Source organism: Lepisma saccharinum, chromosome 26 (assembly GCF_977018435.1).
Source record: "Lepisma saccharinum chromosome 26, izLepSacc3.1, whole genome shotgun sequence".
Classification (NCBI taxonomy): domain Eukaryota; kingdom Metazoa; phylum Arthropoda; class Insecta; order Zygentoma; family Lepismatidae; genus Lepisma; species Lepisma saccharinum.
The window spans coordinates 17,261,042-17,837,757 of NC_139254.1; the positions used below are offsets into that span (position 1 = coordinate 17,261,042).

At 38.0% G+C, this 576,716-nt stretch overlaps 9 protein-coding genes and 1 long non-coding RNA gene across 14 annotated transcripts; 7 read left to right on the forward strand and 3 right to left on the reverse strand.

Moving 5' to 3' along the window:
- The first annotated feature begins 12,810 nt into the window (after positions 1 to 12,810).
- LOC145979494 (DNA ligase 4-like) lies at positions 12,811 to 75,818 on the forward strand. 4 transcript variants are annotated; one of them, XM_083112426.1, is made up of 18 exons: positions 12,811 to 13,048; positions 19,628 to 19,811; positions 24,491 to 24,648; positions 26,828 to 26,982; positions 29,913 to 30,088; positions 32,076 to 32,284; positions 37,645 to 37,802; positions 43,071 to 43,266; positions 44,880 to 45,006; positions 45,464 to 45,587; positions 49,424 to 49,617; positions 51,579 to 51,716; positions 57,911 to 58,057; positions 61,812 to 61,929; positions 63,976 to 64,244; positions 66,076 to 66,195; positions 72,592 to 72,716; positions 75,417 to 75,818. In XM_083112426.1, the coding sequence occupies exons 2-18, from the start codon at positions 19,650 to 19,652 to the stop codon at positions 75,562 to 75,564; spliced, it is 2,724 nt and encodes a 907-aa protein (XP_082968552.1). In that variant the 5' UTR covers positions 12,811 to 13,048; positions 19,628 to 19,649; the 3' UTR covers positions 75,565 to 75,818. The 4 variants fall into 4 exon arrangements, with proteins under 4 accessions (XP_082968552.1, XP_082968551.1, XP_082968553.1 ...); XM_083112425.1 differs by lacking the exon at positions 12,811 to 13,048 and adding an exon at positions 16,068 to 16,179; XM_083112427.1 differs by lacking the exons at positions 12,811 to 13,048; positions 51,579 to 51,716 and adding an exon at positions 16,068 to 16,179.
- Positions 13,079 to 15,972, forward strand: LOC145979496 (general transcription factor 3C polypeptide 3-like). Its single transcript, XM_083112429.1, has one exon. It carries the CDS (start codon positions 13,264 to 13,266, stop codon positions 15,967 to 15,969), a length of 2,706 nt encoding a protein of 901 aa, XP_082968555.1. The 5' UTR covers positions 13,079 to 13,263; the 3' UTR covers positions 15,970 to 15,972.
- An 8,525-nt stretch (positions 75,819 to 84,343) lies between the features above and the next one.
- LOC145979833 (lysosomal alpha-glucosidase-like) lies at positions 84,344 to 158,504 on the reverse strand. Of its 2 annotated transcripts, none has more exons than XM_083112860.1 (21): positions 158,380 to 158,504; positions 143,847 to 143,972; positions 142,057 to 142,197; positions 141,226 to 141,269; positions 139,785 to 139,958; positions 138,408 to 138,513; positions 129,861 to 130,105; positions 126,497 to 126,651; positions 124,364 to 124,538; positions 122,486 to 122,582; positions 121,221 to 121,459; positions 118,786 to 119,031; positions 113,527 to 113,643; positions 107,017 to 107,116; positions 104,285 to 104,414; positions 102,649 to 102,782; positions 96,710 to 97,010; positions 96,256 to 96,397; positions 93,505 to 93,629; positions 92,141 to 92,279; positions 84,344 to 84,620 (listed from the first exon to the last, which is right to left on the reverse strand). In XM_083112860.1, the coding sequence occupies exons 2-21, from the start codon at positions 143,959 to 143,961 to the stop codon at positions 84,399 to 84,401; spliced, it is 3,147 nt and encodes a 1,048-aa protein (XP_082968986.1). In that variant the 5' UTR covers positions 143,962 to 143,972; positions 158,380 to 158,504; the 3' UTR covers positions 84,344 to 84,398. The 2 variants fall into 2 exon arrangements, with proteins under 2 accessions (XP_082968986.1, XP_082968985.1); XM_083112859.1 differs by lacking the exon at positions 158,380 to 158,504 and adding an exon at positions 146,315 to 146,339.
- Positions 158,505 to 158,662: 158 nt separating this feature from the next.
- Positions 158,663 to 335,308, forward strand: LOC145979395 (sucrase-isomaltase, intestinal-like). Its single transcript, XM_083112264.1, has 40 exons — positions 158,663 to 158,704; positions 162,484 to 162,599; positions 170,835 to 171,005; positions 171,470 to 171,522; positions 172,894 to 173,067; positions 175,550 to 175,655; positions 176,321 to 176,568; positions 182,416 to 182,576; positions 183,902 to 184,079; positions 189,424 to 189,520; positions 190,525 to 190,763; positions 192,449 to 192,697; positions 195,523 to 195,639; positions 199,391 to 199,490; positions 201,934 to 202,072; positions 204,557 to 204,690; positions 208,242 to 208,542; positions 214,570 to 214,711; positions 220,093 to 220,226; positions 223,271 to 223,409; positions 227,064 to 227,349; positions 267,028 to 267,153; positions 272,590 to 272,639; positions 274,280 to 274,453; positions 275,435 to 275,540; positions 280,001 to 280,236; positions 285,279 to 285,424; positions 289,007 to 289,184; positions 294,014 to 294,110; positions 295,182 to 295,420; positions 313,984 to 314,229; positions 315,640 to 315,756; positions 316,544 to 316,643; positions 317,019 to 317,157; positions 319,320 to 319,453; positions 321,460 to 321,760; positions 323,280 to 323,421; positions 326,105 to 326,223; positions 331,034 to 331,172; positions 334,971 to 335,308. Exons 2-40 carry the CDS (start codon positions 162,506 to 162,508, stop codon positions 335,184 to 335,186), a joined length of 6,267 nt encoding a protein of 2,088 aa, XP_082968390.1. The 5' UTR covers positions 158,663 to 158,704; positions 162,484 to 162,505; the 3' UTR covers positions 335,187 to 335,308.
- A 15,843-nt stretch (positions 335,309 to 351,151) lies between these two features.
- LOC145979396 (pickpocket protein 19-like) lies at positions 351,152 to 367,606 on the reverse strand. The gene is made up of 8 exons (XM_083112265.1): positions 367,601 to 367,606; positions 366,503 to 366,714; positions 362,613 to 362,816; positions 361,479 to 361,647; positions 359,597 to 359,742; positions 357,831 to 357,951; positions 353,675 to 353,954; positions 351,152 to 351,213 (listed from the first exon to the last, which is right to left on the reverse strand). The coding sequence occupies exons 1-8, from the start codon at positions 367,604 to 367,606 to the stop codon at positions 351,152 to 351,154; spliced, it is 1,200 nt and encodes a 399-aa protein (XP_082968391.1).
- Positions 367,607 to 446,157: 78,551 nt separating this feature from the next.
- On the forward strand, positions 446,158 to 452,153 carry LOC145979731 (uncharacterized). The gene is made up of 2 exons (XR_014440809.1): positions 446,158 to 446,284; positions 452,023 to 452,153. It is a non-coding gene; the product is annotated as an uncharacterized LOC145979731 (long non-coding RNA).
- Positions 452,154 to 458,912: 6,759 nt separating this feature from the next.
- LOC145979734 (uncharacterized) lies at positions 458,913 to 479,808 on the forward strand. The gene is made up of 6 exons (XM_083112711.1): positions 458,913 to 459,022; positions 461,916 to 462,102; positions 469,816 to 469,863; positions 471,611 to 471,696; positions 473,931 to 474,081; positions 479,707 to 479,808. Exons 1-6 carry the CDS (start codon positions 458,951 to 458,953, stop codon positions 479,796 to 479,798), a joined length of 636 nt encoding a protein of 211 aa, XP_082968837.1. The 5' UTR covers positions 458,913 to 458,950; the 3' UTR covers positions 479,799 to 479,808.
- Positions 479,809 to 499,577: 19,769 nt separating this feature from the next.
- On the forward strand, positions 499,578 to 500,612 carry LOC145979397 (glutamate receptor ionotropic, delta-2-like). The gene has a single exon (XM_083112266.1). The coding sequence runs from the start codon at positions 499,578 to 499,580 to the stop codon at positions 500,610 to 500,612; it is 1,035 nt and encodes a 344-aa protein (XP_082968392.1).
- Positions 500,613 to 518,445: 17,833 nt separating this feature from the next.
- Positions 518,446 to 518,934, reverse strand: LOC145979399 (protein GVQW3-like). Its single transcript, XM_083112267.1, has one exon. It carries the CDS (start codon positions 518,932 to 518,934, stop codon positions 518,446 to 518,448), a length of 489 nt encoding a protein of 162 aa, XP_082968393.1.
- A 6,299-nt stretch (positions 518,935 to 525,233) lies between these two features.
- Positions 525,234 to 558,107, forward strand: LOC145979765 (uncharacterized). The gene is made up of 5 exons (XM_083112751.1): positions 525,234 to 525,281; positions 530,769 to 530,869; positions 547,452 to 547,542; positions 552,610 to 552,692; positions 558,001 to 558,107. The coding sequence occupies exons 2-5, from the start codon at positions 530,792 to 530,794 to the stop codon at positions 558,049 to 558,051; spliced, it is 303 nt and encodes a 100-aa protein (XP_082968877.1). The 5' UTR covers positions 525,234 to 525,281; positions 530,769 to 530,791; the 3' UTR covers positions 558,052 to 558,107.
- Positions 558,108 to 576,716: the final 18,609 nt, after the last annotated feature.

Consider the following 576,716-nt stretch of genomic DNA (forward strand, 5'->3'; position numbering starts at 1 on the left):
TAGAGTGGAAATCACTAGATCAAAATCTTCTTGTGATTTTATGCTTTTAACAATTGTTTGGAGCTGTGCCTGGACATTATTTATCTGCTCTTCCAATTGTTGTTTCAATTGCTCAGAGTTGTTAGCCTGGGTCTTAAATTTGGCTTGAAGAGCTGCTACAGCTTCTTCTAAACTTTGAAAATTATCCAATGTGGCCAGGTCAGTATATTTCTGAAGCAACAATTTGAGTTCAGAATCAATTTTAAGAAGAGGGTCCATGCATTGTGATTGTAAATTTGTAATTTCTAGTTGAAGACTGGCATTGAGTGTGGTTTGTAAAGCTTGTAAATCACTTCTTAATTTCTTGACTCTGACATCAAGCATCAGAATCTCATCACTGTGATCTTCATGTCTTGTATGGCCAAATATATCATTAGGCATTTTTGTTTTAGTGGTTATTTATTATAGAGTATCTGATTCTTAATTCTATAAAAAAGGGTATAAGCTTGTCATATGACCCAGGGACCTCAATATATAAGCAGTCACCAGCAGAAACAGTATATACAGTGCCAGAAATCATGTTTGAGTGCTTGATTCTATAAATATTTCTCCCTACTGAAATCTTAACATCACCCTCAGGGGTTGTAATAAATTGCAATTGACCACCTACAGGTAATTGGTAATGATTTAAATTATTGTTAAATATGTACAATATTTTGCCTGTTTCATCATCAACATCTGTAAGTATGCTGTTCAGATGAATAATTAACAAGCCACTCAGTTTAGACAGCATATCAGAAGAGGGTTGTGGTGTTGGCAGGTCCATAATAGCCTGTTTTTTGAACCCAAATAAGTTCATAGGCATGTTTATTTATTTCAAATCATGCTCTGTAATTGGGCATTGTTTGCCATTTTTCAAATCACAATGCCCCCATGGTAGAGTATGTATGCCACATGATAAAATGCATCTCTTATCATCATGTGGGTCCAGAGCTACTTTTCTTACAATATTTGAAGTCAATAAGTGATCCACACTCTGAATTCTGGATTCTGATGTTCTGATTGAATTCTGGGATTTGATGCAATTTTCATAATCTTCAAATTGGAGATCTTTTTCAACAGTTACTTTGCTAATGCCCTTGGCCTTTTTGACAACAGTACTACATGTTTTAAAGGTGTACATCTTGGAACTTAACCCAGCAAATTTCACAATAACATCACCAAGTGTTTCATCTTTTAACTTGCCAGGCACCTTTTTGTTGTGGGGTTGAATTATTGTATGTTCACTGGTATCAAAATATTGAAACAATTCAGGCTGTGACATATCTTGATAAACATCTTCTGTTTGAATATCAAGAATAAAACTATCCGTGTCCATGTACATCAATTTTACACGATCACCATAAAAAGGTTTCAGCACATCATAATACAATGTTAACATATGTAATTTGGACGATTCCAATATTGCAGCCCCTTCATAAATAGGTTTATCAAACTTAATCTTTGTTTTCTTCATGTTGAAAAGTGCCATGTGCTCATCATAAATTCTTCTGTAATTGAAATTAGGCTTTGCAACCAATTTTTTGCTCAGATTGGGGTCAGTAATTATTTTAACATCGGTATGTTTTCTGACATTTTCAATAGTTTTGCCATATACAGAATTCACCATCAATTTAAACAAGCTCTTATCAAATTGGCTCTTTGCAGATGTTCGAAGCTCCGTGTTTGTATCAATGTATGACTTCAACCATGTTGAGTGCCTGAACCTCAAAACTTTGCCAACTTTGGTCATAGAACACCATGTTTCATCAGGAACTGGAGGTTTTTGTAATATGTAACATAACCCTGTTTCGGCTCCAGTGTCATCATGAGCTTCTTCTGTTTAGAGCCAGGTGAGCACTGAACCTCGGGAATTGGGGGCAGATCAGAAAATTTATTGTGCAAATCATCAGGAATTGTCAGATCAACCTCTAAGAAGAGGCCATAGTCACTGTCATCAAAGTCCTTAAGATCTTCAATATTGAAATTTTCAACCCACTCAAGCCCTGCATATGGCAGTTTTTGCATCATGGCATGACCATAAAGGCTGTTTGCATCTACATACAGTATATAATTTGATGGCCGTGCTGGATCATAATCAGGCAGCATAATATGCTTGTTATTTGCTCTGGCATATCTCTGGGAACATTGCACCATCCCTCCTCTTATACATTTCTCCATAAACAGATACATATCTTGATCGTGGATCAGATCCAATTGCATTTTAGTGTTCGAAAACGTTGCGGCCCATGCTAGGCCCGGGGCACTGTAAAAATATACTGGATCCAGTCCATAATTTTGCATGGAAGATTTTCTGAATGCCTGAAATATATCAGCTGAGAGGGTCACATCAAGTTTTAAATATGCCATGTGATAATCACCAAATGTCTTGCATTTTAACTTGAACCACATCAAGTGGGCATGGTGATAATCTTCATCACTGATTCCAGATCCTCTGATTCTGCTGTAAAACTCTTCTTGTGGTGGCAAGGAACACTCATCAAATTTAGAAAAATCTGTGACATAGTCATATGGATATACACCCTTCCGCCTAATTAATTTCAGGTCCAGATTTGGAAACGATGCACGTGTGATTTTGAATTGATCATCAGGTAATTGAGTGCCCAGTGTAGCCAGGCTAGCAGGTAAAAATCTGTAAGAATCAAGAAATCTTATGTGAATAGGAACACCATCAACTTTAATTATCTTGCTAATAGATATATATTTCTCATCATTTTCAGCTAAAATATTTAAATTCTGCTTCTCAAACCCCTCGTACCTGATCAAATGATGAAAATCATAATTGGATGCACCATGGCAAAATATGGGGATAAATTTTGGTCTCTTGATCTTAATATTGCAGCTATTACACAGGGCCATTAAGAATTTACCATCTGTATGAGAATGGTGATGAACCTTGATATTTGTATCTGAAAATTCAGAATCACATACCGGGCATTTTTCTGCATTGTTGAAATCTTCAATCTGTTCCTCTGTTAAAGGCAACATAGGCTTTGATATTAATAAGATGTTAGATGCTATGTCACGACACACATTTTCTATTCTATGTGCAAATATTTTGATGGCATTTGGTCCCATGTATGAATATTCTTTAATAACAACACCATCCCGTATAACCACACAACAAAAGCTGGAAGGTTCATGTCGCTGGTATGGTGTACTTGAAGATTCTTCAGGATCTGGGCTACAAAATGCAATAGGTTTGAGGTTCGATTCAAAATCACAGACAATATATACTGGGTGTTCCAACAAGGCTTCAAACTTTTTGAATTTGCAATTTTCACTTGGATTGGGCATCACCATATGAACAGGTTTATGGTTCCCACAGTATTTCAGATGCTCAATTAACTTGTTTTTGGCAATTTCTGCATTCTCTTCTCGAACCCCTTTCACCATTTTTCTACCATCAAATACAGTTAAGCATCTTCTGCACAACTTAAATATTTTTTTATATTTGTCTAGTTGTGTTCTCACTAAAGCTTGAAGATTATGTATCAGAGTGTAATGATATGTGCCATCCCCTTCAATTAAGAGCAAATCAATCGGAATAGCAGATTCATCATCAAGTGTACTGATTCTGAGAGGTGCTATCGGGCAATTGCCAGTGGAACAAATAAATACATTAATAGATAATTGCTTGCCATTGATGTGCCTGGCCTTTTTTTCAAATTTATCAATATTCTGAACAGACATTGGATATTCTAAACCCTCCATTGCATCGTCAAAAAAATGTTCATGTTGTTTGTAATAACTTATTCTCTCTGGATGCCTTGAAACTGGATACAAAGCAGCTAATATACACCACAAAAAGCATTTCTGGTCGGTATTTTCTATATTGACCACAGCTCTTCTGTTTTTAATATTAGCAGGTAATGGCAGATATGTAGAACCTTTTAATGGGCTGAATTCAGAAATATTAACATATAACTTGTGTGGAGAACCGCATAGGCTCCATCCAGACTCTTTTGCTGCAAATTCAGAGTGTTTAGTGTTCAGTTGATTTATCAAGCTGCTTATTATTTTGTCTGAATTTGAATTTGAATATACTGGTACAGTTTCTGTTATGTGGGGCTGTGTAAATTTTGTGCCATTTGGCTTCTTATATTGTACAAACAATTTGAGGGACAGCTTATAAGAGCCATTTTGTGCATTAAGAATTGCCTGGAGATCAGAATTTATACTGTTCAAAAAATTCTTAATGTCACATCTTGGTTCTGATACAAACCGGTAATCCCTTAATTGGCCGTTAAAACTGCTACGGATGGGTTCATAGCGTGGCTGCTTTGCAGGTCCAGCATTAATAGGTGCTTCGTGCCTTCTTTTGAGACCAGATGTGGATGGTTGTGTTGATGACTGTGCAGAGCAAGTATCTTTATGTGTATATGTGAAGTATTGCATGCTATATTTTTTATGGCATTTGGGGCATATTTTTGTGGGAGTTCTGTATTTGTCTGGGTTACAAATCTTTTGGTGCTTGGCCCAATTGGGGCTGGATATATTCTTATTGCACTGATTACAATATTTTTGATTCGGCATTTTTGTTGTTGTTTATTATATACAATTTCCTGGGATTCAAATCAAAATTCTATGCTGGATAAAAATATCAGGTGGCTTCAGCACTGTACTTTGTGTGTGTGTATGTATATATGTGAGTATACACTTAATATTTTTGGCTTTGGTATTTATATAAAATTTCTTGGGGTTCAAATCAAAACTCTATGCTTAATAAAAAATATCAGTTGGGTTCAGCAGTGTGTTTTGTGTGTGTGTGTGTGTGTGTGTGTGTGTGTGTGTGTGTGTGTGTGTGTGTGTGTGTGTGTAAATATGTTTGATATGAATAATAAAAAAATTCTGTATATTAAATCAAACAAATTTAATTTATACAAATCTGCTATATTTTTGTGTTTTTTTTTTTTAAAAAAATATGAGGAGCACTGCAACAACATACCCACACTTTTCAGCCACTCCCACAATACTAGCTGATATGTAATGCAAAAATTTTTTACCGTGAAAATACCTTAAAATATACAACATAAAAAACTACGACTCGCCCGGGTGATCCAGCTCCGCCATTTTCCATCTACTACTTACTACAAAAATGGCGGAGCTGGATCACCCGGATCGTCTGGATCGGAAGTAAATATGTGTGTGTGGGTTGGTATAGGTGGGTATGGGTGGGTGTGGATGGCTTATATGAGCATTTTTGGCCTAGTTTTAGGTATAGTCAAAACAATATCAAAAAAACATATTTTTGACAGGATTATGGACAACAATCTCTCAGAAGTACCTTTTGTAAGTGTAGCCTCATCAATCTGAGGGGGTCATACTTTCTCATGGAATCCATGAGGGCATTTTTACAAAAATCTTGGATTAGGCAAGGGTTCCACACTAGAGCAAAAAGCTCATATGCTCATGTTGAGCTTGTTTTAAGTATAGCAAATCTGCTGGAGGGGGTTCATACTTTCGTGGGTTTATCCCACCACAAACACCACTACTGTGATGTTCAGGATATTCGTTGCATGGGGGGGGGGTTAATTAATAAAATACCAATAACTATTTCTTGTATAATAATTTCTAGTCTTGCCCTATGTGGAATACCATTTTTGGCTGGATTTTATTCTAAGGATTTAATTTTGGAAATATTAAGTATATCTTCTTTTAATTTAGTAATATTTGTTTTATTATGAATTTCTACGGGCATAACCATAGCTTATAGTTTTCGATTAAATTATTATTTAGTTGGTAAATCTTATAGAGGTACATCATTTCAATTCTTTTCTGATGATGGGGGGTGAGGTATGTTTAAAGGCATATTAGGCTTATTATTGTTATCTGTTGTGGGTGGCTCTGGATTAATATGATTAGTTTTTCCTTCTGTTTTTGTTGTTATTATCCCCCTTAATTTGAAAATAGGGGCAGTTATTTTTATTTTATTGGGGGGTTGAATTGGATATAATATTACATCTTTTTTGTTCGAAGTTTATCCATTTTTTAATAATAAAATAATATACTATTTATTAGGAGAATATGATTTTTACCTTATTTATCCTCTGGTGGATTAATTGGTAGTTCATTTATTACTGGAGGGCTATATATTAAGGCTATTGATTATGGATGAAGTGAGCTTATGGGGGGGCAGGGAGTGTATAAATATATAAGGAGTGGTTCTTTAAATATTCAACTAATACATTCTAACTATTTTAATATTTATTTTATATTTTCATTTTTAATAGTAATTTTATTAATAATTTATGTGTGTTTATATAGCTTATAATAAAGCATAATATTGAAGTTATTAGGAAGAATAAAATAATTCTGTAAACATCTCTTGAACTTATTTAAAGTCCAGCTTTATCATGAAAAGATAATGTAACTTTATACTAAAGAAATAATGTGAAGAGTATTAATGGAATTTCACCACTAAGGATGGAAGTTAGCAGCCCCCACTTAATAATATACCCCTTAACTGAGGAGATAACCCTAATTTTATTATTAACATTAATATGCCGCCTTTCTTTGGCTTCAGTCAAGTAAGCAAGGGTAATATATACCAATTTATTCAGGTCGAACCTGATTGCTTTTGCTTCTTGCTTAGTAAAGTAAATTGAATTATTCAATACCTTTTGAATGCAACTCAAATGTTATTATTAACTATTACTCTAGCATGCTCATTCTAGTGATCCTTGGGTTCATTCATGATACAAACCTAAAAGTAAAATTAATAGGAATAGGAGTCTAACACATAGTCAATATATTAATTTTGAATTAGTAATAATAACTGTTATTGGTAATAGTAATACGATTTCTACATCAAAAATTTGAAAAATTACTGCAATTAGAAATTTTTTTATAGAGAATGGAATTCGTGCTGAGGATTTTGGGTCAAATCCACATTCAAACGGTGATCTTTTTTCTCGGTCTGTAATTATTTTTTTTGACGCGGCCGCCATATTGATTTTATTCAAATACTATTTATGCACAGATGGACTAATCGGGACCTATAATGGCGGGACAAAACAATTGGCCTCATTTAACTACCTAGAAAATCGAACCCGCAACCTATTCATTACCAGGCGACAACAATAACCACTAACAAAAGTCCGCCATATTGATTTTATTCAAACACTATTTATGCACAGATGGACTAATCGGGGACCTATAATGGCGGGACTAAACAATTGGCCTAATTTAACTACCTAGAGAATCGAACCCGCGACCTCTTCATTGCCAGGTGACAACATTAACCACTAACCCAACTCGATTTTCGAACTCAACCATTTTGTTGCCTTTATTTACACACAGGCTAATCGAGACCATTCAATATTGACATCGTCGCCTTGTAATCAAGGGGTCCCATGTTCGATACTCGGTGGAGGCACATAGTGGTCCGAATCACCACTTTTCAACTGTAGCTCCAATCCTGATTAGTTTTGCCGTGCATAAAACGGACTTAAAAAAAACTAAATCAATCTATCAATCAATCAATATTGACTCTACCAGGAATCGAACCCTCGATGCCTCTTGTTTTACAGAGCAATAACCTTAGCCGCTAAGCTTTCGGGGTAAAGCACCTTCGGCGCCATCTTTAAATCATTTCTTCATGTCTTTGAATCATACGCAATGGTTGCGCGCGCATTTCCTCCACACACACACAAACATACGTACGTGTTAGGTTAGCATACATCAAGAAACAACGTGACAAATCCATTGACCCCCCTCCCCCACCGCTTCCGATGCCTTCAACGTGATCAGACACGTTCTGCTGACTCAACAATAAAATCGCTCGTACCCCGCTACACCGGATGTAACATAACACCAGTCGCATCGAATTTTTGCTGACGCGTAGGAACGAAGTGCTGCCTCTCTACTATAGGTTCTAAACAGGGGCGTGTCCCTTATATCTCTGGAGCAAGCGAACGAAAACAAGGCTCCGCCGCTGAACACGTGACAGGGAGAAAGAGGGGACGGGATTGGGTGGAGGGGAGAAAAATTACTTCCGTTACCAGCCTTTGCAGCAGCGTGTACTGCTTCGCTCACACACTCTATCCCCCCTTCCATGCAGCTATATGCGCGGCCTTGCTCCAGAGATATCGGAACAGAGTATAGTGTGGGTTCAGATTCACCGAAAATCACTATATTAACAGTTGGGCTGAAAAGTTCGTAGGCTAACATAGTAAAAAATATTTTTTTGACAAAATTCGATTTTATTATTCAATATAGTTGCCTTCGAGGACGATACAACGATAATAGCGGTCATACAATTTTTCGATGCCATTTTTATAGTACGATTTCTCTTTAGCCTCAAAATAGGCCTCAGTTTCGGCGATTACCTCTTCATCAGTGCTAAATTTCTTTCCAGCGAGCATTCTTTTAAGGTCTGCAAACAGGAAAAAGTCACTGGGGGCCAGATCTGGAGAATATGGTGGATGGGGAAGCAATTTTATTACGGTTGAATATCGCTAAACATTGCTCCGAATCATCAAAACGTTGTTGCTTTTGATCGATTGTGAGCACGCGCGGCACCCATTTTGCACACAGCTTTCGCATGTTCAAATATTCATGCACAATATGTCCAACACGTTCCTTTGTTATTTTTAAAGTCTCAGCTATCTCGATCAACTTTACTTTACGATCATTTAAAATTATTTTGTGGACTTTTTTGATGTTTTCGTCGGTAACAGCCTCTTTGGGGCGTCCACTGCGTGCATCGTCTTCGATGCTCATTTCGCCTCGTTTAAATTTAGCAAACCACTTCTCAACGGTTGATTTTCCTGGTGCAAAGTCCGAATAATGTTTATCAAGCCAAGCCTTGGCTTCAACAGTCTTTTTTTTCGCCAAAAAGCAATGCTTTATTAACACACGAAATTCTTTTTTATCCATTTTTTCATAATAAGGAAAGCTGCTTCACTCACAATGCTATATCTCACGAACTAAGGCTGTGTCCAAAAGGTACAAAGTACATACTTGAAGTACAGTCTTGACGGAAGTGACGTCACACAGTACAGTTCGAAAGCGCCAAGCAAACGAGTGTACAAGACCAGAGGACGCAGGACACGAGCGGTGCACACTTGCGATCTGTGCTTGCTTTTAATTTGTTAAAAAAATGGACGTCTGAAGTCAATCAGCTGGTAGTTGTAGTTCTTCCATTGTGTGGAAATGTAAGTAAACAAGTTTTTAAAATACTACGTAATTTTATTTATTGGTTTTATTCATATATGCGTGGTTTCTTTCTCCTATAGTGAGAAGGTGTTTAAAAGTGAGAAAACAATTTATTTTCCCGCGATCGTAAACCATGTTGCGGAATGTGTGAAAATTAATTTGAAAGAGCAAATTTCTTTCATATTTCTATAATTAATAACGTGCTGTGTTATATAAACTGCACGCAGAGTCATGTGTGTGTTGTTCACGGAAAACAAGAGTGGCACATACAGTCGATGTTTGATAATTTTAGTTTCGAAGCAACTTTTGTTGCATTCCTCACTTGTGTTGGCGCTGCAGTCGAAGTGCAGTTCGAAAGCTTTCCGCTTTCAGGCTTCAAGACTGCACTGCGAGTATGCTCTCGAAGTATGCTCGCTTCAAGTATGGTCTTGCAGCTTTCGGACACAGCCTAATTATCCGGCAGCTGTGAAATTTATACACGTATCTTTTGAAGGTTAGTACTAAGTAAAAATCACATGGATTTAATTCTAGTAACGCCATCTATGAGTCAGCCTACGAACTTTTCAGCCCAACTGTTAGAACAATTCCAGCTTCTGTGGCACAAAGGCTCTGTCCGAAAGGTACAAAGTACAGACTTGAAGTATGGTCTTGGCGGAAGTGACGTCACCTAGTACAGTTCGAAAGCGCCGCCAAGAACAGAAGTACGCAAGTACACAGCGTGCAGTACAGATGGTTGGTGACTAGGTCACGTGGTTTCCACACTCGTTCTTCATTTGTTTAAAATCACGGAGGTAGAAAGCGAGCAGCACAGGTAGATAGATATACGTTATTGGCCAGCAAGTTGTTGGTTATAGTTCTTCTAATGTGTGGAAATGTATGTGTACGAGCATTTTAAAATGCTATGTGATTTCTATTGTGAAAAAACAAGTGTTTAAACGGCGAGGAAAACAACGAGTACTGAGTTTTATCTACTGGTCGTATTTGGCGCTGCAGTCGAAGTGCAATTCGAAAGACAGCACTTCCAGTCCACTACTTGAAGACCGCACTCCAAGACCATACTCGGAGGTTGCTCGCTTCGAGTACGGTCTTTCACCTTTCGGACACGGCCTAAATTTCTCTGCAACTAAGCTAACGCATAAAATGCGCGAGTAACAAGTAATTTCCTGGAGAACTAAGTGAAAATACTTTATCTTTTGAAGAGAATAATATGGTTTAATAACGGCAATAAGATTTCTGTATACAAAATTTCTAAGCGAGATTATGAGATGGGGCTCATATGCTCCTTGCCCCACAGCCAGTGATGTGCGTCTACGTGTAAACAACGATAGTCTACATTCTACACGTAGACTATTTTATGCACGTAGATTACGTAATCTATGTAAACAACATGGCGAAAGGTGATAACTTAGCAAAGGGCGCCTTGGAATTAAAATAAAATTCTACTGCGTATCAGTTGCTGATGTGTGAGGAGAACTTTTCATACTCTTTCTTCCAAATTCGAACAATTTCTCACCTAGGAAAAGGACCTAATATAGGAAATATTCTAGTGTTTTATGGGAAAAAGACCACTCTTGCCTCACGAGTGCCATCTGTTGTTGTTTCTTGCATACTATTTATCTTCTTCCATAGTTGATAATAGAAGAGAAGAGAAATTTCGTTGCAAATAGGACTATTTTCATTTCGTTAGGAACCATTATAGTTGAAAATGTCACTTTCCTTTCATGAAACCCTTGAAAATTAATTTTAATGCACTTTAGATTGTCTACGTAGTCTATGTAAACTAAACCCAATGTAATCTACGCGTAGATTACGTGTAGACAACGCATGTAGACCAGTGGCGTATGCTGGTTCTAACGAGTGGGTAATCTCCAACCCTTGATCATCAAACTCCAAAAGTTTCCGTGCATTTTATATCAGGATCCATATGGGTCCAAAAGTTTCCGTGCATTTTATATCAGGATCCATATGGGATTTAGGAATATTTTGTGGGAATGTTTGTCTTATTGTGGCGACCACAATCAATTAATTCTCATTATTGCAGTTTAATATACGTGTAGAATTTCAAATAATAAAACAAGACAGTATTATAAAGCAAAATAAAAAAAAACTGTGAAATATAAAATGAAAGACATGCACTAGTGAAATAGAAACCCTCATTATTAATTTAAGTGCAAAATTCAACTTACTCCAGGACTCAGAATGAAATTCCCTATGAATGATAAAAAAAAATCACTTTCCGAGCTCCAAATTCCCTGCGATGACAGGTTTAAAAGTTCGAATCAGTGCAGGCCTGAGCCAGAAATTTATTTCGGGGTGGGGGTGGAGAGGAGGGTATTAGCAGCCGCCACATAAAGTTGAAAAAGTGGGGGTAGAAGTTCTGAAGATAAATCTCAGATAATTACAACGTATTATGCAAGGTGTTTAATCTGCAAATGAAGTAAAATTAATTACCACTGTACACTTTTTAAATTAGATATATGAATGATTTCGGGGAGGGGATTTCAGCTCCCCGAGTCCTCCACCTGGCTGCGTGCCTGATGTGTTTGTTCCTTATATGTTTTAGTCGTTCATCTTCATCACTGTTAATCTAAAAAGGTGGAATAGTAACTTAAATAAACTAAAATATATGTAATTTATTTATATCTTTTCCTTTAAAAAATATTCAGTTACGTGAAGGAAGTACTCTCGCTGCTTTTGAAGATTAGAGAGAAGAAACAATCAATATTTTTGCAAATACAAGAATGGGGGGGAGTCAGCTTATAGGTGCATTAATTGCTTAAGTTTTGAATTTTAATTTAGTTTGCTTCATCTTCAATATTTAAGCATTTTCCTTTTGATAAATTTCTATGTAACAGACATCAGCAAGACAGAAGTAAATGTATAGTGAAAATTAGCGTAGAATTGGTTTGCCTATGTTATTCATATTTTCCTGTTCTTCGCACTTTACCGGGTATGTTTTCCCTATTTCCCTTACAGAAGGCAATTTGTGAACCCAAAATTCCCGTTCCTGAGAAATGTCCCTGCCATAAAAAACACAGTTTCTATGTTTAGCGACGACATAGTATTCGGGAAAGAATTGTGGAGGAGGGTTGTAGGAGGTCAATGGTCGCCAGCGGAGGGAAAAGCAAACTCTAGGGGTTGAGACCGGTGGACTCTCACCAGAAGGAGCTTACCCTGGCCACAGAATCAAGCAGAGTTTCCTCCCCCCTCTTTTCTTTCTCTTCCCTTCTCGCCAAGGGTTGCAAAGGAAGCGGGTGGAATGACGTCAGGGTGAGATTCCCTAACGTCATTCCACCGGCTGGAGAAAGGTTCCCGGATATTCAGCGGCAAACGGTTGGAAGCATTCGCGGCGCGCTGGAAGCAAAGAAATGTATGCATCGAAATTGGTTTGGAAGAATATTGCGAAGAAATCTATATATATTTTTTTTTTTAAAAAAAAGAAAGAAATACAGCCGGGTCATCTGCGATTACCTAGATGACCCAGAGTATACGCCGCTGATGTAGACGTAAACTTATAGTCTACGGTACATCACTGCCCACAGCGCGCATGCCTCTCTTACGTCACGATTCACGAACACTCCGTCCTTGGTAAAATCGCATGGCAAGTTTCAACTTGTCCCAACTAGAGGTTGTGGCAAGTTTACCTTGACCATAGTTGCAGATCGAATTTTGGGATTTGTGTATTCATAGGACTAGTTTGTGATATGTTCGAAGTTTTTCTAAAATAAATTTCTTTATAAAAGCGATCTGAGGAACGTTTTAGAAAGTTAATAATTTAAGTAACTCAGTTTCTACAATATTATTTTATTTTATAGCGCTCGTGACCAATTTGAATTAATGAGAGCAGCAGGTAGGTTGATGAAATATTTATCGATGTAGTGTGTGTGAGAATGTATTAGCGATTCTCAGCGATTTATAACCGTTTCCAACAAATTGATTTTGATTATATATTGTAAATAAGTAATTAACAATCACGCAGTTTCGGACTGTAAATGATTTCTGTCAAGTAATTATTATTTTTTGTGTTTTACTGCTTGTAAAGATACGTCCTTGCACTTGTATAAAATGTCAGACTTGGGGGAGAGTAATTCTAGTGACCCTCCAGTGTACATAGACTTACAAAACGTACACGACGTTATGTATGTTGATGACGATGAAATTACTGAAGAGAATGACTCTAACACCTATGAAGCAGTTACATTACAGGACATTCCAGTTTCGGTGCCGATGGAATGTAGAGATAAGTTACTCAACGAAAATTCTGATTCTGACATGGAGATTTGTTTTGAACAACAGCCTGCGTCGTTCTCGGCAATGGACAGTACGTTAAAAGAACACCAACAAAGGGAACTCACGGACAAGTTTCTCAATGGTGAATTAACTTTCAGTGAATATGCGGCTTTGATGGATGAAAATGATCTTGACTCTTTAGGGAAGCAAAGTAACGTATTGGATATTCCGTCTGGAAGTTCTGTGGAACCCACCGAACCATCTTCAATAGATGCCTTTGAAAGAGAACTGAAGGCTGCAAGGAAACAACAGTATCGTAGAAAAGGTTTTTCTTCTGGTAGACGTCGCAGAACACTGCCACAAGCACTACAAGGATTGATGGGGGAAGCAAATCTACGTTTTGCAAGAGGTGACCATGAAACTGCAATAAAAATGTGTATGGAAATAATCCGGCAAGTTCCAACTGCACCTGAACCATTTCAAACTTTAGCAACATTGTATGAAGAACTTGGGTCAGCAGATAAGTCATTGCAGTTTTCATTAATTGCTGCTCATTTGAGTCCACATGATGCAGAAGAATGGATACATTTAGCAGTGATGTCTCAAGAACAGAATAATGTAAAGCAAGCAATTACATGTTATGCAAAAGCAATTAATGCTGACCCTACTAATATTGATGTACACATAACACGTTGTAACCTTCTAGAAGAAATTGGTGAAAGAAAGGCTGCACTTAAGGGATACCAGAGAGTTCTTCAAATCATGAGACCAGATCAAGGTCAGACATGTTTACACCTTGCTAAAATGATTGCTAGAATGTTTCACGAGGGAGGAGAGTTAAACAAAGCGAAAGAAGCAATGGAGACAGCATTTGCAAAATGTCCAAATGATATTACTTCAGAAGATGTTAACCTGATGCTTGAACTTCTTCTGAGCCTAAAGGAATATGCCAGAAGTTTAGAAATACTACATAAGCATTGTGGTGTTGAAGTGGCCTTATCAGAAGATACAGATGACAGCACTACAGAAGCTGAAACAGTGAGGAGGGTTACTGTGTTGTCTTGTAAGCCACCAAGTACATTGCCGGTAGATTTGAAAGCTAAACTTGTAATAACATTGATACACTTGAAAGCACTTGACTTCACAGAAGATATTTTGAAGTCTTTACTACAAGAGAGCCCGGAAGACGTTGGTGATTTGTATTTAGATGTTGCCGAGGCCTTAATGTCCGTGAATAAGTACAAGGAAGCCATCTCTTTGCTTTCTCCATTGGTTGAATCTCAGAAATATAGTTTAGCAGCTGTTTGGCTACGCTATGCAGAATGCCTTCAGGTCTGTGAACAATTCCAGTCAGCTGTAGATGCTTACAAGATGGTCATTCAACTTGCACCACAGCATTTAGAGGCTCGGCTGTCCTTATCCGGACTGTTGCAACAGTTAGGTCGTTCGGAAGAGGCACTTACAGCCTTAATGCAAGATGCTGAACAAGATGTCTTGGATCCATCACTTTTGTACAAGCAGTGCCAGTTACTATTAGGCGAAAATCGCATGGATGAGTTCTTGGAAACAGGAAAATTGTTGTTCTCCAGGCACTTCAGGCACATTAGAGACATGGAAGAGACACGCATTCTTACGAGTTCACAGCGCTTGAGCAGGAAGAGTGAGTCACTGCGTGCCATGAGGAATTCAAGAGGCGATCTACAAGATGATGGCAGCCATAGCTTCTCAGATGGAAATGTACCACTTGACGGTGAGTGGAGTTTGTTTATATCATTGTGCAGATGGCTACTTACCGTACGTAGATACGACCAGCTGCAAAGAGTCACGTTCTCTGCTTTGGGTAGCGCACGTTTCCAAGGTGATGTCGAAAAGAGCAAAACGATTGACTTCTACAGTCTTTTGTCTTGTTTTTATAATGGTGATGGATTCAATGGCTATAATTTAGCCAGAGAATTGGTGCTGAAGGACATGAATAACAACAAGGCATGGAATCTTTTCAACCTCATAATTTCACGAGCCGATGATCAGAGACACAACAAGTTTTTGATGCGTCTCCTAACAAGAAACCAAGAGCACGTTGCGTTAAGACTACTGCATGCACACAATTGCCTCGTCGCGGGAACCTACAAGTACTCGCTGAGTGCTTATGCAACTGATTTTAAACTGAAGAAGACCCCACTTCTAGCTCTTTTGCTAGGCCTAACATTGGTCCACATGGCATGCCAGAAATTTTCAGCCAAGAAACATGCTTTGGTCACCCAGGCTCTAGCTTTTCTGGGTGAATATGAAGACTTGCGGGGAACGGAGTGCTATCATGAAATCCACTATAACATTGGAAGGGCATTTCACCAGCTTGGGATTTTACCGTCGGCAATTCATCACTACCGCAAGGTGCTTGAGTGGAAGTCTGATTTTGTCGAGGAGCATTCTCACTTGTTTGATTTGCGGTGTGAAACTGCTTTCAACTTGTATCTTATCTATTACAATTCTGGTGCAAGGGACATCGCAAGAAGCATTATTGATGAGTACATAGTAGTATAATTTTGCTTTCACACCATAAACTTTTTAACAATGAAATATTGGTGCTTTTTTTTAAATTATTTTTTTTAAAGTAGAACGTTAATTTGGTTGTTTGTCGACATGTACATATGGATTTTAGTGATTATCAAAGTGAATTTATGAACATAACAGACTTAGGAAATAGTGGATTTGAAGATCTGATTTGTCTACAAGAAGGACTTAACAATTATAGTAAGTGAAGTTTACTTTGAAACTTTGTTGAAATATTAGCTCTGTTAAATTTATGTACAAATTCAGTCAGAACTTATTTGAATAGAAGGTGGCTGTAAATATGGAAGGTAAAATGTAGAGATTTTTTTTGTTCGCAACAATACCATGTAACAGGAAACATGGACAACCATGTATTTACACAGTGTTAGTTTATTTTAATGCTCATTGTTATGCAGTTCTCACTGTCTAGTACACACACCATTATCTGGTAGGGTTGGTGTACATATAAATGACAGTCTGAAAGTGACAGATGTTAACTTTGCCATTTGTGCTATGTAAATGTTTTTTTCACTTATTCTACATCCGAAATCAATGTAAATAAATATATGTGACTTCTGAGAAACTCTATTCGTTGTTCCGTTGCCAGTTGTGCAGGAAACTATCAATTAGAACTATAGTGCATATGATAAAACCATACCACTTACAGTAGCTAACTGGGTATAATTTAACAATACAGGGAATTTCTCCAATTTGTTTGAAATTTCGGATACTTACTAATTTGGGTCTCCTAATCACGAATCTGCACTTAAAATTTGGCGCTCACGTATAGAAATTCCTGAATTATGGCTAGCCCCACGGACCATTGGCACGTGGTTAGGTTAGGCTAGGTTAGGTTAGGAAACATAGTTAAAAAATTTAGGGTAGTAGTAATATCAGGAATATATATATTTTGTTCTTTAAGTATTCGAAACGGAAAATCTTGCGATAAATAATGAGCAATTGTGCATTGTCGGTTGCGATGACTGGCCCTCTTATTTTGAAAGTTTGACACGTGAGCGCCAAATTTTAACTTCAGATTCGTGATTAGGAGCCCTAATTTAGTGAGTATGCCAAATTTCAAACAAAATGGAGAAATTACCAGTATTGTAAAATCGCTCCGCTAACTGCTATATTGAAGTTGAGTCAGGTGTACAACTAAGACCAATGTATTCATGGGCAAAAAACACCATATCTAACACTTGGGAAAGGAAATATTTATCAGAAATCACATTAAATTGGGCCTAGAATGTGTTACTGCACTTTTAATCTATTGTCAAAATTTTCTTCATGCATTCAAATTCCTGATGCTAAATGAGTTTGCAAATGGGCCCAAGTTCCTTTTGTTTTATTGCGATTTCATCATGCTACAAATGCAATTTTTACATGGTTCGATTTTTGATTTACGTCTGTTAACACATACTGCGGAGTTTTAGCGAATACTTAAGATTTTGTTCAATATTCGCTTTCGTGGTTAGGTTAGGCAGGTCAGGTTTAGTTCTCGTAGCATTAAAATAAAGGTCCTTAAATGCATTCTACTAAGGTTCCTATTCACTTCTACATTTATTCCCACTAGTCTACGATACTTACTCTCACTTGTCAACAGATAATGCCTTGCCTTTGCATAAGGTAATCTTTTAAGTTTTATTTTTCAACATAAATAACCTTTTTTTTTAATCCAAACAGTGCTTATTACTTAAAGAAGGTTCAAATTTCGTGTGACAATAATTTCCAAAATTCTACGATAATTAGTCTTTCTGCTAGGAGAATTTGAAAAAAATCATAAAACAATTGGAACTGTTACCCACAAGTGGCTTAGTGTTTTGACCTGATTCGATCACCAACAAGGATTCAAATTTGAAAGGAAATAATAGCCCGTTGTGCATTTCAGGAAGCCAGATTTAAATCGTAATGCAATATGATACATTGAGGCTTTGCCCTTGAAAGGGCTGTTGTAGTATAGGAATTTTTTTATTGTTTCTATAAATAGACTGTAATTTAGTAGAAAACTGTGGCCTAAAGTTCTGATTGTGTAATGTCCATATATGTTTATAGGTTAGGTTTGGGGTTTTTATCATGCTTGCACTTGCTTATGGTGTTACTCTTTATACTATATTTAGTAGCTTCCAATGGTTAGGTTTGAATGTTATAGTAAGTAAAGAAAGCTACAGACAGTGGTGACTTAGGATGTTAAGAGTGGGAAGTAATGAAATAAGAATATCCATTGATTTTTTGGTTGGGAAGTAAGTGGCTCCCCAGTTTTTCTCAAATTAATGAATGCACATTAGTACACATTGTTTAACAACATTTATTTTGTTTGACAGCATTCATTTTTTTTCTCTAATGCGCAACACAGTGTTTTCTGATTTATAAGTATAAAATGCATCATGAAATTCATAGCTAGGCATAAAGTGAAAGAAGTTGGACTGAGCCGATGCATTATCCACCAGTACCAGTGCTTGAACATTGTTGCACTAAATTATGCAAAGAATTACACTGGAATAGTACAATGGCTGTTATTTATCACAAAATACACTTTTTAACACTATACTCATGCAAAATAAGTGAAAATTTAGAATTTGCTTAATTTCAAGAATGACATGACTCCATTAATTGTGACATGTGAGATACCAAGAATGTGTGATCCAGTATCTGCACTGGTACAGTGGGATGCACAAGTATTGCTTGGCAATTTGTCCACGACTATTTTCGGTAATATTTCCCTTGCATCCTTGCAGTGGATGCCAGCTACTTGTTTAGAGTTTTGTTTGAATCCTCGAAGCCCCCATTGGCTAAACGAAGAGAATGGATATAGTTATGTCAATTTGTTTGGTAATACTTATGCATCCCACTGTACTTTCCAATACCGATACATATTTTTGGCAAATAGAAAAACAAGAATTTGGTACAAAAACTGCCAATTTTGGGGTCAAAAGCGGTAAATAAATTAAAATTTTGGTGTTTCAGCAGTGAAAAATTGGATCAAAAGTGGTATATAAAATGACATTTTGGTTTGAAAATTGTGAATATAATCCTAAATTTGATTTAAAAACTGTACTTATTGCACAAAATAAACCATATTCTGTCTAATAGCGCATTTATGTAGTTAACAGAGTATTAAGTTTATTCCTGCATTAAGGGGTCCATTTTTGCTTCTAAAATATTTACAACAGAATTAATCAATTTTCTGTGAATTGCATAACTCACAGGATAATTCAAACTTCAGAAACTGTTGCATCTGTAAATAAACTCTAAATGTTGTAGTTTATTTCGCATCATTTCATGACAAAACAGGGTAGGAAAATGCAACCCACACCTTTCAGCAACATGAAAAATTAACATTACAATGTGTTATTTCACATTTTATGTTTTGGTCAAAAAATGAAATATGCATGCCTCTACCGATTCCAGTTTGTATTGCTGATGTCAGTGCTTTAGTAAGGATATGTGTGTGGTTTAGCACTAGTTCCTGGACTATGTTATAGTGCTACGTTGATGTATTGATACTTAAGATAAAGCCCTAAATTAGATTCTTGTAATTTTTGTTTACAAACAATGGCCATATTCTTATTTTATTCTTCAGAACTTCCATGATTGTTGTACTATAATCACAGTAAATTTATGTAATGTTACTTTTTTATTATCCTTCTAGGTGTGGTTGAAAAATCAGAGGCATGATGGTGACTGTAGCCTCAAATATTCCTTTTAGAGATCTCTGTCATTTGTGTGAAAAAGTGAGTGTAGCCAACCGAGACAAGAAGAGGGAGTTTTTGAAAAAGTACAGGGATTATTTTCAGAATTACTTCAAAACCATCCACAAGGATGATCCAAATTCAGTAAGTGTATTTCTGCGTTGTTTCTTCACCGATGTTATTTTTTATATTTTTTCTCTCGATGCCAACTTGATTGTGTGGTGCATTTTGTTGACACATTCTTGTGATAATATGTACAGTCACCAGCAATAGGAATGGGACACCTGAAATACTCCTTTCCCTGCAAGGCATTGTGTGTTGCCTAACTCTATGCCAGTGGAAGAAGTTGCTATTAAAATTCACTTATCGCCACATAAATAGGCAACACACATAATGCCTTGCATGAAGCAATTTTTTCAGTGTCTAGGTGCTCCATTTTTATTGCTGTGACAGTATATTATTTTGTATTTTTCATAGATTATTTACTGTCAGTAATGCACCTCTTTTGGTCATTTGTGACAAACATGAATGATGAAATATGTAAATGAATGACCATATGCTTTGATTTGGACTTGAATGCAGTACTTTTCAGCCGTCCGAAAAGTTATGCAACCGAGATTTTGAACGTACATAACTTTTGTACAAAAAGCGATAGAGCCATGAAACTAAAGCTCGGTTTAGACGAAAGCATTTCCTTTAACATTTTTCCTAGCATAAATGCTATGTAAATGCTTCCAAAAATCTTATGGCAGATGGTATTTTACATGGAAGCATTTCATCTAAAATTTCGGTAATCTTTTGCGATTACAATGTATAACATATACAGCATGAAAGACACGTCAAGTTACACCATCTATGCCGAGTGCACGGTGTGTACAATTGAAACAACTAAAATATTCTTCCATATGTGCACAGTAAATGTTGTAAAGTATATATTTATGGAACACCATTGTTTTGTACCTAATATTGTTGTATGTGAAACATTTTTCGTCTCGGTTGAATAGTTATCGGCTTTTAAAAATGTGAAGTGATACATTGTTTACATCTTGCGTGGTCGCCATTACACCTGCACTCGTGACCTACAGCTGGGAAGGAATAACCTGGCAGTGACGTCACTCCCTGCTAAGTGAGCGTTGCCAACTGCTATGAAAGAAATCATGGCATGAGTAAGAGTACGAGCAGTAAAGATCGCGGTGCAAACTACCAATCTTCAATTTAATGTTAGCACTGCTAGATGAAATCGTCATAATAATAATATGATAAATAAATAAGTAAATAATAATACAAACATTAACATTAATTAATTAAACAATTGCTGAAAGAACATGTTATATATTATTGCGTAAGGCAAGCCAAAACAGGAAAGTGCAAAAAACTTCACTCAAAAATGATCGCCGCAAAGCAACGATGCTGTTTCGTTGAAGGAGTAGCTTCCTGCTGCATACGCTGTGCTTTTTAAATCTGAACCCTAATTTTCTCATGATCATACGCAACGACCAAGGCGAACCCTTAAAAATAATATTTTCTTGCAGTTCCTTCGTCAGTTTATCTACGGTGACAACAAAAAGCCTTCCATGTATAAATCATGGATTGTTCGGCGCACGACTGCTTCATAAAAAGAATCCAGATTTGTGACACGTTGCTGGGCATTCGGTCGGTTTTTGCCTGGCGTTGAAAAAGGTTTCTCCTTCAAAATTCTCCACACAGATATTCACTGACACCTGTCGCCACAGACGTTCTGTGAACAGCTGTTGTTTTGTTTTCATCGCAATCAAAGTACTTATGCACATTTATTTCTCTTGCATCGCTGTGCAAAGGCTTGCCTTTCTTTACGCCACCGCTCATTGTACAACAATGACAAAACCAGCAAAGAAAACTCGCTAACAAAGAAAACAAAATAGCCTCCAATCACTCGCTCGTAGCTGCGGTTTGTTTCGAAAGACTAATGTAGCAGTATGGGGGTTTGCACGCCTCCATCATCCCTCTCGGAATGCTTTCGATTGGTTTGCACGTCACCTTCTCATCCGCTCTTGTGAATGAGCCTTCGCTTCTGGGAGGAGAGGTAAAGATTGGAGATGACGTCACTGCCAAGTTATTCCTTTTGCGCTGTAGGATCGCTTCTGATTGGTTATGCTACAATAAATGCTTCAGAAATAAGATCGATCCTATCCTTGAGAAATGCCATAAGGTTTCTCACTTTAGATGGTAACATTTTAGTCATGGTGTAAATGTTAAGAAAAATGCTAAGGAAAATTCTTTCATCTAAAGTGGGCTTAACACTGGGTATTAACTTTGTTTATGTTGATACTTTTGTAACATTAAACAAGAAGAATCATGCTTTACATGAACGTTCAGTATGCATAAAATGTTACTGTGTAGAAAAAAGGGTTTTGTATGAAGATCAAAACAGCTGTGGAGTTGCTTGCAAAAATTTTTAATGTGTATCGATGGTCTCTGTGGCTATGTATTTAGTTGATAAAATAACAATAAATTTATATACATTTTAATGTACCAAGTGGGTTGGTTGGAATAGTTACTTTAGGGAAGTCGCGACTGAGGCCATTTTGGATCTGCTATATTTCATAACCCTAATCCTGGTAATTACAAATGTACTGTTTGAAGCTATTAGCCGCCTCAGTGTCATAAAGAGAACCTTACGTAAGAAAATCAACATACGTTCCAGCATCTCGTCGTAACAGATCATTCAACATTATTCAACTATGTACAATTCAAATCTTTTATGATCTCTTCTCAACATTTTTTAACTAGACAAGATTTACGATTGTCCTACTTTTCAATGAATATTAATAATCTATGCAGACCGTACGTTCAACGTTTAGTCATGAACCTAATTGCAATTATTATTTCCATGAAGCAATCCCAAAATTAAGATTAATTGGTGCTCTTACAAATTATGCTAAGGTTACGTCGTATTCATCCGTGGTACACTCAGGACACAAGTTTAGTTCTGATGCATATTCGTTCGTTATGTATATTTTGCCAACGTGGTCAGGCAATCAATTGCCACAATCATTCGCAAATGCCAAAATTTAAAAAAAACAAAAACTAGAGGGTACTAGAGAAACGTCGCATTTCATCACTTTTCATCAATCGCGACTACGTAATATTAACGAGTGGAACAAGATATTTTTTGATGTGACGTGCCAGATAACGATCGTACATCGGGTCACTCCACACTTGCAAATTCTGGGAAACAATGTGCAATCGTAAGTTCACAGTTCGAAATTCACTTCACTGAATAAGAATCAAATTACATACCTTAACAATTCAGAAACCTCAGTCTCTCGGGAAGTAACCACAATCTTGACATACTTCAAAATACACGTACGCTCATTGGTCAATATCCAAAATTGCTCTCCTCCTGTTGTAAAAATGGTAATCTTTTACTTGGCCTCAATAATGCAGCAACCAGGAAATAAACCCTTGCTTTCCGAGTCGTCAGATTGGAATTTCACTGCCTGTTCTGATGTACTCCTAACGAAACCATGAGATTGAAACTTTGGTATTTCAATCAAAACCACGTATATCCTCTGAAGTCGTAATAGCCTTTATAAGTCTCGTATCGTTACTTTGGTCAAAAGCAAAACGCACGTCATTGAACGAATGGAGTTTCTTCTTAATGCAAAATCTGTACTGGTTTATGCAGTTCCCTTCCTTCTTCCTTAGGCAGAACATTACCTCACATTACTTGTAGTTTCCTCATGACTTGGTATCGACCAATTTGAATGGGGCTCAGTCAGACACACTGTCAAGTATATTTTCCATTCAATCACTTTTCACTGTCAAATAACTTCTCGCGTAAATCAACACTATCCTCAAAAGCACAATGTTGAAACATGCTGCTTCCTTAACACCACCTAAGATACTTCATGCTATTTCTCAAAGTAAAAGTAATCTCTTGTGAAAGCAACGTAATCGTTTCATGTTCTCGGTCGCGAGTAGTGAAAGCGAAGATATTTTCGTGAGGCAACGCATCCCGTGTCTTGCAGAGCTGTGTCGTTGCTGAATCACGCAACCTGGCAAGGTATGGCGAGGACCTCTAGTGGCAATTCAGGCAACCATATCTTAAACAGTAGCATGACGCAATAGCATACCGAATGATGAGGAAATCTGTGAGAGATAAAATTTTAATTGAATTTAAGCTTGCGATTAATGCACGTAGGAAAAATGTCACAACATTACAATTGATTTATTGGGTTAATTAAGGCATATTCATATGATTTTCTTGCTTAATGCATAAAAAATATGCACGTGGACAAAGTTAATATCCAATGTAAGTTTCATGTCTATCACTTTTTGCACAAAAGTTACGTACGTTCAAAGTTTCTATTGCATGCCTTTTCAGACACCCTGTAATATCCTGTGGAATAGACATTTTTGTGCATTGGTTAAATAAGATTAGAAATGCTATTGCTGAAAACATTCACTATTTACTGTATTACACAGGGCAGCCGCAAAAAGTTAACCAAAAGTATTAAGTAGTTTGTTTTTCAGTTACGTATTTTGGGTCACCCTGTATATTTTCCACAAATGAATTGTGAATTTTTTATTTTGCTGATATCGTTATGGGTTAACGGACCACTGAAGGGTCCACTTTTTGAGGTGAGTGTCTAGTTTCGATCCTCAATGGAAAATTCCTGTAAGCCCATCAAACAATGGAGAAACTACTTGAACACAGGAAAACAGTGTTTACTATTATTATTATTTTTAAAGATATTATACCTTAATAGAGTTATGTGTAGATCTAGTTCATACATATCAAACTGCTCATATTTTTTTCTTTTTTAATTTTATTTTGTTAGGTGGATAGTTTCTATCCAGTACTTCGGCTGCTGCTACCCCAGTTGGATAGGGAGAGAGGAGCATATGGAGTGAAGGAGCACACACTTGCTAAAATATATATAAGAATCCTCGGCATACCTAAAGATGGACACGATGCCTTAAAACTGCTAAATTTCAGGTACTTGCACTCTAAATCTTTAGCCAGAGTGGTTAGTACATCGCGCTACAACATCAAGGGTCCCGAGTTTGAATTCTGGCTTGGACATGGATGTTTGTGAGTGTCCATTCATCAATTTCATCATATCACTCATCCCCATCTTCGCAAATTAGCTAGAAGTGGCACAAAAAGCGAATTAAAATAAAGCAAATCAACCAATCAATCAATCAGTCTAAATCTTTAGTTAACATTTGTATCATACATCATTTTTATAGATCTTGCAAAGGCAGGACTTCTTCCGTGGATATGTCGAAAACCAGTATATGTTTATTATCTGTGTTGGAAATTTTTCATGCCTGATGTAGCGGTTGAAATTTGAACTGAATCAGAACTAATATGAGATACACATTACAACGTAAATGTGCCACTCCACCAACTTTCTTTCAATTACAGTATTGAAATTGATCTTATTTAGTAAAGAAAAATCGGAACAATGTAAATTCTTATTTTTGCATAATTCATATTGCATCTGTTATTCTAAATTGTGTTTTGACTTTGTGAAGTTTGTGATAAAGGTTAGTGTTCTTAATGGAACAACAATAATAGTTTTGTGCCAAATAATATTACAGTGAAACCCCGATTTTACGTTCCATGATTTTACTTATTCCTGCATTATACATTCAATCTTAACCCTTTCCAGATGGGCGATGGGAATAGCTTGTTGTTCCATATAAAGTTATATTGTGAATGAATGACAGCATCTCTTGTGTACGTGTGTTGTAACCACCACTTTCAAAATCCAACAACAATGTTTCCTGAATTTTACTTGTAGTTTTGTCGAATCAGGACTTGCTTTTGTTTATACCAGTGGTTCTCAACCTTTTTTAGTCTTGGATCCACCTTGTAGGACATTACACTTCATGGGACCCATAAGCCTGTGCCCCGGCAGAATTACTTGAAGGGGTGTGCACCCAGTTCATAATCATATTTTTTTCTAACATAGAGTACTTTAAGAAGCCCTCTTTTTACACTTGCTTAAACAAATTACACATACTTCATTCTAGGTAAGTGAGTATGTAATTTGAAAGACTAATTTACTCTAGTCAAACATCTAATTAAACACACTTTCTGAAATTGAAAAAAAAAATGTTTCACTCACCGAACTAATGTGCGCAATGATAGAGCATGAATAACAGAAATGTAGAGTTTAGACTACGTACAACATGGGTTAAATTTAAATCGTTAAAACTATATATATTAGTAATTTAAATGTTATAGGCTTTAACTTACAGAAAATACATTTTCAACCCTGACTTCGCATCCCGCCAGACACCCCCTTGGGACCCAGCACTGGGTTGTGCCCCATAGGTTGAGAAATGATGGATCATACTCTTGAAAATAGCATTGAATAATTTATATGCTCATTGTAAATTTTTTATGAGTGTTCTGCTTCGTATTTCACATGTAGTGATGATTTCAATCATAAAAAAGAAGTTTTATGGATATTTTTCATTAAATATTTGTGTATTGTGTATTGAAAATATTTTTTCAATAACATCTATTACAATGTTTATTCTTTACTTTTTTTAACTTCAAGAAACTTGTTACAGAAAAAAATTCATGAAAGTGAGAAAATTTATATAAAATGTAACATATTATATATCTGTGGAAAGAGAACGTATTGTAGGTTTCAGGAAAGAAGTTAAATTACAACATACATAGCAACATATTTTCTGTGATTTTTTGGAAAACAACAAAAAAGCAACATTGGGTCTCATATCAGGCTCGTCTAGAAAGAGCTAATGGTCCCAACATAGTAAAATGTCACAAAATGTTCCTCCATTTTACATTTTCTCGCATTTTAAGTTTTTTCATCTTCATCTCCTGAAAAACAGAAAATCAAGGTTCCACTGTACTTATTATTAAGTGTCAAATATCATTATACTTTTGTTTGCAAATTTATTGATGAATGAATCCAAGATGGGAGCTTTAAGTTAAAGCATTTGACAGTAAAGTCATTATTGTACGTTAAATAGTGGTTCGTGTATGTTTCAAGTAAAAGTTAACATGTACATATTAGCCTATGTTCATACCCAACACTTAACAAGTGCATTTAAGTTGCAGTATTTTTTATACCCTGACGAAGACATCCTTTGTATTCATTAAATATTTATATAATCGTAAAATCTTTTTAATATAGGTCACCGAAGAATGCTGGAGGCCAGGCAGGAGATTTTGCAGATGTGGCTTTTTTCGTGCTGAAGAACAGGTGCTCCGAAGGTGGTGAACTTAGCGTAGATCAAGTGAACACTCATCTCGATAAGTTGGCCGAGAAACATGCTGCTCATGAACCAAGTAAGTCGTTGTTCTTGTGGAAGATCCATAGAGGCACATATTTTTGGTGAATAAAAAAAGAGAAATTTTGGTACAAAAGCGGTAAATATAATAAAATGTTGGTGTAATAGCGGTGAAAAATCTGATCAAAAGCGGTATATAAAATTATATTTTGGTTTTAAAATTGTGAATGTACGAGGGTCACTATTTATATTTTGAGCCCAACAATGAAAAAACAGGAATTTGGTATTGAAAACTGCTTTATTGTTTTTCGAAGTATTCTCCTTTATGGTCAATACACTTTTGCATTCGTTCGAACCATTTGTCAAAGCAGTTTTTCCAATCTTCTTGAGACACCTCCATAATATGGTTTTTGAACGCATCAACGGCGTCTTCCGCCGACGAAAATCGTTGTCCACACAATTTATTCTTGACATTCGGGAACAAGAAGAAGTCATTGGGTGGCAAATCAGGACTGTATGGTGGATGACCCATGAATTCGATTTTTTGACTGTTCATAAAGTCGGTTGTTAGACGAGATGTGTGACAGCTGGCATTGTTTTGATGAGGAATGATCCGACGGCATTAGTTTGTTTTCTGTATTTGACCGAAGACCTCTGGCAAACAAATTGTTGTGTACCATTCAGAGTTGACCGTTGTACGTTCCTCTAAAGGCACAGTTGCCACATGACCAGTTTTCCCAAAAAAACAGGCGACCATTTGTTTCGATGTGTTTCGATGTGTTTCGAGCGCGAACAACTTTTGTTGGATTGGGTTCATCTTGAAACACCCATACAGTCGACTGCTGTTTACGTTCCGGCTCATATGCATATATCCATGATTCGTCACCTGTTACAATCTTATATATGTCTTTTGAAGCACCACGATTGTATTTATTGAGCATTTGTTTGCACCAATTGACGCGAGCGTCTTTTTGAGTTTTTGTCAAATTGTGTGGGATCCAACGAGAACATACCTTTCTCACAGCTAAATGATCACGTAATATTTTATATATGCTGGTGGAACTAATGCCTATGGTTGCCTCAATCTCACAGTATGTCACATGACGATCTTGCAGTATTAGGTTTTGCACAGCATCAATGTTTTCTTGAACAACAACTGATTTTGGACGACCTTCGCGAATCTCGTCGATGAGCGAATGGCGGCCACGATTAAATTCGTTATACCAGCGTTTCACAGTGGCAAAGGATGGGGCTTCATCGCCAAATGTGGAAGTAAGTTGATCGATGCACTCTTGTCTTGATAATCCACGTCGAAAATCGTAAAAAATCATCGCACGAAAATGTTGACGAGTTAATTCCATTTTATTGTTGTCGCGCAATCTCCAAGGCAACATAAACAACACAAATGAAGCTATTGACAAAACATTTGAAGTATGTTATGGTCAATAATGCCAGACGATTCCGTGCAAACGTCAAATCGCACCTAACTTCAATCAGTGTTGCCAAGGCTCAAAATATAAATAGTGGCCCTCGTAATCCTAAATTTGAATTAAAAACTGCACTTATTACACAAAGTAAACATATCCCCTCTAATAGCACATTTATCTGGTTACCAAAGTATTAAGTTTATTCCTGCATAAAGGGGTTCATTTTTGCTTCTCAAATATTTACAGTGGAATTAATCAATTTTCCGTGAATTGCATAACTCGCAGTATAATTCAAACTTTTGAAAGTCTCTTATCGCTGAGTAAACTAAATTTCGTGTTTAAGAGTCTGCTTCGTATTTTGCAGCATTTCGTGACAAAACAGTGTAGGAAAATGCACCTCTCATCTTCAGAAACATGAAAAATTAACATTGCAATGTGTTATTTCACACTTCGTGTTTTTGTCAAAGTGAAGTTATCGGAGTAATATGTTATTCCTGTTTTAAAAATGTCCATTTTTTGCTTCTGAAACCTTTACAGCAGAATTAATCAATTTTCCATGATTTGCATAATTCACAGCATAATTCAGACCTCAGAAGGTGTCGCATCGGTAGAGGCACATAATTTTGGTAAATAAAAAAGCAAAATTTCGGAACAGAAACTGAGTCGAAGTTCGGGTTCAAAAGCGGTAAATAAAATAACATTTTGGTGTTATAGCGGTGAAAAATCTGATCAAAAGTGGTATATAAAAATACATTTTGGTTTTAAAATTGTGAATATAATCCGGAATTTGATTTAAAAACTACACTTATTACACAAAGTTAACATTTCACTTCTAATAGCAGATTTATGTAGTTATCAGAGTATTAAGTTTATTGCTGTATAAAGGAGTCCATTTTTGCTTCTCCAATATTAACAGCAGAATTAATCAATTTTCCATGAATTGCATAACTCACAAGATAATTCAGGCCTCAGAAGGTGTCGCGTCGGTAAATAAACCCTAAATTTCGTGTTTAACCCACGATCAGTTGCAATCACTCGAGTCACACCATCGGTCACCCTTGCTTTTCAGGCATATTTCACAGTGTTTTAATTTTTTAAAATTTATTTTTTGTACTTGTAATGATGTGTTTATTATAATCCTTATTCATTACATTTTTGTTTCAAAATGTTTATTTGTTTTAAAACCAAAGCCAACAAGTCTCAGCGTTAACAAAAAGCGCATGTTCCTCTGAGGTAGTTCCATCTGATCTCCAGAAATCTGATATGATATAAAATCACTGCGACACTTTTCGAATTTTCTATTCACGACAAGAATATATAGGTACGAAGACTCACTAGAAACAGTATGATGCTACCACTGCACTATTTTGGAGGCCCATAAGTAGACTTTGTGCTGATTTGCCTGTAATTCTAAAAAAAAAAAATCAATGAACCCTCTTTAATATTCATCCAATTTAGAAGAAACTGATTCTGGTAAATTACTTTTTTGATCTAGAAATGATTTCCATGGTTGTATTGCAGTTTAAATTCAAAGGTAACAGCCGTACTATGGTCTTTACAGGAGCTGTGGATGATGAGTTAATGGCAATGCTTCGAGTGATGTCAGCAAAGGAACAAAAGTGGCTGATAAGAATGCTTCTGAAAGATATGAAACTTGGAATAGGTCAGAATGCAATCCTTGGAGTGTACCATCCAGATGCTCGTGAGCTGTATGACGTCTCAAACAATCTTAGAAAAGTAAGTTTCGAGTTCGAAGCAAGCATACTAATTGTTATTGAGACATTATACCATATTTACACATGTATAATGCGCATCCGTGTATTATAATGTGCACCTTGGTTTTTGATGGGGAAAAGCAACTAACAATTATATTTCATATATAATACAATTCGGGTTCAAGAAATTGCTTTCTTAGTTGTAGGTCTTAAAGATGTTGCTATGCCAATCAAGTGGCCAGCATATTTGTCTAAAATAACAATGTTGTAGGGCCTATATGTTAGCCACATTGATGTGGTTACGTTAGTCACAGCTTTTATTGGTGCTTCGGAACAATATTTCCAAATATAGTTTATGAAGTCATTTATTGGTTATATTTAGGCTCTAACTTTGGGTTTTCTTGTATGTACGCATTGCTTGCATTGTAGAATTATTTTCCTGTAGTTTACGGTTATTACAAGCATAAGAAAACAGTTTTTTCTTTGTGACGTTTCAGGAGAACACACATTTGACTAAAGATACAGTTATAACAATGGTTACTAATTTTTTAAACAAAAAGAATCCATTATATAATGGATGTTGTCAATGTTACATTGTTGTAATATAGCAACTTAACTGTGAAAAGAAGCAGTCTGTTTTATTTTTATTTCAGATTATTATTATTATTTAATTATGAATCCCAAATATCATCAGGTAATTCAAATTCATCATTGTTTTCACAAAATCTCTTGATGTTTTCTCTTACATTAAATTTTAAAGATGGTGGCTTACTCCATTTGTGAAAAAGAAAACTCCATACTGGATCTATGTTACCATTTTCTTTTCAGCGGATGAGTCGTTAAATTAGTCGGAGACTGAAATTTGGTCTATTTTTCTGAAAAAAGGAAGATGTATTTGTGAAACGGGATAATCCTACCAAAAGAAACATCGCATTTGTGTTTCTAACCTACAAAATGGCCATGAAAAACCTTTAAGATGAAATGAACTTGAAAGTAGTGATGCGTTTCTAAAACGTAGATCATCGGCCATTTTGCTTTTATAAGGAACTTTCAGATAAGTATCTTCGAATTGACGTAATGTGAATAATTTTACTAGTCATCAGAAAGTGAAATGATATCCGGTTTATGCGGAAAAGAACATGATAAAAATGTAAAAGAGTGAAATCTAAAGGCTAATATTTAATTTATGATGTCAATATATTGAAAAGTATGTAAAATGCAAGCTTGAATGTTGTTAATTTTCTTTTAATACATTATTCATTGGTTATCGATTCCTAGTAATTTTATTTATTACACTTAAAGTGAAAACCACTATTGGGTCGGTAACTAAGTAAATATTAAAAATTTTGACTTGAATTTCTTTTATGATATGATTTGAACAAATATTAATTCTTAATTTGTAATTCTTTCAAAATATAAATTACGATATGTTATCAGTTTGCCGACTTTGTGTCCCTTCATTAAATTTATCATCATATCACTCATCCCCATCTTCGCGATTTGCCCCAAGTTGCAGAAAATCAAGTAAAATAAAATAAATCAATCAATACCAGTTATGACTCCACTCAATTTCTGAAAGGGCACATAAAATGTCATATTTGATCATCCATGATTGAAATATTGAATTGGTAACTGTAACGAATCAATCTATTGGCTAATGTGTTAATAACAGCTAATAACATAAAGTTCCCCGTAGGGGCTTTAGCCATTTTTGCAGGTGATGTGATCAGAATCATGCTCCGGCCACCTTTACCCCCAGCTACCCATTTATTTGAGGGTGGATGACCCCAGAGCCGCTTTATGCAGGCACAAGGTTGGAAAAATTCTGACCTTAGATCTATGAAATTAAACCTGAGTTCCCTGCGTGGCAGTCAGACACCCTATCGACTAGACTACTGGACCTCCCGATAATGGCTAATACTATCAATTAATCTGTCCTGTCAATACTACAGTTACACACTGTGATGATTTCTTTTTTATATTGTGGTATATTGCTTCTCAATTTACAGGTTTGTGAATTGCTTCGTGACCCCTCTGTAAGGCTGCATGAGGTGGAGGTGAGTGTCTTCAGTCCATTCCGTCCTATGCTGGCAGAGCGTTGTGATGTTCGGCAAGTGGAGACCATGATGAAGGAACGCCCTTATTACCTTGAAACAAAGCATGATGGCGAGAGATTTCAGCTTCATATGAAAGATGGAAAATTCCAATATTTTTCAAGGTGTGTGTGCATTTTTCAATTTTAAGCTTGTGCCAATACTTTCTTATCTGCTATTTAAAAATTGCTCTGTGTAGTTGTGTATATATGTAAAGTAAAGTTCACCATGCCATGCACATTTAAGAGACCCCACATTCACGAACTCTTCCATTTTGGAGGTGATGTGATCAGCACCATTCTCTGGCTACATTTACCCCCCCAGGTGTCCATTAATTAAAGGCTGGATGAGCCCCATGGATCTTCATATATATGGACCCAAATTTACTATGACAGTCATGAGAGTTTGAGCACAGTCCTTAAATCATGATGAAACATGAATCGAACCAAACTAACTGCCCTCATGATGCCGGTGAAATCAGTTATTTTATGGACTAGGAATATGTTAAGTGGAAGCGTCAGTTGCATTGTATTGTTCATGGAGAGTTTCAACATGGCATCCACCGAGAGACAAATCCTTCTGGCGGAAATATACCATAGCAGACTGCTTGCTCATTTTAATCACATCTGAAGAACAGTTAAGGCGCAATGTTGTTCTGTTGAAATTATATTGTACAAGGGTCATCCAGAAAATAAAGACCGTTTGGTTATACAAAATGAAAAACACAATATTTATTGGAAAAAAACAATTCTGTTACATACCTGAAGCTTCCTTCACTTCTCTACATAATCACCTCCTACATTTAAACATTTGTCGTATCTGGGCACGAGCTTCAGAATTCCCATGTTATACTCTTCTGCCGCCAGTTCATTAAGCCAGGTGGTCACTGCTTTCTCCAACTCTTCATCACTTCCAAAACGTTTACCACCCAGAAACTCTTTCAGCTTAGGAAAAAGGTGGAAATCGCTAGGAGCAAGGTTCGGACTATAGGGTGGATGATCAAAAGTTTCCCATCCGAATTGATCCAGCAATTCTTGAGTTGTACCAGCAGTGCAAGGGCGGGCATTGTCGTGCAGAAGCAAAATTCCTCCAGAAAGCATTTATCGCCTCCTGTTTTGGATGGCTCGTCGTAGTTTTCTGAGAGTCTCACAATAACAATTTGCATCGTAGTGCCTTTTGGCATGAAATCCACCAAAAGAACACCTGAAAAATCATTGAATGCAGGGACCACCTGGCTTAATGAACTGGTGGCAGAAGAGTATAACATGGGAAATCTGAAGCTCGTGCCCAGATACGACAAATGTTTAAATGTAGAAGGTGATTATGTAGAGAAGTTAAGGAAGCTTCAGGTATGTAACATAATTTTTTTTTTCAATAAATATTATCTTTTTCTTTTTGTATAACCAAATGGTCTTTATTTTTTGGATGACCCTCGAATTTTCCAAGGTAATGCAGTTTGAAGCTGCCATGGCTGTGTATTGTCTGCAACCAAATTAGTGCTGAACCAATAACCACTTTGAAAATTGTAGTAGTTATAAACTTGATCACAATATTAATTATTATTGTTGTGGAAGTATTCCAATCCAATTATATGCATCAATTTACTTTAAAATATTGTAGAATTACATCAAGATATTAAAATAACTAGTATGTAAATACAAATCCATTTTTTTCACAATGCTGGTGCAAAATTAATGAGAAATTCATATTTTGCATAATTTCCATGATAATTACACCTTGCAAAAGATCAAAATGCCGGAATCGTATTGGCAGATATTGGTAAATAAATTCCAACTGATAACTTTCTGATATTCATTCGTATCGGCCGATACTGATAGTTCGGCATTGGCTCAGCCGTAATATAAACACAACATTCCCTCTGTGGTATGCTATAATATATTTGGATTCCAGTTTAAACTGTAGGTCCAATCCCGATTGGCCTTTCTGTGCATAAAGTGGACTTAACAAAAATTCAAACTTCTGATACATTGGCATTGCAATCTGCTCACCCCTTTAACTGTGTTTTATTTATAACTTCTCATACATATTATTTTTTGTTATTCTTGAAGTACTTGAAAAACTTATAGCCTGTGGGAATGGATTGTGGTGTATCCCCTGAAAATGACTATTGGATACAGTTGAAATGTTTTACATAAAAAATTATATATACTGGAATTATGACTAACTGAGAATAAGAATTTGTATACGAGAGAGTAAGTCATCGCAACCCAGTAATAATTCGACAAGCGAAGGATGTATTAAAAAATTGTTATATACAACTGAAATAGTATCCATTATGGATATTTTGTTGGTAGGAATCATGAAAGAAAACCCAAGCAACCCTGTGACATACACATGTATTAATGTACAAGTTACAAAAACCTGTCTGAGCCTGTGACGTACACATGTGCACATGTTACAAAAACTTGTCAAATACCATCGGCAGCACCATCCTCTTCACCATGCCTGAAGTTTTTGTGATCTACGACGTGCCGTTAGGGAGAAGCGTCCAGATCTACTGCATAATGCAATCATACTCCATGATAATGCAAGGCCACACAAGGCAGCTTGTGTACGTGACCTACTGTGCCGATGGGGATGGGAAGAGTTGGAACACCCAGCATATTCACCGGATTTGTCACCGTGTGATTTTGACCTCATCCCCAAGGTGAAGGAACCACTGCATGGTACACGATATGCGACCCGCATGGACATTGAAAATGCTGTGCGACGACAGATCACTCGCTTCAGGCATGGTGAAGAGGATGGTGTTGCCGATGGTATTCGACGTCTTCCACATCAATGGCAGCGTGCTGTGGACAATGCGGGAGATTATTTCGAAGGTTTGTCATAATCAGACAAGTTTTTGCAACATGTGTACATGTGTATGTCACAGGGTCAGACAGGTTTTTGTAACTTGTACATTAATACATGTGTATGTCACAGGGTTGCTTGTGTTTTCTTTCATGATTCCTACCAACAAAATATCCTTAATGGATACTCTTTCAGTTGTATATAACAATTTTTTAATACATCCTTTGATTGTCGAATTATTACTGGGTTGCCATGACTTACTCCCCAACCCTCGTATATTTGTTAGAACTTGACACCTCAGTGTCATTGATTTTGCCATCAAATGTTTCTGGTTCCTTTATTAGTACAAGTTGGCGCATATTGTATCTACCAATTTGAGTTCGCAACCCTGCAAGAATGCATGTGCTCATGTGTGGAATACCTACATACATGGAGAGTTGGGATTCAGGCAATTAATATACCATGGAGCATTGGCCAGTGCAGACACAAATTGCTGTAGTACAAGCCTTTATCGAAACAGACACCAGGCACTGCAACAGTACAATGGAGATCACCATGCACCTGTTCCAGACACACACAACATTCTGACGTGGAGAGCCACGGGTAATGTTGTGAACCATAAGTCGCCATGAAATACATGATATTCCACAGAACATGTTGAGACGTGCATCATGAAAGCCTTCCTGCATCACCTCGAACAGTGCATCCAAGTAGAAGGAGGACATTTAGAGGACGTTATTTTCAAGGTGTCTGTATTGTCCATATTATATACTATATTAAATGCCCATGTGTATATTTTTATTTCATAACCACATAAAATTTCTACAAGCTCTCACCATCTTTCCCTTGTAATTTGAATTTGTTAGATGCAATATGAGCCACCCTGTATCACTTGTCACATTCTCGATTTCATCTGTTCATGTATAATATTCACAATTAGGCTAAAGAGGCAGAAAAGCAACATAAAATTAGAAAAATACAAAGTTTAAGTACTTGCAGGCCAGAAGATTTAACGCAATTCATTTCCCGTCACTCATTTTTTATTGTCTGCTGGATGATCTTGTCAGCTTTCATGTGAGTGCTTCTGTCCACTGACTGGAGCACTGGAGACTGCACATGCTTTGTTCTCTCCCAGAAGGAGCTTGCTGTTTTTTCCTTTTATGAGGGAAAAAACAAAATCAAAAAAAGAGAACACATAGTTGCCACTCTACTCTCACAGTGGAGGGGAGATGAAAGCAACCATATTGACCGCAGTTGTTAGCACAGCATACTTCAACGGCTGGGGTCCTGGGTTCGAATCCTGGCCTGGGCATTCTGGGTAAGTGTCCCTTCATCAATTTCTTCATATCATCATTCATCTTGATCGTCCCAATTAGCCAAAAGTGGAAGGAAAGTGGGTCAAAATAACAAATGAAATCAGAAGGCAACAGTCACATCAAAAGAAAGGTAAAGTTCTTCCATGCATGTAGGACTGTACCATGTAGGTACATTTTATGGGATATGGGCCATAGAGAGGGCCCCATGCATTCTCGATCTCCACTCCAGCTGCCTTTACTCCAATAGGATTGACACCCAAGTACCCATTTATTTGAGGCTGGGTGAACTCCAGAGCCAGGTACAAGGCTGGAAAAATTCCAATCTTATATCACCCACCTTTAGAATGGAACCTGGATCTCCCACCTGGCAGTTAGATGCCCTACTGACTAGACCACTGCGGCACCTAACTTTCATGTAGGGAGCAGAAGAATAAGGGCTTGAATAACTTATTTACATTATTTTATTGTCCTTTTGAAAGACTTGTGCAACAGCACACTCAATTGCTTTGCTTACACCAAACATATGTTTGTCAACAATAGTGTGCAGACAACAGACTACTGAATGGTGGAAACTCTTTCACGATAAACCTCCTGGCCTGAAGATATTATTTAGTTCAGTGTTTTTATGATTATACAGTGTGTCCAAAAAGTCTTTCCCTGATTTCAAACTTTATTCATATCCGCTGTGTGTAAGTTAAAGATGTGAAAGTGGTGCCGAAATGTTGGAAAACTAACCAAGTTTTTTTGTTGCAGGTTTTAGTAACTTGACTGCAGTGTAACAGTGTCAGTGCCCAGGAAACCGGAAATGTTCACAAATCAGGAAAAAGCTCACTGTGTCCTATGGTATCACGAGACCCGGTCACCAATAACAGTGCAGAGGAACTTTCAAACAACATATGGAAAGATGCTGCCCGATGTCAGAGCATTAAGTCGTGGTATGACAAGTTCAAGACCACAGGTACTGTTGCTGACTTAGCGAGAAGTGGCTGACCATCAACCTCAGCAATTTCAAACGTAAAACATCAGCCAAAAAGATGTCTTCATGATATCTTACACAAACGTTTATTGTTTCGTGCATACAAAGTGCAAATTGTACAGGCTTTGCTGCCCAGTGATACCAGAGGACACACTGAGCTTTTTCCTGATTTGTGAACATTTCTGGTTTCCTGGGCACCGACACTGTTACACTAGAGCTACGTTACTGAAACCTGTAACGAAAAAAACTTGGTTAGTTTTCCAACATTTTTGCACCACTTTCACATCTCTACCTTACATATAGCAGATATGAATAAAGTTTGTGATCAGGGAAAGACTTTTCGGACACCCTGTAGTTATATTTAAATATGTTTTTGCAGGAATGGGTATGATTATACAGACACATTCGGAAGTAACTATTCTACTGGTGTGCTTACATATAAGTTGGCAGGCTGCTTTAAACCAAATGTGCAGAGCTTTATATTGGATGGTGAAATGATGGGTTGGAACAAAAACTTGAGATCCTTCGGCACCAAAGGTAAGGCAAAAAGTGTTAAATTGTTTACTTAAGTGACTGATTTGCAGCTAATGTTGGCATAAACTTTAGATAACAAAGACTTTAAAAGTCTCTTTGCAATTGCTAGTGAATTGGTTAATACGTCTGAGCTGATGCTTCTTTTAACGAGAAATATGAGTATGTCAGGAATAGCATCAGTCTCGAAGTAAGGACCCTTTTCCCTTGAACAATGTAAATTTGGAAATTGATGTTGAAAATTAGAAGGAAATCCGTCAAAAAATATGTTTGATGCACTTATTTTGGTTATTGCATGTTATTTGGTTATAACACTATACATACTACATGTCGTTGGTGGTACGACATTTAACCCAGCATATGCATTTTCTGCTAGGACGTAGGGACGTGTGCTGGATAAAATATCCCCACAATGAAAATTGTTTCTAAAGTCCAAATTTTTAATTGTTTCAATGCATGTAAATAGTTATACCTTCATTGTGTAATCTAATGTTATTAATTTTGAATGTTTGCATTGAATCACACAACTGGTAAAAGTGGGGAAAAGAGAACGCGTTGAAATACCAAACTAAAATGGGTGCGACTAGAAAACTTCTTACGTCACGTGCCGGCAACATATTTGTTAAAACACTAAAATAACACACAAACAGCATGATGAAAAACACTTAGGAGTTCTTCCAAGCTTTCGACTCCTTCATGGACTCATCTTCAGGGCTGGTCGAGGAAAGACTGAGTAGACGCAGTTGTCGTTACGCTGGTGTTACTTGATGTGTCCGCTGGCAGATGTTGTTGCGGTCTTGCAGTGTTGGTAAGTCTTGGTGCATCCACGACCATGGCTAGGGATACCATTTATACCAGGCCTTTCCATCAAACTCAGACGCATCCTGGAAAAACGAAATTACAGAATAGCATATAAACCTGGCAAATGCATAGGACAAAACTTAGCAGGCTTCAAAACGTACGACAAAGACCCCTTAACAAACTCTGGCATCTACAGCATCAAATGTGAATGCAACCAAAAATACATAGGACAATGTAAAAGACTCATCAAAGACAGTTTCGCCGACCACGCAGGAAAGAAAGTTCTTCTGGTTTATCCAAACACATTATAGAAACCAACCACCAACTTCCACAGGATTGCATTTCCTTCACTGCACAGGCGAAAGGAAAAATAAAACGGGATGTTAAGGAAGGGGTACACATGATCAAAAACGCAAATAATCTCAATGACAATTTATATGGAAATCTTTATTTTTCTTGGTACAACACAATAAAACTCAAAAATCCATCCCCACCAACCAACAATCCAAACACACCAAGACTTACCAACACTGCAAGACTGCAACGACATCTGCCGGCGGACGCATCAAGTAACGCCAGTGTAACGACAACCGCGTCTACTCAGTCTTTCCTCGACCAGCCCTGAAGATGACTCCGTGAAGGAGTCGAAAGCTTGGAAGAACTCCTAAGAGTTTTTTATCGTGCTGTTTGTGTGTTATTTTAGTGTTTTAACAAATAAAATGGGTGTGTTGGGTGAAATTTACGCAGGCAGTGTTTCTACGGCCCTGCGAGCGAAACTAACGAACTACAGCCAATTCAATGTCTCGACACTTGGAAGGGCTTACTGGAAAGATCTGAGAAGGGCGATGACCTCAGACAACTAGTGATCGAAAAATATATTTCAAAATTGCTTGGTAACTTTTACCCATATGTACGTTCTTTCAGGTTAAGGCCACTATCTCTAACTACATTTACTCACCCGGTTGTGGCTGGTTTTGGTAACAAAAAAGAACAAAAATAAAAATAGCAAAATAAGACAAAATATTAATATAAATACGTCAAGATAGCACAATTAAATATTATTTAGCAACATATGTTCTTATGGTTGACCGAAAGGCGTACTCTGTGGAAAATACATCAGCACTTGATGGGAGGTCGTTATATTGAGTGGGAAGTCTGTGGAAGAGCGATCTTTTATGAATTTCCAGTCTAGGCTTTTCTGTGTAAAATAGATTTGTGTTGCATATTGAGCGCATAGGCACTCGAAAGTGGAATTCCTGGAGGAGCGTGTTGCAACGGACATATATAGGTACATGTTGAAAGTAGTAACAGCTCTTAAATCAGCCAGTTGTATTGTTGTTCTTCAGTTTATCTGTATTATAAAAATATTACCAAACTTTGAATGTCCATGGAAATTATTGTTACTGCATTAAATTGTGGTTCGATAATACTGTTGTATGCATGTGTGTATTAGGACAGATAATACAAATGTAATGAGATCAGCTGATACCAAAACAAAAGCTTGTTTGGGATATATTTGAACAACTTTGCGATGCTACTGCCATCTGTGGGATTGAACTGAAGTGATGGTGCAGCTGTTGTTATCAGCCGTATATCACAGCCTGCAGGTACCAGTGTGTCATGCACGCAGCTGTCAAATGATGCCAAAAGTGAAAAGTTATTGGGAAGGGTACGTCATGGTCCTTTTCGATGCACATTTATTGTATGACAGTGTTGGAAGAATGGTTTGCAGTTGGATAAACCACTGTGAAAGAGATAGTGTCATGGTGCACACAACAGGGGACGGTTGCTAAACATTCACCCACAAAAGGCACCCATAAGGGACACCAGTGAAAGTATCATCTGCTGTGCTCTGAGAGATTCAGCGAATGGCATGCCATGATAATCCAACCAATCCATCACGTATTTGCCAGCAGGGTGCATATGGCTTCTACTGTGAACATGAACATTCATAACCATCTTGGGCTGTGGTGTGTTTGTAAAGCCCGCATATGCAACCTCCTCCCGCACCACATTGCAGAACACAGGTTCAACAGCAGAAAACTCTAGAAACTATGAAATACACTTGGCGGGGTCACAATGGACTTTTACCTGACTGGCAATGTTCACATTCGATTGATTACATACTGTAACACTGATAGCAAGGGGCGCAGCAACTTTCTTTGCTACTTCCAGGACACTTTTTCAAAGGACTTAATCGTTGTCACTTGATTCAGTTATGTGGGGAAGTTGCCGATAAGTAGAGGCACATATTTTTGGTAAATAAAAAAGCAAAATTTCGGTACAAGAATGGAGTCAATTTCGGGTTCAAAAGTGGTAAATAAAATAAAATATCGGTTATAGCGGTGAAAAATTGGATGAAAAGTTGTATATAAAAAGACATTTTGGTTTGAAAATTGTGAATATAATCCTAAATTTGATTTAAAAACTACACTTATTCCACAGAATTAACATTTCACTTTTAATAGCACATTTATGTAGTTATCAGAGTATTAAGATTATTTCTGTGTAAAGGAGTCCATGTTTGCTTCTTCAATATTAACAGCAGAATTAATAAATTTTCTGGGAATTGCATAACTCTCAGGATAATTCAGACCTCAGAAGGTGTCGCGTCGGTGAATAAACCCTGAATTTCGTGTTTAAGAGTTAATTTCGCTTTTTGCAGTTAATTTCGCTTTTTGCAGTTCATTTCGCATTATTTTGTGACAAAACATGGTCACAAAATGCATCTCGCACCTTTCAAAAACATGAAAAATTAACACTACAATGTGTTTTTCAAATTTCGTTTTTTTTTTTTTTGTCAAAAACGAAATATGCATGCTCCTACCGATAAGTAAGGTGCACAGACATGTGAAGGTGAATGCTGGCTACTTTGTCATCCATTATGACCTCCTTCTTCCATACAGCCATCCCTCATTTGTACAGAGAGAATCCTCTCAACAGGTGCGCATTCATATGAAGAAGGCCTTAAACCATACCACCCAAACATCCCTCTGCTTTTATCAGGAGATGGAACGGGAAACATGTATCTGTTATCCTATTTCAGGACATTCCGGGGAAAAGCCATGATGCCAGTCCTATGGATTTCTGTTCATTTAGACTCTTGAAATGATGTCTGATACATTAACGTCCACGTACCCTCCCCTGTCTTTGGAAAGCCTGCAGAGGAATATAATGAACTATATTTGGTGAAACTTTTTCAGAGTCCAAGTATTTTGTCGAGTGTGTAAAAATAGCACATTACATTTTTTGTGGAGTACAAATATCCCAGAAATTAAGCAATATGCATAATTTTCAATATTTATTGGGGATGGGTCAGTATGAAATACCGATAAAGTACCGAAATAAAATTTAACGATACCAATAACCGATATTCTAGTGATCCGATATCAAATTGCAAATGGTCCTTGATAAACCTGAGTACACTACAGTCCCGTTAAACCGAATCCCGATTAACCAAATCGCTAAAAAAAAAACATTACTCATGCGTGACCAGATTGTATGTGGGATTAAACGTTATTGGTTTAGTCGTACAGCTTTTTGTACCAGAGCCTTAATGTTACTGTAATTCATGTTCTTGAGTTAAATGACTACGTATTATTGTAAGCTTTTTGTTTCTGCCTACATGCTTAAATACATATGTACTGTGCACATCGCGCTGCGACGCCAAGGGTCCCGGGTTCGAATCCCGGTCGGGCTTGATTGTTTGTGAATGTCCGTTCATCAATTTCATGATTTCATTACTCATCCCCATCTTCGCAAATTAGCCAAGAGGCACAAAACGCGAAGTAAAATAAACTAAATCAAATCAAATCAAACATATGTACTGTATATCAAAATACTGTATGTAATAAAATGTATGTACTGTATATTATCAAGAAACCTTTATTCCGGTTTAACCGAATTTTTGTTCAACCAAAGCACAATTGGTCCCATAAAATTCGGTTAAACGGGACTGTAGTGTACTTCATGGACCACCTTAATAAATGTGTGTTTCGAGGTGACTCCAGTGAAAAAGAAGTTGCATATTTAGACTTTTTTTTTTTTAAAGTTGGGCAAGGAGATTATCCATAAATTTTGCATTAAATTATAAGATATTTATAGATATATTGGATCAGGAAAATAATTGATACTGATAGAGTACGAATTAATCTTTCCCATCCCTAATATTTATGCAGGAAAATTGTGGGGAGAAATGGATTTTTTGATTACATGACTATCTCGTGTAAATTGTAGACTACTATGATATAGTTTCAGTGGAAGACTTGTATTTTAAAATTTATAAATATTCTCGAGACCTTCAAATGCATATTGGTAGGAATCCGCAAGGATGTCAATGGTGGTTTAGTTCAAAAAGAGAGTAAGAGTAAGAATTTTTACATGCCAGGATTCATAAATGTGGAGGCCTTAACTCTTAAATTCAATTAAGAATTGCATAATTTAATATTACCTGGATTTTTTCCATGAACACAGGTCAGAATTTTGATGTGAAGACATTGAAACCAGGGGATGTGTATCAGCCTTGCTTCTGCGTATTTGATGTATTGCTGCTGAATGATCGTGTGCTCACTAACAAACCTCTTCAGGAGAGAATATCTGTACTGGAGAATCTTTTTACTCCAATTGAAGGTGTCATCGGTTACACTACACGGAGGAAAATAGCAAGCAAGTAAGTGTTTTTTTTCTTGTATAGTGTGTGGCATAAAAGTGGGCTATTTTAAAATGCAATAAAACTAATACTATGTTTTATTTAAAAAAATACAAACACTACATCCTTAGACATTGCCATTTGCGAACGGTCGTGTTCATGTTTTGAAAATTACATCCTGCAGGTTATCACCATTTCATCGTTGACACATATTTGTATACATATTTTCACATGGCCATATCTTCGTTCCTATGTGCAGTAGATGCATGAGACCAACGGCGTTGTGTTTCTCTGCGTGTGCTCTTTTATATTATGTATGTTATTGTATATCGTTCCATTAAAAAAAATATGACTTCTCCAGATGCCCCATTTGTCGATATTTTTCGACCCACCCCATACCTCCGATTTACGAGCGCCATTTGATATTATTGTTCCCCGCAAACCTCACATCGCTACTGTTTCTGGTTTCTTCGCTATTTCAGGTGGTACTTTTAGGTGCCTCACGTGGTATATAATTGAATTGGAATTTTTGGATACTTGGAATCATGGAGACCCTTTACATTGTTAATATATGTGTGTGTGTGTGTGGTGAGAGGCAGTAATACGTAAGATTGAATAGAGAAAACATCTGCTTGTACCCTTTAATGTCTGGAAAATTTGCCTTGAAAACCGAGAATTATACTTGAATTTTATCATGGTCCTACAGTGGCCACCCTGGAATAGAAAATCAGCGTTTTCATCCAAAAATCACTTTGCCAAATTGCTCTGCACTATTTATTTTATAACCTACCAGTAGAAATTTGCATGCCTATCAAATGATGGGTGCATAAAAAGTGCTCCTACCCCATGTAAATAAAAAGTGAGTTAATCTGAAAATGCTATGTTTGTGAATGCATGTAATGTGCATATTTCACCAACAAAAATTATAAGCATCTGTAGCCTGTATGCTTCACAGACAAATGAAGTCAAATTTTACTACTTTTTTAAAGCATCGCACTCATAATACATTTTCATTATTGTTTTTTCTTGTATTCATTCTATGTCATCACACTCATGTTTTTTCATTTGTTAGAAAACATCACAAAGTACTTCACAATTACAGTAAAATCTCGTTAATCCAGACTAATGCGGGGGATAAGTTGACCAGTTTAACGAAAATCCGGATTAACTGAAATAACCTAAATGAACAGTAGAAAGTGCATTAAAACTCTGTTTATAACAACAAACACGTTTATTATGGTTAAAGGGCATAGGCCTAAATACACTATACAGTATAGTGCAAAGTCTATGGGAAACAGAATTTAATCAGTGGTTGACTGCCTTTTATTTAGAAAGTTCTCGTTTACTTCTAGCCACATTTTACACCTTGCATTTTGCTTTTTTTTCTGTTTTTTCCTTTTGCCTGTCTGGATTAAGCGAAGTCTGGCTTATTGGCATCCGGATTAACAAGTTTTTACTATGAAATCAGTTCATTATGTATTTTTTAATCCAATCTTAAGTCTAGAACAATACATTTTATGTGTGAAAAGTCACGCACATAACTCTAAAATGTGCTCGTATTTTAGTTGGTATGAAAATGAAGAAAAATGAAATGAGTGGTTGTAAGTAGAGCTCTTCTTTTTATGTGTTTGCAGAAGTGAAGCATTAGATGCCCTAAATATGGCCATCGATGACCGAGAAGAGGGGATAATTCTTAAGGATCCTCTGTCTGTGTACAAACCTAATGTAAGAAAAGGAGGATGGCTGAAAATTAAACCTGAGGTATTCTATACAGATTTTATATTTTTAAATGCTTTTTATGTATTTCTATAATTTTTTTACATAATATGTTATGAGAAAAATGTGATTACTTCCTAATTATGCAGGTAACAATGTTGATTTTTACCTAGTTATTATAGGAGTAATTTTTGATAGGAGTGACAGTCACTGTCTGTATGAACTACTTCCATCAAGTACTTGTATCATTTTATTACTATTCTTTATTTTATGTTACTTTCGTTCCACTTTTGCCTAATCGTGACAATGATGACGAGATGACTGATGAAGGGATACGCGCAAAGAACACCCATGTCCAGGTAAGGCTTCAAACCTGGGAATTTTAATGGCAAGATTAAAAGTCGACCAACTATTTTAACATTTTGTATGTAGTTCCATCAACAATGCTTCTTTGGGTGTAATCGTAGTCTTGTAACTAATATGTAACTTCCTTTCTCTTCAGTATACAGATGATCTAATGGACCACTTGGATCTGTTGATCATTGGAGGATATTATGGTGGAGGCAGAAGAAGACAGATAATCAGCCATTTTCTGTTGGCAGTTGCTGTGCCGCCATCGCAACCAGGTGCGCTATGCTAATTGTTATTTTTTAACCCTCTAAGGGTTGGCTGCAAGTACAGGTATCGCCAAAATACGAGAGTCAGGGCATCAGTCATGGCAACTATTTTTTTCCCTCAAGAATGCAGGACTAGCACAAAAATTCAAATGGAAGAGGACACTTTATGGAATTGAACAATGTATGAACAAGACAGGTTGTGTGTACCAGAGGTTGATAAGGAAGTGCCAAAAAAGGATTACAAAAAGTTTCGTTCTACATGCATGTATTAGTCACAAGGCTATATAGTCAGTACAAAAACAAAGAGGCGCATACAAAGTGCCACTTAAACCCTCAAAGAAGTCCCCCAGAGAATACACAACACACTGACAATTATGGGGGAAACTGTTTCCCACATGTGGGAGTGTGGATGCTCTGGGGGAGTACTTTTGAGGGTTCATAGTGTTCTTTCTTTGCACCTCTTTTTTTTTTCTTTTCTTTTTTTGTCCAACTGACAATGTAGCCATGCAACTAATACACACATGTAGAACGGAACTTTTTGTAATGGTTTTTTGGTACTTCCCTACCAACCCTTAGTAAACATGACCTGCCTTTCTCATACATTGTTGAATTTCATACAATGTCCTCTTCCATTTTTTTTGTTTCTAATTTTTGTGCCGGTCCTGCATTCTCGTGGAAAGAAAATATTCACCATTCTATGACCCTCGTAGTAATGATTTGAGGATGGCGGGTTTGTCCCAGCCCCAGCACCATGTGACTGCATTTAACATGTCATTTCTAGAAAACTAGATATGGCATTTCAATTCTGTACATTTACATGTGAAGGTGTGACATACTTAAATTTCAACCCAATATGAGTATTGGAATTTTTGTCAAAAGCTGTTTTTAATTTTTTCTTTCTTAAGGCACAAATAACACTTTCAGTGTCCAACCAGACACGAGGTTCTGGAAAGACCCTATACTGACCCTCCCTGCCCCATTAACCTTTCCCCACTGTGAGCTGGAGGAAAAGAGTTCTGTGCGATGGATGCTTGTAGGAGAAGATAACTTAGCATTAAGCTTATGAGTGTATTATTTCATTTGTTTTCACGCAAATATCAAACTTTTGATGGCATAGAAAAACACATGAATGGAAAGAGGACAGGTTGAAGATTTTGTTTGTGGTGGGGAAAGTCAAAACTTCCATTTGATTAATCATAATTTGAAGTTGCTTCTCCACAAGGAATTCATGCGATTCTGTAAATACTTATTCACCTTTTTTTTTTTTACAGATCATATCATATCTAGCTTCATAACAACTTTTAGAAACTGCTTCCACTTGCACTTTTTTTTCAGTATCATTTCCCATTCTGACAATATTGAAATAAATACGTACCTAGTACAAAACTACCACTCTTTGCTTTAAGAATTTTGAAGCGTAGGCTTTTCAAATGCTGAAACAGGGTGGTTACTCACCAGGAATTCCTTGAATTTCAGGAATTATGCTTGAATTATTGTCTCCGGGAATTATGTGTGCATTCTGCGTGAATTTTTCTCCATAGATGTGAAATATTGCAACTTTTATTAATCCAAATCCCATTGAATTTGTACATATTTATAAATGCCCCGAGGCAAGTTTTTCACTGTTTAGTTTTTATTTTTATTGAGGAAGGAAGACAAAGCTGCATGGAAAATAAAACCGAATTCAATCAGTTTGCAGAATAATCTATTAGACAGATGGAAGATTTCAAGATAAGATATCTTGAAGATGATTAGGTAAATTTGAGTTTGAAATCCTTATAAATTAACAATTTTTCATAGATTAATATATCCAGTAACAATGTGACTTCTGTTCATAGAGTTATTTCCTAAATTAACAATTTTTCATAGATTAATATATCCAGTAACAAAATAATTATTTACTCTCACGTTAATTGACGATTTAATGTTGGATTTAGGAGTATTCTCGATGTCAAACATCCGCTCCACCCGCTCCTCCAAAAGTTTTCCCCTTGAATAATGTCTTTTTAATCGGTCTCAGTGACCATTTCTACATTGAGCACTTTTTTTTTTTTTTTTTTTTCACATGAATGGTCCTGAGGAAAAGCGGATGCGAATTAAATTTACAGTTTTGCTTATCAGAAGGTGCAGAACATGAAGTTGTTTAACTCTTGTTTTCCTTTCTGGAGATCGAATTTCGTTATCGTCAAATCAAAACATCTTCGCAAGATTCAAAACAATAATTTCTTCCTTCGTGCTGGATGAATCATTGCTGTTATCGGCAAGCAAAAGCTTTGCAGACCCTAGACAAAATGCTGGCGCCAGCTGCAGCGTAAAAACAAGGAGACCGGCTGGAAGTTCGAGCAACAGGTGGCGGAAGAGAAAAATCCCGGCATTTTAAAGATAACGCAACTGTCGAACTTTTAACAGCAGTGTAAAAAGAAAGAAATTACCCTTGCTTTACATTTTACCATGCAACCGACAATAATACGGGCAATATTTAATATGCAGACAACAGCATAAAAAAAAAAAATAGAAAAATTTGGACCTGTATTCTGCAATCATCAACATTGCCGTGCACACCAGTGGCGGAGAATGAACTGGGGAAAGGGACGGAGGGTCTTTTTTTTTTTTTTTTACTTTTTCTATGGTTTTTGTTCGTTTTCAAGAATATATCCAGAACTGCTTGCCCCATTTTAGACAAAGAAAAGGAAGAGGGGTGGTCCACTTCCACCCTCGCCTGTAATCAGCCTGTGTGCACACTCGAGCAAGAAAATTGTGGCTAAAACAGTCGGCATCGCACCTCCCCCCACGTTTGCTGACAGGTAAAGAGGGAGAAATCAGTCAGCCTACGGAACACTTTTTTGGCAAATATTATGACATCGACGCAATTAGGAAAACATATGAAGTGGGAAACGGGAGTATGATGCACATAAGATCGAAGTAAACTTTTGTGGAAACCTGGATGACAACGCATTAAGCATTAAGCAGGTTGACGATCTTTAGTTGGCCTATGTGGTTTTGATTATATCTAACAGTTTCGCTTTTGTATGAAGTGTTACAGGAAAGAAACAACACGTTTTGAATGAAAGCGGTTACCGGAAGTTGTCGGCTACAAGGCCGAGAGTTGCTCACTCACGGGAACCTGCTGAACTCTAGGTCAGAGCTGGACAGATGGGCCAGACGTCCAGGCACCACCCGTCTGTATTTTGGAACATTCCTGCGATCTTATCTCTCAAGGTGGTGTATTTATCGATGAAAGAGCTTGACCTGCCATACACACTGGCAAAGACTTCAAGTCCAGCAGACATTTCAGGCTGCCCCCCTCAGCAGCTCTTAGCACAAGGAAACAAGTCAAGGTCGATTTAAATTAACATCCAAGCAAATTCAATCTTCTCTTCTTGCGTATCCAAGAGCAAGCGTGGCAAATCAAGCCTGGTGCGTTGGGAAGCGGCCGTCAGGTGCAGGGTTGGTGCACTTGAGTTAGGGGAGGGCAGAAGTGAAGTGCTATTGGATATCACTCAAGCATGGTGTGGTGGTGTCTATTTTTAGTTCAGATCCAATTGTGAGCAGTAGAACGCTTGTGAAGGGAATGAGTGAAAAAAAAACAACTTATTTTTTGGCTGATTTCCTTCAATTTTTCAACTTTTTTTTCCAAATTTTTCAACTTTTTTCTAAATTTTTCACGGTTCCTGGGAAAAGGGTCCTTACTTCGAGAGGGTCGTTATACCAGGGGTCGTAGAATCGAGAGTTGACTGTACTTTGAAAATGGTATATTGTTAAACAAATTTTAATTAAATTTATTTATGCATGTATAATATATACACGATATAAGAATAGTTTTAAGCTTTCATTCCCTTTTGCAGATGAAGAACCAAATGAATTTCACTCGATTGCACGCGTTGGTTCAGGTTACTCGCTGGAAGAGCTGGGTCAGTTGCTGACAAAGTTGAATCCCCACTGGCATCCTATGAAGAAGGGTGAGTGCCCCAAGGGAATCGTTTGGACAAAGGAAAAGCCTGATTTTTGGATAGCTCCAGAGAATTCGCACATAGTGGAGGTTTGTGGACTTTTTCTTATTTGTTGCTAAGTGTCGTCCTTGAGTTCCATTCAATATGTACGATAAATTGACATAAACATATTTCATTAAAAGTTAAAAATGTCCCTCTTTTATATTGAATTTGTACATCACATTCTCAGAAACTTGACACACTTTAAAAAGACAAGAGCATGCAACTTTGTATGAACAGCTGTGAACAAAACACAAAATCTATTATTTTTTGTGAATTATGAGCCGACCTCTGAGGCCGACTGGTTTGCACACCATGCTACAATGCCAGGGTCCCAGTTTCATGTCACGGCCAGAGCATTGTTCTTTGTGAGTGTATCTTCATCAATTACATCATATCATCATTCATCTTCATCTTCGTGATTAGCCAAAAGTGGCAAAAAAGCAAAGTAAAATAAACTAAATGAATATAACAATAATAATTTTGTGAATTATGTGCGATCTAGAAATCGCGATATAAATCAAGATTTAATTCAGGCTGTATTTTTTTTTAAATCACTGATTTAAATAACTTTAAATAAATATTTTATAGAATAATGTACACAAGGATTTTGTAGATATCATAATCACTTTTGGTGAAAGTACATTAATCTTATGATCCTTTAATGGAATTTTTAGGCTCTAAGAAAGGAATAAATAATGAAGAACTTTAAAAAGATCTAAGATCAATTACTTATGTGTGTGAGTACGATTTGTCGATCAAAACAACATTTCAGAGGTCAAGACTGTCTCCTTCTTCAGGTTAATGCATATTCTTAGGCACCAAACATGGTGTCACGTTAAGAAAGTGTTAGTTGAGGATACAGGTTAAAAGTTATGGTTTGTAATGAGGTGAATCATTACTTGATCCTCTTTTATTTTATATGTTTAATTAATTAATTTAATTGGATCGATCGGGTTTTAGTGTCATGTATTTTGGTAATGTTGTTAATGTCTATGTATTCATGTACATGCATATTCTTGGCCGTTGGGTAGGTAGGTGTGTCTCTGGACAGCCGGCAAGTGGAAAGTTCCCATTAACAGTTAGGGGGGCCTATAAAAGGAAAGGAAGGGAGCAGTTGGGCTCAGATGTTTTGGTGCAATACGGCGAGGTAAAGAGGTGTCTTTTCTCTATGGGGCGAAACGAAGAATTTTCTTGATAATATGAATCGGCGGGAACACTAACTTCTTTCCTTCTTATAATACACACACTTGATCTTTTTTTCACATTTAATTTGATAGTACATCTCATGTGGGAAACCGGGTACATATGTACACATACTTTCAGCCACCTTTTTTGGTACTGAAGGTTATATTTTTTTTACTCGTGAAGTCGGAGGCTACACGAGTCTACACACACTCTCTTCGGGAAGGGGAGACAGGGTACACCGAAATGTAGATTTTGCGGATAACGGCCAAGAATGAACTTATGTAAATATAATATGAATAAACCTATATATATCTAAAAGGAAATGGGCGTTAAGTTATAATTTGAAGAAGTACCTGTCTATTGCCTAGACTAGCATCCACAGAACTTCAGGTACTGCAAGTTATACTAGTATGTATAGGTGTAGTTTGTGCTTTTAAGGCGATTCTCAGCAACATACACAATATACACAACCATACATTTTTGAATCCTTGTCCCGAGGTTCAAAACTTCATGTCTTGCTTAAGCTTTCCGGCTTCAAAGGAGGAGGGAGGTCAATTTTCAAAATGTGGATTAAAAAAAAGAGTTATAATGCAAATCTACATACATGGGAACCTTGATTATACATTTTTCAGTGGACTATGTTTAAAGAACTTAAAATCTGGGAAAATTGTATTATGTAGAAATGTAAATCAAGGAAAGTTTAAACTGAGATTTCCACTATATTTGCTAAGATTTACAAATTTGATTGTTGTGATTGCACATGGAGAAAGATGCATAATGTTAGAGAATGCTTTACTAAGTTGATGAGGTTTTTTCATTCTAGGTGAAAGCTACAGAAATAATCGAAGGTGATGGGTACAAGACAGGCTACACGTTGAGATTCCCTCGGGTTGACAAAGTAAGATATGATAGATCTTGGAAGGATTGTTTATCTACAGAAGAATTCACCCAGTTAAGAAAGGTATATTATCATTTCACCTGCATCAAAAATGTTGAAAATCGTCATTGTTCTCCTTGCTGTTGTGCTGTTAGTAGAAAGTACCAATAATTGCCAATATGTATGTAAATATCCTGTAAATTAGTGCAAAATTTTGGCATTTTGTTATTTGTTCTTTTGAATATAAACTAGGGCTGAGCTAATATTACTGAAACTTGATATGGATACCAGTGCTGATACTGGTAAAGATGTTCACTGATACTGATGGAAATTGAATCATTTAAAAGTTGTCAAAGTATTTATAAATTTTAAAACACAAGTGGAAATAATCCATATCGATAGATGAGAGTTTTGCTTTAAAATATTCATAATTTCATGTGTGATAATTATTTAATAACAAAATCCATTGGTTATACTTATGCTCGGGTAATGAAAATTATGCATTTTGCATAACTTCCAGGATATTTAAACCACCGGCAATTTTGCAGACTTGCAAGACACCCGGGGCTCCAAAAAGTGTCTCCAACCTCCATGGTGGAGTGGTTAGCACAGTGCACTACGACACCAGGAGTCCCAGGTTTTACTTCCTGGCCCTGTTATGTGTGTTCTTTGTGATTGGACCTGAACCAATTTCATCATATCCTCATCTTCGTAAGTAGCCAAAAGTAGCAGAAAAACAAAGTAAATAAACAATCAATCAATCAATTCAGAAGAGTATCCATAAGTGTCAGTGATTAAATTTGAACACATGCTTTCTGATACCAGTAATCTCTCCCTTTCCCTCCTTTGCATTGATAACCATACATCTGCATCCAGGAGTGTCCATCCCCCCCCAGTCCTATGATGCACTCCCCCCAAAAGTTAGAACATTCCCCCTGCCCCCCTTTATGCCGTATTATTTACTCAAATTATTTTGGTCAGACAAAATTTATGGAAGAATATAATATATAATATAATACAGACATATTTAAGCAATATATGTTTACTTTAAGTACTGTAGGCTAACTTTCATGTTTGCTAACATAAAACGTACAAAATTACTCAGGCTCACTGCCATTGTTAGTGTACTGAACCTATTCTTAGCAGTTTGTCTGCTTGACTAACCTTGTATTGATGTGAACAGCACCCCCTCTTCTAAACCGATTGTAAGGACATAAAAGGTAATGTTTATTTCAACCCTATTGCCACGATCATCCACAGGTATGTAGAAAACTGTACATAATGACCATAACTAAAAATCAATAACAAGTCAATCAAAGAAACGACCCCCCCCCATTTTTGTGTTAAGATATATGTATAGAATTGGTATAAAATTGTGCCCCCCAAAATTTGTGTCATGAATCCCCCCCTGTGGGCACTCCTGTCTGCATCTAATACAGTATAAAGGAAATATTATGGCTTCGTAAAGTTGATATTACAAATAGAGTTTTATTTTTCTTAAGCAGGCTGCATTGCATTCACCTTTTTAGACATAAATTTAGAAGGGAATGGATTATACAGGTTGTTCATGGGGATGTTTTCTATCTATTTCTATTCTATTCTATTTAGTAGGGATGGGTCCGATTAATCGGTACTCTATCAGTATCGGCTGATATGGGCATATCAGTGTATCGGTAAAATTACCGATTATTTTACTGATCTGATATATCGATAAATATCTGATAATTTATTGCAAGATTCTGCCATTTTGTTCTAATTTTTATGGATAATCTCCATGCCCGACTTTCTAAAAAAGTAAATGTCTAAATATGCAATTTATTTTTCACTACAGTCAACTTGAAACACATATTTATTAAGGAGGGCAATGAACCTTTCGGGTTCTTCAAGGACCATTTCTAATTTTATATCGGATCGGTAGAATATCGGTTATCGGTATCAGTAAATTTTATATCGGTACTTTATCGGTATTGACCAAAATTCCATATCGGCCCATGCCTACTATTTAGAAATTCATATAGGTCCACCTCTAGTATAAAACACACACACACGTATGCATTTTCACTGGCAAACCTTTTGTAGGTTTTTATTTTCAGGAGCTTACACATAATAAATGAAGATATGCTTTTGATAAAGAAAAAAAAGTGGAATAGTAGCGTTAATAAATACCAGGGGTGGGACAGATTATCGGTATTAGTAATTATTAGTGGCATGCATGTTTCATTTTTGACGAAAACATGAAGTGTGAAATAACACACTGTAATGTTCATTTTTCATGTTTTTGAAAAGTGAGTTGCATTTTCCCTACTTTTTTTGACACGAAATTATGGGAAATAAACTCTTAAACATCAAATTCCGCCCCATCAAAGTCATATATTCAACCCTACACTGGTCTCCAGTTTTACATTCTCTGATGATGAGAGCAATGTATGCGCTCGAAACATTGGAAGCTAACGCTGATTTAATCTGGCTGATAATCTGAGAACCCTTGTTCGAATCACGTCACCAGGGAAGCTACAATTTCTATTTTTATGAAATTTAAGAGTTTATTTACCGACGCGACACTTTCTGAAGTCTTGAATTATCCTGTGAGTTATGCAAATCATGGAAAATTGATTAATTCTGCAAAAGCAAACAAAATGGACTCCTTTACACAGGAATTAATTTTTCACTCTAAAAACTACAGTTGGGAGCTGAGAAGACTGCCAGTGCGGGGTGAGGTTCGGGGGTGAACGGGGAGGAAGTGTGGGGAGGAAAGCTTCGACTTGGTGTTCAATTTTTCAGTGTTTCCCTGTAGGAAAGGGTGAGAATTTGATAATGGAATCGGGACTTACAGTGTGAGGTGAAGTCTGGCGTTCGGAAAAGTTCGGAACCATTCGTGAACCTCCACAGATGATGTCAGACACGGGACATTTCAAAGACCAGCAACGGCATAGGAATTCACACTTCTTCCGTGTTTTCGGAAATAAATTTGTTTTAAAAATCGAATGAATGTTCTGGCGTGTGTGTATAAGTAAATGTATATGTATAGAGCATACTATATCTAGTAAACTGGGTCGCTGAAGGTTAACTATCAATAGAATTAACATGCAACGAAAAGCGAGAAAGCCAGCTTGGGGGTTGAGCAAAGGTTTATTCAATTTTTTTTTTATTTGAGGGCTGTAAGTTTGTGTTTATGTGTGTGAAAAGGTATACTTAGAACCAAAATGATCATAAATTTGTCCTTTTATAAAAATTGTGTGGGGTGTTAGGGCGTAGTTGGTGGATAAATCAATGGGGCCGAGACATGTTCCATAATCCGAAAGTTGCAGAAAAGCGATGCTATATACCAAAATGTAAATACAATCGAGGGAGAAAATGTACTACCCTGCATAAGTTAAAATTAATTGATCCATGTCCAGGAAAGAAACATTAACAAGACGCTAGGAAATACACAAAAAGCATGCGCACACCCTTTCTTTGTTAGTCACGTTGGAAGCAGATTGCTTTGATTTGTCAAGTTTTACTCCATTATTAGTATTGCTTTCACATGTTACTATGTAATATGTTCCATTCATTTGCAATGCATTTTCGTACCATGCCTTGCTTACATAACTAACTACATAAGAAACAAAAATGCATGTTACTTACGTTTGGAAAAGAGCTCCGCAGCTGGATAGTTTGGAGAATTTCCGAGATGATTTTGCTGTCTTCGAGGCACTTAATTCCTTTCTTATCTCTTTGGTGCGGAAGAAAAATAGACATTTCAGATAGTGAAATACGAGTTTAGATAGCGTACGCAGCACATGATCTTCACAGCATCCTAATTGCGTAGTTTTTACAGCAATTATATTTAAATTGTCCAAACACTCAAAAAATATATCACCCCATAAACTATATTTCCCCGTACTTACAGGAACTTAATTGGTTAAATGTTAAGAATAGGAGAACATTTTTGGCATTGTCGTTATTGTACAGGATCCTGTACAATAAGGAACCAAGATATTTATATGATAAAATTGCTCCGTACAGGAAGAGAGGAAAACAAATTAATCTTCGTCAAAAAACACAATTCACGATTCCTGTACACAGAACAACATTCTATGGAAACTCTTTCATAGTCACCGCAATAAAAGAATGGAATGACCTCCCCCCACCACTGACCTCAGGGGAGCTTCACCCTGGAACACACAAATTAAATCTAAAGAAGCATCTACTGTCCAAACAATATAGTGTCTGGATTTGTCTTTCCTGTAATGAATGGGAATGAGGCATTGGTTTTAGTATTAGCTGTAATAATTCTATTCTAATTGTGGTTTTAGATTTAAGTCTGTACCTTCAGTACATTAATTGTTTTACATTATAGGTATGAATGTTTTATTTTTATTTTTTTACTTTTATTCTTTCTACTGCAATAATGATTTTCAAGAAGTGTTAAAGTGTCAATTGTAATATGTGTTTTTTTTTAAGGGTTTGTTGTAAGAACGGCCCGCGAGGCCGAAACACGCCCTCTCAATAAAGACGATATTATTATTATTATATATATTATTATTAGCACATGATAATTCTTTTTGCAACAACTTCTTCCACTCGTAGCAGAACATCATAAACACTTTTCGATACATAGGTAAGGTAGTACAGCCGTCCTCCGAACCATAGGCTTGGATTAGTGTAAGTGGGGCAGGTACATTAGTTGGTTCCCCGTGCAGAAAAGTTGTACACAGTTTACAATCCGTCACTTTGGAAATATACCGCACTATGTATCCTGCCAAATGATACGGCAAGTATTATTTACCAACACTTTGTTCATTTAAGTTCGGTATGTTGTTTTCTCAGTTCGGTATTTGAATTTCATCTTCAACAATGGAAATTTTTCCCTTATTTCATTTTCAGCTTGCTTCTTCACCGAAAGATTTTTATTTTCGGTTGCTCTTGCCAGAGTTCGCATTTGATTAACAAAAGACGTCAGAGGAGATTCAGTCCTGTATTCACAGTTTCCGCCCGAAAGTAAAGCAAGTTTTGCTGGTACGTAAATTGATTGCATAAGGACATATAAGACCCTTCACCAATTTTTCTAAGTGATCTTCAGAAGGCAAAGGTAGCAAACAGTGTCTATACCCCTTGGGGACTTAATTTTTAAAAGAAGAGACTCCAGTATAAACTCAGAACTGTGTCTCATTTCTGTCTTACTTTTCAGTTGGTATTTCTAATTTTTTGATTTTTGCTAAGAGACGCGGACTGTTTCGACTGTGTGACCGTTGTCTTTAATTTAGCATCTTTAACGCCTTTTTCAAGCAAATTTATTTTAGCCTGTGCGACCTTTAGTTTATTCTGCGTTCTAATTAATTGCGTTTCTGATTTTTAAGTTTTTCTTTAGCAATGCTATTGTATTGCTAGCATTCGCAGTGTGAAGCAAATCATCCTCTACTGATAAGCTTAATGATACATTGCGACGAGTACTTACTTTATTATCATCTGTCCGCAAGGATTGCCTTTTCATGGGAGATTTTCGCTTCTTAACTGTCTTAGAGAGGTATTTGGGCAGATTAGGAAATATATGAGGAACAGCTTCTGGTTTTAATTTCCACCTTTGTTGTGGAATTTCTGCTGTATCGCCATCCACTATGAACGAATGCACTTTCACTAAACGGTCAGAGGAAAAATGAATATCACACACATAGCAATTATGACTTAGTTTTTTTATCTGTTCTAGGTATGGCACACTCCCATTTTGTCTTTAGTGGCCTAAAAAAAAATGTCTACTACCTGAAGAACAGCGGTCATATCTAGATCTACAGCCGGGTACGAAACACGTAGGCATCTTGTAGTTTTTGCTCGCTGCTGTCTCAAACACAATAATAATGCGTTGAACACAACACAAACTAGTCAGAACGAATCAATCACAAATCTAACGATACTAAAGTGAATAACGTAATAACGTTGTCTTTAATAAAAGTACACAATGTTATTCTGATACAACAAAACACAACTCTCTACATAAAGCACGGCCGCACTGCAAGCAGAAGACGCTCGCCGCAAGCGAAGGTGCTGCCAGTGTTTCGGTGGGGCACCGCTCTATTCACTTGGCTTACGGGAAGAAACCGAAGTGCACACACTTTCTCTTCTATACGCTCTGGTATCATTAAGAAGCAATTATACAATGAATCTTGTGAATATTATTACATTCTTTGTAGTGATTAGGTTGATATAAGATATATTTGAATTATTAAAAATTATATAAAAAGGTTTTGTATGTTAAGTTGCATGTTGAATAAACATTTTGTGAATGTTTTTCTTTCAAGCTGTCATCCGGCAAGCTATATTCAAGACATGTAGATGACAATGAGGAGTCTGTGTCTCCATCCAAGAGACGCAAGGTGATACGTGCAACTCAGACCATTACATTAGGAAGTCAGTTCCAAGGAGTTGATGTATCATCCATAGAACAAGTAGGTTTAATGTAGTTGATGACCTAAAATAATCTAAAAAAATACCTTTAGAATGACGTTAAAATTATTTAAAGAATGACTTTAAAACTGAAAAAAAAAAAAGACCTGGAAATAATTTCTGCCCTTAAAATGAAAGCTTTATTTTTCATAAATTACAAGAGACTAAAGTGTAAATCACCAACCCTGAGACCTTCTGTAAACAAACCGGCTCACCGATTCGATGTATCACTGAACACTGAGACTTTCCTGCACGCATAGAACTCGTCATGTTGAAAGTGGCACTACTTCCTTGCTGTTCACATGATTATTTTTAGAAAATAACCAATGTTATAAAATACATCATTATGTACACAAATCTCTAAACTCATTGTAAGTTACAATTCATATTCCTACAAAATGTTCACACTTATCTTGCCTTGCGATGTCACCAAGTTATTTTACGAAGTGCACTATATTTGGCGGAACAAAAATCGTTATTAGGATGCTTGTCAAAGTTTCCAACTGCAATAAATTTACGAACTTTCTTTGTCTTGTTTTGATCATCATCATCAATATATTTATTGGACTTACAGCATTGTATATGGCTGTTTATGCCCATTATATATTTTATTTACATAAGATACAATTTACATAAAATCTACAAACAAATTTGAAATACACTCCTATCTATATCAAACCTTAGAAATATACATTACCATGTCATTTTGTCTAAAAAAATGCAAGTAAAATATATTCAATTTGCATGCAAGAAACAAGCCAAGTTTATGGGAAATGATTACTGGTGCAAAGAGTTAACCATAAAGGTGAAGCAATAAGTACAAAAGAAAGAGCAGTGGGTATAAAATGAGACGTCATTTGCGGCAGCGTATCCCATACTACAAATTGGCCATTGTTTTACCTTACGTAATGAATCCTGTAACAACACTGGATTTTCGTGTGGGTTATTTTACTTCTACGAGTTTGCAATGCTTTCTACATGCACATGGTTTTGTTTACAGAAGGTCTCAGGGTTGGTGATTTGAACTTTAGATGCATAATTTGATAAAATCTGTTGTTTGGTGGTTTAAACTATGAAAGCAATTATGTGCTAATGTAGTTTTATAAATTTTTACTTGAAGGTTACGTAAAATATTCCTTTCAGAGTGGGCCTTGCACAATACAGTAGTCGGTCAGCATCTGAAAATACAGCTTTGTTCCGTGTCCATCAGTTTGTGTAAATATATTTTTTATGTTGTGACCAATTTTACTTTAAAAGCACAGATTAAAGCGATAATAGTGGCCAAAAAGGGAAACTAAATATTTTAAGTTTGCTGGAAGAAATGTAAATTTACCACAATTAATTCCACAAAATCCATTGCCAGAGGTTTCAGGTAAAACTAATATTGTGCTTTTGTGTTAACCATATTTATGATTAATGGCATACTTGCTAAAAGGACCATGTTAGTGAATTAAAAATGCATGCTATGCTAGCCAATGCATTTAAAATTCCTGAAACAACTGGGAACAAGAAAAAAGGAACTTATAAAATGATAAAAAATGCAATAAAAATGGCAAAAAAATATTGAAAAATGACCTAAAAACAAAAAAAGCTAGGAAAATGTAAAAAAAAGTGCAAAATGAGAACAATGCTTTCTGTTTCTAACTGCAGTCAAACGGACTACTATCAGTTTTAGTCTGTTATTGTAAATTAGGGATGGGACGATATGAAATTTTGGCCGATACCGATAAAGTACCGATATAAAATTTACCGATACCGATAACCGATATTCTACCGATCCGATATAAAATTAGAAATGGTCCTGGAAGAACCTGAAAGGTTCATTGACCTCCTTAAAAAATGTGTGTTTCAAAGTGACTGCAGTGCAAGAGAAATTGCATATTTAGACATTTACTTTTTAAAAAAGTAGGGCATGGAGATTATCCATACAAATTACAACAAAAATGGCAGAATTTTGCACTAAACTATCAGATATTTATCGATATATCGGATCGGTAAAATAATCGGTAATTTTACCGATAAACCGATACACCGATATGCCTATATCGGCCGATACCGATAGAGTACCGATTAATCGGTCCCATCCCTATTGTAAATAGACTTTGGTTAGGTACAGTGGAACCCCGATTTTACGTTTCCTGCTTTTACATATTCCCACATTATACATTCAATAGTCATGTTTCCGATAGATCGAAATGGTATAAATTTTTCCCCAATTTTACATTTTCCTGCACTTTAAGTTTTTTCAGCTTGGTCCCCTGAAAAACGTAAAATCGAAGTTCCACTGTACCAATACAAAATTATCTACATTGGAACGTATGGATTCAAAATTTAATCATCGATAGTTTTATTCAGGGTCTATGATCTATTCTTATCAGTTTATATATTGAAATAATTAAATTGTAATGATGGGAGTGATCGATCCATACTCTATCGGTCAATACCGGGTGTTTCATAAATAATTGAGGGGTTACACAAATTTAGTGCAAGTAAACTGCAACGACCCAAGTTACGTTGTAGCAAAAGATTTATTGTTTATTTGTTTAATTTATGTACATGTTCGTTTGAATCAATGTTATTGTGTATGTGTATCACACGTATAGGAGGGCCTGTATTATCATATCTAGTGTTATCACATATGTTGGCAACTCCGCAAAAATAAGCGAGTTGGTAACTATGAAAAAAGATTGAGATTTTGGTTGCCTTTTTGGGGTGATGAAAGGAAAATATGAAAGATGACTTTATTGTAAGTCTAAGTTTTTGTTATTGTAAGTCCTTTTGTGATAATATTGTGATTATTTTACTGCTTATAATCTGTTGGAAATAGCAGAGCTGGAATTAAATTAAAAGATTGGCCTCTGTAAGGCTTGTGTAAAGTAAGTATCTTCGTGGAAGCTTCTTTTAAATGTGTGTTGTTAACAAGTTGCTAATTAAAGCTATTGCTGTCAATAAATCGTTAATTATGCGATATTAAGACTATTACTTAAACCCAGCAAGCCTTGTGTGTAGAAGAGTGTTCATACTCCTGGCCGGGAGATGTAGCAAAACTATTGAATTTATGAAACCAGCCCAGGACGATTGAGGAACGCAAACAGTTTGTGTTGCTATGTTTTGTTATGCTGAGAGTTCATATCCCTGCCGCTAGGTGACACTCAAATCACCCACATCACTCACAGTGTTTTGTGCAATGTTTTGGTCCCCAAGATCACCGAAACTTACACCATGTGACTTCTTTTTGTGGGGTTTCATCAAAGACAGGATATTCGTCTCACGGATGCCTCATCATTGCAGCGATAGATGCTATCGACAGGCCCATGTTGACACGAGTGTGGCATAGACTATCGTGTTGATGCGTGCCGTGTCACCCGTGGTGCATACATTGAACATGTGTAGATTTCAAAGCTAACTGTTTGCGTTCCTCGTTTGTTCTGAACCGGCTTCATTAACATAAGTACAATACTTTACTTGCAATTTTTGTAACCCCTCGGATTATTTATGAAGCACCTGGTATAGGCTTATCAGTTTTTCAGTAAAATAGCTTGTCATTTAGTGCACAGTTCCACCATTTTGTCATAAAAATAATAACAATAATAAGTGGATATAATGCACCTGCCTTAGTTTCTTTTTTCAAAGGCAAAAGCCGTAGTCACCTGATTACATACATAAATTTAGCAAGAAGTAGTTAACTATGGCAGTGTTTTGTCGTTTTGGAGAGTTGGCTGGAAGATGTTGATTGAAAGGTCACTTTTTTTTCAGACTTCAACAATATTTGGTGGAAAGGAATTTTGCATTGTAACAGGGTATGAAGAATATTCAAAACAGGACCTTGAAAAGCTAGTTGCCCAAAATGGAGGGACAATTGTTCAGAATCCAGGTATGAGAAATTGCCATCCCTCCCCTCCTCCTCAAGATTTTGAATGATATTATTTGTTTTAGATAGCTGAAAGACTTTTTTGCACATTTTTTACATTTGCATTGTAGTACAAACTTACATGAATATATGTTATTTTTAGTATTTTCCAATGTTAGGTATGAGACAGTTTCATCGGTATTCTACTGATAAAAAGCTGATATAGGTATCAAGTAAAATTATCAGTAAAATTACTGATCTGATATAGCCATAAATGTCCTGCAGATTTGTGCAAATTTCTACCATTAGCTATTTTTATGAATATAAACATGTAATATGTATACCCTGCAGCGTAGATAAAAATCATGATATATATTTTTTAAAAAATCATTGTTGATAATTTTTAAAATTTAAATCAGGTTTTTTGATTCAAATTGATTCTTTTTATTTTTTTAAAAAACTCACTTAAAATTGCTTATATGGTTTTTGGTACTATACACATTGATATGTTTTTTTTATAAAAATGCTTTTTCTGGTAAATGGGCCTGTAAAATATTTGAACAGTTTGATTAAAGTAAATAAAAAAAATGTAAATATTAGGGATGTGACGAAGCTGAAAATTTACCGATGCCGATGTACTCACCGATAATTTTTGAAACCGATACCGATGCCGATATTTAACCGATTCCAATACATAAGATTATTAAACAGAAATGGGATGTTATTTTCAGCATGACAAAAATGAATTTGCTATGTACATTTCTATTGCATATTATATGTATATACATATATATTCTCAAGAGGTGCGAATGTACATTTGCATCTACAACATGTTATGTGAACCTTTAAGAAGAACATGGATTCTCAAGAGATTAAACATTAGTACAACAGCAGATCCTGGTTCAGCAATGTACTGTTTTATCTCCGATTTCTAGTTAGGTTGATCCTCTGAATGAGTTTGCAATAATTTTATTACAAAAACTCTACAATAATGACGAATCATAACCAAATTTTCAATAAATCTTACAAAACAAGAATATAAAACTTATTAGAAGGTAAAAACTCTAGTATAATCTGTACCGGTTTAAATATCGGATTTTTGCCGATTCCGATACCGATGCCAATGTGTCAATTTCGGCCGATTTTCATACATCTGTAATCGGCTTCGGCACATCCCTAGTAAATATACATTTTTCTGTTACTGATACTGTATATATGAACCTACCATGGAAATGTTTGTAGAATGTGTATGAGACTATAATAATTTCAGTAACTTTTCAGTGAAAATAAAAACATTCTGGATCTACTATATAATTGTAACTTAAAATATTTTTTATAGTCTTTGTATTTTGGCAATTTTTTAAATGATGGTTTGGAAAATATCAGCTACCATGTTTATTTATTTTTAATGATAATGACACTATGTATGGTTTAATATGATTAGTATTTTGTTTATTATTCTACACAAAATGTTTGCTATTTTTGCCTATACAATTTATCGAATTTTAAAAAAAGGTAAAGTATGTTTATAGTTTACATTGCATTTCCTTTCGTATGAGCTTCACCCCATCAGTACATATATTTTGTTTCCTTTCTTAGAGCCTAATAAACACCATTCAATAATTACGAGATTAATGTACTTTCACCAAGAGTGATTCTGATATATACAAAATCGTTATGTTCATTATTCTATAAATTATTTCTTTAAAAAAGTGATCAAAATCGGTGATTTTTTTAAATCACTTGATTTAAATCTCGATTTAAATGAACCTGATTTAAATCAGTCCACCTCGATGCCAGTTTTTTTTTTTAAGAAAATGTCTTGAGTATGCAGTTTTTTCTCAAGGACACCTGATGACATATTTTAATTAAGGAGGTGACTGAATCATGTTCTTGAAGGAACATTTTATATCGGTTTGGTAGAAAATAAGTTCTTTGGATCAGTAAATTTCATATCTCTACATTATATTTGTCCAAACTTGTACATTCTTATTTTACTGTTTCATAACCACTTCTGTAAATGATATACATAATGCCCACAGACTGTATTCATTCCTGTTTCTTCATCAGGAAGTAATACATACGTGGTAGTAGCTTCGAGCGAAACCATACGGGTGAAGAATATAGCTCGATCTGGGAAATATGATGTGGCACATGCAAAGTGGTTCCTTCGCTGCATATCAGAGTGTTCCCTCTTGCCGTGGGCACCTTTGGATCTCATCAGCACCTCGGACAGGACAACAGATATACTGGCCACCAAGTTCGATGAGTTTGGTGACAGCTACACCATCCCTGCGACAACGGAAAGTATTCGCGAAGTCTTGAAGAAGATGGAAAAGGTGAGTATGAAGGCAGCATAGAGAGAAATAGAAATAGAGATAGTTTGAAAGGAAGATACGGGGGGGGGGGGAGGATGCTTCTCTCTCTCTCTCACTCTCATTCTCATTCTCATTCTCATTCTCTCTCTCTCTCTCTCTCTCTCTCTCTCTCTCTCTCTCTCTCTCTCTCTCTCTCTCTCTCACACACACACACACACACACACACACACACACACACACACTCACACTCACACTCACACTCACTCTCTCTCTCTCTCTCTCTCTCTCTCTCTCTCTCTCTCTCTCTCTCTCTCACTCACTCACTCACTCACTCACTCACTCACTCACTCACTCACAGCAGAAGAAAGAAAGTTCTTTCACTTAGTGCCCTATATGTAATTTAATGGTTATAAAAATGTTTAGCTGTGGTAAGGAATGATGGAACTTATCTATCCGTGCATGCAGAATCTCGCTACCCACCATCCGACACACCTCTCTCCTCATGTCAGTTTCCTTAATCTGACCCTTTTTCAATCACTGCCCTTTGAATACTTCCCACCAGGCTCACTCTTCCAGTGACCGCACATTTTCCTCAAGAATCTTCTCTCTCTCTCTCTCTCTCTCTCTCTCTCTCTCTCTCTCTCTCTCTCAGGAGAGAGAGAGAGAAAGAGAAGAAGAAGATTCATCACTTTCGTGCTGTAAGACCCATGCCTACATAACAGATATTACACAATAAATTTTATTGATTCTTTTCAAATACATATTATAACAATTCTGAGGCATTTAATTTAAGCTGACTAATACCGTATTGACAATACGGTATTGTATTTACAAGGGATGGGACAGATTAATCGGTACTCTATCGGTATCAACCAATATAGCCATATCTGTGTATCAGTAAAATTACCGATTATTCTATCGATCCGATATACGTATAAATATTTATAATTTAGTGCAAAATTCTGCCATTTTGTTTAATTTTTATAGATAAACTCCATGCCCTACTTTTTAAAAAAGTAAATGTCTAAATACACAACTTCTTTTGCACTGCAATCACCTGGAAGCTCATTTATTAAGGAGGTCAGTAAACCATTCAGGTTCTTCAAAGAACATTTAGAATTTTATATCGGATTAGTAGAATATCTGTTATCGGTATCAGTAAATTTTATATTGGTACTTTACCCTAGTATTTACTATACTGACATAGAATAATTTTATTCTTATGTACAGTAGTCCATTTTGAGAGTATTGGTTGGAAAATAAATACAGTGGAAGCTCGATTTTACGTTTTCCCACATTTTAAGTTTTTTTTTATTTATTCTCAGCTTGGTCCCCTTAAAAATATAAAATCTAGGTCCCACTGTACAACATTTCATGTTTAAGGAGTTTATTTTGCATTTCAACATTTATTTTGAACCATATCCTAACAAAATATGGCAGGAAAATGTGCCTTATAACATCGCAAAATATGGAATATGAACATTTCACTGTAGAATCTCGCATTTCATGTTCTCGTCTAAAAGTAAACATTCAGGTTTCTGCCAGTACTTTACGCTTAGTCTTTGGATCTTGTCTGTTATATTTGTTTTACATGTAGTTTTGATGAAGAATTAATTAATATTTTATTAACTTGCTTGCCTCACACGGAAATCTGTTCTTGAGCCATAACTATTTTGCATTCTATACAACTTTATGTCAGAGTGCCTGAATGCAAAATATCATCAAAATATGACTGTGCGAACACAGATATATATTTATCACACACACTGGGACATTGAAGTTCTGACAAAGATGATTATTGTGTTGAATTGACTGGTTAGTGTTCTAATTTTGAAATTGAAATGTTTTGTAGGGAGCTACGATGAAGCTCTTACAACATGAGATAGCAGAGTTCGACATAGAATTGTTCTCAGGACCAAGTCCATATGGCATTTTCCGTTTGTGCAGGGCATACTTTGATAAATATGAAGAGGTATGTATGTATTCCTTTCTTGTTTTTCATTCTACGTGTGTGTGTTAATAAACAGGAGCCTGCAAAGTTCAAAAATACTGTATAAATGTCAATATTTTAACGGTTGTTGATTTTGATTTATTTTTGTTGAGTAGAAAATGTGGGGTAAATACGAGGGTAAATCAAGAAGTAAAGGCAATTTTCACATAACATCTTTATTTCCACACAAGAAGAAGAACTACACATATCACTTTTCCACATATACCCCCTGCACGGCAATGCACTTTTGTATCATGCAATCAGCTTCTGTGTCCCGTCCGCGAAGAAGGTTTTTGGTTGCTCAAAAACCACCTCTGCACCACCTGCTGGACCTCGTCATCTGACCTGAACCGAATGACCATGCAGAGCCTCCTTCAAAGGGCCGAAGATGTGGTAATCCAATGGTGCCAGATCAGGACTGTACAGAGAATGGGGAAGCAACTCAAAGCCAAGCCTGTGCACAGTGTCTACTGTTGCCCTTGCTGCATGAGGCCTGGCATTATCGTGGGTAGCCACTGCTGCTGATGACCAGCTGTGAGTTCCTTGGGTACCCACCTCCCACAAACTTTATGGTACCCTAATTCATCATGTACTATTGCATATGCTGATCCGAAACTGATGTCCAAGAGTTCTGCTACTTGTGCTATTGTGATTCTTAGATCGTCCCTGATAACGGTATCCACCCGTTGGATGTTTTCTTCTGTGCGGGATGTTTTTGGGCATCCACTTCGACTGTCGTCCGTTACACTTGTGCGTCCTGCTTTAAAGCAGTCCACCCACTCATACACCTTTCGTTGAGTCATGGTGCTTGCTTGCTCCATGCTGTGCAAACAGCCGACAGTGGATGCATCCGTGGAGTGGTACGTGTGACCTTTTTAGGGCAGTGATGGATACTCCTACTTACACGTCACTCCAAGTATACACATGGTGACATCACACACACCTAGCATAGGCATAGCTACGGGGTGTGCTGGGTGTGCCTAGGCACACTCTAATGGGCTGCTTTGTCAAAGAGAATTAAAGACAGATATTTCCATACGAGAGAAAAAAAGCGGCATCTTTCTTTTTCCAGGACAAAATTATTAAAAGTAGAGATTATTCGAAATACTAAACTCTCTGAGTTTATCCCCACATCCCACTCCCTTCCTCAGTATTGGTCTAAAACTAACCTATATTTGTGGAAATGTGGAAACAGGTTCTTTTCTTTACTGAACGCTCGAAATTAAAAATATAATACAGGGGAAACAATATGTATAACAATAACAACAATGTCACAGTAACATATTTGCTGCCAACAATTGGCTTCCCCTCCATTTTAACAATCAACTAATTATTGTATGCTTTCTGTGGGGCAGAAAGCTTATCAGTAAACATTTTGACAATGCAACTATATTGTTAGAAGTTTATTTATCAATGTCGCTGGTGGCTGGTATTCAAATCTCTGTCCTGAACCGACTAGTTTACTTCGTTGCAACTGTCGTTGTACTTGCTTTTTCGGATTCTGTAGCAAGTTCATCTCTCGGAATGATCGAAGGAGCCATTATTTGATGAAAATTGCTGATTGTGGACGTGATATTTCGTTCGTGTAATAGTGAGTTTATGTTCTAAAAGAAGATGGATCATTTTGTCGTAAGACTGAAAAGAATCGAAGGTGGTCCCGATCGAAAGCAGACAGTTGAAAGTTCAAACGCCTGTGATGATGCCAGTTATTGTAGTATCGGTGAACTTGTAAATAACAATCCATTCTGTTTCGATGCCCCTGACGCTGAACAAACACCAGGTGGTCCTGATCGGAACCAGACAGTTGAAAGTTCAAGTGGTAGTGCCTGTGATAGTGCAAGTTGTCGTGGTATCGGTGAACTTGTAAACAGCAAACCATCCTGTTTCGGTACTCCTGACGCTGAACAAACACCAGGTAAGCCTATTGACATATCAGTAGATCCTTGTGACCCTGTGAATGCAATACTACATAACAGAACAGAATGTGATGGGTGAAATTAGGACCGTACCAACCAAACCTGGTGGTTTTCCCTAGAAGTAGAATAGGTGGGAAAGAAAGGGCTTTTCAATCTAGCTGGTTTCACAGTTACAAATGGTTGGAATATACATAGTATAGCTGTTGACTCTGAATTTTGTTTTTACTGCAGAGTTTTTGCTTCAAACAATGCATCAGTGAGAGAGCACCTTGATCAAGCATTCATTACACGAGGTTTTAAAAAATGGCATAGAGCAAACAAATGTTTTTGAAGTCATGAAAAATCTAAAGGACACCAGCAAAGCTTAAGTTCCAGGTCAAACTACAATAAAAATAAACCAATTGACGTCCAATTAGATGAGTGTAAGAGAGCTTTTCTTTCAAAGCAAGAACATACAAGACTGCAAAATCGACAAATCATGGAGAGGCTAATAAACATAATTCTTTGTCTTACAAAAGGAGGCCGCCCATTGAGAGGTCATACAGAGAACAAAGAAGCATATGACAGGGGGTTATTTCTAGATGTAGTTGATTTAATTTCAAAATATGACCCCATTTTGAAAGAACACTTAGTGAACGGGCCAAAAAATTGCACTTACTTAAGTCCACAAATTCAGAAGGATCTAATCTGCAGTTTGAAAAATGTTCTTGTAAGGAAGTTGAAAATGTCATTACTTGTAACAAACGTGTGCATTATCGCCGATGAAATGAGTGATTGTGGTCATCATGAACAGATGTCTATAGTTTTTCGATTTTTTGATGTCATTAAACAGTTAACTGTTGAGCATTTAGTGGCTCTTCGTAAGTTATCTTCTGTAGATGCACAGACAATTTATAATACGTTAGCACTAGAAGTGTCCGAGTTTGGTGTTGATTGGCAAAATGTACTTTCAGTTTGCTTCGATGCAACAATGTCTGGGACACTATCTGGGGTGTAAATGAAGTGCAAATAAAAGAACAGTTCAATAATGTATGTTCACTGCTATGCTCATTGTTTGAATCTTGTACTTGTGGACTCATGTAACTCGCAACCCGAAAATAGACTAGTTTCAGTTTTTTTTGGAACAGTTCAATTCCTTAACTCTTTCATTGAAGGTAGTTCGTCAAGGCATGCAGGTTTTGAAAGTGTATTCGAGGAAATTGGTTTAAGTTTAAGAACACTGAAGTGTTTGTCAACAACGAGATGGGCGTGCCGTGCTGAAGCTGTTTCTGCAGTGAAAAGGAACTACTCTGCAATTATTTTGGCTTTGGAAGAAATCACTCAAAACAGTCATCAGGGTGATGTGAGAGCTAAAGGGAATGGACTAAAACAACAAGTCAGATCGTTTCAGTTCGTCTTTTGTCTCACAATGTTGCATCCAGTCCTACAAATGATCGTGAAGGTTAGCAAGTTAATCCAAAGTCCAGATGTAAATCTACTTTCGGCTGTATCTAGTGTCAGATTGATTCGCAATGCTGTGCAATCCATGAGAAAATCATCTCAATTCATGGAACTCTTCAACCAAGCTATTAAGGTCTGTGATAGTCTGGAGATTCCAATTCCTCCAGTGAAGAGGCACAAAATTGCAAGGATTCCTGACGAATCAGTCAGCTCGCAGTATTTGGACGAAACAAAGGAAGAGGAGAATCTCGTTGACTTGAATGTAAAGGATGAATAAATAGCCGTCTTACCTAGAACATTCAAATTGTCAGGCAACGAGTTGTCAGCAGAAGTAAGACTTCTGAAAGGAAAATCATCTGTACCTAAGGGAAGTTCTTCTGTTACGCTACAGGAGTGGTTTGAGTAAGAAGAGAGAGAGAATATATTTACTGCATTCTACTCTGTACTACAGTGCTTTTCTTCTATACCTGTCACAAGCTGTACGTGTGAGAGAGCTTTCTCCAAGCTTACCCAAGTTAAAACTAAATTAAGATCAACTCGGAAGCAGGATAGATTGGAAGCCCTGCTCTTGTTATTTGTGGAACAGGAAAAAAGCTTAGTCTATTGATGTAAATAAACGTATTGATGGGTTTAAGAACATTGTACCTTTTGACAGACGTCTCTTGTTATAGATGGCGTGTATTTTGATGTATTTGTTTGCAACATTTATGAACATTTTGTGTGTGTGTAATTTCTATGCAATTGGATTTTTTTCTACTATATATATTCAGAAATTTTCAACACTGTCATTTAGTGAATTTATATTCCTTTACAAACATCAGTGCAGTTTAAGAGCCAAGTGATTGTATTGCAAAATATGCTATTAAAAAGGTACAAGACCTCATTTTTTTCTTTGTGCACACCCAAATGTAAAGTTCTAGCTACACCTATGACACCCAGTCTTTGTTTATTCCTGCAAAAACACAAAATTGCCTTTAGTTTTTGATTTACCCTCGTATTTTTAGATGTTGGTATGACGAGACTAGGCAGACGAGACTTCCCCATCCCTATGTGTCCTCATGCAATAGCTCTACAAAGTTCCCAAACCTAAATTCTCCCTCAAAATTTTAGAGCCACCGCACTTTGGACTCACCCGTCAAGCAACGCACGGATACGCAGCATTGTGATTGTTCTCATGAGATCATACCCTTAAAGCTCCAAGTTAAAAAAAATCAACGTCCAAAAATAACCCATACGGTGACCAACCGGTTAGTATGAACAGCTCTGCGAATGAATTAAGCTCACCCCTAGCCCTTACCTTTAACTTAAATTCCCGCAGGCTTTTAGAAAGAAAAACAAAACAATTAATCTACACTGAAATTCGTAAACTCAAAGAAGTTCAACTATTTCGCTTAACCAGAAAAGGGGGGGGGGGAGTATGCTAGCTTTCCGTACACCCCAACCCAGAACAGCAGACTTGAACATGAAAACCCTTGCTGAAATGGAAGGTCAGCTTATTGCCCTAGAAGACCAGAGCGAGATGAACCTTCCCATCCTGAAAGAAATATTATGATTAACATGATACCATTTAAATTACACTAAAGCATGCATGGATACAAATTGTTGATTCGGAGTCAGAAATACTGGTTTGACGTCAACTATTTATTTACATCAGAACATAAACAAACTTGTAATTGACAATAAGTATTCTTCTCATATACCATGTGCCAAGTATGCATTATTATCTTTCCTACCAGAAAATTATAAAAGTTTCATGTACTGGCATTATATTATTAAAAAAAAAAATCAATACTGAATCATCCATCAGAAGTTTTGCCGTAAAGACAAACGTCTGAGACCTATAACATTCTTTCACGACTGATTGTAAATTCCACAACGGTTCTCATTTTCTTTTAATTCAATATGGCTGCCTAGGATGCCAAGTTTCCCGCAGAAACTCAATACAAGGAAAGCACACAAATCTTGGCCATAATTTGACACACGGATGCTAGCATTAATATATTTGAGAAAGAACTTTTGTATAGTTCACGATCCTTCCCGTTCATATAACTGTGATGCAAGAAATGACAGCAGATTAGTACTTACAGGACAGCTGACATCGGAGGAAAATTCCGTCATCTTTAATTTAAAATATCCATTTTTAGACACCATGGAGGGTAAATACTCATCGGAAATTTTGAAGAACAGTCCTTCATAAACAATAAGGCAAATGGATTCACTTATCACTTCCTATTATGTTCGATTTCCATTGATGCTTATCACAAATTCTTTCACATCCGCCAAAGCTTCTTCCTTCTCCCGGACCGAGTCCACGAACATTTCCGCCGATCCGATTCCCACTATGTCCATTCCACCGCTTATGCACAGGCAACGGGTTCGATGACCCGCTTCGAACCAGTTCACTTTTATTGCGCATTCTTCCGGTGTTGACGAAAGTTTCTCTTTTGTTGCAATTTCACATTGTACGTTACTATTGCGATACATTTTAAATGTTCATAATCTATTTTGGAAAATATTATTTTTTGTTGTATACACAATCCAATCTTATATTTTTATCGCTTATACAATCATTCATGCTAATTTCACATAGAGTACCTTGAGGCCATCTATTATCAAATCTTTGTATTAATGTTCGGTTCAATATAAATTTAGCACTCAAATGCCATCTATGGGCAGTTTCGGCACAATCGGCCTTAATTTACATTACAAATGTCACAGTCATGACAGATATTGTCATATTGGTTTGCAAAGCATGTTCACTGGAAAGGTTTTTTGTTTCCTAATACTTTTATGCTTCAACATTGCCAGGATTTGATGTTACAATTAGTTAACTGTCACTTTCACTTGGACAAACCGAGTACTGGTTAAGACTGGTGATTATTTCCAACTGTCAGATAAATAAGAAAAAGACTAACTAGACATTGAAAAAGCGTTCCTAAAATATAGGAAATTTCAAAATTTTATACTATTGAAATTAAGGTGTATATTAAGATTACTTTTTTTTTTTGTTTGTTTGTTTCAGTTGGGCAGCTGTACATCTGAAACCAGTGAAAGGCTAGATATTGTTGAACTGCAATTTCAGTTTTTGGGTGGCCGTGTGTTGCAATCCTTAGATGATGATGTTACCCACGTCATTCTGCATTCAAAGTAGGTGTCTTGGTTAATTTTTTCATTAGAATATACAGTGGGGGCTCCAATTTTATATTTTTGGAGTGTATATTTTCCCGCATTTAAGTTTTTCACCTTGTAGCACTGAAAAATATATTATGGAGGCTCCACTGCAATTTTACTTACGTTTTTGCAAGTATATGTTTTCTTCAATTACGACGTTTCGAGAGATAACTTCTCTCTTCTTCAGGTTTCGGTGTTATAAGCAATTCATAAAGTCATAGCTTCGTCAAAATATTTCTTCCATAGTCAACAGGATCAAGGGTTAGGTGAAATGTGAGCGGGGGAAAAGTATAGGTTGACTATGGAAGAAATATTTTGACGAAGCTATGACGTTATGAATTGCTTATAACACCGAAACCTGAAGAAGAGAGAAGTTCTCTCTCGAAACGTCGTAATTGAAGAAAACATATCATATTCGCAAAAACGTAAGTAAAATTGCATTTATATTGTTAATATTGTGAGTAATTCGCACATTGTAAATATGAATGTCCACTGTATATTTTTTAGCTACCTATTTCATTGAGAAAATGTATATTTTTATGTGCATGCATAAGACACTATATTGGGTCAGTTATTACTTGTAAGTTTGCCATGGTTGTTATTGCTGTTCAAGGTGCGCAAATACTATTTTCATTAGGTATTTTCAAGTCTTGCATAGCCTAATCGTAAGTATGAGTGGTCTCAGGTTTGACTCCCAGAGCACCAAAATTCCATTGTTGGCCCGACCGTGTATTGGGCAGCTATCTGGAAGCAGTAGTACTGGACTCGTGTCTCAGTGTCAGATAACAGCATACACTTTGGCCACGCGTCATCCAATGAATCACTAAATGTAAGCCCTATGGCATTGGCAGGGTGTTGGCTCCCAATGGGCTCTTTCTGCCCATGTGCTGAAAAACAGTAGAAAATGGATTGTGTTCAGTAGGCTTCTGACAGCATCAATAGTAAAGCGAAACTATGGAAAGCAATATATATATTTTAAGGATGGAACAGGTTAATCGGTGCTCTATCGTATCATAATTGTACTGATCCAATATATCTTACAATATTGTGCCATTTTGTTATAATTTTATGGATATGAACATGTGATCTCCATTCAGTTCGTTTTTTTAAAAGTAAATGTCAAAATGTACAGTTTCTTTTACATTGCAAAAGCTTTGTTCATTTGGTAATAAACATTTATTAATGAGGTCAATGAACTATTGAGATTTTATATCAGATTGGAAGAATATTGGTATCGGTAAATTTTGTATTCGTGTCCCGCACCATAGCCATGTGGTCTAAGGCATCAGGCTTTGGGCTCCAGCTACTAGACGTGCGCAGCTTCGAGTCTCCTGGGGAAAGCTTAACAACTTTTCTCCTGAGATTTCGGCCTGTGTATGGGACTGGTGGCCATCCACCTTTGTGAAGCAGTCGGGAGCTACGAATGAGTAGCGTAACCCGGTCAAGAAAACCTACAACAATGACTGGGGATTCGTCGTGCTGACCATTCGTCACCCCGTAACTGGTTGAATGATCACCTCGGGTGAGTGAGTGAGTAGGATCAGGTGGAAGTTAGGCTGGTAATCGGTGGGTAGTCCCAGGCCCTCAATGGGCTGTTGTGCTACAGGTTATTTTTTGGTATCGGTAGAGGCACATATTTTTGGTAAATAAAAAAGCAAAATTTCGGTACAAAAAGTGAGTCAATTTCGGGTTCAAAAGCGGTAAATAAAATATCGGTGTTATGGCGGTGAAAGGCCACGGTGGCTCAGTCGGTAACGCGTCTGACTACCATGCTAAAGGTTCCGGGTTCGATCCCCGGCCGGTTCAAATCCGGGAACTTTTCTAACGGTGGAAGCGGCCCCGGCGCCCACCCAGCGTCGAATAACATGGGTACCTGGGGGAAACCCTGGGGGGGTAAAGGCAGTCAGGGGCGTGATGCTGATCACATCACCCCCACTCACGACCGGATCTAGAAAGTGTGGGGCGTTACCCCCACACCCCCTATATGCCTTCATGGCGTGGTGCTATGCACAGGGGAACACTTTACCTTTTATGGCGGTGAAAAAATGGATGAAAAGTGGTATATAAAAAGTAATTTTGGTTTTAAAATTGTGAATATAATCCTAAATTTGATTTAAAAACTACACTTATTCCACAGAATTAACATTTCACTTCTAATAGCACATTTATGTAGTTATCAGAGTATTAAGTTTATTTCTGTGTAAAGGAGTCAATTTTTGCTTCTCCAATATTAACAGCAGAATTAATCAATTTTCCGGTAATTACATAACTCTCAGGATAATTCAGACCTCGGAAGGTGCTGCGTCGGTGAATAAACCCTGAATTTCGTGTGTAAGGGTTAATTTCGCTTTTTGCAGTTCATTTCGCATTATTTCGTGACAAAACATGGTCACAAAATGCATCTCACACCTTTCAAAAACATGAAAAATTAACACTACAATGTGTTTTTTCAAATTTCGTTTTTTCGCCAAAAACTAAATATGCATGCCCCTAGGTATCGTCTAAAATTTCAGATTCATTTCAAAACACATTTATTTACTGAAATCATTTTGAGCTTTCAGCAGGGGAAAAACAGCAAAATTTCTGGAACCAGATATATAAATATATTTTTGATAGAAATACTACTGTAATCCCGTGGAAAATTGCAAAGATTAGTTTCTTGTTGAATTTTTACAGCTGTTTGGCAAGATGGCCACAATTACATGAGACGAATAAGAAGAGACGCAAGAAGTTTCATGCGGTAACAGAAAAATGGATAGAAGAGAGCGCAACTCAGTGTAAAAGACTAGAAGAGGTCTTATTTCAGCCTTGTCCTCCTGACTAATTTCTGTTATATGACATTGAAGTTAAAACTGCACCTGTGATAAACCATCTTTTCATTTAACCAACAGTTACGCAAATGATGGGCCAGTGAAAATTTGTTATGGTGTTCTTGTCATGTGCATATATTTATAATTTTTTAGAAGTAGTAGTGTGTTCTAAATCATTTCAATGATCTCATGTTAAATTTTTAGTATTATTTTTTGTGTTTGAAAGCAAATATTGAGTTTGTTAATATTGAAACATTTGTTATTGCTACTGATGATGTACTGTGTGTGAAATAAATTGAATATTTTCTACTTTATGGTTTTCTGACAGTAAAAAAATCTTATGTTATGAAATAACATAAAGCAGAGGAGAAATACTAACCTCTAGAGGCACCTATTCTTGGAAAATTAAAAAGCAAAATTTTGTTACAAAAACAGTCTATTTGAGGTTCAAAAGCGGTAAATAAAATAAAATTTTGGAGTTATAGCGCTGAAAAAACTGATCAAAAGTGGTATATAAAATGACATTTTGCTTTTAAAATTGTGAATATAATCCTAAATTTGATTTAAATGCTGCACTTATTGCACAGAATAAACATATCCCTTCTAATAACACATTTATGTAGTTACCAAAGTATTAACTTTGTTCCTGTATAAAGGGATCCATTTTTACTTCTCAAATATTTACAACAGAATTAATCAATTTTTTGTGAATTGCATAACTCACAGGATAATTCAAACTTCAGAAAGTGTCACATCAGTAAATAAACTAAATTTCGTGTTGAAGAGTCTGTTTTGCATTTTGAAGTTCATTTTTGCATCATTTTGTGAAAAACAGGGTTAAAAAAATTAATCTCACACCGTTCAGAAACATGAAAAATTAATATTACATGTGTTATTTCAAGTTTCTCGTTTTTATCAAAAACAAAATATGCATGCCTGTACTAATCACATATTATTAAAATGAATTTCCCTAATTTATACAGAAAGCATTTGTTTAATGGATAGGGATATTGAATCTTCGCCATGAGCGAGAATGGAAAATTTGAAAAAACAATGTAATTTTTAAGTTTCTGCAAATCTAAAGTAATGAATATGCATGAATTTGATTTGCAAAATATTGCAAAAATTCTTATTTTTTTTTGCAAACTGAACATCCTTTTTTTCCAAATATTACCAAATTAGAAAAACACAAGGAAATTTACAGCATTTTAGTTTGCGTTACCAATTTGTGATTGGAAATACAAATGAAGAAATTATAAAAATCTTACACATCGCATGAAAACATGCAGGGTGAATTGACTAGTGCATTTTGAAAATCCCCCCTGCTTCCCCCTACCTCGAGTGGTGCCAGGAGGTTCCTCAAAATTTTAAATGGGAAATGGCATAAAATGAAACTACAGTAAAACTTCGTTAATCTGGACCACGATAAGACAGACTTCGCTTAATCCAGACAGACAGCACATCGCGCTGCGATGCCAAGGGTCCCGGGTTCGAATCCTGCTCGGGCTTGGTTGTTTGTGAATGTCCATTCATCAATTTCATCATTTCATCTCTCATCCCCATCTTCGCAAATTAGCCAAGAGGCACAAAAACGCAAAGTAAAATAAACTAAATCAATCAATCAATCAATCAATCAATACAGACAGGCAAAAGGCAAGAAAAAAAGCAATGCAAGGTTTTAAGTGTGGCTAGAAGTCAACAATCACATTCATCATAGTCCTCCACAGTATTGCTGTACATTTTACTGTACTATATAGTGTATTTAAGCCTATGCCCTTTAAATACACTATAATAAATGTGTTTTGTTGCTATAAACGGAGTTTTAATGCACTTTGTACTGTTCTTTTAGGTTATTTCAGTTAATCCGGTCAACTTATCCCCCTCCGATTAGACCGGATTAACGAGGTTTTACTGTATGTTGGACAGTTTTCTTAGTTTTATGCAAACTTTATAGGAAACATGTTTTGATAAGATGAATGGGTGCTCCAAAACAAACTTCTTTGCATAATTAAATTTATCAAAACTATCTACATGCACAATTGAATAAGCATATGTATAATTCAAAACTGTTTACATTACTGATGTAGCTTTTTTTACTGCTTTTGTCAATTTTTATTCACCATAAAGTTGAGTCCCTACTAAAGGGTTTAAGAAACAAATCTGAAAGTATGAAACTGAGAAATACAGTAGAACCTCGATTTTACGTTTTTCAAGGGACAAAGCTGAAGGAACTTGAAACGTGCGAAAATGTAAAATATAGGAAAATTTTACATTTTGTGATGTGACCAAGATTCAATGAATAAAGTGGGAAAATGTAAAATCAGGGTTCGACTGTAGTAGCCATTAGCTGAAGGTAATATTGCTAGTAATTCCGTAACAGTCTCTGTAAACACAACACTTGCAATCAATGTAGTTCTCTTTTTTTTTTATTTTAGAATTTTGTACACACCTTTTCCCCTATTCTTCTATTTTGCCCTATCAGAGTCTAGGTAGGGTAGTGGTAAGAGCCAATCCTGAAGGGTAGCTTCAGGGAGTGCTGGACCCAAGACTATGCATACCAGGTTAGTCAAATGTAAGTAATATAGCGATAGTGTGTAGTGTATAATAATATTTTAAACTCTTATTGACAGATCCAATCAAAAAACAAATCCAATAAAAAAATATTTGTCCCCCTGTAGCTTAAAAATCTTTGTGTGTCAGAACTGGGATGTAGAATCGTATGTCTAGCATTAAGTAACGAGCTCAGCAAATTTACAACACAGTTGCCACTGCTTACTTTGTCGAGTCTGCATATCCTGGAAATTATTGCATAATTTTCATTATATTTGCAACAGCATTGTGAGGAAAAAAATGGATTTTGTGATTAAACAAATATCTTGTATGATATAAAGAATATTTTAAAGTGAACTGTGGTAGATTGCTATGATATATAGCGTTATTCATAACATTTAAAACAGTTATAACTAGGGCCCGGGACTTCATGTCCTATAAAACTGTAAAATATGTATGTAATTATGTCATATAAATTGGAAAATATATCATGAAAAATTACAAATATGTCAGAAAAATGCAGAAATATTCCCAGTAAAGTCAAAAATATGTACAATAGTACTCTCAAATTTCTCCCATACCCGATAGAGTAGAGTAGGGGCTGTAATGTATCGAATGTTATTTTTATTCTTGATTGATTTTTGTGAAAAGCGAAAAAGGCAAAGAAATGAGAACGAAACTTCTTTACTTCCCGTGCAACAATGAGAGAGAACATTTTTCCTCAATAATGTTTGCATGGCTATCAATTGTCGGCGGGATAAAAAAAGTGGGGTATTGTTTTTTCTGTACTAAGAAAAGACTGCACCTTTCTTGCTCCATAGCTTCCATATCCTGCCATCGACAATATGAACTATCCGTTGTGCTAAAACTACGAAGAAAACAATATGAAATAACTGATTTTGTGCGAGAGAATTGCGAAATTATACAGAAATATGCCTTATTACAACAAAATTGAAGAAATATGTTGTAAAAACGTGAAATTGGTGAAATATGTCAAAATATGATTGTCAAGTTTGTCTATTTTGGCTGATTTTCATCAGATATGTAAAGATCTCACCCCAATATTAGATCCGAAGCCAAATGAAAAATATGTTATAACATAAAGTCCCGGGCCCTAGTTATAACAATTAGTGTGTTAGAAGTGTAACTTCAACAGAGAGAGAAGCTTGTGAATAACGCTGTATTTTCATTGAAAAATATTAAAATTTATAAATATTCAGAACAATTTTGAGTCTTCATATTTGGGGAAGTTAATTCTGAAGAACCGTGATGGTCCAGTTGGTATTGTGTCTGACTGTCATGTGGGAGACCTGGGATCGATTCCTGGGGTTGGTCCATTCAGGTGGATTTTTTCCAGCCACATCTCCCTTCGTAGAGCAGCCGTAGAGGTACCTGAAGGCAACTCTAGGTTGTAAAGATGGCTGAAACATCATACCACCTCCACAAACAGCTGTGACTGTGAATGTGCAGTGCCCTATTTCCACATCCCTCCATATGCCTTCATGGCGTATTGCAATGTGCTGGAGGTAGCTAAAAAATACTGAATTTGTACAAACCTGGAAGTTAATGTAATACAAAGAAATATGCACACTTCATCCTTGCTGCAAATACTACCTGAGGCACTCTGACTAACACTAAACACAACACTAAAACAGGGCACAACACTAAAAATACAGGATGTCCAGAAAAGATTGTACCTGTTTCTTCTCTAGTTCTAAGTAGTAGTGTGCGGTGACCATTTAGATAGCCAAAGCACTGAATATATAATTTTTAAATAAGCAATAGTACATCAAAGGGTAGGCTTGCCTTGATAAAAACACCGCACGCCACTGCTTTGCAGCATTTTAGTCTTTCACGGGCTCCTCTCGAGTCTTAAGTATCCTGGGAATTATGCAAAATTCTAATTTAATGCCGAAGCAGTGCTTCGGTAACTTACCTTGTATGTACACCACTGGTTCTAAGCAACCAGTGTGTGGAGAGGCATGCAACAAACACTGATTGCAACTAGAGCACAAAAGTTTAATTTCAAATATCTACCATGCACATGCAAACTGTTTGTGCAAAATAGTTTTGACCAAACAACAGAAAGGGTGAAGAGAAGAGGCTTTCTTTGGATATGAACCAGGTGATTTCCAGATAGGCTTCCGAGCTTTCGAGAGCTAACATCACTCTCATCTTCAGGAATTAACTCTCAGAAGCTCGGAAACCTATCCAGAAATCATCTGGTTGATATTCAAAAAAAATCTCTTCATCATTCACTGCCAGGAAAGCTTCAAGAATTATTTAGCAGAGTTTTGTGTTATGTGAAAACAATGTCTGCGATCACAGCTCAAAGCAATCTGGGTTTGATGCACCTCATAAGAACTCTGTTAAGTGCTGGTATACGCAATTCCCGGAGAAACGTTAACTGATATTTTTAAATTTCTTCCACCATTGTTTTGATCTTCCATTTATTTCGGATTTCTTCACTTCTAATTTTGTCTTGTAACATTGCTCCACTTAAAGACCACAAAAGTCTCATTCGTGAACAATTTATTCTATTTTTATCATATTGACAAAGAGTCCAACATTCGATACCATATGGAAGAGCTGTTTTTGAAATTATGTTAGGGATGTGCTGAAGCCGATTACAGATGTATGAAAATCAGCAGAAATTGACATATCGGCATCGGTATCGGAATCGGCAAAAATCCGATATTTAAACTGGTACAGATTATACTAGAGTTTTACCTTCTAACAAGTTTTATATTCTAGTTTTGTAATATTTATTGAAAATATGGTTATGATTCGTCATTACTGTAGAGTTTTTGTAATAAAATTATTTCAAACTCTCATTCAGAGGATCAACCTAACTATAAATCGGAAATAAAACAGTACATTGCTGAACCAGGATCTGCTGTTGTATTGGAAATTCAAAAATGAGTATTCAAACCTGAAGCAAGTGCTGAGAAAATACTTGGGCATACCTGCTGCATCAGTATTCAGTGATTGAGTGTTAAGTGTTGCTGAACAGATTTGCGATAAGAGAAGAAGTAGGTTACTTCCTGAAGTGCTTCCAAATGTCGTATTTCTGAAGTTGAATCTGGCAGAACAGGAATTCATTTTGCATTTCAAAGAACTGCTTGTGTACTAATGTCAAATCTCTAGGTTCACATAACCTTTTGTAGATGCAAATGTACATTGCATCTCTTGAGAATATATATGTATATACATATGATATGTAATAGAAATGTACATAGCAAATTTTTTTTGGCATACAGAAGATAACATCCCATTTTTGTTTAATTATCTTATGTATCGGAATCGGTTAAATATCGGCATCGGTATCAGTTCGAAAAATTATCGGTGAGTACATCGGCATCGGTAAATTTTCAGCTTCGTCACATCCCTAAATTATGTTATGGTATTTAATTTGAACTTCTTTTCTCATTTATTTTCCAAAATTCCGTTTAATCTATTATATTTTATAAATGTTTGCTCACATCTTTTTGGTGGAAAATGTAATAACAATAATAACCCATGGCGCAACAGCTCGTGAGGGCCAGTGCCTACCTATCAGAGCTGGCAGATCATCCAACCTGTAGCTCCCCCAATTCCCTCATGGTGTGAGTGGCCACTGGTCCCATACAGAGACCGAAATCTCAGGAGAAATGTTGTTACGCTTGAACCAGTGCTAGTCCTGTAGCCAGAGCCCGAAGCTTGGACCTTAGATCGCACGGCCACGGTGTGAGATGCAGGAAAATGTAAAATTCAGGAAAAAAATTATAGCAGTTTGCTCTATTAGGACCGGGAAGATTGATTATATAATTTGAGAAAATGTATATTCCAGAAACATAAAATCGGGGTCCCACTGTAATATTCTTTATTATTCTTGGCTGTTGTCAGCGCAGAGAATATAATATGGCTTCAGGTGAAATCTTACAATTTGAGAGGAAATAGCGAATTATTGTCTTGATAAGAACTACAAAAATAACAATTATGCTCTGTATCTCATAAATAGTTATAATTCGAATACTGTGAGATAGATATTGATAACATTGTTAAAACAATTTCAACTTCATATATAAGGATAATTATTTAAGAACTCTTTTATAGTTCTATAGTTGAAATATAACAATTGTATATTTTTTAATGCATTTTTAAAATTCTTGTAGTTTTAGGTTATGTTTGCTAAATATTTTGAAATGCTCTCTTGTCCAATACTGTGGTTTTGGATACCTTGTAATATGTAACCTTGTAACATGTAATACGGTACTAATTTACTATCCTTCGGACACATTTATTTATTTTTACAGAAGAAACTACTTACCGTAATTAGTTCCTGTAGCATTGTCGAACATCAGGAAGGTGTTTTGTGTGATTTGGGAATGTTTCAGAGCTGAAATTCATGTTGTTCGTTGAAAATTAATTCTCCGACGGAGATAGCGTTTGGCGCGTACATCTGTGTATACCATGAAGTTCGTACACCTTCATACACCATCACCTTCATACACCGTCGTGACGACTATCATGACGTGTCGTGATTGTGTTTTGTTGATATCCAGTGTTTCGAACTGCCTGCGTTTGCGACGAGAGTTAGAACTGTGGATCGAGGGTTTGGAGAATGACGTGTGGTGGGTGTGTTGTAAAGTTTGTGCCGGGTGTGGACAAACCATTGGCGCTAGCCCCACGAACCATTGGCGCGTGGATAGGTTAGTAGGGCCACGCAAAGGTTTCAATAGTTAAAAAGATAGCCCCACGAACCATTGGCGCTAGCCCCACGAACCATTGGCGCTAGCCCCACGAACCATTGGCACGTGGATAGGTTAGTAGGGCCACGCAAAGGTTTCAATAGTGAAAAAGATAGCCCCACGAACCATTGGCGCTAGCCCCACGAACCATTGGCACGTGGATAGGTTAGTAGGGCCACGCAAAGGTTTCAATAGTGAAAAAGATAGCCCCACGAACCATTGGCGCTAGCCCCACGAACCATTGGCACGTGGATAGGTTAGTAGGGCCACGCAAAGGTTTCAATAGTGAAAAAGATAGCCCCACGAACCATTGGCGCTAGCCCCACGAACCATTGGCGCTAGCCCCACGAACCATTGGCGCTAGCCCCACGAACCATTGCCGCTAGCCCCACAAACCATTGGCGCGTGGATAGGTTAGTAGGGCCACGCAAAGGTTTCAATAGTGAAAGAGATAGCCCCACGAACCATTGGCGCTAGCCCCACGAACCATTGGCACGTGGATAGGTTAGTAGGGCCACGCAAAGGTTTCAATAGTGAAAAAGATAGCCCCACGAACCATTGGCGCTAGCCCCACGAACCATTGGCGCTAGCCCCACGAACCATTGGCACGTGGATAGGTTAGTAGGGCCACGCAAAGGTTTCAATAGTGAAAAAGATAGCCCCACGAACCATTGGCGCTAGCCCCACGAACCATTGCCGCTAGCCCCACAAACCATTGGCGCGTGGATAGGTTAGTAGGGCCACGCAAAGGTTTCAATAGTTAAAAATTGGTTTCGAAAAAAATATTCGTAAATAGATCTGATTAAGTTTGTCGACGGGCATTTCTTGGGTTCCGAAGGTTGAAACACTGCATAACAATTGAAAATCGAGAAAAAACAAGGCCGATGCGTCATTCCTACGCGTTATTATTTACGAAGGTGTCCGCGCCATGTTGTGTGTGAGGCAAACGGAAAGGTAGGAGGAAGAGGTAGTCGTAATGTGAAAAATTGCTCTTACTTTCATCAAAACAACGTCAATACACGTTCAGGAATGTTCCGCGAAGCAGATACGTAAGTTCGAATGTCAAAAATTTGGCAAAAGAGAAGCCGGACGCGCAATTATGTGGGAAGGTGTACTCGCGATATTGTGTCTCAGGCAAGGAAAAACACCTACCAGAAAGACGTTCTGGTAATGTGAAAAATTGCAATTAATTTCATCAAAACAACGTTAATACACCTTCAGGAATGTTCCGCGAAGCAGATACGTAAGTATCAATGTCAAAAATTGACGAAACCAAAAAAATAGAGGTGTCCGAAGGATAGTAAATTTTTACCCGTAATACTGCTGTATTAAGGCTGAAAAGCTGTTCTCGGCAGTTTAAAAACACTTTTAAATAAATAAATAAATGTAAAGAAAGAAAGAAGGGGATAAACACTACTTTCCATCAAGAGAAATCCGTGCATACCATAATAGTAATTCTTTAATTAATTTCAAACTAAGATTACATGATAATATTACACCACTGGTTTTAAAATTTGGTCACAATTTTTGGTTCACCCTATAACCACATAAAAGTTACACACGTGATATTAGTAAACAAAATTCACTGCAAGTGCATCACTCATAGGTGCATTAAGGTTGCTTATGGTTAGCTTCTGAAGTGTTGAATCATAAGAGACGTCGCTAGCAAGGTCTGCATTAACCCAAACTTCTGTTGGTTCCCTGGGTGCTCCATAGATTTCAATCTCTCCCAACGACAGACCCTCTAGAACACTTGGGTAGGAATTCACTGCATCCATTGTCAGCGAATCCTGTAAGAAGAAAAAATTGTGCAAATTGTAACACAGAAATAGATAATTCATTCTAATGAGTTCATGTTTCATCAAAATCCCTATGTGTAGCAAAAGAAAGAAGTGCTGTGCCCATGCTGCTAAAGCGGAAAATAAATGGCCCGCGTTAACTAGCGCCGCCACAAATGAAAGGGGGGGGGGGGAGAAGGAACCACACCACCTGCAGCAAGACACAGGGTGGCGACAGACCTGGAAAACCTGGAAAACCGGGAAAAGTCAGGGAATTTGAGGTGTCGAAAAAAGTCAGGGAAATGTCAGGGAATTTCGTCTTCATTGATTTTTTTTTTTATTTTTTATTTATTTTTATTTAAAGATATCGTTATGGAATTCTGCACGGGAACAGGAAATCTCGTTCGCAAGTTTCGGCCTCAACTTTTGGGCCCCTTTTATGCGCAACACAATCACGGCGCCAGAAACCAGTGATGGCAGAAGGAGAGAGAGAGAGAGAGAAATTTCTCTCCTTCGGGCTTCTCAGCGGGAATTTTAAATTCGAACACTCTTTGGAGGAAAATTGTTATAACTCGGGCACTATGGGAGCAATCTACTTCGGATAACTTTTGTTTTTCAGCTAAAACATCAACGCATGCAACCGTGTACAATTCAGAACGCCGGACCGAGGAAGGGGGCTTGTGGGCACGACCCCCGAATTTCAATGGGAAAAAAAACCGTAAAAATCTGTAGTTTGCCCCTTCTTGCCTCGCTATTTTGGGGAGAGGTCGCGAACTAGTATTCTTTTCAAAGAATGGACATTTCTCAAGAGAGTGAAACATATTTCATGTTCTTGTGTGCCATACAAGTTGAATAATAAGTCAAAATGTGATTTTTTTGACGAAAAATAGGTAATTTGCATTTTTGGAGGAAAATTGTTATAACTCGGGCACCATGGGAGCAATCTACTTCGGATAAGTTTTGTTTTTCAGATCAAACATCAGAGCATGCAACCGTGCACAATTCAGAACGCCGGACCGAGGAAGGGGGCTTGGGGGCACGTCCCCCGAATTTCAATGAAAAAAATTAAATCTGGAATTGTCCCCCTCTTCTCCCACTATTTTGGGGATAAGGTGCAAATTTTAGTATTCTTTCCAAAGAATGGACATTTCTCAAGAGAATGAAACATATTTTATGTTCTTGGGTGCCATACGAGTCGAATAATAAGCCAAAATGTGATTTTTTTTTATACGAAAAATAGGTAATTTGCATTTTTGGTGGAAAATTGTTACAACTTGGGCACTATGGGAGCAATCTACTTCGGATAAGTTTTGTTTTTCAGCTAAAACATCAGAGCATGCAACCGTGTACAATTCAGAACGACGAACCGAGGAAGGGTTTGGGGGGCGCCACCACCGAATTTCAATTTTAAAAAAACACAAAAATCTGGAGTTTGCCCCTCTTCTCCCGCTATTTTGGGGAAGAAGGCGCAAACCTTAGTATTCTCTTCAAGGAATGGACGTTTCCAAAGAGATTGATTGAAACATGTTTCATGTTTCTGGGTGCCATACAAGTTGAATAATGATATGTTGCGGAGAGGGGGAGAGGTTGGTCATCAATATGAATTTCCCAGGCTTGCTCCAGACCTGTGTCAGAGTTCCACCCAAATATAAGAGTATGAAGGTCCAAAAAGCACATTCATTTCATAATCAGCACATTGATACCATATGGTATCATCGGGGCAGTACGACCTTACTCTGATGATACCATATGGTATCATCGGGGGAGGAAAGGTTTAGTTTAGCCTCTAAATATTACGTGGAAAATGCATTGAATTATCATTTTTTCTTGTCCGTATGGGAGTAGTAAGGGGTCTTGTCAACAGATGGAGGGGATAAGAGCGGATGATGTCGTCCGATAGTAAGGCATTTTGTTGGCAAACTGAAGGAACATGGGGAAAAAATAGGTTCTATTGATACATACTATCTTTGTCGAATATCGCCACCCGACAAAGTATCTCACTACAACATGCAACAGAAATTGCATGGACTGCAACATCCAACAAAAATCGCATCCATAAACAAAAGAGCTTTACACTGAAAATATGCTGCTGGAATTTTATTACTCTTCTGGCTCACTTCACCTTATTTAATGTAGCAGTGCTTACGAAGGTTTTCTTTCATCATCCTGACGTATTACTGGTTTCGCACAAGTTAACATACATTTACAATGGCATTGCACTATTATTAGATATCAAGAAGAATCCAACCAAACGGGATATATATTGAATACTATCACGAAAAAGTGAAACATAAATCTGCATTGGTGAACGTTGTAAAAATTGGCATGTGCATGCTCGCAACCTCAAATTTACTGCAACACTAGTATTGCAATGAAATTAACGCCACTCTCTGTCCTGGCTGTTTGAACTCGTGAGAGATGGTCATTAATCTCTCACTAAGTAAAATTAATGTCCAATATTATGAAATAAAATACTAATAATAAAAACGTAAATATTTTAATATATTTACTCGAATCATTCAATCATAAAAGCAAATCACTTTCTTCAAGAATTGACTTTTCTCTGCCAGCCCTGCTAAATTTTCACTTTCCATCTACTGATTTATACAAGGGGTGGCCAGAAAGTAATTTCCGATTAGTAGAGAACCGTAAACGCCAAAACCGTGAAAACTGGTAATTGCTGCGAGGTTATGTTGAGGAATGTGCAGTGATGTTTGGACACATTTTTGGCCTTTCGAAATATCGAAATAATGCGAATTTGGCATAAAATGCGAATTGTTGGCGTTTTTAGCGATTTTTTTAAAAGAAATGTCGTAAAACAACGAAACATTCTTGTCTTTTCTAGGCCATGTTTGTGTACATAGAACATACAAGTTTTCTAACATTTTACTCAAGAGTAAACTATAGTTATACTTATACGTACATAAAATAATTCCGACAGCCACATTAAATCATGTATTTCCAACGATTTTTTCAACTTCTATCGAAACCATTTGCATCACAGAGCAAAGTGGCAGGGTTCTTACAGGAGATCGAGTGCGTATCTACCGTCACACGAGAGCCACATCTTCGTATTTGTCGCACGAGACATGTTTTGAATTACCAAGCTAAGTGCGCACCATCGGCATTTGTCGAGCGAGTAATAATGGAGCTCAAGTCATTAGGGCATCTGACTACTATGCGAGAGACCCAGGGTCGATCCCCTGCAGGGGAGAACCGGGATGTTTTCCACCTATTCAAACTGCTCCGGCACCCACCCAGCATCATATGAAGCTGGTACCTTGAGGATACTTTGAGGGATAAAGTAGCCAGGAGCGTGGTGCTGATCACATCACCCCCACCTTCGACCGTGATCAAGAAAGTGTGGGACCCTAACTCCACACCCCTATACACCTTCATGGAAAAGTGCAGGGGAGCACTTTACTTTTACTTCCTCTAAAATCTGTTCCAACATATCAAACTGTCACGAAAGTATGTAGACCATGTGACCTACAATTTGAAATAATAGTTTAAAAGCACAATGGAGTATTAAGTTTCGGTATATCTGGCAGATAAATGTTCTAAAACAAAAACGCGAATTTTGGGAAACTTAACACTAACAAGTGAAAAAAAGATAATGCCAATTTTTAGTGCCATAATATATCTGTCACGTGAGATTGATTGATTTTAATTTTTTGGGTGCGTCGCCACTTATGGTCATTATGCACCCTTCAGTATATATGGGGAAAATTCCATTATCTAAAATTGTTACCTTAAAATTAAAAAAGGGGTATGGAAAATAACTTTCCCAAAATAACTTTCAAGATATCAAACTCTCACGAAGAGACGTAAGCCATGTGACTTACAATTTGAAACACTAGTTTTAAAACACCGTGAAGGTATAATTTCAGATATTTGCCAGAAAATGCGCTAAAATGAAAATTTGAATTTTGGGAAAAATAACATCGTATAGTAAAAAGTAAAAAAAATAAGAAAATACACCAATTTGAAAAAAAAAAAAAAAATATCAAAGAGTCTGCCGATTAAGTATAAATAAAACAAGAATATCAGTTGTAATTTATTGCATTAGTAACAGTGAGTTATAACCTAATTTTCGGCATAATCACCACCGTAGTTCTGGCATTTGTCGTAGCATGGCACTAAATTTTGTATGACGATGGTATATGTGTCTGACAGCAAAGACTGGAACTATCTTTACCGCAGTGTAGCTGTCAAATCCTTGCCCTGGAAACCTCTTCACTAAAGCAAAGAGTTGAAAGTCGGTACATTCAAGGCCAGGGCTGTTCAGGGAGTGGTCCAAGATCTCTCACCTGAAGTGATGCAGAGGGCTCGTGTGTGCTCAGCTGTATGGGGTTGTTCACATTCGATTGGCCTTCCGTGAATTGTCTGCACCATCGTCTGACCATACTATCACTCACGACGTCCAGTCTGCACATCTCACACGATTGCTGGTGGCTCTGTGCCAAATTCTGAGCGTGCAATGTAGGCTACATCGCAGTCAGTGGGAGACTGTGTGAGAGCTGCAATCTTTAACCTAGAACTGTCCTAAAACTGCTGCATTGCAACTGTACCAGATTACAGCTACATACCACTTCTTCCTGCCTGCATGTGTGTGTGTCGCTCTCCGACCACTAGTGCTGTGTATATACACCATTGGAGCTTTTTTCAGGATGCCCCTCGTATATGAACTTTCATAAGCTTTTATTATTAATGTTTTCCTGTTTTAATGTGTGGTTAGCTAAATCAGGTATCTATACAATGCAATTCTATAAATTCCTTGTGTTAAATTTCTAATACCTACATACCCTTTTCATCAGCATTAATGGTATAACTGCATGTTGTCAGTTTTACAGTACTTCACTTGGATATACTAATATATAATACCGAGAATGTATAAGGAGACTGATAAATTACAAATTGTATTTCTTAATCAATCTCTCTTCACTCTTATCTCATATAGTCATAACTTTAAAAATAATGAAGTATTTTGTTTTAAACTTACTGCATATGACAAAATTCCATAATCCTTCCCTAGCTTGTGAATTGTAATAATTTTCCAAATTCACTATTTTGGAGTTTGAATTCAAATCATAGAGAATAGATAAATTAAGTCAATTTCATAGAAGATAATATTGGTACTTAACAAAACCATACGTGGATCTGTATGAGTTTATGATTTCCATTTGCAAAAACATCGATTTTGTTTAGTTTGTAATTGTCAGGGAAAAATGTAAATTTTGTCCTGGAAAACCTGAAAAAGTCAGGGAATTTCATTTCTGCTTGTTTGTAGCCACCCTGAAGACAGTACATGGCTGAGAAAGACCCCCAGACAGGTGGCGAAATCTATCGGGAACAAAAAGTGCATGGAAAAATAAAACACGAACTCATTAGAATGAAAAATTGTGCATTTTGGGAGAGAGACAAATTTAAAACAATAACTATAAAACTGTAAATAACTTGTCATTTTATTTGTGCAAAGTGATTTAAAATGTATGAATACTGATAAATAAAAACTGGAAAACATTAATTTGAGTCAGAGTTTTTCTTAAGTTCACTTTATGCACAGAAAGGCTAAACGACACAGGTCCCAGAGTTTAAAAGTGAGATCTGAACCATTATGTGCCTCTACCAGGTAACGAACCCAGGATTCCTTGATTGCAAGGCGATGATGTTACCACTGTGTCATCAGGGAGGCACAGATAATATTTAGTCTGTGATCACAAATTCAGTGTACGAACACAAACTGCATATTTGAAATTATTTCTTGTGTGTAAGGAAAATACAATTTATCTTCAATTGTCTTGCTATGAAGTAATCTTCTTGCCAACTCCATGACTGACTCTGCCAGTGATCAACTCACACTCATGGCATTAAAGATTCCAGGTTTGAACATTGGCTTGTGTGCGTCCAGTCATCAGTGTCCTCTAATCATCATACATCGTCAATGTGGCAATTAACCAAAAGTAGCAGAAAAGCAGTGTAAATTAATGTAAACCAAAAATACAGTAATTCAGTTTGTATAAGAGCAGTGACATAAAAACTTCAAAAGTCAGACAAAAATTGTAGGGCATGTGAAATTATGAATATTTTAAAGCAGAACTCTGGCAAAGAAAAGGGCAGTGGTATTAGTAGATCTACCCTATCTAAAACCTGAATTGTCATTTCCTTGGCAAATGAAAATTCATTATCCCTATGACCACATCTGCGAGTGTTCGAATGGAGGGAGAAAAATCGATCACAACATCATTCGCAGGCAGATGTGTGGAGAGACCTTCACAGCAACATATGTGAGTGCACATGCATCCTGCAGATTATTTTTCTGGCTGAGCACTCGTGCTGATGAACAGTGACCCTGTATTGAAATATGGCAACCAGATAAAAAACTTAAACAAATTTCAGTTTACATTTCACTCACTCTAGTATACCCTTATTATTCAACAAGTTTAAGTCTCGTGAGAGGCTTTCATTTAGTATTTGTCATGTAAAAATGTTGCGCACATAATAGTTTGTGTGTTGACTGGGCTCATCATGTGTTTAGAAAAAGTTATTGTGGTCTGGTTTCCATGACACTGTGAATAACAGAACATGTTGAAAAGCTGATATTCACTCTAAGAGATGGATATTTTTGTCTTGCTTCATTAAGATACAATTCGTCTTCATTGTCTTGATTAATTTAACATACCAGATCCTCAATCCAAATTCACAGGCAGTAGTTGATCTAGGAATGTCATTTTCCCATGGAAGTCCATTCTAACCAATATTTACATAGTTTTCACATAAACAATACATAGCACCAGTTTTCACATAAACAATACATAGCACCACTAAGTGGGTATGGATTATCATGCACAGGATGAAAATAGGGATACTGGGTACGAATCATGGATAAATATAAAATGTTTATTATCTTCTTCCATCAGTATTATATATTTTCATTATTGTGTTAAAGCTAGCAATAAAGAGAGTGGGGAAGCATTACGAAGAAACTAGGACGTATTCTCTCATGTTGCCCCTCTGTGGGCAAGGAATATGTTGAAATATACGTAAAGCATTAAGGTAGTTATTTATTTAATTTTGGTTTGAAATGCAGATTATTACCAGAACAACAACAAATAATAATAATAATAACAACAACACCCCCAAAATATGTCCTCCTCCACCCACATACTTTCAGAGGTATGCACTTGTGCCCTGGTACCTGAAAATTTACCCAGGACATCAGTTCCGCGAATAATTTTTTATGGAATCCCCTGCTTTTCTTTGATTTATCCTTTACAGTAATTCACTGTGAACAATAATAATAATAAGCATTTGATATTACAATACTTACAAAATATCCATAACGTTTTATGCCAATGAAATAAAATATAGCTTGCATATGCAATACTGAGAGACAAATAAAATATAAATTAAATATAATGTATGCAAAACCTAGTGTAGGCATTTGGGAGGGGTCATCTCCCTCCCCACAGATCCTTGGCTATTCATATTGGAAATGGCAGTAAAATGAGACTAAATCATAAAAAAATTACCTGATTGTAGGAGATTGTTGCATAATGATACTGGTTGTTCTCGACTGTGCCGATCGATTCTCCATCATCCCAGAAAAATTGGCCCTGGGCTGTTCCCTCGGAGCCGACAGCAACGATTAGGCCGAATGAATTCTGTCGACTAAAGTCACAATAACATGAAAGATTAATAAGGCTTAGTTGACTGTAGTAGATAGTAGAAATCATTCATTTCCTGATCGTAGCTGATTTGGATCTAGACCAGTATTCTCAACTGCCGGGCTGCAACCAGGTACAGGCCCTGACAGCAATTATATCCAGGCCCCCAGGATGTTCTGAAAGATTTTTTCTCCAACCAACACCATTAAAATCAAACTAACTGTATAGTTATCAGTTGTCCAAGTATAATAATATAGTCATCAATTTCCCAATTATATGTTATTAATTATAATTTCTTTGTGCTCAAAATGCAATATGCCAATGCAAATCAGCACTTATTAAATTATTGTTTATTGATTTGGTTTATTTTACTTCGCTTTTCTGCCACTTTTGGCTAATAGCGAATATTGGGATGTGTGATGATATGATGAATGAACACTCACAAACACCCATGCACAGGCCAGGATTCGAACCTGGGATCCCTAGTATCATAGCACGATGTGGTAACCACTCCACCACAGGGGCCACTTACCAAATTAATTTAATGATGTTGGCCTGAGGAAACTATAAGATTTCATTAGATATACTGATTGAAAACTAATTGAAACATAATTGTATATTTGTGAATAACGTAGACATGATTTTAATGTAAAAATTTTAAAGAAACCAAAAAAACTACAACAGATATTTATGAGTAAAATTGTTGGGATTAGGGCATTGGCTTTTTAAAAGAAAATACTCGAAAGTTGAGAACCACTAATCTTAGACTATGAGAATACAAATAAGCGGCAGCTATTTTAATATTGTAATTGTGACTTACATATGTTAATTGAGAAGTAATTTTGGACTGAAGCTCATTTAATGAACTTAAAACTTTGCAATTGGGCAGTTATTATGTCTACAATAACTCCATAATATACATACATCCTAAGGCAAAGTCTTAAGAATTTATGATCTCTAGTATGTGACTATTTGTACAAGCAATTTTTAGAAAATGAAAGGAGAAAAAACTGGAACCGTTATTTAAAAAAAAAAATGTTTTGAAACTTTCATGGTGACGAATGATGAACCATGTAAGTTATGAAAAAAGTTTTCAAGAGCTAACGTCACATCAGAGTGTGATATTAACTCTCGAAGGCTCAAATAATTCTCCAGAATCCCTCTTAGAGGAAATCTCAACAAATGATTTTTCATTTCGTGGTGCATTGATAAGAACCTAGTACTTGTACCTTTCTTTAGTGTTGGCTCCTGGTGCTTGTGTGGGCAATATGTAGCCTCCTCGTATGAACAATGGTATTGTGTTGAGAGGTGCATCGACTGTAACTGTTCCTGGAGCACCTTCCACCACAGCTCCCTGAAAGGGTAATATTAAATGTGCAGTTATCTTGATATATTTTCTATTTTGGTTGTCTGTACCCAAAAAATAATTAATGAACAAATGAGTCAAAATTTATGGGTGTTTCGGCATGTACCCTTCTAAGTATAAGTAAAGTAAAGTGTTCCCCTGTGCTTTGCACCATGCCATGAAGGCATATAGGGGGTGTGGGGCCCTGGCTACCTTTACCCCCCCCCCCCAGAGTTTCCTCCAGGTACCCACTTTATATGATGCTGGGTGGCATAGGCGGAGTTCTGGAGGGGCCAGGGGGAGCCTGGCCCCCAACTTAAAAAAAGACTAAAAAAATAACACATGATTAAGTTCAGTTACTACATTTTTGTTATGAAATCATACCGCAAATCTTGACGTTTGGCATGATGGCATGTGCGGTAATTGTGCCGCAATAGCAGGTCTTAGATGATTTGATTGATGTGTACAGTTTGAAGAAAGAAAAATGTAAATTTACTTTGTGTTGAGTCAACAGTTACTGCTGAGGCATCAAAAGAAGTTTTCAATGTAATTTTTCTAAAATTTCTGAAGCTTATTATTGTATCATAACTTTTAAAAAGTAATACGAGTATTGTATCAATAAAAAAATAATGAAATGTAAAATGCAATAATCGTACTGTTTTGCTTCTCTTAAAACTGACAACCAATATACTAATTAGTATTTGTTTACTTAAGTGAGAAAATTTAACATTTTCAAATTTAAAAGAACTCTGTGTTTTTAAGTTGTTGTTTTTTAATTTTTGGGGGAAGGTCTCCAGATCCCCCTTATAAGTTAGGGGATAGTCAATGACCCTCAGGTACATCATATGCTTCTCCCAGAGTCTGACTCCCCCAAAGCAAAAGCTCAAACTCCGCCCATGCTGGGTGGGTGCCGGAGCTTCTTGAACAGGTGGAAAAAAATCCCCGGGGATCGAAGCTGGGTCTCTCGCATGGTAGTCAGATGTCCTAACGACTGAGCTACCATGGCACATTCTAAGTATACGAGGAAAAAATCCCCTTACCTTAATGATAAAAAAGGGGTGTTAAGGGCCAATTGAGAATGATTAAAAATGCAAAATTGTACAGGGGCCTGCATGGGACGTACACAATACATTAAAAAAGATACACATAGTCTAAAAACTTCCTCCGACACTGTAGGAGAGGCCCGCTCTTTCCCAAAAGCTAAAAACATCTCTTAAAACACTGCCATGAAGGAAATTAAAATCATCACATTCTGTAAGAATATCCCAAACACTTGAATAGCATTACATACATGACACATTGGAGCCCTTCTGTTTTTTTTTTAATAGTATTACCCTGTAATTGAGTGCAAAATTTTGCCATTTTGTTATTTTTATGAATATTTGCTCTAGTTTTGCAAAGTAATCCATGAGCTAAAAGTCACGATTTTACATTCCCTAGTTTTACATTTTCCTGCATTATACATTCAATCTTCACAGTCCCAATAGAGGAAAATGCTACAATATTTTCCAGGATTTTACATTTTCTCACATTTTAAGTTCCTTCAACAAAAAATCGAGGTTTCATAGCGCAAGAACGAATTATTCACTAGTGAAGTTGACATGAAAAGTTATCATAGGTTTAGAGGAATGTTTACCCTTCTCACATACGTTGTGTGGTAATTATTTGTCTATTTTCCGATAGAGATCAGTCAATCCCAATACTGTAGTTAGGTTTTCAAGGTAACTTGTTCTTGTGTTATAAACAATGGCGAATACAAGCCGATTCACTGTTGAGGAACATCTCAGTGTTAGCATCTGGGTGCTCGAAAAGGGATGGACTGGTGAAATGTGTGAAGAATCAGGGAAAACTTTTTTTCATTGCTTCAATAAACCAGCTCCAACATGCATTTATGTCCTATTTCACTCTTTAATACTGTATATCTTGTTTAGTTCAATACAGTCTCTGCTAGGGATGGGCCAGGCCGATACCGAAAAGTAACGATATAAAATTTACCGATACCGATATTCTACCGATGCAATATAAAATTCCAAATGATCCTTGAAGAACCTGAATGGTTCATTGACCTCCTAAATAAATGTGTGTTTCAAGGTGACTACAGTGCAAATGAAGTTGCATATTTAGACATTTATTTTTTAAGAAAGCAGGGCATGGAGATAATCCATCAAAATTATAACAAAATGGCAGAATTTTGCATTAAATTATAAAATATGTATAGATATATTTGATTGGTAAAAAAATTGGTTAATTTAACGATACACCTATATCGGCTGATACCGATAGAGTACCGATTAATCTGTCCCATCCCTAGTTTCTGCATTGATTACTGCATTTTCTTTCACAATAATGATAATAATTTATCAATATTCGATCATAACTTTTGGCCAATCCTGCAAATATCTAATTCTATTTTACAGTAAGACCCATTGTAGTCACTTGGTTATATATATATTAATTAAAGAGTTTAATGAACAATATTCATGTTCTTCAAGGAACATTGCAATAGAAAATAGGTCATTGGTAAATTTTATATCTGTACTGTATTGGTATCAGTAAAAATTTCATACTGATTCATCCCTAGAAAATATTGAATGTTACTCTTGAATTATGTATACATAAAACAATGCATACTTACCGTGTAGTAATCGTACCACACATCATTGGGAAAATAAACATCTATGGAAGTTTTCCCTTGATCCAAAACAGGGCAAATAAGAAAAGCTGGACCCCACAGAAATTGTTCATAAATAGTTAAAGCGTCTCTGTCTTGAGGGAACCTGTAAGAATAAAGGGGGAATATCTTTACATGAAATTTCATTCCTGCATATCATTTATAGTGCAGAATATGTTTCAAATATTTGCTTTTATGCTAGAATTAAACAGTAATGAATATACACTTGGTACATTCTGATAGGGAAATTTTATTGGTTGTGTCATGGATGAAATATTAGAAATATGCAAGAATAGAATTCCGAAAATCAATTTTCAAGTATCAGTTCAAAGTGGTATTGGCTAAGCCCTAGAAATAACTTTATTTTGTACAACAGGTAACCTTACTTTTTGAACACACCATGCACAAATCAACTTACTCATGAATTAGTGGCCTCGCAACGGTGGTGCCTTCGGTATTAGCCTGGTAGAGAAGTGAGTAAAGATAAGGCAGTATTCTGTAACGGACTTCTAGAGCTCGTTTGGCTGCTACTCCGACCGTGTCAGGCCAAGCGCAGGGATCTTGATCAATCGATCCGAGCGCATTGTGATTGCGAGAGAATGGGTAGAAGGCTCCTAGTTCCACCCAACGTTCACACAACTCTTCTGTTGTGTCTCCATTAAACCCACAGATGTCAGCACCAGTCATTGCAATGCCGAAAAGATTAAATGCCAGTGTACCTTGAAAGTAGAACCTTTTTTGTGAATACAGTAAATTCTAAATTGTTTGAAAATGAAATCCACAAATTAGCAAAACACTTAGACATAAGGAGAATGTAAACTACAAAAGGTGAAAGAATAATATGTATGCTTTTATATAATCACAATATTTGCTGTATGCTAATAAACAATCTGATCAAACATTTCAAATTAGTCATTTTTTTGAAGGATGACAAAGTACTGCTAAAGTCCAGCAACACCTGTGTGTTGCTTTCAAGAATTTACGTGATTCTGTATATGCGCTTAGTCTGTAAACTTAACTCTGACATATTTAATATTCGAACCAACATTTAACATTCCTAAGATGTACACATGCACACAACCTTATACAGTAAAACTTCTCAATAACGGACAGGCCTGGGGGAAAAATAAATGCCCGTTATTAAGAAGTGTCCGCTATTCAGAAAAAAGTGTAGGATGTTACACGATAGGATAAGCATATTACAGTACATACTTTACGAGCATAATATTTTTCCCCCACATTCAAGGAACAAAATACTGCATTACATATGGTGAATTTAAATTTACTAAAGTATCCCTACATACATTACAAATTTCAAAAAAGAAAATACATAGCAGAAGTGAAACAGACTTATCAAGATAACCACAAAGAATATTATCTACTGTCTGCACTTTTAAAATAAATAAAATAAATAAAAAGAAATACGTTCGGTGTAACATGAAACAATGCATGCTAGTTTGAAATACTGGCCACTGTTGTGTCGAATTCCAGCAATTGCGACCGTTTTCTTTCAGGCTGTCCATTATTAAGAAGTAATATTGCCATTGAACCCCATGTATTTCTGCCGGGGAATTTAAAAATGTCCGTAATTTAGAGGTGTCCATTAGGAGAAGTTTTACTGTATCACCAAATGCATGACCTTGAAATTAATCGTGTGTCAGAAGTTCACGTTGTTGCCACGTCGGAGCACAACTCCGTGTGTTTGGAGGTTTAACAGAATGAAAGATCTCATTGTGTAATTGGTCTTTGTAGTCCATGTTTTAGAAACTGACAGTATTTGCTCAAAAGGTCAGGGATGACACAAAAGTGCCTCGGAGAGAGGTCGGTCTTATGCTCAAACTAGGCAACACAGCCTGGTTGACATTGCCACACAGTACAATGAGTTCAGGAGCTATACTTCTAGGTTTTGAAATTGGGTTTGTTATCTACTTATCTTCAATAACCAGAAGGGTACAAATGAACCTAGAAATATACCTCCCTAAGCTACTCTACGCAGCCACACATCTCCCATGTGCAATGTGTGGTGTTCCCAATTATCAGCGAGTGTTTGGAAGAAGACTCGTTGGTATCTATAGGAACTTTCAGCCTAAAATTTAAATGGTTACTAGTGGAGCACTCGCAGTATTTCACACTCAGGGATGAAATTAGATCCAACTCCTTGGAATGACAAATTTATTGGTCATTTGGCCTTAGGACAAGCATCTTTGAATTATCAGAGGCAAAAACAAATATTTATGTTCATGTTTACACTCACAGCACTTAGATAAGATAACATTATACTCACAATATCTGGAACTCATCTTTGGTATGGACACTAGCACACTATATCAGACTTGGGGCCCTTTGTTACACACCCGCTTTTGAACTATAATGGCTCAGTTTCATGGGGAAAAACCTAATTTGCTGGCACAAAAACACAATCCCATGCTTCCTGTAGTCTCTCCAAGCTATTGAGGGTACTGGTGATGATGGATGGGTATTCCACTCTTCGATTGAGATGGATTCCTGTGTCTATGTATCTAATGCATAGGTGCCGAGTCCATGGGGATGGGGGCATGGTTTGCCCCCCCTCAATGTTAACGATGTGAGGGCAGAGCCTCCAAATAATTTTGCTTAAGAGGATCTAATGTATTATTTTGCTTCTCTTGTAAAGTTTACTCTGAATTGTGCCACATGAACTTAACTTTAAATACACATTTGAAATGTTCTAGACCATCAACTTTGGGGGGCTGAGACCCCTAAACCATCAACTTTGGGGGGCGGGGGCTATGACCAGAGACAGCAAAACACATGACTTATTACTATATACTAAGTATATAATTATGAGTATATTTAACATTTTTACTAAAAAGAGTTTCAAAAGAAGATGTGCATGAACTGGGAGAGTGTATGGGACATTGGGCTACAAATGGCTCTCACATGACATTCAAAACGAGATCATTGATATATTAGGGAGATCTGTTTTGTGCTCCGTGGTAGCAGATATTAAAAATCGGGAATATTTTGCTATTATGGTTGATGAAACTTGTGACATATCCATCCGTGAACAATTGACATTTTGCATTCGAACTGTAAATGAACATTTTAATATTTTTGAAGAATTCATAGGCTTTTACGAGATTCCAACACTGAGGCCAAAACTTAAAAAAGGAAGGGAGTGAGTCATTCATTAATTTATTTCAGTGATCAGAGGGGTCCCCCCAATAATTTTGACAAGTCAGCGCCCCTGATCTGATGGTTCATCTTATACAGCTACATGTGAAATGTTCGTGACAAGGAAAATCAGCATTTTCCGTTTTTATTACTTTTTAGCATGCCCGAATCCAGTCTATTAGCATGGATAACTTGTCTGGCTGTTATCTGCCATTTGAGCCCATACTAGGCTTTTGAGGGACTCTGAATCACTATATTGGCAGTTCCCCATGATTTCAGGGCCATTGTGCTCAGTCACTATGCTTCTACATAACACGGTACTTGGACACAATCTTTACTCCATGAAAACTGGTACAGAAGAGAATCTAAGATGGCTTCCTACACTCATAATTAGAGCCCTGAAGTTTGGCGAAATGCCTTTTTTATCTACTGCAAATATTGATAATTTTTTTCCGGATATACGTTTCTTATGTTGTTTCGAATGTTTTAGAAGCCTTTTCATTTTGCCTATTTTGCCTATTTGGGACCCCACTGCCTATTTTTAATTATAATGCCTTTTTTTGCCTTTTTCAATGAAATTTGACCATTTTTTTTTAAAAAAATGTGTATATAAATTATTTTTCTCCGAAAAAACGTTGTTGGCATTTATTTTTCTTCCGTTTATTATGTGAGTAATTTTCGTCTTATTTAAGTAATATTGAACTCATGCATGTTTCAACATTGCTGAAGGAGAAAAGTGTGAGAAAAATGTATTTCATTCTCAGTTAGGATATTGCCTTTCGGTTAACATTTCCTTGTGCATGATTGACTGCTGAAGTGGACAGGTTGATTTCGAACACAAAGAAGATATTTCTGAAATCTCCCTCTCAAACCCGAAAATTTAAGGAAGTTGCATCTGAGCTTAGTTTACCTCCACAACCAGTCTTGACCAGATGGGGAACCTGGATATCATATAACGACCTTGAAAAAATCAGTGAGGTGATAGATGCTCTTCCAGAAAATGAAGTGGCTTCAGTGGAAAAACTCCTGTGCTATTCAAGTTTATTTTTGCACATTATGGTGCATTGCCAGAGACAATTACAATTATAGCATCCATGAAAATCTACGAGGAATCTATGGAGCATATGATGGAAGTGCCAGGAGAAAAGGGGTCAGCTGTTGCGGAAAAGTGCAAACAGGTAGTGAGTGCAAATGAGGACTTGAAACAATTGAAAACAATTTGTGATATTCTAAAAGGTGAAAATGCTGTTACCAAAATGAGTCCAGCTACATTAGCTTGTTTTATGTATGCTCCAATAACTTCTGTCGAAGTAGAATGATCATTTTCTATTATGAAAAACATTCTCTCTGACAGACGACTATCAATGAATGTTGAGAACTTAAACAAAACACCTTGTAGTTATGTGCAATCAAGATGGAGAAAATTGAAATGCTCTTCCCAATGTAGATTTTAACATTTTGCCAGAAATTATAGATAAAAGTAAGTGACTTCCAAATGTGCCTTTTTTCGGTTTATTTTGCCTTTTTTGTCATTTTTAGTGCCTATTTTCCACATTATAAATGCCTTTTTGCCTGCCAATTTTAACGAAAATGAATGCCTGAACTTCCGGGCTCTACTCATAATAAAGGAAGTTTTCCATCCAGGCCATGGCATCATGGCTGGGAAGGCTCGCATCCTAAGAGAATCTTTTTTGCTCCCCTTGGCTGAATCAAGTCATGGGTATCTTGGTTCAAGCAGTTCCAAGTCTGACCACCAGGTGTCAGACTAGGATGGAGTTATTCAACTGTTTGATTGTTTTAGTCCAAAAAACATTTATTATTGGGCTTGCTTAAGCTCAGTTATTATAACTGGGGTAAATTAATGATATTTTCAAGGAAAGGGGGTTATTCTGAACCTACACAAATGTTCGCTTGAAAATACGTGAGTAAATAAAAATTTTGTATGATAAACAAGTTATAGCACATGGTGCTTTGTATGCAAAATGGCTTGGGCATGTTGGTAACAACTTATTTTGTACTGGATTGTGGCTTTAACATGATTTTAAGCTGTATATTAGGGTTTTTAGGCGTTACTCTTAATTTCCGCTAATATTGATACTACACAAAATGGCTTCCCATGTCATTTTAGCATGTTAGCCTTGAGCCTTGCACTTGAATGGAATAGTGTGGTGCTTTTTTTGTATTTGGGAATGTATGGCCAATCCCTGATTGGTCATAACAGAGCATGGAACTTTAGTCCAGAGCAACTTTAGTCCTGCTCTCACTTTTCTTTTTCATGGTTGTGCATTTAGTTACTGAACACTTGAAAATGTTCTGGGGAATTGGGACCAAAAGAAAGCACTTTAATAGTAACATTCACAGCATTATTTTGCAATATCCAACAATGGTTATGCAAACTATTAAACACAATGACATACAGAACATCCCAATTCCGAAAATTGTCTGTTTGGGAGGGAATCATCTCTCTTCCCTCTTGGTTACAAATTTCCTGAGAGAGAGAAATTTCCTGGCATTGTCACTATTTGTTTTGTGCATCCTTATTGAAAGATTGAATTAACGCATTCACGACCAGCTCTTGGAGGGGCATTTAAAAGACCATCCCAGACATTTTCTGAATCCAAACTTACACCCAAAAAAGTGCCCGCCATCCTAAATTTTTTGAGTTTTTTAAAATGGCACTCTGGAGGCCGCAAATGTCACTTTTTCGTTGAATTTTTCAGCCTGGTGGATAAGAACCTGACCTCTTCGAGGGTTCCTGCTGGTGTTTCCTACTGATGCCCCCTCCCCCTTTAGTTCTCCAAGGATCTGAACATGTTGGGTCCCCTGGAGCCCTCCGTAATTTGAGACCCCATACATGTTCTCGAGTATCACATTGGACCTCCCCCCCCCAAGTCACGTGGTACACCCCTTTTTCATTCACCAATCAACACAAGGGGAGAAAATGCCAAAAACCTGAAAAAATTGACACTGCAGCTAAATGACCTTAGTTGTTTACGGGTAAATACAAGCACGTACGTTGAAACAACCATGGTCATTTACGGGTGGGAATGTGTTAAGTTTTTAAGGAATGGTGGCCAGATGTATGGTAAATCTATTTGCTAACTTGGACTCAGAATTCAATACAACACTACTTATAACTTTTCATTGTCAAAATTACTCAAGACCTTATGCTGTAATAATGGTAATTCCAAATCTGTTACTCACTGACAATTGATGGTCTCATGTGATCCCAAGATGCACTGTTGTCACCTGTCCAATGTGTAGTCCACCTTCCACTAGAAACATAGGTTGATCTACTCAGAATGAAAGGCCGAGTGCCTAATGTTTGTTCAAGCCCTCTGTAACAAGAAAGTATGAACGATTTTGAAGAATTAAATTACATAGCATAATATGGAAAAATAAAAGTTGGCAAGACAAACAGGTGAAATTTAGAATAGTTAATATGGAGAAGGTATATGGCACTTGTGGCAAACACTTCATATTCCCAAAAGTAGTACACACTACAAATGTCTAGGAGGGTCACCCAATGCACTCATTTCTAAGGCATCTGTTCCCATGAAGAGTAGCAACTATTAAAAAGAAGTTGTTATGCAGCCATATTGTGTAACTTACAATATTATCTTAACATGGAACAAATGTAGTTCCATGTCAGAGCATTACCGTGACAAGAATAAAAGTGTCATTTCTTTGCCAGATAGAATTTTCACTGGAATCTATGAAGTTTGAAAAATTGCTATCGCAGAAAAACATGATGTTGATCAGCTTTTGCATGACTCTGCACATAGGCGTAACTTGGCGGGGGCAAAGTAATAAAGAGTAATTGTGATTTCGCAAGCATCACAGTTATTTAGCAAATAATCCTGGATGCTGTTTTTATTGGATGGAAAATTTTTCGAATCTCTTCCCCAAACTTAAGCCCCAGGTTTGATTCTGCCCCCTCAAAATTAGGCCCAGTTTGATTCTGCCCCCTCAAAATTAGGCCCCAAAGCTGATTCTGCTCCCTCAAAATTAGGCCCCAAAGCTCATTCTGCCCCTCAAAATTAGGCCCAGTTTGATTCTGCCCCCTCAAAATTAGGCCCAGTTTGATTCTGGCCCCTCAAAATTAAGCCCCAAATCTGATTCTGCCCCCTCAAAATTAGGTCCCAAAGCTGATTCTGCCCCTTCAATATTAGGCCCAGTTTGATTCTGCCCCTTCAAAATTAGGCCCAGTTTGATTCTGGCCCCTCAAAATTAAGCCCCAAATCTGTTTCTGGCCCCTCAAAATTAAGCCCCAAAGCTGATTCTGCCCCCTCAAAATTAGGCCCAGTTTGATTCTGGCCCCTCAAAATTAAGCCCCAAATCTGATTCTGCCCCCTCAAAATTAGGTCCCAAAGCTGATTCTGCCCCCTCAAAATTAGGCCCAGTTTGATTTGCCTCCTCAAAATTAAGCTCAAAATCTGATCCTGCCCCCTCAAAAGTATGCCCCAAAGCTGATTCTGTCCCCTCAAATTTAGGCCCCAAAGCTGATTCTGCCCCCTCAAAATTAGGCCCCAAAGCTGATTCCGCCTCTCCAAATTAGGCCCAGTTTAATTCTGCCCCCTCAAAATTAGGCCCAAGTTAAATCTACCCCCTCAAAATTAGGCCCAGTTTAATTCTGCCCCCTCAATGTTAGCCTGTTTAATTCTACGTACCCTCAAAATTAGGCCCAATTTTAATTTCCCCCCCCTCAAAATTATAGGCTGTTCGATTCTGACCCCTCAAAATTAGGTCCCAAGTTACGCCCATTACATATAACAGAGTATGAAATTCTTAAGGTAGTGTTGGAATTTGTTCCTTTGTAAAAAATGGGATGAAAACGTACCTGAACGTAGCTTGGACTTCTCCCCAACCATATAGACTGTGTACATCATAATGCCTGTATTCTCCATTTTCTCCTTGAACTGCTGACATGCATATTGTCTTGTCTTTCAAGTGTCCATTGCCTGCAGCTTCTAAACCGGAAATTAAAAAATGAATAGTAAATGTTTTTAGCCAGTTATGCAGTATCAGGAAACAAAATTTAATTAGTACAACACTTAGAACTTTCATAAATTACCAGGAAGGCCATGCATTTCTAAATATTAGGACTGAGTCAGTGCTGTTAATGAAGTATCAGTACCAAGTGATATCTAGTATTGACATTGAAAAGTATCAATTGTTTTTTTTTTTTTTCCTGGTACTGGGCAATGAATTTTCAGAGTTCCTGCATGCTATGATGCCAGGGGTCCCAAGTTTGAATCCCAGGCTGGGCATGCATGTTCTTTGTGAGTGTCCCTTCATTAGTTTCTTTTTCTTTTTTTCCATTTTTTAGTGTTGCTTTTCTTCCATCTTTGGTCTTTTTTCTTTTTTGTTTTGTAGTGTTGCTTTATTTTTACCTTTGGTCTTTTTTGTTTTTTAGTGTTGCTTTTCTTCCACCTTTGGTCTTTTTTTTGTTTTTAGTGTTGCTTTTCTTCCACCTTTGGTTTCTTGTTTTTTAGTGTTGCTTTTCTTCCACCTTTGGTTTTTGATTTTTGTTGTTGCTTTTCTTCCACCTTTGGTCTTTTTTTTGTTTTTAGTGTTGCTTTTCTTCCACCTTTGTTTTTTTGTTTTTTAGTGTTGCTTTTCTTCCACCTTTGGTTTTTGGTTTTTTAGTGTTGCTTTTCTTCCACCTTTGGTCTTTTTTTTGTTTTTAGTGTTGCTTTTCTTCCACCTTTGGTTTTTTGTTTTTTAGTGTTGCTTTTCTTCCACCTTTGGTTTTTGGTTTTTTAGTGTTGCTTTTCTTCCACCTTTGGTCTTTTTTTGTTTTTAGTGTTGCTTTTCTTCCACCTTTGTTTTTTTTGTTTTTTAGTGTTGCTTTTCTTCCACCTTTGTTTTTTTTGTTTTTTAGTGTTGCTTTTCTTCTACCTTTGGTTTTTGGTTTTTTAGTGTTGCTTTTCTTCCACCTTTGGTCTTTTTTTGTTTTTAGTGTTGCTTTTCTTCCACCTTTGTTTTTTTTGTTTTTTAGTGTTGCTTTTCTTCCACCTTTGGTTTTTGGTTTTTTAGTGTTGCTTTTCTTCCACCTTTGGTCTTTTTTTTGTTTTTAGTGTTGCTTTTCTTCCACCTTTGGTTTTTTTGTTTTTTAGTGTTGCTTTTCTTCCACCTTTGGTTTTTGGTTTTTTAGTGTTGCTTTTCTTCCACCTTTGGTCTTTTTTTTGTTTTTAGTGTTGCTTTTCTTCCACCTTTGGTCTTTTTTTTAGTGTTGCTTTTCTTCCACCCTTTTTTTTGTTTTTAGTGTTGCTTTTCTTCCACCTTTTGTTTTTTGTTTTTTAGTGTTGCTTTTCTTCCACCTTTGGTTTTTGGTTTTTTAGTGTTGCTTTTCTTCCACCTTTGGTCTTTTTTTTTTTAGTGTTGCTTTTCTTCCACCTTTGGCTAACCGCAATGGTGAGGATGAGTGAATATATGATGAAATTGATAAAGGTTCACCCACAAATAACACTCATACCCAGGCCAGTTGGTGTTTTAAGTTCACTTTATGCACAGTAAGGCTAATTGGGACTAGACCCACAGTTTAAAGTGGGTGACCACTATGTGACTCCACCGGGTATTAAACTGGGTCCCCTTGATAACATGGCGACAAAGAAAGCACTATGTCATCGGGAGGCCCACTAAGCAATATGCCATGGAGACCTGCCCTTCATTCATTTCATTATATCATCGCCGAAAAGCAACGCTAAATACCAAAAATCATGTAATATCAAATTTTCCCGTCTGGATGTCTCATGTAGTCATCAAAAATACCACATGCAAAACTGGTGGATTGATGTACAGAGAACTTTTATATTAAATTTTATAAATATTCTGCCTTGAATTGTTACAAATTTCAAGTATTGGTCTAAATATTGATGGGAACTTGGGAACTGGTAAGATATTTACTTTTGTTATTTTGACATTAAATTACATTGATGCAGACATTCACAAATAACACCCATGTTCAAGCTGGGATTCAAACCTGGGTCACTTCAGTGCCCACTTAACATGCTAAGCCACCGAACTGGCAGGAATCTATAAAAGTATTGATATCGATGGATATCGGTACAAAGAAGTATCGGCTCAGTCGTATTAAATACCACAATAAATTATTTTTCTGGTATTTTTTAAAAGTATTTATGCATTTAAAGTCCTCATGATGAAGTACAATTATGCTCTGGAATTACCCAATATTAAAATGGAAGGAGCTGTATGTAATGACTTACATGACGTCATGTGATAGTATTTGGAAGTAATGTGTAACTTTTTTTAGTGACTGTAACTAATTATTTCTGTTATAACTGTAGTCTAGTTGCTTTTTTCAGATAAAGTGTATTAAAATTAACAATTACTTTTACAGCCACTTTTCTACGTGTTTCAAGAAAACAAAGAAATCAATAACATATTCTTCATATATGCATTTGTTACAGACAAATGTTTCCCTGGACATAATTCTTTTCAAAGCAGGAATGTTTCCTAGAGGTTGCAGTCACATTTAATAAGCCCATAAATTGCATATTTAGGTATGCTTATCCCGTTTTTCTTGCTTGCTGGTATCAATTAACTTACTTGGCTGATACGTCGGACTGTCCCATGTGCTATATGGGCAAACGAGCCTCCTTGAGTGGTTTCTTTTTCCAGTATCAAAATTAGATGGTTCATTCATATCCTGAAAGAAAATTTTCAAATATCTCAACATTTCAATTTATTGCCAAGGATTTATAAGTGCATATACAGTGTAGCTACTCACTGGGAATTCCAAGAATTTTGCATGAATTATTGGCTCCGAGAATTGTACATGAATTCTGCATCACTTCTTCTCCATAGACGTGAAGAATTAAAACTTTTATTAATCCAAATCCCTTTGAATTTATACATATATATATATATATCTATAAATTTCCTGAGGCAAGTTTTTTGCAGTTTCGCTTTTATTCTTATCGACGAAGGAAAATAAAGCTACGTGAAAAATAAAATTGAATTCTCTCAATCTGTTTAATTTTTTAGTGCCCTTAGAACATTCTATCTGACAGATGGAACATTATTGCAAGATAAGATCATGAAGTTGATTAGGTAAATTTGAGTCTGAAATTCTCATACAATGAACAATTTTTCATAGATTAATATATTCCGTAACATTTGTGACTTGTGTTTGTAGATGTATTTCGATTCTGGGTATGTGGAATGGCAACTGCAAATCCCACACTTTGAATTAAATGTTTTAAATATATATACCATTTAATTGAATTGAATTAGAATTTTTGGATACATTCGAATCACACAGAGATCATTTATATTGTTAATATATTTGTGTATGTATGTGCGTGTGAATGGGTGGGTGGTGAGAGGTGGTAATATGTAAGGTTGAAATTGAGAAGACATCTGTTTGCACCTTTGAATTTTTGGAAAGTTTGGCTTGAAATCTGGGAATTAAACTTGCGTTTTATCTCATGGTCCTAGAGTGTCCACCCTGATATAATATTAACTTACTTTTCTCGCTAAGCAGTCATGTGATGAACTATTTTGTGTTAGAAAAAAGAGAGAGAGAGAGAGAGGGGGGGGAGAGAGAGAGAGTATGTGAGTGAGTGTTGAATTTAGAATGTCTTTGAATGTCTTAGAATTAGAATTAGAATGTCTTTATTCATCGGCGAAGTTCAGCCTGTGGCTGCTCTACCACTTAACCCGCAAAATCTACTACAATAAAACAGACAAAATACAATTACTACTATAACATACGAATTCCATTACATTTTCACTTCTAAATATTTCAGTAATTTCAGCTCATGTAGAAGTACTTTTGTTACTGCCCTTTTAAAGCTGTTATATGTCGCACACGAGGTAACATCTGGTGGCAGAGCATTCCAACAATATGCAGAAGCAGCTTTGAAGGATGACAGGAATATGGATTTTGAGAATCTGTCCAGATTAAGTTTCTTAGAGTGTCGAGTCATGTAGTTGTGTATGTCGTGTCTAAATTGGAGTCTGTCGTATAAGTATGTGGGTGTTTTTGTTTGCAGAATTTTGAATATTGTGCAGGCCAGATGTAGTTTTCTGCGTCGTGTCATATTCAGCCAATTAACATCATTTAAGTAAGGCAGTATGTGATCCCTTCGTTTGCAAAACGTATACAAGAATTCTGTACTTTTTGTGCAATTTTAGCATTCTTTTTTGTTAAATTAACACCGTAAACAACGTCACAGTAATCGAAAATTGGAAGAACTAGAGCTTGCATAAGGCGCAATTTAACATCAGTCGAAAGTAAGTGCGATGATTTATAGAGTGATCTAAGTATACCATAAGCTTTTGAACTCTGAGACGTTACGTGGTTTTGCCAGTCAAGTTTCTCATTAAATGTCACACCTAAGTTATTAACAGTTGTGCAGTGTGGGACCCTCTCATCATTAATATTAATTGATAACCCATTTATTTGAATTTTATTTAAGGCAGCGCTAGAACCAATTAATGTAAAGCAGCATTTAGAGGGGTTGATTACAAGACCATTATGTTTACACCATTTGTAAATAGCATGAAGGTCACGGTTCAGGAGACCAATTGCTGGTTTTGCATTTTTGGGGTCTACTGGCATCATCAGCTGCGTGTCGTCTGCATAACAATGAGGTACACTGTGTCGTACATTTAGGGGTAGGTCGGCGGTGAAGAGGGAATATAGAAAAGGGCCTAGAATACTTCCTTGCGCAACCCCTGAGGGTATCGTAAGGGGAGTCGATGTAGCTCCTGAGGGAAGCGTCACCGATTGCACTCGCCCAGTAAGGTAAGACCGGAACCATTTTATTGCTCCCGGCGAAAAACCGTAGTAACTCATTTTCGAAAGGAGTAGCTGATGAGATACAAGATTAAACGCCTTGGACAAGTCAAGCAACACCAAGACTGCAGCCTTACTTTCGTTTAGTGTTTATAAAATGTCGTCTGTTACTTTCATGAGCGCCGTTGCGGTGCTGTGGGAAGGTCGGAAACCAGACTGTACTGCAGGCAATATTTGATTTTTGGTAACAAAACTTTCTATCTGCTTGTACACTGCTTTCTCGATAACTTTTGATAAGACAGGTAATATACTAATTGGTCGTAAGTCGTTCATGTCGGTCACGTGTCGTTTCTTCTGCAAGGGCAGGATTCTAGCCTCCTTCCATGCAAGGGGAAAGGTGTTCTCATGTAACGAGAAATTTATCAAGTGAGTAAGAGGTGAAAGAATGTGTGGAAGAATTAGCTTTATCATTTTTAGGTTTATGCCGTCTGTGCCACAGGAATTGGAACGGATTTTGGACACGAGTTGTGCAATTTCTACTTCTTTGACGGGTCGAAAGAAGAAGGTGTCGCCGTTTTCAGTAAATGTAGTTGTAAGGAAGCGTTCGCACTCTTCGAGGATGAGATTGGTTTCTTGGTTAGAGGGACTGGCGCTGTCAATAAAGTGAGTGTTCAACAGATGCGGATCATTTAAAAAGTGTGGGACACTTGGCTCCACCTTTCCGTAAATACCACATTTCTTTATCTCTTTTCACATTAATTTCGAATCATGGACGTTTCTATTGATGTGGAACGAGAGGTAGGCTTTCTTCTCCTGTCTTATAACCGACGTGGTGAAATCCCGCAGTTCTTTATAATAATCCCAATGTGACGGATTGTTCGTCAGTTTATATTTTCTGAGAGCATTATCTCTAAGTTTCATTAATAGTTTGGTATTGTCGGTTACCCACGGTACTTTTTTTCTTGGCTATTCGTGCAGTACGTATAGGGGCATGCTTATCGAAAATAGTCTTAATACCATTATTAAGAAAGTTTACTTTTTTGTCAATACTCTCTAAGTGCTTAATATTGTCCCAGTGAAAATGTTTAGCGTCCGTTTCAAAACTCTCCATATCAAACGATGAGTAGTTTCTGTACGAAATTATTTTGAAACATTTGTCGGGTTTCTCAAGAAGGACCGTGATGTAAGTCAAACAATGGTCTGAATTGCTGATCGGCACCGTTACGTCAGCGGAGTGTACAATGGATGGATCATCTACAATGATGACGTCCACTAATGTTTTAGAGGTTCTTGTGATTCTAGTGGGTTTATGAATGACTTGTGTCATGCCGAAAGTATCTACTATTGATTTGAGGAAAACTGTTTCTGGTTTATTAGGTGATAAATAATCGCTATTCATGTCACCGGCTACAATTAAATTATCCACAGTAGGAAACACGTGCGCAATGTAATCTTCAAGAACTGACAACCTAGTATAGGGGATATTTGGGGGTCTATATGCGGCAATTATGCCAAGTGATTTGTTATTTACTTTCAATGACGCACATAGTATTTCTATGTCCTCGCCGGGAGCAACATTTTCGCAGTCAAGCATCTGGGCAGGAATATCAGCACGACAGTAAACAACGATGCCACCGACGCGTTTGTGGACTCGATCCTTTCGAAGTACCGTGTAGCCTTCGACATGGAAACTGGAAGCGTCATCGTTGTCTTTCAGCCAACTTTCTGTGACGATTACTACATCATATTCGCTTTCGAGAACAATGTGTCTGAACTCGTCTATTTTTCCCGAGATGGACCTCATGTTTACTGACGCGATTGTGAGGCACTGGAGGGGAGGGGTCCGGTTGGGAAGTGTCGGGGGCGACGGACAGCCTGTGAAACTGTTACCTCTTTTCCTAGGGGTCCGAGGGAAGGGGCGAGTTCCAGATGCGCCATGCGCGGGCAGGTTTACCAACTGCTTAGTTTGAGACATTGTTTACTAGTGAGTGAAGGAACAGAGCAGATACGTATATTAATGATATGAAACAGCGTACTTACGTTGAGAGAAATCCTTGTGGCTGTCCAACTGAGCAGCTCGAGCATAATTACATATAATGAAAGATGAACACTACACACAACACGCACACACACGCACATACACGAATACAAAAGGTTAATTTTCAATGGCTGTTTCTTTAACATGGTTAAAAAGATATGAAAAAGTTTCACATAGAACACTAAAAACACACTCATAGTTTCGTCTTCGGCGACGCTCACATTACGACCGCTTGCACGTGAGGGATTTCAATTCACGCTCAGTTTCTATAAAATGATAGAGATATGGACAATAGAGGAAGAAATCATATTTCGAAACCCCTGTTACTTCCTGATCTCTCTGTCTTTTATCTTCTCCTATTAGTATATGGACATTGTAGAAATTTACTATTGTTCAGAATAGTTATGAACATTACTGTATAAATGTTACATAGTAACTACCCTAAAAGTTTATCAGACAATCAGGAGTCATTTACAATACAGTCATACTAATAAGAGAAATACCATGGGCAACTTGTGAACCAAAGTGAGTCATTTGTTTATTGTTCTCACAGTTGCTGCAGATTTATTTGTCTCGCAGTGACCTCAGACGAAAATATTCCACTTTGCTTGTGCCCAAGTGTACGCATGTTTCCATAATTCCATTAATTGCTTCACTGTGAAAAATTTAGACAGCAATAAATATTATGTATTCTTTCATTGTATACACTTTCCCCTTACTTGTGATACAAACACTTGGCACTGTATAAAGGTGATGATGCTGTGCTGAAAAGAAATTCACATTTTGGCAGTGCAGGGGCATGGTTACATGGCAAGCAGCTGATTGCATCAGCCACTCTCCCTTCGCTTGCTAAGGGTTGAAAATTTGATCACAACAACAGACATATTATAGCAGTATGTGAGTGCACTGTTGCAGAAGGAGTGCTGTCAGAGTAAGCACAGAGCTCACCCATAACAGACCACATTACATTTTTTTCTAGATTTATGCTAAAATTAGTCAATCCGTTTACGTTGTTTCTAGTGAATTTTCTTACCTATATATTTTTTGTCATGCTAACTGACAATTCGAAAAGTTTCTACGTGATTTGGCATCCTATCAGCTTGTGAATACTGTGAAAAATGTCTAATATGGACAAAAGAATCAGTGAGTGGCTCGAGAAAGACACAGGCCATGAAGTTATCTTCTGAGTTTGAAGACTCTCGTGACAGATGCTGGCAAAACTCACAGTGATCAGTGAGGAATTAGCCGATGCGGAGGAGGAAAAGAAGAATAAAGATTTAGGAGGTTGGCACATAGATTTTCTTGGAAAAGACAAAACTACATTGTGTAATTCACATTCCCCATCACAGCATCGACAAAGAAGGTGGAATATAGTTATTCATCCATCAGGAGTCCGAGGTGTTGCAAAAAATATAAAGACTATCCACAAAGTTTTCCAGCTTTCTTCCCTGATAATGAAAACCTGAATATATTTTTAGAAAACTAGAGAAGAGAGATGGGATTCTTCTCTATTTAGCTGGAATGATGAAGTTTTCTCACCAGTACATTGAAGATTTGTGGAACCCATATGCAGCACCAGATTTCTTCAGAACACTTTTGAGGAACATATGTTTCAGTAGCGTGCGGTGACCATTTAGGTAGCCGAAGTACTGAATATATATTTTTTAAATAAACAATAGTACATCAAGAGGCAGACTTGCCTTGATAAAAACACCGCACGCCACTGCTTTGCAGCATTTTAGTCTTTCACGGGCTCCGCAAAAATGGATCTTGACCCTTTCGGGGAGTCTAAGTATCCTGGGAATTATGCAAAATGTGAATTGCATTCCGAAGCAGTGCTTCGGTAGCATACCTTGTATGATGAGTTTTTTTGTTAGCTCTTAGAGCTCTTTGCTACTCTATTTTGTTGAAAGCAAATAAACATTTTGAAACAAAAAAATGTAATACAGAAGGGGGAAGTAATAAACACATCACTAGTAATACAAAAAGTAAATTTTATAAATGAAAGTTTCGTGAAATATGACTGAAAACAAAAGTTGAACATAATGCTCATTCATGGCCCATGGTGTGACTCAACTGAGCATGGCTGATATTGCATGAAGGAACATTGGATTATGAATCTAAGCAGACACTGATATTGGAAATCAATTGGTAAAAGAAAGGCAATTATGCAGGTGTTGCTGAAAATTAATAATATATTCATGAAAAATATGTCCGTGTGTGCCGCGCTGTCTGCATATGCAATGGCACACACATACATACAATGATATATGCTTACATTCCATATCCCGTTGTATGGTAAAAGCTCATGAAGAGTTTGAAGTTCACCAGCCCAGTAGTCTGTGGTGGTCGTCTTCATAAAGTCTGGAAATGCTGCATCTTCTGCAGGCCACACCTGGAAGGAAATAAGTTTCCATTGAGAAACATTTCGATCATCTTGTAACAAAGTGAAATATTATTTTGCAAGGGTTTCCTGGGCACGGGTGTTCTTTGTGAGTGTCCCTTCACCAATTTCATCTAATCATCACTCATCCTCATCTTCGCGATTAGCCAAAAGTGGCAGAAATACAATGTAAAATAACAAGAATACGAATACAAAATATATTTTGTGGGGAACAGTCATATTTATTTTACCTCTAAACATTACAACTTTAAAATGACTAACCATAGGGTATACATCTTGCTTTCCTCTCTCGAGTGTTGACATTGTAAGCTCTTGTTTTCTCTTGTTTTTGGGATAAGTAAGTCATCAGATAAGATTTTAATTTACCTTTTGAGAATTTCTTCTTACAGTCAACAAAGGGAAACCACTATATTCTCTATTATGGCAATCGTATCTCTTTCTATGCTGGAAGAAGTTTGATGTTATTAAATCCAAAACTCATTCCTACAAATGACGATTTTTTCTATAATTAAGGAGTAACATACTACTGATGTGCATTTTTTTCTTTGTTTAAAACTAAAATAGTTATCTATTGTACTTGATTACTTATTGTTTGCATCCAGGGCTGAGCTGATACCGATGTTGATGTATCGGTTCATACCAGTGGTATTGGTATCCAAAAGTATCGATTGAATTTTTTTTTTTATTGAAACCGGCCAATTCTTTGCCAGTGTTTTGGTCTTTCACGAGCCCCACAAGAATACCATGCCACAAGACTTTCTCAATGTGTAATTATCCTGGAAGTTATGCAGCATTTAACACATTGACTGCCACCGTGTAACTGAAAATGTATCTCTTCTGGGCCAATCCGATTTTCTTGTTACTGACCGACTGTGAATGAAATGTGTATGCATAATATCTCAATACAATTGAAATTAAGCCCATTGTTGAGGTTTTTGTGGTGTGTATGCATTTCTATACACGCGGCGTAGGTTTTCAATTTGACGTTGTATGCCACGTGTATATGATTTCATACACATAATTATTCGCTTTGTGTTACCAGATTTTGTCTTGTTCTTTATGAATATCATGCTATTTTAAAATTTTGTGGTGATCGAAGTACCAAAATTATCAGACTACTGGAGCACTAGTGCTTTGTTTGATTTTCCTCTTCCCCGAAGTATAATGAGTAGAAACAGATTTGAACTGCTTCTACGAATGTGGCATTTTGCAGACAATTCACGTGCTGTCCCTAATGATTGATTACATAAAATTACGAACATCACCAACAAACTCATTTCACAATTCCAAGAAATATACACACCAGGGGAAAAAAATTGTGTCGACGAAAGTATGATACCGTGGCGGGAAAGACTTTCATTTCGGCAGTCCATCCCTTCCAAAAAGAATAAATACGGAGTGAAAGTTTTCAAGTTATGTGCCAGCAGGGGTTATACATGGAACATTATTGGAAATATAAACGGCCGGTAACATGTCAGTTCCTGAAACTGTTGTGTTACAGCTTGTAAGAGATCTTCTCGGTGAAGGCCGGCATCTTTACACAGATAATTATTACACCAGCGTTCCTCTTGCTTACCTTGCCATTGACAATAATACCCATCTGATCGGTACAATTAGGTCTAACTGTAAATATTTGCCAGCAGATGTTGTTCAAGATAAATTGAGGAAAGGTGATATTGTAGGAATGGAAACTCAGGAAGGTGTGACTATTCTGAAGTGGAAAGATAAGAGAGATGTGTTAGTCCTATCTACAGATCACTCTGCTGAAGAGGTAACTGTAACAGAAAGACGTGGTTCAGAAATTAGAAAGCCTACCGCAATTATTGATTACATTACTAGCAAGTCCTTCATTGACGTAAGTGATCAATTCGCTTCATATGGGAATGCCCTGCGAAAGACTCTACAGTGACTGCATCCAGTCCAGTAACATAAATGAATTCAGGAAACTTGTAATCCTAAATATTATTTCTGAACAATTACCTCTTGGACAGCAAACTCACTTTACCTGTGCAATTAGGCAGAAAAACTCAAACTCATCACTTGATAAACAAAGTAGGGGATAATGGAAGAAAGAAGCAAGGACGCTGTGGACATTGCTACAAAATCTATGGCAGAAGTGGAAATTCTGACTCGACAGGGAGGAAGTTTGCCAGGTGGGTGAAGACAGTATTTGACAAATGTCCCAAAAATCCTTTTGTGTGCCGGGAGTGTTTCAACAAAAATCATTGAACTTCCAAAGTGTTCGGTAGAAAATATGTCATCCTTATATCTAACTATACATCTACAAGGAACATAAGTTTACAAAAAAATATTATATAACGAATCGTTTTGTAAGAATTATGATGAACTAGCAATGTATTCCATAATGTATAATCGTTTGCTGTGAATTCCAACCAGAAAAAAATGTATTTGCACATTTACCCTTCTTTTTTAGTTGTCAATACATTTGTACTAGTGAAAAGAATACGTAAGCGTACATAAAGTTTTGAAGATTTTTTTACTCTTGTAAGACATTACAGAAATTAAAATTATTACTGCCCCATCTTAGCTGTACGCCACGGCTATTTAACAGTCATATAGTTTTGCTTGAACTGTGGATGCGTTTCCATACACGCGGCCAAGAATCAGGTTCTTGTTTGTGTATGGAGTAGCATACACGTGGCCCAGAAGCAAGAAGCCATGTGTATGACATATCATACACACGGCAGTCAATGTGTTAAAGTTTCCTTTTATTTTGCTCAAAGAGTTGTGAAAAACTGTATTTTGTGATTACATAACAGGTATTTTAATATTCTGATTTAATTCTTGAATATCTTGAAGCAAAACTCTGGTAAACTAATGCATATAAATTGGAGTGGAACACTTACCAATATTAATCTACGTTTTGAACAACATAAAATACTTCATTAAAAATAATTGTGTTCAAAGAGTTGCCTCACAGAAGGACCTAGGCATTATATTTGATGAGAAACTCTCCTATTCTGAGCTCATCTCTGCAGTCACTAAGGGTTCCATGCATATGCTGGATCTACTCTATCATTTTACCGAAATAAAGAGCCTGTCTGCTCTCAACACTTTTTTTTCTTTTTAAAAATCTTTCATTTAACTTAAAATTGAATACTGCTCTCCGATCTTGTTTGTGGAATGCGTCTCAAATTTAGATAGACTAAATTCCATTCTAAATTTCTTCCTGGCCATTGTTCGTCATGAGTCAGGGTGGTCTAGTCAGTACAGTGCCTGACTGCCATGCAGGAGACCCTGGTTCGATTCCCTTGGTGGGTGATCAAAGGTCAGAATTTTTCTGGCCTTCTCCCCGCATAAAGTGGCTCTAGGGCTCACTCAGCCTTGAATCAATCGGTACCTGGGGTCAATCCTGGGGGTAAAGGTGGCTGGAGCATGGTGCTGATCATATCGTCTCCAAAATGGCCAAGATCGAGAATATGTGAGGGTCCTACCCCCCTATATTCCCTAAATATGCCTTCATGGCACGGTGCTATATGCACAGGGAACTTTACCATTGTTCTTCACCAAATTCCATCCACAATACACTTGCCAAAGCCCATCCATCCCTCTGAAAATGTCAAATATCCAAACTCCTCACGAGTGACACAAACTCACAGACCATATATTGCTGCATGAAATAGTCTGATGGCAACATCAGAAGTAAACATCTTGTTCAGGAAATTAACTTTTAAGTGACGTCTCGCACAACAACTCAACTTTTCACTTTTCAGAAGCCAAGATTATGCCTCATCTGTCGTTCCCTGTTCCACAAACTGCCCAGATAATACAAATAATAATACGAACCAAAAATACATTTTTGAAACTCAGGCACATTTTAGAAGGCTGTTGATCCAAAATATCTAAGATGCTTTATTTCTTGTAATTTTAGTTTATGTTGTTATTTTCTATTGTTAGTACATTCCAATGTAAAATGGCCAATGGTGTATTTAGAAGCTTCTGTTAAATGAATAAATATATAAATGAAACTTTTAATTGTTACCATTTTCAAGCATCTGTATCGGTGGGAATTACTAAGATTATCGGCATCGGGATGGGCATCAGTTCAAAGTGATAGCGGCTCAGTCCTATGTCCATCCTTTGCAGTAATTACCATCTCTCACACATAGGCGTAACTTGGCGGGGGCAAGGGGGGCTTTCGCCCCCCAAAATTTTGAGGTTTATTAAAATTTACAAGTTACGGGGTCTGAGGAGCAAAGTTTTTATTGGATGGAAGACTTTTCGAATCTCTTCTTTAAAATTAGGCCCCAAGTTTGATTCTGCTCCCTCAAAGTTAGGCCCCAAATCTGATTCTGCCCCCTCAAAATTAGGCCCAGTTTAATTCTGCCCCCTCAAAGTTAGGCCCCAAATATGATTCTGTCCCCTCAAAATGAGGCCCCAAGTCTGATTCTACCCCCTCAAAATTAGGCCCAAGTTTAATTCTACCCCCTCAGTATTAGGCCGTTTGATTCTATCCCCTCAAAATTAACCCAAGTTTAATTCCCCCCCTCAAAATTAGGCTGTTCGATTCTGACCCCTCAAAATTACGTCCCAAGTTACGCCCCTGCTCTCACAAGCCAATCTTTAATATATAATACAGTAAAACCTCGTTAATCCAGACCCTGATAAGCTGGACTCCACTTAATCTGGACAGGCAAAACGGAAAAAATAAAAAAAATAAAAAATGCAGAATGCAAGGTTTTAAATGAAGCTATAAGTCAACAATCACATTCGTCGTATTGCTCCATAACGGCTAAGAATACATACATCCAACGTCCATGGGAGAACTTCCCAAAGAAAGGCAGTCAACCACTGATGAAATTCTGTTTACTGCAGACTTTCAAGAAGAAGCCACATTGACACAGGGATACCCTTGGTATATTCTCGTAAAACTCTGGTCACTATAATATGTGGCCATACAAACCTATGCCCTTTCAGTACACCATAATAAATGTGTTTTGTTGCTATAAACGGAGTTTTAATGCACTTCCTACTGTTCTTTTAGGTTATTTCAGTTAATCCGGACTTTCATTAAACCGGTCAACTTGCCCCCCCCCCCATTAGTCTGGATTAACGAGGTTTTACTGTACCTGCAAGAGTTAGGAATGTTACTGGAGCAAGTTTACTACTTACATTTCCATATAAAATACTTCCGTTGTTGATATCTTCTGGCCATCTAATGAAAACATCTGCCTCTACACCGTTCTGGTGTGACTGGTAGCCTTCCCTGTTTGGTATTGCAGGATCGATTATAAACACAAAATTAAGCCCTTGTTCTTGTTGTTCTCGAACATAATCTGGTAAATCAGCAAAGTTCACTGGATCAACAGTAAAATCAGCGTATCTGTCCATATAGTCAATGTCTGCATATTGCACGTCCTGTAAATCCAAGAAAACAAATTAATTTCATTCTGTGCCCAACAAAATGTAGTAACAGCATAACATTTCTTGACACAATACATTCCCCACAGGAAGTGCACCATTGTCGTCATTTTTTTTTAATTTTCATAATTCTATATATAATTGCAGAAGTTAGCGATGTTTTTAGTGAAATCTATTTCTTTAATTAATAAAAAAAATGAAGTATAAGATTATTTGTTGTACTGACATACACTCTTGGAACTAAATTATAAATTTTTCATTTATTATAATGGAATGCATTTCTCATAATTTGAGAGGTTCGAATCCCAGCCTGGGCATGCCTGTTTGCGAGTGTCCATTCATCAATTTCATCATATCATCACTCATTCCCATCTTTGCAAATTAGCCAAAAGTGACACAAGAAGCGGAGTAAAATAAAGCAAGTCAATCAATCAATCAATCAATTTAATTACCTACTTGCTATCAAAATATTTTTACTTTTACTTCAGGCAAGAAATTGAAAAAACAGGTGTGGCAGTGAAACGGACGATTTGGCAACCCTGGAAATAGCAAGATACGTAAGGAATCAGATAACGGGAGTGGTGCCATCTGGACAACAAACCTTTGCCATTGACACTGATATCGTTGTTCAGTCGAGATGGCATCGTGGACCGGTGAACAACGTGCTTTTGCCGTAAAGGCGTTTTACAAAAACTCTGCGCGGCCACGTAGCTGTCGTTGTTTTTGTGAAACGCCTTTACGGCAAAAGCACGTTGTTCACCGGTCCACGACGCCATCTCGACTGAACAACGATATCAGTGTCAATGGCAAAGGTTTGTTGTCCAAATGGCACCACTCCCGTTATCTGATTCCTTACGTATCTTGCTATTTCCAGGGTTGCCAAATTGCCCGTTTCACTGCCGCACCTGTTATATACTAATAACGCTACAACCAATACATATATCCAATGTATTTCAGAAATTACATTCTTTTGCATTAGCATTTCAAAATATTCAATACTGCCAGAATGATTGTTTCAAAACACCTAGCAAATATGGACTTCAGAATTAACCGAAGACATTTACCAAGGTGATTAGTGAGACAGATAAACAGAATTGGTCTTTTCTCTATTTACTCTCACTGTCTCTTCATTTTTTATTGAGACACAAACAAGGCTAAGATGTACTTATTTACATAAGTATTATAAAGAAGTGAAGTAATTTAGAAAAAATATGCACAAACATTTGTATTTCAATTATTTGTTTTTACTTTTAATTCATTTTCCTTCGTTTCTTCCCCTTTCATAAATAAAAAATGAAGCTATCATTGTCTCGGTGGGTAAGCATACTAAGTGGTTGACTTTTGATTTTGCCACCAAAAGATCCAAGATTTGAGTCTCATTTTGGGCAAGGGTGTTCTAATCATCACTCTCCTTCATTGTTCTGACATCTGCAGTAATATTGAGCCCCCTTCATGTTCAAAAGTTTCAGAAATTATGCACTATGAGTTTACATCAGTGATGGCTCCATAGGGAAGGTAAGAGAGTGAATGCCCATGGAGAAAATCTATATAAATATATACCCTCTTAACTAAGGCTGAGCCGATACCACCTTGAACCGATATCGATGCCGATACTCTTACTAATTCCCACCGATACAGATACTTGAAAATTCGAAAAATTAAAATTTGTTCAAAATATTGATCAATATTGGTGTGTAAATATTCTTCTTCAATTATATGCATCAATTTACCAAGAAATTTGCTTTAGAATATTCAAGAATTACATCAGAATATTGAAACACGTGTTATGTAATCACAAAATAGTTTTTTGTGTGTAAAATTGGTGCAAAGTAACAATCAACTTTGAATTTTGCATAATTTCCAGGTAATTAGACTTTGCGAAAGTGTTGTGCGGCATTTTTGGGGGCCCCGTGAAACACCAAAATGTCGGAAAAGTATCGGCTGGTATTGGTAGATGAATTGCAACCGATACTTCCCAATACCGATACCGCTGGTATTGGCCAATACTGATACATCGGTATCGGCTCAGCCCTACTCTTAACCCATATATGCATTTTTTGTATGATATTTAGGGGTATATTAAGTATGACTATACCCCCAGAAAATATTTTAGCCCCACTTCTACCAGCCCACTCATTCTGCAGCCGTCACTGGTTTAGAACCACCCTGCACATGATGTAACTTACCAATGGAACTCCGCACGATTGAGTCCTCTCGACAACCTGCCTCATGTCACCTGTATTTTTGTAACCATAGCGACTAATCTGAAAGCCAAGTCCCCAGTAAGGTGGAAGGTGAGGTCTGCCTATCAGGTCGGTAAATTGGGAGACAACCGCTTCGGGCTCAGGGCCAAGGAACACAAATATGTCCAAAATTCCTCCAACAGATGTGTATGAAAATGCAGGAGGAGTTAGCAACTGGTATTCTAAAAGAAAGAGATAGAAGTCACATTCAATATGCAAATGATAACAATACAAATGTAACACATAGTCTAAATAATATTTTGACAAAAGTGATTCAAGATTTAAGAAACATAGATTATTTAGTGCCTGTTCACTGAATTCAGAAACTAAATTCTCTACATGCTGTAGTAAAGTAGGTGATATAACTGTTCAGGTTGTAACCTGGTCAATGGTTTCAGATAGAAGCAATGATAATTATCTTCCAATAGATTAGAGCCATCACATCTAAGTCTTGATGTTGGCAATTGTGTAGCAATAAATACAATGATGTTTCCTTTGAATTATCATCACACTATTTCAAAGGCAGGCCTGTGCATTCTGCTTACAATCTGGGCAATTTTTTAAACCTTTTGTAACTGTTCTTCAGTAAAATTTTACATGCAAATTTTCCATATGGAATTACATATTTTGAAAGCATTACTACACTCAACACCTCTCCTAAGATTTGGGCTGTAATCGAGGGTATACGGTGGTATATGTGTTATACCCTCTGGTTAGGCCTACTCATTAGAGTATACCTTCTGATAAAATGCAACGGTACCTGCTACTTTCATTTCATTTATATTTATTCATGTAATTTGGCTGCTACTCCAGTCAGCTTATTACCTACTGTCAATTACTTGTAGTTTCATGTGATCGGGAACATAATATGGAGAAGGCCCACCACTTGATCACTTTTAGCCTCAGAACCATATGAAGATATGACTGCAAAACCATCTTGCTGCAAATGATGCTAGTTCACGAATTTGTGCAAAATGTTCTTGTGAATACATTGTGGTGATGTATTAATGAGTAAACTGGAGACTCCCCAAGAGTGTAGTGCTAACCTCATTGCCTTATAGTCATGGGTTTTCGGGCTCGATACCTGGTGGAGTTGCATAGTAGTTCCCCACTATAAACTCCTGAACAAATTCCTAGACATACCACTGCATAGTAGTTAGAAGCGTAATCAATCATGGAAACTAATACATCTGTACAGATCATCTTACCTTGTGCATTACTATTAAGAATGAACACACCATGTGCATTTCCATCATTCTCCAAGCATTCATAGAAAGGAAACTCTCCATAAAGATTGATGGTAGACTGGAAAGTAGATGGTAAAAAGAGTTAAGAAATATAATTAAAATTGTTGTTAAGTCTATGTCGGAAAAAAAATATTGAATTATTATCAAAATGTGCTTCCAATAATGTCTTAATGAGCTCTCTGAACCTGTCTGTTTCATTTTCCTTCGTCAACTTGCTTTCTAAATGAAGATCAAGGTCATTGACCTTGGGAATTCTACACATTTTGACACATTTTTATGGTGATTTTTGCTATTTTCATATCATTTACATATCACAATTAATGAGTAACAAATTAATTAGGCAAAGAAAATTGCAGGAAACATTGCTACTGTAAAAAACTTTCGCTTAACTTCATATCAGAATCTCATTTTAATTTTCATATCAGAATCTCATTTTAATTTTTAATGTATGTACTGATCACACTTCTGACATAGGATGTTTGGTTTTTTCTTCACATTTAAACATGATGAAGTAGTCCTAATCAGGAGATTTTTAAAAGCATTTTTAAGATTATGCACATATTTTTAAAATGAGGAAATATGCCTCAAGTAAGTAGGCACTGGCCCTCACAGGCTGTTATGTCATAGATTATATGTCACAAAGTTTTCCTTCAGCCTTTAACTTCATATATTTACAATATACAAATATTTTCTACTAAAGGTTTTGGAATATAGAGACAATAATTATATTTATTAATAGTTTCATACTTGAAGTGATTACTTGTTCGAATCACGTCGCCAGGAAAGCTTACAATTCCTGTGAATACTTTTCTAATTTTCTTATTACAAGTGTAAAAATACTGTAAATTTGGATTCCAGAGTTAATTTATTATCTGCTTGAATTTAAATTTATCAAATGTTTGATTGTACTTAGCTAAATCTCTCATTCTGTATATTCATGAAAATATTAATTTTTACTGTAAGTCTGGAATCACTATTACTAATAATTGTAGTTTCATGACAAGCCAATGCTGGTACATTACTTAGTGGTTTGGATTTCACTTTAAACTGTAGGTCCAATCTCGATTAGCCTATTTCAGCATTGAAGTGAACTTAAAACAAACTTTGATGAGCTAGTTTGTAGTCATGATGCTTGTTACTTTGGTCTGAAAGCACCCTTAACCCTCTGTTAGGCACATGGGGTACAGGTGTCCCCCATCAATATTCATTGCAAGATTGCAACACTGAACTCTGCTGCACATGAGTGCTTTTGGGTAGCTGAACGTTCTTTCTTTGTTCTAAACACAGTTGCGCAGTTCTTCTGCACTTCTAAGCCACGCTGTATTACAATGCTGATGCCAGTCGGTTGAGTGGTGTACTGTTGTCCCCCACGTGCCGATATGCGTAACATGAAAAATATCAATGTGTCAAAACACAGAGCACACTGCGGATTCCAATGTTATATGGAAGTGTAGGTTAGTGAGGATGGGGAGAACACATGTGTGCCAAAAGTGAACATGAAAGTGACCATGTGACCAAAAGTGAACATGGCACTGCTTCAGTTGTTACGTATGTAGGCACGTGGGGAACAACTGTACACCAAGCATGTGACTGGCACTAACTTTATAGTATTACGTAATTTTGAAGGAGCTGCAGAAAATTGCACCTTATCTTAGAAGAAAGATAAGGAAAGAACATTTTGCACACTTAATAAGTATAATTCACAGTGTATTTTATACCTTAAATATAGTTAAAGTGTGGGGGACAGGCGTACATGTTACATGTTACAGAAAATAGCATGCCTAACGGAGGGTTAAATATAATAGCATGCACTTATCCAACAAACTTGATAAAACTTACATAAGCTGAAGGTGGTTCATCTCGCGCATGCAAAGCCCATGTGTCTCTATTCATCTGCCTTCGAAAGTCATTGTGTGAATTCTCCCCCAGTCCGTAAACATTCTCTGATGGAAGCCTTGTAGCAAAGTGTAAAAGTTGATCAGCGAAAGTCAGGCCTCCGATCCCAGTGTCGAGCCTAAAATGATATTTTAATCACATCATTTAGTGTCTGAAAGAAACTCAGTGATAAACACAAATAAAGTAATTTAATAAATAAAATGGCATGTTCCGAATATGGTTATGGTATACACATGTTTTCATTTCTTTTCAGTGATCAGTCGGTTGAAATCCTTGAGATCCATTTGTAAGCAAATGTATCTATCTGAGGTCGTTGTTAAAATGTTTCATGCCTGGAAGTAACGAGCTACCTATCTGAAAAACCTATCTATAAACTGAACTTAAAATAAGTTTTGACAAAACTTTTCCAAAGAATATAAAATCAGTTGAGTAACTGAGAACTTTCAAAATGAGGTACTGTAACTTGGATATTTTTTCCTAGAGATGGGACAGATTAATCAGTCTATAAATATCTTATAATTTAGTGCAAAATTATGCCATTTCATTATAATATTTATGAATAATCTCCATGCCCTATTTTAATAAGAAATAAATGTCTAAATAGACAACTTCTTTTGCACTGCAGTCACCTTGAAACACACATTTCTTAAGGAGATCACTGAACCATTCAGGTTCTTCAAGGACCATTTGGAATTTTTTATCCGATTGGTATCGGTAAATTTTATATCGGTATCAGACAAAATATCATATCAGCTCCTCCATATTTTCCACACATGAATAAGAAAGAAAGAATTGGAATTTCTCTCAAAGAAATCCAGTACCTTTTGATTACAAGGCAACAGCCATTACTAGAGGCATGCAAATTTCGTTTTTGGCGAAAACACGAAATATGAAATAATATGCTGTAATGTTCATTTTTCATGTTTCTGAAAGGTGTGAGGTGCATTTTCCTACCCTGTTTTGTCACAAAATAATGCGAAATGAACTGCAAAATGCAAAATATACTCTTAAACATGAAATTTACCGTTTATATACCAACGCGACACTGTCTGAAGTCTGAAATATCCTTTGAGTTATGCAATTCACGGAAAATTGATTAATTGTGCTGTAAGTATTTGAGAAGCAAAAATGGGCCCCTTGATACAGGAATAAACTTAATATTCTGGTAACTACATAAATGTGCTATTAGAAGGGATAAGTTTATTTTGTGTAATAAGTAGTTTTTAAATCAAATTTAGGATTACATTCACAATTTTAAAACAAAAATATGATTTTATATAGCACTTTTGATGTGATTATTCACCGTTATAACACCAAAATTTTATTTTATTAACCGCTTTTGAACCCAAAATCGTCTGTTTTTGTACCAAAATTTTGCTTTTTTATTTACCAAAAATATGTGCCTCTAGCCATTAGGGAGGCCACAGTTTTATACATCTCAGGGAAGGAGAAATGATTGTTTAATTTTGGGGAGTATGTGTTTTTAGATGTTAAGAAAGCAACAACGATTTACTCTAACATTAATACATTGTTGTTTGCTAAAAGGATAAACTACTAAAAAAATGACTTCTTGGCCGAAACTTAAGCATTTCTATTGTGTTTTTAGTCAAAAGTTTACATGTGTAAAAACATTTAAAAGCTCTATTTTGAGCCGTACATCAATTTTGAATATTCTTACTTTTTTATTTTAATAATTTTTGGTATATGATTACACTGTAATATAAGGAGCGACAAAATATATCTGTATCAAAAATTATTTAGTGAAAAGGTTCAGAGTTTTTCCTTCTTATGATGAAGAAGGGATGAAAATATGATAAGTAAAAGTGTTTCTAGAAAAATTAAGACAACCTACAATGTTCAAGCAAGATCGTGAGAATATCACACTTATAGATGATGACAAGATTGGAATACCGTGGAAAGAGAGGAGTTGTGGAAGACCAGAAAAGAATGGAGAGGCTTGACTTATTTGCCGACCGAGCCAGAGGCAGGAAATGGCAGAGGATGATGATGAATACTTACGTATTATTTTGTGTGTGTGTGTGTGTGTGTGTGTGTATCCGCAATGGGTATACTTACACAGACACTCCTGTGCTTTGGCGAGTAACAGTCATGCTGAAAGGTGATCCCACTCCATTCTCTACTTCTACAGAGTATTGAGGGTTATTTGCACCTGAGGTTGGCAGGTTCAGTTCAAGGGGAACTTCATATCGAGTATTGCTTGCATCGTAGAACTGAAAAAGATAATGGCTCATAGAATATCATCCATACAAGCATATAAGATAATAGGTAATATAGCAGTGGCATATTCTCCCATGTTAATTGCTTTACCGCCAGTTAACCAACTTTTTTCATGTGTATATTAATATCTTTGCACTTGCACAGGGATCAAGTGGTGAATGCTTGATAATGCCAGTTGATAGTATATCGGATCTGCTACAATCTCCCTTGATAAATCTGTGACAAGGGTGGAGAGAAGCAAGGGATGTACAGCCGAAAGACAACTTACCTCTCGATCAGGCAGTCTGAAGAGTTTGACGGTGATGTACTCGCAGATTTGGTCAGCATCCTCGATAGGCTGACGATGTTCATTCAGATGAGGTGGAGAGGTACAGGGTTAACCAGGTTGTTGGATGGCGTGGGTTGCGTGGAGAGGCTTGTGTTTACAACTGGGCAATGGACTTTGGTTCGTCTGCAGGAGTAACTTCGGCGACGAGCAGCAGTTGTGTTGTTCTCAGGCTGTGATTGGCTCTCGAAGCTCCTTCGGATATTGCAGCATGGAGGATGATGGGCGAGTATCGGCCCCGTGAAGTGTGGGGGAGGAAATGGCAAGCAGTCGAACCAGCACAATGGAGAAGTACCAGCAGCAATGGTGATGCTCGATAATTGCCCTGGGTTTCCTACAATGCTCACTGGTTTCGCTGTGGTGGCCGAAAGGCAGCAAAAGCTCACAGACTCTCTGGTTCTTAGGTTCTTCTGAATGGTTCTTGTCAACTTCCCTTTCCCAACGTGGTGTGACGTTTTACTGATCGTTCCGGGATTGCAGCTGTTTACTTGTTTTGATCCAGTAGCCAAACCCGGTAGTAACAGAAGAACATCATGTGTTTTGACATCATTGCTGATGTTGCATTGGAATATTATTTGTTATACCTGACCAAGTTCCGATGGATGGATTGAAAAAGTTATCATTTTATAATGCCTCCTTTGTTCCCTCCACAATATAGAAATTACCAGACTTCTGATTTTGTTTAACTTGCATGCCTCTATTGGTGTTTTTTTTCTATTATATGTAATTAATATATAATAAATGTATACAATGAATAAGAATTGTTGCAGTAAACCAGGTCAAATTTTCAGAATTCGCCACTGTGTTGCCTTTTGAGCATAGCTACTCTAACTATATCTCACTTACTTTTAAGAAGTAACTATCGAAAAACTGGTTCCTATGTCAGTGCTCGAAGTGGATGGGAATGCAAGGGGATGGTATCTTCCCAGCTAGGAAGAATGATACAAATCATCCAGCTAGTCCCAAGGTTCATGCAAACATCTCTACCTAATAATTTCCACTTTGAGCAGTGCCCTCTGTATTTCAACTTCAATTATTACACACACACACACACACACACATACATATACACATATTGTGCATATAATTTAGAAATGACTTTTTGGTCATTCCATGATAATAGTTTCATCTTTGCATTCTTATTCATATTTAGGGAAATGAGAGATGCGGTAGTATATAATTTCATTTGTCCTATTAATTTTGGTGACCACTGTGAGTACTAAGTTTCTCTGTAATTAGCACTTTTAGTTGGAAACAGAGTTGACAAAGTTAGTTCTTCCTTCCATGTTCCATTTTGAAGTTAACAATTTAATTGCCATAAAGTCACTTTTGTTAATGTTACTTCTATTGCAAAAAGTACTAACTCTGTTACAGTTACAGCTACTTACTTTTAAAAGCAGCTCGTTACAGTTAGAATTCATAAAAAGAAATGTAACTGTGTTTGTAAGTGCATTGTAAGTAACTATTTCATTCGACATACTGATTGTTCATCTGTAATGCCCCCCAACATTGATATTATATTGTCACAGTGTCCCTTGGGGCTTCCGGGGCTTATCCCTTAAAGAAAAACGGACGTATTGACGTAATTATCAATCACCATAACGCATAACTATCACACAGTCTTTTAAAAGGTGATTTTTACCCACGCAAATTCATTGTTTGTTGCAATGGATACGACAGCGCTTCTAGCGGCATTGATGTCAATTATCGTTTTCCGGGGCACGTCGCAAAAGGAAGGCATGGCCTACACCCACCTACGCTACAGTGGAGGTCACGTGCTAGCAGAGAGAGAAGGGGAGAGTCCAATGGATTTGAGTGCTGATTTGGGGCTAGTTCCTTCCCGTAGCGTTCGATCTCGCGTGTTGTTCTGTAGTGTTGTGGTGGCTTTCATTCGCTATGTTTGAGTGAGTTTGGCAGGGTTGATGTTCGAATACAAATTGATGAAGGACATAGGCTGTCAATTACAAGACACAATGAATTTGTCCGGAAAAATAGGCATATATTAAATAGAATTATCGATTGCTTAAAATTCTGTGGTCGACATGAACTTGCTGTACGAGGACATAATGAAAGAGAACAATCTTTAAACAGAGGCATCTTCCCAGATTTATTATCCCTTCATAGAAGAGGGAAAACTAAAGAGGAAACTTCGTGTTCTTTATTGTAGTGAAGAGTTGAAAAACATAAACTCTATCAGTAGATTGCATTCATTTTTCATTTAAAATTATTTAGAGGATACCTTTTCAGAAACAGTAAAAATGACGAACATAGTTTTAATAACTCCAGTGGCAACAGCTGAATCTGAACGATGTTTCAGCACATTGAAGCGTATTAAAACCTGCTTAAGAAATGTAATGGGACAAGACAGACCAAATGCCTTGGCACTTGCTTACAATCGAGATAGAATACATTTCAAACATAGAGGGCTTCAACGAAAAAGTAATAACAAAATTTGCTGAGCAGAAGAACAGGAGTCAACGTTCGTAGAAAGGTATGTTTCACAACAATACCTGTTTCTTTTGTAATCATGTGAATTGTCATTATACTTTAAATTCTTTAAAAAAATAAGTCCAGTTTTGTAGTTTAGAAGAAGATAAATACCCGTTTTTTTGTAATTCATGTAATTTGTCATTACATTTTAAATTCTTTCAAAAAAGTAAGTCCAGTTTTGTAGTCTAGAAGAAAAAAATACCTATTTTTTGTAATTCATGTGAATTGTCATTATATTTTAAATTCTTTAAAAAATAAGCCCCGGCCAAATTTGAGGCCACGAGACGCTACTGTATTGTCACCATAATAAACATAAGATCTGGTTATTATGCCTAATAAGATAAACATACTTAAGAATCAATTAAGAGTTGCATATGTTCTGCTTACCTTAATTCTCAAGAGATTGTCGCTGTATGTGAATACTTCAAGAACAATGTCCTGTATGTCATTGCCATACAAACTGTCTCCCAACTTGCTCAACGGGACTCTAAAACCTGTCTCTGTGCTCTCCACATCACCGTTCACAACATAACCATACTCACTGTTTGGTGGAAGGGAGCAAGTCTGGGCATCGGCATCCCAAAGACACGGTGAAATACAATTCTCCTCAGGAATATCATTGCCGTTCCGAACTGAAAGTTAAGATTAATTGCTAAACGAATGGGACAATGGTAGACTATGATTTGGCAAACACAGGAGATGTATCATGTAGAAATTTTAGTGAAAAACGCAGGCTCGACCAGGACTCGAACCCGAGTCTCTGGCATACTGTGCCATTTCCCTACCAACTGAGCTACAGAGCCAGCCTTGACTACGTTGGTACCTCAGTTGGTATAGAAATGCCACGATATGTGAGAGACCTTGCTTTGAATCCTGGTCAATCCGACATTTTTCACTAAAATTTCTAGAAAAGTAGACTAGTTTTCCTCTTATTTAAAGGAATGCAAAGTGCTTAAACATCTTAATTTGAAAATAGTACAATAATATCAAAAATCTTTATATCATGATTAAGCCATTCAGTAGCGAAACTAACATGCTCTGTTCCCCCTGCAACTTTCAGTTGTGCGCCCTTACTTATTTTTTTTTAAAGCATTTGTTTCCTAAATTTTAATTCTCTCTGAAAATCTTAGTTCTACTTTTTTAGTTACAGTAGCATGCAAATTAATCCGAACAAGATACACATTTTGTCATTTAATGCAATTGCTGCAATATACATAACTATTCATGTATTTAGAAATACCCTTAGTACTTTATGTGACCTCCCTTGTTTGTAATGACATCTTTGACACATTTAAGCATGGATGACACTAAATTTGCACAAATGTTTTTAATTTCTTCGTAATGGTACCACACGTTAACAAGGGCACAAAGCATTTTCTCCTTGGTTAAACAACCACTTTTGACATCCTTCTTTTGCAGATAGACCATAAATTTTCAATCGGATTTAAGTCAGGCGAGTTTCCTGGCCAGGAGAGTACTTGTACATTGTCATTATCAAAGAACTCATTGACTTTTCGAGATGTATGACATTTTGCTAGGTCCTGTTGGAAAACACAACTGACTCTTCGTCTGTCGACGATAACAAAATACTTCAGCAATAGACTCCACTTTGGGTCTTCAACAATGAACTATTGAGTAAAAATGGATCGTTGTTCACAGCACAGGGCATTATCAAGAGAGAATGTGCAGTTATTTTTTTAAAAAAGTGAAACTAAAGCTTAAAACTGCAACGTATTTTAAGCTTATTGTATACCTGAAAAAGTATGCATCTTGTTCGGATTAATTTGCACGCTACTGTATTAATATTTTCTGTTTACAGTTGTAGGGGCATATAAATATAATATTTTCGGTTGAAAATATATTTTAACGCCGAAAGAACTTTTGTGAACTATCAGTCTTTCTTAATTTATCGTTCTTACTGCAACCCCATAGCTCGTGCACCCCCCCTGCACAGCGGGCGTATTATTTACGCCACTGAAGCAATTTATATCAACCATCCTCGATTGACTCATTGTATGTAGCCATGGGCATGCAGAAGTCAGACAAAAATGACATCTGATACATGCATTTTCATTTCAGCAACAATACACAATAGCATGGATATCAGCAGAAAGTTTCCCAAAGAAGTCAGAATCAAGAAACTGTGCTCTAAATTGGAACAAACATAGATTGGATATCATGTTATGTGATGTTAACATAATTGCTCAACAAAACTGTTGTTAGAAAGATAGAAAGAAAGGGAGAGAGAAGGGGGAGAGACATAAGAATAATATTTAGAGGGGAGTAGAGAGAGAGAAAGAAAGAGAAGAGAAAGAAGAAGGAATATAAGAAAGGAATATCAAGAGAAAGAATGGGCAATGAAAGAAATAATGGGAAAGAGAAAGAGAGATATAAATAAACTTGAATAGAAGATTAAGAATAAAGCAAGAGAAAATGGAGGAGAATAGTCTACATGAGAGAGAGAGAGAGAGAGATAAAATAAAGAAAGGGAAATATTTTCTTATCACACAAACATATAATAACTAACTCACTGTGACTTTTGAAAAAGAAAGTAACATCATTTACCTATCGATTTCACTGATGAGATTCTGGAGGCCAAAATTGATAGGTAAATAAAGCATTCTTTTGTGAAAGTCACTTTGCAAAAATCACACAGATATGTTTGCATATGAAGATAATTCAACTGCATTTGTACTATGAATTTAAAGAAGAAATATATTCTACTATGACGACACAAAAGGAAAAATTTAAGGAAACATAGACCGTAAAACAGAGAGTGGAAAAGGAATAAAAGTATGAAATATACTAGACTCTCGCTAATCCGGCCATTCCTTGCACATATGGGTGCTGGATTCGCGGAAGTACCGAATTAAGAGAGGGTCGGAAATTACGTACTACTATGTAGTTTAAACGCTTAGGGACTATACAGGCTGTACTTTATTAAATCCAAAGACACTGTACATTCATTTACATAGAAAATTTAGTCGTTCAGTGTGTACATATACAGTAGTATCACTCACTATGAAACATGTCACGGATTTTTAGTTGTCGCAACAGGGGCGGCGTCAGAAATTTTCGACCGGGTGGGCAGAAGCTCCAAAGTGGTAGATTAGGGTGGGCAGTATAAATGTAAGACCATGTATGTGTACATAAGACGTATGTATCACCCTCTCTCTTACACTCCCGATTTTCCTCTTACTTCTTTTCCCTTTCCTTGTTTCCCTCTTTATTCTTTTCTAATCTATTCTCGCATCTTGTTCCATTTCCTTTCGTTTTGTCTCTGATGGACACAATTATTTCAAGGAAGTGTTTACACATGCGCAGCCATACACCAGCCATACATTCTAATCATATTCTTTCATGCATGTTAATACAGTGAAATAAATGTGAATTAGGTTTAAGCTTGTGTTACAAATACAAGGCACATACTTGATTTTATGAATTCGGCGACAATGATAGAAAGTGCGATGGTAGACAATCGTGAAGTTTCTCGTAATTTAAATGCATGTTCCTGACCATAGTATTTTCATCGTAAAAGTTTTTGACTGAAAGAGTTTTCTTACTCCTTGGGGGTTACTTTTCTTAGCTTACAAGGTTTGTACAACTGACAAATCTATCTGAATGTTTGTAGTACCAGCGATTGGGTGCCAACATTTGAGGGGCAAGGGGTGCCCATCCCCCCCAAGGCCAATGGCGCATCCCCACAAAAATCATGTCCCCCCCAAATCATATCATTTGCGCCCTGAAACTATATCGTAATCCCTAAGCAGTTTACCAACACTAAGCACTATATTTTAAGAAGTGATGTTAGTCATGAATATGGAGAATATCGCTCATGTCTTGTAATGCAGCTACGATATATAGCATAAAAATTCACATCCACCTCAGTAAAGCGCCAAACACGCATTGTTGTAACAAACACATTATTGCGAGCGAAGCAAGCAAGAACATTTTTACATCCATGTCTTTGCAGGCTTTCAAGACGGGGTGTCAATACTTTCTTAGGATCCCGGGATATTTAGTCTTTTCCAACTTCTGTTTTGGCACGTTCGTGGTCGAAAACGTGTGGATACCATATCGCTAAATACAGTCTCCAAAATTTAATGTTCAAACTCTCTCTTCACTACAGAAATCCCTTGACAATCTAAGATTTAACACTTTATCAAGAGCTTCCTATCTCCCCTTTTAAATTTCTTACTCAATCCTATCACAAAAATGTCCATGCCAATTTTAGACTTACTGTTGATATTGAAGACTGCATATTGCCTCCTCCAAAAAATTAATTCTCGGTCTCCACACCAGAATTTCTGCAACATTCTAAGACAATAGTAATACAGAAGAATTGGATACCTTAATGCTCAGTGCCCCTCTAACTAAAATACCCACCATAATCTAAGACTTAGAGTTGAATACTGTCCCCGCCAACGCATAATTCAGAATTGCCCCCAGAACCCACGTGTCAATTAAGGCCTAACATATAAGAGTTGGATATTTATACCCCCCCCCCCTCGCACCTTCAATAATGACCTTAAACGCTTTCCTTTCTTCATCTAATGGATTAAATATGGTGAATTTAAGGTGTAAAATTTTTACCTGTATTTTGGAAAAATATATAAATGTTCAATTTTACGTTATTTGAAGGGAAAAAATCCCCCAAAGAATCTCGATGGCACAGCCTGCGCGATAATCCCCCCCGTGGGCACCCCTGAATATACGTTTTCTTGGTATAAAAGGCTTAGCATAAAGAGGCCATAGCGCGGGGGCAAAAAGTGGCAAAATGTGGCTGGGGAATTGCATCCCCCACTTCCCGCTCCTCCTAATCGCCGCCAATGAATGTTTGGATTAAAATGAACGTCTTATTAGGAATGATTTAAAACACACACGGAAAACAAATTATTTGTTCATTGTCCATTAAGTATCTCTAGACTAATGAAAGGCTATTTTGACAAAATATCACTCGTCATAAGTAATAAACAATATGCCCCCAATGGCATAACGCTGTCGCATTATAATGAAGAGGTCCTGTTTCGACTCCCCGTCCTCTTGTGGAAGCACAATGCACACGGGTTCTGACTACACGTTAAACTGTAGGTTTAGTCCCGATTAGCCTATCTGAGCATAAAAGTGGGCTTAGAAACAAACTAACAAAATCGTCTTCTATATACTTCGTGACGTAACTTTGTTTTCTTTACTTCAGCTGCATCTACAGATTCTGTTTACATTTTCGGCTGATTCATGTGACAAAATTTATGTGTGGAACGAGGATTTCTAAATAGGATAAGCCACTCATTAGCAATTGAATAATTCTGTAGCTTTTTCCGTATATAACTGATTTATTAAAATTTATTTACTTCGGTATTGTAGTGATTGTTGTGATTCCTTCTTATTAGTAGAACGAATATAAAGTTGATATTTCGTATATCATATTGATATTTGAAGATGACAGGTATATAAAAATTGTAATGAAAAAAAGGGACACTTCTGGAATTTCAATGCAGAGCTAATTAAAATTATATTATACTCTATAGCAGGCATATCCAACTTCAATCAAGCAGTTATCTACTTTTTATTGTCATAACAGGCAGTGAGCTACTATTAATCGTTAATCTTTGCAAAAATTTGTATCTACTCAGCCATTATACATTATAGAAGTTGAATTCAAATAACGTATATTCGTATAATTACAATAGATAACTGCGATCGACCAACAAACGCCCCGCGATTGACCGGTCAATCGTGATCGACGCGTTGGACATGCCTGCTCTATAGCATACTTAAACCCGAAGGTTTATGGCTGCAGCAACACAAGCCTTCCATCTGTCCCTATCCTGGGCAAGATCAATCCAATCTTTCCCATCCTTACCGATTTATTTTAGGTCCATCTCAACGTTATCCCTCCATCCTCGTCTTAGCCTTCCTACTGGTCCCTTACCATCAGGTTTCCCAACAAGAATCCTGTAAACTATTATTTCCTCTGCCGTTCGTGTCACATGGCCTGCCCATCTAACTAAGTCTTCTTGATTAAATTATTCTAATATTAATTAAAAAGTCGAAATAATTTATTGTGTTGCTGGTGGAAGTAACGCTAAGATGATATTTAGATTTGTTTATTTGGAGATGATTTTAACCATAGCCAGGCCGGAATATATATACGTAGTGGAGGCCCGGGGCTGCAGCCCTCAAGTTCACCCTCAATTCTGATTTAATCTTGATCATACCCTGCATAATTTTGAGCCTCCTAAGCCTACTAGCTGCTTTTAAACATGGAAGTATTAATTTGATCACAGTTTTTGTTTCAACAATGACAAAAGTGGCTTTTTATGGGTTGATAATATGTGAACATTTCCAGCGTAGATAATATTTACAAGTAAAATGTACATGTTATGAACACCAGGTTACACTTGAATATTTAATCATTCATATATCCCCCAGTATATGTACTTATTGAATTTGATTGGGTGGGCAATCGGGTGGGCACAGGAATTTTTTTGCCCACCCGTGCCCACCCCTGTCGCCGTCCCTGTGTCGCAATCCTTGGTTCAACTTATCTAAAATTTCGAGTTTCTGCTTGAGGTCAAGCATCACGTGTTTCCTTTTAGAAGCCATAGTATGTACTGAACTTTACTGTAAGAAAGTCACAATTTCAAATACTGTACGTATGTATAGCATTGTTTATCATTTTTAACTAACAACATTGTTGAACACGATAATTCATTGTTGTGCGCGTCATTTCTGCTTGAGTGACTACAGGCCGGATGTGGGCCGGACTACTGAGAGGGCGGACTATTGACGGCCGGATTAGCGAGAGTCTAGTGTAAATACATAAGCAATTTTTCCACATTCCGGGAGGGTCAAGTATCACCTCTCCCCCTCCCTTTGACCCCCATATAAGAATGCCAATTCAAATAATGCTTTGGTAGAGGGCATCATTTTTGAAAATATGCCTTCCTTATTCTCCATGAATATAATCATACAGATAACGTTGGCTACAGTTTAGCATATTATTTTTATAACTCTATTGGGTCTGAAGATATGAGCAAGAAATCTGGGATACATCAACATTATAGAAAGTGCTGTGTATCTATCTCTCTAACTTATCAAGACCTGCAAAATTTGACTTTTGCTGTCATATATGTTCAAGGTATGCAAATGCCTTTTCTATTACGTTTTTCAAATCACCAATTGTTTTACAGAAAAACAATAGAAAACAGATGTGTCCAGTAGGCTACTGACAACAACAACAGTGTAGCTGATTTATGGACAACAGTAGATCTCAAGAGATCCACTTATCTATTGAAAATAATAGATCCAATTTCTAGAAAGTAATGAAATGGTATACTGTAATTTTAACGTCATCATTGAAGCATAATCGTAAAACTTTTATCAGCCCACAGGCTAATGATAATAAAGAAATGTTTATATTAGAGATGGAAGTCATTCTTTCCCCAAGAATGATGATCCCACAAAATTTAAACAGTTTTGGTTTTAACACTTTAACTGCCGGGTTGATTTCACCAATTTTGCCTCCTGTGCCAAAGGGGTTATTGGACTTTATTTCGCAAATTCGAAAATTTATCTTTTTCTTGTCATGTTAAAAATAGAACAGTCAAAACACTTTTGATGTGTATTTAACTCCCACGCCTTGTCAGTCATGCCTTATGTGAATCATTGTTATACTCGTGACCGATAGTGCTCTAGGAACAACAAAATCAAGCCACGTTTCGGTCATAATGACCAACATGGCATGATTGGTGTTCTCCAGTTTCAGTCATTATGACTGACGTGGCAGAGAACGTGTTAATATAGCTGAAGGCAGTAGCGTATGCAGAATTTCATCAAGGGGGGATGAGTTTGATTCTAAAGCTTTCTCCAAATTCATATTACCATTCTTTTATTATACTTTAATTAAATAATCATAATTAATTAATAATACTTATAATTTATTAATTAGTTGAATTACTACTAATAATTCTACTAATACCACTACTACTATTAAGTAGTAGAGATCTACATAAATTATGAAAGGAATAGAACAAAATTACTTTCTAGTCGTTCGATTTTGACAAATTCTAGGAGCATTTTTTTGTTTCTTTGATATGAAATAATTGTCTAGTCAACGAGGTGAGACATTTGAAGTGTGAAGAAAATCCATAAAATCAAGAAAATATATTAAAATAAATTGAAATAATCAAAGTATGGAACTCATCCAAAGTGCTGCGGTGGTCTGGTCGATAGGGTATCTGACAACCACGTGGGAGATCAGGGTTCAATTCCTGGACTTGGTTGGAATTTTTCAGCTCTTGTCCCCGCATAAATATCCCCGATAATTCACATTTGGAATGTCTCGCTGTTCTTACCAACAAAACATTTTACAATAGTTAATGTTATTGTCGTTTGAAATCAGAAATTTAAACGTGCCAGTGTAAACAATGGGAAAGTGGACTGGTGGCTGTGTATTCTTGTCCACCTACAATTACCTTCTTACAACGAACCAAGAAATTTCTTTAGTTAATGGTCATTGTTCACACATGCACACAAAAATACATGTTCATTGAACATTGATGCAGCTGAGATACAAAACAACTTTTTTCTCCTTTAAATCAATGGTGCCCTCATATTTTATTTTCAAGAATTTGTGTTTATTTTTAAGGCATTCACTCTGAAAGATGCGTGTGTTTGGAATGCTGTGCTTTTCTCCATGCTGCATTTCAATAATAATTCAAATTATTATTATTATTATTAGTAGTAGTAGTAGTAGTATTGTCGCAGATCTTTGACTGTGATAAATTGGACATTTTTAATTTTCTTCACAGCATTTTGCATAATATTTCAAAACTCAGGGGGGGGGGGTTAAACCCTTAAACTCTCCCCCCCTTGCATACGCCACTGCCTGAAGGACATTAATGCAACATAACCTTCCATTTGGCTACTTACGATTCCATGAAACTAAGCAGTCCAATCTTTCTTCATCTTGACCTGCTCTGAGTTGAAGTACAAAGTCATTATCAAATGGAATATGCAAATCAAATCCCTCCAATGTCTGTAACAAAAAAATATAGTTAATTACATGTTTTTTTTTTAAAAGGATATATGTTGACTGTGGAAGAAATTATGTGAAAATAGACCTGAGTTCATCAGCTGTTGTTGACGAGAGAAGCATGTGTAACAAATCAGATTTTTGAGGTGACTGCAGTGCCACAGAAGTTGCATATTTAGACATTTACTTTTTTAAAAGGTAGGGAATGGAGATTAGCCATAAATTATAACAAAATGGCAGAATTTTGCACTAAATTATATGATATTTATAGATATATCAGATTTGTAAAATAATCAGATATTTTACCGATAAACCATTACATTGACATGCCTATCGACTGATACTGATAGAGTACCGATTAATGTGCCCCATCCAAGCACGTAGCCAGGAATTCTTTGTAGGGGGGGCAATGTCAATCCTAGAGGGGGCAAATTTTTAATATATTGTGTCGCATTGGCAGATATAGCAGGGTACACAGACATTATACGGAATCCCATACACCCTAATAAATCACAAAATTATTAAGTGTCTTTGTTATGTTGCTAGAGTAATACACGATATAATTGTAAAGTTTAGTGAGAATTCCAGGTAGAAATATGTTCTGTATTTTTCACAGGGGGGCAAAGCAAGCTCTCAAGGGGGGCAGTTGCCCCCCTGCCCCCCTCTAGCTACGGGCCTGGCCCCATCCCTATTACATACACAACAATAATATCAAGAATCCTTTGTCGTTAGATAGTTAGGTCTATCTGAAGAAGTGTGAAATGTAGAAGAAAGAAGAAATTAAAGATGTTGAAAACTGAGGATGTGATGGAAGTTGTAAGGAGGGATACAGGGAATATAACAAAATGAAATCAAAGGCCACCTAACTGGCCCAGCTCCTTGAATAATTCTGCTTCTGAATGTTCTGCATTCATATCCCAGAGAGATATGCATCCTCCATTGTTCCTTCATGTATTTTATTTCATGATCATTTCTACAATAGATCAAAACAGGGTGAAAAAGCACATTATATTGCCAAAATGCAAATACTTATCATTGAATGAATCACAAATAATATTTAATTATATTAGACAGACAAGCACTTTCAAATGTTTTTATATTCAGTGGAACCTCGATTTTATGTTTTTCGGTGGGATCAAGAAAATTTAAACATATGGCTATATTCGAAAAATGAAAATGGAATGTATGAAGCAGGAAAAGGTAAAATTGGAGTTTCACTTGATATTTAAATATTTAAAGAAAAACATAATGGAAATGTTATAAAAATTAAATACCTTCGTAATGCTGTTATAATGCCAATCGCCTGTATGCCAGCGTTGGTTATTGACATATGCAGCAACTGGTTTCAGGTCCTTTGGAAAATTGAATATTTGCAAATTATCAACATTTAGCTTTTGTACTTTGTCTTCATTGCTTGGAAGATGAGTTACAGCAACAGTAAGATCATGCTGAAAAGAGAGAGAGACATTATTTATCTAGTTTTATGATACTTAAGCACAATTGTATATTTTCAATGAATCTTTAAGTCATCAGAAATAAGTAGAAGGGATTAAACTATTATTCATACAGTCAGTAAATGAATGCAGAATATATTGGAATAAGTATTCAGACCAAATTCTCGGTACATTAATCATACCATGAAGTACAGTAGCCATCCATTTGACCTAAATTGGGTTTCAGTATACATACTGAAACCATCACAGTGTCTGTACAATTAAGTTACTGAAAATATTAGAATGTTTCAAAACGCCTACTGAATCTATTGAAGATTATGGATAATATGAATACTACATTTTAGCTACTGAAAACCATAAAAGACACAGCTAGGCTACTGAAAACAGTAGAAAACATTATGAGTACAGTTCAGCAAACTGAAAACAGCAGGTGTTTCAAAACACCTTATTTTTTATCTGTTTGTTTTCAATAATTACTGTGTTTCTTATTGCTTTAATAGGGCCAAGGTGGTTTTGTCAGTAGGGTATCTGACTACCATGCAGAAGACTCATGTTTGATTTCCAGGGTGGTGACCACAAGTGGGAATTTCTTCGATATGTGACTCTGGAGTTCACCTAGCCTTTGATAAATGGCCTGGGTACATACCACACTTTGTCTGTTGTACAAACATCAATTTATCAAGATTTTTCTGAGAAATTTTTTATCTTTATTTAAAAGTAAAGAAAACAGTTGCATATGTCACCAAACTTAGAATCATTAGTGTGACACAAACGGCTTGGTCATAGTTGTAGGAAGGGTCATGTGTTCTGGATGCTGAAAGGGTTGGGTTGGGGAAAAGGAATCTGCCTCTCCAAGAGAAAGTCATTATTCTTTTCACTGGTAGCTTACAGATATTGAGCTCAGTTTTAATATTGATTTAAGAAGATGTTTGGTGAATATTTTCTTCTCTAAAGTCACCATAACTGAAGTAAATGGCATGTTTTACTTTCACTGATTTGCAAGTTTCTTTATTATTATTATTATTTAGAACTTACATTTAGTCTTCAATCACCTTACATATAATTATGAATTTAAGCTTAAAAGTATGTACTATATATGGCATTCATATTCACCTCATAATATTCATTTTCATGGAATAATGCATTTGCATATACCAATGAATTTGTTACGTTCAAAATACAGCCAACATATTAATATTTTGTACTTCTATTTATCTTTATGAAATAATTATCCAAATAATCAGCTACAGAATTAACTTACCTCATCAAACATAACTTCTGCTTTGAGATGGTTTTCAGCAGTGTCTGCAAGAAAAGAACACATGTTCATCAGATTTCTATTTCTGTAGTATATTGATTGACTGATAAGAAATTTACATTGATACTGATAACAATTGGATTAAAATTGCAAATGTTCCTTGATGAACATGAATGGTTCATTTGCCATCTTAATTCATGTATATAATGAAGTGACTGCAATGAGTTTTGCTTTGAACAAAGAAACTGTACATTTAAACGTTTACTTCATAAAACTAAGCTATATATAAATGTGTGTTAATATCCATTAAATAATAACAAAATTGCAAAAGTTTGCATTAAATTGTAGGTTATTTAGATATATATATATCATTGATGATTTTATAGATAAGCTGATGTACCTGTATTGGCTGATAGCAATTGAATTACGTTTATCTGTCATATTTCTAAGTTACACAGTTTCCATACAAGGATGAGACGAAATGACTTAAACCTCTGAAAGCAGGAGTCATTCTTTAGGAAGCCATCAACACTGGGCAAGCCCAGGCAACTGGCAACCCTTTTGTGAGTGAAGGGAGATGACTTAAAACATTTCTGCTCCCTGATGGTGTAATGGTACCGTCATCACCTTGTAATCAAGGGGTCCCATGTTTGATACCTGGTGGAGGCACATTCTGGTTTTGAATCCACTTTAAACTGTAGGTCCAGGTCCAAGTAGTCTTTCTGTGCATAAAGTAGAATTGAAACAACAATTTAAACTGAATGAACTGACAACATAATGAAAATTAAACACTATTTTTTTTAGCTATAAGATATTTTTTAACTCTACATTTACCTGAAAATCCCTTGCCTTCCTCCCAGTATATGTCGCCATGAGCTTTGTGCATTTGGTCAAGAAATACTTGCAGTGTGAGTGAATATCCCTTTATTCCATTGTTATGTCTCTTGTATTGTTGTATGTAACTGATAGTGCCATCTGTAATTTAAAAAGAAAATTACATATGGACATTTTTCTAACAATAAATTTCATTGTAATTATTGCTTTATAATGTAATTTACTTGCAATTACCCCTTAATTTTCAAGAACATTACAAACTTCAAAAGCATATGTACATTATTGTATGAAATAAATAGCTGGTAATGTATAATGAAAACTAGCATTTTTTAAAGTTTTCTGTTTGTCATGTTAAACAGTGCAGAATTAGTGAACATTCGCCAAAATGTAATTAAACACTAAATAATATTAATATAACAGAGCAAGTGCTACATAATTGTACTTAGTGGGTCACGAATAAGCAACCCAGGTCCATTGTACTGCATTAATTGTTCATTGTTGGACTTCCAACTGATACTGATTGTTGGGTTCCTATCATCACATATTCATTGTTTATCGTTTTTGTTTAGACTGCACCTACAATTCATGTTAGGAAGGTGGTGTGCAACAGTAAGTAGTGAATGTGTGAAGTGAATGGATTAGGAAAATGCTGACCAGTACCCAGGAACAAAATCACCAGCTAAACGCTGTATTTAGAGTGTGATAAGGAAATGTTGTGAATCTAACAATAAATAATGTGAGGGTATGCAGTTAATATCCTTGCACCTTTATATAAACCAGGATGTCAGTTTCTCTGAATTTAACAGTTCCTTTTTATTTTCTTTATTTTCATCTTTATTTTCAATGTAATACATACATACAAGAAGAAGAAAATAATAAGAAAATATATATTATTCTGTACATGCATTGGTAACTTAAAATTTATATTATTATATTGACACCAGGACAGGACTTTTGCAAAGTATTGTTTATTTATTTAGTTTATTTAGCAATTAGTTAGTTTGTGGTTAGTTTTAGTTATCTAACTGCTGTTATTATGTTATTTAGGTAAGACAATCATTCTGGAATCCAGAACAGTTAAAGGTTTGTGATAGAGTTGTGGAGGGTGAGGATTTTGATGGGGTGATTTTATAGGAACTTGGTTGAAAACCTGGCTATATCGTCAATATCAAGAAACTGAAGCTTCCATTAGTTTGACCTCTCGAATTTTTTCCATAACATTCAGCAGCGGATAGAAGCCAGTCTCAGGAAATCAACTAGAGGACTGTCACACAAGTACGTGTATAACAAAGGACATGATGATGCATGTGAGGTTATTCGGACTACTTTTTCATGATATGACAATGAACAATGAATGCTGGCATGTAGTACAGTGGACTCAATCTGCTTATTCATGTCCTACCCAATGCAATCATATAGCCCAAGATGAAACAGCAAATTGAAAACTAAGTTATTTAAAAGTGACTACTATAATAGAAAAAAAACCTGCCAATCAATGTAAGTTGACTTTCCAATGAAGTAATTTATCTGTTTGTCTTGTTTGATATATTGTGATAATTTTAACTCGAAAAGTACCAAATATGTACATTTTGAACCACCATCGACATGTTCTGTTATTGTAATTGGTTCTATTTTACAGTAAATGAATATGAAGGTAATCTATGTAAAATTTAACTTCAGCCCATCAGTTTTTATTGAATGAAACAACACTGTTAAAAGCAACAAAAATTATGACAAACAAATTACACTTCACACAGGTATTCTTTTTTTTTGAACATAGAAGAACTTACCTCCTGGAAAGTGTGCCTCCTTTGAAGAACTATACGGTGTGGATTCAACTGAAGCAATACACACTAATAACAGTAGAGACTGGAGACTGTTGAATAATAATTTCCTGTTTTTCATTTTCCTTGTTTCTGTCAACAATAATAAAGAAAAATAATTATTAGTGCAAATTTTCCAAATGATATTTTAAAAAACATTTATCATAATTCTCTTTTCTGACACTTTTGGCTAATTGCAAAGAAGTAGATGAGTGATGATATGATGAAAGGAACATCCAGGCTGAGATTCAAACCAGGGACTCCTGGCACCCTAGCATGCTGTGCTAAACACTCCACCACAGAAGTCGGCAAATATGTCTTTACTAGATATTAACTAAAATAAACCAAGGTACATGAACCCAATGTGACCTACCTAAGGTTTGCAATTGTTTCTAGTGGTGTACAATGATAAAACTAGTGGCAAGATTTAAAAGAGGGGAACATTTCTGGATGTTTACTGAAAATTGGAGCCAATTCCAAATAATAACATGGGTGGAGGGAAGTTACGTTTAGACCAGGGACGTATCTAGAAATATATTTTGGGGGGGGGGGTCCAAACCAAGTGTCTCAGGAATAATAATAGTAATGATGTTTAAATTGAAAGAATTATATTAAATCAAATTAATACTAATTGCAATACATAAATTAATATTATCTTATTATTCCACGAATAGGTAAAAATACTGTATAAGAATAGACATATAACAGTGCATATTCATTATGTCACTTACCTGTAGTTAAGACCGGATTAATTTACATTAAAACAAGTGCCCTGGCAATGAAATTAATGTCAAATAGATGAATAATTGAATATTTATCGAATAACAAAAATGATGTTGCATGTAGTTGGAGAAAAGTAAGTTTCTGATTAATGTTTTATTCATATAAATCATATAATCCCAATATGCATAATCCGTGCCTTCTAAAAAGTTCAGAGGAAATTAATACCCATCGATTATGCAACAAATGCTAATATTTTCATTACTTAATTTTAGTACTTGATAAGTCTTTCGGGCAGTCTGGACCCCTGGACTCCCTTCCCCCTAAATACATCCTTCCTGTCCTTCAAAGCCATATGATCCCAATATAATCCCTGTCTTCCAATAAGTTCAGAGGAAATTATACAACAAATGCTAAACGAATATATTTTCATTATTTAATTTTTGTACTTAATAAATCTTTCAGGTGGGGGAGGGGTCCAGACCCCCTAAATACGTCCTTCGTGTCCTTCAAAGCCCTATGATTCCAACATAATCCTTGCCTTCCAATAGGTTCAGAGGAAATTATACAATAAAGGCTAAATGAATATATTTTTCATTTAATTTTAGTACTTGATAAGTCTTTCGGCAGGGTGGGGTGGGGGGGTCTGGACCCCTGGACCCCCAATTCGTGCTTGGTTTAGACCATATTGGGTGCATATGCACCCAATGTGGCCTAGTCATATATTTTGTTTTTTCACATCAAAATATGCAACAGAAATTGTAAAGAATGTACAACTATGTTGTTTTTGTAAGTAGATAAGTATATTGATACACTTACATTTTATTTATGTAATGACATATGAGATTTGTACAAAGAAATAACATTGTTTACAAACCAATAAACAAGGGACTGACATGTCACAATTTGTTACCAGAGACTATGGATTACACATCACAGTCTGGCAAAAGAAAGGTCCTTTATCATCCTTAGTGAGTTCCACATACACACACCACATGAACATAAGAGTAACAAATGTTACATTTGTGCATGTCTTTCACAATATATTCCTATGTAGGCCATATTGAGTACACCTTATATAGTGTTATTTTCTCCTTCGTTATAAACAGTATTTTAGATTAAAGTCTAAACTAAGTACATTGTTGTAAAGTACAAATTATGAGTTATCATAATATGTACTAGAGATATAAACACCTATCACTTGGAAGATGTAGTAAGAAATAACTTACATATCCAATATTAGATCACATAGAATACAATCACGAGGTTCAGCTATTTCTCTTCATTGTCTTCAGGTTTATGTACTGTAGGTACAGCAAACAGGTTCAATCATGTCATTCGGACAGTCTAAATGACATAATAATGTCATTTGTTGAATTAATCATGTAACTACTTGGGGACAGCAAATAGGCCATATGGGATTTAGGTACCTTATATTGCACAACATTACTCTGAGGGTCAAGGCCTGGTGAGTTGCCTTGATGTTGTTGATGTTTAGTCTGCGAATCGAATTCCATTGCTGCTGTATTCTGGCTTTTGAGACAGGACTTTGCTGGATAGTGGATATCATAATAATCTTACAATCTTCCAATTTTACAAATTAATTATTCAGGGATTACATATAAAATCTGTCTCTTACCTTGGTTCCAAATTTTACGAATTAGATAACAATAATGGTAACAGTCAATGACTACTCAAATACTATTTGATCTTACCTTTAGCAAACATCTACAGTATATAGTAAAGGTTGTTTATGAAAGGAATACAAAAGTATTCTCCATTTATAAGTAAAATCTTCTACTTGTAACTTTGCAGTGGACAATGCTGTTCATTATCTCTTCATGTGAGATTACAATAGAGTGAAATATCTGATTCAAACAGGAAAACAAAGCTTGATGATAACAGTCTTTCAATATCCTGTGAAGTATCATATCTTTGCAATTGTTTTATATATATATTTTAATCATATTTATGTTATGATATGAAGTATGACTTGGAAACACACATATGAGTTGTCTTTTCGGCTTAGTGTTAGTGCAACATCTAAAAGATAAAGTATTTCCCCTTGGCGCTGGAAGAAGCCATGGAGGCTCATAGGGGGTGTGAAAGTAGGGGATTCACACATTCACAATCTCTGCTATTTGTGGAGGCGATGTGAATAAGCACCATGCTCAAGACACCTTTACCTTCCTCCCCAAGTTTTTCTCTAGGTACCCATTCATTAAAGACTTAGTTAACCTTTAACCTTTGAGGCACTTCATACAGGAAAATTATGGGAAAAATTCCCATCTGAAATTACCTACACTGAGTATTGAACCAGAGTCTCCCATGTGACTATAGCTCTTTTCAGTTCTTACGTCGTCCGCTCTAGAAGCTGGCAGGGGAAGTGGGGAGCGGGGAACGTGCCGCTGACCAACCAGAGAACAGACCACCTAGCGGTGGAGCCGAGAGTTACGCAGTTGCGGGAGGAAGCTGCAGCGCTAACTTCGTTCTGCACGTTGCTGTGTTGCCAATTCACCGCGTTGCTGATGGTCTTTTGCCCCAGTGTTGATTCCTGTTTGTTATGAGCGGAATGTAGGAATAACATACGTGGGAGTAATTGTTGTCGCGTCGTGTATTGCCTAACTGCATTGTTTCTTCGATAAACGTGTATGTGGCATGTGATGTGACGTTTATTTGTACTCTCGCTGTTCCATTGTGACGCGAACTGTGCAGTATATTGTTAGGGAAGGCAAAGACAGTCTTGAGGCGTCGGGTTCCACGTCATTTGAATCACCGTGCAAACGAATCAAAAGGAACAGTATCACAAAGGCAATCGACGGTTGCGATAAAGATATAACAAGAAGAATTATCCTCGGGTATTATGTAAAGGGCGAATGTCCAACACTGAACAAGTTTTCGTTGATTTGCATACACAAATAAGCTTTCAGTGGGGAGTTTCGTCGTTGTGGAGGATACTGAAGTATATGGGGTTCAAGTACAAAAAGAGCAATGACGGTAGACGATTTCAAATTGGTATACATCTATGATTAGACTCACAAATTTCTGAACATTGTCCAAAAAATAGACCGATCCTACTAATAATGGAGAGAGCCGATACAGTTACAGCCAGAGTAATATTTTTGCGAGAAATGCATCTTCTAAAAAATAAGGAACCTTTGCCCTATATATGTATTTCATTTAGATGAAACGTAAATACATCAGAATTACGCTCCAACGAAAATCTGGCAAAATAAAGAGGGTACAGGGGGTTTAAAAGTGCCCGTGGGTAAAGGTGGGCGCATTATTGTTTGTCACGTAGGTTCCAGTCACACTGGTTTTCTACAGGCATGTAAATTAGTTTTCAGTGGTTTTTGCAGTTTTTAGATACGCTTGACGAAAGGAACATCAAAGACGCAGTGATTGTAATGGACAATGCTAGCTACCATTCGGTACAGTTGGAAAGAATTCCTACAACGTATACACTTGATATCATACACTTATCGGTATTCCACTGACCACAAGATGGGGATAATACGCGTTCTCAGGCCATACGCGAACAATGGGACGTCTGTATTTCATGTTCTTTCGATTTCAACTCGCCTTTACAGCTACTCTGGCAACGCTGCAGTCTCTCTCTCTAACCGGCCTGTCTCGTTGCGCTGGATAGGTCGTTTCCCCGCTCTCCACTTCCCCTGCCAGCTTCTAGAGCGCACGCCGTAACAACTGAAAAGAGCTATAGTGGTGTAGCTTGGCTGATGTGTTTGGGAAGGGATGGAGCAGGCCCGTAGCTAGAATTGATCTCCAGGTGGGGCTCACATGTTATCAGGGGGGACTTTGTAAACAAAGTCCATTTTTCAAAAGTTTAACAGTGTAAAATGAAGGTAAATTAAGTGCGTGTGTGTGGGAGGGGGTCAATAAGTTACATAAAATTTAGAAATATACAAAAACATCACTTGAAGTGTTAATTGACTGCTATTGAAATCATCCCTTACTACACAATCCATACTACGTACTTTCGATGATACAGATATTTATAATCACACACAAAAAAAAGTACAATATTCAATCATAGTACCTACTGTACATTCCACCCCTGGCAGAAGCAATGAAACTTCACTTCGTTCCCAAAATCTGTTGACCTTTGACGCAGATGCGGAGGGAATTTACATGATGCCATCAAAGTCACAGATTTTTGTCTAAAAGGGAGGTCGCAACAGGGGTAACGAAGGTAAAGATAAATAATGTAATAGCTGCTGTTCATTTTTTTGTGAATTTATACTTCACCAAAGTTGTGAGCAAAATAATATCTGCTATCTACATCTTCACTCTTCACTGCAAACTAATTACACAAAATGAAGACCCAGGGGGAAAAACGATGAATGTCGATTTTTCGCCCATTTTGAGATCGCAGCGCCATCTGATAGTTCAGAAGCTGTACTATAAGAATGAGAACGGCCTTGGTTGGGAAACGATGAGAAGTGCCTGAAAAACGCATTATTATTTTGGCATATATTAACGTATTTATGAAAAGAAATACTTTGTTTTTCATTTCCTGGCAAATCGTCTCGAATGAACATTCATCGTTTTTCCCCCTGACCCTTCAAATAGTTTTATCTAATGTCAAGGGGGCTGATGGCAGTTCCAGCCTGGCTACGGGCCTGGGATGGAGGCGGGGCAATGAAGTGGAGGGTTGGAAACAAAAAACGACATAACAATTATTTGTACACAAGAAACAACTCTTCTCTCTCCAACAACAGTTTTTGGTTGCACCCTTGGACATGCTTGAGTCAAGGTTTTGCCTTTTTCACCACTGCCTCACGTTCCACTACTTTTTTTGGGTATACATTATCTGTTTTATCACTGTTTTCCATCTTACTGGTTTGGTTTTCACATGGTCTGACTATGTGCCTCCAACGGGTATCGAACCAGGGACCTCTTGATTACAAGATGACGAAGTTACCACAATGCCATTGAGGTGTTCTGTTCCTCACTATGCATTACACCTGATGTTCTTGATAGTTGTAATCTTTTCTTGAATATGTGTTCCAGGCGTCATTTCATGACAGGAAGAAGCGTCACAATGTTACATTGCAAGCATACAGGTGGCAAAACAGATCTTTTGAACGTTTGTAGTGCGGAAACGACGTACCAACAACAAAAATGGTACTGAGACAAGTTGTTTGTTTTGATGTTCTCTGTATGTTTATGTGGTCTGAGGATACCATTTTAATAACACCCTTCATATTAAATTATTAATATTATTTTTATATTTAACTTCAATATTAACTTTAATAATAACTAAATACAATACAATACAATAACTAAAAAAAAATGAATCGATCGTGATCTACATGCAAAGTTGTACAGAAAGGATAACATTTCTTGTAAGCCATGGAAAATTGGGTGGAAAGGCATGGGAAAGTTTTGGGAGCCGGTGGTACCCCGAACCCCCCTTCAACGATGATGCTGTCCACCAACTGTACCACAACAGCTCTGAACATTACATCTACATGCATTTGTTGGCAGTAGGTTTAAAATAAAAATTTAGCCACATTATGTATTTAGTAAAATGTTTAGTCTACTTTCTTATTGTTAATAGTATCTGGTTCAGTTTCACATGACTTAAACTGGTGAAAACAGTGTTGTTACAAGGAACAATTAGTTGCTTGATGGAGTTTCTATAATTATAACAACTGTTTACACTTTGAGACAATAGTCAGACGGTTGTGGGTGGAGGCACATGATGGATTGGGTCGCGTCCCAAATAGCCTATCTCTTTATAAAGTGAACTTAAAACAAACTTTGACTTCTTTGACTTTAAAAATAGTTGTCAAAGGAAGATGTTCCTTTGTTTTCTATCTTATCAGATTCCAAACATTGTCTCATGGCTTTTGTATTCTAATCATTCCGATTGTTACACTACCACTATATCTGTTTTTTTTTTCTGTTCCATCCGTATCTTTTGTCAGACAACTGTAGGAAAAAGCCATATATAGACATTGTTAGGGTCAAAGTAGAGTGCTATATTTATTGCCATAAGAATGTGGTGTTAGATTTAGTTCAAGTTAGAGAAAGGATTAAGTCCTACACTCCTATGGTTTTTCCGGATAGTAACATATCTCGTTGATTTTATTTTTATACGGAAACACTCGAAATCACTGATGATTGTTTGAGAACAAGCTGACATTATCTTCTTGAGATGATAAGAAAGCCAAGAACTAGACAACAGGTGATCGAAGTTCATTGTCATGGCCAAGTTCTTTAATTTGCTGACGTATTAGTTTATGTAGGAGTTAATAATAATAATGACTCCACAATCTGCATTTGTTATGCAAAGACTATTTATTTTATCTCAGTAATAAGTTGGTAACAAACAGAATACAAGCAAGAAGAAGAAAGCTCACTCACTCTCTAGCCTTCTTAAACCCCAAGGTTTATGGCTGTAGCAACCAGGGTGGTATTTGTATAGGGATGGGGGATTTCCCCCCCTCTGAGTACTTGTGTTCCCCCTCTGCTTGATAAATGTTATCCATGGGGGAAAATGTTATATGGCATAAAGTCATTATCTCATGCTGTCCCTAGACAGTCAGTAGAATCCCCCCTCCCCACTGGAAATTTCTTAAATACCACACTGGTAGCAACACAAGCCTTCCATCTATCCCTATATTGGCAAGATCAATCCAATCTTTTCCATCCTTATCAATTTCCTTCTGGTCCATCTCAACGGGAAGAAAGCTCATGTCCATAATTCTAATTCTATTGATTGAATGAATTAGGCTATTTTACGTTGCATTCCCTCCATTTTGGCTAATCGAAACGATAAGGATGAGTGATGATATGATGGAATTGATGAAGGGACACTCATGAAGAACACCCATGCCCAGGCTGGGATTCGAACCCAGGACTCCATGCTTCATAGTGCACTGTGATAACCACTCCGAAATGCAGGCGGGATATAATCTAATTCTAATTGGTTCTAATAACACGATCTGTAGCGATAGATTGTTTATGTAGAAATGTATCTGAAACAGCAATTTTGAAACGGGAACAGAAAATCTCATGTCAAACTTGGCAAAGCACCCCCCCCCGCAGCTCATGGGCGTGGGGAGGGGGGTCGAACAGGTCAGTGGACCCCCTTGGAAATTGACATTGTTCATTTAAAGATACAAGAAAGCCGAAAGTTGTTACTCTTACTCTTATTGTTAAGAACAGAAATAAAGTTAATTTAGTTAGCATTCGCACAGAATAATCAAAGTCAGAGGCGTGGCGTGCATGTAACTGGTGTTACCGCAGGTAAGAGCAAAATGTAAAGAAATTAAAAAGTTTTTTTTTCTCAATAAAATAACAACATTGTTAAATAAGTTAACCAACAGCGTTGCAGTTGAGTGTATATTGCAGAGAACATTTTTTCTGCAGCCGACAAAAGCGAAGAGACAGGCCGTTCCGCTACCCTCAAGAGGCAACAAGAGGAAAGGGCGCCAATGCAAGGGAACAGCGGGGAAAGACTTGGAGGCAAGTGTGCTAGGGGGTTATTCATATGTCTGTTTAGGGGCCCTGTTTCCGCTGCGGCCTACCGGATCAGCAAGTGTTGTCACGTTGGATTTCCAGAAAAGAGCTAAATCCCGCCTAAAACGGGGATGCTATTTCTCTGAAGCAACAAGAGCTAGACTGCAAAGCCAAAGCTGGATTTAACTACAACGGAGACCGTTTAGTAATAGACGAAAAGATAAGTACTTGATGCGATTCGTGATTTGGACAAACCTTGCTCCAAAAATCTAAGTTGGCAACAGTAGTACGTACATCTGGCCTTCCTCCCACCGCTGGGAGGAAGGCCAGACTGACCCAAATGTGTGGTTCTTCTTCCCCTTTCCACCTCTTTGCAAAGAAACAGAGAAGGTTGACAAGGCTCGACTAATATTCACTGGATTTTCGCGGTAACTCTCTCATGAGTGGTAGTTCTTTCTAGGAGTGATTGTGGCTAAATAAATCATTGAGCGGATTGCATAGAAAAGAGAACAAAAATCCAGATCAAAGGCATGTTTTGGGGGGGGCGGTAGGGTGGAGATGATAACGTCTGATGGCCGGTAACACTTTTGAAAAAGTGACGCCACGCCACTGAATTCAAACTAAAAGTACATTGGATCGAAAACATTAAGTGGAAAATACAGGGACAAGGTTATATTCTACCATTTCATCCAAAGAACAAGTGGTTTCACAGTTTTCAAAATTCTAATAATAATTACAGTTGTAGGCCACACAACACACTTTATAAAAAAAAATCCTCTAACATTTAAAGCCCTTTCTTGAACGAGACGTGCAAAGGTTAATATCAAAATGCATTCAGATACTAACTTCATAAAATGAAAAAGAAATAATGGAAAATAGTTGTGCTGGTATGCACTCGTTTAGTGGATCGGGTCTCCCCACCAATAATAATAATAATAATTATTATTTCGAATAAAATTTATTATTTTGTTTGTAATATTTATTATATAATGACATTTATAACCGTGGTAATAATACTTATTATTTATCTACTATTCAACTTTTATCATTAGCCTGACCACCCCTTGCAAAAATTTCTGGCGACGCCCATGCCGCAGCTAGTTATATCCACTTCGAGCCCTGGAAGCAGAGTAAGATTTTTTTTGTCTTGCCCTTCAATCATAAGAACTTATATTTTACCTATTATTATTAGTAATAGTATTATTTTACAAATCATAAAATTGAAATTGAATTGAAAAAGACTTGGGTCCACTATTCCTTTTCATAATATGAATCACTTTGTTAATGAACAATTGTTTATGTATTTGTACTGCTTCACGATTTACAGATATCAGAGTTCACTTTCGAGTTTGCTGCCTTTCATGTTACTTATCGTCCATCAATTTATCATTGTTTATTATTAAATCATTGTATCATCACAATACATGACATCTCAGGGGGGCGTTTCCCGAGTTTGTTATTGATATTTAGATATTGTGAAGCTTGTTTGAAGCCGCATGTCTTACATTATCCGTCGTCACAGGAAGTTAAAAGGTCACACTGTCAGACCCAAGGTAACCATGAGCGAGAAATTAACTCAGCTTACCCCTTTACGCTTCTCTGATCCCAACAATGGATTCGGAAGGGCAAGAATTGCGTAGAAGATTGTAACATCACAAACAGTAAGAAGACAACGTCCAACAGTTGGATGATTCGTTTTCTAAGCGATGTAAGTATTGAATATTTATAATAGTCTGAAGGTAGGGTAAAGTGCCCGAATTTTGGATAGTTGCCTAATTTCAGATACCTCAATATTTCCACCAAGAACAGCATCGCCGAAGTGCAGTGCAAACAGACACGTTTCTTTGTCCAACAGTTGCATTCTTGTGCCTGACTTTGGAACATAACGTTTTTACGTTGTGGCTGTAGTTTTTGACTTTTCACGACTTTTGTTATAATATTTGACACTTCAAACTTAAGGCTTACAACAAAAAGCTTAGTACTTACTCTCTTCTTTGCAAACTTGATATGATCTTAAGAGATTTAGGAACTATAACTACCTAGTTTTAATCACGTTATTTCATGGAGGGAGCTGACAGAACCCCATATCGACTGGGTTACCTAATTTCGGATACTACGAGTAAATGTGTGCCAACTTCGACCATCCGTGCACCTTTTCTAAAGTCCGTACAGTACCAGCTAACTGTAGACCAGGTGAACGAGAACAAGTCTCTGCGCAGGTAGTGACGCGAGACGGCTCCACCAATGGACAGTGAGAGAAACGGGATTGTGTAATGGGCGACGGGAGTTTCCCGAATTCCTCCTTCGCTATGCAGCGTTGCAAACTTTTGAAAAGAATAATACCGAACGCACATGGCAAACGGACTGTATTTTTGTCTCCAGGTTCATACGATTGGTTTAAGAATTTCTTAGGGAAATATTAGGGATAAAACTGCAAGAGCAAATTTTGAGAAGCCGTGCACTTAGCGTACGGACTAAGGTTTGGACCGTACGGTTGGCAACACTGCGCTTTCGCCACTAGATTTTCCTCCTTTGCCGATATGCACGGCCCTGCTCTATAGTTAGCTGGCACAGGTTATACTTATGATATATTATTAATTACCCTGATGCCTGGCCGAAAAAGGGAAAAAAAATGGTCATCAGAAGCAATAAAAAAAACTATTCAAGCAGTGAAGAAGAAATATATGGGATTTCTAAAAATATCTAAAGTCTTTCACGAGATGTGTTCAGGAACAGAGAGAAACGGGTGGAAGACTTTCAAATGCGAATTCTGTCAGTGAAGAAAGGAAGTAAAATCGATCTCATATTTTCCAATATGCATGTGCACATAATACAATTATATATATTCATTTGAGATCAGTTTATAAGTATTTTTGTTTCTATTGAAAACGGAAACTTATAATTAGAAACCCTATCCGAAATTAGGAAACCTTTTTTTCATACCCAAAATTTGGATACAAATAATTATTTTGGAAAATATCGCAAATATATTATTTGAACGTAAAAGAAACTCTGGGAAACAGTAATAAATATATGTACACATATGAACACATTAACAGATTATTTTCTTTGAATTTAGGTAATAGAACTATCATTTAAAATTAAGTATCCAAAATTCAATACTATGACTACAGGGTTGTCTTTTTAATATTTTTACATCTTTTTCCTGTATTTTACGTTTTTTTAGGAATACTGAGCCAAACAGACGAGGGTAAAACCCCCATTAATGCCCCCTTTGGGCAAACCTCTTTCAGTCCACCAAATTTAATTTTATAGCTCTTGTAGTTGCTGACATCGATAATTGATACACACGGACATGCCATTCACATCAGGGTAATTTTCAGGCCCGTAGCGAGGGATTGGCTAGAGGGACTGAAGCACAGATAAGGATATATCTGTGACTGAAGCCTAGGATGCAATTCAAAGCCTTTAAAAAAAGAGACAAAGTCAGACTATGAGACGGAGAACTTGACACTTGGAAGAGGAAATTGGATAAGGAAAACTTACAAGGCGTAACTCAACCCTTGTTCCCATTGAAGGTTTTCAAGTGAGGAGGTGTCACCACCATAGTTCCTTTGGGGTGTCACCACCACGTATAAAATGGATGTAGGATGCAATCATGGGCGTAACTTGGGGCCTAATTTTAAGGCGGCAGAATCAAACTTGGGCTTAGTTTTTGAGGGGCAGAATTTGACTTGGGGCTTAATTTTGAGGGGGCAGAATCAAGCCTGGGTGAAGGGATTCGAAACGTTATCCATCTCATAAAGTTAGAAAGCATTATTTGCTAAATAACTATGACGTTTGTGAAATATATCTATTGCTCTAAAGGGCCTCTCCGATGGCGCAGTGTTAGCGTCGTTGCCTTGTAAGCAAGGGGTCCCGGGTTCGATACCCAGTGGAGGCACATAGTGGTTCGGATCCCACTTTATTTAAACTGTAGGTCCAGTCCCGATTATCCTTACTGTGCATAAAGTGGACTTAAAACACCAACTCAATCCAATCCAATCTATTGCTCTTCTCCTCAGGTTCCCTAACTTGTAAATTTTAATAAAGTTGAAAATTTGTGGGAAGACAAGTGCCCCCCTTGCCCCCGCCAAGTTACGCCTATGGATGCAATGACGTACCAGGATTTATTTTCCGATAGGTCTGAATTCTAAATGCGAATATTACATATCAACATTTTTAGTCTTTGTTTTAAAAGTTATTCATAGACAAAAATTGTAATTTGACTTAGTTTTCCCGAGTTCTTTAATGCTCTAGTTTAACAAATTCCATTTTCTCGAAATTTCGGGAGAGGACTGTAGCCCCATTCGCCTCCACCCTTGAAAAGTAAAATAACTTGTAACTAGGTACTTACAATCCAGAGTTGTAACAGACATTAGAAATCTCAACACAGAAAGAATCGATCCATATTTTTGACTGTTCTGAAGATCTATGCTAAAAAAAATATATATTTTTGTTTGTTTCTTCCCGCTATCTTGGAGAAAAAAGGGTATAAATTGACTGATTTTTCGGTGATATTCCCCCCCCCCAAACGCACGATTTTGTTTTAGCACATTTTCCTGCAAATATACCTATTATTATACCTTAATTGCCATTTTAAACTAATATTTAAATTGTAGGCCGCATGGCCTATACCTGTTTCGCACATTGGAAAGGAGTTTTGAGGAATTAATTTATATTATTTCTCTAGCGACAAATGCCGATGTTACGGCTCCCATGCGACGGTAAATGCGCACTCGATCTCCGCCAATATCGCACCACTTCGCACAGTAATGCAAAACGTTTCTCGCTCTACAAATTTTGGAGAACGTGCACATTATACATGCGTTAATATGGTACATTTGATTTTTTCGTTTTTTAAGCACAAACTATGTTGAAATTCACGACAAAGACAACACTTGGCATTTTGTGCCAAATTCTCACTCTCGCGAATTCGAATGGATGAAAAATCTGTTCAATGTCTTACATACATAAGCATTTTTTACCCGAAAAATCATGGTACCTAACTATTACATTAATTCAAGGGTTCGGTAGTAAAACATGGTGACATTTTGGTCATTGTTGAGTTGCTTAAGCACAAAGGTTGTTAGAAGCTATACTGTAGATAATCTGTTTTCGTGTTGGGTTTACCATCAGAAGCTTTCAATGTTTGATTGATTGAGTTGGTGTTTTAAGTCCACTTTATGCACAATAAGGCTAATTGGAGCTGGACCTACAGTTTAAAGTATCACTATGTGAATAGGCGCCGACTCCATGGGGCTTGGGGGGCTCGAGCCCTCCCCATTGTTAACGTTGTGGAGGCAGAGCCCCCCAAATAATTTTGCTTAAGAGGATCTAATATATTATTTTGCTTTCCTTGTAAAGTTTACTCTGAATTGTGCCACATGAACTTAACTTTAAATACACATTTGAAATGTTCTAAACCATCAACTTTGGGGGGCTGAGACCGCTAAACCATCAACTTTGGGGGGGGGGGCTATGACCAGAGACAGCGAAACACATGACTTATTACTATATATTTAGTATGTAATTACGAATATTGTTAAAATTTTTACTAAGAAGAGTTTCAAAAGACTATGTGCATGAAGTAGGGTAGTGGATGGGACGTTTGGGCTACAATTGGCTCTCACATGACATTAAGAACGAGATCATTGATATTTTATATTAGGGAGATCTGTTTTGCGCTCCGTGGTAGCAGATATTAAGAGTCGGGAATATTTTTATATTATGGTTGACGAAACTTGTGACATATCTATCCATGGACAATTAATATTCTGCATTCGAACTGTGAATAAAAATTTTAATATTTTTGAGGAATTCATGGGCTTTTATGACATTCCGAACAGTGAGGCCAAAACTTAAAAAAGGGAGAGAGTGAGTCATTCATTAATTTATTTCAGTGATCAGAGCCCCTCCAATAATTTTGACAAGTCGGCGCCCCTAACTATGTTCCTCCACCGGGTATCGAACACGGGACCCCTTGATTACAAGGCGACGACGTTATCACTGCGCTGAGGCCTCAGAAGCATTCATTGAGTCAAATGCTAATTGCATGACATTACAATTACACGCGAAAATTGAAGCATGGCTCTTTTTACTTTGCAACTCAAGAATGACCAAAATGTTACCATGTTTTACACCGGAGCCCGTCATGACAGCAACTTAGACGTTATGGGTGAGCCGATTCCCTTTTAACGGTCAAAAGGGGGAGCGTATATCATTTGCACTTATATTAATTGATAACTAATTAACTCTCGAGGGTCTCCGCCCCTCCACGATTTTGACCCACCTTTTACTCTGCAGCGTCTGAAAGGCAGGTCCAAGCAACCCAATGACTTGCCTATGTTTCCTTTCTTCGTACACCGAAATGGCCTATTAGTGTCTTGCAAGATAATACTCCATTATTGTATCTCCTATCAGCTCTTGGTAATGCTTGTCTAAATGCACTCCCATACAATGGACTAATCATCTATAAATCACGTGATGTCTACACCCAACACTAATCTTATCAGACACAAAGTTTGCTGCTTATAAGATGGTTTCTAGTAACAAAAGCTCTAATTATTGTCTAGTTGTCTTTCTGTGCCTATAAGAACATACATCACGTGTAGGAAGTACGTATTTATCTATCTTGACATAGTACAGAGCATATGATATTGCATGCGCTTCTATATAATTTTTACGCTACTCTGTGTGTAATAGCGTTTGCTTCATTGTTACTAATGAACAGACCTCACGAGCCTAATTGATTAGATATTAAATACTTGATTAGTGCTTTATGCAGTCATATAACATGTTTCAATTATTTTGTAATTTATTTATTTCGTTTTAACCATTCAGCTATGCACCAGTTTCATTTTTACAATTTCATGATTTTATCATAATATTTTATTTTCTGATATAATTTGTAAGTATACGTACGTATGTTTTATTATTACTTCAATATTGACTTGGATGCACAGAACGGTTCACCAGTCTTTTCTTGTCCCGGGTTCGATACACACTGGTTGGGATATCACTTTAAACTGTAGGTCCAGTCCCGATTAGCCTTACTGTGCATAAAGTGGACTTAAAACACCAACTCAATCAATTAACTTTTCTTGAAAATAATAATGCAATATAAAGGTCATATCCAGTGATGTAATTTTATATTTACTTTGATATAGACAGGTTTTTGTATATTTTATCTTTGTTTTATTTTTATTTCTCCACTTCAGTGTTTTTGTATGTAATCATTCCGGCTTTTGCTACTAAAAAAACATTTTATTGAATTGCACGAAATCTAATAAAGTACATGTGATTCTGGGGTTACTTTTCTTAGCCACTAGAGTGAGATTATTTCCATAACATCTCTAACTGTTCTGCATTTGCACCTTGGGAGCGAACCGTATCTCCTGAAGCAACCAATGAACAAACGATCCGCTGACGTCACCTCATCCCAGCACCAATCATTAACCCTCTTGCTCACGCTCTATAGCTACTGTTGTTAGGCTCGCTAGCTAATTTGGCGAAAGTGACAAATAGCGGGACAAAATCCCCAAAAAGATGAAACGTGACACGGTCATGCACGTCCGCAGGATTTTTTCCATGGAGGGGCAAGCAAGGTATTTTTTCCAGGGGGGCAAAGGAGGCATATTTTCCCCCATAATAGTGATGCCCCTTCAAAAAACACTATTTCAGTCTGGAATTATCATGTTTCTTCAAGGAATTTATGTTGAGTTGGTGTTTTAAGTCCACTTTATGCACAGTAAGGCTAATCGGGACTGGGCCTACAGTTTAAAGTGGGATCCGAACCACTTGTGCCTCCACCGGGTATCGAACCCGGGGCCCCTTGATTACAAGGCGACGACGCTACCACTGCGCCATTGGGGAGGCCATTCAAGGAATTTATAACCATTAATATAAATTACTGTGACTGAAATGAAATTATGTGTGAAATATATACTGTTTAGGTTAATACTCATTTTCCAGAGGGGCCGTGGCCCATCCTTGCCCCCCCCCTTCCGGACGTCCATGGACACGATGCTTCCTGAAAGCATGTCAGTAAACATATTAGCATATTAAAACCCCAATGCATCCGACCTCTCCTACCGCCACCATAATGAAATATGGCCGGTAGCACAAGCATTGCTCAGCAATTTGTCCATGACTGTTTTTATTAATTTTTTCCTTCATCCTACGTGTTTTTATGAAACAGATTTGTACGTGGTGCTGGTGGAGAGATTGTCAGCATCTTTTCTCAATTCTTGAAGTTTGCAATGGGTAAATCTAGGAGAATTAACATGATGATGGACAATTTGCTTGGTAATAGACCTACTTATACATTCTGCAGGCATATTGCAAAAAGGACTGAAAATGTTTCCAATGAGATAAAATGTGGTAGCGAAGATAGCTTCCTAAAATCTTGTTATTTAACCTATTAACAGGGGTGCCCATCTCCCCCAAGCCCCCCCAAATTATATTATTTGCGCACTCAAACCATATAGTAATCCCCACAAAGTAAAGGTCAGAACGATAATATAATACTGCTCCTCTTTCAAAGAGCCCCCCCCCGTTTTTTTTTGGTAAATATAAATTTTTCTGTGACGTGAAGTTAGAAATGCCAATTAGATATATTTTTGTTGCAAATGATGCACCTTCTTTAAATTAAGCAGCATACCAACACTCTTATATCTTGTAATGCACCTATAGTATAAAAGTTCACATTCACGTCAGCAAAGCGTCAAAAAAACACGCATTCTTCCAACACAATATTGCGAGCGAAGCGAGCAAGAACATTTATATATCCATCTCTTTTTGCAGGCTTTCATGAATATTAATTTAATGTGGTGTCAATACTTTCTTAGGATCCCGAAATATTTAGTATTTTCTAGCTTCTCTTTTGGCACGTTCGGGGTCTAAACGTCGCAAAATACAGTCCTCAACATTTAATGTTCGAACTCTCTGCCCTACAGAAATTCCTTGACAACCTAAGATTTAACACTTTATCAAAAGCTTCCTATCTCACCCTTTAAATTAAATACTCAATCCTACCACCATAATTTCCAAGCCAATTTTAGACTTACTGTTGATATTGAAGAATGGATATTGCCTCCTCCAAAAAATTAATTCTCAGTCTCCACACAAGAATTTCGCAACAGTTTAAGACAATAGTAATACCCAAGAATTAGATACCTCCCTCAATTTAATGCTCAATCACCCTCTAACTAAATACCCGCCATAATCTAAGACCTAGAGTTGGATACTGTCTCCCCCCCCAACGTTTAATTCAGAATGCCCCCCCAGAACCCATGTGTAAAATAAGGCCTAATATTTTGGAGGTGGATATTTCTCCCACCCCCTCCGTTCGATAAAATCCTTAAACACTATCTTTTCTTCATCTAATGGATTAAATATGGTGCATTTAAGGTGTAAAATTTTTACATATGTTTTGGAAAAATATATAAAAGTTGAATTTTGTATTATTTAAAGGACCCCCCCCCCCCAAATTTCGATGGCGCAATCTGCGCCATAATCCCCCTCTGTGGGCACCCCTGCCTATTAATATGTTGTAAATCCATCTCGTGTCACGGTAAAATGGCCGCCAGAGCAGACATATTATGCAGTGTTGTAGGAAATGTTCCAAATGAGGTAACATTTGGTAGATAACTTCCTAAAGACTTTTCAACGAACACATTAACATCCTGTAAATTCATCTCGATCTAGGTCTCCATATTGGGAAAATAGCTGCCAGCCCCTGGTATCAGATAAAGAGAGATGAATTTCTGTCAATTTAAATCGTAGTTTATGTTAAAATACGTATACTCAGTGCTGTAAAATACATTTACCTATTTGAACACAACATGCGAATGCCCTATAGTGTTCCATATTTTCTGATAAACATAAAGTATGTCACGCTAAAGTACATTGTAAATATACACAAAAGAAAGTATAGTTACTAGAAACAAAAACATTATATAAGTATGATTGAAAGAGCAACATAAAATGTCAGACGTAACTATCCAATACAAAAATTGCCTACATGAATACAAAATTTCAAATATTACAATGTGCAAATAATATCTTTACACTCAATGTTTCAGATCTGAACCACCAAGGACAAAATAAAATATAAAGAGATAATTACTTACATAATGCATTATAATTTACATGAAATATGAAATTGATATAATCACAGTAGAACTCAAGGATGGAGGATATAAAATAGAGGCTAGTCTTTATTACATTATGGAACTGAATTTCATTTAGGAACTGAAGTCCTCATTCGTTCTGAGTATTTGAATGAGTTGATATTTAAAACAAAACATTCGGTAAACTATTAATGAATAAATGTTAGCATAATACTCAATACATGTACGTATGATTTGAGTTTAATATTTGTCTTTACTTTCAGTTAGGGTATTCAGATCAGGGCAATGCATTGCCAGCTATCGCCAAGAGTTTTCACCCTCATAGCCCTTATTGCTGCTACTTTCAGTGCTACTGTATCGCACCGGGGCAATCCACCAGGTAAGAGAAAATATTGTAATGACACTAGTACTAATAATTTGATAGCGCATCGGCAGTTCTCTAAAATAGACTTGAGCTGCTCGCTTGAACTTGCGATTGCTCAGTGCGGTGTGAACTTCCCGCCTGCACAGTGCACCTCAAGGTCGGTAAGAAACAGAGCAGGAGGCGTTCGTGCAGTGGGAAACCTTTCGTCATCTGATTCGTGAGTAACGGTACATCGTGGCATTGTAATTACCTCCTACCTCTTCTGCAGAATGCCACGGTACTCACGAATCAGATGAAGAGAGGTTTCCCACTGTACGAACGCGACCGATGAAGCCTCCTGCCCTTTATCACAACTCTACAGTACCGCCGCTCGCTCCGTAATCCACACGTTCATACGAGAGCACTCTTTCAAAGTAAATTACAAAATATTTCAATACTTCGTTGCCAAGAAAGTTAATTCTAGTAAAACAGAATGTTTTCTTGTTGAGAAGCTTGTTTAACACTTTTTTTATTGTTCTACAAAGAACAAAGAACAAAGAACATTCTTGGCAAACATAATTCAAATAAATATTTTGTAATGTACTCCGTTATTTTTTAGTGCGTGGGTGGGCTGAAGGAAACATTTTCAGGTAGGGCTTTGCTCTTGTGATCCATGGCCACTCAGATTCCATCTTTCTTTTTCTTTTTGTTTTTCTCTTCTTCTTTCTTCTATTTTTCTCTATTTTTCATTTTCTTCTTTCTCTCTCTATTCTTCTTTTGTGTGCTTTTCACTTCTTTTTCTCTTTCTTCCTCTGTTTTATTATCTTTGTTTCTATCGCCTTATCTCTGTATTTCTGTCATATTTTCTACTTCTTTCTCTCTTATAATCTCTCTCTCTCTCTCTTTCGCTCTCCTTTTGCCCCATTATGAGTGCGTGCGTGTGTTTCTTGCTGCACTATAACACAAAATTATTCTGAAAATATCTATATTTTTTGTGGCTAAGCTAAGCTAATCTCCATTTTTCCACGCAGACACACACACACACACACACACATGACAATTACAAGGGTTATTTTTAAGTCTATTAGAATTATTAAATCAAGAAGACTTAGGTGGGCGTGCCATGTGGCACAAATGGGAGAGGAAAGAAGAGTTTACAGGATTCTTGTTGGGAGACCTGATGGTAAGAGACCAGTAGGAAAACCAAGACGAAGATGGAGGGATAATGTTGAGATGGACCTAAAGGAAATCGGTAGGGATGGAAAAAAGTTTATAGATCTTGCTCAAGATAGGGACAGATGGAAGGCCTGTGTTGCTCCAGCCATAAACCTTCGGGTTTAAGAAGACTAGAGAGTTTAGTTAACTTTTTTTTAAGTCCAATTTGTGGCTAGAAACTGATCACGATTGGACGTTCAAAGTGGAATCCGAAGCACTATATAATGTACAGTGAGAGAAAGTACACTGCTCAAAATAATTAGGGGATCAGGCAGAAATAAGTAGGGGATCAGACCAGATATCAAAGCTCATGTAGGCATACTAATACCAGATCCTTTATTTCATTCTGAGATAAGTTACAGCAAGATATGCTGCCATGATACCTGATGTTAATGACATTAATGACATGTGACGAGATATGACAATTAGAGCATCAGTAGAACAGCACACAAAAATAGACACAAACACTACAGCAACTCTCCTCTAGTACGGTGTATGTTTCCCCTAGCGGCCAATATTGCTGCACACCTGCGTGGCATGGAATCAATGAGTTGGTCAATGAGCTGTTGGGGGATACGTCGCCACTCTGCCAGAAGGGCAATTTCCAGCCCTCCACGAGTTGTGGGAGGTGCTGATCGAGCTGCAACTTGTCGGCCTAGTGCATTCCAGATGTGTTCGATTGGATTTAAGTCTGGAGAGCAAGCTGGCCAGGGCAGACACTTGATACCCTACTTGTCCAACATGTCGTCCACCAACCCAGTTCGGTGTGGACGAGCATTATCATCCATGAAACAGAAAGAATCACCAATGGCAATAGCATAAGGCACGACATAAGGTCGGAGGATCTCGTCTCTATACCTTCGAGCTGTCAAAGTGCCATCGCGGATGATGTGCAGGTCCGAATGTCCACCAATACTGATTCCTGCCCACACCATCAGTCCACCGCCGCCATATCGGGAGCCTTCGTGCACAAAAGCTGGGTTGTTTCGTTTTCCGCGTTCCCACCAGATGAGAACACGTCGATTATCAGGTTCCAAACTGAATCGCGACTCATCAGAGAACAGAACGGACCTCCATTCTGCATGTCCCCAACCACGATGTTCCTCCACCCAGTTTCTACGGGCTCTACGGTGTTGTAACGTTACTGGAACACACACCATGGGCCTACGTGCATAGAGGCCACTTTCATGAAAACGTTTCCGGATAGTTTGCGATGACACTCTGCATCCCGTTGCTGTTTGCCAGGCACATTGCAGTAGTGTTGCATTCTGCCTCCTGTTCCGACAGGCTGTGATTAAGAGATAACGGTCCTCCCTCGATGTTATTGGTGGTGGACGAACTTGGCCTTGTCTTCTGCGAATACTTCCTGTCATTTCAAAACGATTCCATAGTCTGGAAATTACACTTTGCGACACTCCAATGGCGTGTGCTAACTGGCATTGTGACTGCCCAGCTTCAATCCTTCCTATGGCTCTCCAAGCCATAGCTTCCGGTAAATCACATTGGTGCGGCATTGCCTTTCTCACCTGAACCTTTGCCTTCCCCAACTGAACTGTATCGCTAACCAGAGATGACTAGCATACAACACCAGCACGCACACACTCCTCCACTCTACAACTTGATATCACCAGTGCAAAGGTTACATCATGTTTAAGGCACTGGAACTTTCGTTTATGGGGCTTTAGCAGCTGATTGTAGCTCATACAGGTGTTGACAACATATCTGGTCTGATCCCCTACTTATTTTTGCCTGATCCCCTAATTATTTTGAGCAGTGTAGTTCGTGGGCCAGGTGGCCTACGATATCGTCACATCTTGAAGCCTATAGTCTATGCAACCCAAATAACAAAATTATCGCTTAGGTTTGCCTGTTGAACCTGGCTTCTCGGGAACGATTGATTATTGACAGCAGCGTGAGTCATACTCCTAGGCCCAGCCATAACAAACAACAGCTGGGTGCCGTGAGACCTCTAGAAAAGAAAACAGGAATTGGTTTCTTAACAGTAACTACTCGTAGGGAAATGTTTTCTTTACTCATATTAGAGTCATTGTCAAGAAAGTTCACTGAAGTGGTTGTTTTCATCAAATCATCATCGCGGAACACATGCTGTCGTTCCAGAATTCCTCCTAACTTAGAATTTTGTGTAAGGCATGGATCATCATGTCCTATCATCCATTTCATAACTTGATCAATCATCAATCATCTTCTCAGTTGACACAAGTGCTAGATGAGCAATATAACATAAGCAAAATTAAGAAATTAATAAATGACATTTTCAGCGATTTTACGCAGCGACTCAGTTGCATGTAGAAAGTTTTTTTTCTTTTTAATCGAGAACCAAAGGCCCCTCATTTTGCTTCATTGTCATTTTCCCTCCACTTTCCCTGCCGCGATTAATGTGATGTTGATTAATGCAAAATTAATTAAAACAACCAACCAACGAAACAATCCACCAAGTGCACCAAAGCGCCGCACATTATGAATAAGTAAACTATGTTATATTATGCTTATCTATGCTTAGTAATAAAATGGGAAATTTTGGGGAGGATCCCCAGTTAAGTGGCTGCATGATTCATCCACATCTGTTATGTAATGGCGATATCATCAAATTGTACGAAGCGTGTCTACACATACGTAAAGTGCCAGTCCCCGCGATGGAATATGTAGCGCAAAGCCAGGGCTTTAAGATCAAATTTTCTTTGTTATTGTTTTTATTAGTAAGTTCCTCAATTTTCTTTCTCTGTAGTTAAATTATTCATGACGACGATTTATGATTTCATTAAACACATGAATGAATATACACAACGAACCTATTTTGGTCTGGACTCGAACTCGGAACCTTGTTCGGCAAGAAATGCAAATTCTCCATAAGGCATGAGTGTTTCATTGGAATTGTTCCTTTACTTCCGTCATTTTATCACTAATGTATTTCTTTAATATACAATAATAAATCACAACTACCCAAAAAATATTATATTGCATTTTCCCATGCATATGTTTTTTCACGGTTACAATGTGAACTGGCACCTGTTTCATTTAGATTGTTCTTTGTGTTTCGTGTGTAGTTAAAGTTAGAAAACATTCTTGTGGAATGATTTGGGCTATAAGAATTCCTACCGTGACGGACTGGTTATCACAGTACGCTACGATGTCTGATGTCGTGGGTTCGAATCCCGCCGTGAGTATGAGTGTTCTTTATGAGTGCCTCTTCATCAATTTCATCATATAATTCATCCTTGTCGTAGCGAATAGCAAAAGGTGACAGAAAAACGACGCTAAATAAGAAAATATAAAAGGGCTATAAGAACTATTCTTATTTCCGGACGTGTCCTACAAAATGTGTCTGGCCTCCGGAAGGAATTTGAAAGAAATCACAAATGTCTTATATTTTGGGCATCACGTAACTTCAAATTAGATGAAGAAACAGAAAATCTGAGAGAAGTCTGAGCTAACGTGGCTCCTTGGAGAAGTATTCTTAAAACAAAGAGTGTGCACGATTGCTACTGAAAAAAAAAATCAATCCCAGCTCAGAAATTACTTCCCGATTTTCTAGACGGAAAAGTCCGGATATATGTATAAAAATGCTTACTTTGTGAAGTTTTATCGAAACTATAAGTGTCGGTAATTTGTTCGAAGTAACAAGTTTCATTCCACAAATTACATAAACAGTCCTTTGAGAAATAAGACACACAATTCTGGTTTCTCCCAGTGCCTAGTCTTTTACATTTTAATAAGCAAGAACTTCCCGACTTTGCTTAAGAAATTGTGAACTTTTTCCTTCCCGAATTCATGGATTGTTTTCCCTTCCTGGCCCCGTCTCGACGAAAAACGTTCTGTCTTGCATACACATGTTGAAATCACATACGGCAGTGCTATTAATTAGCAGTTGGGGAATTTTGAACTCAACAGTTCACTTGAAGATGAAGATGCGTCATATTCTCATTATATGCTAATACGTCCTAGTAACCTAATATATTTACTGCAAATGCGTTCATGTCCAACATTATGAGACAATATGTCCTACGTTTCTCGGAAGAGTGATCTGATAGCCCTATGTATGATGAGAACTGTTTTTACTCAATTTCTAATATAATTTATTCCAGCATTTTCTTCAACTTCTATTTCCTTGTTATTACCTCCAATGCTTACAGGACTGATTCTTCGTGCTCGACCTTTGGGTTCAGGAATGTTTACAACACCCCCCTCTCCCGCGTGTAAGTAGCAAGCAGTAACAGTCTGGAGAAAGACCATAATGTAGGACTTGTTTACTACATATTTTACGAAAATATTAAAATGTTAGCTTTATATAACTGTGGATTGTAACAATACAGTCAGCAAACGAAAAAAAAATACCTGTTTCATACGCACACTGGAACGAGCGCAGGCCTGCTGTGAGTCACTCTGCCAATGAAGGTCACTGATCGAAGCAGTTGGTGCTTGCTTGCTACAAGCAGGCACCTTATCTTTGCTCAAGGAAACACGGACATCTTTGTTACTTTTTTTCGCCAGACTAATGGTGAACATTTACAGGAACGTAAGGAGTAGTATCGTATTCTATTGGAATTTGATTTCTTGACGTTTAAAAGATATCATAACAATATGTAAATCTCTTTTGTGACCTACATTGAACTTTCATTAACATGTGAAAGCGGAAATTTAGAGATCCTTCTTCCTTACGATTACTAAACAACCGAAGAGTGTGGTGAACGTGAAACTACTTATTGTTCCCAACAACGATATGTATTACAGTCATTACAGATAAACATCACAGAATACGTATTTTTCATATATATAGATGGTCTCTAATCAAAAAACGTATTACATCACAGGAGGTGATTTTTAAGACAATTCTACCACGTATCCAAAGTTACCAATATTCAGATTGATTCCAAGCTTCTGTTTGGGTTATTTTGTGTCGCATTTTTACCTTTTTCGATAATTGCGATGATGAAGATGATGGGTAATGATACGAATTCAATGCTACATCTAAGCCTCAACAGGTTTCGAACCTGGATCCTCTGGCTTTGTAGAGAGTTACGGTGATTTTTATTTTTATTTCCATTTGGTGTTTTAAGTACACTTTTTGCACAATAAGGCTAATCGGGACTGCACCTACAGTTTAAAGTGTGCCTCCACCGTGTATCGAAACCAGGACTCCTTGATTACAAGGCGACGCCGCTGCCCCTTCGGGAGGCTTAGAGAGAGAGAGAGAGAGAGAGAGAGAGAGAGAGAGAGAGAGAGAGAGTTACGGTGACTAAAGAATTGAAAGTAGCAGACGACTACGCTATTCTCTAGTCAAAATTGGGATCGTATATGAATATTATGAATGTCAGTTAAAATTGGAAAAAAAACTACGAAATTTTCAGAGCAGGTTAAAAGTCGTTAATTTTTCTCTTTCCACACATTACTTTGCTACTAGATACTTGCATGCCAAGATGTAAAAAGTGCTACATTTTAAGTGTGTGGAATTGAGAGTTATTTCGGATACTCAGAATCGGAGAATAGAGTAGTGGGAAAAGGACCACGTCACATCTTTGAATTATACCCTCCCCCCACCCACACACGCACACACAGGATATCGGCCGTTGTTCTTATAACGAATATAACATGTATGAATTGTGTCAAGATAAATTAGAGCTTATTCACATCCCTACGTAACTTGGAAGGAAGCCCACGTAGAGATTGGAAAGTTCTGTTCCGACAAAATCGGGATGTATAGTAAATTAAAAAGCAAAGTGCTACCTTATGTTTTGCACCATGCCATGAAGGTTGGGATGATGTGATCAGCACCACACCCCTGGCCGCCTTTACGACCCTGAGTTTCATCTAGGTACCAACTTTATACGACGCTAGGTGGGCGCCGGAGCCGCTTGAACAGGTGAACAAAATTCCGATTCTCCCCCGCCGGGGATCGAACCCACATCTCTCGCATGGTAATAAAACGCCCTAACGCCTGAACTACCGAGGCACATACAGTATAGTAGCCTATGTAATTAAGGCAAGAATTATTTTAGCGTTTTGTTCAACGTTTTTAGGCGAATCATTTTCGGAGATATAACGTGTAGCTCTTGTCGGTTCTGCGACCTGGCTTGAGAAAAGGCGATTTTCTGACGAACAACATTCCACCTGACAAGTCACGTGACTTTCCTACATTTCCTGTGTCTTTCGGCTATTGCATGAAAGACGAGTTGCTCTTGAGACAGACAGAATCACCCGATCACCTTAACGTGCAATGTGTGATGCCTAACCTTCCAGCATTATTTACTGCCATTAAAATCTTATAGGGAAGAACTTTTTTCCACCACTGTACCTCCACCAGGAAATGAACCCAGGACCCTTTGGTTACAAGATGATAGCATTATTAGTATTTTGTGAAATAGAAGTAGTGCTAAATTATTTGTATTAACAATTATTACAGAAGGGGATATCATTGTGAGAATTGATTTCCTCAAACGAAACCGTCACAAACATTGGAAATATTTTACGTAGAATACTGTCCCTTTGTGTGTATCAGTTAACACCATTTCCTTGTAACCAAGAGGTATCGGATTCGATTTTCGGTGTCGACTCGTTAATCTAGTCCATATTTACTAATTTGTGTTAAACTATGCGTTATTATTTTACATCTGGAAAAGAGTTGCTCGAACATTTCTTTCTTTTTATTAAAATGCTGTTAATGCTTTATGTATTAATTAGTCACCCTAAATTTTATTTAAATGTATCACTACATTAGTATGTATCGTTAGACTTGTGAAGCCGAGAGCTACTTACTACATGCTCGTCTGCATTTTGTCAAGTTAACGTGACTCTGGGACTGTACCCATAGTCAGTATAATCCCTTGTCTGGCTTGTGTCTTCTATATGTGTCTTCATCTCTCTCATTTTATCACCATGTCTCCCCATTATTATGATAAGCCAAAAGTACGAAGAAAATGGACGTAAAGTATGCTTAAATCGAACAGATAGTTAAGATCTATTATCTGAAGCTTTATATTGTGAATATTGTGGCTAATTTACTGTGAATCGTAGTCACAGGCTTATTCACTTTCTTTCCAGTTATTAACAGTATACGGGATCCCATATTGAGTGATGAGGGAGGAATTTCATTCGCTCAGATCCACAAGAAGTTGAACCATGAGGCCCAAAAGATCTCTCTGGCACTACACTCGATGCTGACACCAGATTTGACAAGCAAAGGAGTATTACATTGGCATGCTAATGTGAAAGGTAAGGTACTGTGAATCCATGGAACTGTGAAGTATTGTGATGTAGTTTTATACAGTGGAACTCCGATTTTACGTTACGCATTTTAAGTTTACCTGTCTTGGTCCCATGAGAAACGTAATGTTTGTGAGATTATATATCAAACAGGACCGTGCAAGGTATACAAACGTTTCAGACTCTACATCGCATGCCAATGCATGAAAATTACCAATATTTAGCATTTGTTCATCAATAAAGCCCAACTCTCATGGAATTGCTTCATTTTTCTGCAAAAATATACATATATAATCTGATTTATGTGATATGATTAATTAGATATCCATGATGCACATTTTCCGCACGTTTAAATTAATGTTGAGTATTTATATTTTGTCAATATTTGTATATTAAAGAATAACTTTCGAAATTTATATGATGTAACTTATTATAATAATACATTGTCTTATAACTTTCCTTATATTTTCCAGAGGCTGTTTCGCAAACAGGAAATTTTCTGGAAGCAAGTTTTGTCTATAATAAGGTAATGTGTCTTAATATTTACTCATACCTATCAAATATCAGGCAATGTTTTCAGCGTCATTAAGCAACTATTATCCTAGAAAATTCATTAAAATTAGTATATCGTAATAACAATTGAGTTCAACAATTGATACTCATAAGCAGTTTTTCATTGTATGGCTTTTTACTGATGAATGTATTCCAACAATAGGAAGTTTCAGGTTGAAGTCTTCCGCTATGCACATTTGATACCTAGCCCATATCATCCGCGCCATATAATATTAAAGAATAGTATTCCTTTATTTCATAAAATTTGATTTTTATTGCTTTTTCCATTGACCTATCATTTGCCGGAAAAAATGTTTTCTTTTGAATTTGTATCGGACACGTGTATTTACCTTTATTAATGTATATTATACGAGGCAAGTCCAGAAAGTAAGTTCCTATGGCGTTCGTACGCGGCGCTAGTAGTCAGAGCGCAATGCGCGAATGTAGGCTGGAAGAGGTGCTATGTGGCTGTAGTCTGGTACAGTCGCAGCGCTGTGAAGGCAGTCGTTTTAAGACAGCGCTGGGAGAAAAATAGCAGCTCTCATACAGTTCACCGCCGACTTCGAGATTCGTGCCATAATCAGATTTTTACACACTCAGAAGTGGAGGTGTACAGACCGGACGTCACGAGCGACATATGGTTAGACGATAGTGCAGACAATTAACAGAAGTCCGATCAAATGTGGTCGAACCCATACAGCTTAGCGCACGCGGGCTCTTTTGCATCAAGTGGGAGATCTTCGACCTCCCTCGTCCGTGCAGGCTTACCTCGCACCTAGCGATTTTTATCTGTTCTTTCAGCTGAAGCGGTTTCTTGCAGGACAACGTTTAGACAACGACGCTGCGGTACAAATGGTTCTAGTCATTCGTAACAGGCACATATGACATGAACATTCAAAATTTAGTGCCGCGCTACGACGAATGCCCAAACAACGGTGGGTTATGAGGACTAATGGAAACTTACTTTCTGGACGCACCTCGTACATTTCTTTAATTTTATTTATTATTAGTATTTAATAATAATGTTCAAAAATTGATTAATGCTATTAGTTAAACTATGTAAATAAATATTTATTATAAATAAATTGTAATAAATTTATGATTTATTAATTACAAAAGACTGTGGTAGTACAATTGCCGCTTTGCGTGAAATTTTAGATTGGGATTAGTACGTTTTAAATTGACGCTCATGATGCATACGCGGTCAATTATAACTTAATTTCACGTATTTTTTAAAAATCTGCATCTTGTTACCAGTTACTACTATTTCTTGTAGTGATTTAATTTGGAAGTGATTACTTGTAATGATGCTCGACTCTCAAAATGTGGTAACATTTCGTTGCAGGACAAATTGACTGTGAAGATTTTACATTTCCCAACCGACGCATCCAACGTGAACCTTCTACGATTTAATCATCTGAAACTTGTAGGAATTCCGAAGGACCCAAAGCCCCTTGCCGCATATCTGAACAATAAGCGATGGCTTTCAGGCGACTGGCATTACAACGCTGTAAAAAAGGTATGGATTAGTGTAATGCAATGAGCGTTTTTCGCTCGCTCGAGCGTCTAATAGTTCGCACGGATGACTCTAGATAAAGTACGGAATTGAGAAGTTCTTCGCTCGAGCGAATAACGCTCGAACAGGCAAAACGATCGGTTCACACTCGAAGCCCGGTAGTACACATATAACCGTAATTTGTCTGTTGTACATGGGCCCTCAAGTATGGATCGTGATGGAAAAAACACAGTTAAATTGAAACTTAAGTGAACATAGTCAATAACATCTCCATGTTAAAATGTACTTTTGTCTATCTTACCAATACATAGCGATATATGAAAATGAACAGATGATTATGGGCTGAAACAACCAGTGTGGACTTTTATACATAGGCTACGATTATCGTTACATTGAAATGATATTTGATTCTTGGTATCGCGATCGAGCGTGGGAGTGTGACCGAGCGAAAGTGATCCCATGCGGTGTCGTCCTAATTGCGAACAGTCCTAATTGCGAACACTTGCTACGTGAGCAGGAATATACTCGAAGGACTATGTATTAATTGCGAACACATTTTTGTGCCTTCTGACGTACAACTTTCTCTCACACTTCCCGGGTCTATTTAACGATTTCTTGAAAGGGACTCGGCTCGAGACTTGATTGATTGAATTGTTGTTTTAAGTCCACTTTATGCACAGAAAGGCTAATCGGGACTGGACCTACAGTTTAAAGTGGGATCCGAGTTCGAGACTTGAGACTTGTTAGTGTTTTGTTGAATCAGAAAATTCTACAGGATTAATGTCGTCCCCAAAGTGTATATATTTTAATAATAATCTCCATATTATTTCATTAATAATGAAAGCCAGATTAGGGTCCACAGACTGAAAGTGTGAAATGACCTTGGAGGGATTTACAAAGCAAAAGACCATGATAAGTCAATCAAGTTGGATATCGTTGTTAGTCAAACTAGCTGTCTCTCTGCGTCACTACATTAGGTGTTTTTGAAAACAGGTTTTTCAGTTCCATGTGTTCGCAATGAGGACATGAAATTATTTATCTTTTATGTGTTCGCAATTAGGACGATTTACGCATTGTTCGCAATTAGGACAGAACCTCCCATGCAGTACTCCAGTATGGATCTATAGACTGAAATAATAAAATATTAATAGATAAAGAATGTAACAGACGCTGAGAATTCTCATTACGTCAGCGAACATCTCTGTTGGGTACGATGTCAGACTGCCACGCAGGAGAGCCGGATGGGAATTTTCCAGCAGTGGAACGTCTCTGGGATCCACTCAACCTCTAATACGAAAATCTAAAGGTGGCTGGAGCGTGATGCTGATCATATCATCTCTACAATATGGCCAAGATTTTGAATGTATGGTGTCCTACTTACACTTCCCCACACATGCCTTCTCAATATCTTCCTATGTACAAGGGTATAACTATAGCTATAGCTCTGCCTTTTTTTACCTGGATATATACATCTTCTTCCCCCCTCTCCCTGTGTTTGTATGTGCTACATGGGAGTTGCAACCTCCGTGGCATAGTGGTTAGCGTAAAAACACTATGACGCCACACGTCCCCAGGTTCGAACCCTGATCAAGCATGGATCATTGTCCCATCCTATTTCATCTGTTCATCATAAGACCTGTTAACCCAAGAGGTTGACAAGTGTCATGAAAAAACAAAAGCGACCGGTATCAGGAAAAAAACATTTCCGAACAGCCAGGAAGTTTCGAATGGCCAGGTATTGAAAGTGTTGAATTCTGCACGTAAGATTCGGCATTTCTACGAAATTATAATTTTCATTCCAGAAAACAATCACTTCAGGGGAACATAAATTTTAAAATTCGAGAGATCTTGAACATTTCCAGTTCTTATATATATATATATATATATATCTTTATATATGTATGTATGTATGTATGTATGTATATATATGTGTGTATATATATATATATGTATATATATATATATATTTGTATATATATATATATATATATATATATATATATATGTCACAACTTATAAATAAATGTATATATTTTTTCCGTTTCTACTTTTCATTTCTATTCCTCAAATTGATACAGTAAAACTTCGTTAATCCGGACCCCGATAAGCCAGACTTCGCTTAATCCGGACAGGAAAAAATAAAGAAAAGGCAGAATGTAAGGTTTTAAATGTGGCTAGAAGTCAACAAGAGAACTTCCCAAAGAAACGGCAGTCAACCACTCATGAAATTCTGTTTCCCGCAGACTTTGTACTGTACTGTATAGTGTATTTAGGCCTATGCCCTTTAAATACACCATAAGAAATGTGTTTTGTTGCTATAAACAGAGTTTTAATGCACCTTCTACTGTTCTTTCAGGTTATTTCAGTTAATCAGGACTTTCGTTAAAGCGGTCACCTTATCCCCCGATTAGTCCGGATTAACGAGGTTTTACTGTATGTATTTCTTTCACAAAGTAATATTCAACTCTTTCTTTCCTTCTTTCAGACACTGGAGGCGTTTGATTTGGACATCCCTCTTACAAAAGATGTTGCCTTGGAACTTAGGGCAGGGCAAGATGAGGAGTTTGTTGAATGTCCTGTATCATGGGATCGTAAGTTGTGTTCCATATTGTACTATTCGTGGTTGTAATCATTCCAGTGAAAGCGAATGGAAGTGTTACAATCCAGAACTGTCCGTGACTGTACATGCCTGTCTTGTTGCTTTTATAAAATTAGTATTCTCTATCCTCTGAAAGAGCGAAGTTAATGTAAACAAAACCACGTGAAACTGAGTTATAGTTGCTTTCCTGTTATATACAGTTTGTTTGTGGTAAGAAAGTTTTCCGGTACTATCCATATGAATATTTGTAATGTTGATTGAATAGATAATCAATCAAAGTTAATGATAAGAGTTACTAAAGAAAAATATATTCATACATGTCGTATGGGTAAAGATTAATGTTTTTTCTGGTATTTTTCTGTTATTGAGACAATCGACTTTCAGGTTTTATTCGCATTTTTGCTGAACCGTTGCATACTTCCATTAAAGAAACATTGTATGCTTGTGTGTATGCAGAGCTGTGGTTGTTCAGTTAGTAGGGAGTCTGACTGCCACGTGGGAAATCCAGGTTCGATTCCAGGGGTGGCTGAATTCAAGTGGGAATTTTTCGCCTCTAATTAATGGGCAATTTAGGGGATACAGGCAGCCGGAGTATGATGGTGACCATAACACCTCCATAATATAAATAAATAGCTATTTTTAATATATCTTTTTTAGTGCGTGGAAGTGACGGTAGCATAAGCGAAGACGCCTGCCTGGAAGGTTGCGTCTGGGACTCTGCCGCGGGGACCTGCTCCCTCCCCCCGAACAGCGAGTACGGCTACAGCGTCAGCGGGGCACCGGAAGATACGACCCTGGGTCTCAGGGTTCCTCTCAGCAAGCTTGGTGCGAGTCTCTACGGCGACGACATACAGGATATCACCTTCCAGCTCACTCAGTACAGTGACAACATTCTCAGACTGAAGGTGAGGGGTTTTCTATAAGAGTAATAACTCTTGTCCAGTCTTACGGCGGGCGCTGTACAAGCTGCCAAGGTAAGTGGGGAGCGGGGAATACGCCGCACTCCAATCAGACAGCAGCGGTGGCGCCGAGAGTTACGTCGTGGCGGGAGGAAGTACTACGTGCACCTTGTTCTACAAGCTGCTGTGTTTCTCATCGCGCTGGATTGGTTGCTTCCTCCCTCGCAACTTTCTTTGTCAGAATGTATGCCGATGACCGTAACATTGGTTGTACGTAGTGTTTGATTGATTGATTTATTGTTTTAAGTCCACTTTATGCACAGGAAGGCTAATCGGGACTGGACCTACAGTTTAAAGTGGGATCCGAACCACTATGTGCCTCCACCGGGTATCGAACCCGGTACCCCTTGACTACAAGGCGGCGACGCTACAACTGCGCCATCGGGGAGGCCACCGAGTGGTTGAAATGAGAAAGTGTTATCACTTTGACTCGGAAGTTGAGGAGAAATCCTTTTTTTCCCTAGTGTCCGTAGACGTGGCCCAACATAATATATGTTGATTTTGGGTCATTGTAGGCCAGAAAAAGGTGGGTTTTATTTGTCCTTTTTTGCCTTTTTCGGCGTTTTTTGGCGTATTGGTCCTTTTTTTTAGTCTTTTTTAGGTCTTAACGGCTTTTTTTTTAAACTCCACCTTCTTTCGACTACGTTTTCATTGCCCATTCTAAATTCGAATCATCATCAGTCCATCACCTCTTTAACATCCTTTCTGTAGTAAAGAAATAATAATAATAATAAAAAAATATATTTGAACCATCCCTGAAACGAGAGAAAAACATTTTTGGACTGAAAGAAGATGCATTTCATTCATATAGTTTTTTCTCACTGTCTGTTCCACACCACCAGAATTTTGTATTTTTTTTCATGAAGTGGGTAATTAAAACTGAAGTTATTAATTACTTTCGATCACATTTATACGTCCCTTTTTTTGTTTTTAGGTCCTTTTTTAAATATTTTTAGGTCTTTTTATAGGTCTTTTTTTCGGCACTTTATAGGTCTTCAACTTCCGAGTCCTAGTTATCAGCTACTATCGGATTAAAAATTATAGATACTCGAGTTTAGACTGCAATTAAAAAGTAACCAGTAGACCTAAAAAAATAAGAGTCACATCAAAATTTGGCTTATTCAATTCTGCGTTAATCTATGCTAACCATTTTTTTTTCCAGTATGTCTAATATTTTTTATCGTCCTGAGAACAAACGAAGTCCCGGTTTTTTGGAGTTTTGCAAACTATCGCTCTTCTTGAAATTCTATAAATCAAAAACTGGTTCGGTCGTGTTGAAATTTTAGTATGGCGCAGGCAGAAAGGTTTTAACCCCAAATCCTAATTTTCAGATTTTTGAAATTTGTCAAAAAAAACCGTTATCGGTATACTTTCCGTATCCGGAAAACGGATTTCTTAAAATTTTCAGGAGAAATTACTTACCGAATGCAGTTTCTTTAACTTTTGGAAGTTCGGAGAAGTGTTTTCTCGCATCGTTCATTGAATTTTGCCGGTAAATCATCTATTTTTCGATATAAATGTGTGGCCGATGTACGAAAGCTGTTGCATCCATTTCCTTCCAGGTGGATGTTGCATGTGTGTGTTGTTGTAATCCCGGTAAATCCCGGTCAGTGTTTCCAAACACGTGTTTTTGTAACTGAAGAAGGTACGTTTCCACAAATGGTTTGTGGGGCTATGTGTCAATGGTTCGTGGGGCTATGCGAGAATGGTGTGTGGGGCTACGCATTTTTTCTAAACCATTTTTTAACTATTCTAACCTAAATGTGACCCAACCTAACCTAACCTTACCGGAAATGGTTCGTGGAGCTATGTATGAATGGTTCGTGGGGCTATGCGTCAATGATTTGTGGGGCTACGTAGGTATTTTTTGGTGGAGTGGGGTGGAAACACTGCATGCCGTCTACGGTAGTGAAACTGTGACCGCCATTTACCCTGTTACCGAAGGGAAAAGGAAATGAACAAAACTTACTTCATACGTCGAAAATATAGATTATTTCCGTGAAAATAGCGAAATACCACCTTCAGCAATGTTTCTCAATGCAGAATACGTAAGTAGGAATATGGAAAGTGACATAAATAGAGAGTTTCAGGCGTTTTCCGGATACGGAAAGTTTACCACGTTATCATCAATTTTGTGAAACAACTTTTTCTTAGTATTGGGTAGTCCTACAAATACAACATTGCTCTTGATTTCAAACCCTTTGCATCTGTTTTTAAAATCCGTTATCGGTGTCAATTCACATTGAGAAACCGATTTTATGCAGATTCTTTCTTATTCAGCGGAGTAAAGATGTACGCGGAACGTGACAACTGCACACAGCGATGTTCATTGAACCGTGGAAGCTGCCGGACTGGTACAAGAGTCTGTGCTTTAGCAGCAATAAACAATAGCATGAAAGTATTACATTTAAGGCAATTTTAACGATGGGGAATTAATTGTAAACATGTTAAAATTTCTCTGCCAAATGGGCAAGTTCTTGACCTAACAGCCGATATGGCGCATCTATTAGCAAGCAGTTCATTCTTACCAAGTAGTTTTTCTTGTATGTACGCATTGCTTGCATTGTAGATTTATTTTTCTGTAGTTTACGGTTATTACAAGCATAAGAAAACAGATTTTCTTTGTGACGTTTCAGGAGAACACACGCTCCTTTCATCAGACATTTATTTTCACTTCGACTAAAGATACAGTTATACCAATGGTTAGCAATATTTTAAACAAAAATAATCCAATATATATATAGCCCCAATCCCACCACTCACTCACTCACTCACTGACATAAATGTTCTCCATGAAGGAAGCCCCGGAGGCGAAAAACGCCCGATTACGACCCCCCATGAAATCGTCCCAAAAGGCCGAGAAAATTCAAAAATCTCTCAATCGGCCCTTCCTTAAGGGTGAAAATGCCCTTTTCTCACGTCCTTAGCAACCGTTGCCACGGGAATTTCTTTTGCACACATTGTTTCCTTCAATTCTTAATTGTCCAGCTACATTATATTTCTCACAGATAATTAACACACAGATGAATCAACTCCTGGTTTTGAAAAGGTGCCTGAAACAAGGGTGACATCTACATAATAAGAAGTTTCAGCCCAGATACAATTACGTATATATTGTTATACTCAATGCGTAAATATCTGCATCTGGCTTGTTTCAACTAAATGTTTAGGGGGTATAATGACATGCAATTCCTTATAGCTTGCCGTGCTTGTTGTTCACCATGGAAACGGACGTTGCTAGGGAACTTAAAGAAAGTTTATTTTCACCCCGAATTCTACTGTAAGGGAATTATGCTAGAGTTTTCGATTGATTGATTGATTGATTGATTTGGTGTTTTAAGTCCACTTTGTGCACAGTATTAGAGTTTTCGAATTTTAAAATGTGAGCATCAGAATTCATTGCAGAGGAGAGATAGAAATTTGCGAAGAATGAAGGAAAACATTTCTTTATTTCAATTATGTTTAAAAATGTAAAACTGACTACAGAAGTAAAATGTTACTTTTCCAATTTAGTGTCGCTATTGAATTCGTTTACATAAAACATCTAACTAACTATCCTGAAACTGTTATTACTTACCCAGCTTATTATTAAGAAAGAAACCAATAATATTTTGATTATTTGTACATATTACAGCGCATACACACATAAATTTACGTTCAAAACTTTCCAAATAAGCGAACCACGTCGGCGAGCGCACGAGACGTGGCCACAGGCCACGTCGAAAGTGCGCGAGTCCGTTATATAATGGATGTTGTCAATGTTACATTGTTGTAATATAGCAACTTAACTGTGAAAAGAAGCAGTCTGTTATTTTTATTTCAGATAAAAAAAAATGATCACATAATTTTTTTATTTAAAATTATGAATGCCAAATATCATCAAGTAATTCAAAGTCATCTTGTTTTCACAAAGTCTCTTGATGTTTTCTGTTACATTAAATTTTAAAGATGGTGGCTTGCTCCATTTGTGAAAGAGAAAACTCCATACTGGATCTATGTTGCCATTTTCATTATTTAATTTATTCCAGTGTTCTTCTGCAATGAACGAAGCTTCCCAGACATTCAACTCTATGTTTCCCGTCAATCTTTTTAAAACCCTTCTCTTTTTAATCGAATGCTTCTCTTCGATGATGTGAGCTGACAAACCTGTTCTTAGGTTTAGATTTATAATGTCCAAATCGTGTTCATGCCATCTTATTGCCATTTTCCTTGTTCCCCTGAAACGTCACAACGAAAAACTGTTTTCTTATGCTTGTAATAACCGTAAACTACAGAAAAATAATTCTTACCCAGTGTCCCACATAGTTGCTTTTTATTTTCGCGGTCACTTGCATCATTGCCCTTATTTCATAAACTCTTATTTTTACTTTGTCTGCCTTTTCACACGTTCTGTTCTTTGTTATAGCCATATTTGTAAAACTTCTAGCCACTTTTCCCACATCCAGGTTTCTGTGCTATATAAAGCGTCGCACAGAATACTTTATTAGTCCCTTCCTTATTTCTATCTCCAAAAATCTACAAATAAACAATTCTTCTATTGAGGCTTGTTCGGTTCTTTCACCTCAAACTCTCACGCTTCGTTTACCTCTGATAACAATTTCCTTTCTTCTTGTTCATTTCAACTCGTACTGTTTTACAGTGGTAATTTAACCCCACTAACATGATGTCTATGGCATTATTTAATCCCAGTGATGTGCCGTACACTGTAAGTTTACGTCTACATGCGTTGTCTACACGTAATCTACGCGTAGATTACATTGGGTTGTAGTTTACATAGACTACGTAGACAATCTACAGTGCTTTAAAATTAATTTTCAAGGCTTTCATGAAAGGAAAGTGACATTTTCAACTATACTGGTTCTTAACGAACTGAAAAGAATCCTATTTACAACAAAATGTATTTTCTCTTCTATCATCAACTATGGAAGAAGATAATAGTATGCAAGAAAGAACAACAGATGGCAGTCGTGAGGCAAAATTAGTCTTTTCCCCATAAAACACTAGAATATTTCCTATGTTAGGTTTGTCCTAAGTGAGAAATTGTTCGAATTTGGAAGGGAGCGTATGAAAAGTTCTCCTCACACATCAATAACTGATACGCAGTATAATTTTGTTTTACTTCCACGGCTCCCTTTGCTAAGTTATCACCTTTCGCCATGTTGTTTACATAGATTACGTAATCTACGTGTATAAAATAGTCTACGTGTAGAATGCAGATTATCGTTGTTTACGTGTAAACGCACATCACTGTTTAATCCTATAGTTCAGGATAATTAAATAAGTTTGATAAAAGTTAAGTATTCATATTATTGACGTGATATTTAAGTTATAAAACATTCACTTGTAGTTATTTAGTATAATTTTATCATTCGTTTGTATTTGCTTTTTTTTTGCTAACTTCAGATACGGACAAACTAACGGAGAGATCACGAAAGATATAAAGCTATAGAAAGAGGGAATGAAAATAGGGAAAAAGAAAGGAAGAACACTAAGAGAGAGAGAAAGAGAGCATGAAAGAATATAGGAGAAAGAATCAAAGACAAAAGAAGATAAAGAGCAACGGGGAAAATGGATATAACCAGAAAGAAGAATGAAAAAGATTGGCAGAGACAGAAAGGGAATAGAGAGTTAGAGCACGATATTATAAAAAACAGGAAGAGATAGAAAAAGAGAGGGAAGAACGAGAGAGAGGGGGAAAAATGGAAATTTGCAAATTTGTATTTATTGTAACATTTCATCGTATGTATCGTTGAAGTACTTTGTGAAGATAATGAATATTTACTTGCTTTCCAGTTCTACGATCCGAATGAAAACCGCTATGAGGTGCCGATTGAACTAAACCTTCCGAATTCAGATGCGAAACCAGCTAACCCTTTGTACTCGGTTGTGGTGACAAATGACACCGGATCACCATTCAGTGTGCAAGTACTTCGCGCGGAAACTGGAGCAGTTCTGTAAGTGTTCAATCGTCTCATCTATGTTGTTTAGGCTTATTGTCCACTTGTTCGTACACTCTAAGGTTATTCTTCTGATCATGTTTACTACGATCGTTGCAGTTCTTTACCTGTGAATTACAGACCCACAAAATGGTATTTTCTTGGTTTTGTTTCTGCAGTGACGGAGTGGTTAGCACTGTGCGCTACGACGCTGGGTGTGTGTACCTTCATCAATTCAGTCATACCAACCACATCATTGTGGTTAGTTAAAAGCGACGTTATGCAAGAAAAATCAAATCAAGATTTGTTTCTTGTTTGTATGCAACAATGCTACATGTTCCATAGAAGAACAGACGGAGAGAACACGAAATAAAGTAAGAGAAAGAGGAAGAAAAAAGAAAGAAAGATAAAGTGAAGATATCAAGAGAGAGAGAGAGATGGGAGAGAGAGAGAGCAAGAGATAGGAAGAGAGAGAGAGAGAGAGAGAGAGAGGAGGATAGGGAGACAGAGCAAGAGATAGGGGGAGAGACAGGAAGAGAGCAACAGATACGGAGAGAGAGGGAGAGAGCAAGAGATAGGGAGAGAGAGGAAGAGAGCAAGAGATAGGGAGAGAGAGGAAGAGAGCAAGAGAGAGGGAGGGAGAGGGAGGGAGAGAGGGAGGGAGAGGGAGGGAGAGAGAGAGAGAGAGAGCAAGAGATATGAAGAGAGCAAGAGAGAGAGAGCATGAAATAAAACGTGAGAGAAAAACAAAGACAAGCGAGAGAAGTGACTATTGGTTCATTTGATTTATTTTAACTTTGCTGTTCTCCCACTTCTGCCTCATAGCGAAGATGAGAATGAGTGATGATCTGATGATACTGATGAAGGGACGCACAAAGAGCACCCATGTCCAGACAGGGATTTGAACACGAGGCCCCTGGCATCGTAGCGCGCTGTGAGAGAAATAAAAAGCGAAAAGAGCGAGAGAGAAAGATAGAAAGAAAGAGAGAGAGAGAGAGAGAGAGAGACACTGGATGAAGAGTTTCTTTGTTTGAGTTTTATGCACAGAAAGGCTAATCTGGACAGTTTAAAGTGGGATCCAAACCACTATGTGCCTCCACCGGGTATCGAACCCTAGGCTCTTTGATTACAAGGCAACGACGTTACCACCACCTGGTGGAAAAATTTGAAAAGAAAGGTAAAGAATATGCGGGAAAGAGAGAAAGCAAGAAGGAGAATTGGGAGAAAGACAAAATGTAAAGAGAATATAAAGACAAAAATGAAATAAAGAGATAGAGAATGTGTGTATGACAGAGATATATCATAATGCTGTTATTTAATTGTTTCGCAAATGTTTATTTCAGTTTCGACACGGGGATAGGAGGCCTGACTTTCGCCAATCAGCTACTGACACTTTCCACTAGGCTACCCTCTGAAAACATTTACGGCTTGGGAGAAGATTCCCACACTCGCTTCAGACAGCGGCTTGACCAGACGACCTACCCTTTGTTTACCAGGGACGAATCTCCTCCTGTTCAACAAGTATGTTAACTTCTTATCTTTTAACTTAAAATAATCTTGTATTGTTTTAATATAATGTGAAACCTTGACTCGATTCAAAACTAGTGGCCTTTAGTTTGAACTCTGGACGAGACATTGAAATCAGGGTTGTTAAAGCTCCAGGAACCCAAAAATTCTAATGGGTTCTATTGGATTCCACTGTAGGACCGGAACCATTGTTCTCGCACAATTTTAATTCGGTCCAAGTTGCGTATTGTTTCATTGAAAAAAGGTTCCTGGACCGAATTGAAATACTTTACAGATGAAAAGGTTCTTTACGGTCCAGAACCCATTTACGCTTGCTGATTTTCTCTCCTGGACCTAAATTGACTTTATTTAAAATTCCTGAACCTTTAACAACCCTGATTGAAATGTCATTGTGTTTGCCTCATCATCTATTAATATTTCATCATTCATCAGCTACACATCTGTCAATAGAAACTGTATGAGGCCTTGTAATGTTATTTCTCTCACAACTCGCTATTTCGAGTAGTCCAATTGCAGACAAAATGGCCGACAAACAACACATTGTTCTGCGGTGTTGCCAGATAGAACTAGTTAAAATGGAACTGTTCAGGCAAAGCTCCTTGCAGATGGCAGCACGTCCGTGCGCTTCAGACAGGCAACTGTTTCCACATTTAAATACATGTCGATTCGATTCTGAATGTGTTGGTGCTACATAAAATTAGATGTTTAAATTGATTCTAACATGAGAAATGATGTCGAAACGTGACAGTGCTTTAAAAGAAGAATTTATTAAAAGATGATTGTTTGTCAACTACAATGAAAATATCGGAACTTGAAAAAGTTTTAAATGCCATAGTGTTTGTTTGTCACTTCAAATTTTCCCAATTTAAGTTCTTTTTTGTCATTAGTTGGTGCAGTAAAGAATAATACATAATAATTCGTGCCAATGTACATTTTTGTTGATCTTAATAATTATTTTTTCAAAAAAAATCATCACATTTTTTAACATGGTTATTAAAAATGGTACTCTGTTTTATATATAAATTTATAGAGAAGATTAGCTATTAAAAATATTCTGTTCTTTGTACGTACTGTACAGCTATTTTTGAAAGTATTGTAGACAAAGGTAAAGAGAAGGTAAGTACAAGGGAAAATATATGTTTAATATAAAGAAAACGTACATTAACCTTAAATTTTTGCATAGGGCAACTGCCCTATTATGCGTAACATTGAAAATATTTTTCCTTCTGTATTATTTGGAGAGTTTCTCCGATTAATACACTCGGAGTTAGAGTACACATTTTTGTAGAATCAAAATTATTTTATTGCCAGTGCATGGGATCGAAATGGCCTAAACAACACAAAGCTCAATACTCTTTGCTCATGAACAGTGGCGGCGGTTGGGTTCCAAAACTGGGATAGCTAGGTTGCAAAACTGCGGGACAAGGACAGTTTATTTTCTCTTGGGAGATGAGGGGACAAAAGTTGCAAACAGTGGGGGGGGGGGGGGGTACTGCCCACGCCTCCCTAATCGCTGCCACTGTTCATAAACATGTATCTCGTCAAGGCTATTCTACTTCAATATATTATTTCTTAACTTGATGTTATATACGAGGGGTATCAAAAAATTCGTGCAATCATCTGGAAGGAAACAACTTTGGACAAGTACAAAATGATGGTGGTATTAGTCCTTCTACACATAGTCGCCATGCTTGGCGACACATTTCTGCCAGCGGTCTTTCACCTTGCGTAAACCGTTTTTATAGAACACTGCAGTTTGGGCCTGAATCCACTGTTCCACCTCAGAAATGATATCATCCCTCGTGTCAAAGTAGCGTCCTTTGAGTGGACGCTTCATTTCCGGAAAAAGAAAGAAGTCACTTGGTACCAGGTTTGGAGAATATGGAGGGTATGGCAAAATTTCTTATCCTAATTGAAATGTTTTCGAAATGGATGCATGGGCAGAATGGGCTGGTGCGTTGTCTGCCAATAGCAGCACTCCTTTTGTGAGCTTTCCTCGCCTTTTCACCTTCAATTCTTCACGTAACCGAGCTAGGAGATCACAATAATGGTCACTTGTGATTGTGCGACCCTGTGGCAGGTAGTCCGTCAGGATGACTCCCTCACAGTCCCAGAAAACGGACAGCATCACCTTAGCGGCTGACTTGTGCACTCTTGCCTTTTTGGGGGGCGGTGAGGAGCTGTGTTTCCACTGCTTGCTCATCTCCTTTGTTGCTGGGTCATAAAGGTAGATGCAGCTTTCGTCCATTGTAACCAGTCTGCTGAAAAAATCCTCTTCATCCAGCTCACAGCGGCCTAACATCTCTAGTGCTGCTTCCTCTCTAGTCCTCTTCTGGAAAGGGGTGAGCAATCGTGGCACCCACCGTGCCGACACTTTATGAAGGTGCAGCTGGTGATGGATGATATTCCAGATGGACCCATAACTAACACCGATTACAGCCATCACACTTTCAATGGTGATCCTCCTGTCTTCCATTATCATCTTCTCAACTCTCTCCATCAACGTGGCATCATTTGTAAAGGACGGGTTCCTGTCCTAGGGGCACCGGAAATTACCATGTGACCGGTTTGGAATTGCCGTTTCCACTTGGAAACCATGTCATAGGATGGGATTTCCTCTCCGTACAGTGCTTTCATCTCATCATGAATTTGCTTCGCTGCTTTCCCCTGGCGATTCAGGAATTTGATGACCCTCCGTGCCTCAATTTTCTCAATCATGACACTTTCCTTTATTCACCTGTAAAAAAAGGATAGCAATAAACATCCAAAACAGACAAAAATTTGTGTGCTTAACCTAGAAGGGCCATTGTACAGTACACATGTCCGAGAGAGTTTCTAGTTTGTTTCCTTCCAGGAGATTGCACGAACTTTTTGATACCCCCTCGTATATTTACCTGTCTAGTGTATACAGAAGAAAATGTACATAATTATAACTCAAGACACAATACAAAATTCTGTTATAAGCTCGACACACCATCAATCATATTACGTAAAACACATAATAGTTATAAGTATTTAGGAATTATGTTATACAACATGTTACCAGGCTGCTCACAGTGTCTCTCGTAAAAAATTAAAAGTGTACTTCAACTTTGGTTTAAAGAAAAGGTCTTCTACAAACTAGAAGAATTTGAAATCCATCCCAAAAATGATTTAATATTCTAGAATGTATTGTATTGTTTATTTCCTATTTTATGCATTATTGTTATTATGTATATTGCCACTGCCATATTTATATTATTTCATCATCACCAGTGGCGTAGCATGGGCATTTCGGGTGGGAACGCCAAGTCCGAAGGAAAGGTCGGCCCTTTTTTGGTTAATAATTTACTTATGGAATTAGTCGCCACAGGTGTTGTTTATTTGCCTGAAGTCAGCTGGGTTTGCAATAAAGCATCATCATCCATGCAGTTTTTAGCTAGAAAATTAGATGCCTCACTATGCAACAAATATTTTGAACTCTGGTGTTTTATACCTTTCGGCATGACACAAATCATTATAAAACCTACCTGAATCACAAGCCTCTGGACAACAGTAGACGTCATTGTTGTGAATGATTTAACTAATGATTGATTTGGTTTATTTTACTTCGCTTTTCTGCCACTTTTGGTTAATCGCGAATATGAATATGAGTGATGATGATATTGATGAAGGGACACTCACAAAGAACACCCGTGCTCACCCCGGGATTCGAATCAGGGGCCTCTGTCGTCTTGGCGCGCTGTGAAAAACACTCTGACACGGAGGTGGGTGGATGATCCAACTATCGTACACTCTACTAACGTAACAGTGCCGATTAGTAATTCAGACCACTGTTTATTACATCTTGAGAATGTTTTTTAAACATTTTAAAATAATTTTGTCCAGAGACCATTCGATGTTAAGAGTTTTCAAATGAATGCTAAACATTTCCATTGATACAATATGAAGCAGTTACATAATAACGAAAAAATAATAACCCGAAAAACTATTATTTTTTTATTAAGTGGTAGAGCAGCTACAGGCTGAACTTCTACCACGAGGACTTCAAAAACTTATTTGACAAAAACTGTGTTGATCTTTTAGTTTTTAATGCACATCGCTGTTCGTGCGATAAATTATACAATGCAGTGGCCATTAAAAAGTTCTATATTTCAGTTTGGTAAAGTTACGTCAGTCAAATATTGCGTATTGTAGCAACACATAGCACGAGTTGCATGAGCGCGAAGAGCGAAGAACCGGGTAGGAATTCTACCGCTGTCGTCTGCTTCAGAAGGCAGGAAGGGTCACGTGAACCAATCACGTAGCCCTCTGCTCCATACGCTGGCGTAAGAGAGAGTATTTGGGCGGGCCCGATGGCTAGAAACCGCAAAGGATAGGCGGTGTGAGCCACGATAAAGCAAGCAAGCAAGAGTATTTGGGCGCGTGCTTTAGAGATCCAAGCTTTCCCTCCAGAAAGGCAGCAAGGAATATAGGGTCCTGTACGCCGAACCTGCTCGGCGTACGGCCAGGAAAGGCATTTGAAAAAAATGCTAGAACGAGTGTTGTTAGTAGAGCGTTGCAAGCGGATCGCGAGAAATAACTATTATAATGCCATGAAGGTCAGACATATATGAAATTAGTCAAGATTTACTTTATATTTACAGCATTTACGCATTTTTGAAATTTTAAATCTGGGAACGCCGGGCGTACGGGCGTACTATAACGCTACGCCACTGATAATCACTAATATTATAATTGTCATATGTCTACATACTCTTACTTTATATACACATATACTCTCATATTATCTATATCATATTGTAGTTCCATGTAATCCCTCTCTCTATATATAATTATATATTTACATATATACAACAGAAAATAACATGTAACCAATAACTGACGACATCTATTACATTGTACAATGTCTAACGATGAATAAATGTATTGTATTGTATTGATAAGAATGTTATTTCCGGAAACTAACGAAGCAAGGTTTACCGAAAACATTTTTACGGTCGATTTAGCTGAGAAAGATTTCACTTTGGTGAAAATAACGTTGGAATTAGACCCAGCACGATGCTTCAATGTGAAGCAAACGAAATTCTCTTAAGGGAGGGGGCGGGGCACAACTATGGTGGTGCCGCCACCGGGAAAGTTTGGTAGTGAACAGACCCATTGCGGCGATGTTCCTTATCTTTCTATTTGCCATTTGAACTCTGACCTTTAATGTAATTATTATAAAAAAGAATTGCTGTTGTTCCGTATAGGAAACATTCCCTTATAATAATGCTGTTACATCCTGCTTTCCGATTTTAACATTCAGCTTTGTAAGAATCACATGTTGAAATGTAAATATGATTCGTTATATTTCCAGAGACCTATCAACTTGTATGGAGTTCACCCTTTCTACGAGTGCATTGAAAACGATGGGAATTCTCATGGGATACTAATTCTGAACAGCAATGCGCAAGGTATGTGCTTTCCTCTAGAAATTCTTACAATCTTTGAGTATTTCTCATTTGAAGAATATTGTTTGTTCTCTAATTATATCGTTTTATGCCAATATGACATATTGTCCTTTCCGTGGACGTCATTCATTACATAACTGTTATGTTTTTATGTTGACATTGACGTACCTTGAGTTGGATGGGGTTACATATCAATGCTTCTCGTTATGTTACACGGTGTTTCGGTATTGCTGGACCAGCGCCGATCTATGTACAGGGCGTTTCATAATTCCCTCGGGGAACATTTGTAAGGTGGATTAAAAAATTGGCTATTTACTCTATTCACTGACATGCTCTCATCCTCGAGGATGAGTTGTCCTCTGAGGAACCGACTTCTGAAATCCCGGAGGGAATTATGAAACCCCCTGTATATATAGATAGATTTGATTTGATTTTAAAATTGTAGGTGCGTCAGCACTCAGGCTATTTTGCACCCGTCACATTATATGGGGTACAGCCCCTTACCTTTACAAATAACTTACGTTGTATAACTAAAATCTTGTAATAGGGCCAGTCGCCAGAGCCTCGTTCGTCTGCAAAATGCAGTCCAGGGTGTACTACGTGAAAAGTCACCCCTTTCACCCCGTATATAGATAGAGAGGATGTGTGTGTGTATATATATATATATATATATACACATATATATATACATATACACACATTATATATATATATATATATATATATATATATAATATATGACACACACAGATAGAGAGAGAGAGAGGCGCGAGGGAAAGGGTTACATTTTTCTTTCATTCATTTACACGCACGATAATTTACCTATGAAAGGTTAAACCACTGAAAGATCTGTTGTATTGAAATGCTCACTCAGCCTTCCCGATGTCGTAGTTCTGACGTCGTTGTCTTGCAATCAAAGGGCCCCAGGTTCGATACAAGCGATTTACCATGTGTATGTGTATAACCTTGCTTTTGCCGTGTTTTAATATGACTTTATATCATTCCAGAATATCAACTGTCGCCTTCTCCATCGTTCACATACAGGACTATAGGTGGCGTCTTGGATATCTTCATATTCTTGGGACCTGAACCAGAGTCTGTGATATCTCAATACACAGGTGTTACTGGGAGGCCCACCTTCCCCCCATATTGGTCCCTTGGCTTCCAGCTTAGTCGATGGGGCTATACCAACGTCGAAGATGTCCAAACTGTGGTCAATCGCACAAGGAGTTGCAATGTTCCTCAGGTAAGACATGTCTTGCCAACAGTTCACGAAAGAGTCGAAACGATTATAATATAAAAATCAGTTGGCAGCTAAGAAATATATAAAAATTATTATTTTTTACGAAGCTTTGGTGTTGAAAATTATTTCAAATTGACTACATTTTATCCAATTTCAGTAAATTCAATTTCAATTCCAATTTCAAAACTCACTTGTTTTAAAAGAGATATAAAAGGTGGCCCAAGAATGTAATCGAAATACTATTTCGGTTGCATATTTGGGGTTACTCTGTATATCTACATCAGTGTGCACGAAAATATGCAGTTTAAAAATGACAGAGAGAAATTGAAAGATACAAGGGAAATTAATAGAGGAAAGGGACAGAGAAATGAGTGTGAAAAAGAGAGAAACATGTAGAAGAATAAAAGGGAAGGAGAGATAAGTAGACAAAAAGAAAGAGAGGGAGAGAAGAAGAAAACATACATAGGACAAGAGAGAAGGAGGAAGCAAATCATTTACAGAGAAAACAATAATGAGGGAGTGATGGAGAAAGAAAGAAAGACTCAAAGGAAAGATAAAGAAGTTGGTTATGAGAAAATAAAACAATCAGAGGAAAAACAAAGGTGTTGCATATACACAGGTAATAGACACAAACGGAGAGAGAGAGGAGGAGGGGAGAAGTAGACTGGTAAAGTTATGATGGTTTTTAGGGTAACGTAGAAGTAATTGTAAAAAATGTGTTGCAACTGTTTCTGAGAGGGGAATATGTGAAGAAAACTATGAAGAAAACGCCTGAAGTAATGCCGCCTACTGAGGATGCCTGCTACTATCACTCTCTAGACGTAGGCTATATCTTCAAGTTCAGGTCTGGCTTTCCAACGACCTCGATCCGCTCCAATGGGGTTGGGAACTTCGTGATGGCCATCTGTCACCAGTGAAGATGGGCCAACTCCCTGCACCTGAGCAGTTGCTGAAGTCCATAAAATGCGGCTGCTCTATAACTCAGTGTGCTACCATGTAGTGCAACTGCAAGAAACATGGTCTTGACTGCACTGAATGCCATGGAATCACATGTCATTAATGTAACAGATGCGACAGAAGTGGAATCGGAAAGTGATGATGACTAATTCTGGTGTCAATGCTTTTCCTGCTGCTTCATGCGATCGTGATTGAAGAACGAGACCTTTTGCTTGATCGAGACTTTTCCTTTCGATCATTATAGATCTGTGATATTATTAAATGGAAATATAAAAGTTGGTACAACAGATGCTTTGAAAAATTGATTGGGTGTGTAAATCTTTGTATGCGATTCGTTTTAGATCAGATGTGACATATGCGTACTCTAGCAATGGGTGTGTGTAGACGACAATTTAGAAAGAAAGATGGAGATAAAATATAGGGAGGTAGTAGGCAAAGATAAAAAGAGAGAGCGAGATAGAGAGAATTTGTATATGCTTACCAAATATTTTAATTATAATATAGGAAAAACATCATACACATAGAGGAGGGGGGTGGGGTTGACGACAATATGGAAAGAAAGGGGAGAGAAGATATGAAGAAAGAATCGGCAGAGAGAAACAGGCAGGTAGAGAGATAGATTAGGTAGATAGAATAGATGGACGGATAGATAGATAGAGAGAAAGAGAGAGAATGTTACACTTACGATCACATATATTCACTTACAACTTCTTTCTTTTTTTACCCTTCAGGACGTTCAGTATTGCGACATCGACTACATGGATGGGAAGGGGGACTTCACCTATGACACAGTGAACTTCGCAGGCCTTCCTGAGTACGTGGCCCAGGCACGAGAGGAAGGGCTAAGGTTCGTCTTCATCCTGGACCCAGGAATCCCAACCACGAGAGAAGGCTATCAGCCTCATCAGAACGCTCTAGATGCAGACGCCTACATCCGCTGGCCTCAGGACCAGAACAACGGCGACTACATCTACGGCAATGTAAGTCTTGGTCAGTTTAACAACAGATAAAAGTATTATAGGCAGATGTGGAAGTAAGTGAGCAAAATCTCTGCGCTAACCTCCTGCTGGGAATTGTCCTCCGCAAGAAGTACAAAATAATCCGCTTAGAGGCGCTACTCGTAGTCTTGTTTCCACTTCTTCTGACTAAAAGAATAAGAGATGGCGCTGTTTTCTAGCTGCTAGTAAAAGTCAAGCCTTCACGGTCAGTTTTCAATGCCAAAGCACTGACGTTTTGCAGGTGAATGTTTCCTCGGAAACATCTATCCCTCCGGAGGTCCGGTGACGTCATAGCCCTCGACAGGGTTGAAATTTTACTCTTTTTGTCAGAACAAACAGAACAAAATAAGAAACATTGCAGTCTCCACAGGATGCTGCATCTACCAGAAGTTTTAAGCAGGGTACACCGTTCTGCCCCGGGTTTTCCTACATAGCTATTTTATTGTTTGCACGTACACATTCCACCAGTGGCGGCGATTAGTGGGGGGCGAGGGAGGCAGTTGCCCCGTGATACCACAATCTACATTCTTGACATTGAATGGAGTCACCTGCTTTCTGACTCCTTTTATCACTGTATGACAATTTCCAGAAGTTACAAAGTGATGCCTCTTCTTCCATCTGCCTCTTCTTCCTTCTGCCTCTTCTTCTTTTGCTTCACTGGAATCTGATCTAGTTCTCTGTTTATTACCCTGTTTCCTCCATAGAAGAAAATTACTAAGATATATGCATCTTTTTTCACCATTTGGAAAATCACAAATTATTTATTTCACACTTTTCACCACTGGCGTACGCAGAGGGGATCTGATGGGGCTGCAGCCCCTTCTGAAATTTTGAGAAAATCAAAGTTTTCATATGAACTCGAGAAAACCAAAGATGTAAATGGAAAGTCTCCTTAAAACGAGCCTCGATTACAATTTTGGCCTTTGGACAACTTTTAAAACGAAACTCAAAAACTGCTATTGCGAAACCCGTCCCCCCAAAACGCAGCTATAACATACAGCTTTACAATTCCTGCCCCCTCCGAAACAAAATCCTGCGTACGCCAGTGCTTTTCAGCATATCGATTCCCCATGTTGGCAATATTGCTTGTAGGGCCAAACTTGTCAAAATTTCAATTTTTTTTCCTTGCATAAATGAATGTGTTTGTTGTGTAGAGAGACAATCTCCAGAAGTCTGCAGTCTGCAATATTGGCTACTTTTATCGATTGATTGAATTGTTGTTTTAAGTTCACTTTATGTACAGTAAGGATAATCGGGACTGGACCTGCAGTTTAAAGTGGGATCCGAACCACTATGTGCCTCCACCGGGTATCGAACACGGGACCTCTTGATTACAAGGCGACGACTGCGCCATCGGGGAGGCTGGGTACTTTAAGTTTTATTACCATTGATGGCTACCGGCAGTGGCGGCGATTTGATGGGCATGGGGGGGGGAGGGCAGTTGCCCCGCCCCACTATTTCACTTTTGCTCCTGCACTATGACCTCTTAATGCCAAGCCTATTCTTCCCAAACCCGGTGGAGGCACATAGTGGTTCGGATCCCACGTTAAACTGTAGGTCCAGTCCCAATTAGTCTATCTGTGCATAAAAGTGGCCCTAAAACAAAAACTGAAACTCAAACTTGTCTACAGAGAGAAAGTAAATCGTCCTTGCTAATGCGTATAATTTAATTTATAAGTATATTTATATTCAAAACATAGAATTATCGTATGTTGGCTGTTCATTGGTTCTGGTATAAGAAAATAAAGGAAATTTGAAAACATTTTTAATTTGAGAAAGCAGAACTATCCGAATACTTCTGAGCAGTATCTGCGATTTAGTGCCAAAACGTGGGAGGGGAGGGGGGCTAGGATAGTTATTTTCTCTTTGGTAGACAAGCATTAAGAGGCCATAGTAGGGGGTCAAAAGAACCAAAGAAATGCCCCTAGGTCCCTCAAATAGCCTTCATTGTGTGTTTGTGTGCACACACACACACAGACACACACACATACACACCCCACACACACACACACGTATCTGGCCCCTCCCTCAAAAGACTCCTGGGTTCAGGCCGGCCACCTACCCTCTTAGCACATGTTAGAACTAACAAATACTCTACAGCTGTCGTGACGTGGACATGCGTTATACTAATATATGTCGGAAGAAAAACAAGCAGTAATTAATTATGTAGTGAAAAAATGAAAGACTTAATTTACCCCACTAAAAGAGACGCGAATTACCCCAAATTGCATTGTTAATCAAATGTAGTCAGTACATACTTATACAGTACAAGAGAGACAGGCCTGTATATAAATAGATAAAAAATCATTGTACTTTAAATATTGCTGTAACAAGTGAATTAAAAAGCTTAAGCTTGAACATATCAAACTTACATTGACTGCTTTTTTGCAAGCTGTTAGAGTGTGTCATCAAAAAGACGGCAGACCAACCTCAACTGACGCTCTTCCTGGGCTCGTAGCATGAAGTGTTAATTTCTCTCGGCAGGTGGCAGTATAATGTTAAAACTTGAATTAATTGTTTCCGTTTGGTCCGCCAGTTATAAGTGTGTAAATTTATAGAGACCCGAAATTCCTCATGTTTACCGTACATTATTTGAAAGAATTATCTGAACCAAATTTGCATTATTTCAGACGTACGAAGCGGATATCTACCTCAATATCCATATATAAGTTATAATGTTTTGTTTATACTAGTTGCAAGTCAAACCACTAACGAAAGTTGAGAGGCTATGTTATAGTTACTAGTTACGTGCCCCCATGACAAGTATCCAGACTCTCATTGTTGACATTTTACTTGCATTGTTGCAGGTGTGGCCAGCAGAGGACGTTGGATTTCCGGATTTCTTCAAGAATTCAACTCGCGAGTGGTGGGTGAGGGAGTTGGCAACACTGCACGACACCCTACCCTACTCTGGCATATGGATCGTAAGTATAATACATGGTTAGCAATAGAACTCGGATTTGTATGTAATTACATATTCTATTCCTTTTTAGATACATACCTTGAACAGGAAAATGTCAACGAATTATATATAACTGACATCATTTTGCATAAGTTTTATGTTACATATTTTTACATCTTTGCCAAAATATTATATAGTTTACATATATGCTACTTTACATAAAAACATATTTTGGTATTTTTTCCTATCTTGATCCTTTTTCTTATATTTTCCATCTCTGAAACATGAAGAAGAATATTTGTAGCTCACCTGATGTCATATTTTCTAGTCAATGAGATGCATAATGCTTATGGTCACCTAAAATTTACTGCCAAGTCGAAATTCAGGCTGAAGACCAAAATTATTATTATTGTTTATCAAATGATGCTTAAGTTTCCCCTCCCTCCCTTTTCTGGTTACATATTTTCGTTTCGTTTTTAGATTTAGGCAAAGAACCTAGTTTTTTGGGATCGGTGGACAAGATAGCTACTTTCCTGAACGTAGCGAGTTACATAATATGTTCCCTTGTACAAAAAGTACAACAGTAGCTATGCATTTCATTCGATTGTTCTTTCTGTAGGCTATTTTTTTTACAATTTGTATCTAAAGTTACAAAGAGCTCTCTTACATATTTACATATTCTACAACAATTTACGATGTAAAAAGTAATTAATAGTTGACAAAATTGATTTCTTAAATATGCACACGTTGCTGTGCTTTTTGAGTTTATAAATTTGATACAAATGTAAATTTGAACAACTTATGTCCTTGAAAATTATGTTGATTATGTTCAAATAAAATAAATATGTAGCAGAATTCTTGAAATGCTTGGATACTCGTTTATTTTTAATATTACATATTCTTTAATAGTACATATTAAGGTACATTTTATCAATTATTGTTACATATTTATGTACATATTTTGTACTTTGATATTACATAAAAATCCGCGGTCTAGTTATCAGTTCTTGCAGTCGTTCCGAAGAAACAAATTCTGAAAACAAAAAAGACTTAGAATTTGAGTATGATGGCACCATAACAAATGAGTGATTATGTGGGAATTTCTAGGGGATAGTCACATTTATACATCCATGTGCCATACAATACATATTTGAGCTTTGATGGGGGATAGATTGGTCGACCAAGGGGCGTTCATTTCCCTGTCCCCCTTTGGTGTCGCCACTACCATTTTGGGGTGTAATTTCGATGTTTCAGGCTGATATAAGGTTACATTAAATATAAATAACCATACACTGGGCCTTTATGAAACAATTCAGGGGGCTAAATTACTGAATTACATTCACCGTTCCCTAAATTCCATTTTTTGGTTTTGGTTAAAACAGTAATTTTTGCTAAATTTACATGTATTTTTCTCTTCGTTTTATGCAAAAAGATACTATGATATCCTTCCTGAGATTTGCTCTCCATATATACGTATGTTTACTGTATATGTTTACAATTGATAAGGCTTTCGGGAAAAAATTAAATTCTTGGAACTCGATGACAGACGATTTTTCTTGAATACTATATCTCAAAATGATTCGCAAAATCTCTTTCAACTAATAGTAATAATAATAGAGGAAGAGGGAAAATGTACAGGTTGTTCAAAAAGTATCTTTACAACTTTGCACATAAATTACAAACACCCTATATTATGTACGTTCATGGTATTTGCTGAATATTGAAACGTAAATATCAAAATTTTAATTGATATAGGCGTTGGTTGTTTCTGGTGCTCCAATGACGTATATTATGACGTGAATTATGAAAAGTGGTACCCACAACAGAAAGTGCAGTACAGCGTTTTATTTATCGAAACAACATCTGATAATGGAAACGCAGCGATCTTGCCAGAATTTGTATGGGAAGACCCTGCTTATGTAACGATAATATCCTCTTCAACGTCAAGAAATGTGTCTGCGTTTGACCATCAGATGTTGTATCAATGAATAAAGCGATGCACTGCACTTTCTCTTGGGACCAATGGCGCAACTACAGGAAGGGGCAGAGGGGCAAACATTGAAGGTCAAGGGCACCTGCAGGGGCACAGAGGAGAATTGCCCCCTTCGATTACAAATTTTATGCAAATTAAAATACATTTCGTAAAATTTTCTTGCTCGCTTCGCTGGTAGCCCTGCTTTTCTCATTCTCGTCAGGTTCAGAGCCGTAGCTAGGGGGCGGCGGAGTCGGCCATGGATACCGAGCGATCTAAATTAAAAAAGTTGTAAAAGAGAATGCCATGGCGGCCAGTGCACTATTAAATCAATATTGCTTTCAATTCCAAAAATTGGATCTAAAAATTTTCTTGATCGCTTCGCTCGCAATGTATTTTTTTTCTGTAATTTAATGTATTGTATTTAAATAATATGTGTTGAATACATATTGAATCCGTACACAATTTAGTGTTAGCATGTTGCATATGAATTTTCATATTTTATGTCGCTTCATGTTGCATATGTGTAAAACATATGTTGTACATGAAAGTTATACATGTTATATGTACATAAATAATTATCTTCGGAATGCATTTAACATTCATTTTCTGCCATTCAAAAATACAGTTTGTGTGCTTGTTTTCCATCATTAGCTAATGTGAAATTCACTGTGTTGGAAAAATATTTAAAATCGTTTGACCAAACAATTGCCTTAGCACCGACTTCTACCATCTTTTTGCGTAATTTATGAGGACAATGACTCTTTGATACTACTACTACCACTAATAATAATAATAATAATGCCATTATTATTGTTATTATTATTATTGCTGTTTTTGGTACGTTTATCCTGGTACTTGCCCCCCCCCAGACGAAAATTCGTGGTTGCTCCTCTGCTTGGGACACCACTTTTTCATAATGCACGTCATAATATACGTCACTGAGACACCATAAACAAACAACGGCTATGTCAATTTAAACTTCGATATTTACGTTACATTATTCAGCAAATATCATAAACAGACAAAGTATAGGGTGTTTGTAATTTATGTGCAGAGTTGTGAAGATATTTTTTGGGACCCCCTGTATAATATTTGCGGACGATATAGCCCTGTTAACAGAAGACGAAAGGACGGCGAACAGGATGTTAGAATACTTAAATTCCAACTGTGAACAGTTTGATGAGCTGAGAATAAATTCGAAGATTAAAGCAAAGCTCATTGGGAAGAAACCATGAAAAATAACCGTCAGAATTCCCGACCAGTGCATTGAAACGTTGGCAGGTTCATATACGTGGGATGTTTCATAAGCAGTGGCATGGGCTGCAGGAATTCAAACTAAGAATATCAATGGAAAAATACTTTAATAGAAGGTTATTTGTTGATCTCTGAACGAAACGAGTAAGCGATCGAAAACAAATCTCTGCGCAAGTTGTTACTCGAGAGGGCTTGACCACCAATAAACATGTGCGAGGCAACGGAATTGCGTGGAGGGGGAAAAGCGACTGCAGCTACCAGCCTTTGCAGCAGCGTGCACTACTTCGCTCCTCCCACTCGCTTTCTCTCCTTCTTTACCGCTATGCACGGCCTAGCTACATAGATTCCCGGGATAAAGTATAGTTTTAAACTGGGACCCCAGAGGATGTTCCCTCTCTACGGAAGGACCCTGATTACAAGGCCACAACGCTGGCCAACACGCTATCTAGGACACCCACGAGATTCTACAAGGATTGAAGTCGACTTGTTAAACATTTTGCTAGGTATAGAATAACCTTAAGCTGTCGCTTCCTTCTATTTTCAGGATATGAACGAGCCATCCAACTTCAACACAGATGTCGCAAGATCAGCGAGGAACCTTCAGTGTCCTCAGAGCGATCTCGACAATCCGCCGTATTTGCCAAGTAAGTTCAGTGTGATTGACACATTTATTAATATATATTTGTCTAATCAATCTTAAGCAGCGTATGTGTGTTTCTCGTTGATTGTGCGTGTATACCGAGTATGTTTTTCTTTCCCCCTGACCTCTGCAAAGTGTAAATTTCTCCGTCGCATATTCTCACTTTCTTGTCTTTTAAAAAAAGCTTTGAATAGCGCCCTCTTGCCTACTTCTCGCCTGTGTAAAAGGGGATGAGTGGGGGTTATGCTATCCTTTAGGCGCAGTGGAAGAAAACTGTACAGGGCATCATAATAAAACAACATTTCTTAGTAACGTTCTACGTTTGGCACTACGAACGTTCAAAACATGCCGCTTTGCTGTATGTCTGCAACCCGACATAACATTTGATCGCATCTGCAACGTTGCTTCCTGTCAAACGCTGTTTTACAGCACGAAACAATATCGCAAATGCAATCCAATGTTTGATTGCAAATATACTGGCGAAAAAATGACACCTTTAGAACGTTCGTGGCGCCGAAACGATAAAAAAAATAGCCAATTGTTTGTCTCGATGTCCTCTGTACGTTACTGTGCTATTTTATGACACCCTGTATAGTGAGTTGTAGATTTATTCATAACATATTCCAACATACCTATAGTTTGTGACATTAACATTATCTATTGTAGTTGTTAATGACACATTTTGTCTGACTCGAAATGTCAGGGCTGGACCCTCCTATGTGTCATGTGTGTAATGCTATTTAAGTGTTCAGCATATTCAATAGGAATATGCTGAACACTTTTGCATATTGCTATTGAATATGCTGAACACTTAAGCATATTCTTATTGAATATGATGAACACTTATGCATATTCTTAGTGAATATGCTGAACACTTATGCATATTCTTATTGAATGTGCTGAACACTTATGCATATTCTTAGTGAATATGCTGAACACTTATGCATATTCTTATTGAATGTGCTGAACACTTATGCATATTCTTATTGAATGTGCTGAACACTTATGCATATTCTTATTGAATGTGCTGATCACCTATGCATATTCTTATTGGCATATTCTTATTGAATGTGCTGAACACTTATGCATATTCTTATTGAATGTGCTGAACACTTATGCATATTCTTATTGAATGTGCTGAACACTTATGCATATTCTTATTGAATGTGCTGAACACTTATGCATATTCTTATTGAATATGCTGAACACTTATGCATATTTTTATTTTCACTTTCCTCAGGGAGAGTTTTAACCTTCCCAACTGTTGATCATCCATGTTAGGAGATGATGACAGGGTTTTAACAAATGTTTTTAGATTTTTGAGGAGAGCGGCCCTCTTACACTCTCTGTGTAGAAGTTTTTTTAGTGTGTCCTTACAGTTTTAATGTATATATCCCGTGTAGGGCTTTTTACAATCTTGCAGTTTTAGCCTATCTCAAGGGGTTCTTTGACACCTTTTTTAACTTGAAGGTCATTGTTTTAGATACCGACGTACCAAAAAAAATTAAACTTATTCATTCATCTGTATTCATTTGTTTGGTTTCGAATTTAGAACAAATTGCATACAAAAATAGGATACTTACCACAACAAGGCGAAATACAGTAGATGCGAATGATGCAACACAACCGACAACACGAATACTTAGAACAAGAACATGAAGCCAACACACCAAACACCACCACTCAAACACCGGCCGTAGAACCAGAAACCGATTTCCAGCTAGAATAAATGAAAGAAGAGTGCAAGCTGTCTCATCAGCATGGCAGGAAGACGAAAGGGCAAAATCATAACTGAACAGACCACTAACAACACACTAGTAATGACAAGAGACGAGGCGTAGAAGACAACAGACTACACAGAAAAGACAGAAAGGTCTCCCGATGCTGAATCATCCCGGAAGACATTCATATCTAGGGAACCAGGATGGCGGAGGTTCACGAACAAAGATACTTAAAACAAAAAAGATAAACAAAAATTACAAAATTGTACTTTCTTACTTTCTTTTATGTATGTTTGTACTGTACTCGTGCAATTGTTCGTGTTGTACTGATGTAGTTCAAACTTGCAGTCCTTCAGACTGCGAGATCACCTTCTGTTTGGAGATGCATCACAGAGCCAGCAACCCTTAAGGCTGCTAATATTTCTACTTGATTTTTTCTTCTATTTCGTGTATGTAATTTTATGTTATATTCTTTATTATTATATTAAACTTGTATACTAATGAAGTAAAACCAAAAAACAAGATATAACGAAAGATAACAAAATGCAAACTGACGTCCTAGCATGTCATATTAGAAGCTATGTCAATAAGCGCATACCACTAAATGTATGCGTGTGGAGGAGGGCGTCTTCAGTAAAAGAAAAATCATTTGCGTACAGAGTGTGATGCTGACGTTTATTCCTAAAAGTTAATGCAAATCATTCATTTAACTTAAATTTGTTGCAGGGGCTGGAACCATGGGGCCAACCAATCACATAGCTGACAAAACACTGTGTATGACGTCTGTGCAAGGTGACAATGGCCAATACAGGCACTACGATGTCCACAACTTGTACGGTTGGAGTGAAGCTATAGCAACGAGACGGTAAGAACATAATGGGGAACACAGGGTGTCCGTAAATGTTGTGTCCAAATTTTTAATGTTAATTATGTTACTATTTCCATGTACGTACATACATGATATCATTATGCACTGAAAGAGCAGGTAGCTTAAAATATACACAAATGATGTAAGTTTAATGTGAATTGGACACTTTAGCGATTAAATGTTTTGCGTTAGTCGCCAAATGGTGCCTAAATAACCAAATCCAATTTCGAATACTGTCTGATTTGATTCCTCTAGAGAACTTAACTTTGCAGTACAGTTACCGTATGTGAACAGGATACTGCTTCTCCTGCCTTAATCTCCCAGGAACCTGTGCTCCTAGCAGGGGATGGGGAAAACTGGCAGCTAAAAATATACCCACAGCAAGAAACAGGAGCAACAGGCATGGGCGTATATATAGTTAACGTAAGGGGGGGATGGTCAACTTTTGGTATGATTAGGATTGCTACATTTCATACGTAAAAATCCAGGACACTGCTGACCGGAAGCTTGTTGGGGAGCGGGGGATGGGGGGGGGGGCTGCTGGACCCGACAAAGTTCTGTGTATGTAGACGCTGCCACACTACTTAATACTGATACCTTTCTGTCCATCTTGTGTCAAACAACTTGAGAATGTTAAGATATTTACCTGGTTTTTTTGCACTGCCTTTATAAAAGCCAAATTCCTTTAAGAAGACTGGATGGAAAAAAATTATAACTGTTTTGGCAGTCCGAATGCAGTTTCTTATCGCAGAAATTCCGAAACCATCAGGAAATTGCAGACATTTTGTCTGCAGTCCCATCTGGTGTGTGGAATTACGGAATTGCCTTCCCATCTGTATTCCGTCCTATACGTCTCGAATTTAGGAAAATAAAATATGTCCGAATAAATGTTTATGAACAAGCGGATAGGACAAGTAATCTGGTAATTTTACTAAACTAAAATGGGTGGGATTGAACCCATTGAACCCCCTCCCTTTAAATACGCCCATGGCAACAGGCTATAAGTACATAACAGTGTTCACATTCCTCCTGTAGACTTGCTCTTGAGATTAACATTTTCACGCAACTGAATGCACATTTGGCAAATCTACGTTTCCGCGTTTCTCCGTAACATATCAGGTCCATATTTGTTTTGGTACGGTCGCGGCAATAAAAATGAAACAACTAGATCCTGAAATACTAACTTACGTGCATCGAGTTATGTGTGTTGCCTAACTCAACGGCGATGAGCAAACTTCAATACTAAGTTCGGCCTTCGTCTCAGAGTTAGGCACTGCGGGGAACGATGCACCCCAGAATCTAGGTGTTAAGTTTTATTGCGGATGACTGTACGTAACATTTTACCAATGCTTCCCCCCCAAAAAAAATGTCTCAGATGAACAATTGTGTCGAAATAGGATAACAAATACACAGTCCGGCAATTTGAAATCGGGACTGATAGTGTTCATAGAAAGTTACTTACCTGGATCATTCAAAGTAGGACCCTCCTGCGCCCTGCCTATCAGTGCATGGAAGGATTGCTGAAATTCCTTTTGTGTAATGCTGTTTAAAATCATTGTCGTAGCATTCTTGATTGTTGGTTCATCATCAAAATAGGAACCGTTCAGTGCTGCTTTCAGTTTAGGAAATAAAAAAGTAATCACACAGAGCCACATCCGGCGAATAGGCCAGGTGTGACAACACACAGATTGCCTTTCGGGTCAAAAAGTCCACAGTCAGAGCCTTGTGACTTGGGAAATTGCCATGAAGCTGCCATCAACCCGATGCTCGAGCTTTACACGTGTTATTCTTTGCACAAACGTTTTAGTACCTTACTTAAGATAATATGCAGCAGTAACAGTCTGTCTGTAATTTTGATCTTCAGTAATGATTGCCTCACTTTCTCAACCAATGTCGGTGTTCCCGCCGTCCTTGATGCATCTGGATACTCGTCGTCTTCAATTGGCTTCCGTCCAACGCTTGTGCCATTCAAATACATGTGTCGGGATAAAAAAATGTCCCATTCACTTGCGGCAACATGTGAAATGTTTCCGTTGCAGTTTTACCCAGGTGTGGTTTTGTTCCACGTTGCTATAACAACGCACTTTCATGACATGAGCCACACTCAACAATGTCGCTAAAGATCAACGAGTTCTGCATTGATTATTCGTCAGATACCCCTCACTTGTTCGCACCACAGAACCGTTACACAGTGGCGTCACCTACCGAGAAAAAAACAGCCCCGATTTCAAATTGCCGCACTGTGTATATACACCTGAGATGCCTGCAAGGCTGACGGGTCTATGAACACAGCTATTCTCGTACACACAAACTAAGAAAAGATCAGGTGATCGTTGTGGCCACTCGACGTATAGGAAGAAAAATCATAAAAGCTGTTGTGCGGAGGCGCATCGTTATGCCGCGAAGCCAAGTTTGTAAAGTAGCTTTTAATAACGATTGTGAAAGTGTCTGGACTGTACAGTGGCTGTTCCAATTTTCCAGAGGCGTCGAGGAGGCCACGGTCGAACGTTCGCTGGTCGTCAGTCGTTCAACGTTTGTGTCCAGCGGTCGCTACACAACCCACTGGACGGGTGACAACTTCTCCACGTGGGAACAGATGAGAGATTCTATCGCCGGTAAGTCACGGCCTTGGTGGGTGAGTGCGTTAGAGGTTCTTGGTTTGAGTTTCTGTATCTCAATTGTGTTTGTCCTTCAGTTGAGAAACTTAGCACTGCAAGCCACATGTACAGTCACCGTCAATATAAATGGGACACCTACATCCTGAAATGTTCGCTTCCATGCAAGGCGCTATGTGTGCTGCCTACCTCTATGGCGATAAGTGATTTTTAATAGCAAATTTTCAATGGCAACTTCTACCACCGCCTTTCAGTTAGGCAACACACATAACGCCTTACATGGAAGCGAGTATTTCAGGATGTAGGTGTCCTATCTTTATTGCCGGTGACTGTACTTGCTGCAGGTAATGCAAACAATATAATAAATTACCTATTGACAACAGGGTTGTTAAAGGTCTATGAATTCTAAGTAAATTCAATTCCGGTCCAGGAGAGAAAATCAGTATATGCGTAAATGGGCTCTGTACCGTAAAGAACCTTTTTATCTGTAAAGTATTTCAATTCGGTCCAGGAAGCTTTTTACCAGATCAATTTAAATTCGGTCCAGAAGCCATTTTTCAATGAAACAATACGCACCTTGGATCGAATTTGAATTGTGCGAGAAAAGAGGTTCCACTCCTGAAGCGGAACCCAAAAGAACCTATTAGATTGACATTACACAAGATTTGGAAAATACCTGTCAAATAACATCAGTTCACTTCATGAAAGTGCATTAATTTAATTTTTCCTTCCCTCTTTTGCTTTGACTAATTGCGAAAGTAATGATGAGTGGTGATTGGATGAAGGGACTATCACAAACATGTAGGGGACGACACAGCACGAACCCCACAGAGGATTATAGTTGCTGTGATTTCAGGCGCCAGAACCTCAATAGTCTGCAATATGCAGCAGGGTATATTACGTGTAAGGGAGTTTGACATTTTGGTGGATTTGGAAATGGTCACCCATTACATCCCGCAGAAATGTTTAAGTTCACTTTATGCACAGATAGGCTAATCGTAACTGGACCTACAGTTTAAATTTGAATCTGAACCACGATGTGCCTCCACCAGGTATCGAACCAGGGCCCCCTTGATTACAAGGCGACTACGCTACCACTGCGCCATCGGGAAGCCTTGTTAACACAATTAAACTTCCGTTTGAGATGTCAGAAAAGTAAACCTTTATACACAAAAGGTTAATGTACGTACCTCTGAGCAGCTTGTTGTAATATAAGCAGAAAGGATGTAAGTTTCGAATGAGTGGAGGTTTACAGACTTCAGCTGCGTGGCGGCAGTAGCATGCATGTACAGTCGGGCAGAATTAACTTGAGACAAATGGCTGCCGGCGCCGCTTCAGGAGTACCAACGTACAGCGAACGCTTGACTTTCACGCGAATCACGGGCAATCAGCTGACAACGGGAGATTTGAAAAATAATTACATTGTGTAACGGAAATATCACTGTATTAGGAGGACATGCTAAGAAAATTATAAGCATTATAAGTATTCTATCTTACACATTAAATAGATATTCAGTTTATTCTTTACCTTTAAAGCTCTATGCACTGCCGCTTCGCTTGCTTCACCAGTCACTGCACGTGAATCGTTTCAACAGTTGGTAACATTTCGCGCGCCCGAGCATTAGAGTTTCCATTGGCCCGTTACAGCGGGAAGTCCCCTGCTCTAGCCAATTCGAGCGCAGATGCATCACTCACAGAGCGGCCATTTCTCTCAAGTTAATTCTGCCGAACTGTAATCCTCTAAAATTTCGCATACCTTACGATATATTGTGTGCGCTGTTGTGACGTGATCACCATCTTTGTTACCATGCACATTAGCGTCGCCATGTGGCTGAATTCGAAACTTACATCCTTTCTGCTTATATTACAACAAACTACTCGGAGATACGTACGTTAACCTCTTGTGTATAAAGGTTTACTTTTCTGACATCTCAAACGGATCAGCCGGTATAAGCAAAGGGACCTGGGTTGATTTCCTGGTGGAGGTACGGATTGCACTTTAATGTGTCTATGTGACTTTTTGATGCCTAGAAAAAGCCCAACGGTATGCCCAACCGTAAGATGTTGCCTGTTTAATTAACAAGCACAGAAAAAGGAGATAGAATAAAACTAAGGGACATTCCCATCGGTTGACAAGATATTTGTATTCTGCGGTCAACACGAGCTGCCGTTTCAAGGTGACAATGAGATTGACCCACCAGGTTTCACACTGAAGCCACAAGCTATACGTGTCACTTGAGGATTTCACAAATCGAACACAGGCTTGTGCAGCCTGTCGTGCCGCTACGGTGTGAAAAGTTTCTGTTCATTGGGTCACTCATTGCAAACGACGTGTGTGTGCCTTCGGTCTGAATTCTTCCTAAATCTTGAAGATCCAAGTCACAGGGATGGAAAATTAGGATTTTTGTTAAGGTTACGTTTCGAAGGCAGGCGACAACACCATAAAGGATCATATCCAAACCTGGGAGAACACATTTGAATGGGCCGGACCCTGTGGCTGAGTGGTTAGTACATCGCGCTGCGACGCCAAGAATCCGGGTTCGAATCCCGCTCGGGCCTTTGTTTGTGAATGTCCATTCATGAATTTCATCATTTCATCACTCATCCCCATCTTTGCAAATTAGCCAAGAGGAACAATACGCGAAGTAAAATAAATCAAATCAAATCAAAACATTCGAATGGATTGTCCATTGCATAACAGCTTCGTGAAACGGACACATACACATACTAAGATAGTTTCAGCACAAACACAACGTCCGTACATTGCAACAGAGGAGTCGAGTGATAAAAAATGTCCCGATATCACGTTCCCCCTCCCCCCCACCGTTTTGTAACTGAATCGCCACCATCGACCTTAAACCTTGCGAGGTTCTATCTATACCCCTGTAAAAAAAATGATGTTTACCCCCCACCCCCGGAAAAGAATTTCTGGATACGTGCATCGCTGCAACAATCCTGTATCTCAAGTGTGGAAAGTCGGCAGGTAGCGGTGGTACGTACACTTTATTTTCCACATAGTCCCACAAGAAGAAGTCGGAAGGTGTGAGGTCAGGGGATCGTGGAAGCCCCCACAAAAAGACTTCTGCAAGGGAGTCGCCATCTTGTAATACACCTACTCCGCTTTGACTGATGGGAAACAAATGTTAAAGATCTCAGGGTACAAGACTTCCACAGCCGTTCTTATCGTGCATGTACGATATAAACATTCACCTTCGTCTGTTGCAATATACCAACTTCTTGAAACTCCGATAATCATTTTTGGACACACTGTATATTGAAATTGAATTTTTCTGTCTCTCAAAGAAGTTTACCGGGCTGCGAGTTCACGTATGTTGAGATCCACTAGTTCCTGTAAAACATAATTATGTACAAATTCAAGATTCGTCTATGGCCAAGATAAATGGTTGTTTATATAAAAACCATAGAGGGTGTTTTCATTTATTTCAGGATGATGGCACCTTATCTAAGAAAATGTTGTAAGGAACATATTCTTGTAGCACGCATAAATAACTTAATATTTGTTTGTATAGTTACTCTCATTTCTTCAACAGCCATATTGAACTTCAACCTGTTCGGCATGCCATTTGTTGGTGCTGACATCTGTGGATTCAATGCGGAAACAACCGAGGAGCTCTGCCAGCGATGGATGCAGTTGGGAGCCTTCTATCCATTTTCAAGGAACCACAACACGATTGGAGCAAGGGAACAGGATCCCTGCACTTGGCCGGAAACAGTCGGTGTTGCCAGCAGCGAGTCCCTTGCCTTACGATATAATTTACTTCCTTACCTTTACACTCAGCTGTACCTTTCTCATACAGAGGGCACTACAGTTTTTCGTTCCATGATACACGAGTGAGTACATACTATTCGGAATATCCAAGGCCTGTCCCCGAGGCGGAGTGGTTAGCATAGCGCGCTACGAAGTCAGGGGGCTCGGGTTCGAATCCCGGCCTGGGGATAAATGTTTGTGAGTGCTTATTCATCAATTTCATCATATCATCACTCATCTCCATCTTCGCATTAGCCAAAAGTGGCACAAGAAGCGAAGTAAAATAAAGCAAATCAATCAGTCGATCAAGACATATATTGGGTTGTTGATTAGGGATGGACGATAGGCTATCGCAAATTTGATATCGCGATATATCGTCGTCATAGACAATACGATATTTTTCCGTATCGTGATATCGGCGACATATCGTCTCCAAGATATATGTAGCCAAAATGACCTTCCCCATGGCGCAGTGATAGCGTCGTTGGTTCGATATCCGGTGGAGGCACGTAGTGGTTCAAATCCAACTTTAAACTGTAGGTCCTGTCCCGATTAGCCTTACTGTGCATAAAGTGGACTTAAATCACCAATTCAGACCAAACCAAATACGACCATATATCGTCTAGTTGATATAGCCTGGACGATTGTTTTATCAATATCGCGATATATCGTCTGGACGATATATCGCCCAACACTATTGATGACAGGGCGCATCCACACGGGGGGCGATAGAGGCGATCGCCCCTTCCAACTACCAGGCTTTTAGATTATTGTGCCTTCTATTTTTTTTTGTAAGACTCAAAGGCTCTGTCTTACATTGCCAAGAATATGTTTTAAAGTTTGATTTAAGTCCACTTTGTGCCCATGATCAGTGGCGTGCCCAATGGGATTTGGTGGGGGTTATAACCCCCCTTTTGGTCCAGCATTTCTAAAATAAAGAACGTCAAAAGCAGGAAAATATGGCAAAATGAGGGCTGACTACATAAAAAAACTACACATTACCCCCCCCCCCTCTTTCGAAAAGTATGGGCACGCCACTGCCCGTGATAGGTTAATGGAAACTGAACATACAGTTAAAATTAGGATCCTGGGTCCCCCCCGGACGCGCATTTTATTTTTCCAGTCAACTTGTGAATGCAGTCTCATTTCTTGCTCTCCGATTGGCTGTTGGAAGGTTACGGTGCTGTGATTGTGAGAATATCTTGTTTGCGCTGTACGTTAGGTTAGGTAAGGTTTGATTAGATTAGAAAGCAGCAAATTTGCGCTAAGAATAGGAAATAAGACATTCTCACAATCACAGGACCGTAACTTTCTAACAGCCAATCAGAGAGCAAGAAATGAAACCGCATTCACAAGTTGACTGGAAAGAGAAAATTCGCCTCCCGGATGGCGCGCTGGCAACTTTCTTGCCTTGTAATCAAGCAGTTCCAATACCCGCTGAAAGCAAATAGTGCTTCGGATCCCACTTTAAACTGTAGGTCCAGTGCCGATTAGCCTATCTGTACATAAAGTGGACTTAAAGAACTCAAACTTGAATTTGGATCAGAAACACTGCTCAATATGCCTCAAAAGAGGATCGAACCAGAGACCGCTTCAGAGTAGATTTTCATTTTCTTTGTTTTTTCACTTGACTCCTTTTCATCTGATCGCTGGGTTTACCGTTGGAATGGGAGGCATTAGGATAACAATTGTCTGCTTCAGCCCTGGACTCCTAGTTTTGTAAAACAGTATTCGAATACTTTGGTTCCCGTCAGTGGCGTGGCGTGACTTTTTCAAAAGTGTTACCGGCTATCAGTACGACAATTATGCCTGCTAGACGTTTTCCCCCCCTCCCCCGGTAAAGAAAACATGTCTTCTGGCTAGATATTTGCTCATTTCGTTCTTGTTTTGCAATCAGCACAGTGATTTAGCCACAAACACTCCTAGAAAGAACTACCACTCATAAGACAGTTACCACGAAAATCCAATGAATAGTGGTAGACCCTTGTCAATTCTTCATCTGATTCTGTTTCTTTGCAATGAGGTGCGAAGGGGAAGAAGAAGAACCACACTTTTCTCTGGTCAGTTTGACGTTTGTGTGGTGAGCACTGAGCAGACGACAGAACTCCGCTCCTTTGTGGAAAGGAAGCCCCCAGCTGCACGTACTACTGTTGCCAACTTAGTATTTTTTAGCAAGGTTTGTCCAAATCACGAATCACACCAAGGAACTATATTTTCGTCTATTACCTAACTGGTCTCAGTCGTAGTTCAATCCAGCCTTGGCTCTGCAGTCTACCTCTAGTTGCTTCACAGAAATGGTATTCCTATTTTAGGCGGGATTTGGCTCTTTTCTGCCAATCCGATGTGACAACACTGGCTGATAAGGTAGATCTGAACGGCAACAGGGCCCCTTAACAGGCATATGAATAACCCTATAGCACATTATGCCCCAAAGTCCTTCCCGCTCTTTCCTTGCATTGGCACCCTCTTCTCCCTTGTTGCCTCTTCAGGGTAGCGGAAAGGCCTTCCTCTTCGCTTCTGTCGGCTGCAGAAAAAATGTCCTAGGCAATATCTACGGCAACAGTGTTCAATAACGTATTTAACAACGTTGTCATTTTATTTAAACAACTTTTTAATTCTTTACATTTTGCTGTTGCCTGCGGTAACACCGGCTACATGCACGCCACGCCTCTGGTTCCCGTGTACAGTACGATATATTGTTTACATGAAACAGTGCAAGCGTAGGTTAGAATTGATTCCAGGTGAAGTGATGCACCCAATTGAAATTCGCTCCTCATAACTGTAACTTCTGAATCCGCCACCGAGTTGTTATAATGAGAAAAGTAAATTAGTTACTTTTTTTAAGTAAATAAGTTGCGTATACCAATTTTTTCACATTCGGTAGAAAATAAGGGGAAAAGAAAGAGATACTGAGACGGAGAGAAAGGAGAACTAGAAATGAAGAAAGAAACAACGACATATACAGAGAAACAGGAGGGGAAGCTGAGCACGAAAGGGAAGGATATCTCCAAGAAAAGGCAAGATAAGTAATGGGATGAGGGAGAAAATTAAATCGATAAGAGAAGAGGAGAGAAAATCAGAGTGAAGGAGAAAGAGAGGAAGGCAGAGAAGAGGAGAGAAAATCAGAGTGAAAGAGAAAGAGAGGAAGTAAGAGAAGAGGAGAGAAAATCAGAGTGAAAGAGAAAGAGAGGAAGTAAGAGAAGAGGAGAGAAAATCAGAGTGAAAGAGAAAGAAAGGAAGGCAGAGAAGAGGAGAGAAAATCAGAGTGAAAGAGAAAGATAGGAAGTAAGAGAAGAGGAGAGAAAATAAGAGTGAAAGAGAAAGAGAGGAAGGCAGAGAAGAGGAGAGAAAATCAAAGTGAAATAGAAGGAGAGGAAGGCATAGAAGAGGAGAGAAAATCAAAGTGAAAGAGAAAGAGAGGAAGTAAGAGAAGAGGAGAGAAAATCAGAGTGAAAGAGAAAGAGAGGAAGTAAGAGAAGAGGAGAGAAAATCAGAGTGAAAGAGAAAGAGAGGAAGGCATAGAAGAGGAGAGAAAATCAAAGTGAAAGAGAAAGAGAGGAAGTAAGAGAAGAGGAGAGAAAATCAGAGTGAAAGAGAAAGAGAGGAAGGCAGAGAAGAGGAGAGAAAATCAGAGTGAAAGAGAAAGATAGGAAGTAAGAGAAGAGGAGAGAAAATAAGAGTGAAAGAGAAAGAGAGGAAGGCAGAGAAGAGGAGAGAAAATCAAAGTGAAAGAGAAAGAGAGGAAGGCAGAGAAGAGGAGATAAAATCAGAGTGAAAGAGAAAGAGAGGAAGTAAGAGAAGAGGAGAGAAAATCAGAGTGAAAGAGAAAGAGAGGAAGTAAGAGAAGAGGAGAGAAAATCAGAGTGAAAGAGAAAGAGAGGAAGGCATAGAAGAGGAGAGAAAATCAAAGTGAAAGAGAAAGAGAGGAAGGCAGAGAAGAGGAGAGAAAATCAGAGTGAAAGAGAAAGAGAGGAAGTAAGAGAAGAGGAGAGAAAATCAGAGTGAAAGAGAAAGAGAGGAAGGCAGAGAAGAGGAGAGAAAATCAGAGTGAAAGAGAAAGAAAGGAAGGCAGAGAAGAGGAGAGAAAATCAGAGTGAAAGAGAAAGATAGGAAGTAAGAGAAGAGGAGAGAAAATAAGAGTGAAAGAGAAAGAGAGGAAGGCAGAGAAGAGGAGAGAAAATCAGAGTGAAAGAGAGAGAGAGGAAGGCATAGAAGAGGAGAGAAAATCAAAGTGAAAGAGAAAGAGGGGAAGTAAGAGAAGAGGAGAGAAAATCAGAGTGAAAGAGAAAGAGAGGAAGGCAGAGAAGAGGAGAGAAAATCAAAGTGAAAGAGAAAGAGAGGAAGGCATAGAAGAGGAGAGAAAATCAAAGTGAAAGAGAAAGAGAGGAAGTAAGAGAAGAGGAGAGAAAATCAGAGTGAAAGAGAAAGAGAGGAAGGCAGAGAAGAGGAGAGAAAATCAGAGTGAAAGAGAAAGATAGGAAGTAAGAGAAGAGGAGAGAAAATAAGAGTGAAAGAGAAAGAGAGGAAGGCAGAGAAGAGGAGAGAAAATCAGAAGGAAAGAGAAAGAGAGGAAGGCAGAGAAGAGGAGATAAAATCAGAGTGAAAGAGAAAGAGAGGAAGTAAGAGAAGAGGAGAGAAAATCAGAGTGAAAGAGAAAGAGAGGAAGGCAGAGAAGAGGAGAGAAAATCAAAGTGAAAGAGAAAGAGAGGAAGGCAGAGAAGAGGAGATAAAATCAGAGTGAAAGAGAAAGAGAGGAAGTAAGAGAAGAGGAGAGAAAATCAGAGTGAAAGAGAAAGAGAGGAAGTAAGAGAAGAGGAGAGAAAATCAGAGTGAAAGAGAAAGAGAGGAAGGCATAGAAGAGGAGAGAAATTCAAAGTGAAAGAGAAAGAGAGGAAGGCAGAGAAGAGGAGATAAAATCAGAGTGAAAGAGAAAGAGAGGAAGTAAGAGAAGAGGAGAGAAAATCAGAGTGAAAGAGAAAGAGAGGAAGTAAGAGAAGAGGAGAGAAAATCAGAGTGAAAGAGAAAGAGAGGAAGGCATAGAAGAGGAGAGAAAATCAAAGTGAAAGAGAAAGAGAGGAAGGCAGAGAAGAGGAGAGAAAATCAGAAGGAAAGAGAAAGAGAGGAAGTAAGAGAAGAGGAGAGAAAATCAGAGTGAAAGAGAAAGAGAGGAAGGCAGAGAAGAGGAGAGAAAATCAGAGTGAAAGAGAAAGAGAGGAAGGAAGAGAAGAGGAGAGAAAATCAGAGTGAAAGAGAGAGAGACTAAGGAAGTGGAGAGAAAATCAGAGTGAAAAAGAAAGCTAGAAAGGTAGACACAGAGAGGGGGAGATAGAAAGATCAAGAAGAAACCAAGAGAACAGAGAAATTAACTTTTGGCAGTAGTTGTTACCTTAACATTCTGAAACGAATTTCATGTTGTTTTTTTTAAATGGGCACTGCAAAACAAAAAACGTCTTTATTATTTAAGTGTCAAAAATGCTCTGCAACTCTTTATGTCATGTGGCGGTTTTTTCGTCCAATGTACTGGTTATCATAAATAGACTTTATGCTTTAAATATCTAACCACAAAGCCGTATTTGGATTAGAATTGAAGGTCATGGATTGATTGATTTGCTTTATTTTACTTCGACTTTTGTGCCACTTTTGCCTAATTTACGAAGATGGGGATGAATTATGGCATGATGAAATTAATGAATGGACACTCACAAACATCCATGCCCAGGTCAGGATACGAACCCGTAGCGATGTGCTAACTACTCTGCCACGGGGGCCGGCTAGAATTGAAGGAATAGGCACATTACAAACTAAAAATGTTATTTGTACTACATTTGGAGATCTTTATCTTTCATAGTGACCAGTTCGAAAGATACAAAGAATAACAAAATCTAAAGTAAGCAATTTCAAAGTAGATAGCCTTGCAAGAAAATTTTGTTTTCACTATTTCACTTCCTGTTTATATGTGAATTCCTGACATAGACGGAAGTTGGTGAATCGTCGAAAACAGTTTGCACTGTGTGTATCAATATTATATACAAATAATATTTGCAGCAAGTGGCATTTGAAATGATAATTATATTTTGCACTGTGCTCTAATCTATACTTTTCGCTCTCAGATTTCCAGGGTACCGCGATTTCCTGGACCTAGACGAGCAGTTCCTGTGGGGCTCAGCTATTGTCATTGCGCCTATTCTCTATGAAGGGGCCACTCAAGTGAATGTCACCTTACCTGGTGGAACTTGGTATTATGGGGCAACGGTAAGACACATGGACCCTTAAATCTTCATGTAATAAATAGCCTATAAGAACACTTTGAGGGAGAACATTGATAGTGATACATTTTAGAAACCATGGGCGCCGTAGAAACTTTTGTAACTTATGTTCTGTAGACACACACACGCACGCTCAAGAATGTGTGGCATCTTGTAATGTCTAGGACCAGGCACGTATCCAGAGGGGGGCTTAGGGGGCTCGACCCGCCCCGAAAGTTTTAGGTTTACACTAGATAAAATGAGTTTTTTTTTGTTTCTTGTGGTGTGAAATAAAATAATGTGACAATAATTTAAGGAAAGAAATAATTATGGAGGCAAGACTGAGAATGTTCCGTAACCCTGTTATTAATAATAGCACGTATCCAAGATGGGGCACAGGGCGCTCGACCCTATCCCCAGGAAATTTTTCACTTTACGTTAGATAAAATTAGGTTTTTGGCTTCTTAAATAATGTTAAAATAATGTAAGGAGAGAGATAATTATCGAGGCAAGACGGAGCATGTTTTATACCCCTGTTATTATTAATAGCACGTAGCCAAGGTGGGTATGAGGTGGCTCGAGCCCCCCCCCCCCCTCAGGAAAGTTTTAAATTTACACTAGATAAAATTAGATTTTTGGCGTCTTGAATAATGTGAAGATAATAAATTTATAAATCTGAGAGAAATAATTATCGAGACAAGACGGAGAGTCAATAGCACGTATCCAAGGTGGGAAACAGGAGGCTTGAGCCCTCCTTCAGGATTTTTTTTCTGTTTACACTAGATAAAATTAGGATTTTGGCTTCTTGAAAAATGTCATGATAATTTGGGAGAAATAATTATCGAGACAAGATGGAGAATGTTCTATAACCCTGTTATTGTTAATAGCACGTATCCAAGGTGGGGTTGATGTGGCTCGAGCCCCCCCCCCCCATGATTTTTTTTATTTTACACTAGATAAAATTAGGTTTTTGGCTTTTTGAATAATGTAACGATGATTTAAGGAGATAGACAAGTATCGAGGCAAGACTGAGAATGTTCTATAACCCTGTTGTTGGTAATATTGCACGTACACTTTTCTTGCGCTTTCGGTGTTGACTCAGCGCACTTGAGGACTATGTAGAGACTTGTCAGCATTTGGATGCTGCACAACAAAGGTAGAGCCACACGTAGGGCGTTTCGTTGTAATTTCTAATCTCTGGAAGGCGGGAGAGGGTACGTTCTTGAATGAGAGAAGGAGTCAATTACTGGCGATATTAACGATCGTTTTATCTGCGGAACGTTCTACAATATAATGAGTATATAAATACGCCGATTCAATTTTTCGATTGATCTGTACAAAGAATCGGTTAATGAGATTTCAGAGGTAAGTGTGACAATTCATACAGTCGATTGGTGATCAGATCAGTCAGCGTCCTCTGGTTGCTTTATAAGATATAGTGATTCGAAAATGAAGACATTGACGACAGCAGAACTTCCGGGGTCTCAGAGTAGTGCTAGCTCGGTTCGAGGGCCGAAGAGATCAAGGACTCTCTCTCTTTCTCTCTCTCTCTCTCTCTCTCTCTCTCTCTCTCTCTCTCTCTCTCTCTCTCTCTCTCTCTAAAGTGAATATTTAATCAGTACCGGATATTAAAACAGAAATAAGCTGCATAGATCAACTGAAAATCAAAGTTTTGAGTGATAATTTAGTTTTGCCAGAACTAAATTTCGTATATGCAGTCTGAGAATTTCATGATATAAAAAAATACTTTTGTTTAAGCGTGCCCAGGATTTTCGGAAGGGAGAGGGGTTACGCATACTATTTTTGGTAGTCAGTCCTGATTTTGCCATTTTTTCCCTGTCTTTGACGTTCCTCTTTTTTTTTCTTCTTTTTTTTTAAAAAAAAGGAATACTGGGTCAAATGGGGTTATTACCTCACCAACCCTCCCTTGGGCACGTCACTGGAGATAAATGAGTAAGCATTTGATCATACTGGGAGACGAACCATTAGATGTGCTGGGGACGGAAGGGTTTTCATTATGCATTAATTGTTTCGTGATCCACCTGTATTCGAGAAGACTTCCTTTGTTTCGTGCCGATATATAACAAGACAGAGAAAGCTGTGACAGGCATTTTTGAATACTTGTGAGTGCTAAGGCCTGAATCGGAACAATTTGGTGGGTTTCGGCTTTTATAAGAGCTGAAAAAATGGGAGGACAAGACACGTTAGTGGTGTTCAGGCTCGAATTAGAGAGAAATATTCGAGAGCTGTCTGCGTCCAGTTCGCAACCCACAATTTGAATCTCGCGTTGTCGAGTGGATTGTCCATCCCGTGCATGTGTAACAGCTTCGTAAAAACACTCAAAGATACCATAGATGTTTTTATACCTGATGAGAAGAAATGGACAAACACACATACTGAGATGGTTCCGGCACACATTATTAATGCATGGAAACAGAGGAGTCGAGTGGTAAAAAATGTTCCGATTTCACGTTCTGATTAAAATGATAGCCTTACAGTGGCAACGATTTAAGGGATAGTTGCTCCCCATTTTTTATTTTTCTGCTTCAAAATTATGGCCTCTTAATGTTAAGCCTTGGCTACCAAGAGAAAGTAAACTTTCCTTGCAACGCCCTCCGCACCCCCCCCCTCGTTTTGGAACCCCATTGCCACCACTGGTCTTAAACATACAATTGTGAGGTTCTTACTATACCCCTTAAAAAATGGTGTTGAGCCCCCCCCCGAAAGGAATTCCTGGATACGTGCCTGTCTAGGACTAATAGTTAGGGACCATCATTTTTGGGTGTCATTTTCCCCAAAATTCGCGTTTTTATAATAGCACATTTTTCTGCCAAATGTATCTAAAATTATACATTTATTGTGTTTTTACTAGTATTTTAAGGGGCCTCCCCCATGGCGCAGTGGTAGCGTCATTGCCTTGTAATCAAAGGTCCCGGGTTCGATACCCGGTGGAGGCACAAGTGGTTCGGATCCCACTGTAAACTGTAGGTCCAGTCCCGATAAGCCTTACTGTGCATAAAGTGGACTTAAAACAGCAACTCAAACCAAACTAGTATTTTAAATTGTAGGACATTGGTCTACGTCTGTTCATGACAGTTGAATACCTTGGAAATTATTTTTGAGGAGGTTATTTTGCATTATTTCTCGCGCGACAAAAAGCGATATCATGTTCCAAAATGGCCTGTATTTATTTTACTTTTGCAAAAATTTGCGTTTTTTTAGTACACTTTTCCTGACAAATATACACTAAAACTTATTCTTCAACTGTGCTTTTAAATTAGTATTTTTTAAATTTTAGTTCACATGGCCTACCCTTGTTTGTGAGAGTTTGATGCATTGAAATCCGATTTTTTACGAATTCTTTTACAAATACCGATATTTCGGCTCCCGTCTGGTGATAGGTGCACACTCGATCTCCTGTCAGAACTCTGCCACTTTCATCTGTGATGCAAATGGTTCCGATAGAAGGTGAATATTAGTGGGAAACATCCACATTTACACACGTGGTGTCGTGTAGAAGACAGAATTATCCTATGCATAGCAAGCATTATAGTTTCCTCATAGATCAAATATTTGAAAAGGTGTGCGTTTTACATGCGTAGATATGGTACATTTTGTTTTGTTTTAAGCTTAAAACACAAGATTTTGAATTTTCACGTTATTTTTCGTTGTTTAAGCAGGAAATTTGTTGAAATTTGTAAAAAATGCCACAATTCGCATTTTATGCCAAAGTTGCGTTATTTCGCGATTTCAAATGGGCGAAAAATGTGTTCAGCACGTTAAAAGGTAAAACGGTAAAGTGTTCCCCTGTGCTTAGCACCACGCCATGAAGGCGTATAGGGGGTGTGGAGGTATCGCCCCACAGTTTCTTGATCCGGTCGTGAGTGGGGGTGATGTGATCAGCACCACGCCCCTGACCGTCTTTACCCCCCACGGTTTCCCCCGGGTACCCATGTTATTCGACGCTGGGTGGACGGCGGGGCCGCTTCCGTTAGAAAAGTTCCCGGATTTGAACCGGCCGGGAATCGAACCCGGGACCTTTAGCATGGTAGTCAGACGCGTTACCGACTTTTTTTTTTTTTTTAAAGGAAAGACCCCTAAGCGGAAGCTTCCCCCATCACATTCACTCATATCATTTCATTCACATTTCTATTTCAGGACTTTTTCAGGACAGACAATCACAAATACCCATGCCTTACCCGGGACTCGAACCCGGAACCCCTGGCGTTGTAGCGCGCTCTGCTAACCACTTCGCCACGGAGGTCGACACCGATTGAGCTACCGCGGCCACTGAATAAATACTTTTTTTCTTTTGCAGTAATTACAATTTTTCGGTGTTATCGCATTTCCTTAAAATCAAGGTCCCTACTAATAGTGTGATAGAAAGGTTCTATGCAAGACACACACACAGAGAGAGAGAGAGAGAGAGAGAGAGAGAGAGAGAGAGAGAGAGAGAGGGAGGAAGATGGAACAGGATGAAGGTACACAGAAAAATAGAAACATACAGTAAAAGATAAAAGTGAGTTAAAGAAATAGAAAATAAGAGAGTGAGAGAATGAGAAAAAGAGGCGATATATAGTAAAAAAAATAAGAGAGAGAGAGAGAGAGAGAGGAAGATGGAAGAGGATGAAGGTACACAGAAAAATAGAAAGAGACAGTAAAAGATAAAAGTGAGTTAAAGAAATAGAAAATAAGAGAGTGAGAGAATGAGAAAAAGAGGCGATATATAATAAAAATAATAAGAGAGAGAGAGAGACAGAGCAAGAGAGAGAGAGAGAGACAGGAAAATGGAACAGAAGGAAGGTACACAGAAAAAGAGAGGGAGACAGTAAAAGATAAAAGTGAGTTAAAGAAATAGAAAATAAGAGAGTGAGAGAATGAGAAAAAGAGGCGATATATAGTAAAAAATAAGAGAGAGAGAGAGAGAGAGAGAGAGAGAGAGAGAGAGAGAGAGAGAGAGAGAGAGAGACTGAGAGAGACAGGAAGATGGAACAGGATGAAGGTACGCAGAAAATGAGACTGAGACAGTAAAAGATAAAAGTGAGATAAATAAATGGAAAATAAGAGAGTGAAAGAATGAGAAAAAGAGGCGAGATATAGTAATAAAATAAAAGAGAGAGACAGGGAAAGAAAGAGAAAATGAAGGGATAGTAGGAAAGAAAGAGGAAACGGAAGCAAGAAAGACAGAGAGAGAAAGAGATAGGAGAGGTAAAGAGGAAGGAACAGAAGGAAGTAGGAAAAAGATGATAGAGAGAGGGAGAAACAAAGTGTGAGAGAGATAGGAAAGAGAAGAATGAGTGAGAGACAGAGAGGAGAGAAGATGTGAAATTGAACTACTTTAGGCGAGCCTGTCTATAATATCGACACTACCCCCTTTTTTTCTTGCAGGGGGAAACATTCGAAGGCGACCAGGGTGCTATCACCGTAGGACCCGACCAACGACTGAGGACCCCGTTGTTTTTTAGGGGTGGCTACATCATCCCTGTGCAAGCAGGAGTGGACGCACTGAACACTCAAGTCAGGTAGGGACGAAAGAACAATGCTTTCATTAACCATAATTTCTCATTGTCATTTACTTAAAATCTGCATACCGGGTGATGCAAAAGATTGTGGACAAAATGGAGCTTTTAAACAGTGTGATTTTGGCTAATCGTGAGGATGAGCGATGGTCTGATGAAATTGATGGAGAGACACTCGGAAAGAATCCTCGCGAACCCATAGTCATTTCTGTAGGTTTCACATTTATACGAGGGCAAGCCAGTAAATGGGTCACACATTGGTGTGGGGTAGCTGAAAATATAATAGTAGTGAGTAGTTTCTAGAAGCGTCATTAGGTGGCAGCACAATCCAGCTTGATGATATTCAGTTAGCAGTCGTTAGATAGGAGACGCACGCATGAGCAGCTCAGTTTAAAAACGGCGATTGTACTCGAGGACTATACGTGGAGATGGTTTCATGGGGGGAAATGATTCGTGCTGACAAGCGAGTGACAATAGACAGCACAGCAACCGCAATAGGTTAGTTTAGCCTATAGCATAATATATGGTCGTTTGAATTTCCGAAAAGTGTGCGCACTGAGGAGGCAAAATTTTCGCGGAAGATGAAGATGCTGAATGTGAGGTGTGACTGTGGCTGGGACAGCAGCCCCGCAGCCCAAAGACTTTTACGCAGCAGGTTTTTGGGGGACTGATAAAGCGATGAGATAAGTTATAAGTGTATCAATGTTGGTGGAGATTATGTTGAAAAATAAAAACTGTTTGCGACCTACTTACTGACTTCTGCCTCTAAATGTTTAACATTTTCTTGTCAGAACACAGTTTCCGACAATTGTTAACAAAGCAAGGGGGATTGATTTTAATCACTATTTAAATCAAGATTTAAGTCAGGTGTTTTTTTTAATCACCGATTTAAATAACTTTATGTAAATTATTTATGGAACAATGTACATAAAAATTTTGTAGATATCAGAATCACCTTTGGTGAAAGTACATTAATCTTGTAATCATTTAATGGTGTGAAGCTCATACGAAAAAATGTAAAATGTAAACTGTATGTAAACACACTTAAATTCTCTTAATTTAAAATTCAATAATTTTCAAAGGCAAAAATAGCAAACATTCTGTGTAGAAAAATATACAAAATACTAATCACTATGGCTAGAATTTTGATGTCCTTAAAATCGTCAAAAAATTGCCTTTAAAAATACATTTATGACCTAAGACATGCAAGAAAATTCCCTATAAACTTAGTAAAATAACCTAAAAATTCTGAAAGATTTGTAAAACAAATTTATAAACTACCAAGACAAATTCAAATTACAAATTAACGTTATAGTATCTATCACATGTTAATTGCGTATGGTAGTACAAGTAAGAAAGTTCACTTTTTACCATCTCTTACACTTTAAGTACCGAGTTGCAGTACATAACGAAAATCATATGCAAAATTTTAAAAGTGAATGATTGTGGGTTTTCGGACAAGATAATCTTGTATACGGAAAAAATTCTCTCCACTTCCACCGACACAAGAGGAGCGTACTTGAAATTAACAATGGCACTTGCTGTTAAGTCACTTTCAATTCCATTGAGTGCAAATTGCTTCCCTGACAAAATGTCCGATACAGAGCACAAAACTTTGTACCTCTTGTTTTTTAAGAATATCACTTGATTTGATTTGAATTTAAAATTTTGGGTGCGTCAGCACTAAGGCTATTTTGCACCCGTCACACTATACGGGGTCCAGCCCCTTATCGTTACACGTAACAACTTTAACGTTGCATAACTAAAATCATAAAATCTTCTGACTTTCGTTAAAAGCTGAGGCTGTAAAGGAGCACTCAGTACAAATAAGGACAAAACACAGGACAACACAAACAAAATTATACTGGCTATGGGGCCAGTCGCCAGAGCCTCGTTAGTCTGCAGTCCAAGGTGTACTAACGTGGAAGTGAGGTTGACTATTGGGTGCACTACGGGAAGGATTACCCCTTACACCCCTTTAAGAATATCAGTCTGGCAACAATGTATTTACTGATAGAAGAGGAAATCACATTGTTTGAGCTGAATTGTTACACAACAGCTTATATCAACAATACTGCACAGAATTTTTTGTTTCTTCAAACACAGTTATTGAGAACTGCGCTGAAGGCAATGAGACGAGAGTCTGGAACCTCTCTCCATCAAAGGGTTACACTTACATGTAAAATGCCCCTTCTTTCACCAAAATGTAGAAAAATGCATAAGATGACTTTTAAAAGGCTGAAAAATGACAAACGGTTTAAAAGTTTAAAAAATGACCTTTACTCGAAAAAGCGTAAAAATATCCAAAAAATGCCCTAACAAAGATACCAATTAATTCAGTTACGTGTAAAACACATTTCTATCTACTTATGCAATGTTTCTGCCTTTACCAAAAGAAAGATGCATTTGCATCAAAATCCTAGCCTTACTAATCACGTTACACCGTAAATAGTGTAATTACCATTAAACTGTAAATAAACATGACAGCTGATATTTTGAAAGCTATCATTTTAAAAAATGCCAAACTTCAGCTACATAGACTTTAACAAATATTTTAAGTTATAATTATAGAGTTCATCCAGAATGTTTTATTTCAACTGGAAGAAAAGTTGCTGAAATTATGTATTATAGTTTCATCAACACATTTAACAAACATAGCCTATCCATAGTAGGGTATTATATGTAGTATCAGAAACAGAAAAATGTGTGAAAACAAAACATAGCTATATGTAAAGTGCCAAAAACCATACCAGCAATTTTGAGCGTGTCTCTTAAAGAAATCGATTTAAATAAAATAATCTGATTTAAATAAAAAGAATCATCAAAGATGCTTTTTTAAAATAAAAATCACGATTGTTATACACCCTGCAAAAATTATGTACGAGTGTACCTTTTAAAGTTTTTATGTTCCATGTTGTATTGTTTTCTCTTTCTTGTTGTTGTTTTACTGCTGTTACACTTTCAGTATGACATTTTAAACAATTTTTAAAGCATACAAACGCTGTTTACAACTCAGTTTTAAAGTAATTTATGGTGTTCTCTTGCAGCCGGACGAACAATTTTATTTTGCTGGTGATGCTAGGAGCAGAGAAGACTGCAACTGGTCAGCTGTTCTGGGACGATGGGGAGTCTATTGGAAGCGTCGAGAATGGCGAATATCACCTTCTGAATTTCTCCTTTGCACAGGTATGCAGAAGGAAGTATCAAATAGATAGAAAGTAAGCTAAAAGAAAAATCACAGGGGAATGGAAATATACACCAAGGTATAAAAGGTAAAGTTCCCCTTGCACAATGCCACGAAGGCACATTTAGGGGATATGGTCGGTATATAAGCCGACAGTGTGGGGTATAGCTCGACCACAAGGAAAAAAACCTTCCGCGAAAAGCGTTCGCACACCTTCCCTGCCGTTATCTGTGCTCGGGGCAGTGTTGCCAGGTCAGACTTGAAAAAATCTGGAGATTGTTCCTTGGGAAACCAGATGTGCTACAAAATCCGATGATCTAATAGTAGCGGATGAACGACGTTCACGGGGGCGGAGGAGCGGCATAGGCGTGCGCACAGAAGGGCAAGGGGTCGTCCACAGATTTCTTCCAGCGAGGCGGAAACAATGTATTTTTATCAGGCGGGTAACCGTAATAATGTTGCCCTCTCAGAAAACACCACTTGAGTTTGAAATTATCACGTTCCTACATCCCTATTATAAAAATAGATGTAAATTACTGCGAATGAAATCAACTTATACGTCTGAAATAATAGGTACTTTTATGCCAACATTCATTTTCCAGAAGGGGAGGGGATGGCGACCATCCTTGCACTTCCTTCTGGACGTCCATGCCGCTATATAATTTTGTAGAAAATTAAATATTTAAGTATAGTATATTAAGGATAGAAAACTAAGTATTTTGAACCCCATGAAAGATTCAAGCAACTACGGGGGAGGGGTACATTATTTCCTTTGTAATTGAACTTTTTTCTTCATTCTCTAGCAAATTTCTTGTTATTAACACTCACATGTTTTATTCGTCAGTTATGCTGCCTCTATGTTGCTGCATTTAATATATATATATACGACTACAATTACACTAAGGGAATTTTCGATGGCTCCTGACGATATTTACGCCCCTGTTTTGTACCCACCAATACAATAAAACAGTGAGATGGAATGCGGTTTTTCTTTACCGACTGAACATTTATCAAAGCTTTTGCCCCCCTATTCCACTCTACATCTCCCCTCCATGTACACGTAAGATGAGCAGGAAACGTGTGTTTGAGCAAGTCGTTGGAGGTTCCATAGCAATAGTTTATTAAGGAATTATACAGAGAAATCAATAGGTCTGGCAACACTGACGTGGCCGCGCTGTAAAGCTCCTTCCCCCTATCCTTTCCCCCACCCGCCAGCGCGATGAGGTTCTGCGCAGGTTTCTTTCCTTGTGGTTCCTCTATAGGGGGTGAGGATGTTCTCAGTCAAGGCCTCCAAATGTATGAATGACAGTATGTTGAAGAGAGTTCTTGATTTGATTTTTAGTATTATTATTATTAGTTAGTGTCGTTTTTCTGCCACTTTTGGCTAATCTCGGCCATGAGGATGAGTGGTGATATGATTAAATTGTTGAACGGTCACACACACACAAAGAACACCTATGCTCAAGCCGGAATTTGAATTCTGGACCACTGGCGTCGTAGCGCACTGTGCCTGAAGGGAGTTTTATTTATCGATTGATTGATTTAGTTTATTTTACTTCCCTTTTCTGCCACTTTTGGCTAATCGCGAAGATGGGGAAGACTGATGACATGATGAAACTGATGAATGGACACTCACTAGGCTGGGATTCGATCCCGGAACCCCTGGCGTCGTGTGCTAACCACTCCGCCACGGAGACCGTAGAGTTGTATTTTCTACTTGCTGATTACCCGACGTTGCCTGGGTATTTATTTATCCCAATCTTCTATTAGACAGGAAAACAATGAATTCTATAGTGTAAAATGTAACTAAGGTCTAAATCACCAACAAACGGTCTCACCGATTCGATGTATCACTCCGCGTCAGCTGATCCATGACCGCAATCATCTGCTGTTACACTCATAGTTCGCCGCACCTATTCATTTTATATAAGAGCCTCTGAATGTGAGAACCCGTTCTCAAAACATCAGACGAATATGCAGCCGCATACATTGTTACTCTCCCGGTCATTCTCTCTTTCATAACCCTTAAAACTGCAGACACTGACACACCACTGCACTGGGATACCAACTTAACCACTTCATTTACTGGTTTCTCAGGATACCACTGACAGAACGTTACATAAATATTGAGTAGAATCTGTTTCTCACCCCTTTTCAAAGGCTGTCCTTGCTGGTGTTTTGAAAACAAGCTCGGAGTAAACGGAGACTTTCCCTCACGCATAGAACTCGGCATGTTATTTTTCTAAGGCTAAGTCAGGCAATATTACTAAGTTGCACTACTTCCTTGCTGTTCACATGATTATTTTTAGAAAATAACCAATGTTATAAAATATCATTATGTACACAAATCTCATTGAAAGTTACAATGCATATTACTACAAAATGTTCACACTTATCTTGCCTTGCCATGTCACCAAGTTATTTTACGAAGTGCACTATATTTGGCGGAACAAAAATAGTTATTAGGATGCTTGTCAAAGTTTCCAACCGCAATAAATTTACGAACTTTTTGTCTTGTTTTGATCATCATCAAAATATTTATTGGACTTACAGCAATGCATATGGCTGTTTATGCCCATTATATATTTTATTTACATAAGATACAATTTACTTAAAATGTACAAACAAATTTCAAATACACTCCTATCTATATCAAACCTTAGAAATATACATTACCATGTTATATCATTTTGTCTAAAAAATGCAAGTAAAATATATTTAAAAAAAAGCCAAATTTATGGGATGATTACTGGTGCAAAGAGTTAACCATAAAGGTGAAGCAATAAGTAAAAAAAGAAATAGCATTGGGTTTAAAGTGAGACGTCATTTGCGGCAGCGTATCCCATACTACAAATTTGCCATTGTTTTACCTTACGTAATGAATCCTGTAACAACGCTGGATTTTCGTGTGGATTATTTTACTTCTATGAGTTTGCAATGCTTTCTGCATGCAGGTGGTTTTGTTTACAGAAGGTGTCAGGGTTTGTGATTTGAACTATAAATTTAAATGTGATCGTGAATGTCACCAATTAGCTTAGCGACTCCGAAAACTATGGATTCGACACTAATCTAGGTCATTTGTGGCATTTTATTTTTCACCCCCTTCCACCCCACCCCCCATGCCGATAGGTGATGAACTTCAAGTTGAATCGCATTGGAAGTGTCACTAAAACTATGGATTCCACACGAATATCGGTCGATTTCGCAAAAACAGCCTGAATGTTAGACAACCCGAGAAACACTATCGTTGTGCGGGATTGCATAGAGCCACGGATGTCTGTCTGTGCGGAATTTAATATCGGTCGTTTTGGAGTATTTTTACATATCACCCCTTCCCACCCCACCCCTAGAAGTGCCAGGGGTGTCTTACCACCACAGTATTTCTTTCCAGATTGCAAGTCATACGTGAACCAAGTTTGGTTGAAATTGCTCCAGGCGTTCGAGAGTTATGCCGGAACAAACATACACACACATATACACACACATATACACACACACATACATCCATTTTTATATAAAAAAAAGTGTGTAATACTTTTCCTACATCCTGTGCCACTCTGTTCGCAAATACTCAAAATCCACACTAAATTTAAAAAAACAACGCAGATTGTTGCATACAAAACAAATTATCACAGTGTATCATTCCCTTTTTACAGAATACCTTCTCAACAGAAATCCTGAATTCGTACCCGAGCGTGCTTGACGGAATAGGAATATCGCACCTCAACATCTACGGCATCGAAACTCCAACAGGACTGCTTGTCAATGGCGAGGCTTCGGATAACTTCACCCCTGACGAAGGTTATCTGGACGTTTATGCAGCCCAGGGAGAGACGTTTTCCATGACGGAACCTTTGACGATTGAATTGCTCTACGAAGGACCAGCAACCAAGAAAGTGGAAATAGGTAGACGTCCGAATAGGGGTATTCTATCGTTCCATTAGGTAGATTACATCCTCCATCAGATTTGCAGCTTCAGTAGCCTGACTAATTTGTACAGAGTAGGTGGAAAATAGAAAGAAGTCATGTATGGTAGCAAGGTGAAGGACTTTTAATAAACATGTATTGGGCATTACTGTTATTAACATCGTTTGGTATTTCACCCGTAGTTCTTCATGTTGTTGTCTTCTTTTCTTTCTTCTTCGTTCCATATAGCCCCCTGTTAAAGCTGAAGTCCTGTTTCGAACGCCATTACTTCAAAGAAAGTTCCGAAAGATTAATTTTCCTCTGACAATACAACCATATGCCAAGTCTACGTGGAGCCCAGTATATCCTCCCCTCATACCTTTCCCACCAATAGTGTCCGTCAGTGGCGGCGATTTGGTTACAAAACTACGGGGCAATTGCAAAAAGTATGGGGGGGGGGGGCAAGGACATTTTTCTTTCCTTTGGTATATAAGCATAGTACGGGATAAAAAGTGGCACGAAGTGGGGCGCAACTGGCGACCGTTTTAGGAACTGACAGTACTTGTCAAGTCCACGTGGAGTAAATGAGACGTTGCCAATTCATTTTCTTTACAGATTTCATAACGCGATGTTGCGGTTATCTTTGCCAGGTTGTGTTTTCGTGTTGTGCTATTTTTTTATACAATGTGGAGACTTTGGGAGTGAAACGTCATCGCAGTTCGTGTTGGAGGTCTAAATACTGCAGGTGAAAGCGACAACAGTGCTTCTTAGAAAAACAAGCGCTGGCTCGAAACCAAATACGCTTTCTTCTTGAGCTGTGACAAAGATACCGAACTGGCGTTCGAATCAGGACTTAAACTATACATTCTCTTCCAGATACGCGTTCTTCTCGAGCTATGTCAAAGATACCAAACTGGCGTTCGAATCAGGACTTCAACTACACATTCTCTTCCAGATACGCGTTCTTCTCAAGCTATGTCAAAGATATCGAACTAGCGTTCGAATCAGGACCTCAACTATACATTCTCTTCCAGATACGCGTTCTTCTCGAGCTATGTCAAAGATACCGAACTGGCGTTCAAATTAGGACTTCAACTATACATTCTCTTCCTTCTTTTGATGTATGTACCTAGGTATATATTAGGGATGTGACGAAGCTGAAAATTTACCGATGCCGATGTACTCGCCGATAATTTTTGGAACCGATACAGATGCCGATATTTAACCGATTCCGATACATAAGATTATTAAACAGAAATGGGATGTTATTTTCAGCGTGACAAAAATAAATTTGCCATGTACATTTCTATTGCATATCATATGTATATACATATATATTCTCAAGAGATGCGAATGTACATTTGCATCTACAAAATGTTATGTGAACCTTTAAGAAGAACATGGATTCTCAAGATATTAAACATTAGTACACAAGCAGTTCTTTTAAATCCAAAATGAATTCCTGTTCTGCCAGATTCAACTTCAGAAACACGAGATTTGGAAGCACTTCAGGACGTAACCTACTTCTTCTCTTATCACAAATCTGTTCAGCAACACTGAACACTCAATCACTGAATACTGATGCAGCAGGTATGCCCAAGTATTTTCTCAGCACTTGCTTCAGGTTTGAATACTCATTTTTGAATTTCCAATACAACAGCAGATCCTGGTTCAGCAATGTACTGTTTTATTTCCGATTTATAGTTAGGTTGATCCTCTGAATGAGAGTTTGAAATAATTTTATTACAAAAACTCTACAATAATCATAACCAAATTTTCAATAAATCTTACAAAACTAGAATATAAAACTTATTAGAAGGTAAAAACTCTAGTATAATCTGTACCGGTTTAAATATCGGATTTTTGCCGATTCCGATACCGATGCCGATATGTCAATTTCGGACGATTTTCATACATCTGTAATCGGCTTGGGCACATCCCTAGTATATATTTATTTATTTATTTATTTCACCTATAACAGAGCTTTCGCTCCAATTACAATAGGCTTACATATATATATATATTTTAAACAATTAAAAAATTATAATTCCAACAATACAAAAACAATAGAAGAAAAAGGAGAGCAAAACTACAACAATCGTTTCATAAAGAACACCAACGTAAGTATTCTAGAGAACATAAATCCAAAAATGATATTCACTGAGGTAGAACAAGATACTTATCTATATACAGACTGAGGCATTTATAACTATACACATGTAAATACTCATATATAAACAAATATACACACATACAGGCAAATTGTATTTACAAACATACCCATATACACAGAAAACATCTATAATTATTTATTATTTATTCATGATATTCTTCGAAGGACGGACAGGAATTGCATGAATGGCATAGCGAAATCCAAGTCTCCACCGTTTCTGACTATTTCATTATGTTTAATACATAGTCTTAGAATGGGGGAATTCTGGTGTTCTGTTGAGTTGGATTTACTGTGATAAAAAGGCTGCCTGAACCGCAACATGTCCTTCTTAGCATTAAATTTTAATGTTTGGAGGAGACTTGGACTGTCAACCAGCCCGTTGACTAACTTATATAAAAATAATTGATGTGATACTACTCTCCTTTTGTACAGAGGTGTAACATTGAATTCTCTGAGTAGTTGTTTATATATATAGTGTAGTGTTATATCACGTTATGATAGTGGGTTCGAGTCATCCTAGGAACACGATGTTGATGTTGACGTCATACGTAGCCTTGGAAACTTTGAAGAATAACATTTCAGGAGATTTGTCTACGGCCTTCAAATCCTTTACATTAAAATTTTATTCAAGGCTAAGGTCCTGAATATAAGCTGTTATTTGCGTGTGAACGCAAAATTGAATCAACTTGATCCATACAACCTAGCAACCACAATTTGCTAGTAAACAAATAAGTAAGTGAAAGTAAGTACAGTATAACCTCGTTAATCCGGACAAATGGGGGTGGGGATAAGTTGACCGGTTAAACGAAAATCCGGATTAACTGAAATAACCTAAAAGGGGTGCCATGGGTGTCTAACCGCCACAGTATTTCTTTCAAGATTGATTAAAATCGCCAGAACAAACACACACACACATACATACACACATACATCCATTTTTATATACCGGGTGTCCGAGAAGTCTTTCCCTGATTACAAACTTTATTCATATCCGCTATATGTAAGGTAGAGATGTGAAAGTGGTGCCAAAGCGTTGGAAAACTAACCAAGGTTTTTTTTGTTCCAGGTTTCATTAACGTGGCTGTAGTGTAGCAGTGTCAGTGGCCAGGAATCCGGAAATGTTCACAAATCAGGAAAAAGCTCAGTGTGTCCCCTGGTATCATTAGGCAACAAAGCCTGTACGATTTGCACTTTCTATGCACGAAAAAATAAACATTTGTGTAAGATATCATAAAGATAACTTCTTAGCTGATGTTTCACGTTGTTTGAAAGCGCTGAGGTTGATGGTTCGGCCACTTCTCGGTAAGGCAGCAACAGATTTTGTTGTCTTGAACTTGTCATACCACGACTAAATGCTCTCGACATCGGGCGGCATCTTTCCATAAGTTGTTTGAAAGTTCATCTGCACTGTTATTGGTGACCGGGTCTCGTGACACACTGAGATTTTTCCTGATTTGTGAACATTTCCGGTTTTTTGGGCACTGACACTGCTACACTACAGCCACGTTACTGAAACCTGGAACAAAAAAAAGAAAAACTTGGTTAGTTTTCCAACATTTTGGCACCACTTTCACATCTCTACATTGCATATAGTAGATATGAATAAAGTTTGTAATCAGGGAAAGACTTCTGGGACACCCGGTGATATAGAGATTTGACAAGTATGAGATGATACTCAAGACAAGACAGCGTAGAGGTGCTTTTGAAATGGACGCGAGGTTGCGAAGGAGAAAGGCATTTTCAAATTGAGGCGAGTCCGAGAACGTACCAGGCACAGTAATTCACGAGAAGAGACGAGACTGTGTCGTCGTCTTGCTTTGGTATCATCTCTATCATTCCTTAAGTACCTCTCTTGAACAGATAAAACTCAATTAATCCATATTTGAACCCGAAGTTCTAATTATAATTTGAATTCAATTGTTGTTTTTAAGTTCACTTTATGCACAGATAGACTAATCGAGACTAGGCCTACAGTTTAAAGTTGGATCCGAACCACTGTGCAATGTGCCTCCATCGGGTATCGAACCCTGGATAATTATAATTTGACTTAATATTATTGATGAAGATAGAAATAATCACCCACCCTTAAGAAAGTTCACAAAATAACACAAAACCAATATTAGGGTATTTTATTTGCAATTGTGGCGGTGTATACAGTAGTTTGATTTTCTAACATCTCAAATTGATCATTCTATAATATAACTAAGAAGTTGAAATGAATGCACAATCTATAAATACTTACAATGTTTGGTCCCTAGAGGCAGCAAAATCAAGGACATTTGCACCTGACTTTTTGTAGGAGTTGCTCTGAGAGAAATACAATTGAAGAAATGAAAGATCCCAGAACATAGATATAGAATGCAGTTTGGATGTGGTTGAGGGATAGAGAGACAGTATTCTTGGATGACTCAAGCGATCTCTGAAGAGATTGCGGTAGCTGCAAAGAATCGTCAATCCATTTGTTCACCAATCCAGCGTCAGTGGCCATTTGGATGAGTTCGTTTATTCTCGCCAAGTACGGGGAGTTTTTGGGAACGACGTATGATAAGCAAAAGTCACCGACAGACTCTTCAGCTATGTGCACAGGAAAGTGGCCATCTTTCAAAGGGAACCTGGTGTTCGTTCTGTACTCTAAGACTTCTCGTGCGCTGTAAAATATGATGTCCCTATCTCGAGCGACGCGATCAATAGCGTCGACGTAGTTGTAAACTGATTCATACCTGGAGCTCAGAGATCGCAAGAGCCGATTGGGTGACTTTACGAGTATTGAAGACAGAGAAGGAACACTGGTAATCTTTAAGTTGGACTCAGCGATATCGTCAAATGTGTTCAGGTCTTTATAGAATCGCGGGAACGTCAGGAAACTAACCAAGGATCCTTGGTAACCGGAGGAGAAGATCAGGGAAGAGTAAATCCAAGTGATGAGAAGAATCCGTAGTGATGCAGTCTTAGGATGCTTCACAGAGATCTGAAGGAGAATGGAGAGGATGTACAAGAAGATGCTCGTGGAGTTGAACTGATTGTGCTCGGTGCTAAGAACATGGAAGAATTGGCAAGTGGATGAGACTAGCAGGAAACTACCGAAAATGGATGCCCAAGTGTTGGAGTGGTATGGAAGAACAAGGCTCATGTATTGCGGTAATCGGTTGGATTTCGGGACGAGGAAGTGTAGACTGTCTATCGAAAGTGGGAGAGTGAAATCTGCAGCATCATATCTGAACTTCAGCATGAACAGCACGTTCAGACTGAGGTCAGCTTCACCGTTGACAATGTCTCCCAAGACACCAACCCAAGTACCGTTCCTCAGCCTGTGACCAAAGTTTGCAAAATCGTATTCCTTGCTGAACAGAGACGTGAAGTTCATCTTCTGGACCAAGACCTTGAACATCTTTCCCGAGTACCCAGAATACTCCGTAGTACCATCATCACCTTCCAGCTTATTGCAGTAAGGCATATGATTGAAACTTGTGATCGTGAGGGGATACCCACGAATGCTGCGATCTTCTTTCCAAATGTCACAGAGACCAACTTTCTTCCGTGTAAGTTGAGTATCGCAACACACACGCAAACTATTGTAATCCTTTGTAAAAGGAGACCAAGACAACAGTCGACTACAAGGACACTTGTCAGAATTTGCTGACGTATCATATACATCAACATCTATTGATATAATCACAGATTTCGGAACCTTTTCTTTCCACAACATTTTGAAGACATCTTCATGCTGCAGCACACCGGACAAAAACACCAAAGTGAACTTAGCCCGCGAATTCCAAAACGGAAGAATCTTTGCTAAACTAAGTGCCGTGCTAAAAGAATTCTCATCCTCCATCACAAATAGAAATGAACTACTCTTTCCTGGAGCATTTGGAATCCAGGAAACGAAAGTAGATAATTCATTAATGTTGCTTTCCACGACAACAACTGGCACTCTAATTTTTTGCACTAGGATAGTAACAAATCCATTGTTGCCTCTGACTGTTGAAATCACCACCAACAGTCCATTTTGAAAAAGGCAATCATTGCCCAACAAGGTGGATAACGAAAGAAGTTGGAACTTGGCTTTGTTGGACATATTCAGCATTCTTGGAATCAGTGCTTGACTTGCTAAGTGAGCGTGGAGTAGAAGAAACAGTAAAACGTTTTTACGTTTTGCCATTTCTTAAGGAAAAAATCGTTCGGATGACCCCAGCTGTAATAGAAAAAAAACAGAACTTAAGTGTTATATCACTAGATCTGAGTAGGGCATTTGACACTGTTTACACAAAAAAATTATCCTAGAAATTACATTTTCATATCAATTTATCTACCCTTCCATGCAACTGGACTGACAACTAATCATGATGACAATGAACTAGTCTCATTAGTTTTGTAGTTCCGAGATAAAATTAAATGACTTTTGAATGTACGTGAACGATGTTAAGCATTAATAATTTATTAACAAAAATACAGGGTGTTCCGGGAGGAAGCAGCAATACTTTGGGAACTGGTAGTATGGGTGATTCTAAGCAAAAAAGTTCATACGAACATGGGTCTGATTTTGAACGATAACGGAGATATGAACAGAAATAAAATTGATGTAGGAAAACGTAAATAAGTAAACAAGTAAAACATGGCAATGTAATGGCAATTGTGTAAGTAAATACTCATGTTATTCGGCGCTGGATAGACGCCGGAGCCTCTTCCACCGCCAGAACAATTCCGGGTTTCCCCGGTCGGGAGTCCAACCCGCGACCCTTGGATTGGTAGTGGAACGAAGTACCGACCGAGCTACCACGGCCCATTAGTAAACCATAACGTTCCCTGACAATTTCGCAAGATTGCCAACAGGTGGCAGCACACGTGACACAGTTACTCATCGAAGCGTCTTACCTGAAGTGTTGTGAGTGTGTGTACTTAGAACACGTGCACATTTGTGAGATGCTGTTATCTGGGTTGTTTCCGTACCAGTTCACAGACAGTTACCGTCAAATGGTACCTACATACACGAATGAGTAATATGCGGACATGGTGTTTGTGTACGCGGCTGTTGAAGAATACAGGAGGCGTTTTCCATTACGAAGGACACCAAATAAGGTAGTGTTTACTAATAATTTTCGTGCATTGAGAGAGCGTGGAACACTTCCCAGTGCTACAGTGACTTCCGAACGTGAAACCAGACAATCTGTTGACGAACAGGAGGAAATACTTACCATGGTGCAACAAAGTCCTACCACTAGTACCAGACGAATGGCAACATGTATGGGAATTCCACATACTCGTGTGTGGCGGACATTATATGGGGAACATTTGTATCCATTTCACCACCACCCAGTGCTGGACTTACGTCCTGGTGATTGCGCTTCCCGTCGTCGATTTTGTCATTGGTTACTACTACAAGTGCCATACATTTTATTCACTGTTGAGGCGACCTTCACTCGTACTGGTGTGAATAATACCCGTAATAGACACACTTGGGCTCGGGGCAACCCTTACGAAACCCTTGTCACAGGGTACCAAGACAGATTTTCCATAAACGTGTGGTGTGGCATGGTTGGCGACATTCTTCTTGGCCCAATTATCCTTCATGAACGCATGAATGCACAGCGGTACCTTCATCTGTTACAAAATGATTTGACGGGACCAGTTACCAGTTAGACGATGTTCCTTTGCACACAATGCGGAACCTCATCTTGCAGCATGACGGAGCACCTGCTCATTCCAGTCGGTTGATCATTCAACATCTGAATTCGATGAATTGGTCTTTGTCGTCGTCGTGGTAGTGGTCTGGTTCCGTGGCCACCTCGTTTTCCCGACCTAACCCCTCTTGATTTCTGTTCATGGGGGTGGATGAAGCAGAAGGTTTACCGGGTAAGGATGAATACAAGGGATGAACTGTACATTCGCATTATAAATGCTGCTGCGTTAATCCGGGAACATCATCGGGAGTCCTCCGACGCGCTCATAAGTGCATTGATGTTGGTGGTGGTATTTTTGAGAATCTTCTGTGACCTGCTATCATTTCTGTGGCCTTTTCCCTCCTTACATTCGTTCATGTGAATACTGACCAGCAGGTGGTAACATTTCATTTTTCTACATTTATTGCTTGCTTCATTACTTAATTATCGTGCACTAATTACTGCTACACTACAATTTCATGCAATAAAGATTAGTATCAGCATGTCCCTTCTCGTATTTACTTACACAATTACCATTACATTGCCATGTTTTACTTGTTACTGTTTTTGTTTACGTTTTCCTACATCATTTTTATTTCTGTTCATATCTCCGTTATCGTTCAAAATCGGGCCCATGTTCATATAAACTTTTTTGCTTAGAATCACCCATACTACTAGTTCCCAAAGTATTGTCGCTTCCTCCCGGAACACCCTGTATAATTCCTTTAAACTTTTACATTCATTTGGACTATACTTTTTGTTTGAATATTCTAACATTTAATCCAAACACTACCATGCTGCATGGGTTTTCAAAATTCCAAAAATTATGTGCAAGATCAAATAATTTAAATGGCATAGCTAAAATGGGTTTCTTATGAAATTTGCGAAACCTGTATGCTTCTACTAGCAAAACATTATGAACATTTTGAAAATTTCTATTCTTAAAAAATCTTTTATACCCCCCACCATTATTCCTGCGCCACTGGCCCTTACCAGTGTTGAATTCAAACACTTTCCTCCCGGGGATATCAAACATCCAGGGGGGGATGCCGCAGGTAACAAATTATAATACTAATAAAAACAAAAATAATATTTTTAAATTACCTCTCATCTTTAATACGTAGTTAAATGAAGTGTAAATTCCGACAAGACTGCACAAGACCATGACTCAGCAAACTCTTGACTGACTAACCGTTAAAATACCTGTAAGACGTTCAAATTTGTTTCAACAATAGAAGCTTACATTACACCAGTCCTGCCGCTCTACACGTGTCCATTGTTGAATTTCAATAAAATAGATTTTTATATATATTACTAGTTAGCAGTTATCAAAATGGACGATAATTTGAATTCGTTCATTATTTTGACTTTTGATTATAAATAGGACTGAAACAGTGCTTACGAAAAAGCTAGAAAAAGTACGTTCTACTTTAAATCAAGTGATTTAAAAAAGCCAAAGTGAACATTGTTGCCAAATTTCTTACTATTGGCTCTACCAGGTTATTGAAATTTTCAGGAGGTGACTTTTCATTTTCCGGGAGAATTTTGCCCCCGAGCCTTCCCTGAATTCGTCACTGGCCCTTACAACAAGCAAGGAAAAAATATCTTGAACAATAAAAAAGTACATACGTTACTTTACTAAAAACACTGAAAAATACTACCTGTCTTTTGTGGGAATTTAAAATGCACGAACACTAAAGCACACAATGTCACCAGACTTGTGTAATGTGTCTATCGACGAGACGTTTTCCCAGAGTACAACGAGTTTCCCACCTTTTGCAAACAATCGTCAGAGATCTGCACGACAAGAAAACCAACTGTGAAGCAGTAGCGGCTCGTGCCTAAAATAACAGGTGAAGAAGTATATTTATAGGCAATGAAAACAAATAGTAAGTGCCAGTGCCCCCCCCCCCAATTTAAAACGTCTTTTTTGTCTTCATCCGTCCATCTGGAAAATGGTGTCTGCAACAAATTACACACTAAGTCATTTACTGGGTTCATTGTAGAAACCACAGCTCAACACATGAACACAACACACGATAGGAAACGCGAAACACACACGCGGAAAAAGATCTCGCGAGAACGCGAAGATTTTGCCACAAGCACTGGATGCGATGTTTTCTCCCGACGAGAGAACTGCTTCATCTAGAAGGCGACACCCGTTCAAGGCCAACGCTAGGTGACGTCACCGTTGCCATGACAACCGGCTAAGTTTTCCGCAACCTAGCGGTGTTTGCTCTTGGGTTGGGACGAACTCAATACGTGCGTAGCGCCGAGCGGCGTGTTATTTGAGTATTATCGTGTGCGTTCTGCTGGGAAATAGTTTAATTTAACAAGCAAATGAAAAATGTCAATATTAATTTGAAAATTAGGTGAAAACATCTGCACTTGTTGCACTTGGCCAGCCGCCACTGCTGTGAAGTACAATGAGCCTTACCGACCCAAATGATAGACTGAATTTCGTATCGGTTTGAATAAATTTTTAAACATAATTCCTGCCAATTGTTTGTAGAATTGCTCATTTTCTTGAGTAGCCAAAATTTACTTTTCAACATTTCTTGGTTGCGTGCTTGCAGATTGAATGTTTCTTTAGTATTCTTCTTTGGACAAATGACCACTGATTTGTCGTTCCATGCATGCATCTAAAGAAAACACGCACTTTACACTTAAAAGGAAAAGAGCACGGACGTATTGCTGTATTCGTGAATACTGGTCAACCATGCTGCCGAAAATCATGCTTAATCTTGAAAAATAAATATTTCAGTATTGTTGCAAGGGAGAACCTAGATTCTTTGCACACTCAAAAGTTCTAAAAATAATGGAAATTATCTCTTAAACAGATAATTAATCAGTTTAAGATTGTAAAAAATTGTAGTATCGTGGCTGAGAGAGGAGTGAAGCTAATTCAAGAATATTAGTACATACTGATGAAGAACGAAAAACAGAAGCAATACAGATTGTTATTGAACACAGACAAAAGTACTCAGATACTACCAAATTGAGTGAAACAGTAAAATATGGAACCTAATTACATTTTAATTATTATTATTTTGTGAAATGTGCATTTCTCTTTTGGTTTCAAGGTTTGCTCAATAGCCTAGCTTGGCTAAATTGTCTTGTATCCATGAGTATTACCGTGCAAATTGTCCATGACTATTTTCATTCATTTTTCTCTTACATCCTATGTGTTTTTAAGCGATGGATTTTTATGTGTCCTGGTGCAGAAGTTGTCAACAGCTTGTTTTGAGTTTTCTTTAATTCTTAAAGCTCTTATTGGGCCAAATAAAGTGCACGAACATGGTGATGGACAATTTGCAAAATAATACTTATGGATCCCACTGTACATAACTGTATATAGGAAACAGTTATATTTAAAACTGTCTCCGAGTTCAACGCACAGTTGCTTATTTTGTTCCACTAGGTCTAGACATACTCTGCGAAAAATTTTGAGTCTCTCAAAGCCCTCAAAAATGTTCCATGCCGTCTATTGAAGTATCATATGTTAACATAATGTTATTATAAAACTTAAACAAATAAGTTATTTTGTATTATTTCTTACTTTTCAAATAAATTTATGAATCTACTAAACTACTGAAGCAACACTGGAAGAAAGGTCCTGCAACAGCAGTATTGACGTCATTTTCTCAGTTTGAGCAAAGCTTCTGGGAGAACAAATGAAGGGGACTGATTATGAAGAAGGAGAAAGGTGTACTGAGATACTGTGTGTTCTTTCCCTGTACGAGTACAAGTGAAGGTGTGTGTGTGTGTTAGGGAGGTTGCCTTCAAGTTTTTCCAAACTTACATGGTATCATGCATTCGGACAGAATGTTTACTATGATCACGGCAGCTGTTATTGCAACAGCTAATAGACAGAATCTTGACAGCGGAACACTATTAGGTTCCACAGTGAAGGACAAGCGAGCTGTCCATCAAAAAAATCATTTACAAAACAAGTTTGTGAGGAACTTTGTAACAAAAAAAAAGCTTCCCATAGTCTTGCACTGATATGATAAGTTGACAAAACATCGAACAAATCAAACGAATTTTGATGTTCCAGTACGTACCTATTTCAGTGTATGAAGTTTACAAAATACTAAGTGTTGTAAAGCTACCATCTGGAACAGGAGAGGTACAAACAAGGAGAAACAATGCAGCAGCTTGCTGCTCTTTTGAGAGGTGTTGCATGACACAGTGGGCATGATTTTCGATATAAGCCTTTAAGACATGAACGATAAGAAATGTCTGCATTCTGTTGGAAAAATGAATTGCAAGATTTTTTTCAATTTTGTTTTAAAAGTTTTGGCCTAAACGTAGTCAATATAATTGTAAGGTGCTATTGGACAACATGGAAAGCGACTATAATGGTCAGCGTTGGACAAGTTGGAGAGAGGGTGTGACCACAGCAGAGATTTACAGACGATTGGTGGCAGTGTGTGGTGAACATGCGCCTTCACGGAAAACAGTTTACAATTGGGTAGAAGGCTGGAAAACAGGAGACATGTCAACAGAAAAAAGGACAAGTGTTGTCACAGTCACTTTCCTTCCAGAACTTGTCCCTTTTCCTGTTGACGTGCCATATGCACGAAAGCTGAGATGAGGTAGATACAGATATTATCTTTGTTATGTGCAGGAATATCTACAAGATGCCTTGATCAGATTGACTGATGAGTATACGACAGTTTCTTAATATGCAAGGAACAAGTTTGAGGCCCACTTTCAGTATCTTGGTAGCTCAACTGGTTAGACAGAAGGCACCTTCCAAGGAAAAGCAAGAAATGACAACCCGTCTTAAGGCTTGTGATGAAAACTCTAGTTCAATATGCATCAAACTGACAGACTTCCAAAGCTTAGAAAATAAAACGTCTACTCCCTTTGCAACTTAGGTTTGCTTCCAAGTGATGTTGATTTCAGGTTCCAAAATGGCCTGAGAGCTGGAGTGATTCGCACAAATTCTAAAACGTCAAAGCAATCATTCAGTCGCTAAAGGTTTCAACGATACTGTCGATCGTTCAGTGGCTCTTATAATACAACTTTAATGAGTCAATAAAAAAAGTAAAGTGATACCTTGTGCTTAGCACCACACCATGAAGGCATGTGGGGGTGATGTGATCAGCATCACGCCCCTCGCCGCCTTTACCCCCAAGAGTTTCCTCAGGGTACTCACTTTATAAGACGGTGGGTGTCGGAGCCACTTGAACAGGTGGAAAAAATTCCGGTTCTCCCCCGGGAGTCAACAACAAGGAAATAAAGTGAAATGTAGTTCCTAATTCAGGTCGTCGGGGAACATGGAAGTCATGTTTCAGATGCTTGAAAGGCTATTTTAAAAATGTACCAATTTTCTTAACAAGATTATCTTTGGATTTTGAAGAAGTTGATTTTGAAATGAACACCTACTGAATATTTAAATTATCTTAATTTATTTTTGTAATAAATTGTAATTGTGTAATAAATAAATCATTGTGATAAAAATTCACAATTCAAAGTGCAAATAGTACAATTTCGTCAATAATTGTTGAATGCTGTAAATGTAGCACATATCCCATACACGTTACATTTGCATCCTAATGGCAAAACATATACGGGGGACGTACTATAATGATTTACACTTTATTTTTTTCAGGTCCCATGGTCCACCATTCGAGAAGTGAGGACTGGCATATGATTCTACGAGTCTAGTCTACCGTCACAGTCACTTTCCTTCCAGAACTTGTCCCTTTTTCTGTTGACGTTCGTCCTGTTTTCCAGCCTTCCACCCAATTGTAAACGGTTTTCCGTGAAGGCGCATGTTCACCACACACTGCTGCCAATCGTCTGTAAATCTCTGCTGTGGTCACACCCTCTCTCCAACTTGTCCAACGCTGACCATTATAGTCGCTTTCCATGTTGTCCAATAGTCCGCTGACCGGAGGCGCCTCGTGAACGCATGTGGTACATGCTGCGCATGCGTCAATTGTGGGGAAAAGGACAGCTTGCTCTTTGACGACATTCATGAGCATTTATACATAATAATTTCTTCATATAGAAGTATGTATTTTACATGAGAGCGCTCAACTAAGCTTAGATTACATTTCTTGGGTCTGAAGTGAAAGAAAGTAATAATTCTTTTCCCACAATTGACGCATGCGTCACTTCAGATCCAAGAAATGTAATATAAGCTTAGTTGAGCGCTGTCGTGTAAAATAAATACTTATCCTATATGAAGAAATTAGAATGTAGAAATGCTCATGAATGTCGTCGTAGAGCAAGCTGTCCTTTTCCCCACAATTGACGCATGCGCAGCATGCACCGCATGCGTTCACGAGACGCCTCTGCCGCTGACAATGATGTACGGAACGTGCCTCTGTGTGAACACTGAGAATCTATTTGGGCACTGCTGCCTGCAATCGGTAGACTAGACTCGTAGCTTCATATGCCAGTTCTCACTTCTCGAATGGTGGACCATGGGACCTGAAAAATAAATAAAGTGTAAATCATTATAGTACGCCCCTCTTATATACATACATATACTGTGTATATATACATACATATACAAAATAATATACATTATCCCATCACAAATATACTACTTACTGTATAGCCTACCTTTTTTGGCCCACCCTGTACACCCCCCCCCCACACACACACCCATGCTCACATACACATATTTGGTGCTTTTTCCTAACGACAGGTCGTACTGGCACCTTTTTATAGGTGAGAATGGAACATAATATTTTATTTTAAGCAGAGAAATATGCTCATAGATTCACGTGTATAGGTGTGTGTGTGTGACTACATAGATAAACGATCATTTATGAACATCCCACAATAGTTTAATAGACTTACGTAATCGCGAAACTTTTGAGAACATCTACATATCAGCGAAAGCAAAGTGCTCTAAAATTCACGTCAATGCTCTAGAAGGCATTCTAGCCGTATGTAATTTTTCATATTTTGGAATATCACAGCAGTTTTTAGAATGGGAAGGAAAATTTGAAAAAAATCGCCTTAACGGCTGCCATAGGTCCAGTCAAGCCTTAACTGCTTTTATTTGAAAATTTTCATTTTCTCAAAATTTATGGAGGGGCTGTAGCCCCATCAGTTCCCCCTCTGTGTACGCCAGTGTTTCTTATGCTGAACACAAAGACCAACCAAGTTGAAAGGTTACGGGATCTCTCCCCCCCCCCGCCCCCACAACTGAAGTTCACTCTTATGTACTGAGATATCAGACGCGATATTTTTCAAATTCATGAACATTACATGTGTATTTTGTACACAAAAATGTATCAGCCTGCACCTCTCCAGTAAAGCACACTCCTACAGTTTGTCTCGGGAATGTGTGGAGGAAGGCTGCACATAACGGTAAAGACAGCGAGTGGACGGAGCGAAGCAGCGCTCGCTGTTTCAAAAGGCTGGTAGCGGCAGCCGCGTTTTCCCCTCCATGCACTCACTTCTCCTCTCACGCGTTCATTGGTCGAGCCACTACTTGCTCCGTAGATTCCCGGGACTTTTATATAAGAAATGGATACTTACAGAATGCACGAACTCAGAGTGGCAGAGTGTTGTTGCCTTTCGAATATTGTGAAAGAATTCATGCGACTAATCCTATATATGGAAACAGATAAATATTTTATTCACAAAATCAATAAGTGCAAATACAAAATGAGATGCCGTGCAGCAAAAATCTGTTTGTCACCTCTTGTGTTACATCACTGTGTTTCATTCTTAGCCAGTCTACTTATTTATTAACTCTCCCTGTGAATATTTTATTTTGATTTCCGTGAAAACTGGCGACGAAAGTGAGAAATGTGCATTGTAGACAAAGCATATTTGCTTAGTGTAGTTCGCCGACTTGTACGTTTATGGAAACCTTTTTATGTGGATATATTAACAAATGAACAGTTGAATAAGAACATTGCATTTGCTTCCTTTCCAGGAGCGTTTTTCCTGGAAAGTCCGCCAGGGGAGGGACGGGAGGTTAGGGGTGTTCTAGTCCTCCGTGAAACTGCTATATCTAGAGCTCGGATTTGTATGTAATTACATATTCTATTCCTTTCTAGATGAGCGAAGCCTGAAGTCTAGAGAATAAATTACAGGAGGAAACTCGATCAGGAATTGAAGACTAAAATTGGTAAACGCTGTAAGTGCCATAATAATTCAAACACCATTTTCCACGTTAAACTGTGAAATGTGCCATGCATTATAATGTGGTAAACGTGAAATGTGGCTGGTAGCCCTCTAAGTAGTTCAAAGGGCGTGTAAAGAGGTCACTAGTGTGCACGTTCTTACGGGGTGATGTGCGGAACGATGAGATTTCCCAACACTTCGCTTTTGGCACTTACAACGTTTACCACTTTTAGTCCCCAATTGTAAGTAAATTTATTCAAATCAGTGAAATGATGATGGTGATTCTGTAGTTGGCAACGTGATTTCTTGTGAGTTGGTAACCTGATTTCCTATGAGTTGAGAACCTTAATTCTTATGAGTTGGCAACCTGATTTCCTATGAGTTGTCAACCTGATTTCTTATGAGTTGGCAACCTGATTTCCTATGAATTGTCAACCTGATTCCTTATGAGTTGGCAACCTGATTTCTTATGAGTTGGCAACCTGATTTCTTAGGAGTTGGTAAATTTATTTCTATTCATAGCCTAGGACCGCGTGACATAGTGAGAGTCAGTATACGCCAATGCTAGATACATACCTTGAACAGAAAAATGTCAACGAATTATATAACCGACATGATTTTGAATAAGTTTTATGTTACAAATTTGTACATATTTTCCAGGATATTACATATTTTACATATTTGGTAATTTACTTTACACAAAACAACATATTTCGGTATTTTTTTCCTGTCTTCATCCTTTTTCCTATGTTTTCGATCTCTGAAACATGAAAAAAAATTATAGCTCATGTGATGTCATTTTTTCTAATCAATGAGATGCTTATAGTGGAACCACAAGGAAAGAAACCTGCGCAGAACCTCATCGCACTGGAGGGTGGGGAAAAGGGCAGGGGGAAGGAGCCTTCGGCGCGGCCAATGTCAGTGTTGCCAGACCTATCGATTTCTCGGGAGAATTCCTTAATAAACTATTGCTATGGCACCTCCAACGCCCTGCTCAAAAACACGTTTCCTGCTCATCTTACTTGAACATGGAGGGGAGAGGTAGAGTGCAACTGCACCAAGCCATGAAAAGTGTTGTTTGAACTGTGAAATTATGCCAAACGATACTCTATTTTACGTCACTTTTGTGCCTCTACGGGTAAGTACGACAATATGGATGAATGAAAAACTGATGAAATGTATGAAGTGACACAGACACAGTGAAACGTCCTTGCCTTACTAGATAGAAACACTGACTTCGTAGCGTGAGCAAATTATTTTATGCATGTGTGTGTGTGTGTGTATGTATATATATTATATAATGTATATATATTGAATGCAGCAACATAGAGGCAGCATAACTGATGAATAAATCATGTGAGTGTTAATAACAAGAAATTTGCTAGAGAACGAAGCGGCGTAGTTCAATTACAAAGGAAATAATGCACCCCTCCCTCGTAGTTGCTTGGAACTTTCATGGGCTTGAAAATACTTAGTTTTCTATCCTTAATATACTATTCTATACTTAAATACTTAATTTTCTACAAAATTATATAGCGGCATGGACGTCCAGAAGGAAGTGCAAGGATGGTCGCCACCCCCTCCCCTTCTGGAAAATGAATGTTGACATAAAAGTACCTATTATTTCAGATGTATGAGTTGATTTCAGTCACAGTAATTTACATCCATTTTTATAATAGGGATGTAGGAACGTGATAATTTCAAACTCAAGTGGTGTCTTCTGAGAGGGCAACATTATTACGGGGTAATATGCCTCGTTTACCCGCCTGATAAAAATACATTGTTTCCCCCTCCCTGCAAAAAATCTGTAGACGTCCCCTTGCCCCCCCCATTGCGCACGCTTATGCCGCCCCCCGCCCCCGAGAACGTCGTTCATCCGCTACTATTAGATCATCGGATTTTGTAGCACATCTTCTGGTTTCCCAAGGAACAATCTCCCGATTTTTTTAAGTCTGACCTGGCAACACTGCCCCGAGCACCGATAACGGCAGGGAAGATGCGCGAACGCTTTTGACGGTAGGTTTTTTTCCCTTGTGGTCGAGCTACAGTGCTTACGGTCACCTAAAATTGACTGTACGAGAACTGTTATTTAACGAAAGATGCTGGAGTTTCTTTCTCCTTCTTTTGGTTATGTATTTTCGTTTCGCTTTTAGGTTCAGGCAGAGCACCTAGAAACTTGGCATCGGTGGACATGAAAGCTCATTTCCTGTACGTAGCGAGTTACACAATATGTTCCCTTGTACAAAGAAGTACGAAAGTAGCTATGTATTTTCATTCGATTGTTCTTCCTGTAGATGCTTCTTTTTACAATTTGTTTCGAAAGTTACAAAGAGTTCTCTTACATATTTATATTGTAGCGTGACGTCGGGTATGGCACGGGATCGAGTCACGCCGGGACGTAGCTCAGATATATAAGATAGGTCTTTAAGCTTGATTTAGCTAACCACCTCTACCCTTAAGGAAGCTGATGAAGGATCGTTAGGAGCCTGTGATGTTGAACGCTACTCACCCCTTGCTGTAGGTCTGACCCTCGGCTTCTGGCGTCGGCGACGGTGACAGGTGCCGCTGGAGAGATCTAAGGTGGCGATAGGAGGCGGCAGGCAAATTCGACGACTAGATTCTATGGAGAGCAGATTCTCCAGCTGGCTTTGGCTAATGTTCCTCCCTAGTCCGGACTGCTTCTGGACTTCTCGCTTGTTGCCGCCTCGTAACGTCGCGATCTTTCAACTGGCCGTCGTCGTCTTCTCGTTGATCAGTTTGGTGGTGATATTGGAGCGAAGTGAGAGATCGATTTACCGTCTCCAGGGGTTTTATACTTTGGAATTGAGTCATGACTTGGTGGACTTTGCACCTCCAGCTGTACACTTGGGGTATCTCTGGATGCAGATGGAAATTTACAGTGGAGGTGCACTCACCGCTGGCGAGGGCCGTTGCCTTGCTGACTGTGCAGAGCCAAGTGGAAAGTTCTTGTTGCTCGGCTCTGCATCCGGTGGAATGTGGGGTCAATGAGCGTTCAACTTGCGAGCTTCAGAGCGATGTTTGAGGCAAATTGATGTTTCTACCTTTATGCCTTCTACCCAATTCCTTCATCAACATATTATACAATAATTTGCGATGTGAATGTAATTAATAGTTGAGAAAATTGGTGTCTTAAATATGTACACGTTGCTGTGCTCTTTTTGAGTTTACAAGTTTGATACAAATTTTAATTTTTAATTAAATTTTAATTAAACTTATGTCCTTAAGATTATGTTGAATATGTTCAAATAAAATAAATATGTAGCAGAATTCTATAAATTGCTTGGATACTCAAATATTATTATTAATATTACATATTCTTTGATAGTACACTGGTGTACATATTTAGGTACATATTTATCAATTATTGTTACAAATGTATGTACATATTTGTACTTTGTTATCACATATAAATCCTGGGTCTAGTTATACCTAACTGAATTATTTACGGTGGAGCAAGAAATACGAGCAGATCGATTGGGAAAGGTATGGTTTGATTTGATCTTTTACACTTCGCTGCCACTGTTGGCTAGGGTGACCATAATAATTCAACCCCAAAACGGGCCATCTCATGTAGGTCAGTTAATCTCCCCACCCCCTTTCATGAAATAGGGGCCTATTAAAGTATGGATCACATAAATCGTACATGATTAACGATAAATGAACTATGATCTCCCGTTGTGAAAAGGTAGGTATTAATTGTTATCACCGTCGTACTCAGAGCGGGCTTATGGGGCTACAGTTCCTCCCGAAAGTTTGAGAAAATCAACATTTTTAAATAAATGCAGTAAAGAACTCGGGGAAAAAACAAAATTTGATAACTGAAACCCCGACACTTTTCTTGTGTCTTTGAACAACATATAAAAATGGTAATATGATTTTTTTTATTTTTATAGTGTGTCACGTCCCTTCTTTTGAACGAAGCCTAGCGGCCCCTGTGACGGAGTCGTTAGCACATCGCGCTATGACGATAGGGGTCCCGGGTTCGAATACCGGCCTGGGCATGGATGTTTGTGAGTGTGTCCATTCATCAATTTCATCATATCATCACTCATCCCCTCCCCATCTTCGCAAATTAGCCAAAAGTGGCACAATAAGCGAAGTAAAATAAAGCAAATAAATCAATCAATTGAACGAAGCCTAGTATCCCCTATTCCTTCCCACCCCACGAAAAATATTCTGCATACACCAGTGATTATTTTAATTTTAATCTCGGTATGACTTACATAGTGTTTCTGGTCTCTTCTGGTCAATCTTTAATGTTAGTTCTACGCAGTGGCGGCGATTCGGCTCCAAAACTGGGGGACAAGGTGCCAAAACTGGGGGGAGGGGCAAGGACAGTTTACTTTCCCTTGGGAGATAAGGTTTATCATAGTGCAGGAGGAAAACTTGGAAAAAGTGGAGGGCAAGTGCCCCCTCGCCCCTTAACCACTGGTCCCTACGCTTAAGATGAGGACTTAGAAAGAAAGATAAGTAGAAGAAAGGGAATAGGAGACAAAAAGAAATAGAGAGAAGCACGGGGAGAGAGAGAGAGAGAGAGAGGGTGAGAAAGAATAGGAGATAGGAACAAAGAAAGAAAAGAAGAAAGATAAGCAGAAGAAGAAAGAGAGAAAAGAAGAAAAAGATGAAGAAGAGATGGAAAGAAAGAGACAGAGAGAAGTTCAGAGAGAGAGAGAGAGGGGGGAGATGATCCGAGACAGGAACCAAGGAGAACAAAACAAAAAGACAGAATAAGATAATGAAAGGGAATGAAAGAGTCAAGAAGAAAAGAAAGAAGAAACAAACAAAGAAGAAGCAAAGAGGGAGAGAACTATAACCCTGTGAAGAATTTTGACTTCTCTGGCTGTAAGCAAAACGAGCAGCTAGGGACAACATTAGCACCTTGGGAAATACATACTAACTACACCAAACCTGGCCTGCTTAACCTATCCACGTATGCATATAATAGCTTTAATAAACAAAATATAACTTGCCAAACCTATTTACATGCTTATTTATGCTATTATATGCATGCGTGGATAGGTTAGACAGGCCAGGTTAAGCAAAAGGTTTAATTCCTGTAAATGCCAATAAATGGCGCAGTTGTGTTCTTACGTCATTCACCCACATAGGTCAGCGTGTAAGACATTCTGAATCACTCACTACCACTTCCAGCTGCCCTACAGACACCCGACGTTCAACAGGGGATAGCAATTGACTGCACGTAGTGGTGACTGTTTGATTTATGTTTAGTGGTTAGTTGTTTAACACTATTTTAGTTTGTTTTGTAGTAATAGTATTAGTAATTATTTTTCTCGTTGACCTCCATCAGAATGATCGTAATATCAGACAAAAGAGGGGGAATATATACCGGGTGGCCAGAATTAAAGTTTCCAAACTCAGAGCCCTCTGTAGCCTGTTTGAGGCATCGTAGAACTCTGAAATTTAGTGAATCCACTATGCAGACCATGGGGAAGAGGATGGCGATAAAATATTTCAATTTTCCGCCACCAGGTTGGTGTGGCGCTGTACTTCGTAAACCCCCTTCCATATACTCTATTGAAAGGTCTTGACGTGCAGATTCCGAATCTGCAATCGCTTTCACTCTAGTTTAATTAGGGGCAGAGATACGTCCCTTTGAATTTTTTTGGGTTTTATGAAATTTTCACGTTTTTTTTTTTTTTTTGTTTCTTTTCCTGCCCGAAAATTTAAAATCGCCATATCTCCGTTCCTAATTGAGCTAGAAGAATGGTTGATAGCTCGTTGGTCTCGGAATGAAGTCCTCTTTCAGATTCTACAATACAAAATGGGTGGTTACCATTTAAAATTTCAGTTGCCACCAGCCCCACCCCCAGGGGGTGGGGGTGGGGAATCAAGTGTGATATCATTGAATAGCTTTATTTCATTTATTCAACACGTATATTTTCGTTTTCCGATTGAATGTGTATTTCTCATTATATGTGACCGTTCCGGGTCTTTTGGACCACCCGGTATATCGAATTCACTCGCGATCTTCTAACAAATCGTACTGGAAATACAACGAAGGATGTCGCGCAACTATTGTGTTTGCCTAACCTAACCTAACCTACTGTGTATTCTTATGTACATGTATCTGTATTTCTGTTATTACTGCATTAAACAATGCGACAAGGCTCCCCTGATTATTTGGCTGTTAATTTTCACATTTCCTTTCACATTCAATCCATCTTTTAAAAATTCCCTCTGGGCGAAACGGTATTTCCGTTCTGGTGCGTGTTATCATTTGGATCAATAAAACAAGTTTCTCGGTACTGGGCGAAACGGGAAGACACGATTTTAACATGGTTCGATTTCGATTTACTTCTGTTAACACATACTGCAGAGTTTTACCGATTACTTAACATTTTATTCAATATATGCTTTCGTAATTAGGTTAGGCAGGTCAGGTTTGGTTCTCTTACCATTAAAATCAAGTCCCTAAATGCATTCTACTAAGGTTCCGATTTACTTCTACATTAATTCCTACTAGTCTATGATACTTACAGTCGCTTGTCAACGGAATACACAATGTCCAGAGGAAGAACGCATGCTTGCGTTAGGTAATTTTTAAGTTGCTTTTTTCCAACATAAATAACTTTTTTCGAATACCAAACAGTGCTCATTACTTTAAGCAAGGTTCAAATTTCGTGTGACAATGATTGCCAAAACTCTACGATAATTTGTCATCGTGTTAGGATAATTTGAAAAAATCATAAAACAATCTGAACCGTTACCGAAATACAATGTTACGTAATCACAAAATATAGTTCTTCGTGCAAAATTGGTGCAATGAATTCTGCATAATTTCCAGGATACTTGAAATCCCGAAAGTATCGCACGGCATCGTAGATGAATTCCAACCGATACCTTCCGATACCGATGCCCAGTGGCGTAGCGTGATTCTATGAAAGGTGTAAGGCTTCCTTAGATAAACCTGATATGAATATTGGATAAAGAAAACCCAAAGATATTTTAACTAAATAGAATCTATTTGAATGTAAGTCATGGATGGGCATACTCAATTTCAAACACAAAATGCACACACTCTATGTTAACAATAATAGCATATGTATGTATTACTAGATGGAAATTCTCATTTATACTGTAACTCGATCCGACGATTCTTTAGTCTGAACACCTCCATCACGTCGTCGTAGAATCGGGAGTTTCTGGCCAATGTCTTTGGCAGCTCCTTTTCAATGGATATCAGTCCCAAGTCAGATTTCCTTACCTGAGTCTGTGTGCTGCGTTGAAATGTATGAATCCTCTTCAGTGCAGAAAACTACTTTTCCACAGACGAGCTTGAGGCAGGAACAGCGAGGAAGAATTCTGTTAGTTTGTACACTTCTTCAACAGCTTCATTCAAATGGGTAGTACGCAAGTACTCATGAAGTTCAAACACACTCTTTACTCGATATTCGGCTTCAGAATAAATTACGTGTAGCTCAACTTTCAACTGGTAGCAATTGACAAATTTCACATACAGCTTAGTTAAGGACACAAATTTTTCTTCTGGAAAGGCCATGTCATATTTTTATTCTTATTATTCTTTTTCTTTCACTAAAAAGCCATTTGTGGGAAATGCGTAGGATACAATTTGCAAATGCATTCGAGAATATTACTTCATTATCACGGTTACGACCCAATCAACAAGGTAATGTTACTCCAACGTTGTGGCAACGTTAGCCCCTAACATACCTAACGTTGTTACAACGTTGAATGTATGTTGATACAACGTTTAAGGGTAATTTTTTTCAACGTTGCTGCAACGTTGGTTGACAACTGCTACTGAACATTATGTAGCAACATTACCTTGTTGCTTGTGTAATTTATGAATATAACAATGCATATTAAAAATATGGTTATTTCGCATGGTAAGCTATTAGCAATCTTGCCAAGCCATTTTTGTATATAATACATATGGAAAAACTCATGTTTGTAACGTCACAGTTTCCCTTTACATATTATAAAAACTTTGCAATACTTAGCTCCTGATTATATAGTCTGGAATAAAAGTATTTATCATGGGAGTTTCACTTGTATTCAACACATTTCATTTTCTGATCTTCCTTACAACTTCAATATTCACACATCTTTCGAAGGATAATAAAACACATTTTTTCACTAATTACAATCGAAAGTATCCTTATTTGTGTTACTAAAAGTTATGTTTGTTTTGCATTTGAGTCGCACTGCCATCTAGTGTACACTGTAGGAAATATAAAGTTTGGTGGTCAATGCACACACAAATTCAGATTAAACAAAACACTCCGATCTGACGCTTGTGGCGCTTATGGTGGTGATCATCCAAACTAAAGCGTATTCAGTGGAATGTTTTTTGTAACGTTGATGCAACGTTATCACAACGTTGTTCCCCTACATACAACATTCATCATAAATACAACAAGCATACAACGTTGTGGCAACGTTATCACAACGTTGTTCCCCTACATACAACATTCATCATACATACAACATTCATCATACATACAACATTCATACAACGTTGTGGCAACGTTAGTGTGTTGACTGGGGATATTTGCGCACATTTTGAAAAGCATATCAAGCAACTTACTCAAAGGAAAAGGTAAGAGAAATCTGTAAATCCTAAAGCTAAATATTACGCGTATGCTTTTAACATTACGGGCAACTGGGATGCATGCGCCTAACTTTGCGGGTGCTGCCGGATCTAGGATTGCCAGACATTCCTCTCTTATCTTTAACTTCGCTGCTTCTAATGAAGGTAATATCCGACATTAAACCATCTCTTTGTGAACTTAATAGTTAGTTTACACATTTAAAATGACACCCGTTTTGTTAGATACACCTCCCGTCAAGCATTGCTGAAACGACACAGGAGTCGATTTTCTTGGTTCTCTCCCGACCGTGGCAAACAGACGCAGCGGGGACAGAAATCTGGCCAGTTAGCACCCACTCGTAATGCGTCTTACAGTGTGTGAGAATCAGGGCGCCCTGTCATTGGTTGAGAAGATACTATGTAAGCAAACACACCCGCCATGGGCGAATCCAAATCATTTCTTCCATTCACCCACACGTAAGTCCTCTAAAGAAGCCTTACAGAGAAACAACTCGAATCAAAACAAGTCCTCAACTGTTTCGTTAAAAGTTCTATTTCAAGTCTGATATTGCTATGTGTGTTCAAGCGATAAAAACGGGAATGAAATACGTTTTCTTCAATAATTTCAACTTGTAAGGTGGACTTACAAACCTTACGTGGGCACTACGCCGCTGCCGATGCCACTGGTATCATTAGATTAATTCCAACCGATACCTTCCGATACCGATGCCACTGGTATCGGTAGATGAATTCCAACTCATACCTTCCGATACCGATGCCACTGAAATCGGAAGATGAACTCCAACTCATACCTTCCGATACCGATGCCACTGAAATCGGTAGATGAATTCCAACTCATACCTTCCGATACCGATGCCACTGGTATCGTTAGATGAATTCCAACCGATACCATCCGATACCGATGCCACTGAAATCGGTAGATGAATTCCAACACATTCCTTCCGATACCGATGCCACTGGTATCGTTAGATGAATTCCAACCGATACCTTCCGATACCGATGCCACTGAAATCGGTAGATGAATTCCAATTCATACCTTCCGATACCGATGCCACTGGTATCGTTAGATGAATTCCAACCGATACCTTCCGATACCGATGCCACTGAATTCGGTAGATGAATTCCAACTCATACCTTCCGATACGGATGCCACTGGTATCGTTAGATGAATTCCAACCGATACTTTCCGATACCGATGCCACTGAAATCGGTAGATGAATTCCAACTTATACCTTCCGATACCGATGCCACTGAAATCGGTAGATGAATTCCAACTCATACCTTCCGATACCGATGCCACAGGTATCGTTAGATGAATTCCAACCGATACCTTCCGATACCGATGCCACTGAAATCGGTAGATGAATTCAAACTCATACCTTCCGATACCGATGCCACTAGTATCGTTAGATGAATTGCAACCGACCCCTTCCGATACCGACGCCACTGAAATCGGTAGATGAATTCCAACCGATACCTTCCGATACCGATGCCACTGAAATCGGTAGATGAATTCCAACTCATACCTTCCGATTCCGATGCCACTGCTATCGTTAGATGAATTCCAACTCATACTTTCCGATACCGATGCCACTGAAATCGGTAGATGAATTCCAACCGATACCTTCCGATACCGATGCCACTGGTATCGTTAGATGAATTTCAACTCATACCTTCCGATACCGATGCCACTGAAATCGGTAGATGAATTCCAACCGATACCTTCCGATACCGATGCCACTGGTATCGTTAGATGAATTCCAACTCATACCTTCCGATACCGATGCCACTGAAATCGGTAGATGAATTCCAACTCATACCTTCCGATACCGATGCCACTGGTATCGTTAGATGAATTCCAACTCATACTTTCCGATACCGATGCTACTGAAATCGGTAGATGAATTCCAACTCATACCTTCCGATACCGATGCCACTGGTATCGTTAGATGAATTCCAACCGATACCTTCCGATACCGATGCCACTGAAATCGGTAGATGAATTCCAACTCATACCTTCCGATACTGATTCCACTGGTATCGTTAGATATATTCCAACCTATACCTTCCGATACCGATGCCACTGAAATCGGTAGATGAATTCCAACTCATACCTTCCGATACCGATGCCACTGGTATCGTTAGATGAATTCCAACCGATACCTTCCGATACCGATGCCACTGAAATCGGTAGATGAATTCCAACTCATACCTTCCGATACGGATGCCACTGGTATCGTTAGATGAATTCCAACCGATACCTTCCGATACCGATGCCACTGAAATCCGTAGATGAATTCCAACCGATACTTTCCGATACCGATGCCACTGGTATCGTTAGATGAATTCCAACTCATACCTTCCGATACCGATGCCACTGAAATCGGTAGATGAATTCCAACTCATACCTTCCGATACCGATGCCACTGGTATCGTTAATTGAATTCCAACCGATACCTTCCGATACCGATGCCACTGAAATCGATAGATGAATTCTAACTCATACCTTCCGATACCGATGCCACTGGTATCGTTAGATGAATTCCAACCGATACCTTCCGATACCGATGCCACTGAAATCGGTAGATGAATTGCAACTTATACCTTCCGATACCGATGCCACTGAAATCGGTAGATGAATTCCAACTCATACCTTCCGATACCGATGCCACAGGTATCGTTAGATGAATTCCAACCGATACCTTCCGATACCGATGCCACTGAAATCGGTAGATGAATTCAAACCCATACCTTCCGATACCGATGCCACTAGTATCGTTAGATGAATTGCAACCGATCCCTTCCGATACCGACGCCACTGAAATCGGTAGATGATTTCCAACCGATACCTTACGATACCGATGCCACTGAAATCGGTAGATGAATTCCAACTCATACTTTCCGATACCGATGCCACTGGTATCGTTAGATGAATTCCAACCGATACCTTCCGATACCGATGGCACTGAAATCGGTAGATGAATTCCAACTCATACCTTCCGATACCGATGCCACTGGTATCGTTAGATGAATTCCAAGTCATACCTTCCGATACCGATGCCACTGGTATCGGTAGATGAATTCCAACTCATACCTTCCGATACCGATGCCACTGAAATCGGTAGATGAATTCCAACTCATACCTTCCGATACCGATGCCACTGGTATCGTTAGATGAATTCCAACCGATACCTTCCGATACCGATGCCACTGAATTCGGTAGATGAATTCCAACTCATACCTTCCGATACCGATGCCACTGGTATCGTTAGATGAATTCCAACCGATACCTTCCGATACCGATGCCACTGAAATCGGTAGATGAATTGCAACTTATACCTTCCGATACCGATGCCACTGAAATCGGTAGATGAATTCCAACTCATACCTTCCGATACCGATGCCACAGGTATCAATAGATGAATTCCAACCGATACCTCCGATACCGATGCCACTGAAATCGGTAGATGAATTCAAACCCATACCTTCCGATACCGATGCCACTAGTATCGTTAGATGAATTGCAACCGATCCCTTCCGATACCGACGCCACTGAAATCGGTAGATGATTTCCAACCGATACCTTCCGATACCGATGCCACTGAAATCGGTAGATGAATTCCAACTCATACCTTCCGATACCGATGCAACTGAAATCGGTAGATAAATTCCAACTCATACCTTCCGATTCCGATGCCACTCCTATCGTTAAATGAATTCCAACTCATACCTTCCGATACCGATGCCACTGAAATCGGTAGATGAATTCCAACCGATACCTTCCGATACCGATGCCACTGGTATCGTTAGATGAATTCCAACTCATACCTTCCGATACCGATGCCACTGAAATCGGTAGATGAATTCCAACCGATACCTTCCGATACCGATGCCACTGGTATCGTTAGATGAATTCCAACTCATACCTTCCGATACCGATGCCACTGAAATCGGTAGAGGAATTCCAACTCATACCTTCCGATACCGATGCCACTGGTATCGTTAGATGAATTCCAACTCATACCTTCCGATACCGATGCCACTGAAATCGGTAGATGAATTCCAACCGATACCTTCCGATACCGATGCCACTGGTATCGTTAGATGATTTCCAACTCATACCTTCCGATACCGATGCCACTGAAATCGGTAGATGAATTCCAAGCGATACCTTCCGATACCGATGCCACTGAAATCGTTAGATGAATTCCAACTCATACCTTCCGATACCGATGCCACTGAAATCGGTAGATGAATTCCAACTCATACCTTCCGATACCGATGCCACTGGTATCGTTAGATGAATTCCAACTCATACCTTCCTATACCGATGCCACTGAAATCGGTAGATAAATTCCAAATCATACCTTCCGATACCGATGCCACTAGTATCGTTAGATGAATTCCAAACGATACCTTCCAATACCGATGCCACTGAAATCGGTAGATGAATTCCAACTCATACCTTCCGATACGGATGCCAGTGGTATCGTTAGATGAATTCCAACCGATACCTTCCGATACCGATGCCACTGAAATCGGTAGATGAATTCCAACTCATACCTTCCGATACCGATGCCACTGGTATCGTTAATTGAATTCCAACCGATACCTTCTGATACCATGCCACTGAAATCGGTAGATGAATTCCAACTCATACCTTCCGTTACCGATTCCACTGGTATCGTTAGATATATTCCAACCTATACCTTCCGATACCGATGCCACTGAAATCGGTAGATGAATTCCAACTCATACCTTCCGATACCGATGCCACTGGTATCGTTAGATGAATTCCAACCGATACCTTCCGATACCGATGCCACTGAAATCGGTAGATGAATTCCAACTCATACCTTCCGATACCGATGCCACTGGTATCGTTAGATGAATTCCAAGTCATACCTTCCGATACCGATGCCACTGGTATCGGTAGATGAATTCCAACTCATACCTTCCGATACCGATGCCACTGAAATCGTTAGATGAATTCCAACCGATACCTTCCGATACCGATGCCACTGAAATCGGTAGATGAATTCCAACTCATACCTTCCGATACCGATGCCACTGGTATCGTTAGATGAATTCCAACCGATACCTTCCGATACCGATGCCACTGAAATCGGTAGATGAATTCCAACTCATACCTTCAGATACCGATGCCACTGGTATCGTTAGATGAATTCCAACCGATACCTTCCGATACCGATGCCACTGAAATCGGTAGATGAATTCCAACTCATACCTTCCGATACCGATGCCAGTGGTATCGTTAGATGAATTCCAAGTCATACCTTCCGATACCGATGCCACTGGTATCGGTAGATGAATTCCAACTCATACCTTCCGATACCGATGCCACTGAAATCGGTAGATGAATTCCAACCGATACCTTCCGATACCGATGCCACTGGTATCGTTAGATGAATTCCAACTCATACCTTCCGATACCGATGCCACTGAAATCGGTAGATGAATTCCAACCGATATCTTCCGATACCGATGCCACTGGTATCGTTAGATGAATTCCAACTCATACCTTCCGATACCGATGCCACTGAAATCGGTAGAGGAATTCCAACTCATACCTTCCGATACCGATGCCACTGGTATCGTTAGATGAATTCCAACTCATACCTTCCGATACCGATGCCACTGAAATCGGTAGATGAATTCCAACCGATACCTTCCGATACCGATGCCACTGGTATCGTTAGATGATTTCCAACTCATACCTTCCGATACCGATGCCACTGAAATCGGTAGATGAATTCCAAGCGATACCTTCCGATACCGATGCCACTGAAATCGTTAGATGAATTCCAAGTCATACCTTCCGATACCGATGCCACTGGTATCGGTAGATGAATTCCAACTCATACCTTCCGATACCGATGCCACTGAAATCGTTAGATGAATTCCAACCGATACCTTCCGATACCGATGCCACTGAAATCGGTAGATGAATTCCAACTCATACCTTCCGATACAGATGCCACTGGTATCGTTAGATGAATTCCAACCGATACCTTCCGATACCGATGACACTGAAATCGGTAGATGAATTCCAACTCATACCTTCAGATACCGATGCCACTGGTATCGTTAGATGAATTCCAACCGATACCTTCCGATACCGATGCCACTGAAATCGGTAGATGAATTCCAACTCATACCTTCCGATACCGATGCCAATGGTATCGTTAGATGAATTCCAAGTCATACCTTCCGATACCGATGCCACTGGTATCGGTAGATGAATTCCAACTCATACCTTCCGATACCGATGCCACTGAAATCGGTAGATGAATTCCAACTCATACTTTCCGATACCGATGCCACTGGTAATGTTTTCTTCCAAAGTTGTACCGCTCTTCAATAAACTGTTCTAACTTTACATTGTAACGTTCCTGCTATCTGTCTGTGTCAGGTTTACTTGTTATTGTTATCGTAAGTATTCTAATAAAAGAATAAATTGTCATTGAATAACTCTCGGGAGTTATACTCGCACCCCCTTTACAGTTTACCGGTAAACTGACATTCCCCCCAGTTTTGGAATCCAATCGCCGCCACTGCCCCCTGCATTTAACTTACACGTAAACTCTCGTTGCAAACAAGAAAAAAATTAGGTATACTGCTCGCCAAACTGACAATAATATTAATTTTAACAGGGCGTCATGCTCCTTCCCATCTTTTTCACTCGTTTGGCGCCCCCTTTGCCCCGGGGCCCGTTTCTCTCGCGCCCTTCCCTAGCTTAGGCTCTGTACACACAACGGCAAAAGAAACAGTAGGCGAAATGTCCACCACCATTTTCATTCGGTATGAATTACACATTGTGATGACAATGAATTGAAATATAGACGTCAATAAGCAGAAAATAATGTCTGCTTCTAACCAACACAGTTTCATTCCTTAAAACAACACAGTATGTAGAATAAAAACGTAATGAAATTAGCGGTGTACATAACATGTTCAATGTATTTTTTAAAGTTAAGAACATGTGAATATTATTTAAATTTTTAATTTGTAAAGCTGGTGTTAATGATTGATTGATTGATTTGCTTTACTTTACTTCGCTTTTTGTGCCACTTTTGACTAATTTGCGAAGATGGGGATGAGTGACGACATGATGAAATTGATGAATGGACACTCACAAATATGAATGCCCAGGCCGGGATTCAAACCCGGGACCCCTGGCGTCCTAGCACGTGAGCAGTGATGATTTAAGAAGGCTGGCCCGGGGGAGGAAGGGGGCAATCCCCCCGAAATTATACCCTCCCCAGAAAATTTTGGTAACCTGGCAGAGCATTCGGACAATAGCTCAGAAATTTGGCAACAATGTTCACTTTGGCTTTTTTTAAGCACTTTAATTTAACATAGAACGTATATTTTTCTTTTTGTAGTAATGAGCACTGATTTAGTTTTCTTTATAACGAAGTCAAAATAAATTATAATCCGTTTTGTTACCTGTTAAATTAAGAAATAGAATGGATCAGGATACACTTCAAGCTTGTATGGTGGTGTCTGCTGGGGGAAGGGGGGGGGAGAGTAATGCACAGAAAGTTTGATTGTTAAAATGATAGTTAATTTAATCTAATTACACTTAATTTATTTATTTATGTGCCTCCAATTACAGGAAAACATACACTTTTCTATTCAAATAATGAACGTATAACAATATACGAGTAGATGCATAATGTCATATACATACAAATAAACATATTTCTGTACATAAGATCATAAAGTAAAGTACGTATATACAAACTCTAAGGATGGAACATATATCCATGCATATACACATAAGTAATTTATTAATTGCCTAGAACATAACATTGATATTCCATGTAAACTCTTGTCAAATAAAAGCGTAGAAACGCAGTATTTCTGTTGGATGTGATGACATTCTAATATTGAACGGAAATAAATAATAACAAAATATTTAGTATGTATACATAACGTACATAGTCACTATAGTTATATATCAAGAGAAGAATAAGGAAAATACAAGGTAAAGTAATTGTAGATAATACAAAATAATGTAGTGTAGAATGGACTCTCATATAACTATGTAGTAACTGTTATGTTTCAAAAATTGTTCTTAATGTTTTTATACACAAAGTAAGTGAAATCCAAATTTTCAAGTGTTGTCGACATATATGTTGTAAGATGTTTAATTACACACCAGAAGTAAGGGGAAATCAAAAATGTTTGAATTGTTTTATTGGTATTATGTATTATCTTTTGATGTCCATGATATCCCCCCCCTGAAGATTCATGCCCCCCCCCGCCGAGGAAAATGGCTGAATTTAACACTGCCTGTGAGACTATTAAATGTTGACGATCTGTTAACTACGGAAACTGTGTGATCAGCACCATCCTCTTTCGCCACATCATATAACTCCCCCCCCCACGCGTTCCTCCGGGTTCGGCGCCCATGCTAATTAGAATATCTTGGTGAGATATTTATTACGTTAAACCAGCATTAAAAAATGAATATCATTGTCAAGGACATGGTAATTGATTAAATAATGAACCACGAGGTCAGCGTGTGATAACAACAAAGTGCTTATCTTATTGAGATATATTATTGTTATCAGGTCTCGGTATATTGTTGTTATGCAATTCTTATCTCATGGTTAAAACCACAATAACGTTAAAGAAAGACTTTAGTACTCGTGTCCTGGCTTGGATACCTTAGTACAGTGGGATCCATGAGTATTACTTTGCAAATTGTCCATCACAATGTTCGTGCACTTTATTTGACCCAATAAGAGCTTCAAGAATTAAAAGAAAACTCAAAACAAGCTGTTGACAACTTCTGCACCAGCATACATAAAACTCCATCGCTTAAAAACACATCGGATGTAAGAGACAAATGAATGAAAATAGTCATGGACAATTTGCACGGTAATACTCAAGGATCCCACTGTACATATTTATGCATGCACGCAATGAAAGGGGGTTAGGAGGGTCACACCCAGGGCTGTAGTTGAGTATAAGTTACCTTACTCGTCTGCGTATAACTTCTGTTACAATAACTACACATTATACTTTCGTTTTCGTTCCTACTTATTTATGTAATTTCGCCATTTCTCCACCTGTAAAACCCATGTAATGCTCTTGAACACTAAACTGCACCTTAACAATTTATATTCCTGAATTGTTTAATTATTCTCTAAGTTTATTACTTTCAAAAATATTTATCACGTCACCGTAAATTTCTTCAGAACGAAAACTTCAATCTTCACAATCTGCCATAAGTCACTTCTCTACCTTTGAATCACACTTCTAACTCGACAGGACAAGCGGATTTTAACATTAGTTTCTGAATATTCCTTATTTCTTCAGCACAGGTTTTTCTATCATTGTGACGATATTTTTACTTAAATAACGAAACTATACATTCAGAAATCAATTCCCCGTTATTAAACCACTATTCTTATCACATTATGCCTCCCCGATGGCGCAGTGGTAGCGTCACCGCCTTGTAATCAAGGGGTCCCAGGTACGATACCTGGTGGAGGCACAAGTGGTTCGGATCCCACTTTAAACTGTAGGTCCAGTCCCGATTAGCCTTACTGTGCATAAAGTGGACTTAAAACAATAACTCAACATCTTATCACATTATAAATTGCTCAGAGCTTCTCCGTGAATTGGTTCGCATTTCTTTCTCTTATGGGTGCGGTTTCGATTGCTACGTATAAATGTAAATTAACAAATCAGCTTTGTTAGTTGAAGAAGGTTGATTAGCAATCGAGGCTATGCTTGGAAGAGGTATAAGTTGATTGATTGATTTAAAAATTTTCGGTGCCACGTCAGGCCATTTTGTACCCTTCAGTGAGGGGAAGGGATAAGTGTCAGTCGATTTGTGGAATAGCTCTGTGCCATTTAGAAAGTAAAAACATCATCTTTACTACTTAATATAGTATACCCTATCACATTGTTTTGGAAAGGGAGGGGGTGAGGTATCTCAAATGAAATTTAATTCCATACATTTTTTTAACACTGATATTAATTTAATTATTTTATTAGTAATTTCAACATTTTTCTTTTTGAAGGCAAATTACCTCTGGCACCTCCCTATAGCAGTAATTTCCCAATGACGTAAACAGGTCAAACAAGAGAAAATATTCCGTCAATTAGTTGGTTTGTGAGCCGTGTTGACAACAAGGATGATGTGACTGTTGTAAAATAAAGATAACTTCAAACAATGGTTTTATCTCGATCTTTAAACAATGCAATATATCAGGGAATGGGGGCGTATTTGGGGCATGACCTGAGATAGCTGATTTTACCATAACTGAACACCAATTTTTTTTCCTTTCAAGGATGACGTATGCAGTTCCGATATCACATTTCGACAGACAAAAACATGTATGACTCATTTTATTATTACTAGTATGCCCGTTAGATAGATGAAGAGGGTGGTGATAAGTTGAAAGATTGTAGAGTTATATAAACCAAGAAATAACTTATCTCTACTCAGTATCAGGTGGTCTCGTGGGTGTAGACAAGGTAAGGCTAAAGATAATATTTTATATTTATTTAGAATATTTAGTGCTAAGTTCGCTACAATTAAACACAATAAGCAAGGGGGGAGGTCTTTTGTCATGAGGTCCTTCTACATTCAATTCTAGTTAACTTTTATACCAGGTCATGACAGATTATTAGTTATAATTTGCGTTTTAACTACAGTAAAACCTCGTTAATCCGGACTCCGATAAGCCGGACTTCGCTTAATCCGGACAGGCAAAAGGCAAGAAAGAAAAGCAAGGTTTTATATGTGACGTTATTAAAGAAAAGGCAGTCAACCACTGATGAAATTCTGTTTCCCGCAGACGTTGTACTGTACTGTATAGTGTATTTAGGCCTATGCCCTTTAAATACACCATAATAAACCTATTTTGTTGCTATAAACGGAGTTTTAATGCACTTTCTACTGTTCTTTTAGGTTATTTCAGTTAATCCGGACTTTCGTTAAACCGGTCAACTTACCCCCCCCCCCATTAGTCCGGATTAACGACAGTGTTATGTTTCTTATATTTTATTACATAATTACTTCGAAGATATGTATGAGGATTATTTGATCTATTCTCTATATAAAATAATGTACATAAATAGTTATACTAACCACGAAACCTATTATGTTGTGAAGTTGAGTTGTAATTAAAAAAAACATAACCAAAGATTTATAATCGTCAGTGACCATGTAAACGGCAGGGTTGAAATTGTTCAGTTGATACCGTTTTAAGAAAAACCAATATCATTCCATCTTTGTTACTCATAGATATTACAAGGGTCCCGGGTTCGAATCCCGGTCGGGCTTGGTTGTTTGTGAATGTCCATTCATCAATTTCATCATTTCATCACTCATCCCCATCTTCGCAAATTAACCAAGAGACATAAAACGCGAAGTAAAATAAATTAAATCAAATCAAAAATCAAATCAAATCATAGATATTACAAGAAGTTGACGCTAATACGAACAACCTTCGGATAAAATAAGACGCCATAGTTCTTTTTACACATATTCAGATATTCTATGTTGTTTGCATAATTACAGAGTACATTATAACATTGTTTTTTTCTTCCAGATACACTATGCGCAGAAACATTATTATTTGTATTCTTTTTGTCATCGTAGCAGTTCACTGCAAGCCTAGAAAACTGCCTATTATAATATATGAGAAACCTCAAGGCAAGTACATATTCACCATTTATATGATAATATATTCCGTGTAAGGGGGGGGGGGGCTGCATAGAAATATACAGTGCTTACCCGATGGCGTAGTGGTAATGTCTCCTTGAAATCAAGTGATCCCTGTTCATGTAGTGGTTCGGATCCCACTTAAAATTGTACGTCCAGCGCCGACAGCCTACCGATTAGCCTATATGTGCATAAAGTACACTTATATAACAAAACTCCTATACATAGAAATAGACACAAAGGATAATGTCATTGTATCATCAAAATGAATGATGCTAACATAATATCAAAGACAGCCAGGGTACTGATATCCGGGCTTGTAATTTGTATTTCAACATTAGTTTAGAAACAGGAAAAAACCCAGCGAATCAGAGCGCGAAGTATGGGCCTCCCCGATGGCGCAGTGGTAGCGTCGCCGCCTTGTAATCAAGGGGTCTCGGGTTCGAGGCACACAGTGGTTCGGATTCCACTTTAAACTGTAGGTCCAGTCCCAATTAGCCTTACTGTGCATGACTTAAAACACCAACTCAACAACAGAGCGCGAAATGACGTGACGTCAAGTAGTTCAGCCAATATGCATTAGTCTGTCACTTTGTCGTCGAACTGTGGTTGTTGCAAAGCTGTTCGTTTTGCAGACTAACGAAACTCTGGCGCCTGGCCTTGCGTCAACGAATTGTGTTGTGTCGTCTATATGGGCTTTGATTCAGGGGCGTAACGAGACACTTGGGGGCCCTCCAGTTACTGTTATTCTACATATACGAGATATGCGTAATTTTAGCACATGGTAGTGTAAGCAAATATAATTACCTTTATTATGATTAAAGAAGGTTTTTTTTATAAACGCTAGAGACAAATGGTACAAAATAACTAATAAAATAGATACTGTAAACCTCACACGCCACCATAATCTACATGCAGTGGGTAAATCTAACAAAAACATGTCAGGAAAATCCATTACAATCTTCCGGCCTTTCGGTGCCCCTTCACCTCGAGGGCATCGCCCCCGCTGCGCCAGTCTAGTTACGCCCCGCTTTGATTGTCTCTTCAGCCATTTCATCACATCTCCGGATTTTCCCATCTGTGGTGCGTAGGAGGTTGGAGCAAGACAATTTACGTGTGGTCAGAGTCCACCCTCCCAAAAATCAACAGGAAATCGTACAGGATTTTCCATCTGATGGTGTGTAAGGTCATTTTAGGAGGTACTATGAGGATAAATGTAGCCCGAAAATAATCTCGAATTGGCCCTTTTTTTAAAAAAAAATTGTGGGTGTTGACAATATTATTGGAGATCATTACATTGTTAGATGTTACCTAAACGATTAAGTCATTTTTACGAAAACGAGAAGAAACAGCTTTTTAATTAAATTTGAAAATTTTTCATGCACTACAAATTAGTCTCGTGCACCATAAATTTATTTTGAAAAAGTTAATCATTTCAATTATTATACATTAAATAGGGTAACTACATAATGTCATTAATACTTTAAAAACCATTAAGGACATTTTTACGGTTGTTGGATGACTCACAGGGAATTCCTTGAGTTCCGGGAATTATGCGTGAAGTATTGGCTCTGGGAATTATGCGTCAATTCTACTTGAATTTTTCTCCGTAAACGTGAAAAATTACAACTTTTATTAATTCAAATCGTGTTCACATTTTATGCAAATAAAAATTATTTTCGTAAGATTTTCTTCCTGGCTTTGCTCGCAATTCCTGCTTTTCTTAGTCTTATCAAGTTTATAACTGTAGCTAGGAGGCGGCGGGAGTTGGCCCTTGGCGCCGAATTATCTAAATGGAAAAAAGTTGTAAAATTGATTTATTTATTTGTGGTTTTAAGTCCAATTTACGCACAGAAAGGCTAATGGGGATTGGACCTATAGTTTAAAGTGGGATCCGAACCACTTTGTCATGTTCCTCCACTGGACTTCGATCCTGTGACCCCTTGATCACAAGGCGACGATGTTACCACTACACCATCGAGGAGGCACAAAAGTTGTAAAAGACAGAATGCATTGGCGTCCCGTGAAATTATTTGCACCCTATTAAATCAATATTGATTTCAGCCTGCAAAAAATTAGATCCAAAAATTTTCTTGCTCGCTTCACTCGCATTTTTTCATTGTTCTCCGTAATGCATTGTATTGTAAATTATCAGACAGAGAAATTGATTTTGTTTTAAATGCACGAACTCGAACAATTGTTTTGACGAAAGGAAGCGGGCACATTTCAGAGACAATTTATGTCATTTTTGATCTTGGTTTATTTTGAGATGGATGAATTGGTTGTGTAATGTATTTAAATAATATATGTTCTATAAAATATGTATTAAAGAATCTTTGAATACGTACACAATTTAGTGTGCACGTCGCTCCATGTTGCATATGTGTGAAACATATTTCGAATGCCTTAGCACCAACTTCTACCCCCTTCTTGCATAATTTACGATGGTCATAACGTCCTTGATACTATCGCTACTACTACTACTACTACTACTACTACTACTACTACTACTACTACTACTAATAATAATAATAATAATAATAATAACAAAAACAATGTTGGTTCCGGCGAGTTCGAATCCCGGCTTGGGCATGGATGTTTGTGACTGTCCATTCATGAATTTCATCATATCACTCATCCCCATCTTCGCAAATTAGCCAAAAATAACATTATTATTAACACTATTATTATTAGTATTATTTCAAGGTCCCGGGTTCGATCCCCGGCCGGTTCAAATCCGGGAACTTTTCTAACGGTGGAAGCGGCCCCGGCGCCCACCCAGCGTCGAATAACATGGGTACCTGGGGGAAACCCTGGGGGGTAAAGGCGGTTAGGGGCGTGATGCTGATCACATCACCCCCACTCACGACCGGATCAAGAAAGTGTGGGGCGTTACTCCCACACCCCCTATACGCCTTCATGGCGTGGTGCTATGCACAGGGGAACACTTTACCTTTTTTATTATTATTAGTATTAATACGTTTATTCTGGCACTCTCTCCCCGCCCGCCCAGACAAAATTTCGTGGTTGCGCCTCTGATTGTAAATAGAAACTCAGCATCTTAAATTAAATATTTTAATTATATTACGTATACCGTTTAATTGAATTATAATTTTTGGATGTTGGAATCACATAGACCCTTTACATTATAAAGATATTTGTGTGTGGATGTTGAGAGGCGGCAATACGTAAGGTTGAAATAGAGAATACATCTTGGAAAGTTCGTCTTGAAATCCGGGAATTATACTTGAATTTTATCATTGTTCTAGAGTGGCCAACCTGACAAAGGAATTTGATGGTCTTAAACCGCCTAAACGTTTTACAGCTTAGGGAGGTGTTTAAGTCGTGTGAATTAAGAATATGTCCCGAAAAGAAATATTACGTACTGAATTCATAAAGGACCTTTGGACTTTAATGTTCTTGCTTGGCTGACTGTTTGTAATATTGTTATCCGCAGATGTTCCTGGGTTTGAGCACCTCACCAAGGAAGGCACAGTCAAACTGAGTCAAGTCAGCAGAAAATTAGCTGTGAAGCAGAACAAGGAATTCTTTGGTCTGGATGTAAACTTCGAAGGACATATCGGTAAGTATGGATATGCTAGACATTACAGGATGGGCTATGATTCCATGAGGCACACAGTTGAGTCACGTGATTGTAACACTAATTATTGCCATTCGTTCTTAATTAACGCAGTGCAGTGCAGTACAGTATTGCGATAATGTACGGTATTTCGGACCAAACATTTGGCAACATGTCGTTTTCGGCTACCATTGAGACTCGTACAGTGGAATCCATGAGTATTGCCGTGCAAATTGTCCATAACTTTTTCATTAATATTTCTCTTACATCCTGTGTGTTTTTAAGCGATGGATTTTTATGTATGCTGGTGCAGAAGTTGTTAACAGCTTGTTTTGAGTTTTCTTTTAATTCTTGAAGCTCTTGTTGGGTCAAATGAAGTGCACGAACATGGTGATGGACAATTTGCACGGTAATACTCAAGGATCCCACTGTACCAACGGTGCGTGCTAGGTTGAAAAAAATTAAGCAATTAAAGCCCGCATCACACGGAACTGGATATCCCGTAGGTATAGTGGAACCACGAGCAAAACAACCTGAGCAGACCCGCGACTCCTGTGGGCGGTACTCCCGCGAGTAGAGGAGGTGGAGAGTGGACCATGCTTCCTTATGGCCCGAGGTGGAGGGAAGAAGGGAAAGTTGCTCGGGGACTTTTCGTCCCAATGTTTTTTTCCTTGTGGTCGATCTATATGCCCTATAGTGGAACCACAAGGAAAGAAACCTGCGCAGACCCCATCGCGCTGGCGGGTGGGGGAAAAAGACAGGAGGAAGGAGCCTTCAGAGCGGCCAACGTCAGTGTTGCCAGACCTATTGATTTCTCGGTAGGATTCCATAATAAACTATTGCTATGGAACCTCCAACGGCCAGCTTAAAAACACGTTTCCTGCTCATCTTACTTGAACATGGAGGGGAGATGTGGAGTGGAACTTCACTCAGCCGTGAAGTGCTGTTTGAACTGTGAAATTATGTCAAACGCTACTCACGGGCCTCCCCGATGGCGCAGTGGTATCGTCGTCGCCTTGTAATCAAGGGGTCCCGGGTTCGATATCCGGTGGAGGCACAAGTGGTTCGGATCCCACTTTAAACTGTAGGTCCAGTCCCGATTAGCCTTAATGTGCATAAAGTGGACTTAAAACACCAAATCAAAATCAAATCAAACGCTACTCAATTGTGCTAGGACATTATTCTATTACTTTTACTACATTACTATTTTTAGATGGCTGTATTTTATCCCACCCCAAAACTCTATTTCTATTTTAGTTATTTTACGTCGCTTTTGTGCCTCTACGGGTAAGTACGACAATATGGATGAAGTGACACAAACACAGTGAAATGTACTTGCCTTACGAGGTAGAAACACTGACTTCGTAGCGTGGGCAAATTATGTTATACTTGCATGTGTGTGTGTGTGTGTATTTCTAGCACATGGTGAGGATAGGTGGCACCCTAGCATAAGCGTTGCTATCTTGAATTATTGAGGAACACATGCTGTCTAATTCACCAAATATATTTCACATACGTAATGCATTTTCTCATTATGGTGCAGAACGCGTGCCCACCCCTATCGATAGCTGTACACCGAACACCAGCAGAAGACAAATTGATTTGTTATTGTTAGCATTCGACTTGAAAGATTGTGGAAAATCGCCGACAACGAAAGGCGGCACTTTAGCTTCATCTGTGAACACAACTTTCTACCATTTCCTGTCATAAAAATTCTTCGCGATAATAGAGGCATCGCAAACCCGTTGTGTCGGTGCTGAGAAAGGGCAAATTTGAGGGTGTTTTCCACGCACCCTCTAACCGGAAAATTCAGAAGAGATGAAAGATGTTGGTCGGTTCCCTCGGGCGGTTTACTTTCTTTTGTTTGAAACATGTCCACTCCTGAAATGGAGATCTTCGGTTTATTTTCGCCAAGCACAGAGTTCTGGGTTTAGCACCATTGTTACAAACGTATCTGTGACGTTTACACCGTAAACAATGCGCGCCACTCCAGCAGGGAGCTTTTTCTGTGACCCTTTGCTATTCTATACTTAAATATTTAATTTTCTACAAAATTATATAGCCTCATGGACGTCCAGAAGGAAGTGCAAGGATGGTCGCCACCCCCCCCCCCTTCTGGAAAATGAATGTTGACACAAAAGTACCCATTATTTCAGACGTATGAGTTGATTTTAGTCACAGTAATTTACATCCATTATTATAATAGGGATGTAGGAACGTGATAATTTCGAACTCAAGTGGTGTTTTCTGAGAGGTCAACATTATTACGGGGTAATATGCCTCGTTCACCCGCCTGATAAATATACATTGTTTCCCCCTCACTGGAAGAAATCTGTGAACGTCCCCTCCCCCCCCCCCCAGTGCGCACGCCTATGCCGCCCCCAAGAATGTCGTTCATCCGCTACTATTAGATCATCGGATTTTGTAGCAGATCTTCTGGTTTCCAAGGAACAATCTCCCGAATTTTTCAAATCTGACCTGGCAACACTGCCCCGAACACCGATAACGGCAGGGAAGTTGCGCGAACGCTTTGGACGGAAGGTTTTTTTCCTTGTGGTCGAGCTATAGTTGGCGCTGGACTGGCTACCAATTTGCTAGTTTTCGCCTCACACGATACTTATCAGCGTACTTGTCGATATACTTTTGTTCCCATACGAGGGAAGTTGTAATTGCGGACGCTTGAGATGTAAACAATGTATCACTTCATCAAAAAAGCCGATAACTATTCAACCGAGAGGAATAACGTTTCGTGTAAAACGTTATTAGGTACAAAACAATGGAGCTGCTTAAATACATACTTTACAACGTTTACTGTACACGTATGAAAGAATACTTTAGTTGTTTTAAATGTAAACACCGTGCACTCAGCATAGATGGTGCAGCTCAACGCGCCTTTCATGCTGTATACGTTATACATTGCTGGAGTAACACTCGGAAACCACAGACAAAAGCGCTCCTTTGCACACTCACAGATTATCTTCACATGCCGAAACTTTGCTCTGATTGGCTGTTCCACAGAATCCAGTCGAGGAAAGCAAGTAGCAATTAGAACATGTCCTATTCCTCCAAACCAGTCAAGCAGTCACCCAGGCGGCCATGATTGCTACCTAGAAAGTTAGTTCAGCGCCAACTAGGGCATTCCTACTAGAAATCCAGTTCCGTGTGATAGGGGCTTTAGATTGACACCACATATTTCCAACATTTCCCCCCCTCTTTCAATTGTTTGGTACGTGCACTAATAACCGTACTTTTAAACAGGTTTGTCAAAGGTTCAAGAACTCATAGATTCTAATTGGTTTGTTCTATTGGGTTCCTGCAGGACTGGAACCTATTTTTCTGGCAGAATTTAAATTCGAAACAAGTTTCATACTGTATCATTGATGAAAGGTTTCTGGACTGTATTTAAATTTATCCAGGAAAAAGTGCTTAGGAAAGCGGGCATTACAACTTACAGGAAGGGAGGGAGAAGCATCTTAATAGCGAAGAATGCAAACAAGAAAAAGGAAAACAGAAGAGGAAGAGTAAGGGATTATATACGAAGTGAAGTGTAAAGAAAGTCAGAGTGTGTACATAGGAGAAACGAAAAAGAGGCTAAAAGACAGGTTGAAACAACATAGGGATGATGTACTACTTAAGAGAGAGAGAAATTAGTTATTTAAACACACGAGAGAAACAGGACATGACATAGAGTGGGATGAGGCTAAGGAGATAGCAAGGGAGAAGAGAATACTAGTGAGAAAATGGAAGGAAGCCAAGGAAATAGAGAAGAAAGGTGAAGAAGACACAATGAACTGGAATGGGGGACTGAAGATAAACAAAGAATGGAAGGTGTTAGAAAGAGTGGAAAGGACAAGAGAGAAAGAGGAGAGAAGAAGGAAGAAGAATGAAGGAAAAAGAGCGTGAGATAAAGAGTCCAACCACTTTCCAGATGAAAGGAAATGTTTAGCTAAATCGCCTGTCAGATGAAAGTACAGTTGACAAGGGAAGGCCACCTGCTGGAATGTTCTAGAGAAAACAACTTTCTAATAATCTTATGTCTGGAGGGGAGTGATTTCTATGTATTGTATATCTTCCTGTTTTGTACCTTGTTTCATTTGTACTGGGTAAGTGTTTAAGCGTTTTTATCTTAATAAACTGCCTTGGTCAGCAACTTAATGGGTACATAGTCTGAAGAAGACCTTGCTAGAAGGTTGAAACGTTACGTTTAGTTTGTTTTAAATTAAAATAAATTTTCTGCCTTGGTCAGCATATTGAGTTTTTCATATCATGGAAACAAGGTTTAATGGTGTTATAACAGAAAGAAAGGTCCCTGGACCATATTTAAATTGACCTAGATAAAGAGGTTCCTGGACCGAATTGAAATACTTTACACAATAAAAAGGTTCTTTACGGTCCAGAACCCATTTACGCTTTCTGATTTTCTCTCTTGGACCGGAATTGAATTTATTTAACATTCCTGAACCTTTAACAACCCTGAAATAAACATTTGTGATCCAATATAATTTCAACAAATATTGTTACAACTTGTGTATCACGCATTCATAAAGACGGAAGACAAATTGAAAACTCACCTTGTGACTTGCAGCGCAAGTACCATGTGGCAACAGCGCAAATACTAACATCCGCCAAGTTGAGCGTCTCTCAATATAGTCCGACTGAAAGCCAATCTTTTATGTATAAAAATGTAGAATTGACAGATTATTTCTTTTGCACCTAAACATACATACGTACACACACACATACACACACAAATAAATAAATATATATAAATAATAGGCTATATATATATTAGGGGTGAGCTACCTTGAACCGATACTTTAAAATTGTAATAAATAAAAATTGTTCAAAATATTGGTTCAGATTTGTATGTAAGCATTTCACTCGAATTATATGAATCAATTTACCAAGAGTCTTGCTATAAAATATTAAAGAATTACACCAGAATATTATATTACATACTACGTTATAAAAAAATCATTTTCATACAAAACCGGTGCAAAAAGAAAAGAATATTCGAATTTTGCATAATTTTCAGGATAATTTAGACACCCACGGCATTTTTTGATGAAATCGGTTGGTATCGGTAAATGAATTCCAACCGATAGTTGTTTTCGATATATATATAATATATGTAGGTATATATGTATGTATGTGTGTGTGTATGTATATATATATACATATATGCACATATAATAGCCTCCCCCATGGCGCAGTGGTAGCGTCATTACCTTGTAATCAAGGGGTCCCGGGTTCGATACCCGGTGGAGGCACAAGTGGTTCGGATCCCACTTTAAACTGTAGGTCCAGTCCCGATTAGCCTTACTGCGCATAAACTGGACTTAAAACACTAAACCAAAAAAAATGCACATATATTATGTGTGTGTATCCATGCATGCATGTGATATATATATATATAGTAGTTTTTCATCTTCATTTCAGGTGAAGGGAGTACTCGAGGTGACTTCCAGACGTTATATGAGCAAAATGAGGTTAGTTCTTATGTTCTTATCATTCTTAGTAATATTCGGTCTCTGGTTCGATCCCCGACAAGAAACTATGATTTCTCATTTGGTGGGATTTCACTAGGCTATTTGAGTGAGCTAGAGTCCGCCTCGCACACCTGGTAACGACGCCCTTACTGACGTCATTCCTCAAAGGAGCGCATTGGTGTGATTAGGGAATCCCTTGCCAAAACAACGAAATGTATTTGGCCTTGGACTTGATGACAAAACCGATACACGGTCTCCCTGTGTTTACACAACAATCAGCCCTTTCCTGTTCAAGGTTAGGATATCTATATTCCACAGAAGCGTCCATTTTGAATATCCAGATGTCATCGAATGACACTAATTTTCCATCCGTCTTGAAAACCGAGTAATAATTTATCAGACATTTGTCTGAATAATTAATATGCAATCGATCGTGGAGCGTATAATTTTCCCTGCTTTTCACTGGATAGCAAAATGGATTCAATAATTTGTCTTAGATCATAAAGACATAAAAAGCATATGCTTATTTGTAGCTACTGGCGTACGCAGAGCAGGGTGGGGGGGGGGGCTGATGGGGCTACAGATTTGAGAAAAATCAACATTTTCAAATGTAAGTAGTAAAAAAACTCCGCAAAACCAGTGACAAATGCAAACAAATCTGCCTTAGAATGATTCTTCATTATCATTTTTGAAAGTCTTAAGTTTTAAATGTGCAAAATATCTTATTCTATACCTTGCCCCCCTAGAACACAGCCATGTATTATCCACCTTTACAATACTAGCCCCAGGCGCCAGAGCCTGGTTTACCTGCAAGTATACAATTTCTAGGGTGTACTACGTGGAAGATCGCTTCGGTATGAATTCTTCCCACACACCCATTGTTAACGTTATTTGTATAATACAAACATCTACTGTTCAGGCACGTATCTAGAAACATGTTTCGGGGGGGGGGGGTTCCGAACTAAGTGTCTGAAAATAATGATCATAATGAACTAAAATAATTATTTTAAATTAATGAAAATAGTATAAATTAATTAATACTATATTTTATTATATAAATAGGTAAAAGGGTGGTATAAGAATAGCGATATAACAGCACGAATTCTTTGAGTACCTTACGTGCAGTTAAGGTTGACAAGATTTGTAAAAAAAAGCTCTGCCAAGGAAATTAATTTCAAATAGATAAAGAATTCAATATTTATTGAATATAAAAAAGGATGTTAAATCCAGATGACGAGAAGTAAAGTTCCTGGTAATATTTTATGAATGTTACATTATGAGTACTAATAAATCTTGCATAAATCTTCTTTAGTACTGTCATTCAAAGTAGTATGACTACAATATAATCCTTGCCTTCCAATAAGTTTGGCGGAAATAAATGACCCTCGATTGAACAAGTACATTTTCATTATTTAATTTCAGTTATTTTATTATTTCATTATTAAATTTTTGTACTCAGTCAGTTCTTTTTTTTTGGGGTGGAGGTGGGTCGAACTCCCTGAACCCCCGAAATATGTTCTTGCAGTAGTACTGCTTAATTGGATTAAGAATTGCAGCACATACTCAATACATGCTATGGGTACGAGTGCACCAAACTTAGTTTTCTTCTTGTAAAAAATAAAACTTCATATTTCTTTCAGGATGGTATAGGATTCAAGATTAGTTACTCTCCGTCAAACCCCACTTTCCAAGGAAATTCTAGGTTGGACAGATTGAGAGTCACTGGAATTCCATACAATCCAAAACCTGTTACAGTACTGTTGAACAACAACAGGTGGAGCGCAGGTGACTGGCACTACAATGGAATAACAAAGGTAGTTTATTTTAAGAAAACTGTTTAGTTAGGTAGGACACAAATTGTATTTATATTACTAAGTTTAAAAATCTTTGATCTTAAATTTCTGACAAAGATTTTTATCCTGGAATTTCTACATATTTTTTCATTATACCAAGTGAACTGTAGTAGCCACCTTTATAAAATGCACACTACAATATCGCATCTCAAAAAAGCTTACATTAAACGCTTTCCCTCGGTATGGACTCGACAGAAAGTCGAAAACAGCAAAAAATTACAAAAATATAGAATAAGAAAACTGAAGAAAGAAGCAAAGATATGTAATAGTAGTGTTATTTTAGGTCGCTTTTCTGCCACTTTTGGCTAATCACGACGAGAATGAGACTTGAAATCGATGAAGCAACACTCAGTGTCACAAAACGTTTGCTAATTTTCTCAAATATACTTATGAACTTATTTCAATAATAGGAAGATTGTCAATTGTTCACAGACAATTAAAAAAAATGTTTCTTTCGGGGGAAGGGGATAATTACGCGACGAATGAAAGAAATGTCTGTTTCACATTTCTCTCCAGTTTTCATATATCTCGTGAAATTTCTCTTTTCATCTAAATTTTCGCATGAATTTCCCTGCACCAAGTGAAATGTCCCTTCAAGTGGCAACACTGATCTGTTGGTCATTCTCTGTCAGCACCACGAGGAACTACCTCTGAAAAGTTTTCACTTTAAAAATTTCTATTGCTTGTTTAAAAGGGTAATAAATTTATCACAAAAGTTAATTTTGACACGCCTTCAAGAATTGGTGAAAAGTGATAATTCAGTACATCCAGAGGTATCTTGGAGAATATATTTGTGGGATGAAATAAGTAATCATTTGGTATTCGTATACGAATTATATGATTTCTTCTAGTCAAAAGAGAATTGCGTGTATATCCTGTTTTCACCAATTAGTATTAAAGGAACTAAACAAAGTTAGTTAATTTTTTCTTGTCGTTTTTCAGACTCTAGAAGGATTTGATTTGGACATCTCTTTGGGTGACGACTTCACATTGCAAGTCAAGGCAGGCCAGGATGACGAGGTGGTTGAATGCCCTGTGTCGTGGGACCGTAAGTAATGCCCTTATTATGTTGTTTTTAGCATCTTCGAAATTTTATTTAGACTAACTAACTAACTAACTCTGTAGCCTTCTTAAACCCGAAGGTTCATGGCTGCAGCAACACAGGCCTTCCATCTGTCCCTATCTTGAGCGAGATCTATATACTCTTTTCCATCCCTACATTATCTTTGTCATCTTCTAGACTGGCACTAGCAAATCAATGGTTAAATTTCCGGATGTAGAACAACTACGCTTTAAACTTTATTCCCATGGAAAAATCAGGATCCATATGTATATATGTATGTATATACCTAAGTACATTTATACAGAGCGATTCATTGAAGTGTAGACCGCCGCGTCAGTGTTTGCGCCATCGGCATGCGAGGTTCTCGCGGCCATATGTCCTGGCTGTAGACTGTCCGTGAATCAAGCGCGCAAGAGTTCGTAGCTAGTTTAAAGAGTGATTTATTTAGTTAACAATTTATGGAAGAAGGTGCTGAAACCAGTCGCCTTCGTTGTTCACACATTTTTGACACCTCTTGATGATGACATACAGTTCCCGTTGGTTAATATTGGTAATTTTTTGGCAAATGTTTCAGTTCTTCAAGGGTTACTTGTATTCAGGATTGTTTTTAAAATTTACCCCAGAGATAAGGTCGCATGCAACTTTAACACACGGGAATCTTGTTTCACATCACCTTTGAACTTCACGTGCTGATTGAGTTAAGACACATGAATCGTAAATAAATACGCGGTGCGCAGTAGCTGACCCATAACACATTTTGTGGTTGAATACACCAGAAAAAGCACATTACCTAACAAGCACCCTATCACTTAACAGTCGCCAGACTAATAAACAGGCCACACAAGCACCCTTATCACTTCAGTCTCATGTCTACTTTCAGGACCTCCTTAAAAACCGGTTTCTAGCCCCCTTCGCCAGCTTACGTTAGTGGGTGTCTTAATAAAGATGCATAAAAAATGTGTGCAGATCGATGGCGACTAGTTTGAACACCTCCTTTTATAAATCTGGTAAGTAAATGACTTTTTATAATAATTACAGCAACTGCTGTGCGCTTACTTCATCGACACACTACGATGCCGACAAACGCCGATAGCGCCTGGCTTGCTGATAGCGCAAACAGCGGCGCGGCGGTCTACACTTCAATGGATCACATTGTATATATATATATGTGTGTGTGTGTGTGTGTTTCTATATACATATATAAACTTATAAACTTTAAAATAATATACAGAAAGGCGAAGTAAAATAATACAAATGAACGAATTAAAAATAATGACCAATTTTATAGGTAAATATTCACTGGAGCACAATTAACATTACAATGTGTGATATTTATGTTCATCTTGTGACATTGTAGCATGAAATTACAACTGTAAGTTTCAAATCTTGTACTTTGCACAAAATAATGAACAACGTAATGATTCAAACTTTGGTAGTGAATCCTAATTTAATCAAAATTTAACAAAAGTTTCGGAATATTACATTTTCCAACACTACAAAAAGTTAGGCAGGCGCCCCCACACAAACTACAACTTTCGCCCCTATAAAAACAACCAGCCTAAATTACTTCTCTATATGCTATAATGGTCATGTGCTATGTAGGGGAAGTGGGGAGAATATAACCACATTAAGACAAAATTGCTAATATAATTAACAGATTTATTGAAATGAAAATAAGTTTCATATTGAAAATGAAGATCATTTACACCGAATTGCTGTGCTGAATTTCCCCCAAATTGCAACCTTTTATGTAAGTTGGTACTACTGCGTTAGACGAGCCACAGCACTATGATGCATTTCGTAGTACGCGATCCACTTTTCTAGCTTTGTTTTTACTACATCCATGAATCATTATCTCAAGTAATATTCTGCTCAGATCTTAACTCCTACTAGACAATAACAGCAGTTGTATTTTTTTTAGTACAATTGCCAGAAGAACTTCCCTTTAAGCAGGTCGAGAACGCTTATTTTCACCAGTGCAGACTCAATCAAGACTCCACCGACGTTGTCAACGAACAGTTGATTTTTTTTAACTGCACACAGAATGCGCTGTGACCAGGGTGGATAAAAATATGATTTTTTGGTAACTGTTTGATCTCGGGAGAACGCATTTCTTCAATTTTACACAAGAAACTACTTACGGAAATGAGTTTCTGTAGCATTTTGAAAGTTCGTGGAGGTATTGTCTCTCATTGTTGAATCTATTGGACCGGGAATTCATGTGTTTTTGAAGATAAATATATTTCCGACGCACGCTTGCTTCCTCTACGCCGGATGTTACGTACGTTTGCTGACGTAACACGCTGTCAGTGTTTCCAACCACGCTTTTTTTTCAAAGAAAATAAAAAAAAACTAAGTACCACCCCAAATTTTAACTGTTTGCCTAACCTAACTGAACCTAACCTAACATTACCGTGAATGGCTTTTGGGGCTATGCGTGAATGGTTTGTGGGACATTTTTCGGTTAGGAACCCAAATTTTAACTATGTTTGCCTAACATAACCTAACCTAACCTAACCTTACCGTGAATGGTTTCTGGGGCTATCGTGAATTGTTTTTGGGGCTATCCGTGAATGGTCTGTAGGGCATTTTTCGATTAAGAAGGTTGGAAACACTGCATACTCGTAATTTGAAAAATTGAAATTATTTCCGCGAGAAAAGCAAACCTGCTATGGAAATGTTTTTCATTGTCTTAATGAAACTATAATAATTCAGTAACTTTTCTTCCAGTGAAAATAAAACATTATGGGTGGACTTTAAATTGTAACTTTAAATATTTTTATTGCCTTTGTAGCTGAAGGTTGGCAATTTTTTAATGATCGTTTGCAAAATATCAGCTACCATGTTTATTTGCAGTTTAATGAAAATGACACTATTTAACGTTTAACATGATTAGTATTTTGTATATTTTTCTAAACAAAATGTTTCCTATTCTTCCCAATGAATATTATTGAATTTTAAATTAAGATAATTTAAATGTGTTTACGGTTTACATATTGCATTTACTTTCGTATGAGCTTCATCCTTTCTGTTCCTCTCTTAGAGCCTAATAAAAACCATTAAATCATTACATGATTAATGTACTTTCTCGAAAAGTGATTCTGTATGTACATTATTCGATAAATTATTTATTTAAAGTGATTGAAATCAGTAATTTTTTTTTTAAAAAATCACCTGATTTAAATCGCGATTTTAATCAACCTGATTTAAGTCAATCAACCTTGGCTGACGCAATAACATTAATTGTGCCCTAATTTCCCACGTGCTCATTTTTGACACCAGTTAAGGTTACCAGATCGCGATAAGGGAAACGTAGGACACAATGTTCCAAAATGTAGGACACAAAACATTCACAACAAATAATACACATTTCTAGAAACATTTCTAGAACACGTTAGAAATTAATGTAAAATTTACACTTTTCACCTTCAAAAAATGATTTCTTAATGAATTCTTAAATGCAAATTTTCCAAATTTGTAAACAACACTGAACAATAATACACTTCTCACTACACATGTTTTAACATGTACTTCTCAGAGGAGCCAATTTTTATCAGAATGTCAGGTTTAGTCAAAATCTATTTATGAGAGACTGAACAATCAAACTCTTTGAAATTATACTGAACCCCAGTACCAAACTTTTTACAGACTTTTTGAAAAAAAAAAAAACCTCCCATGACTCCGTTGTGCTGATGGTAATGAAAGTACTCTCTCGTTATGACCTGGAATGGGAAACAACTATTCAGCAATTACCGGAATTTGAAATGGTTCGAGAAGTTTCATCTTGAGTATTTTTTAGCTCAACATCTTTGTTCTCTATACCCCCTGCCCTGAGTTACAATCAAAATATTGAATAAGAATGGGAAACGCCTTGTTCCATCAGCATAAACCCGAAGGCAAGAAATTTTCTCAGGCATTGAACAGTGAGAATATGGCCCAAAAAGCTTGTTCATTAATTGCTTCCGTTTTTGTTCTAGCAGAAACTTTTATTTTCTTCTTGGACAATAACTGAATCAAAATAAATTTCACTATTGAATTTGGGAGTGCAGTCCATAGACTTGTAACTTGCATGATTTCTCTTTGTTCAACTGAAACATGTATTTACGCAATTAATATTATGTTACACTCAAAATTAGGACATTTATGATAATTTTCAAATTCCTCCCGGACGCCGGACATAAGGGTAAAACGTAGGACATGTCCGGGAAAAACCGGACGTCTGGTAACCCTACCCCCAGTTCCAATAACCATATAGTGCGAGTGTATTGAGAAATGATCGTCCTTTGTCTGTTCCGGGACACCAAACACCTAGGTTGACGTCGAACTTGAATTACAGCCTCGAAATAAGGATTGTTCAAGTCTGTTTCAAAACGACGTCGAGTTCATATATGCTCTTGTTTTAGACAAACTTCCAAGTTATTGGATGTGAACTTTCTCTTCCACAGTTAGAGGTTCGAACGGAGAGATCAGCGAGGAGAACTGCCTTGAGGGGTGCGTGTGGGACAGCACGACTTCAACCTGCAACCTTCCACCTAACAACATTTACGGATACGTTCTCAACTACACCGACAGTAATGACACCATTCGTCTCAGTAAAGTGGGGCCTAGCTTATATGGAGACGATATAGCTGATATACAACTACAAGTTATTCATTATGGTGACAATGTTGTTAGGATAAAGGTATGGTGTAAATAGAAACTGTAAGGGTCTATTAGTTACTAAATTAGCATTCTATTTATTTATTTATTTAATAGAAGATTCCAAATACAGCGTTAGCCATTTTACATTGGAACGATTTTATAGAACATAAGGACAAACAAATAATAACATAATACAACAAAAATAATAACAGAAAAATTACATGTGGTTAAGAGACTTACATACTTTTAGTTAACTTTCTTCTAAAGCGGTCCAGATTTTCAAAAATGTCTATTTGGCTTCCTAGATTATTATATTCACTGGGCAGTCTATGGAAGAGAGCGCTGGATGAGTCACAATCTCGGCTTCTAAGAAGCAAAAAGTTGAGTGCTTCTTGTTGAGCGGTCAGGTACACGAAAGTGAATTTCCTGAAGAAGGCGGTCACTTCTCATGTTGCCATTCACTATTTTATGTAGAAATATATGGTCAACCAGTCTGTCTCTCTTGAGGAGTTTGGATTTTTAACATTTGCAGGAGGGTGGACTTTTGCAAGTGTTTTGTGGACGGAATTCGGTGTCGAACAATGGCCAGGAAGAAATTTAGGACGGTATTTAGTCTATCTGAATTTGAGGGGCATGCCATAGACCAGATCGAAGGACAGTATTCAATTTTAGGTGACACAAAAGATTTGTAAAAGGTGCTGAGGGCAGTCAAGTTGTTTATTTCCGTGAAACGATAGAGAAGACCCAGCATACGCATTGAACTCCTTGTGACTGTTGATCTGTTAATATAGCAGTAGTTTTCTTGCCTTGAAATGAATTCATGCTTTACTGCCAAGTAACGACTTCATCGGTGTTTTGTTTGCTTTCTATATCAATATCTTTAACCTTGCGTCTTTCCCTTTCTCGGTTTATCTATATCTATATATCTATATATCTATAACTATATCTATATCTATCTATCTATCTATCTATCTATCTATCTATCTATCTATCTATCTATCTATCTATATATATATATATATATATATATATATATATATATATATATATATATATATATATATATATCTCTTACTTTGCTTTGTTCTTTCTGCCCCTCCCTCTCTTTGTATTTTCTCTGTTGATTTCAATATCTCTCGTTCTCTTTTGTAACGTGCGCGTACTCAAATCATCTTCTCTCTTGAAAGTTTTCAGTCATTTTTCTCTCCCTCTTCTCTCCTTTGTCTCTTTCTACCACACCAAAACACACACACACACTCTGTGAGTGTGTGTGCACGCGTGTGTGAGTCAGTTTCTCTCTCCATTTTCCATTTATATCCTTCGCACTCTTTTATTCTTTCTTTCCTGTGGGATTTTCTATCAACATATCTCTTTCTACATTTTTCTGTTTGTCTTTCAAACTGTCTTTTTTTTGCCATCCTTCTGACTCCCTCTCTCTTCCTCTTTCCATATACCTTTCTGTATGACTTCCCGATGGCGCAGTGGTAGCGTCGTCGCCTTGCAATCAAGGGATCCCGTGTTCGATACCCGGTGAAGGCACATAGTGGTTCGGATCCCACTTTAAACTGTAGGTCCAGTCAGGCCCGTAGCCAGGCAGGGGCCAGGGGGGCTCAGCCACAGAACATGGACAGCAGCTATTACATTAGCTCATCTTGTTTATGAGCTGACGTCTAAGTAGCTGCAAATATTTAGAAGATTATCTAGACTGAAAGTTCTTTCATAGGGGAGCTTCCTTATCTGTACCCTCACTGTCCCTGTTGCGACCTCCCGTTTAGACAGAAATCTGTGACTTTGATGTCATCGTGCAAATTCCCTTCGCATCTGCATCAGAGAGTTTAATTGCTTCGGCGGGACGTGACGTGGAATATACTCTCCGCACTGTAATTGAATATAGTGCACTTTTCTGTGTGTGATATAAATACAGTGACGTGCGGTGACGTCGACACTTGGGGTAGCAATGAGTGGCGTGCCCAACGGGTCATAATCGCCCCCCCCTTTTAGGGCCCGGTATTCCTAAAAGAAGAACGTCAAATACAGGAAAAATTGCAAAGTTAGGAATGACTACAAAAAATTGTACACATAACTTCCACCCACTTTCGAAAATCAAAAACGATTTGATTTGACTACTGAGCCAGAGATGCCGGGTTTGAATCTCGGCTTGGCACTGGGTGATCTTTGTGTGTCCCTTGCCCTTCATCAATTTTATCATATCGTCTTCGCGATTAGCCAAATATGGCGGAAAGCGAAGTAAAATATACTAAATCAAACAATCAATCAATGAATGTTTTGATTTGATTCGCTTTTTTATACATTTGTTTAATCGCGAAGATGATGCGACAAAATTAATGTCACCCATGTCCAGGTAGGGGTTCGAACCAGGAACTCCTGGTGTTGTAGCACGCTGTGGTAACCACTCCCCCACGGTTGGTTGATTTGATGGTTGATTTGACGTTTTAAGTCCACTTTATACACAGAAAGGCTAATCGGGACTAGACCTATAGTTTAATGTGGGATACGAACCACTATATGCCTCCATGGGGTACAGATCCGGTCGGCCGACAACAAACATGTGAGGAAGGCGCTAACCATTCGGATACGTGGGTATCGGTAAAGCAAACTGCATTTTTCCTGAGTAGTAATTTTCAGTTGAATTTTTGAAATACCATCTTTCGTTTTTTCAAAAATTTTGCATTGCTTGATTTCCATAATTTCCCCATCTCACGATCTCGTTACTGAAGGATCCGGACTCGAGCCCTGGCCTTTGCATGAGTGTTTATTTGCAACCACTCTTCACCCGTTTAATCTAATCAACGTTCATCGTCATGGCAGAAATTAGGTAAAGCGATGGAAGAGAGAAGAAAATACAAATAATTTCCTCCCAGTGCATCTGCAGGGCACTGTGAAACCAGGAGCCTAGAATTCTCTGTTTATGATTGTCCCTCACGACATTCCAAGCTCTTAGCTACTTATTCCGATTAAATCTATACAGCTAGAAAAAGCGATGGGTAACAAAACACAACTTTAAACAAACAATTTTTCTACTTTCTTCAATGATATTCATTTGGCTTTTTGAGTTCTGGGATACATTTTTCATTTCTAATTTTCTCATTATCCACTGCAGGCAGAGTATAACACATACGAACAAGAATGCTCGCTCGTCACGAATCCCGGCCTGAATTGTTCTTTGCGAGGTCCCTTCATCAATTTCATTATATCATCACTCATCCTCATTTTCGCGATAACCAAATGTGACAGAAAAGCGAAGTAAAATAAACCAACAACAAGAATTAGAACGAGCGTTCACTTTCCCAAATAAATAAATCCGTATTTATGATTGATTAGCTTATTCATTTTTTTATTGGAGGCCAAGAGATTAGTATATTTTAATAAAACACTACTAAAACGAGAGCAAGAGAGAGTGTGAGCACATATTTGTTATTTAACCATTATATATTCCATATTTTTAAAAAAAGCATAAACTTTTGTCTGCACATAAGACGTTCCAATTGCATAAATGATAAAAGCACATCCCATATTATACATACATATTGTACAACGTGTAAAAAGTAGTGTAAATACAGAAGACAGAAGTACTGCAGAAAAAAATCCCCTTAGTTCTTTAGAGGATTTCAAAGAAATCGAAGGACAACCAATCCCCTATCTGTCCTATAGGAGATAGACTGGAGGACCTGAAAGCACGGGCTTTCAACCATTGCAGCGGGGGCGAGGGGCAAGGGAGGTAGAGGCAGAAATCTTCCCTTCCGCTTCGAAAACCCGTTTCTACCTGGAACTGTGAGGCGGAGAAAGAGCGAGCTAGGTCGCTGAACGCACCGAGGGACGAGAAGCGCGTGAAAAAAGTGTTGCATATGAACTGTGGCTTCAACAAAACAATAAATATTGTGATTTGAAAATAATTAGAGATTTGAGATTGGTTGATCTATCTCTGCTAGACTAGCTACTCCTCAGTGCACGTTACTGTATAAATATCTGTATCACCCAAAGTAGTGTGGAGTGTGTAAGGGGTAATTTCAGTATCAGTCAAATAACACTTCAAGAGATGTTTCATTTTTCTAATGAAGTTTTTGCATGATATTTATAAATTCCATATAACTTAATGACCCCCCACACACAATTACGTTAATTAAATACTGTTATTTTTTTAAAAATGGGCTTTATTTAAAAAAGCTCCCCTGATTACCCGTGAGCCCCACTGGAGATCACTTCTAGCTGCGGGCCTGGGTCCGGATTAGCCTTACTGTGCTTAAAGTGGACTTAATACACCCAATTAACCAACCAAGCTCTGTCTTTCTTTTCTTCCAACACACGCTCTCTCTCTCTCTTTTCCTGTCTCTCTTTTTCCCTCTTTTATAATCCTCTTCGATGTCTTCTCTTTCTCTCTTTCAAACTCTCTCTCTTTCTCTGCCTCTACTTTGTATTTTTCTTCCGTTATTTTTCTCCCCCTGTGTCTGGAGTTAAATATATATATATTTCGTTCTCTCTGTTCCTTTTTCCTTTCCTCCCCATCCCCTCTGTGTGTGTCTGTATTATAGTGTTTTCTTTCTAATTCCATTTCATGCTCTCTCTTGTGTCTGCATCTCGTTGTCTCTACCTGTCTTCTAAGCAGGGTCGTTAAAGGTCCATGAATCCCGCACAATTTAAATTCGGTCCAAGTTGCGTATTGTTTCAATGAAAAAAGGTTCCTGGACCGAATTTAAATTGTCTGAAAAAGGTTCCTGTACCGTATTTAAATTCAACCAGGAAAAAGATTCTTAACGGTCCAGAACCCATTTACGCTTGCTGATTTTCTCTCCTGGACCGGAATTAAATTTATTTAAAATTCCTGAACCATTAACAACCCTGTTCTTAAAATCGACATACCCCCCCACAAATTCTTTAATTTACGTTTTTCAGAGCACGTTAAAGACAATTGAAAAGAAAATCAAGTTTTGAACAAGATAGTTTCGTTTTAAAGTTACAACTTTCAAGCATCTATCTGAAGAAATAAACGAAAAACATTACAACTTCTTCCACAGTGCTCTTCAATACTTTCGACTGCTATATGTGTTGACCTATCTTGATCAGTTCTCAGATCCCAACGACCAGCGCTTTGAAGTACCGCTTGAATTGAACCTGCCAGAGGAAGAAGTGACAGAAGATGCCCAGGCCGTCGTGGTCATCACGGCCTCTCCATTCGAGATATCTGTGGAGCGACTGCACTCTGGAGAAATGTAAGTGATGGTAATTTGAGAAATGGCTACTTATGAACTGCGTAGTGTGAGAAGTTATAAATTTAAGTTTTATATGGATTTCATATAACCTGCACCTACATACAGTAAGATAGTGGATGACAATAAACATTACAGAACAGACGTATCACCATAATTTTTAGAACTAATAGAATAACCAATGGCGAAGCGTGATATTTTTACGTAGTCATCGCAAGATTTGCCAAACATCAAGGTCGATCTTTCAACGGAAGGGGGGGGGGGACAATATTTATCTGCGAAAAACGCCAAGGTCATTGCCAAATCAATGTAAAAGCTCATACCATACACCTTACGACTACAAAAGACACATAATTCTATCCCATACAACGAGAAACTGAAATGCAAACATCTCAACTGTCACGTTTAAAGGTAAGAAGAACTTTTATGGTTCGCCTTCAATTGTTTTGATCAAGAGCGTATATTGTAGGCTAGCTGGGCTATCTGCGAAGCCTGAAGTCTAGAGAATAAAATACAGGAGAAAAATCGATCAGAAATTATAAATATTATTATTCATATCAGTGAGATGATGATGCTGATTCTGGAGTTGGCAACCTGATTTCCTATGAGTTGGCAACCTGATTTCCTATGAGTTGGCAACCTGATTTCTTATGAGTTGGCAACCAGATTTCCTATGAGTTGGCAACCTGATTTCTTAGGAGTTGGTTAACTTATTTCTATTCATAGCCTAAGACCACATGATATAGTGAGATAGACCAGATCTTGGACTCAGTATACGCCACTGGTTTTGATAATGAAAAGCATATTCGTATCGTTCAATGTGCGCTTTTCCTCTTAACAAGTGGAAATAGCAGACATTCGAGTGGTGTGCCCAGGATTTTCGAAGAGAGGGGGGTTACGTGTACTTCTTAGTAGTATTCCTTAAATCCTCATTTTGCCATTTTTTCCTGTCTTTATGATCCAAACCACCCCACCTTGAGCACGCCACTGGACACTCAGAAGAATCTTGATGACTCCAGACAAACCCTGCCGTGGTTGTAAACATAGGGATGGGGACTGAAAAAAATGGCCTGTTATGACCCAGACCTTCAAGAGTGGTGCAAAGTACATGTCGTTGGACCTGTTCGGAAGCGTTCGGCTGTTCTCGGCACCGGCAGAGACCAGAGAGATTCGCACCATTCTGCGATGAGCTGGGCCGACGTACACCATTGCCTTCAATAGGAAACTGGCGGGAGGGTTCGGCGCAAGGGGTAGTACTGGGGCCTCATTTCGATGCGCTAAGATTAGCGAATCTCTTGCGTATTTCGAGCTGCTTCAAGCTGCCGCTTGGCTTATTTCGCACAAAACATGCGAGTATTCTGACTTATTATTTTTACTGCTTCTCTAAAATATATAAAATGCAATATTTTTATTATTTTGCTTGATCATCGCCGCATCTGTCATGAGAATAACGGAGTTTCAAGTTCTTGTTTCAAAAATGTAATTTAGTTTGAGCTGCTTAAATGGAACATAAGTTTTCTAGCTACTCAATTTAAAACTTAACAAAGTTTCAGTAACTTGTTTTAACAGGGTGTCTACCACAATAAGAAATCCAAAATTTTTGACTTTTTTTTTACCTTTCTTTCCTTTTTCGAACATGTATTTAATCGCCCACTACTTAGATATAGTTGGAAATTAAGAAAAATATATTTTTTTCAATGAAAAACCCCTACCACAAGCCCGCTTAAGATGAAAACTGAAGCTGTAATTTAACGAGATTTAGACTTGATTTCATTATTATTGCTTGTAAAAATTAATGCTTCATACTTCATCCTGGATGGGGAATGGCAACATTACATTATTATTTTCACAAAACTTCACACATATAAGAATGTAATTCTTGAGAAACAAATCCAAACAATCATAACCACAACTCAATACAATTTTAGATTTCCAAATATTCAATTTTTATCAAATCCCGCTACAAGTATATAACAATGTAAATTCACTATACTGTAAAAAAGAATAGCAAAAATTCTTGACCACAAGCATAATTTCTTGACACTTTCTTGACATTTTTGACTGGTATACACCCTGTTTAAGCAACTCAGAGTTTCAGCTACTTACTGGAGTTTCAATTACTTAGTTCAAGAATGTTACAAAGTTTCAACTACTTAGTTGAAAAAGTAACAATAGTTCAGATCCTTAATTGAAAATTTAAGAAAAATTTTCGGTACTTAGTTGAAGGAAACAAGTGTTTTCAAGCAACTTACTTGAAAGAAACAAGTGTTTTCAAGCAACCTACTTGAAAAAGTGACAGAATTTCAGCAGATTATTACTTGAAAAATTAACAAATTTTCGGTTACTTAGTTGAAGGAAGCAAGTGTTTTCAATCAACTTACTTGAAAAAGTCTTAGAATTTCAGTTACTTGAAAAATGAACAATTTTTTTGTTAGTTGAAAGAAACAAGTGTTTTCAACCAACTTAGTTGAAAAAGTAACAATAGTTCATTCAGCTCCTTAATTGAAAATTTAAGAAAAATTTTCGGTACTTAGTTGAAGGAAACAAGTGTTTTCAAGCAACTTACTTGAAAGAAACAAGTGTTTTCAAGTAACTTACTTGAAAGAAACAAGTGTTTTCAAGCAACTTACTTGAAAAAGTGACACAATTTCAGCAGCTTATTACTTGAAAAATTAACAAATTTTCGGTTACTTAGTTGAAGGAAGCAAGTGTTTTCAATCTACTTACTTGAAAAAGTCTTAGAATTTCAGTTACTTACTTGAAAAATGAACAATTTTTTTGTTAGTTGAAAGAAACAAATTTGAGAAACATTTTCGGTACTTAGTTGAAAGAAACAAGTGTTTTCAAGCAACTTACTTGAAAAAGTGACAGAATTTCAGCAGCTTATTACTTGAAAAATTAACAAATTTTCGGTTACTTAGTTGAAGGAAGCAAGTGTTTTCAAGCAACTTAGTCGATCAAAGTAACAAAATTTCAAGTACTAATTTTAGAAAGTAACAAACTTTGAGTCAACGGATGAAAGAAACAAGTGTTTCAAGCAACATAGTTGAAGAAAGTAACAGAATTGCAGCTACACAGTTGAAAAGTAACAATAGTTTTAGCTAGTTATTTGAAAAAGTAATAGTTGAAGAAAGCAATAGAATTTCTACTACTTAGTTGAAGTAATTGAGTTTGTTATAGTTGAAAAATTAGCTGAGTCATGATAGAACTTTGGCATTTGAAGTTTCAGCTTTCTGAAATTATTTTTAAAACACCTACGTACAAGTAACTGATCGCTTGGTGGTCCCTTGCCTTGAGTTCAAGTAGTCCCAGGTTAGATCCCGATGGAATCCTCAAAATTTCGACCCAGCATCATTAGAACAATCTGGGGTTCTCTGCAAAGACAGATGTACAGGACACCAGCGAGAAAATAGCGGCGATGGGACCCTATATCCTGAGCACTCGTCACCAATGAAAAGTCTTTAGGAAGGCATAGGCACTTAAAGAGCTGTTGGTTGCTCGTTGCAGTTTAGTTATATATATAATTTTTAACTTCCGGTCTAGTGAAATGCCTAATTGATCCATTACTTTGTTTCATTGTTGCAGACTGTTCAACACTGCTATTGGTGGACTTACTTTCGCCAATCAGCTTCTGACATTCGCGACCAGGTTGCCATCTGAGAACATCTATGGATTTGGGGAGGACACTCACTTGAGGTTCAAGAGGGAGTTGGATGGAACCACGTGGCCTTTGTTCACCAGGGACGAGATACCACCAGTCGACGTAAGTGTTTGTGTGTGTGTGTGTGTGTGTGTGTGTGTGTGTGTGTCTATATATATATATACACATTTATATCAGACATATCCAAAAAACTAGATGAGATATTTGCCTACTCTATATCTTTCCATAGCCACTATTCGATATTTAAAATTAACCGATATGCCATCTGGTGGGATTTTCAGGAACTACTCTATGTAGGATACGTTGTGTTGAAGTCGTTTAAAGCATGGGGAATATGCGAAAGAGTAAGGTTCACTGTTCAGGTTCTTTTTTTGCTCTTAATAATTTTGTGTGTCAGAACAAATGAAAAGTTTTCATGTGTTTCTACCCCGTGGAATGAACAAAATGAAATTTGTAAAACTTAATTGATTGACAAAAGATTGGAATGGAGAATGACACTGTAATTCGGCAAGGCAATTACGAAGAATGCACGAGTCTGCTTACTTTATTTTTCGATGACACTCAACTCATCCACAAACGGTGCGAATGTCTCTGGTCTCTGCCGGTGCCGAGGACAGCCTAACGCTTCCGAACAGGCAGACAGGTCCAACGACCTGTACTTTCCACCACTCTTGAAGGTCTGGGTCATAACAGGCCCTTTTTTCAGCCCCCATCCCTATGTTTACAATCACGGCAGGGTTTGTCTGGAGTCATCAACATTTAAATTATCAAATATATTCAATATTCACGGACCTCTTATCAAACTACTTTCACTTTGCACAATAAAAAGCAAAAGGTTATCATATCTGGTTGCTCTTCGTCGTGGCTTCCTGTAGTTCCGATGTGCCTCAAGGACGTTCTCTAGGCCCCCTGTGTTTCACTCTTTTCATGTTCAGTATTATTGTATGCTGATGACTGCAAATTATTCCGAAACATTACCTCACTTCAGGACACGTGTTATATCCAAGACAATCTCAAACACATTGAACGCTGGTGTCAAGACTGGAATCTCAAATTAAATCCGGAAAAAATTGTTGTCATGAGGTTTACCCTAAAATCCAATAGCACAGCGCCATCCTACAAGTTATGCAACCAGGTTATTCCCTTCGTACGACAGCACAAGGATCTTGGTGTCATTTTTGATAGCAAACTGACTTTCAACCATCACATAGACTACATAACTTCGAAAGCTATGAAAACACTTGGACTAATCTACAGATTTACAGACATAACACACGTTTCTGCCCTCAAAACCTTTTTTACAATGTGTGTTGTTCTTATCCTTGAATATGGTTCCTATATCTGGTCATTGGCATATGAAAGCAATATAAAGAAACCAGACAAAGCTGTAAGTTTTTTCGAAAGAATAGCCAAACAGAGATGTCCAACCCTTGCAAACATCTCTAAACATGAAATTCTATCCACTCTACAAATTCATGACCTTTCTTTTCGCTGTCAACTCTCAGATTTAACACTTCTCTTCAGAATCATTAATGGACAACTTTTTACCAATGAACTGTTGCCACTTTGCAATATCAGAATCCCACGTTCCAACAGCAAATGCAACAACTTATTTTACATTAAATCTTCAAGGCTATCTTTAGAACAAAGATCACTTCTCTACAGGCTACAAACCATTTACAACTCACTAAGAGACACTCCGGGCTTTAATTTACCAAAACAGACTTACAGAACGGCGTGCATAAAGCAGCTGAAGAGTAAATAATCTTCTTTTGCCCTAGTTGTTATTATTCTTGTTATATATATACATATATACCGGGTGGTCCAAAAGTCCCGGAACGGTTACATATCGTGAGGGTCTACCATATACTCTATTGAAAGGTCTTGACGTGCAGATTCCGAATCTGCGATCGCTTTCACTCTAGCTCAATCTGAAAATTTAAATTCGCCATATCTCCGTTCCTAATTGAGCTAGGAGGATGGTTGATAACTCGTTGGACTCTGAATGAAGTCGTCTTTCCGATTCCACAATACAAAATAGGGGTTTCACCCCGGGGCGGGGGTGGGGAATCAAGTGTGATATCATTGAATAGCTTCCTTTCACTTATTAAACACGCATTTTTTCGTTTTCCGATTCGATGTGTATTTCTCATGACGTGTGACCTTTCCGGGACTTTTGGACCACCCGGTATATACATGTGTGTGTATGTGTCCATCTTATTATTTTGTTTAGTTATTTTCCAGTTGATATCCTTATGTAAAATGGATTTTTATGTATTCAGGATTTTTCAAATAAATAAATAAGTTTACATTACCATGAAAGTAAAGTTTTAAATTGCACTTTATAAATAAAACTTTTGTCTTTTTCGAAAAGTCATGAAGAGTCTTACCCAATGCATCCATGTATTATGTATGTGTAAAATTTGGAACAGGTGTAGGCAAATTAAAAGAGAGAAGAATTACTTTGAGAATGAATTAATGTCAAATGTAACCAGAAAAAGAAAATGAATGTCGCTGTTTCATTCAGTACGATGTCCTTTTTCAGTGAGGATAGCCTGGTCATGAAATCATGACTATTATTATTAATGCAGCCTTCCTCTTTCGAGAAAGAACTGCAACGATATGTTCGCAATTTTCTCCTGCCCCAGCGTTTCAAGCACAGGTCAATTTCGATTTTTATATTTTCAAATAATTTCTGAGAGCCTCAGTGACAACATGAGGTGCAGATGATACAGCACTGCTTTGAAGAACCAGTGCGTATACATTAGTTTCGTCTGCGTTTTCCCTGTTATTTTTGCCTATCATAATTAAATGCTTCGTTCTCAGCACAGCTTCACCTTCGTTAGAGTTCCTGGAATTCACATCGCATTCGCAATATTTAAAAATATCGCGTAATTTCAACATTTTTACCTTACCAGCCATGACAACACGCTGCTATTTCGTACTACTGCTGAATGTAAACAAAGATTTATCCTACATAGAGCGGCCATATTGGAAGCGACACTAGCGCTCAGGTGGTAATTTTAATACGCAGAAGACCAACCAGACAACAGCGGTGGCGCCGAGAGTTACGACGTCGTGCTACTACGTGCACTTCGTTCTACTGGCTGCTGCGTTTTTTATCGCGGTGGATTGTCCGCTTCCCCGCTCCCTACTTCCCTTGCCAGCATATAGAGCGCCCGCCGTAAGACTGGAAAAGAGATATAGCAGTAATAAGGGCAACTATCTTACTAACTACCACATGTTTGTACGAACAAGTTTTCTCTGGTTCTTTTTTAAATAAGTAGCTAAAACCATTGTTACTTTTCAACTGTGTAGCTGCAATTGTTACTTTCTCCAACTATGTTGCTTAAAAAACTTTTTTTTTTTCAACCGGTGACTGAAAGTTTGTTACTTTTTAAACTTAGTACTTGAAATTTTGTTACTTTCATCAACTAAGTTGCTTGAAAACACTTGTTTCTTTCAACTAAGGGACCGAAAATTTGTTAATTTTTCAAGTAAGTAGCTGAAATTCTGTCACTTTTTTCAAGTAAGTTGCTTGAAAACACTTGTTTCTTTCAACTAAGTAACCGAAAATTTGTTAATTTTTCAAGTAAGTAGCTGAAATTCTGTCACTTTTTTTAAGTAAGTTGCTTGAAAACACTTGTTTCTTTCAACTAAGTAACCGAAAATTTGTTAATTTTTCAAGTAAGTAGCTGAAATTCTGTCACTTTTTTTAAGTAAGTTGCTTGAAAACACTTGTTTCTTTCAACTAAGTAACCGAAAATTTGTTAATTTTTCAAGTAAGTAGCTGAAATTCTGTCACTTTTTTTAAGTAAGTTGCTTGAAAACACTTGTTTCTTTCAACTAAGAAACCGAAAATTTGTTAATTTTTCAAGTAAGTAGCTGAAATTCTGTCACTTTTTCAAGTAAGTTGCTTGAAAACACTTGTTTCTTTCAACTAAGTAACCGAAAATTTGTTAATTTTTCAAGTAAGTAGCTGAAATTCTGTCACTTCTTTTAAGTAAGTTGCTTGAAAACACTTGTTTCTTTCAACTAAGTAACCGAAAATTTGTTAATTTTTCAAGTAAGTAGCTGAAATTCTGCTACTTTTCTCAACTAGGTAGTTGAAACTTTGTTAAATTCTTGAACTAAGTAATTGAAACTCCGTTACTTTTTCAAGTAAGTAGTCCGAGAACACTTGTTCGAATCACGTCGCCAGGAAAGCTACAATTCCTATTTACGGGTTTATAATTCATTTATTCAGCAACTGATGAAAAAATACAGGAGTCAAATATAACGCAAAGAGTAAGGAGTGACTCTGTCTCAAGTCATCCTCCCTTCCACGTAGTACTTGCACTATGCAGACTAACGAGGCTCTTTCGTCAGGACTCACAGCCAGTCTGTGCTGCTCGTGTTGTCATCCATACATGTTTGTGGTTGTCCCTTTACCCATTTCATATTATCATCATTCATCCTCATCTTCGCAATTATCCACAAATGACAGAAACCCAAAGTAAAATAAATTGAATCAATTATTCATTCAAACTTACTCAGGATTCGAACCTATTCTTTGTTCTCTGTAAGAACGAAGTCAATATAAACACACACACGTATCTTCTGATAAGTTCTATTGGTTATCCCAATAACGGTAGTGCAGGACACTTGCGCATAGGTGGTTGCTATATTGAAGTTGTTGAATCTTGTTATGAGCTGTACTGCTACGACCAATATATCCATGGGCAAAATAACACATAGGAAAGGATCTATTTCACGCAAGTCACCTGGTTTTTGCTTACATTAACTTCGTTCTTTCATTGGATGGAGAATAGTACATCTGGTAAATCTTAGTTTTGGCATTATCAGAATTGGAACGGCAATGTTTTATGTAGAGAAGTAATCAAAAGGATGAATTTAACATAACAATGTAATTTAAGGTGTTTTCGTTTTAGAGAGTTGTGAATCTTTACGGAGTGCATCCTTTCTACGAAGTCATTGAGAACGACGGGAACACACACGGAGTCCTCATCCTCAACAGCAATGCCATGGGTAAGCATCGATGGAAAACCCCATTCAATTATTTTTACTCATTCTAAATAAGAGTGTGTTCATTTTCTAAAACGTTTCGAAACAATGACAACTTCAATTGCCTATGAAAAACTTTTAAATATTAATTTTGATAAGGATGGTACAGGAGCAAGATAGGACTCGCAATTCGAAATTCAGATGCCTACAGGGGTGTCGCTATCGGGTGGAGAGGGGGACTGCCGCCCAACCTTCTGAGCAGACAAGGAGCCTGCATGAGAAATGCTTTGAATCATTGGGATCAGATCAGCAATTCACTAAAGGATGACAAGAAAGACAGACAGACAGACTGAGAGAGAGAGAGAGAGAGAGAGAGAGAGGAGGAGGAAAGTAAAATAAGATAATAAGAGGAAGAGAGACGGAAAGATAAAGAAATAGAGTAACATATGGAGAATTCAAAATAGAAAATAAAATAGGAAGAAGCAGAGATAAAATAACATACAATTAAATGGAGGAAGAAGGAGAAATAAAAAAGATAAACAAACAAAGAGAAAAAGAGAGGGAAAGAGAGAGAGAGAGAGGGAGAGAGAGAGAGAGAATGAAAGAAAGAGAGACGGACAATCACGCAGAGAACATCTAATAGTATTTTTCTGCACTCTTCAGTCCACGAACTAAAATCTATAATGGCTCCACTGAAGGATAGCCTTGTTGTCTTGGGTTTCAGTACAGAAATACGTTTCTGTACAAGAAACAACAAGAAGTGGTCTCTCTACAACTTCCTCCTTCTCAATCCCACCTCGCAATGCTCGTGTCGTTCTGTCTCGAATTTTTAAAATGCTAGTCAGTGGCTCGGTACCATCTTTAATTTCAAGTTTAAATCTTTCACTTGCAGCATTTTTTGTTGTTCGAATAAATTCATTGCCCTCGAAAATGTAAGAAACGATTCTTTGCATGTCCCTTAACTTGCCATACAATACTCATGTCCATCTTGGCACAATGGTCGCCATTTTGAATTCTGATTCAAAATGGTGTATTTTACTGGTTTATATTCAAAGAGCCTCAACTATTACATTCCTTTTTCATACTTTGTTTTAGAATACCGATTAACTGAAGGACCAACTTTAACATACAGAACAGTCGGTGGCATTCTGGATCTATTCTTCTTTCTGGGACCAACACCAGAGGACGTCGTGTCGCAATACTCTAGTCTGATTGGTCGTCCGTACCTGCCGCCATATTGGGGACTCGGCTTTCAACTGTCGAGATGGGGAGCAAATAACATTACTAAAATCCAAACCATGGTCAACAGAACGCGCTCCTGCGGCGTTCCGCAAGTAAGTAAATACTATACTCTAATTCGATTTGTTTTAAATGTAAACAATGGAACGAAATTTCACCAATCTGCAGGCAGGCACCGGCGATGAAAAGGGGACTCCTAGATCCTGAAATATTCGCTTCTCTGCAAGGCTTTCCCCCCATGTCTACCGTTATGCGTGGCCTTGCTGCACACATTCCTGGGTGTAAGTCATAATGTCTTCCAATGGCGTATGCAATAACTTCGTAAAGGAGCTGAAAACCATAACAGGATTATGTCCTCAATCTTTACCATCAGCCAGCATTCTCACCACTTACAGGGAGTCCATAAAGTCCTGCAAAAAACTAAAACTCTATAACTTTTTAGCTGTTGGGTTTAACAATACACATTTTTTGTGTGAGAAGGGTGGAAGTTTAAAGTTTTGTTCTGCCCACACTGCTCAGTGACTCTTGCACTGGTAATCACGTGATCATGTGACTTAAGATGGCGTCCATCCAGGAAAAGGCACAGTGTTGTCTGTGGTTTGCAGATTTAAAATCTTGTGTTTCAGTGCAGAGAAAGTTCCAGACAACATATGGGAAACCACCCCCAGCAAATTCAAGTATCAATAGATGATATGAAAAGTTCAAGGCAACGGGAAGTGTGTCAGATTTGCCACGCAGTGGAAGGCCAGGATCGAGTGACGATGTGATTCAGTCAGTGCAGGACAGCGTGCATTGAAATCGCTGAAACGAAGATCACTGGAACTGGGAATACCGAAGACAACATTACACAAGATCGTACGCAAGAAGGTGAAGGCCCGTTGAAATTTGTACACGATCTGAAAGACGAAGACTGTGACATGAGAATGCAGTTTCTTTACGAACAATTTCCAGGTAGATGGTTTGGCCGAAGAGGGCCCACACCTTGGCCTGCAAGATTACCAGACTTAACATCTTGCGATTATTGGTTGTGGGGACATGTAAAGACCGAGGTGTATTCACAGGAACCAGCTAATATGGATGACCTAAAAGAAAAAAATAAGAGATGTGATTCTGAATATCCCAGGAGAGCACCGTCAGCACGCAATTCTCGGTTTCACAAAAATACTGCAACAGTGTTTGGACGTGAATGGTGCACACTTAGAGGTTTGGCGATGAACCTAACAAGCAGGAAATAAACTTTGAACCTTGCTGTAAGTACACACAAAATATTTTGTTAATAAACTTAATAGTTTTCAAGTTATAGAGTTTTAGTTTTTTGCAGGACTTTATGGACTCCCTGTATAAGGATGATTGCAGAAAATGGGGGTTATTACCAGCGTAGTTAAAGGTCCAGCAATTTTAAATAATTTCAATTCCGGTCCAGGAGAGTAAAGAACCTTTTTTATCTGTAAAGTATTTCAATTGTGTTCAGGACCCTTTTTTTCTAGACCAATTTAAATATTGTCCAGAAACCTCTTTACAAATGAAACAATACGAAACTTGGACCGAATTTAAATTCTGCGAGAAAAAAAAGTTCCCGTCCTGTTACAGAACCAAATAGAACCGATTAGAATGTATGGATTTCTGAATCCTTAACAATCCCAGGGTTGTTAATTTCCAGGAATTGTAAATAAATTCAATTTCCGTCCGGAAGAGAAAAAAATCAGCAAGTGTAAATGGGTTCTAGGCTGTAAAGAACCTATTTAGATAACTATCCGATATCGCCCGAACGGATTTCTTCAAATTTGCAGGTGAAACTACTTACTGAAATCAGTTTCTGTAGCATTGTCGAAGTTCTTGGAGGTATTTTCTTTCGCGGAAACTGGAAACTTCACCATAGAATGCTGGAGAACAAGAAATAATCACTTGTTACGTAAGGAACTTGCATCTTCCGTAACATTAGGCCGTTGTTTCCATTATGTACGTGCAGATGACGCGAGCGTTGAAAGTCACGCGGTCTCGCCAGTGTTTCCAAACGTGCCTTTTTTTTTTTACGAGATTTTCTTTTAACTATGCTTACCAAACCTAATCCAACATAACCTAACCTTGCCGGAAATGGTCCGTGGGGCTATCGTGAATGAGTAGTATAGTTTATGCTACGGACAGGACCACTTACAAGTGTAGAAAAGGCGAGGCTATTTGATTGAACAATCAGATTTGCTTATACTTAAAACAAAGCCAAGAGAGGCCTATACCCCAATTTTTCAGGTGTGATATGCTCTGATTTTTAAGAAATTCTGAATTTCTAGTGTAGAAAGGCGAGGGCTCAACAGATAGATTTACCCATACTTAAGACAATGCCAAGAGGGGCCTATACCCCAATTCTTCCAGTGTGATATGCTCTTAATTTTAAGAATTTTGAATTCTAGTGTAGAAAGGGTGAAAGCCTCTCAGACAGATTTGCTTATACTTAAAATTATGCCAAGTTCCCATATGATCTTATTGCTTATAGTGTGTTTTTCTGTCAAAATCCCAGGAATTGAATTTTAGTGCCATGTATATTAATATAAAGCTTATAGTCACTGGGTTCTGAGGCCCAGTGGAGTGTGGTGCATAGCCCCATGGTTTTTATTGCCTTGCAATCAGGAGGCCTCTGGGTTTGAGTCCTGATAAAATGTGAAGCCTCTCCTGATGGCAAAATGTTAATATTGTTGCTTTGTAAGCAAAAGGCTCGGGTTTGAGTCCTGATAAAATGTAAAGCCTCTCCTGATGGCAAAATGTTAATATTGTTGTCTTGTAAACAAGGGGCTTTGGGTTCGAGTCCTGATAGATTGAAATATATACAACTGCCCACACATAAGATATTCACTGCTAGCTGATAATACAGTTGAGGTTTGTGTGTTGTACAACAGGATAATAGAACAAATATCTTCTAGAACTGCTCCGTGACTCTCTCATTTCTTACATCATAAACATATGATTTTTCTCCTATGAGAATAACGCTACAAATGGTGTCTTCGGGTAAAGCCTCGTGGAATTCACAGATAATTTTAATGTTTGTCCTGTCATTTACCACAACCTGTTTTCTTTTTGAAGTGTTAATTACAAACATGGGTCTCCGTGCTTTGAATTCATCTGGTGCGTAATACAGGTCAGTACTGCCTGTAGTGACGCGCTTGAAAGCCGAAAATGCCTCATATAATTTAAGAAAATCATCCTTGGACATGTCTAAATTATAATTTTCTCTAGGAAATACCTCATTTCTGCCATTTTTAAGATATATGTTCTTGATGTTGCAGTTATCAAATCTACTTGAATTTTTTTCCTGATTATTGTGTCTTCCAGTCTGAAACAGTACCACTACAAAATCAGGCATGTCAAATTGTATGCTGGAGAATGAATTTGTAGCATCAAATTCATAATAAGTACCAGCGGCAGGCTTCTGTACGCATTGATATGTGTAAAATTGCAGAGGAATCTGTGGATTTTTTATTATATCTGCTTTGTATTTAAGAGCGTAACTGGCTTCATATTCAACAACTGGGATTCTTAGCTCCATAGTCTGAATAATGCACTTGCCCTCATCAGGTAAGGTATTAGGCAGAGCTTCTCCTGTAGAGTTTAATGTGCTGTACCTCATCAATGCATTATTATCATTTGCAGCTCTTCTAAATGTAATTCTTAACCCACCCTTCCACATAATATCTTTGTAATCCGAGAAGAATCCTGGCAACAGGCGCATGGGAAACAGCACTGTGTGGCTCTTGGTTAATATTTTCTCACCAGCTTCAAATCCACCTATTTGGTAGTATGAAGCTTCGGTTTTGGATAATTTTAGAGTAGCCAAAGCTGTGGAGGTAATGCCGGGATAATCTATTCTGTTTATAACAACACCATGCTTTCTGATCTCAATTTCAGAGAACAGATGCGGTACAAAATTATCAACCAATCTTATATTTGAATTTGCCGGATAATCTGTTCCATCGAGCTTTACAACATCAAATTTGATGTATAGATCTGCTCTGTGGGGGTGTATAAATCCGTCCCCTACATCAAGATCAACCTCTATTTCTGTGTTGGGTTGATTTAAATTTGCAAATGTCCTCCTGTTTGGAGGGAATGATTGTAGCTCATAACTCTCAATATTTTCCATTGTATGTATTTTTATTTAAATGTTAATCTCTATGATTGCAGTTGTTGTGGCTCCAGCAAAATCAACTAATTCTTCTTTTTCATTAGTGACCATCAATTCAATGTAATCTATTCTGTTGTGGCACACAGGAAAATATAATGTTGGGGATGGATTGTAGATGATGGGCTCCATAAATTCAGAATTAGGTTTGAATGTTGCAATGATGCCGGTTTGTTTGTGAGTGCCTATGCCATCTGATTTGGTGATCATACCCTCGGCCACATTACAGTGAATATTCAGAGTCTCTATGGCTAAGAATTTAGGTATATTCATAGCAGTGTGTTTGATGGCCGCTTCAAGTTTTGTGTTGTTCTCAAAGCCTAACAGCTCTCCTATAGTTCCCAGATGCACTGTTTCTGTAGCAGATACAATCTCTACTCTGTGAGTGACAGAATTTTGACTTAACACTACACCTCTGGGTAATTGAGCATTTAGAGTGGACAGATTATATTGCCCTGGAGTGATGACAATTTTTTGATCCCCTACTGCAATTTTGTTGTTGTGGTGTGTAATATTAGGTATCAAGTACATGCCATAAAATGCTCTGAGAGCTATTGCTTTGGGATACACTATGTCATCATGCAATTTGAGTTTCAATATTGAATTTTGGCTGGTGAGATGGAATACCCCCATGATGTTTTAAATACCACAAGGCCTTTTGAAAATTTTCAATTGATGGTTTATTTATTTGAGACATATATCTAAGAACTGATAAACACAAATGTCCGCAATTAACATCTTTGAAATTTTGAACACGGGCATTATTGTAATAAAGATTAGCTGAATTTAGATATTTTATTAAATTTTCAGGTGGAACACCTCCAAATGAATCAAACACAAATGCCTCATTTTTTAAATATTTAAGATAACAGATCCAGTGAGTGCCCTGATTTTTGTACTCATCCAAATTAACAATGCCACACTCTTTGTTGAGTGGTTGTTCCGGTAAAGAATCAGACATGTACACACCCCTAAAATGTTTGATGCCCAGTGGCTTGATCAAAGCTTCAATATCTTGGTTTGTAAGCGGCTCTTGTTTTTTTTAAACTTATTCATGGCTCTCTTAACACCTTTGCCTTTTTTCTCCATGGCCAGGTTATGGCGCCTCTGCTCATCTAATTCTGCCCTATTTTTCTTGGCATCTATTACTGTTTTTGCTATGGCGGCTGATCCCCCGGCCAAGCTCCCCACAGCCCCGAGAGCTGCTAAGATGGCAGGGATGGTAAATATGAATCCCCCTGTATGTGATTTTTTCCTGGATTGCTGTAATTTTTTTAATTGGGGGGTACTAAGCAACAATTTCATACCATGCCCCTTTGCAATACAAGAGCTTTTTTTCTTGCGCTGCTTTTTGGTCAAGAGACTGTCAATAGTTTTAAGAGATTTGAGACCTGCATAAGGTATTTGATACATAACACCCTTGGCCTTCATTGTAGGTTTATTATATACATATTCACAACCCCCACCCCAGTTTTTGTTTGGTGCTCATAGCTATGGTGGTTCCCAATGCTGATATTCTCTCACTCAAAGATGCATCTTTGCTTACAAATCTACCAAATGCAGCCTCTTCTAATTTCTTGTCTGCAACATGTCTCTTGTCAAGATCAGAATGTGTGTTGTATGCTATGTCATGGTCTCTACAAGCAGCATCTAGGGGATTTACACCAGGATCACCTCTGTTTAATCTATGATCCAGTTTTGTACCGGGACCACAATACTGATAACCTGGAATGTGTAGTTCAAATGGCAGCTTGTTTATAATGTCATTAACCAAGCCCCGACCCTCAGAGACATTCCAAAATTTGGGGGGTAGAGTATTAATAATTTTTATGAGATATCCAATGCCCTTAGTGTCATTCACTATAAAATTAGATAATTTTGTGCTTATCATGTCCATAATTCCAACCTTTTCATTGTAAAAATTGTGGTTCCCAGCATTTTCTTCCCCAGCTATGACCAGCAACCTATCTACAAGTTTCCTGACATCATCAACCCATACAAATTCTTTGGGCAGGGTGTTGTATTGTTTGATTCCACTACCTGTCTTGATCTGTGACCATATGGGCTTGATTAAATTGTTGTATTTTGCTCCACTGCTAGACTTGACTCTTTTTTGTGTGGGATCATTGTTCTGGTATAGAGCATCTGATTTTATTAATATTTCTTTGTAATCCTCATAATCTTGATCTGTATAGCTGCCAGGCCTTTTCCTAGTTATCAGTTCCCACAACCCAGGTGTGCCGGTGTACTTCACAAAAGCACCTTTTTCTCCGAGACGAGATTCTGAATAAACAATTATATCATCTCCCATAAATGTTACTCTGAAATTGCCAATTCTATGAATGATGCTGCCATCAAGCTCTGTGTCAGCATATAAGCCAAAAACCTCATCTTTATTGTCTTTAGGTGTGGTTAAATATTTTTGAGCAAGAAGACCCAATTCAATAGGATCCTGACTAGCTTCAATTCTTCTAGGAGCAACAGGACTAGGTGTATGAATACTGGAAAGTGGGGTGAATGGATAATCTAATATGTTCCTAGCAGCTACAGGCACAAGCTCTGTGATCAAATCTTGATTTTGCTCTGTAACAGTTTTGATATTCTTACCTAAATTATTAATAGCATCAATTACAGGCTGTTCTGTTTGTTTGTGTTTTTCATAAATTCCTCGGTTCTCTGATTTCCATCCCTTAAATCTTTTTACAAGATAATCTCTTAACTTAAGATCATCAATGATTGGCCTTTTCATGGTTATTTATATATGTTTCAACGTCTAGAAAATCGTTGATTTTATTTCTATATTTGCCACTACTGGGTGTTCTTGTCATATCAATAGTGACAAACCCATAACTGTCCTGGTTCCAGCACCTGCTGCAAAACTTGGAAAAATCATTGTAGCTCAAGTCCCCACCTACATATTCATCATGTATGTGTTTGAGGTTGGTATGATCCTGATGAAACACACATATAAAATTGCTGTTGTCTCGGATCAGCTGCTTCGGTATTTTAGAAAAAGTCTGTGCCAGGTAGAAGCAATCAATGTTTTTGTGCCGCCCCTGTGTAAAGAAATTTCTAACCTTGTTTTGATTATCCAGTATAACGTCATCAAACACAACAACAGAATTATCGAGACATTCATCAAGTGGCTTAACATCTGATTCAAAAGTGGCAATATCCAATCCATCATATAGCTTCATCAGCTGCTGATATTTTAATTGTTCCAAGCTCTTAGAGAAGACATACAAGTGCCTGTTTTTCCAGTCTAACCAGTTGGGTGCCAATAAAAAATTATCAACTACTAGTGTAGTTTTACCACAAGCAGATGGCCCAACAATAAGACATCTAATATTATCAGGCAGCAGGTCGCCATTTCTCTTATTCTGCTGTTCAGGCTCTGGCAGCCTTTTTATAACATCCCAGGTGCTCATATTATCACTTTGTCTGCATCAATCCAGCTGTTTTCCGGATGACCCAGCCATTTGACAAGTAACTTGTTGCCCTTCCTGCGGATGATTTTTTCTATGAGATATGTGTCAGGCTGTTTAGTTTTGCTGAGTTCTTGTTCATAGAACCTGCCTTTGAGAATTTCTCCTCGGTGATCTTTTATTATATATGTGTTAAGGGTCCCAGGTTTAACTTGAACCACTGTAAATAATTCCGTGCTCCAGTTTCTTGTAAAGCCTCTTTTGAATAAGTGCTTATATTTGCTGATTCTTACTTGATCACCCACCCTGAATTTGGCCTTTCTTGTTGTTGGCTGGTATCTAGGATAATAAACAGTGCTGATCAATTTTTGCTCATCAGATGAAGTTACTTCGGAGGGTTTCATGTTGATTGTAGAATGGACCGAGTTGTTATATTTATGTAGAAGTTCTGGAAGAATATTAATCCATTTATAATTACCTTGGAGGGTAAATTGTTTATACATAAGATTTTTTAAGGTTCTGTTGAATCTCTCTACAATTGAGGCCTTGAGATCACTGTAACTCGAGTAATGTTTTATTGCCTGGCTTTTAATAAATTGTTGAAACACTGAATTATAAAATTCTTTGCCATTATCTGTTTGCAAATAGCGCGGTGATCTTCCTGAATGATTGATGATTGTTCTGAAGGCCTCTGTAACACATTTTCCAGTCTTGGATTTGAGTGGCAGAGCCCAGGCAAATTTTGAAAATGTGTCTATCACAGTGAGTAGATACTTGTAGCCCTTGTTGATTTTGTCTAAGTTTTTCAACTGTCCAGTTGCCATTTCAATCAAGTCGCTCTGCCATAAATCATCTATGCCCTTTGTGACTACTGGGAGTCTCTTATAATTATGTCGGGCTTGTCTGTGTAATTCATCAACAATAATTTGTCTAGACATGGTATGAAAACAAGAATATTGCAACTATAGGGTGTTCAGCAGCTGAGACTGCAGGATTTTCTAAATATAATTTGTCCCCTATTTGTATTTTAAATTCCAGAGATCCATCATCTTCAGTATAGGCTGTTTCTAATGTATTGGGGTCTGTAAAATCCTCTAACTCTACACTGGTGATTTTCACTTTGTTCTCAGCATTTGTTATTGATAAGGTGGGGTAGTGGTGTGCCTGTGGCTGATGCCAATATTTGATCTTGATTGGTCTCAGTGTGCCCCCAACAAAAAACTGGTAATAAAATTGTGCAGGGGACAGCATATATATTTTGCCACCTGGTGTAAATGGTGAATCATATTCTTTGTTGGGGACGCTGTACAATTCAAGAATTACTGTATGTTTTGGATTCTCGATTATGCCTGTTATTTCCTTTTCTGCTGTAAGCAATCTGCTTGTTACAGATTCAAGATGCTCATTGATGGTCCTAACAACATCATCGTGGCCTGGCTTGATTTTTATGTCCACGATAAGTTTCTTGTATTGTTGCACAATCTCTTGAAGCTGGGTGGCAAAAACAGACAGAGCATTTGCTTGATTGGATTCCATGGTCCCTAGCTGTTGCTTGATATTAGCTACAATTTGTTGCAAATTTTCAACAACTGCCAATTTTGAATTTTGAGCAGTAAGATCATGGACCTGTCTTCTGATATCCTCAAACAGGGCATGCAGTTCATTGATATGTTGATTAGTTGGTAGAGTGGCCACTGTCTGAGTGAGATGTTTGATCTCTGTCTGGATATTCTTGATATCTTCTGATTTCAATATCCGATTCACTGCTCTCTTAATATTTTTAAGTTCCTGTGATGTGGGAAGATTTGATACTGTATTTTGCAAAGATTCAAGTGCCAATTTTACATTATTTAATTCAGAAGCATCAGCCACATTTTGCATAGCATTTTGGAGCAGGGCTATATCTGCCTGAGAGGGTGTGGATTGTTGTAAAATTTCAAGCTTTGTTTGGATATCATCTATCAAGTGATGAAAATGAGATAGCTCAGATTCAGTGTTGAGGTTTTCAAGTTTTGTGATTTGTTGCTGGACACTGACAAGTGTGTCTACAATACCGGGCAGGCGAGTTTCTTGTACATTTGCCAAATCACTTTGCACTGCTGCTATTGTACCTTCAAGATGAGTTATGGTACTTTGAATTTTTCCAAAATCTTCATATGTTTCAAGTTGCAGCTTAATATTTGCTACACTCCGAGTTATTGCATTCAAAGCATCAGAAGATGGCAAGTTGTTCATAAAATTTTCAAGTGTCTCAATTTTTTCTTTAACCTCGGCTATGGCATTGTGCAGAGGATCCAGATTAGGTATCTGGAGTGACTGAATCTGTTCTTTGAGAGTGGAAATCACTAGATCAAAATCTTCTTGTGATTTTATGCTTTTGACAATTGTTTGGAGCTGTGTCTGGACATTATTTATCTGCTCTTCCAATTGTTGTTTCAATTGCTCGGAGTTGGTGGCCTGGGTCTTAAATTTGGCTTGAAGAGCTGCTACAGCTTCTTCTAAACTTTGAAAATTATCTAATGTTGCCAGATCAGTATATTTCTGAAGCAGCACTTTGAGTTCAGAATCAATTTTAAGAAGAGGGTCCATGCATTGTGATTGTAAATTTGTAATTTCTAATTGAAGACTGGCATTCAGTGTGGTTTGTAAAGCTTGTAAATCACTTCTTAATTTCTTGACTCTGACATCAAGCATCAAAATCTCATCACTGTGATCTTCATGTCTTGTATGGCCAAATATATCGTTAGGCATTTTCTTTTACTGGTTATTTATTATAGAGTATCTGATTCTTAATTCTATAAAAAAGGGTATGAGCTTGTCATAGGATCCAGGGACCTCAATATATAAGCAGTCACCAGCAGAAACAGTATATACAGTGCCAGAAATCATGTTTGAGTGTTTAATTCTGTAAATATTTCTCCCTACTGAAATCTTGACATCACCCTCAGGGGTTGTAATAAATTGCAATTGCCCACCTACAGGTAATTGGTAATGATTTAAATTATTGTTAAATATGTACAATATTTTACCTGTTTCTTCATCATTATCTGTAAGTATGCTGTTCAGATGAATAATTAACAAGCCACTCAGTTTAGATATTACAGATTGTAAATCAGGAGAGGGTTGTGGTGTGGGCAGGTCCATAATAGCTTGTTTCTTGAACCCAAATAAGTTCATAGGCATGTTTATTTATTTCAAATCATGCTCTGTAATTGGGCATTGTTTCCCACTTTTCAAATCACAATGCCCCCATGGTAAAGTATGTATGTCACATGATAAAATGCATCTCTTATCATCATGTTGGTCCAGAGCCACTTTTGTTACAATATTTGAAGTCAATAAGTGATTCTCACTCTGAATTCTATTTTCTGATGTTCTAATTGAATTCTGTGATTTGATGCAATTTTTATAATCTTCAAATACAAGCTCTTTTTCCACAGTAACTCTGCCAATGCCCTTGGCTTTTTTGACAACAGCACTACATGTTTTAAAACTGTACATCTTGGCACTTAACCCAGCAAATTCCACAATAACATCACCAAGTGTCTCATCTTTTAACTTGCCAGGCACCTTTTTGTTGTGGGGTTGAATTCTTGTATGTTCACTGGTATCAAAGTATTGAAACAATTCAGGCTGTGACATATCTTGATAAACATCTTCTGTTTGAATTTCAAGAATAAAACTATCCGTATCCATGTACAATAATTTTACACGATCACCATAAAAAGGTTTCAGCACATCATAATACAATGTTAACATATGTAATTTGGACAATTCCAATATTGCAGCCCCTTCATAAATAGGTTTATCAAACTTGATCTTTGTTTTCATCATGTTGAAGAGTGCCATGTCCTCATCATAAATTCTTCTGTAATTGAAGTTGGGCTTTGCAACCAATTTTTTGCTCCGGCTGGGGTCAGTAATTATTTTAACATCGGTATGTTTCCTGACATTTTCAATTGTTTTGCCATATACTGAATTCACCATCAATTTAAACAAGCTCTTATCAAATTGGCTCTTTGCAGATGTTCGAAGCTCCGTGTTTGTATCAATGTATGGTTTCAACCATTCTGAGTGCCTGAACCTCAAGACTTTGCCAACTTTGGTTACTTGAACACCATGTTTCATCAGGAACTGGAGGTTTTTGTAATATATGACATAGCCTTGTTTCGGCTCCAGAGTCATCATGAGCTTCCTCTGTTTAGAGCCAGGTGAGCACTGAACCTCGGGAATTGGGGGCAGATCAGAAAATTTATTGTGCAAATGATCAGGAATTATCAGATCAACCTCTAAGAAGAGGCCATGTTCACTGTCATCAAAATCCTGAAGATCCTCAATATTGAAATCTTCAAACCACTCAAGCCCTGCATATGGCAATTTATCCATCATAGCATAACCATACAGGCTGTTGGCATCTACATACAGTATATAATTTGATGGCCGTGCTGGATCATAATCAGGCATATGCTTGTTATTTGCTCTGGCATACCTCTGGGAACATTGCACCATCCCTCCTCTTATGCATTCCTCCATAAACAAATACTTATCTTGATCGTGGATCAGATCCAATTGCATTTTGGTATTCAAAAACATTGCAGCCCATGCTAGACCAGGGGCACTGTAAAAATACACTGGGTCCAGTCCATAATTTTGCATAGAAGATTTTCTGAATGCTTGCAATATATCAGCTAAGAGAGTGACATCAAGTTTCAAATAAGCCATGTGATAATCACCAAATGTCTTGCATTTAAAACTGTTCCACATCAATTTGGCATGGTGATAATCATCATCAGTGATTCCAGATCCTCTGATTTTGCTGTAAAACTCTTCTTGTGGTGGCAGGGAACACTCATCAAATTTAGAAAAACCTGTAACATAGTCATATGGATATACACCCTTCCGCCTAATTAATTTCAGGTCCTGATTTGGAAACAATGCACGTGTGATTTTGAATTGATCATCAGATAATTGATTTGCCAGTGTGGCCAGGCCAGCAGATAAAAATCTGTAAGAATCAAGAAATCTTATGTGAATAGGAACACCATCAACTTTAATTATCTTGCTAATAGATATATATTTTTCATCATTTTCAGCTAAAATATTTAAATTCTGCTTCTCAAACCCCTCGTATCTGATCAGATGATGAAAATCATAATTGGATGCTCCATGGCAAAATATGGGGATAAATCTTGGTCTCTTGATCTTAATATTACAGCTATTACACAGGGCCTGTTTATATCGACCATCTGTATGAGAATGGTGTTTCACCTTGATATTTGTATCTGAAAATTCAGAATCACATACCGGGCATTTTTCTGCATTGTTGAAATCTTCAATCTGTTCCTCTGTTAAAGGCAACATAGGCTTTGATTTTAATAAGATGTTAGATGCTATGTCACGGCATACATTTTCTATTCTATGTGCAAATATTTTGATGGCATCTGGTCCCATGTATGAATCTTTTTTAGTAACAACACCATCCTGTACAACCACATAACAAAAGCTGGAAGGTTCATGTAGCTGGTATGGTGTACTTGAAGATTCTTCTGGATCTGGGCTACAGAATGCAAAAGGATTGAGGTTCGATTCAGAATCCCAGACAATATATACAGGGTGTTCCAACAAGGCTTCATACTTTTTGAATTCTGCTTTTTCACTTGGATTGGGCATCACCATATGAACAGGTTTATGCTTGCCACAGTATTTCAGATGCTCAATTAACTTATTTTTTGCAATTTCTGCATTACATTCAGGAACCCCCTTCACCATTTTTTGACCATCAAATACAGTCAAACATCTTCTGCACAACTTGAATATTCTATGAGCTTTGTCTAGTTGTGTTCTCACTAAAGCTTCAAGATTATGTATCAGAGTATAATGATATGTACCATCCTTTTCAATTAAGAGCAGATCAATTGGAATAGCAGATTCATCATCAATTGTACTGATTCTGAGAGGATCTATCAAGCAATTGTCACGGCCACTAGAACAAGTAAATACATTAATAGATAATTGTTTGCCATTGATGTGCCTGGCCTTTTTTTCAAATTTATCAATATTCTGAACAGATAGTGGATATTCCAAACCCTCCATTACATCGTCAAAATCATGTTCATGCTGTTTGTAATAAGTTATTCTCTCAGGATGGCTTGAAACTGGATACAAAGCAGCTAATATACACCACAAAAAGCATTTCTGGTCGGCATTTTTTATATTGACCACGGCTCTTTTGTTTTTGATATTGGCAGGTAATGGCAAATATGTAGATCCTTGTAATGGGCTGAATTCAGAAATATGAACATATAACTTGTGTGATGAACCGCATAGGCTCCATCCGGACTCTTTTGCTGCAAATTCAGAGTGTTTGATGTTCAATTGATTTATCAAGTTGTTTATTATTGTATCTGAATTTGAATTTGAATATACAGGTACAGTTTCTGTTACGTGGGGGTGTGTAAATTTTGTACCGTCTGGTTTCTTATATTGTACAAACAATTTGAGGGAGAGCTTATAAGAGCCATTTTGTGCATTAAGAATTGCCTGAAGATTAGGATTTATACTGTTCAAGAAATTCTCAATGCCGCATCTTGGCTCTGATACAAACCGGTAATCCCTAAGTTGGGCATTAAAACTGCTATGTATGGGTGCATAGCGTGGCTGCTTTGCAGGTGAAGCATTAACAGGTGCTTCGTGTTTTCTTTTCAGACCAGAAGTAGATGGCTGCGGGGGCAATGCTGATGACTGTACATAAGAATTACACTTATGCCATTTGTAATATGCCTTGCTTAATATTTTATGGCATCTTGGACATATTTTCTTGGCCTTTCTGCATTTCCTAGAGTTACAAATACGGCAATGCCTAGCCCAATGAGAACTAGATATATTTTTATTACACCGATTGCAATATTTTTGTTTTGGCATTTTTTCTTGTTGTTTATTATATAAGATTTTCTGGGCTTCAATTCCAAACTTTATACTTAATAAAAATATCAGTTGGGTTCAGCAGTTAATGGCTGAGCTGGTGCTTTTATACCCAAACAACAGCAGTAACTAGGTTTTGGTGATAGTTTTGCTGATGTACAACATACAAACCTCAACTGTTTATCAGCTAGCAGTGAATATCTTATGTGTGAGCAGTTGCATATATTTCAATCTTATATCAGGACTCGAACCCAAAGCCTCTGATTACAATGCCACAATATTAACACGTCTCCAAATGGAATATGCCCACATTTTACTGGGTTCTGAGACCCTTATGCAGACAAAATTGGATTTTGAACTGCCGTAATATTTTCTAAGTCTTTGCCTAGGCTCATATTATCAGAATAGAATTGCTTTCAGCACGAGGGGGGTACAGTTCATTGCCACTGTGTGAAAATATGTATCTTTATCTCAATGATCTTTGTTACACTTTTACATGTTGTCTTGCATGACTAGGAATTTGTTACACTTTTTCCCCTGTCGTGCTGAAAGATTAATGCCCCCTTCAGTGAATCATACAGAAAAATCATTAATGTTCCCCTTCTAGCGTGTCTCTTGCGTGCCGGCAAAGCACGCAAACAATTAACTATGCTTACCCGCTCTTCTCCTATTGTATTGAGGAGGTGGTTATAAAACATGAGAAAATAAGAAAATTCAGTTTTTTGTACAATATATTATTGTAAAACACTTTTTACCAGGTTTTCAGATCGGGGAGTTGTATATCAACTATTCTCAAAATCTCACTTGTGGACATATTATTTTGCCACATGTTTTCAATCTTAAATATTTTATCAGGACTCAAACCCGAGCCTTTTGCTTACAAAGCAACAATATTAACATTTTGCCATCAGGAGAGGCTTCACATTTTATCAGGACTCAAACCCAGAGGCCTCCTGATTGCAAGGCAATAAAAACCATGGGGCTATGCACCACACTCCACTGGGCCTCAGAACCCAGTGACTATAAGCTTTATATTAATATACATGGCACTAAAATTCAATTCCTGGGATTTTGACAGAAAAACACACTATAAGCAATAAGATCATATGGGAACTTGGCATAATTTTAAGTATAAGCAAATCTGTCTGAGAGGCTTTCACCCTTTCTACACTAGAATTCAAAATTCTTAAAATTAAGAGCATATCACACTGGAAGAATTGGGGTATAGGCCCCTCTTGGCATTGTCTTAAGTATGGGTAAATCTATCTGTTGAGCCCTCGCCTTTTCTACACTAGAAATTCAGAATTTCTTAAAAATCAGAGCATATCACACCTGAAAAATTGGGGTATAGGCCTCTCTTGGCTTTGTTTTAAGTATAAGCAAATCTGATTGTTCAATCAAATAGCCTCGCCTTTTCTACACTTGTAAGTGGTCCTGTCCGTAGCATAAACTATACTACTTGAATGGTTTTTGGGGGTATCCGTCAATGGTTTGTGATAACATAATGAACATGAAAGTAGGTATCTTTCGGTGAAGAAGGTTGAAACACTGCATACCCAATCCAAATCGACAAAACACAAGCACGACGCGCGATGATCCATGACGAGTGCACGCCATATTGTCTGTTACACAAGCATAACAAGAAAGACAAATAATGACTCGTAATATGAAAAGTTGACACTATTTTATGGAAAAAGGCATAACTAAACCTTAAAGAATCTTCCGCAATTCAGAATAGGTAAGTACCAATGCTAAAATTAAGGAAATAAACGAGTGAGAGGTATTTCGGACCTTATCGGATAAGTACCCTATTTTATGTACCAGGTGGTTATAATTAAAGTGACGGTGTTCAGAGTGGTACAGCACGGGCTGTAATGAGAGTAGCAGTCTGAAACTTCGTAGATATGCTAATGAAGCAATGCGCTCGCGAATTATGCAAAAAAAAAAAAAAAAAAAAAAATAGTTCCAATTCTCGCCACCAGGGTAACAAACGGCTCTGTAAGCAGTCAAAACGTGGAAATTTCCATAACTCTGACGTCAAAGTCGGTGAAATTGCCTAACCATTGTGTGAGCTCCCTGGTTGTTGTTGGTGACGCTTGTTGCTTTTTCCTTTAGTAATGTTCATGTAATTCGAATAGTGAAATTGTAGCGATATTTTATTACAAAGAGTATTGTTTTCTGCGATTTATAGTGTTTTTCCTGTAACTATACCAAGTTTTGACTGCTTACAGCGCCATTTTTTACCCTGGTGGCGAGAATTGGAACTTTTTTTTTTTTTTTTTTTGCATAATTCGCGAGCGCATTGCTTCATTAGCATATCTACGAAGTTTCAGACTGCTACTCTCATTACAGCCCGTGCTATACCACTCTGAACACCGTCACTTTAATTATAACCACCTTGTATAAGTATTGCAATTCGATCTTGGAACCTTTTTTCCGGATCAATTTAAATTCGGTCTAGGAACATTATTTCAAAGAAACAATACGCAACTTGTATCGAATTTAAATTGTGCGAGAAAAAAGATTCCAACCCTGCAGCAGAACCCAATAGAACCCATTAGAATTTATGGGTTCTTTGATCTTTAACAATCCTTCTTGTAACCCCCAACCAACCCCCACAGATACGCCGATGATACTTTGTAGTACCGACATAAAATAAATTATCCTTGTCATGGGTTTGATTGATTGAGTTGATGTTTTAAGTCCACTTTGTGCACAGTAAGGCTAATCGGGACTGGACCTACAGTTTAAAGTGGGATCCGAACCACTATGTATCTCCACCGGGTATCGAACCCCGGCCTTGTCATGGGCTCCGGCTTTAAGGGCAAAGTACTACCCCTCCTCCCTCCCCTATTCCTGAAGAGGAGCAGATTTAGAGGGTGTTCATACAGTAATTGGAGAACTGGGCCTAGTGCTAAGGATCCCGGATTCGATTCAAGATGGAGGTACATAGTGTTTGAGTTTCTATTATAAGTCCACTATATGCACAGATAGGCTAATCGGGACTGGACCTACAGTTTAAAGTGGGACATGTGCCTCCATCGGGTATCGAACCTGGGCCCCCTTGATTACACGACGACGACGTTAACCACTACGCAATTTGGGAGTCCCCAGGAGGCACAGTGGTTCGAATCCTACTTTAACTATAGGTTCAGTCCCGATTAGCCTTAGTGCATAAAGTGGGCTTACTTTCAGTGGAAGAACTGATGAACTGCACACGTCCTCAATGCAAAACGTGTACCACAAATCCACGACCAGTCTCAACACACTTCCTCAAAATTTTCAACACGTTTCCTTGAATTCTCATCGAAACATGAGGGTCGAAAGCATCCGTTTCAGTGGGTACCGCCTACTGGAGATTAATCAGATAGGGGATTTTCAGAGCATACATGAAATTCTCCATGGAAAGTCAATGAGGTTGAGGTCTGTAGACCGAGGTGTCCATTCCAAACGGCTACTTCTCCCACCTGAAATCAGAAAACAACGTCAGAATTTATGGCCACAGTTCACACATGCAAGACGTTGTACGTCAGTTCTGATTGATTGATTTTGTTCATTATACTTCGCTTTTCTTCAAATTTTGGCTAATCGTGAAGGTGAGGATGAGTGAAGATATGATGAAACTGATTTAGGAACACTTGCAAAGAACACCCATGCGCAGACCTGGATTCAAACCTGGCAACCTTGGCGTCGTAGTGCGCTGTGTTAACCACTACACTACGGACGTCGGCCTTACGTCAGTCTTGTCTCAGATATATATTGCAGTTGACGCCACTCTTTATTTCAATTTTTTTTTAAAAAAATGCCTTTGAGACATGCTAGGTAGATACGTATGAACTTATTTGTAGTTACAATAAAATTTAAACTTATACAAGATATTAAAAAGTAATATGAAGTCCAGTGGGAAAACCTGTGAAGTCACATTTCCCTGTTTTTACAAGAAAACGAATTCAAACTGTCAAGAATCTCTATTGTTATGTATACCACTATTAAACTATACAAGTTCTCAGGATTAAACCGATTTTTTTTAACTGTACAGGTACATCATACAAAGTGACATGGACAACAGTAAATCGATAATATTGGATTTGCCACGTTTCCCCTGACTTTTCATATTAAAAAAGTGATTTATTTCTTGCAGGATATCCAGTACGTCGACAGCGACTACATGATTGCGCAGGCAGACTTCTCATTGGACGAAGTGAACTTTGGAGGCCTACCAGAATACGCTACTCAGTCCAAGGAAGAAGGTCTAAGATTCGTTCTCATTGTAGACCCTGGCATCCCGAACAGGACCACTGACTATCCACCAATACAAAACGGACTGGCTGGTGACGTATTCATTCGCTTCCCTGAAGAAGAGGGTGGAGAGATAATGTTTGGAAGGGTGCGTATAAGTTAAAACTGCTTAATTAACGTTTTACTGCAGTATGGTGGTGGCGGATTAACGACAATTCTATCATTACCAAGCGGATAACACGTTTTGTTGTTACATTGATGGGTTAGATGTCTTCATGACTGCCTCTGTGCAGAATCACTTAATATTAGCCTTACACGGAGCCGTAATCTACTTTATAAAAGCCAATTTGAAAAGAACAATTGATTACCAGAGTTCAGCACCAATAAAGCAGATGTTGCATGTTGAAACCATGATCAAGGTTAACCCAAGAGGTAAAAATGTAACATAAAATGACCGTGTTAGGAATGTTTTAATTGATGTCTTTTTTTAGACTTCAAGAGCAGTCACACTCCAAGAGAACCACTTAACTTTAGACTTGAAGGGGGCACACACGAGCGGAATCGGCCAACTTTAGACTTCAACGGAGGGTACACATCGGGAGAGAATAACTTAATTTTAGACTTGGAGGGCACATTTCGAGAGCGAATCACTTAATTTTAGACTTCAAAGGAGGGCACATATCTAGAGAATCACGTAATTTTAGACTTGGAGGGCACACATCGAGGGAGAATCACGTAATTTTAGACTTCATAGGAGGGCACATATCTAGAGAATAACTTAATTTAGATTTCAAAGGAGGGCTCATATCTAGAGAATCACGTAATTTCAGACTTCAATACATGGGGAGAATCACTTAATTTTAGACTTCAAGGGAGGACACGCTCTTAATTTTAGTCCTAAACTGAGCAACATAAATTTGAAATCAATAATTGACTACACTTAATGAACAATATATTGTTAGTTGTAGTCTCAGAGGGTGTTCGTGTAACTTGGACGTGAAGCACGTTTCGATTATTCTTATGCTAAATGATGCCATATCTCAGTGTTTCATGCTTCGGCTGGGTGATCACCCTTTCTACCGCCTAATTCCTCCAGGATATAACCTGTTAATTATGCGTACACAGTGACGTAGCTATGTTAGGGACAATATGGCCATAAAGAGAGCGAGTGCTCATAGTTTCCTATCTAGTGGCCAGTGCTATATATTTCCAAATTCGATTTTTTCTATAGTTGAGCCACACCCATCTACCCCCTCTGCGGTCAGCACTGTCAGTACATTATTGGCCCTGCCCTTGTGGCACAAAAACTCAGATGGTCATATTGTTTTGGAAAACTTTTCTTTGATATATTCTCTTATTTCGACCTACAAAAAAAAAAAAATGAAATTTTCAATATGTTGATTCCATTACTAATTTCTAAGACTATAATCATACGTTATTATTTTAAGTTGTATTTATAATTAGTTTACATTACTTTAAGAAGAAAGGAACGTTTATAACAAGTTAGATTTCTACTAACAGTAAACTAATCTTTTATAACTTATGTTTCTGCTAATAGGTTTGGCCAGAGGAAAATGTGGCTTTCCCCGATTTTTTCAAGACTTCAGCGAGGGAATTTTGGATCAATGAAATCACAAACTTCCAAAATGTGGTTCCATTTTCTGGACTATGGATTGTAAGTATCCAAAGTATTTCTTTTAAATTTAGAGAGCATAAATATCGGTATTACTATCAGGTTGAATATTTCTTTACGATACACATTTTAACATTATAATTATTATAATTTTAAGAACGCCATTTGGACAGTTTTTTTAATAACAAATTAGCTAATATTGTGCAAGAAAAGTGCAATATTAACATTCTATTGTTATTATCACAAACTCAAATATGAAATTGTCTCCCCAACGAAAGTTCCGGTTTCGATTCACTTAATTCTTTTGAGTCTTCATGAATTTCATCTAATTAACTTTTAGAATACGGAAAAACAACATATCTATATAGATTTCAGAAGTAAAAAAAATGTTCCTAAAAGCAACAATGTCTATGATAGACAGAGAATGTAATGGACAGATACTTATAAATATGGAAATAATCAATTACTTTTGCTATCTTTAGAATTACAAATTTATGAATAATATACCCTACACATAATTTGGTTTAGGCATGGTCTTTATTTATTGACTTTGTCCTTGAAATGGACGAAAAATTGTATTTCCTTGTAGTTTTTCATTCTGATCCAAGCTTCTGAGGAAGCTAAGATATATTGTGAACGTTCAGAGAATACAAAAGAACGATACTTTCTGCTTGATAAAATGTTAGCAACTGATGTACAGTCACGGATACTTCTGGGTTGTAATGATCCCATTGGAAAAGCCAATGATTTTGTTACAACCGTCCGTGATTGTACAATAAGTGCAGATTTCAATAAATTAAAGTGCCACTTTCCCTCTATTTCCTTCTAGGACATGAATGAACCTTCCAATTTTGGCACCAACGAGGGAACAATACCAACTGATCTTGTCTGTTCTGTAAATGGCTACGACAATCCACCATACGTACCACGTAAGTTTGTTCTAATAATTTACTTATATACACAATTTTTTTGCCCAGGTACATATCTAATACTACATTCCTACCAAGTGCAGAATACGTGTAATAATAATAATAATAACTGATAATATTATTATTATGGTTATAGCAAATTGGTTAATAATGTAGGTATTTAATTAGTACACTTTCGGTACAAATATCATGAACGAGCTTATATAATTCAAATCTGAATGTGTTTATATGGTTTTAACAGTGACTCTAAAAAATAACAAATCGCTCGCTGTCAAGGTTCATATCTGTGAATACTAATGCTCAACATAACTTTTGGGGTTATTCCAATTAGATGAAATCACTTTACACTTCTCACTAAAGTTCTGTTGTTTCCAGGCGCAGCCGTGGTGGGGACAGTGGGGCAACTGGCCGAGAAAACTCTCTGCATGGTGGCCCAGCAGGGGAATGAAGGGGAGTACCGCCACTACGATGTCCACAGCCTGTACGGCTGGAGCGAATCTGAGCCAACTATGACGTAAGTATAGATGCATTTACATGATAATTAATTACGATATAGATTATCTTCATCAGCAATTCGTTGTAAATATGCGCGTATTTACCTTATACACACACCTTGATTTCTCGCAAATAACACCGAAAAATATTAATTGCTGCAAAAAAAGTGTTTATGTATGTGCACTAATAATTGTTATGAATACATTTTTGGTCCATTCGAAATCGCGACTAACTAACTCTCTAGCCTTCTTAAACCCGAAGGTTTTAGGCTGCAGCAACACAGACCTTCCATCCTCAGTAAGATCTATCTACTCTTACCATCCCTACCGAGGTCCATCTCAACGATATCTCTCAATCTTCGTCTTGGCCTTCCTACAGATCTCTTACCATCAGGCTTCCCAACAAGAATCCTGTAAACTCTTCTTTCCTCTCTCATTCGTGCCACATGGCCTGCCCACCTTAGTCTTCTTGATTTAATTATTCTAATAATATCTGGACATGAAAACAAATTATGTAGTTCTAAATTATGTAACCTTCTCCACTCACCTGTCTCCTCATCCCTTTTAGGTCCAAATACTTTTCTAAGGATTTTATTTTCAAACACTCTTAATTTATGTTCCGCTTTCAATGTAATTAGAAATCGTGAAATAACGCAAATTTAGTATAAATTGAGAATTGTAGCATTTTCGCGAATTTCATTACATTGTGTGCTTAAAAAATGAAAAAATGGCGAAAATTCAATATTGTCATGTGTTAGGCTCACAAAATAATACACAAAAAATCCGAAACAATACTATGGTTTCGCCAACTGCATGAAACCACACGTAAATGAATATTTCTCACGATTTTTCATTTTCTATGGGAACGTTTTTCATTAGCGATCAATGTGGCGAGGTTCTGGTGGAAGATCGAGTGCGCACAAACCGTCAAATGGGAGCCGTAACATCGGTATTTGTCTCGCGAGAAACGTTTTGCATTACCAAGTTAATTGGCGCGATTTTGGCGGGGATCGAAAGGTCACCAACTGTTACGCCGGATCCATGTCATCGGAATTTGTTGCGTGAGGAATACTGATACATACTTACTCATAAATAGTTTCCAACGTATGAAACTATCATGTCACCTACAATTTACAATACTAGCTTAAAAGCCCAATGAAGGTATAATTTTACGTATATTTAGAAGAAAAGTGTGCTAAAATAAAAACGCGAGGTTTGAGGGAAGAGCACAGAATGATAAATAAAGTAGCACAGAAAAATCGAGGTCCTTATATACAGGGTGTCTATAAATGATTGGAGCTGTTTCATGATGTTACTGTACGTTATAACACCATTAAGCCTTGTTTCCATGATATGAAAACTCAATATGCTGACCAAGGCAGTAATTTATTTTATTATAAAACATAAACTAAACGTAACGTTTCAACCTTCTAGCAAGGTCTTCTTCAGACTCTGCACAAAGTACAAATGTAACAAGGTACAAAACAGGACGATATATAAACAAACATTACTCCCCTTCAGACTATTAGAAAGTTGTTCTGAACATTCTAGCAGGTGGCTTTCCCTTGTCAACTGTACTTTCACCTAAAATTCTAAAAATATTTACTTCCATCTAGAATGTGGTTGGACTCTTTATCTCACACTCTTTTTCCTTCTGTAGTTGTAAACTGTTCATACCATCGCCGTATGGAGTTTGCACTGGGCGGATCATTACTGAACTTTGTTCTAAATCGTCGTTGAACCGTTGTCACTGAGCGACTTGCACGAAATTCGAGGACAACGTATGCTTTCTCGCTATTCGTTGCCATCTCAACTAATGCTGCACTCTAGCGTGAGGAGGTGAAAACGTACAATACCTGCAACAGGAAATGAAAACTTTTTGAGATATTTGCTTTCTAACATCATATTCGAACAAATTACATACAATATTATAGTAACAAATAGCATTTGAAACCGCTTCAATCATTTGTGGACGCCCTGTATAATCAATAAACCATGGGGGGAAGTGGGTGATGCTCATGTATTACTTGCTGTACCCACTAAGCAGCTTACGCACTACAACTTCTTTACTAGCATAGAGCACTTTCAGATAATAAATCAATTATTTTCTCGAACATATCCACAACAATATCCATATACGAGGGCATATCAATAATTACTGCACTCTGCTGGTTCATTTCAGTGGTGTCAGGGAGGCTACTGGGAAACGGGGAATGGTCCTGGCCCGCTCAACGTACGTTGGAAGTGGAAAGTGGACAACCCACTGGACTGGTGACGTGGCGTCAACGTGGGAACATCTGAGGCAAACTATTGTGGGTGAGTATGTTATCTCTTAATTGAACACTTGTGACTGTAACGGTAAACTGCCTAGAAATGTTCTCTTCCAACCTTGAACCCACCTTGTATGCGAGAAGATAAAAATATTGCGACGTGGGTGATTCGGTTTCGATCACAGAAGTGTAATATCGGGAGAACGTGAAGGCCATGATGTTGGGCCTTCCCTCCCAGTCAATTAATATGGAAACGTGTAATTTAAGTACCGACGAACATCTAAGCCCGAATCTAGAGATGTTGTCTTTAAAACTTGAAGAGAAACTGAGTATCGTTAAAGCTTTCCGTGCAACAAATCGTGCACATGTAGAAGTTAGGAACCGCCCCGATGGCGTAGTAGCGTATCATGCCCAAGGCATGACTCGAATCCGGGACCCCGGGCACCATAGTCCGATAGCCTAATCATTTCATAAAAAGGGCCCGAGTATGAAAGAAGCTGGAAAGAGCTTCTTTCAAGCAAATGACACCTGCGATCTTCAGCGGATGTAAAAAACCGCTGATACGAATTCTTCCGAAATCGCAGGAAAGATACTGCAAACACAGCTTGACGCTGAAAGCACCGTTATTGAGAGACGCGGTCTCTCAACGGCCGAAGTTCGAATTTCGTTTAAATAGCTTGAGAGAATATTTCTCGCCCCCAGTCGGTATCTGAAATCTATCGCGTGCACAGTTAGTGCCTCGGAATTCTACAAGTTGTTGAACTAAGAAAGTTATGGCGTGAATAGTTGTTACCGAACGTTACAAAAGGAGTTACAGCGAGGAGTAGTACAATATCGGAAAGGAGTTTTATTTCAGGAGAGGTCATCAGAGTTTCATCAACCAACCAGCGAGTCGATCGTCACTTCCAGATCTACAGGTAACGAACGTTCCTCTATCCTTGTCTTTCATTTTCTCACACCCTTGCCAGACCAGTCAATTGTAGTGTTTAAAGTTAATCGTGAGTGTAGTTCTTATTTCACGGGACTAGCCCCCTTGCTTGGTTAAGTATAGACGTAGCTTTTCAAAGCTATACCCCCTCTTACGATACACCTCTCGCAGCCAAATAACTTCGAATATCAGGCTTCACATAGCCTATCTACGATCTCTTAATATAAACGATCGGGACTTTGTACGTGGTGGAGGTGCGTCGTCGCCTTGTATTCAATAGATCCCGGGTTCGATACCCGGTGTAGACGCATTGAACAGTGGTTTGGACCCCACTTTAAACTGTAGGTCCAGTCCCGATTAGCCTATATGTGCATAAAGTGGACTTAAAACAACAATTCAAACATGTTGAACTTCATGAATAAAACTACAAACTTTCGAAATCACATTCTCTGCCTAACATAACAATACTTTTTTGAATTTTCGTGCCATTTCCAAAGAAACAAAACAACAACATATGTGTCTACCTAAACGCACGACTAGTAAATTAGGCGGGTGGCAGAAGTTCGCGCTGTTGCCACGTCGGAGCACAACCCCGCGTGTTCGGAGGTTTAAGAGAATGAAAGATTTCGTTGTAGACTTGGTCTTTGTAATCCATGTGATACAAACTGATGGTATTTGCTCGAAATGTCAGGGATGACACAAAAGTAACCGGGGAGAGGTCGGTTTGACGTTCCAACTAGGCAACGCAGCCCGGTTGACGTTGCCACACAGTGCGCGGGAAGCAGCAACTTTTCTCCCGCTCTCGCTTTGCTCTTCGCATATGTGGCAACAGCGCAAATCTGCCCAGCCGCCTATTTTCACGGCCGTGCGTTTCACAAACTTTTTGTGTACTTAATGTTTGAAATCAGGAAATGATGTTAGTAATCTCTATTTTATTATTGTTCGAACGTTAAAATGCAATTGCATTTTATTTGTCAAAATTGGTCTTCAATGGTTATCGAAGTGGTTCGTTGGTGATGTAATGAAACTTATTGCATCTGAATATATAGTAACAACAAATAAGTATTTTGAATAAAAAGAAAATGCCTCTTTTTGTTAGTTATTCGAGCTCTGTTTTGTTTCAGCCGTTATGAACTTCAATCTCTTTGGCTTGCCATACGTCGGTGCTGACATCTGTGGATTCTTCGAAGACACAACAGAAGAACTCTGCCAGCGGTGGATGGAGCTTGGGGCGTTCTACCCGTTCTCCAGGAACCACAACTCCAGAGAGGCTCCAGACCAGGACCCTTGCGTTTGGCCAGACACCGTTGGAGCCTCCAGTAGGATTGCATTCGGAGTACGCTACCGGATGCTGCCATACCTTTACAACCTGTTGTTCGATGCTCACACCAGAGGCGCTACTGTCTTCAGACCAGTGGTTCACGAGTAAGCCTAACATAGTTTTTTTCAAAGTCTTCCAAACCTTAAGAATAGTGCAACATATTATATTCCAATGGAATTAATTGTAGTTGATATTAAGACATTATTATTCACAAGTTAATTTAACTGCTCTCAGTATACATCAACGTATGTAACGAAATAATGGGGGAGTACAAATTATCCTGCATGGGTTTGAATGACTCGCAGATGACTGTTCTCTCAGAATAATTTCGGCATGCTGATTCCAAAAATAAAATCCATTTTTACACATCACGTCTAGTTTTTCAGAAAACAGAAGTATATTAACTGCCTTAATTTCACAATAAAATGTGTAGTTTTATCATTTCCTCAATAGATGACTCTGTTTTCATGGTGGTAAAATATTGGTTTTCTAGAATACAAATTCTCCAATTTTGAACTAGATATCACAAATAATAGTAAGCATTTAATCCATCTCCTATCTTCACAGACAAATTGACACAAAAATTGCAATCTTTGATTACATAAGTTCCATTTTCGAAATCTCTCATAAAAATTGTCTTCACAAAATGTCTAAAACTCAATGTTATAATATGGTGTGTTGATTCAACTTAATCATACCCTGACACGACTGGAATAAATGTATGTTACATCCGTCATTAGCATTCAAAACACTTCCACAATCATCTATTGGCTTGTAAATAACCGAAATTTCCTTTGTTGAAATGTATTTTATTGCGTTCTGTAATAGGCGTAATGGAATGACGAATATGAGAATTTTGATTGTGAGATTGTGAAAAATCTTGACGTAATGGGGAAAATGGATGTCAAATGCGTGATCAGCATTCAAAATACTTACAGAATCACCTATTGATTTGAAATCATCCGATTTTCTTTCCAGAAATGCAGGGCTGTGTTATTGTAGCCAAAGGTACAATTTTAATAGTTATAGTTTAAGTGTTAGTATTTATTTATTATTAATAAACAATTTTAAATTATATTCAATAAATTTTTCTCTGTAAACAATTTGGATATAAATTGCCATCTCAACTAATGCTGACCTCTAGCGGCTGGAGGTCAAAACGTACAACACCTGCAACCGGAAATGAAACTATTTGAGATGTTTGATTTCTAACAGCATATTCGAACAAATTGCATACAATATTATGGTAATAAATAGCATTTGAAACTGCTTCAATCATTTGTGCCGTACATTTATGTTAACCATAACAATATTGTTTTTCCATTTAACTTTTTTAGACTAAGTGTTAAGAATTATGGTATTTTTTAAAATGAATACTTTTCATTTCTTTATGGATGAATTGAATTGAACCCGTTCGGATGAACGCATCCACTGCCACGAATCTTGTCTGAACCGGCCAACGTTCACTGGCAGACTAACTGCCAGACTAGTATCTGCTTAAACCTTGGAAATTCTGAGCATGCGTTCCTACAGGGTTGTCAAATGATATTTGTAGATACAATATGAGCCATCCTGTAGAACCGGCGTTGCTGAAGTAAGCTAATGGTATGCATATCTTGATAGATTCCCCACTGACCGTGACGTGTTGGATGTCGACGAGCAGTTCATGTGGGGACCAGCCGTCATGGTATCCCCCGTGGTGTACGAAGGGGCGACCACAGTGGAGATCCTCTTGCCCGAAGGAGTGTGGTACGATTACTACACGGTAAGTAAGCGTGTATGACCAGCTTCTTATTGAACGTCCTTTAGAATTATTTACACAAGAAATATTGTCCTTTAATGTAGGACACAAGGCTTACAACTAAAGCCGGTACAATAACCAAGCAGAAATATTCATTAAAAAGGGCAGTGGAAGGCTTAAACAGCAAAATTGTAGGTTTAGAGGAATTATACATAAAAGGCTTGATAGTAATGAGGTTTATTAAACAACATGTCTGAAGGGCTTGAAACTACATAAATGATAATAATAAGAATATAAACCCCAATCTAAATTCAAGAAAAAATTAAATTATACAATTAAATCTTTAAATAACTGAGGCTTCCTAACACTTCATTTAACCAAAAGGGGATTATAGTTATTTCAATTTAGTATCCAATTTTAATATTAATTTTCTCCCCCAAAAGACCTATCTCAGAATAGAACAAAGTGTGCTGTGCTGTAACTAAAATATCCCAACTAAATACACTACATAAAATAACTTAAAATAATAAACCACTACAAAAACAGCTACCCCCTGGACTTTGTTCCATTCCGAGTATGTCCATTTAACACTCAAAAGAACTCAACTTAACGTGCTTTAACCTCAGCTAACACACGAGGCTCGCTTTCCTCCAACCTCCGGTATTTCATAGTCACGCCCCTTTCAAAGCCATCTGGTGGCAAACTAACTAATCATTTCTCTCTTTTACACTTAAAGACCTTGCATATGGTCATACCTCCTAGAAGTACAGTAATTTTCTATCTTTATTTTCTGTACAGCCAAAAGAATTGCTTAAACACCAGGATACATTTCAACTTGTGTAAAGAGTAGCCAGTAGCGTACGCAGGATTTCATCAAGGGGGGTGTTATCTCGAAAACTTTCTACAAATTCACATTACCATTGTTTTATTATACTTTAATTAATTAATAATAATAATAATAAATTAATTAATAATTCTTATAATTAATTAATTTGTTTAATTACTACTAATGCAGCTGCTATTTATGAAAGAAATAGAACAAAATTACAATTCTTTTGTTGTAAAATAATTGTCTAGTCAACGGTTATTTGTATATGATAAGTGAGACATTTTAAGTGTGAAGAAAATCCATAAAAACAAGCAAATATATTAAATTTATTGAAATAATCGAAATATGAAACTCATTCAAGGAGCCGCGCTGGTCTAGTCTGACAACTTCGTGGGATATCCGGGTTCGATTCCCGGAATTGGTTGGAATTTATCCAGCCTTGTCTCCGCACCCAGCCTATGGGTATCTGAGAGCAACCTTGGGGGATGAAGGCTGCCGGAGCATGGTGCTGATCACATCACCTGCAAAATAGTTCGAGATCAAGAATCTTTGGGGCCCACCACACCACTATGTGTGACTTCATGGCACGGTGCTATATACACGGGGGAATTTACATTACCTTTACCTATGGAACTCACCCAGGGTGAAGATGAAGCGCGAGAATACATGTTGCTAAATTCCACTGAGTCTATGTTATCGTTGTAAAGTAAGTTTATAGACATTCCAACACATTTATCCCTTCTAGGTGATTCACAAAAGACTTCTTCGACATTATTTAATGATGTGGATGTAGACTCAGCATCACTTGAGAGTTCACAAGGGGATGTGAAATCAGTACCGGGAAGAACGTTTGCAATAAGGACGAAGCAAGGAATTTTCACAATTCTCGCAAGAGTCACTGCGCGACTTTTTGCAAAAGAAAATTGCAAAATTGAACTTTGCGGCCGCTTAGATTGTGTTTGGAATGTTGTGTTTTTCTTCATGCTGCATGGGAATAATAATCCAAATTATTATTATTATTATTATTATTATTATTATTACTGTCGCAGATCTTTGACTGTGATAAATTAGCCATTTTTATTTTTTTTCTACAGCATTTTCCATAATATTTCAAGAGCTCAAGGGGGGGGTTTAAACCCGGTAACCCCCCCTTGCGTACGCCACTGAGAGTAGCACAGTTTCGCACGCACGCAAGACCCATACATGGTGTGTGTGTGTGTTGATCTGCATAATGGAAGGTCGAAAATTGCGCATCTCCACGATACACACGTTTAAATATTGATTGTTTTGTTATTTATCGTCGCTTTTTTGCCACTTTGGCTAATTGCGACGATAGTGATGAGTAATGATAGGATTAAATTGATGAAGGGGCCCTCAAAAGGAACAACCATATCCAGGCCGCGATTCGAACCCGAGAACCCTGGTGTCGTAGCACTCTGCGCTAACCACTCCTCCACGAAGATCGGCCAAATTATATAGTATACTACACACACACACACACACAACACACACTTTAAATAATACAATTGATTTTTGAATTTCCATTGGTGACTGGATATCTTTGTCTGCATTGCTTATTCAGTCGTGATTATTTTGTAACTTCTAATACATTGTTGCATTGTATAATTAGTTTTTTTTCACTGTTAAAAATGACAACTTGCATGTGTCGAAACGTAGAGCGAATAAAGCATTTAAGTACACTTTTACAACTCTATTTAATATAAAATAACCATTAAGTTCCGTATAGTGTATTTTGAAACAATCCTTAACATTTTAGCAGACTGATGATTTGAAAATAAAAATACAGCCTTATGAGAATATCAACTGTGGTGCTAACATGCTGTAAATATACGGCTTCCTGTTTATGTTGTTTTCCAGAGCGAACAACTGCAGCCTGGATTACTGAATGTGTCTGCGCCAGGAGATGTCATTCCTGTCCATCTCAGAGGAGGCTACATCATAGTCGTGCAGGAACCGGCAATGAACACAATGTTGAGGTAATCTTTTTTATATACAGCATTAAGTATCTAGTGCCTTCAGAGACGCAGAAAAACGCTCCAACAGATCTTCTGTCGTCTTCTGCTATTGAAATCAAATGGTGTGACGCCTACTACAGGGAACCGAGGAGGGGAATTTCCGTGCCAGAAATCTGCAGATTATAGCTTATGACAGATTACTTTCGGTCACGTATAATAACGCACACGTAAGACGAAAGGGTGATTTCGAGGAACAGAAATTGTGCTAAGCAAGAGTGTTTGATTTCAGTGATCGTGTTTAGTTAGATGTGCTGAGGCATGATCCTAGCAAAGCAAAACAACTAGGACAATGGATTGCATATAGTGTCGCAATAGGAGCTGTAGCCAGGCGGGTAAGAGATTAAATGCCATTGGATAACATTGCATGGTGTGATTATGCTAAGACGAATCACAGTATTAGGTTGTAATGCGGTGAGTGGTGAAAAAAGTTGGACACAGTTGCAGTTGGGGACACAAAAGGTTTAACATCAACTTCCTCGGTGAGCAAATATTTCCTCGGTCGACTGTAGTGCCATCAGACGCCGCGTTGCGAGTTCCCCGTGGTTGACAAAAGTTTATCCAGGCGTCGAAAAAATACTTTTAAACCTTTTAGATGGTAGCATAAATCGCTAGTAAAGGTACGCTTGTGAAGAGTTGTTATTGAAACTAATTGTTACGAGCATTCCCTGACATTCGCTACGAGATTCGGCGACCAGCGGCCCGGCATCAGCGCTTGTTTTTCCCGGTGAACGGGTCCGCGACAGTCGATCGCTAGTCTTTTTTTTTTCGCTCTCCCTGCCTTCGGTCTCTTTCCGTTTCTTTTGACGTTGCAGACTGACGCCAGTATAATCCTCCCTCGGAAGTTGTGTTGTGTCGTGTCCGTGTGTTGAAGATTGTGGCTTAATATGGCACCACAAAAGTTTACATTACAACAAAGGATTTATCTTGTCGAGTGTTACTTCGGAAAGAGGAATTGTGGAGAAGTGCGACGACGTTTTGCAACGAAATTTCCTGCTGTTCCCGTTCCACATAGGACCACTATATTAAACCTCGTAAAATGTTTAGAGTAACAGGGTCAGTTCTGAATAAAAGTGGAAAGAAAATTGGGGAAATCTAAAGAATAAAGTATACAAAGACAAACCGCACACCAGCCGTGAGTTAAAAGAGAGTATTGTACGAGAAATCGGGAGAATTACAGTAGACAAACTTGCACGTGTAAATGCCAATTTCCTTCGGAGATGCCAGGAATGTGTTCCAGCAGAGGGACATCATTTTCAACACCTTCTGTAGTCAAGGTTAATACACAATATGAAAACTGTAATTTTAATAGCCGACTCTAGCGACTGTCGCGGGCCCGTTCACCGGGAAAGACAAGCGCTGATGCCGGGTCGGTTGCTGCCGAATCTCGTAGCAAATGTCAGGGAATTCTCTGTACTATAATCCCACACCATATTCTCTGAGAAAGAAAGTAGAAAATAGAACAGCATAAGAAGAAAAGTTCTTATTGATTATTGGAAATACCACTGCTTATACAGTAGTGTAAGATTTAGTGAATTTTGGATTTGAAGATTTATTTTCAAATATAAGGCAAAAATTAGATATTATAAGTAGTTTATTTCCTTTTGTGTTAATCTTATTTACTGTGCACTAATTAGCTAACTAAAGACTTGCGAATGACTGGTCGGTCTGGTACTATAAACCCAGAGCTCGTAAGCCGAACCAGGTCAATATATTCGAAGCAACGGTAAAAAGCCACGTCTAAATTAGAAAATAATGTAACCAAAATTAAAATCAGAAAGAGGCGCGGAGAAACGCCGCAACAGAACGCAACTCACGCGTTTCCGGCGTCTATGTGGGCGATAACCGTTAAATAACCTGCAGACTTCTGACACGGAAATTCCGGCTTCCGTTCCGTGCTTTTTCCTATAGTAGGCGTTACACCATTTGATTTCAATAGAAGCAGACAACAGGAGTTCTGCTGCTTTCTGTTCCGGCGTTTCTCAACGTATCACAGTGGGCGTTAAGCTTCAGACATGCTCTGGCCCGGTTGGGGAGGGAGGGGGAGAGGGATAAGGCCTTCCACTGAGGAAATATTGTATTGAAAAGAGTCAGAAAATGGGGAAAACTAAGATATTTATAATTCGATTAAAAAGCAGAAACATAACTAACCATCATCTAACAGCCGTTCCGCGAAGGTATGTAGTGGATGTGGTGTTATCAGCAACACCCTCCGCTCGCTTTTACCCTCTTTTCCCCGCGGGTTGTCACCACGTACCCAATGATGAGGGGATGGGTAAAGCACACAATCTTTTGAGGTTTGAAGTTCTTTTTAAGTACACTTTTAAGCGCACATAATCTAATCGGGATTGGACCCACAGTTTAAATTGTGATCCGAAACAATATGTGCCACCGCCAGGTATCGAACCAGGGACCGCTACACCATTAGGAAGGTTATACCAGAACCAATTATACTGGATCATCAACGTAAAGAATTCTTTCCTCAAATCACCCATCTATGGTAGCAAGCTCGGCCAGAACCCTCATCAATTTGTCAGTTATGGGAAAGTTTTTATCATTGTGTTCGACATTTTATTCTTAACTAGGTGATTGCCCGGCGTTGCTCGGGTATTTATTTATCCAAATCTTCTATTAGACAGGAAAATAATGAATTCTAACTATAGTGTAAAATGAACTTGGAGTTGAACGGCACTGGGAGTGTCACAATTCATCTCAGCGGCCCCGAAAACTATGAATTCCACACTAATATCGGACGTTTTACATGCCACCCCCTTTCCACCCCCACCCCTAGGGGCGCCACAGGTGTCTTGGAGTTAAACGGCATTGGGAGTGTCCTATTCATCTTAGCGACCCCGAAAACTATGGATTCCACACTAATCTTGGTCGTTTTGCAAGTCATCCCCCTTTCCACCCCCACCCCTATGGGTGCCAGAGGAGACTTGGAGTTGAACGGCATTGGGAGTGTCACTATTCATCTTAGCGACCCCGAAATCTATGGATTCAACACTAATATCGGTCGTTTTTGATTATTTTTACTTGTCACCCCCTTCCCTCCCCCCTCCTAGGTGTGACAGGGGTGTCTTACCCTCACAGTATTTTTTTTCCATATTGCAAGTGATATGTGTACCACGTTTGGTTGACATCGCACGAGGCGTTCGAGAGTTATGCCGGAACAAACATACACACACACACACACACACACACACACATATCCATTTTTATATATAGAGAGAAGAGATAATTTATTTAAAGTGCAGAAAACCTTTTCATGTCGTTGAGCTAGTGTGCCACTAAAGAAGAAACAGATAGAAAAAGATATAGAATTAAATACAAACACAAAGTGTAATATAATTGCAAATTGATTTATAATAATAGGAAACAAACCTCACTTGTTTTGACAGATTATCATTGTGAAAGAAGAAATATATGTTATTCCAGCCACTACAATAGAGCACAGAATAAGTCGTGGTATCAAAGTTTGTGTAAAGTGGTACTTGGCACGTTCTGAAATACAAAAACTGGAAATGTGCATGCATCTAACTGTACTTGTATTCAGAATGTTTCTTATCGAAGTTACTTACCAGCCGTTAGTAACTGGAAAGAAAATCAAACTTGGTGATTTTTGAAAATTTCATCGAACTTACTAATTTTTGTAACGTAATTCAGTTATTCAGCTTTGTAGAGCAACTAGGACTACTAGCTTTTGTAGTGCTAAAATCTGTTGCTGATTTTTTAAAAAAGTACGTCAGTAGCTGATGTTTGACAAGTAGTTCTTTAATTCAGAAAGGGAACTCAGAGTTACTCATGTCTGAAGTTATCAGCAGGGAATACATGAGAAAATCATCAAGCGTAAATGGGTTCTGGACCTTAGAAAAACTTTTTATGTGTAAAGTATTTCAATTCGGTCCACTTTTTTTCAGCTCAATTTAAATGCTGTCCAGGAATCTTTTTTCCGGATCAATTTAAATAGGGTCAAAGTTCCGTATTGAAATGAAACAATATGCAACTTGGACCGAATTTAAATTGTGCGAGAATAAAGGTTCCGGTTCTGTTACGGAACCCATTACAACTTATGGGTTTCTGGACATTTAACAACCCAGGTTATCAGTGCTACAGATTCGAAACATAATGTCAGAGTTGTTTAGTCTCGTAAACTACTTCTAAAGTTCAACTGAACTAATGATCCTTTCCCTTGTAATGAATGTGAACTAATGATCCTTTCCTTTGTAATGAATGTGAACTAATGATCCATTCCCTTGTAATGAATGTGAAGAAATGATCCTTTCCCTTGTAATGAATGTGAACTAATGATCCTTTCCCTTGTAATGAATGTGAACTAATGATCCATTCCTTTGTAATGAATGTCAACTAATGATCCATTCCCTTGTAATGAATGTGAACTAATAATCCTTTCCCTTGTAATGAATGTGAAGAAATGATCCTTTCCCTTGTAATGAATGTGAACAAACGATTCTTTCCCTTGTAATGAATTTGAACAAATGATCCTTTCCCTTGTAATGAATGTGAACAAATGATCCTTTCCCTTGTAATGAATGTGGAAATTGATCATATTTTTTTAAAGTTAAAGCGTAAATGTGATGAAAGGAGTAGATAAGTTTCGTAAGAAGTTTATCATGTTTCATGCGACTGTCAGTACATATTTATTCAATATCTCCTACATCACGGATTCATAAAACCAAATTTTGAAAGAAGGTACCTCAAAAAATGAAGCGAAGGCATCTTTTAAACTTACAAAACTGTAATTCTCTTCTAGTCGACAGAACCCATTCGGCCTCATTGTGGCTCCAGATGCAGATGGCAGTGCGATCGGTAATTTCTTCTGGGACGATGGAGAATCTATCGATACAGTGGAGAACAATGAATACCAACTGGCGAATCTTACATATCAACAGGTGAGATACACCGTCATAGACCTATTATAGATTAAAATAGAACACAATCTATACGCAAGTTCAAGAGAATTAATACTAACAGAAACAAAACACACTCATATTTAGAATGGGATTCAATATGGCGAAACAAATTATAATGGATCACGTTTTGTCCAAAAATAGTGTTTACACTCTTTGAACGTTAATAATACAACGCTAATAACAGCAAGTATGACCATAGCTTAAAGTTATAGATGTCCATTGGCAGCAATACTTTGTCCTCAATGCTATAGAACAGATCGACAAATCAAGAAACAGCAGATATGGTTTCCACAGGAAGGGAAGCACAGGTAGTGTCAGTCGCATGTTTCATGTCATCTAGTGACCAGGGCTTTGTGGCGTACACATCGTCCTTCAGTTTCCCAGAGGTAGAAATATAACGGCGTTAAATTGCGAGGTCTGGATGGTTATTTGACACTTCTGACATTGATCAAAAGAAAAATCACTCACGTCTGCCACAAAAATTCCTACCGCCTGGTGGGCTGTGATTGAACTAAACTCAACAGAATGCCTACATACGCTCACACTCAATGTAGATATTGCAGCTTCAAATACAAAAAGTCCAGTCAAGTTATGTTTAATAGTTTTTCTGTTATTAACATTCAAAGAGCGTAAACACTGTTTTGGGACACTCTGTATATATCATTTCCGATAATTTTTGTTATCTTTCAAATAAGCTTTCGAACGACATATAAAAGTCTAAAATGGGTCACGTACCTTATTACTAATATTGAATATTTCACACATAAAGGATCAGCCTACATTTATCAGAAGGGTGTCAGTTTCTTTTCGTTGAAATATACAGTAAGTTTATCGAACTGTATTTCTTACTGGAACCAAGGCATGATAAACTGTGGTAAACTTTAATATGGTTGTAATGATTGATTGAATTGTTGTTTTAAGTCCACTTTATGCATAGAAAGGCTAATCGGGACTGGATCTACAGTTTAAAGTGAGATCCAAATAATATGGCTGTAAGGAACACAAAATGTTTACATAATATACACAGAAAAACAAGTTTTGTTTGGATTAACCAAAAAAATGGTAGTGGTGAACAATTCGTTTGTTTAAGTAGGTATCAACCAAATAATTGTTCACGAGTACCAAAAGATTTGGTCAAATTCTATCTATTTGTTTGTCGTAAACAATTTTTTGGTTACCAATACCAAATATTATTTTCGTAAATCTAACAAAATGTAGCTAATTTGTTTAGGAAAACCAAGAAATTTAGTCAAAATAACCGAACTTTCCTTCTTACTAAATGTTTTTATTTAAGGTTACCAAACAATTTGTTAAATAATTTATTCGATCTTACTTAATCTGGTTAATTTTAGCTAGGCTGGAGTTTGTACAAACTAACCGATCTGAAAATTGTTAAAGCACAATTTTTCACTATGATTACAATCAAAAGTATCGTTATTTGTTGTACAAAAACTTATGTTTCTTCTACACATTTTTGGCAGTTCCATCTAGCGGCCATTCCATGAACCATCAGCATAAAGTATGTACCGTGCGTCCATTTCGATCTGCAGCCGAGAGATCGGGAGAAGCGTGGCGGGCGGCGCTGACGGAGATGCCGACATTTGCGGCCTGAAATGCCCGCTTATTTTTATGGACATATGCAGACATTTATATAAATATTGCAAAACGAGCACTAACCTGTGTTATAAGAGTATGGTTTTAATTTTAGTAGCTTAGTGACTGTATGTGCCGATGATTTTGACACGCCCACCTCTTGTGAAACACGGCGTAGAGGTTTGTTTGGAGAACGTTCTAACGCTGCACCAATATCATCGAGTTTTGCTTCGGTTAGAATCCGTCGTTTTTGCTTAGGTGTTTTAAAATTTAACGATACAGTTTCTCGTAATTTAAGGACAAGATGTCTAACCGTATCTCTGTGTGGAGTTGAAACGCATGGGAATTTCTGTACAAATTACCTACACACGTCTCGACACGAGTTTGTTTTCACGTAAGTGTCATACATAAAAAATCTTTGTTCTAACGTGAATCTTGCGGCTGGCATTCCAATCGTCTCACTGACACGTCACACATACACACTACAATAACACAAACAAGTAACTGCAAGTAACCAAGAATAACACTCTTGCGCACAGTATGAAATTAACACGCTCTTGGTTTACATTGCTCGCCACTATATTTACAACTCTGTCGTCATCTAGTCACGAAGGAACAAAAAACTCGAGCTCGGATATTTCGGATTGCAAGGAAGCTCACGAAAACCATTCACTTTTATCGGTTTCGTCTGCAGTGTAATCCTGATACAGTGTTGCAGATTCGAAACCTCCAAACGATTCCCATGGCCACAAAACTCTTTCAAGGATATAAACTTAAACAGGACGTTACTGGTCAAAACTATGATTAAAATGCTTTATTATCTGTGGCTCTTAACATCGTTTCTATAGCGTATTTATTTGTGTATATAAGAGCAGAACTTGGATGAATTACAGAAGAACTTTTGCGTGTTATAACACAGGTTAGTGCTCGTTTTGCAATATTTATATAAATGTCCATAAAAATAAGCGGGCATTACAGGCCGCAAATGTCGGCATCTCCGTCAGCGCCGCCCGCCACGCTTCTCCCGATCTCTCGGCTGCATATCGAAATGGACGCACGGTATAACCTGAGCCTTTTCTTCAGCATATGAGGCTACACGGGCTACAAGGGCTACACAACATCATGAAAACTCGCTTCCAGTAATTATCATCTACATGAGTTTCAATTTTCGACAAGGGACTTTCCTATTACACTCGACGAAACTGGACAATCGTCATTTCAAATGCGAGAGCACGCTCACGCACATTTAGTAAATTAAACCAAACGTATTGTTTCTCTTGACTTATATATATATATATATATATATATATATATATATATATATATATATATATATATATATATATATATATATATATATATGATTTTGTTTAAGAGTACCATATTTTGTCTGACCAAATTGTTTGGTATTCATAAACGAAATGCTTTATTAATTACCAGGAAAATTTGGTTATCGGAAACAAAAACATAACCAAACAGCTCAACCAAACTTCTTTGGTAATTCCAAACAAACCAATTTTTTTCTATGTATGCAACTCTATGTTTCGCTTTCCTTCCTTCATTTGTATGGTCTATTAGAATTGGACGTATCTCTCCACATATTGGTAACATACTCATATTACTCCAGAAAGTTAACTGAAACAATTCTCCCATTTAAGACACTAACCAGTATAACCGGAAATTCCCAAAGTTGGCAACGTCTGTATAATTAATTATAGTCCGTCTGCCTTAGTGGAGAGCGTTGACACAAGTGCGCATGCGCTTACTGGATGAGTCCAGTGTCAAAATAGGGGTGGAACAAATAAGCGAAACAAGTTCCGTGAATATCGTCCGCAACTGAGAAAACATTGAAGTTTCACACATAGCAACGTTGCCAGGCCAAATTCGTTAAGAGAGAATTGTGCAGTGGGATCCATGAGTATTACCGTGCAAATTGTCCATGACTATTTTCATTATTTTTTCTCTTACATCCTAAGTGTTTTTAAGCGATGGACTTTATGTATGCTCGTGCAGAAGATGTCAACAGCTTGTTTTGAGTTTTCTTTTAATTCTTGAAGCTCTTTTTGGGTCAAATAAAGTGCACGAACACGATGATGGACAATTTGCACGGTAATACTCATGGATCCCACTTTACGAGTTGCAACGCAGGGTAACTTCAGTAACTAATCTATATCTTAATTGCAGGGTACCCTCAGCATGGCAGTTGTGAATTCTTACCCTAGTGTCCTTGAGGGACTCAATCTTGAATCTGTAGAGATTTTGGGAGTAGACGAACCTTCACAGATTAATGTCAACGGAGAACCAAGTGACGATTTCACATACGATCCAGAAGTGAGAAAGTTGACGTTGAACAACCTTGGGCTGCCAATGAGTGAAGAGTTTGAGATCAATATCCAGTAGCTGCTGAATTTATAGAAACTCAAGCTAACGTTTGCAAGATATCAAAAAATTGTGTTCGAAGTCCACCGTTGCCAAAAATTGTAAATATTTAGTATTTAACAAAATAAATGCATATTAATAACAAGGCATCACTCTTTTGTTTGTTTGGTGGTGAGATTGTAAAAGAGTATAAAATCGCCCTTGTCGTATCTTTAATCAAATACAAGGAAAATATGGAAATAACAATACTTATCTAATATAATGCTACATATTTTGAAGAAATGTTTTAAGGAAGGGTGTAAGTGGGGGACCTTCTGGAAACTCACACAAGAAGTCAACCTCACTTCCCCGTACACCTCGGTAATAGCTTTTTGCAGGGCAACGAGGCTCTGGCTTCTGGATCCACTGCCCAGGATAATCCTTTGTGGAGTCGTGTTGTCCTGTGTTTGTCCTTGAGTGTGGTGTTTTCCCTTTACAGTCTAGCTTTTAATAGATAAGGAGACTTTAGTCCTCGAAAACAGAGCAGTATAGCTTTAGTAGTGAATGAATTGGTTTTAAATATTCGCTGAGGAAGTATTTTAAGATACATATTTTAATTTATTGTTAGAGACCTTTCTTCATTTTGTTAACCCCTTATTGTGTGACGGGCAAACTAGACTGTGTGCTGATATGCACATTATATAAAAATCAATGAATACATCTAGGAGAAACATATATTGTGTACAGTGGCGGCGATTAGGGGGTCGAGAGGGACAGTTGCCCCCCACTATTCGCCACTTTACCCTCTCACTATGCTAAACCTTATCTACAAAGGGAATATACTGTGTTTGCCCCCCAGTTTTGGCTCCTTGCTCCCCCGATTTTGGAACCCAATCGCCGCCCCTACCAAGACGCAACATACCCTACATTTCCACCTGGTGATAGCCGGTTCCCGTGGCGTAGTGGTTAGCACATCGCTCCCAGGGGTCCTGGGTTTGATTCCCGGCCTGGGCATGGTTGTTTGTGAGTGTCCATTCATCAATTTCATCATATAGGGGAAAGTGGGGTAAGACCGGGTAGCTAACACTCGAAGGCTTGCTGGAGCTAAACTATTCGTCCAAGAGTTTGTCAGATTTAAGTAAGATATGCATTGTTTAACGGAGTACACGATATATCATCATTCCTGAAAAGTCATAGTTGCACTACTTTTTTTATCAATGATTGTTTTCTGAAAAAAGTCTTACTCCACCCATGGGAAAATAGAGAAACGAGATTTTCAGTGGAAAAGTAGCAGAAATTTTTATTTTAAACCTATGACAAGTTGTTCATGCCTTAGATGAACAATTCAAGAATATTAGTTACAGCAATCACAAGTAAAGTACTTGTCCTCTTGCTCCGCTCCACTGCAGCTTTCATGGCCAAGACACTTTCCACGTTGGATCCACCCTTCTTTTTGTTCGGAGTTAGAAAATAAATCATTACAAAAAAAAATATATAGTCTTAAATGATGGGACAATGATGGTTAGTGCCCGATCTATCTTGCCCCGAGTGCAGAGGTTATAAAAACGAAACAGAACCACGCTACTGTTGGACTAAATCCGTATTGTTTGTTAGGGTATAGATCCTTAGTAAACATATAATAAGCCGGACTAAAGAGCGTTTTATAACTGTAATGACTATTAAATATGGATGGTTTAAAAACAGAACATTAGAGAGATGCCATCGTAAAACAAACTCACCTACACAGACGCCGTGAATTCAACAGCAACAACACGCCAATATGGCCGCTGCTTCTTCTTGACTAGTGGAGTGTAGTTCACAATCTGTCCGCTAGAGAGGAGAACTAATGACTCCAGAACCAAGGTAGCTGGTTTCACCCCACTACCCGATCTTAGCCCCACCTTCCCCTAATCACTCATCCCAATCTTCGCAAATTAGCCAAAAGTGGCACAAAAGCGAAGTAAAATAAAGCAAATCAATGAATCCACCTTGTGGTGAAAATTTAATTTTCTTTTCGTCAGCATTCGCGGGTCTTACTAGTCGCACACCCGATCGAGCTCCTTCGTCAACCAACATCAGCGCCGAATGCCTTCGTAGTTAGGTTACGTTTAGTTCGCTTAGCATGCATACACTGCAACATTTCGAGGCTTCACAAAAAAATGCATTATTTATGCTGAGAGAACTAATCTTAATAAGCCTAACCCAACAACGAGAACATTTATCGTGACTATTGACGAAGGAGCTCAATCGGGTGTGCAATAAGTAAGACCCGGTATTCGCTGAAAACTTGTAAATTTCTCGTGACCTTAGACTGCAGAGAAACAGACATGGACCTAATGGAACCAGGAGCTGTCTTGCTAGATTCAGAACGTTTGCCTGCAAAAACAGCGATTAAATATCTCGACTTCTTCTGCCACCACGTATTGTAACACACTTTTACTAAGCGTTGTGAACCTTAAAGGTTCTGGGATCGAACCAGGAGCCTTTAGATTAATGTAACTCTTACCATCGGAGTGTAGCTGGTAGCTCGGAAGCACTCGTTTCGTGTCTGCATCTTCTAACTGCGGGAGGTACCTAAATAAACTTAACCTACAGAAATTTATAAAGAATGGCAACTCACTTGTATTTGGGTTACAATGACCTAAAGACTGCAAAGGCAAGGATGGCATGAGCAAAGCAAGTTAGAGTAGAATTACTTTCGGAACATCTCCAGCGGACTGCGCGAGTTTGTCTAGCGAGCCTAGTGGGCGTGTAGAACTTGAGTAAGGGGCTTACCGATAGGTTCTGGGTGAGATGTCGTCAGCGGCTCGCTTGGTTAATTGGCTGCTTCGAGAGTTGTGACTCGTTCCGAAGCTTCAAATGCATAACTGCCAAAGATATTACGGAAATAATCTCCCTCTACCTGGCTCGTTCTCGAACCGTAGGTCAAAGAGTTTTCAAGATTAACTCTCACACCCTCGCTGCTGTTTGTCTCTTAAATTGTCTCTTTACTTCTCAGCACTTCACTCCCAAACAAGTCTCTATAAAACTCACGTTCACTTTCCACAATCCAGCTCGACTCACTTTCAAATAAAAACCCTGTCGTCTCCCCAAGTCACACACACACTCTCTCTCTCTCCAAAACTTCAAGCGCAACTCCCCAAACCGACTGTCTCGATCAAGATGCAACTTGCCTTCTTCTCAAGCTAAGCTCCTCCCCCTTTTCTTCTCTCACCCCTCTTTTCTCTGCAATAACTGGCAAATGCTTTGTGCTGTGGTTAACACATTCCTTACTGTTTCCTGCCTGGTTACCTAGCTCAGTTTAACTCGAAAATGACACAAAATAAGAGATATGTAACGCTAGCTTCAGAAAGTTTACCTGCAAAAACAGCGATTAAATATCTCAACTTCTTTACAAAGAACAGAAAACTCTTCCAACCACAACTCGGACTCCATCAACGGGACATTCCACAGGCGGATTCAGCCAAGTACCTTGGCATACTCCTGGACCACAGCCTCACCTTCTGGAAACGACGTCACCAACAGAGGCACACAAAGGATAGTACAACTCTACCCTCTCTTCAGAAGCCCTGCACTTCCAACCCGCATACGCATCAGAGTCTTCAACCAAATCATCCACACTTTCCTCACTTACGCCTGTGCAGTGTGGCTACACAGCTTAAAATGACACAAAAGTCAAGCGGCTCTACGCTGGGACAGCACTTGGATGGGTGACCGGTTTTGAAGGAGCGCGGCAGTTCTTCCATCCAGACGATCAAGGAGTACAACACTACGAAAAACAACAAACACCAGATAACCACTACTCACCCGCGACAGTTGTGAGACGTCAACGAAGCATCAATGTTCAAAACATCCAAGAAATACACCATCAAAGAAGCCAGGAAGCAAAGTTCAACAGCTGAAACTCCACAAATAAGAAAAATCCGCCAAGATACCGATACGATACTATATGTAAATTACTTTCTTTGTTGCTATTACGAACATTTTTTAGAAGTCTTTTATGCTTTAGTAAAAGTATGTAACACTCACTCAATCTCTAGCATTCTTAAACCCGAAGGTTTATGGCTGCAGCAACACAAGCTATCCCTATCCTAGGCAAGATCAATCCAATCTTTTTTCCCCATATCGACTTCCTTTAACGTTATCCCTCCATCTTCGTATTAGCCATCCTACAGGTCTCTTACCATCAGGTTTCCGAACAAGAATCCTGTAAACTCTTCTTTCCTCTCCCATTTTAATTATTTTATTTAATTATTCCAATAACACCTGAATACGAAGTAATAAAAAAAATAATAAAGATGAAAATGAAGTTGCCAGTTTGCTTTTGTCAATAAATTTGTAAGTAAAAGTTAGATTTCCTCAGAAAATACCATCCATCGATTTGAAATGTTTTGAGGATTTTAAAGACATGATACAAGTAATAATAAGTTATGTAAGGTAAAAATGCAATCCAGTAGTGAAACGTACTCATTGCAGAGCTATACTAATTTATTCGAATAAACAAGCCCTAAATACTCGCACGGACACGCACAGAGACAAATCTACCATTAGAATCTTTACAAAGTTTGTTTTAAGTGTATTTATGCTAATAGAGACTAGAGATAGAGTTCAAAGTGGGATCAGAATAATTGTGCAACATGGCTCCCATATGGAGCTTACAAACACAAATAATGAAGTAGGTTATTATTTTAATTTTAAGTTCCCTTTTGGCTCAGATCACTAGTTACGAAAACACAATTGTATAGTGAAAGCCATTATAACAATAGGAAAATGGAAACTGTCAAATATTATAAGTGCTGTAAACATGTTACGTCACAGATGATACCAAACACTAAAACCGTGGTACAAATTTGAACTTTCAATCTATTTTTAAACAGTAACAGGATACATAACTATCATTAATCACAACTTTAAGGTTGAGCTTATTTCAATGCGCTTTCTGAATGCCATAATGAACGAGGAACATATTTGCATCAATTCCACAAATTCTGTACATAAGTTACTAACTAACTAACTCTATAGCCTTCTTAAACCCGAAGGTGTATGGCTGCAGCAACAAAAGCCTTCCATGTGTTCTTATCGTGGGCAATATCAACCCAATCTTTCCATCCTTACCGATTTCCTTTAGGTCCATCTCAACGTTATCCCTCCATCTTTGTCTTGACCTTCCTACAGGTCTCTTACCATCATGTTTCCCAGCAAGAATCCTGTACAAAAACACACTAACTGAAATGCATTATTCGATTTTGAAACACTAGTATTGGCGCTTGAGAACTTTATGACTTAAATACGTACTAAGAGTTTCGTAGTTGTGGTACAATAACTACCATCATTTTGGGTGATAAAATTGCAGATAAAATGGCGGACGAGATTTCTTTGCAGTGACACTAGGCACACAATAACTAGGCATTAATGGTTTAACAGTTGTCAAAATCATAATTGAAATTCAGAAAATATCTAACAATTAAAAATAAAGTAGTGTAATCACTTTAACTGAGACATTCTTATTTCTCAGGAACAAGAAGTGTTCTAAGGCAAGTACTGAGACCAAAGGTTCTTGTCAAAGCTCCCTTGCACAATTCTTGGGGACTTCTTAATCCAGGCTTCTTGCTTCGGTGTTCCTGAGGGAATATCAGTTGCAACCCCTCTTTTCCTACAACGCATTCTGGCGGTCATTCCGAGCAACATGTAATAAATGGCTTCCATACCACTGATGAGACTGCATCCAAGGAAAAGGCCAGCGATTCCCCCTACATAAACTAGGTTGGAAAAAGATGTTTTAATGTTATTGTTAAAATTGCTTCCATACTACATCAGCAAACACATGTGTCAGATATAATTGTATGTGCATTAATTCCCTACATCATGGGTGTCAAGTTTCATTCTCTATCCAGAACCAGTAGCATCTTGAGCAGTTCGTTACGTGCCACAATACAGAGCATTCACACTAAAATAATGCGTCAAGATAAAGTTAGAACTTGTAGAAGTACTAAGGTGTGATACGTAAAAACCATGATGGGCTGTGACCTCTAGACCGTAGTTTAGAAGGCCCTGATCTAAATTTTTGTTATTCATCTAATGTAAAGTAGAATGCACACCGGACAAATTGTCCACCAACATATTCGTGGCAAAGCAGTGAAAAAAATGATGGACAAATTGACTGGTAATAATTATGCATCACACTGAATATATATGCTTCTCCTAAGATCATGACAGTGCTTTTATTTTTAAAATATGATTTTTGTTTCACTGTGCAACAAAACTCTCCATTCCGTTCATGTTCATTTTAATAATTCTCGAATTTCAAGCCTTTGTGATCCTTGTCAAAAGAATTAAGCAACTCTTGAAACTAATCTTTTGGGGGATATTTAACATTTTAGTTTTGCTGTATGTTTATAAATACCAATGGTAATATTGAACTTCATTGGTCGTTTTCTTTTAAATATCTGCACCTTCTCTCAGGGTGTCGTTAATATTGATCGCATTAATTGCACAATAAAAAATATTAAACTACCATGGACCAAATTAATTGAAAAATTCAAGTGTTGTTGAAAAACATTTAACAGCGAACTTATCAACTTACCGACCAAGTCCGTCCATCTGAACATTACGTCTCGTCTGTACACAACACATCCTAGATTCTTGTAGAAAATATCCACCAGCCCAATAGTACTGTCAGTGCCAAAACGTCTGCAATGAAAAATGCAAAAAATTCAATTCATATATTACTGTAAGTACAATGGATAAGGAATGAATATACACATATATTTAAACTTACATTAAATTTATGTTAAAGAGAACATTATATCATTATCTTAATTCTCAATTTGTGCTTTTAAAACACAATCCATTTCGTGACACAACTGCAACTGATATCTCAAAGTAGACCAATTGACTCCAAAATGACCATTTTCTTTGCAATTTTTATCAGTAGAGATATATAGATAGAATGAGATAATGGGATCAGTGGCGTGCTCAAGGTGGGGTTGGTGGGTGTCGTAACCCTCTTTTGGACCATTATTCCAAGAAAAAGGAATGTAAAAGGTAGGTGAAGATGGCAAAATGAGAGCTGACTATCAAAAAAATGCATGTAACACCACTCTTTCGAAAATTCTGGGCACGCCACTGAAAGGGTTAGACAGTGAGGAATTGAAAGGAGAGACAGATAGATAGAGAGAGGGCGGAAGATAGAGGAAGAGGGGGAGAAATATGTAGGTGAATTTCTTTCATGGGCGAAATCAATTATTTTTACTTCTGTCTGTAAATCCAGTTGACCCTCTACCTGCTGTTCCGGTCGTAGATGGCGACGTCATACTCCGTCGAAGTGCATGCTGGGAGGCAGGGACACGTGGGCATCGCTTCGAAGTCATTGTCTGGGAAGCCAGGTGTTCCTGGAGGTGGCAAATAGTTCTGCACGGCCACTGGAAGCAACAATGGAAAACGAATTTGCAACGCTTTTTAAAGGAAAAAGTACAAGGCCTGAAACGTACTGGTTCGTATCGAGCTGAAAACAAACATATTTACAACAAAGTGATACTCTCATTTTCTTTCAAGCATCATTTGCTGAGAAAACGTAAAAACACGTGGAAGTTAACAGATAAAAGTAGTGTCACTCACGAGAGTATTGCATGGGCCTATCTATCGAAAAGTTGTCTGTAGTTGCATGGAAGAGTGTATGGTACTTTTCACACTTGTTACAACAATTGAAACAGGGAATAAAGCTATTTCAGTTGCACAACGAGGTGTGAGGGTTTACCTTCTGATAAGTCACCCAAACATGCATAGGCGTAACTTGGCCGGGGCAAGAGGGGCCACTTGCCTCCCCAAATTTTCAGGTGCGTTATTGATTGACTAATTTGCTTTATTTTTCTTCGCCTTTTGTGCCACTTTTGGCTAATTTCCGAAGATGGGGATGAGTGATAATGTGATGAAACTGTCAATTTCAAATTGATGAATGGACACTCACAGACATCCATGCTCAGGCCAGGATTCGAACCCGGGATCCCAGACGTCGTAGCGCGATGTGCTAATCACTCTGCACGGGGGCCGGCTTTCAGGTTTGTTAAAATTTACAAGTAAAGGATACTTCTGTTAATACCCTAAGACCTGAGGAGCTAAGTAATAAATAATAATATTTATGATTTCGCAAATGTAACAGTTATTTAGCAAATAATCCTGAACACTATTTTTATGGGATGAAATTTTTTTCGACTCTGCCCCTTCCCCCAAGAAAGTTAGCTTCACGTACATACCTGCCCCCCCAAAGTTAAGTCCCAAGTTACGCCCATGGAAACGTCAACCTCACTTCCACGAAGCGCACTCCGGTAACTGCATTTTGCAGGCTAAGGAGTCTGGCGCCTGGACGCACGGCCATGATAATCATGTTGTCCTGTGTTTCTCCTTGCTTCGATTGATTGAATTGTTGTTTTAAGTCAACTTTATGCACAGAAAGGCTAATCGGGACTGGACCTACAGTTTAAAGTGGGATCCGAACCACTGTGTGCCTCCACCGGGTATCGAACCCGGGACCCCTTGATTACAAGGCGAGGACGCTACCACTGAGCCATCGGGAGGCCCTGTTTGTCCTTGTGTGTGCTGAGTGTCGTATACCAATTGAACTTGAACGCCAGACCTGATTATTAAATGTTGTTCGTCATCAGTCTGTGCATTGTTCCTGTCGAGTATGTATGAAAAGTCATAGCCGTCGTTCATGACGAGGCTTCTCGCATTTATACCATTATGTAAGTTATTGTAATAATTCTGTTAAATCTGCTTGGTGAATTATACACTTTTGTTTGTGTTGAAACTTCAGTCGTATTCTTTACTCCATTTCCTGAATTACCGAAGAACAGAGAGAACCCAAAACTCAACAATGGCGACGAGGATCTTGGAAACTTCATTTGATACTTACTTCTCGTAATTCTACATATTTCTTATGATTGTTCTTCAAGCTGTCTGTTGGAGGTAAGAATCTCTGTACACAATACAAAAGTTGTCTCAATATTCTGAATTCTGCAGGGAGCAGGAAAGTATTAAACAATACTTCGAAAGATTCGAACATTTCTGCAAAGCTTCAGACATTCCCCATGATAAGGCTAAGCATGTTCTATTAGCAGCAATAGGGCACAGAACGTATGCTGATTTATACAATCTCATACAACCTAAATCAATATCAGAGCTCAGTCTTGCTCAAATTCAACAAACATTAATCCGCCATTATGAGCCCAAGAAGAATCTCGTACTTGAAAGGCATAAGTTTTTTATTATTAAACAGAAAGATAATCAAAGCATTCCTGATTTCATTGTGCAAATTAAAGAGCAGGCCTCAAAATGTGATTTTGGTGATCTCATCGGTTCAATGTGTCGCGACGTATTTATTCTTGGTATGAGAAGTGTGCGTGTTAGAAATAGACTGTTATCAGATCCTGATTTGACTTTGAAAAAGGCAATAGATACGGTAGGGTGACCATCCGTACTGATTTTCGCAGTACAGTCCTTTTTTTTTGATGGGCTGACCTGCAGAATGCGAAGCCATGTATAAAATTAAGATATGTCCTTTCTTTCACATATGTCCTGCGGAATGTCCTGATTTCTACTCAGGTCTCCGAAGTCCAAATATTTTAAGGCAAAAGCGATAGTGATGTTCACTGTGAAAAATGTTCAGGTGAGTTTTCAATTGCAAACAGTGGAAGGTCTGAAATAACACATCTGCAAACGGCAAAACACAAATCTGCCGACGCTGCTGCTGCATCTAGTGCTATTCTTTCTACATTTTTTCGAAACAAGAATTTTGGGCCTAAAGAACAAAAATTGGCAGCAGCAGAAGCGTGTTTTGCATTTCATACAGTGCAACATAATCAATCGTTTCGTTCTACATACTGTAGTTCGAAACTTGTTAAGAAGTGCTTCGAACCACAATATGCTTGTGCAAGAACAAAATGTGAAGCGATCGTGACAAATGTGATAAGCCCCTATGCAATTGCAGAGCTTCAGAAATAGTTGGATCAGGTAAATTACATTACAGTTTACACAGATTCGTCGAACCATAAAGCTACGAAATTGTTTCCATTGTTGCTGCGCTACTTCCTTCCTTTGAGCGGAGTGCACGTTAAAGTTCTGGATTTTCAAGATCAGTGTGGTGAAACGTTCGATATTGTGTCTTCGTATATCCTGAAGACATTAAATGAATACAACATTGAAACTAAAGTTGTTGGATTATGTGCTGACAACACCAACTGCAACTTTGGAGGAGCAGCAAGAAAAGGTAAAAAAAAAAAAATGTTTACAGTATTGTTCAGGAATGCTTAAACAAACCAATTGTAGGTGTAGGTTGTTCTGCACATAATGAATACACATATTCACATAGTGAATAATTGTGTACAAACTGCGATGGACTGTTTACCGGTTTGCACAGAAAGTGTGGTGCACAAAATATACTCATATTTTTACATATATACAGTACGTGAACATGCTTTACGTGAATTTTGTGACTTCGTGGAGATAGAGTTCTCAAAGCTTCTTTCTTATAGCAAAACTAGGTGGGTCTCTTTGTTGCCAGCCGTAGAGCACATACTTAAACTCTATCCAGCATTGAAATCATACTTTCTATCACAGGACAAGTGTCCCACAATCATTAAAATGTTCTTTGAGGACCCCCTATCTGAAATATGGCTTTATTTTATCCATTCCAATGCAGCACTTTTTAATGACTTTGTTTACTTTCTAGAGGGTCAATATGTCTCTGATAGAAGATTCTGCATTGATTGCAGAACTTAAACAAAAATTAGTTGACAGATATAACTGACTTTTTTTGCCTCTTATAGTGCAGTCGAAACTGAAAAATCTGGAGGAAAATGGGTTTGTTTGTATGCCAAGTTTTAAGGAACATGTGCGTTCATTTTATTCAACTTGTATTGAATATATTAAGCAGTGGTCCTCTCCCTTTTCTGAAATGACTGTGTTGGATTGGGTAAAACTTGATTCGATGATCGAATGGGACAGGGTGCAAAATAGCGTACAATGTTTCAACAAAAGGTCAAGAAGGCAACTTAATGATTCTTATCTCTTTGATGAAATTTCAAATGTAAGAGCGTATGCTATTCTTGAAAAACTGAAAGCATGGAACACTGCTCAAATGAGAGTAGATTTAAAATGGGTTGAGATATTAAAATATTTTCAGGAAAAATGTATTTCCTTTTATCAGGTATTTGATATTGTAGAGTTCAGTTTGTCCTTCCAGCCACAAATGCACCCACTGAGAGAGTTTTCTCATTAATGAATAACATGTGGACTGCTGAGAAATCTCAATTGAAAACTGAAACTCTGAAACACCTAATAATAACTAAATATAATTTCAGTTGTACCTGTAGTGAAAAACATGATATGGATATGGGAAATACAAAGTTATTACATGCTATTCACTCGAAGCAAAAGTACAGAACCATTAAGGATGATACTTAAATATTGGTACATTTGATTATGAAATATTTGTTAATTTGAAGTTATTGGAATTGTTTTAAAGACTTAAAGTGTATTGACATGTTCTCAACAAAATTTTGCTCACAACTGTAGTTTGTTTAATATGTCAAATTTTAAATACATTTATTTTTCATTTTTGTTTTATGCCACTCATATACTTTGGGGATTCATCAAATAAAATAATAATTATTTTTAAAACTTTTGTTCTTTATGTCTTTCCTTTTTTGAAGAAAGTTTGTCATGGTATGTGTGTATACTGTTTTTTGCTGGTAAGGATCTGGTCACCCTAAGATACGGCCATGTATCTTAACGAGCTAGAATTAAATGAGGGAATTGTTAACCAAAGTCACTCAAAGAATGCTGTGGAATATTCTGAAACTCCGACCGAATTCACTTCGCGAATACAAAACAGGTACAAGGGCAATCTTGGAATGAACATCAGACAAAATAGAGCTGATACAAGGAATATTGGTAACAAATCAAACAATGATTCTGGTAAACCGTGTGGTAATTGTAATTCTTTTCATCCTAACGGGAAATGCCCAGCTTTCGGGGCTACTTGCAGATATTGTAAAAAGAAAAATCATTTCTTGACAGCCTGCAAGAAGAGAGAATATAACAATTCTAGCAAAAACAAATTGGTTTCTAACACAAACATTGTGCTTAACGCACGTATCAATAAAAGATCTATCAATGTTCCAGCTTATTCAAAACCTACGATTGTACCAAACAATCACAGCAATTTCAAGCAATCACATTTTTCAGATTTTAATGTGCCGTGCATTCCCATAGATTACAAATTTGCAGATATTCAAGAAGAAAAATCTAAGAACGAATTTGTTGATTACAGCGCCGCTGGTATCCAATGTAACGCTCAGTGTCCAGATATTTTCACTACTTTCGTTACTAAAGAAAGTGAATCTGTTTGGCATACACAGGGATCGTTGTTTATCGACTTACAAGTCAACAATTCTAAGATTACATTCCTGGTGGATACAGGTTCTGTCTATACTTTAATCTATACTTTAATTGACAGTAGACAATTTGAGTCTTCATTGCGAGGTTGCACTATACACAATTTTCCTATCATCTTGAAAGCAGCAAATGGTAATAATCTTGGTGTTTTACGAAAAGTTAACGTTGAAGTTGTATTTCAAGGAATGAAACATAACTTAGATATGATTGTTGTAAAGACAAAATTGAATCGTGCGATTATGGGTTTGTCTTGGATTGACATTTTCATGCCTGAATGGCGAAACATTTTTGTTTCACATGTTCCTCAGATGGTTGCAACTACTGTTGAATCATCAGCAATAAAGGAACTGGTTGCGAATCTAAGGAAAGATTTTCCTATACCTTTTGATGGTGACATGTCCAAGTCGATCAAGCGCTTTGAGATAGACTTGCCATTGAAAGACAATGCTGCACCAGTGTTCAAGAGATATTACGACGTCCCGTACTCGCTTAAGGAACCAGTCAAGAATGAATTACAGAAGTTGGTTAGTGACGGAGTAATTGAACCTATCAAATCATCATCGTGGGCTTCTCCTCTTGTTGTTGTTCGTAAGAAAAACGGTGAATTAAGGCTGTGTGTGTCCTACAAGAACACTGTAAACCCGCAACTTACGAAGATGGGACATCCGTTACCTAAAATAGAGGACCTCTTCAACAAGATGGTTGGTTGTAGTTGGTTCGTTTCATTTGACCTTCGAAGGGCTTACCTTCAGTTACGCCTATCTCTGCAGGCTCAGAAGGTCCTTGTCTTCAACACGGAATTCGGGTTATTCAGACAGTTGAAGCTTCCCTTCGGAGTAAACTCTGCCAGTGCCATTTTCCAAGCCACGATGGAGCAGATATTGATGGGTGTAGACAAGGTTTCCATTTTCCAAGACGACATTTTAGTAGGAGGAGTTACTCTTGAGGAGTGCAATGATAACGCACGAAAGGTACTGAATCTTTTCTCCGATTATGGCGTCCGCATAAATGAACAAAAGTCTGTGTTCTTTGTGCAAAATGTGAAGTATCTGGGCCATTCTCTTTCACAGAAGGGAATTCGTCCTCTGAAAGAAAACATTGATAAAATAATTCAGTGTAAGCCACCCACTAATGTTGGCGAATTGAAGTCATTTCTCGGTATGGTCACGTATTACGCTTCGTACCTGCCAAACCTAGCTGACTGTGTTGCCAGTTTATATGATTTGTTGAAAAATGGGGTGCGCTGGTCATGGACAGATGTTCATCAGAAGGAATTCCAGGATGTTAAGGATCTGCTATCTAAGGACTTAGTACGCACAGTATATGATCCTTGTAAGGACTTATACCTGATGTCGGATGCATCTCCTACAGCTACGGGAGCAGCCATAATGCACAAAATAAACGGAGTCCTAAAGCCTATCATGTGTATGGCCGGTACATTATCCGCTGCGGAAAGGAACTACACTCAATTGGAAAGGGAATCACTTGCATTAGTCCGTGGAGTCAAATACTTTCACAAGTATCTCATTGGACGACATTTTGTTGCGTTCACCGACTCGAAACCTTTATCTCACCTGCTGGATCCTAGAAGTAACCTGCCTGCTTTAGCCATCAGCAGAATCAACAGATGGAAGTTAGTATTGGAAGAATATGACTTCAAAACTGTTTACACGCCTCATGTTGAGTTGGCTGATGCATTGTCTAGAATGTGTGTTGCAGATGATCCAGTTCGTGATTATTATGATGATTTCGCATGTCAGTTGACAGTTGAGCCGGTTGTCCTTAATTTTATTGAATCTTCGGTGTTGACGCGCATTTCGCTGGAATCACAACGTGATCCTGAGCTTTCTAAAGTCTTCGAATATGTTCAAGGGAGATGGCCACAATTCATCGGGAGAACAAAAGGTCATCCTCTCAGAAAAATATTCGACAGGCGATATGATGTCCACATACAGAAGGGATGTATTTTCGTGGGCGAAAGACTGGTCGTACCTGAATCTTGTATCCAAAGTGTCCTATCTCTGTTGCACAAATTCCACCAGAGAACATGCAAAATGAAGGAAATAGCTCGTTCATCGTTCTTCTGGAACACGATGAACGAAGATATTGAGAGGGTTACGTCTTTGTGTGACACATGTTTGCGATACAATAACAGGCCCAACGTACCGGATACCGCATTCGAAACGTGGCCTATTGCATCGCAGCCTTTTGAGCGTGTTCATCTTGATTTCTTCCATTTCTCAGACATGAATTTCCTGTTACTGGTTGACGCTTATTCTCATTGAATATCTATATGGAGAGTGAAGAATATGCAATTTGACACCATGATTGGTTATTTAGATGAATTTTCTTCATGCTTTGGATATCCGAAAACCTATGTTACAGACAATGGCCAACCATTTGCATCTTCAGAGTTCAACTCTTATTGCTCGAAGAGGAATATCAAGCTTCTTCACTCAGCTCCGTACACCCCCCCAATCAAATGGTCTAGCTGAAAGGAATGTTGGGGTGGTGAAGAACTTACTAGAAAAGAACTTTTCAAATCGTTCATGCATCACGTTGAGAGAGATGGACAAGTTCGTTCTTGAGCTTTTAGGCAGATTAAGGAATACTCCAGTGCACGGGTATAGTCCAGCAGAACGTTTGCTCAAGTTCCGGCCAAGAACAGACATTTCCGCTTTTGACACGTCTAATGGTTCCAAGAATCAGCCTATTAGTCCCGTTCCGTTTATGCCGGGGGAAAAGGTACTTGTGGAACGTCACAAAAAACAATTCAGCCATGGATCCAAGTACAAAATTGGCGAAATTGTTAAATTGATGGGCCGGAAGATGGCGAAGGTTATTGTAGATAATGACATGACTGTTGTTCATCTCACGAAGATTAAGAGGTATCCCGACAAGGTTAGAGAAGACACCTTTGTCCGAAATCAAAGTGGACCGCACAGAAACAACCCAATGCTTGTTAGAGAGGAGGACTATCTTCCAGTACCTGCTACTGAAGATCTAGTGGAACATCCAAATGCTACCTGCGACAATCAACCGCTTAGGAGATCACAGAGACCAAGACGACCGCCTGACCGCTATGGGCAAACTCCATGAAACGGGAGTCTCTTCAGCCGAAGGGGGGGAGAGTGTCGTATACCAATTGAACTTGAACGCCAGACCTGATTATTAAATGTTGTCGAGATGCACTTCAATGCATCAGTTGATGCATTTTGATGCACCTTGATGCACCAGAATGCATCTTTTTCTATGATGCATCAAGGAACATCAACTGATGCATTGAAGTGCATCTCGACTGTAATAAATCCTCACTTGAATCAAATGATGCACCTTGGTGTTTCTTTCACGACATACAAAAATGCACCCAAATACATCAAATGTGAATCTGATTCTTTGAAGAAGCCATAACACGCACTTTAGTAATTGATGCATTCTGGTGCATCAATCGATATGATGCATTTAGTTCTCTGTGTGTATAATAATAAGCTAAAGACGAACATAGTTAATACCTATATGACAAAACTTGTCGCATTAAATTCTAGTTGAATTTTTCACTTACCACTTAAGTTCACAAGACAGTTGATATCCTCAACTCCACACACCGTCTCGTTATCTGAAAGACGAAAATGAAAAATTCAAATTCTGTTTTTTAATTATAAAGTATCCTCCTTGTTTGTAGTACAGATAATAAAATTACGCCTTTTTTTTAAAAAAAAAAATAATGGTAACAGTAATAAGTCTTGTTTCCATGTTAAAAAAATACTCAAGAAGATGACCAAGGCAGAATTTTTACAAAATACAATATTTTGTCTATGAGCTAAAAATTATTGTAAAATCTCTAAAATATTCATTACTCTTGGCACGTTGGCCGATCATATTCATATTTTGCTGAATTTGGTTTTCTAAATTCGTTAGCTTGAATAGAGATTCCATACAAAATCGCTTCATCAGGTTTTAGCTCAAATGCTTTACTAAATTCTTCCGCCAATTCATATAAACTTGAAACACAGAAATACAAACACACACACTTTATATATATATATATATATATATATATATATATATATATATATATATATACACACACACACACACACACACCCATAGCACAAGTCTATACGCAATGAGGTCTGGAAGTTTCTTATACCTTTGCAGGTATTCTCTCATGTGGCATCTCCTGTCAAGCAATTACCATTTCACCTGACAGGTGATTCACAGGTACCTGATAATCTAGTACAATTCTCTTATTTCGCTCACATCTGGATGTGGAGGGATTCCTTATCTCCTTGTCTTCTTCCCTCTTCTTTGCCTTCTTTTCTCTTCCTTCTTGTTTCCTCCTCCTTTCTTCTTATCCCTTCCATTCTTTCTAACACTATCTTCCAGGGAAGGAGACCAGGAGATAAGGTATCCCTCTATATACAGATGTGAGGGAAATAATAAGAGAATGGTACTACAGGTAGCTGTCAATCACCTGTCAGGTGAGATGGCAATTGCTTGACAGGAGATGCCTCATGAGAGAATACCTGCAAAGGAATACCCCAGATAAGATAAGAAACTTCCAGACAATTCTTGTGTATAGACTTGTGCTATATGTGTGTGTGTGTGTATATTATCTGTTTGAACTTGAGCTTTATATCATTTTAATTTGGTTCAGAGTCTGAGGAATACCTTGCCAATAAGGTTGGAACGTCACGTTTATAATATGTTATTTTGCAAAAAAAAAAAAAAAAATCTGCCTTGGTCAGCTATTTGGGTGTTTTAAAAATTTTAATTTAAAATTAAATCGTTTATTTTAGAAATAACGTTTGTGAGAAAATAATAAAAACATGTGCTATTGTAACACAAAATATTTGAGCGCAGTAAAACAAATTAGTCACACTGAAGTCCTATTGCCCAAACACATTTTTATGGTACTTAGAGTTTCCGATATTTAGTGGTGGGAAATAATTATTTTTCTAATTTTCACATAGGGGTTTCTGCAAGATACCACTTTTCTACATTTGTTTTGCGCCATTATCTGCGTGATTAATATAATGCTCATTGTTATTATTTTATTTTTGGAGCGAAATAATCGAAACGAATCACAAATAAGACTTTTGATCTTTTTCAGTCATGACATCGAGCGTGAAGAAAATGAAAAAAAATTGAAAAGAGAAGGCTATTGTTTCCTTCAGAATACTTTGAGCAAAACTACAAAAGAAAAGAAAACTTCCACGTTTAAGGATACAAATTTAAATCTTCAGAGAACAAAATAGGTAGTATATTAACGATCCTAATCTTCCTCATAGTCTTAGTGGAAGCATTCAGCATCTGTTCTTGGACACTGCAGAATGTTGTTGTAGAAGCTCTCATATCCGCGTGTGTAACCCAGCATCTTACGAACTTAGTCTAGTTTCTTCCTGTTTATGGAGACCTTCCTTGCTGGGTAAGTTCTTGCTGAGGGTAGGTGAGCAGGAACTTTCGTCTTTTGCAAAGTGAACGTTGAGGAATTGAACCCACCGATGAACTGCTGAGCTACAACTTGTCCCTTAGCTCTCTTGCTGAAGGAGAAGGGATTGCAGGATGATATCTTGAGAGTTAGCAGTTGTTCCTTTGGTATACCTTTTGCTGATGTCTTGTTTGTTTGAGTGAGGCCACAATTTCTTGAAAGAACGGAGTTCGTCAGTTTGAACTCTGTGGATGGAGAAACGTCCAGCTCTGCTTGCCTTACACTTCAGATCAACATATTCTTCAGGCGTATAAATTCTGTCCGTTTTTAGCAAAGCACGTTTAATGGAACTAAAAATCACGGTCGCAGGAATGAATGGCCACAAGCTGGGAAGTGATTGTCAATTGTGTGTGACATAGCCTCAGAAGCCTCATAACGGTATGGGTTTTATTTTGCTGGAGTTCTACATAGGTTGTTCTTGGATAATATAGTCTAGTCTATCTTACCAATACATAGCGACATATGAAAGTGAATATATGATTATGGGCTGAAACAATCATAGCGGATTTTTACACCTGTATTATTGTCACTTTGAAATATAACGTGATTCTATACGCTCGAGCGTATGCATTACTCTAGTACTCACCAATTGCTGGGTAGAAGTACGGGGTGCATCCACACCTCTCCCTCACACTCCTGCGCGTGCACTCCACCATGCAGTTCTCCTGGCTGTAGCTGGCGAAGAGGGTGAGGTTGGATTCGTCCGTGAAGTAGCACCTCCGCACGTGGGTGCCCACTCGGCGCACCTCGGGGGTACTCTGCACAATCGAAGGGATGACCAGCAGGGATACCAACTGCCTGGAGTTTACGCTCAGGAAATAGGCTGAAGATCTCCCTGGAAACTTCCCTGGGTGGTGGACGTGAATCTGCAAGAAATGTATTTGTTTGGTTTATTTTACTTCGTTTTTATGCCACTTTTTGGCTAATCGTGAAGATGAGTGTTCTGGCGTCGTAGAGCGCAGTGCTATCCACTCCGCCACGGAGGTCGGTTGTTCTTGTAACTAAGGTGTCACGAGTACGAGGGTCGCACTGAAATTTCAGGAATCAGGTATTGGAAACTATGCAATTTGTTAGATTTTGTTATATTTATAAACTGCGATATTTGTCGACTGTAAATACAAGGACTGATGTAACACGGATTCTTTTTCGTTTCAGGATAGAAGTTTGAAGTGAGGTGTTTGTAAAAAAAATGGAATTAACAAGAGAGAACTTACGTGTCATTATTTATTATGATTTTCGGCAAGGTTTAACAGCAACGGTGTGTTGCTCGAATGATCGAAACTTTTCACAAAGATGCCCGATCAAAGACGAAAATTTATCGCTGGTGTTAATAATTCAGATGTGTTAGCCTCAGTGATGAAATTCGTGAAGGCCGCCCATCGATAGCCATTGTGCCAGAAAACATTGCTGCAGTTCGTGAACTAATCAACAGTGATCGACACGTGACTTATCGCGAAATTCAGGGTTCCTTAGGTGGCATGAGTCAAATACAAACAATTTTGCACAATCATTTAGGTGTGAAAAAGCTTTGTGCCCGTTGGATCCCACACAATTTAACAAAAGCACAAAAAGACGACCGTGTGAAGTGTTTCAAGGCTATGATCAAACGGTTCAAGTCGGGATCATCAAATCTTGTGTTTAACATCGTCACGGGCGATGAATCGTGGATTTATTCTTATGAACCTGAAACAAAGCGACAATCTGCTGTGTGGGTGTTCCAGGATGAGCCTAAACCAACGAAAATTGTTCGTGCACGCAGTGTGTCGAAAAAAATGGTTGCCTCTTTTTTCGGTAAATCAGGTCACATTGCGACTGTTGCACTAGAGAATCGTAGAACAGTCCATGCAGAATGGTATGCCACAATGTGCCTGTCACAAGTACTCCACGTGCTCAGAACGTCAAACCCCAATCGCCGAATCATTCTGCATCACGACAATGCCAGCTCGCACACAGCATCTGACACAAGGAACTTTTTGGATCATGAACAAGTTGAACTAATGACTCATCCAGCTTATTCACTTGACTTAGCCCCATGTAATTTTTTTTTGTTCCCATCAATCAAGAACAAGTTGCGTGGTCAGCGAGTTTTCACTCCCGAAGAGGCTATCGAAGCATACGAGGTACCAACTTCAGACTGGCATAACTGTTTCAAGAATTGGTTCCATCGCATGAAACAATGCATTGCTGTAAAGGGTGAATATTTTGAAAAGCAATAAAAAATTGATATACTTTCTTTCTTGTTCTTTATGTCATTTCCCCGAAACTTTCAGTGCGGCCCTCGTAGGAGACCTGGTTAAGGTTCGGAATTAAATTTAAACTGTAGGCCCGGTTCCGACTAGCGTTTTTGTGCATAATGTGGACTTTAGAAAACAAACTCTAACTCAAGCTGTTCAGTGGAAATGATGTGATTAGTATAAGGTCTTTATCCTCCACGATTAAACCCAGTTTACCTTTTAATAGACGCTAGGGAAGATATCAAGTGGGGCTTGCAAAATCATTGGGAGAAGGAGACTGAGCCCTTCATTAGTTATATACACGACACCCAGGACCTCCAAGATTGTGCAATTACGCACAAAAAAATATTTTCTACATGACACGTACATAACACGTAAAAACCTGGTGAATACATATAAAACGTAAAGTACGTAAATAAACAGAATCAAACATCAAATGTAAAATAAAACATTTTTTCTCCTATGGTTATTGTTATGTATGGCAGTTGGCGGTGGCAGAAAACAAAAAAAAAAAAAAAGGTTTTAAGCTTTTGAGTCCCAAGGCCATTTTCACAAGTAAGCCTCTCGGTCCCGAGCCGATTTTGAGCAAAATGCAGAGTTTCAATTAAATGAGTGTAGATCGGAGACTATTTGCCCTAGAGAGATGAGTGATATACCGTTGTACGCGTAATGAACCAGAGATTCAGACTATATGAAATTTATGCAAATTAGGCGTATATGTGGCGGAGGGGAGGGAGCTAACTCTCAAAATTCCAAAATTTCGGGAAAAAAATTTGGTTCCCCTACCCTCCCCCCAAGAAAAAAGTACATGACAGTGTCGATATGTACATGGAAATGATCGCTGACATGTAAGGAACACAAAAATATTTGCATTATTATCATATGACCAATGTAACTTGAGTTGTTACTCCCAAAAGGAATGGTCGGCACGCCACTGATTCAAGCTTCAAAATGCAGCGGTACCTTGAAATGACTATAGCTCAGAAACTAAATGCCCTAGAGATATGAAAGATATACCGTTGTACGGAGAATGAATCACAGATTCAGCCGATATATAATTTATGCTCATTCGGCGTATATATGGAGGGGGAAAGGGGGGAAATCCCCTGAAAATACTTTTTTAAAAAATGAGGATTCGCCCCTCCCCCCCGAAAAAAGGATATGAAAAGTTCAAAATGCACATATAAATTATCGCTGGCATGTAAGAAACAGAAAAATATTTGCATCATTGTTGTATGACCAATGTAACTTGAGTTGTACTCCCAAAAGGAATGGTCGGCACGCCACTGATTCAAGCTTCAAAATGCAGCGGTACCTTGAAATGACTATAGCTCAGAAACTAAATGCCCTAGAGGTATGAAATATATACCGTTGTACGCAGAATGAATTACAGATTCAGGCGATATATAATTTATGCACATTCGGCGTATATATGGAGGGGGAAAGGGGGGAAATCCCATCAAAAATACTTTTCTTAAAGAAATTGGTGTTTGCCCCCTACCCCCCTCCACCCGAAAAAAATGTCAAAATGCACAAAATGCAAAATTTATGCAAATTTGGCGTGTATATATGGAGGGCGAAGGGAGAAAACCCCCAAAAATTATTTTTAAAAATTGTCACCACCCAGAAAATGTCCTCGCACTTGGGCACAAAACGACACCTACGCACAACATTCACGGACGAAAAGCTAGAACGCAGTGAAAAATGAGCACCGATTCTTGCAGCTGCTTGAAATTATATTTTTAGATAATGCAGGGTAACCCCTGTCGCAACTTGTGGACACTTGTGCTAAAAAAACAAAAGTTTCCTTCAGCGCGCTTCGAAATTCCATTCTCACAACGCAGATTCAACAACCAGTCTTCCCCCTCCCCCACCCCACCCCCTGCTTGCACCGTCACGGAAAACTTTCATTTTGACATCGGATACTAATAAACAACCTTCCTTCGAAAGCAGTTCACAGGCGGGAGTGAAAAGCATTGCTTTAGAACAACAAAGCCGGTCTTCCTTTTTCGGCAAAAAATTGACCTTGAAAAGAGACCCAAAAGAGAAGTCCCTGTGAAGAGGTGACTGTGTAAATGTGTAAATGTAAACAATCTTTAGAAACTAATTATTTTGTACTGAAATATGTAAGGAAATTAAGCTTTTAAAATGTAATATGATTATAGTAGTTTTTATGTTATTAATTTCAATAGAAAATATTTTTTTACATCTGCGTAAAAAACTAGTTTTCTTACGCGAAGTGAATTACTAGTAAATTACGGGTAATTTATTACCTTGCCAATCCTGAGGATCTCTGTAAAATGGAGTGTCTTAAACTTTGTGTCGGACACTCTAAGTCTCGTTCGAGATGAGCACTCTTCCATAACATTCGTGAACCCCTGTAAACTTTCCCTCAAGAGCCTAACCTAAGATTATTTGGTTAAGTATTACTTTACCTGTGCGCCCTCTGCATAATACTGACACCACACTGTGAAAATTCTGGATAAACCGCTGATGGCAAGTACTCACGTTGTAGCCAGGACTGAGGGACCCATCTGTGAGTTGCTCCCAGCTATCGGAGTTCAACCTGAGTCTGAGGCCTGTGTTAGGTCCAGCAGCATTACTCCGCAACAAGTGAGACTCATCTCTCCTGAAACGAACAACGCACCTACAAGAATCTTTAACGAATGATATTTCCTGCGTTCAAACTTGAAACCACCATTTGAAAATAAAACTGGGTTGTGCGTTTAATAAAGTCGATACAGATGCTAGGAACCCCACCTAACCAAGAGATGAACGATCTCTACAATTAGAATCCAATGTCTTTTGCTACAGTTTCGTATAAATCACATTTCTAGAGAGAACACCATTTCCGTCTCTTGGTGGCATATTTGTTCTACTATCATGCATTGATTGAATCTAATGGTTTAGAATTACCAATTATATGGATCACCTAATAGTAATAGGTAATCACCAAGTTCTTCTCTACAGCAGATGCCCCAGGACCGAGCTTTGAAGGGGACAATTTGCTGGAGAGTGAGATCGGAGAGATTTTTCTTTTATCAATTTGATTACAACAAAGTTGAATTCATTTTTTATTAACATGAAGCAAGAATTGACACATTGCATATGTCTCACAGAGAAAAGGTATAATTTCAGGACCTTGACAAATCTTACATCTAGAGAAGAAACTCCAATATATTCTTGTACCCTGAACAAGTATTTTTTAAACACTTGAAATTATATCGAAATGAATGTTCAGTAGAGCCATTCCTGTGAGCTGTTCGTCCCTCATGCGTGATCTTAACTATGTTTTGAGGCATTGAAGGGTAGAAAATAACATTTTATTTGTGGCAATCCTCATGCAGAGTGTAGCCAACAGTCGCAGAAGGTTTGAGAAGCATATAACATCACATTTTTCCACTGCTTACAGAGCTGCCTTGGGCAGAGAGAGATACCTTTTCAGCAACCACATCTCTCGCCACAAGTTTGCTCTCACCAGTCTTGCATTCAAAAAAGAATCATTGACATTCAGAAAGTCTCTCTACGTTCTATAGAAAACCATCATCACTATCATCAACGGCTACAGTGAGAATTTGCATAGTTCAAGCTGAAAGTATTGTACGTGCCCTGCGAGAGACGCTCTTGGATGTCAGTTGGAATATCATCCATTAACGGAATGGAGATTGATTTTCGATATTACTCCCCAATAGTCCCGAGAGCATATTGTGACTTCAACGATCTAATGCTTTGAGTGTCGTACCACAATTCTTCAGATGTATTCGCCAGATTTTACTTGAGTCGCTTGTCTATCACTTCTGGCCAATCTATAGAGAACGAGATTGTGAATCGATTATTCAAAACACTCCTTCACTGAGGCTCCAATTTAATACCAGGTTTTTGAAACATTTTATGTGTCTGTGTAATTACTTTGAAACGTCATTATTAATAGAAAAAAATATTCTTGTCTCGTGTTGGGCCTGAAGAGTGTCCCTCTGTATGAGAACAATATGATGTCCCAAATATATATATATATATATAAGAGTTTAAATTTAAAACGGGACATTACGTATATAACAACTTTCTAGACGATCGATAAATATGATTAGTTGTGTGCATATTCCGCAACCTGAATCGAGGTAAAAATTAGAAAAAACTTACTCTAACATTGTTTGGACTTGATTGATCAAGCAGCCTAAGTAGTGAAGTGAACTGTGGACATTTGCACTTCAGATGCTGTTCACAGGTTAGGAATGAGAGTCTTGCATTGAACACTTTTCGATGTTTATACCGACCTGTGCCTGGACATCTCTGACGTCAGAGAGTTGAAGGAGAAGCAGAATCCCTCTTCGGTACGTTGGAGGAGAAAGATCTGGCAACAGTTGTAGTGGTCGCTCTTCCAGGAGCATTCTTGGAACACATCCTCGCAACGAGGCATTAGCTGCAAGAAGAAAATAAAGGTTTTAGTGCAAGGTGAGCGCATAAAGGGTGCGTGCCTGTCCAAAATTGATATTCATAATTATGAACTTATTCTGCTGTTGCTGTTGTTGATTAATTATGCGTGTACTGTTATTAACTTCATAATATCTTTCGGAATTCGCGAAGGCGAAGCCAAACTTCTATGGGCTGATTACATACCTAAATTACATGAATATTTGTGTGAACAAAAACGCAACAAATCACTATTTTATAGAAACTTTTATCACACTCTTTTACAACTGTTATTTTTGTAACTATGGCAACGACAAGGTTGTTGTTGTTGATTTGGTGTTTTAAGTCCACTTTATGCACAGTAAGACTAATCGGGACTGGACCTACAGTTTAAAATGGGATCTGAACTACTATGTGCCTTCACCGGGTATCGATCCCAGGACCCCTTGATTACAAGGCGACGACGCTATCACTGCGCCATCGTGGAGGCACAGGCAACGACAATGTTGCCAAGCACATTAACGTAATACAACTTATCATAGAGAGAAAATACACGTTATCACACATCAACTTTACCATTAACATTTGAAGTTTAAGATATAGATAATAGTTATAAGTGTATATTTAAAAAAAATGAATACAAAAAAAAATAACTTGTGCTATCACAAAGAACAGTCACAATATTTTTTCTCTTGTTGATAAAAATGGAACATGTAGGAATGGTTGATGAATTGAGTGATATCTTGGTGATTGTACAAGTGAGTAATGTAGTAGTATACTCAAAGTTATGCTGTTTTGAAATATTTATTACTGCATTCTGTGAAGTTAGATATAATATAATTAGGGACTAGGCAAATACCTGAGTCTCAAATCATTGGAGTTCGTGAATAGGACTGGATATTTATCACCTGGTGTTATTGGAATCATTAATTGAAGAAAACTGGTAAGCAGATCAAGACAAGGATGGAATGAGGATATTGAGATAGACATGATGGATATTGGTAAGGATAATGAAGATTGGATCTACCTTGCTCAAGATAGGAGCAGATAGATGCTTTATGTTACCTTATACATTTCGGGTAGGAATTAGTTAAGGATGGATTCTTGCAGGAAAACAATGTTAAAGAAGGTTTCAGTAGAAAAGAGGCGTAAGGGAGGATCCCAGCATAAAAGTGACGTATAGGAGTATTTCAGTGTGAAGATGACGTAATGATAGATTCCAATATGAAAGTGACGTAAAGTAAGATCCCAGTGTAAAAGTGACGTAAAGGATGATCCCAGTGTAAAAGTGACGCAAAGGAGGATTCTAATATGAAAGTGACGGAAAGTAGGATCATAGTGTGAAAGTGACGTACACCAGGATCTCATCATGAATGTCACGTAAAGGAGAATTCCAATGTGAAACTCACTTAAGGTAGAATTTCAGTATGGAGCTCACGTAGTGGAAAATTTCAGTTTAAAAGTAGCGCTAAGAAGGATCCAATAGAAATAATACCCAAAAGAGACTATCAGAGTCTATTCATGGAACATACTAATGAATCAGAAACTTCAGGACCAATGATAAAGTAATGTTAGAGATGTGATGGCAATGGAGTACATTTAACTTTCAAAATTTAAAATGAAGAAGTATTCAGAAGGATTGGTAAGGAAGGAACTTGTAGTAGCTTACACGATAGCTTGTTGGGATCGAAAATTCGTTGGATGAAGTTGAAAGGGATGGGATTCGTAAATGATCGCACCACCTACCTCCAACATAAGTTCAGTGATGTTGATGTCACTGAGCATTGGGAGATCCAAAGAGGTGTTCTTCAGCATCTCTCCTGCCAAATCGTAGAAAGATGAGTGAAGGGAAGACAGAGCACTCATCACTGTGAAGAATCCCAGCTTTGTCTCGTTGCTCGCACTCTTCAGGTATCTGGAATACGAAGGGTAAATTAGAATGCAAGCACACATGGTGTAAATGATAGAACACGCAAACAATGACAAGGAGAGGTAGAGAGAGAGAGAGAGAGAGAGAGAGAGAGAGAGAGAGAGAGAGATAGAATAAAGAAGAGGAAAAGGGTGATAGCAGGGATAGTGTGTGTCGAGAAGTAGAGAATGGTAAACAGAGACAGAAACACATATCTATATTGAAGGAACAGTGGCGCAGAAACCTTCATATTTTGAGGATGAGGCACATTACTAGTCTACATCCTTTGATCAGAATTGTACCTCCTCCCCCTCAAATCTTTAGACGAATAAGATACTGTCATTCGAAGAATCTGTTTTTTAGTACATAAATGCAAAAAGTAGCTTTTGCATACATTATCTCTATACAAAAGAATTAAAAATCACCATGAACTTGTGATCTTACAGTGCGCTCTTGGACATTTTTATAAGGAAGTGCAACTGTGCAACGAAGCTTGGAGTTCATCTGTTCCTGAATTGAAAGTTTCTAAAAGCTAATAAAAATTAGCTTAAAATTAGCAATAAAATATGTAATATTTTTGTGAATATTGCTTTTTTTTATTCGGATTACACGATTATGGAAATTTTATTTAAAACATTGACAGCTGGGTGGGCAATTTTAAAGTAGAATGGTAACACATGTATGGAGGTTAAACGTTGTGTCGCTCAAACAGGCGGCATTCCAAAATTCAGGAAGAAATTATAGAACAGATAGGCACAGAGACTGAAAGAGAAAGATTAATGCGCATATGCGAGAGAGAGTGCAGGTTTTTAGGGGCAGAGTGAGTGAGTGAGTCTGGAATACCAAAACTACTTAGACTTCGTGGATTTACTAGCTACTAAATACAACACGGAAGGAACCATGTAAGAGAGATTTCTCAGTTTCGAATAGTGCAGTACCATCCACTGCAAACACTGTGGAACTACACTTACGTATCTGCATATTTCCTAGCGGCGTTCAAGTCCACCTTGCTGGAAGGGCAGACGGTGACAGCAGGGAAAGCGATGCTGTAGAGGGGTGAGTGAGTGTCCTGAACAACCACAGACGTCGGACTGGTGGCGTAGAGAGACCACGTGTCGTGGATCATGGACACGGCACAAGACATCCCAGCAACGCACACCACGAGCCACAGAATTCTAGGAGCCAGAAAGGATACCTTGAGTGTTCGGAAATTTACTGAGTTACAGTTACTTGGTTTATGAATTAACTCAATTACAGTAACTGCTACTTAAAAAGTATGTAAGTTATTGTTTAGCTGTTTTCAACTGGAAAATTTATTGCAAACAAATTACACAAGTCAATGACCATTAATTGGAAAAAATAAATATATCAAGACTTACATGTGTTTTATTTATGTTTCTGGTCCAGCTGGATGCACAAGTATTGTTTGGCAAATTGTCCAAAATTATTTCAATTAATTTTTCTCTTGGACTCTACATATTTGTAAGTCAATTCTTGAATCTCTCATTTAGTGAAACAAATTAAAGGAAAATGGTGATGGATAGTTTAATTGTTGGTTATTCCATGTCAGTTCAACCAGGCCATGGTACCCATGCTCTCAGATTTTGATGAAAAATGGCACATTTAATTCTTCCATTGGACATTCAGGTCAACACAGGTTGACATTAATTTTCCAGGGAAGGGGACACAGCTCCCCCTTGCCCCGCTTTCCGCGCATCTATGAAAACATTATTTAAAATATTATACTCTAAAAATTTGCTTCAATGATATTTTGAAGCTAGATTCTTAGATCTTGAGTTCATTTGAAAAATATAAAATCCAGCAGTCATTTTTTAAAATATTCAGAAATACTGGTAAATTGTCATATTTTCAGAAGGAATAAAAAGCCATTAATTTTATTTCTGGGTAAGTTAGATCATATATCTAATTTGATCTTAAAAATACTTGTGTCGGCGATGCACCTTTCCTTTTCAATGATAATTGAAATTTAAGTAAACCATGTTTTCGGTCCAAAAAAAATCAGTTAATAATATTTTATTCATTTATTAGTGTACTAAAACATAAATGTTATTTGTTGACATATTTTTTTCTGGAATCCTTATTGTTTGGTTAACATTGTTGTGAAGTTTCAAAAAGATTGCATAATTTATAAGGGAGATTTATAAGGAATTATTTTTCTAGGACAGAGACACTTGAAGGCTCTGGGAATGGAAAAAAGAATGAATCACTGATAGTTTGGGAGGCTATAAAAATGAAACCAGACAAGTTAGAGACAAAAAAATGTATGTGGTTTTTCACCACCATGGAAGGATTAAATGTACCAAGTTTCATCAAAATCTAAGTCAATGGATTCCAAAACCCCATTTATTTTGGTTGATTTGGTATTTCTTATGCATCCCACTGTACATCAACGGCAGAAGAGTAGTAGGCGAATTGTCTGTAACCGTTTCCCTGCAGTCTGTTATCAACAATGTGATGAAAGCGAATTAAAATAAAAATGTCATGGGCAGAGGACAAAGTCTGCTTCACGTCAACGGAATTCAATTCTTTAAAACAATACAGAATGCAGGATAGAAAATAATAAAAACAGCAATGAACAATTTTCCTACTACGAGGGTCACTATTTATATTTTGAGCCTAACAATGAAAAAACAGGAATTTGGCATTGAAAACTGCTTTATTGTTTTTCGAAGTATTCTCCCTTATGGGCAATACACTTTTGCATTCGTTCGAACCATTTGTCAAAGCAGTTTTTCCAATCTTCTTGAGACACCTCCATAATATGGTTTTTGAACGCATCAACGGCGTCTTCCGCCGACGAAAATCGTTGTCCACGCAATTTATTCTTGACATTCGGGAACAAGAAGAAGTCATTGGGTGTCAAATCAGGACTGTACGGCGGATGACCCATCAATTCGATTTTTTGACTGTTCATAAAGTCGGTTGTTAGACGAGATGTGTGACAGCTGGCATTGTCTTGATGAAGAATGATCCGACGGCGTTTGTTTGTTTTCCGTATTTGACCGAAGACCTCTGGCAAACAAATTGTTGTGTACCATTCAGAGTTGACCGTTCTACGTTCCTCTAAAGGCACAGTTGCCAGATGACCATTTTTCCCGAAAAAACAGGCGACCATTTGTTTCGATGTGCTTCGAGCGCGAACAACTTTTGTTGGATTGGGTTCATCTTGAAACACCCATACAGTCGACTGCTGTTTACGTTCCGGCTCATATGCATATATCCATGATTCGTCACCTGTTACAATCTTATATACGTCTTTTGAAGCACCACGATTGTATTTATTGAGCATTCGTTTGCACCAATTGACGCGAGCGTCTTTTTGAGTTTTTGTCAAATTGTGTGGGATCCAACGAGAACATACCTTTCTCACAGCTAAATGATCATGTAATATTTTATATATGCTGGTGGAACTAATGCCTATGGTTGCCTCAATCTCACAGTATGTCACATGACGATCTTGCAGTAATAGGTTTTGCACAGCATCAATGTTTTCTTGAACAACAACTGATTTCGGACGACCTTCGCGAATCTCGTCGGTCAGCGAATGGCAGCCACGATTAAATTCGTTATACTAGCGTTTCACAGTGGCAAAGGATGGGGCTTCATCGCCAAATGTGGAAGTAAGTTGATCGATGCACTCTTGTCTTGATAATCCACGTCGAAAATCGTAAAAAAAATCATCGCACGAAAATGTTCACGAGTTAATTCCATTTTATTGTTGTCGCGCAATCTCCAAGGCAACATAAACAACACAAATGAAGCTATTGACAAAACATTTGAAGTACGTTATGGTCAATAATGCCAGACGATTCCGTGCAAACGTCAAATCGCGCCTAACTTCAATCAGTGTTGCCAAGGCTCAAAATATAAATAGTGACCCTCGTATTATCTTTGTCGTTGGCTGAACATAATATATTCACATACCACTAACTACCACCACTAACTCTCTAGCCTTCTTAAACCCGAAGGTTCATGGCTGCAGCAACACATTTTTATATTATTAGTACAATTAACAAGGAGTAAGCTTTGCTTCAATGAGCATTCCTTTATTTTACTTCCTCTACTATATATTTTCTTATTTTCTGCCCTTAACAGAAAATATATGCCTATCAGTGGAATATACTGAGTCCAAGATCTGGGCTATCTCACTATGTCACGTGGTCATGGGTTATGAATAGAAATAATTTTACCAATTCCTAAGAAATCAGGTTGCCAACTCATAGGAAATCAGGTTGCCAACTCATAGGAAATCAGGTTGCCAACTCATAGGAAATCAGGTAGTCAACTCATAGGAAATTAGGTTACCAACTCATAAGAAAATCAGGTTGCCAACTCATAAGAAAATTAGGTTGCCGACTCATAAGAACATCAGGTAGCCAACTCACAAGAAATCAGGTTGCCAACTCCAGAATCACCATCATCATTTCACTTACGTATAATTTCTGATCAATTTTCCTCCTGTATTTTATTCTCTAGACTTCAGGCTTTGCAGAAAGCCTAGCTACCTAAAATATACGCTCCTGATGCCTATGTACCTGAAACAAACACTTTTTTCTGATTAAACAATGACTTCCAATGACTCGAACAGAACGTTCCAAATGAATTCGCGTGAAATTTGAAACGACAAATTGCAATCAAGTGTGGATGCTCTGAACTTTGCATGCAATGAAGCTTAGCTTCCTTTCCTCAGGATATTTCACGTAAACCCTTTCACTTTAGCATCCATAGAAGACGAATTGTTGGATACAGAATTGCCATGTTTAGCTTTTGTGTGGATACAGTGATTGAGGGTAAAAAAATTATACTTAAGGAGACCAGCTGTACAGAACGTGCCACTTACCTATAATACAGAGGAGTGCCCTTAGCTACTAAATACTTAACACCATGCACTGAAGTGTTCTCTAAGAACATCTTCAGCAGGCTATCATCTTCACTCGCTATCTTCATCTTCTTTACACCTATCATGGCTGAAGAAGCTCTATCTTCAATGCCCCTTCCGTTACAACTGAAGACATCCTTTGGAGGTGAGAAGATGATTAGCAACTCAACATCCTATGACAAAGAAAGATTTTGTCACAAGTAGAACAAACACGAATGATGTGGAAACAATTAGTGACCTTCAGTTTCAATACAGAACACTCAAGAATAAAATATCTGTTGAGCCAACTTGACCAATTATTTCAATCCACTGACAGATTTGATGAAAGGTAACATGTACAGCAACTCCTGTAGAATATGAATTATTCAAAATCCTTCCTCTTCTTGCAGTAACCTTGCCTACTTTAGGATGTCTTGAGGCAGGAGATGATTTGACGTGATAATTAGCCTCTCCCTCGTGGCTACCACTGATAATTAGCAATTCCTTGATGTGAACCTTCAGTGCAGACGCCTTACGTGTGAACAGTGGTATACTAATTATGCGTACAGGATGTTTCAAAACAACAAATCGATAACTAAGACAAACAATGGATTGCTGGTTCTAAGTTAATGAATCAAATATTCCTAGCAAAATCACTGTAGCAGAGGATGAAACGCGCTGAAAGTTATTTTATTTCATAAAACAATATAATCAACTAGCTGATTACGCCGCGTTGCCAGAGTATTTATTTATCCCAATCTTCTATTAGAAAGGAAAATAATGAATTTATCAATTTAACTCAAATCTTAATTATAAACAACATTTTTAGTTTCACCTCCAGGAGCAAAAATAAATAAATTGAACGGCATTGGGAATGTCACATTCCACAGTAATATCAATCGTTTTCGATTATTTTTACATGTCACCCCTTCCCACCTTCACTCCTAGGTGTGCCAGGGGTGTCTTACCCACACAGGTTTTCTTTCCAGATTGTAAGTCACATGTGTACCAAGTTTTGTTGAAATTACTCCAGGCGTTCGAGAGTTATGCCGGAACAAACATACATATATACACACATACATCCATTTTTGATAGATAAGACTAGCTCATTGCCCGGCGGTGACCGGGTATTTATTTATCCCAATCTTCTATCAGACAGGGAAATAATTAATTCTAACTATAGTGTAAAATGAACTTGGAGTTAAATGGCATTGAGAGTGTCACTATTCATCTCACTATGGATTCCACACTAATATCGGTCGTTTTACATGTCACCCTCTTCCTAGGAGTGCCAGGGGTGTCTTGGAGTTGAATAGCATTGGGAGTGTCACTATTCATCTTAGCGATCCCGAAAACTATGGATTCCACACTAAAGTCGGTCGTTTTACATGTCACCCCCTTCCCACCCCAACCCCTAAGGGTGCCAGGGGTGTCTTACGCCCACAGTATTTCTTTCCAGATTGTAAGTGATACGTGTACCAAGTTTGGTTAAAATCATTCCAGGCGTTCGAGAGTTGTGCCGGAACAAACACACATACACACACACACACACACACACACACACACACACACATATATATATATATATATATATATAAATATATATATAAAGAGATTATACGAGTGTATAATACAAGTGTATTATACAAGAATCGAGAAGGGGGAATATTTTTTTTAGGAGCGGAAGTCAGATTTCGTATTGCATATATGTACTAAACATTCATTCTTTTTCTGTTTGCTGGGCAGTTGTAAAAGTCAGCCTAGTCGACTGGTGTTCGCCTCGTGCGCCACTTTTGCATCGTCACTCACTGTTGCTAGCATTTCTTTCTAATTTTATGTCGCTTTCCTCTCGCCTGGCTAATCGTGACGATGGGAATGAATAATAAGATTAATGGAATGAAATCAGTCAAAGAGTAACAGTCATGCCCAGATCAGAACTCAAAAACCTTCCCTAGACCTCCTGGATAGCATTTTCCCTCCCTTTGAAAGTTTTGTGAACATTTTATAACCTAATATACTTTTAGAACTAGAGTGAAAATTATTAATTTTGTTAAAGTATAGGCTACAATTTCAGTCCTGTATACATGATCCATTCAACATTCTGAAGTTTCAGCGAAATTTCAGATTTAATTTTTTTTAACGATTTTTTTAAGGACTGCAAGCTATGTGATTGGTTTCTTGGATAGTCATGTTTATAAGTACAAAGTACCATTTCAAGATGGTCTGAGAAAAACAATGGCTCGTGCAGAAGCAATTGAGGACTAAAAGTGGTAAACGTTGCCAAAAGCGAAGTTGTTGGGAAATCACATCGTTCCGCACATCAGCCCGTAAGAACGTGCTCACTAGTGACCTCTACACGCCCTTTGAACTACTTAGAGGGCTATAAGCCACATTTCACGTTTACCACATTATAAAGCATAGCACATTTCACAGTTTAACGTGGAAAACGGTGTTTGAATTATTGTGGCACTTACAGCGTTTACCAATTTTAGACTTCAATTTATGTACATTGTAATGAAATATTACTACACATTTACAATTCTATCTTTGTAAGAAACAATTTTACTGTCGATGTGCCTGTGCTGCTAATAACAAGTTCTACTATTGATTACTTATAATTGTCACAATACAAACAAAATCCCAATAATGGAATACAATAAATACAAATGAAAAAAATTGTCTCGAATAGATTATTAATCGAAATACGACCTTACAATAGGCACATCAACAGTAGCATTGTTCCTCAGTAACAGAGCTAATATTGACGTGTACATGTGTACCTTCATATTTACAAATTATTATTTTGTTGGAAATTACATGATTCTATTATTCCGATTATTGCATTATATATATGAGTTTATATTGCAAAAAAACTGTACACAAAGAAATCCATGGTTAACATTGGCATTTTAGAATGAACACAACAAAACACTCTTATATAACTACTGCTTTGTCCACGAAAATAGACCAGTCAAGGACAAAGCTTCCACTTGCCTCCTCTCCATTTCTAAGTTATTTAAAAATTTGTAATGTGTTTTGTGATATTAGTATTCAGGATGATTCGAATGAACTTTAGCTAATGTTTTCTCCCCTTAACGTTCTAAACACCCAAAGGAGAGGTTCGGTAGTCTGCACAGGTTATCCTTACCGGTAAAAGGAGCTTAATAGAGTCAGCTGGAATAGTCGTCCTTGACTGTATTTTTAGGAATTCAAAATTTACTGTTTATACTGTTATTGCAGCTGAAATGGTTTCGATTTTTAACGGTAAAGGAAGCATCAAAAACCCTTCTCGAGTTGTGGACGTATTATTGTAGTTTAGGTGATTCAGAAATTTGCAGTTTTTTTTGCCATTCTAGAATTAGGGTTGATTTGAATCAACTGTTGCCTGTGTTTTCTGCCCTTATCGATCTAGCCTTACAGGAGTGTTTCTACTTTGTGGTAGTCTGCATAGGTTATCCTTACCGGTAAAAGGAGCTTAATAGAGTCAGCTGGAATAGTCGTCCTTGACTGTATTTTTAGGAATTCAAAATTTACTGTTTATACTGTTATTGCAGCTGAAATGGTTTCGATTTTTAACGGTAAAGGAAGCATCAAAAACCCTTCTCGAGTTGTGGACGTATTATTGTAGTTTAGGTGATTCAGAAATTTGCAGGTTTCTTTTGCCATTCTAGAATTAGGGTTGATTTGAATCAACTGTTGCCTGTGTTTTCTGCCCTTATCGATCTAGCCTTACAGGAGTGTTTCTACTTTGTGGTAGTCTGCATAGGTTATCCTTACCGGTAAAAGGAGCTTAACAGAGTCAGCTGGAATAGTCGTCCTTGACTGTATTTTTGGGAATTCAAAATTTACTGTTTATACTGTTACTGTAGATGAAATGTTTTCGATTTTTACCGGTAAAGGAAGCATCAAAAACCCTTCTCGAGTTGTGGACGTATTATTGTAGTTTAGGTGATTCAGAAATTTGCAGTTTTTTTTGCCATTCTAGAATTAGGGTTGATTTGATTCAACTGCTGCCTGTTTTTTCTGCTCTTGCCGATAGAGCCTTACAGGAGTGTTTCGACTTTGTGGTAGTCTGCACAGGTTATCCTTACCGGTAAAAGGAGGTTAATAGTCAGCTGGAATAGTCGTCCTTGACTGTATTTTTGGGAATTCAAAATTTACTGTTTATACTGTTACTGTAGATGAAATGTTTTCGATTTTTACCGGTAAAGGAAGCATCAAAACCCTTCTCGAGTTGTGTTTTTTTTTTAAGTTTAGGTGATTCAGAAATTTGCAGTGTGTTTTGATATCCTAGAATTAGTGTTGATTGGAATCAACTATGGCTTGTGTTTAGTGACCTTATCGATCTAGCCTTAAAGGAGTGTTTCGACTTTGAGGTAGTCTGCACAGGTTATCCTTACCGGTAAATCGAGCGTAATAGAGTCGGCTGTTATAGTTGTCATTGAAATTAGTTTTGGGTGTAACGGAAGTTTCGAAAATCCATTTGGAGCAGTTGAAAAATTGTTCTAGTTTAAGAGATTAAAAAATTTGCATGTGTATTTTCATTGCAGCATTAGGGTTGATTAAAATCAACTGTGGCTTGTGTTTTCTGCCGAAATAGATCTAGACGCTCAGGAATTCTGCGACTTTGTGATAGTCTGCACAGGTTATCCTTACCGGTAAATCGAGCGTAATAGAGTCGGATGGAATAGTCGTCTTTTAAATTAGTTTGGGTATTCAAACTTCATAGTTTTATACTGTCATTGTAGTTGTGATGTTAAAATTCTAAGTGTGCCGGTAATGGAACTTTCGAAAGTTCATTTCGATCAGTTGAAGTATTATATTTTTCTAGTTTAAGAGATTCAAAAATTTGCAGTGTGTATTTTCATTGCAACATTAGGGTTGATTCGAATCAACTGTGCTTGTGTTTCCTGCCCAAATCGATCTAGACGCACAGGAGTTCCGCGACTTTGTGGTAGTCTGCACAGGTTGTCCTTACCGGTAAAAGGAGCTTAATAGTCAGCTGGAATAGTCGCCCTTGACTGTATTTTTAGGAATTGAAAATTTACTGTTTATACTGTTATTGTAGCTGAAATGTTTTCGATTTTTAACGGTAAAGGAAGCATCAAAAACCCTTCTCGAGTTGTGGGCGTATTATTGTAGTTTAGGTGAATCAGAAATTTGCAGGTTTTTTTTGCCATTCTAGAATTAGGGTTGATTTGAATCAACTGTTGCCTGTGTTTTCTGCCCTTATCGATCTAGCCTTACAGGAGTGTTTCGACTTTGTGGTAGTCTGCACAGGTTATCTTTACCGGTAAATGGAGCTTAATAGAGTCAGCTGGAATAGTCGTCTTTGACTGTATTTTTGGGAATTCAAAATTTACTGTTTATACTGTTACTGTAGATGAAATGTTTTCGACTTTTACCGGTAAAGGAAGCATCAAAACCCTTCTCGAGTTGTGTTTTCTTTTTTGTAGTTTAGGTGATTCTGAAATTTGCAGTGTGTTTTGCTATCCTAGAATTAGTGTTGATTGGAATCAACTATGGCTTGTGTTTAGTGCCCTTATCGATCTAGCTTTAAAGGAGTGTTTCGACTTTGTGGTAGTCTGCACAGGTTATCCTTACCGGTAAATCGAGCGTAATACAGTCGGCTGTTATAGTTGTCATTGAAATTAGTTTTGGGTGTTCAAAGTTTACAGTTTTATGCTCTCATTGTAATTATGATGTTAACATTAAACGTTTTCCGGTAACGGAAGTTTCGAAAATCCATTTCGAGCAGTTGATACATTGCTCTAGTTTAAGAGATTAAAAAATTTGCATGTGCATTTCCTTTGCAGCATTAGGGTTGATTAAAATCAAGTGTGGCATGTGTTTCCTGGCCAAATCGATCTAGACGCACAGGAGTTCTGCGATTTTTTGTGGTAGTCTGCACAGGATGTCTTTACCGGTAAAGAGCATCAAAAACTCATTTCGAATTGCGGAAGTATTTTAGTAGTTTCAGATATTGAAACATTTGTAGTGTGATTTGCCATTTTTATATTCGGGTTGATTGGAATCAACTATGGCTTGTGTTTTCTGCCCTTATCGATCTAGCCTTAAAGGAGTGTTTCGACTTTGTGGTAATCTGCACAGGTTAACCTTACCGGTAAATGGAGCTTAATAGAGTCAGCAGGAATAGTCGTCCTTGATTGTATTTTTGGGAATTCAAAATTTACTGTTTATACTGTTACTGTAGATGAAATGTTTTCGATTTTTACCGGTAAAGGAAGCATCAAAAACCCTTCTCGAGTTGTGGACGTATTATTGTAGTTTAGGTGATTCAGAAATTTGCAGTTTCTTTGCCATTCTAGAATTAGTGTTGATTTGAATCAACTGTTGCCAGTGTTTTCTGCCCTTATCGATCTAGCCTTACAGGAGTGTTTCGACTTTGTGGTATCCTGCACAGGTTATCCTTACCTGTAAAAGGAGCTTAATAGAGTCTGCTGGAATAGACGTCCTTGACTGTATTTTTGGGAATTCAAAATTTACTGTTTATACTGTTACTGTAGATGAAATATTTTCGATTTTTACCGGTAAAGGAAGCATCAAAACCCTTCTCGAGTTGTGTTTTTTTTTGTAGTTTAGGTGATTCAGAAATTGGCAGTGTGTTTTGATATCCTAGAATTACTGTTGATTGGAATCAACTATGGCTTGTGTTTAGTGACCTTATCGATCTAGCCTTAAAGGAGTGTTTCGACTTTGTGGTAGTCTGCACAGGTTATCCTTACCGGTGAATCGAGCGTAATAGAGTCGGCTGGAATAGTCATCCTTGACTGTATTTTTAGGAATTCAAAATTTACTGTTTATACTGTTACTGTAGATGAAATGTTTTCGAGGTAGAATCAAAAGTCCTTCTCGAGTTGTGGACGTATTATTGTAGTTTAGGTGATTCAGAAATTTGCAGGTTCTTTTGCCATTCTAGAATTAGGGTAGATTTTAATCAACTGTTGCCTGTTCTTTCTGCCCTTATCGATCTAGCCTTACAGGAGTGTTTCTACTTTGTGGTAGTCTGCACAGGTTATCCTTACCGGTAAATGGAGCTTAACAGAGTCAGCTGGAATAGTCGTCCTTGACTGTATTTTTGGGAATTCAAAATTTACTGTTTATACTGTTACTGTAGATGAAATGTTTTCGATTTTTACCGGTAAAGGAAGCATCAAAAACCCTTCTCGAGTTGTGGACGTATTATTGTAGTTTAGGTGATTCAGAAATTTGCAGTTTTTTTTTGCCATTCTAGAATTAGGGTTGATTTGATTCAACTGCTGCCTGTTTTTTCTGCTCTTGCCGATAGAGCCTTACAGGAGTGTTTCGACTTTGTGGTAGTCTGCACAGGTTATCCTTACCGGTAAAAGGAGGTTAATAGTCAGCTGTGATAGTCGTCCTTGACTGTATTTTTGGGAATTCAAAATTTACTGTTTATACTGTTACTGTAGATGAAATGTTTTCGATTTTTACCGGTAAAGGAAGCATCAAAACCCTTCTCGAGTTGTGTTTTTTTTTGTAGTTTAGGTGATTCAGAAATTTGCAGTGTGTTTTGATATCCTAGAATTAGTGTTGATTGGAATCAACAATGGCTTGTGTTTAGTGACCTTATCGATCTAGCCTTAAAGGAGTGTTTCGACTTTGAGGTAGTCTGCACAGGTTATCCTTACCGGTAAATCGAGCGTAATAGAGTCGGGTGTTATAGTTGTCATTGAAATTAGTTTTGGGTGTAACGGAAGTTTCGAAAATCCATTTGGAGCTGTTGAAAAATTGTTCTAGTTTAAGAGATTAAAAAATTTGCATGTGTATTTTCATTGCAACATTAGGGTTGATTCGAATCAACTGTGCTTGTGTTTCCTGCCCAAATCGATCTAGACGCACAGGAGTTCCGCGACTTTGTGGTAGTCTGCACAGGTTGTCCTTACCGGTAAAAGGAGCTTAATAGAGTCAGCTGGAATAGTCGTCCTTGACTGTATTTTTAGGAATTGAAAATTTACTGTTTATACTGTTATTGTAGCTGAAATGTTTTCGATTTTTAACGGTAATGGAAGCATCAAAAACCCTTCTCGAGTTGTGGGCGTATTATTGTAGTTTAGGTGAATCAGAAATTTGCAGTTTTTTTTGCCATTCTAGAATTAGTTGATTTGAATCAACTGTTGCCTGTGTTTTCTGCCCTTATCGATCTAGCCTTACAGGAGTGTTTCGACTTTGTGGTAGTCTGCACAGGTTATCTTTACCGGTAAATGGAGCTTAATAGAGTCAGCTGGAATAGTCGTCCTTGACTGTATTTTTGGGAATTCAAAATTTACTGTTTATACTGTTACTGTAGATGAAATATTTTCGATTTTTACCGGTAAAGGAAGCATCAAAACCCTTCTCGAGTTGTGTTTTTTTTTGTAGTTTAGGTGATTCAGAAATTAGCAGTGTGTTTTGATATCCTAGAATTAGTGTTGATTGGAATCAACTATGGCTTGTGTTTAGTGACCTTATCGATCTAGCCTTAAAGGAGTGTTTCGACTTTGTGGTAGTCTGCACAGGTTATCCTTACCGGTAAATCGAGCGTAATAGAGTCGGCTGGAATATTCATCCTTGACTGTATTTTTAGGAATTCAAAATTTACTGTTTATACTGTTATTGTAGCTGAAATGTTTTCGATTTTTAACGGTAAAGGAAGCATCAAAAACCCTTCTCGAGTTGTGGACGTATTATTGTAGTTTAGGTGATTCAGAAATTTGCCGTTTTTTTGCCATTCTAGAATTAGGGTTGATTTGAATCAACTGTTGCCTGTGTTTTCTGCCCTTATCGATCTAGCCTTAAAGGAGTGTTTCGACTTTGTGGTAGTCTGCATAGGTTATTCTTACCGGTAAAAGGAGCTTAATAGAGTCAGCTGGAATAGTCGTCCTTGACTGTATTTTTAGGAATTGAAAATTTACTGTTTATACTGTTATTGTAGCTGAAATGTTTTCGATTTTTAACGGTAAAGGAAGCATCAAAAACCCTTCTCGAGTTGTGGGCGTATTATTGTAGTTTAGGTGAATCAGAAATTTGCAGGTTTTTTTTGCCATTCTAGAATTAGGGTTGATTTGAATCAACTGTTGCCTGTGTTTTCTGCCCTTATCGATCTAGCCTTACAGGAGTGTTTCGACTTTGTGGTAGTCTGCACAGGTTATCTTTACCGGTAAATGGAGCTTAATAGAGTCAGCTGGAATAGTCGTCTTTGACTGTATTTTTGGGAATTCAAAATTTACTGTTTATACTGTTACTGTAGATGAAATGTTTTCGACTTTTACCGGTAAAGGAAGCATCAAAACCCTTCTCGAGTTGTGTTTTCTTTTTTGTAGTTTAGGTGATTCTGAAATTTGCAGTGTGTTTTGCTATCCTAGAATTAGTGTTGATTGGAATCAACTATGGCTTGTGTTTAGTGCCCTTATCGATCTAGCTTTAAAGGAGTGTTTCGACTTTGTGGTAGTCTGCACAGCTTATCCTTACCGGTAAATCGAGCGTAATACAGTCGGCTGTTATAGTTGTCATTGAAATTAGTTTTGGGTGTTCAAAGTTTACAGTTTTATGCTCTCATTGTAATTATGATGTTAAAATTAAACGTTTTCCGGTAACGGAAGTTTCGAAAATCCATTTCGAGCAGTTGATACATTGCTCTAGTTTAAGAGATTAAAAAATTTGCATGTGCATTTCCTTTGCAGCATTAGGGTTGATTAAAATCAAGTGTGGCATGTGTTTCCTGCCCAAATCGATCTAGACGCACAGGAGTTCTGCGATTTTTTGTGGTAGTCTGCACAGGATGTCTTTACCGGTAAAGAGCATCAAAAACTCATTTCGAATTGCGGAAGTATTTTAGTAGTTTCAGATATTGAAACATTTGTAGTGTGATTTGCCATTTTTATATTCGGGTTGATTGGAATCAACTATGGCTTGTGTTTTCTGCCCTTATCGATCTAGCCTTAAAGGAGTGTTTCGACTTTGTGGTAGTCTGCACAGGTTAACCTTACCGGTAAATGGAGCTTAATAGAGTCAGCAGGAATAGTCGTCCTTGATTGTATTTTTGGGAATTCAAAATTTACTGTTTATACTGTTACTGTAGATGAAATGTTTTCGATTTTTACCGGTAAAGGAAGCATCAAAAACCCTTCTCGAGTTGTGGACGTATTATTGTAGTTTAGGTGATTCAGAAATTTGCAGTTTCTTTGCCATTCTAGAATTAGTGTTGATTTGAATCAACTGTTGCCAGTGTTTTCTGCCCTTATCGATCTAGCCTTACAGGAGTGTTTCGACTTTGTGGTATCCTGCACAGGTTATCCTTACCTGTAAAAGGAGCTTAATAGAGTCAGCTGGAATAGACGTCCTTGACTGTATTTTTGGGAATTCAAAATTTACTGTTTATACTGTTACTGTAGATGAAATATTTTCGATTTTTACCGGTAAAGGAAGCATCAAAACCCTTCTCGAGTTGTGTTTTTTTTTGTAGTTTAGGTGATTCAGAAATTGGCAGTGTGTTTTGATATCCTAGAATAACTGTTGATTGGAATCAACTATGGCTTGTGTTTAGTGACCTTATCGATCTAGCCTTAAAGGAGTGTTTCGACTTTGTGGTAGTCTGCACAGGTTATCCTTACCGGTGAATCGAGCGTAATAGAGTCGGCTGGAATAGTCATCCTTGACTGTATTTTTAGGAATTCAAAATTTACTGTTTATACTGTTACTGTAGATGAAATGTTTTCGAGGTAGAATCAAAAATCCTTCTCGAGTTGTGGACGTATTATTGTAGTTTAGGTGATTCAGAAATTTGCAGGTTCTTTTGCCATTCTAGAATTAGGGTAGATTTTAATCAACTGTTGCCTGTTCTTTCTGCCCTTATCGATCTAGCCTTACAGGAGTGTTTCTACTTTGTGGTAGTCTGCACAGGTTATCCTTACCGGTAAATGGAGCTTAACAGAGTCAGCTGGAATAGTCGTCCTTGACTGTATTTTTGGGAATTCAAAATTTACTGTTTATACTGTTACTGTAGATGAAATGTTTTCGATTTTTACCGGTAAAGGAAGCATCAAAAACCCTTCTCGAGTTGTGGACGTATTATTGTAGTTTAGGTGATTCAGAAATTTGCAGTTTTTTTTTGCCATTCTAGAATTAGGGTTGATTTGATTCAACTGCTGCCTGTTTTTTCTGCTCTTGCCGATAGAGCCTTACAGGAGTGTTTCGACTTTGTGGTAGTCTGCACAGGTTATCCTTACCGGTAAAAGGAGGTTAATAGTCAGCTGTGATAGTCGTCCTTGACTGTATTTTTGGGAATTCAAAATTTACTGTTTATACTGTTACTGTAGATGAAATGTTTTCGATTTTTACCGGTAAAGGAAGCATCAAAACCCTTCTCGAGTTGTGTTTTTTTTTGTAGTTTAGGTGATTCAGAAATTTGCAGTGTGTTTTGATATCCTAGAATTAGTGTTGATTGGAATCAACAATGGCTTGTGTTTAGTGACCTTATCGATCTAGCCTTAAAGGAGTGTTTCGACTTTGAGGTAGTCTGCACAGGTTATCCTTACCGGTAAATCGAGCGTAATAGAGTCGGCTGTTATAGTTGTCATTGAAATTAGTTTTGGGTGTAACGGAAGTTTCGAAAATCCATTTGGAGCTGTTGAAAAATTGTTCTAGTTTAAGAGATTAAAAAATTTGCATGTGTATTTTCATTGCAACATTAGGGTTGATTCGAATCAACTGTGCTTGTGTTTTCTGCCCAAATCGATCTAGACGCACAGGAGTTCCGCGACTTTGTGGTAGTCTGCACAGGTTGTCCTTACCGGTAAAAGGAGCTTAATAGAGTCAGCTGGAATAGTCGTCCTTGACTGTATTTTTAGGAATTGAAAATTTACTGTTTATACTGTTATTGTAGCTGAAATGTTTTCGATTTTTAACGGTAAAGGAAGCATCAAAAACCCTTCTCGAGTTGTGGGCGTATTATTGTAGTTTAGGTGAATCAGAAATTTGCAGTTTTTTTTGCCATTCTAGAATTAGTTGATTTGAATCAACTGTTGCCTGTGTTTTCTGCCCTTATCGATCTAGCCTTACAGGAGTGTTTCGACTTTGTGGTAGTCTGCACAGGTTATCTTTACCGGTAAATGGAGCTTAATAGAGTCAGCTGGAATAGTCGTCCTTGACTGTATTTTTGGGAATTCAAAATTTACTGTTTATACTGTTACTGTAGATGAAATATTTTCGATTTTTACCGGTAAAGGAAGCATCAAAACCCTTCTCGAGTTGTGTTTTTTTTGTAGTTTAGGTGATTCAGAAATTAGCAGTGTGTTTTGATATCCTAGAATTAGTGTTGATTGGAATCAACTATGGCTTGTGTTTAGTGACCTTATCGATCTAGCCTTAAAGGAGTGTTTCGACTTTGTGGTAGTCTGCACAGGTTATCCTTACCGGTAAATCGAGCGTAATAGAGTCGGCTGGAATATTCATCCTTGACTGTATTTTTAGGAATTCAAAATTTACTGTTTATACTGTTATTGTAGCTGAAATGTTTTCGATTTTTAACGGTAAAGGAAGCATCAAAAACCCTTCTCGAGTTGTGGACGTATTATTGTAGTTTAGGTGATTCAGAAATTTGCCGTTTTTTTGCCATTCTAGAATTAGGGTTGATTTGAATCAACTGTTGCCTGTGTTTTCTGCCCTTATCGATCTAGCCTTAAAGGAGTGTTTTGACTTTGTGGTAGTCTGCATATGTTATTCTTACCGGTAAAAGGAGCTTAATAGAGTCAGCTGGAATAGTCGTCCTTGACTGTATTTTTGGGAATTCAAAATTTACTGTTTATACTGTTATTGTAGATGAAATGTTTTCGAGGAAGCATCAAAAACCCTTCTCGAGTTGTGGACGTATTATTGTAGTTTAGGTGATTCAGAAATTTGCCGTTTTTTTTGCCATTCTAGAATTAGGGTTGATTTGAATCAACTGTTGCCTGTGTTTTCTGCCCTTATCGATCTAGCCTTACAGGAGTGTTTCGACTTTGTGGTAGTCTGCACAGGTTATCCTTACCGGTAAAAGGAGCTTAAGAGTCGGCTGGAATAGTCGTCCTTGACTGTATTTTTAGGAATTCAAAATTACTGTTTATACTGTTATTGTAGCTGAAATGTTTTCGATTTTTAACGTTAAAGGAAGCATCAAAAACCCTTCTCGAGTTGTGGACGTATTATTGTAATTTAGGTGATTCAGAAATTTGCAGTTTTTTTTGCCATTCTAGAATTAGGGTTGATTTGAATCAACTGTTGCCTGTGTTTTCTGCCCTTATCGATCTAGCCTTACAGGAGTGTTTCGACTTTGTGGTAGTCTGCACAGGTTATCCTTACCGGTAAAAGGAGCTTAAGAGTCAGCTGGAATAGTCGTCCTTGACTGTATTTTTAGGAATTCTAAATTTACTGTTTATACTGTTATTGTAGCTGAAATGTTTTCGATTTTTAACGTTAAAGGAAGCATCAAAAACCCTTCTCGAGTTGTGGACGTATTATTGTAGTTTAGGTGATTCAGAAATTTCCCGTTTTTTTTGCCATTCTAGAATTAGGGTTGATTTGAATCTACTGTTCCCTGTGTTTTCTGCCCTTATCGATCTAGCCTTACAGGAGTGTTTCGACTTTGTGGTAGTCTGCACAGGTTATCCTTACCGGTAAATCGAGCGTAATAGAGTCAGCTGGAATAGTCGTCCTTGACTGTATTTTTAGGAATTCTAAATTTACTGTTTATACTGTTATTGTAGCTGAAATGTTTTCGATTTTTAACGTTAAAGGAAGCATCAAAAACCCTTCTCGAGTTGTGGACGTATTATTGTAGTTTAGGTGATTCAGAAATTTCCCGTTTTTTTTGCCATTCTAGAATTAGGGTTGATTTGAATCTACTGTTCCCTGTGTTTTCTGCCCTTATGGATCTAGCCTTACAGGAGTGTTTCGACTTTGTGGTAGTCTGCACAGGTTATCTTTACCGGTAAATGGAGATAATAGAGTCAGCTGGAATAGTCGTCTTTGACTGTATTTTTGGGAATTCAAAATTTACTGTTTATACTGTTACTGTAGATGAAATGTTTTCGACTTTTACCGGTAAAGGAAGCATCAAAACCCTTCTCGAGTTGTGTTTTCTTTTTTGTAGTTTAGGTGATTCTGAAATTTGCAGTGTGTTTTGCTATCCTAGAATTAGTGTTGATTGGAATCAACTATGGCTTGTGTTTAGTGCCCTTATCGATCTAGCTTTAAAGGAGTGTTTCGACTTTGTGGTAGTCTGCACAGGTTATCCTTACCGGTAAATCGAGCGTAATACAGTCGGCTGTTATAGTTGTCATTGAAATTAGTTTTGGGTGTTCAAAGTTTACAGTTTTATGCTCTCATTGTAATTATGATGTTAAAATTAAACGTTTTCCGGTAACGGAAGTTTCGAAAATCCATTTCGAGCAGTTGATACATTGCTCTAGTTTAAGAGATTAAAAAATTTGCATGTGCATTTCCTTTGCAGCATTAGGGTTGATTAAAATCAAGTGTGGCATGTGTTTCCTGCCCAAATCGATCTAGACGCACAGGAGTTCTGCGATTTTTTGTGGTAGTCTGCACAGGATGTCTTTACCGGTAAAGAGCATCAAAAACTCATTTCGAATTGCGGAAGTATTTTAGTAGTTTCAGATATTGAAACATTTGTAGTGTGATTTGCCATTTTTATATTCGGGTTGATTGGAATCAACTATGGCTTGTGTTTTCTGCCCTTATCGATCTAGCCTTAAAGGAGTGTTTCGACTTTGTGGTAGTCTGCACAGGTTAACCTTACCGGTAAATGGAGCTTAATAGAGTCAGCAGGAATAGTCGTCCTTGATTGTATTTTTGGGAATTCAAAATTTACTGTTTATACTGTTACTGTAGATGAAATGTTTTCGATTTTTACCGGTAAAGGAAGCATCAAAAACCCTTCTCGAGTTGTGGGCGTATTATTGTAGTTTAGGTGAATCAGAAATTTGCAGGTTTTTTTTGCCATTCTAGAAGTAGGGTTGATTTGAATCAACTGTTGCCTGTGTTTTCTGCCCTTATCGATCTAGCCTTACAGGAGTGTTTCGACTTTGTGGTAGTCTGCACAGGTTATCTTTACCGGTAAATGGAGCTTAATAGAGTCAGCTGGAATAGTCGTCTTTGACTGTATTTTTGGGAATTCAAAATTTACTGTTTATACTGTTACTGTAGATGAAATGTTTTCGACTTTTACCGGTAAAGGAAGCATCAAAACCCTTCTCGAGTTGTGTTTTCTTTTTTGTAGTTTAGGTGATTCTGAAATTTGCAGTGTGTTTTGCTATCCTAGAATTAGTGTTGATTGGAATCAACTATGGCTTGTGTTTAGTGCCCTTATCGATTTAGCTTTAAAGGAGTGTTTCGACTTTGTGGTAGTCTGCACAGGTTATCCTTACCGGTAAATCGAGCGTAATACAGTCGGCTGTTATAGTTGTCATTGAAATTAGTTTTGGGTGTTCAAAGTTTACAGTTTTATGCTCTCATTGTAATTATGATGTTAAAATTAAACGTTTTCCGGTAACGGAAGTTTCGAAAATCCATTTCGAGCAGTTGATACATTGCTCTAGTTTAAGAGATTAAAAAATTTGCATGTGCATTTCCTTTGCAGCATTAGGGTTGATTAAAATCAAGTGTGGCATGTGTTTCCTGCCCAAATCGATCTAGACGCACAGGAGTTCTGCGATTTTTTTTGGTACGCTGCACAGGATGTCTTTACCGGTAAAGAGCATCAAAAACTCATTTCGAATTGCGGAAGTATTTTAGTAGTTTCAGATATTGAAACATTTGTAGTGTGATTTGCCATTTTTATATTCGGGTTGATTGGAATCAACTATGGCTTGTGTTTTCTGCCCTTATCGATCTAGCCTTAAAGGAGTGTTTCGACTTTGTGGTAGTCTGCACAGGTTAACCTTACCGGTAAATGGAGCTTAATAGAGTCAGCAGGAATAGTCGTCCTTGATTGTATTTTTGGGAATTCAAAATTTACTGTTTATACTGTTACTGTAGATGAAATGTTTTCGATTTTTACCGGTAAAGGAAGCATCAAAAACCCTTCTCGAGTTGTGGACGTATTATTGTAGTTTAGGTGATTCAGAAATTTGCAGTTTCTTTGCCATTCTAGAATTAGTGTTGATTTGAATCAACTGTTGCCAGTGTTTTCTGCCCTTATCGATCTAGCCTTACAGGAGTGTTTCGACTTTGTGGTATCCTGCACAGGTTATCCTTACCTGTAAAAGGAGCTTAATAGAGTCAGCTGGAATAGACGTCCTTGACTGTATTTTTGGGAATTCAAAATTTACTGTTTATACTGTTACTGTAGATGAAATATTTTCGATTTTTACCGGTAAAGGAAGCATCAAAACCCTTCTCGAGTTGTGTTTTTTTTTGTAGTTTAGGTGATTCAGAAATTGGCAGTGTGTTTTGATATCCTAGAATAACTGTTGATTGGAATCAACTATGGCTTGTGTTTAGTGACCTTATCGATCCAGCCTTAAAGGAGTGTTTCGACTTTGTGGTAGTCTGCACAGGTTATCCTTACCGGTGAATCGAGCGTAAGAGAGTCGGCTGGAATAGTCATCCTTGACTGTATTTTTAGGAATTCAAAATTTACTGTTTATACTGTTACTGTAGATGAAATGTTTTCGAGGTAGAATCAAAAATCCTTCTCGAGTTGTGGACGTATTATTGTAGTTTAGGTGATTCAGAAATTTGCAGGTTCTTTTGCCATTCTAGAATTAGGGTAGATTTTAATCAACTGTTGCCTGTTCTTTCTGCCCTTATCGATCTAGCCTTACAGGAGTGTTTCTACTTTGTGGTAGTCTGCACAGGTTATCCTTACCGGTAAATGGAGCTTAACAGTGTCAGCTGGAATAGTCGTCCTTGACTGTATTTTTGGGAATTCAAAATTTACTGTTTATACTGTTACTGTAGATGAAATGTTTTCGATTTTTACCGGTAAAGGAAGCATCAAAAACCCTTCTCGAGTTGTGGACGTATTATTGTAGTTTAGGTGATTCAGAAATTTGCAGTTTTTTTTTGCCATTCTAGAATTAGGGTTGATTTGATTCAACTGCTGCCTGTTTTTTCTGCTCTTGCCGATAGAGCCTTACAGGAGTGTTTCGACTTTGTGGTAGTCTGCACAGGTTATCCTTACCGGTAAAAGGAGGTTAATAGTCAGCTGTAATAGTCGTCCTTGACTGTATTTTTGGGAATTCAAAATTTACTGTTTATACTGTTACTGTAGATGAAATGTTTTCGATTTTTACCGGTAAAGGAAGCATCAAAACCCTTCTCGAGTTGTGTTTTTTTTTTGTAGTTTAGGTGATTCAGAAATTTGCAGTGTGTTTTGATATCCTAGAATTAGTGTTGATTGGAATCAACAATGGCTTGTGTTTAGTGACCTTATCGATCTAGCCTTAAAGGAGTGTTTCGACTTTGTGGTAGTCTGCACAGGTTATCCTTACCGGTGAATCGAGCGTAATAGAGTCGGCTGGAATAGTCATCCTTGACTGTATTTTTAGGAATTCAAAATTTACTGTTTATACTGTTACTGTAGATGAAATGTTTTCGAGGTAGAATCAAAAATCCTTCTCGAGTTGTGGACGTATTATTGTAGTTTAGGTGATTCAGAAATTTGCAGGTTCTTTTGCCATTCTAGAATTAGGGTAGATTTTAATCAACTGTTGCCTGTTCTTTCTGCCCTTATCGATCTAGCCTTACAGGAGTGTTTCTACTTTGTGGTAGTCTGCACAGGTTATCCTTACCGGTAAATGGAGCTTAACAGAGTCAGCTGGAATAGTCGTCCTTGACTGTATTTTTGGGAATTCAAAATTTACTGTTTATACTGTTACTGTAGATGAAATGTTTTCGATTTTTACCGGTAAAGGAAGCATCAAAAACCCTTCTCGAGTTGTGGACGTATTATTGTAGTTTAGGTGATTCAGAAATTTGCAGTTTTTTTTTTGCCATTCTAGAATTAGGGTTGATTTGATTCAACTGCTGCCTGTTTTTTCTGCTCTTGCCGATAGAGCCTTACAGGAGTGTTTCGACTTTGTGGTAGTCTGCACAGGTTATCCTTACCGGTAAAAGGAGGTTAATAGTCTGCTGTGATAGTCGTCCTTGACTGTATTTTTGGGAATTCAAAATTTACTGTTTATACTGTTACTGTAGATGAAATGTTTTCGATTTTTACCGGTAAAGGAAGCATCAAAACCCTTCTCGAGTTGTGTTTTTTTTTTGTAGTTTAGGTGATTCAGAAATTTGCAGTGTGTTTTGATATCCTAGAATTAGTGTTGATTGGAATCAACAATGGCTTGTGTTTAGTGACCTTATCGATCTAGCCTTAAAGGAGTGTTTCGACTTTGAGGTAGTCTGCACAGGTTATCCTTACCGGTAAATCGAGCGTAATAGAGTCGGCTGTTATAGTTGTCATTGAAATTAGTTTTGGGTGTAACGGAAGTTTCGAAAATCCATTTGGAGCTGTTGAAAAATTGTTCTAGTTTAAGAGATTAAAAAATTTGCATGTGTATTTTCATTGCAACATTAGGGTTGATTCGAATCAACTGTGCTTGTGTTTCCTGCCCAAATCGATCTAGACGCACAGGAGTACCGCGACTTTGTGGTAGTCTGCACAGGTTGTCCTTACCGGTAAAAGGAGCTTAATAGAGTCAGCTGGAATAGTCGTCCTTGACTGTATTTTTAGGAATTGAAAATTTACTGTTTATACTGTTATTGTAGCTGAAATGGTTTCGATTTTTAACGTTAAAGGAAGCATGAAAAACCCTTCTCGAGTTGTGGACGTATTATTGTAGTTTAGGTGATTCAGAAATTTGCAGTTTTTTTTGCCATTCTAGAATTAGGGTTGATTTGAATCAACTGTTGCCTGTGTTTTCTGCCCTTATCGATCTAGCCTTACAGGAGTGTTTCGACTTTGTGGTAGTCTGCACAGGTTATCCTTACCGGTAAAAGGAGCTTAAGAGTCAGCTGGAATAGTCGTCCTTGACTGTATTTTTAGGAATTCTAAATTTACTGTTTATACTGTTATTGTAGCTGAAATGTTTTCGATTTTTAACGTTAAAGGAAGCATCAAAAACCCTTCTCGAGTTGTGGACGTATTATTGTAGTTTAGGTGATTCAGAAATTTCCCGTTTTTTTTGCCATTCTAGAATTAGGGTTGATTTGAATCTACTGTTCCCTGTGTTTTCTGCCCTTATCGATCTAGCCTTACAGGAGTGTTTCGACTTTGTGGTAGTCTGCACAGGTTATCCTTACCGGTAAATCGAGCGTAATAGAGTCAGCTGGAATAGTCGTCCTTGACTGTATTTTTAGGAATTCAAAATTTACTGTTTTTACTGTTATTGCAGCTGAAATGTTTTCGATTTTTAACGGTAAAGGAAGCATCAAAAACCCTTCTCGAGTTGTGGACGTATTATTGTAGTTTAGGTGATTCAGAAATTTGCAGGTTTCTTTTGCCATTCTAGAATTAGGGTTGATTTGAATCAACTGTTGCCTGTGTTTTCTGCCCTTATCGATCTAGCCTTACAGGAGTGTTTCTACTTTGTGGTAGTCTGCATAGGTTATCCTTACAGGTAAAAGGAGCTTAATAGAGTCAGCTGGAATAGTCGTCCTTGACTGTATTTTTAGGAATTCAAAATTTACTGTTTATACTGTTATTGTAGATGAAATGTTTTCGAGGTAGAATCAAAAATCCTTCTCGAGTTGTGGACGTATTATTGTAGTTTAGGTGATTCAGAAATTTGCAGGTTCTTTTGCCATTCTAGAATTAGGGTAGATTTTAATCAACTGTTGCCTGTTCTTTCTGCCCTTATCGATCTAGCCTTACAGGAGTGTTTCTACTTTGTGGTAGTCTGCACAGGTTATCCTTACCGGTAAATGGAGCTTAACAGAGTCAGCTGGAATAGTCGTCCTTGACTGTATTTTTGGGAATTCAAAATTTACTGTTTATACTGTTACTGTAGATGAAATGTTTTCGATTTTTACCGGTAAAGGAAGCATCAAAAACCCTTCTCGAGTTGTGGACGTATTATTGTAGTTTAGGTGATTCAGAAATTTGCAGTTTTTTTTGCCATTCTAGAATTAGGGTTGATTTGATTCAACTGCTGCCTGTTTTTTCTGCTCTTGCCGATAGAGCCTTACAGGAGTGTTTCGACTTTGTGGTAGTCTGCACAGGTTATCCTTACCGGTAAAAGGAGGTTAATAGTCAGCTGGAATAGTCGTCCTTGACTGTATTTTTGGGAATTCAAAATTTACTGTTTATACTGTTACTGTAGATGAAATGTTTTCGATTTTTACCGGTAAAGGAAGCATCAAAACCCTTCTCGAGTTGTGTTTTTTTTTTAAGTTTAGGTGATTCAGAAATTTGCAGTGTGTTTTGATATCCTAGAATTAGTGTTGATTGGAATCAACTATGGCTTGTGTTTAGTGACCTTATCGATCTAGCCTTAAAGGAGTGTTTCGACTTTGAGGTAGTCTGCACAGGTTATCCTTACCGGTAAATCGAGCGTAATAGAGTCGGCTGTTATAGTTGTCATTGAAATTAGTTTTGGGTGTAACGGAAGTTTCGAAAATCCATTTGGAGCAGTTGAAAAATTGTTCTAGTTTAAGAGATTAAAAAATTTGCATGTGTATTTTCATTGCAGCATTAGGGTTGATTAAAATCAACTGTGGCTTGTGTTTTCTGCCGAAATAGATCTAGACGCTCAGGAATTCTGCGACTTTGTGATAGTCTGCACAGGTTATCCTTACCGGTAAATCGAGCGTAATAGAGTCGGATGGAATAGTCGTCTTTTAAATTAGTTTGGGTATTCAAACTTCATAGTTTTATACTGTCATTGTAGTTGTGATGTTAAAATTCTAAGTGTGCCGGTAATGGAACTTTCGAAAGTTCATTTCGATCAGTTGAAGTATTATATTTTTCTAGTTTAAGAGATTCAAAAATTTGCAGTGTGTATTTTCATTGCAACATTAGGGTTGATTCGAATCAACTGTGCTTGTGTTTCCTGCCCAAATCGATCTAGACGCACAGGAGTTCCGCGACTTTGTGGTAGTCTGCACAGGTTGTCCTTACCGGTAAAAGGAGCTTAATAGTCAGCTGGAATAGTCGTCCTTGACTGTATTTTTAGGAATTGAAAATTTACTGTTTATACTGTTATTGTAGCTGAAATGTTTTCGATTTTTAACGGTAAAGGAAGCATCAAAAACCCTTCTCGAGTTGTGGGCGTATTATTGTAGTTTAGGTGAATCAGAAATTTGCAGGTTTTTTTTGCCATTCTAGAATTAGGGTTGATTTGAATCAACTGTTGCCTGTGTTTTCTGCCCTTATCGATCTAGCCTTACAGGAGTGTTTCGACTTTGTGGTAGTCTGCACAGGTTATCTTTACCGGTAAATGGAGCTTAATAGAGTCAGCTGGAATAGTCGTCTTTGACTGTATTTTTGGGAATTCAAAATTTACTGTTTATACTGTTACTGTAGATGAAATGTTTTCGACTTTTACCGGTAAAGGAAGCATCAAAACCCTTCTCGAGTTGTGTTTTCTTTTTTGTAGTTTAGGTGATTCTGAAATTTGCAGTGTGTTTTGCTATCCTAGAATTAGTGTTGATTGGAATCAACTATGGCTTGTGTTTAGTGCCCTTATCGATCTAGCTTTAAAGGAGTGTTTCGACTTTGTGGTAGTCTGCACAGGTTATCCTTACCGGTAAATCGAGCGTAATACAGTCGGCTGTTATAGTTGTCATTGAAATTAGTTTTGGGTGTTCAAAGTTTACAGTTTTATGCTCTCATTGTAATTATGATGTTAAAATTAAACGTTTTCCGGTAACGGAAGTTTCGAAAATCCATTTCGAGCAGTTGATACATTGCTCTAGTTTAAGAGATTAAAAAATTTGCATGTGCATTTCCTTTGCAGCATCAGGGTTGATTAAAATCAAGTGTGGCATGTGTTTCCTGCCCAAATCGATCTAGACGCACAGGAGTTCTGCGATTTTTTGTGGTAGTCTGCACAGGATGTCTTTACCGGTAAAGAGCATCAAAAACTCATTTCGAATTGCGGAAGTATTTTAGTAGTTTCAGATATTGAAACATTTGTAGTGTGATTTGCCATTTTTATATTCGGGTTGATTGGAATCAACTATGGCTTGTGTTTTCTGCCCTTATCGATCTAGCCTTAAAGGAGTGTTTCGACTTTGTGGTAATCTGCACAGGTTAACCTTACCGGTAAATGGAGCTTAATAGAGTCAGCAGGAATAGTCGTCCTTGATTGTATTTTTGGGAATTCAAAATTTACTGTTTATACTGTTACTGTAGATGAAATGTTTTCGATTTTTACCGGTAAAGGAAGCATCAAAAACCCTTCTCGAGTTGTGGACGTATTATTGTAGTTTAGGTGATTCAGAAATTTGCAGTTTCTTTGCCATTCTAGAATTAGTGTTGATTTGAATCAACTGTTGCCAATGTTTTCTGCCCTTATCGATCTAGCCTTACAGGAGTGTTTCGACTTTGTGGTATCCTGCACAGGTTATCCTTACCTGTAAAAGGAGCTTAATAGAGTCAGCTGGAATAGACGTCCTTGACTGTATTTTTGGGAATTCAAAATTTACTGTTTATACTGTTACTGTAGATGAAATATTTTCGATTTTTACCGGTAAAGGAAGCATCAAAACCCTTCTCGAGTTGTGTTTTTTTTTGTAGTTTAGGTGATTCAGAAATTGGCAGTGTGTTTTGATATCCTAGAATAACTGTTGATTGGAATCAACTATGGCTTGTGTTTAGTGACCTTATCGATCTAGCCTTAAAGGAGTGTTTCGACTTTGTGGTAGTCTGCACAGGTTATCCTTACCGGTGAATCGAGCGTAATAGAGTCGGCTGGAATAGTCATCCTTGACTGTATTTTTAGGAATTCAAAATTTACTGTTTATACTGTTACTGTAGATGAAATGTTTTCGAGGTAGAATCAAAAATCCTTCTCGAGTTGTGGACGTATTATTGTAGTTTAGGTGATTCAGAAATTTGCAGGTTCTTTTGCCATTCTAGAATTAGGGTAGATTTTAATCAACTGTTGCCTGTTCTTTCTGCCCTTATCGATCTAGCCTTACAGGAGTGTTTCTACTTTGTGGTAGTCTGCACAGGTTATCCTTACCGGTAAATGGAGCTTAACAGAGTCAGCTGGAATAGTCGTCCTTGACTGTATTTTTGGGAATTCAAAATTTACTGTTTATACTGTTACTGTAGATGAAATGTTTTCGATTTTTACCGGTAAAGGAAGCATCAAAAACCCTTCTCGAGTTGTGGACGTATTATTGTAGTTTAGGTGATTCAGAAATTTGCAGTTTTTTTTTGCCATTCTAGAATTAGGGTTGATTTGATTCAACTGCTGCCTGTTTTTTCTGCTCTTGCCGATAGAGCCTTACAGGAGTGTTTCGACTTTGTGGTAGTCTGCACAGGTTATCCTTACCGGTAAAAGGAGGTTAATAGTCAGCTGTGATAGTCGTCCTTGACTGTATTTTTGGGAATTCAAAATTTACTGTTTATACTGTTACTGTAGATGAAATGTTTTCGATTTTTACCGGTAAAGGAAGCATCAAAACCCTTCTCGAGTTGTGTTTTTTTTTTGTAGTTTAGGTGATTCATAAATTTGCAGTGTGTTTTGATATCCTAGAATTAGTGTTGATTGGAATCAACAATGGCTTGTGTTTAGTGACCTTATCGATCTAGCCTTAAAGGAGTGTTTCGACTTTGAGGTAGTCTGCACAGGTTATCCTTACCGGTAAATCGAGCGTAATAGAGTCGGGTGTTATAGTTGTCATTGAAATTAGTTTTGGGTGTAACGGAAGTTTCGAAAATCCATTTGGAGCTGTTGAAAAATTGTTCTAGTTTAAGAGATTAAAAAATTTGCATGTGTATTTTCATTGCAACATTAGGGTTGATTCGAATCAACTGTGCTTGTGTTTCCTGCCCAAATCGATCTAGACGCACAGGAGTTCCGCGACTTTGTGGTAGTCTGCACAGGTTGTCCTTACCGGTAAAAGGAGCTTAATAGAGTCAGCTGGAATAGTCGTCCTTGACTGTATTTTTAGGAATTGAAAATTTACTGTTTATACTGTTATTGTAGCTGAAATGTTTTCGATTTTTAACGGTAATGGAAGCATCAAAAACCCTTCTCGAGTTGTGGGCGTATTATTGTAGTTTAGGTGAATCAGAAATTTGCAGTTTTTTTTGCCATTCTAGAATTAGTTGATTTGAATCAACTGTTGCCTGTGTTTTCTGCCCTTATCGATCTAGCCTTACAGGAGTGTTTCGACTTTGTGGTAGTCTGCACAGGTTATCTTTACCGGTAAATGGAGCTTAATAGAGTCAGCTGGAATAGTCGTCCTTGACTGTATTTTTGGGAATTCAAAATTTACTGTTTATACTGTTACTGTAGATGAAATATTTTCGATTTTTACCGGTAAAGGAAGCATCAAAACCCTTCTCGAGTTGTGTTTTTTTTTGTAGTTTAGGTGATTCAGAAATTAGCAGTGTGTTTTGATATCCTAGAATTAGTGTTGATTGGAATCAACTATGGCTTGTGTTTAGTGACCTTATCGATCTAGCCTTAAAGGAGTGTTTCGACTTTGTGGTAGTCTGCACAGGTTATCCTTACCGGTAAATCGAGCGTAATAGAGTCGGCTGGAATATTCATCCTTGACTGTATTTTTAGGAATTCAAAATTTACTGTTTATACTGTTATTGTAGCTGAAATGTTTTCGATTTTTAACGGTAAAGGAAGCATCAAAAACCCTTCTCGAGTTGTGGACGTATTATTGTAGTTTAGGTGATTCAGAAATTTGCCGTTTTTTTGCCATTCTAGAATTAGGGTTGATTTGAATCAACTGTTGCCTGTGTTTTCTGCCCTTATCGATCTAGCCTTAAAGGAGTGTTTCGACTTTGTGGTAGTCTGCATATGTTATTCTTACCGGTAAAAGGAGCTTAATAGAGTCAGCTGGAATAGTCGTCCTTGACTGTATTTTTAGGAATTGAAAATTTACTGTTTATACTGTTATTGTAGCTGAAATGTTTTCGATTTTTAACGGTAAAGGAAGCATCAAAAACCCTTCTCGAGTTGTGGGCGTATTATTGTAGTTTAGGTGAATCAGAAATTTGCAGGTTTTTTTTGCCATTCTAGAATTAGGGTTGATTTGAATCAACTGTTGCCTGTGTTTTCTGCCCTTATCGATCTAGCCTTACAGGAGTGTTTCGACTTTGTGGTAGTCTGCACAGGTTATCTTTACCGGTAAATGGAGCTTAATAGAGTCAGCTGGAATAGTCGTCTTTGACTGTATTTTTGGGAATTCAAAATTTACTGTTTATACTGTTACTGTAGATGAAATGTTTTCGACTTTTACCGGTAAAGGAAGCATCAAAACCCTTCTCGAGTTGTGTTTTCTTTTTTGTAGTTTAGGTGATTCTGAAATTTGCAGTGTGTTTTGCTATCCTAGAATTAGTGTTGATTGGAATCAACTATGGCTTGTGTTTAGTGCCCTTATCGATCTAGCTTTAAAGGAGTGTTTCGACTTTGTGGTAGTCTGCACAGGTTATCCTTACCGGTAAATCGAGCGTAATACAGTCGGCTGTTATAGTTGTCATTGAAATTAGTTTTGGGTGTTCAAAGTTTACAGTTTTATGCTCTCATTGTAATTATGATGTTAAAATTAAACGTTTTCCGGTAACGGAAGTTTCGAAAATCCATTTCGAGCAGTTGATACATTGCTCTAGTTTAAGAGATTAAAAAATTTGCATGTGCATTTCCTTTGCAGCATTAGGGTTGATTAAAATCAAGTGTGGCATGTGTTTCCTGCCCAAATCGATCTAGACGCACAGGAGTTCTGCGATTTTTTGTGGTAGTCTGCACAGGATGTCTTTACCGGTAAAGAGCATCAAAAACTCATTTCGAATTGCGGAAGTATTTTAGTAGTTTCAGATATTGAAACATTTGTAGTGTGATTTGCCATTTTTATATTCGGGTTGATTGGAATCAACTATGGCTTGTGTTTTCTGCCCTTATCGATCTAGCCTTAAAGGAGTGTTTCGACTTTGTGGTAGTCTGCACAGGTTAACCTTACCGGTAAATGGAGCTTAATAGAGTCAGCAGGAATAGTCGTCCTTGATTGTATTTTTGGGAATTCAAAATTTACTGTTTATACTGTTACTGTAGATGAAATGTTTTCGATTTTTACCGGTAAAGGAAGCATCAAAAACCCTTCTCGAGTTGTGGACGTATTATTGTAGTTTAGGTGATTCAGAAATTTGCAGTTTCTTTGCCATTCTAGAATTAGTGTTGATTTGAATCAACTGTTGCCAGTGTTTTCTGCCCTTATCGATCTAGCCTTACAGGAGTGTTTCGACTTTGTGGTATCCTGCACAGGTTATCCTTACCTGTAAAAGGAGCTTAATAGAGTCAGCTGGAATAGACGTCCTTGACTGTATTTTTGGGAATTTAAAATTTACTGTTTATACTGTTACTGTAGATGAAATATTTTCGATTTTTACCGGTAAAGGAAGCATCAAAACCCTTCTCGAGTTGTGTTTTTTTTTGTAGTTTAGGTGATTCAGAAATTGGCAGTGTGTTTTGATATCCTAGAATAACTGTTGATTGGAATCAACTATGGCTTGTGTTTAGTGACCTTATCGATCTAGCCTTAAAGGAGTGTTTCGACTTTGTGGTAGTCTGCACAGGTTATCCTTACCGGTGAATCGAGCGTAATAGAGTCGGCTGGAATAGTCATCCTTGACTGTATTTTTAGGAATTCAAAATTTACTGTTTATACTGTTACTGTAGATGAAATGTTTTCGAGGTAGAATCAAAAATCCTTCTCGAGTTGTGGACGTATTATTGTAGTTTAGGTGATTCAGAAATTTGCAGGTTCTTTTGCCATTCTAGAATTAGGGTAGATTTTAATCAACTGTTGCCTGTTCTTTCTGCCCTTATCGATCTAGCCTTACAGGAGTGTTTCTACTTTGTGGTAGTCTGCACAGGTTATCCTTACCGGTAAATGGAGCTTAACAGAGTCAGCTGGAATAGTCGTCCTTGACTGTATTTTTGGGAATTCAAAATTTACTGTTTATACTGTTACTGTAGATGAAATGTTTTCGATTTTTACCGGTAAAGGAAGCATCAAAAACCCTTCTCGAGTTGTGGACGTATTATTGTAGTTTAGGTGATTCAGAAATTTGCAGTTTTTTTTTGCCATTCTAGAATTAGGGTTGATTTGATTCAACTGCTGCCTGTTTTTTCTGCTCTTGCCGATAGAGCCTTACAGGAGTGTTTCGACTTTGTGGTAGTCTGCACAGGTTATCCTTACCGGTAAAAGGAGGTTAATAGTCAGCTGTGATAGTCGTCCTTGACTGTATTTTTGGGAATTCAAAATTTACTGTTTATACTGTTACTGTAGATGAAATGTTTTCGATTTTTACCGGTAAAGGAAGCATCAAAACCCTTCTCGAGTTGTGTTTTTTTTTTGTAGTTTAGGTGATTCAGAAATTTGCAGTGTGTTTTGATATCCTAGAATTAGTGTTGATTGGAATCAACAATGGCTTGTGTTTAGTGACCTTATCGATCTAGCCTTAAAGGAGTGTTTCGACTTTGAGGTAGTCTGCACAGGTTATCCTTACCGGTAAATCGAGCGTAATAGAGTCGGGTGTTATAGTTGTCATTGAAATTAGTTTTGGGTGTAACGGAAGTTTCGAAAATCCATTTGGAGCTGTTGAAAAATTGTTCTAGTTTAAGAGATTAAAAAATTTGCATGTGTATTTTCATTGCAACATTAGGGTTGATTCGAATCAACTGTGCTTGTGTTTTCTGCCCAAATCGATCTAGACGCACAGGAGTTCCGCGACTTTGTGGTAGTCTGCACAGGTTGTCCTTACCGGTAAAAGGAGCTTAATAGAGTCAGCTGGAATAGTCGTCCTTGACTGTATTTTTAGGAATTGAAAATTTACTGTTTATACTGTTATTGTAGCTGAAATGTTTTCGATTTTTAACGGTAAAGGAAGCATCAAAAACCCTTCTCGAGTTGTGGGCGTATTATTGTAGTTTAGGTGAATCAGAAATTTGCAGTTTTTTTTGACATTCTAGAATTAGTTGATTTGAATCAACTGTTGCCTGTGTTTTCTGCCCTTATCGATCTAGCCTTACAGGAGTGTTTCGACTTTGTGGTAGTCTGCACAGGTTATCTTTACCGGTAAATGGAGCTTAATAGAGTCAGCTGGAATAGTCGTCCTTGACTGTATTTTTGGGAATTCAAAATTTACTGTTTATACTGTTACTGTAGATGAAATATTTTCGATTTTTACCGGTAAAGGAAGCATCAAAACCCTTCTCGAGTTGTGTTTTTTTTTGTAGTTTAGGTGATTCAGAAATTAGCAGTGTGTTTTGATATCCTAGAATTAGTGTTGATTGGAATCAACTATGGCTTGTGTTTAGTGACCTTATCGATCTAGCCTTAAAGGAGTGTTTCGACTTTGTGGTAGTCTGCACAGGTTATCCTTACCGGTAAATCGAGCGTAATAGAGTCGGCTGGAATAGTCATCCTTGACTGTATTTTTAGGAATTCAAAATTTACTGTTTATACTGTTATTGTAGCTGAAATGTTTTCGATTTTTAACGGTAAAGGAAGCATCAAAAACCCTTCTCGAGTTGTGGACGTATTATTGTAGTTTAGGTGATTCAGAAATTTGCCGTTTTTTTGCCATTCTAGAATTAGGGTTGATTTGAATCAACTGTTGCCTGTGTTTTCTGCCCTTATCGATCTAGCCTTAAAGGAGTGTTTTGACTTTGTGGTAGTCTGCATAGGTTATTCTTACCGGTAAAAGGAGCTTAATAGAGTCAGCTGGAATAGTCGTCCTTGACTGTATTTTTGGGAATTCAAAATTTACTGTTTATACTGTTATTGTAGATGAAATGTTTTCGAGGAAGCATCAAAAACCCTTCTCGAGTTGTGGACGTAGTATTGTAGTTTAGGTGATTCAGAAATTTGCCGTTTTTTTTGCCATTCTAGAATTAGGGTTGATTTGAATCAACTGTTGCCTGTGTTTTCTGCCCTTATCGATCTAGCCTTACAGGAGTGTTTCGACTTTGTGGTAGTCTGCACAGGTTATCCTTACCGGTAAAAGGAGCTTAAGAGTCGGCTGGAATAGTCGTCCTTGACTGTATTTTTAGGAATTCAAAATTACTGTTTATACTGTTATTGTAGCTGAAATGTTTTCGATTTTTAACGTTAAAGGAAGCATCAAAAACCCTTCTCGAGTTGTGGACGTATTATTGTAATTTAGGTGATTCAGAAATTTGCAGTTTTTTTTGCCATTCTAGAATTAGGGTTGATTTGAATCAACTGTTGCCTGTGTTTTCTGCCCTTATCGATCTAGCCTTACAGGAGTGTTTCGACTTTGTGGTAGTCTGCACAGGTTATCCTTACCGGTAAAAGGAGCTTAAGAGTCAGCTGGAATAGTCGTCCTTGACTGTATTTTTAGGAATTCTAAATTTACTGTTTATACTGTTATTGTAGCTGAAATGTTTTCGATTTTTAACGTTAAAGGAAGCATCAAAAACCCTTCTCGAGTTGTGGACGTATTATTGTAGTTTAGGTGATTCAGAAATTTCCCGTTTTTTTTGCCATTCTAGAATTAGGGTTGATTTGAATCTACTGTTCCCTGTGTTTTCTGCCCTTATCGATCTAGCCTTACAGGAGTGTTTCGACTTTGTGGTAGTCTGCACAGGTTATCCTTACCGGTAAATCGAGCGTAATAGAGTCAGCTGGAATAGTCGTCCTTGACTGTATTTTTAGGAATTCTAAATTTACTGTTTATACTGTTATTGTAGCTGAAATGTTTTCGATTTTTAACGTTAAAGGAAGCATCAAAAACCCTTCTCGAGTTGTGGACGTATTATTGTAGTTTAGGTGATTCAGAAATTTCCCGTTTTTTTTGCCATTCTAGAATTAGGGTTGATTTGAATCTACTGTTCCCTGTGTTTTCTGCCCTTATGGATCTAGCCTTACAGGAGTGTTTCGACTTTGTGGTAGTCTGCACAGGTTATCTTTACCGGTAAATGGAGCATAATAGAGTCAGCTGGAATAGTCGTCTTTGACTGTATTTTTGGGAATTCAAAATTTACTGTTTATACTGTTACTGTAGATGAAATGTTTTCGACTTTTACCGGTAAAGGAAGCATCAAAACCCTTCTCGAGTTGTGTTTTCTTTTTTGTAGTTTAGGTGATTCTGAAATTTGCAGTGTGTTTTGCTATCCTAGAATTAGTGTTGATTGGAATCAACTATGGCTTGTGTTTAGTGCCCTTATCGATCTAGCTTTAAAGGAGTGTTTCGACTTTGTGGTAGTCTGCACAGGTTATCCTTACCGGTAAATCGAGCGTAATACAGTCGGCTGTTATAGTTGTCATTGAAATTAGTTTTGGGTGTTCAAAGTTTACAGTTTTATGCTCTCATTGTAATTATGATGTTAAAATTAAACGTTTTCCGGTAACGGAAGTTTCGAAAATCCATTTCGAGCAGTTGATACATTGCTCTAGTTTAAGAGATTAAAAAATTTGCATGTGCATTTCCTTTGCAGCATTAGGGTTGATTAAAATCAAGTGTGGCATGTGTTTCCTGCCCAAATCGATCTAGACGCACAGGAGTTCTGCGATTTTTTGTGGTAGTCTGCACAGGATGTCTTTACCGGTAAAGAGCATCAAAAACTCATTTCGAATTGCGGAAGTATTTTAGTAGTTTCAGATATTGAAACATTTGTAGTGTGATTTGCCATTTTTATATTCGGGTTGATTGGAATCAACTATGGCTTGTGTTTTCTGCCCTTATCGATCTAGCCTTAAAGGAGTGTTTCGACTTTGTGGTAGTCTGCACAGGTTAACCTTACCGGTAAATGGAGCTTAATAGAGTCAGCAGGAATAGTCGTCCTTGATTGTATTTTTGGGAATTCAAAATTTACTGTTTATACTGTTACTGTAGATGAAATGTTTTCGATTTTTACCGGTAAAGGAAGCATCAAAAACCCTTCTCGAGTTGTGGGCGTATTATTGTAGTTTAGGTGAATCAGAAATTTGCAGGGTTTTTTTGCCATTCTAGAAGTAGGGTTGATTTGAATCAACTGTTGCCTGTGTTTTCTGCCCTTATCGATGTAGCCTTACAGGAGTGTTTCGACTTTGTGGTAGTCTGCACAGGTTATCTTTACCGGTAAATGGAGCTTAATAGAGTCAGCTGGAATAGTCGTCTTTGACTGTATTTTTGGGAATTCAAAATTTACTGTTTATACTGTTACTGTAGATGAAATGTTTTCGACTTTTACCGGTAAAGGAAGCATCAAAACCCTTCTCGAGTTGTGTTTTCTTTTTTGTAGTTTAGGTGATTCTGAAATTTGCAGTGTGTTTTGCTATCCTAGAATTAGTGTTGATTGGAATCAACTATGGCTTGTGTTTAGTGCCCTTATCGATCTAGCTTTAAAGGAGTGTTTCGACTTTGTGGTAGTCTGCACAGGTTATCCTTACCGGTAAATCGAGCGTAATACAGTCGGCTGTTATAGTTGTCATTGAAATTAGTTTTGGGTGTTCAAAGTTTACAGTTTTATGCTCTCATTGTAATTATGATGTTAAAATTAAACGTTTTCCGGTAACGGAAGTTTCGAAAATCCATTTCGAGCAGTTGATACATTGCTCTAGTTTAAGAGATTAAAAAATTTGCATGTGCATTTCCTTTGCAGCATTAGGGTTGATTAAAATCAAGTGTGGCATGTGTTTCCTGCCCAAATCGATCTAGACGCACAGGAGTTCTGCGATTTTTTGTGGTAGTCTGCACAGGATGTCTTTACCGGTAAAGAGCATCAAAAACTCATTTCGAATTGCGGAAGTATTTTAGTAGTTTCAGATATTGAAACATTTGTAGTGTGATTTGCCATTTTTATATTCGGGTTGATTGGAATCAACTATGGCTTGTGTTTTCTGCCCTTATCGATCTAGCCTTAAAGGAGTGTTTCGACTTTGTGGTAGTCTGCACAGGTTAACCTTACCGGTAAATGGAGCTTAATAGAGTCAGCAGGAATAGTCGTCCTTGATTGTATTTTTGGGAATTCAAAATTTACTGTTTATACTGTTACTGTAGATGAAATGTTTTCGATTTTTACCGGTAAAGGAAGCATCAAAAACCCTTCTCGAGTTGTGGACGTATTATTGTAGTTTAGGTGATTCAGAAATTTGCAGTTTCTTTGCCATTCTAGAATTAGTGTTGATTTGAATCAACTGTTGCCAGTGTTTTCTGCCCTTATCGATCTAGCCTTACAGGAGTGTTTCGACTTTGTGGTATCCTGCACAGGTTATCCTTACCTGTAAAAGGAGCTTAATAGAGTCAGCTGGAATAGACGTCCTTGACTGTATTTTTGGGAATTCAAAATTTACTGTTTATACTGTTACTGTAGATGAAATGTTTTCGATTTTTACCGGTAAAGGAAGCATCAAAACCCTTCTCGAGTTGTGTTTTTTTTTGTAGTTTAGGTGATTCAGAAATTGGCAGTGTGTTTTGATATCCTAGAATAACTGTTGATTGGAATCAACTATGGCTTGTGTTTAGTGACCTTATCGATCTAGCCTTAAAGGAGTGTTTCGACTTTGTGGTAGTCTGCACAGGTTATCCTTACCGGTGAATCGAGCGTAATAGAGTCGGCTGGAATAGTCATCCTTGACTGTATTTTTAGGAATTCAAAATTTACTGTTTATACTGTTACTGTAGATGAAATGTTTTCGAGGTAGACCCAAAAATCCTTCTCGAGTTGTGGACGTATTATTGTAGTTTAGGTGATTCAGAAATTTGCAGGTTCTTTTGCCATTCTAGAATTAGGGTAGATTTTAATCAACTGTTGCCTGTTCTTTCTGCCCTTATCGATCTAGCCTTACAGGAGTGTTTCTACTTTGTGGTAGTCTGCACAGGTTATCCTTACCGGTAAATGGAGCTTAACAGAGTCAGCTGGAATAGTCGTCCTTGACTGTATTTTTGGGAATTCAAAATTTACTGTTTATACTGTTACTGTAGATGAAATGTTTTCGATTTTTACCGGTAAAGGAAGCATCAAAAACCCTTCTCGAGTTGTGGACGTATTATTGTAGTTTAGGTGATTCAGAAATTTGCAGTTTTTTTTTGCCATTCTAGAATTAGGGTTGATTTGATTCAACTGCTGCCTGTTTTTTCTGCTCTTGCCGATAGAGCCTTACAGGAGTGTTTCGACTTTGTGGTAGTCTGCACAGGTTATCCTTACCGGTAAAAGGAGGTTAATAGTCAGCTGTAATAGTCGTCCTTGACTGTATTTTTGGGAATTCAAAATTTACTGTTTATACTGTTACTGTAGATGAAATGTTTTCGATTTTTACCGGTAAAGGAAGCATCAAAACCCTTCTCGAGTTGTGTTTTTTTTTGTAGTTTAGGTGATTCAGAAATTTGCAGTGTGTTTTGATATCCTAGAATTAGTGTTGATTGGAATCAACAATGGCTTGTGTTTAGTGACCTTATCGATCTAGCCTTAAAGGAGTGTTTCGACTTTGAGGTAGTCTGCACAGGTTATCCTTACCGGTAAATCGAGCGTAATAGAGTGGGCTGTTATAGTTGTCATTGAAATTAGTTTTGGGTGTAACGGAAGTTTCGAAAATCCATTTGGAGCTGTTGAAAAATTGTTCTAGTTTAAGAGATTAAAAAATTTGCATGTGTATTTTCATTGCAACATTAGGGTTGATTCGAATCAACTGTGCTTGTGTTTCCTGCCCAAATCGATCTAGACGCACAGGAGTACCGCGACTTTGTGGTAGTCTGCACAGGTTGTCCTTACCGGTAAAAGGAGCTTAATAGAGTCAGCTGGAATAGTCGTCCTTGACTGTATTTTTAGGAATTGAAAATTTACTGTTTATACTGTTATTGTAGCTGAAATGGTTTCGATTTTTAACGTTAAAGGAAGCATCAAAAACCCTTCTCGAGTTGTGGACGTATTATTGTAGTTTAGGTGATTCAGAAATTTGCAGTTTTTTTTGCCATTCTAGAATTAGGGTTGATTTGAATCAACTGTTGCCTGTGTTTTCTGCCCTTATCGATCTAGCCTTACAGGAGTGTTTCGACTTTGTGGTAGTCTGCACAGGTTATCCTTACCGGTAAAAGGAGCTTAAGAGTCAGCTGGAATAGTCGTCCTTGACTGTATTTTTAGGAATTCTAAATTTACTGTTTATACTGTTATTGTAGCTGAAATGTTTTCGATTTTTAACGTTAAAGGAAGCATCAAAAACCCTTCTCGAGTTGTGGACGTATTATTGTAGTTTAGGTGATTCAGAAATTTCCCGTTTTTTTTGCCATTCTAGAATTAGGGTTGATTTGAATCAACTGTTGCCTGTGTTTTCTGCCCTTATCGATCTAGCCTTACAGGAGTGTTTCGACTTTGTGGTAGTCTGCACAGGTTATCTTTACCGGTAAATGGAGCTTAATAGAGTCAGCTGGAATAGTCGTCTTTGACTGTATTTTTGGGAATTCAAAATTTACTGTTTATACTGTTACTGTAGATGAAATGTTTTCGACTTTTACCGGTAAAGGAAGCATCAAAACCCTTCTCGAGTTGTGTTTTCTTTTTTGTAGTTTAGGTGATTCTGAAATTTGCAGTGTGTTTTGCTATCCTAGAATTAGTGTTGATTGGAATCAACTATGGCTTGTGTTTAGTGCCCTTATCGATTTAGCTTTAAAGGAGTGTTTCGACTTTGTGGTAGTCTGCACAGGTTATCCTTACCGGTAAATCGAGCGTAATACAGTCGGCTGTTATAGTTGTCATTGAAATTAGTTTTGGGTGTTCAAAGTTTACAGTTTTATGCTCTCATTGTAATTATGATGTTAAAATTAAACGTTTTCCGGTAACGGAAGTTTCGAAAATCCATTTCGAGCAGTTGATACATTGCTCTAGTTTAAGAGATTAAAAAATTTGCATGTGCATTTCCTTTGCAGCATTAGGGTTGATTAAAATCAAGTGTGGCATGTGTTTCCTGCCCAAATCGATCTAGACGCACAGGAGTTCTGCGATTTTTTGTGGTAGTCTGCACAGGATGTCTTTACCGGTAAAGAGCATCAAAAACTCATTTCGAATTGCGGAAGTATTTTAGTAGTTTCAGATATTGAAACATTTGTAGTGTGATTTGCCATTTTTATATTCGGGTTGATTGGAATCAACTATGGCTTGTGTTTTCTGCCCTTATCGATCTAGCCTTAAAGGAGTGTTTCGACTTTGTGGTAGTCTGCACAGGTTAACCTTACCGGTAAATGGAGCTTAATAGGGTCAGCAGGAATAGTCGTCCTTGATTGTATTTTTGGGAATTCAAAATTTACTGTTTATACTGTTACTGTAGATGAAATGTTTTCGATTTTTACCGGTAAAGGAAGCATCAAAAACCCTTCTCGAGTTGTGGGCGTATTATTGTAGTTTAGGTGAATCAGAAATTTGCAGGTTTTTTTGCCATTCTAGAAGTAGGGTTGATTTGAATCAACTGTTGCCTGTGTTTTCTGCCCTTATCGATCTAGCCTTACAGGAGTGTTTCGACTTTGTGGTAGTCTGCACAGGTTATCTTTACCGGTAAATGGAGCTTAATAGAGTCAGCTGGAATAGTCGTCTTTGACTGTATTTTTGGGAATTCAAAATTTACTGTTTATACTGTTACTGTAGATGAAATGTTTTCGACTTTTACCGGTAAAGGAAGCATCAAAACCCTTCTCGAGTTGTGTTTTCTTTTTTGTAGTTTAGGTGATTCTGAAATTTGCAGTGTGTTTTGCTATCCTAGAATTAGTGTTGATTGGAATCAACTATGGCTTGTGTTTAGTGCCCTTATCGATCTAGCTTTAAAGGAGTGTTTCGACTTTGTGGTAGTCTGCACAGGTTATCCTTACCGGTAAATCGAGCGTAATACAGTCGGCTGTTATAGTTGTCATTGAAATTAGTTTTGGGTGTTCAAAGTTTACAGTTTTATGCTCTCATTGTAATTATGATGTTAAAATTAAACGTTTTCCGGTAACGGAAGTTTCGAAAATCCATTTCGAGCAGTTGATACATTGCTCTAGTTTAAGAGATTAAAAAATTTGCATGTGCATTTCCTTTGCAGCATTAGGGTTGATTAAAATCAAGTGTGGCATGTGTTTCCTGCCCAAATCGATCTAGACGCACAGGAGTTCTGCGATTTTTTGTGGTAGTCTGCACAGGATGTCTTTACCGGTAAAGAGCATCAAAAACTCATTTCGAATTGCGGAAGTATTTTAGTAGTTTCAGATATTGAAACATTTGTAGTGTGATTTGCCATTTTTATATTCGGGTTGATTGGAATCAACTATGGCTTGTGTTTTCTGCCCTTATCGATCTAGCCTTACAGGAGTGTTTCGACTTTGTGGTAGTCTGCACAGGTTATCCTTACCGGTAAAAGGAGCTTAAGAGTCGGCTGGAATAGTCGTCCTTGACTGTATTTTTAGGAATTCAAAATTACTGTTTATACTGTTATTGTAGCTGAAATGTTTTCGATTTTTAACGTTAAAGGAAGCATCAAAAACCCTTCTCGAGTTGTGGACGTATTATTGTAGTTTAGGTGATTCAGAAATTTGCAGGTTTTTTTGCCATTCTAGAATTAGGGTTGATTTGAATCAACTGTTGCCTGTGTTTTCTGCCCTTATCGATCTAGCCTTACAGGAGTGTTTCGACTTTGTGGTAGTCCGCACAGGTTATCCTTACCGGTAAAAGGAGCTTAAGAGTCAGCTGGAATAGTCGTCCTTGACTGTATTTTTAGGAATTCTAAATTTACTGTTTATACTGTTATTGTAGCTGAAATGTTTTCGATTTTTAACGTTAAAGGAAGCATCAAAAACCCTTCTCGAGTTGTGGACGTATTATTGTAGTTTAGGTGATTCAGAAATTTCCCGTTTTTTTTGCCATTCTAGAATTAGGGTTGATTTGAATCTACTGTTCCCTGTGTTTTCTGCCCTTATCGATCTAGCCTTACAGGAGTGTTTCGACTTTGTGGTAGTCTGCACAGGTTATCCTTACCGGTAAATCGAGCGTAATAGAGTCAGCTGGAATAGTCGTCCTTGACTGTATTTTTAGGAATTCTAAATTTACTGTTTATACTGTTATTGTAGCTGAAATGTTTTCGATTTTTAACGGTAAAGGAAGCATCAAAAACCCTTCTCGAGTTGTGGGCGTATTATTGTAGTTTAGGTGAATCAGAAATTTGCAGGTTTTTTTTGCCATTCTAGAATTAGGGTTGATTTGAATCAACTGTTGCCTGTGTTTTCTGCCCTTATCGATCTAGCCTTACAGGAGTGTTTCGACTTTGTGGTAGTCTGCACAGATTATCTTTACCGGTAAATGGAGCTTAATAGAGTCAGCTGGAATAGTCGTCTTTGACTGTATTTTTGGGAATTCAAAATTTACTGTTTATACTGTTACTGTAGATGAAATGTTTTCGACTTTTACCGGTAAAGGAAGCATCAAAACCCTTCTCGAGTTGTGTTTTCTTTTTTGTAGTTTAGGTGATTCTGAAATTTGCAGTGTGTTTTGCTATCCTAGAATTAGTGTTGATTGGAATCAACTATGGCTTGTGTTTAGTGTCCTTATCGATCTAGCTTTAAAGGAGTGTTTCGACTTTGTGGTAGTCTGCACAGGTTATCCTTACCGGTAAATCGAGCGTAATACAGTCGGCTGTTATAGTTGTCATTGAAATTAGTTTTGGGTGTTCAAAGTTTACAGTTTTATGCTCTCATTGTAATTATGATGTTAAAATTAAACGTTTTCCGGTAACGGAAGTTTCGAAAATCTATTTCGAGCAGTTGATACATTGCTCTAGTTTAAGAGATTAAAAAATTTGCATGTGCATTTCCTTTGCAGCATTAGGGTTGATTAAAATCAAGTGTGGCATGTGTTTCCTGCCCAAATCGATCTAGACGCACAGGAGTTCTGCGATTTTTTGTGGTAGTCTGCACAGGATGTCTTTACCGGTAATGAGCATCAAAAACTCATTTCGAATTGCGGAAGTATTTTAGTAGTTTCAGATATTGAAACATTTGTAGTGTGATTTGCCATTTTTATATTCGGGTTGATTGGAATCAACTATGGCTTGTGTTTTCTGCCCTTATCGATCTAGCCTTAAAGGAGTGTTTCGACTTTGTGGTAGTCTGCACAGGTTAACCTTACCGGTAAATGGAGCTTAATAGAGTCAGCAGGAATAGTCGTCCTTGATTGTATTTTTGGGAATTCAAAATTTACTGTTTATACTGTTACTGTAGATGAAATGTTTTCGATTTTTACCGGTAAAGGAAGCATCAAAAACCCTTCTCGAGTTGTGGGCGTATTATTGTAGTTTAGGTGAATCAGAAATTTGCAGGTTTTTTTTGCCATTCTAGAAGTAGGGTTGATTTGAATCAACTGTTGCCTGTGTTTTCTGCCCTTATCGATCTAGCCTTACAGGAGTGTTTCGACTTTGTGGTAGTCTGCACAGGTTATCTTTACCGGTAAATGGAGCTTAATAGAGTCAGCTGGAATAGTCGTCTTTGACTGTATTTTTGGGAATTCAAAATTTACTGTTTATACTGTTACTGTAGATGAAATGTTTTCGACTTTTACCGGTAAAGGAAGCATCAAAACCCTTCTCGAGTTGTGTTTTCTTTTTTGTAGTTTAGGTGATTCTGAAATTTGCAGTGTGTTTTGCTATCCTAGAATTAGTGTTGATTGGAATCAACTATGGCTTGTGTTTAGTGCCCTTATCGATCTAGCTTTAAAGGAGTGTTTCGACTTTGTGGTAGTCTGCACAGGTTATCCTTACCGGTAAATCGAGCGTAATACAGTCGGCTGTTATAGTTGTCATTGAAATTAGTTTTGGGTGTTCAAAGTTTACAGTTTTATGCTCTCATTGTAATTATGATGTTAAAATTAAACGTTTTCCGGTAACGGAAGTTTCGAAAATCCATTTCGAGCAGTTGATACATTGCTCTAGTTTAAGAGATTAAAAAATTTGCATGTGCATTTCCTTTGCAGCATTAGGGTTGATTAAAATCAAGTGTGGCATGTGTTTCCTCCCCAAATCGATCTAGACGCACAGGAGTTCTGCGATTTTTTGTGGTAGTCTGCACAGGATGTCTTTACCGGTAAAGAGCATCAAAAACTCATTTCGAATTGCGGAAGTATTTTAGTAGTTTCAGATATTGAAACATTTGTAGTGTGATTTGCCATTTTTATATTCGGGTTGATTGGAATCAACTATGGCTTGTGTTTTCTGCCCTTATCGATCTAGCCTTAAAGGAGTGTTTCGACTTTGTGGTAGTCTGCACAGGTTAACCTTACCGGTAAATGGAGCTTAATAGAGTCAGCAGGAATAGTCGTCCTTGATTGTATTTTTGGGAATTCAAAATTTACTGTTTATACTGTTACTGTAGATGAAATGTTTTCGATTTTTACCGGTAAAGGAAGCATCAAAAACCCTTCTCGAGTTGTGGACGTATTATTGTAGTTTAGGTGATTCAGAAATTTGCAGTTTCTTTGCCATTCTAGAATTAGTGTTGATTTGAATCAACTGTTGCCAGTGTTTTCTGCCCTTATCGATCTAGCCTTACAGGAGTGTTTCGACTTTGTGGTATCCTGCACAGGTTATCCTTACCTGTAAAAGGAGCTTAATAGAGTCAGCTGGAATAGACGTCCTTGACTGTATTTTTAGGAATTCAAAATTTACTGTTTATACTGTTACTGTAGATGAAATATTTTCGATTTTTACCGGTAAAGGAAGCATCAAAACCCTTCTCGAGTTGTGTTTTTTTTTGTAGTTTAGGTGATTCAGAAATTGGCAGTGTGTTTTGATATCCTAGAATAACTGTTGATTGGAATCAACTATGGCTTGTGTTTAGTGACCTTATCGATCTAGCCTTAAAGGAGTGTTTCGACTTTGTGGTAGTCTGCACAGGTTATCCTTACCGGTGAATCGAGCGTAATAGAGTCGGCTGGAATAGTCATCCTTGACTGTATTTTTAGGAATTCAAAATTTACTGTTTATACTGTTACTGTAGATGAAATATTTTCGAGGTAGAATCAAAAATCCTTCTCGAGTTGTGGACGTATTATTGTAGTTTAGGTGATTCAGAAATTTGCAGGTTCTTTTGCCATTCTAGAATTAGGGTAGATTTTAATCAACTGTTGCCTGTTCTTTCTGCCCTTATCGATCTAGCCTTACAGGAGTGTTTCTACTTTGTGGTAGTCTGCACAGGTTATCCTTACCGGTAAATGGAGCTTAACAGAGTCAGCTGGAATAGTCATCCTTGACTGTATTTTTGGGAATTCAAAATTTACTGTTTATACTGTTACTGTAGATGAAATGTTTTCGATTTTTACCGGTAAAGGAAGCATCAAAAACCCTTCTCGAGTTGTGGACGTATTATTGTAGTTTAGGTGATTCAGAAATTTGCAGTTTTTTTTTGCCATTCTAGAATTAGGGTTGATTTGATTCAACTGCTGCCTGTTTTTTCTGCTCTTGCCGATAGAGCCTTACAGGAGTGTTTCGACTTTGTGGTAGTCTGCACAGGTTATCCTTACCGGTAAAAGGAGGTTAATAGTCAGCTGTAATAGTCGTCCTTGACTGTATTTTTGGGAATTCAAAATTTACTGTTTATACTGTTACTGTAGATGAAATGTTTTCGATTTTTACCGGTAAAGGAAGCATCAAAACCCTTCTCGAGTTGTGTTTTTTTTTTGTAGTTTAGGTGATTCAGAAATTTGCAGTGTGTTTTGATATCCTAGAATTAGTGTTGATTGGAATCAACAATGGCTTGTGTTTAGTGACCTTATCGATCTAGCCTTAAAGGAGTGTTTCGACTTTGAGGTAGTCTGCACAGGTTATCCTTACCGGTAAATCGAGCGTAATAGAGTCGGCTGTTATAGTTGTCATTGAAATTAGTTTTGGGTGTAACGGAAGTTTCGAAAATCCATTTGGAGCTGTTGAAAAATTGTTCTAGTTTAAGAGATTAAAAAATTTGCATGTGTATTTTCATTGCAACATTAGGGTTGATTCGAATCAACTGTGCTTGTGTTTCCTGCCCAAATCGATCTAGACGCACAGGAGTTCCGCGACTTTGTGGTAGTCTGCACAGGTTGTCCTTACCGGTAAAAGGAGCTTAATAGAGTCAGCTGGAATAGTCGTCCTTGACTGTATTTTTAGGAATTGAAAATTTACTGTTTATACTGTTATTGTAGCTGAAATGTTTTCGATTTTTAACGTTAAAGGAAGCATCAAAAACCCTTCTCGAGTTGTGGACGTATTATTGTAGTTTAGGTGATTCAGAAATTTGCAGTTTTTTTTGCCATTCTAGAATTAGGGTTGATTTGAATCAACTGTTGCCTGTGTTTTCTGCCCTTATCGATCTAGCCTTACAGGAGTGTTTCGACTTTGTGGTAGTCTGCACAGGTTATCCTTACCGGTAAAAGGAGCTTAAGAGTCAGCTGGAATAGTCGTCCTTGACTGTATTTTTAGGAATTCTAAATTTACTGTTTATACTGTTATTGTAGCTGAAATGTTTTCGATTTTTAACGTTAAAGGAAGCATCAAAAACCCTTCTCGAGTTGTGGACGAATTATTGTAGTTTAGGTGATTCAGAAATTTCCCGTTTTTTTTGCCATTCTAGAATTAGGGTTGATTTGAATCTACTGTTCCCTGTGTTTTCTGCCCTTATCGATCTAGCCTTACAGGAGTGTTTCGACTTTGTGGTAGTCTGCACAGGTTATCCTTACCGGTAAATCGAGCGTAATAGAGTCAGCTGGAATAGTCGTCCTTGACTGTATTTTTAGGAATTCTAAATTTACTGTTTATACTGTTATTGTAGCTGAAATGTTTTCGATTTTTAACGGTAAAGGAAGCATCAAAAACCCTTCTCGAGTTGTGGGCGTATTATTGTAGTTTAGGTGAATCAGAAATTTGCAGGTTTTTTTTGCCATTCTAGAATTAGGGTTGATTTGAATCAACTGTTGCCTGTGTTTTCTGCCCTTATCGATCTAGCCTTACAGGAGTGTTTCGACTTTGTGGTAGTCTGCACAGGTTATCTTTACCGGTAAATGGAGCTTAATAGAGTCAGCTGGAATAGTCGTCTTTGACTGTATTTTTAGGAATTCAAAATTTACTGTTTATACTGTTATTGTAGCTGAAATGTTTTCGATTTTTAACGGTAAAGGAAGCATCAAAAACCCTTCTCGAGTTGTGGACGTATTATTGTAGTTTAGGTGATTTAGAAATTTGCCGTTTTTTTGCCATTCTAGAATTAGGGTTGATTTGAATCAACTGTTGCCTGTGTTTTCTGCCCTTATCGATCTAGCCTTAAAGGAGTGTTTCGACTTTGTGGTAGTCTGCATAGGTTATTCTTACCGGTAAAAGGAGCTTAATAGAGTCAGCTGGAATAGTCGTCCTTGACTGTATTTTTGGGAATTCAAAATTTACTGTTTATACTGTTATTGTAGATGAAATGTTTTCGAGGAAGCATCAAAAACCCTTCTCGAGTTGTGGACGTATTATTGTAGTTTAGGTGATTCAGAAATTTGCCGTTTTTTTTGCCATTCTAGAATTAGGGTTGATTTGAATCAACTGTTGCCTGTGTTTTCTGCCCTTATCGATCTAGCCTTACAGGAGTGTTTCGACTTTGTGGTAGTCTGCACAGGTTATCCTTACCGGTAAAAGGAGCTTAAGAGTCGGCTGGAATAGTCGTCCTTGACTGTATTTTTAGGAATTCAAAATTACTGTTTATACTGTTATTGTAGCTGAAATGTTTTCGATTTTTAACGTTAAAGGAAGCATCAAAAACCCTTCTCGAGTTGTGGACGTATTATTGTAGTTTAGGTGATTCAGAAATTTGCAGTTTTTTTTGCCATTCTAGAATTAGGGTTGATTTGAATCAACTGTTGCCTGTGTTTTCTGCCCTTATCGATCTAGCCTTACAGGAGTGTTTCGACTTTGTGGTAGTCTGCACAGGTTATCCTTACCGGTAAAAGGAGCTTAAGAGTCAGCTGGAATAGTCGTCCTTGACTGTATTTTTAGGAATTCTAAATTTACTGTTTATACTGTTATTGTAGCTGAAATGTTTTCGATTTTTAACGTTAAAGGAAGCATCAAAAACCCTTCTCGAGTTGTGGACGTATTATTGTAGTTTAGGTGATTTAGAAATTTGCCGTTTTTTTGCCATTCTAGAATTAGGGTTGATTTGAATCAACTGTTGCCTGTGTTTTCTGCCCTTATCGATCTAGCCTTAAAGGAGTGTTTCGACTTTGTGGTAGTCTGCATAGGTTATTCTTACCGGTAAAAGGAGCTTAATAGAGTCAGCTGGAATAGTCGTCCTTGACTGTATTTTTGGGAATTCAAAATTTACTGTTTATACTGTTATTGTAGATGAAATGTTTTCGAGGAAGCATCAAAAACCCTTCTCGAGTTGTGGACGTATTATTGTAGTTTAGGTGATTCAGAAATTTGCCGTTTTTTTTGCCATTCTAGAATTAGGGTTGATTTGAATCAACTGTTGCCTGTGTTTTCTGCCCTTATCGATCTAGCCTTACAGGAGTGTTTCGACTTTGTGGTAGTCTGCACAGGTTATCCTTACCGGTAAAAGGAGCTTAAGAGTCGGCTGGAATAGTCGTCCTTGACTGTATTTTTAGGAATTCAAAATTACTGTTTATACTGTTATTGTAGCTGAAATGTTTTCGATTTTTAACGTTAAAGGAAGCATCAAAAACCCTTCTCGAGTTGTGGACGTATTATTGTAGTTTAGGTGATTCAGAAATTTGCAGTTTTTTTTGCCATTCTAGAATTAGGGTTGATTTGAATCAACTGTTGCCTGTGTTTTCTGCCCTTATCGATCTAGCCTTACAGGAGTGTTTCGACTTTGTGGTAGTCTGCACAGGTTATCCTTACCGGTAAAAGGAGCTTAAGAGTCAGCTGGAATAGTCGTCCTTGACTGTATTTTTAGGAATTCTAAATTTACTGTTTATACTGTTATTGTAGCTGAAATGTTTTCGATTTTTAACGTTAAAGGAAGCATCAAAAACCCTTCTCGAGTTGTGGACGTATTATTGTAGTTTAGGTGATTCAGAAATTTCCCGTTTTTTTTGCCATTCTAGAATTAGGGTTGATTTGAATCTACTGTTGCCTGTGTTTTCTGCCCTTATCGATCTAGCCTTACAGGAGTGTTTCGACTTTGTGGTAGTCTGCACAGGTTATCCTTACCGGTAAATCGAGCGTAATAGAGTCAGCTGGAATAGTCGTCCTTGACTGTATTTTTAGGAATTCTAAATTTACTGTTTATACTGTTATTGTAGCTGAAATGTTTTCGATTTTTAACGTTAAAGGAAGCATCAAAAACCCTTCTCGAGTTGTGGACGTATTATTGTAGTTTAGGTGATTCAGAAATTTCCCGTTTTTTTTGCCATTCTAGAATTAGGGTTGATTTGAATCTACTGTTCCCTGTGTTTTCTGCCCTTATCGATCTAGCCTTAAAGGAGTGTTTCGACTTTGTGGTAGTCTGCATAGGTTATTCTTACCGGTAAAAGGAGCTTAATAGAGTCAGCTGGAATAGTCGTCCTTGACTGTATTTTTGGGAATTCAAAATTTACTGTTTATACTGTTATTGTAGATGAAATGTTTTCGAGGAAGCATCAAAAACCCTTCTCGAGTTGTGGACGTATTATTGTAGTTTAGGTGATTCAGAAATTTGCCGTTTTTTTTGCCATTCTAGAATTAGGGTTGATTTGAATCAACTGTTGCCTGTGTTTTCTGCCCTTATCGATCTAGCCTTACAGGAGTGTTTCGACTTTGTGGTAGTCTGCACAGGTTATCCTTACCGGTAAAAGGAGCTTAAGAGTCGGCTGGAATAGTCGTCCTTGACTGTATTTTTAGGAATTCAAAATTACTGTTTATACTGTTACTGTAGATGAAATGTTTTCGATTTTTACCGGTAAAGGAAGCATCAAAAACCCTTCTCGAGTTGTGGACGTATTATTGTAGTTTAGGTGATTCAGAAATTTGCAGTTTCTTTGCCATTCTAGAATTAGTGTTGATTTGAATCAACTGTTGCCAGTGTTTTCTGCCCTTATCGATCTAGCCTTACAGGAGTGTTTCGACTTTGTGGTATCCTGCACAGGTTATCCTTACCGGTAAAAGGAGCTTAAGAGTCGGCTGGAATAGTCGTCCTTGACTGTATTTTTAGGAATTGAAAATTTACTGTTTATACTGTTATTGTAGCTGAAATGTTTTCGATTTTTAACGGTAAAGGAAGCATCAAAAACCCTTCTCGAGTTGTGGGCGTATTATTGTAGTTTAGGTGAATCAGAAATTTGCAGTTTTTTTTGCCATTCTAGAATTAGTTGATTTGAATCAACTGTTGCCTGTGTTTTCTGCCCTTATCGATCTAGCCTTACAGGAGTGTTTCGACTTTGTGGTAGTCTGCACAGGTTATCTTTACCGGTAAATGGAGCTTAATAGAGTCAGCTGGAATAGTCGTCCTTGACTGTATTTTTGGGAATTCAAAATTTACTGTTTATACTGTTACTGTAGATGAAATATTTTCGATTTTTACCGGTAAAGGAAGCATCAAAACCCTTCTCGAGTTGTGTTTTTTTTTGTAGTTTAGGTGATTCAGAAATTAGCAGTGTGTTTTGATATCCTAGAATTAGTGTTGATTGGAATCAACTATGGCTTGTGTTTAGTGACCTTATCGATCTAGCCTTACAGGAGTGTTTCGACTTTGTGGTAGTCTGCACAGGTTATCCTTACCGGTAAAAGGAGCTTAAGAGTCAGCTGGAATAGTCGTCCTTGACTGTATTTTTAGGAATTCTAAATTTACTGTTTATACTGTTATTGTAGCTGAAATGTTTTCGATTTTTAACGTTAAAGGAAGCATCAAAAACCCTTCTCGAGTTGTGGACGTATTATTGTAGTTTAGGTGATTCAGAAATTTCCCGTTTTTTTTGCCATTCTAGAATTAGGGTTGATTTGAATCTACTGTTGCCTGTGTTTTCTGCCCTTATCGATCTAGCCTTACAGGAGTGTTTCGACTTTGTGGTAGTCTGCACAGGTTATCCTTACCGGTAAATCGAGCGTAATAGAGTCAGCTGGAATAGTCGGCCTTGACTGTATTTTGAGGAATTCTAAATTTACTGTTTATACTGTTATTGTAGCTGAAATGTTTTCGATTTTTAACGGTAAAGGAAGCATCAAAAACCCTTCTCGAGTTGTGGGCGTATTATTGTAGTTTAGGTGAATCAGAAATTTGCAGGTTTTTTTTGCCATTCTAGAATTAGGGTTGATTTGAATCAACTGTTGCCTGTGTTTTCTGCCCTTATCGATCTAGCCTTACAGGAGTGTTTCGACTTTGTGGTAGTCTGCACAGGTTATCTTTACCGGTAAATGGAGCTTAATAGAGTCAGCTGGAATAGTCGTCTTTGACTGTATTTTTGGGAATTCAAAATTTACTGTTTATACTGTTACTGTAGATGAAGTGTTTTCGACTTTTACCGGTAAAGGAAGCATCAAAACCCTTCTCGAGTTGTGTTTTCTTTTTTGTAGTTTAGGTGATTCTGAAATTTGCAGTGTGTTTTGCTATCCTAGAATTAGTGTTGATTGGAATCAACTATGGCTTGTGTTTAGTGCCCTTATCGATCTAGCTTTAAAGGAGTGTTTCGACTTTGTGGTAGTCTGCACAGGTTATCCTTACCGGTAAATCGAGCGTAATACAGTCGGCTGTTATAGTTGTCATTGAAATTAGTTTTGGGTGTTCAAAGTTTACAGTTTTATGCTCTCATTGTAATTATGATGTTAAAATTAAACGTTTTCCGGTAACGGAAGTTTCGAAAATCCATTTCGAGCAGTTGATACATTGCTCTAGTTTAAGAGATTAAAAAATTTGCATGTGCATTTCCTTTGCAGCATTAGGGTTGATTAAAATCAAGTGTGGCATGTGTTTCCTGCCCAAATCGATCTAGACGCACAGGAGTTCTGCGATTTTTTGTGGTAGTCTGCACAGGATGTCTTTACCGGTAAAGAGCATCAAAAACTCATTTCGAATTGCGGAAGTATTTTAGTAGTTTCAGATATTGAAACATTTGTAGTGTGATTTGCCATTTTTATATTCGGGTTGATTGGAATCAACCATGTCTTGTGTTTTCTGCCCTTATCGATCTAGCCTTAAAGGAGTGTTTCGACTTTGTGGTAGTCTGCACAGGTTAACCTTACCGGTAAATGGAGCTTAATAGAGTCAGCAGGAATAGTCGTCCTTGATTGTATTTTTGGGAATTCAAAATTTACTGTTTATACTGTTACTGTAGATGAAATGTTTTCGATTTTTACCGGTAAAGGAAGCATCAAAAACCCTTCTCGAGTTGTGGACGTATTATTGTAGTTTAGGTGATTCAGAAATTTGCAGTTTCTTTGCCATTCTAGAATTAGTGTTGATTTGAATCAACTGTTGCCAGTGTTTTCTTCCCTTATCGATCTAGCCTTACAGGAGTGTTTCGACTTTGTGGTATCCTGCACAGGTTATCCTTACCTGTAAAAGGAGCTTAATAGAGTCAGCTGGAATAGACGTCCTTGACTGTATTTTTGGGAATTCAAAATTTACTGTTTATACTGTTACTCTAGATGAAATATTTTCGATTTTTACCGGTAAAGGAAGCATCAAAACCCTTCTCGAGTTGTGTTTTTTTTTGTAGTTTAGGTGATTCAGAAATTGGCAGTGTGTTTTGATATCCTAGAATTACTGTTGATTGGAATCAACTATGGCTTGTGTTTAGTGACCTTATCGATCTAGCCTTAAAGGAGTGTTTCGACTTTGTGGTAGTCTGCACAGGTTATCCTTACCGGTGAATCGAGCGTAATAGAGTCGGCTGGAATAGTCATCCTTGACTGTATTTTTAGGAATTCAAAATTTACTGTTTATACTGTTACTGTAGATGAAATGTTTTCGAGGTAGAATCAAAAATCCTTCTCGAGTTGTGGACGTATTATTGTAGTTTAGGTGATTCAGAAATTTGCAGGTTCTTTTGCCATTCTAGAATTAGGGTAGATTTTAATCAACTGTTGCCTGTTCTTTCTGCCCTTATCGATCTAGCCTTACAGGAGTGTTTCTACTTTGTGGTAGTCTGCACAGGTTATCCTTACCGGTAAATGGAGCTTAACAGAGTCAGCTGGAATAGTCGTCCTTGACTGTATTTTTGGGAATTCAAAATTTACTGTTTATACTGTTACTGTAGATGAAATGTTTTCGATTTTTACCGGTAAAGGAAGCATCAAAAACCCTTCTCGAGTTGTGGACGTATTATTGTAGTTTAGGTGATTCAGAAATTTGCAGTTTTTTTTTGCCATTCTAGAATTAGGGTTGATTTGATTCAACTGCTGCCTGTTTTTTCTGCTCTTGCCGATAGAGCCTTACAGGAGTGTTTCGACTTTGTGGTAGTCTGCACAGGTTATCCTTACCGGTAAAAGGAGGTTAATAGTCAGCTGTGATAGTCGTCCTTGACTGTATTTTTGGGAATTCAAAATTTACTGTTTATACTGTTACTGTAGATGAAATGTTTTCGATTTTTACCGGTAAAGGAAGCATCAAAACCCTTCTCGAGTTGTGTTTTTTTTTTGTAGTTTAGGTGATTCAGAAATTTGCAGTGTGTTTTGATATCCTAGAATTAGTGTTGATTGGAATCAACAATGGCTTGTGTTTAGTGACCTTATCGATCTAGCCTTAAAGGAGTGTTTCGACTTTGAGGTAGTCTGCACAGGTTATCCTTACCGGTAAATCGAGCGTAATAGAGTCGGCTGTTATAGTTGTCATTGAAATTAGTTTTGGGTGTAACGGAAGTTTCGAAAATCCATTTGGAGCTGTTGAAAAATTGTTCTAGTTTAAGAGATTAAAAAATTTGCATGTGTATTTTCATTGCAACATTAGGGTTGATTCGAATCAACTGTGCTTGTGTTTCCTGCCCAAATCGATCTAGACGCACAGGAGTTCCGCGACTTTGTGGTAGTCTGCACAGGTTGTCCTTACCGGTAAAAGGAGCTTAATAGAGTCAGCTGGAATAGTCGTCCTTGACTGTATTTTTAGGAATTGAAAATTTACTGTTTATACTGTTATTGTAGCTGAAATGTTTTCGATTTTTAACGGTAAAGGAAGCATCAAAAACCCTTCTCGAGTTGTGGGCGTATTATTGTAGTTTAGGTGAATCAGAAATTTGCAGTTTTTTTTGACATTCTAGAATTAGTTGATTTGAATCAACTGTTGCCTGTGTTTTCTGCCCTTATCGATCTAGCCTTACAGGAGTGTTTCGACTTTGTGGTAGTCTGCACAGGTTATCTTTACCGGTAAATGGAGCTTAATAGAGTCAGCTGGAATAGTCGTCCTTGACTGTATTTTTGGGAATTCAAAATTTACTGTTTATACTGTTACTGTAGATGAAATATTTTCGATTTTTACCGGTAAAGGAAGCATCAAAACCCTTCTCGAGTTGTGTTTTTTTTTGTAGTTTAGGTGATTCAGAAATTAGCAGTGTGTTTTGATATCCTAGAATTAGTGTTGATTGGAATCAACTATGGCTTGTGTTTAGTGACCTTATCGATCTAGCCTTACAGGAGTGTTTCGACTTTGTGGTAGTCTGCACAGGTTATCCTTACCGGTAAAAGGAGCTTAAGAGTCAGCTGGAATAGTCGTCCTTGACTGTATTTTTAGGAATTCTAAATTTACTGTTTATACTGTTATTGTAGCTGAAATGTTTTCGATTTTTAACGTTAAAGGAAGCATCAAAAACCCTTCTCGAGTTGTGGACGTATTATTGTAGTTTAGGTGATTCAGAAATTTCCCGTTTTTTTTGCCATTCTAGAATTAGGGTTGATTTGAATCTACTGTTGCCTGTGTTTTCTGCCCTTATCGATCTAACCTTACAGGAGTGTTTCGACTTTGTGGTAGTCTGCACAGGTTATCCTTACCGGTAAATCGAGCGTAATAGAGTCAGCTGGAATAGTCGTCCTTGACTGTATTTTTAGGAATTCTAAATTTACTGTTTATACTGTTATTGTAGCTGAAATGTTTTCGATTTTTAACGGTAAAGGAAGCATCAAAAACCCTTCTCGAGTTGTGGGCGTATTATTGTAGTTTAGGTGAATCAGAAATTTGCAGGTTTTTTTTGCCATTCTAGAATTAGGGTTGATTTGAATCAACTGTTGCCTGTGTTTTCTGCCCTTATCGATCTAGCCTTACAGGAGTGTTTCGACTTTGTGGTAGTCTGCACGGGTTATCTTTACCGGTAAATGGAGCTTAATAGAGTCAGCTGGAATAGTCGTCTTTGACTGTATTTTTGGGAATTCAAAATTTACTGTTTATACTGTTACTGTAGATGAAGTGTTTTCGACTTTTACCGGTAAAGGAAGCATCAAAACCCTTCTCGAGTTGTGTTTTCTTTTTTGTAGTTTAGGTGATTCTGAAATTTGCAGTGTGTTTTGCTATCCTAGAATTAGTGTTGATTGGAATCAACTATGGCTTGTGTTTAGTGCCCTTATCGATCTAGCTTTAAAGGAGTGTTTCGACTTTGTGGTAGTCTGCACAGGTTATCCTTACCGGTAAATCGAGCGTAATACAGTCGGCTGTTATAGTTGTCATTGAAATTAGTTTTGGGTGTTCAAAGTTTACAGTTTTATGCTCTCATTGTAATTATGATGTTAAAATTAAACGTTTTCCGGTAACGGAAGTTTCGAAAATCCATTTCGAGCAGTTGATACATTGCTCTAGTTTAAGAGATTAAAAAATTTGCATGTGCATTTCCTTTGCAGCATTAGGGTTGATTAAAATCAAGTGTGGCATGTGTTTCCTGCCCAAATCGATCTAGACGCACAGGAGTTCTGCGATTTTTTGTGGTAGTCTGCACAGGATGTCTTTACCGGTAAAGAGCATCAAAAACTCATTTCGAATTGCGGAAGTATTTTAGTAGTTTCAGATATTGAAACATTTGTAGTGTGATTTGCCATTTTTATATTCGGGTTGATTGGAATCAACTATGGCTTGTGTTTTCTGCCCTTATCGATCTAGCCTTAAAGGAGTGTTTCGACTTTGTGGTAGTCTGCACAGGTTAACCTTACCGGTAAATGGAGCTTAATAGAGTCAGCAGGAATAGTCGTCCTTGATTGTATTTTTGGGAATTCAAAATTTACTGTTTATACTGTTACTGTAGATGAAATGTTTTCGATTTTTACCGGTAAAGGAAGCATCAAAAACCCTTCTCGAGTTGTGGACGTATTATTGTAGTTTAGGTGATTCAGAAATTTGCAGTTTCTTTGCCATTCTAGAATTAGTGTTGATTTGAATCAACTGTTGCCAGTGTTTTCTGCCCTTATCGATCTAGCCTTACAGGAGTGTTTCGACTTTGTGGTATCCTGCACAGGTTATCCTTACCTGTAAAAGGAGCTTAATAGAGTCAGCTGGAATAGACGTCCTTGACTGTATTTTTGGGAATTCAAAATTTACTGTTTATACTGTTACTGTAGATGAAATATTTTCGATTTTTACCGGTAAAGGAAGCATCAAAACCCTTCTCGAGTTGTGTTTTTTTTTTGTAGTTTAGGTGATTCAGAAATTGGCAGTGTGTTTTGATATCCTAGAATTACTGTTGATTGGAATCAACTATGGCTTGTGTTTAGTGACCTTATCGATCTAGCCTTAAAGGAGTGTTTCGACTTTGTGGTAGTCTGCACAGGTTATCCTTACCGGTGAATCGAGCGTAATAGAGTCGGCTGGAATAGTCATCCTTGACTGTATTTTTAGGAATTCAAAATTTACTGTTTATACTGTTACTGTAGATGAAATGTTTTCGAGGTAGAATCAAAAATCCTTCTCGAGTTGTGGACGTATTATTGTAGTTTAGGTGATTCAGAAATTTGCAGGTTCTTTTGCCATTCTAGAATTAGGGTAGATTTTAATCAACTGTTGCCTGTTCTTTCTGCCCTTATCGATCTAGCCTTACAGGAGTGTTTCTACTTTGTGGTAGTCTGCACAGGTTATCCTTACCGGTAAATGGAGCTTAACAGAGTCAGCTGGAATAGTCGTCCTTGACTGTATTTTTGGGAATTCAAAATTTACTGTTTATACTGTTACTGTAGATGAAATGTTTTCGATTTTTACCGGTAAAGGAAGCATCAAAAACCCTTCTCGAGTTGTGGACGTATTATTGTAGTTTAGGTGATTCAGAAATTTGCAGTTTTTTTTTGCCATTCTAGAATTAGGGTTGATTTGATTCAACTGCTGCCTGTTTTTTCTGCTCTTGCCGATAGAGCCTTACAGGAGTGTTTCGACTTTGTGGTAGTCTGCACAGGTTATCCTTACCGGTAAAAGGAGGTTAATAGTCAGCTGTGATAGTCGTCCTTGACTGTATTTTTGGGAATTCAAAATTTACTGTTTATACTGTTACTGTAGATGAAATGTTTTCGATTTTTACCGGTAAAGGAAGCATCAAAACCCTTCTCGAGTTGTGTTTTTTTTTTGTAGTTTAGGTGATTCAGAAATTTGCAGTGTGTTTTGATATCCTAGAATTAGTGTTGATTGGAATCAACAATGGCTTGTGTTTAGTGACCTTATCGATCTAGCCTTAAAGGAGTGTTTCGACTTTGAGGTAGTCTGCACAGGTTATCCTTACCGGTAAATCGAGCGTAATAGAGTCGGCTGTTATAGTTGTCATTGAAATTAGTTTTTGGTGTAACGGAAGTTTCGAAAATCCATTTGGAGCTGTTGAAAAATTGTTCTAGTTTAAGAGATTAAAAAATTTGCATGTGTATTTTCATTGCAACATTAGGGTTGATTCGAATCAACTGTGCTTGTGTTTCCTGCCCAAATCGATCTAGACGCACAGGAGTTCCGCGACTTTGTGGTAGTCTGCACAGGTTGTCCTTACCGGTAAAAGGAGCTTAATAGAGTCAGCTGGAATAGTCGTCCTTGACTGTATTTTTAGGAATTGAAAATTTACTGTTTATACTGTTATTGTAGCTGAAATGTTTTCGATTTTTAACGGTAAAGGAAGCATCAAAAACCCTTCTCGAGTTGTGGGCGTATTATTGTAGTTTAGGTGAATCAGAAATTTGCAGTTTTTTTTGCCATTCTAGAATTAGTTGATTTGAATCAACTGTTGCCTGTGTTTTCTGCCCTTATCGATCTAGCCTTACAGGAGTGTTTCGACTTTGTGGTAGTCTGCACAGGTTATCTTTACCGGTAAATGGAGCTTAATAGAGTCAGCTGGAATAGTCGTCCTTGACTGTATTTTTGGGAATTCAAAATTTACTGTTTATACTGTTACTGTAGATGAAATATTTTCGATTTTTACCGGTAAAGGAAGCATCAAAACCCTTCTCGAGTTGTGTTATTTTTTGTAGTTTAGGTGATTCAGAAATTAGCAGTGTGTTTTGATATCCTAGAATTAGTGTTGATTGGAATCAACTATGGCTTGTGTTTAGTGACCTTATCGATCTAGCCTTAAAGGAGTGTTTCGACTTTGTGGTAGTCTGCACAGGTTATCCTTACCGGTAAATCGAGCGTAATAGAGTCGGCTGGAATAGTCATCCTTGACTGTATTTTTAGGAATTCAAAATTTACTGTTTATACTGTTATTGTAGCTGAAATGTTTTCGATTTTTAACGGTAAAGGAAGCATCAAAAACCCTTCTCGAGTTGTGGACGTATTATTGTAGTTTAGGTGATTCAGAAATTTGCCGTTTTTTTGCCATTCTAGAATTAGGGTTGATTTGAATCTACTGTTGCCTGTGTTTTCTGCCCTTATCGATCTAGCCTTAAAGGAGTGTTTCGACTTTGTGGTAGTCTGCATAGGTTATTCTTACCGGTAAAAGGAGCTTAATAGAGTCAGCTGGAATAGTCGTCCTTGACTGTATTTTTGGGAATTGAAAATTTACTGTTTATACTGTTATTGTAGATGAAATGTTTTCGAGGAAGCATCAAAAACCCTTCTCGAGTTGTGGACGTATTATTGTAGTTTAGGTGATTCAGAAATTTGCCGTTTTTTTGCCATTCTAGAATTAGGGTTGATTTGAATCAACTGTTGCCTGTGTTTTCTGCCCTTATCGATCTAGCCTTACAGGAGTGTTTCGACTTTGTGGTAGTCTGCACAGGTTATCCTTACCGGTAAAAGGAGCTTAAGAGTCGGCTGGAATAGTCGTCCTTTACTGTATTTTTAGGAATTCAAAATTACTGTTTATACTGTTATTGTAGCTGAAATGTTTTCGATTTTTAACGTTAAAGGAAGCATCAAAAACCCTTCTCGAGTTGTGGACGTATTATTGTAGTTTAGGTGATTCAGAAATTTGCAGTTTTTTTTGCCATTCTAGAATTAGGGTTGATTTGAATCAACTGTTGCCTGTGTTTTCTGCCCTTATCGATCTAGCCTTACAGGAGTGTTTCGACTTTGTGGTAGTCTGCACAGGTTATCCTTACCGGTAAAAGGAGCTTAAGAGTCAGCTGGAATAGTCGTCCTTGACTGTATTTTTAGGAATTCTAAATTTACTGTTTATACTGTTATTGTAGCTGAAATGTTTTCGATTTTCAACGTTAAAGGAAGCATCAAAAACCCTTCTCGAGTTGTGGACGTATTATTGTAGTTTAGGTGATTCAGAAATTTCCCGTTTTTTTTGCCATTCTAGAATTAGGGTTGATTTGAATCTACTGTTGCCTGTGTTTTCTGCCCTTATCGATCTAGCCTTACAGGAGTGTTTCGACTTTGTGGTAGTCTGCACAGGTTATCCTTACCGGTAAATCGAGCGTAATAGAGTCAGCTGGAATAGTCGTCCTTGACTGTATTTTTAGGAATTCTAAATTTACTGTTTATACTGTTATTGTAGCTGAAATGTTTTCGATTTTTAACGGTAAAGGAAGCATCCAAAACCCTTCTCGAGTTGTGGACGTATTATTGTAGTTTAGGTGATTCAGAAATTTCCCGTTTTTTTGCCATTCTAGAATTAGGGTTGATTTGAATCACCTGTTGCCTGTGTTTTCTGCCCTTATCGATCTAGCTTTAAAGGAGTGTTTCGACTTTTTGGTAGTTTGCACAGGTTATCCTTACCGGTAAATCGAGCGTAATAGAGTCGGCTGTTATAGTTGTCATTGAAATTAGTTTTGGGTGTTCAAAGTTTACAGTTTTATGCTGTCTTTGTAGTTATGATGTTAAAATTAAACGTTTTCCGGTAACGGAAGTTTCGAAAATCCATTTCGAGCAGTTGAAACATTGTTCTAGTTTAAGAGATTAAAAAATTTGCATGTGCATTTTCATTGCAGCATTAGGGTTGATTAAAATCAACTGTGGCATGTGTTTTCTGCCGAAATAGATCTAGACGAACAGGAATTCTGCGACTTTGTGATAGTCTGCACAGGTTATCCTTACCGGTAAATCGAGCGTAATAGAGTCGGATGGAATAGTCGTCTATTAAATTAGTTTGGGTATTCAAACTTTATAGTTTTATACTGTCATTGTAGTTGTGATGTTAAAATTCTAAGTGTGCTGGTAATGGAAGTTTCGAAAATCCATTTGGATCAGTTGAAGTATTATATTTTTCTAGTTTAAGACATTCAAAAATTTGCAGTGTGTATTTTCATTGCAAAATTAGGGGTTGATTCGAATCAACTGTGATGTTTCCTGCCCAAATCGATCTAGACGCACAGGAGTTCTGCGAATTTGTGGTAGTCTGCACAGGTTGTCTTTACCGTCAAAGAGCCCTTAATAGTCAGCTGGAATAGTCGCCTTTGAATGTAGTTTTGGGAGTCAAAATTTACTGTTTTATAATGCCATTGTAGATGAAATATTTTCGATATTTACCTGTAAAGGAAGCATCAAAAACTCATTTCGAATTGCGGAAGTATTTTAGTAGTTTAAGATATTGAAACATTTGTAGTGTGATTTGCCATTTTGACATTCGGATTGATTGGAATCAACTATGGCTTGTGTTTTCTGTCCTTATCGATCTACCCTTAAAGGAGTGTTTCGACTTTGTTGTAGTCTGCACAGGTTGTTTTTACAGGTAAAGAGCCCTTAATAGAGTCGGTTGGAATAGTCGCCTTTGAATGTAGTTTTGGGATTCAAAATTTACTGTTTTATAATTTCCATTGTAGATGAAATGTTTTCGATATTTAAGGTAAAGGAAGCATCAAAAACTCATTTTGAATTGCGGACGTATTTTAGAAGTTTAAGATATTGAAACAGTTGTAGTGTGATTTGCCATTTTGATATTCGAGTTGATTGGAATCAACTATGGCTTGTGTTTTCTGTCCTTATCGATCTAGCCTAAAAGGGGTGTTTCGACTTTGTGGTAGTCTGCACAGGTTATCCTTACCGTTAAATCGAGCGATATAGGGTCGGCTGTTATAGTTGTCATTGAAATTAGTTTTCGGTGTTCAGAATTTACAGTTCTATGCTGTCATTGTAGTTGTGATGTTAAAATTAAACGTTTTCCGGTAACGGAAGTTTCAAAAATCCATTTTGAGCAGTTGAAAAATTATTCTAGTTTAAGAGATTAAAAAATTTGCAATGTGTATTTTCATTGCAGCATTATGGTTGATTAAAATCAAGTGTGGCATGTGTTTTCTGCCGAAATCTATCTATAGGCACAGGAGTTCTACGACTTTGTGGTAGTCTGCACAGGTTATCTTTACCGGTAAATCGAGCGTAATAGAGTGGGCTGGAATAATTGTCCTTGAAATTAGTTTTGGGTGTTCAGAATTTACAGTTCCATGCTGTCATTGTAGTAGTGATGTTAAAATTAAACGTTTTCCGGTAACGGAAGCATCAAAAACCCTTCTCGAGTTGTGGACGTATTATTGTAGTTTAGGTGATTAAGAAATTTGCAGTGTCTTTGCAATTCTAGAATTAGGGTTGATTGGAATCAACTGTGGATTGTGTTTACTGCCCTTATCGATCTAGCCTTAAAGGAGTGTTTCGACTTTGTGGTAGTCTGCACAGGTTATCCTTACCGGTAAATGGAGCTTAATAGAGTCAGCTGGAATAGTCGTCCTTGACTGTATTTTTGGGAATTCAAAATTTACTGTTTATACTGCTAGTGGAAATGAAATGTTTTCGATTTTTACCGGTAAAGGAAACATCAAAAACCCATCTCGAGTTGTGGAAGTATTTTTGTAGTTTAGATGATTCAGAAATTTGCAGTGTGTTTTGCTATTCTAGAATTAGTGTTGATTGGAATCAACAGTGACCTGTGTTTTCTGCCCTTATCGGTCTAGCCTTAAAGGGGTGTTTCGACTTTGTGGCAGTCTGTACAGGTTATCCTTACCGGTAAATTAAGCGTAATAAAGTCGGCTGTTATAGTTGACCTTGAAATTATTTTTAGGTGTTCAAAATTTACAGTTTTATACTGTCTTTGTGGTTGTGATGTTAAAATTAAACGTTTGCCGGTAACGGAATTGTCGAAAATCCATTTCGAGCAGTTGAAAAATTGTTCTAGTTTAAGAGATTAAAAAATTTGCATGTGTATTTTCATAGCAGCATTAGGGTTGATTAAAAACAACTGTGGCTTGTGTTTTCTGCCAAAATCGATCTATAGGCACAGGAGTTCTACGACTTTGTGGTAGTCTTCACAGGTTATCCTTACCGGTAAATCGAGCGTAATAGAGTGGGCTGGAATAATTGTCCTTGAAATTAGTTTTGCGTGTTCAAAATTTACAGTTTTATGCTTTCATTGTAGTTGTGATGCTAAAATTCTAAGTTTGCCGGTAATGGAAGTTTCGAAAATTTTTCTCGAGTAGTTGCAGTATTATTCTAGTTTAAGATATTCAAAAATTTGCGATGTGTATTTTCATTTCAGCATTAGGGTTGATTCAAATCAACTTTGGCTTGTGCTTTCTGCCCAAATGTATATAGATGCACATGAGTTTTTCAACTTTGTGGTAGTCTGCACAGGTTATCCTTACCGGTAAAGAAAGTTTATAAAGTCTGCTGGAATAGTCGTCCTTCTAAGATACTGCAAAATACTCTTTAAGCAGAGTACAACTAAAATCTGTAACTATTCCCGAAGATGTTGTTTCAAAAACAAATCTGATACTCGGACGTCTCCTGAAACGTATAGTTGTGTGATTTTTTACCAATGACGCATTCAACGGCACTCTGTCTACAAACCCGTTCAATTTCCAACATTACAATTACAACTTCTTTGCTTTATATGTTGATGGAGTGAAAATTCCCGGCAAGTCACTTCAACCAGACTTTGAAAACAACAAGTACATAACAGCATATCACACGTTATTATCTGGAGCGGGGATACACTATATTGATGAAGGAAACAATATATCGCATGAGGAATACCCCCAGGAATACGCCTTGCTTGTTCTCGACTTAACACCAGACGCAGCTGCAAGTGTCATATTCCACTGCAGTCTTCAGCGGCAAAGGGCTGTTAGCTTGGAAGTCCATTTCAAATCGGCTTTGGAATTTACTGTGACTTGTGTTAGCTACTCTGAATTTGATGCTCTCCTGGAGATTAATAATCAAAGAGATATTGATATGGATTTCTAGTATAAAAAAGTGAGATGGCAATATTACTATTTAGTGTCCAGCAATGCTGTAGACTTTAAGTTTGCTTCACGGGTTAAAATCAAATAGAGCCTTTGACAATCATCACGTTGGTGTTTTCGCAGCTAATGAATTACCTCTACATGTGAAACTACCAACAGCGTTGATTGTAAATACAGATTCCAGGAATAGCCCCGGGAAGCACTGGGTAGCAATTTACATAGGCAGTAGCTTCCAAGGAGACTATTTTGATAGTTACGGAAAACCTCCAAATGTGCATACCCATTTGCTATTTTTGGAAAGTAACTCTAAGTTCTACACTTACAACACTCATCAGATACAAAGCTACGGCTCTGTATACTGTGGGCATTATTTTTTTTGTGTTTATTCCATAGAGCCTGTGGTAAAACTATGCATCAATTTGAAACTTTATTCCCGGTGCCGGTAAAGAACGACAATATTATAACAACGTATTTGCTGAATCGTAAATTCAAGTTATAATATTCGGTACGTATACTGGAAAATATTTACACTAAATAGTGTTTGAAATGTCGTACAAGTCATATATATTGTGCAATTGATAGTATTTTAATAATTTTGTAGCGTTTTGGTTTACATCAGTTTACTTATAGTATTTATCTTGTCTTGTGTATTTTCAGAACGATGACACAATATCCAGAGATGGGATCTTTCAAAGAGAATTCCGATTTGTAGAATGGGAAGCAGGATTATTTTACATTCAAGAAGAGGATAAAACAGTATGCTTCAAATGTAGTGGAGGATTATACCTAATGGAAATACGAGAACAATCGAATAGTTTAACATCGTCGATATTTTCCACTTTGCCCTTTGTCTATAAACCCAATCCTAGACCGATAATCCGGTTGATGCTTTAATTGTTTAGAAAACAACAAAATCGGAACACTCCTTAAAAAAATTAATTAATTAATATTTGTAATTCAAATTTGTGCATCTGATGTAACTTTCCAACACTTTAATTCATTATTATTTTAATTTCTAAAAGTATTCTCGTAGATAACATATTTCTTCAATATGACGTTTATGATATTCTGCTTACTTTTCTCTGGCCATTACACTTTGTAAGGCTCCGCCCCCTGCACCTCTTTGTCCAGAACGTGTTTGGTTTGCTACGCGTGCATGCGTCTCAAGAACACGCACCGCGCATTTCTTCACATCTACCTATGCATGCTGTGAAGTGCAGTATCTCGCAGTTCTTCGTCATGGAATCCTCTATTTCGATGCCGCTGAAAAGGAGATTTCAGCCGAACACTAATTTCAAAGGGGTTCTTCAGATAGAGAGTGATCAGCAAGTGCCTGAGGAGCAGAAACCAGTAACGAGTCTTATACGCCCGGCGATATTATTCGATCACATCTATTATTTGAATGCTTCGAAAACAAAGGTTATATCAATGGGATTGTCCTCTCATTTGGATTTCCAACATGTAGTCAGACTACACAGAAGTGGAGCGGCTGGTGTTGAACTGAACTTAAAGGAGTGGCACGCTCTTCAGGAATTATTTCCAGTAATCGACAATTACATCGCTATTTTAGGTGAGCAGCCTTGTGTTTCCTATCCAGTAAGTGAGCAACATGAATTGATGATAAACGCCCCGTACAACCGTCGTCAGATCATAATAAGGAAGAAACTAGCTTAAGGTTCCCTGGTGTTAATCGCAGAAAGTTCGTGGCGGAACTTTCTGAACATATCCACATGCATCGAGCATGCGATGGTTATGTGTGAAACAGTGTCGCCGTATCTGAAATATTTTGGAAAGTGTGTGGAATCTTGCATTCTCGACCTTCGCGAACAGTGTTTCGGCTGCACGGATCTTTCCCCTGCCCATGCATGTAATAAGGAGAATTTTGTGCTTTCTCACCTACATGGATGTACAAAACCTGAACCTTTGTCTATACAAAACATCGACGGGAAAAGATTTTCCAAAGAAATATTTGTATTTTGCGAGAACGTGCTTGTGGAAAAAATAGTGAAACATTTTTATTCAGTGGTTGCAGCAGACAGTGGCTATGAAAGTGACACAATTCCTTACGTGAGTGAGTGAACAAACGTGAAAAGATTAGAAGTTGCTAAATAACATGCTGATGAACTGGTGGCAAAAATAAACATGTTACCTATGTGTGCGAGCGAGCGAGCGAGCACGTGTGTGTGTGTTTTCTTTTGAATTTGTAAATATTGGTAATAAACAGGGGTAAAATATATGTGTTTGCTTTTCCTTTCACATATCAAACCTTTAAAAAATCCACATGGTTTTTGTTTTTACTGGTAATCAGTGTTAATAACAACATTAATAATTAACTATATAATGATAAAAAGGTGTGTATTGTGGACTTGTCGGAGATAAAGCATGAGAGCTTCTCTGCACAGCGCTGGACATGCAAAGGCACCCTCGGTACTGGACCCTCACTGCGAAACAACAGAATCTGCTTTTTCTGTATGCATTAGTGGTAAAGTCTTTGCATTGTAATCAAAGGGTTCCCAGGTTCGATATTCGATTAAACAAATTTATGCATTACGGTTATTCAGGTGTGCGTTAGAAACGCCAATATTATCTCCAGTGCGAATCGAACCCTCGACCTCTTGGTTACAATACTCAAAAGTCAGGCATTTCTATTTGTGTATCAAGGTTAATTGGGAATAGTAACTCACTTTTTAAACACATCAATGTTATTCTGAAATTTGCCAGCAATAGGACTCGAACCTGGAACCTCTTGAATACAAAACACCAGTGTCAGCCATCTTGTTTTGCTTTTTGAATATCGGTTCGTGCATAAATGCTAATCGGGACTGATAAAACACATATTTTTTATTTAAAAAGAAAATACTTATTAGGCGATTTGCCAACTTGGGAATCGAACCCGGAACCACTTGATTACAACATCAGCTTTAACCATTTTATATTTAAACTATTATCTATATCACGGGGTGGAAAACACCGTCCGTGCCTCCGTCCGCGACAGCAGCGCCGCCGCACGCGAAACGCGGCCGCCATATTGTTTTTATAAAAATACTATTTATGCACAAATGGGCTAATCGGGACCTATCATGGGGACAAAAACAATTGACTCCATTTGACTACGTACTGAATCGAACCCGGGACCTCTTTATTACAAGGCGACAACGTAAACCACTCTCTTTTCGCCGCCATTTGTTGTTCAATATTGACGTCGCCGCCTTGTAATCAAGGAGTCGAGGGTTCGATATCCGGTGGAGGCACATAGTGGTTCGGATCCCACTTTAAACTGTAGGTTCAGTACCGATTAGCCTTACTGTGCATAAAGTGGACTTAAAACACTAACTCAATCAATCAATATTGACTCTACCAGGAACCGAACCCTCGACACCCTTGTTTACAGAGCAAAAACCTTAGCCGCTAAGCTTTGGGGTTACAGCGCAATTTGAAAATCAGGTTCCTTCATGTCTTTGCATACACACAATGGATGCGCTCGCATATCCTCCACACACACACACGCACACATACGCACGTGTTAGGTTATCATACACCAAAAAACAACGTCACGGGTCAATTACCCCTCCCTCTTCCACATTGCCACAGGGCTCTTCGCTGGAGGTCTTCAAGGTCAACAGGCACGTCAACTTTCTGCTGACTCAGCGTTCTATCCGCTCATACACCGGATGTAACATAACACCGGGTGTGTCAGATTCTGCTGTGTCATGGTTCTATACTTCTGCCCATCTACTAGATTTTTTTTTGCGTACAATGTACAATTACATAAATTTCATAAATATTATCATACTTCTTTTAACTCTCATTCATCATCTACATGTTTCATATCGTATGTGATACTTAACTTAGATATTTCCATATTTATTAAGGGTTAAAATGCCGTAACATATAAAACATTCATGTTTTCAAATTTCAGTTTCTGTTGGAGGAGTAACATCGTTCTTTATTGGTGCCAGTATCGTCAGTGTAGTAGAAATTTTATATCTTATTCTTGTGAGGCCTATATTTTTGTTACTAAGAAGAGATTAATATAGAAATGTTTACATGGTAGAGTATGAATTCTGTTAATGATTAAGTGTAGATGATTATTTCTACAAGTATGCAAAAATTGTCCATATGAAGTTCAATGAAAAAGCTTCTGCTCTGTATGACATGTGGAAACACAATTTTAAATCTTTCATTAGAAATTATTAAAAATAGTGATCCTAAAATTCAGTGAAAAAACTGACTTTTATTAACTGATTTATAAAAAGTTAACAGAACTTTTAGTATGCGTTATAAAGGTAGTGGAGTACCACAATACACCATTAGGAATGAACGTACCAGAAGCCTGTTTTGGGTTAGGAGAACGTTTAGTTACTTAACGACCTCCTCGCATCAGATACGAAGTAGAACTGTGTCTGGCATTCAAAGGTTAGAAACGGAATACTTTATATGAGACATCATCATCATCATCATGCTTTGTCATTCCTGCCTCTGGCTGGGTCAGCATTGAAGTCAACCCTCTCCATTCTTTTCTAGTCTTCCACCACTCCTCTCTTTCCACGGTGTTCCAATCTTGTCCTCTTCTCCTAACACTCTCCGCTATCTGCTCTTTCCACCGACATCTTGGTCTCCCCCTTGGCCTTATTCCCACACCTTGTGCATTGTAAGCTCTTACTGGCAGTCTTTCTGCATCCATCCTCTTCATGTGTCCGAACCATCTCATCTGTGCGTGATCTATCCTGTCCTGAAGCTTCACCACACCCTTTGTCTGTCGGATCTCCTCATTCCTTGTTCTATCCCTTCTAGTCTTCCCCAATATACTCCTTAAAAATTTCATCTCCACTGCCTGCAACTTTCTTTTGTCTCTCTCTGTAATTGTCCAAGTCTCTGCTCCATACGTAATTATTGGCACATAGTATGTGTTATATATTACCTTCTTGCATTTCATTCCCTGTTCCATATTAATCTTCGAATAATTAATCTTCCACCACCCAATTGTCCTCTTCTGTTTACCTCCTCATCTATTCTTCCACTTCTCTCAATTATGCTTCCTAGATATTTGAAGCTCTCCACTACCCTCAACTCTTCCGTGTCCATCTTTATTCTTGGTTTATTTCTGACTCTGTTTCTTGTTGTTATTAGCACCTCGCTCTTTTCTGGACTGAATTTCATTCCTGCTCTTCTAATTTCCTCATTCCAACTATCAAGCTGTCTCTGTACTTCTTCGTTCCTGTTTCCCCATATTGCTAAGTCATCAGCAAACTGTCGAGGCTGTGATACAATGTCTCCTTTAGGAGTCCGATCGTCTCGATCGAGACGCTCTCATATAGCCCTCGGGGACCCGATCGTCTCGATCGAGACGTTCTGTCAAGGTCGTAGTTTTTACGTTATAACTTCGCTATTTTTGGCTAGAATTTCCATTTTCTTTTTCATATTGTTGTTAACACATATATTTAACAGAAATGATTGTTGCACATTATTTTTTTTCATGAAAATGGCGGGTTTTTTCAAGGGAAAATTTTTGCCGACAAAGGAAGGCCGGCTTTGTTGTTCTAAAGCAATGCGTTTCCCTCACCTCTGGAAACTGAATTGGAAGGAAGCTTGTATATCGGTACACGAGGTCAAAAGGAATGTTTTCCGTGCGGAATAAGCGGGGGTTGGGAGTTGGGGAGGGGGAAGAGGGGTTGTTAAAACTGCGTCGTAATAATGTAAAGAAAAAAGATTTTGGGGGGATTCCCCCTTCCCCTTCCATATATAAGCCGAATGTGCATACATTTTATATCGTCTGAATTTGTGATTAATTCCGCGTGCAACGGTATATTATTCATCTCTCTCTGAGCTATAGTCATTTCAAGGTACCTCTGCATTTTGAAGCTTGAATCAGTGGCGTGCTGACCATTCCTTTTGGGAACAACTCGCGTTACATTGGTCATACGATAATAATGCAAATATTCTTGTGTTCCTTAGCGATAATTGCCATGTGCATGTCCACACTGTCGTGTACTTTTTACTTGGGGGAGAGGGCGAAATCCAAATTTTTTCCCAAAATTTTGGAATTTTGAATGTTCTCCCCATCTTCCAGCCACATATACGCCGAATTTGCATAAATTTTATATAGTCTGAATCTCTGGTTCATTCCGCGTAACGATATCTCTCTAGGGCAATTAGCCTCCGATCTACACTCATTTAATTGAAACTCTGCATTTTGCTCAAAATCGGCTCAGCATCAAGGGGGTTACATGTGAAAATGGCCTTGGGCTCCAAAAGGTTAGAGCCTGAAAATGGCCTTGGGCTCCAAGAGGTTTAGAGCCTGTATGTCATTACTTGGGGCATGGACAAATTTCCACATTTACACGTAATGAAAGGTTTTAACTGTATGGTACTTGGAGATCTTGTCATATGTCATAACTCAACATAGTGTTGAGAAACAGAGCTCAGAGATCCGTTTACTGGATATTTAATTGGGTCTGTTCTTTTATTTGATCTGGAAAGGTAGAAGAGTGTATGATTTTCAATTATTTTTATTTACAGAGTGGTTACTAAATATTTCATACTCAAAGAAGTGAATCTTCAAATGGTTTCTTCGATCGATTTGTTTCTGTCTCCATTATTCATAGGGAGGCTAATCGGGACTATACCTAGCTACAGTGCAGCAGAATTAACTTGAGAGAAATGGCCGCTCGGTGAGTAATGCAACTGCGCTCGAATTGGCTAGAACGGGGGACTTCCCGCTGTAACGGGCCAATGGAAACTCTACACAAACTCTACTCTAGAGTTTCCATTGGCCCGTTACAGCGGGAAGTCCCCCGTTCTAGCCAATTCGAGCGCAGTTGCATTACTCACCGAGCGGCCATTTCTCTCAAGTTAATTCTGCTGCACTGTAGGTAGGACCCGAACCACTTTGTGCCTCACCGGATATTGAATCCAGATCCTTGATTCCAAGGCGTTGGCATTATCGGAAAGGCCCTGTTTTTTAACCTTGAAGCGAGATATAATATACGGTATGTATTCCCTCTGTCGAATGCATAAAAACATATTGGTTTCTTGATATCTAACGATTAAATGCATCCGTCAGTTGGGAGTTTTCACATTTTAAAACTCAAGCGTACAAATTTGAGTCGAAAGATATGTATGTTAAAATAGAAAATATATGTTTGTGTGAAAACACTAACTGGAACTGATTATTAGGTCGACAGTTCGTTTACGTACATGCGAATACTGACACTATGCAAGAACCGTAAAAGAATCTATAGATAGAACAAATAAGAATATATGGTAACACTTTACTATAGGGGTGACGGATTTCTTACTTTTTACAGGAGAAAGTACTTACGCAAATCATTTTCTGTAGCGTTGTGTAAGTTCGTGAATGTAGTTTTGATCCATTTTCATGCAAATGCATGTTGATTTCTGCGAAAATCTCTGTCCGACACGCTGTTTCTGCTGCCGCCATTTTCTTTCTGCACGAGAGCACAATGTTCCGTGTGTTAGATGACGTACACCCCGTAGTCAGTGTTTCAAACTCGCCGTGTTTTCACTATAACATGACGTGTCGAGTATTTTTATTTTTTAATTTTTTTTAACTATGCTTGCCTAACCAAACCTAACCTAACCTTACGGAGAATGGTTTGTGGGGCTAACGTGAATGGTTTGTGGGGCTAACGTCAATGGTTTGTGAGGCTAACGTCAAATGTTTGCTATGTATTAGCATAATTTCAAATCCGGGCACGAAAGTATGTATTTTCCGGTGAAGAAGGTTGCAACACTGCATAAATCGACAAAACACTCTCACAACACGCGATGAACCAGTACGTTATCGCCATAATGTGTGTTACAGAATCGAAATAACGAGTAGCAGTAAGTACTCGTAAATGTAAGAAATATACATTATTTTCGTTAGAAATTCATTATTTCACCTGAGGAAATGTTCCGCATTCCAGAATAGTACGTTAGCAATGCAAAAAAGTCGGAAAAAAATTATTTATAGGTGTCACCCCTATAGTAAAGTAGTACCGAAAATATCTTAATAAACGTTCAATTTATACATTCTTGTTTGATTATAATTTTAAGCTTGACACCCTGTATTTTTTCTCTCCCCTGCATCATCCACATCTTCGCGATTAATCTATACAGATGGAATACAACATATTAACAAGAACCGACAAAATACTTTGTTTATAAAATTTAACATAATGATTATTTCTAGAACTCAGCAAACATAAACTTTAATATAATTTTTAGGTTCAGTTTCGAAAACTTGGAAAACATTTTCGCATTGCCTGTCATTGTTATAAAGTTTCAACAATATGCAAACTTTTGTCAATTGCTTCTACCATACGACAAATTTGTTTCCAAGGTAATCACTAGAATTTGAAAAGTATGGATGAGGTTATGATGGAATAATTGATTTCCTATATTTACAGAAACGAATTTACATTTTTCACATGCAGTGTTTAACACTAAGGGACAGCAACAAGATAAGACCCACTATTCAAGAAAATAGTGCAAATGAGAGTTTTGGAATGTGGGGAATGTACATACATTTTGTACAAAACTTTATGTAGTTTATAGTTTTTCTGTTAGGCTTTATGCATTGGCCTGACAAAAATACTCAGCCATCATTCATATAAGTAGTTACCTACAGCTTTAATATTTGTTCGTTTATTTGTATCACAAGTTGATAGAAATTTATTATTGTTCAGCGCGCTTGTTATGACACCAAATAATTACATTATATTATTTACCTGCAAAGGTTATAGCAAACGAATTGCTCGTTTTGTAATTACAATCCGTAATGGTTTAATCACAATAACGTCAAATAATGCAGATCTAATTAGTATAGTTAAATTAATTTGGAAATAACTAAAGGTAGATTCAACAAGACACGGCAATGATAAACATATGTTTCTGTCAAGACTTGCACATCCAGTTAGATATATATTTTGTCTTATGATGTAATAACGAGGTACTTTACCAATAAGAAAAGCTAGGTTTCAAACAGTCTCAGACTAGTAGACACTAATTAGCCGACGCTCTGGTAGTCCTAAACCCGAGGGTTTATTACTACAAAAACACAACTTTTCTATCCAACGATCCGACCTAAACCTGTCTGAGTATTTGTATAGTTCTATAAAAAAGTAATTAGGTTCTATTTCTAGTTTTATTTTGCTGATTTTGTTCTGGGTTGATGATGGAACAAACACAGATCTGTGCCTTGCCCAGGATACGTTCTGCCTTGGGGCGAATATGATAACCACTTCGCCACAGATGAACTGAATTCAATATGTGATCGAGTCACAAATCGAAATGACAATAACATCAAAACAAGAGTGTATTTACAGCGTTTAAAAGAAAATGTTACACATTTTTCTCTTTTTACATTTCATATTCAAAAGAACATCAATGAATTACTCATTTGCAGTTATTCTTTGTGTCTATTTTCAGGAAAAGTAAGTCTACCATGTTCATAGATGCTTGTCTGTTTGGATACTCTCTCCAGGAGGGTGTTCTTAGCATCGGAATAATCTCTCTGGTAAGCGGAGCCGCAGCAAATTGTCCACTGGAAGAGTGACTGACAAGTCTTCACTCTGAGGTCGTGTCCGAATATGCAACTACGTGGTTAAGTTCTTTCCTGTGACGTCCGAATCGAAAGGTTCCCGAGTAACACAGTTCCCGTTTCTCCCTCCAGGTGTCAGAGCAGGCGCACTATGCAGAAGTCGAAGGCAGATGCCAAACTAACATGAAAAATATTCTCCACCTATTTACTAACTTAGAGCCGCGGTGGTATGATCGGTATGGTGTCTGACTGTCACGCGGGAGACCAGGGTTCGATTCCCGGAGGGGGGGGGGATGATCTAAGGTCGGAATTTTGCAGACCTTGTCTGCGGCTCTGGGGCTCACCCAGCGTCAAATCAATGGGTACCTGAGTGGATACTCGTGGGGTAAAGGCGGCCGGAGCGTAATGCTGATCACATCATCTCCACAATGGTGCCCTACCCCAACATCCCCTAAATATGCCTTCATGGCAATGTGCTATATGCAAGGGGAACTTTGCCTAATTTACTAACTTAAATTTTACAAGTCGCCCGTCTATTGGTCTTCTGCATTTTTTTCTAAATACAGTATTATCAAAAATATATTCAAGTATCCCTTCCAACTTCACCTATGCTACGGAATAGGTCTATACTATATAACCAATAGTCACCGGACCGGACACCCAAGTGAACGTGGCAGAAGTGTCATGGTCTGGAGTTGTTTTTCCTGGTTTGGGCTCGAGGCATTAGTTTTGGTCAAGGCAACATGAACAGTAGTGTTTGAAGACATTTTAGACAAGAGCATTCTGCCCACACTGTGGCAACAGTTCGGAATGATCTCAATCAGCACGATAATGGCCCTGCCGATAAATCAGGGTCCATTGCATCGTGGTTTGAGGACAATCAAGTGGATGGATGTGCTTAGCTGGCCCGCTCAAAGCCCCGACTTGAACCCATACAACATTTTTGGAATGAACTGGACCGTCGGTTGTGTGCCAGACTCATTCGACCGAAAACTACCCATGAACTATTCACGAGACTACAGGACGTATGGGGAAAAAAATCCACCAACAATATACCAGAACTTAGTGTAAAGCCTGCCCCGAAGAGTACATGCAGTAATAATAGCGAAGGGAGGTCCGCTAGCTTATTAGTAGATCTCAGAGTTTTAGGTTCTAACAAGTATGCTTTTAAGTTCCTAAAATAGGTTCTAAAAATCCTAAAATAAGTTCTAAAAATCCTATAATAGGTTCTAAAAATCCTAAAATAAGTTCTAAAAATCCTAAAATAAATTCTAAAAATCCTAAAATAGGTTCTAAAAATCCTAAAATAAGTTCTAAAAATCCTAAAATAGGTTCTAAAAATCCTAAAATGGGTTCTAAAAATCCTAAAATAAGTTCTAAAAATCCTAAAATAAGTTCTAAAAATCCTAAAACAGGTTCTAAAAATCCTAAAATAAGTTCTAAAAATTATAAAATAAGTTCTAAAAATCCTAAAATGGGTTCTAAAAATCCTAAAATAAGTTCTAAAAATCCTAAAATAAGTTCTAAAAATCCTAAAATGGGTTCTAAAAATCCTAAAATAAGTTCTAAAAATCCTAAAATAAGTTCTAAAAATCCTAAAATAGGTTCTAAAAATCCTAAAATAAGTTCTAAAAATCCTAAAATAGGTTCTAAAAATCCTAAAATAAGTTCTAAAAATCCTAGAAGGTCCTAAAAATCCTAAAAGGTCCTAAAAATCCTAAGTTAGGCTTGAAAAATTCTGAAGTAGGTTCAAAAAAATTTAAAATAGTTCAAAATTCCTGAAGAATACGGATTAAGTATAGGTTAGTCACCGGCAATGAATATGGAACGAATATCTATATCCGGAAATATGCACTTTCTTGCATAACGTTATGTGTGTTGCCTAACCCTACGGCGATGGCAGAACTTACCATTGGAAATTTGCTATTAAAATCCACTCTTCTCCGTATAGTTAGGCAACAATCATTTTTCATGTTAACCACAGTCAAATTCCGCAATTTCGTCCGTGAGGATTATATCACGAAAATAATCTTTCAGAAACATAGTCAGTGGTGCAAACTTTAATGCTGAAATGTTAGTTTGCAAGGCGTGAATGTCACAAAGTACCGAAGTGACGCGAAAGTGAGCAAGACCACACAGATCAGACCACTTTTGATTGTACAGGTAACAGTGGCACCAGACATTTTGCTTTGTTTAGAGCTTTGAAAAATCACCATGGACTTGGAGAAAGGGAAATCGAGAGAGAGTACGTTTCAAACACGTTCGTCATTGAATTTTTTCGTGACCGAACAAAGCAAATGCCTCTGAGTGACTTAAAAATCCTGTAAAAACCTTTAAAAATATATAAAAACATAAAAATAGGCTTGATTTAGGCGCATAAACATAAAATAGGTTCTAACAAGCAAAATAGGTTTTTTATGGCACTATAAAACATCATCAGTTGTTGCGTTTTCTAACGAAATGCTGACATAATTTATTATTTCTTACATACCTGTAAAGGAAGAAATAGGTTAAAAACTTAAAGTCCGAGGTGTACTTATTAGTTACCTGGCTGGTGTGTTTGGAATGAACAGCACTGGATGTCCGGTGACTTTTGACTATATAGTGTATAACGATGAAGGGATCAGTGGGCAGAACCGTGCTCTAGATTCGGACACATCCTAAGTCAGGTCTACAATCTTTCCCTGGAATGTCTGGAGCGAGAATAACAAGTCCCTGCGCAAGTGGCGACTCGAGAGATCTCGACCAAATGAACTCGTGAGAGGGGAAGCGAGTGCAGCTACCAGCCATTTGCAGAAGCGCACGCTGCTTCGCTTCACCAACTCGTCTCCCCTTCTCTACCGATATGCGCGACCTTGATCGACATATTCCCGGGACAGAGCATAAATGGCTGATAACAAATACTGTTGGGCTTTTTTGCCTTATGATTAGGGAACGGAACTTTAGGTAAATAAATGTTTTTTCTGCGATAAGATAGAGAATCTCGTTTTTGCAAAAAATTCTGATCGTAGCCTTATATGTCAACAAAGCAAATTTTATTTTCATAAAAACACATATTTTCCAGTTTTCCGTATGTAAATACGGTATGCGTCAAAAAATACAGTACTGAAACTCGCGCATCTCGAACACGTGGATGCGGTTGTCGACGGGGCATAGCTCCAACTGCACGTGTTCGCAGTAGTAAAAAGGAAGTTGTGTTGTGTAGTTGTTTTTGGAAATGGGTCTCTCGACGGAGGAAAAAGTATTCATAGTTGAGCATTATTTCCGCTCATACGGAAGCGGTCGTGAAGGTGGACCGAGTTTGAAAAAGGTGACTGGTCTATATGCAACCCAAATGACAATAGTGCACTCCACATGCCCTAACCTAACCTAACCTTAGGTTTCCTGACAGTTATGCAAACCAAAAGGCACGATTGTTATTTGGGTTGCATATAGACCAGTCACTATATTGTAACATGTCTTATACTTTTGTTCATCTTTTCATTACAGTACTGTATATTTTGGTGCATACTGTACATATTTTGCGAATTTCATTTTAAATACATAAAATCGCTCATTAACGTCAGCTACCTGGAAACCTCGAAGGAAAAATGTTTATACTGAACACCTCTTTTATATCGAGAGCAGGTTTGTTTGTCTTTTTAACACGCTCGTTGTTAGACTTCTGGCCCCTCGCCTACGATCCTATTGGGCGAAAATATTACCCCCACTGGATCTATCGCAAAAGTGCTAATGTCTAAATGTACATACATTTTTGGGGAAAACCAAGGTTTTCAAACTTTGTGTCAAATTGCACGTGTTTTGGAAGGTGAAGTAGAGGAAGAGGAAGCTTTGGAAAACTTCAGCGTTAGTGACAAGTCGTGCTTCAAATATGCAAGAATTTTTTTCTTCTGACGTGGAGCGATCTTTCTCACAATATAAGATTTATTTTTTAGAGATAATCGTCACAGATTTACAATGTAGAATTGGGAAAAAAACTATGATGATCCACTGCAACTCTTCCACAAAATAGCTCACTAAGAGGTAAGCATTTAGAAACTGAATTCAGGTGTTTAAATTGCATGTAATATATTGTTTTTGTTACCAAATGGCTTTTTTGTCACATATTTTCCTGTTTTTATCACATATTTTCAACATTTATGACACAAAAAAAGAAATATTTCTGAGCTTTTTAGCACATAAAGTTCCGTTCCCTACTTATGATCAGCTCCAGTGAGTGGTGTGCGCTGGTACCCCTCCAAAGAAAAAAAAGCAGCAATTTATGTTTCCTCATATTAAAATATACAGAAATCCAGGGCACTTTTTCTTGTCACCAACGTCATCCATAGACTTTTTAAGGTTGGGGGCAAGGAAGAAATTGTACTTCTGGAAATACAGTAATCGTAATCAGAAATCCGGCAGATATCAGACCAGAGGACTGCCAGATTAACGAAGAGCCGGATCAGTGGAGATTAATTTAAAAAAACGCATTTTAATAGCAAAACCGATGTTTATTGCGCAAAATATTACAAAATATGTACGTATGTACATATATCAAAATGGAGATTAGTGTTGTAAAAAAATTACGAAACAAGATACATATTGTATTTTCCTGTAGATTACAAAACTTTAACTAGGCCTGCGTTAGGTTTACGTTATAACAAAAATAATATAAAATCTTACATTTCTGCACTCTAGTACAGTGTATTGGTATTATTCTTTGAGGAAACAGGTCTAAAAAAGTGTCAATTATTTTTTGTTTCCTTGCTTGATATTACACTTTTAACACCTTTTCTTGAAGTCGTTTTAACACCAAGATATCACTCGCAGAGACACAATTTTCTTCTCCCAATGGCAGCGTTGTGAGCAGAGGCGTCTCCTGAAAGCATGCGGTGCATGTTGCGCATGCGTCAATTGTGGGGAAAAAGGACAGCTTGCTCTGCGACGACATTAATGAGCATTTCTACATTCTAATTTCTTCATATAGTAGAAGTGTTTATTTTACACGACAGCGCTCAACTAAGATTATATTACATTTCTTGGATCTGAAGTGAAAGAAAGTAATAATTATTTTCCCACAATTGACGCATGCGTCACTTCAGATCCAAGAAATGTAATATAATCTTAGTTGAGCGCTCTCGTGTAAAATAAATACAGTAACAATTTATGGAATGTATTTTATTCACGGAAATCGCACTATGTTAAACTATAGGATTATCTCCTCAGTTATCCCCAAGGCTAGAGCAAAGTGGCTATAACAATATTCATACATGAAAAACAAACCACCATAAAAAACGCCAACATTTTTTAGGGTCAGTTCTATTATATATAAACTATTGTTCTATAATCAGAAGTAATCTTGTATTGATATGAATGCACCCTAACTCTCGAATTGCTGTAGTTTGCGACATTGGTCACACTTCCCGGCTGAGCAGATGCAACACTCATTTATGGATAACGTGGTGACATTATTGGTTGGTGGTTCTTGATGCAGTTAATGAGATAAAAATGTCCTAGAGTACTGTATTGGGGCACTTTCGCTCACTCAAACTCGATCGAATATCCCACACTCGAGCGTGATTCGCTCGAATATATAGACTATCAAATATATTTTCAATGTGACAATAATCGTACAAGTATATGTGTAAAATTCGTGTTGGTAGTTTCAGCCCATAATCATCTAATCATTTTCATATATTGCTATGTATTGGTAAAATTAAATTAACGTTTTACCATGGAGATGATGACTATGTTCACTTCAGTTTCAATTTCATATTTGAAGGCCCATTACAACAGACAAATTACGGTTGTACGTGAACTACTGGGCTTCGAGAGATTACCGATCGTTTGCCTGTTCGAGCGTTATTCGCTCGATCGAAGAAACAGTCGATGCAGCACTCTAGTTCCCGCCCTACTAAAGGATCGGAACTCGAATTATTATAACTCTGGTTTCTTATTAATATGTAGGCTGTTCCCTTATCATTTCAGATCTGTTGCATTTATTTTCTTCTGGCCAGGAAACACGGGAATGCAAACAGCTTTTTCATTCCCACCAAAGGACTCCTGATGAACAACTCGCACGATAGTAAGTACTTACTATTTGCTCTACTTTGTACTATTCTTATTTATTAACTTTCACCACAGAGAAGAACGATGACTCACTTACAGAGACAGCAATTGGAAACCGTGGACCAAATCCTTCACCTTACTTCAAACACCCTCTAGGCCTCCAAGATGGCGCAGTGGTAGCGTCGTCGCCTTGTAATCAAGGGGGTCCCGGGTTCGATACCCAGTGGAGGCACATAGTGGTTCGGATCCCACTTTAAACTGTAGGTCCAGTCCCGATTAGCTTCACTGTGCACAAAGTGGACTTAAAACACCAAATCAATCAATCAAGCGACCATCCACTACCATTTGCCGTAATTTTGAAATTATTTTCTGAAAACTCCAGTTAATCTGCGTAGAAGGCAGTAATAACATCAAATAAAGACTGTTGCAAGTGTTTTACAAAAAAATATTTCAAATTGGACAAAAAAGAACCGAGATACAAGGAAATAAATGGAAAAGTGTAAGACGGCCGCCATTTTGAAAATGGCGCCAACCTATTACATTTCCACCAAACAACCAGCAACACGCAGTCATACCGAGAAAAGAAAGACGTCGACAAATTCGTAAACTATAGCTGACTGTCATTTGTTTTACCAAAAACTAAATATCCTGACCAAGGCAGAATTTATTATAATCTAAAACATAAACTAAACGTTACGTTTCAATCTTCTAGCAAGATCTTCTTCAGGCTCTGTACCAAATGCAAATGAAATAATGTACAAAACAGGAATATATATATAAATATATACACACACACACACACCCCCACACACACACACACACAAATCACTCCCCTCAAGACACAAAATTATTAGAAAGTTGTTTACCTGGAACATTTCTTTCCAGATGTTCCAGCAGGTGGCCTTATCATATCAACTGTTGTTTCAGCTGACAGGCGATTTAGATAAACATTTCCTTTCATCTGGAATGTGGTTGGACTCCTTATCTCCTTATTCTTTCTTTCTTCATTCCTCTTCCTTCTTTTCTCCTCTTTCGCTCTTGTCCTTTCCACTCTTTCTAACATTTTCTTCCATTCTTTGTTTATCTTCAGTCCCCGATTCCAGTTCATTGTGTCTTCTTCACCTTTCTTCTCTATTTCCTTGGCCTCCTTCCATAATCTCACTAGTCCTATCTGCTTAGCCTCGTCCCACTCTATGTCATGTCCTGCTTGTCTCGTGTGCTTAAATATCACATTTCTCTCTCTCTCTCTCTTAAGTCGTTCTTCATCATCATAATTTTTGTTTCTCCTACGTACACACTCTGATATTATTTACACTTTACTTCGTATATAATCCCTTCCTCTTCCTCTTCTCTGTCTTCATTTTTCTTGTTTGCATTCTTCGCTAAGATGCTTCGTCCTCCCTCCCTTGTTTTACTCCTTTCACAGTCACCATGGAAGAAAATGTTCCCCTATCCTTGTAGTCGAACGCCCAGTGTTGCCACATTTAAAATTTCCCTTCCTTGCTTCTTTGTCCAAAGATTCAACAACGTTGAATGTTGTGTTGCTCTGGCTGTGTACGGTTTCCGCTTCATGACGATACAGACGCTTGACACTGAATCTAGGTGACGACGATTTGTTGAATAATGTAGCGCAGTTTGGCAATGCAGGGGCAAGATTACATTGCAAACAGCTTATTTCTGCCTTTCGTCGTTTAGAGTTGAAAATTCGATAGTGCCAAAGGGGTGTTCTTTTCTTGGTAGACTAGTAAAAAAATAGATCTTTTTCTTTCTTCCCCAAGGAGAACACGCGACCTAATTTTTGAACCACTGCACTGGAATAATAATAACAATAGAACAAGTTGAAAGTTTTAAGCTAAATAATAACTATAATATTTAAATTAATGTACACAAAATATCAGGCGACGCAATTAATGTGTGAGTGTTATTCGCGTCGCATTTTTATATTTAACTACCTGATTATCCGGCGTTGCCCGGGTATTTATTTATCCCAATCTTCTATTAGACAGGATAATATTTAAAAGTATAAGTATACAAATTATAAAGTAAAATCTGTTGCAAATTCAGTATAATATTAATTGAACTCAAAACTTGATTATAAACAACATTTTTAGTTTCCCCTCCAGGAGCAAGAATAAATAAATTGAACGGAATTGGGAGTGTCACTATTCATCTTAGCAACCCCGAAAACTATGGATTCCACACTAATATCGGTCGTATTCGATTATTTTTACATGTCACCCTTCCCACCCCCACCCCCAGCCCTAGGGGTGACAGGGGTGTCTTACCCCCACAGTATTTCTTTCCAGATGGCAACTCAAAGAGGAAAAGGTCTAAATATGGGCCCCCTTTTTATGTTGTCATTTTCGGAGGAAAAAAATTAATATATGAAGCACCTGCCTTTAAAATGCATATCTATGAAATATATACTTAAATGTAATAGCATGCTAAAGTATAGAAGGTCTTTTTTTTTTAAAAAAAAAAAGCAATTTCCAAAAAATTGTAAAATGATGTATTTCAAAATTGTGGTCTAAATATGGGCTACTAGTGGCAATATCACAAAAAGCAATTAAAATTAAAAAGAACAGTCATTTATCGCTAAAATATTAAATTCATATTTTTGAATAATCTGTTGTTTTGAAAATCACGCGAAATGGGAAAAATCGAAATTAAGAAAAACATCCAAATATTTGTTGAAAATGTGATCTCAACACTAGACCTCATGTCAAAGCCCATATTTAAACCATCACGCTATTTTTCTTCATCAATTTATTTTCGATCTCTGTGGTACATATTTTACAAACAAATCATGGTATTATAAAAGCCCACGTTTGTTTTATGTACCGCTAATATCATAACTTATACAAGGCAGATGAGAATTGCGATTGCAATTCTATAACAGCGTCCAAGGCCGAAACTAACCACCTCTTTCTCTTGCGAATTGGCGCAGCAACCTTTGTCCTTGACAGATAACTAGTTCCCATAGCCTTCGTCAGGCTGCAGCACCCGGTATCGCTGATAACTCCAAAACCCATATTTAAACCTTCGCCCATATTTACACCTTCTCCTCTACGTGTAACAAGTTGAGTTGAAATTGCTCCAGGCGTTGGAGAGTTACGCCGGAACAAACATACACACACACATACATCCATTTTCATGTATATAAGATTCATATAAGTGTATATCTGCGTGTCTTCTGTACTTCTTGAGTTATTCGCGACTATGTAGATGAATGATAAGACCTATACGTTGAAACAGTTATTCCTGTGGTGGGATTGAGGTGCTGATAACGTCATCCTTACCATGGCCGAGATCGGCAACGTGTAGATCTTATATCAGCTTCCGGATTCTATCATGTCGAGGTGAGGCGAGAATGAGAATGCGGTTGAGAATGTGACAAGCTTAATCAGTTCGACTTCAAGCCCTTTCAGCATTTAATTTTGAATTGAATGAACAAAAAGTTCATTCGTTAAGGTGAAATGGTAGCGTCTTTGCCTTGTAATCAAGGGCTCCCGAGTTCGATGCCGCTGGAGGCACATAATGGTTCGGATCCCACTTTTAAACTGTAGGTCCAGTTCCGATTAACCTTACTGTGTATAAAGTGAACTTTAAACGACCAAATCAAACAACCAATCAAATCAATTCAAGTAAGAGCAGCACTAAACACCTCTTGGCTAACATTAAATTTTGTTTTAACTCAGTGTCCATTTCTTGTGCCTGACAATAATTCTCATATTTAGTAAGCATTAATCTATAAATTTATGTTTTCACAGTTATCCTATTTTTCTACAGGTCTTAGAGATATGATGAACTTCATAGGCTCACTCCTGCTGGTTCTAGCCGTGATGATGGTGAGAAATTTCACTTATAGGAAGTTTAAATAGATAAGTACCCATTGTAATAGATAACGTTGTTAATATACACTAAAATAGGACAAGTGTCATACTTTATTTAACAGTGCACACTCATTTCTCTCAGAATTTTTTTTATAATTCTGCTTTGATTTCAGGAGGAGAGAGTAAATAGAAAATAAAGACAAATCGCGACATGTAGAAAGGAGAGAAAATAAAAGTGCAATAGATAGAAAGAAAATAAGATTAAGAGAGAGAAAATAAACGTATTGGAGAGATAAAATAAGAAATAATAACGAAATGGTTAGGGAGGAAGGGAAGTAGAGAGAGAGGGGGTTTGGGGAAGAAAACATTGTAATAGAAATATATAAAGATGAATAATAAAAGAGACATGATGAAAAATAAATGAGGAGATAGAAATGGAAAATCGAGAGAGGAAGAGAAACAAAAGTCAGAGATAGATGAGGGGGAAATAAGAGCGAGCGAAGAAATGTGTGAAAAAGAGAGGGAGGAATGAAGAGTGAGAAGTGAGAGAAAAGGATATTAAGGAACAGACAGACAGAAATGCTGAGAAAGGGAGAGTAAGGAATGAAGAAAAGACATATGATGAAAAGGAAAGATATGGTAACCGAGAGAGAGAGAGAGAGAGGCAGACAGTAAGAAAGATAAAAGGATGTAATAGGGAGAGAAGATTAAGAGACATAAGTCAAAGAAAGAAAGAAAGAGAAATGGATGGAAATGAATACAGGAAGAAGGAGGAATTACGAGAAAGAGAGAGAGATATAGAATATAAGAGGTAAGGAAAGAGGAAAATGAAGACGAAAAATTACTCGAGAGGACAAGGAAGGCATAAATAATAATGAATAGAGAAAATGGAGGTAGTAAGAAGGAAAAATCAAGGAACAGAAATAGATTGATAGAGAGAGAGAGAGAGAGAAAGAGAGAAATAAAGACAAAAAAGAAAGAACAGAAAATAAATAAATAAATTGTACTGCACTTTTCACATCAGAATTCTTATTTGTCTTGGCCTGTGTAAATTTGACCATGCTTTCAAAAAATACTTATCTAGTTTATTTACCTGGTCATTTATCCAAGATAGATAATTCTATTCCGGCAAAGTAGTATAGCTCTCGACCAGTGTTACGGTTGGCGCCCTACATGCTGGCAAGAGAAGTGGAGCGGGAATGCGACCAATCTAGCGCGATAAGAAACACAGTAGCCTATAGTACGAGGTGCGCGAAGCACCTCCACCCGCCACGTCGTAACTCTCTGCGCCACCGATGTTCCTTGTTGGTCTTCAGCGTATTCCCCGCTCTCCACGTCCCTTACCAGCATGTAGGTCGCCCGCCGTAAGACTGTACAATACCTATAGTAAAAATAAACTTGGACTCGTAAGAAGCTTCATGTCTTATATGTTGTATTATGAAATCTAAGGTTAATCGTCTAGTAATCACCTTATTTCGAAACGCTTTGCACATACAATTGACTGAACATTTAAAAACCTTACGTGATCTTGAATGCAGGAAAGCAAGGTGTGTCTGGTCCCCTGGATAATCCTGACCGTGGAGTATGTCGTCCACATGGCAGGCACCATGGAGGTTCTCCTCGCCATGCCCTATACCACCACCCGGGACTCCATCCAGCTTCTGGTACAGGTCGCTTTGATTACCAGTAAGTTTATCATTATTATCCTTTATAGTTGATTTCCGTTTTCATGGCATATTGGTCAGGGTATAGTAAAGGGCTACGCAGCCAGAGGTTCCAGGTTAAAACCTTAGTTAAGCTTGGGTGTATCATTCCGTTGTGCCATCATCCATTTCACGAATACGTCGTTCACCCTCCTAGTCGCGATGGACTCAAGTGTAAGATAAGTGGCATAAAATAACCGACATAGAGAGAAAGTGAGAGAGGGAGACAGAAAAAGAGAGATAAAGAGAGTGAGAGAGAGAATGAGAGGAAAGTAGAGTGAGAAGGAGAGAGAGAATGAGAGGAAAGTAGAGTGAGAAGGAGAGAGAGAAAAGAGATGACAGAGAAAGAGACAAACAGAAAGAGAGACAGAGAGAAAGAATGGAAAAGAGAGACAGAAAAGATGAGACAGGGAAAGAGAAATACAGAAAGAGGGACAGAGTAATAGAGAGAGAAAGAGAATGATTGAGAGAAAGAAAGTGAGAGGGAGAGAGAGAGAGAATAAGAGAGAAAAACAGAAGACAGAGAAAGAGAAAGACATGATTAGGGACAGAGAGAAAGAGAGGGAAAGATAGTTGAAAATGGGGGGGGAGAGAGAGAGATTGATAAAGAAGAGGAGACAGAAAAATAGAATTACAGACAAATGGACAGAGTGATAGAGAGAGAGAAACTGAGTGAGGAGAGATAAAAAGGATGAGACAGAGAAAGAGAAGGAGAGGAAGAGGGACAGAGAGAAAGAGTGGGAAAGAGAGAGTGGGAAGAGAAAAGGTAGATAGAAGAGGTGAGAGAAAGAGAAGTGCGCACTTGCTAACTACATTAGACAATCTTACAAATGATACAAACACGTGAGAGATATCATTAAGACATCGAAAGACATGAGCAGCAGGCCCGTAACCAGGCAGGGGGCAGGGGGACTAGCCCCCCTGGAACTGCCGTCAGTACCCCCTGGCACTGCCATCAGCCCCCTTTGACATTAGGTAAACTTTTTTGTATAATTTGTTTGCAGTGAAGAGTGAAAATGCAGATAGCTCGCAACTTTAGGGATAAAATCAACAGATCATGAACAGCAGCTATTACATTCGCTCATTTTGTTTATGAGAAGAAGTAGCTGCAAGTATTTAGAATATTCTCTAGACTTCAGAAAGTTCTTTCATAGGGGAGCTTCTTTATCTGTACCTTCACTGTCCCTGTTGCAACCTCCCGTTTAGACAGAAATCTGTGACTTTGATGTCATCATGCAAATTTCCTTCACATCTGCATGAAAGGTCAACAGGCTCACAAGTTTTGAGAACGAAGAGGAGTTTCATTGCTTCGGCCGGGGGTGGAACGTACTTTAGGCACTGTGATTGAATATGTGCAATTTTTATGTGTGATATAAATATCTGTGTCATCTAAAGTAGTATGGAGTGTCTAAGGAATGATTTCAGTATCAGCCAATTAACACTCAAAGAGCTGTTTTAAAACATGTAGAAAAATGTATTTGTGTGGTATTTATAAATGTTATATAACTTAATGATCCCCTCTCACACACACTTAATTTATCTTTATTTAATACTGTTAAATTTTTGAAAAATTGACTTGGTTTACAAAGCCCCCCTGATAACCCTTGAGCCCCCCTTGGAGACCAATTCGAGCTACGGGCCTGATGAATATATATAAGCGTTTTAGAACAGTTCTTATGGAATTGAAATTAAACCTAACCAAAGTATTACGTTGTTCTTGTAAAACAATAACACTGCATCAAATTATTATGCTATGGAAAGTAAAATGTAAGCACATGGGACTTGAAATTTACTCTCCCTTTAATTTCAGAAACTGGCAACCAACCGGTTGGTCCAAAAGTCCCGGAACGGTCATATATCGTGAGAAATACACATCGAATCTGAAAACGAAAAAAATACATGTCTAATAAGTGAAAGAAAGCTATTAAATTATATTACACTTGATTCCCCACCCCCGCCCCGTGGGGGTAGGGCGGGGGGCAACTATGAAATTTTAAATGGAAACCCCATTTTGTATTGTAGAATCGGGAAGAGGACTTCATTCCGAGTCCAACGAGCTATCAACCATCCTCCTAGCTCAATTACAAACGGAGATATGGCGATTTAAAAAAAAAAAAAAAAAAAAACGAAAATTTCATAAAACCCCTAATTGAGCTAGAGTGAAAGAGATTGCAAATTCGGAATCTGCACGTCAAGACCTTTCAATAGAGTATATGGAAGGAGGGTCTACCATATACTCTATTGAAAGATCTTGACGTGCAGATTTAAAATCGCCATATCTCCGTTCCTAATTGAGCTAGAAGAATGGTTGATAACTCGTTGGACTCGGAATGAAGTCCTCTTTCCGATTCCACAATACAAAATGGGGTTTCTATTTAAAATTTCACAGTTACCCCCCGGCCCACCACCCGATATAAATATCTGTTCACCGGGAATGTGCTTAAAGAACGAATTTGTTCAATTTTAGAATATGCAGTCATCTTGATAAACATCAGCCTTTTGTTGGTTGATGCGATGCATTAAATGCAAACATGAATTCGTATCAATCTCCTCTAAATAGAAAATTGGATCAAGCCAAGATTCATAACCTCAATCACCGGCCGTTGCTCTCTCAGGCATTCAAAGAATGTCATGTCCGTAGTTAACAAATCTTCCTTTATTCAACAGGTATTGCAGGGCAATGACCGGGGAAAAAGAGGAAGGAATAAGTTAGAGAGCAACGGATGGTGAAGGGTCTTTTATCTTTAGTCTTGGAGCTGAAAGGAACAAAGGGAGAGATTGAGCGAACCTACAAGGATCTTCATCAACAGTGATAGGCAGATATTATCCTATTTTAACCATGTTGATCCAGACTTGAAAGTGTAAAATCCGAGTGGATGTGTTTTGCCATTTCTAAGTGTGTATAGTTAACCTCTTGCACCTTACCACCAAGCTATCTGTGAGGGGCGAGTGCTCTACATCATTGAGGATGAATGATGAACTGAACTACATTTCCCTTATAAGATCCCCATTCCTGAGGGAATGATACGAATTATTGAGAATATTAGTGTCTCAAGTTGTTAACGCTTCTAGCTATGTTACAGGAAAGGATTTTACAGAAGGTAAAGTCTTGGTAAATAGATGATTTCTGCGTAATACTTATAGCTTATACCCAGAGGCGTCTCGTGAACGCATGCGGTGCATGCTGCGCATGCGACAATTGTGGGAAAGAGGACAATTTGCGACGACATTCATGAGCATTTCTACATTCTAATTTCTTCATATAGGAGAAGTATTTATTCACACGAGAGCGCTCAACTGAGCTTATATTACGATTACGTGGGAGGAGCGAACGTGAGATCAGCGCACAGAAAGATTTCGTGGGGCTAACGCATAAGATCTCAGATGTTAGTGGGATTAGCTCACAGTATGATTATCAATAAGAACCTTCCCTCGCAGTTTTCTTTCCAGACTTGGGACTGGACAACGTGTAGATTAATACACGAAGGCGATTTAAAGGTTCTTCTATCAGCAGCTTCTATTACAACTTCGTCAACTTTTCAGATCGATCTTCAATCAAACTTTGCAACGTACGACAGAGAATTGAGGCAACGAAATAAATCTTCAGTTTCAACATATTTGTCTAAAACTGTTTTTATATACCCGTCTTTTTCAATATACTGTTTTCTTCTCTTGCGACCTGGAATGCCTAGGTCTATATGTAGATTTCTATTTATTTTCTAGTAACACATAAACGGCTGGTCAGATGTTTGTTTCCTCTTCGGAACTTCCTGCATCAGCATGAATTGAATAAATTTGCTCAAACTGTTTCGGACAACTTTTGAATGTTCCGTCAAGGTAGAAAGAATCACAGGATGTTAATAATTTTCTTGCCACTGTTACTTGCAGGTCAAGCATAAGGAAGCTCGTCCCGTCGGAAAGTCTCAACACATTTTCATCCAAGGAGATTTCGGAACTACCAATCGGATTTTGGGTTGTTCCCAGTGTTTTCCTACTTACTTCACACAAAGAGGTTTTTACGTTATCATATTTTGGGATTTCAGTAACTAGTTCATAACCTCTACTCGTCAATTTTTCCAAATTCTTGTTTGTAGACAACTGGCGTAGACAGTTCCTCCCTTGCTCTTTTCCTGCATACAGACATGATTTTTACAACTTCCAACTCTGCAACATTCGGAACACACTGATGAGGTTTTCTTTCCAAAACGTCGTTGTTTAATGTTGTCTTTAGTGATCCCTTGTACTTCAGCCGGCGTTCCTTTACACATCTCCAGTAGATAACATTTTCAGTCTTACGGCTAACACGATACTGATGTCCATCCAGTAAGAGACAAAGTTTACCCTTGGCACTGCTAATAACTTCCATTGCGCATTCACCTGCAAGGAAAGAAAGAAGAACATTTGAATATGCGCTTCACCCACGATCTTTTTATCTCTGTGCGCAGATCACACTGTGCGCTCCTCCCATGTCCGCTTCTTCCACCACACCTATATTACATTTCTTGGATCTGAAGTGACGCATGCGTCAATCGTGGAAAAAGAATTATTACTTCCATTCAGTTCAGATCCAAGAAATGTAATATAAGCTTAGTTGAGCGCTCTCGTGTAAAAATGTAGAAATGCTCATGAATGTCGTCGTAGAACAAGCTGACCATTTTCCCACAATTGACGCATGCGTTCACGAGACGCCTCTGCTTATACCTAAATAGAACGTGAGAAACAAGTAAGTTCTTTCATTCTTGAGAACAATGTTACAAGTATAAAAGGAGACCTTCGATGTTAGATGGGTCTGTAACTTGGAATGTAAGTTGTTGCCAGTCGATGCAAAGCCATGTGGCAGGTTACTGTCACATTCATATAATTTCAGTATTATGACACTAACGGAATTCCCAAAGGAGTAACGTGTCTCAAAGTAACCATTACTACGTCAAATTACTCCTCAGAAAGAAGTGAACAATCAGGTTAGTTATTATTTGCAATAAGTTAATATAGAACTTACGCTGTGCTCACAGGACACGACTTAACGCGGGCGAAAAGAATCGTGTGTAGCGTCACGCATTAGGTAGCATATCTCATAGGCTTCAGCTGCAAGCAGGAATCCAGGGCTGCACTGGGCTATCGAACACAATTAAAATAAGAGAAACCTGCTAATCCCCTTCGTTCCAAGCAATGGAGCATCTCGTGCGAGTTTATACGCCTACAGCTTATCCATGAAGCCTCACCGTATGAACTCCCCATCGAGTTCATATGTGTGAACTCTCACCGCATGAACGCCGCACTTAGTTTCCGTGTATGGCGTGTGAACGCCGCATTGAGTTCATGCTCATTAAAAAAAATATATTTTAAATGTGAGAATTTGCTATTTATTTTAAAAATTAAGTTATATATGTAATTGCGAACAAGCAATTGCGAACATTCTTTGTCAACGCCCATATATTAAAACTTTTTTATTTTATAATTGCTGGCTATAATAGAGCTATTTTCCCCCACACTATATCCAAATGCTTAAGTGAACTAAACTTAGCAATTTTAAAGAAGGATACAAATAAAGAAATTTAAAATGAAATGGAATGAACTCTGAGCATGAGCGCCACACTGAGTTCTGAACTGTGAGTTCAAGTTCATGAACTATCCCCGTATGAATCACGCATTACTATTATGGTCGGTATAAGTAACGAAATGCTTCCACAGATTGGTGTTAATGCATTTTTCAATTTCCAGGCCCAATTCTTGTGGCCCTCGCTGTGGTCATGAGCTACTACATGGCCCTGAAGACCCCGTTAATCCCACTTCTGGAATTTCCCATGATATGATCCACAGGCAGTTCAATACAAGCGGGAACACAAAACACCACCATCGTCTTTGGCAAAGGGAGCAAAATGTAATTGTTTGTCGAATAAATTTCTAAAACTAATCTTAAATTGAGGTGGTCTTCACCAGGCTTTTCATTTCCATTGAATGTATAAATCTGACATGGGTGCTACAAGGAAGTGAAGGATGGGATAAATATACACGAAGTTTAATTCTGAATTGGAATATATTCGTCTGATGTGCTGCTTACGAGTCATCTTGAAACAGATACTAGAGAAGTCGAAAGGAAAACAAGGAGAAGAAGAGAGGAAGGCGGAAATATACGTTGGAGGTAGAGAGAGAGAGAGAGAGAGAGAGAGAGAGAGAGAGAGAGAGATATATTGAGGGGGAGGGAAGGAGAATGTTTTAGTTATACACAGATAGGTTAAACGTGACTAGCCTTACAGTTAATGTGGAATCCAAACCACAATATGCCTCCACTGGATATAGAACCCGGGACCCTTTGATTACAAGGCAACAACGTTACAGAGGAGAAATAAATATACGAAGGGGAAAGATATAATAAGAGAGGAGGAGAGAGCGTGAAATGTACAGGGTGTCTCATAAGTAATAGCGCAAACTGACACAGTTGAAAGTACACGATAAGAAAGTCTCAGTAAACATGGGTCTGCAAAAGCCGTTTTCGAGATAATTGTGGTAACAAGCCGCCACTGACTTCATTGTTTGTAAACGTCGCCCTAGTTGGTAAAATGCTAATAATACAGTAAGAAAGATCATTGGAGATCCCATTGCTTTTATTGAAAAACTCAATATGCTGACCAGGGCAGTAATTGATATTATTGTAAAACATAAACTAAACGTAACGTTTCAACCTTCTAGCAAGGTCTTCTTCAGACTCTGCACCAAGTACAAATGTAACAAGGTACAAAACAGGACGATATATATATATACAAACACTACTTCCCTCCTGACTATTAGAAATTTGTTCTGGAATATTCTAGCAGGTGGCTTTCCCTTGTCAACTGTACTTTCACCTAAAAGGCTAAACATATTTACTTCCATATAGAATGTGGTTGGGCTTTATATCTCACGCTCTTTTCCTTCATTCTTCTTCCTTCTTCTCTCCTCTTTCTCCTTTATTGAACATTCTACTTTAACAAACGTTCTTATGTTACAATTACTGTACACTTGTACCTGTTAAAGGAGGTGTTCAAAGTGTCGTCTTTGCATCTGGATGCAATACTGTACGCGATTCCGCATTGAGGTTCGAATTCTTTCGAACACCCCCCGGTTCATTTCGGAATTGGCCACGCATGTACAACTAATTGTACTCATTGCATCCATCCTGTTTGATTACAACGCCACCTCTTGGAAATGTTCTGTTTTGTAAACAAAGGTCAAACATCGGAACGCGCAAGGAGTAAATCACTCGGTGTTTACAAAATGCAATCAGTGACGGCTTCGAACCACACATTCGCAATTATCTCGAAAACGGCTCGTTTGCGGATCCATGTTTACTGAGACTTTTTTGCTTCTATTATCGTGTACTTTCAACTGTGTCAGTTTGCGCTATTACTTATGATACACCCTGTATAGAGAAAGAGATGGGAATATACCCATACGATGAAGAAAAAGATATAAATAAACAATGTAGAAATTGCTGGGAGTAGAAATAAAGAAGAAGGGTAGAGAAAGAAGAAGGAAGGAATGTGTGCATGTACGTACGAGAGAGAGGGAAGAAAACGATAAAGAGTGGACGAAAGAGAAGGAAAGGAAGGAGAAGAGAAAGGATTAGAAATGAAAACTTGGAAGAAAAGGAAACAAGAAGAGGAAAGGAGAATGAAAAACTAGAGAGAAAGTGAAGGAAAACGAAAGATAGAAAATACAGTGAGAGAAATTGCCAATAATAATGAGATCAAGAAAAACAGTTCATATATTTGTAAGGCGAAAACATATAAAGAACAAGAAAACGAAACGCAGAGGAACGATATAGAAAAAAAAGGTAGCAGAGCAAGTAATCAATTTTGGAAAGACTTGATATAGAATGACACAAGGCTGAACCAAAACGTTAGCTATCATAGTCACCTTTTCGAAAGATCTTGTACTTGTATCTTGAACAGTGTTAATATTTGAGGAGGCTGTTTTTTGGTACAGTTACGTTCTTCGTTTTTATGTGCCACAAATATTGCCATCTTCACATGTATAATCATTTAGAGTTATTTCACTATTATTGTTTATGTAATCCATTGCATTTTGTTCCGTCTTTTCCATAATTGCTTGTTGGAAAATTTCGTGAGAACGAATAAATGAATATGTGCTTTACATTTGCTTTCGAACAAATAGAGGCAACACTGTCAGGAAAAACTCAAATATTTGCTTTGACGCATCAATTGCAAATTTAATGTATGTTGCAAATTACTGGAACTTCATCAACTCCAAATGTTATTATGTTGCATACATATATTTAATATTTCAATGTCATTTTACAATGGTGAAATAAATAACTCTTCTGTTTAGGATGTATTTAAACGACTGCAATAAAATATTAAGCACATTGTTTTCTTCCAATATCCCTCGTTTCAGTTCTCTTAACTTAAGAAATAACAACGCAAACGTGACGTCATTTATGGGCAGTAAATGTTGCTTCATTATCGTTTATTGACCAATTTGTATGTAGTAGCTAATTTGATTATAATGCGTAGATCTGGCAACATGGCCCTCGGTTGCCATGGCAAACGGTGCTGCCATCTGGTATCGAAAAAGTACCACAAAATTGCCTTTAGTACGGCCTTAAAGGCATAGATGTCAAACAATGCGCATTTGTGTTTCCATGGTAACCATAGAAACTGAATTTTCATTTCTAAATGAAATTCCTAGTGATTTAATATGCTCCGGCATCCGTTCAGGTGGAGCGAATCTTCTCATAGAAAAGGTGAGAGCTAGACAATAGGTAGCAGGTTAATTCCGTAAAGCCTCTGACAATATGCTCAAACCTGCCTCAGTTGCAAACCATGAAATAAACCTTAAAAAATGTATTTAAAGGAAAACTCTAATAATAGAGTTAATGGTATTGTTTTATGTAGCTTTTCCATCCATTTATGTTACTCGTGACGATGAGGAAGAATAGAGAAGCGATGAATTAGTTGATTGGGCGAAACAGGATCTCGGAGATGAATAAGCTCTGTCTCGTCTCGAAGTTGGAAAGGCGTCTCAGACATTGCAAAAGCCTACACGAGACCTTTCGAGTCTCAAATCAAGACGAGACCGAGACTTAGTGCCTAATACTCTCGGTCTCGTTTGGGTATGTCTTTTACGAGAAGCAGGCATGAACCAAATTTACTGCACCATGTAACTTCTTGAGACATACAACGCTGATATCTACCCGACTATGTACAGATAAGTCATAGCCAATATTACGTTCATAGTTTTCAAAAAGTAAAGTGAAGTGAAGTGTTCCCCTGTGCATAGCACCACGCCATGAAGGCGTATAGGGGGTGTGGGGGCCATCTATTACCAGCAATTGTGAGCCTGTTTTGTCAGGACAAAATCCGTTTTTTTGAAGGTTCGTAGCATCAATACCAGGAATCAAATACGAGTGTAGTTTGGAAAGTAAGGTAAACGAAGCAGAGATGGCGGCACCATAATAGAAATCGATGCACGATCGATACGTTTGATCCTTCAAACAAGCCCTTGCCGAATTTCAGCCCAGTGCATTGTGAGGTTATTTTTTGATCAAGCGAAGTAGGTGAACGTGCAAGCGTTTCCAAAAATGAGGGACAAAACCACCAGGACAATGAATCTGTTCACATGTTCATGGTTAAGTTCCATGGACTTAGGTTCGAATTGTTGGATCATCCGCCCTATTAGCCCGATCTAGCTCCCTCTGATTTCTATTTGTTCCCTAACCTCAAAGGACAACGATTTTCCGATAAGGATGAAGTGATTCATGCTTTGAACGGTTATTTTGCAGACCAGGAGAAATCATTTTATAAACAATAACCTCACGAGGCACTGGGCTCGTTTGAGGGATCAAACTTTTCTACCGTGCATCGATTTCGATTATGGTGCTGCCATCTCTGCATCGTTTACCTTACTTTTCAAACTACCCTCGTAGGAGATAATATTAAGAAATGCTTTTTGCCTTGATGGCTTGTATACCCTGCGAAACGTCACGTGTTGACGCACTGTATAAGTGGTTTATATTAGTTATACCGGGTGTCCCAGAAGTCTTTCCATGATTACAAACTTTATTCATATCCGCTATATGCAATGTAGAGATGTGAAAGTGGTGCCAAAATGTTGGAAAACTAACCAAGTTTATTTGTTGCAGGTTTCAGTAATGTACTGTAGCAGGGTCAGTGCCAAGGAATCCGGAATTAATGCTCTTGACATCGGGTGGCATCTTTCCATACAATGTTTCTTGGACTTGACAGGATTTGGGAATGAAGATAAATTCCAGTTTTTAAATACCAACTTATTGATGGCAGATATTCTAGATGAAACAATTCTGTACATTTCAAAGTTCCTCTGCACTGTTATTGGTGACCGGGTCTCGTGATACCAGAGGATATGCTGAACTTTTTCCTGATTTGTGAACATTTCCGGTTTTATGGGCACTGACACTGCTACACTACAGCCACGTTACTCAAACCTGCAACAAAAAAACGTGGTTAGTTTTCCAAAATTTTGGAACCACTTTCACATCTGTACCTTGCATATAGGGATTTGAATAAAGTTTGTAATCAGGGAAAGACTTCTGGGACACCCGGTATATGGTGCCGCACCGTGGCGTCAGGATTTGGGCTCGGGGTACAGAACGCACGAAGGTTCAAGTCTCCTGGGGGGACGAGTCACAACTTTTCGCACCCATCATCATGAGGAAACAGTGCGGTTACGACTGAGTAGCGTCCAGTCATGGAATATTTACAACAATGACTGGGGGTTCGTCTTGCTGACCACAGCTCACCCCTTAACTTGGATGATCCTCCACCTCTGTGCAGAGGTGGGTAGGTCGTGGCCCTCGTGACTTGGCCAGGTTTAGAACTCAGGACACCTTCTTTCGAAGTGGCTGCGTTAACCAGTCCGCCACGAAGGTTTCATAGCGGGGTTCTTTAAAGTCCAGGGACCAATAACTTCTAAAGGGTTCTATTGGGTTCCGCTGGGTGACCGGAACGTTTTTGACGCTCAATTTAAATTCGGTACAAGTTGCGTTTTGTTTCATTGAAGAAAGGTTCGTAAACCGTATTTAAATTGACCCGGAAGAATGTTTCTTGGACCGTATTATAATTGATCGAGGGGGGAAAAGGTTCCTGGACCGAATTGAAATACTTTACAGATAAAAAGGTTCTTTACGGTCCAGAACCCATTTACGCTTGATGATTTTCTCTCCTGGACCGGAATTGAATTTATTTAACATTCCTGAACCTTTAGCAATCCTGTTTCATAGGGTTAAACATAAATCTGCAACAATTAATAGTACAAAATATATACATAAACAAACCCATTACAATATTTGGTTGCTTCTAGCATTACAAATCGTTCATAATTTGCTAAATGACGATTGCTTGCCAATTAAGATATTGATAATTTTGTACGTGGGTCGTTCAATATATAAGTTTCCGTATGCTGTAAAAAAATATTTCTAAGATACATTAGAAAACTATACATACATTTGTAGGAGGATCCTTCCTCACTTCTCCACACAATCCCCATAGATATTCAGGCATTTGTCAAACCGTTGCACCAATTTGTCCATACCCTTTGCAAGAAAATCAGGGCTCTGGCTATTGAGCACTATTCTCACATTACGCTTCACTTCTTCATCTGTTTCGGAACGGTTACCTTGCAATTCAGACTTTAACACCGGAAAAGATGAAAAATCACTCGGCGCTAAATCGGGGCTGTATGGAGGGTGGGGCAGCAGTTCCAATCAGAATACTTCAATTTTGTGTTTTGTTTGCACTGCTGAGAGGAGGCGAGCGTTATCGTCAAGAAGAATGACACCAGCTGACAGGAGACCTGGTCGCTTATGTCGAATTGTGTTTTTTCAGTTTATCCAATGTTTTACAATAACGGTCAGCATTAATTGTTCTTCCTCGTTCCAAAAAGTCCATAAGCAGAACGCCCTTAGCATCCATGCTTCTGAACTCCTTATGACGCGAGCCCGCGTTTTCCGAACAAGCATTTACTTTTCGCCCTTGAGCGCAAGCGCCTTGACGTCTGATAACGAATCGATTGTTGTTCCTTGTAGACGAAGGATGGTGCTTGTCAACCATGTGCTTCTTTTTAATGGCAGTGCTTTATACAATATTTTATAGCACAGGGAAACTTATATATTTAACGTCCCTAGTATTATCTCATAGCACGTTACTTTTCTACCGCTTCTGGCCAACCGCAACAAGCTGCATGAATGATATTAAATTAAGTCAGAGTTTGGACGCAACTAGTTACTAATAAGAGTTACTATTTTATGGAATTCTGAAACTAGCTACTTTTAAAAGCAAGTAACTGTAAAATAGTTACTATCTTGTAATAGAAGTAACGTTAAAAACTGTCATCTACACTTACATTGTTAACTGGAAACGTGGGATGAGCTAAATTTGGCAACTCTGTTTCCATCTGTGTCTCCTCTGCATGCTAAGGTGCACTAGAACATTCACTCTTTATTGTAACTCGTCATTTGTAATTTCTTAGATCATCTCCATTGGTGGAAAGATTTTTATGCCACCGAGATCTCTGTTAAAACATTTCGTTAATTTATGATTGATGGATAACTATTCTCTTCGTAATAATCTCATTGCAGATGTGAAGAAATGAAGAAGAGCATTAGCTTTAAAAGATGAAGCTTCTCAACGACTGCTTTGGTCTCCCTCTGCGAACAACATGTATTATCATAGCCATCGCATCAATAGTAAGTTCAAGTTGGTTTGAGTCATACAAATCTTTAAGTTAAGAATTGATTATGTAGATTTATATTTAAAGATCGCTTCTTAATATTATCACTTTAGATGTATACAAACCACAATCCTTCCTTGGGCACCAAAATATCTAGATACTGTGCCGATTCAGACCACTAAGTGGGACCTCCCCGATGGCGCAGTGGTAGCGTCCTCGTCTAGTAATCAAGGGGTCCCGGGTTCGATACCCGTTGGAGACACATGGCACAGTAGTTCGGATACCACTTTAAACTGTAGGTCCAGTCCCGATTAACCTTTCTGTGCATAAAGTGGACTTAAAACAACAATTCAATCAATCAATCAACCAATCAGACCACTAAGTGCCTCCCTTGGGGAACGAACCCACGACTCCTTGATGACAAGGCGACAGCCATTTGGGAGGCTGGGAAATAAAATATATAAAGATGTAAGGAAGATAAGGTAAGAAAAGGGGATAACGAAAGAACGGAAAAAGCGATAAAGGGAATGATGTAGGAAGATAAGGAACGAAAAAGGAATAGCGAAAGAACAGAGAAAAAATAAAGGTAAAGAAGGGAGAAAATGATGTAAGGAAGATAAGGAAAGAAAAGGGAATAACGAAAGAACGGAAAAAGAGATAAAGTGAAAGAAGAGAGATAATGATGTAAGGGAGATAAGGAAAGAAAAGGGGATAGCGAAAGAACAGAAAAGTTGATAAAGGCAAAGGACTCTAAGTGGTGGGAAAGAAAGAGAAGATTAAATAGACAAGGGAAGAAGGTAGTAATATGGTGGATAAGGAAAGACTTGGAGCTAAGGAAGTAGAGTAAGAAAAGGGGAAAGTTAGAGAATGGGATAAAAAGGATTAGAAAAAGGAAGAAGTAAGGGAAAGTTGTGGAGAGGGGAAGGACGGGAAATAGAGATAGAGAGAGAAAAGAAGAGGAAAAGTAGAGAGAATGGGAGAAAGGTAGAACATAAGTCAAATTAAACAGAAAACAAGAAAAGGTAAAAATAGGGAGAGAAAAGAAAGGATGACAACTAAAATAGTCAAGAAAATGGCGAAAAATGGAGAAAGATATTCACTTTGCCTGTCCTGTCTTACGCTTAATCAAGGAGCCATTTCGATCCCGGTAGACACACATTGAGCATCGAGTAGCAGATTTCAGTTTAAAGTGACAGCCTACATTGAAAGATGCACGATTCTAACCTTCCCAATCATTGGGAGATGACGACACTGTTTTAGCAAATGTTTTTAGCTTTTTGAGAAGATCGGATCTCTTCCACTGTCTATGAGAAAGTTCATTTTTTTAGTCTGTCCTTATCCCTTTTGTAAGGGTTTCTTGCACCCCATTTTAACTCAGGTAAGGGTTTTAGATAAGGGGATATTTAACAGTAACCAGGACGTATTTAGGGGGCAGAGGGTTCGGACCCCCACGAAAGAATTACTAAGTAAAATAATGAAAATAATGAAATAACTAAAATTAAATAATGAAAATATACTTCTCATTTAAATAAGGGATATTTATTTCCGTCAAACTCATTCTAAGCCGAGGATTATATTGGGATTATACGACTTTGAATGACTGTACCAAAGAAAATTTATGCAAGGTTATTTGCTACTTAATAACGTAACATTCATGAAATACAATTAGGAACTCTACTTTTCGTCAACTCAATATAACATCCTTGTTTTATATTCAATAAATATTCAATTCGTTATTTATTTGACGTTAATTTCTTTGAGAGGACAGATTTTTTTATTACAAATTTTGCCGGCCTTAACAAAAAGTAAGATAGATAATGAATACGTTCTGTTATATCACTATTCTTATTCTGTCCTTTTACATATTCGTGTAATGAAAATAAAATATTAAGTAATTTGATTAATTTAATTAATACTATGTTAAGTAATTTAATATAATTGTAATAATTTTAGATTAAACAATATTATTATTATTAGAGGAGAAGGTTTAAATATGGGAGAAGGTTTAAATATGGGTTTTAGAGTTATCAGCGCTCCCGGGTGCTGCAGCCTGTCAGAGGCTCTTGGAACTGGTTATCTGTCAAGGACAAAGGTTGCGGCGCCAATTCGCAAGAGAAAGTGGTGGTTAGTTTCGGCCTTGGACGCTGTTGTAGAATTGCGACCTCCGAGAACTTTTTGCAGGTATGTTTTAACTCAGCGTTTTCTGAATTCTCATCTGCTTTGTATAGGTTATGATATTAGCGGTACATGAAACAAATGTGGGCTTTTATAATGACATGATTTGTTTGTGAAATATGTACCACAGAGAGCGAAAATAAATTGAAGAAGAAACATAGCGTGATGGGCTAAATATGGGCTTTGACATGAGGCCTAATATTGAAATCACATTTTCAACAAATATTTGGATGTTTTCTTAATTTCGATTTTTCCCATTCCGCGTGATTTTCAAAACAACAGATTATTTATAAATATGAACTTTATAATGTTTTAGCGATAAATGACTGTTTTTTTAACATTTTAATTGATTTTTGTGATATTGCCACTAGTAGCCCATATTTAGACCACAATTTTGAAATACATCATTTTTACCATTTTTTTTTTTAAACAAAAGGGAGTCCTTCTATACTTTTGCGTGCTATTTAAGTACATATTTCATAGATATGCATTTTAAAGGCAGGTTCTGGAGATATTAATTTTTCCCTCCGAAAATGACAAAATAAAAAGGAGGGCCCATATTTAGACCTTTTCCTCTATTATTATTATTGAGACATTTGGTTCGGACCCCCCCCCCCCGAAACATATTTCTAGATACGTGCCTGCTCCGTATATATTGAAGGATGAAAAGTGGCCATATGTGACGATGAATCCAAAATTTATAATTCAGTCAATCAATCAACTTCTCCTTCCAGATCTCCGAAATGTCCCTCCTGGCCTTCCCGATGTACCCGGCTCGATTCCTGAAGGAGAAGAAGCTCCCGAAGACTCCTGGAGTGGACTACAGCCTGGCGTCGGCTGTGGCTGTGTTCACCAGGAGGTTCTTCTGCGTGTCAAACGTCTACTATGGATTCCCTTTGAAGCTAATGATGCCTGCTGGTGGTAAGAGGATGTTCGATTGTGATTATTCTACACTTTGTCCCGGGAATTTCTGGAGCAAGTGAATGAAAACAAGTGTATCCGCAAGTGCTGATTCAAGGAGGGGGCTCGAAAAATGAACTCGTGAGAGAAACGTGTGTCTAGCTACCAGTCGTTTGCAGCAGCTCGCTTTCTCCTCTTCTCTACCATTATGCGCTGCCTTGCTTCATAGCGTAACGAACTGTTGCTCGTTGGGATCTTACCAGAATCCTAACCATTATGCTTGGGTGATGTAGCTTCGCCATTCATTCATCCTCACTGGTGAGCACTCGCCCTTTGGCAGATAACTCGATGGTAATAGGCGAGAGGTTACTTTCACACTTGAAATGGCACAACACTAAGAATTTGGGTTTATGTCTTCCAGTTCAGATCAACATGGTTAGAGAGAAGGATATTACCTGTCTATTCTTTGTTGAAGAAATCCTCGGAGAAGACTCCTAGAAATGCTCTATCCAGACTCGCTCAAGCTCCCTGATCTTTCTCCTTCCTCGTATCAATGCAAAAGACCCCAAGTCGCCCGTTACACTCTAACTTTTTCTTTCTTCCACCACCTGGTTATTGCTCTCCGATACCCGTTGATCAGCAACTTCCTTTCAATCAACCAGGAAGATAGATGTAATACTGACTTAGCATTCTTTGAATGCTTGAGAGAGTAACGGCCGACGAAGGAGGTTATTGCTTTTGGCTTGCTACTTTTTGATTATTATGCGCGGCCTTGCTTCATAGATTCTAGAGACAGAGTTTGTATTTGAAGTTCTAAGGTAAAGCACAATGGCTTATCCCATAGATCATGCCATAATCCCCATAGAGTATATAATTACTACAGCGTGTCTACTACTATCTTTTTCTTCATCTAACGGATTACTAAACTATAGATCTCGCCACGAAAACAGTCCAGTGTAGGTCGGAGCTTTCTCTTACCTCCTCCACACCCCTGATCCTCCAGGATTGCCACACTTCTTCTAACCTGCTCGATCGACACTTTGCGCGTTGTGCGTATGCGGTTGATTTCGTCGGTTGAAATTGTTGCTCATTGGCAACACTGTAGGTGGGTGGTGTGACCTTGACTGGACTATTTTCGTGTCGAGAGCTTTAATCAAAAATTACTTGGAACCAGCTAAAGGAAATGAATCACTAAGGAATCACTGTTTATTCCTCCCTTCCTCATCGTACATATTGTTGCATGGTGCTAAAGTGTTTTTTCTTTACATATTTTGTAGAAAAATATATAAATACATATTGAATTTTATACTATTTTAAGGAAAAAATATCCTCCCAAAATTTTCATGGCAAAGTTCGCGTCATTATCCTTCCTTGTGAACACGTATGAAAAATGAATCTAAATAGTAAGTTTTGCGAACCATTCATAGATGGCACTGCACATTATTTTCAGTTTGCATTGTATTATGGAATCCTAGAAGCAATTAACCAAACATTATTTTAGAGTTTTTAAGCTATATAAAATATTGTGAAATGAGCATGACTAATGTCAATTTGATACAAAATAATAGGTATATACAAACATACTTACACAATAACAAACGTGACTTCATCCTTGTGGAACGCAAACAAGAACTCGTTCAGGAAATAAGTTTCTAATTTTTCCAAAACTCCCAAACTCTTTTAGATGGTTCAAAATGCGTGGAATATGTACATTTTCGAACTGAAGATTTTAGAATATATTCTAAAAATTTTAAATAGTATTCATATTTTTACTATGGCAATCAGTATGAGGTTGCAGTATCTCTGTTTTATCCGCCATATTTAGCTGAAGGCAAACCTCAGTTATCTATTGAAAATATTTCATGGTCCAGAATTTTGCGAAGTGAGCTACAAGGTCAGGAATCCCGGCCTAAACTTTGGTGTTCTTGGTGAGTGTCCCTTCACTAATTTCATCATATCATCACTTATCCTTATCTTGGCGATAAGTGTCAGAAAAAAGAAGTACGTACAATAAACCAAATGAATCAATCAACCATGCACTATATTCTTAAGCCAAAATTCCTGCACAGCTGCCATTCGAACAGCCAATATAATTCCTCAAAATTCACGTGTGTTTGTTTACGTTCAGTTCGTCCTTACATCGGCAAGAGAACATACTAGACGACTTCGGTTCCGAATTGATCTTGCAACGGAATCGTGAGTTTCCGGGTTCCCATCCTGGATGAAACACGAATGTTGATGTTTCTTGCGTTGTGAAAACAATGAAAAATAAAGTAAATATTGAGAAACGGACGTGAAAATATAGATTTTACAAATATTTAAGTCGAGTTTATACTCATATGAAGGGTCAGGGACAAGGGAGACCGCAGGATTTTTCTCAGGGGGTCAGGGTCATAAAAACTTTTATTATTATTATTATTATTACTTATTATGTTTTTAAAAATTACATACATTTATAATTTTCATATTCTGTATATCTATATATATTTGCATAACTGTATACTTAACATATTAATTCATATAGTTAGATATTAGACTGAAAGCTCAAATGTAACCCTACTTATAATAATAATAATAATAGTTGCTGTAACTTACGGCACAAAAACAATACTTTTTGTTGTAAAATAAAACTTCTATTTCAGTATTCCAATTACATTAACTCTTTCCCCTGACCCTCCACTGCTTGGTCAGGTAAGAGAAAAAGGTAAGTCAACTCGTCAAACTCCATAAATACGAAATTTTAATTTCAAAACGTTACTTAACATGTGAATGAAAAGCTACAAAGAACATATGCTTTCATGAATGAAAGTTTAAAATGTATTAAACGAAAGAAAGCCTGTTGTAAAGTCCAGCAAAGCATCCACATGGCAGGAAATAACACCAGTAAGCTCGCTTACGGCATAAAATTGACTTGCCTGGTTCTTTCTACCTGACCCTTCACATGGGTTAATTGGTTCTGGATCTGCAGTTTAAAATTATATCCGAACTGCTGGATGATTCCCTTACAAAGAATCGAACTCGGGACTCCCTTAATGCTATCTATCACTACGTCATCGAGTAGGCCCAATATGTTGGACGCATGTTGACAGAATGGTTGGGAGCATACACTTCGGTCCGGAAGTCCAGACTGGCTCGAGAGTCCGAATTTAGCGCCTGGATCACACGAGGCTAGGTATCCTGCTGGATTTTCCAGTTGGACTTGGACTAAAGCCCGCATCACACCGAACTGGATTTCCAGTAGATATGCCCTAGTTGGCGCTGGACTGGCTACCAATTTGCAAGTTTTCGCCTCACGCGATACTTATCAGCGTACTTGTCGATAGACTTTTGTTCCCATACGAGGAAACGTTTACTGTACACGTATGAAAGCATATTTTAGTTGTTTCAAATGTAAACACCGTGCACTCAGCATAGATGGTGTAACTTGACGTGCCTTTCATGCTGTATACGTTATACATTGCTGGAGTAACACTCGGAAACCACAGACAAAAGCGCTCCTTTGCACACTCACAGACTATCTTCACATGGCGAAACTTTGCTCTGATTGGCTGTTCCACAGAATCCAGTCGAGGAAAGCAAGTAGCAATTAGAACATGTCCTATTCCTCCAAACCAGCCAAGCAGTCAGCCAGGCGGCCATGATTGCTACCTAGAAAGTTAGTTAAGCGCCAACTAGGGCTTTCCTACTAGAAATCCAGTTCCGTGTGATTGGGGCTTAATTGTGTAGTACTACTTCATCTACTAGTTTTCGCCTCACAGGATACTTGTTATCGTACTTGTCGGTATGCTTTTGTTCCCACAAGGCATTGCACAGAGTAGACAAGCTAAGAAGATGGACGACCGATTTGAAGGACATTGTAGGAAAATAGCAACTGTTGTTATTAAAAATTAATTAAAAATAATTTAAACAAAAGTATTTGTATGAACCAGAAATTGGCTCGTAAGAAGGCGTGGTAATGAAGGGGTACTCAGCAAGCTTTTAATGAACTCGGGTATGTACATGTATTCATTCCTGAAATTCGCAGGATTCATTCATAAAAATATATACGTGGGCGAATCAAAAAGTAAGTTACACCTGAGCCGTGTTCCTGTACTAAAATATATAAAATAATCACGTTTGGTGGCAACACTGTCCGGAATGTATTCTCCCTATACCCAAAGCAGCCATGCTGCAGCTGCTTTAATATGAGAGTAGTCACCGTATGAGTATGGCGCATTGTATTGAGGTGGAGTCCAAAATTGTCCGACTTTTGTGGACACGAAGGCATAATCAGAGTGAAATCCATCGCCAAATTGTCGAGGTGCATGGTGAGAATGCAACGTCACACCCCATGATCAGGAAATGGTGCCAGATGTTCGAAGAGGAAAGAACAAACGTGAAAGACGAACAGTGTGTTGGGCAGCCTGCAACTGTGAACACTATAGACAAAACGGAGCGTGTGAATGCAATCATCCTTGCCAACCGCCACGTGAAAATTAAAAGAGATTGCAAGTGAACTCACAGGGTGCGTTCCGAAAATCTTAACGAAACGAACGCATTCAACGAAAATAACTGGGCTCGTGAATCTGGTGAAACCAGTTATGTTACAGACTTATGGGACACTCAAGGCGAAAGCCCAGGCGCAGCGTTTTGTTTAGAGAAAGTTTCCACATGGCGTCCAGCGGAAGGAATGTCCTTATGGCAAAAATAAACTCTACTGTGGACACTGTTATTCATTTTAATCACATTCTACGAACGGTCAAGGCATACTCATCTTGTGCATGTTGCTTTTTATCGGTCTCTGTTAAAATTATAATACATTTTCCGAACTAGTGCAGTTTGAATCCATCAGCACGCCCTTTGTCTGCAAGGAGCAGACGATTCTCACGGAACAAACCAGCCTCCTGGCCCGTGCGTTTGGTGAACCTCGTTCTTGCACGAAACGCACGGAAGCACTTATGGGACAGCCAGTTACCATAACTCGTTTAACGCGTTAAACTCGTGCGACTTTCGGAACGGGTCCACAGATTACCTTCATATGACCAAACTTTGCTCTAATTGGCTGTTCTACAGAATCCAGCGGAGATAGCCAGTAGGAATTAGAAGACGGTCTAATCGTCAAAACCAGCGAAGCAGCCAGCCAGGCAGCCATCATTTCCGGCCAGGTAGCCACTCCAGTGCCAACTAGGGCATTCCTGCTGGAAATCCAGTTCCGTGTGATTCGGCCAGATTTCAGATCAGTATTTCGTTTATATGTGTTCAATTGTTTTGTTTTCGGTCGCTAGCTTGCTGTGTTTGATTTGCAATGACTTACAACTCGTAGCACCTGCCTCTGAACGTAATTGGCCTTCCACATTACCAAGAGTGTCAAACGTGAATGTTGTTTCTTCATCAGACGATTTTCACCACAACTCGAAATGTAAATTTTCACGAATGAAAAGCTACAAAAACACACTCTTTGATGAACGGATGTGTCAAATGTGTGAATCAAAAGAAAGCATGTAAAGAAAGTCCAGTACAACAACCACACAGCAGAAATAACACATATATGTTATATGTTTTCTCACTTTCTCTGGCTATTACAGCGACGAGATTAAAGCTCTCGCCACGAAAACAGTCCAGTCAAGGTCACGCCATCCGTGACGTAGCTTTTCGTCCGAATTCCAGGAACAGGCAGCTTACGGTTAACTGACCGAGTAGCGTCTCGTCCGAGGGCTATCATAGGGCCAGCCAGGACTGCGTGACCTTTTAATTAGCACCTCTATGAAAATAGATGTGGGCCTGCCGTATAGCCTCGCACTCGGCATGCACGACAGGGGGTCATAAGTGGCCCACGGATGCCATGTACACACACGGGTAATCTATGGATATTTTAATTTATTTTTAGAATGTTTTAAAAGCTCAGCAGTTTCATGGAATTACCGCCCTCGGCCTTAAATGTAATAAAAATTTAAGTCCTAGTCCCATTATTGTAGTTTACGCTTTGTCATTTATAATGTGTTACACGAAATGCTTGATATAATTATAATATACTTCAATTTTAGCAGCTATTGCTCTGAGAGTTAGTTGATATAAATATACGTAGATAACATCTTCATAATAAACTATAATCTCAAGGTATTTCAATCCATTTGGATAAAGAAAGAGACATTTCTTAAAAATTAGGCTATGTCTCCTGACTGCTCCATTGCTTCAGTGGCTCTTCAGCACCCTCTGGTGCCACCGGTTAGCCAGACTCGGACGAAACGCAGCTCATTAAACAGTCGCGGACGAACTGTAACATTTTTCTACGAATTTCGCTTTCGGACGAAACGCTACATAACCACGCCACCCACCTACTATGTTGCCAATAAGCAACAGTTTCAACCGACGAAATCAACCGCATACGCACAACGCGCGAAGTGCCGACTAATCAGCTTAGAAGTAGTGTTGCAACCCTGGAGGGCCAGGGGTGTGGACGAGGCAAGGGGAAGATCCGAAATGTTTTCGTGGAGAGAGCTCTAGTGAAATGACGCGCTGTATTACATAATAATAGTTAATAATAATTACGTATCTTCTGGAATTTAGCACCTTTTCAAAATTTAAACAGACGGAATCTTGGCAATCGATAGTCACACTGCAGATTAAGCAGTTAAGAAACTCACCTCAGCCAAGCACACACAGAAAACTAAATGCATCATATCGATTGATGCACCAGAATGCATCGATTGATGCACTAAAGTGTGTTTTATGGCTTCTTCAAAGAATCAGATTTACATTTGATGTATTTGAGTGCATTTTTGTATGTCGTGAAAGAAACACCAAAGTGCATTATTTGATTCAAGTAAGGATTCTCTTCAGTCGAGATTCACTTCGATGCATCAGTTGATGTTCCTTGATGCACCTTCCTGCATCTTTTTGGATGATGCACTTAAACATTAGTCTGAGCTACAGAGTTTATGTAGCTCAGACGAAACGTTTAAGTGCATCATCGAAAAAGATGCATTATGGTGCATCAGAATGCATCAAGGTGCATCAAAACGCATCAACTGATGCATTGAAGTGCATTTCGACTGTAATAAGTCCTCACTTGAATCAAATGATGCACTTTGGTGTTTCTTTCACGACATAAAAGAATGCAGCCAAATGCATCACATGTTAATCTGATTCTTTGAAGAAGCCATAAAACACACTTTAGTGCATTAATCCATGCATTCTGGTGCATCAATCGATATGATGCATTTAGTTTTCTGAGTGCAGAGAGAGATTTGCAATATGGCACGTGACGTGAGAGAAATATCGCTGACGGTCCTTTTAGCTCTTCACATGCATTGTTCTTCAACACTGAACTTAAGGCAAGTCGCAGCGATTTGATGTGAGTTTGATTTAGGATGCCTAGCCCACTTTATACCGTTAGGGTAATCAGGGAAGAAAGTATGATGGGAAAAAAATTACCCTGAAAACAATTTGTGTTGTCCAGGAGGGTACCTATGTCAGAAGGATTAAGTTCATACTGAAAAGGAAAATGCAGTAAGCTAACAGGAACGGCCCGTTGCCATTTCTGACGAGACGGAGCGAGAATGTTCCAGATATTCAAGAACCAGTACACCGTTCCGGTCCGCCCCGGTCCATTTCAAGCCCTGATTTTCACGCAACCTCTCATCTTTGCCCGTTCCATTTGCAGCCGTCTCCCCTATCTTGCAACTGGACTCGTCCAGTTAGCGCATGCGCACTAAAGATATCTGCGCTGTAAATTTGCTTCTTTCCTTCTTGCAGATCTTTGTTCCTGGGGCGACTCCAATGAAACGTTCATCAAGTGTTTCTGTAAGTAGATATTCACAGCTTGTTCCTTTACATTTATGGTCTAATGTCTTCCTTACATTCAGAAGAGGAAGTTGATGAACAAAATCTAGCAAAACTTCTTTTACGGAAATATCTCTTAGGCGTTAACGAACATGGTCCCCAACACAGAATTATATTCTTGGGTGTGTATGTGTCTGTATGGTTGGGAGTGAATCGTCGTTGTTAGGGACTAATTGAAAAACATGTAGGCCAGTGTAATTAGTGATCTGCGATCGTAATTATTCTGGTAGTTTCAATTTTGTAATATGTTTTATAAACTGGTCCCCTGTTGAAAAATCCAAGTTTTCGACCTTGGCGCGCGAAACCAGCAGAAATCACGGCAAAACCTAGTTTTTCCCATATACCTCCTTTACAATGCAAATTTTCTCGAAATTGCACTGGATACGAGATACTCACGAAAAACTTGTTTTTGCAAACGTATACACATTTTTATAAAACATTAAAAAATTGAAACTAACAGAATAATTACAATCGCAACCCTTTTTTTGCGCTAATTGCACTGGCCTAATGCTGCAATTCTAAATCTTAACTTACAACCTTTTCCAGAAAAATCCTTGTATCATGTAATGCTTCTTGATACAATTGCCTGCTGTGTCCAGGGCCGGATTAAGACGAAATTGGGCCTGATGCTTGAAATCTTCGGTGAACAATAAACGATGTTATAGTTACGTCACAGCGCAAAGAATAATAGTAACTGTATAATAAGTAACGCTGTGTCTAGGCGTCCGAAATTGGGGCTCCAAATTTCATTCTAAGATTTATTTTCAGGTTAATATAACAAAAGAAAACTGTTCAGCTTTCGGAAAATTCTCATCTGTTTTCATCTGGGCCTATTTCAGGAATAAGCCTAATGCTGCAGCATCAATAGCACCCACCTTAATCCGGTCCTGGCTGTGTCTGGAAAAAATAATTATATAACTTGTATAGTAAAATTGTAGTGTTTGTTAAAGATGATTTAACAACTAATTTATATCCTGACTAAACTTGCAATTCTTTTATTTTGTTGCAAACAAATAACATAGCACTGAATGCACCAATAGAATAATACAAGCAAAAAATTATTACTAATTAACTGTAAGGTAAAGTTTACTAAAATTCTCAATAGATGGCACCTGGTAGCTATTTGTCAATATTGTAAACTACAATAGGTAAAAATGTGTAATAAAGTGTCAGGGCAAAAACAAAATCATTCAAAGTATCACGTCTGGAATTTGTTCTTACCAATTAAAAATTTCTCAACAAGAAAGTGACGAAATGTGCGTACATGTTGTAAATGTTAATGTAATATTATAATACAACGCTCTAAAACTTGAGACTTGTCTTTATTGAAGGTAAATATATATATATAGCGCGAGAAGATCTTCTCCATGAAAGTGATTTTACTTCGTAGCAAAATAAAATGTTGCTCTCAACGCTTGACTGCAGTGGATAACCTTCGGGCAAGTAAGCGAGCCTATGTACTTTTCTGACGGTAGCATGTCAAACGGAAAATATGTATGGACTTCCTACGCATGCGCAAGACGTTAAAGTCGAGAATGGGAGGAGTCTTTTCTGTGACGTCACGTATACGCAGTAACCTGCCGCACATGCGCAATAACAGTGCGCCGGAAGTCTTCGTGACGTCATAGGTTTGACTGAACGTTAACGTAAGAATAAACTTATTCTGCCTTTTGCAAATTAACTTTTTGGTTCTGTTGGTATCTTCCAGGGAAATCCTTCAGCTGTCTGCCGCGGAAAGTATTCCGCCTGATTGACCTCCTGGCGCCGTTGTGGTTGCTTCGTGGAGCCATGATGGTGAGTAGAAAAACAACATGAATCACATCCGGGGTGGGTACTGTCTTGGAGGGAGTAGTACCCAGGGGCTGTTACAGAAATTACACTTATAAATTCTAGAAGTCCAATATCTTAATTACTCAGTGGCTCAATAAGTTTACTTAACACTCCCAGTACAAGGCCACTGCAGCATGGAAAGTGAAAATTGGAATAACCAATCGTTGCCTGGCCAAGGGGGAACTACATTGACGTCACCCGCATGGTCGGCAGCCATCTTGATGTCCGCCATCTTGAAATCAACTTCAGAAATTTAAATGGGAAGGGGGTCGTGCGACATATCAAAATGTGATAGAATTTCACCAGGAAAACAACTGTGACATTTGTTTTTACCTAAATTTAATTGTTGCAGAGTTAACAATACCACAAAGTTATGGCTCAATAAGTCACTTAACACCCTCGATACAAGGCCACTGCAGCGCGCAACGTGGAAATGGTGATGACCAATCGTTGCCAGGCCAAGGGGGAACCACATTGACGCCACCCGCACGGTCGGCGACCATCTTGATGTCCGCCATCTTGAATTCAACTTCAGAATTTTAAATGGGAAGGAGGTAATATGATATATCAAATCAGGCTAGAATTTCACGAGAAATGCAATGGTGAAGGTTTTTTCGACGTATCTTTAACCAGTAAAAAGTTATGACTGATTTCTTGTACCAATTTGCTCCTTTTCGAGGTGTTAGAAAAATGCCTTAAAATTTGTTCAGCGCATCGGTAATGTAATGCATAAGATCAAAGTGACGTCTAGGGAGAGAAGTTCGCATGCCATTGCACACGATTTTAATCGGATACATCCACGAAGAGCTGCGCATTATGAGTGGTTGTCGCGAACAATTTACAGTCTGACGCTTCCATTTAATTAAGTCCTTCACAGTGATAAGGCTAATGTTTATGTTCATAAGGACGTTCATAAACAGAATATGAGACCCTTGTCATCTGATAACTAGCTTTGGACAGAAACTGCTTCACAATGTTCCCATAGTGTTTTGGTGTTCCTCCCTATTGAAAAAAACTCTGTAAAAAGTACCTTCTTCCATAAGCAAGGATGAAAAAACCTGTTTATTTAACAAATTCAAGTAGCCCTCAGCATTTAAGGTTCCGTTGATGAAAAATTGACTAACCAATCGTGTTCCACACAGCACGCCACACCATTAACTTACCAGCGCTAACCATTCAGCTTTGATCTGTCGAAAATGGGTTATCAGATAAAAATCATTGAATATTCTGTTTATGAACTTCCTTATGAACATAAACATTAGCCATATCACTGCGAAGGGCTCTTAATTTAATGGAAGCGTCAGACTGTAAATTGTTCGTGACAACACTCATAATGCGCAGCTCTTCATGGATATATCCGATTAAAATCGTGTGCAATGGCATGCGAACTTCTCTCCCTAGACATCACTTTGATCTCGATGCGTTACCTATGCGCTAAACAAATTTTAAGGCATTTTTGTAACACCTCGAAAAGGAGCAAATTGGTACAAGAATTCAGTCATAACTTTTCACTGGTTAAATATACGTCGAAAAACCCTTCAACATTGCATTTCTCGTGAAATTCTAGCCTGATTTGATATATCATATCACCCCCTTCCCATTTAAAATTCTGAAGTTGAATTCAAGATGGCGGACATAAAGATGGCCTTGGCCAGGCAACGATTGGTCATCGCCATTTTCACGTTCCATGCCGCAGTGGCCTTGTACTGGGGGTGTTAAGTGACTTATTGAGCCACCCTGTAGTTTAAGGATCAGGGGGAAAAACACGTAAACAGGTAAGTCAAGTTTCGTCAACCTCAAGAAAAAAGAACTCTTAATTGCAAAACCTTGATGAATAAGTAAATGAATTAGTACAAAAAACTTATACTTTGATGAATGGAAGTGTCAAATGTATGAAATGAAAGAAATCGTGTTGTAAAGTCAAGAAAATCATTCACATGGTAGGAAATGACACGACAGAAAATTGACTTGCCTGTTTTTTTTAATTCTCCTGACCCTTCAGTTATAATTAAGCATTATAATTACTAAACAATTAACTAACTGGGTACAGTTCTTCCACGTTCGTTGTTGTCCTTATCTAAGGGCCAAAGATTTATTCTCCATTTTGTTACCTTGATCAATGTATGCGTTAGTTCGGCATGGCCAATCTTGCTTTCATTGATCTGGGATAGAAACTTTGTATCTGCTTCATATTCCAGGAGCAGTGGCCTCCCCTGATACCGTGGCTCGTTACCCGCATCCGTGACGTGTATTTGTCCGCCATGCTGACCGGAAGTTGCTTCGCCGCCATCTTCTTCGTCAGGGAGTGGAACTGCTTTCTGCTTCTCACATGGGCGGTCATTCTCCAAGGTGAGGTCATGGGAAAGTTTTAAGGAGAATTGTGCAATATTTACTTTCTGCGTGTGTTACTAATATAACACGTGGTGAGCATCGTGCTCCTTCATAGCCAAGTCTCTTTCTGCAGGTTCTAATCATCACCTCGTTGCTTGCCCTTCATTATGCTTGTCTGTTTCCTTATATGTATTGCTCTGTGTGGTGTGTTTCTTTCTATCCATCATACATCTCTCTCTCACTCTCCCTCTCTCTCTATCTATCTATACCTCTCGGGCTTCGTGCTATCAAGCCCACCATTGGTGCACGGAGTTCCTCGTACTATCCTTCCCGACCAGAAGAAGTAATTTTAACTTGACTTCGTATCGGACACAGTCGTCTCACATACCTTCATTTGCTGCAAAGGCTGGACCCTCCGTTGCGTCGTGGTTGTAACGTAGTTTTAAGTGTTCGGCACATCCTTCTAGTAGGTGCCGATCTTAATTCTTCAAGCACACTTCAAATATTCCCAGCGCTTTATTATTCATGTTGGGAAACAATGACAGTGTTTTAACTGTCAAAGGGTACTTTACGCTAAACATTAAGCTAAGGGCTTTAGGTAAGAGGATGTTTTTCTCGTACAGGAAGAGTGCACAATCACCATACCTGCCGAGGTCAAGTCAATCACATTCACAATCCTTTCAATTTTCAAACCTCCTTTAGCAGATTCTAATGTTATCCCCCCCCCCCCGTTTCCCTTATTTTTGTCTTTCCCTCTTCCTTTGATTTTTTTTTCTAGTTTGAATCTTAGTCTGAAGAACTCCCTGCTAAAGGTGGAAACGTTACGTTAGTATTTTATTATAAAATAAAGATTACCTTGGTCAGCATTTTTAGTATTTTTATTAGAATTTAGGTTGTTTCAATCAGCTGCTCCCACCCTTCCGACAAGAATCAGTCACAAAACCTCGAATGCTATCGCCTCCTTCTCGACTCGATTCTTAAACTCGTCTCGTATTGTAGAGACGGAAGCGAAACGATAACCTAAGCGCCACAAGATCAGTGGGGCCCCACAAATATGAGAGCTGAAGGGGTAGAAATGGCAAAGACCATCGACCATTAAAATTATATAATTGTCTTCCATATATATAAAAATGGATATATGTGTGGGTGGGTGTATGGGTGTGCATGTGTGTTTGTTCCGGCATAACTCTCGAACGCCTCGAGCAATTTCAACCAAACTTGGTATACGTATCACTTGCAATCTGGAAAAAATACTTTGGGGGTAAGACACCCCTGGCATCCCTAGTATTGGGGAGGGAAGGGGTGACTTTTAACAATAATCGAAAACGGCCGATATGAAATTACGAACAAACAGACATCCGTGGCTCTATGCAATCCCGCACAACGATAGTGTTTCTCGGGTTGTCTGACATTCAGGCTGATATGATTTTGTGTTGCGAAAACGCCCGATATTAGTGTCGAAGTCGCTAAGCTAATTGGCGACATTCACAATGACACTTAAAATTAGTTACATTTTACACTATAGTTTGAATTCACTATTTTCCTGTCTAATACAAGATTGGGATAAATAAATACCTGGGCAACGAGCTAGTAGCAATATAAAACAACATGTCAAGCCATTTCAGTTGCTTAATCCATGAGAGAACTTAGAAGGAAGGAATTTCCAGCGTTTAAATAACTTTTTACATCAAAATTTTAACAATGGTTTGCCCAAATCTTGACATTACTGAGAATTTTTGTGAATATTTTACATTAAATGCCAGTGAAGAGCGGTCGTTCAGTGTTGTGAATTTATTTATTTATTTATTCTTGTTTATCATGGCGCAGTTAAGGCTTTGTAGCCTCTTCTACCACTTAACCATGTTTACATCGAAATTTTAACATATGAAAATTAGAAAACAACATTAAAGTAATACATAAAAAATTAAATATTGAAAACAAAGAAAGAAAAAGTAAATATGCTGACCAAGGCAGTAATTTATTTTATTAAAAACATAAACTAAACGTAACGTTTCAACCTTCTAGCAAGGTCTTCTTCAGACTCTGTATCAAGTACAAAAGTAACAAGATACAAAACTCAAACATTACTCTCTCCAGACTATTAGAAAGTTGTTATGGAACTTTCTAGCAGGTGGCTTCCCTTGTCAACTGTACTTTCACCTAAAAGGCTAAACATATTTACTTCCATATATAATGTGGTTGAGCTTTATATCTCACGCTCTCTTTCCTTCATTTTTCTTCCTACTCCTCTCCTCTTTCTCTCTTGTCCTTTCCACTCTTTCTAACACCTTCTTCCATTCTTTGTTTAACTTCAGTCCCCCATTCCAGTTCATTGTGTCTTCTTCACCTTTCTTCTCTATTTCCTTGGCTTCCTTACAATTTCCACTAGCATTCTCTTCTCCCTTCCTATCTGCTTAGCCTCATCCCACTCTATGTCATGTCCTGTTTCTCTCGTGTGTTTAAATATCACATTTCTCTCTCTCTTAAGTCGTACATCATCCCTATGTTGTTTCAACCTGTCTTTCAGTCTCTTTTTCGTTTATCCTATGTACACACTCTGACATTCTTTACATTTTACTTCGTAGATAATCCCTTCCTCTTCCTCTTCTCTGTTTTCCTTTTTCTTGTTTGCATTCTTCGCTATTCCTAAGATGCTTCTCCCTCTCTTCCTGTAAGTTTTAATTCCCGCTTTCCTAAGCACTTTGCATATCTTTTCTTTGGTCTTCCCCATATTCCTTATTCCAAACCTTCTCTCTTTTTCTTTCTCTTCCAATTCTTCCCATCCTTTTTTCTTCCTTCTTCTGTTTATGTCCAATCTATCCTGCTTCTCATAGCCATTCTTTTCCAGCTGTTTCCATAGGCTATTTATTTTGCCTTCTTTTACACATTTCTTCGTGCATATTTTCTTTATTTTGTCCTCCATATTCTTTATAAAATTTCTTTTTGTCACCTCACTTACATCACTTCTTTTGTGGCAGAATACCCCTGCTGCACACTTCTTCTGATGCCAAGCGGTTTCAATTTCTTGTCCTCTCTTCCTTTTCATCAATATATCAAGGTAGCTTAACTTGTCTTCTTCTTCTATTTCAAGTTCCAATAATATCCCTCTTTCTTCATCTTGTATTTCTTTGGCAAAAATGTCGAGCTACCTCTTCGTTCCCTTCCATATGCCAAAACAATCGTCCACATATCTGCAAAACAGAATTATTTTGTCACCTCCTTTTTCTATCACTTTCTTTTCCCATTCATTCATAACCAATTCAGCCAATGCTGGGCTTAGGCTAGAACTTATATTTAGTCCTTCACTCATTAACATTATTTTATCTCCCATTATACTGTAACCGTTATTCCAAATGGTTTCCAGCGCCTTCACTACGCTTTCACTATCCCATTCTCCTATAATTTCTTGTCCCATTCTCTTTTTAACAATGTCCAAAACGTGCCCCCTCTTGATGTTCGGGAACATACTTTTCACGTCTAAGCTAAACATTGTCGTCTTCATCTCATTTAACTTAAGTTCTTTTATGAGGTCTATTACTTGTTCACTGTTCTTAACAGCTCTGCTCTCTTGCTGTGTTACTAACACTTCAATAACTTTATTTAATTTCTTTTCCAAGGGTCCCAAAATATTTTTTCTGCAGTTCGTTACTGGTCTTAACTTTATTTATCTTTTCATAATCATGGAAACAAGGCTTAATGGTGTTACAAAGAAAAATTACAAGAAAAGGGGAAAAAATCCATATGGGAATAAAAGTCTAACGTATACTCACGAGCATAAAACAAAACACAACACACACACACACACATTCATGACCGTAGTCAGGGATTTGTAACATTAATGTACATAAGGGTTTTCAGTGTTTTCTGCACTTAACCCTATTCAATTTTTCATTAACGTGTATAAGCTTGCACCAAGGTGCTAACTATTTGTGCCCAAAAAATAATGTTTTAATTGTGTCTTAAAAGACATATGCTGAAGACGAGTTCCGGATTTCGAGGGGGTAGAATTAAAACTGCCTCAGAAATTCATCGTCGGAGAAAATGATTTCTAGTTTGGCATCCTTCACAGCGAATGCTGATGTTCTGCAAGAAATTTACTTTGAGTCTCTCAATCATCATTTTTCTATCATAAAAATTTAGAAGGAAACAGTTTTTGGCCAGTGGTATCTTAGATAAGGCATGACATCATTTCACTAAGTAATGCAGTCCTGTTTTGGCATGTACTTACTTTGTTCTCTAGCTTTCACCACATCATGTGACTTCATCGGTACCCTTGACCCTCTGTACTACCCCTTGGAGAATGTGAAATATTTCGCATGGTTTATGAAGATTTTGTTGTTCACGAACGTTTTCAGTTGAATTTAGCTCTCGGAAATGTGTTCTTGTGAAGTAAAGTATTTCTGTTACCTTAGCGTGTTACTTTACCGTGTAGCAGAACAGCTCCAAGGCTTCGCGCAAGTGAATCTAGCACCCAAAACTACTTTCCACAACAGCAGCTATAATTTTACGTATTTAGTTTAGGATTGTCAGGTTTCGTACTGATAGTTATTTTCGACGTGTTCTTTCGCTATTTTAATATACATACAAACAGTTTTTACAACAAAAAGCTGCGAAAATACTCTGTAATTGCAGGTTTTAACTTACGTGGGCCATTGTTTGGCATCAAATATCTTCGTTATTTGTGCTTTCCTAAAGCTGGAATCACTTTTACATTACGTAAAACATTGAAATCTGTCGATTAAAAGAAAATCCGACGTAATTCTCGAGGGGGCACAGTGTGTAAATGGGTCCGCTTCATCAGCAAATAAGACAAGAATAGTCAAAGTTTAAAACATGGGGATGCCTGATGAAGCCACATGACGTGGTGCAAGCTAGAAGAAAACAGTAAGTACATTCTAAAACTGGACATCATCCTGTCCCAGATGAGTAGTGACGCGAGACGGCCCCGCCAATGAACACGTGAGAGAGAACTCGATTGCGTGGAGGGGTTACCAGTTACCAGCTTTCCCAGCAGGATGTACTGCTTCGCTGTGTACACTCGATCCCCCCAACGTCTCTGACGCTATGCGTGGCCTTGCTCCACAGTTAGCTGGGACAGGCTATAGTGAGTGGTCTCTTGTTGAATTAATAATTTTTAATCAGGTGTGTGTATATTTTAAAGTTTACAAGTGTTTGTAATACAGAGCATATAAATTAGTATCATAATATCAAAGCTAATAATAATACAGTAAAACCTCGTTAAGCCGACCTTCGCTTAATACGGACAGGAAAAAGGCAAAAAAAAAAAGAAAAAGAGAAGCAGAATGCAAGGTTTTAAATGTGGCTAGAAGTCAACAAGAGACCTTCCCAAAGAAAAGGCAGTCAACCACTGATGAAATTCTGTTTCGCGCAGACTTTGTACTGTACTGTATAGTGTATTTAGGCCTATGCCCTTTAAATACACAATAATGAACGTGTATTGTTGGTATAAACGGAGTCTTAATGCACTTTCTACTGTTCTTTCAGATTATTTCAGTTAATCCGGACTTTCGTTAAACCGGTCAACTTATCCCGCCGATTAGTTCGGATTAACGAGGTTTTACTGTAATAAACAGAGGCTCCCTTCCTGAGTACAGAACCAATACTAATCTAATGATCTTTCAGCTGCCATCACCTGCTCGTATCTACTGGTCGCTAGCTACTTGAACTCTTTGTGTAAAGCAAAACCGTCAGTGGAAGAAGCCATTTGCGACTAGTGTAAATAAAGGAAGAGGCATTCGTCAATATTCTGTGAAGCAGTTAGAAATAAAATCTCTCTAAGTTATCTAACGTCGATTAAGTCATTGTTTTAAATAACTAAGTCAATTAACATTAACGACCTGGTGCCTCGGTGGGCGTCATGAGTAGCCCAGTGAGGCACTAAAACGACTTAAAAAAGAAAAAGAAATGAAAATTTTACTTTTAATGGAAGTTAGGATTGTTACTTAGAATCCTTACTGTTAGGGCAGAGAGTTCGAACCCACGACTCCTGAATTATGTAAGAAACAGGTGAGAAATGATTAGGGTCGTATTTGACACCGAGACGAGAACAAGATTTGTCGAACCGAGCCCCAGAATCAAAGACGAGGAGACTGGCGCTCGTAGAAACATGGATTTAATTTTTCCAAAAGTTGTCATTTTTCTTACTTTTCAGTTTCATTTTCCACAATATTTGCGTTATTTTAGCACACTCTTCTACCAAATATACCTACAATTATACCTTCATTGTGTTTTTCAAGCAGTATTTTAAATTGTTCTTGACAGTTTCATACACTGAAAACGTGTTTTGAGGAAGTTATTTTCCATTACTCCATTATGGTTCATGTGTGATTGTAGTACACTCGAAATCTAAGGAAACGCCCCCCCTTACGGTTATGCAACCCAGAATTTTATATCATCTAGTTTCGCCAGGAAGAGCAGCTCGCGAGAAGCGTAGTGTTTCCAACTCTTGAATCTAGCCACAGATTCACGCGACCGGGTGGAGATCTTGCTTTCCTCTTGATTTGATTTCAACGGACAACAAGTTTATGTTGAGAATGTCTCTGGTAATAATAACAAGTGTTATTAACATTTATGCTTGAGTATTTTAATATTCTTTTACCACTTCCGAACGAATATGTGAAGAAAGGAGGTATCACGGATTTCGCTATCGCTCGGATACTTGACACCTCCAATGAAAGAGTCCTGCAGACGAAAAGATAGCATTATGACTAATTCTGTTATCTATTGCAGAAAAAAAAGTCCCTTCCGATAGCCTAAAGTCGCCTTGTAATCAAGAGGTCCTAGATACAATTCCCACTGGTGACCCACCACTCTAGATCACAAGTTCCGTTTCCATTAATGTATCTGTGCATAAATTGAAAACTAAAATTTTCTTAAAGGTTTACGTGTGCTCGGAACAACCGTTGAAAGGCAAAAGTAAAATGACGTGGAAGTTGTGATTGGTTTTTACATCACTGGCGCTAAAGCAAACCCCCGAACTCCATTGTTGCAGTTATTCTTTTCGAGATTTTTCTCGTTGGTCCTGCCACCATAGGTAAGTCCAAAGAGAGGATTCTGACCCCCATAACCACCCCCTCCCCGTTCAGTGTGCTTCTGGTTTTTCCACTGTATCCTATTTGCACCCATTACACATTTTTTAATTTGCAATAACGCTTTCGGCTTTTTTCTTCAGAGTTATTATTTTTGTTTTTAAATGTTTGGCGACATCAGTTTTGGAAAAAGTTCCACGAAGTTTTTTTAAGTGTAATTGTATCTGGACATACAGTGTGGAGTGGGATTAGAACAACAAATATGAGGTTCCGTCGCGAAACGAACAAGCGCTCCTTTGATTATGTTTTCTTTCCACGTTTATTAAAATTTGCTTCCTTCAGCCTACTTCCGATTGTTGTATATTTCAATTCGTATCAGTTCTTTTCCTTTTTTTTCATTTGTATTGTTCGAGCCGTGATAACTTTCTCTCTTAATCTGGTTATTCGAACACTTTTATACTTTTTTTTCTCGATTTTCCCTTCGCACTCATTACAGATTTCGGTATCGCGCTTTTCCATATTTTCACTAATTTAATTATCTTGTCTATAATTCCTTTGACTATTTTTAATTTGCCCTTAGTCCGAATCAAGAAAATATGTTAGGAAATGTTTCCCGTGTAAATCTTATTGTATGGTGATGTAAAATTCATGCCAGCTTTTTCTTGCGATAAGGGTTTTGAAAGTGCAAGGGTCTCATTTATTAACCATGGTGGGAAGGGGGGGGGGGCGGAGGGCTGCCAGAAACCTTCCAGACGGAATATGCTGGAAACAAAAAGTAGATGCAGCATTTGACGGTACTCTTCCATCAGTAGGTGGGGTGCTGACAAGGCTATAGTGGAACCACGAGCAAAACAACCTGCGCAGACCCGCCATTCCTGTGCACCGTACCCCCGCAAGTAGGGGAGGGAGAGAGTGGACCATGCTTCCTTATGGCCCGAGGTGGAGGGAAGAAGGAAAAGCTGCGCGGGGACTTTTCGTCCCAAGGTTTTTTCCTTGTGGTCGATCTATACCTGCGAGCAAGGGGGAGGGTGTGGCGAGCAACACTGCCACAGCTAGTCGCTGTAAATGATTTCATCGTCTGTGCTGGGTGAAACCGGTTGTTGGTGCTCCTATACTTTTCCGATACATTTCTGCCAGCCTTTTTAGCGAAGCGAGGTCATATGTTCCAGATTCGAACTCTGGTCAGGCATGAATGTATCACTGAGTTTGTCCCGTCACAATTTTATAAATTGATAATTCATCCGTATTATCGCGATTAACTCAAGAGGCAGAAGAGTGATGTAAAATAATCGAAATAGAAATTGATGCATTTGTGCCTGGTGCTAGTGTAACGACGAAGTTAACTCTTTATAATTGATGAAATAGGTAGCCCCTTGCGCTCAAATACACTTATAAATTGGCAAAAAAAACCAAAACTAATCCAACTTATCGCTGATCTCTTACTACATTTGGAATACAGCCAAGAGCGATGAAAAGCAATGCAATTACATTGTGAATGTTTCACATCCTATGGTCTTTCTTTTTCTCGTAGCGGGGGCGGGTTCATTCATTACAAATATCTAGGAAAGGATTTAGCAGCAATCCGTGAAATACTTAAATATCATAACATGTTGCGTAGCCAGGGTTCTTGTGTCCTAGCCTCTGATAATTTTGAGTTTTTCTTTTTCGTTGTTTCTTCAATCTTCATCAATTTCCCTGAAGCATCATCCATGCTCTGTCGCCATTGGCTATATGTAAAAGTTGACATAAAGGCATTAATAAATAAATAAATAAATAAAATTTGAAAAGAAAACACAACGATCTACTTTTCTCATAGCTCGCCAAACATGCACATTTCCGTATTTTATGCTTTCAGCGCTATCATTATTCTTGGCAGGCAATGGAATTGAAGCAACTCTCACAACTAACGTAAACTACATGTCACTCAAGCATGACAATTCTCGCGGGCAAAGTGGATTTTTTTTTTTTTTTTGTATTGGCACATGGTACCACAATAACTATCTTCTGGCCTCCTAGATTTAAATCCGTACTCTTTATTCCAGTTGAGTGATTGACTCACAATTTTGCCATTGAAGGTTTGGGTTGTATTTGGGTTATATATGTGTTTTTGGTGCGCTAGGAAAAAGCAATCCCAAAGGTTCGCACTGAACAGAAAATTGTGTGCCTTCCCTCTCTCTCTTCCAACTCCGTCCCTATCTCTCACCCCACGTTCCCACTATTTAGGTAAACTGTTGTTAGAAACATATTTTCCGAAGAATATCCACATTGAAATTAATGTTCCCCAATTGTTTTGATAGGGTATTTCTATTGCTCCGAACGAATTATCTCCGTAAGAGGACTAGGGCCTCCCCGATGGCGCAGTCGTAGTGTCGTCACATTTCAATCAAGGGGTCCCGGGTTCGATACCCGGTGGAGGCACATAGTAGTTCGGAACCCACTATAAACTGTAGGTCCAGTCCCAATTAGCCTTTCTGTGCACAAGTGGACTTAAAAAACAACAATTCAATTCAATTGAATCATCTTATCAATATTTTTAAATCTGCATGCACCTGCTTAATTTAATAGATTATACATTTATATTCATTGCGGACAGAAATGTGAGAGAAAACAATGCTTTTTTTTCAGGGAATGCATGAGTCAATAATAATGTATATTTTGCGGTATATACTCTTTTATATTGCATTGATTCAATAGTATCCTTATTTCCTAAAGCAACGTGAGTTTCTTTGCACACACCACGCAGGCCCTGCTTTGACTTAAACCTCAGATGCAGTAACTTCACGGTTGCCTTTTGCCACCACGCTTTGCCTTTAATTCGAGCCCCGGTGGGTGCTTCGTTCGAGATCCTGCAGCAGTTTTACTCGTATGCCTTCAGCATGTCACTTGCAACGGAACCAATAAAATGAAACTTTCTGCACCGGAATGGGCGTGAAACTCTACATGCACCAATGATAAGGTGTTTTCAAGAGGTATGTGCCACGTGCAGCATGTCCCTTCGGTCCGAATGTTCCTTTACGATATCATTTCATCATGCCTTACATCAGCGGCGTATACTCAGGGTCATCTAGGTAATCGCAGATGACCCGGCTGTATTTCTTTTTTTTAAAAAAAAAAAAAAAATTATGCATTTCTTCGCAATATTCTTCCAAACCAATTTCGATGCATACATTTCTTTGCTCCCAGCGCGCGAATGCTTCCAACCGTTTGCCGCTGAATGTCCGGGAACCTTTCTCCAGTCGGTGGAATGACTTCAGGGAATCTCACCCTGACGTCATTCCTCCCGTTTCCCTTACAACCCTTGGCGAGGAGGGAGGAGAGAGGAAAGAGGGGGAGGAAACACTGCTTCTCAGGCGCGTGTGATTCCGTGCCCAGGGTAACCTCCTTCTTGTGAGAGTCCACCGGTCGCACTCTCAACCTTCAGAGCCTTTACCGTTTGCTTCTGTCTTGCTGATTTCTGTTACTTGAACATAAATTTATCAAGAGGAAAAAGCTTAAATATTGAAGATGAAGCAAACTAAATTAAAATTCAAAGCTTAAGCAATTAAAGCACCTATATGCTGACTCCCCCCCATCCTTGTATTTACAAAAATAGTAATTGTTTCTCCTCTCTAATCTTCAAAAGCAGCGAGAATACTTCCTTCACGGAACTAAATATTTTTTAAAGGGAAAGATATCAAAAATAAATTTTATATATATATTACTTAATTTATGTTGCTATATTCCGCCTCTTTAGATTAATAGTGATGAAGGTGAACGACTTAAACATAAAACGAAAAAAACACATCAGGCACGTAGCCAGGTGGAGGACTCAGGGGATGAGACCCCCTCCCCGAAATCTTACAAATATCTCATTTAAAAAGTGTATAGTGGTAATTAATTTTACTTCATTAGCAGGATTAAACACCTTGCATAATACGTTGTAATAATCTGAGATTCATCTTCAGGACTTCTAACCCCACTGTTTCAACTTCATGTGGCGGCTGCTAATAAGGGATGATCCCCATCCCGAAATAAAATTCTGGCTCTGGCCTGCAATGATTCGAACTTTTAAAACCTGTCATTTCGAGCTCGGAAAGGGATTTTTTTTTATCATTCATAGGGAATTTCATTCTGAGCCAGGAACACAACAACAGAAGTTTGGCGCGTGAAACTGAATGCGTGTAGTCGTTGGCTTCGTGCTGTGCTTCGTGTTTATTATTTATTTAGGTGAAAGTGTTTGTCATGATAGTGCTGTGTTAAATTGTAATGAATGTGATACAAGATTTGCTGGTGTAACCTTTTGGAACAAGATCTTTTCAGGAGAAGTTGCAAATTGTTAATACAGGTAGGCCAGTGTCATCGCTTGAACTTATTTCTACACACAGACAAAAATCGGGAATATGTGAGGCATTTTCTCAAGCAAATTATGACAAAACAATGCCATGATTATAATCATATATAATATGGTTGACAGGAAGTATAAGTGTTAATAAGCTTTGCTTTTTTGTTGGCCGTGCTTACTTTTCGGGGCTGAAAAGAATGTATGGACGCGTGGCGGATACTGTAATCTTTGTAACGCTTGTGCCAAACATGAAAAATCCAAAAGTCACATAACTTCCTTTGTTAAGCTGCAATCTTTCGCACAGACACGTATTGACGTGCAACTGGACAAACAGCGTGCTTTGGATGTGGTACGGCACAAGTAATCGGGTCCTGGAGTAAGTTGAATTTTGCACTTAAATTAATATTGCGGGTTTGTATTTCACTAGTGCACGTCTTTCATTTTATATTTCACAGGTTGTTTTTTTATAGCTCTATAATACTGTCTTGTTTTATTATTTGAAATTCTACACGTATATTAAACTGCAATAACGAGAATTAATTGATTGTGGTCGTAGCAATAAGACAAACATTGCGACACAATATTCCTAAATCCAATATGGATTCTGACATAAATTGCACGGAAACTTTTGGAGTTTGAGGATCAAGGGTCGGAGATTACCCACTCGTTAGGACCAGCATACGCCACTGCCTTACACTTCGGAATTTCCAAGAGAGAAGATAGTCCGCATGTTCTTGTGGGGCGGATCTGCTTTCAAGAGTAGATTGGCCAGCGAAGTCTCCCAATCGAAAACATTTGGGCGTTGATGGTGAGAGAGTGGGAACCTAGACAACTGAGAACAATGGAAGCTCTACTGGCTCACGTGTTTGATGTTTGGGAGAGTTTAAGGAGAAGACCAAACATCTGCTCGTGGAATCATTGCCTCGTCGACTAGATGCAGTGTTTGAATCCAACGGCGGGTGGACACAGTATTGAAACTCCGCACGGTTTAACCGATGTTCTTCGCTACATCCCAAAACAAAACTAATAATTACACACATCTCCATATGCAACTTATATTTCCAATTCTTTCTTATTGATACCTTGGTGCTCATGGTTACTTTTTCGCACACCTGCACCATTATATTATATTCTATAATATTAATATTCACATTATTGACAGATTTGATTCACATGAAATTCAAATGCGCAGCACACATGAACCCATTCCTAACACTTAACTGTTAGTTACATTACACCTATCACGTTGTCACAGTTCTAACTCAGGGGTGCCTAGGAAATTTGACTGAGTAAACAGGGCACAAGTTGAATTACGTCATCAATTACCAATTGCTGTTATACAAATAGTCATTTGTAGATTGTCAGGGGAATTGTTACGGGTAATAAGTAATATTGGTGGGGAGGCGATATCCAACTCTTACATATTAGGCCTTAGATTGATAGGGAAATTATGGTGGGCGATTAATAAAGTTAGTGGGATTTTCAGGTAGCGGGATTGATAATTATTTTGGGGGCAGGGAATCCTAACTCTTGTGTATTACAATTATGTCTTAGATTGCTTTTTTGGAGGGAGCAATATCAATAGGAAGTCTAAAATTGGCATGAAAATTTTGTTGGGAAGGTGGAGGGGAGGAGAATGAAGTTTTGATAAAGTGTTATGTCTTAGATTGTGAAGGGATTTCTGACGATTAAGAAATTGACAAAGATCCGGGCGGGACTCGAACCCGGAACATTCGGTGTCTGGATCGTTAGTCCACCACTAACCGCGCTTGGCCGCAGAGCCGGTTCTCTTTGGTGGCCAAGCGCGTTAAGTGGTCCACTTCCGATACCACGAAATTTCCGGGTTCGAGCCACGGCTTCAGTATTGGTATCATGGTATAAATTTAATCCAATCGCCACTCATCCTCATTAGCCGAAAGTGACAGAAGAGCGACTTAACATAACAAAAGATACAAAAACAACTTTAACGTTCTAGTAATTTCTGATCAATAGATGCGTATTAGCTTTGATTGTTGACTCTTTAATGATAAGCTTACGATTATTATTGTTAATATGAATTGCCATCCATCAACAGAAGGACGGACCAATCGATCATTTAATTCATGTCGTTTTTTTTGGTATTTGTTGTCCCTTCGGATCAGCTTCGAAACCTAAGGAAATTATTAGATGTTTGTCTGAAGTTAGTGACAATGGTTCTTTAAATTCCTGTAGCTCTTTCAGCCGGCGCGGGAACCACCTTTATGGCAGTGATCCTCTGTTGCCGCGTTTACCTACGAATGAACTCGTGGTCAATCAACTAATTAGGCCTACCGCTTGGGCAAGAAATGATAACTTCACATAACCCTCTTCTCCGAAGCAGCCAGCGGGGAAACAGAATTTTGTCAAAATAACCCTTCTGCTCTGTGAATGAACACCGGTTCTAACAACGTTTCTACTTAATTGGACATTATCCATTGTTTTTCCTTTTGATTGACCATATATTCTATCTATATATTTCGAGGCATTTCAAGAGATCACCTCTTCTCTCATCTTCAGGCGAACACTTTACTTTTTTTTTTTTTTGTAGTGTGATTGAAACTATGACCGTCCGTGATTTTGCTCCAAATCCGGTCCGCTAAGCAACCAGTCTTAGATGTCCATTCGAAATCGACAACTATAGAGCAAAATATGTTTGAAGTGAAGATCTTATTGAATGAAACATAGCTCGACTCACCCTCAAATTTGATTTTTTTAGATAACTTGCGTGCACTTCGCATAGAAGGCACCACGAGACTATTTGGCATGGCAAATAGACCTTTATTCTAGCTTCGCTGAAAGTTCGATGTATATAATAATTGTCAGTCATTAAGTTCAACGCCCTCTGCGTGAATTGAAGGAAGCCAAGGGGAGAAAAATGTGAAGAAATGTCTTCTACACGGAACTAACTATGTGTGTGTATGTATGTAAAACTTTCTAGCACATCCATTTTCCTACCTTCATTTTATCATCATTACGTTGAATTTTGCACCAGTGAATTTTCACTACGTTCTAGGTCACGTCACTTTGAGTCGTAAAGTATTGTCTGTAATTCAGTTTTAGTATAGTTTGTAGCCTCTCGCCCAAGAATTTTTAAGATGGAAGAAGGGAGCTGGGGCTCAACTTCTGGAAAAAATATTGCGAGTTCAATTGAGAATACGAAAATGGAGCGGAATGATTATATTGCTACAATATCTTCAAGAAAGTAAAGCGTAAAATTGAATTCTGCCTCTGAGTGAGTCCATGATATTGTTTATGTTTGAAGGTAATATATTAAACATGACTATCAGCATAACCGAACGCATATAATGAAATGATTTATTAGTGTTACCAGGCTAAAGGTGTGGAGTGCGGCCTGTATTTCATTACGGAATTCCACATGTAAAAATTGATCAGCTCTTATTGCGAGTAACCATTATAGGCTTAGACCAAATTCTGGGGTTTATATTTCAATTCACTTCCTCAACAAATCCTTTCTCGATTGACTAGATTTTAAGCGGAGCGTCATTCAGTTGTCTGTGAGTGTTCTTCTTTGCAGAAGCAACAGCAGCTCGCTCGCACCCACAGTGCCCCGCCCACTCGACGAGACGCGTTGTCTGTGCAGTGCAGAACAGTGACAGTGTTGCCTCTCTATTCGATCTTTGTATTCTCTTTTGCCTGCCACTACACACACATTTCAGACAATTCTTCCCATACAACAAATGGAAAAGCAATCAGGCAACTGTTAAATGGCTCTTTTCTAGATTTTGTATTAACACTTTCCACGGTCAAGATATGTTAACTTGGTTCTGTTTCGTATTCCCACAATTTGGCTTCGTGCAGTAGGGGTTTATATTGCAAGCTTAAAAAAAACAAAAACGTAGGCAGGTATTTTAACATTCTAATTTTCATCCGTTTCATGATTGTATGAAAGAATATGGTGGAAAAATACACTACTTAAGACAATATCACTAATAATAATTGGCCGCCGCTGTGCCCGAGCGTGTTAAGACGTCGGCTTTTGATCTCGCTGCTGAAATTCCCGGGTTCGAGTCCCGGCCTGGGTATGATTGTTTAGAGTGTTCCTTCATGAATTTTATCATACACTAATCCTCATAGTTGCTATTAACCAAAAGTAAAGTAAAAAAAAGAAAGATAATAATAGTAATAATAATAATATGAATCTAACCCCCATGGTTTCTTTATGACTGTCCTCTTATCAATTTCATCGAGTCATCATTCATCCTCATTGTTGCGATTAGCCAATAAATGGTAGAGAAGCTGCGAAAAATAAGATGTAAAATAATAACAGAATTTTATCCGCAGAAGGAAAAATAAATGCTCCAGAAAACATTCAATAAAGGAAAAGAGTGTCCTGTAATGTGAGTCTGTAAACCAAATGTAACTCACGAATTGAGTCTGTAAACCAAATGTAACTCACGAATGAAGAAGTTTACGTGAAGGTTTCGTCTTCTACGAAGCATTACAGGCTTGGATGGCGCAGATGTAGCGTCGTCGCCTTGTAATCAAGAGGTCCCGGTGGAGGCACAAAGGTATTCGGATCCCACTTTAAACTGTAGGTCCAGTCCCGATTAGTCATACTGTGCATTGTGGACTTAAAACACCAAATCAACAACCAACCAACAAATACAGGGTTGGAAACACTACAGTTATAGGTTTGGAAGCACTGATCTTCTCGGGAACTACTCTACCAGGCGAAACTAGATGATATAAAATTACGGGTTGCATAACCGTAAGGGGGGCGTTTCTTTCGAATTCCTGTGTACACTCAATCTCTACGAAAATCGCGCCAGTTTCCTCAGCAAAGCAGAACTTTTCGCGCTACAAATACCGAGGCTATACTGCACCAGTGTTCGGAAAGTTACTTTTAAAAAGGTAACTAATTAAAGTTACAGTTACGTGCTTAAAAAAAGTAACAGTTACAGTTACTCATTTTAAAAAAATAACTCAGTTACAGTTATTTCAAAAGTAACTGTAAGTTACTTTTACAGTTACTTTCTGCTGAAAATTTTCTTGCAAACAAATTACACAAATCGATCATTAATTGTAATAACATATTTTGTGAAGACTAGCATGTATATAACTTATGTTACTGGTTCATAATATACGTCTTCGTATATTTATGTTTATTGCAAAATAAAGTGCTCTCCTGTGCTTTGCGCGACGCCATGACGGTGTATAGGAGGTGTGCAGTTAGAGCCCCACACTTTCTTGATCATGGCCGAAGGTAGGGGTGATGTGATCAGCACCACGTCCCTGGCATCCTTTACCCCCTTCTCCAGAATTTCCTCCAGATACCCACTTTATACGGCGCTGGGTGGGCGCTGGAGCCGCTTCAACAGGTGGAAAAAAAAAATCTCGGTTCTCCCCCACCGAGGATCGAACCCGGGATCTCTCGCATGGTAGTCAGGCACCCAAATGACTTTTTATTTTAAGGAATACCCCTATGCGGAAGTATTCCCGTTATTCACATCTCAATTGTCACGTTTGTCAATTTTCTGTTTTCTGTATTCTTATTGGAACAAAGACAATCATCCATGTCCGAAACGAACTAGAATCCAGGACTCTTGACATATAGTGCGTTGTGCTAACCACTCCGCCACGGAGGTTGATCTGAGCTACTGCGACTTAAACATTTGTATTTATCATCATTGTTGTTCTTAAGGAATGTCCATTGGAGTGGGGGATTCTAGAAACTGTGTATATCACTCACGTAGAATATATTCTAAGAAGGGAGGAGGTCTGTTTCGCATAAAGGGCGTGTCAGAGATAAATAAATTTGTTGTATAATTTCAAGTGTTTATGAACCAGAAAATGATAAAAATTATAATGTAGTAGCCTATAATTGTGCGTTATCAATGAAGGTGAGAGTGGCATTTTAAACTTACCCCTTCAGTTCTCTCTGAGAGGATTACATAAACAAGCAAGAATGATGGCTAGGGTCTTACTGATTCATCAGTTTACCACTTGAGTGTTGTAATTCACTGTTGTATCAATAATAATGGTGAGATCTGTTATTTCAAGAAAATGGGTTCTCATTTAAATCTTAAACGAATAGCACTTACCAAAATATATTACTTTTTTCAAAATGTCCAGAAATGCTAAATAATCGTAAATAAGCGAATTCTAATCGGAAATACTTTTACTTTCATATTTAAAGTATCAGGAACTGAGATAAATGAAATCACGTGGAAACAATTGGATTGTTTTCCATTCATATGTGCAATTGCTAGCTCTCGTCTTCTTCAGTTTGATTCATACTACCAGTATTGTTGAATTCTTTCATGAAAACACTGAAATATTGCAGTACGTCCCTATTCAGCTTAAGAGGGCGGTGGAGTTTGGTGAAGGTCGCCGTAGAAAACGCTTAAATTTAACATGTTTTTTTTTTCTTTTTGTTGAATATAACGTTTTAGGACAAAACATTGCCGGAAAACACGAAGTAGATGTGAACTTACTTTATGAAACTTTGAGTACATGACACATTTATGCAATTTCAGTTTGATAAATGTGCACAAAGTGCATTATTTTTTTTCAATTTCCCATAAGGGAATACGTAAATAAGCACAGAATGGTTATGCGATTTGTGGATAGCACAAACGAAAATGGCCATTAGGATGCATACTAACGTAATGCTCAATCCTTTTATGACTAAGCTAGAGAGGGCTTTTCTTTCAAAAGTCACTTTCACAGCCCAAAATTATTGTTTAAAGGACTCATGTATTATCAACGGCGAAAGATATGGCCGCGGCAGCCAGCATAGTTCGCCACTCGGCCACTAGATGCCTCTGTTCGAAAATTGCCTCAGGCTGACGGGGAGGGCTGGTTCGCGCGGGTGTTTCAATCCTCTGCATAGCTGGGTTCCGTCCCCTCGTCAGAAGGTCCCGTAGCTGTCTGTCACTGCTTGAATTATTGCCTCTTTCCCGGGAAAGAAACCAAGAAAGCAGGAAAACCATCCGTTTGTGTATGTTTGAGTGTAGAGAAGCAGAGCATATTTACTGTAAATTGGAACCAGTGACACAGTAATTTTTATCTCGACATCTACCGCCAAGGAGGTACGTCCAGGAGTCCGGACTTCCCCCCGAAAGACTTACCAAGTACAAAAATTAAATAATAAATATATGGCTGTTGTTTAATCGAGGGTTCTTTATTTCCGCAAACTTATTGGAAAGCAAGGATTATATTGGGGTCATACAACTTTGAATGACAGTACTCGTACCAAAGAAGATTTATGCAAGCATTTACTTGCATAACATGCATAAAATATTACCAGGAATTTTACTTTCGTCAACTGGATCTAACATCCTTTTCTGATACTCATTAAATATTATATTCTTTATCTATTTGACATTAATTTCCTTGCCAGGGCAGTTTCTATTTTTTTACAAATTTTGTCGAACTTAACTACACGTAAGCTACCTAATGAATACGTGATGTTATATCACTGTCGTTATACCGTCTCTTTACCTATTCATGTAATAAAAATATATTAATTAATATGAGTATTTTAATTAATTTAATATAATTATACTTATTTTAATTTAATATTATTATTTTGAGATATTAGGTTAAGACCCCTCCAAAATATATTTCTAGATACGAGCCTGCCTACCGCGTTCCATTTGAATAAAATGTAGAAAAGGCGGGAAGGGGGGTAGCGCTTCCTCTTTTTACATTGCAACAGTTTTACCTCACATGTTATACTTTGCGAGTCAACGGCGCAGGTAGGATTCGCAAAGAAAGTTCGTTAAATTCCCATGCTTGTACCGCTCGCAAATCACATCCTCTCCAAATTACAATACTATTGGTGTTGCTTACGTGTGTGTGGTTCATAAAACATCACTACTTCCAAGCATAAAATTGATATGACTCTTTCAGAAACATTTGTTTTTCGAGTGGAACGATCATGAAAAGGTTTACTGTGTCTTTGCAAATCTTCAATTAATGTAAAATTTAGTATAAAAACATAATTTTGGCTGACTTGCTAACTTGAGATTTAAAGACAAATTATTACTTCGAATTCTTCATTAACAATAACAAAAGTGATATAAAATATAGAAGGACAAAATTCTTGGCTTGGTTGAGAATTAAATTAGAGGTGTACAGGTTAGGGAGAATTCCCTGGCTTTTCTTCGGCGCGAACCCTGCCTCTTACGTTCTACATCCATTCAAAATTTCCTCTTAGTTCCAGATATATTTTGTCTCCCCTATAACGTAATGCTAAAGGTGACCCTCGTAATGTCAAAAGGTCCCGAGTTTGGTACCTGGTGGACGCCCAATAGTTCAATCCCACTATAAATGTAGGTCCAGTCACGATTAGCCTATCTGTATATAAAGTAGACTTATAATAAACCCAAACTCAAGATACTCAAACGACCGGCATAGGTTTGGCGGTGCCAAATCAATATTAGGAAACAAAAACTCATCTTCAGGGGTTCTCACTTTTTCGCCCTTAGTTGGCAGCTGCTTACAAGGGATGAGCATCCCCCTTCTGAAATAAAATTCTGCCTACGGACCTTCTGTCCTGCATCGTGACCGTGCGGGCAAAATGCTTTGGGTTCGAGTCTTGTGGGAGAGGAAATTGGGGAACTACGAATGACTAGCGTAACCTGGTCACGGAAACCTTCAACAACGACTGGGGGTTCGTCGTGCTGACCACACGTCACCCCGTAACTGTTTGGAGTGTGAGTGAGACCGGCAGTCGGTAGGTAGGCCCTGGCCTTCAAGGGCTGTTGCGCCACGGGTTTCCTTACTTTTTTGACCAATTGACTGGAGATTTTTTAAGAGTACTTTGTAACACGTATAGTGCTGATCTTGAAGATCATACTATCATTAGTTGGACTGAAATTTCACTTTGTAATCAACCAACCAACATTTTGTCGTGAATGACAGCATATGTTAGATTACATGGCATTCAGGAGCCGTAATATTGCGAAGTACTTGGAAAGCCTTAGGACCAATGACTGCTAATAGAACTGCTGCTTTTCTTTCATTTGCCACATTCTGGGCGAGACAGAGTTGATCAAAACGCATGAAATAACTCTCGATATCTTCATTTTCTTCAGCAAATTCGCTGAATGTAATGTTGAGAACCATGTTATCGAAACTTCAAATTACATTAACTGATAGAAATCACTGACATGTATGAAAGTTACGATGTGTAACTGAAACTTGCTTTTGCATAAGCGTGAACAATATTAGCAAACTTAAATGTTACCTGTAAGACACCGTCTTGTTGATTTGCTACATGAAATCTTACTAGTCATAATCCCGTGCCGATAAAGTCAAAAAGTCATCCTGACGTTGCGATTAGAATCCTTCAAATCTTCTGTTCACTGTCCGCAGCGCCAAATTGATAGGTTCGGAGTGAAGGACATGGTAATATAAATTAATATAAGTTGCACAAGATAAAAACCAGACGGTGAACAATAAACAAATTTAATATAAACTGGACGTTATGTCAGAAACATTCAAGTACATTGAATCTCGATACAGCAAGAATTACACAGAATACATCTGCTTATTATTTATCTTCTTCTGGCCGTGAAGACCATACCTTGTAGCCATATCATAATACCTGGACCGTATCAGTGAATGTGTTGAGTCCTACCTCCACTGCAAGTTGCACCATTACCTTTACAAAGAGCTGTGCTAACTACATATTTAAAGAGCCGTTGTTTACCTGGACGACGGTTAGTGTTGCTGAGAATGACTCTTCCTCATTGCTGTAAAGATAATCGACATATTAATTAGCATTGCAAAGGAGGCATTGATCTATCTGATCTGTATCTGGGATATTGTAAATATTTCAAGTGAGTTACATACAAAGATATTCAGCCCCTTGAAGAGTTGTTGAAACTGATACTGTGGTATTGGCAGCATTTAAATTGCCTTCTATAACTAAACACTTAATTAAACTTGAAAATAATCTAAATATGGATGAAGAAATTTATGAAACCGGCACCCCTATATCTGCATTGTGTCCAAATGCGAACACTGACTCTCCGCATACGAGTTAAGTTCGATATGACAGGAATAGAAAAGTACATACAATAATCCGGACAGAAAACAGATTCCCATTGTTCAGCATTTAATAAAAGAAGGTCCGTGAGTCACCCACCTATTAGTGCCACATCTGGCAGAACCAAGATTAATAGAGAGTCGAAATTTACCCGTCTCCCCCTCCTAATTTCACCTCTCCACATACTTCCTCGGTAGGAAGAAAAGTAGGAGACACGTCACTAGAGTCACAGTTCGTAACCCAATTTTAGCTTGTGCTGGCAAAGTCGTTTTCGAAAGTTCAAAAGTCCCTATGATATTCAAAATTTTCGTAAATAGATCTGTTGTGAATTCCTTCTAAAGCATTGAATTTTCGTGTGGGTAACTTTCGCTGTTATCTGGATATCAGTAATAGTATCGAAGCACCATAAGCCTGTTCTGTATCACATACGAAGCGTTGCGGATATCAGGGGGGGAAATCGACAAAAGTAGAGTTCTTTTATTGCTGATCATATAAATTGAAGACTGTAGGAACTGATTCAGCATCTGACAGGAGTGTACCACGCCTCTAACACTCTGAAATTTCCTTTAGAATAGAACAGTGCACGAACAACGAGCGAATACAGACGTTTGGATAACACCATTAAGCCTTGTTTCCATGATAAACAAAAAATTCCATGTATTTAGTACAGAGTCTGAAGAAGACTTTGCTAGAAGGTTGAAACGTAACGTTTAGTTTATGTTTTACAATAAAAATAAATTCTCCCTTGGTCAGCATATTGGATTAGACATTTGGACAATGACGATCGAATTCTAGTTCACCCCCAATACACGCAACGCCTCTATATCTAGACAACATCGAAAATAAACCATGTGAAAATTCACTTGAATACTCTAGAAGGGTACACAGATATGCATTTTTCTTTTAAAAAAATTGCAATATCATAGCGATTTTTCCAAAACGACTTTGATGGCAGGGGAGAGTCTTGAAAATAGAGTTTTGCGCTATCGTTATGAAGTGTTGTAAATATCATTGCTCTATCCCGCGTGATATTCCCGTAGAATCAGTTATAATCATTCAAGAAGATTAATTTTGCAGTTTTTCCTTTGAACTTTGATTTTTCTCATGTAACCCCCACAAATAGAGGAAGAAGGTTCGCCAGAAATAGAACAGTTTAGCCTATTTAAAAGGGGACTGTCTAGGCAATTGTTTCTCTATTTGGATTCGAAACATCTTGAATACTGAAATTACAATGATTATATCTTATTATACACTTAATTTAATATTAGCATGAGATATAATGTATTATTGGGATAATAATAAGTAGAATTATATCGGAGCCTAATTTGCTTCTATATGCGACGAACGGTATCAAAGATACCGCATCAACTCCTCTTTTATTCCTCGGGAGGGGGGGGGGTAAATGGGCCGCAAAGTGGTGGTGCTCCGCATATGACCAAGATTCTTTACCTCCACATCCTGCAATTAAGTTCTTCTTTCGGTAAGGAAACATGGTCCAATGTTTCTATGATTTTATATCTTTTGACCAACAAGTGCCCCAAAAGCATTTACCCATTCTGACCGCGAAGCAAATAGCTTCGGCTGTTGTCGTAAAATTCCGGTCGTTTTCATCACGAACCAACTCGCTTCCAAGGCACACCACCTTTCAGGAGCGATGATTGTTTAATTTAAACGTGACCGCAACGAAAATATTCTATTGTGAGATGGATTCAGCTGCTTGACGACTGCTCCGAAAAAACACGACGGTTGACGAAATTCTCAGAAGAGAAATGTTCCAAATCTAACCTCGTAAAAGGTGTATTATTGGAACAGCTCTCCAACAAACAGAACATTCTGATAGGACGTGGCGAAAAATATTTTTAACATCAGGAATAATAGTATATACGGACCGAGAATAGACAAGGAGAAACTATGTGGGCTTCTGCGGGGCAAAAGATAGATCAGGATTGGCCTGGTTCAGATTGGGGGGACGGGCACAAGTTAAATTCAAGAGGGAGGCGTAGACTGCCCGTTATGCGGTGAAGAGGGGACGAAATTTCACATCTCCTCCAGTGGAAACAAGGGAAAGTTTATTAAAGAAATAAATGACTCGAACATAGAGGATGATGAAAACGACGGAGAGACCGATGGAAGGAGATACGTGAATAAGGAATCTGGGAAGTTTCCTACGTTATGCCTGGACAAATGGAAGAAAGAGGCTAAGGCCCGCATTAGACGAAAGCATATTCCTTAGCATTTTTCTTAACATTTACGCCATGACCAAAAAGCTATCGTGTAAAGTGAGAAATGTTATGGCATATTTCATGACATTTCTCAAGGATAGGCTCGGTCCGAATCACTTTTCGTAGCGTAACCAATCAGAAGCGACCTCTAGGTAACGAGTGCAGTTGTAATGGCGGCCGCGTGAGATGTAAACAACATATCACTTCACACTTTTAAACGACGATAACTATCCAACCGAGAGGAATATCGCTTCGTATTAAATGGTTTTAGGTAGAGAAGAATGGCGCTGATTAAATACATACTTTACAACGTTTACTGTTCACGTATGGAAGAATAATTTAACTTTTTCAATTGTAAACATCGTGCACTTGCCATATATTGTGTAACTCGATGTGCCTATCGTGCTGTATGTATCACACAATGTAATCTCAAGCGCTAAACGAAAAGTTCCATGAAATGCTTTCGTGTAAAGTGCTATCTGCTATTGGATTTTTGGAAGTATTTACATAGCATTTTTTTGCTAGCAAAAATGTTAAAGGAAATACTTTCGTCTAAAACCCGGCTTAAAAAAGGATAATTAAAATGAGTGAAAGAGAGCTTTTCAAACTTCTAAGAACCAACTACCAAATTAGTGAAAACAGTGAATGTTCGGCGAAAGTGAAGGACGGTGGCTGTATACTCGCAATTAGAGGAACCGGGGGGCAAAGAAAAGGAGGGGAAATGGAAAAACAATTTATATTTTATCTTCTTGCACGGTATGTACAGTACAGCTGTAGAGGGTCGTACTTGTAGTGCATTCTATTCTGACATTTGCTTTGTAAAACAGGAGCGAATCTAAACAATCCTTACAGGGAAAAATAGTTCCCAGTAGTATAAAAGCGATTCCAGACAACAAACAAGTGACTGAGATAATATATCAGCAAACAACATCAAACGGGCGTTTCGATGCAAGTTCTGATTGCATATCACTTACGAATGATAGATGAACCTATTTTAGTATGCAGTCACGCGTACAATTTTCTGCACGAAAATTGTATTATCCCTACATGAACATGCGTCTCTCAATGGATAAATAGTTTGTCGAGCACGAAATATTTTTATCCAATGAAATGTCAGAATAATTTCGTTCGCCAAGTTCAGCAGTTCAGTGTCAAATACGGTAACGAGTTCTTTGCTGGTCGTCGCAACTGGAGGATTGCAATCGGACCAGGAATCATGAAACCCTCAGTTTGTACGTTTCGTCAGCTGTGCTTGATGTCATTAGTTCTCCAAGGGGCCGGTGGATTTTCTGAACTGGAAGAGCCACAGCAAAGCCAGCAACTGCTGTTCAGTGGAGTGGTTCATCAATTGGATACACGCTTCCAAGGTACAAAGCTCCATCAGGTGCTGGTGGACAGTAGTGGTGAGTCTGACATGGACAATCTGCTTGCAACGCTACTCAGATTCCCAGTCCTAATCCACAACCTCAAGACGACATCCGAGCTAGACATTAACCAGCAGGAATGTCTAGTGGTGTTCCTTGTGAGAAGCCCTCAATCGGTACTGAAAGCATTCAGCGCCTCTTGTGGTCAATACTGGAACCCTCACTCTAAGTACATTGTTGTCCTCTCGAGCGACAATGGGGTTGAAGACCTGTCAACAATATTTGAAGCGTTCTTCAGCCAACAGTTACTGGACGTGATAGTGCTGCTTCGGGAAGCTCGTAACAATGCACGGACAACAATGTACACCTTCTTTCCCTTCACGGCTGGCAATTGTGCCAATTTTCGTGGATTTGTAGTGAACGAATGGGACGGCAAAGTGTGATGGAATCGAAGGCAAGATCCTCAACGCAGCAGCCTATGCGGCGAATTTCACTCCCGTCGTAAGCACTCCAAGGGATAATATGATGTGGGGGTTGCAATTGCCCAACGGATCCTCTTCGGGGGTGTATGGAGACCTCTTCCACTCGAGGGCGGATGTCGGGTTCGCCAACTTCTTCGTGAGCCCTCGCGTGCTGGCCGATTTTGATGGCACGACTACAATCTCAGCGCAATACATGATATTCGCGACTCCGAAAGCTTTGAAACTTCCCGCCTGGATGAACATAATCCTTTCTTTTGATATACTGTGTTGGATTTCCGTCTTTACGACACTTGTCATATCGCCCTTGTTCTTGCAAATCTTGAAGTGGCGATCGCCTCACCTAAAGGACACCATCTTCACGAGTAATGGATTTCCATGGCTCTTCGTGTGGTCATCATTCTTAATGATCTCTGTAGAAGTTGTTCCCACCTCTCGAGCGGTGCGTCTGTTCTACATCATGTTCCTCTCCTACTCCTTAATCATCTGCACCGTGTATGTCAGTTGCTTGACCAGCATCCTCGCTGTACCTATGTTCTACCCAGAGATCAACACCTTCCAGGCATTGTTAAAGTCAGGACTAGACTTTGGGGGTCCTCCAGATATAAGAGTTTTCTTCTCTTCTCTGGCAGATGATGAAGATGTGGCAATGTTCAACAATTGGGTGGATACCTTTGACATCGAAGGTTCTCTCCGTAAACTGGCCTTCGACAGAAAGTTCTTCTTGTCACTGCTGGTGTATCCTGAAATGGGTCCGAGCGTGCACATCATGAAACAGATCGTCAACACCTTCTACTCCGTCATGTATCTGAGGAAAGGCTCGTTCCTGGAGCAACGGCTCAGTGAGATCATCAAAAGACTTGTGAGGGAAGGTTTCGTGGTTAAGTGGAAGAGGGACATGACGTCAAAGATTTACGAGAACCTTCACGCCACTGACTCCTCCCTCGTCCGTCTAAGCCTCGCTCACTTGGAGGGCGTCTTCATGCTCCTTGGTTTCGGTCTCTCTTTTTCCACCGTGTTCTTCGTTCTGGAAAAGGTTTGGTTCCTTTGCCGAAGAGCACTCAGGGTCATTCCGTGAGTTGAGAGACCATGTGTGGTGCATGTTATCCTGTACATCAGACATGGTAAAAGTTTTTGGTTCGATTATGAAGAACATTAAAGTAGCACTGTTAATACAACACTGTAATCTGGTCACAAATACATTTTGCGAATGGAACTTAGAAACTTGGGACTTTCACTTGAGTTGTTATATAAGAAGAGATAAGTGTGCATTCTCTCTTTTTATCATGGAGTTACTTATGTCTGCAGCAGTTGCATGAAGATGATACGAAATGGATTGGGTTCAATTAGTTGAATATTAACCTATTCTATGATCTTTTATGTTTGCAGCTACTAGCTTTAGGTTTCATGAAAATGTGATTGGTCACTGTAAAGTTTGGAAGTGTGGTGTGCATTACTTTCAAAGAAATAAATATATTATTCTATCTGTAAAAAATCATGAATACAAAGTGATCCCATTTATATTTGAGAATACCTAGAATGAAAATTGTAATGCAAATCTAACAAGTATTTAAAATTAGGATTAGAACTATGAAGCCTTCAGCCGCCTGATGCACACCTGTTAGTTTGTTTGACAGGAGGACCATTTTTTTTTAAAAGAAAGTCATGTGTGAAAATTTTGAATCCTATTAAGAAATGACCCCTGTTCTACCCCGTCGCTCTAATTTACTTTCTGCATTTCTATAAGATTCTGACAGCAGAAAAATATCATCAGGAAAATCTAGATCTTGCAGTCTGGCCATAAGGTCCCATTGTATCCTCTTCTTGCCTACTCGAAAATGAGTAGAGCACATGTTGTAAAGTAGGTTAAGAGCAGAAACATGGGCGAAATATATAAATCTATAGAACAGTCAGTCCGAGAGATTTCGTAGCCTTATAAGCTATATGTATATTGGGTGAAGATTAGTGCACTGTTGGAAATTACGGAGAGATATATCTGTTGCTCCCCGAATTGAAAATTCAGGCTGCATTGTTTGTAAGACATGACTGCAAAAGTAAACTTCGTGGCAAGAGTGTGTGTATTCGTGTGTGTGTGTACGCATATATGTATACATATACATATAATAGAGCCAGGGAAGAGATTTGCCGCTCCTGCCAATTTTTGCCATTTTCAAAACTCAGTGAACATTGAAATTTAGAGCCTATGAAGCTAAACTTACAGGAAGATTTGAATATCACTTGCTCTACAGTGTGTCAATAAAACTTTAAAAATAATGTGCCAGTAATTTAATGAAAGATTTGGAGTTGAAATAGGCAAGTATGTGGAGGACTGGTGTTGTATTGCATTTGAACAAAATCGTCAACGCCTTTCGAGATGGTGTACGGAATACCGATTCTGTCCGCATTTTCACATTTCTGCCCATATTACATTTTCGTAGATAAAGAAACGAAAATAACAGCAATTTAATGCACTGTGAAATAATTTTGGTAATTAAAACGCATAAATGCGTTTATGGGGAGTAGGGACAATCTCTCGTTTTCCTTTCTCTTTTGAGAGCTGAAGTTCTCTTACACTAGTGACTGGTCTGCTACTTAATTTCAAAGAAATCGGTCAACGCGTTTTGAGATGACTAGAAAACGGCAGCACCTTTGCAAAATTATAGTAGTGAAATCCCACTTTCTTGCACCTTCTTGCACTTTTTCGTGACATTAGCACATTTATCCCCTTTTTACCCCCTCTGATGCTTCAGCTCCATTTTCCTTCCTTTCCTTTCGTGTTTTGGTAAAAGAAAAAGTAGGCAGAAAAATAATTGATTTTCACTCTTCTTCAGCAGCTACATAAAATACTTTAGTCTCATTTTGTAGAGCACAACTAGAGCTATAACATGGATTAATATAATCATTGCAGCTCCAATAGTTCCCAAGATAATGTAGCAAAACCTCGAGACAAAACACAAACTTCGACAAAACCTATTCGGCAGAACCACCGTTCTCTATGCGGTCCGCGCGCAATATATACAGAAGACGCAGAAAAGAGAGCATTGAATAAAGACATTTTATCAGCATTTTCAGAACCCTTTTTCTTCCTTTCCCGACCTAATTTTGCACCTTAAAATCCCTTCTATAGAGATGACCAATGAAACTGATCATTCTGAAATTTACAAATTGTTTACATATTTTCAAATCTTTCTATAGACCACATTTTCGGAATTTAACAAACAAACATTACAGTAATTGTGATCCCTATCTTGAACATGACAAAATCTTCAGATGAATTGTTTGTATCTTCGAGGACTGTACTGGAATTGCATTTGAGCATAATATTTTAAGCCCTTTTCAAAATTCTAGAGTTTTTAGTTGAATTCTATGTTTATAATTCGTGGCTCTACCTATATCATCCTTTGACCACGCAAAAACATGTGGATATTTCATTAAAACAACCAAAAGTTGCTCCTTTTGCTGGGGTTCTAAATTCGGATTCACATCAAACCGACTAGGGTCCGCCCGTGCGTCACTGACGTTCCCTGACTCTTCCGTTGCAAAAACCTGTGCCTGTTCACCAATTTCATCGTTATTCTCATCATTATTGTTACTCATGATTGGCCTATCCCATGTTTCAGCTTTCCCGATAATAGTGCCTTTCTTAATTGTAACATTATAATTTAAAGGATTTGTGATCCAAATAAGATTCGAATCCGGATTAATAATTGCTCTGGCAACCATCAATCCCGTTTTCTCTTGAAACTGTAGGTCCGGTTCCAAGAGTGCCCTATCTTTGTCATATGAATTAGCCAATTTCAATGGAATGCATAAATGTGTCCTGGGTTTCACTTTTATATTTTTAGCAGCTACAAATTCTGGTTGCAAAACATGCTGTAACAAATGGGAAACTTTGATTGACACGTCAAAGCTTTCTTATTCTCATTTTTAATTTGGTTTCTAGGAGGTGTGCCGAATCTATGCAATGTAAGCTTATTTTCCTCAAAATCTAACTTAGCCTTCTGTACCTTCAAGAAATCATTTCCTAATATAGTAACTTGATTAAAATCCTTAACGATTCTAAATGGATGAACAAATGTTTGGTTATGTATAGAAAATGGTAGTAACACAATTTCTTTAACCGTCAGTTGACTATTAGTGACCCCTCTAATCGCAGTATTTATATTAAATCTCTTGGCATTGACTGGTATGTTCTTATCTCCCGTTACCGAAATTTGACTTCCACTATCCAGGATGAACTGTAGAATTTCCCCATCTACTTTCACATTGATGTAAATCAGATCTTCAGAAGGAAAAGTAGAGACCGTTAGAGTTTTCCCCGAAGGCCCTGCACCTAGGTCCCCGTCATATGTAGGTCTTACTCGTTTAAAATTGCTTCTGTTCTTACGCAAAGTAGAGTGATTTGTATTTACAACCTGATTAGTATGGTTATTTGGATCATCGCGCCCCTGTTGTTGCTCCAAAAATGTTCGCCGCGATGAAGATGAAAAGTGCGAACGCTGAAATCGAGGGTTACCGCCATTGCGCCATCGCCTCCTATGCGAACGTTGCGACTGTGTGTCAAGATTATTATTGTGGTTGTTATGCCAAGTATTTATATTCTGAGCTCTATGATTACTATTATGATAATAGGTTCTCCTATTGTTTCTATCTCTATGTTCATTTTCTCTAACTGTATATGAGAATGATGACTCAGTAAATGAATGTTTTTTCCTATGTTCTGCAAGTGCATTTACTTTAGCCTCAAGATTCTGAAATTGCGAAACTAAATCTGACTCATGAGACTGGAGTCCCGTGTTCGACTGTAATTGTTGCAGTGCATTTAATCTTTCCTCGATCTCCCGATTAGCCTGAGAATAACTTATGTGAACATGACCATTGCCCGTGCGCTGCAACGGGATAGCTTGCATCGTCCAATAATCGTTCTCCACTTGGTTCTCTCTCACAATCCGCAGACCTTACTCTCTCTCGTATTCTCGCCAACTGCTCACACCTCCTGACAATTCCAACACTCATGCCATATACGCCTTCCAAGTCAATCACCTGACCTTTGCCTGATTACTTATTCAGCATTCCTTTCTCTCCTACCTGCTATGCTAAGACTTTATACTTCTTACCCAATACCATGGGTACGATACCATACGTACATGAAAAGACTTAAAAGGAAAGCCCATGTTTTGCTATATTACGTTCACTGAAAATTCTGTTTTCATCGTCAGACCATATCCAGACTATGTTTTGAGGACCTCGGCAGTTTTAAAACACCACTTGATCCACAATTTGACAGTTACTAGTAGGAGGGGGTTCGAAAGGGTGCAAGTCTGTAATTGACTGCCGTAAATTCAAAGCTTTTGACCGAAACAGTTTTGTAGCTGCTAGGTAACTTCGACATATTATCTACTATCGCATATGAGCGAAATCTTCCAACAAGTTTCAGAATGAAGGATGAAAAATCGATATTACATGTTTTATTAATATATTTATATACTTCGTGGTTACTGACGAAAGGGATGAGAAGTGGAGAAGAAATAACAAGTCGGTCTAATTTCTGTGTTCTGGGGATTGATGGGTTTATTTATTTATTTATTTATTCCTTGTTTTGGATGGCGAAGTTAAGGCACAAGCCTTTTCTTCCACTTAACCATCTCTACATTACATTTTATAAATTTATTTTTATTGCTAACTGTATGTGACATATATAAGAACTAAAAACATTAAGATACCAAAAAATGATATATATAAAAACTAAGAACATTAAGATACCAAAAAAAAACACAAGAAAAAATAAAAGAGAAAGACGCAAAAAACATAAAAAATAAAAACAAAAATACATACACACTAAGTAAAAAAATACACGTGAAACATAAACACACACGCAACAAACATAGTCAAATTACAGAAAAAGTCGGTGGGTGTTGGTCCTACCAGTTTACACGAAGGTTTCATTTTATTTCCCTGTTTTCAGTACTAGTAAGTTGACTCCAGAAGTCCTAAGAGTGTCCTAAGAGATGAGGCTCTTTGTTGTCCGCTCTTTTGTAGGTTTTCGATATTATTCCAGTCAAGCATGTTCGAATACCAAACTAATTGCTTATGTTTATTGTTAAATCAAAAACTCTTCCCCCCCCGGAAGAGTTTGGTGGGGGAATTCCCCCAATCTCCCCCCCCCCCGGGATTTCGCACCCTGGGCGGAAGGGCACACAATAAATGAAAATCTAAATTGGTGAAACCATGTAAAAATAGTCGTTAAAAAACTAATTTCCAAAATATTTGCACTGAGGATATTAAAACAAACACTAAATACAAATTCAGGTATATTATGCAATGTTTCATTCACTAATAAATTATGCAATGAAATTCTGGGAGAACTCACCGGCAAGTTTAGAAGCATTTAGAAAACAAAAGCAAGCCATTAGGATTATAGCAGGAATAAAGACTAGGGAATCGTGCTATCGTAAATACAAAGTATGTACATATTAACCCTCCCTTCACTGTACATATAGGCTATATGCAGTGTGGTATTTATGAAATTTCCAGTGGGGGGGAGGGATTCTACTGACTGTCTAGGGACAGCATGAGATAATGATTTTATGCCATATAACATTTCTCCCCATGGATAAAATTTATCAAGCAGAGCGGGGGACACAAGTACCCAGAGGGGGGAAATCCCCCATCCCCCCTACAAATACCACCCGGCATATATGGAATGGTATTATATGCGAGAAAAAAATATTGCGCTATGAAGTTCAATAGAACATACATATAACACCGGAAACAAACAGCTTCTAAAACCATACTTCACCAGGCTAACATTAGTTAGGCCCCCAACAGATGGCAATTAAAATATTCAACCATTTACCAAATGATATAAAAGTAGAAAGTATGACAAGTTTCAAAAACAAATTGAAGAAACTATTAGTTAATAAGGAATATTATAGCGTTAGTGAATATCTAGATTGTAAATTACAGAAATTTTGTAATTATATTTTTTTATATATCATATCATGCCCAAGGCATGACTCGAATCCGGGACCCCGGGCGCCATAGTCCGATAGCCTAATCATTTCATAAAAAGGGCCCGAGTATGAAAGAAGCTGGAAAGAGCTTCTTTCAAACAAATGCCACCTGCGATCTTCAGCGGATGTAAAAATCCGCTGATACGAATTCTTCCGGAATCGCAGGAAGATACTGCAAACACAGCATTACGCTGAAAGCACCGTTATTGAGAGACGCGGTCTCTCAACGGCCGAAGTTCGAATTTCGTTTAAATAGCTTGAGAGAATATTTCTCCCCCCAGTCGGTATCTGAAATCTATCGCGTGCACAGTTAGCGCCTCGGAATTATACAAGTTGTTGAACTAAGAAAGTTATGGCGTGATTAGTTGTTACCAAACGTTACAAAAGGAGTTACAGCGAGGAGTAGTACGCTATCGGAAAGGAGTTTTATTTCAGGAGAGTTCATCAGAGTTTCATCAACGAACCAGAGAGTCGATCGTCACTTCCAGATCTACAGGTAACGAACGTTCCTCTATCCTTGTCTTTCATTCTCTCACACCCTTGCCAGACCAGTCAATTATAGTGTTTAAAGTTAATCGTGAGTGTTCTTATTTCACGGGGCTAGCCCCCTTGCTTGGTTAAGTGTAGACGTAGCTTTTCAGAGTTATACACCCTCTTACGATACACCTCTCGCAGCCAAATAACTTCGAATATCAGGCTTCACATAGCCTATCTACGATCCCTTAATTTAAAAACAATCGGACTTTGTACGATATGAACTGTACTGAACCCTCCAAATACCAATGTATATGATCTATATGGAGTAATAAAATTCAAATTCATAAACAAACTCAATATTCTGTAAGTCTATTGTAAAACATAACACTGGATGTGCAATGTGCAGATTTCCCGACACATTCAAAAGAACCTTATATACCTAGGTATATATATATATATATATATATTCACATCAAGATAATTACAATTATTCGTTCTATGCCCAATTTGTCGTCAGATAATCAAATCGGGACGGAACCCTCAACGTGGAATCCGATCCAGTGTAGAATGTACCAGGAAACGTACCCAGAACCCTCGATTATAAGGTGATAGCTTTAGCAAATTTGTGAAATAGAAGTAGGAACTACACGTTATTTACATTAACAATGATTACAGAAAGAAACAAAGAAAGAGATGAGCTTGATAATACATTTCCTCAGAAGAAACTGAGACAAACATCGGTAATATTCGACCTAAAATGCTCTCTTTGTGTCCACCAGTTAACGTTACTATTTTCTAACCAACAAGTCCCGGATTCGATATCCGGCGTCGACTTTCTTTAAGTGTCTCGTAAATCTAATCCCTATTTATGTTCTTGTGCTAAACTTTGAATTTATTGTTTTTACGATATGGAAAAGGATAACTCGATCATTTTTTTGTTATTTTTAGTTATAATACTATAAATCCTTTTTATTGTACTTAGTCAACCCTTTTGAGAGGGGCACGCGCCCTCTTGCCCCTCCCACTAAAACCGTCAATGGTGAGTTATGATTACTTCAAAGTATATATTGCATTTTATATCTTTCTGTTTCCAAAAGAATCAGGCATTGGCGATGTGAAGGACGAGCTGAGCAAAACATAAGTTGTAGAAATTTAAGAGTGAGTGAGGGGCCCCTGAAAGTTCTCTCCGTGAGGGCCCTACTGCGCCCTCCATGGGGGAAGGTTTTGGTATCGCATGGTTGTGTGTTCATTTTGCTTTCTCTTTCGTCGGTTACTTATTCATTCCAGTCGTCGAACTTGTACTAGATAGACCAAAAAGCATCATAATATTTGTCACCTATGGCAAGCTTCAAACTGAAGTTATTCACAAGAAAATCATCACAGCTGATCATTATTGTCAGGGTCGTCATTCTGTCAGAAAAAAAAATGTTTCTGTGTAGTTATATCTTTCTCTATCGTCTTCAGCGTCTGTCTTTTTCTCTGTATCTCTGTCTTTCTCATCATCTCTATGTGTTGCTATCTCTTACTCTCTGTACGGCTATCTGTTGCCTTCCTTTCTGTATCTCTCCTCTCTCCTTCTCTCTCCCTCTACCTGTCTTCTTTCTTCATCTTCCTCCATATCTCCGCTGTTTCAGTCTTTTTCTCTCTGTTTCGTACATTTTCCTATTTCTCTCTCTCTCTCTCTCTCTCTGAGTATGTATTTTTGTGTTTCTTCCCCCCTCTGTTTCTCTTCTTTCCTTTCTCTGTTTGGACGTCTTTTTCTTCCCTTCTCTCTCACTTTCTTATCTCTCTGTGTGTTATTTCTGTATATGTCTTTCTTTCTTTTGCTTATTTCCCTTTGAATGCTTATCTGTCTATCCCGAATCTCTCTGCTTGTCTGCATCTTTCTGTCTGTTTCTGTATCATCAATCTCTCTTTATTCGTCTCACTCGTTCGCTCTGTCTTTAGGTGAAATAAAAGTTCCTCGTATATTGTGTTTATCATGTCACTTAAGAGCTCGTATCCAAACTCAGGAAAAATATATAATTACCCACAAAAATTCTAACTTTTCCCTGAAATTTAACATAAACAGATAAGGAACTCCAACAGACTGTGACAAGCACTCAACGTTCCCCACTCCAACTTCAAGTAGTTGCCTAATGTAAAATATCTTATCGAGAATGAAACTGGAGAAGCAACCTTCAGAAATTCTTCCATCCACATTTGTAGTTTGTGACGCTCGAAGAGTCGTGAAGGTCGTTAGAGACAGAGACAGAGGACACTCACTCGTCTTCTTAATCCGTCTCCCATTTTTTCCTAATTTTCTGTTTGACCTTTAGAGGGCGTCCTCGTAGACAAAGGACCAGTGGGGCAGACATTGCTCTTCTGCCCAGCGTCTCGTCCAGGCTGCTCTTCACGGAAAGACAACCTTCTTCGTACTTAATTTCCATATATCTTCGATAGAAGTTACACAAGGAATGAAACTCAGTCTCGGTTAAAAATGGCTAAACGATTAAATAATTACACTAAGCTACTGTTAATTGGAAATTCAAAATGTAACTCTTAATGTTTAACTGTAACTGACATTTTATGTCATTCTTTCTTTAGGTCTAACTCTTGTCGAAAATACATGGAAATTGTGTCGACTCGAAACGTTGAGTGATCAAAAGTTTACTCGCTGCAAAGAAAAGTATAGTTATAATAAAAGAAAAAGAAAAACGGAGATGAGGAGAATATGGAAGGCAGAGAAAGATGCAGAAACAGATCATACAGGGCTAACAAAATTGGTTTATCGTTTTGAAACATGGAATCCAGATGCACAAAACTGGTAGGAGCGGGAAAATCAACACAAAAATTGAGTTGTTGTTTTAAGTCCATGTTATGCACAGATGAGCTAATCGAGACTTAAAGTACAGTTTAAAGTGGGATGCGAACCACTGTGCCATGTGCCTCCACCGGGTATCGAAATCGAACCCGAGACCCCTTCATTACAATGCGACGGCGTCCCCACTACCCCATCGGGGAGGCCTATAAACTTAAAAAGTTTATGTTGACGTTGCAGTCACGTGGTATGTATGCACTGCTTGCTCCCAGTAGCGAAAACGTCTACCATCGAAAACAGGAGAGCTGTATACCTCTACAGGCTGTTTCTGTTGTATTTTTCTTAAGTGAAGCTTCTTCCCTTAGTTTTGTAGGCTTACATAATCGCGTAACTATTGAGAATATCTAGATAACACTGAAAGCAAACTACACGAAAATTCACGTCGATGCTCTAGAAGCAATTCGAAGCATGTAATTTTTCAGATTTTTTACTATCAAAGCGGTTTCTCGAACGGAGAGGAAAATTTTTAAAAAATTCGCCCTGACGGCTGCCAAAGGTCCAGTCTAGTCTTAACCCTAGCAATACCAAGGGGGGCCTCTCAGGCCCACTGATTCATTTTTTGTGTATTACATGTATATCCATCAATGTAAAAAATTCCAAAAAATAGTAATTGCTCTTTGCAATATTTAGAATGACATCGCGTGATTTTTTTCCAAAAATGTTCATTAAAGAGTTACTTTCTTTCGTTGATATTGTTTATGGGCCTCAAAGGCCTACCCCTTGGTAATTCTAAGGAAAGATTTCGCAATGATGTTTTAAAGGTATTTCAATACATGAGAGGATATATTCAATTGCTAAACTATAGTAACAATTTGAAATAATGAATGTATGGGTAGTAGAAAATGAAAAAAGATAACTTTGCTAGAATTTTGCACAGTTTAAGCATTGGTCCAAGTATTAACATTGTAATTGAAGAAAAGTAATAAATGTTACAATGATTTTCTATAATTACTTAAAAATCATTATGTAATTGATCTTTCATGTATAATCCATAACAAAACATGAAACTAGTGTCTAATTAGTTGACTTATGTGTACAAATGACAGAAAACACACATCGGTCCAGTTCAATTGAAATTTCATTCATGGGCCTCTGAGCCCCCACCCCCCTTCCTTGGTAATCCGTGTAACAAAAATACCTTGGCATTGCTAGGGTTAAAGTCGGATTCCCATACGAATTGCATGCTCACTGGATGAGTATTCAGCTAATTTGATGCAGAAATGTCGTTACGCACGAACAACAGAGTTGTGAATGTGGAATACCTCTCCTGTCTTCGATGGTAGCCATTTTCTGTAATGTCGCTCCTGGCGGCAAACAGTGCATACCACGTGGCTGCAAGGTTAACCAACATAAACCAAAAGATACAACCACGCAGAGCAGAGAAAGAGAAAAAAACTTCAAGAGGAGGCGAAAGAAATAGATAGTGGGAATGGAATAAACAGAGAAAGGTATACAGACAAATCAAGAGAGATGTAAGAAGTAAGGGAGAGAATAAAGAGTGGGAGACAGGGAGAAATTAGAAAGTGGAAAAGAAACAGGAAAAGAGAGGGAAGAAAAAACGATTAGAAGAATGAGAAAATTTTTACCTAAATGTTGTCATCATGAGAGATGAAAAATTTCTTTATTATCAAATTGCAATGTGCATATGAATGCTCGGTAGCCAAGCGCGTTAACTGGTCGTCTTTCCATCTCGCCACCGAAGTTTCTGGGTTCGAGTTTCGGCCTGAGAATGGATGTTATTTGTGAGGGCCCAGCATATAATCCTCACTCATTAGCCAAAAATGGCAGAAACGACGTAAAATTACAAAACACAAGCATAATCCTGCTGTAAGGAACTTTTTTTAACTTGATGCTAGTTTTTGCAATTCTGAAAAAATAACTATGTTGCCACCGTGTATCGAACCCGGAACCCTTTGATTACAAGGCGATGACGTTACCACTGCGAAAAAATAACTGATGTAGCTATATAGTATATAAAGAAGATGTAAGAATAAATATACAATGTATTATTTTTTCGCTGAAATACACATCGTACCCCTCATAATAAGTCTTCCCCTAGATTCCGGCCTCGCCATTATCACCATTCGATCCACCCAAAATTTTCCTCAAGACGCAGCAAGGGTTCAGTTTTCCTCCTGTTAATTTCGCGTCATCTGGCAACACTGTCCCGAAAGGGACATCAACCTCTCCGAAAAGCGTTACTGGATCGGGGACCACCAAGTAAGGATGAGCAAACAGGTCAACTGCTGTCGGAGGAATTATTTTGCTTTTCCGTCGTGAATATTCACCAGCATCTGTCGTGTTTAATTGAAAATACTCTGCTTGTTCAATCCATTGGAGTATGACGCAATCGATCCAATGAGGTGCTCGTCGCTGATTAGTCGGATGGCTCTGATGCAAATGGATATAAATATTTATATGAGCCTCAGGATTCCGTTCAATATGGACAACATTGACTATGCGTTGCGATGGTCTTCATGCAGGCATGACGGTGGGTTGTGGCAACAATGCATTATCTGACAAAGAACACGCATATAACGTCGAAATCACTCTTCGATACACTTAGCTATTTCCGAAGTGGATTTCTTTCATTTTAACATGCTCACTAAAGTTGTTCAATTAGAAGTATGTATTCTCAGCTCTGCGAACTTCCAATTGGGGAAGAAGGTGGAAGAAGCTGTTGTTACTCTGATACCTAAGTCGACCTTAGTAAAAGTGGTTCACGCAGCACGCTACGAAGCCAGTGGTCCCGGGTTCGAATCCCGGCCTGGACATGGATATTTGTGAGTGTCCATTCATCAATTTCATCATATCATCACTCGTTCTCATCTTCGCGATTAGCCAAAAGTGGCAGAAAAGCGAGGTAGAATAAACCAAATTAATCCATGAATCCAATATCCCAGCATATGGAATTCATTTCGAATGGAATAAATAGGTCTGCATCTTTACAGATTACCAAATTTTCCATTGTTTCTCTTCTGCTTTTTTATTCTTACGACCAAAGTTCACCCTCTTTATAAATGTATGGATGTGCTCGATGCCCTCTTGATGTATGCAGCTAAACTAACAATAACGTGTCAATCATCAAAATGAAGTGATCACTCCCGGAGACTAGATTTTCTCTCACTTTTTTGTCCCTTGATATTGTATACGGTTATTTCTTGTTTTGTATCCCTTCAACAATTTCGGCTGCATTTCTCGGTTACGCTTTCGTCTGTTCTCTTCGGCTTATCTTGCCTGTAGACTATGTTCTATTCACTTCTACTCTCACTGTGATTTCTTGTAGTCTTCTATTCTGTTCTTGTTTATTTTGTTATGTTTTCTGTTCCTTTCTTGCGTTTTCTTCAGTTCTCGTCTGCTCTGCTCTTGTCTACTCTGCTATGCTTTCTTCTGTTCTCTTTTCTCCTCCCTTCTGCTTTGTTCTCTTCTTCTGTGATCTGTTATGTCTTATTATCTTCTCTTACTTTCCCTTCTACTTTGTTTTGTCATATTCTCTTCCGTTTCTTTCCCTTCGACTCTGTTCTTGTATTTCCTCCTTTCCTCTGTACTCTCCTGTTCGGTTATTGTCTCTTGTGTTACGTTCTTTTCTTATCTGTTCTGCTATGTTCTCTATTATTATATTCACCTGTTTCCTTTTCTTCTCCCTTCTGCTAGGCTTCCTGTAGCTCTCTTCTCTTCTGCTCTTTTTCTCTACTACTTCCTTCTCTTCTGTTCTTGTATTTCCTGTTTCCCCCGTTACCTCTTCTTCTATAATGAGGAGGGAATCCTGGGATACTTCGTTTGCACCTTCATGCGTGATGCATCTTTCTTATCTACAGATAGAATCCTTCAGATTCACATTTTCCCTCAACGTTCTTCGGAAATTATTCCACTTTAATTGGACTGAATGAACGGGTTCAACAGCCTGCATGTTTCTTAATTGGGAAGATGTAGGTGTGCCTGAAAATCGTCTGGATACTCAAAGACAGAATGATATAAGATGGTTACTTGGTCCCTTTGTTAATACATTTGTTTCTGTAAATATTGAGCCTTATGTGAGTGTTTGAGGACATCCCGTAGTGATAGCGTTGTCGCCTTGTAACCAAGGGGTCCCGGCTTCGATACCCGGTGGAGGCACATAGATTCGCGTTACTGTGCATAAAGTGGACTTAAAACACCAAATCAACCAACCAACCATTTCTAAACAGAGGAGACTGTTTTTTCCCCTTAATTTATTTGCTTGAAGTTTCAGATACAGTTTTATAATAGGCTGGTTCCGCCCTGAAGCCTGTCTTCTGTTGCAGCTATACAGACAACAGCGGAAGCAAACACACGCGAATTCACTTGAATGTTCTATATACGAGGGTTACAGCAAAAGTCATGGCAACATTTTTTTTTTCGCGAGAATGCGGGACCAGCACGAAAATCCGAAATATACAAATGGAAGGAAGTAGTTTATGGAATGTATGAACAGTGCAGATCTAGTGTACCAGGTGTGAGATAAGGAAGCGAGAAAGCATCATTAAAGATGGCATCGTGCCACATGTGTTTACAAGTCTGAGAAAGCATTTGAACAAAAGAGGCGCATACTACGGTATGACACTGTTCTCCCACAGTTTCCACCAGCTTTCTGTGACATTTTCTGGCATTTCTTTTCCGAACAACGGCTACTTTGATACACGAACGCTGTTCACGCCGTGGCTGGACGGTTGATTTAACAATGAATTAACCACAGCCCTCTGTACAATAACTTGTTTAGTGCAACAGGTCATATGTTTCAACAAGGGATGCACGTCACCACTGAGAGTTTGTCCCCAGCCTTGGTCGATTAGCCGGCCTCCGTGGCAGAGTGGTTATCTCATTTCGCTACGACGCCAGTGGTCCCGGGTTCGATTCCCGGTTTGGGTATACGTGTCCTCTGTGAGCGTCTCTTCATCAATTTCATCATGTCATCATTAGCCAAGAGTGGCAGAAAGGCGAAGTAAAATAAACAAAATCAATGAACCTTGGCCAATTAAAACTGCTGTGAACTCCATCGATGAGAACTGTGCAAAGATTCAGATCATAACAAAGAAAAAACTACTTCATCAAAGTGTAAGTTCAATATTAAACTATTGTTTCCTGACATCATTGCTACTACTGTACATTTTGTTACATTGCTTTGTCCGTCTTTCTCCTTTTCAGATTTTCCATATGTTATTATGCATATCCACGTTTCCTTTTTTAAATTCCAGGTAGACTCTCTCCGGTCTATCTCTAATTATTATCGGGACTCTATTCGTTAATAGTTGAAATAATAATTGTTACTAACTTTTGCCTTATTATTATTATTAATATATATCGATTTTGTATAAAAAACGGCCCCTTCCAAAAAATTAGCGACGCGCATGCTTCTGCCTCGTTACCGCTGGATTTATCAAATTTGGGCCCCTAGGCTATGCGTTTTGGGTCCTGCCGACATTTATTATTACAATTATTATTATTATTATTATTATTATTACTTTACTTCTACTAATTTCAGGCTCTGTATTAATAATACTTGCAAAATTTAAAGTGTAGACACATCTGATTAAAAATGATCCATTAAACTTTGATAAAACAATACATTTTGATATAACAAGAGAACACTCGCCTAAAACTGTTTCCTTCTGGCTTTTATGAAAGCAAACTGATGAACGAGAGACTCAAAGTCAATTTCTTGCAGGACATAAGCATTCGTGGTGAAGGATGACAAACTAGAAAGTCTGCTACTCAACGACCGCTCTCCACTGGCATTTCATTGCAAAATACAAACATTCTGAGAGCAATCTCAAAATCTGGGAAGATCACAATTAAATGTTTCTCACGAATACGTTTTAAATAGTCACCAGCCAAATTCACTTCATACTTTGCTTCTGTCAAGTGTAAATCGTTTAAAAATTCTTGAAATTGCACTACTTACACTACATTGCGGTAGCCACACTGGCCGCGAACTGCGAAACAAGGTCGTTGATTTCAACCATCAGTATCCGTCCACTTGACTTTCAATAGCATTCAACATGAGAAACAGTTGTTTATATTCGAGCACCATTACCTGATCTTTCAGTCTGCCATTCAGACTGGCCCTTCGGTTAAGATAAAGTAGTGAAAATTAGATTATAACAAGTTATTTAAACACCAGAAACTCCACTCGACCTTATTTCTTGAAATAAGCAAGTAAGACGACTTGACATGTTATTTTATCAGAATATTATCCCGCACCATGGCCGTGAGGTCTATGTTACTCGCGCAGATACGAGTCTCCTGGGGAAAGCGGAACAACTTTTCGCCTGAGATTTCGGCCTGTGCATGGGAACGGTGGACACCCACCATCATGATGAAGTTGGGGAACTACGAATGAGTACCGTAACCCGTTCAAGGAAACCTTCAGAAGACGGGGGATTCGCCGTGCTGACCACGCGTCACCCCATAACTGGTTGGATGATCTCCCACCTCTACTGAGGCATGTGGAAGTGAGGCCGGCAGTCGGTAAGGTACTCACGGACTGTTACGCCACACTCCACAGATTGTTGTTTTTGTTGCTATCATTATTATTATTATCATCATCATCACAATAATAAAGATTTTTAATCGACGGTCTTTGCCCCTTTAGTGTCTCATTTTTGGGCTTCGCCCTGGACTTGCAGTCCCTAGGACTGGCAAATCCCTCCTTCTCCCTGACCACTGTGCTGTAGTTTTCATTCAGAAAAAAACTATCCAGCCACAGCGTACTTTCAATTATTTATCCCTACATCCTCTTTCTTACTTTCTTTCAACTGATTCTCCATCACCATCTTTACTCTCAATTGATAATTCCAATCTCAACAAGAAAATTCAACATAATTATAGTAGCCACTGTAATCAACGAAAGTTATTCAATCAAAACTTCAGTCATGAAGGTTCTGTCTCTGGAGACTGCCACTCTTCTCGCTCCATGCAAGAGCCAGCCAGTAAGCAGTGAATTGCTTTGCCAGTGGAGAAATTTTAGCCTCCGAAACCAAAATGGAAAGAAACAGGTGGGTGCCCTTTTCCTGGAAACCTCACTGCTGGAGTCACGGAGGAGGGGAAGGGGTGGTGAAGGGAGTAAGGTCCTCTGGCCTCTGGATTAGGACAGCCGAGAAGAATTCCTAGTTCCCTGATATGTCGCTAGGTGTGTCCGTATCGGATCGGGCCAGGAAACTACTTTCATGAAAAACTCCAGCCCACTCTTAATCCGATATTGTAGCAAAGGAAAAACTATCGGATGCTGCTTACAGAAGGGGGAAGTTATAAGGTCACAGAGGAACAAACTACAGAAACAAGAGACACTTCACAGCACACAACTGACAATGTCAAACTGTCAGCAATAGGAAGGAATTCTCCTCCTAGAAGCTTATATACCCGCTTCTGGGAAATCCACCTCTCTTCCGAGGTGTGAATATCCCTTTGGAATTCAGGTCTTCCAAACAAAGGATGAAACATACAAAAAAACTTGAAATTCCTGGCACCTGGCTTGAGCCTACCTACTGACCAACCCCAGGAGGCAAATTTACTACAACTACTTTCTCTTTTCCTCTTCATCTATTGTGTGTAAGAATTAATCAAAGATGGGCTTTTATATCACAGCAGAAACGAAATTGCGGCTCACTTTGTGTCCTAAATCGCCAATTAATTTATGAAACTTTCAAAGCAATTTAAGTGTCGCAAAGTAAGTGTAGAAGTAACTGATACTACGTTACTTCTATCGTAAAAAAGTAACTCAGTTACAGTTACTCACTTTTAAAAGTGCTAGTTACAGTTACATTTTCTCAAAAAAGTAACTGTTACTTGAAACTGAGTTACTTGTAACTAGTTACTTCTAAACACTGTACTGCACAAGCAAAACTTGTGTTTTACCGTTTCGGCGTAAAATACGTGCGCAGATCGGAAAGTAACGCACAATATTTTTTTTCGCAAAAAGTTTAATGTGTAACAAAAACCAAACAAATCACAAATGAACTAACATCTTTGACCTACTTTTCTACATAGTCACCAAGTTTCTCAACACATTTCTCCCATCGTGGTACCAGTTTCAATATGCCCTGTTCGTAGAAGTCCGTTTGGAGTATAGCCATCTGCGGACTGCTGATTTCACTTCCGCATTTGTCACAAAGTGTTGGCCGGCCAGGAATTTCTTCATGGGACCAAATGGATGAAAGTCCGACGGTGCCAGGTCCGGACTGTATGGTGGATGCTGGAGCACCTCCCACCCAAATTCGGTGAGTTTCTCACGAACAGAAGCAGCAACATGGGGACGGGTATTGTCATGAAGAAGTTAGACACCATCAGCATGAATGTTGCGGCGTTTGTCACAAAGAGCACGACGCAACTTAACCAAAGTTTTAATGTAGGTTGCAGCATTCACAGTGGTCCCGTGTTCAGCAATGTCCACCAATAACACACCAAACATGTCCCAGAACACTGTCACAAGCACTTTCCAAGCAGATTGAGTCACTTTGAATTTTTTTCGTACTGGGGAACCAGCATGTTTCCACTCCATAGAGGCCTGCTTTGTTTCGGGCGTGTAGTGGTACGCCCACGACTCATCACCAGTGACGATTCCTTTCAGAAAGTCCTTCTGCGGCGTAACGCGTTAAGTGATCCATGCTTGTCATCATTCGCTGACCCTTGTGGTGGTCTGTCAGATTCTTAGGCACCCAGCAAGCACTAACTTTACGGAATTTCAACGTGTCATGAACAATGTCGTACACCACACCATAGGAAATGTTGAACGTATGCGATAAGGCTCGCAGGTGCACACGCCGGTCGTTCACAATTTCTGCCTCAATGGCGCGGATATTCTGCGGAATTGAAGCTGTTACCGGCCGCCCAGAGTGTGGCCAATCGCTAAGGTTCACACGGCCCTCTTGAAAGAATGCACACCACCTGGAGACATTGCTACGGTCCAGACAGTCGTTCCCATACACGCCACGCATGACCCTGTGAATTTCATTCGGTGTATGCCCTTTGTCCCACAAAAATCGAACCACACTTCGCTGCTCTTCACACGTGGACGACAGTAACATGCGCCCCATGTTTGTTTCGTAGTTCAGGCTTCTCTCGCTAGAGCTGCACAGGAAAAAAAATACCCTCTGTGGTGCAAACTTCAAACTCTCTCGTCGTGCAATTTCAGCATTCCAGCTGCAATACCTGAGGAGAAAAAATATTGTGCGTTACTTTTCGATCTGCCCAGGTAAAAATATGTTCCCTCGTAATACTTAATTCGTGCTTCGAATTGGCACTGTGCATTTTTCACTTAGAAGTTCCTGTTCTGTGAAATAATATAAAATTTCTTACATTACTTACAATAGCTGGTTTCCTGTATCGAAAACCATGTTGTAATCACACAGTAGTGCCAGGTCGAAGTTTGGTTTTTAACCTGGATATGTATGCGAATTTCCACTAGGATTCAACAATCTTTATTTGGTGTTTACATCCGTATTTATGATTTTCATTTTATTTTTGGACATTGACGTTTCTTTTTTTTAATAACCGTAAATCATTTTCGTTAATTTAAGTTATTTTTCTTAAATTTCTTTGGGAAATATGTTTTTTGTTTATTTTATTGTTCAAGGTTGTCCTAGCCTTGTGCTATAAGGGAGACCCTGACTTCGCTTGTCTCCTTTATCGCACAACATGAGGGAAACCTTGCTTTCTGACGTCACTAGAGGAATGCCTACGTTGCTTGGTTAGGTCCGTTTGCAGTGGCGGCGATTGGGTGCCAAAACTGGGGGTGAGGCAAAAACAGTATATCTCCCTTTGTAGATAAGGTTTAGAATAGTGCCGGGGCAAAAGTGGCGAAAAGTAGGGGGGGTAACCTAATCGCCGCCACTGTCCGTTAAGTTTGGTTCTCTCAACATAAGTACACTACAAATGTATCAACAATCCTAACATAACAAATCAGGAATTAGCCATACCTCTGCACGTAAATTACGCTCATTATGTTTAATGTATAATGAAGGTTCCTCCAAGTTAATACTAGAGGAGAAGCTCTAAATATGGGCGACTGTTTAAATATGGGTTTTGGAGTTATCAGCGCTCCAGGGTGCTGCAGCCTGGCAGAGACTATGGGAACTGGTTATCTGTCAAGGACAAAGGTTAAGGCGCCAATTCGCAAGAGAAAGTGGTGGTTGGTTTCGGCCTTGGACCCTTTTACAGGTATATTTTTAACTCGGCGTTTTCTGAATTCTTATCTGCTTTGTATAGGTTATGATATTAGCAGTACATAAAACAAATGTGGGCTTTTATAATGCCATGATTTGTTTGTGAAATATGTACCACAGAGAGCGAAATGAAATTGAAGAAGAAAAATAGCATGATGGACTAAATATGGGCTATGACATGAGGCCTATGTTGAGATCACATTTTCAATAAATATTTGGATGTTTTTCTTAATTTCGATTTTTACCATTTCACGTGATTTTCAAAACAACGGACTATTCATAAATATGGATTTTATATTGTTTTAGCGATAAATGACTGTTTTTTTAAAATTTTAATTGGTTTTCGTGATATTGCCACTAGTAGCCCATATTTAGACCACAACTTTGAAATACATCATTTTACAATTTTTTGGAAATTGTTTTTTTTTTTTATTACATTTAAGTATACATTTCATATATATGCATTTTAAAGGCAGGTGCTCGATATATTAATTTCTTCCTCCTAAAATGACAAAATAAAAAGGGGGCCCATATTTAGACCTTTTCCTCTACGTGTTTTTGCATTTCCAATTGTTTCCTCACCATAAATCCTACATTTCTGGAATCCTTGATTCATACCCTTTCCAACGATGCATTATATTTCTATTAGGAATTGCCGATTCGAAATCCTTACCAATACCGATATAACGCCTCTCGTTTAACGGTAAGTGCCCACTCGGTTCCCGCCAAAACTGCGCTACTTTGCTCGCTGATGCAAAAATTCCCGATAGAAGATGAATAATCCTAGGAAATATATATATCTACACGTGGTTTCATGAAGCTCTCGAAATTATTCCATCTATCACATGGAGGCTACTATAGTTTTCTTTGGATAAAAGTTTGCAAAAAAAAAAAAACGTTGTGCATGCGAAAGTATGGTAGTGTTCCCTCTAATAGTACTTAGTATATATGGACCTGATTGTGCATTGTCATATGTGTACTGTCGTGATTGAGAACTTTCCTTCTCGTTCGATCGGATAATTTTATTTGGTTGGGCAGATGATTCTGAATCCGCCGATCTCTTTTGTGCACGATTTTCTTGTTGCTCTTCCACACCTTTCACGATATCATCCTCATCACTCACTCTTGCTATGTTAGTATGAAGGAAGACGGAAGTTTCACCACTGCTTAATGCTAATAGGCTATCAGCAGAACATAGGGTTGCTTCTTCCCCCATTACATTGATTAATAGCGTTCAGGTGAGTCAGTGTATCGTTACCACTACTATGCTCTTATTTACACAAATACACACTCTAAATTAATAAATCCAAATGAATTTTCACTTCGAATACCTCACAAGAGGTACTTTATAGCCAAACACGTAATAACTACGAAATAAAAACCGGATAACGCAATCACAATCCGAAAAACCTCGTAGTCGAACACATGTCAATCTAAGGACAAAGTCCACAAAGTATGGTACATTTTTTTTTTAACCATGAAACAAAAGAATGGATTTTCACAGAAAAACCCACAATTCGCATTTTACGCAAAACTCACGTTATTTCGAGATTTTGAATGGGTGAAAAATGTGTTCAGAACATGTCATTGTACTGTAGATGCATAAACATTTTTCTGAGTTATTGCGTATGCTAGAAATCAAACTGCCTAATTGTTCGACTTAATAATAATGAAAGGTGAATGAAAATTTCGGCTATAGCAAAATAGCTTTACTGTTGCACCAGTTACACAATTACGTACATTCAAAATGAACTGATAAAACAAAGTCAAAATGGCTATATTCAAAAAGTCAAATTTGCCAAGTCCACAGACTTATCAAGTTCACGTTCGGTTTCAATATTTACTTTCTTTAAGTTCGAAACGGTAAATTTCTCCTAAGGGAGAGACGGATTTAATCAAATTTACAGGAGAAATTACTTACCGAATGCAGTTTCTTTATACTTCTGAAAGTTCGGGGAAGTGTTTTCTCGCACCGTTGATTGAATTTTGCCGGTAAATCATCTATTTTTCGATATAAATGTGTGACCGATGCACGAGAACTCTTGCATCCATTTACTTCCAGGTGGATGTAGCCTGTGTGTGATGACGTAATCCCGGCCAGTGTTTCCAAACATGTGTTTTTGTAACTGAAGACGGTACGTTTCCGCAAATGGTTTGTGGGGCTATGTGTCAATGGGTCGTGGGGCCATGTGCCAATGGTTCGTGGGGCTATGCGAGAATGGTGTGGGGCTACGTATTTTTTTTTCGAAACCAATTTTTAACTATTGTAACCCATACGTGACCCTACCTAACGTAACCTTACCGGAAATGGTTCGTGGGGCTATGTATGAATGGTTCGTTGGGCTATGCGTCAATGGTTTGTGGGGCTACGTAGGTATTATTGGGTGCAGTGGGGTGGAAACACTGCATGCCGAGTACGGTAGTGAAACTGTGACCGCCATTTTGCGTGTTACCGAAGGCAAAAATAAAGTAAGAAAACTTACTTGATATGTCGCAAATAGAGCTTATTTCCGTGAAATAAGTGAAATGCCACCTTCAGCAATGTTTCTCAATGCAGAATACGTAAGTACGAATATTCAAATTAAATCAACTAGCAAATTTCAGCTGTCTGTTCCTTACGAGAAATTTACCTTCGAAACTTCTTCTTTCTTATACTGGATTATTTTGTAAATGTCAATAAGAGTTGGCAACTCTGCTGGTATGATGGATTCTAGTTGCTGACTAAAGCCTGTACCAGCTAACTGTAGACCAGGCGAACGAGAACAAGTCTCTGCGCAAGTAGTGACGCGAGACGGCTCCACCAATGAACAGTGAGAGAAACGGGATTGCGTAATGGGCGACGGGAGTTACCCGATTTCACTGCTTCACTCTGTCAGCGTTGTAAACTTTTGAAAACGATAATACCGTACGCACATGGTAAACGGACTGTACTTTTGTCTCCAGGTCCGTACGATTGGTTTAAGAAATTCTTAGGGAAATATTAGGGATAAAACAGCAAGTGTAAATTTTGACAAGCCGTGCATTTAGCGTATGGACGAAGGTCTGGAACGTACATGCCATGAAATTTCCGTACATGTACGGTCAGGACCGTACGGTTGGCAACGCTGCGATTTCACCACTCGATATCCCTCCTCCTCCTCTCCTGCTATGCGCGGCCCTGCTCTACAGTTAGCTGGGACAGCGTATACTTCGTCTCGCTTTGGAACAACATTTACAACGCCATGTTTTACCTGTGGTTTCACTGTGTCTGATTCTTTTCACTGTGCGCATTATAAACGGCATAACTTAATACGCTCACAACGCTACACTTTCATTTCCTGCCTTGATACGGCTTTAATGCATTCTACCCAGGAGGTAATTGCGATATATCGAACGGATAGCAAATTGCTCCAAATAACAGCATGTAGTGGTTGGCAATACTGTTTGCTTACATTTCGCGTGGAACGAGCTAAATTGTTTGAATTTCTGTATCAACGTTGCATTTCCGAGAGTAAATCTTATTCTAGACAATACTATAGTATACTTACAGTTCTCCATTGCACACGAGCCGGCCAACGTGGCGGAGTGGTTATCACATCGCGCTACAACGCCAGAGGTCCCGGGTTCGAATCCTGGCCTGGGCAATTTCATCATATCGTCACTCATCCCCATCTTCAAAAATTAGCCAAAAGTGGCACAAAAAGCGATGTCAAATAAATAAATAAAAAAAACAATGCACAATTGGATATATTCACGAAGAGTTGAGCATTATGAATGGTTGTCTGGAACAATTACAGTGGTGAAGCTAATAAACAGAATATGCCACACTTGTCCCTATATTTTATCCTATCATGACCATTTTTACCCAGCATAACTTCTTTATATAGGGTGTTAAGTGAATTATGATTCACCCTGTACGCCGTAATTTATTGCGAACACTTAACATGTAAAATACCAGAACGACACCTGCTGCGTCTTGGATCGGTGAGGTTGGCTATTTCCAGAATGGTATCCTTGTTTAATCCACAGATGCCACTTTTTCGGGGTCTTTTATGACTGGAGAATTAATGATTTGAACATATTTTTCAATTGTGTTTGCTAATAGTTAAGAAATGTTATTCTTTCAATTTCATTTTCTTTGATTGGATAAAACATCCTTGGCAGGGATAAATAATAGGTAAATATGCGATATCGCCCGAACGGATTTCTTCAAATTTACAGGAGAAACTACACACTGAAATCAGTTTCTGTAGCATTGTTGAAGTTCTTGGAGGTATTTTCTTTCGCGGAAACTGAAAACTTCACCATAGAATGCTGCAGAACAAGAAATAATCACTTTTTATGTAAGGAACTTGCATTTTCTGTAAAGCGACAACATTATGCCGTTGTTTCCATTATGTACCTGCTTATGGCGCGAGCGTTGAAAGTCACGCAGTCACGCCAGTGTTTCCAAACGTGCCTTTTTTTTTAGGAGATTTTTTTTTTCCTTTTTTAACTATGCTTACCTAACCAAACCCAACCTAACCTAACCTTGCCGGAAATGGTCCGTGGGGCTATCGTGAATGGTTTTTGGGGCTATCCGTCAATGGTTCGTGGGGCTATCCGTCAATGGTTCGTGGGGCTATCGTGAATGGTTGTTGGGGCTATCCGTCAATGGTGACATAATGAACACGAAAGTAGGTGTTTTTCGGTGAAGAAGATTGAAACACTGCATACCCATTCCAATTCGACAAAACACAAGTACGACGCGCGATGATCCATGACGAGTGCACGCCATATTGTCTGTTACCCAAGCGGAACAAGGCAGACAAATAGTGACTCGTAATATGAAAAGTTGACACTATTTTATGGAAAAAAGCATAACTTCACCTTAAAGAATCTTCCGCAATGCAGAATAGGTAAGTATCATTGCTAAAATTAACGAAATAAACGAGTTAGAGGTGTTCGGGCGATATCGCCTAATTACCAAATAATTATTTTCCTTTGGAGGGGATAATTTCTTTTGTTGGGGGAGAATCCCCGTTAATTCACACACTCGATTAAGAAGTTTTTGGAAGAGAGTGACTTCCAACCGCAAGGCAACAAGGCCTTCAAAAGTCCCCATTCAACAAGGCTTCATTATCATCACAACAATGGTTATAATTGTCTTGAGTTTTCTCTATCCCGTTTCTACGAAACAGAAACTGTCTATATGGGCCCTTATTATAATGTAGCCACGGTTGCATAGTGTGCCAACACATGTAAGTATTTGCATATCTTAGTTCCCGCCCGGCATCAAATTTTGAATAATTTAGTACTTTCGTAGGATATGTAGTGCTTGCAAGTAAACTGATCAATATTACACAACGTACCTCTTACTTTCGAGTTACGTTTAGCCATGTAGCAGGCAGGAAACCTTAAATAATGTGTTAACTTCAGCATAAAGCATTTTCCAGTTATTGAAGAGGTAATGTGAGGTGTGACGGAGAAATGTAGGAGGAGCTTAGGTGGACAGCATGCAAGTTGAATCTTGAAGAGAACAGTCGGGGTTTTGGAGTTTGAGACGATAGTTGTGGATTTTGGATTTGGAAAGGCGGTTGTGATTTTGAACGAGAGTCGAGCGGGAGTCTGAAAGAGAACGAGGCAGGTTTAGTTTGGAAGACAGTGGATCTTTATTATGGAAAGTTAACTTCAGTTCAAAAGTTTGTTCGGGAGAGAAGTGCAGAGAAGTTAAGAGAACAGTTTAAGAGACTAACAACAGTGTGTGTGAGAGTTAACTTTGAAACTATTATTGATCATCTGTTCGAGAACGAGACAGGTAATATGTTTTCGCTCATACTCCAACATTGCCAATGCAGTCTTAGGATATTTCTAACCTGAAAATGTGTGAGTTGCCATTCATTTAGAAGATTGTGTAGTGTAAGTTTATCTAGGCACCTCCGCAGATGAAGGATACATCAAAGCGAGTGCTTACGAACTACCGCTTCTCCCCAATGGTAAGATCCCGAACCAGTAAAATTAGGCTTGCCATACGTCCGGGATTAACCCGGACAGTCTTGGTTCTTTAGTGCTGTCCGGGGTGATGTCCGGGATTGCAAAATGTCCGGGGTTTTGAGAATCTGAACATGAAAATAGCTACCGGTATAGAATATTCACGACCAAAATTTATGACCGGCAAGGATACCTTTTCTGATTTACAAGAGAGTGCACAAGTTATTAATGCAATTGTAAAAGATGCCGTAAAAATTGATGACCTATTTGATGAACAAGGTAATTCAAAACCAAAAGGTAGGTTGTGGTTCAAGTTCTGAAAAAGTACCAGATACTATTCAAGAGAAGTGGCAAGCAATTTTTAAGGTGTTTCAAAAGACTGATATTTCATGTACCAACATTTCTAGAATGGTTGAGCATGCCATGTCTTTGCCTGGAACATCTGCTCCAGTTGAGAGAGTATTTTCAATTATGGGGAATATTTGATCTGCAGAAAGAGGTAGACTTGTAGTCTTCACTGTTAAACATCTGCTGTATGTTAATATTAATTCAGAACTTTCATGTTGTGAATTTTATGATGTTATTAAAACAAACAAGCCATTTCTGAAAAAAGTCATGTCTAGTGAAAACTACGACTGAGTGAACTAACAGATAATGAGAACAGAGAGGCTTCTTAAACATCAGAAAATGTATTATTAAATTAAACATTTGAAAATTAATTGATTGATTTTATAAAATAATGTTAATATTTTTTTGTACAATTTATAGTTTAATCTTCCAATAAAATATTAAGGCTTTTAAGTCATTTCAATTTATTTTTGTAAAAACCTGAAATTCAGCAGTAATGAATTGATTGCGAATATGTCCTGGGTTGGACAAAAACATATGGCAAGCCTATGTAAGGTCCTTTACAACACTGTAGAGCCAGCTCCAGTGGCAGTACCAGAGTAGTGACCTTTCAAGGTTCTTTACGATTACACCTCTTTTTATTTGGAAATAAGCTATTAACGTTTCGTCTTTGCTTTCTCCTCATTAAGGTGACTAAAACGAACGACTTTATCCCCTTTCGTTTATTCTCATAACCCCTGCCAGACCAATCAATCCAGAAGTATTTAGATCAAAGGGTTTAGTGTTGTTTTTATTTTTACAGGGGCAAGCCCCCTTTGCTTGTTTGAGTGTTGACGTTGCTCTTCAGAGCTGTACCCCCATTTATAAACGTACCTGTTGCAGCCACTATCCTCAGGGGTGTTACCCCTTTACTTATATAGAAGTGCCTCTAGCAAGCGAGTGGCTCTAGGCTGGCATAGCCTAACTACGATCCCCTAATGTACTTTAAGAGTTAGACGATATTAACTTAATGAATAGCCCTGGCCCCCTTCCCGCGCACATAATTTACCTTCATATAATACAGGGTGTTCATAAAGTCCCGACATAGCTCGGAAACTACATGCAATAGAACAATGCTGCAAAATGGGCTACAACTTTCCACGTTTATATGCCATACATCTCAATGTGCGCCCCTCTAGTTGCTCTCAGAATATCAAGGCGGAAATCCACTTCTGCCCATACATGCCCCAGCATATGACCAGTAACAGTTAGGATACTCTCCGTTATTCTTCTTCGAAGAGTAGCAAGATCTGGAACAGGAGTGCGGTAAACACATACCCCCAGAAGAAGAAATCCAAGGGTATGATATCAGAAGAGCGCTGTTGCCAGGGAATAGATCCATCACGGCCTATCCACATACCAGGAAAATGCCTATTCAGAAGACCTAGAACATCCTTGGACCAATGAGGGGGTGCCCCATCTTGTTGAAAAATTACGGTTAGCATATAAACGTGGAGAGTTGTAGCTCATTTTGCAATCAACAGCATTGTTCTCTTGCATGTAGTTTCCGTAGTTTCCGAGCTATATTTTTTGTAATGGTACCGGGACTTTATGAACACCCTGTACTACTAAATTTTAAAAATTGCCATGGTTTATAATAAAGATCCCCCTAATAACCTGTGATCCCCTGGAGATAAATTCTGACTACGGGCCTGGTTCACAGTTGAAAAGTCCGAAAACTAGAGGTGGTGGGCCTGAGAGGCAGCCCCTTAGGGTAAACTAGAATTAAAGGCAGGGTTGTTAAAGGTCCATGAATTTGAAATAAAATCAATTCCGGTCCAGGAGGAAAAAATCAGCAAGGGTAAATGGGTTCTGGACCTTCAACAACCTTTTTATGTTTAAAGTATTTCAATTCGGTTCAGGAACTTTTTCCAGGCTGAATTTAAATTCGGTCCAGGAAACATTTTTCCAGCTGAATTTAAATTCGGTCCAGGAACCTTTTTTTCTTCATATTTTAAATGCTGTCCATGAATCTTATTTCCACATCAATTTATTTACGGTCCAGGAACATTTTTTTCAATGAAACAATACGCAACGTGTACCGAATTAAATTTTGAGAGGAAAAGGTTTCCCGTCCTGTTGCGGAACCCAATAGAACCCCTTAGAATTAATGGGTTTCTGGGGCTATAAAAACCGTGGTTGTATGTTATTTACGGCAAATGAGTCAACAACTACCTCCCACTTGTATTCCTCGGGAAGAAGTGTTGTATGGTTTCATTATACACATTGTGCGATTTTCCCCCCGTGACTCATTTGTCAGTTTTATTTGATAAGAGGTAAATACTCTTTGGAATAAGTACGAAACAAGGCTGACCATTATGACAATCATCGAATATAGAATAGCAACGAAATGTTTAGTTTAACCTGAGCGTCAAGAGATGGCAGCATCTATGATGTATCTTTAACTGGCGTTGCTATTATCTTGTAATGGAAACTTTGTAGCACAATTCTGAGAAATGTTGAAGAAAAGTATGTTTTAATGTAATTAACATTCAATAAAATTCCTTCCACCTTTTATAGGGACATTTATCAAACTCACGGATTTTTCTTCCTATCAAAAGGTGTACAATTTTGTACAAATTAAAGCAGAACTTTTTATCTTCATAGGGTAACTAAATCGTCATCAAAAGACTGAGCCCGACCAAGCCAATGGCATAGAAATGAGTATGGGGCAATTCCATTTCAGATAAAATATTTTCTTAGCACCTTCAAATCTGTAACGCTATCAATTCATTTGATTTCATTTTCCTTGATGAAAGTTGTTTAATTTCAGAGTATTCCTCCTTCATCTCAATTTTCAGCTACGGAAAATATTTTTTTTGTAATTGTGACAGGTGTGACACTTCTGAGACTTGACTTCAGGACCTTCCTCAGTCTTTCAGAAAACTCTGATGATATATATGGGTTCACTCAAACAATTTTATTTTATTTCCACAAAGCAAACTTTACTCAACATTTACATGCTTTTAGTTTCTAAATATATTAGTACATATTTCTTTTTCATAAACATTTCTTGCAGTCATGCACATGTAGGATTATGGAACAATGCAAGGGATATGAAAATGATCATAAATAGATTCTTCAAACTAAGGTTTGTTTCAGAAGTATATGATACTTCAGAGCTTAAGATATAGAAAATAGAAATTAGAATTAATTTAGTTTTCTTATGGTTATAATACTGTATCATAATGAAACTATATCAAGGGGAAATACCACACATCATAAAATCCCACTTTAATGTAAATGTAATAAGTTTGAAACAATATGTTATTTAAAAGCTTTACTCGACATATAGATGCTTTTAGTTTCTAAAAATATAACTACATACTATTTTATAAATATGTTTTGTCATGTGTGATACCATGAACCTTATTTACTTTGTAAATTATGAAACAATGCAAAGATTCTTCAAACTACACTAAAGGGGGAATCTGCCCATTCAATCCAATACAAATAACTTTATGACATTGAGCAATTCTATTAGGTTTGTTCCAGAAGTGAAGTAGGATATAGAGCTTAAGATACACAAACAATAAATGAGACAGGTGGAGGCACATAGTGGTTCGGATTCCACTTTAAACTGTAGGTCCAGTCCCGATTAGCCTTACTGTGCATAAAGTGGACTTAAAACACTAAATCAACCAACCAATAAATGAGAGAATTAGAATAATGTAGTTGTCTTATGGTATATTACCATGTTATGTTGAAACTTAATTAAGTGGAGACACCACATATGAAATCCAACTTCTAGTTATATGTTGGAATGGTTCTATAGTAAATCCTATTTATTGTGAAATTTAACCGTGTGGCCTCAGCTAGATCTGTACCGTCAAGCAAAGGTGCCCGCGGAATTTTTTCAGCATATATACGATATATATTTCTAAAATATATGTAAAGAAGGCTTATACCTTGGCTATACTGAACAAAAAGTTTCCGAGATGTAAGTTTCTATACAAGGCATCCTCTTCTTGTCATTTTGGGCATACATCTGTAAGAATCGCTTTCTTTTCTTTGGAAAACATCTTGTTTCTTCCAAAGTATGCCTAATTTTTCACGAGAGTGACAGATATAAGAAAAATATGGAGGTACCGTTTTGATGTCGCAGCGTTGCCTCAGTGGGGGAAGTATAAAGTTCAATTTTTTTAAAAAAAGCTCTCGTCTTGTTCTCTTTGACAAAATGGAGTTTGTTTTTATGACGATGAAAGCGATGTATGATTTGCAAGTCATCATTCGTAGTTTGAGAGGCATCAAATTTTATTTAAATTAGTACGGATTTGAAATTTCCCACTGAAAACACGCTGGAGCATATACTAGGAAAATAGTTTGGGCTTCAAAAGGTTAAAAACCAAATTTATGCAACTCATTTTCAGAAGCCAAAGGATAAGAAGAAATAATGAATATGGACCCTTTAAATATCATCGGCGATTTCAGCCTGCGTACACTCACCATGTTCATTGCAGTTTGGTCCACGGTAAGCAAGCGACGTTTAAAGACAAAACAGTAATATTATAACCATTTATGTTGGACTTGATGAGCTGTATCTTTGCGGGTCAGCCCTGACCATGTCCGGCTGCGCAGTATGAAGGGGAGGAGCTACAGGCTGCAGTAACCACTGAGCGTCAGTCTCATTTTGCCATTTAAGAGCTGTCGACCAATCAAACGGCAATTGCGGGAATGTATCTTTTTCTCTGCGCGAAGTAGGGAAGTCACCCGCAAAGATACAGCTCATCAACTCTAGTAAGAGTAGATTCTGTATCTGCAGGAGAAGGGTAAGTCAAAATGATGGACCCGATTACAGAAATTTATTCTGTGAAATCTAATAAACATATGTTATTGTGAGACATGCGCTTCGAAAGGTTAACTTTCAAAGTTTAGTTTCCACGCAGTGTTTCTACTTTCTACCGCTAGGAGTCAGGAGCGAGCAGGAAAATGGCGTTGATTGGAGAACAGAGATCTTTCTGTGTGCTTGATTATCATGTGAACAAGTCTGTGATTAGTGTGCAACGGCATTTCAGTACAAAATATCGGAGAGAACCAGCTACGGGGAAGGCCATTCGTAAGTGGTATGAACATTTCAGAGATTCGGGCTGCATTTGTAAACGAAAATCGACTGGGGAAGAGACAGTGGAACGAGTGCGCACATGTTTCGTGCGGAGTCCACAGAAGTCCACCTACCGGGCAGCGAGAGAACTTCAACTTCCACAGAAAACTGTCTAGCGGGTTCTGCGGAAACGTTTACAAATGAAACCCTACCACTTGCAACTAGTTCAAGCCTTGAAAGACACTGATTATGCTTTGCGCGCGTCCTTCTGTGCTGATTTCTTCGCATTAATGGAAAAGGATGGGTTCTCTGAGAGGTTAATTTACAGTGACGTAGCAACTTTTCACCTTTCAGGGAAAGTGAATAGACACAACGTAAGGATTTGGGGAACTGCTAACTCCCATGAATTTCTGGAACACGAACGCGATTCTCCCAAAGTGAATGCATTTTGTGCCATTTCCCATGAAAAGATTTATGGGCTCTTTTTCTTCCATGAACGTACTGTGACAGGACTTGTTTTCCTTGATATGCTGCAACTATGGCTCCTTCCACAGCTTGCAGAGGATAGCGCAGATTTCATTCTCCAATTGGATGGTGCCCCTGCGCATTACCATGGCAGCGTTCGGGACCATCTCAATGGGGCATTGGAACAACGTTGGAAAGGCCGTGCATCTCCAGAGGATCGACCTCTCCTTCATTGGCCACCTCGTTCCCCCGACTTGTACCCATGTGATTTCTTCATGTGGGGTTTTATCAAGGATCATGTTTACGTACCACCACTTCCAACAACATTGGATGACTTAGTAGTGGGAAAGTATATAGGATAAACTCAAGAAAGTATGAACCCCCCTCAAGCAGATTTGGCTATACTTAAAACAAGCTCAACATGCCCATATGAGCTTTTTGCTCAAGTGTGGAACCCCGTCTAATCCAAGATTTTTGTAAAAAATGCCCTCGGGAATTTCTCGGAAAGTATGAACCCCCTCAGATTGATTTGTCTATACTTACAAAAGGCACTTCTGTGAGATTGTTGTCCATAAACTTGTCAAAAATATGCCCCTCTTGATATTTTTTTAGCCATACTTAAAACTAGGCCAAGCTGCTTATAAGAGCCACCTACACACACACCCATACATATTTACTTCTGGTTTAAGTTCAATTGGATACCAGCTTCAATTTGTTTATTAAAAAAAATGCAATATGCAGAGACCCTCTAGAATTGCTCCGTGACCCTCTCATTTCTTACATCATAAACATATGATTTTTCACCTATGAGAATAACACTACATATGGTGTCATCAGGTAATGCCTCATGGAATTCACAGATAATTTTAATGTTTGTCCTGTCATTCACCACAACTTGTTTTCTTTTTGAGGTGTTGATGACAAACATGGGCCTCTGTGCTTTGAATTCATCTGGTGTGTAATACATGTCAGTATTGCCAATTGTAGAAAACAGTAAACAAAATTTGCCTGTTTTAGAGATATTCCAAAAAAATATATATATTTGATAAGCAACAACAACAGGGCCATCTATGTGCAAATGTCTGAACTCGGTGAACACTTGGGAACAAGTCAATTTTTTTCAATATGTCAATATTTTTAACTCTTTTTGCCAGTAATAGGGAATGATAGTAAGCATTAGACAAAGTACTTTGGAGCCGAATATGCCTTTCTTAAGACGTCGTATATTGCTAAAATATCTTTAATTCACATATTTCTCATACCGCCGTATCTTGTTCTATTAGGCCTCTTCAAGAAAATTGCCAATTAGTGAAAATTAATTGAGCACAACAGCAAAAGAGGTACTAATAGGGCAAGCATACAATGATATGGGGATATGTGAATTGTTGGTTTCTTCGATTCAGATAAATGGATTGAATTGAAACTGGGATATTTTGCATTTTTTTATACAAAATCTGATATTTGTTACATCCAGCTTGTTTGTTGTAATCTATTCATATTTAGAGTCAGGCCTATATCTGTCTAAGTTGTTATATAAAATCAATATACATGCAATTAGGTCAGTGCCTTCTGGGACATGCATGTCTGTGCAGGTATTTGTGCTAGGTCAGTGCCTCTGAAGGCCGCTGAAAAAAAGCCTGCGGCACGGCCAGTTCCTCTGCACGGATCAATACTCGGGGCAGTTTCTCAGATTCCCGCGCCGTGGAGTTGTGGGATCAATATTCCCCGCCCGGGCAGAGGAACTGGCCGTGCCGCGGAGTTGTGGGATCAATATTCGGGGCAGTTTCTCAGATTCTCGCCCCGCGGAGCTGTGGGATTAATATTCCCTGCCCGGGCAGTTTTATTCCCGCCAAAGTGGTTCCTAAATACAAAATCTCAAGAACTAATTGACATAGAGCTATGCAGTTTTTTTTGTCTGTACTGAACCCAACTGATATTTTTTATCCAGCATAGAGTTTTGATTTGAACCCCAAGAAATTGTATATAATTACCAAAGCCAAAAATATTAAGTGTATACACACATACACACATACACACATACACACACACACAAAGTACAGTGCTGAACCCAGCTGATATTTTTATCCAGCATAGAATTTTGATTTGAATCCCAGGAAATTGTATATAATAAACAACAACAAAAATGCCAAGTCAAAAATATTGTAATCAATGCAATAAGAATATATCCAGCCCCAATTGGGCCAAGCACCAAAAGATTTGTAACCCGGACAAATGCAGAACTCCCACAAAAATTTGCCCTAAATGCCATAGAAAATATAACATGCAATACTTCACATATAAACATAAAGATACTTGTTCTGCACAGTCATCAACATTGCCCTCACAACCATCTACTTCTGGTCTGAAAAGGAAGCATGAAGCACCTGTTAATGCTAGAGCAGCAAAGCAGCCATGCTATGCACCCATCCATAGCAGTTTTAATGCCCAATTAAGAGATTATCGGTTTGTATCAGAGCCAAGATGTGGAATTAAGACTTTTTTGAACAGTGTAAATTCTGATCTGCAGGCAATTCTAAATGCACAAAATGGCTCTTATAAACTGTCCCTTAAATTGTTTGCACAATATAAGAAACCAAATGGCACAAAATTTACACAGCCCCACATAACAGAAACTGTACCTGTATATTCAAATGCAAATTCAGACAAAATAATAAGCAGTTTAATAGATCAATTGAATATTAAACACTCTGAATTTGCGGCAAAAGAGTCAGGATGGAGCCTATGCGGTTCATCACATAAGTTATATGTTAATATTTCTGAATTCAGCTCATTACAAGGATCTACATATGTGCCATTACCTGCAAATATTAAAAACAAAAGAGCCGTGGTCAATATTGAAAATACCGACCAGAAATGCTTTTTGTGGTGTATATTAGCTGCTTTGTTTCCAGTTTCAAGAAATCCTCAGAGAATAAATTATTACAAACAACATGAAAATGATTTTGATGAGGCAATGGAGGGTTTAGAATATCCAATGTCTGTTCAGAATATTGATAAATTTGAAAAAAGGGCCAAGCATATCAATGGCAAACAATTATCTATTAATGTATTTATTTGTTCCACTGGCAATTGCTTGATAGCACCTCTCAGAATCAGTACACTTGATGATGAATCTGCAATTCCGATTGATCTGCTCTTAATTGAAGGGGATGGCACATATCATTACACTCTGATACACAGTCTTGAAGCTTTAGTGAGAACACAACTAGACAAATCCAATACAATATTCAAGTTGTGCAGAAGATGTTTATCTGTATTTGATGGTAAAAAAATAATAAAAGGGGTTTGTAAAGTGAATGCAGAAATTGCCAAAACCAAGTTAATTGAGCATCTGAAATACTGTGGCAACCATAAACCTGTTCATATGGTGATGCCCAATCCAAGTGAAAATTGCAAATTCAAAAAGTTTGAAGCCTTGTCGGAACACCCAGCATATATTGTCTGTGATTTTGAATCAAATCTCAAACCTCTTGCATTCTGCAATCCAGATCCTGAAGAATCTTCAATTACACCATACCAGCTACATGAACCTTCCAGTTTTTGTTATATAGTTATACGGGATGGTGTAGCTAGTGAGCCACACTTATACATGGGACCAGATGCCATCAAAATATTTGCACATAGAATAGAAAATGAGTGTTATGACATAGCATCTAACATCTTATTAAAATCAAAGCCTATGTTGCCTTTAACAGAGAAACAGATTGAGGATTTCAACAATGCAGAAAAATGTCCGGTATGTGATTCTGAATTTTCAGATACAAATATCAAGGTGAAACACCATTCTCATACAGATGGTAAATTCTTAATGGCCCTGTGTAATAGCTGCAATATTAAGATCAAGAGACCAAGATTTGTCCCCATATTTTGCCATGGAGCATCCAATTATGATTTCCATCATCTGATCAGGTACGAGGGGTTTGACAAGCAGAATTTAAATATTTTAGCTGAAAATGATGAAAAATATATATCTATTAGCAAGATAATTAAAGTTAATGGTGTTCCTATTCACATAAGATTTCTTGATTCTTACAGAATTTTATCGGCTAGCCTGCCTACACTGGCCAGTCAATTATCTGATGATCAATTCAAAATTACAAGTGCCTTGTTTCCAAATCAGGACCTGAAATTAATTAGGCGGAAGGGTGTATATCCAAATGACTATGTTACAGATTTTTCTAAATTTGATGAGTGTTCTCTGCCACCACAAGAAGAGTTTTACAGCAAAATCAGAGGATCTGGAATCACTGATGAAGATTATCACCATGCCCAATTGATGTGGAACAATTTAAAATGCAAGACATTTGGTGATTATCACATGGCATATTTAAAACTTGATGTCACCCTCTTAGCTGATATATTGCAGGCATTCAGAAAATCTTCCATGCAAAATTATAGACTGGATCCAATATATTTTTTCAGTGCCCCGAGCCTAGCATGGTCTGCAACGTTTTTGAACACTAACATGCATTTGGATCTGATCCACGATCAAGATAAGTATCTGTTTATGGAGAAATGTATAAGAGGAGGCATGGTGCAATGTTCCCAGAGATATGCCAGAGCAAATAACAAATATATGCCTGATTATGATCCAGCACGGCCATCAAATTATATAGAGTATGTAGATGCAAACAGCCTCTATGGTTATGCCATGATGGATAAACTGCCATATGCAGGGCTTGAGTGGGTTGAAGATTTCAATATTGAAGATCTTAAGGACTTTGATGACAGTGACTATGGCCTCTTCTTAGAGGTTGATCTGACAATTCCTGATGATTTGCACAATAAATTTTCTGATCTGCCCCCAATTCCCGAGGTTCAGTGCTCACCTGGCTCTAAACAGAAGAAGCTCATGATGACACTGGAGCCAAAACAGGGATATGTCATATATTACAAAAACCTCCAGTTCCTGATGAAACATGGTGTTCAAGTGACCAAAGTTGGAAAAGTTTTGAGGTTCAGGCACTCAGAATGGTTGAAACCATACATTGATACAAATACAGAGCTTCGAACATCTGCAAAGAGCCAATTTGATAAGGGCTTGTTTAAATTGATGGTTAATTCAGTGTATGGCAAAACAATTGAAAATGTCAGAAAACATACCGATGTTAAAATAATTACTGACCCCAGCCTGAGCAAAAAATTGGTTGCAAAGCCTAATTTCAATTACTGAAGAATTTATGATGAGCACATGGCACTTTTCAACATGAAGAAAACAAAGATTAAGTTTGATAAACCTATTTATGTAGGGGCTGTGATATTGGAATTGGCCAAATTACATATGTTAACATTGTATTATGATGTGTTGAAACCTTTTTATGGTGATAATATAAAATTGATGTACATGGACACGGATAGTTTTATTCTTGATATTAAAACAGAAGATGTTTATCAAGATATGTCACAGCCTGAATTGTTTAAATATTTTGATACCAGTGAACATACAATAATTCAACCCCACAACAAAAAGGTGCCTGGCAAATTAAAAGATGAAACACTTGGTGATGTTATTGTGGAATTTGCTGGGTTAAGTGCCAAGGTGTATAGTTTTAAAACATGTAGTGGTGTTGCTGCCAAAAAGGCCAAGGGCATTGGCAGAGTGACTGTGGAAAAAGAGTTTGTATTTGAAGATTATGAAAATTGCCTCAAATCCCAGAATTTAATCAAAACATCAGAATCCAGAATTCAGAGTGTGGATCACTTATTGACTTGCAATATTGTAAGAAAAGTGGCCCTGGACCCACATGATGATAAGAGATGCATTTTATCATGTGGCATACATACTTTACCTTGGGGGCATTGTGATTTGAAAAATGGAAATCAATGCCCAATTACAGAGCATGATTTGAAATAAATAAACATGCCTATGAACTTATTTGGGTTCAAAAAACAGGCTATTATGGAGCTGCCAACACCACAACCCTCTTCTGATATGCTGTCTAAACTGAGTGGCTTGTTAATTATTCATCTGAACAGCATATTTACAGATAATGATGATGAAACAGGCAAAATATTGTACATATTTAACAATAATTTAAATCATTACCAATTACCTGTAGGTGGGCAATTGCAATTTATTACAACCCCTGAGGGTGATGTTAAAATTTCAGTAGGGAGAAATATTTATAGAATTAAGCACTCAAACATGGTTTCTGGCACTGTTTATACTGTTTCTGCTGGTGACTGCTTATATATTGAGGTCCCTGGGTCATATGACAAGCTTATACCCTTTTTTATAGAATTAAGAATCAGATATTCAATAATAAATAACCACTAAAACAAAAATGCCTAATGATATATTTGGCCATACAAGACATGAAGATCACAGTGATGAGATTCTGATGCTTGATGTCAGAGTCAAGAAATTAAGAAGTGATTTACAAGCTTTACAAACCACACTGAATGCCAGTCTTCAATTAGAAATTACAAATTTGCAATCACAATGCGTGGACCCTCTTCTTAAAATTGATTCTGAACTCAAATTGTTGCTTCAAAAATATACTGATTTGGCCACATTAGATAATTTTCAAAGTTTAGAAGAAGCTGTAGCAGCTCTTCAAGCCAAATTTAAGACCCAGGCTAACAACTCTGAGCAATTGAAACAACAATTGGAAGAGCAAATAAATAATGTCCAGGCACAGCTCCAAACAATTGTCAAAAGCATAAAATCACAGGAAGATTTTGATCTAGTGATTTCCACTCTAAAAGAACAGATTCAATCACTCCAGATACCTAATCTGGACCCCCTGAACAATGCCATAGCCAAGGTTAAAGAAAAAATTGAGACACTTGAAAATTTTATGAACAACTTGCCATCTTCTGATGCTTTGAAAGCAATAACTCGGAGTGTAGCAAATATTAAGCTGCAACTTGAAACATATGAAGATTTTGGAAAAATTCAAAGTTCCATAACCCATCTTGAAGGTACAATAGCAGCAGTGCAAAGTGATTTGGCAAATGTACTAGAATCCCGATTGCCTGGGATTGTAGATACCCTTGTTAGTGTCCAGCAACAAATCACAAAGCTTGAAAACCTCAACACTGAATCTGAGCTATCTCATTTTCATCACTTGATAGATGATATCCAAACAAAACTTGAAATTTTACAACAATCCACACCCACTCAGGCAGATATAGCCCTGCTCCAAAATGCTATGCAAAATGTGGCTGATGCTTCTGAATTAAACAATGTGAAATTGGCACTTGAATTTTTGCAAAATACAGTATCAAATCTTCCCACATCACAGGAACTTAAAAATATTAAGAGAGCAGTGAATCGCATATTGAAATCAGAAGATATCAAGAATATCCAGGCAGAGATGAAACATCTCACTCAGACAGTGGCCACTCTACCAACCAATCAACATATTAATGAACTGCATGCCCTGTTTGAGGATATCAGAAGACAGGTCCATGATCTTACTGCTCAAAATTCAAAATTGGCAGTTGTTGAAAATTTGCAACAAATTGTAGCTAATATCAAGCAACAGCTAGGGACCATGGAATCCAATCAAGCAAATGCTCTGTCTGTTTTTGCCACCCAGCTTCAAGAGATTGTGCAACAATACAAGAAACTTGTTGTGGACATAAAAATCAAGCCAGGCCATGATGATGTTGTTAGGACCATCAATGAGCACCTTGAATCTGTAACAAGCAGATTGCTCACAGCAGAAAAGGAAATAACAGGCATAATCGAGAATCCAAAACATTCAGTAATTCTTGAATTGTACAGCATCCCCAACAAAGAATATGATTCTCCATTTACACCAGGTGGCAAAATATATATGCTGTCCCCTGCACAATTTTATTACCAGTTTTTTGTTGGGGGCACATTGAGACCAATCAAGATCAAATATTGGCTTCAACCACAGGCACACCACTACCCCACCTTATCAATAACAAATGCTGACAACAAAGTAAAAATCACCAGTGTAGAGTTAGAGGATTTTACAGATCCCAATACATTAGAAACAGCCTATACTGAAGATGATGGCACTTTGGAATTTAAAATACAAATAGGGGACAAATTATATTTAGAAAATCCTGTAGTATCAGCTGCTGAACACCCCATAGTTGCAATATTCTTGTTTACATATTATGTCTAGAGAAATTATTGTTGATGAATTACACAGACAAGCCAGGCATAAGTTTAAGAGACTGCCAGTAGTCACAAAGGGCATAGATGATTTATGGCAGAGCGACTTGATTGAGATGGCAAGTGGGCAGTTGAAAAACTTAGACAAAATCAACAAGGGCTACAAGTATCTACTCACTGTAATAGACACATTTTCAAAATTTGCCTGGGCTGTGCCACTCAAATCCAAGACTGGAAAATGTGTTACAGAAGCCATCAGAACAATCATCAATCAGAGTGGAAGATCACCGCGCTATTTGCAAACAGATAATGGCAAAGAATTTTATAATTCAGTTTTTCAACAATTTATTAAAAGCCAGGCAATAAAACATTACTCGAGTTACAGTGATCTCAAAGCCTCAATTGTAGAGAGATTCAACAGAACCCTAAGAAATCATATGTATAAACAATTTACCCTCCAAGGTAATTATAAATGGATTAATATTCTTCCAGAACTTCTACATAAATATAACAACTCGGTCCATTCCACAATCAACATGAAACCCTCTGAAGTAACTTCATCTGATGAGCAAAAATTGATCAGCACTGTTTATTATCCTAAATATCGGCCAACAACAAGAAAGGCCAAATACAGGGTGGGTGATCAAGTAAGAATCAGCAAATATAAGCACTTATTCAAAAGAGGCTTTACAAGAAACTGGAGCACTGAATTATTTACAGTGGTTCAAGTTAAACCTGGGACCCTTAACACATATATAATAAAAGATCACAGAGGAGAAATTCTCAAAGGCAGATTCTATGAAGAAGAACTCAGCAAAACTAAACAGCCTGACACATATCTCATAGAAAAAATCATCCGCAGAAAAGGCAACAAGTTATTTGTCAAATGGCTAGGACTTCCAGAACACAGCTGGATCGATGCAGACAAAATAATAATATGAGCACCTGGGATGTTATAAAGAGGCTGCCAGAACGTGAACAGCAGATTAAGAGAAATGGCAACTTGCTGCCTGATAATATTAGGTGTCTTATTGTTGGGCCATCTGCTTGTGGTAAAACTACACTAATGGTTGATAATTTTTTATTGGCACCCAACTGGTTAGACTGGAAAAAAAAGCACTTGTATGTTTTTTCTAAGAGCTTGGAACAATTAAAATATCAGCAGCTGATGAAGCTATATGATGGATTGGATATTGCCACTTTTGAACCAGATGTTAAGCCACTTCATGAATGTCTCGATAATTCTGTTGTTGTGTTTGATGACATTATATTAGATAATCAAAACAAGGTTAGAAATTTCTTTACACAGGGCCGACACAAAAACATTGATTGCTTCTACCTGGCACAGACTTTTTCTAAAATTCCGAAGCAACTGATCCGAGACAACAGCAATTTTATATGTGTGTTTCATCAAGATCATACCAACCTCAAACACATACATGATGAATATGTAGGTGGGGACTTGAGCTACAATGATTTTTCCAAGTTTTGCAGTAGGTGCTGGAACCAGGACAGTTATGGGTTTGTCACTATTGATATGACAAGAACACCCAATAGTGGCAAATACAGAAATAAAATCAACAATTTTCTAGACATTGAAATATAAATAAATAAACATGAAAAGGCCAATCATTGATGATCTTAAGTTAAGAGATTATCTTGTAAAAAGATTTAAGGGATGGAAATTAGAGAACCGAGGAATTTATGAAAAAAACAAACAAACAGAACAGCCTGTAATTGATGCTATTAGTGAATTAGGTAAGAATATCAAAACTGTTACAGAGCAAAATCAAAATTTGATCACAGAGCTTGTACCTGTAGCTGCTAGGAACATATTAGATTATCCATTCACCCCACTTTCCAGTATTCATACACCTAGTCCTATTGCTCCTAGAAGAATTGAAGCTACTCAGGATCCTATTGAATTGGGTCTTCTTGCTCAAAAATATTTAACCACACCTAAAGACAATAAAGATGAGGTCTTTGGCTTATATGCTGACACAGAGCTTGATGGCAGTATCATACATAGAATTGGCAATTTCAGAGTAACATTTATGGGAGATGATCTGATTGTTTATTCAGAATCTCGTCTCGGAGAAAAAGGTGCTTTTGTTAAATATCCCGGAACACCTGGGTTGTGGGAACTGATGACTAGGAAAAGGCCTGGCAACTATACAGATCAAGATTATGAGCACTACAAAGAAATATTAATAAAATCAGATGCTCTATACCAGAACAATGATCCCACACAAAAAAGAGTCAAGTCTAGCAGTGGAGCAAAATACAACAATTTAATCAAGCCCATATGGTCACAGATCAAAACTGGCAGTGGAATCAAACAATACAACACCCTGCCTAAAGAATTTGTGTGGGTTGATGATGTCAGGAAACTTGTAGATAGGTTATTGGTGATAGCTGGGGAGGAAAATGCTGGGAACCACAATTTTTACAATGAAAAAGTTGGAATTATGGACATGATAAGCACCAAATTGTCTAATTTTATAGTGAATGACACTAAGGGGATTGGATATCTTATAAAAATTATTAATACTCTACCACCTAAATTTTGGAATATTTCTGAGGGTCGGGGCCTGGTTAATGACATTATAAACAAGCTGCCATTTGAACTACACATTCCAGGCTATCAGTATTGTGGTCCAGGCACAAAATTGGATCATAGATTAAACAGAGGTGATCCTGGTGTTAATCCCCTAGATGCTGCTTGTAGAGACCATGACATAGCATACAACACAGATTCTGATCTTGACAAGAGACATGTTGCAGACAAGAAATTAGAAGAGGCTGCATTTGGTAGATTTGTAAGCAAAGATGCTTCTTTGAGTGAAAAAATAGCAGCATTGGGAACCACCATAGCTATGAGCACCAAACAAAAACTGGGGTGGGGGTTGTGAATATGTATATAATAAACCTACAATGAAGGCCAAGGGTGTTATGTATCAAATACCTTATGCAGGTCTTAAATCTCTTAAAACTATCGATAGTCTTTTAACCAAAAAGCAGCGCAAGAAAAAAAGCTCTTGTCTTGCAAAGGGCCATGGTATGAAATTGTTGCTTAGTACCCCCCAATTAAAAAAATTACAACAATCCAGGAAAAAATCACATGTAGGGGGATTCATATTTACTATCCCGGCCATCTTAGCTGCTCTCGGGGCTGTGGGGAGCTTGGCCGGGGGATCAGCTGCCATAGCAAAAACAGTAATAGATGCCAAGAAAAATAGGGCAGAATTAGATGAGCAGAAGCGCCATAACTTGGCCATGGAGAAACAAGGCAAAGGTGTTAAGAGAGCCATGAATAAGTTTAAAAAAAACAAGAGCCGCTTACAAACCAAGATATTGAAGCTTTAATCAAGCCACTGGGCATCAAACATTTTAGGGGTGTGTACATGTCTGATTCTTTACCGGAACAACCACTCAACAAAGAGTGTGGCATTGTTAATTTGGATAAGTACAGAAATCAGGGCACTCACTGGATTTGTTATCTTAAATATTTAAACAATGAGGCATTTGTGTTTGATTCATTTGGAGGTGTTCCACCTGAAAATTTAGTAAAATATTTAAAATCACCTAATCTTTATTACAATAATGCCCGTGTTCAAAACTTCAAAGATGTTAATTGTGGACATTTGTGTTTATCTGTTCTCAGATATATGTCTCAAATAAATAAACCATCAATTGAAGATTTTCAAAAAGCCTTGTGGTATTTAAAACATCATGGGGGTATTCCATCTCACCAGCCAAAATTCAATATTGAAACTCAAATTGCATGATGACATAGTGTATCCCAAAACAATAGCTCTCAGAGCATTTTACGGCATGTACTTGATCCCTAATATTACACACCACAACAACAAAATTGCAGTAGGGGATCAAAAAATTGTCATCACTCCAGGGCAGTATAATCTGTCCACTCTAAATGCTCAATTACCCAGAGGTGTAGTGTTAAGTCAAAATTCTGTCACTCACAGAGTAGAGATTGTATCTGCTACAGAAACAGTGGATCTGGGTACTATAGGAGAGCTGTTAGGCTTTGAGAACAACACAAAACTTGAAGCAGGCATCAAACACACTGCTATGAATATACCTAAATTCTTAGCCATAGAGACTCTGAATATTCACTGTAATGTGGCTGAGGGTATGATCACCAAATCAAATGGCATAGGCACTCACAAACAAACCGGCATCATTGCAACATTCAAACCTAATTCCGAATTCATGGAGCCAATCATCTACAATCCATCCCCAACATTATATTTTCCTGTGTGCCATAATAGAATAGATTATATTGAATTGATGGTCACTAATGAAAAAGAAGAATTAGTTGATTTTGCTGGAGCCACAACAACTGCTATCATAGAGATTAATATTTAAATAAAAATACATACAATGGAAAATATTGAGAGTTATGAGCTACAATCATTCCCCCCAAACAGGAGGACATTTGCAAATTTAAATCAACCCAACACAGAAATTGAGGTTGATCTTGATGTTGGGGATGGATTTATACACCCCCACAGAGCAGATCTATACATCAAATTTGATGTTGTAAAGCTCGATGGAACAGATTATCCGGCAAATTCAAATATAAGATTGGTAGACAATTTTGTGCCGCATCTGTTCTCTGAAATTGAGATCAGAAAGCATGGTGTTGTTATAAACAGAATAGATTATCCCGGCATTACCTCCACAGCTTTGGCCACATTAAAATTATCCAAAACCGAGGCTTCTTACTACAAAATAGGTGGATTTGAGGCTGGTGATAAGATATTATCTAAAAGCCACACTGTACTGTTCCCCATGCGCCTGTTGCCAGGATTCTTCTCAGATTACAAAGATATTATGTGGAAGGGTGGTTTAAGAATTACATTTAGAAGAGCTGCCAATGATAATAATGCTTTGATGAGGTACAGCACATTAAACCCTACAGGAGAAGCTATGCCTAATACCCTACCTGATGAGGGCAAGTGCATTATTCAGACTATGGAGCTAAGAATCCCTGTTGTTGAATATGAGGCCAGTTATGCTCTTAAACACAAAGCAGATATAGTAAAAAATCCACAGATTCTTTTACAATTTTATACATATCAATGTGTACAGAAGCCCGCATCTGGTACATATTATGAGTTTGATGCTACAAATTCATTCTCCAGTATTCAATATGACATGCCTGATTTTGTGGTGGTATTGTTTCAGACTGGAAGACACAACAATCAGGAAAAAAATTCAAGTAGATTTGATAACTGCAACATCAAGAACATATATCTTAAAAATGGCAGAAATGAGGTATTCCCTAGAGAAAATTACAATTTAGACATGTCCAAGAATGATTTCCTTAAATTATATGAGGCATTTACATCCTTCAAAAGGGTCACTACTGGCAATACTGACATGTATTACACACCAGATGAATTCAAGGCACAGAGACCCATGTTTGTCATCAACACCTCAAAAAGAAAACAAGTTGTGGTGAATGACAGGACAAACATTAAAATTATCTGTGAATTCCATGAGGCATTACCTGATGACACCATATGTAGTGTTATTCTCATAGGTGAAAAATCATATGTTTATGATGTAAGAAATGAGAGGGTCACAGAGCAATTCTAGAGGGTCTCTGCATATTGCATTTTTTTTAATAAACAAATTGAAGCTGGTATCCAATTGAACTTAAACCAGAAGTAAATATGTATGGGTGTGTGTGTAGGTGGCTCTTATAAGCAGCTTGGATTAGTTTTAAGTATGGCTAAAAAAATATCAAGAGGGGCATATTTTTGACAAGTTTATGGACAACAATCTCACAGAAGTGCCTTTTGTAAGTATAGACAAATCAATCTGAGGGGGTTCATACTTTCCGAGAAATTCCCGAGGGCATTTTTTACAAAAATCTTGGATTAGACGGGGTTCCACACTTGAGCAAAAAGCTCATATGGGCATGTTGAGCTTGTTTTAAGTATAGCCAAATCTGCTTGAGGGGGGTTCATACTTTCTTGAGTTTATAATACCACAAATACAACTACTTGACTTTCGTGCCCTCATCACAGCAGCCATTGCTGATATTGACCGCAACATGCTACACAAGGTTTGGCAGGAGATAGACTATCGGCTTGATGTGTGCCGTGTTACGCGAGGTGCTCACATAGAACACTTGTAATTTGTTTGAAAAAAAAATTGACAGTTTACCTTTCTTAGCACATGTCTCACAATAACATTTGTTTATTATATTTCACAGAATAAATGTCTGAAATCGGGTCCATCATTTTGACTTACCCTAGTGGTTGAACAATTATAATAAACCTCTAGTAGCATCTTTGATAGACAAAGAGGCCTACTTCTGATACTGCTAGGGTATCAAGTGTGTTCTCCTATATAATCTGATACCAATCTATTTGCCTCACAATGTCTTACACACAATTCACAATGTATTTACATGCTGTTTACTGTTAATGGTTAGAATGACAAGTTGCTAAAAGTCTGCTTGTGGCAGTGGCAGCGCCAGACTATCTGGAGTGGGGCTACTGGATGCCTGTCAAAGATTTGGATGATCACATTGCTATTGGGTGACCTGAACAAGGATATATATTATGCAATGAAAGGAAGTTTAACTATTGTAGTAAAGACGAATTATACAAATTCAAATGTTGCATTCGAAATGTTTTAAATTGTAGCTTCAGGCCTCCGTCATACAGGGGCTAATATCTTCGTAACTTTCTCTCATCATATTCATTATCTGAACACGGTTCGTCTTGTTTTTTAGAAAAAATATATAGCCATTGTATTTTGAAAGGTTGGACCAGACTGGTTTTGGGTGGGTTATAGCCCACTGTAGCCCAAATTCGGCGCCGCCTCTGGTGATAATCGATCTAATTGCATAGCGATATAAATATCAGCTAACTTAAACCTGGCAACTATTACGGAAGAGTATACTGTTCAAGACAATAAACAGTTATTCTTAAACAATATGGGAATTAGCATGTCTGGCTTTCAAGAAATCCGATTATTAATATTATTTGATGTACTTTGCATTAAACACTAGTGGATTTTATACAGGGGGAAAAATTATAACATCTTCGGATTGTAAATATCTAATGCAACATCTAATCTCATAATTTTTTATGTAAACCGCCATGAAACATCACGTGATTGTTTTTAAAAGAATTAAATTACTTTTAGGATATCATAACGTAGTACCTTATGAATAATTCTTCAAACTTCAATACAGAATAATTAACAGTCTTGTAAATTATGTTAGAAATTTCAGAATTTGAATTGTAAAGAATAAGAATTCATTCACGTTGAACGTGTAACGATTTTTGAAAAATTAATTTCAGTCTTAATATCATCATAGTGTAATAATTAAGTGTATTTCCAAAGTTAAGAAAATTGTGTATAATTCCAACTTTATATTATTTACAGTGTTACCAGATCATAAGTTTCTTGCCATTTGTCTATTGCTGCAAGGAAATTATAATGGTTAGAATACAACAAACTGACAGAAGCTCAGAAGGTAATTTCAATATTCACAGTCACAGTCAATGCTTGTTGTTAGTATGGAGATGAATGCATATTTACATGATTAAATATGAACTTTGTACTGATATTACAAAAACTAAGTATGCTGACCAAGGCAGTAATTTATTTGATTAAAAACATAAACTAAACGTAACGTTTCAAACTTCTAGCAAGGTCTTCATCAGACTCTGTATCAAGTACAAAAGTAACAAGATACACAAAAAGGCATTATGTATACACAAACATTACTCCCTCCAGACTATTAGAAAGTTGTTAGGAAATTTCTAGCAGGTGGCTTTCACTTGCCAACTGTACTTTCACCTAAAAGGCTAAACATAATTACTTTCACATAGAATGTGGTTGGACTTTTTATCTCACGCTCTTTTTCCTTCATTTTTCTCCCTTCTCCTCTCCTCTTTCTCTCTTGTCCTTTCCACTCTTTCTAACACCTTCTTCCATTTTTTGTTTAACTTCAGTCCCCCATTTCAGTTCATTGTGTCTTCTTCACCTTTCTTCTCTATTTCCTTGGCTTCCTTCCATTTTTTCACTAGCATTCTCTTCTCCCTTCCTATCTGCTTAGCCTCATCCCACTCTATGGCATGTCCTGTTTCTCTCGTGTGTTTAAATATTGCATTTCTCTCTCTCTTAAGTCGTACATCATCCCTATGTTGTTTCAACCTGTCTTTCAGCCTTTTTTTCGTTTCTCCTATGTACACACTCTGACATTCTTTACATTTCACTTCGTAGATAATCCCTTCCTCTTCCTCTTCTCTGTTCTCCTTTTTCTTGCTTGCATTCTTCGCTATTCCTAATATGCTTCTCCCTCCCTTCCTGTAAGTTTAATTCCCGCTTTCCTAAGCACTTTGCATATCTTTTCTGTGGTCTTCTCCATACTCCTTATTCCAAACCTTCTCTCCTCTTTTTCTTTCTCTTCCAATTCTCCCCTGCCCGTTTTCTTACTTCTTCTGAAGTCGAACCAAGGGATGTTGCTCACCATCACCAATTGTAGCACTTGATGGTAGAGACGGCCCCTAAAAGGACCAAGTGTGAATACCTAACTTAGCAATAAGTAATAAATGCAAAACCTATGTTTTAGATTTAAACACTTCTGACTGAGCAATGGAATGGCAGATATGGTGAAGGAGTAACTTACCCCGTTCGGTAACGAATAACTCTATAGCTCCAGGTCTTTCTCCTCCAGATGATTTCCAACAAAATACCCTTTGCTACTCTCCTCACCTGCTTTTGTTTCTTTCGCCGACCTTCACTTACCCCTCAAAGATAAAGGTCCTTACTGCTTCCTGTGTAAAACTCTGTATTCAACAGAATTCTAGGAGCAAGTCCTCACAGGTTGTTTTATTCGTTATCGGGCGGTTATATGCTTCTTTCCTCTCATCCAATATAAAAGATAAAGCTGTACATTGCAACATACGGTGGAAGCATATGGGAGGATTAGAATTAGGAATTAGAATTAGAAATTCTCTATAAGCGAAGTTCAGCCTGTGGCTCCTCTACCACTTAACCCGTTAGGGCCTCACAAATTCATAATCTATATTTGTATAGGTGATGTGATTAGCACCATGCTCCGACCTCTTGGTACTCATTTTCTTATCGATGGTAAACTCCATAGCCGCTTAAGGAACGGATATCCCAGCTGAAACCACACACCCTGGGCTGGGAATCGAACCCGGGTCTCCCGCTTGGCAGGGCAGACGACATACTGATTTTCTTATTTTATATTATTATTTACTTTTTGCCAATGTTCTTGTGGCTACATTACACATACACAGTTACTATATTAAACAATGAGTTATCATTGAGAGAACCTGTAGGAAATTTGCACACAGCGTTTTGTTGGCAAGTTGGTCCATCTGGGAATGATTCTCACTGTAGCAGTATTGGAATGATTGTTTCAGTTTTACCGAATTATGTCTTAAATATAATAAATACAATAAGCTACAAACTTTTGTTCAGGGAAGTACACAGAATCTGAACACACAAATTCTCTACAACAAATGTATCAAGCGATGTTCTACATATACCTAATATACACAATTACGTACTTCCAATGGTGTGGGCTAAAGTTGGGGTTCATGCCACTAGGCAGTGTGGCAGTGTGTCGTCTGGATGACAATAGCAACACAAAGCACTGTCAGTTTCTTTCTAGCACTAGTCGTTGGCCACAGCGGCTCATAAATGGGATATAACAAATATATACACACGCGACCGTGCGTCCTTGCGAGACCGAGAGATCGGTAGAAGTGTGGCGGGCGGCGCTAGAGGAGATGCCGACATTTTCGACCAGTAACGTCACGCTTGTTTGTATGTCATATCTTTAGCATGCAGATTAATACTGCAAAACGAGCACTAACCTGTGATATAAGAGCTGTTCAAAGTGATGTCCACCTACATTCACACATTTCTGGAATCGTTTCATGAAATTTTGATTCACTCGCAAAAGTCCGTCGTTTTTACTTAGGGGTTCCAAAATTTAACGATCCAGTTTCTCGGAATTTAAGGACAAGACGTCTAACCGTCTCTCCACCTGGAGGTGAAACACCAGGGAATTTATGTGCAAATTGCCTACAGACGTTTCGACACGAGTTTGTTTTCACGTAAGTGTCATACATAAAAAATATTTGTTCTAACGTGAACTTTGCGGCTGGTATTTCAATTGCGTCACTTACACACAACACACACCGCAATTACACAAAGAACTAGAACGGCAAGTAACAGGAAACGACCCTCTTTCACACACTAAGAAATTAACACGGTCTTGGTTCAAGGTCTGTTCCTCACTCCATTCGCAGCTCTGTCCAGGGCACCTGTAGTCGCGAAGGAATGAACAACTCAAGCTCGGAGCTTTCAGATTGCAAAAACAATGCTCACGAAAACCTTTGACTTTTAACTGTTTAGTCTCCAACGTAATCTTGATACAGTGTTTCACATATGAAACCTCCAACGATTCCGAGTGAAGCAAAACGCTTTCGAGGGCGAACTTAAGCGGGACGTTACTGGTCGAAAATGTCGGCATCTCCGCTAGCGCCGCCCGCCACACTTCTCTCGATCTCTCGGCCTCGCAAGGAACTGGACGCACGGTATATATATATATATATATATATATATATATATATATATATACCGGGTAGGAGCACCTAAAAGTACCATAGCGAATAGTTCTGAAACGCGAAAGTTTACGGCAGTTCTGACGTCACCGATGTAAATGTGGTCAAGGGGCCCAGTGGACAGAGCATATCTGGTCTCTACTCGCCATTTTGGATCCAAGTCCAAACTTGCAAATGGAAAATGGGTCATGCGGCATATCAAAATGCATTGCAATTTTCTCAGGAATTCATTTCCATCAGGACATTGGGCCTATCTGGTGTGGTACGAAAGTTATGGTACAAAACATTGGTCACAGCAAATGTACAGTATGACCACTCTCATGCTGAACACAAAGCCGCAGGCGCCTGATCCAGTCGTGATGCACTTGTAAGAGAGTATCTGCAGTAATTGTGTGACAGGCTTCCACAATGCGTTGCTCAAGATGATGTCGATCACGATTTTTTACCGCATACACAAGTTGTTTCAGATGACCCCAGAGATAAAAATCGAGTGGTGTAAGATCGGGTGATGTGGGTGGCCACTGGACAGCACCCCGACGACCAATCCAATGCTGAGGAAGCTGAATATCTAGCAAGTCGCGAACAATTGTGCCGTAATGTGGTGGAGTCCCGTCATGTTGGAAATATGACGGGAAACTGCCATCTTCATTTGCAAGGTAGGGGAACACGACCTGCTGTAGCTTGTCCAGGTAACACTCAGCATTAAGGTTAGTGCCGATTAATATTGGGTCGATTGGGTGCCCCATAGCTATGCCACACCACACCACCATCACCTTATCAAGTATGCCTTTGGATGTTTCGATCCAGTGGGGGTTGTTGTCGCTCCAATACCTGTGGTTCTGCCGATTCACCTCACCATCCACATAGAAATTCGCCTCGTCACTGAGTTTTAAGTTGCTGTTTTAAATCCACTTTATGCACAGTAAGGCTAATCGGGACTGGACCTACAGTTTAAAGTGGGATCCGAACAACTTGTGCCTCCACCGGGTATCGTACCCGGGACCCCTTGATTACAAGGCTCGTCACTGAACACAATGCTGCATGCAAATGAGGGATTCCGTTGCAGTTGGTCCAAAGCACAGATGCGCAACTCAATACGTCGATCAGGGTCATCTTCGGATAGGTGCTGCAGCATCTCGACCTTGCACGGATGCCATTTATTAATATGAAGAATCCGCACAATGGACCATTGGCTAATACCACATTCTGCTGATAACAGTTATTCTTGTTCCCTCATCGGTGGCAGTTTTTGGACGATGTCGTTCACAGTCCCGGATTCTTTGAATTTTGCTATCAGGCATGCGACGGTACTGTGGGATATTGGTGGTCTCTCTCGGTGCAGCTTGTTGAACTCTGCAGCTATCACACTGCAGTTGCGTCCCCCAGACATCAGGATCACCTCAACCATCTTTGCATTCCTCAGTGCCATTGCCAGTTGCCTGCAATTAACGAAAAAAAACACATCCTTTTTACCATTTGCTGTGACCAATGTTCTGTACCTTAACGTTTGTACCACACGAGATATGTCCAATGTCTTTACGGATATGAAATCTTGAGAAAATTGCAATTCATTTTGATATGCCGCATGATCCATTTTCCATTTGAAAATTTGGACTCCAACATGGCGACTAGAGACCAGACATGATCTGTCCACTGGGCCCCTTAACCATATTTACATCGGTGACGTCAGAACTGCCGTAAACCTTCGCATTTCAGAACTATTCGCTATGGTACTATATATATATATATATATATATAATAATAATAATTAAAATTTATTGAAAATATCGGTATGTAAATATTTTTGTCCAATTTCAATTAACAAATAAATTTGCTTTATAATATTCAAGAATTGCATCAGAATATATATATGTATGTGTGTGTGTGTGTGATTGTATACTTTATAAACTAAATGGCAATTACTTTTTTGCTTTCAGATGTTGAAATGACGTATGAACTGGTGTTAAGCAGTTTGCTTCGCATATGCTCTTCGCTAGCTTTAATAATCGGTGCATGTTTTGTAAGTATTTGTATTCCAAACCTTGTCGCATGGTAAATATATTCCCAAAGTCGTTTGTAATAGAATTGATAATAATAGCTATACAAGACCGACAAAATAAAATATCTGCTGTTTGTATTCTGGAGGTTTGGGGGTAATTAGTGTGTAATAGGCGCCATTATATTAACAGAAAAAATCCTCAGCAACTCAATTCTTAGCCACGGACATTTAAATAATACGCGAAAAGTGAGAGCCTTGAAGATTATGTTTATTATTATAATTATTATTATTATTATTATTATATCATAAGCAACGCTTATATTTTTTGATCAAAGATGTTCTGAGCGAGTTTCATTTTCTTGATTGTTTTCATTGTATTAAACAACATATGTCATTTTCAAAGCTCGGATATTACTTGGAATTATTATTGTAATTAATCCAGAATATCATCAAATATATGCTAATATATACGTATATAATAATATAATATAAATGCTGTATTAGTCCTCCTCCATGGCCGTGCGGTCTGGTGCTGTGCTTGTGACTCTTGACTGCGGGACGGCATGAGTTCTAGTCCGATTGGGTTGAGTCTCTGGGATCTCGGCCTGTGTATAGGACAGGTGGCAACCCACCATCGTGAGGAAAATTAGTTATATTGAAGTGCATAGTTATTCATATTGTAATTAATATCTACACATTCAGACATGATGTTTTCGTTCTGTGACTCGCAGGATAAAACCTCATTTTTATTGAATTGAAACCACCTATTCTCTACACTAACTAGTGGAATATGAGAGCTCGAATTACTGATCTTATTCATGAATTCCTCGAATATACTCTTTTGTTTACTTTCGAAATTCGGCTGTCAAAGTAACAATACAATGCAACGTGCCACCATTCGTAACTCCAAAGTATGGAGATCCGAATTGGCAACACACGGCTCCTTGCTCCGGCTGGTCAGTTGGAAGCACCAGTTCTCACCCAGGGATCGGGATTAAGACGATCCACCCTTCTTTCAGGAAGGAAACCATCGAATTGCGACACGTGACAGTAAATAAAATTCCAAATACTTTATAATTAAAATGTCCAAAATCTTTAATCACGAATCGCGCGCGTACATACTGATTCGCACAAGTTAAAATTATATTTTGTTGGGTCATGCACGCTCGCAGGCAGTGATAAGCAACTTATTTAACACGAGAGTCCGCGCACCGCCTTCACAGTTAATAGCAAGACCTCAACTGCCTACCTCAAGCGCGAGGCGCAGCATAACAGATTGTTCTATCTTACAATAATGCAAACTCATGACATAAAATAACACAAGAAAAACTGATAATTTAAATAACACATCAATGTTAATTAGCGATAGTAAGCTAAAGTTCAGGTTGGCAACAATTAAAAATACCAACTTTGAAGTTTTTACATCGCCAAAAACAGATAGCGTTGTTCCCCCACTCCTAACATAAACAGCCCATAGGAAAACGATATTTTAATGGAAACGAGGGAGAAATACTTTGCTATAATATTACAGTATTAAACTATATAGAAATAACTAAACTGATTTTATCAAATATATCATACTTGCCCTTGCACATAAAAATGATTGAATAAAGATTTAGTTTATAACGAAGACAAATTACTTCAATCTTGTACATTGTTGAACAAAAATCGATATTAAGAAGAGATGTATTTAACTTGTGCTTAAACAACAAAATTTGCTTGAAAGATAGTAATTATCCTAGCCATTTTGGATTTGAAAAACAATGAAAACGTTGCATATATTATTTGGGATAATTATTAGCCTATAAATTCTAAATAAAGGCTGCAAAAATACGCGAATAATATTATAACATAAGATAAAACGTAGATATGTACATGAATTATGTAAACAATTAAGTATAAATAATTTAATCCAAGTTCTTAACTTGAAAGTATTAGATTAAGATAAATGCGAATATAAGACTGAAATCTGCCTAACATGGCGGTCGTTACAAAATTCTTAAGAAAAAATCAATGAATGTACTTTATTTTTTGTTATCGGCAGTCAAAGTAACAATACTATTGCTTTGTAAAAAAAAAGTCAATGTTCAAGGGACGGCAGGAGCATTATGCTGATTACACCACTAATCTAAAAAAGTACAAAGTCAGTGTTTAAAAGTAGATTGTGGCAATCAATGTTCCCATGGCCAAAATGACTTTCAATTCCCTGTTTGTTGTAAGAACAAAGTCAGTATTAACAAGTACATGTGGTTTCTGATAAATCTTCTTGGTTGTTGCAATAGCAGTTGTATCTTGCGCCTCGGAATATAGTCCATGTGATGTAGTGACACCACTCGACGTAGCTGCTGGGGCTATGACCAATGTATTCATGGGCGAAAGAGAACACCGAAACTCACACATGGAAAAGTAATTATTTCACACAAGTCACGTGGTTATGTTTTCATTAACTTCGTTCTTACAGTGAATGGAGAATAGTGTTGTACAGTTACGATTCATGCTACATTAAATGACACAATATGAATTGACACATTATATTTCTTCACAGGAACAAAAATATCTTCTCCTTCCTTGGATAATCCTCTCAGTATTTGTAGTATTCGCCAGAGCACTGCTTTTGATTATTATATTTTTTTTTGCATTGTGTTACGAGGAAAGAAGAGGACTGTACGAGTTCATTGCGATAATGGCGCTAGCAACATACATAGGTAAATTACTGTGTTGTGTGGGATAAAATGCAACTGTAGTGATCAGGCACGTATGTAGAAATATGTTTCGAAAAGGGTCTCAATAATAATAATAATGTTTGAATTAAAAAATAATTGCATTAAATGAAATTAATACTAATTACGATATATAAATTAATATTGTATTATTATTACATGAATAGCTAAAAAGACGGTTTAAGAATATAGATATAACAGCGCATAATCATTATGGAGTTCACCTGTAGTTAAGATCGGAATAATTTATGTAAAAACAAGTGCTCTGGAAATGAAATTAATGCCAAATACATGGAGAATTGAATATTTATTGAGTTAGATGCAGTTGGAGAAAAGTGAAGTTTCTGATTAATATTTTATGCACATTATTATGAGTAGTAGTGTGTATAAATCTTTGTAATGTCATTCATAGCTGTATGATCCCAATATAATCCTTGACTTTCAATACGTTCAGAGGAAAATAATAACCATCGATTATACAACAAATGCTAAACGAGAATATTTTCATTATTTAATTTTAGTACTTGGTAAGCCTTTCTGGGGGGGGAGGATCCGGACCCCTTGGATGTCCCCCTAAATACGTCCTTGGTAGTGATCCACCGCCATAGTTCAACCTCTGGCCACGAGAAATGCGGCGCTAGTATCGAATTTTCAAGCCATGTAAAAGGTTGATATTTGTTATTTATCGTCGCTTTTCTGCCACTTTTGGCTAATCCTGACGATGAGGATGAGTGGTGATACGATGAAACTGATGAAATAATACTCACAAAGAAGATACATGTCCAGCAAGTCGGCCGCCATACGAGTTGCAAGGACTTTGTACTAGAGTCCCTGGCTACTTTGTACAGGCTAACACTACCGTCGATGGGAGGGGGCTGTACTGGATGTTCGTGGGTTACAGCCCTGTGCTACCATGTTCGAAAAGGCTTCACGTGAAGCAAATTGCTTGGAATCGGTCCACACAATGGGAAAAGGTAGATATTTGGGATATAGTAATATATAACTAACCACACGACTTAACTCAACATAGCCGGACCCTGCGAACGCCAAGGGTCCCGGGTTCGAATCCCGCTGTGGCTTGGTTGTTTGTGAATGTCCATTCATCAATTTCATCATATCATCACTCATCCCCATCTTCGCAAATTAGCCAAGAGGCACAAAACGCGAAGTAAAATAAACTAAATCAATCAATCAATTAACTCAACATAAAAGTTCCAATTGAAATTGTATGTAGGGGAAGGTGATTTTATCCCACGTGACTCCACGTATGTCGGGGTCCAAATACGGTCATGTTGGGGGCAAATGAAGGATTAGGGGAAGCCTCTAGTTCACATATTTACGAGAGCAGAGATCTCCTGGCTCTACGACAAGTAAAATGAATCATCTCCAGGAAGCTATCAGCTCAGGGCAAGCCCGGCACCTGACGAACCTGTTGGGTGAGATACGTTAAGGCAAGGATACTATAAACCTTTTCCTGCTCCCTCAAAAATAGGCAATAGTTAGGCTGGAAAGTTCGTATGTAATTTTATTTTGAAATATTAAATTCTCATAGATTTTGGAGACGTAAGTAACATTGTAAAAAAGGAAACTCTATTAATTCCTAGAAAACTTTGTCAAGTCTGAAGCGACATCTTTTGGGGGATTTTACTTGTTTCAACTACATACTAAAATCGAGGTGCGCTATTATTTCATCTAGAGGCATGGATATCATGATTTGCAAGTGAAAGTTGAGGAACTTTAACCGAATGATGACGATATGTTTTTTTAAAAAAAAAAAAAAATGCTCGAATACAACTTTCATTCATAAAGTGTATACTTTGTTGTAAATAAACTTGATTGGGTTTGCGAGTATTTTCCAGAGTACAGAATGGAGAAGAATTAACTCACTTCCTGTCTGTTACACATCTCACTTCTTTCTTTATTTCTGTGCCCTTCGCATCTCTCTTTGATTTTGCCGCATTCTCTCTCTTCAATGTCTAATGACTTATTCTTCATTTCCTTCTTCTCTTCTCACCCCCTCTTTACCTTCGTTTCTGTCCTTTAATCTCTTTCTTTCTCTCTCTCTCTTGTACCTTTTATCTCTCCATTTCTTTCTCTACTGTTTCAGTTCTATTTTCCTGTCTTCGTTTATCAATGTTTCTTTATCATCATCATCTCCCCTTTTCGCTTCTTTTCTACCTCCTATATCACTCTACCCCGTTTCAGTATCAATCTTTTTCTTTCGTCTTTCAATTTTTTTATTATCATTTCCTTTTCTCCCTTTTCTTTCATTTGCCTCTTTCCATTTATTTATTTTCCATTCTCCAAGTTCCGTTTCTCTGTGTTTATTATTTATTTTCATTCTCTTTCTCCTTACTTCTCTCTGTCTTTTTCCTGGCTCTTTCTAATTGAAGGGGGAGCCAACGCCCCCTGGTCGACCACTCAGCCTCTCCACTCCGGGAATCAGCGTTCTTTCATTCGAGAATGACGAATAACAGATGAAACTGAAACTTTGGGGTCTCTACTATCAGTATTAATTAAAATCTTAATATAATATTTTGTGTGGAAGAAATATTTTCGTGGACAGAAATTAACAATTTTTTATAATTAAGCATGCTTCTAATTTTCAGTGGCTGTCAGCTACAGTTGCCTTATTGTTGGACGCTACTTCGTGTCGTTAGGAGAAAAAGGGCGTTGACACAATGTAATGCTGAATAAAGAGTATTTTATTGTGATATATCGTCTTGTGTTCATTAGTAAAGATTTCTTTCAAAATTTTTCATCTTTAGATATACAGTAAAACCTCGTTAATCCGGACTAATGAGGGGATAAGTTGACCGGTTTAACGAAAGTCCGGATTAACTGAAATAACCTAAAAGAACATTAGAAAGTCCATTAAAACTATGTTTATGTCAACAAAACACGTGTATTATGGTGTATTTAAAGGGCATAGGTCTAAATACACTATACAGTACAGTAAAATGTAAAGCAATTCTACTGTACATACAATGCAGTACGTACATAAGCGATAGACACATTTAAAACCTTGTATTCTGCTTTTTCTTTTGGGCCTTTTGCCTGTCCGGATTAAGCGAAGTCCAGCTTATCGGGGTCCGAATTAACGAGGTTTTACTGTATATTTTTGTTTCAAAATAGTCCTTGTATTTTCCTATACCATTAATGCATGTGTGTACTGTATAGAACTCTCAGAGAGAAAGAGAGATAAATAAAGGGATAAGGAAAAATAGAAGAGGGAGAGAGAGAGAGAAAGAGCTGTGATAGATAAGAAGAGAGATTGGGAGAATTACTGAGAGAAAGAGATAGAGAAAATAGAGAGGGAAATAAGGAAAGAGGGGAAGAGAGAGAGAGAGAGAGAGAGAGAGAGAGAGAGAGAGAGAGAGGCGGGGGAGAAGACGAAGGCAGACAGATGAAGAGAGGGGGAATGGGAATCACCCAACTATACCATATTATGCACAAATAGGCAAATCTGGAATAGGCCTATAACTAAAATTAGGCTAGACTTGAACAACTGTATGTTTGCCTCTATCGGGAATCACGCCCGCCACTCCTCTATTACATGGCAACAACGCTATTGGAGGAGGAAATACACACAAAGAAGTTATAAAATAAGGTAGAGAGGAAGAGATGCTCAAAATTACCCAGAAACTGTTCTAGGAAGAAAACTAAACACGGAAGAAGTAAAAATTAATAAAAATTTAGAGGAATAGAAGAAGAAAAGTATGACGTAATTATGAAGCAAAGACTATTTTTTTTCTTCAGTATAACCGCGTTTGTTGCAACCTGTCACGTTTCCCGCGCTCGGCTGGTTCGGTGCCAATGAGAAACGAGGAAATGGTCGTCTGCTGGTCAGCGAGGAGCGAATGGGAGGCAGAAGAGAGGCGCTTACGTAGACGTTGCTGCCACGTTGCGGTCTAATTGCCACGTGTTTCGTTTGTGTCTGCAAGACGTTTGCTTCGTAGGCGTGGTGCTGATTAGTGTGGTGTTGAATTTGCGCATTCTCGCGTATCTTATGCGCAATCTGACCTCGGTTTACCCCAATGAGGGGGTTCACTCTGTCTACAATGGCAACGCCGCGTGCTTTCTGCTAGAAATTTCAATCATCGGCAAGCGCGGGAAACGTAACATGATGTACCAAACGCGGTTAAATACTACACCGGAAATTTTCGTCCCTAAAATCGCAATCCACTATAGTATACCAGTAGTGCTGAGTTGCATATCTAAGATCATTGCGTTTCAACCTATGGGGTTCAACCAGTGGTGTGCCTTTACACGTAAACAACGATAGTCTACATTCTACACGTAGACTATTTTATACACATAGATGACATAATCTATGTAAACAAGTAGTGTAATTTACCATATTATAAAATCGATAAAGTACGAGGTATTGCCTGTACTAAAATTAGGTCAAAATGCCTATATAAGCTTATTGCTCAAGTGTCCTCCTCTATCAAATTTAAGATTTTTGAGAAAGTACGACTCCCCCTCTTAGATTGATTTGGCTATACCTGTATCTGTCAGATTGTTATTCATAAGCTTGTTAAAAATATGTCCCTCTTGATACAGTTTTGGCTTCACTTAAAACTAATCCAATAAGCTCATAAGAGCTTTTTGATTACACAGTAGTACACTGTAATATAATCTTAAATACTTGTTTAAAATATTTTTGTACTATTATGTTAATATGTTGACCTGGAATGTTCTGAATATTTTAATTTAGGACCGGGCTCAACTGATATATCTAATACTAAGACAATGCATTGTGCAGAAGTCTTCTAGAATTGCTCAGTTTGGTTTCGCGTAGGTATTTTTATTTTGTTGAGTCTCTCAGTTTGGTTTCGCGTGGGTATTTTTATTTTGTTGAGTCTCTCTGTTTGGTTTCGCGTATGTATTTTTATTTCTTGAGTCTCTTAGTTTCGTAGATACAGCGTGTGGGTATTTTTATTTTGTTGAGTCTTTATTGCCATATTTTGTTAGGTATAAGTTGTATTTATATTTTTACTTATCACCGAGTGGACATTAGAAAACAGCAAACAGAATTTGATAAGCGACAACAACAGAGCCATCTGAACTCGATGAATGCTTGAGGGGGACAAGTTATTTTATTTTTCAGTACGTCAATATTTTTAACTTGTTTTGCTAGTGAATGGGTTAGGTGATTTGCAACGATGAAGGCCTTCTAGCAATACGAACTTAGCTTAAGCCGGCGTAATTTGCTAAAATATCTTGAAATTTGCATATTTCTCATACAGCCGTATCTTGCTCTATTACACCTCTTCAAAAAAATTGCTAATTAGTGGCACAACAGGTCCTAATAGGCGGCAAGCATACAGTGATATGGGGATATGTGAATTGCGATCGATCGAATTGAAACTAGGATATTTTGCGTTTTTTTAATATGATAGTTTAAAAAAAACAGAGATTTTGATTGGCTAATAATTTATACGTGGTGTTTTCTGATTGGTTTAAGTAAGCAAGATTTTTATTGGCTCTATAAATTTATATAAGTCAGAGCACAGTGCTGTTTTCTCACCTTTGCTGGATTGGCAGAGGAACCCACATTGCGGGGGATAGAACCTGGCTCTGCCGGGCTTCGCCAAAGTATTGATCCACAGAATCACTGACCTACAGAAGCAATACATAACACATGCTATTAGGTCATTGCTTTTCTATGCCCGTGCAGACATGCAATTGTACTAGGTCAGTGCTTCTGTGGATCAATACTTATTCTATCTTTGTGCATGTAGGCTATTAGTTTTTACAATTTGTTACAGTTTTATTAAGTATAGAGTTTTGATTTAAACTTTAAGAAATCTGATATTTGTATGAATTTGTATTTGTATTGAATTTTGATTTTTTTCCCGAGAAAATTTATATATAAATACCAGAGCTGAAAAAAAATATTATAATTATAACTATTGTTTTTAAGTTATATTCTATTAATTATTGTAAGTTTGAAAGTGTTTTTTTCTAGTAAATAGAATCTTATTAAATTTTGAGTTGATTGTGCGTTTTGTATTTTTCTCTGAGAAAATTTATACCGAGAAACTTCTATTTAAATAATATCTTGTAAAAATGACAACTTGTATAACCGACTTACCACTTGAATTGCTGTACAAGATTTTTGAGTATACAGTCGACGGAGGTAAGGATGTTGCGAGGCTTGTTGAGTTAAGCAAAATAGTGCCTGAATTTCGTACACCGTGCGAGATGATTCTTATGGACAATCTTCGCAAAATAAGCCGTATGAAAAACTTGCAGAATCTTGATTCTCTTTTTCGGGCTGCAGGCAAAAAGTTGGCAGATAGGATGGATGAGCTTCATGAGGAGAGGGAAGGAAGGAGACGATATACGTACGATTGGTATGAGTCAAACGCGGAAACAGACCGCATCATCACACAACTCATTGCATTGACTGAGGCGCGAACTTTCTTCCTGTCACGTGAATTGTGTTGATTGGTTCGCTAAGGGAAATTCCCCGATTAGTAAATTGAGGTTATAAATATAATATATTTTTACTACTTATGTGCGTCTAGTTTTTTACACCACAGATAAACGGTTACACAGTGTAACATTAACTCGTCTATTTTGTTGATTTGGTGTTAAGTAGCGTATTTGGTGTCTGCATGTGTAGTACTACGTTCTGGAGCGGTGTAGTGTGTGGTGTATGGTTACATGGTGCGAGTTTACTAAACAAATGAATGTTTAAAACAGAGGCAATTGTTGAATTTTTTGAACTTGAATACAGCACTTGCCTAGCGCTGGGATACATCTGCACTCCACCATATGTCTAAAAGTGTAGCGAACTAGACGGGGCTAATAATTTCTTAACTGCAATCATTTTTCCAAAGAAGGTGACTTGGGTTTATAGATGTTTTTAGAGTTTTAACACAAACACACAGCGTAAATTTATTTTTGTAGTGTTTAATTGATAAAATTGCTTGATTTTACTTCGCTTTTTTGCCTCTTGCTGCGACTGTTGTACATTTAAAGAAGGTAAGGATCATGTTTCTAAGAAGTAGGGATATAATTGATCGAGATAGAGATTGTGAGAAAAGAGAAAATGTGTAAGCAGAGGATAAGGAAAATTTTACATTTTGAGTTTCTTATTGTGATAGAACAAGGAGATAAATGGATTAACTTTTGCAGGCAACCAAATCTTATAAAATTTTGATAAAAGATACGCTTTCTATTAAAAATGTAATTACTTATAAACAAAGAATGCGTGATATTCTCGAAAAACTTAACCCCTCTTCTCTCCCTTCAAGAATTCGAATCCTGATAAAACAAACAAAAAAAACAACATCAACACGGACAACAAACATGTATCACATGAAATATCAAACAACCTATTTTGTTTAGTTAAAAAATTCTAAATTTAATATCTAATGAAAACACATGATAACATCTTATTTGAACTAATTTCCAATTTCAAATATTTAGGAGTAATATTAACAAATGAAAATTATATTAAAGAGGAAATAAAATAAAAAGTAGGCTTAATTCAGGAAATGCATGTTACTTCTCTCTAAGAAACTAAAAGTTAAAATATACAAAACAGTAATTTTGTCTCAAGTACTATTATATGGGTGTGAAACTTGGTCTATTATATTGAAAGAGGAACATAAATTGAGAGTATTTGAAAATATGATTGTTATGAAAATATTTCGACCTAAAAGAGATGAGTGGAGAAGGTTACATAATTTAGAACTACATAATTAATATTCATATCCAGATATTATTATAATAATTAAATCAAGAAGACTTAGGCGGACAGGTCATGTAGCACAAATAGAAGAGGAAAGAGTAGTTTACAGGATTCTTGTTGGGAGACCTGATGGTAAGAGACCTGTAGGAAGACCAAGACGAAGATGGAGGGACAATATTGAGATAGACATAAAGGAAATCGGTAGGGATGGAAAAGAGTATATAGATCTTACTCAAGATAGGGACAGATGGAAGGCCTGTATTGCTGCACCTACGAACCTTTAGGTTTAAGAAGGCTAGAGAGTTAGTTAGTTAATTATGAAAGCACATGTTACTATAAAAAAATACAATCCCTGGCATAGAATGAATTTTTAAAAGATGAAATTTATTTCCACATAATGAACCTCAACCTATACAATTGTATATTTTTTTTAATCTGCATTATTTAAATTAAACAGACTTAAATAAGAATTGGGAGTACGTACATAATAGAATAGAATCAACAGTTAAATAATGTATAAACCAAGAAAAAGTAAGCAATGGTTCGCATAACCTAATAGAAATAGACTTAGGTGGTTAAAGAACAGCATGTTTAGAAGTAGCAAAAAAAAGAGATTACTAGAAAAGTAAAATTAACACAATTGAAATAAAAGTATCAGAGGTGCAAATAAATTTAGAAAGGGATGGCAACCTAAAGTAAACTTAATAAAAAATGGCTGTTAACATTAGTCGACATCGTTTACCAGGACGTTGAAACGTTTATATAGAGACGATGGAACGTACTGTCATCCTCATCTTCGCGATTAGTCAAACATATCACAAGGATGTAACTGCTATTAGTAAACTTACGAGGAAAATGAGTTTTGTAGGAATTCCCTTGTCAATATGAATACCATGTTACTACTTTTGTGATTTTTTTTAAAATATGTGAAACCATATTACATTGAATATAATTAAGTAATTAATTCTCTAGCCTTCTTGAACCCGAAAGTTCATAGTTACAGTTCAATTTGTCCTTATCCTGAGCAAGATCTATATATATATATTTTTTAATTTTTTAGTTCCTTAGATATGAAACAAGAAGACAGAGAAAAGTAACATGAATTAAGCCTTCCTTTCATTTTCTCTTTAATATCATTTTTCATTTGTTAGTATTACTACTAAGTATTTGAATTTAACCAAACTGGTTCAAACAAGTTGTTATCACTTGGTTTTGGCCTGTAAGCACATATTTTTAGATTTCTCATTGCTAACTTCCAAACCTATCTCTTTAGCTGCTTTGAAAAAATATTTTAGCATTATTCTTAATTGTATTTACATCATTCCCCAGTAAGTCTACATCATCTGCATATGCTAACCGTTTAATTTTAGTACTTCGTTAGTTTTTTTTACCTTCCTAACAGCATATTCTAAAGCAAAAATAAAGAGCAATGGAGATAATGCATCTTCTTTTTTTTTTTTAATCCATCATGAATTGTACATTTGTCAGACATATTAACAAGATTCTTAGGTATTCCAAATTCGAATAATTTATCTCTTTAGCATCTTTAACTTCAATCAAGTTAGTTTCTGGAACTATAAGTTCTGCTGTCCGTACTTCATTTATTTCTAATTTATCTCCTACATAAACACTTAAAAGGTCATTAAAGCAATTCTTCCATCTATTTAAAATATCGGTTGAGTCAGCCATTTTTTATCAAGTTTACTTTAGGTTGCCATCCCTTTCTAAATTTATTTGCACCTCTGATACTTTTATTTCAATTGCGTTAATTTTACTTTTCTAGTAATCTCTTTTTTTTTTGCTACTTCTAAACATGCTGTTCTTTAACCACCTAAGTCTATTTCTATTAGGTTATGCGAAACATTGCTTACTTTTTTCTTGGTTTATACATTATTTAACTGTTGATTCTATTCTATTATGTACGTACTCCCAATTCTTATTTAAGTCTGTTTAATTTAAATACTGCAGATTAAAAAAAATATACAATTGTATAGGTTGAGGTTCATTATGTGGAAATAAATTTCATCTTTTAAAAATTCATTCTATGCCAGGGATTGTATTATTTTTATAGTAACATGTGCTTTCATAACTAACTAACTAACTCTCTAGCCTTCTTAAACCCAAAGGTTCGTAGCTGCAGAAATACGGGTCTTTCATCTGTCCCTATCTTAAGCAAGATCTATATACTCTTTTCCATCCCTACCGATTTCCTTTATGTCTATCTCAACATTGTCCCTCCATCTTCGTCTTGGTCTTCCTACAGGTCTCTTACCATCAGGTCTCCCAACAAGAATCCTGTAAACTACTCTTTCCTCTTCTATTCGTGCTACATGACCTGTCCACCTAAGTCTTCTTGATTTAATTATTCTAATAATATCTGGACATGAATATTAATTATGTAGTTCTAAATTATGTAACCTTCTCCACTCATCTCTTTTAGGTCGAAATATTTTCATAACAATCATATTTTCAAATACTCTCAATTTATGTTCCTCTTTCAATATAATAGACCAAGTTTCACAACCATATAATACTACTTAAGACAAAATTACTGTTTTGTATATTTTAACTTTTAGTTTCTTAGAGAGAAGTAACATGCATTTCCTGAATTAAGCCTACTTTTTATTTTATTTCCTCTTTAATATAATTTTCATTTGTTAATATTACTCCTAACTATTTGAATTTGGAAACTAGTTCAAATAAGTTGTTATCATGTGTTTTCATTAGATATTAAATTTAGAATTTTTTAACTAAACAAAATAGGTTGTTTGATATTTCATGTGATACATGTTTGTTGTCCGTGTTGATGTTTTTTTTTGTTTGTTTTATCAGGATTCGAATTCTTGAAGGGAGAGAAGAGGGGTTAAGTTTTTCGAGAATATCACGCATTCTATGTTTATAAGTAATTACATTTTTAATAGAAAGCGTATCTTTTATCAATATTTTATAAGATTTGGTTGCCTGCAAAAGTTAATCCATTTATCTCCTTGTTCTATCACAATAAGAAACTCAAAATGTAAAATTTTCCTTATCCTCTGCTTACATATTTTCTCTTTTCTCACAATCTCTATCTCGATCAATTATATCCCTACTTCTTAGAAACATGATCCTTACCTTCTTTAAATGTACAACAGTCGCAGCAAGAGGCAAAAAAGCGAAGTAAAATCAAGCAATTTTATCAATTAAACACTACAAAAATAAATTTACGCTGTGTGTTTGTGTTAAAACTCTAAAAACATCTATAAACCCAAGTCACCTTCTTTGGAAAAATGATTGCAGTTAAGAAATTATTAGCCCCGTCTAGTTCGCTACACTTTTAGACATATGGTGGAGTGCAGATGTATCCCAGCGCTAGGCAAGTGCTGTATTCAAGTTCAAAAAATTCAACAATTGCCTCTGTTTTAAACATTCATTTGTTTAGTAAACTCGCACCATGTAACCATACACCACACACTACACCGCTCCAGAACGTAGTACTACACATGCAGACACCAAATACACTACTTAACACCAAATCAACAAAATAGACGAGTTAATGTTACACTGTGTAACCGTTTATCTGTGGTGTAAAAAACTAGACACACATAAGTAGTAAAAATATATTATATTTATAACCTCAATTTACTAATCGGGGAATTTCCCTTAGCGAACCAATCAACACAATTCACGTGACAGGAAGAAAGTTCGCGCCTCAGTCAATGCAATGAGTTGTGTGATGATGCGGTCTGTTTCCGCGTTTGACTCATACCAATCGTACGTATATCGTCTCCTTCCTTCCCTCTCCTCATGAAGCTCATCCATCCTATCTGCCAACTTTTTGCCTGCAGCCCGAAAAAGAGAATCAAGATTCTGCAAGTTTTTCATACGGCTTATTTTGCGAAGATTGTCCATAAGAATCATCTCGCACGGTGTACGAAATTCAGGCACTATTTTGCTTAACTCAACAAGCCTCGCAACATCCTTACCTCCGTCGACTGTATACTCAAAAATCTTGTACAGCAATTCAAGTGGTAAGTCGGTTATACAAGTTGTCATTTTTACAAGATATTATTTAAATAGAAGTTTCTCGGTATAAATTTTCTCAGAGAAAAATACAAAACGCACAATCAACTCAAAATTTAATAAGATTCTATTTACTAGAAAAAAACACTTTCAAACTTACAATAATTAATAGAATATAACTTAAAAACAATAGTTATAATTATAATATTTTTTTTTCAGCTCTGGTATTTATATATAAATTTTCTCGGGAAAAAAATCAAAATTCAATACAAATACAAATTCATACAAATATCAGATTTCTTAAAGTTTAAATCAAAACTCTATACTTAATAAAACTGTAACAAATTGTAAAAACTAATAGCCTACATGCACAAAGATAGAATAAGTATTGATCCACAGAAGCACTGACCTAGTACAATTGCATGTCTGCACGGGCATAGAAAAGCAATGACCTAATAGCATGTGTTATGTATTGCTTCTGTAGGTCAGTGATTCTGTGGATCAATACTTTGGCGAAGCCCGGCAGAGCCAGGTTCTATCCCCCGCAATGTGGGTTCCTCTGCCAATCCAGCAAAGGTGAGAAAACAGCACTGTGCTCTGACTTATATAAATTTATAGAGCCAATAAAAATCTTGCTTACTTAAACCAATCAGAAAACACCACGTATAAATTATTAGCCAATCAAAATCTCTGTTTTTTTTAAACTATCATATTAAAAAAACGCAAAATATCCTAGTTTCAATTCGATCGATCGCAATTCACATATCCCCATATCACTGTATGCTTGCCGCCTATTAGGACCTGTTGTGCCACTAATTAGCAATTTTTTTGAAGAGGTGTAATAGAGCAAGATACGGCTGTATGAGAAATATGCAAATTTCAAGATATTTTAGCAAATTACGCCGGCTTAAGCTAAGTTCGTATTGCTAGAAGGCCTTCATCGTTGCAAATCACCTAACCCATTCACTAGCAAAACAAGTTAAAAATATTGACGTACTGAAAAATAAAATAACTTGTCCCCCTCAAGCATTCATCGAGTTCAGACATTTGTACATAGATGGCTCTGTTGTTGTCGCTTATCAAATTCTGTTTGCTGTTTTCTAATGTCCACTCGTTGATAAGTAAAAATATAAATACAACTTATACCTAACAAAATATGGCAATAAAGACTCAACAAAATAAAAATACCCACACGCTGTATCTACGAAACTAAGAGACTCAAGAAATAAAAATACATACGCGAAACCAAACAGAGAGACTCAACAAAATAAAAATACCCACGCGAAACCAAACTGAGAGACTCAACAAAATAAAAATACCTACGCGAAACCAAACTGAGCAATTCTAGAAGACTTCTGCACAATGCATTGTCTTAGTATTAGATATATCAGTTGAGCCCGGTCCTAAATTAAAATATTCAGAACATTCCAGGTCAACATATTAACATAATAGTACAAAAATATTTTAAACAAGTATTTAAGATTATATTACAGTGTACTACTGTGTAATCAAAAAGCTCTTATGAGCTTATTGGATTAGTTTTAAGTGAAGCCAAAACTGTATCAAGAGGGACATATTTTTAACAAGCTTATGAATAACAATCTGACAGATACAGGTATAGCCAAATCAATCTAAGAGGGGGAGTCGTACTTTCTCAAAAATCTTAAATTTGATAGAGGAGGACACTTGAGCAATAAGCTTATATAGGCATTTTGACCTAATTTTAGTACAGGCAATACCTCGTACTTTATCGATTTTATATGATAAATTACACTACTTAAACAACATGGCAAAAAGTGATAACTTAGCATAGGGCGCCGTGGAAATAAAACAAGATTATACTGCGTATCAGTTGCTGATGTGTGAGGGTAACTTTTCATACGCTCCCTTCCAAATTCGAACAATTTCTCACCTAGAAAACAACCTAACATATGAAATATTCTAGTATTTTATTAAAAAAAACTAATGTTGGCTCTCGACTGCCATCTGTTGCTTTTTTTGGATACTAATTATCTTCTTCCATAGTTGATGATAGAGGAGAAGAGAAATTTTGTTGTAAATAGGATTCTTGTCAGTTCGTTAGGAACCAATATAGTTAAAAATGTCAGTGTACTTATAGTGTACGGCACATCACTGGGTGCGTCCCATTGCTGGGTTCTAAGGGAGCATTTGGTGTTTTGCGGTCAGGCTCGAAACTTTATTCACTGTGCCTTAGAAGCCTATTACATTTAAATAGGCCTGGTCAAAGCAAACTATTGTAGGTGGCAGCACCTCTGTTGTGTTCCTACGCTTTTGATGGGCAATTGTTCTCCCATTTAAAAACATGGGGAATTTGATGCTGAAAGTGCTGCTATTGCTATTAAATTGCAAGTCTAATTTCATCTTAACCTCAGAAATTATGTGGGAACATGATAGATGAATAATCAGTGCTGTAAAACTAAGATTTTTAATAAGACGATCGTCAAAAGCAGAAATAATATCGGAAGTCAAAAAGCCTTAAAATTTGAACAGCACTTGTTTACGTCACATGAAATTTTCACAATATAAGTGCTTTATTATTGTGAATCTGGTTACGAAAAATACATAATAATTCCACGTGACTGTAGTTCTGTTTATAGTTGTTTTTAATAACTGACTTTCTTTTATGTGATATCATAGCTTTCTTCATGGCTAGTAAATATGGTTCTCTATTTTATACATACAAATTTATCGAGAAGAATAGTTATTAAAAAAAAAAAATATTCTGTTGCATGTGTCGCAACCTCTAGGGCTTTCTTATTTACAGGAATTATAATTTTAAAATTGTTGTAACCCAAATCAAAAAGGAAGAAGATACGGGGGGGGGGATGTCTGCTTAATACAAAGGAAACATATGTTAATATTACGTTATCGGATAGGGTATAGTGTATAATAATAAATATCGTGAGTTTACTCACTTAATGCATTTTTTCTTTGTAATTTGGTGGGTTTCTCCAATTCCTACTCCCGCCGTTCAATTACACAAACTCGTAAGTCGCAACAAGAGAAAACATAAAAGCGTAGTGTAAAAATAGGGAGTTACTTTCCGCCCACCCTGTAGTATGTTTATGCACAAAGAGCATATTACAGGGTGGGCAGAAAGTAACTCCCCATTTTTATTTTTTTCCTCCTAAGATATTGAAGGTAGAAACTTACTTTTTTGTACACATGTAGTTTATTGTATACCATTATCTTCCCTCAAGTTATAACTCAATCTGTGTTCCAGTATTTTCTAAACACTGTCTTAAACGAACAGGTGCGTTTGCTGCGATCTTCCACAAGAACTTAGCAGGAACACCACTTATGACCTCACGGATCTTATTTTCAACACCAAGAGTTTGAGGTTTGCTGCAATATTCTTCTTCCTTAGCTCACCCCCCATAAAAAAATAACATGGGGTGAGGTCTGGACTTCGAGCTGGCCATTCTGTAAGACCTCGGCGACATATCCAGCGTCCTCCAGCGTCCTGCGACGCATTGTCTAACTGTCAAGGCGTAATGGGGGGGACCTCCATCTTGCATAAATAACAGTTCACGTGCCTCGTGCCATTCAGAACATCTCTCGAGCATCTCCCTCACTGTGACCACCTTTTCCTCCGATACTGAAGTCGAGGGCCTACCTGATCTCTTAATGTCCACGACACTTCCGGTAGTCATTCATTTTCTGTGGCAATTTTTAATTGTTTTTGCAGCCAGAACAGCTTGCCTCCCATGTTGACCTATCCACCACCGTTGCACCTGAATTACAGATTGCCACACCTCAAATCTTGATGCAATTTGGCTTTCTTTTTAATGCTCAATCGTACTGCTATCTCTATCTTCAAGGGCACTTCAAACGCTTTAGACGATCTGGAAAAAATATGCAAGAAATGGCATACTTTACTCTATAAAACAAGATAACTTACATTGCAATATGTACATAACTTCAATAGAAGTACAAAATTAAAAATAGGGAGTTACTTTCGGTCCACCCTGTATATTTAGCCCATCTGAGCTACCCTGCCGTTGCGCTTTAACATATTAATTCTTAGGTTCAAGAGAATGTAAATTTCGGAAACATATGACTTGCTACATAATCTGAAAGGTTTGCTAAACACATTGTTGTTATCGATTTATATGAGAAATTCTTATCTTCGTTGAAAATAACGTTTGAATGGCCATCCTATCGCGCTCCAATGTAAAGCTTAGGGCAACCAGATGAAGAACGAAATTCTTTAGTGACACAATAGAGGTGGCGCCTCTAGCGGAAAAGTTTGGCAATAAACAGTACCATTACTAAGATATGTAAGTTCTTGTAAGGCTTTTCGAACTTAGTCAAGAGGTTACGAGTATGCTATTTTTGGGCGATTATAAGAATAAGTATTGGATTTTCTTTTCAGATGGGAATTGTTTGGCCACCTTAACTTATGGTCGACATATTTACCAAACCGAATGATCTCAATATACCCCTTCAAGGTCATACGATCATTGTGTTCAGCCGGCTCCTGTGGCGGAGTGGTTAGCACATCCCGCTACGACGCCAGGGGAACCGGGTTCGAATCTCGGCCTGGGCATGGATGTTTGTGAGTGTCTATTAATAAATTTCATCACATCATCACTCATCCCCATCTTCGCAAATTAGCCAAAAAGTGGCACAAAAAGTGAAGTAAAATAAAGCAAATCAATCAATCAATCGATCACTGTGTTCCAAGCTTATGACAAAGTGAACCCATTCCAGAAAGGCATCAGTCTGTTCTCAGAGGATGTAAAAAAATGTTAACTTTTCTGCCTTCGAGACTTTAGTATACACCAAAGTGAATCTACCAGGATGTCCGTAGGTAAATGGAGTATTTGCAGAGCTCAATCAACGCATGTTACGTAAGTTATCAGTTCAACATATTCATCCATTGTTTGTAAATCGACAAACGATGTGTAATTCCTCAGGGACGTGCTAATGACAGTGCTTATAGGGTCGTTACCTCCCTTGGGTTTAGATTTCTTCAAGAAACAAGTCAAATGCTGGTTGATACGGTAAAAAAGATATGGTATAACCTCTCCGCATCATTTTATATTACCCCCAGTTACAAAGGCCATGGGTACGCCACAGCTATTTACCATATTAGGTAGAGTGCTGCAACGAGCGTTTTTTGCTCGACCGGCAAATAGTTCGCACGGGCGACGCTAGATAGCGTCAGGAACTGACAGCTCTTCGATCACCATGACGTCACGAGCGAATTTCGCTCGAACAGACAAAACGATCACTATACGCTCGAAACCCAGTAGTTCACGTGTAACCGTAATTTTTCTGCAGTATTGGCCCTTCAAACATGGACCGTGAAGTGAAAGTCATCATTTTCATGTTAAAATGTAATTTAGTCCATCTTTACAGCACATAGTAATGTATGAAAATGAATAGAAGATTATGGGCTGAAACTACCAAGACGGATTTTTACGCATATATTTGTACGATTATTGTCCCAAAGATATTTGATATTCTATAACGTGGGAGATTCAATCGAGTATTTTCGAACAAAACTGGTCCAATGCTGTACTCTAATATTAGGATATTTTTAACCAGCTTAGAATAAGAAGGCAAGCTCTTTTTCCCAGTTTGGTTTACTGTAGGAAACATACAGGACAATTTTATCCCTTGAACTCCTGGATTCACTACAGTGATGCATCTTCGTAAATTCTGCCAACTTCCACTCATGCCCGATTGCACCAAGGTTGCACTAACTCGCGAGTTTGAAAATAGACGGGTCAGGTCAACCCTCGAGTCAAGATCATTTCACATTGCACCAATCTGAAAGAAGGCTCGACTAATGAAGGTGTAAGAGGGGAAGTGAGTGCATGGAGGGGAAACCGCCGCTACAGCCACCGGCCGTTTGGAGCTGGCACAAATACATTCGCTTTTCCTTACTTTCAGGTCTTTCAATATCGTTCATACTGGTCATAAATGTACTATCTTCCATCTCCGTAGCAGTAGGTGCTCATGTGGTAAATATGTAGCGTCGTCGCCTTGTAATCAATGGGTCCCGGGTGCATAATTTCCTTCTATAGAGCGACCACAAGGAACAAAACCTTTGACGAAAAGTTCCCGCGCAGCTTTCCCTTCCTCCGTTCAGCTAGGGCCATAAGGAAGCATGGTCCACTCTCCCCATCCCCTCCACGCGGGAGTACGATGCACAGGAGACGCGGGTTCCACTATAGACATTGATTCACCAACCGGCGAGAAAACAGTCAATCAGCGGTCGAGAACTTCCCGCGGTTACGCCCACAGTTTAGCCAAGGATAATCCTTGGCTTAGCTATTGCAGTTCGTCTGTTTGGATATTTTCATCATGGACCGTGAAGAATATTTTCCCTGTCAGTTCAAGCATAAATTTGTCAATATCGAGAAATTGTCACCTGAGAAGTTTTCGAGTGAACTTACTTACTTTCCGAGGTCGATTTTCATAATTAGTGGTCTACGTTTGGAAGGAATACGAACACATCGTGGATAGTCAGGACAGCTAAGTGTGATGAATGATGAGGATGCAAAATTTGTATAAGCAAATTGTTCTTCCCGGTATGTAAGTAATGGGTTTTAGTATGATCGAGTTTAATGTTGCTCTATTTTTTTTATCCCGCTCAGTTTAATTGATATCAGATTATTGCAAAGTTCACCTTAATGGTATACGATAAATCACAAAAAATCATAATTCATATCATGTGCCCACATCTGGTTATAATAAGCAGTCCGAGAACAGGACCCTCTTCAACTCTGAACAAATTTAAACGATTGCGAGAGCTTCAAGTGTCAGACAATTATTTCTTACATGTGGCTCTAATGGTCAGCATTTTCTACATAGTAGAGCATATTACATATATATCTTCAGTATATTTCGAATTTCTGTCTTACTTACATTTTAGTGTTGCATAACTTTGCAATACCAAACAAGATGGAGCGATAACGTGGTGCTGCCATCTCTTGAGAAACTCCTTAACTACAGTCCAAGTACCGAAAGAGTCACTTTCCGTTTTAATGATATAGGTTTCGTGTTTTTCCTATTTTCTGTAATTTTCTTTCTCTTTAGTGTAATCGCTACTATGAGGATAAGTATTATTAATATTCGTAATAATAGTTTCAAGTAACTACGCAAATACTTTTCTTCATTCACATTCGTTCACGCGCAGCGATTTTCATTTGTTAAGCATGTGACATGCTACGAAACATCCCTTCATTTGTTCTCTCAGTGGGTGTGAACCCAGACTGCGCAATTTCGACTGCTTTGATTGGCTGTTTTCTCGGCGGTTGGTGAATCCATGTCTAGAAGCAAATTATGGGTCCCGGGTTCGATACCCGGTGGAGACACAGTGGTTCGGATCCCACTTTAAGCTGTAGGTCCAGTCCCGATTTGTTTTAGTGTGCATAAAATGGACTTTAAACACCAACTCAATCAATCAACTCATTAATACTCAAGCAATAACTACTCTTTTACGGAAAATCGAAGATATACGACGTGTCCCAAACAAAAGTATCCCCAAAGGTTACCAACACTTTTGTTTTGGGTGTACTTTTTTGGGACACCCTGTATATTCATAAAATAAGATGATATTTTCCTTGTTACTAATGCACAATCCTCCATAACTACTAGTTTTTATCGCTGTTTGATCTGCATGAAGTTTGACCCTAATGTGTTATGCAACTAGGCGTAAGCGGGTGTTGGTTGCCTAATTCTCAGGATGAAGACTAACAATGTTTTGCCGCGGTGGTGATTGTACACAATCAAGCAAAAAGGTTGTGCCGTAAGTTTTGTGACGTCAATATATTTATGTTTTAATTACGTAAACACAGATGTCGTCCATTGTATTGACCTGTTAAAATCGTAAACTGTTCCTATGTGTAGGGTCAATGCAAGGATGAAGATGAATGTTGAATTTAATATTAAATGATTAAATAATTGATGATAACAATACATGTGCATGCCTTGTTCAGGATCGGAACTTAGAATCTCTAGAATCGAAGCACTAAGTATTTCGCCACAAGCCCGTACCCAGGGGAGGGGCCATGGGGGCCATGCCCCCCACTAGAGCCATGCTTTTTAAAAATGTAAACCTATAAAAAGCTACGAACATAACATCGACGATTTTTCAAACTTGTAAAAATTTCAATTTTGTCCTTGCATAAATGAACGTGTTTGTTGTGTAGAGATGCAGTCTCCAGATGTCTGCAGTCTGCAATAATGGGTACTTTTAGTTTTATAACCATTGATGCAAGGTTACTAGCAGTGGCGGCGATTGGAGGGCAGGAGGGGTAATTGCCCCGCCCACTATTTCTACTTTTGCTCCTGCACTGTGGCCTCTTAATGCTAAGCCTTGTCTACCAAGACCTAGTGGAGGTACATGGTGGTTCGGATCCCACTTTAAACTGTAGGTCCAGTCCCAATTAGTCTATCTGTGCATAAAGGTGACCTAAGACAAAAGCTCAAACTTGTCTACTAAAAAAAAAGGTAAAGTGCTCCTCTGTGCATAGCACCACGCCATGAAGGCGTATAGGGGGTGTGGGGGTAACGCCCCACACTTTCTTGATCCGGTCGTGAGTGAGGGTGATGTGATCAGCATCACGCCCCTGACCGCCTTTACCCCGCAGGGTTTCCCCCAGGTACCCATGTTATTCGACGCTGGGTAGGCGCCGGGGCCGCTTCCACCGTTAGAAAAGTTCCCGGATTTGAACCGGCCGGGGATCGAACCCGGGACCTTTAGCATGGTAGTCAGACGCGTTACCGACTGAGCCACCGCGGCCACTTGTCTACTAAGAAAAAGTAAATTGTCCTCGCCCCCCTACCAGGTGAAATAGTTTCTCTCTCTTTGGGGGGGGGGGGGGTTGTAATAATAATTGGTAATGCGTACAATTTAATTTATAAATATATTATTTTCTAAACATAGTATTATCGTGGCTGTTTAATGGTTCTGGTATAAGAAAATAAAGGAAATTTGAAAAAAAAATTGCGAAACTCAGATCTATCCGATTACTTCTGACCAGTATCGGCGATTGGGTGCCAAAACTGGGCAAGGGGAGGGGGGCAAGGAGTTATTTTCTCTTGGTAGACAAACATTAAGAGGCTATAGTACGGGGGCAAAAGTGGCAAAAAAAAGTCGGGGGCAGCTGCCTCCAGGTCCCCCTAAATAACCACCACTGTATATAGATACATACATACAGATAAACACGGATCTGGCCCCTCACTACAAAAAATCCTGGGTACGGGCCTGTTTCGCCATTAATAAAAAGGTAGCTGTAGATCAAATATCAGATGAAAAAAACAAAAACAGTTGCTCATTAAACGACGTGTTGCGTTCTTATCAAGTCGTGTTAAATTTAGAGGGTCAGATACTACCATGATTCTAAAAATAGTTTTCGAATTAGTTTAGAAAATGTATGATTCTTGATAGTTATAGATATTTTTAAATGCCATAAGTTATTATTAGTGATAAATAATTTACTGCGGTAATGTAAAACTGTATATATATATATATATATATATATATATATATATATACAGTAAAACCTCGTTAATCTGGACTAATGGGGGGATAAGTTAACCGTTTTAACGAAAGTCCGGATGAACTGAAATAACCTA

What these genes read in the sequence shown, in the direction of transcription:
- LOC145979833 (XM_083112859.1), bottom strand. An exon ending in AATCGTGCGGAGTTCCATTG is followed by an intron (nt 119,032 to 121,220) that starts GTAAGTTACATC and finishes TTGGATTTACAG; the next exon opens with GACGTGCAATATGCAGACAT. An exon ending in CAACAATCTCCTACAATCAG is followed by an intron (nt 84,621 to 92,140) that starts GTAATTTTTTTA and finishes TTCTTCTTACAG; the next exon opens with GATTCGCTGACAATGGATGC.
- LOC145979765 (XM_083112751.1), top strand. Translation starts at nt 530,792, where the DNA reads ATGAATATGGACCCTTTAAATATCATCGGCGATTTCAGCCTGCGTACA. An exon ending in AACTGACAGAAGCTCAGAAG is followed by an intron (nt 547,543 to 552,609) that starts GTAATTTCAATA and finishes TTTTGCTTTCAG; the next exon opens with ATGTTGAAATGACGTATGAA. An exon ending in TAATAATCGGTGCATGTTTT is followed by an intron (nt 552,693 to 558,000) that starts GTAAGTATTTGT and finishes TCTAATTTTCAG; the next exon opens with TGGCTGTCAGCTACAGTTGC.
- LOC145979395 (XM_083112264.1), top strand. Translation starts at nt 162,506, where the DNA reads ATGCATTGCCAGCTATCGCCAAGAGTTTTCACCCTCATAGCCCTTATT. An exon ending in CAAGTTTTGTCTATAATAAG is followed by an intron (nt 171,523 to 172,893) that starts GTAATGTGTCTT and finishes ATTTCGTTGCAG; the next exon opens with GACAAATTGACTGTGAAGAT. An exon ending in CGAATCTTACATATCAACAG is followed by an intron (nt 331,173 to 334,970) that starts GTGAGATACACC and finishes TCTTAATTGCAG; the next exon opens with GGTACCCTCAGCATGGCAGT.
- LOC145979494 (XM_083112426.1), top strand. Translation starts at nt 19,650, where the DNA reads ATGATGGTGACTGTAGCCTCAAATATTCCTTTTAGAGATCTCTGTCAT. An exon ending in GACAATTGTTCAGAATCCAG is followed by an intron (nt 61,930 to 63,975) that starts GTATGAGAAATT and finishes TTTCTTCATCAG; the next exon opens with GAAGTAATACATACGTGGTA. An exon ending in CACGTCATTCTGCATTCAAA is followed by an intron (nt 72,717 to 75,416) that starts GTAGGTGTCTTG and finishes GAATTTTTACAG; the next exon opens with CTGTTTGGCAAGATGGCCAC.
- LOC145979396 (XM_083112265.1), bottom strand. An exon ending in CCCTCAGTCCTGGCTACAAC is followed by an intron (nt 353,955 to 357,830) that starts GTGAGTACTTGC and finishes CATTTCTTGCAG; the next exon opens with ATTCACGTCCACCACCCAGG. An exon ending in GTACTTCTACCCAGCAATTG is followed by an intron (nt 351,214 to 353,674) that starts GTGAGTACTAGA and finishes TTCGTCTTTCAG; the next exon opens with ATAACGAGACGGTGTGTGGA.
- LOC145979397 (XM_083112266.1), top strand. Translation starts at nt 499,578, where the DNA reads ATGATGTGGGGGTTGCAATTGCCCAACGGATCCTCTTCGGGGGTGTAT.
- LOC145979399 (XM_083112267.1), bottom strand. Translation starts at nt 518,934, where the DNA reads ATGGGGCGCATGTTACTGTCGTCCACGTGTGAAGAGCAGCGAAGTGTG.
- LOC145979734 (XM_083112711.1), top strand. Translation starts at nt 458,951, where the DNA reads ATGAAGCTTCTCAACGACTGCTTTGGTCTCCCTCTGCGAACAACATGT. An exon ending in AACGTTCATCAAGTGTTTCT is followed by an intron (nt 469,864 to 471,610) that starts GTAAGTAGATAT and finishes GGTATCTTCCAG; the next exon opens with GGAAATCCTTCAGCTGTCTG. An exon ending in ATGGGCGGTCATTCTCCAAG is followed by an intron (nt 474,082 to 479,706) that starts GTGAGGTCATGG and finishes ATGATCTTTCAG; the next exon opens with CTGCCATCACCTGCTCGTAT.
- LOC145979496 (XM_083112429.1), top strand. Translation starts at nt 13,264, where the DNA reads ATGTCAGACTTGGGGGAGAGTAATTCTAGTGACCCTCCAGTGTACATA.